The sequence below is a fragment of the Homo sapiens genome, chromosome 6 (assembly GCF_000001405.40).
Source record: "Homo sapiens chromosome 6, GRCh38.p14 Primary Assembly".
In the NCBI taxonomy this organism is placed as follows: Eukaryota; Metazoa; Chordata; class Mammalia; order Primates; family Hominidae; genus Homo; species Homo sapiens.
The window spans coordinates 41762906-42317774 of NC_000006.12; the positions used below are offsets into that span (position 1 = coordinate 41762906).

A 554869-nucleotide genomic window follows, 5' to 3' on the forward strand; every position below is an offset into this window, starting at 1 on the left:
TCTGTCCCCAGCACTCAGCACAGTGCCTGGCACATTAGCAGGCTCTCCATAAGTATGTGTTGGTTATGAATAGGAGACAGATTGAGATTTTAAAAAAAGAAAAAATTATGCCAGGTGCGGTGGCTCACGCTTGTAATCCCAGCACTTTGGGAGGCCAAGGTGGGCAGATCACCTGAGGTCAGGAGTTCAAGACCAGCCTGTCCAACATGATGAAACCCTGTCTCTACTAAAAATACAAAAATTAGCTGGGCGTGGTGGCGCGTGCCTGTAATCCCAGCTGAAGCAGGAGACTCACTTGAACCTGGGAGGTGGAGGTTGCAGTGAGCCGAGATCGCGCCACTGAGCTCCAGACTGGGCAACAGAGCGAGACTCTGTCTCAAAAACAAAAACAAAAAATTAAACAAAACAAAAATATGTGTTGGATGAGTGGTGAGTGAATGTCCACACCTAGTTTGAGCCACGCCTCCTCATGATCCACAGCCTGGCCCATGCAATCCACATGCAGGCGCACAGCCCACCATTCCATAGCCTGGAAAGTGCAGTCGCCTCCACTTTCCCTGACCACCCTTAACCCAGCCCTCCCACCTCATGGCCCATCTGCTTCTCTCCTCCCAACAGCCCAGTCCTTCCCCTCCCAACTGCCCTCCCACCAGGCTAATTGCTAAGCCCACACTCCCTTCTTGGTCCCCAAGTCCTCCTCATGCTCGTGGTCCACTTCCTTCAGGAAGCTTCTCCACATCACTCATTACTGTGACAACCATAACAAAGCTAAGCTTGGGCTCTGTGCCAAGTACCCACTGAAAGCTTTATGTGTGTTTTCCTACTGAACTCATAGCAACATTATGGGGTAAGTCATTAGTTCCCTTTAATAGATGAGGAAACAGGTTCAGAGAGGTTGAGTGATCTGCCTGAGGTCACACAGCTACCAAATGGCAGAGGCACGTGTCCCATAGTCCTGTCTGGTGTGATCCTCATTCCCCCAACTAGACTGCAAGCTTTGAGGAGTCAGGGCTTTGTCTGGACTCAGCCCACACAACCCAGATTCTGTATCCTGGGCCCATTGTGTCCAGTGTTTGGGAAATCAAAGTCACTAACCTGTGTGACTGTACATTGTGTCTCCCCTCCCCCACCCCCCATGAATAAAAAATTGATATGTTCCTCAGGCTATTTAATCCCAGGGACAGGAGCTCACTGGGGAAAATGGCCAGCACCAGCCCACTGGACCAGAGAGACAAGGAGCCTCAAAGGATCGCTGGTAACTCTTCCCCACCCCACACACCCCTCAGCCTGATGTCCTGCACCCTGCCTGCCATTGCTGCTCTCACCTCCTCCCCAGCAGCTGCCCAGCTCTCTCCAACCCAGGCAGCACACAGTCAAGATGAACAATTTAATTACAATTTACATTTATTTTCCCCCAGAGAGCCAGAGCCCCCAGTTCTCCATCTTGTCACCTCACACACTTTTTCTGGGACGTTATTACCCAGAGGGCAACCAGGCCAGGCTGAAGAGGGGCAGGTAGAGGGAGGCAACAAGGAGGGTCCCCCAAGGGATCATGCCTCTCCAGCTATGGGGGTAAAGTGCAGGGAGAAGGAGACAGCTGTAGATACCCTCCTTCATCAGCAGGGCTAATGGTTCCCTGCCCCCACCCATTAACTCAGTCATTATACTAATGATCCCTTAAAAATGAGCCTAATGGCCAGGGTGAGGTGGCTCATGCCTGTGATCCCAGAACTTTGGGAGGCCGAGGCGGGTGGATCACAAGGTCAGGAGTTCCAGACCAGCCTGGCCAATATGGTGAAACCCTGTCTCTATTAAAAATACAAAAATTAGCCAGGCGTGGTGGTGGGAGCCTGTAATCCCATCTACCCAGGAGGCTGAGGCAGGAGAATTGCTTGAGCCTGGGAGACGGAGCCGAGGTCACACCACTGCACTCCAGCCTGGGCGACAGAGCGAGACTCCATCTCAAAAAAAAAAAAAAAAAAAAAAAAAAAAGTGAGCCTAATGACAACCTGCACCTGGAGCACAGGTGATGCTCTCACTTGCCTGTGTCACTCATCCAACTCCTCTCCACAGGCAACTCTGCAAGGAATGACCATCCCTGGAGAAACGGGAGCCCAGAGAGACCCAGAGAGTGACTCACCTGGTGAAGCAAGACAAGTGGCGAGGCCGGGCATGGTGGCTCACACTTTTAATCCCAGCACTTTGGGAGGCCAAGGCAGGTGGATCACCTAAGGTCAGTTCAAGACCAGCCTGGTCAACATGGTGAAACCCTGTCTCTACTAAAAATACAAAAATTAGCTGGGCGTGGTGGTGGGTGCCTATAATCCCAGCTGAAGCAGGAGAATCACTTGAACCCAGGAGGCGGAGGTTGCAGTGAGCCGGTATCATGCCATTGCACTCCAGCCTGGGCGACACAGCGAGATCATCTCAAACAAACAAATACACAAACAAACAAAAAACAAGTGGCGAGAAGACCTTTTAGTCAGGGGGGCTCACAGAACCAAGTTCCCGGAAGCACTTGGCTGAGAGCTCCAGGTACTCCAGCCTCACCATCCACCCCCAGCAGAGACCCTCCTCCCAGACACTTCTCTCAGACACCCCCAGCCACCCCTCTCTACTCTTCACTTGTCTTAGAGACAATTTAGTACCTCTAAATTCCAGAACAGACTCCAATCACCTAGAAGAAATGTCACCTGAATGAACGGACAGTTAACAAGCCAAGGACTCCAATACAGAAGGGGTTGGGGGTGAGGAATACTGCAGTTGTTTAAGTGGAGACCTGGTGATTTCAGGTCAGGGTCAGCTTTAAGGGCCCAAGAGCCAACAGAGCCAGTAAAGTGCTAGCTCAGACATGATACTTATGCTAACTTGGGTACTCAGTTCTGGGTCAAACTAGAACACAAAGCAGTAGACACCTAGCCATGCTGGAAAGAACCATGTTCAAGGCTGGGTGTGGTGGCTCATGCCTGTAATCCCAGCACTTTGGGAGGCCAAGGACAGCAGATCACTTGAGGTCAGGAGTTTGAGACCAGCCTGGCCAACATGGTGAAACCTCATCTCTACTAAAAATAGAAAAATTAGCCAGGTGTGGTGGTGGGCACCTGTAATCCCAGCTACCCAGGAGGCTGAGGCAGGAAAATCGCTTGAACTTGGGAGGCGGAGGTTGCAGTGAGCTGAGATCATGCCACTGCCCTCCAGCCTGGGCTACAGAGTGAGACTCCATCTCAAAAAAAGAAAGAAAGAAAGAGAGAGAGAGAGAAGAAAAGAAAGAAAGAAAGAAAGAAAGAAAGAGAGAGAGAAAGAAGGAAGGAAGGAAGGAAAGAAAGAAAGGAAAGAAGAAAGAAAGAAAGAAAAAAGGAAAGAAAAAAGAAAGAAAGAAAGAGAAAGAAAGAAGGAAAGAAAGAAAGAGACCACGTTCAGGTAAAAATAACATCTGCCACTTACTGAGCACCTACTATGGGCCAGTCGCCATGCTTCATGCTGGGTAGACATTCTCTTGTTTGACCCTCACAACAACTGTTATTATCCCTGTGTGACAGATGAGGAAACTGGGGCATGAGTCAAGTTGTTAGTAAGTGGTGATGCCAACTTTCAAAGTTCAGCACCCTGGCAGAGAGACTAGACTTAGCCATGCTGTGATCCAGGAGCAGAATTAGGACCCAGTGGGAAGAATTATAGGGACTTCATAATACTTGAGTCAAGGGAGGGCTTGTTAGGTAGTGAGCTCCCTGTCCTGGAAATGTAAGTATCTTCAGGACTCCTGTTGCAGAAATCCCTGGATGGGTCCTAGCTTAGCTGCCCTACAAGCTCTGAGATTCTATCTTGGACCCTGTGAACTATACAGAGCCCTGAAGGGCTCACACAGGCCCTCCCCACCCTTGCCTCCGCCCTCCCTATACCTTTCTGAAAGCCCACGGGTGCCTCATTACAAGACCCCCCACCTGTGAGTAGGACACCCCTTGAAGATATTGGTCAGAGAGCGCCCCAGAGCTCAGGAAGCCTAAGCTCTGAGGGCCTCCCATGAGGCTGATTTGCTCTCTGGAGAGGCAGGCAGGGGCGAGTGAAGTCAAGCCTCTTCTTGCACACCTGCTCTGGCCTCTCCCGTCGACACAACCAGGAGCCATTTCTGAGGAAATGAGAGTAGAGGGGCAGAGTTGGTAGGTGGGCATAGGGCAGGCCCCAGGGGAGAGCAGGTTCACCCTATAGTTAACTGGGAAAGGCCTTGGCTTGGATTTCAGGATTCCTGAGTGGGAGCACTGGAATGTGATCCCCTGCTGGGACTCAATCCAGGGAGAAGCACCCAACACAGTCTCCCTGCAGCCCACCTGAGAGAATGAGGCTCCTTCAGGCCAGGCAGGGAGCAGGGGGTGGAGGAGACACACGACAGGCATCCAGCCCTAGCCCAAGCCACCAATTAACTTCATGGCCTGAGGCAAGTTACGTCACCTCTTGGCCTGTTTCCTCCTCTGTACAGTGATGATAACATCCCGCCAGTGAGGCCTGATAAATATTCGACAAGGCCCTGTGGAAAGCTGACTGTGTTTATACCCTTGTAAAGTGCTATTATTACCCGGGGGGACCTTGGGAAGGGCCCCTCCTGGTCTGACCTGAAATGTCACTCCCAGACAGGATGCTGGATCCTGTCCTTTCCTGAGGGCAGCCCAGGGGTGGGTAGGGCCTGTTTCTAAAGAAGAGAACCCAGCACTCGGCAAACATGCACTGATGCTGGTGATGATCTTTGGATGATGATGGTGATGGAAACTGATTCCATCTGTGCACCACAGCCTGACGGCAGGGCGGGCTCAAACACAGGGGCGGCAGTTACCCTCCTGGGCATCGCTCCCACCCACCCCTTCCCGCCAGGAAAGCTGTCCACTCACACCCTGTCCTTCCCTCGAGAGGAAAATTCCTGTAGTAGACCTCATGGGCCAGAGGCAGTGACCAGGGGAGGGGACAGGAAAGGTTGGGGGCCACACTGAGCTGGAAGTCGACTCCTTCGACACCCCCAAGCCCCACAAAATGATCATCGAAGCAATTATGACTTGCTCTAGGGAGACCCCAGGGGTCAGGCCAGGATCTGGCGACCCAGAGAATGAGAATAACTGCCCCTTCTTGATTTGTTCAGCAAAGCGACAGCCTAGGGGGACTTAAGAGTTGTGACTTCTAAGGGAACAGCTGAGTTGTTAACACAGCTTGCAGGAGCCTTGTCTACTTCCAAAGTGGGGCCATGTTCATCGTTTCATTGGCTACTTCTCATACCAGCTCCATGTCTTCCAGGTACAAAAGCCGAGCCCAATTGGGTAACCAAATGCTTAAGGTAGCAGAGATAATGACCCAGTCAGGACAGGTCTCTTAAGCCAGCCTCTGGCTACCCCATCATAGTATCTGTCCATCGATAAGGCGGAGCCTGCACTGACCCATGAGTCACAAACACGGCCAGGACCCCTAAGCCTGGTCCCGGCATAGCCATACCTGCCCCCACATATCCACCCTCCTGTTTGGAGACACCCACCACCCCAACTGTGGAGGTCATGAGTAGTAGCAGGGGTAGTGTATGTGGACATCCAAACAGAATTGAGCTGCTTGGTAAGGCTGCAGAGAGAAGACAGCATTTCCCTACTACAGTGTGGAAAACTGCAATGAATCCAGCCTGCAGCAGGTGACCCCTCTGGTCCAGAGATCAAAAGGATATAAGGGGGAGAAGGGTTTGGTGCCAGCTCTGGGGTTGTGGCAGCTGCCCTCTTGAGCTCTGCTGGGCCCCACTCGAAGGGCCTTTTCACATCCTGTTGTGGCCAGTCGTCACTGCCCATTTCACTGACAGAAAGTGACACCTGAGGTCGGGGGGTCTGAAAGCTTCCAGTCCAACCCCCACTCAGAGGAGGTAGGATCCAGGAAATGAGGCCCAGGCAGCAGTGTCCTGGACAGTAGGAGGGGGAGGGAACTGGGTGGGGTGTCTCGCCTGGGCTTGTTTCCTTGGTGACGAAGAGGACAGGTCTGCTTGCTCCACAGGACAGGGAGCTGGAGCACAAACAGTGACAAGGCTTTTCCCCAAGTTGGACAAACACAACTCTCATTCTTCACCTGGGCCCTGAGTGGCTTATCACAAAAGCAGCATTTCCTTTAGATGAACCGCACTGGGGTTTCAGACAGAAATGGAGTCTTGGAGGAAAGGAAGCCAGCAAGAGGAGGAGGAGGAGGAGAGAGGCAGCCTCATGACAGAGAAAGGAGCTCCTGGAACAGATCAGCACTAGGTTGTGTGTGCAGCACAGCCCCGCTGGACCCTGTGCTTCCAGGCAGGTGCTCCAATGTGGCGGCTCTGTTAGCGCCCAGCCTTGTGGCAGGGTAGAGGCATCCTAACAGTCCATTCCTGAAGGGACGTTCTCTAGGAAAGACACTTAGCAAGCCAGATTATCTAGTTACACATTACACTGTATTTTTTCATTTTGCTATAATCCTAGGATTTTAGTAAAGTCCTGTTTAAAGGTTTGGTCTTGACTCAGCCATGCTGGGGGCAGCTAAGGAGGATCCAGGATCCATCTCTGGGCCAAGGTGGTAAAGGACAGCAGTGCCCTTTGGGGCCTGCCTATTGGCAGGGGCGTCAGTGAGGGCTCCCCAAGAAGGCGAAGGTGTCTCTTCTGTAGCTGTGCCCGCTCCGCTGCACTCCTCACCTGTTACCAGCCTCAGAGGGCTGGGCTCTACCTCATTAGGGCAGTCCTCACAGGCTCCCCTTTTGGCTTCTAGGACTCCAGCCATCCCACCCCTTTCCTTCAACAGAGCATCCATCCCTGGCAACTGTAGGTTCATGACCAGGGCTTCTTGGAGGAGAAAAATAAATGACTGGCCGGGCGCGGTGGCTCACGCCTGTAATCCCAGCACTTTGGGAGGCTGAGGTGGGTGGATCACCTGAGGTCAGGAGTTTGAGACCAGGCTGGCCAACATGGAGAAGCCCCATCTCTACTAAAAATACAAAAATTAGCTGGGCACGGTGGCAGGCACCTGTAACTCTAGCTACTTGGGAGGCTGAGGCGGGAGAACTGCTTGAGCCCGGGAGGTGGAGATTGCAGTGAGCTGAAATCACGCCACTGCACTCCAGCCTGGGCCACAAGAGCGAAACTCTGTCTCAAAAAAAAAAAAAATCATGGACTTGTCACAAAAACCATAACTGACCCAAATTCCCCAGAGTGAAGCCCTTACCTCGATTAGGCCTGCCCTGTGTCCAACCCAGGACCACACCAGAAAAGATTCCCTAAGAAGATGATATCCACTGGGCCAGAATTTAAAAATAATTATATTAATAATAAATATGTTAAATTACATTTAAAACAATAAATAGAAAAATAAACTGATAAATAAAATCAACAGGTACAAAATGTTTCAAAATTCCAACCAAAAAAAACACACACGGACAGTCGGCAGACAAGACAAATGGACAGAACGGGAGGGCGCTAAACGCAATCACAGGAACCCTTCACAGTTGACGTCTCGGCTCCCTCCTCGCCTGGTCACCCTTCTCTCCCCAGCCTGGAGACAGACCAGGAGACTCGGTGGCTGATATCTCTGGGGACTCCAGCCAGCACAGGGAAGCATCTGGTCCCACCTCCATGCCTTCTGCAAAGCAACCCTGAACCCTGGGGAGGGTGGGTTCAGAGGACAGGAGTGTGAGGCAGAGGCTGGATCATGGTGGGGCAGAGGGTGGTGAGGACCGGGAAGTCCCTACAGAGGCAGGTCGGTGCTGTTGTGCCGGGTTTTCCTGGCGGTGCCATCGTCTCGGGGCAGAGCTCTCTGCAGGTTGGACATGGCCACGGTCTTTTTGAGGTCAATCACGGCGTAGGAGTCTGAGCTTCGGGCAGGGTGGGTGGTGGGCATGGGGGCTTGGGGGCTCGAGGGGTTCTGGGGCCCCTTAGGGCGGTCTCCACCCCAGCCCTTTAGCTCCACCTGGATGTAGTTAAGCTGCCTTGGGGGCTCGGGCCCCGGCCGGCGGAAATCAAAGTTGAAGACCCTTGGGGAGCCGCGGCGGCGGGTCAGTGGCACAGGAAAGCTGCCGTGGCTGCGGATGGCGGCCCGGGTGCTGGTGGGCTTCTGCAGTGGGGTCTCGTCCTCCTCACCATCAGGGAAGCCATTGGAAGAGGGTGTGAGCCCATCCCTCGAGTCCCCATCATCCCCAGCCTCCCCTCCCAGCTGCTGGGCTTGGCTTTCCCACACAGGGGGCAGTGGGGGCAGGTTCTCATAGTGCAGCAGGGCGGCCCGGCGGTGGGCAAGGCCATTCCAGCCCGGCTCCTCTGGGCTCAGTCTCCAGCCAGCCCCTCGCCACAGCCCCCCGGTGACGTTCTCGTAGGTGCACTTGGGCTGGGCTGGACACTCAGAAGGGGCCTCATTGTTATTATTGTGGTGTGGGGGGTCATGCAGGCTGGGACAGAGGCCCTGGCACTTCACCATGTGCCGCCGAGCAGGGGTCGGGCCCAACACAAACTTCACCTGGCCTGGCTGCAAGAACACCTGTGGGTCCCGTTGGTCAGGTCCCCGGGCCTGCGGGAGGAAGGGTGCCTGACCCTCAGGCAGGGGCTGCAGGCAGTGGCGGCCCCTGCGGTGGTCATCTTCACTGGCCGGTGTGTTGACATAGGTGTGGGACTGGGGAAAGAGTCCAAGTGAGGCAGGAGTGTCCCAGGGCAGGGAGAAAAGAGAACAGAAGGGACAGGATGAGAGAAAAGAAGCACACAGAAAAAGACCTGGAGTTTCTTCTTCCTTGTCCTCCAACCCTTCTGAGGAAGCTGCTCCCTTTTGGGGACAGGAAGGGACCGTTACAATGTTCTTCCCCTTCCCGTGATCCTTACTGGGAGGAGGTGGCCTTATTTCCTATCCCTCGTCCCCACCCAGACCAACAGGGCAGGGGCTGGCCGGCTGCGTGCTCACCTGCTCATCAGGAGCAATGAGGGCATGGGTGGACTCTTCCCCAAGCGAGGGGTGCCGCAGGCTGCTTGTCGAGAGCCGCCGGGGAGCTGAGAATCGTGGGCCCTCTCCAGGGCAGCCATTGGAAAAGCTGGAGACAGTGTAGCCTAGAGCTGAGCACACGGGAGACAAGCCCAGGAGAGGGGAACTTAAGCCACCTGACAACCACTTGCAGCTGTGTGTGTGGCATCCTGGGACTCCTCTAATGGAGGACAGATGTTCTCAGGGCGTCACAGTGGTTAAACCCCACTGAGCCACCAGCCCCCCATTATCCTTCATCTTTCCTCTGCTCTTCAAACCCTGCCCTTTCCCTCAAGCTCAGCTTGAAGCACCTCACCACTGTCTCCATTATAGCCTCACCCGAAACGCATAAAGCACATCTTGCTGTCACTGGACCGTCCCTTTGCTTCATTCTAGGTCTGCCAGTAAGGTCCAGGGAAGCTCCTCAAAAAAAGGGACTGCGCTTCTATTTCTCCTGTCCCCCATGGGCCAGTCCAAGGAGCGCTGAATACCAAACAGGTACCTGATCTGAATTCAATGACTGAATAAGCAGAAATTGTAGGACCCTCTCCAGAATACGGTCATGGCCAGAGATGCCTGCACCAGCAGCAAGGAAGGTATATGGGGATGACCCAATAGACAGAGGAAGAAAGCAAAAAAACTCCAGACTGCCAATTCTACGGAAACCCAAAGTCTTCCTGTCTGCTCCCCAACCATCAGTCAATACAAGGCCCAGAACTCAACAACCTCAGTTTGAGTCACCTAGCCCAGCCCAGGACTTACCGATCCTCAAGAATGGTTCTGATCATGGACAACTGTCCTGGAAGGTTGGCTCACCCAGCCTTCTCCCAACCAGCCAGCTTAACTAGTCCCTCAGATTTGTGCTTCCTGGGCGTGTGTGTGTGTGTGTGTGTGTGTGTGTGTGTGTACACTGGGGTCTCCTCACCATTGGGTGGCTGGGGGGCTCGAGGGAGGTCAAGCTCAGCGGGGTGGCTATTGCGGGTGATGATGACAGGCTCTTCCATCACATTGATGCTGTTGCACTGCATCAGATCCTGAAGGAGGTTGAAGATTTCCTCAGCCCGGGAACACTTAAATGCAAATATTCCTGGAGAAGGAGAGGAAGAAATGACCCTAGGCAATAGGGAAGGACCAGAGGAGCTCAACAGATGCACAATGTGCAGGAAATGTCCCTCAACTCCAGTCCCAGGCCTGTAGGGGCAGGAGAGCCTCTCCTCATCTTGAGCATTCTTTTTCTTTTCTTTTTTGAGATGGAGTTTTGCTCTTGTTGCCCAGGCTGGAGTGCAATGGTGCGATCTCAGCTCACTGCAACCTCTGCCTCCCAGGTTCAAGCAATTCTCCTGCCTCAGCCTCCCAAGTAGCTGGGATTACAGGCGCCCGCCATTACACCTGGCTAATTTTTTGTATTTTTAGTTGAGACGGGGTTTCACCATGTTGGTCAGGCTGGTCTCAAACTCCTGACCTCAGGTAATCGGCCTGCTGCGGCCTCCCAAAGTGCTGGGATTACAGGCGTGAGCCACCACGCCTGGCCCTGAGCATTCTTTCTAGGTCTGCTCTAGAATCCAAGAGCTACTAGAAAGGCTGGGTCCAAGGTACCCTGCCCCAGCACGCCCACACCACATTGAACACTCCAGCTATATTGCTCTGAAGCGAAATCATTTTCATAAGGATGTGTGTGTTCAGGGGTCACAAGAAGAGAATCAAAACCAAAGTGGAGGCCGGGCATGATGGCTCACGCCTGTAATCCCAGCACTTTGGGAGGCCGAGGAGGGTGGATCACCTGAAGTCAGGAGTTCAAGACCAGCCTGGCCAACATGGTGAAACCCTGTCTCTACTAAAAATACAAAAAATTAGCCAGGCGTGGTGGTGAGCACCTGTAATCCCAACTACTCAGGAGGCTGAGGCAGGAGAATTGCTTGAACCTCGGAGGTGGAGGGTGCAGTGAGCCGAGATTGTGCCACTGCACTTCAGCCTGGGTGACAGAGCGAGACTCTGTCTCAAAAAAAAAGAAAAAAGAAAAGAAAAAAAACAAAACCAAAAGCCAAGGTGGAAAGGATAGTATTAGATGAGTGAACATTCTTCTTTTATTTTTTCGGAGACGGAGTCTCACCCTGTTGCCCAGGCTGGAGTGCAGTGGTGCGATCTCAGCTCACTGCAAGCTCCGCCTCCCGGGTTCACGCCATTCTCCTGCCTCAGCCTCCCAAGTAGCTGGGACTACAGGTGCCCGCTACCATGCCCAGCTAGTTTTTTGTATTTTTAGTAGAGACAGGGTTTCACCGTGTTAGCCAGGATGGTCTCGATCTCCTGACCTCGTGATCCGCCCACCTCAGCCTCCCAAAGTTCTGGGATTACAGGTGTGAGCCACTGAGCCCAGCCAGGTGAGCGAACACTCTACCTCACATGCTTCCCCCATCTTCCTCTGCCTAACACCCCCTGCTTCCTAGGAAAAAAAACTCCATCCAGAGCACCAGCCCTCAGATCGCTGATGACAAGAGGGTCTACTCTGTTCCCTGCTTCTTCACTTATTAGCCCAGTGTGTGGCCAGAAAGCAAATGCCTACTGTATATAGGTCCCTAACCTCATAGATTAAACTCTGGCACGGGAAGGAAGAAATCATGGGCAGACTAGCTAAAGGCAAACATGGCAAGGCAATCACAAGGCTCCTCAATGCAGCCAGCCTCACAGCCCTTCAAATTGCAACACTGCAACTCAAGGTCCCAGGAACAGCAGGACTGGGCTGAGTGTCTGTCAATCAGGGGACTCAAAGATGCCCTTGGGGTACTGGGCCAGCATGGACTCCTCTGTAACAGGGGGACCTGGGACCTAGGGGAGGCTACGTGGGGTGTGCCTGTGCATATACCCACAACTAAGACACAATTAGCCTGGGGAATGGGACAACTATGGTTTGCACAAATAGGATGGGGAGGAAACAGGGAAGAAAAATAACTACTCTGGCAAAATATGACGAGAAGTAGAAAAGACTGGGAAAGACTGGAGTTGTAGAGAACCCCGTGTTGGGGCCAGGGGTAGCCCCTCTGGGAACCCAAGTGTAGATCAAACATCACTAGGAGCAAGGATGCCTCTGCCTGCTCTGCCTGCTCACCCAGCGCCCCTGCCTCTGCCTCATGAATTCCAAAGGTAAGATGCATGGAGGGAAGTCTCCTCCAGCAAACATGACCTCGGAGGCTCACTATTTTGTTGGCAGCCTCATCAGAGAAGCTTGTTCATTCCACCTCTGCACAGCCATAATCCCAAACTGCACTGAACACAATCCCATGCAGGATTCCTTTTGCACAGCTTAAGTCTGGATCCTAAGAGATAAACTCAGACCATGCCACTTCTTCAGAGAGCTGTGGCTGGCTCTAGCCTTGACCTTATGGAATAACCTACCACCCCTGACCTCTGACTGCAGGGAGAATACATCACACTCTACTGCCCACAGGTGATGGGGATAACACTAACCTCTTGAGGGCTAACCTATACATTAGGAACCCTGGAGTACTGCATAAGCCCCTATCCCAGGGTGGAGCAGGGCCTGGTACTCACCCTGGCCTGTCTGACATCGGCGGCCACTCTCAAAGGAGAAGAGGTTGGAGTCGTAGCCATAGCGCCGCAAGCAGAGATAAGGCCAGCGGACGGCCTCACGCCGATGCAGGTGCAGCACCAGCTCACTCTGCGTCAGCTCCATCACCCCAGAGCCCAGCTCCACCCCCTCATCATCCACATTTGTCACCTGGAGGGGAGAAGACAGAAGGGTCAATGAGTGAGTCCAACAAGTGTTTGCATGGGTCCCTGAGCCACTGGGAGACAATCTGATGCAGGACAAGAGGTGGGGAACCAAAGGTCACATCCGACTATCACAGACTCTACTGAATGCCACATAACTACATGAAGCAGTGCCATGGACCCACGGCAGTTCTCTGGGCAAATCCTACTTCTCTAGTGCTGAGTTTTGTCATATGGACAGTGAGGGAAGAGGTAGGTAGCTGACTTCCAAGGTCGGTTTGTTAGATAACAAATGTTAGACGACCCTAGACAGCCCATGCCTTAGTATCCAAGGGCCAGATGTTAATGGGGAAGGGGTTCAATTGTAAATTCAAAATCTTGAGACTGGGACACCCTGACCTAGGAAAGTCAAGCCCAAGGCAGAACCAATGCACATCTCCTCTACCACCTCCCCAACTGTGTGCCCTTACTGAGGGCTCCCTCTTCTGGTGGGCAGGAGAAACATGTGCTTCAACATGCCCCAGAATGAGGAAGGAGGAGGCTCCCTCTACAGAGAGGTGGGCAGGGGAGAGCACAGGTCGACTTGGGTCTGCCCTCAGCTTCCCACAGCAAACAGCAAACACTGATGTTGTGCTTACTGTGTGCTAAGCACTATTTAATTTATTTATTTATTTATTTTTTGAGATGGCATCTCGCTCTGTCACCCAGGCTGAAGTGCAGCGGTGCAATCTCAGCCCACTGCAACCTCCACCTCCCGGGTTCAAGTGATTCTCCTGCCTCAGCCTCCCAAGTAGCTGGGATTACAGGCGTGTGCCACCATACCTGGCTAATTTTTGTATTTTTAGTAGAGACGGGGTTTCGCCATGTTGGCCAGGCTGGTCTCGAGCTCCTGACCTCAGGTGATCCGCCTGCCTTGGCCTCCAAAAGTGCTGGTATTACAGGTGTGAGCCACCGTGCCTGGCCACTAAGCACTATTTTAAATACTTTACGTATATTAACTCACAAATACAGAATTTTGTTTTCTCTAAAAAAAAAAGGGGGGGGGATATATAAAGTTATAAAAATACACTGACAACAGTTCCAAAAGCACCATTATGGCATTTCTTCATTCTTGGTAGTATCAAGAGCCATGAAAACAGCAGTGGTCTGGGCCTCTTTTCCTCAGGCTACTTGAGAGGGTGTGAGCTCAAGAAGTCTCCATAAGCCCACAACCTCAGCCTGGCATTTGATTTGCTGTTAGAGAAGCTGAGGCAACTCCATTAAATTGTGTCTGAGCCCAAGAGGCCATGTTGGGAACACAGGAGAGGAGAGGGCTCTGGGTACCTTGAACTTGGTGGGGTGGTTGTCTGGAACGCTGTCTCTGTTCAGGCAGCTGCAGCAGCTCCCCATGGTGTCAGAGCAGCCAGCCTGCCCTAGGAAAAACATACAGGATATGCAGGTCACCAACTTCAGCTTCAAAAAACCCTGCTCTGGGGAACTTGGGCAGAAGCACGTCATTGTGATCACCTACTCTGTCCAAGAGACTGTGTGATACAGACCCCCCCTCAAAGACTTCACATTCTCAATCCAGGGCCAGACACACATTGGATAAACGTTAATTCAAGTTACAATGTGTTAAGGATGAATGCCGATGGGGGGCTGGAGAGAGCTTCTCAGAGGTAACATTTGATCTGGACCTTGAGAAGTATGTAGGATTCTGACCCATGTAATGACAAGGAAGGCAGGGACACAGGCAGGAAGAAAAGTAGGGGTCCAGGAGAAGTGATCTGCAGCAGATGGAGGTGGGTGCCAGCCCGAGCCCCTTATTTGGATTCAGCAAAGAAATTGTCACTTGGGGGTCTCAGACACTTTGGCCTGTGCCTGTCTCTTTTTTCCTCCCTTTTTACCTCATCCATTCCACTTCATCCAAGTTCTCTCTTCTCCCTTACTACCATCCCAACATCCAGTGCAAATTTATCTTTCTGATGTCCTCTTCAAATGAGTTGTTACATTGTGATCATAAAGATATATTCAGAAGACTGAACATTTAAAACAGTGCAGTTTTAATAACCTCAAGTGGATATTTCTTCATTTAAAAAAAATGCTGGGTTTCCTTCCCTTTTTCTGAAGGGGAGACCAGAGGCCTTACTATTTGGCTCTTCCCCTCCAGGATTCCAGTACTTGGATTATATGTCACAATAGTCAGGACTGTGCCTAGAATGAAGAGGACACCACCCAAGCTTGAATGACCTAAGGGAACAAGAAATGCATGGACCAATACCAAGCAGAAGTTTTAAGGGGTTGCAACTTGTCACAAGAAATAAGTCTGTAGGATTGGCTATCCTTCTAGAACTCCTGCTGAATGGTAAAGCTTTGAACAACCAGGTGACCTGTACCCTCTGTTCCTCCCAACTTGGGAAACGCCATAAAACTGACCCCTATACACAGCTCTTACCTCACCCAGGCCATCGGGGAGCTGACCGTGGGAGGGGCATGGGGAAGGGTTCCCACTTTATTCCCCCCGTCCTTGGTGGGCTGTCATGGCAAACAGTCTGCAGAGAAGTCACCCGGATCCCTCTGGGATACACCTGGGGCTCACCTAGCATAGGAAACAGAGACACTGATTAACAAAACCTTCTATCTTCACCCCCAACTGTTAATGAAAACTGACCTAACAGTCCATCCCACCTGGGTATCTGTTCCAGCCCTAATGGGACAAAAACACCAATGAAGAAAGTAAAATCAAGGGCAAAGGGAGCACAAATCCCAAGCCCCACGGGCCCTGAGAGGGACAGACACCAAGAACATCAATAAGTTTGAAGTCTAAGACGACCAAAGACCTTTTAAGTCACTTTAGATCTCCCTCTGAGTCCTGTTACAACAAACACCAAAACCATCACCTTACCTTTGCAGAGAACTTTAACTCTACAAAGAGCTTTCTCAAAAGGACACTGTGATATAGTAGAGACAGCACTGGTTTAAGACTCAGGAAACCAATATATCGGTCAGTTTTGTTGCTACTAAGTATCTGGGAGACTTAAGTCAACGCCCCCCCCAACTCCCACCTAAGGCCTTAGTTTTTGGGGGAACCATCTATAAACTGGGGAGCTTCTAGCTTAAATAACTTGCAGAGGTAAAAACGTAAGACAAACTTCACTAAAATTGACATGTTCATCTTCCAAGACAGGCTGCTTCAATTTCGCATTTGGAAGCTTGATAGATTTTCTGCTCCCCAAGCTCTGAAAGGCCTAATTTTAACATAAATGTTAACAGTAAGCCAAAATTTCAGGATATCTGAGCCCAAGGTAGACAAGTCAACAAGCCAGGACTCTGCAGACCCTGGACATCCCACATTCCTGCTCTGGAGAAACACTTCCCAGGGCCCCTTGCACCCTGCATCCTTGGACAACTTCCAGGTAAAAGGACCCCATCCCCTTGGTCTGGCTTATTTTCTGGAAGGAAGAAGCAGGCTCAGGGAGGTGTGCACAGACTAAAGATAGGTTGCTGGGAAAATACTGGGGCTTGAGCCACCGACGGGGGCACGGCGCGGGCACTGAAACGAAGAACTCTAGGGTGCAAGATGGGGGAGGGGCTGAATTTCCCTATCACCATCTCTTCTCCTTAAGATATCAGGATGTATCAGATAGCCCACTGAGGAGGGACTGCATTGAGTGGAAATGGGGAGAGGCCTCTGGTCTGGGATAGGTATGGATCAGGGGCAGGAGTGAGAGGGGGGTGTGGGGGCTGAAAACGTATGAGGACGTTTGGGGAAACATGAGCAAGAATTTTGGATGTGGGCATTTTGGATAGTGCAAGGAGAATGGGGATATGAGGGATCCTAGGAATTTCCGGGCAGTGGAAGCATTTGGGGGCATCCAAGAGAAATGGTGGGTCCGTGGGCATAGCAGGAGATTTGTTGAGTGAATGAGGGGGTTCTGAGGGCTCCAGGAGATGCGATGATGTGTCCAGGGCGGAGAGGGTAGAGGTGGGTTGGGGGAGCCAGAGGCTGCAGGACAGGCTACAGGACTGTCAAGGGGAATTTCTACATGCCCGTAAGGAATGAGGAGGTCTGGGTGCGCGCTGTCCCCGGATCCCCGCCCCCAGCCCCGGTGCTCCGCCGCCTGCCCGCCCGCCCGGGGCTTCCTAGGGAGGGAGTGGAGACTGCGGCGCGGCGCGGCGCGGCGCGGCGCGGCCTCGGTGAAGCCGCCTCGTCCCCGCCCCGCCGCGCCCCGACTCACATCGCCCCGCGGCCCGGGCGGCGCCGGGCCCCGCTCCCGGGTCCCGCTGCAGCAGCCGCCGCCCGCCCGGAGCTAAGGCCTCCCCGCCCCGCCCCGCCCCGCGGCCGCGGGGTCGGAGGTCACCGGCAGCACCAACGAGACGCTGCGGGCTGGCGGACCCGAGCGGGGGCGACCGGCACGCAGCCTAGAAGGTCCCTTTGGAGGACTTTGCAGTCGGGAGCAGTGAGCATGCGCAGACGCCAGAGGGCGCTCCTGGCCAGGGGCTGAGCAAGCCCGGAGGGGACAGGGCGGAGCCTGCGGCGGAGGCGGGGCGCGGAGGCGGGGCTGAGGACACCAAAGTTGGGGGTGGTCCGGGGAGCGGAAAGGGGACGGAGGGTTGGGCGAGAAACGAAGGGAAGGGGAGAGGGTCTGAAGGGACCTGAAAGGAGAAGGGCAAGACGATGGAACCTGGAAGAGGGTTGAGGGGAGGGGAAGGGGCCAGGGGGACCACTGGGGACAAGGGGGAGAGAACTGAAGGGAAACACGCGGAGGAGCGGGGCTGGGAGACCACAGGGAGAGTTTGGGGAGACCTGGGAACTGCGGAGAGACAGGGCTGCGGGCCCGGCGAGGCGTTTCCATTCAGCGAATGGTTGAAAACCCAGCGTAAACGCGGCTCCCGGCGTCTGCTGGATGCCTGCCGGGCGCAGTCCGAGCCAGAGAGCCCTTGCACCTGCATGGCAGAGGCCATGGAGCCCGCACATTTCCACCCTGAGATCCCATAAATGTGGTTTTGTTTTCCTTTTTTTTTTCCTCCCCCCAATCTGCAGCTCCAGGCCCCTCCCTGAGCCGCCCCTCTCCACCAGCCGGGGAGGGGCGGGCGGGGGCCGCTGGGGCGTGGGAGAGGAAGGGCCGCGCTATTAGGGCGGGCGGGGGCGGACGGGGGCGGGCGCTGAAGCCTTGGGGTGGGGACCGGGTGAGGGGCCTGACGGCAGAGTCGGTCCAGAACTGCCCGGACAGCGACGCACAGCGAGGGTGAGACCCCAGCGGAGTCCTGGTCCCCTCCCCTAAAATCCCAGCAGCCAGACCGGGAACCCCAGCGGACTCGGGAAACACCGCGTCCCAGCCCCGGAGGCGGGCCCGCCAAGTTCCAGAAAAACTCTGGGGATCTATCGAGAGGGCAGTTGGCGGGACTGGGCACTCCCCTTCCTTCTCCCTCCCACTGTCCCCAGAAATCTTCCCATCCCTCCACCTCCCCAAGCCCTAAGTCCTCTCGGGCTCTGCCCTTCAGGGCAGCGGGTGTTGGGGATGTCCAGCTCCTGAGCCCTCTTGCACGGAGGCTCTGCACGGAGGCAAGACAAGGGGTTCAGCTCTGTCCCTTATCTGAGGTGGGAGGGGGAAGGGAATTATGGAAGGAATCCAGCTGGCCTGTTAGTAAGGGTGTTCCAGTGCTAGGTGGAGGTGGAGTTTGGCTGCCTTTGGGGAGATTGGAAGGGTGAGGAATAGAGGCCTGATTTCTGAGTGTTGTTTCTGTGTTGGACAATTCTATGCAAACTAGAGCCAAAATGGAAGAGGGTGCAAGTCCCCTCCTGGGGCCCCAGACGCCCCCTCCTTTCTTGCTGCCTGGAGCAGGGGCAGTGCTGTTAGTGGCTACTCCTGGTGTGAACAGCCCATCCTGGCCACCTTCCACAGGAAACCTGACCTGAAGGACAGAAGAGGAAGGAAGCAGGTGGGTGTGAAGCCAGGAAGGAGGGAAGGGTGGCACAGGACATTTGAAGTGGGAGTGGAGGGGCGGTGCTGAGGAGGGTTCAGTGCTGGGAAGCAATATTAACTGTTACAGTCCAAACCCTCACCTCAACCCCAGTACGAATCCCTGGCCCAGTCTTAGAGGCCAGGGATTTGATGATGACCCTCCTGTGCCCAGCTACTTTCAGAATCTATCCCAGCTCTCAGAAGCCAGGTCCCCCTAAGGCTTCCCTTAGCCTCTGGTATGATCTTGGGCAAGTTAATTAACTTGTTTCAACTGTCAAGTGGAATGAAAGAGATTACCTCATAAGATTATTGTGAGGATGGACTATATTATGTAATATTCTAGAAGAGTCCTTGGCACAGAGTAAATATTATTAAAAAGTTTGCTCTGGTTATTTTTTTCTCCAGGGTTTTTGTATGTCTGTCCCGAGCTCTGATTGATCCCATTCTACCTGGTTTCATCTTTGTCTTACCCACTATGAGCTCCTTGAGGGCGGGGCTCATCTCTTCTCTACATTAATAGTCGCTTTTTTTTTTTTTTTTTTGAGACGGAGTCTCACTCTGTTGCCCAGGCTGGAGTGCAGTGGCATGATCTCAGCTCACTGCCACCTCTGCCTTCCAGGTAGGTTGGAGCGATTCTCCTGCCTCAGCCTCTGGAGTAGCTGGGATTACAGGCACACATTACCACGCCCAGCTTATTTTTGTATTTGTAGTAGAGATGGGGTTTCCCCATGTTGGCCAGGATGGTCTCGAACCACTGACCTCAGGTGATCTGCCTGCCTCAGCCTCCCAAAGTGCTGGGATTACAGGCATAAGCCACTGTGCCCAGCCAATGGTCACTTCTTCTTTTTTTTTTTTTTTTTTTTTGAGACGGAGTCTTGCTCTGTCGCCCAGGCTGGAGTGCAGTGGCGCGATCTTGGCTCACTGCAAGCTCCACCTCCCGGGTTCACACCATTCTCCTGCCTCAGCCTCCGGAGTAGCTGGGACTATAGGCGCCCGCCACCACGCCCGGCTAATTTTTTTAATATTTTTAGTAGAGAGGAGGTTTACACCGTGTTAGCCAGGATGGTCTCGATCTCCTGACCTCGTGATCCGCTTGTCTCGGCCTCCCGGAGTGCTGGGATTACAGGCGTGAGCCACCGTGCCCAGCCAATAGTCACTTCTTACCCCCAAGATATTATGGTCATATCAGGAGCTGCCGAGAGGAAAGCTGAAGAGATGAACTTAGATTATCCAATGCAATTGCTGCTATATATAAAAGTGCAAGGTGTTCCTCTGTCTTTGAGGAACTTATAGACTAGATTAGGAGCCGAGAGAGATGCAGGGAGCAAAGAGAAAAACATTAGGTGCTAAATCTTGGGGCACTGCTTGCTTCAGGAGCTCAGGGAAGGGAGAGCTGGTGTGGTCACAGAGGCTGAGAAGGGCTTCCTAGTAAGGGGATCCTTTAACCAGAGGCCCAAGCCTATATAGCTGGAAAACCTGGGCCCATGTAGGAAGTTGTGAACAAGGAGGCTCACTGGGGCTGTGGGTGCATGGTGAGAAACGGTGGAAGTTAAGGCTGATGAGGTAAGGAGAGAGTGTCCAAAGGCCCACCAGAAAGGCAAAGTGCCCTCTCCTTCTACCATGGGCCTCCTCTTACCTCCATCCTGATCTTGGGAGACCCCAGAATTTGAACTTCAGAAATTCTGGACCAAAAGACCTGACCTCAAGTCCTGGCTCTGCCACTTACTAGCTGTTTGACCTTGGGCATGCTACTCAAGGTCTGATCCTCAGTTGGGCCATCTGTAAGATGGGGATAATGCTACCTAAGTCGTTTGGGTGTTGGGAGGACTGAGGGAAATAATATCTATAAAGCACTTAACACTTCCTAGCACATTGTAACGGCCTAATACATGGAGGTGTTCTTATTGTTTTGGGGTAGGCTTTGCCACAAATGTCAGTGCAGAACTCTGGCTGGCCCCACCAAGAAGACAGCCCCAAGCCCCAGGATCCAGGTCCACCAGCCAACTCAGACAGTGACTCAGGCCACCTGCCGGGGGAGGACCCTGAGGATACCCATGCTCAGGTAGTAGAGTCGTGCCCTTCCTCTGAGACCAACATGTCCTCTATCCTGTGGAGTGGCCACCCTTTTCCACCAACCCGGAGGTAGTTTGACTTCGTGCCTAATCTCTTGTTGCCTTTTTCTCTTTTCAGGAATTCCTGTCTCTGCACCTGCTTAGAACATGGGGTTTTGACTTTAAACTCATTCACATGAGTATTCATTATCTCTCCTAGGGGGTCTGTATTGTCAAACCAGACTCTAGGGGCTTTGGCCCCAAGGCGTGAAGGGGGTTAAGAAGGGAAAGCATAAGAAGGGAAGCTGTTTTGGGGTGTGGGGCCTCCCCAGCCTCCCTCAAGGAAGACCACACATGCAGGCATCAGTCAGCTATCCTTGCACTCAGTGAGGATCTGCAAGGAGGACCCTCCCAAATGGAGGGCATGCTTAGAAGCTGCTCTAGATTGGAGAAGAGGTGGCAATGATGAGGGGGAAAGAAGGAGAAAGGAAAGAAAAACCTAGTTTCACTCCTCCCCTTCTTCCATGTCTCCTCAGGGTCCTGCAGTTCTGAGCTTGGGTTCCCTTTGCCTGGACACCAACCAAGCCCCCAACTGGACTGGACTTCAGACCCTCCTGCAGCAACTCCCTCCGCAGGACATTGATGTGGGTCTCCTCTCCCCATCTTCCCTCTCTTGCCTTTCCCTCCCTCATCTCTTTTCTTACTGTGGGAAGAACCTCAGTCCAGAAGTTAGGGGATGTGGATTTAATGCCCAGCTATGGCACTGGTTGGGGCGTCATTCTCCCCCTGCCTGAGTTTTCACATTGGCAATAACAATAGCAGGTGCAATAACATCTGCTCTGCCCACCACAATGCTTAGTTCAAGAGCAAATGAGAAAATGGACATGAACGACTTTTGAAACGGATAATGGAATGTACAAATGTAGAGAGTATGGTTGTTACGTATTTATTGAGGGTCTACATGTGTCCAGCCTAAAGGCTTACAATTCAATTGGGGAGGCAAGACAGGAGTATATGAAATAATTTGAGGAAATGCAAGAATGGGAAGTGATACTGAGCTCTTAGCTCATTGGGAACAAGGACCTAATGGTGACAGGGCTAAGTGCTGTGGGCCTGTCAGGACCTGATTGATGACATTCCTAGTGGGGCAGGGTGAGACTGAGGTGGCTTTCTTGAGCTCCTTTCCTTTTCCATTTCCTCTTCTATGCCATTATCTCTGGCATCTCCCTGAGGTTCTACAACCTTTCTCTGACCCAGCAGCCAAGCCCTTTTTCCTCCAACCAATGCTCAATGTTTTCTGCTGGAGCTCTCCCAGTAATTGTAGAGGACTGTTTCTGCAGGAGCGCTACTGCCTGGCCCTTGGGGAGGAGGAGCGGGCCGAGCTGCAGCTCTTCTGTGCCAGGCGGAAGCAGGAAGCCCTGGGACAGGGGGTAGCCCGCCTGGTACTTCCCAAGCTTGAAGGACACACCTGTGAGAAGGTATGTAGCACCCCTCCCCCCAAATTCCCCTTCCTCTATTCTTTGCCCTCTCATTTCTGCAGAAGGGGCTGGGCTAGCTTCTGGGATTCTGGTTGGGAAACAGGAAAAACAGAAACCAAGTTTGCAAGCTCTTGGTATAGGTTGCAGTGGATGTGGGCTTGCTAGGGTATGGCGAGAACAGGTTGGGATCGGATTGCAAGAGCAAGGAGGGAAGTTAGGATGGTAGTGCTTACTCCGACCACCTCAGCACCTCCCCTCTGACAGTGTAGGGAGCTGCTGAAGCCAGGGGAGTACGGAGTGTTTGCAGCCCGGGCAGGGGAACAGCGCTGCTGGCACCAGCCTTGCTTTGCCTGCCAGGCCTGTGGCCAGGCCCTGATAAACCTCATCTACTTCTACCATGATGGACAACTCTACTGCGGCCGTCATCATGCAGAGTTGCTGCGCCCGCGCTGCCCGGCTTGTGACCAGGTACAGCCTGGAGGGGAGGAACTGGGGGTCTGCCCAGAGTCCAGAGTGGCAGGATACAAAGGGACACTCTCCTGGGCCACAGTTTCTCCCAGTATCAGGGAGTGGGGAGAAGTAGGAACCAGCCTGGGACTACCAAGTTCCCTGTGTTCTGACTTGAGCTCTGGGCATGTAGGACCCAGTGCCCTTCTCTCTGGCCTCCCCCACTGCAGAGTCCCTCAAATGTTCCTGGACTCATCGAATTTCTCTAGAGCAGGGAGTCTTGGACACATGCTCATCTCAGTAGATGCCGAGTGCCCAGTGCTGTGCCTCATCATGCTAGAAATTCCCTTGATGTCAGCATAAAAGGAAGCCTGGAGCCCTGGGTTGGGAGTCCAGACCCCCAGGTCGCACTGGGGATTGTCCCACTTGCTAGCTGGGATCCTGGCTAAGCCAATCAGTCCTCCCTGCGTCCAAAAGTGGCTGAGTGAATTAAATGGGAATGTGTGCAGACGTGCTTTAGCGTTAACTGGGTAAAAGGCGTGGTTACTGGATGAATGAATGAGGGAATGAATGAATGAAACGTTCCCCTCTCCCTCTCCCTCTCCCAGCTGATCTTCTCCTGGCGCTGCACCGAGGCGGAGGGACAGCGCTGGCATGAGAACCACTTCTGTTGCCAGGACTGCGCCGGGCCTCTGGGCGGGGGACGTTATGCCCTGCCTGGGGGAAGCCCCTGCTGCCCCAGCTGCTTCGAGAACCGCTACTCGGATGCAGGCTCGAGCTGGGCCGGGGCACTGGAAGGGCAGGCATTCCTTGGTAAGGGAGAGGATGCAGAGCAAAGCGGGAGGGAGCTTGGGCTGGGCTGTGGGGGTTCTCCCGGGCTGGGACCCTCGCCCCGGTCCCACGCCGTCCCGTCCCTCCAGGAGCGCCCCCACCGCACCCCCCAGACCCAAGCCTCGGGGCCCGCAGCTCTCACCGCGCATCCCTGGCCGGAGCGTTCCAAGGGCCGCCCGAACCCACCCCGCGCCGCGGTCGGGGTTGCGGCGCCAGACTCCCTCCCAGGCGCGGGAGGCGGACGCCCTCTGGTGGAGGCGGGGGACCCTGGCGAGGACTCTCGGCGGCGGCGGCGGCGCGCACGGCCCAGGGGCTGGGCGGGGCGGGAGGCTGGGCCTCACCCCCACTAGCTGCGGTGTAGGTCCAGCTCCGCGGCTCTGAGACCAGCGTTTCCGACCCGGCCCGGAACAGGGGAGACTGGACTCGACCGAACTGAAGGAAGGGACCAAACCTCGGTGAACTCTGCAACCCTCTCCCGAACACTCCTCGCTGCTGCCGGCGGTTCCAGCCTGCAAACTCAGAGGGGGCTGCCTGGATCCAGTCCCCAGCAGGAGAACCGACCTGGGGACAAAGCGGAGGCACCCAAAGGGCAGGAGCAATGCCGCCTGGAGACTATTCGTGATCCCAAGGACACCCCTTTCTCCACCTGCTCCTCCTCCTCTGACTCGGAACCTGAAGGATTTTTCTTAGGCGAGCGCCTTCCCCAGTCCTGGAAGACCCCCGGAAGCCTCCAAGCAGAGGACAGCAACGCCTCTAAGACGCACTGCACCATGTGCTAGTGGCGCAGCTCAGAGAGGGGATGTGAGTGGGAGGAAAGGGGTCTGTAAAGCGGGAGAACAAGGCTAGCCTCCCCCTAACAATCCTAGACTGAGACGCAGTCAGGCGCACGCCCGCAAGAGGCGGCGAGGTGACAAGTTTGGAGTGCGCCCCCTTCAGTACTGCGCGTTCTAAGACTTTTGGCGGAGACTTTCTTGGCAAAACCCATTCCCCAAAGCTACGCTTCCCCTGCTGAGATAGCCCCTACCCCCACCTCCACAGGCTGGGACAGCCCCGTCCCCACCATCCTCCTCCCAAGCCAATTAAATGATCACAGCACGCGTGACAGTTACCGGCTGGAGAGCCGGAGGTGGGACCGGGAGCAGGGGACCGTAGAACCGGGCCGCGCTCCTCCCCTCCTAGAGTTCGTGGAGGCGCAGCAGAGGGCCGTCCCTCTTCCGGATGTCGGACTAAGCGAACAGCGCCCCCACTGCCGGCCGGTAGCAGCCGGAAGTGCCAGACCGGAGGTGCGTCATTCACCGGCGACGCCGATACGGTTCCTCCACCGAGGCCCATGCGAAGCTTTCCACTATGGCTTCCAGCACTGTCCCGGTGAGCGCTGCTGGCTCGGCTAATGAAACTCCCGAAATACCGGACAACGTGGGAGATTGGCTTCGGGGCGTCTACCGCTTTGCCACTGATAGGAATGACTTCCGGAGGTAACCGAGCCCGAGGAACTTGGTCCTTTTCTGGCCCTTAAATCCGTATTTCCCCTTTCTTGCGAGGCTGGCGCCTCAGGGTTTTTTGTTTTTGTTTTTTAACATTACCAGCATTGTGGCGTCTTCGTAGCTCTGGCTGTGCCTCACTGAGATCCCTGGCCAGGAGAGTTCCCGTGTGGCAAAAGCGATCTTTCTGTCATGTGGCTGTATCTGTAATGTCACCCTGATCAAGGGAAGAAGTGCTAGCACGTAAACAGGCTTTTTCGGCCCTGGACTAGTGCTTTAGCTGGGCTTTGCGTTTGATCTTACATTTCTTTTTTGTTTTTTTTTTTTTTTTGAGACGGAGTCTCACTCTGTTGCCCAGGCTGGAGTGCAGTGGCGCGATCTCGGCTCACTGCAAGCTCCGCCTCCCGGGTTCACGCCATTCTCCTGCCTCAGCCTCCCGAGTAGCTGGGACTACGGCCGCCCGCCACCACGCCCTGCTAATTTTTTGTATTTTTAGTAGAGACGGGGTTTCACCGTGTTATCCAGGATGGTCTCGATCTCCTGACCTCGTGATCCGCCCGCCTCGGCCTCCCAAAGTGCTGGGATTACAGGCGTGAGCCACCACGCCCGGCCTTTTTTTTTTTTTTTTTTTTTTTTTTTGAGACGGAGTCTCACTCTGTCGCCCAGGCTGGAGTGCAGAGGCGCAATCTCGGCTCACTGCCCCTTCTGCCTCCCGGGTTCAAGCGATTCTCCTGCCTCAGCCTCCCCAGTAGCTGGGATTACAAGCGCGCGCCACCACGCCCAGCTAATTTTTGTATTTTTAGTAGAGACGGGGTTTCACCATCTTGGGCAGGCTGGTCTCAAACTCCTGACTTCTCGATCCACCCGACTCTGCCTCCCAAAGTGCTGGGATTACAGGCGTGAGCCACCGCGCCCGGCCACATTTATTTCTTTTTGAGACAGCCTCGCTCTGTCGCCCAGGCTGGAGTGTAGTGGCGGACCTCAGCTCACTGCAGCCTCCGCCTCCCGGGTTCAAGCGATTTTCCTGCCTCAGCCTCCCCAGTAGCTGGGATTACAGGCGCGCACCACCACGCCCAGCTAATTTTTGTATTTTTAGTAGAGACGGGGTTTCACCATGTTGGCCAGGCTGGTCTCGAGCTCCTGACTTCGTGATCCGCCTGCCTTGGCCTTCCAAAGTGCTGGGATTACAGGCGTGAACCACCGCGCCCAGCCTGACCTTACACTTACTAGGCACAAAAATGAACTCCAAATTCCCACGTGGGTCTTGAGCAACCTGCCGTCACAACCACGTATCAACGCCTCGGGAAGGTGGTGATGGAAGCCTTTCCCCCCAGTACATTTCGTTAACTGTACAACTGACTCAGTGACCACAGGGTTAATAAAACACATTGTTTTTCCAGGAACTTGATACTAAATTTGGGACTCTTTGCTGCGGGAGTTTGGCTGGCCAGGAACTTGAGTGACATTGACCTCATGGCACCTCAGCCAGGGGTGTAGCCAAGTAGGTAAGCACTGAACTACACCCATGCGTGTCTTAGGAGACCTAGAGACTGGGTGAAGCAATGTTTTCTGTCAAGTATTCATGAAATGTACAAAAGAATGTGATGTAAAACCCTTAACTATTCCTAGTTAAATGTGTTTTCAGATGTTGAAAGGGATTTAAGTATCTCTTACCAGTTTCCCTCCCATACTTTTACAGTTCTAATGCCACCTGTCGTCTTATCATCTGATTGCAGACAAATGGAATCCTGTGCTGAACCCGAATCTTCCAAAAAACAGCCTACAATCTGTGACCACCACAAGATGTGCCCTGATGGCAGCTGAAGTTTGATTCAGATGGGCACTTTTCTTCCCCTTCCCTGCCTAGTTTCCTTTTGTTCCTTGAGTCCACGCAGAATTCCATTCTCTGGTCAGCAGACAGGCTTAAGCTAAAGTATTGCCTCTATTCTGTAAAGTTCTGTACATAGTTCCCAAGCTTCTGCAGGGGGTGATTTTTGCTCTTGTCCTGAGAAATAACAGTGCTGTTTTAAAAAACATTTGAAATAAATACCGCACACAAAGGCAGTCATTTTATTCTTTTAATAAGAAACTTTTGCTTACAAAAACAAGGTGTAAAAAGATTTACAAAAATCATAAAAACATGATTTATATTTCACACTTGAGAGACAAAAACAAGCCCCAAAACATGGATTTTAATGGAGGTGGTTTGCTTCATTTTAAAAGGGAAAAAAAAAAAAGGAAGCTGTAACCATACATTGATGTTAACCTAGCATGAAGTTTATTCTTGAAGAATTTACATTGTTGAGCAATATTAGGGGAAGAAGCCATTTGGTGTTGCATAGCATTTTAGTGCACCAGATGGGTTTTCCAGACACCAGGGAGGCATCATTGCTGGAATAGTGAGGTTTGGTGGCAGAAAGAGGGCAGTGATGTGTAGGGGGAGGCAAAGTGAAGTAAGCCTGGGCAGTGGTCACTAAAGTGACACTGCTGAGGCAGCTGCTTCCTTCAGAAGGAAATGTTTTGTGACCCTAAAATTCATGGTAGTGCTACTGTCCAGGGTTTGGGGGCTCTTTGGAAATGGAGTATGTACGGAACTGGCATGTATAGACTTATATAGCCATAGAAAGAGGTGGATAGAAACAGGTCCACCATGGCAATATTTTTTTCTGGCCAGTTTACTAGGCATTAAAAAAAATACTGCTTTTATGTGCCAAGTCTCTTATGGAACTAGTATGGGATTAAAGGACGTTAATTGGAAAGGAGGGTCAGTATATAAGGACCACAGTGGCCTGTTAAGGATGACAGATGTCTCTAGCAGTTTGTTCACTACTAAAGTTAAACAGGACAAAATAGTCTTTCCTGACCTTGCTGGCATAAATATTAAGAAAATTGTTTGAGAATTAGATTTTTTTAGTATGTATATAAAAACAGCACCATTCTTTGTATAAATCAGATAGATCTTATCTGATAGATGAAGCTAAGACCCTTTGAGTCTACACTGGGTTGACTCTGAGAGGTTTATATCTTATTGGGTATTAAGATAAAGAAGGGTCACATGAGAGCAAAGCTTAGCTTTGAAGCCATCACCTCCCAAATGGTGACCAAGGAGGAAACTTTTAAGCCATAGTATAGATGCTAACCCCCATTTAGACCTGCATCAGATCACTTGCTAAGACAAGAAATACCAGCACCTCCTGTTCTTTATAGGAATGAAACTTAGATCCTTAAAGGCTGCTACCTGATATACTCATGACTGGACAGTTTTGATAAAAACTTCCAAAATTGAAAATCAAAATCCAGCAAGAATTAAGACATGGCAGCTTCCAAAAGCATAATTCAAATTTCATTCAAAATTTACTGTTTTGGCTTCAAGTAAGTGTTTACTGTTGGTTGGGTTTTAAAGCCATAATTATGGTTGAGTAAGGATTCATTTATTTATTTATTAAATTTTTATACATTTTTGAAAAGATTTCAAATCTATGTTTCCCAGGCTGGTCTTGAGCTCCTGGCCTCAAGCAATCCTCCCACCTTGGCCTCCCAAAGTGTTGGGATTACAGGTGCTAGCCAACTGCATCCAGCCAATGTTTCATTTCAACTGGCTTAAATCTTCAAAGTGGTTAAGAATTTAGTAAATAAAACTACTTAATCTACAACTTTCAAAAATTGATGAGTAATCACTAATTCTGTAAATGAAGGAGTTGGACTTCACTATTGCCAAAGCAACATTTTCCCCAAGGAAAGTCAATTTGATATCCTGTCACACTTTTCAGCCCTGGCTAGTTAACACAGTACTATGAAAATCTTTAGCTAGATTTTAAACGAAATATGCCAGCAGAAGTATGGAATGAGTCCACAAAAATGAGTGCCTGCCACAATGCTATAGTAGCTATGGTGTATTTAGTGCAGAGTGTGGGATGAATAAGTACATAGTAATTAAAGTCATAGTCCTGGCCCAACAGAACAGTTACTAAATGTAAGATACAAACTAAACTCACAGTCATATTTAGAAGGCGCTTTTCAGCTTTAGCACTGACTTAAAAAGTCTGAACCACCAGGAAGATGCGTACTTAACTGGTTAAAAAATTAAGTGGCCCTGGAAAGTTTTACCCCAAAGATACAACTTCTTCACTTATTTAGTTCAGTAATGAGGCTGAGGGACCCAATTTTCAAGTGTGCATTTGAGTGGGAAACTTTTAAACACCATATGTTGAAGTTTCATGAGCTCAGTGGAAACCTTAAGGTCAGAGTAAAAGAAACTGGCTGTAAACAGCCCTGCAGTGAAGAGACTGGGTCTTAGCACCTTCCACATTCACTCAGCGCCATCTCAGTCAGCGCCTGCCAGGGAAAGGGCATGGAGAGCTGGGACGGGTGCCTTCTCTTTTGCACCACTCCCTTTGCATATTACACAGTGCACTGGCTTGCCTTACAATCTAAGGTTCACATACAGGGGGTTTTCTATACTGCTTCCGGACATTTTTTGCAAAAGAACATCAGAACCAATGAAGGTACCATTTCAGGAGGAATCATTTTTGTTTGACTTCTGCTATATGTTGCCCAGCATTAGTCATTGTTTTGATAAAGACTAAAAGGCCTTTTCTCAACATTTGTGCTCTCCCAACCACCTGGGAAAGCAACCCTTCCACTCACAAGAGGTAACCTCAGATAGGGATATAGTATTCATTTAAGAAGGGGTAGCCCCCCAGCCTGATTTAAAAAGGCCCAAGTCAATGTATGGAACATGACAAGGGAAGTGAAAAACAATGGAGTACACAGTCTGCCTTGAAAAGCAGCCATTTGATGAACAGTCACAAATACAAAGAATTTGGACATTGTAACATAATTTCAGAACTTGCTGGTAAGAATAATTTGCATTCACACACAAGAGACATGAAATGCTTTTTAAAAGTCTGTGATACCAGATGTCCTTTAAACACTACACAGACCCATTTGCCACTTGAAATGACAAGAAGAAATCCTTTCCCTTAATCTTTTCAATTCCATGCAAACCGTAATTGAGTACAAGGCACCAAATTTTATGAATTGTATAAAATTAGTTCACAAAGCTTTATCAGTAAGTAGAACAAACTCCATTTCTCCCTCCCGGCCAGCCCACCCTCCTCCCACCCACCACCCGCCATCCCCGACCAAGTTTTCATTCTGCACTACTGTCGACCTCTCTAGGGCTTATGCTGGGGCATGCCCCACTGTCAGCCAATCCACCTCATTGGTTCTTCCCTTGTACTTGGATGAAGCTGTAAGCACAGCCAGAGTAGCAAACTCATACAATCATTGACTCTAGAAGCCTTGCCATTAAAAACAAAAATAAACTCTGCTATTGAGTCCATAGGACACATTAACACTTCTACAGTTTCCAATTTTATTCATGACATTTTAAGAGACATCTGGAAATTCTTTTTTTTTTTTTGTTTTTGTTTTTGTTTTTTTTTTAAGACAGAGTCTCGCTCTGTCGCCAGGCTGGAGTGCAGTGGCACGATCTCGGCTCACTGCCCCTTCTGCCTCCTGGGTTCCAGCGATTCTCCTGCCTCAGCCTCCCAAGTAGCTGGGACTACAGGCACGTGCCACCATGCCCAGCTAATTTTTGTATTTTTAGTAGAGACGGAGTTTCACCATGTTGGCCAGGATGATCTCAATCTCTTGACCTTGTGATCCGCCCTCCTCGGCCTCCCAAAGTGCTGGGATTACAGGCATGAGCCACCGCGCCCAGCCTGGAAATTCTTTACAGTGTAGCACTGCCCCCCAACCCTGCCCCATAACTCCGAGACTGAGGGGCTGGATCAAAGCTGGCAAGAGCTCTGTCCACCATTTAATAAGAGCTTCAGTTCTGCCAAGGGCATTCCTAACTATTTTTATACTAGCATGGATGTTCGTCTCAGAGGCAACCACAGATATGAGGGTCAGGCTAGATTGAGGTAAAAAAAAATCCTTTTTGAGGGCCTAGGTGCACTCATCTTGGCTGGCTACAGCAGCAAGTAAACATGCCAGCCAACTAACTACAAAGGGTTCCTGGAATGAGACTCTTAACTACTTGCCCTGGGAGAGAAGCAGGCCCATTAAGGTTCGGTTAGGAGACCTTGGGTTTGATTTGGCAGCATCTAGTCAGTTTTTACCTGGTTCTTATTTTCTTCTCTTTAGAATGATTCAATTTCAGATGCAACTGAGACATTCATCTATACCCAGTACGTAAATAAATTAAAGGCAAAGGGACATTTCCCTCACAATAGCCATTGGCTTATGCAGCAGGGAACTCTTCTTTAATAAAAATCTCCTTAAATACTAACGTCCTAAGTGTCCAGTGCTGCCGCCTCTGGGTACCTGAGGTGTCTGTAACTGCAGTGGGCACCTTTCACAAATGTGTAGCTCAGTGGAGACTCTGATGTTAGTTTCTTTTATTACTTTGATATATGCGTGCTCAGCTAAGTTAAGCACTTATTTCACAAAGTCCTTAATCTGCTTAATAAATCCTTATAATATTTGGTATAAAACTATTTTTAAAAATTAAATTGGAAGATCTTTGAATTTTCCATTAAATGTTTATTAATAATTATCCCCACTGGACAGCCTGAGGGGTAAAGTAGATGCTCTATTAGTTCTTCTCTATCTTGTAAGTTCTTTTTTTCTAGAATAATAAATATAGGATTCAATGAAAGATGAGGCACGATTCATAGTTTCCTTTCCTTTTTACTCTCCTTGGTTTTTTTGAGTTAATGGGCTTTTCTATTGCCACAAAAAGTCATTACTAATCATGCCGACTTAAAAACGTGGATCTTGAGAGTACAGCTTCACATCAGAGCCTCTGGCAGCATGGACAGCGGTGACACTTTAAAACAGTGTCCAGGAGAGGGTGAGCCCAGGCAAAGCTTATACAAAGAAGCCTGCAGTAGACAATATAAACCAAACAGCATAAAAAATGCCATACGCTATCGCTTCCAAATAAAAGCTAAATATTACAGAAACCTCACAGTGTTGGAAAAAGCAAGTTTAATTTAAAATATAGTCACTCCTTCCCTATCAGGGTGAGCCATTTTTTGTCTGAATTTCCTCCATGTCTCAGTGCTGCCTGGCAGGGCCTATGGGAGAGTTCATCTCAAAAGAGGTCAACAGCAAATGCTACAGATCTGTGTGGGAAATGTGGCTCATCAACATTGCTAAAGCTATAACCCTCATTCTTTAGCCTGGCTTTCCCCACTTCCCACTCCTCCCCGAACGCCCTTCCACATCTACTCCCTTCAAGTGACAACTGTACTTCTACCTGAATTCAAACATTAATATGATATACTCAGTCAAAAGATGAGCATTCATAGTGACAGGTTGAGTGAGGCTCACTGCAGTGACCACAGCAACAAAAGTTAGGGTTTGCATTCACTTTCACCAGCAAATCTAAGTGAAGAACTAAGAATGAAGTGGTGCCTGATGGGGACAAGGGTTTTTATCTGGGCAATTTCATTCTGTTTAGAAACTGACCCAATTTAAAAAGGAAGATGTATTTTACTAGCACTGGGGGAAAGGACGGGGCACTCTTGTTTTTTTCTCTGATGGACTGAGTATGGGGGGTAAAGCAACAGTAGGGATTATCAGATTTGGGAGGAAACAGGTCAAGGCCATTGGTAATCAACTCTTCAGATATGTACGAGGTGGACTCCTAAGCAGTTAACATACCCTAGAGAACCAAAAGCTCCCAAACCCTGTGAACATGAATGTTCTAGCTCTCCAGGAGCAAGAAAGAAGCTGCAGGCTAAGAAGCTGCATGCCGCACTGAAGTGAGAACGGGTGACAGGCCTTCAATAAGCCCTGGAGCATCAGCTATCTCTGCCCACCCTCAATTGAGTTCTGAGAAAACCTAAGAATCAATTTAAACCAAACCATGTGCTTGCCCTAGACCTGAACCAGGGATCTGCTACAGAACTGAGATAGCCAGGAGTGTCCTTTGGCTCAGCATGGAACATGTGCTAGTCTATTGCTTCTTTATATGACCTGCCCCTTCTTTAGAATGAAGGGGTATTCATGCCAGTCTCAGAAGTATGGAATGATTATATGACAGCAGCAAGTAGGGAGGGTATGACATATGAAAACCATCCCACTTTGCATGGGGAAATTTGTTCCATGCATCTCACTCCACTCTTCAGCTGCTATCCCCAAAAAAGGAAGTTTGTTTTAAACCCTTGAAGGTTACTTCCTTTGTGGGAATAAACCCTTTAGACTTCATCTCCCATCTTGGAGCCAATCCCATCCAGCAAACTGCTAGCCCAGGGCCCCTCCTCACGTGCTCTGTCCAGGACTGCTCACATCCGGAGGGTTCTTCTGGTGCTGCAAGGAGGTCCTGATTAGCAGGGGAATCACATCATGGAGAGAAAACATGGCTGCTCTCCTGTGTGGATATGATTGATTTACCCCCCCGCCCCGCTTTCCTCCACCCAGATCCCTCTATATTCAGAAGCAACTGATGAAAGGATCTTCATAGAAGTTACTTCTTTTGTTTTTAGGAAAGGAGGGAACTCCCAAACTCATTCAAAAGAAAGAGACTATAAAATTTACGACAGGACACGAATCACCTGGCACCTTCTACTCTAGACCCAGCAAGGCAAACCTAGTAATCTGTTCCTGCAGTAGCCTTATTTCCTATAAGAGGAAAGATGTATGGACACCAATACACAAAAGCCAGTCTTTGATACATGCCTCCCATTCAGGAAAATGTCTGTGGTCTGCCTTCATCATTGTTGCTGGACTGCACCTGAGCTTGGAGATGGGTTTCTGAGATTCTTGCATTGCCCTGCACTGTTCTTTGAGTGTAAAAAAGGATGTAGGCCTGGGTTTTGCACACTTCCTCGACACTGCATACATTCAGCTTTGAGTCATTGCAGTGGACCCAAAAACCTAGGAAACCAAAGGAGAAAAAGAGAGAAAATGACTACCCAATTCATATTTTAGTCAGCAGGCAAAATCAGGAGATGAAGAAAGGGACAGAGAAGTTCTGAATAGAGCCAACCCTCGATTATTGGTGGGGAAGGGACAGGTAAATGAAACTGACAGACTTTTGTGTATCCACTGGCTTTAACCCCACCAAGCCCCACGGTACTGCTTATCGACTGACTGCAATTTTTTTTTTTTTTTTTTTTTTGAGACAGAGTCTCGCTCTGTCACCCAGGCTGGAGTGCAGTGGTGGGTTCTCGGCTCACTGCAAGCTCCACCTCCCAGGTTCACGCCATTCTCCTGCCATTCTCCTGCCTCAGCCTCTCGAGTAGCTGGGACTACAGGTGCCCACCACCACGCCCGGCTAATTCTTTGTATTTTTAGTAGAGACGGGGCTTCACCATGTTAGCCAGGATGGTCTCGACCTCCTGACCTCGTGATCCGCCCGCCTCGGCCTCCCAGAGTGCTGGGATTACAGGCGTGAGCCACCGCACCCAGCCGACTGACTGCAATTTTTATCTTTGTTTTCTTCAGGCTTTTTCATTGTCCACTAGGGCCTTCTAGAAAGAGCTGCGATACTGCAGGCTAAGCAATGGGGAGATGAGGAGGAAGAGGAGGAGGAGAGGAGAAATGGAAATAGAGGGGAGTGATGAAGGAAAATTTAGAAGGAACAAAAAAGTATTTATTCACAAGCTCTGGCTGCCCCAAGGGCTGTGCAGTTCAAGAAGAGTGAACAGCTGAAAACACATCTGCAGCCCATCAGTCAGTGCAGTAGCTGGAAGACTCCACTCTGGAGGATGAGGACCTAAAGCTCCTTTGGAGGGGCCCTTGCATCCCCACACTTCCCATGGCAGGGGAAGTAGTAAGAACATAGTAAGTGCTCAGTAAATGTTCTCGGCTTTATTATAAGCTGCGGCTAGTGAGATTCATACAATATCTCCTTGAGGTTACACAGGTTCTACTGTTTCTGCATAACCAAGAAGGAAACTGGGGTGTGCAGAAGTAGCATTACCACAAAACAGTAATATTATCAATAACCAATACTTTTGATAATACTACAATATCCTCTAACACTGACTGAATAAGTACTATGTGGTAGGCAACTGCTCTTCTTATTTATTTATTTGAGTCAGGATCTCACTCTGTTGCCCAGGCTAGAATGCAGTGGTGAAATCATAGCTCATTGCAACTTCAAACTCCTGGGCTTGAGCAATTCTCCCACCTCAGCCTCCCAAGTAGCTAGGATCACAGGTGCACACCATTACACCTGGATAATTTTTAAATTTTTTGTAGAGATGCAGTCTCGCTATGTTGCCCAGGCTAGTCTTGAACCCTCGGCCTCAAGCAATCCTCCCGCCTCTGCCTCCCAAAGTGTTGGAATTACAGGTGTGAGCCATTGCACAGGGCCTAGGTCCTGTTCTAAGCACTTTTACATGTCAGTTCCTTTTAATTCTTAGAACAACCATATGTTGTTACTTAGTAATATACCCAAAATTTGAATCCAACTTTCATAATTCTTTTTATTTTTTTTGAGATAAGAGTCTTGCTCTGTCACCCAGGCTGAAGTGCAGTGGCATAATCTTGGCTCACTGCAACCTCTGCCTCCCAGGTTCAAGCGATTCTCCTGCCTCAGCCTCTTGAGTACCTGGGATTACCAGTGCCCACCACCACGCCCGGCTAATTTTTGTACTATTTTAGTAGAGACGGGGTTTAACCATGTTGGCCAGGCTGGTCTCGAACTCCTGACCTCAGGTGATCCACCCACCGCGGCCTCCCAAAGCGCTAGGATTACAGGTGTGAGCCACGGCGCCCAACCCAATTTTCACAATTCTTTCCACTGGATTTTTGATGTATGTAATTTCCCTCTAGGTAATCCATGGGATGGAAATAAAAGGAAAACAATAAAATGTGGACAAATCAACCCCTTTCCGTGTCCCCCACCCCACAGAGTAAAGCGCACGCACCTCCCTCTGTGTTGTAGCAATAGGCTGTGTAGTGTCCTGAGCCAAACCCTTTCCCGTGATGCATGACCACTGCGGAGAGATCATAGGCAAAGGTCTCTTTGTCAAGAGAGGAGAGCATGTCCCTGCAGCAGTAAGGTTCCATGGTTAATACCTGGTCAAAGACGACATGGACCCCAATCTTCTCTCGATGATTACGGCCAGACCACCTAGAACATGGATATAAGCTTGTTACTAGTAAAAACTGGCATATATAATCGTAGGTAGAGGTAGGTATTAATAAAACAGGAAACTGAGAAAATTTAACCTTCTGGTTTTGGTTTTCCCATCAATAAAATGGTGGTAATCAATGTTCACACTTATTTATTTATTTATTTATTTATTTATTTATTTATTTTCAGACAGGGTCTCACTCTGTTGCCCAGGCTGCAGTGCAGTGGTGTGATTGATAAAGGCTCACTGCAGCTTCAACCTTCCCGAGCTCAGGTGATCCCCCCACCTCAGCCTCCCGAGTAGGTGGGACTATAGGTGCACACCACCATGCCTGGCTAATTTTTGCATTTTTTGTAGAGACAGGGTTTTAACCATGTTGCCGAGGCTGGTCTCAAACTCCTGAGCTCAAGCAATCTGCCTACCTTGGCCTCCCAAAGTTCTAGGGTTACAGTCATGAGCCACTGCGCCTGGCCCATTTATTTGCTGTTAATGTTCCATGAAGTACTCTAAACCTAGAGATCCCTAAACAAGCAATTCAAGCAACAGTCTTTTTGTAGTTTCCTGCCTGTGCTTCTTTTGCAGATTATTTTATACTTCATCCTGAAGATGAATCTACATAAGTCCAAGCCAGGCTAGAAAATCTTTAAGCACAGACACCCAGTGCAGGCTGGATAATTAATTACACAGGAGCATGAGAGCAAAAGCCCAGTCCTGCTGGGCTCCCACATCAATTTGCCTTAGTGGATGTGAACAGTTTAATCTCCATGGAAAACACGAGGTCTCAAGTGAACAGGCTTCCCCTCCCAACACCATAGAAGACATTTGCCCTCACCAAAGCCTTTGGAGCAGCTATTCCCACAGCTCTCACCCAGCTGGGACTCCCACAGCAAGCTCACCTGAATCTTTTAAGGTGCAGCCGGAGAACCTGAGGTAGTCTGTAGATCATTAACTGCTTTCTAGCTTCACTCAGAACAAGGGGTTTGGGATTGGATTTTCGTCGTTTGCCTATGTGGTTTGGGAAGGTATAAGACATAGGTTGTGAGGAGTTTTTTCTAGCTATGGCAGAGACAGTGACTTGCCATTCAATATGCATTCTCCATATTTCTCAGTATCTGAACCTCAATTTTTTGGGGGGCGCAATGTGACACTCTTTATGACTGCATTTCCCAGCTTCACACGCCTGCATGGTGTGGCCATGGAAGTTCTGGCTAAGATGAAAGGAATGACTGTGTGGGACTCTGCTTAGACAGGGCTGACTCAGTTGTAAGGCACATCCCTTTGGCCTTCCCACTATCTGAAACTGCTGGAATTCCTCCTGGACCAAAAGGTAACTTTGAAGACAGAAGTCTTGCAATGGGATAGTAAAACAGAAAACAGAAATAGCTTGGGTCACTGATGACCATGCAGCCACCATGCTGGCCCTGAATGTCCTTCAGACTTGTTTTATGTAACAGAACAATAAAATCTCTCATTTTAAGTCATTGTTATTTGGGTCGACTGTTACAAGCAACTCAAATCTTTCCAATTTTTGCCATCAGCAACTTTGCGTATAATGGAATATAATGGAACGTGCAGCAGCAAGCACATAGAGTAGAAGCATATGTTAAGGTTCCATGTCTTCACAATGGCTTATAACTTCAATTATGATACCCCACAATATGATTTTAAAAAGCTTTTTGTTTGCACTAGGTAAGCCTAATTCTACTTCCTGCTCACAACTAGTTGTGTGCTAATGGATAAGTTATTCAAAACTCTGAACCTCAGTTTCCTCACCAGTAAAATAGGAAATAATGCATATCTTTCAGGCTTAGGAAAAAAAGGATAAGATTACTAAATGATAGAGTATTTAAACACATTTTTTTCTTTAGCATGATTTGCTTATGGCATATTCAAACATTTAGAAAATAAACTGTTTTATATTTTTATGCTGTGCGTAGTTTTTGAAACATATTTCCTAGATAAAAGCACATTGCTGGACATGCAAGGACAAAGCTGACAGGTAGGCTAAATTCATCTACTCCAAAGCAGAACCAGTGATCAGTCTCTAATTTTGTTTCTAACTGTGGGGGAAATGCATTTCTCGAAGTCCTGGCTTCAAGCAGTCCTCCCACCTTGGCCTCCCAAAGTGTTGGGATTATGGGTGTGAGCCCACTGTGCCCAGCCTTGAGGAAATGCATTTCTAAATTTCAGCAAATAAATAATGGAAATAGAGTTCTCTTAGTTTCTATCAGAAGCCTTTCCTGTAACCATTTACTGATGACTGTTTTGTTATATTAAATTGGTAAATGGATGAGAGTAGAAAATTAGTGGTCTACTGCAGTCCCTGTTAATTGTCTTGAGCTGTTGATATCATGGGCTCAGTGTTTGAAGAGCAGCTGGGCATCTGATTCCAAGTCCTGTCTGTACTACTCATGAAAGGTAGCAAATCACAGCCAGATGATGTATCACAGAGCTTTCTGTGACAATAGGATGTGGAGGTGTAACTTCTCATAATAGACTGCATCAGAATGAGTGTGCCATAGGAGAAGCTTTTACCAGGGTGTAGTCGTCACAATACGTGGGGGCATGAACAGAAATGGAATTCACAGAGGGGCTTGGCCTTATTTTATATTCCTATTCACCATTTTTTTGAAAATTACTGCAGCTCTGGCTAGGAATCCTGGCAGTGACTGCCACCTTCAGCAGAGGGAGTATGTGAGCTAAGATGAAGACAATATAGAGTCAGGCTTTGTTTCCCTAAAATGAAATTCACAAAGAAAAAGAAATTACTGATTCAACTGAGATTGATCAGTTCTGTCTCCATTTCATTAAGCTGGCCAGGAAGACAGGTAGAAGACTGACAGTTTTGAAACTTCACAGGCAACAGATCAATGCATCTCATCCCCTCACCATAGGTTTCCTTCTCTGCCATTATTTGTACTTGCCTAGAGAAATCCTGATAAATTGGCATATCTGACAACCAAAGAACAATCCTTTCTTGTAAAGATAAACAAAAGTTATTTCTTGCCTAATCTATCATATCCAAAAATGATGGAGTTAAAGCTGTTAATATTCTTTTGTTCCTTACAAGTAAAAGGCTTCAGGAATCACTGTTTTTTTTTTTTTAAATATTACTCTAATGAAACAATTTGATTCACCTGACTCTGTATCTCAAAATGGAACAGGATAGGTGAGTCTATAGTTAACCAGGTATAAAATTTCAAATTTTGTTTTGAAATGGCAAAATGATATCGAGCATAACTTTGTGGTTTTTGTTTTTGTTTTTATTTTCCCTAAAAGAGGTCTTGCTATGCCACCAGGCTGGTCTCAAACTCCTGGCTTCAGGCAATCCTCCTGCCTTGGCCTCCCAAAGTGTTGGGATTACAGGTATGAGCCACTACACCTGGCCTCAAGCCTGACTTTTGATTTTTGTTCTGATTCTTCAAAGAGCGGAACAGGTTTCCCACAATTTATTTTATTTTATTTTATTTTATTTTTTATTTTATTTTATTTTATTTTATTTATTTATTTATTTATTTATTTATTTATTTATTTATTTTTTATTTATTTTTTTTTTTTGAGACAGCATCTCGCTCTGTCACCCAGGCTGGAGTGCAGTGGCGCCCACCTTGGGGTCTCCCAAAGTCCTGGGATTACAGGCGTGAGCCACTGCACCTGGCCTAAGATTTTTTTTTTCTTCAAAACTGGTAATCTAAACTATTATGTGACTGAAAATTGATTTCTAGGTCTCTGCACAGTCCATTAACTTTATACTTTTAGTTTCCAAATCTATATATGCCACAAACCCCAAACATAAGCATCCACATATTTGTTCTGCATTTCCTCTGTCCATACTGGATTAGCAGAAGCATTAAGTGTTAGTGTGGCAAGATGGAAGGACCCTGATAACATGCCTCTGTAACCATATGTAAGAGTTCCATTTTAAAATTACAGACAACACAGAAATACTTCCGTATGACCCTCTCTGAAATGTGAACTTTTCAGGCATGTGAACAATAAAAACAAAATGCAGAAAATATTTCATGAAGCTGCCACTGAGCAATGCACCTTAAGACTTGCTTTCTTGGTTCCACTGTACCAATCTTTAGCATCACTTTTGACAGACATTAAGTCTACCAGTTCAGTACAAAAGCTTGCTTTTCTGATATCGCACCCTTCAGAAAGGCTATACCATCTGGGTTTAGATTAAGTAAGAACTGTCAGACTCTACATTCATGAATTTAAGCAGCAGCCCCACAGCACTAAGAAGCTAAGTACTAACATTCTCAGAGTCCCCATTTCAGGAGCCACAACTTTAAAATCCCTTCCAAGATGACAACTAATGTCAATCAGGAGGTCAATCAACTCCTAGGTCTTTGTTTCATTTGTTGTTGTTGTTGTTGTTGTTTGAAACGGAGTCTTGCTCTGTTGCCCAGGCTGGAGTGCAATGGCGCAATCTTGGCTCACTGCACCCTCCGCTTCCTGGGTTCAACCGATTCTCCTGCCTCAGCCTCCCGAGTAGCTGGGATTACAGGCATCTGCCACTATGCCCAGCTAATTTTTGTATTTTTAGTAGAGACAGGGTTTCACCATGTTGGTCAGGCTGGTCTCAAACTCCTGACCTCAAGTGATCTGTCCGCCTTGGCCTCCCAAAATGCTGGGATTACAGGCGTGAGCCACAACGCCCAGCCTTGTTTTGTTTTTTAATACATAATTAAAACAAGTCCATGTTTTTTGTTTTTAGAAAAATGGGAGAAAAAGATCTTTAAAAGATGCTTTAGAACCATTCAATATCATTAGTGTTACTTTTGACTAAAGAGGACAAAGCAGCACCTTAAACTGATATTCCAATTATTCTTCCCCACTACGCCCCCTCCTCCACACAGCACTCACTGTTACACTGGTCACAAGCGTAGATTCTCCCTTCCAGGGCCTCTGTCTCTGTGAATTTGGCCAGCATCTCAGTGAGCAAGCACTCTGTTTGATTCAAAGGGACAAACCCCTTTTCTATGCAGTGATAGCGTTCAGGGAATTCCAGGGATAGGTCCCAAAAGGGCTCAATGGTATTGGATTTGTAATTGCATGATATACATGTGACCTAGAATGAAAAGATTGATTTACAGATTATATAACTTCCATGCTTCCTGTGTACAGTTTTACTTGCTTCATAAAAGACACACTTTATCAAAACTAAGTGTATAATTTTCAAAAAATAGTAATATTAAAATAATAAACATAACTTTAAAAGAATTAGAGTATATTATTTCTGATGTACATTTCTAACTATGGGATGCTAGCTGGAATTTAAAAACCATACTGCATAGAGACTATACTAACCCCCCTTTTCACCTCTCCCAAAATATGCTCTACCATTCAATAGTACAGTAGTACAGACTGCAAGTTATCATGCAGTCACTCAAGGGATCAGTCTGACACAGATTTGCAGGTCCCTGCCTGCTTCCCTCACCCTGGCATTCCTCCTCTTGACTTCAGACCTTCCATGGGGCCCAGCATGCCTCTCTTTTTGCCTTTGTTACTTGCAGAAGCCCTACACTGAACCCCTCTGTCTGCAGAGCCTCAAAGTGCTGTGATTAGACCTCCATTCCCACTATAACCTTCCCAGGTGCACCTTTCTTCCTAAGGGGAGGGGAGACAGAAGAAGTGCTGATAAATACTCCCCCTTTTACATGCTCAAAAACAAAAGCCTAATTAAACTTTCCCTTTCCATCCCATTCATCATTCTTTCAAAGCCCTAAAAACCAAGACACATAGTGTAGAGGTTTTACCTGAAACTCTTAAGTTGCTCACCAACCCACCCCCCACCACGTTTTTTTGTTTGTTTTTTGGTTTTTTTTGAGACAGTCTCCATCTGTCACCCAGGCTGTAGTGCCAATGGCACAATCTCGGCTCACCGCAACCTCCGCCTCCTGGGCTTAAGCAATTCTCCTGCCTCAGCCTCCCAAGTAGCTGGGATTACAGGCATGCGCCACCACGCCCGGCTAATTTTGTATTTTTAGTAGAGACAGGGTTTCACCATGTTGGCCAGGCTGGTCTCTAACTCCTGACCTCAGGTGATCCACCCACCTTGGCCTCCTGAAGTGCTGGGATTACAGGCATGAGCCACCGTGCCCGGCACACCTGCCTTTTTTTAACTATAGAAATACTCTTTCTGCATATTCTCGCAAGGCCCTGTCTAAGCATTTTTGCTTAGGTTACATGGCTAAAGATGCAGGAAATAAAAGGTAATGGGGAACAGGAAGGAGGCTTGCACTGGCCTTTAGCATGCTCCCAGCTACCTACCTTCCCTGTATGTAAAGAAGGGAGATTGCTCTTTCAAACTATTATGGAACCAGGGTTACAAGCAAACTCTGTTCCCTCAAATTGATCAAAGGATGGCACACCAACAATGGGTACTTAATTATAACAATGAGAATATTATATTACCCCTATCTTCAATAACAATTAAAGATATTCACTGAAAATTAAGCGATGTGGCAAGTTAAACTAAAAATCTGGCCGGAAAGACACTAGGCAAGTTTCCCCAAAAGGCCATCATAATGTACAGCAGAATGAAAGGTATAATGGCCACCCTCCAAATTGCATAATCACAGCAAATGTGGGCTACTCTTATTAGCCCAATAACCCGGGGAAGGCACTCACAGGAAGCCCAAGCTAACATACAAGCCTCTCATTGTCATGGTAGGCACACACATACCTGACTGAGCAGCTGCCCATGAAATATGGTATTCACCACCTTTAAGACCTGTTTGGTGAGCTTCCTCTGGGAGAAGGGGATGAGGATCCGGCGTGTGGTGCCCTCAGACTCGAGTTCCTGCTGCACCTTGTGCAGCAGCTCGCAGAGAAATTCCTGCGCGTCCTGTTGGTCGTAGCCGCGGAAGGCAGGGATCAGGCTCCACACTGAGTGGAGCATGGCGAAGGGCGACACTAGGGCCCACTTCCCGGACCACATGACTCGGAAGAGGGTGTGCAGTTCACGGCAGAGGGAAATGTGCTTTGAACTCGGCTCCTTGTTCTGGATGAGCTCCAGACTCCGACTAATGGAGGCCCTGCCGTTCCAGCAGAAGCCCTCCCGCTCGCATGCCTCGGCCCTGTCATTTCTCAAGGACAGCTCCGTGGCCGAGCTGTTGGTTGGCTTGCCAGAAAGCTGAGTCTTCCCGTTGGTGGCTTTGGGAAACAGATGTTCCGTTTTGGAAGGGTCAAGGTTGAGGAAACATTCTCGGAACTTCTGGAGGTGGCTGAGCACCTGGAGGATGGAGTTCATGTAGCAGGTGTTGCCCAGGTTGCGCAGGCCCGTGACGCCTGGGGCCATGGCCGGCTGGCGACGCAGCTTGAGTGTGGCGGCGGGCACTCTGCGTGAGGTAGGGAGGGCGGCGGGGCGCGAGGCAGCCGGGCCCGCGTCGCGGGGCGTGTGCAGGAGCAGCCGTGCACTCTTGCGCGGAGGGGTGCTGGCCAGCTCCTCCAGCAGCCGCCGTTTCACCTCGCGCCGCCGCCTCCGCGCCTCCTCCTTCTTGCGCTCCAGGGCCTCCTCCTGCCGCCGCTGCTCCAGCTTCGCCTGGCCCCGGGAGCTCTTCTCGAACCACAGCCGCAGCGTCCTGGCCAGCAGGCGCTGACGCCGGTACCACAGAGCCGTGAGCATCTGCGGCTGTCCCTGAGGAGCGCGCTGCGGCAGGACCACGTCCTCACCCGAAGCCATGGACCGCAGCGTCCGCCCACGTCTCACCGGCGTGTCCTGTTTCTGGCCCCGGACCGCCAGGAGGGAGCTTCTTAGCAGCTTCAGGTCCCCCTCTGGGTTATCATTGAGCACGTAGTCCTTGCACAGGTAACAGAACACGTAGAGATCCCGGACTTCCATGGCTAGCGGGTGTCCCGTCTCCTCAAAGTGTTTCAGGGCGTGGTCCTCAATATAGCGGCCGCAGGCCACGTGGGAGCACTTGAGGCAGGCCCACACGGACTCGGTGGTGGCACACTCTAAGCAGCACCACTTCTGAGGGTTCAGGATGGAGTGGTCCTGGGCGAGCCGTAACCGCCCTACATGTTTGCATCTATCCATGTCTTATAGAAGTCGCCACTTTCTCAACCTGGCACGACAGAGTCCCCAAAAAAGAAAAAGAAAAAGAAAACACTTTTAGAAAAATATTTTCCTTAAAAAAAAAAAAAAAAGTAAAAGGCTTGCAATTGATATTTCAACTCTAGATTCATTCATTTTCAACTCCAAATTGGTTCCTTTGAAAGTTAAAAAAAGGCACATTTGGTATAAAGGCAGAGAGTTACAGGACAGTTAAATTACTTAAAAAGGAAGACTCTTACGGAAGGGTTAGCACAAATTTGAAACTTTATGGTGTTTCACATACCAGTGGGAGAGATGAAGAAACTCAAATAAAAAGTCAATTTTAGGTCGATTGCAATGTTTTTCAAAGCAGAGATAACATGATATAAGATAGAAATAAGAGAAAGAAAGTCCTCACCAGTACAAAGTATCATTTTTATGAGACGTGACTAAGGAACATTGTATATGTGGTTTTGTTTTGAGACGGGGTCACTCTGTCGCCCAGGCTGGAGTGCAGTGGCGGGATATCAGCTCATTGCAACCTCCACCTCCCGGGCTCAAGCGATTCTCCCACTTCAGCCTCCCGAGTATCTGGGATTACTGACGCCACGCCACCACACCCGGCTAATTTTTGTATTTTTAGTAGAGACGGGGTTTCAACATGTTGGCCAGGTTGGTCTCGAACTCCTGACCTCAGGTGATCTGCCCACCTCGGCATTCCAAAGTGCTGGGAATACAGGCATGAGCCACCGTGCACAGCCGTATATGTGTTTTTTAATTTATTTTTTGTTTTTTATGTATTTTTTTTTTTGAGGTCGAGCCTCCCTCTGTCACCCAGGATGGAGTGTAGTGGTGCAGTCTCAGCTCACTGCAACTTCTGCCTCCCTGGTTCAAGCGATTCTCCTGCCTCAGCCTCCCAGGAAGCTGGGATTACAGGTGCGCGCACCACCACACCCGGCTAATTTTTTTGTATTTTTAGTAGAGACGAGATTTAACCATGTTGGCCAGGCTGGTCTCGAACTACTGACCTAAATGATCTGCCCGCCTCAGCCTCCTAAAGTGCTGGGAATACAGGCACGAGCCACTGCGCCCAGCCAACATCCGTCTTTTTGAAAAGAACATCTGCATCTTGCAGTAAGGGTGGGAAAACTTTTACCTTCTTTACTGAAAGGAAAGGTAAGTAAAGAACTGGACAAATCTGACTTAGGACAAGAGGTGAAGTGGCTACTGGTATAATATTTAACCAAACTACCGAAACAAAAGAAAAAAAAGCAACGAATCTTCCAGCTGATATATATGAAAATGCTTTTTAAAACAGTAGAACATCCTAAGCATGTTTTTTTTTCCCCCTCCCAATAATGCTTCTTCAATTCAATAATCAGAGAAGCCTTGTGGGCAATTTCTCCAAGGGAAAGAAGCTATACAACTTTTTTTTTTTTTTTTTTTTTGAGATGGAGTCTCGCTCTGTCACCAGGCTGGAGTACAGTGGCGTGGTCTCAGCTCACTGCAACCTCCACCTCCCGGGTTCAAGCGATTCTCCTGCCTCAGCCTCCCGAGTAGCTGGGACTAAAGGCGTGCGCCACCACGCCCAGCTAATTTTTTTGTATTTTTAGTAGAGACAGGGTTTCACCATGTTGACCAGGATGGTCCCGATCTCTTGACCTCGTGATCCGCCCACCTCAGCCTCCCAAAGTGCTGCGATTATAGGTGTGAGCCAACACGCCAGGCTGCTATACAACTATTTTAAAAGAAAACTTTTATATCTTTGGAACTTTGAAAGGCGTTTTCCCCTCAATACCAGAACTTAAAATTCCTTAGGCTGGGCACCGTGGCTTGCACACTTCGGGAGGCTGAGGTGGAAGGATTGAGGTCAGGAGTTCAAGACCAGCCTAGCCAACATAGACCTGTCCTATCTAATCTATCTATCTATTTACTTATATATTTATATATTTTGAGAGAGGGTCTCTCTGTCACCCAGCCTGGAGTGCGGTGGTGTGATCTTGGCTCACTGCAGCCACCACTTCCTGGGTTCAAGTGATCCTCCCACCTCAGCCTCTAGAGTAGATGAGATCATAGGTGCATGCCACTATGCCCAGCTAATTTTATTTTTTGTAGATATGGGGATCTCACTATGTTGCCCAGGCTGGTCTTAAACTTCTGGGCACAGTGATCCTCCTGCCTTGGCCTCCCAAAGTGTTAGGATTATAGGTGTGAGCCACCACACCTGGCCTAGTCTCTTTAAAATTAAAAAAAAAAAAAAGGCCAGGTGCGGTGGCTCATGCCTGTAATCCCAATACTTTGGGAGGCCGAGGCAGGTGGATCACCTAAGGTCAGGAGCTCGAGACCAGACTGACCAACATGGTGAAACCCCATCTCTACTAAAAAAATAAAAAAATTAGCCAGACGTGGTGGCAGGCGCCTGTAATCCCAGCTACTCAGGAGGCTGAGGCAGGCGAATCGCTAGAACCTAGGAGGTGGAGGTTGCAGTGAGCCAAGATCGCGCCATTGCATTCCAGCCTGGAGGACAGAGCAAGACTCCGTCTCAAAAAGAAAATAATAAAATAGGCCGGGTACGGTGGCTCACACCTGTAATCCTAGCACTTTGGGAGTCCGAGGCGGGAGGATCACAAGGTCAGGAGATCGAGACCATCCTGCCTAACGCGGTGAAACCCCAACTCTACTAAAAATACAAAAAATTAGCCAGGCGTGGTGGTGGGCGCCTGTGGTCCCAACCTACTCAGGAGGCTGAGGCAGGAGAATGGCGTGAACCCGGGAGGTGGAACTTGCAGTGAGCCGAGATTGCGCCACGGCACTCCAGCCTGGGTGACAGAGCGAGACTCCGTCTCAAAAAATAAATAGATAAATAAAAATTAAAAAATAAAGAAAATAGGCCGGGCGCGGTGGCTCACGCCTGTAATCCCAGCATTTTGGGAGGCCGAGGAGGGCAGATCACGAGGTCAGAGGATCGAGACCATCCTGGCTAACACGGTGAAACCCTGTCTCTACTAAAAAATACAAAAAATTAGCCGGGCGCGGTGGCGGGTGCCTTTAGTCCCAGCTGCTCCGGAGGCTGAGGCAGGGGAATGGCGCGAACCCGGGAGGCGGAGCTTGCAGTGAGCCGAGATCGCGCCACTGCACTTCAGCCTGGGCGACAGAGCAAGACTCCGTCTCAAAAAATAAATAAATAAAAATAAAAAAATAAAGAAAATAATAAAATAGGCCGGGTGCAGTGGCTCACGCCTGTAATCCCAACATTTTGGGAGACCGAGGCAGGCGGATCACCTGAGGTCAGGAGTTCGAGACCAGCCTAGCCAACATGGTGAAACCCCGTCTCTACTAAAAAAAAAAACACAAAAAAAATTAGCCAGGTGTGGTGGCAGGCGCCTGTAATCCCAGCTATTCGGGAAGCTGAGGCAGAAGAATTGCTTGAACCTGGAGGTGGAAGTTGCAGTGAGCCAAGATTGTGCCATCGCACTCCAGCCTGGGGGACAAGAGCGAGACTTCGTCTCCAAAAAATAAAAAATAAATAAAAAATAAATAAATAATTCAATTCCCTAAAGATAGTTCCTCTTTTTTTTTTTTTTGAGACAGAGCCTCACTCTGTTGCCCAGGCTGGAGTGCACTGGCATGATCTTGGCTCAGTGCAACCTCCATCTCCCAGGTTCAAGCAATCCTCCTGCCTCAGCCTCCCTAGTAGCTGGGATTACAGGCAAGGGCCACCACACCCAGCTAATTTTTGTATTTTTAGTAGATATGGGGTTTCACCATGTTGGCCAGGCTGGTCTTGAACTCCTGACCTCAGGTGATCCTGAGGTCAGGTGACCCGCCTCAGCCTCCCAAAGTGCTGGGATTATAGGTGTGAGCCACCGTGCCCGGCCGGTAGTTCCTCTTTCAAGGTGAATTTCTTTCACCTCCATTTATTCTCTACTTTTCATTTCTGTGAGCAAATGCAGTTTCATGATTATGAGGTCAACCCAGAGAAGTTCTAAATCCAATGTACTGTGAGTAGCCCCTTTAATTTTCCAGATGCCGTTTTTGGCCTAGTCCTATTTATGTGTGCCAAAACCCACAAATAAATAAATATACTGCAGGACCAAATTAGAGATTCTTCCCTTTTTTATTGCCTGTTCCAGATGGCAGAGGCATGTCTTTATATAAGAAACCCTCAAATCATACAAAGGGAAGCGACCTAGACTACTCTCAATCAAGCCAGATCATGATTTTCTCATTGCTAAGCACCCTTTACATCATTTTTCTGGATGTGTTTGCCCACTTTCTAACAAGATATACAGTAGCCTCCCTTTATACATGGTTTCACTTTCTGAGGTTTCGGTCACCTGTGGTGCAGTACAGTAAGATACTCCAAGAGACCACATTCACATAATTTTTATTACAGTATATTGTTGTAATTGTTCTATTGTATTATGTTATTATTACTGTGCCTCATTTAAAAACTAAACTTTATAGGTATGTATGTACAGGAAAAAAACATAGTATATATAGGGTTCGATACTATCTGTGGTTTCAGGCATCCACTGGGGGTCTTGAAACATATCCCCTAAGGATAAGGGGGGAATACTGTAATCTTCTTCAGAGAGGAGATTATGTATATTTCTGTTTTTACCCCCTTATAATGCCAAGACTTGTGGGTGCTCAACTCTTAGTGGTCAAAAGTATTCTGTCAGAATTACCCTCTCACACAGTCTGGAATAGTATTGAAATAACCATTTTTGTTGATTTTTCTTAGTGCACAGCCAAATCAAAACACACATACATTAAAAGATGGAATAGTAAATAAATGAATTTTCTTCTTGCTACTTAGTACCAACTAAGGGTACAAATTGGGTACACATTGATGCTTACAACTAATTCCTGGGACACAAAAGAAAGTAATGAAGGAATGAAGGGGAGGGAAAAATATCAAGATGCAGACAATTCCTGTTTCTCACTCTCACTAATTCAATATTCTTTGAAAATGTAGTCCCTGAACTACCTACCAACATCTGAATTCCCCAGGCTACTTGTTATATATACAGATTTCCTGGTTACTACTCCAGTCCTGATGAATCTGAACCTGGAGAGGCTTCTAAAATCTCAATGATTCTTTTTTTTTTTTCAGACGGAGTTTCGCTCTTGTTGCCCAGGCTAGAGTTCAGTGGCGCAATCTAGGCTCACCACAATCTCCGCCTCCCGAGTTCAAGCGATTCTCCTGTCTCAGCCTCACAAATAGCTGGGATTATAGGCATGCGCCACCACGCCCGGCTAATTTTGTATTTTTAGTAGAGACGGGGTTTCTCCATATTGGTCAGGCTGGTCTTGAACTCCCGACCTCAGGTGATCCGCCTACCTCGGCCTCCCAAAGTGCTGGGATTACAGGCATGAGCCACTGCGCCCGGCCAGATGATTTTTTTGCACATTAAAACTTTAGTACAGGCCGGGCGCAGTGCTCACGCCTGCAATCGCAGCACTTTGGGAGGCCGAGACGGGCGGATCACGAGGTCAGGAGATCGAGACCATCCTGGATAACACGGTGAAACCCCGTCTCTACTAAAAATACAAAAAAATAGCCGGGCGTGGTGGCGGGCGCCTGTAGTCCCAGCTACTTGGGAGGCTGAGGCAGGAGAATGGCATGAACCCGGGAGGCGGAGCTTGCAGTGAGCCGAGATCACACCACTGCACTCCAGTCTCTGGGCGACAGAGCGAGACTCCGTCTCAAAAAAAACTTTAGTACATTAATCCAGTAAATTGTATAGGGATAAAAGACTCTTCATAGAAATCAAAGAAAGAATTTTATTTCTCAAATTCTTCCACTTAGACTAACACTGTCCAACAGAACTTTCTGCAATGATATATTCTCTATATATCAATGAGAGGGATATCAATATTTTCTATCTGTATATATTCTCTATGTATCATCAATCATATATATCACTGATATATTGAGACTATAGAGAATATATACAGATAGAGAATTCATTATTATTACACATTATTATTGATAATATTCTCTATCTGAATATATTACAGTGCTGTCCAGTACTATAGTAACTAGTCACACGTGACTACTGAGCACTTGAAATGTGCTAGTGAGACTAAGGGACTGCACTTTTAATTTTAATTAATTTTAAGTCACATGTGGCTAGTGGTTATGGTATTATATTAAGACAGCATAGACTTAAACACACCAGGACACTATCTTTAGCTTGCTCTGCTTTGCTTTTTGTGTCCTTTCCTTCGAAAGATTCAGTACTAGCTAAATCACATCTGAATAGCCTCCTCTTACAACTCAAAACCTGATGCCTGGCAAATCCCCATTTTAGCCTTGATGTGTCTTCAGGAATTTAATTGCTACCAAGATCTTATCATATGAAATACAGCAGAGCTTCAAATCCTACAAAGAGAGAATTATTTCTGTAAATGAATATAGCAACACCACACCCAGAACACTGATGCCTCGCAAAATCAACTCCTCTGCTAAAAAAAAATATGCTGGAACAACCAAAAGCCAAAAGAGAAGAACACTAAAAAACCATTCCACATCCTCTCCATGGAGAGCTGTCAAATGAAAAGGGCACTTTGGAAATTCTTTCTTCTGATTTCATTTTCTGATCTATAAATCTGCTGATCACGCACATCCTCTCCTGCACAGCCCTTTTCCCATTACAAATTTGTCATGGCGACTCACTAACCTGCCATATGGGCAGAGTAAATCCATTCAGGAAAAACACAGGGCTACTTTGCACCTCACCATACTGATTTAAGCTAGGCAGACCAGCTTCTCTAGAGGAAAAACATGTATGATCATGAAATGGAAATCTCCTAAGAGTGACACAAAAGATAAAAGTCACCTTAACCAACAAACAAAATAGAGAATAAAGAGAATACCACCTCAGGTATACTCGGGTCAAGAAAGAAGATGTGTTTAAGTCACCTCTCACACATACTCTGACCACTTTATTTCAGAATAGGGCCTAGCACCCATTTGGCAAAAAGAGGAATTCTATTTTATATTTTTCTGATGTGTACAGGTTTCCCTTCGTATTCTCAAAGGCCATCATTCTAACATTTCCACTTAAAATGTACATCATCCAGTGTGACAGGCACCTAGTACCCAAAACTGATAAACTTACAGGTAATTGGGAAAGAACATGATGTGTCTGAATACTTCTACATCAGCAAGTTTTAAATAGATCAGCAGCTTTAAATAAATGTCCTGCACACCCTTGGTCGATCTGCATATGAGGAAAGTAAACCTGACAAAATATCAGCTTTTGCCTTTTTAATTGCCATAGTAGTTTTATTTTAAAAATCTGAATCAACTGGAGCTAAGAACCATAATCAATATTTAAAAGCATTCTATAAATATCACTAAGTATTAAATGAAAAGATAATTAAATCTTTTCAACATTTATCTTTTGTTCTGATGAAAAACTTCTAGATTTATCATATAATTTTTTAAAAAACTCTCCATATGAGAGATGACAACATTAGGATTCTAAATATTTCAAAAAATCTATAGCTTGAAAATATGATGCCTTTTAATTGGAGTATTTCAATTATTCTCAAATAGCAAATTTCTCAGCAGGTCTTAACTATATAACTACATCATCAGAAATAAAATTTCTGGGGGTTGAAGGGGAATCAAGAAAAACAAAATAGGGGGAAAAAAAGAGGGTAAATCTACTTTAGAGAGAATTCCATTTCTTCTCGCTCTCTCATCATATTGATTTCTCCTCAGTTGTTAACTAAGGACCGTAGAATAATCCTGCTTGGTCTTGGTGAGACCAAGTGGCATAAATTCCAGCTTCAGAGAGTAGACACTATGGTAACATGCTGACAGCCTTCATTTACATAAAAGAATACTAATTACGTGGTATCATCAACATCTGTGATTCTGCTCACTGCCATATGCGACAGTGCTGGGTATTTTAACCCTTTAACTTACTAAGTGTACCTAGAATTACATCTACCACAAAACCTGCATAGACTGCTTAAAGAGACACAGTGAATACACATTTACAAATAATAAATGTTAAAAATGAATTTCATTTTCTGCCAGCATTTCCAAGAAGTATGGGAAAACATAATCTAATATCAATATATAGTTAAGAAAAAGATTTAAAAATCAAGCTAGAAATCAAAACAAAAACAAAAAGGGGGCCGGGCGTGGTGGCTCACACCTGTAATCCCAGCACTTTGGGAGGCCGAGACGGGAGGATCATGAGGTCAGCAGATTGAGACCATCCTGGCTAACATGGTGAAACCCCATTTCTACTAAAAAATACAAAAAATTAGCTGGGCATAGTGGCGGGCACCTGTAGTCCCAGCTACTAGGGAGGCTGAGGCAGGAGAATGGCGTGAACCTGGGAGGCGGAGCTTCCAGTGAGCCAAGATTGCGCCACTGCACTCCAGCCTGGGCGACAGAGTGAGACTCCGTCTCAAAAAAAAAAAAAGAGTGGGGGGCAGAGACTGAGAAGGGTAGGGTTAGAGAAACTGTTCAGAAGTCCTTTGCTAAGGGACAGTGGGTGGGAGAAGAGATTGCTGAATGGGCAGTGTCCTCACAGGCTGCTGCATTTTCCCATTTTCCCTATCAGTGCCATTGTCTCTGAATAGGGGGTGGATGAGGGGTAACCTATAAGTCATAGTGCAGTTCAAAGACCCCCTGGAGAGGCTGAATTCTCTAAGAAGGGTTCGGAAGCTCTGACAAAATGTGTTCTTAGCTCTCTGACCCAAGAGCTGGAATGTCCACTTATGCAGCAGCTCTTGGCCACAGTCAACAAGACCTGACATGCTAGGTGTGCCAGAGCCCTTGTGAGGTGTGCTATCACTCATTTGTCACCAGTAATCAAGTGCTGATATTCAAGAATGAGTGTCTAATCATAGGTTACAGCAGATGTAAGGTTATGCCAGCATGATAATAGCTCACTTGCATTAGGATCTGCTTTCTTCAATGAAAAAGGAGTAGAGTTCATCTAGGGAACTGGGCCTGGCATACAACACTGGTTTGCCCATGGAAAGGGGCTATCCCTGTGGCCATGCAGGGAAATGACAAAGGCAGAACACCTGACGTGGCACAAATGCCTTGTTCCATACCCTCCGTACCTTCATCCTCTGCTCTCTTTTGTTTGCTTCCTTCCTCTTGCTACAAATATTCTCAAGTGTCTTCTGTCTAAAAAGAGAGAGAGACACACAGACAGACAGACAAGTTTGCCCTGCCTCTAGACTATCCTTGACACTATTTTTAGATTCTTTCTCCTTCTGGCAAGAGTAATGTGCAGGTTCATCCTCCTCACAATTCACTCCTTAACACCTCCTTTTTGTAGAAACTGTTTTCTCAAAGGTCACTAGCAGTTTCCTTATAGCTAAATTCATTAACCTTTTCTCAGTCCCCATCCACATTTTTTCTACACTTAACACTGCACAAACATTCTCTTGAATTTTAGACAACTGTTCTTGTCTGGTTTGCTTCCTGTGTCTGTAATTACATCTCTGTTTTCAGGTCTCCCTTCCTTGAAATTTAGGGTTTCCTTAAGGCTCCATCCTCAGCTCTCTTCTCAATTTTATCTATTTCCTAAAACTTTAAGCATCATTTAAATACAGGATTATATATTTTGATACTTTTTAAAAACTAAAAATTATTGGTAGTTTACATGCCATAAAATTCACTCATGTAAAGTAAAAACCTGATAATTTTTAGTGTACTCACACAGAGTTCCACACTCTATTATTATTATTATTATTTTATTTTTTAAATTGAGACAGGGTCTTACTCAGTCACCCAGGCTGGAGTGCAATGGCATGATCTCAGCTCACCACAGCCTTTGCCTCCTGGGCTCAAGTGATCCTCCCAAGTAGCTGGAAGCACAGGCGCGCACCACCATGCCCAGCTAATTTTTTGTATTTTTGGTGGAGATGGGGTTTTGCCATGTTGCCCAGGCTGATCTCAAATTCCTGAACTGAAGTGATCTGCCCACCTTGCCCTCCCAAAGTGTTGTGATTACAGGCATGAGCCACTGCACCTGGCTATTATTATTATTATTTTAGAGACAGAATCTCGCTATACTGCCTAGGCTGGACTCAAACTCCTGGGCTCAAGTGATCCTCCTGCCTCAGCTCCCCGAGTAGCTGGGATTATAGGCACATGCCACCACGCCTGGCTCCCACGCATGCTTTTTTTTTTTTTTTTTGAGACAGAGTCTTGCTCTGTCGCCAGGCTGGAGTGCAGTGGCGCGATCTCACTTACTGCAACCTCCGCCTCCCGGGTTCAAACGATTCTCCTGCCTCAGCCTCCCGAGTAGCTGGGACTACAGGCACACACCACCATGCCCAGCTAATTTTTGTATTTTGAGTAGTGACTGGGTTTCACCATGTTGGCCAGAATGGTCTCAATCTCTTGACCTCATGATCCACCCGACTCGGCCTCCCAAAGTGCTGGGATTACAGGCATGAGCCACCACGCTCGGCCTTTCTTTCTTTCTTTTTTTTTTTTTTTTTTTTGAGATGGAGTCTTGCTCTGTCGCCCAGGCTGCAATGAAGTGGCGCAATCTTGGCTAACTGCAACCTCCACCCACTGGGTTCAAGTGATTCTCCTGCCTCAGCCTCCCGAGTAGCTGGGATTACAGGCGCCCACCACCATTTTTCTTTTTTCTTTTTGAGATGGAATCTCGCTGTGTCATCTAGGCTGGAGTGCAGTGGCGCTATCTCAGCTCACTGCAACCTCTGCCCCGCAGGTTCAAGCAATTCTCCTGCCTCAGCCTCCCAAGTAGCTGGGACTACAGGTGTGCACCACAATGCCCAACTAATTTTTGTATTTTTCGTAGAGACAGGGTTTCACTGTGTTAGCCAGACTGGTCTCGAACTCCTGACCTAAAGTGATCCACCCACCTAGGTCTCCCAAAGTACTGGGATTACAGGCATGAGCCACTTCACCGGGCCACTCCCACACATACTTTTGAATCTCAGGTTGAATTTTCACATAATAATATCTGCTTTATGGTATACTACTATTAATGATATTTTCAGGATGAAACTACTGAACATGTTTTGTACTTTTTTGTTTGGTAGCAGTGATAATCCTATACTGAGCTATATATATAGTTTCATCCAGATCTCCTGGTGATCAAGATCTGTAAGATGACTGATGGGTGTTAAGGAGATGCCACCTGTGGTACAAAGCTAATAAGCAAGCTGGCCCTGAAGGGATCAGACTTTTTGATTAATTAACTTAATATTCTTGCTATAAGAGTTCTGTACCTAAAACCTAACCCCTTTTCCAGGAGGATAGCTGACTGGAGGCAAGATGGCAAAAGAAGACTGGTCATATTAAATTCAAGGATTCTGAATACACTGGGAGAGCACGTGTACACACACACACACATGCGCACACACACATGCACAGTCTTAGAAATGTTATCCTCGACTCTCTGCAGAGAAGTGGCAGCCAAAAGTGGATGAGAACCAGATTGGCTGGGTAAGGATTAAGCTTCAGAGCTTAGTAGTTTGTGCTGCCTCCAGATCAAAGGGGCCTACTTGCTACAACCTGGTGAGGCCATTCATAGGGCTGATGTTAAACAAGCATGACATGCATTTTGAGCCACCCCAGGATCCTGTCCCCAATTTGTCCCACTGCTTAGGCCCTGCTCAATAACAGTTCCCTCACTAACCTGGGGAATCAGCTCTGTCCGCACCTTGGTCAGCTAACCCAACTTCCCTATGAATCCCAACACATGAATGTTCCAACCAATGGAAGAAAGATGTCACTCACAGGCCAGAATTTTTCTTAAGCCAAGAAAGGATTATCCTGTGCAACAGAACCCCTGATCTCATTTGCTAACTCTTCCTGTTACTGAAGATAAGCATTATACTCTGTCTTTAGCCATACTGTATATGTGATCCAATGGCACATAGATCAGCTCCATTAAGTGCAGCACATGTACAATGAGACTTACACAATGCAAACTACTTCCTGTGTGTCATTCTGCTTGGGATTACCACATTAGTATTAAGAGTCTCCCTAAAGGAAAGTGGGGATAAAAGTCTGTACAGAAATGAAAAGATTTCTTTTTTTAAAATATTTGTTGAGATTTTGTGCTTTTGAAATGGAACAGGAAATCAGGTGGGGAGAAGAGCCAGATACAAGGTCGGGTTCGGATAAATAAACCCCCAAACAGCATGTGGATATCTGCAAGCAGGTATTTAGAATATCTATACAATAAAACCTGTAAGGGGAAACCCAAAAGCCACTCAAAGTCTTTTGTTTTATTTTGTTTTGTTTTAGCATGATCTCCCTGACAAGCTAGTGATAAAACAAGGTCCGAACTAATGGCTCCCTGTTCTCTACTGCCACATGGGAAAATTTTATCCCTACCACTGAGAGAATCAGGATTTACCCTTCTAAAAGCTGACCAAAGGAATCATGGTTCATCCCTGTAGTATGCCTCTCTAACGCCATGTTCTCTACAGCAGCTAGACAGGCAATCATTAAAAAAATACATACATATATACATATCAAAGTGTATATATGTATATATGTCAGACTTTCTTGAATTGTACCCTTGACATATGTGTGGTTTATGAAAATTATACCTCAGTACAGTTGTCAAGCATTATTCAAACACATACACAGATCTGAGTAATTTACTCCTAATAAAATAGGGGATGTAGGCAGTGGCTTCTTAAAAGTATTAGGTGAAAACTGACAGGAAATGTTATAATAGATGGATAAGGTTGACAATACCTAACTCTACTGATCAATTTTGCATGAAACTAGGGCAACTAGACCTCCCTGATTCAATGCCATGAAAGGTTCATAGCAGCATTACCTATTATAAAATACTCTTGCTAAAAGAACTGAGCCTGAGTCCAAGGAAGCCTTTGGATCTAACTACCAGGTTATAGGAAACATAGGAGCCAAGAACATACTATCATAGGCTGCAGTTAGCCAAATCACCAAATCGAAATGTGGCAAATGCTACAGGATCAGTCAGTCATATGGGTTCTTTAACAAATAAATGGCATGAAACAAAGGCAAGTGGGAGTGGATTTGCTCCAGATTATCAGAAACCTAGAGACACAGCAATCAAATGCAATCTGTGGTTCTTATTTAGATCCATACTTGAACAAACCAACCATAAAAAGATATTTTTGAGATAACTGGGGAAAAATGTTTTAAAATACTGTCTGTATCTAGCTACATCATTAGTTTTTTTTTTTTTTAAGTTTTATTGAGGTATAATTGACATACAGTGAGCTGCACATATTTAAAGTTTATAATTTGGTAAGTTTTAATATATGATATAGTTGTGAAACCACTGCAATTAAAACAATAAACACATCAGTCACCCCTAAAAGTTACCTTGTGCCCCTTTGTAACCCCTTCTTCCAGCTTCCCTCCCTACCACCACCCTTAGTCCACAACTAGAGAAACTGAACATGGACTAAGTATTAAATGACACCAAGTAATTATTAATTTGATGTGATAATGGTGCTGTGGTTCCATTTTTAATCTTTGTATGTAGAAATACCTCTGATATATTTATAGGTGAAATATTAATATTATGATTGATATATGGAATTTGCTTTGAAGTACTCCAGGAAAAAAAAAATAGTAGAAGGACAGAAAAAACAAGATTGTCAAAATGTCTATAATTGTTGAGGCTGGTTGACAGGTACATGGAATTCATTATACTATTCTCTTTATTTTGGGGTATGCTTGAAATATAACATAAAAATATTTTTAGGCCAGCATGGTAGCTCACACCTGTAATCACAGCACTTTGGGAAGCCAAGGCGGGCAGATCACTTCAGCCCAGGAGTTCAAGACCAGCCTGGACAATATGGTGAGACCCCATCTCTACAAAAACTACAAAAAATTATCTGGGTGTAGTGGCATGTGCCTGTAGTCCTAGCTACTCGGGAGACTGACATGGGAGGATTGATTGAGCCCGAGAGGTTGAGGCTGCAGTGAGCTGTGATTGTGCCACTGCACTCCAGGCCTGGGCAAGAGAGCAAGACCCTGTCTCAAAATAAATAAATAAGTAAATAAATAAATAAAATACTTTTAAAGACAAAAAAAGCAAGCAATATATCAGTAGTGAGAGAAAACCTTGAGATACAAGCTATTCACAAATTAGATAGGTTATGAGATACTCTTCATTTTTACCATCATTTCTAGTTTTACTTTGAAATGTACCCTTTGAAAAACACCTCCCACCTGATCCCCCACACCAAATCAAAGTGGTGCAGTTTTTCTCAGTAGTGTTAGTCACAGAGATTGCCTGCATCAGCCTTTCTGTCTGGGCCTCAAGTTGCCCCCAACCCCACCACCCTACCAAATCTCTTTCAGTAACCTCATCAGATTTTTATCCACAATTTGTCCACAAAATTTCCTGATTATCTCTGTCTTTGGAGGGCATGAAGCCACTTTAGTCAGTCTGTTGAAATGCCCTTGCTTAGCCAAATGTTGTTCTCTCTTTCTGAAACTTCCCCTTTACTGGGAAAGAAAAGTCCGAGGCCGGGCATGGTAGCTCACGCCTGTAATCCTAGTACTTTGGGAGGCTGAGGTGGGTAGATCATTTGAGGTCAGGAGTTCAGGATCAGCCTGGCTAACATGGTGAAACCCTATCTCTTTTAAAAAATACAAAACTTAGTTGGGTGTGGTGGTGGGCGCCTGTAATCCCAGCTACTCTGGAGGCTGAGGCAGGAGAATTGCTTGAGCCTGGGAGGTGGAGGTTGCAGTGAGCCGAGATCGCACCACTGCACTCCTGATTTTTTAACAATTCTGCTCCTTCCTCATGGACTCCAATTATCCAGACGGAAAGCAGCTCATCCTATACATTTATAAGTCTCACTGTAGTCTCAGCAAACAGCAGCACAAAAATTATATATTTAAAAATCCAATATTTTTGTTTTTCTGACCCCAGTCACATAAAGGTTACCCCCAGTCTACATGACGCTGGTTTTACGAAGCAAAATCTGGCCACACAGATCCAGCACAGTATTCACAAACACCAACCAACAGGTTGGTTTTCAGTCATAGAAACAATGTGAAAAATAGCACTTGGTCTAGTTTAAAAAGCCTATTGAATCCATAATGTATGTATAGTAGAGTAATAGAATACTAGTGCTACCACTATAACAGTTAACTACCAAAAGTATTTTCTCTGAGAAAATTATTTCACACTTGCAACTTGAGAAGCCAAGAATTGCTTTCCCAGCTGCAGCTCAAGCAGTGAAATTGGGAATCTCCCTCCTCCCATTTTCTCCACATGGCTGAAGAGGGCTTTCCACACATGGTCATTTGTATGGCAGACACATATACATTAGGAACTGTCTGCAGAGAAAAAAAGGAACAATTTCTGTGAATAGAAAATAAATCTGATTGGAATTTACAAATGGATCCTCAAGATTAGATGCTGGTGTCGGTTATTTTGGTGGTTGTTCTAAGAAATGGGAACCCGTCTTCCTGATGTCCTGCTGCTTAAACGACAGCAGTCCATTTAGTTCTGTGCCTCTCCTGCAACATACCAAAGCATATCTGTCAGGAAGGAGGCCCATCATATTTTGCATGAATGAAGACAACTTTTAGGCCAGGCACGGTGGCTCATGCCTGTAATCCTAGCACTTTGGGAGGCCGACGTGGGCGGATCACGAGGTCAAGAAATCAAGACCATCCTGTCCAACATGGTAAAACCCCATCTCTACTAAAAATACAAATTTAGCTGGGCGTAGTGGCGCGCGCCTGTCGTCTCAGCTACTCAGGAGGCTGAGGCAGAAGAATCGCTTGAGCCGAGATCACACCACTGCACTCAAGCCTGGCGACAGAGTGAGACTCCATCTCAAAAAAAAAAAAGACAACTTTTAAGTACTTGGTTTCAAGAGAAAAGATGACAAATATCCAAAGAAAAGGAGTCAAATACACAGGAGTATTTGTTAAATAAATACAGAAGGAGAACATTGGAAGCTACAAAGAGATCATTCATCATTCATGTACTTTAATAGGGGATAGGTTAAATGAATTATAAATCAGCCATACATGGAAACCACCAGTTATTTTTAAAAAACTAAAAAAGGGGCAGGGCTATATGTACAACAACTCAAAATATAGTATGTGAAAAAAGCAAAGAGGCAGAACAATGTGTATAATATATCATGAATATACATACAAGCATACATATACACACTCATGCAAATAAGAGGATAAACAAGCTGGTGACAGCACATGCTTTGTGGGATGGAGATGGAAAGGAGACTCAGTGGTCAACCTTTGTACCTTTTGGGGAAAAAAATCACATTACCTATTTTAAAAAAGGACATGGCACTGAGAAGATTCAGTGTTTCAGTAATCTTAAAAATTGAGGCATCAGCAAGATTACTGAAGATAAGCACAGAGCTAAAATGGTTTACTATGTTTTCCTTAGGAAGTAAGATTTAGAGATAGGCAATCTGGTATCTATGGTATATAGAGTACCTAAGGAATTCTAGTTAGTAGCACTAGCCATTACAAAAAGAGTCCCCTCCTCACATCTTTTCCATAAGCCGATGACTGCAAAATGCAGGCTATGAAGAGTCTGTACTCTGCAGAGTGGCAATACAGCAGAGCCTCAGTCAGTCAAATGTCAATCATTTGACATTTCTTATCAACCAAGGTACCAAGGTAATTTCTAGTCTTCTTCCCCAGGGGCCACCACCAAAAACTGTCCATAGAAGTGAATTTGTGGGCAGACTCTCTTTTCCCCAACTCTCAAGAGATCTTCCTTCCCCTCATGGAACAGCTCCTAACATTATTGCAGTGTACTGGTAATCTCTCTCAATATCCAACCAACCTCTCTGAAGTGGGCAGTGGAGGTGGTGGGGGGGTCGGGAGAGAGGGAGAGAGAGAGTGTGTGTGAGTGTGTGTGCGGGGTGGACAGTGAAGGGAATCGGCTGAATGGTGAAGCACTCCTCCTCCATACCATTCTAAATTTAAAAGGTGCACTATAAGCCTCAGTTTCTTACTGCCTAAAGTTGGAGAGCACTAATACCTACACTTCAGAGAGCTGTTCTGAGGGAGGCTCAAATGAGATAGCCACGTACTCTGAAAGTAGTTAAACCTAATCAAAATACTGGCTGACTTGGCCAGCCTTGTTACTCATCCCCAGGCCAGTTATTTTTGCCTCCACAGAGCCTAAAGTCAGGCTGGTTTTCAGCATCTTACAGTAACTGAGTCTCTAGTTTTGATTTTATTCCAGGAAATTTCATCTAATAAGGTGTTCATAATAAGCTATTCTTAAACAAGAAAATGGAGGACACTTTTATATTAAAAACAAGAAAAATCACTATCTTTTTAAAGCAAATTTGAGGGTTTTTCTAATATCCATTTTCTTAAATCTTGAAAAATTGTTTAATAGCAACACAGTGCAAGGATAATAAAAGTCCAATTTAGATGTTTAAAAAAAAAAAACATAGCATCGCCGGGCACAGTGGCTTATGCCTGTAATCTCAGCACTTTGGGAGGCCGAGGCGGGCAGATCACCTGAGGTCGGGAGTTCAAGACCAGCCTGACCAACATGGAGAAACCCCGTCTCTATTAAAAAATACAAAATTAGCGTGGTGGTACATGCCTGTAATCCCAGCTACTCGGGAGACTAAGGAAGGAGAATCGCTTGAACCTGGGAAGCAGAGGTTGTGGTGAGCCGAGATCGCGCCATTGCACTCCAGCCTGGGCAACAAGAGCGAAACTCTGTCTCCAAAACAAAAAACAAGAACAAGCCCAAACAAGAACAAGCCCATAGCATCACAAAATGCAGTCAAATTAAAGAAAGCAGAATCAGCCTTAGCTCACTCTCCCGTGGGGGTATGCCCATTGAATACTTACAGGTCCAAGAGAATGTGCTGCATGGCAAAAATATAAAGGGGGCCTTCTTTCAAATAAGGCATAGAAGGCATTTCAAAGACGTGGACTGTGCATGAACCCTCATCTCTTGTACAAGAATAAAGCAGACGTACTTCTGGGAACTCAACTATAGTGAGCAGGCACAAGAGGTGAGAGGACTGGGCCCTAACTTGTACAAGAATCAAACAGGCTGACCACAAAAAGAGCGCCAGTGCATATCCAGGCAATGAACTTACTACAGTTTAAGTCCCACAAATCTTAGCTACCTCTGCCCTGTTTTAAAATATCAACCTCCTGGTGTGCCAGTAAGTCTCACCATTTGAATTAAGACATCAAAGTCCCTATTAAAGGCAAATATTTTAAGGGAAACACCCTAAGCCAATCAACTACCAATAACTAAGTGCAGGTTAATTTACTGTAGCAGGAGATGGAAAGCAGAGCTCAGGCGTATGATACTGCCTAAGTAAATGTTGACAGAAAGAAACTGAAGAGGAAGGGAAAAGCATGAATCATTGCCTGAGATCCCACAGAAGGAAGTTCCGAGCCTTAAGGTTGTAATGGACACCAACAAGAGAGGTCACTTAAAAGAAAAAAAAAAAAAGATATGAGAACACGAAAAATAAGTCTCACTGACCTCATAATTTTTTCCAGCATCTCTCCTATGTTGCCTGTGGTAAATGTGCTGAACACTGTACATACCCATGAAATTATTATATCAGTGAGGTATATCCTTAGCAAATATTCAATAATAAAACAAAGTATATATGTAATTTATTAAGTTTTTAAGAGATACAAATAACTAGAAAAGTAATTATTCTAAACTAACCTTTAGAATAATAACCTTTAGTTTATGAACAAGGTGTTGTGTGAGCCTGATTTCTCAGTAAATTTTAAAATTATTTTTGTCTTTTTTCCCTCAAGACAGCCTACCATTGAATGTTTATTATTTTTAAGTTAGTGATCACAGACAGCCTATAGCCAAGGGTAAATAAAGAATAGCCTGTTTGAAGACAGGACAACAGTCTCATCAAACCACCTAATTTAGCTACAATTAACTTATCAAAATATGTATCATCACTATACCTACCATTCACACAGAAACTTAACAGAACTAATAAGAACTAAACTGGGCCAGGTGCAGTGGCTCATGCCTATAATCCCGGCACTTTGGGAGACCGAGGCAGGTGGATCACTTGAGTCCAGGAGTTCGAGACCAGCCTGGGCAAAATGGTGAAACCCCATCTCTACAAAAAATACAAAAAGTTATCTGGGCATGGTGGCATGCACCTGTAGTCCCAGCTACTCAGGAGGCTGAGGTGGGAAGATCAATTGAGCCCAGGAGGCATAGAGGCTGCAGTGAGCTGAGATCGCGCAACTGCACTCCAGCCTGGGTGACAGAGCAAGTGAGACCCCATCTCAAAAGAAAGAAAGAAAAAAAAGAACTAAACTGCTTTGAAGGAACTATGAATAAGAAACATCCTATCTAATACTGGCAGAAGCAAAATACAAAATAATACATATTACGCATTCCAAGAGACCAAACAATAGATCTCTAAGGGACCATTTAATGCATTACTAATTCTAAGAAGCCAACATATATAAGTCTGCTGACAAAGAAAATATGCCATAGAATTGTTCCAGACATGATTTGCTCCTTAATGGGAAGGTGGGAGCAGGACTGTTGAGGTGATGATGTCATTGAGCAGGTTCAAGAAATAAGGAATTGTCACATGACAATGATATAAAATGTCTCCAAAACAGCAATTAAGGTTTTATCTTCTGAGGTTGAAGTTAGAAAAAAAAAAATACAGTGGACACAATAATCCATCTGCTAAAAATACTAAAACCCTGAGGTTTGAGTGACTGCAGAGTTCTGGGGCCCCCCAAACCCAATCAAAGTGACAGATACAACCTCACAGAGCCAAAGAGAATATGACTGTGGAGGACTGCCAGCCTCCTGTGGAGGACTGTGGAGGACTGCCTGACCACAAATTGAAGGTCAGCAGTAAGAGGCGAGCATCCTCTGACCAATGGTTAGGCAGTGTTCTTCCTTCAGCTAAAGACAGCAAGTCCCCCAACTAAAAAATACAACTACTCAAGCCTGTTGATATCATATAAGGGCCTGATACCAACAGTCACTAAAACCATCCAGCAGACTCCCTCTGCACTGATTCCTTGCACAGAAAACCAAAATTGATTTTCCACATACCTCGGCTACAGGGAGAGAATGTAATAACAACCAAACTCAAATACTAGTTGGCTTAACAGTTCTATTTCTCACTGAAAATGAATCTTCACTCCAATGATGTTGATCATATAAGTCAGTTCCCAAGAAACTGGGCATCATACGTTATTCTCACAAACTTGAGGCTGAGAACCTTTAGAGATAAGGTCTAGACCCTAGTTATGACTTCACCAAGGTAATGCCACCTGGGAGGGCTCTGAGTAAGAAGCTAGCTAGCTGGCATTTTCAGAGGTAGGTTACTCCCCATTTATTTAAGATTTCTCCAAGTAGAATATAGTCAGGCCGGGCACAGTGGCTCACGCCTGTAATCCCAGGACTTTGGGAGGCCGAGGCGGATGGATCACTTGAGGTCAGGAGTTTGAGACCAGCCTGGACAACATGGTGAAACCCCGTCTCTACTAAAAATACAAAAATTAGCCAGCAGTGGTGGTGGGCGCCTGTAGTCCCAGCTACTCGGGAGGCTGAGGTAGGAGAATTGCTTGAACCCAGAAGGCAGAAGTTGCAGTGAGCCAAGATCGCACCACTACCCTCCAGCCTGGGCAATAGAGCAAGGGGCAATACAGCAAGACTCTGTCTCCAAAAAAAAAAAAAAAAAAAAAATTTGCCTGGGTCCGGATACTTTTTGGTATTTTGATAATTAAGTTGCATTACAAATAATTAAATCAGCTATCATTTATTGAACACTTACTACATCCAGGCACTGTTCTGAAACTTAATATATGTCATTTATTTTTCTCAACAATCTAATGAGGCAATAATTTCAACCCCATTTTAAACAAAATAAACAGGCTCAGAGAAGTAAAGAAACTTCTCCAAGGTTGCACTGCTGGTACATGGCTGAGCTGTGAGATGAATTACAAAGCTGGCTTACTCAAATTTGATTGACCACTCTCAGAATTTAAAATTTTTTAAATTTACATTTTCTAAATTACTAAAGTAAAATTGAACATTCTTTCATGTATCTATTGGCTATTTTTTCTCTACTGTCAGCTGACAAAACATATAATCACCACTAAAGCTACCACTCACATAAGAACTTACCAAAACTAATAAGAACTAAGCTGCGGCTGGGCGTGGTGGCTCACACCTGTAATCCCAGCACTTTGGGAGGCCGAGGCGGGCAGATCACAAGGTCAGGAGATCGAGACCAACCTGGCCAACATGGGGAAACCCCATCTCTACTAAAAATACAAAAAAAAAAATTAGCCAGCCATGGTGGTATGTGCCTGTAGTCCCAGCTACTTGGGAGGCTGAGGCAGGAGAATTGCTTGAACCCGGGAGGCGGAGGTTGCAGTAAGCCAAGATGGCACCACTGCACTCCAGCCTGGGAGACAGAGCAAGACTCTGTCTCAAAAAACTAAGCTGCTTTGAAGGTGCTATCAATAGAAACATCATATTTAATACTGGCAGAAACAAAATAATAGGCATTACATATTCCAAGAGATCAAGCTTTGCCTATTTTTTGATTAGGCTGTTTTATATTTTTCATATTAAATGATTGGAGTTCTTTATATATTCTGAATACAAGGCCTCTGGCAGTCAGATGTGTTGTAAATATCCTCTGTCTGCAATTTGTCTTTTGTTTAAGGCATCTTTTGTCATACATAAGATTTACAGTTAATACAATCATATGACGCATCTTATAATTTCATCTTTTGTTTATGAAATCCTTTCTTATGCCAAGGTAATAAAGGTACTTGCCAACAGTTTCTTCTAAAAGTTTGAAGTTTACACTTAGGTTGTCAATACATCTGGATTTTTTCCTCCTAGCCTCACCCTTAATCATTTGAAATTTTGATTGGCATTTATTGAATTTATAAACTTATTTAGGGAAAATTACCTCTTTATTATATGAAGTCCTCCCATCCATGAACATGCTATCTCTCTGTTTATCCAGGTCTTTTGATTATGTTTTCTCCCCAAGATATATATTTCTTGTTTAGATATTTCCTGGATACTTTATAGTTTTTTTGTGGCTACTATGAATAGAATCTTTAAAAAAGTATACATTTACTAAATGATTATTGCTGGTAGACAGGAATGTGATTGATTTCTGTATTAGGTTTAATCATATGAAACTGCAAATAAATATTTAACGACCATTTTGACCTACATAAATTATAATTTTGTATGGTTGAATCAAAAGGTTGCTGATCTGAAACTCAGCAACTTTGCAGAACTATTATTATTAGTTCTAATAATTTGTGGATTCTCTTGAATTTTTTTTTTTTTTTAAGATGGTGTTTCGCGCTTGTTGCCCAGGCTGGAGTGCAATGGCACGATCTTGGCTCACTGCAACCTCGCCTCCCGGGTTCAAGCGATTCTCCTGCTTCAGCCTCCCAAGTAGCTGGGATTACAGGCATGCAACACAATGCCCGGCTAATTTTGTATTTTTAGTAGAGATGGGGTTTCTCCATGTTGGTCAGGCTGGTCTTGAACTCCTGACCTCAGGTGATCTGCCCACCTCAGCCTTCCAAAGTGCTGAGATTACAGGCGTGAGCCACCGCGCCTGGCGGATTCTCTTGAATTTTCTATGGATGTCTACATAGTCTTCAAATATAGACAGCTTGGTCCTCTCTTTCTTGTCTTCTGGAATTAACCAGGAAGTTCAGTTGATTAGTAAATATTAAGGCTGATAGTGGGCACCATGTACTGTTCTTAACTTGAGAGGGAACAGGTCTGTAGTTTTACTGTTAAGTGTGATGTCTACCAAAGGAAGTTTTGGTTAACTTTAGGTTAAGAAAGTTTTTTATTTCTAGCTTTGTGAAAAAAATTTAATCAGACTAAATATTAAAGTTCATATAATGTTTTCTTCTGAACCTATTAAGAAAATAAGAAGAACTTCCCCTTTTAAAAATTAATATGTTGGATGATATCAGTGATGTATTTTCTGATATGAAACCATCCTTGCATATAATAATTTAAACAAACTATTTGGTCTTGATGTTTTGTTTTTTAATACAATAATACATTCAATTTGCTAGTACTGTTTAGATGTTTCAAATCCATTTTTAGAAGATTAGCCTTTCATTTTCTTATAATATACTGACCTTCCCTGTTTTGTACCAAGATTATACTAACCTCAAAACCTGAGATAGCAGCTTTCCCACTTTATCTCTTCTCTAAAACAGTTTAATTCTTCTATGGTTTATCTGTTCCATGAAGGTCTGATAAAACTTACCTGTAAACCTGTCTCATCTAGGCATTTTGTAGGATTGTTTCAATGTTTAATATAGCTAAGTTCAGATGAAGATCCAAAAATCCTCCCAGTGATCACAGGTCTCCAAGTCTTGGGAAATTATGCCTTGGTAACCTAGTGTCTACTTTAACCCCTACAGAAATTCCATATAAGTTTATACTTTTGAAAATAAATAAATAGTATGTTAATGACAGACAATGATGGAGCAAACAAAACAGATTTGCAACCAATTCAAATTTAGGAAAGCAGGCCAGGCGTGGTGGCTCACACCTGTAATCTCAGTACTTTGGAAGGCCAAGCCAGTGGATCACCTGAGGTTAACCAGTTCGAGACCAGCCTGGCCAACATGGTGAAACCCCATCTGTACTAAAAATACAAAAATTAGCTGGGCATGGTGGTGCATACCTGTAATCCCACTCAGGAGGCTGAAGCAAGAGAATCACTTGAACCTGGGAGGTGGCGGTTGCAGTGAGCCAAGATCGCACCACTGCACTCCAGCCTGGGCAACAGAGCAAGACTCCGTCTCAAGAGAAAAAAAAAAAATTTAGGAAAGCAGCACGAAGCACCAGTGCTGACTGGCCAAGAGATTGTTATACACTGGTGCTACCTGTACAGGCTGATTGATAGGAACCTCCACACAAGATAACCTGCATTGTCACTATAAAAGGTAGAGCTATCGACTGGGATTGGTGACTCATGCCTGTAATCCCAGCACTTTGGGAGGCAGAGGTGGGCAGATCACCTGAGGTCAGGAGTTCAAGACCAGCCTGGCTAACATGGTGAAACCCCGTTTCTACTAAAAATACAAAAAATTGCCAGGCGCAGTGGCTCACGCCTGTAATACCAGCACTTTGGGAGGCTGAGGCGGGCAGATCACGAAGTCAGGAGTTTAAGACCAGCCTAACCAACATGGTGAAACCCCGTCTCTACTAAAAATACAAAAATTAGCCGGGCGTGGTGGCATGCACCTGTAACCCCAGCTACTCAGGAGGCTGAGGCAGGAGAATCGCTTGAACCCAGGGGGTGGAGGTTGCAGTGAGCCGAGATTGTGCCGCTGCACTCCAGCCTGGGCAACAGAGCGAGACTCCATCTCAAAACAGAAATAAAAATAAAAATAAATAAAAATACAAAAAATTAGCTGGGCGTGGTGGTGCGCACCTGTAATCCCAGCTACTCGGGAGTCTGAAGCAGGAGAATTGCTTGAACCCAGGAGGCAGAGGTTGCAGTGAGCCGAGACCGTAACATTGCACTCCAGCTTGGGCAACAAGAGCAAAACTCCATCTCAAAAAAAAAAAAAAAAAAAGTAGAGCTACCATTTTTGAAATAAACTAATCATTTTTCTTCACCACTAACTCTCTTGAGCTTCTAAATCCATACTGCACATTAAACATTACTCCAAACTAAAATTAAAACCACCACCACAACAACCCATAACCTCCGCTTTTAATGGGCTGTCTGTATGATAAAGTCCAAGTTCCTCAGACAGACCTTCAAAAGTATCACATACAATCTGACCCCAAACAAGCTTCTCATATTATCTCCCACCCTTTCTTTGTGTCCAAACAACCAGATGGACTGGTCTACTCACTATTTCTTCAGACGTCCCAAGAACAGTCAATTCCTTGAGATGCTATCCTTCCTCTTCTGTACTAACCCTCAAAAGCCAGCTTAGGTCCTGTCCTTTTTTAAAGGCTTTTCCTGACCATTCTACTACCCAGTGAATCTCTCCCTCAAAGAACACCTCATTGTTCACAGTCCTCAATTGTTTTATCTGGTTTACTAACCATAGTCCAAACTCCTTAAGGCAAAGTCTGTACTGTTTTTTTTTTACCATTCACCCCCTGCACAAGGCTCTTGATATAAAGAACTAAGAACTTGACCCCAAATCTTTCCTGGGCATCTTTTACTCATGTTACCTGATAGTCTTGATTTGTAATTCTAGGTGGAGCTGCTTCCCTTTGATAAATTAACTGAACAGAGACAATTATCTTCTGAAATTCTGTGATGATAGCTCATTTAACCTATTCTCTCCCAGTTCTAGCTCCTTTACAGGGCACTATGTAAGACTATCATGCTTTCCTAGCTACATATGTATGTACTGGCAAATGCCTAAGTCCTAGTATAAACAAAATTGGGTATGTGCAGGCAAAAAAGTCAAATGTTTAAAAAGACTTGGCTTTCAATAAACAGCTCACACACATGGTGTGTTGCTTGCAAAGAGAAAAAACAAGCACGGTAAGGATGCCATTTTTAATGGCTCCCAAAAATATGACATACTTAAACGTGTTTTTTTCCAACTAGAAACCTGGTGTTATTATGAGGACTGGGTTGTTCAAGGATACCAGCGTCCATGAAAGGGTATTTTTGGCAAGCACTTTATCACTAGAAATTAGTCAAAAAAAAATTTTCTGAGCACTCGCCTACAATATACCAAACACTATGCTTTAGGTGTAGAAATCAGCCAAAACAAGATTAGGCAACATTACAAAAATATCAACTAACTAAAATGATTGACTAATTGGATGTCTTAAATCTTAAAACACTAGAATAATTTAATTGCATTGCCATGGTATCTGCACTCAGTAGTTTATTCCTGCTGGGTGTCCAAAGATCAGTGCCATAGAAATTCAGTATCTAGCATCACTGATTTTCTTGGCTTTGTGCTTGTTAAAACTTGGTATTTCTATTGACACAGTATTTCTTTTTTTCTTTCTTTCTTTTTTCTTTTTTTTTTTTTTGAGACAGAGTCTCGCATTGTTGCCCAGGCTGGAGTGCAGTGGCGCGTCCCCGGCTCACTGCAACCTCCACCTCCCAGGTTTACACCATTCTCCTGCCTCAGCCTCCCGAGTAGCTGGGACTACAGGTGCCCGCCACCATGCCCGGCGAATTTTTTGTATTTTTAGTAGAGATGGGGTTTCACCGTGTTAGCCAGGATGGTCTCGATCTCCTGACCTCATGATCCGCCCGCCTCGGCCTCCCAAAATGCTGGGATTACAGGTGTGAGCCACCACGCCCGGCCTTGACACAGTATTTCTGTAGTTCTATAGTTTCCTCATACTGTTCAGATTCATATAGTCTTCAATAGCAGCTAGAAAAAACTCACTAAGAATAAATATAATCAAATATTTCTTTTATTCTTTTGCTTCTCAGTAAATGTTTTCTCATTAATTCTCAGTAGAAATAATTTCAGAATTATAATAATAAAGTATTTAAGCACTGACAGGAAACGCTACTCCAATAACTTCTTCCATACTCGAACAATTTTTGAAAGATTTTAGAAAAGTGATTCTAATTTGAAATTCAAATAGTGCAAATAAATCCATGTAAAATAACTATACCAAACCTTCTCTCTCAGTAGTTCTTATTGGTATGGGTAAAAATATAGGTTAAAATAAGGCAAAGGTGGACAAGATTATCACAGCATGTGTGTAAGATTTCTGAAATGTAAGAAGTAGTAGCAAGATTTCTGGACCCTAGAAAGGGCCAAATGATGAGGTTTGGGGTGATAGTACATTTGGAAAACCCTATTTATTAACCTAGTCCACACTATTCAGCATGTGATTTCAAATCTGTCTTGGCAGTTTATCTACGAAGCTGTTGCTGAATTCTGCCCTTTTGGCAAAACACTTCCAATGTTGGTAAAGTGAGCACAAAACTAGAAAACATGTTGAGTATATTAAGTGGGTCCACTTTGTTTAAAACTTTAAACAAAGCTTTCACCTGTACACATATTTGAATAGCTAAGAACATTGAAACATGCACGCCCATCACTAGGAAGAAATCAAAGTAGGCAACTAAAGGAAATTTGTCCTATTTAAAGTTCTCATGAGTTCTTCTGCAGTATGGGGCATTCTTGGGTCTCTGATGTCCTTGAGATGTCTGACCTATGATTCTCTAGTTAATAACTACCAATTCCATTCCTATGATACCCATACTTTACCTCACTCTATCATAACATCGAGCACTGAGCACTATCTAAAAAGTCTCTCATGCTGTTGAGAAAATGGAAACAATGATTATACAATAATAACAGCAATAAAAATTAGTAAAGAACATCAAGTATCAGGTATTTTTCATATCTTCTCTAGTCCTAAAATGCCCAGACACTATTATCCCGATTTTATATATGAGGATCTTGAATATCAGAGAGGGTAAATGATATGGTTTGGATCTGTGTCCCCACCAAATCTCATGTTGAATTGTAATCCCCAGTGTTGGAGGTGGGGCCTGGTGGGAGGTGACTGGATCAAGGGGGCAATTTCTCATGAATGATTTGGCACCATCCTCTTGAAGCTGTTCTTGTGATAGTGTGTTCTCACGAGATCCAGTTGTTTAAAAGTGTGTAGCACCTCAACATTCTCTATTTTGCTCCTGCTCCAGCCATGTAAGATGTGCCTGCTTCCCCTTCACCTTCCGCCATGATTGTAGTTTCCTGAGGCCTCCCCAGAAGCAGATGCCACTATGCTTCCTGCAGAATCATGAGCTGATTAAACCTCTTTTCTTTGTAAATTACCCAGTCTCAGGTATTTCTTTATAGCAATGTGAGAATGGACTAATACAGTAAGTATTCTCAAGAACACTCACATAGAAAATAGCTGAGTCAAGGTTCCAGCTCAGTACTGCCTATCTTCAGTTTTTATAATATATGATTGTATTCAAGAAATAGGAAAGAAAAAAATAATGTTAAGAGTAGAAGTGGAGAGATGGTAATAAGGAAAGAAGACTGATGATTCTTAAGGAGATGAATCACTCTAAGCCCAAACCACCACTAGTCTTCAATCTGGGTCTCTACCCACCATCAAAGGGGCAATCATTAGGTTAGAGAACACAGCTTGCTTACCACTGGGTGCTGTGTCTTATATTTGCTTGGTATATCCCAGAGGGGAAAAGACTTAATAATGACTTTTGGATGGGTGGATGAGATGGAAGGATGACAAACGCACATTTAGCATGCAAAGGAGTCTTTAGCCAACTTAAACGAATGCTCATGCCATTAACATTTCCATTACAAGATTCTGAAATGCAGTCATGAAAGCCAATTTAATTGCAATTTAGATTTGCTAGGTTAGTCAAGTATGGAAAATGGAAGGAATTGGGAAGTAAACACAACTGTTATTTTAAGAACTGGAAAATCTGGCCGGGTGCAGTGGCTCACGCCTGTAATCCCAGCACTTTGGGAGGCCGAGGTGGGTGGATCACGAGGTCAAGAGATCAAGACCATCCTGGCCAACATGGTGAAACCCCGTCTCTACAAAAAAATACAAAAAATTAGCCAGGCATGTTGGCAGGCACCTGTAGTCCCAGCTACTTGGGAGGCTGATGCAGGAGAATCACTTGAACCCAAGAGGCGGAGGTTGCAGTGAGCCAAGATTGCGCCACTGCACTCCAGCCTGGTGACAGAGTGAGACTCTAAAAAAAAAAACAGAAAAAAAAACACCAGAAAATCCAAGCTAACAAAAGGTAGGTAAAGTAAAATTTATGAAATGATATAAATTGGCTGGGCACAGTAGCTCATGCCTGTAATCCTAGCACTTTGGGAGGTCAAGGTGGGAGGATTGCTTGAGTCCAGAAGTTCAAGATCAGCCTGAGGAAGATGGTGAGACCATCTCTACAAAAATAAAAAATAAAAAAATTAGCTGGGCATGGTAATGTGTGCCTGTAGTCCTAGCTACTCAGGAGGCTGAGGTGAGAGGAGCACTTGAGCCCAGGAGTTCCAGGCTGTTGTGAGTTATGATCATACCACTGCACTCCAGCCTGGGTGACAGAGTGACACTCTGTATACAAAATAAATAAATACAATACAAATTGAGTAAGAAAACAGTTAACAGACATAGGTAGAGTAAGCTGGAAGGGAGTTGAAAAAGAAGGGGGTTTTTTGGCTCATAGAGAACACTAGGTCTTTCTTCACAAAGCAGTACCCAAAGGCTCTGAAATAGGACACCCTGACCACATAAAGAAAACTAAAAATAAAAACCACATGATCATCTCCATAGATGCAGAAAAGACTTCTGATAAAATTCAACATTGCTTCATGTTGAAAATCCTCAACAAACTAGGCACTGAAAGAACGTATCTCAAAATAATAACAGCCATCTATGACAAACCCACAGCCAACATCATACGGTATGGGTAAAAGTTAGAAGCATTCTACCTGAGAACTGGAACAAGATAAGAATGCTCACTCTCACGGCTCCTACTCAGCGTAGTACTGGAATTCCTAACCAGAACAATCAGGCAAGAAAAAGAAGTAAAAGGCATCCAAATAGGAAGAGAAGAAGTCAAACTATATTTGCAGATGATATAATGTTATAACTAGATCTTGGACAAGGTAGCATAAGAAAAAGTAAATCGATAAATAAAAATACAAAATACAAAATAATTTTATACCTAGAAAACCCCATAGTATCTGGCCAAAAGATCCTAGATCTTATAAACAACTTCAGTAAAGTTTCAGGGTGCAAAATCAATGTACAAATATCAGTAGCATTTCTATACACCAACAGTATCCAAACTGAGTGCCAAATGAAGAGTATGATCTCATTCAGAACAGACACACACACGCACACACACACACACACACAAACAAAATACCTAGGAATACAGCTAATCAGGGAGGTGAAAGATCTCTACAGCGAGAATTACAACACTGCTCAAAGAAATCAGAGATGACACAAATGGAAAAATACTCTATGCTCATGGATAAGAAGAATCAATATTGTTTAAATGGTCATACTGCCCAAAGCAATCTACAGATTCAGTGCTATCCCTATCAAACTACCAATGACATTCTTCTCAGAATTAGAAAAAAACTATTCTAAAATTCATATGGAACCAAAAAAGAGCCTGAATAGCCAACGCAATCATAAGCAAAAGAACAAAGCTGGAGGCATCACTGTTACCCAACTTCAAACTATACTTTAAGGCTACAGTCACCAGAACAGCATGGTACTGATATAAAAACAGACACACAGTCCAATGGAACAGAATAGAGAGCTCAGAAATAAAAACGTACACCTACAACCATCTGATACTCAACAAAGTCGACAAAAGCAATGGGGAAAGGGCTCCCTATTCAATAAATGGCACCGGAATAACTGGCAAGCCATATGCAGAAGATTGAAGCTGGACTTCTTCCTTACACCATCTACAAGAATCAACTCAACATGGGTTAAAGACTTAAAAGTAAAACCTAAAACTATAAAACCTCTAGAAAACCTAGGAAATACCATTCTGGACACAGGCCCTGGCAAAGATTTCACGACGAAGACCCCAAAAGCAATTGCAGCAAAAGCAAAAATTGACAAATGGCACCTAATTAAAGAGCATAGCAAAGAACAACAACAACAACAAAACCTATCAGCAGAGTGAACAGACAACCCACAGAATGGGAGAAAATATTTGCAAGCTATGCATCTGTCAAAGGTCTAATATCCAGAAGCTATAAGGAACTTAAATTAACAAGCAAAAAACAAACAGCCCCATTAGAAAGTGGGCAAAGGACATGAACATACATTTTTCAAAAGAAGACATATGGTGGCCAACAAGCATATGAAAAGAATGCTCAGCATCACTAATCATTAGAGCAATGCAAATAACCACAATGAGATACCATCTCACAGCAGTTAGAATGCTATTATTTAAAAGTCAAAAACATCACAGATGATGGCAAAGATGTGGAGAAAAGGGACCACTTATACAATACTAGTGGGAATGTAAATTAGTTCAGCTACTGTGGAAAGCAGTTTGGTGATTTCTCAAAGAACTTAAAACAGAACTACTATTTAACCCAGCAATCCCATTATTGGTTATATACCCAAAGGAATATAAATCACTCTACCATAAAGACACATGCATGCATATGTTCACTGCAGCAATAATCACAATAGTAAAGACATAGAACCAATCTAAATGCCCATCAATGGCAGACTGGGTAATTCCACTGCCTGCAACATCCTGGCTAACCAGAGGTCCTGCGTCTATCCACATGACAGTTTCACTGCTAGCATAACCAGCATTTGAGAGAGCCAGCCCACCAAACATATCTGCAACCAAGGACTCTCACAGAGTGTACTTCACTCCCTTGTCACCTCCACCAGAGCAGGTGCTATTATCCATGGCTGGGAGACCTGAAGAGGAATCTATCACAGGACTCTTTGCAGATATTCCCCAGAACCAGCCCAGGGCCTGGTAGCTCCACTGGGTAGCTAGACCCAAAAGAGCAGTAATTATCACTGCAGTCCAGCTCTAAGGAAGCCCTATCCCTAGGGGAAGGGGGAGAGCACCACATCAAGGGATCACTCTGTGGTATAAATAAATCTGAACATCAGGCTTTGAGTTCCAGATTTTTCCACTGAAATAGTCTACCCAAATGAGAAGGAATCAGAAAAGTAATTTTGCTAATATGACAAAACTAGGTTCTATAACACCCTCAAAAGACCACACTAGCTCCCCAACAATGGATCCAAACCACTGCAGAATATACATTCTTTTATCAGCACATGGAACATTCTCCAAGATAGACCACATATAGGTCACAAAACAAGTCTCAATAAATTTAGGAAAATGAAAATTATATCAAGTATCCTCTCAGACCACAGTGGAATAAAACTGGAAATTAACTCCAAAAGGAACGCTCGAAACTATGGACATTAAATAATCTGGTCTTGAATAATCTTTGGGTCAACAATGAAATCAAGATGGAAATTTAAAAAATTCTTGGAACTAAACGATAATAGTGACACAATCTATTAAACCCCTGGGACATAGCAAAAGTGGTGCTAAGAGAAAAGTTCATAGCATTTAATGTCTACATCAAAAAGTCTGAAAGAGTCCTGGTGTGGTGGTTCATGCCTATAATCCTAGTACTTTGGAAGGCTGAGACAGGTGGATTGCTTGAGCTTAGGAGTGTGAGACCAGCCTGGGCAACATGGCAAACCCTGTCTCTACAAAAAATACAAAAATTAGCTGGGTGTGGTGGCATATGCCTGTAGTCCCAGCCACTTGGGAGGCTGAGGTGGGAAGATAGCTTGAGCCCAGGAGGCGGAGGTTGCAATGAGCAAGATTGTGCCACTGCGCTCCAGTCTGGACAATAGAGCCAGGCCTTGTCTCAAAAAAAAAAAAAAAAAAAAAAAAAAAAAAAAGTCTGCAAGAGCATAAATAGACAATCTAAGGCCACACCTCAAGGAACTAGAGAAATAACAAACCAAACCCAAACACAGCAGAAGAAAAGAGTAACGAAGATCAGAACAGACCTAAAATAAATTGAAACAAAAAAAAATACAAAAGATAAATGAAACAAAAATGCCTATCAACCAACGAGTGGATAAAGAAAATGTGGAATATATATACCATGGACTACTACTCAGTCATAAAAAGGAATGAAATAATGGCATTTGCAGCAACCTGGGTGGAGGTGGAGACGATTACTCTAAGTGAAGTAACTCAGGAATGGAAAACCAAATATTGTATGTTCTCATAAGTGGGAGCTAAGCTGTGAGGATGCAAAGACATAGGAATGATATAATGGATTTGGGGGGCTTGGGGGTTAGGGTGGGAGGGGGTAAGGGATAAAAGAATACACAGTAGGTACAGTGAATACTGCTTAGGTGATGGGTGCACCAAAATCTCAGAAATTGCCACTAAAGAACTTATCCATGTAACCAAAAATCATGTTCCCAAAAACTATTGAAATAAAATAAAAGAGAACTCTGCAATACCTTCTGTAGTTTGTCTCAGCAAATACCATAATGTAAATATCAGTATAATGAATTGATTATTAACATTTAAAAAAAAAATAGGCCGGGCACGGTGGCTCATGCCTGTAATCCCAGCACTTTGGGAGGCCGAGGTGGGCGGATCGTGAGGTCAGGAGAACAAGACTATCCTGGCTAACACGGTGAAACCCTGTCTCTACTAAAAATACAAAAAATTAGCCGTGCATGGTGGTGGGCGCCTGTAATCCCAGCTACTCGGGAGGCTGAGGCAGGAGAATGGCGTCAACCCGGGAGGCGGAGCTTGCAGTGAGCCGAGATTACACCACTGCACTCCAGCCTGGGCGACCGAGCAAAACTCCGTCTCAAAAAAAAAAAAAAAAGAAAATTAAAAAAATAAGAAGTGCTATAATAGAGATTTTGGAAGAACACAATAATGGTATTTATTGAGACCTTGGGTCAGTGAAGTTCTCTTAGAGAAGTTGGCACATAAAAGGAGTTTTGAAGAACCAACAGTAGTGGCTGACTCCACGGAAATGGGAAAGAGAGGAGGAAGTGAGCAACTGGATGAATCTCAAGGTTCTTTCTTTTATAATTTACAGGGTTAGGCTTGACTTAATCTGGTCTTTTTCTAAACTTGCTTTTTTAAAGACCTGTATAAACTATTGCTATTTTTGTTCTTTTCATTTTATAACACTGTGGATGGATTTATAATATAATTTGTCAAAGTCTTAGCCCAACCTCCTATTTTTCTTCAGTTAATTGAAATAGTGGGTTCTGAATTTGTAATGTCTAATTTTTAAAAAACATTTTTAATTAAATAAAATTCTGCTACTATGAAGTCTGGAAAAAAAATTAAATATTGGCCTGGCAGAGTGGTGCATACCTGTAGTCCTAGCTATGCAGGATGACTGTTTGAGCCAAGGAGGTCGAGGTTGGAGTGAGCTATGATTTTGCCACTGCGCTCCAGCCTGGGTGACAGAGCAAGATCCTTGTAGACCTTGTTTCAAAAAAAAAAACAAAAAACAAAAAAAAACCTTTTTACTATCTGGCCCCTGTCATCCTCTCCAACTATTTCTGAGTATTTCCCATAGGCCCCATAGGCTCCTTGCAATGTAGACAAACTAAATTACTCATTGTCTGTCTCCCAAACTAACCACACTCTTGCCTTCTCACCTTTGTTCATACTATCCCCGCAACCCAGAAGGGTCTCTTGTACTTCCCTTCTGCTTATCCATTTGTTCAGAAAATAATTTGGATATCTATTAGGCATTCTGTGGGCCCTAGAAATATTATAGTTAAAAAAAAAGACACAGTCCCTGCCTTCAAGGAGCTTACCATCCAGAGAAGCTTATTCTTTCTTCGATTCTAGGTTGAAGGCCCATCTACTTGTGAAGTCCTACTCTGAGCTTTCATTGCATTATAGGTTGCTCACACACCAGTGCTAATCATAATCCCTAAAAACACAATCTCAAATGCCATAATCCTGAAAGATCAAAATCTCTAAAGTCTAAAAATCCCTAATATCTAAATCCTGAAAATCACAATCCTGGAAGATTAAAATTCAGCATGTTGAAATCCTGAAAGCTGAATTCTGGGGAAGTTCATTTTTTATTGTAAGCAGGGTAGCTGTAGCATGTTACTTGTATCATCTTAGGTGGACCTATTCCCATCCTATTTTTATTTGCATTTGGCAGAAAATTCAGATGAGTAGATTAGTCACATGATACAACAACAACGCACAGTTCCGTTTAAAAATGCATCATTTGGCCGGGCGCAGTGGCTCACTCCTGTAATCCCAGCACTTCAGGAGGCCAAAGGGGGTGGATTACCTGAGGTCAGGAGTTCAAGACCAGCCTGGCCAACATGGCAAAACCCTGTCTCTACCACAAATACAAAAATTAGCCGGGTGTGGTGGCGCCCGCCTGTAATCCCAGCTACTCAGGAGGCTGAGGCAGGAAAATCACTTGAACCTGGGAGGCAGAGGTTGCCATGAGCTGAGATTGTGTCACTGCACTCCAGCCTGGGTGACAGAGCAAGACCGTGTCTCTAATAATAAAATAAAAATGCATCACTTGTTTGCACTGGCATTCCTTCCAGCTGATGAAATTCCAGGAGCTTTTAATGAATTAAAGCCACATTTGCCTTAAAAAACTAGCAAAATTACTGACTGGTTCAAAAATAATTATGTGCATGGTAGGATAAGAAGACACATACTTAGCTGGGTGTGGTGGCTCACACCTATAGTCCCAGCTACTTGGGAGGCTGAGGCAGGAGAATCACTTGAACCCAGGAGGTGGAGGTTGCAGTGAGCCGAGATCATGCCACTGCACTCCAGCCTGGGTGACAGAGTAAGACTCTGTCTCAAAAACAAAACAAAACAAAAAAACACATACACAATGGTGTTGCTGTTCAATCACCAGTATTATTTGTGCCAAACCTGTGGTCTGTATATGATTTCACGTGGAATGGATTTCTATGTACCCAAAACAACATAGAAGTATGGCACAAAAGATGGGCAAATTTAATAGGAAATGCTCATGTCTGTGTATATCATGTCAGTATATGTCAAATGTGAATGTATTCTACAAGGAGAGCCATGCCCTAAAAGAAAAAAAACCTATTTTTCATTTTAATCACAGCTATTAATTATGAGGTAAGACTTCAAAATACAGTTAAATTACTGCAAAAGTCAGCCAGGTCTTATGGACAACCTCTGTGCAACTAACTGCCCAGAATTTATTCCTGTAATACATTTTTCATAAGTTAAATTTGATTTTTAGTTTTTGTGTTTTTTCTTAAGTTTTTTATTCCACTATTTAGTCAGCTTATTCACATATATAAATACTATATATATGAAAACTATATATTATATATAAATACTATATATACATGAATATGTTATATATATATGATGGAGTCTTGCTGTGTTGCCCAAGCCACAGTGCAGTGGCTATTCACAGACACAAGCATAGTGTATTACAGCCTCAAACTCCTGGGTTCAACTGATCCTTCTGCCTCTGTCTCAACCAGCTAGAACTACAGGTATGTGCCACTGCACCCAGCCATCTTGGCTCACTGCAACCTCCACCTCTTGGGTTCAAGTGATTCTCCTGCCTCAGCCTCCTGAGTAGCTGGGGCTACAGGCGTAGGCCACCACGCCTGGCTAAGTATGTGTCTTCTTATCCTACCATGCACATTAATTACTTTCGAACCAGTCAGTAACTTTGCTAGCACTATTTTTTACAATTCACTGTGCTACATATTTCATCTTTGCATCATTTCCAGTACTAAAAGTATAAATTAAATTATATACTTTTACGGAGTTATAATTTGTTTTACGTATTTTGTAAATATGACTCCAAAAAAGTGCATCATCACGTTGGCTTTGTGTATAAGCATTGCGTATGTCGGAAAAAAAGGTCGAAACTTCCTCAATAAATGAAGAGATGTCTTTTTGTATATCTGCATTTGTGGAACATAGAATTTTTCAGCTGGGTGCAATGTCACGTGCCTGTAGTCTCAACCACTTGGGAGGCTGAGCTGGGAGGATCGTTTGAGCCCAGGAGTTCAGGCCCAACCGGGGTAACAAAGCAAAACAGTATCTTTAAAAGAAATAGGCTGAGTGCTGTGGCTCACACCTGTAATCCTAGCAGTATGGGAGGCTAAGGCGGGCGGAGTTCCTGAGCTCAGGAGTTCCAGACAAGCCTGGGCAACATGGCAAAACCCTGTCTCTAATAAAAATACAAAAAATCGGCCGGGTGTGGTGGCTCATGCCTGTAATCTCAGCACTTTGGGAAGCTGCGGCGGGCAGATCACCTGAGGTCAGGAGTTCAAGACCAGCCTGGCCAACATAGTGAAACCCGGTCTCTACTAAAAATACAAAAATTAGCCATGCCTGGTGGCGGGTGCGTGTAATCCCAGTTACTCAGGAGGCTGAGGCAGGGGAATTGCTTGAACCCAGGAGGTGGAGGTGGCAGTGAGCCAAGATTGCACCATTGCCCTCCAGCCTGGGCAACAAGAGCGAAAATCCATCTCAAAAAATAAATAAATAAATACAAAAAATCAGCCAGGCATGGTGGTGTGCCCATGTAGTCTCAGCTTCTTAGGAGACTGAAGCACAAGAACCGCTTAAACTCAGGAGGCGGAGGTTATGGGGAGCCGAGATTGTGCCACTGCACTCCAGCCTGGGCAACAGAGCGAGACTCTGTCTCAAAATAAATAAAAAATAAATAAGCAAACAATTTTCTAAATGATTGTTTAAAAATTTGTTTTTCTCTTTAGGCAACTGCGTATGTTGCAGTTTCTTTCTTTTTTTTTTTCTTTCTTTGAGACAGAGTCTCCTACTGTCGCCCGGGCTGGAGTGAGGGGCACCATCTCAGCTCACTGCAACCTCTGCCTCCCAGGTTCAAGCGATTCTCTTCAGTCTCCCCAGTAGCTGGGATTACAGGCGTCCGCCACCATGCTCGGCTAGTTTTTTGTATTTTTAGTAGAGATGGGGTTTCACTCTGTTGGCCAGGCTGGTCTCAAACTCCTGACCTCATGATCCGCCTGTCTTGGCCTCCCAAAGTGCTGGAATTACAGGCGTGAGCCACCGCACCCGGCCAATGATGGTTTTGATCAATTTCATCAAAAGACTTGCGTTATCCATCATGGTATTCCAGAAGACCACAGTTATAAAGCTGGGTACACACAATTACCAACTACAGTGATATCCATTTATACATTTCATTTTTTGACCTATTTCTTTATGAATTATGGTTCATCTGCTCATAACCGCTGTATCTGTATAACTACTGTTAATATACGTGAGTGGGTTTATGCTTGCAAAAATATTACCTATTTTATTGCGTAAAGTAGCTTATGAAGATTTCTGGGGTTTTTTGTTTGTTTTGGTTTTGTTTTGTGTTTTGAGATGGAGTCTCACTCTGTCGCCCAAGCTGGAGTGCAATGGCACAATCTCGGCTCACTGCAACCTCTGCCTCCCAGGTTCAAGCGATTCTCCTGCCTCAGCCTCCTGAGTAGCTGGGATTACAGGCACACGCCACTACGCCCGGCTAATTTTTGTATTTTTAGTAGAGACGCTGTTTCACCATGTTGGTCAGGCTGGTCTCGAACTCCTGACCTCAAATGATCCACCCGCCTCAGCCTCCCAAAGTGCTGGGATAAGAGGTGTGAGCCACCGCGCACAGGCTTTCTGTTACGTTTTTACATGTTTCTCAAATAAATTCCTTTAAAAAATGTAAATAGGCCAGGTGTGGTGGCTCACCCATGTACTCCCAGCACTTTGGGAGGCCGAGGCAGGCAGATCACCTCAGGTCGCAGTTTGAGACCAGCCTGACAAACCCTGTCTCTACTAAAAATATAAAATTAGCCGGGTATGGTGGCGCACACCTGTGGCTACTCGGGAGGCTGAGGCAGGAGAATCGCTTGAACCCAGGAGGCGGAGGTTGTGGTAAGCTGAGATGGCGCCATTGCACTCCAGCCTGGGCAACAAGAGCAAAACTCCATCTCAAAAAAAAAAAGGTAAATAAGCTGGGCATGGTGGTATGTGCCTGTAGTCCCAGCTACTTGGGAGGCAGAGTCAGGAGGCTCATTTGAGCCCAGGAGTTTGGGGCTGTAGTGCATTATGATCACACCTGAGAATAGCCACTGCATTCCAGCCTGGGCAACACAGTGAGACCCTGTCTCTAAAAATAAAATAAACAAAAAGTAAGTAAATGTCCTTTAAATAATTTTTTAAATATTTTTTTTTTCCAGAACTACATTTTCAGGATTTTTATCTTTCAAGATTGTGATTTTGGGGATTTTAGACTTTAGGGGATTTTGATCTTTTGAGATTTTAACATGCAGGATTGTTTCTTTGGGGATTATGGCATAAACCCCTCACTTATTATAGTCTACCAAATATTGATAGTTTTAATTTATAAATCTTGTCTTCGCAGCCAAAAGGTAAGTTATTTCAGGGCAGCTACCATTTCCTCATATCTCCAATGCTTAATAAAATGCTTTAAAAATAAAAATCATGGCCAGGCACGGTGGCTCACACCTGTAATCCCAGCACTTTGGGAGGCCAAGGCAGGTGGATCACTTGAGGTCAGGAGGTCGAGAGCAGCTGGACCAACATGGTGAAACCCCTCCTTTACTAAAAATACAAAAATCATCCAGGCATGGTAGCCTGCACCTGTTAATCCCAGCTACTTGGGAGGCTGAGGCAGGAGAAGCACTTGAACCCGGGAGGTGGAGGTTGCAGTGAGCCAAGATCGCGCCACTGCACTCCAGCCTGGGTGACAGAGTGAGACTCTGTCTGAAAAAAATAATAAAAATAAAATGAAAATCATTAGAGGAGTGATATCAACAAGATGGTAGACTAGAAAGCAACAGATCCTTCCCCAACAGAGACACAGAGAAGTCAGGTACTGTGCATTTTTCACTATATTTCCAGAGCCAACAATATGGCCAAATAGATATTCAGATTATTTACTGAACAAATGAATGAGTGAGAGGCAGTGTGGAGGCCCTTCCTAGAGAGGAACAATATGAGCAAAGTCAAGAGAGCAAGAGTGTGTTTAGTGTGTTAACAACAATATATGGACCAGAATACCTTTGTGAGAGCTCTGAAGAAGAGCTGAGAAGCTACAGCACCAGGCCACTGTAAAACCAAAAGGAGATTACAGCAAAAGGGTTAGGAAATTTCAGTGTTTGGCATGTCCTTTCATGTCCTTCTTCCTATGTAGCATAGCACAGAGCAAGTTGGAGGAAACCCCCCCCATACTGGGTCTACTCCTTGGACAGAAACAAAAGAGTTGACCGTGTGTCCAACATTCTGGCTTGTCTGGGGCTTCCTGAGAGACTGATTTCTATCTCATATGACTCAGAATACTGACTGGACAGGTTCCAGAGTACAGAAGACACTGAAAACAGAGGAGAGCAGGATGTTAGCACTGAAGTTCCATAGGCAGACATCAGGGGGAGCAAGAGGTCAGAAAAAGGTTGAGAGATCCTGGAAACAACAACCAGGATAATTGGTAAAGGTCTTCCTCTGCAAAGTCACTAGACAAAGACTTGGACAGATGGTTGTTTGTTTTAAGTGCTTAAAGCCCAGCAAGAGATTATAAGGCATACAAATAAACAGGGCAATATGGCTGAATTAAAGGAATAAAATATAACTCCAGAAACAGGCCCTAAAGAAATGCAGATCTGTGAGCTGCCTGACAAAGAATTTAAAATAACTGTTATAGATGCTCAATGAGCTAGAACACAGATACAAAACTAAATGAAATGAAGAAAACAATCCATGACCAAAAAGATAAACAATGAAAAAGATCCAAACAGAAATTCTGGACCTTGAAAAATTCAATAACTGAACTGAAAAATTTATTAGAGGGGTTCAATAGCAGGTTTAATCAGGCAAAAGAAAGTAGAGTCAGCCGGGTGCAGTGGCTCACACCTGTAATCTAGCACTTTAGGAGGCCGAGGCAGGTGGATCACGAGGTCAAGAGGTTGAGACCATCCTGGCCAAAATGGTGAAACCCCGTTTCTACTAAAAATACAAAAATTAGCTGGGCATGGTGGTGAGCACCTGTAGTCCCAGCTACTCAGGAGGCTGAGGCAGGAGGATCACTTGAACCCAGGAGGCGGAGGTTGCAGTGAGCCAAGATCGTGCCACTACACTCCAGCCTGGCAACAGAGCGAGACTCTGTCTCAAAAAAAAAAAAGTAGAGTCACAGGAGCAAAAAGGAAACAGATTGGCAAAGAGCACATAAAGAACTTATAGGGCACGATCAGGACAACACATTCTGAAATGCACATTATGAAAACTCAGAAGAGGGAGAGACAAAGTGGCAGAGAGCTTCTTTGAAGAAATAACAGCTGCAAGCTTCCCAAATCTAAGGAGATAAATGGATATGCACATTAAAGAACCTCAAAGGACTTCAACAAGGATAAATCTAGAGAGGATCATAAAGACACATTATAATTAAATTATCTAAAGTCAAAGGCAGAGAACATATTCAAAGCAGCAAAAGAAAATCGATTCATCACATACAAGGGAGTTTCCATTCCCAGATTTACCAGCAGAAACTCCAAAGAAGTAGTTTTCTGTATGTGAATGAAGTTTTTAACAATTTAAAACAGAATGCTGTAACTTTAAAGATGATTTATGCAATCACAACAATAAACACAAATAAAGTATCTATAGAATATATATAATAGGAAATGAGAAGAGAATCAACATACATCGCTACAAAAAAAATCAACAAAACACGAAAAAGGCAGTAAAAAAGAAGGGACAAAAAAGCTACAAAATATACCAAAAACAATTAACAAAATGGCAATAGTAAATCCTTCCCTCCCTATTGGTAGCCTATGTTTTGTTTTAGATAGGCTCGCACGCTGTTACCCAGGCTACAGTGCAGTGGCACTATCATGGTTCAGTGCAGCCTCGACCTCCTGGGCTCAAGCAATCCTCCTGCCTCAGCCTCCTGGGTAGCTGGGACTATGGGTGCATGCCACAACATCTGGCTAATTAAAAATATATATATATTTTTTGGAGAAATAGGGTCTTCCCTGGCCGGGTGCAGTGGCTCACACCTGTAATCCCCGCACTTTGGGAGGCCAAGGCACACGGATCATAAGGTCAGGAGATTGACACCATCCTGGCTAACATGAAACCCCATCTCTACTAAAAATACAAAAAATTAGCCAGGTGCAGTGGCAGGCACCTGTAGTCCCAGCTACTTGGGAGGCTGAGGCAGGAGAATGGTGTGAACCCGGGAGGCAGAGCTTGCATTGAGCCAAGATCGCGCCACTGCACTCCAGCCTGGACAACACCAGTGAGACACCGTCTAAAAAAAAAAAAAAAATGAGAGAGAGAGAAATGGGTTCTTCCCTATGTTGCCCAGGCTGGTTTCTAACTCCTGGCCTCAAGTGATCTTCTTGTCTTGGCCTGCCAAAGTGTTGGAATTACAGGCAGGAGCCACCATGCTGGGCCAGTAATTAACTTTAAATGTAAAGTCATATATTGACTGGAGTTAAAAAAGGATCCAACTATATGCTGTCTACAAGAGACTCACTTTAGCTCTAAGGACACATAGATTGAAAAGTCTGGAAAAAGATATTCCATGCAAATGGTAACCAGAAGAGAGCAGGAGTGGCTATATTAATGTCAGACAAAATAGATTTTAAATAAAAAACTCTCATAAAAGATAAAAAATGACATGATAAAAGGGTAAACCAGGAAGATATACAATAATAAATATTTATGCTCCAAACATCAGAGCTTCTAAATATATGAAATAAACTTAGACAGAATTGAAGGGTAAAAGAGCAACACAATTACAGTAGAGAACTTCAAAACTCCACTTTCAATAATGGACAGAACAACCAGACAGAAGATCAACATGGAAAGAGAGGACCTGAACAACATTATACACCAAATGGACCTAATAGACATATATAGAGAACTCTACCTAACAACAGCAGAATATACATTCTTCTCAAGTGCACATGGAACATCTCTAGGAAAGACCAATGTTAGGCCACAAAACAAATCTTAACAAATTCAAGAAGACTAAAATCACACAAAGTATCTTTTCTTTTCTTTCTTTTTTTTTTTTTTGGAGACTGAGTGTTGCTCTGTTGCCAGGCTGGAGTGCAGTGGCATGATCTCAGCTCACTGCAACCTCTGCCTCCCGGGTTCAAGTGATTCCCCTGCCTCAGCCTCCCAAGTAGCTGGGATTACAGGCACGCGCCGCCACGCCCAGCTAATTTTTTGTATTTTAGTAGAGACAAGGTTTTACCATGTTGGCCAATATGGTCTTGATCTCCTGACCTCATGATCCACCGCTTCGACCTCCCAAAGTGCTGGGATTACAGGCATGAGCCACTGTGCCCGGCACAAAGTATCTTTTCTAATGACAATGAAATGAAACTAGAAATCAATGGCACAAGGAAAACTGGAAAATCCACAAATATGTGGAAATTAAACAATCCACTCTTAAAATAGCCACAGGATCAAACAAGTCACAAGAGAAGTTAGAAAATACCTTGAGACAAATAAAAATGAAAATGTATCAAAACATATGGGATACAGGAAAAGCAGTGTTAAGAGGTCAATTTATGGTTGTAAAAGCATATATTAAAAAAGAAGAAAGGTCCAGGTGCGGTGGCTCATGCCCGTAATCTCAGCACTTTGGGAGGCCAAGGTGGGCGGATCACCTGAGGTCAGGAGTTCAAGACCAGCCTGGCCAACATGGTGAAACCCCATCTCTACTAAAAATACAAAAATTAGCCAGACAAGGTGGCACACGCCTCTAGTCCCAACTACTCGGGAGGCTGAGGCAGGAGAATCGCTTGAACCTGGGAGGCAGAGGTTGCAGTGAGCTGAGATCGTGCCACTACACTCCAGCCTGGGCAACAGAGTGAGACTCAGCCTCTAAGGAAAGAAAAAAAAAAAAAATAAATAAATAAATAATATAAAATAAAATCAGAAATGAAAGGGGAAATTGTAACTGATGTCACAGAAATAAAAAGGATTATAAGAGACTACTATAAACAATTGCACACCAACAAACTGGATAACCTAGAATAAATGGATAAATTCTTTTTTTTTTTTTTGAGACAGAGTCTCATTCTGTTGCCAGGCTGGAGTGCAGTGGCGCCATCTCGGTTCACTGCAACCTCCGCCTCCTGGGTTCCAGCAATTCTCATGTCTCAGCCTCCTGAGTAGCTGGGACTGCAGGTGCGCCACCACGCCCAGCTAATTTTTGTATTTTTAGTAGAGATGCGGTTTCACCATGTTGGCCAGGCTGGTCTCGATCTCTTGACCTCCTGATCCGCCCACCTCGACCTCCCAAAGTGCTAGGATTACAGGCGTAAGCCACCGCGCCTGGCCATGGATAAATTCTTAGAAACACACAACTTACCAAGACTGAATCATGAAGAAATAGAAAAGCTGAAAAAAACCAATGAGTAAGGAGATTAAATCAGTAACCAAAAAACTGCCAACAAAGAAAAGCCCAGGACCAGATGGCTTCACTAGAGAATTCTACCAAACATTAAAAAATAATGAATGCCAAGTTTTCTCAAACTCTTCCAAAAACTGAGGAGGAGGGAACACTTCCAAGCTCATTCTATGATGCCAGCATTACCCTGACACTAAACCAGACACAGACATCAAGAAAAGATAACTACAGATGAATATTCTTTGTGAGTATTGAGGTAAAAACCCTCAACAAAATACTGGAAAATTCAGTAGCATGTTAAAAGAATTACATATTATCAATAAGTAGGACTCATTTCTGGAATGCATGTATGATTCAACATATGAATATCAATCAATGTAACACATCACTTTAACAGAATAAGGACAAAAAGATGACCATCTCAATTGATGCAAAAAAGGCACTGGACAAGATTCAACAAAACACCCTTTTATGACAAAACATCAAACAAAGTATAAATAGAAGGAAACTGCCTCAAAATCATAAAGACCATGTATGAAACCCTCACAGATAATATCATACTCAGTGGTGAAAGAATAAAAGCCTTTTCTCTAAGACAAGGAACAAGCCAAGCATGCACACTCTCACTACTTCTATTCAACATAATGTTGAAAGTTCTAGTCAGTGCAATTAGGCAAATTGGAAAAGAAGTAAATTTACCTGGGCTGGGCAAGGTGGCTCACACCTGTAATCCCAGCACTTTGGGAGGCCAAGGCAGATGGATCACGAGATCAGGAGTTCAAGACCAGCCTGGCCAAGATGGTGAAACCCCATCTCTACTAAAAATACAAAAAAATTAGCCAGGCATTGCGGCGGGCACCTGTAATCCCAGCCACTCGGGAGGCTGAGGCAGACAACTGCTTGAACCTGGGAAGCAGAGGCTGCAGTGAGCTGAGATCGCGCCACTGCACTCCAGCCTGGGAGACAGAGCGAGACTCGTCTCAAAAAAAAAAAAAAAAAAAAAAAAGAAAGAAAAGAAGTAAATTTATCTGTTCTCAGATAACATGATCTAATATATAGAAAATCCTGGGCCGGGCACGGTGGCTCACACCTGTGCTGTAATCCCAGCACTTTGGGTGGACGAGGAGGGCGGATCACCTGAAGTCAGGAGTTCGAGACTAGCCTGACCAACATGGTAAAACCCCATCTCTACTAAAAATACAAAATTAGTTGGGTGTGGTGGTACATGCCTGTAATCCAAGCTACTTGGGAGGCTGAGGCAGGAGAATTACTTGAACCCAGGAGGCGGAGGTTGCAGTGAGCTGAGATTGTGCCCCTGCACTCCAGCCTGGGCAACGAGAGTGAAACTCCATCTCAGAAAAGAAAGAAAAAGAAAATCCTAACGAGTTTGCAAAAAAATTGTTAGAATAGACAAATTCAGCAAAGCTGCAGGATTCAAAATCAATATGCAAAAATCTGCTGTATTTATATACACTAACAATGAACAATTCAAAAGGAAATTTTTTAAAATCTCATTAATAACAGCATAAAATACACTTAGGAATAAAACTGAGCAAGTGAAAGACTTGGACGATGAAGACTATAAAACATTGTGGAAAGAAATTAAAGACACAAATAAATGGAAAGATATCCATGTTCCTGGATTGGAAGACTTGGTATTGTTAAAATGTTAATCCTACCAAAAGCAATATACAGATTCGATGCAAGCCCTATCAAAATCCCAGCAGCAATTTTCTGAAATACAAAAATTAATTCTAAAACTCATATGAAATTTCAAGAGACCTTGAGATATTTAACACCAATGTTCATAGCAGCACTATTCATAACAGCCAAGAAGTGGAGGCAACCAAAATGTCCATCAATGGATAAACGGATAAACAAAATGTGGTATACACATGAGATGGAATATTATTCAGCCTTAAAAATGAAAGAATTCTGGCCAGGCACAGTGGCTCACACCTGTAATCCCAGCACTTTGAGAGGCCTAGGCGGATGGATCACCTGAGGTCAGGAGTTCGAAACCAGCCTAACATGGAGAAACCCCATCTCTACTAAAAATACAAAAATTAGCTGGGCATGGTGGCCTGCGCCTGTAATCCCTGTTACTCAGGAGGCTAAGGCAGGAGAATCGCTTGAACCCAGCAGGTGGAGGTTGCAATGAGCCGAGATGGCGCCATTGCACTCCAGCCTGGGCAACAAGAGCGAAACTCCATCTCAAAAAAAAAGAGCTGGGGGGGAGAATTTTGACACATGCTACAACATAAATGAGCCTTGTGGACTTTAGGCAAAATGAAATATGCCCATCGGAAAAAGACAAATACTGTATGATTCCATTTATATGAGGTATCTAAAGAAGTCAAATTCATAGAGACAAAGTAGAATGGTGGTTGCCAGGGACTGGGGAAGAGGATGGAGAGTTTTTTAATGCGTATAGAGTTTCAGATTTGCAAAATGAAAACTGTTGCAAAATGAAAAACTTTAGAACTGTTTCACAGCAATGCAAATATACTAAATACTAGTGAACTGTACTCTTGAAAATGAAGGGTTTAAGATGTTAAATTTTATGTTTTTTTACCACACACACAAAAAGATAAGCACTAAAACATTTGTCCAATGTAAGATCTCTGACCTCAGAGTTTACAATCTCATATAGAAGATGAGAAATAAGTACAAAGAACCTGGATAGGTAAGGCCATCTCAAGGTACCAAGGCAAACACTAAGAGTCTTACTAAGAAGCAGGGTAGGCCAGGCACAGTGGCTCACGCCTGTAATCCCAGCACTCTGGGAGGCCAAGGCGGGCAGATCACCTGAGGTTGGGAGTTCAAGACCAGCCTGACCAACATGGAGAAAGCCCGTCTCTACTAAAAAAAATACAAAATTAGCCAGGCAAGGTGGTGCATGCCTGTAATCTCAGCTACTTGGGAGGCTGAGGCAGGAGAATTGCTTGAACCCGGGAGGCGGAGGTTGAGGTGAGCCAAGATTGCGCCATTGCACTCCAGCCTGGGCAACAACAGCGAGACTCTGTCTCGAAAAAAAAAAAAAAAAAAAAAAAGAAGCAGGGTAGGCCAGGAGGGGTGGCTCATGCCCGTAATCCCAGCACTTTGGGAGGCTGAGGCAGGTGGATCACCTGAGGTCAGGAGTTCGAGACCAGCCTGGCCAACATGGTGAAACCCCACCTCTACTAAAAATACAAAAAATACCTGGGTGTGGTGGTGTGCGCCTGTAGTCCCAGCTACCCAGGAGGCTGAGGCAGGAGAATCTCTTGAACCCAGGAGGCGGAGGTTGCAGTGAGCCAAGATCCCACCACTGTACTCCGGGCTGTGCGACAGAGCGAGACTCTGTCTCAAAAAAAAAAAAAAAAAAAAGCAGCAGCATAAACTACAGTTCAACTAAGATTTCCCTGAACATACTTCCAACTAATATGATAAATCACCTGCGATTTCATTCTATCCCAAGGTAATTTATTCTAACCCAAAATAGGATCTTAATCTACCAGTCGAGATGAATGAGTTCCCCAACTACTAATCTTCAGACTAATAATTTCACTCACCAGGGTAAGATTCCTATCTATTTTGTTCTTGGGAAACACTGGTTTCTTTATTAAGAGATTATATGTCTCCAATGTTCTTGGTGTTAAAATATTCTTTCTTGCATGTTGATGATAGCAGATGTTAGTTTAGGTTGGTGTATATGTGTGTGTGCATGTAAGTGTACACACACGTGTGCATTTTAAAGATCCATTAAATCAAAAAGTCTGAGAAACAATGTTTTAGATCAAATCCTTAGAACAACGCCTTGGAGAGCCTTTTATTTATATTCTGAGACAGGGTCTCACTTTTTCCCCAAGCTGGAGTGCAGTGGTGCAATCTCAGCTCACTGGAACCTCCGCCTACCAGGTTCAAGTAATTCTCGTCCCTCAGCCTCCTGAGTAGCTGGGACTACAGGTGCATACTAACATGCCTGGCTAATTTTTATATTTTTTGGTAGAGATGGGGTTTCGCTACGTTGGCCAGGCTGGTCTCGAACTTCTGACCTCAAGTGATCCGCCCACCTTGGCCTCCCAAAGTGCTGGGATTACGGGTGTGAGCCATTGTGCCTGGCAGGAGAGCCTTTTAATCTTATAATTCTATTATTTAAATGTCACAATTTTCTAGGGAAGAGCTTCTCAAGGAAATAACCAGTGCTGATGTTGAGCTCTTCTGCTATAGAGACTTTTTTTTTTTTGGCATAGTACTGTTTCTTCATTAAAAGTACTTTTATTGGCCAGGCACGGTGGCTCACGCCTGTAATCTCAGCACTTTGGGAGGCCAAGGCAGGCAGCTCAGCTGAGGTCAGGAGTTCAAGGCCTGCCTGACCAACATGGTGAAATCCCGTCTCTACTAAAAATACAAAAATTAGCCAGGAGCGGTGGTGCACACCTGTAATCCCAGCTACCTGAGAGGCTGAGGCACAAGAATCACTTGAACCCAGGAGGCAGAGGTTACAATGAGCCGAGATCACACCATTGCACTCCAGCCTGGGCAACAGAGTGAGCCTCTCTCTCAAAAAAACCAAACAGACAAACAAAAGAAAAGTACTTTTATTATTTTCTGACCCTTAGCACTCTGCAAAATGGTTAAGGAATAAATTTTTAATCTGTCACTTATAAAACCTAACTGCTTACTGCCACACAATCTGATCCCGCCATTTTAATGCTATAGGTTTATTATTTAAAGCTACCTTTTTTCAGTCCCTTTTTTCACTCACACCACTGGAAACTCGACACACTTAAGGCTTTAAAAACTTGTAATATTAGGCCAGGCACTGTGGCTTGTGCCTGTAATCCCAGCACTTTGGGAGGCTGAGGCAGGTGGATCACCTGAGGTCAGGAGTTTGAGACCAGAATGGCCAACATGGCGAAACCCCGTCTCTACTAAAAATACAAAAATTAGCTGAGCATGGTGGTGCATGCCTGTAATCCCAGCTACTAGGGGGGCTGAGGCAGGAGGATCGCTTGAACCCGGGAAGCAGAGGTTGCAGTGAGCTGAGATAGTGCCACTGCATTCCAGCCTAGGCGACAGAGTGAGACTCCATCTCAAAAAAAAAAAAGTAAATTAATAAATAAAAGCATGTAATATTAAGGCCGGGCGCTGTGGCTTATGCCTGTAATCCCAGCACTTTGGGAGGCCTAGGTGGGTGGATCACAAGGTCAGGAGATCGAGACCATCCTCGCTAACATGGTGAAACCCTGTCTCTACTAAAAATACAAAAAAAATTAGCCAGGCGTGGTGGCGGGCGCCTGTAGTCCCAGCTACTCGGAAGGCTGAGTCAGGAGAATGGCGTGAACTCGGGAGGCGGAGCTTGCAGTGAGCCGAGATGGCGCCACTGGACTCCAGCCTGGGCGACAGAGCGAGACCCCGTCTCAAAAAAAAAAAAAAACTTGTAATATTAATAAGCTCCAACATTTCAGCGCTCTCTCAAACCTCAAACATACTTTTTTCCCTTTGCTTTGCATTCCCAAATAGCTGCTGTGTTGTAAGTTGAACAAAGATATGCAGAATTTGCAGAAGAAACACTCCGAAGACAAGCTAACATGCAACTTCAAATGATACAGCACTACTGGGGACTCAGAGAAATCACAGAGGCAGATAAGCCTAGGGGGCATGGACAAGCACCTGATATATTTATTTCTGAAGAGAGGATGCCAGGTGCAAACTGTGCCAAACTCAATGCAGACTCCTCCCTTATCCACAGTTTTGCTTTCTGAGGTTTCAGTTACCTGTGGTCCGAAAATACATAAGTACAAGTACAGTAAGATATTTTGAGAGAGACAGAGAAAGACCACATTCACAAAGCTTTTATCACAGCATATTGTTATAGTTGTTCTATTTTATTATTGTTGTTGTTAATCTCTTACTGTGCCTAATTTATAAATTAAGCTTTATAGGTATGTATATACAGGAAAAACATGGTATATATAGGGTTCACTACTGTCCCGTGGTGCTGGATACCATGGTACTGAAACAGCCATCCACTGGGAGTTTTGGAAATGTATCCCCTGAGGATAAGGGGAGCCTATTGTTCATGGAGTTTCCAGCTACAAATCAAGGACCAGTGTGTGCAACTGGTAGGGATCTGCTGGCTATACAGCAACTGCTGGTCAGTGGCTGCCATCTTCAACTACAAAGGCTAAAGTGTAACTATCAACATCTGCCTTCTTCAACCAGTTATTTATCTTAGTGCTAAAGTGACAGTGGCCTTGAGGCATATTTACTCATCTACCTAAAAAATAAAACTGGAAGTAAAGGGAAAACACACAAAAAGCTTAATAAAATTTGTATTAAGCATGTTATCTCCTTTCAGCGTATTATCTCCTTTTAACCCTCTTTGTATCTTACTATAGAAAGATCTCATCTGGGCGCGGTGGCTCATGCCTATAATCCCAGCACTTTGGGAGGCCAAGGCAGGTGCATCGCTTAAGCTCAGGAGTTCAAGACCAGCCTGGACAACATGGCAAAATCCTATCTCTACAAAAAAATACAAAAATTAGCCAGGCATAGTGGTGCATGCTTGTAGTCCCAGCTCCTTGGGAGGCTGAGGCAGGAGGATCACTTAAGCCTGGGTGGCGGAGGTTGCAGCCACTGCACTTTAGCCTGGGCAACAGAGTGAGACCCAGTCTCAAAAAAATAAAGTTTGTCTAACCTCATCTAGAGTATGAGGAACTCTTCCTTGGTATTCTAATACCTTCTTCACACCCAAGATTATGGCATGCCTAACTGTAATTCCTGTTTTCCTTTATCCACCTGATTAGACTTTGAAGTCCTTAAGACCCGGAATAATGAGCCTGTTATTGTTATCTCTGTAACACAGGCATTACATGCATACTTACATAGTTCATCAGTAAGTGAGGATTCAATGGATGGATGAATCTCCTGAAACCATGTTAAGTACAGACACAGTCAAAGTGACTTCTCTCTCAGTAGAAGCAGCTGCTATACTATTCAACTATGATAATGTCAACCAGGGATTTAGCAGACATCTTAAAGACTGAGGATACAGACAAAATGCAAATGGGGTGTGTGTGTGTGTAGCATGTGGCATTGTGTATCAGGGAGCACTTTTCAGTATCCTAAGGGCTCCATCCATATTTAGCCTAGCATTGCTGCCCCATCATTCAGGTATCTTCCTGGCTGCTGAACAAAGTCTGTCCCTAATTAGAGACCTACCAAAACCAAAGGAAAACCCATTCTATGGTGAGAGACTTCCCCCTCATCATAATGGGTGTAATAAATATTACCTCTTCCCCAAGGTTGTCATAAAAGAGAGATTTACACAATAATAGGTATCTATGCTTGCCTGCTCCAGCTGCTTTATTCTTTTAAATTAAGTCACAGCGTTCATGTTATGAGAGCACTGTGTTCCCTATCTTAGTGATAGTTCCCTATCTCAAGATTCCTTCCTCCTTCACCACTTCCCATATCCCATCAATTCCCAAATCCTATTAATTCTTCCTTATGAGCTTTGACTATTTCTCTCCATCATATCTTTATAATGACCAATCAGGCCCTAGATGCTAAGACCCCTTTTTCTCTCTGATCTCATTATTCTTCCTCTCACTTACTCCCCATGAGCCACATTGGCCTCCTCACTGTTCTTCCAACACACCAGGCAATCTCTCATCTCAGAACTGTGCAATTCTGTTTTTTTTTTCTGCCTAGAATGCTCTTCCCTCAGATATCTACATGGCTTGCCATCCTCACTTCATTCAGATGTGTGCTTAGATGTTTCCTTCTCAGTGAAGCCTTCCCTGGTCACTCTATTATAAAATCATTCCCCACTTAACACTCTCTTATTCCTTTTCCCAATTTGTTTTCCTCCCTAGCAATTATCACTATCTAAACATAGTATGTATTTACTTATGTATAGTCATTCTCCCCACTAGACGATAAGCTCCATGAGGGCAGAGAGTTCTATTTGGGTCACAGCTATATCTCAAGCACTTGGAACAGCACCTACCAGAAAAAAGATACTAAGTACTTATTTTCTGAAAGAATGAATAAAACTACCTCCACATCCATTGCCTCGATTCTAATTTAAACTATCATCAGTTCTAGCCCACATTACTGCAACTGCCTTTTAATGGGTCTTCCTGCATTCAGCCTAAAACCCAAATATGTCATTCTCACTGCCTTGGGGAGAAAGTCCAAACTCCTTAACATGGCTTGTCTTTCATAGTCTGATCCTGCATACCTCTCTAGTTCATCCCTCTTTCTCTACCCCATGACTATGCTCCAGCTGTTCTAAAGCATTTTAAGTTCCCCAAAGGAACTATTCTCTCTTACTTCTGGGTCTTCCCATAAGCTGCTCCCTCCCCTAGAACATTTTCATCATTCCCCTGGCTATCCATTCCTTCCTTAGCCTGACTCTTACTTATCCATCACATCTTGGTATAGTCACTCCTTCCTCCAAGAAATCTTCCACTACCCTCCAAGGCTGGGTTAAGCATACCTTCTATGTGCTCTCCGAGCACGTGTGTACTTTCCCTTATTCAGCATCTACCATGCTGTACTGTAATTGTCTGTCTGCTTGACTGTGTCCCAACTATAACAAACCTGAAGAAGACATCGTGCCGAGAACAGAGCAGGAACCTAATAAATTTTGTTGAATTAAAGACCGAGTGAATAAACAAATAACGTTCTACTTCAGTGTCCTCTTTGGCAAATTATTAATTGCTATGTCTAAGATTCTTTTTACATACAGAGGTGAAAAAATATTCTGACAAAAACTGAGAAAGCTACAGTAATTTTTAAATTAGAGTTCAAAAAATAAGACAATCTTTCTGATCGAAAAGAGTACTTTAAACTACTATGAAAGGGTGCAGGAAGACCCATTAAAAGGCAGTTGCAGTAAAATAAACTAGAATACCAATGGAAATAGTTGCAGACAATATAAAAAGAAAGTGTGTAACCTGTGTCTAAATGTTGTATATCCTAGAATACTTAATATATTGGCAAGAGCCACTAGCTAATAGTCCCATTTACCGAAGACTGTCATGAATTAGCAGACCTAGGCAATGACCATCAATGGCTACTCAACAAAAAGAAAAAGGAGAGACATCCAGATATTAGGTATCTCCTGATGGAAATATACACACTTATTAAGTATTTCTTCCACCAGTGTATCCAATAACACTGGGATACAGTCACCAGTATTCAGACTGAGGGGAACTCTACAAGACTTAGACTTAGTTTCTTTAGAGTCACTACAAGACTAATGACTTAGTTTCTTTAACATATAGCTTGCAAGGAGAGAGGGAGGGAGGGAGAGAGAGAGAAAGAGAGAGAGAGAGGAGGTGAGGCAGTTGAGAGACAGAGAGAAAAATAATCAACTAATTGCAACATTTGAACTTTACTGGAATCCTAATTCAAATCAGCAAACAATTTTTTAAATGAGATAAATGAGGAAATTTGAACACTGACTACTATTCGATGATATTAAGAAATTACTATCAGTTTTTATATGCTTGAAAATTATTGTAGTTTTTATTATTTGTTTATTTATTTATTTATTTATTTTGAGATGGAGTCTTGCTCTGTTGCCAGGCTGGAGTGCAGTGGCATGATCTCGGCTCACTGCAACCTCCACTTCCCGGGTTCAAGTGATTCCCCTGCCTCAGCCTCCTGAGTAGCTGGGACTACAGGCGTGCACCATCACACCCAGCTAATTTTTTTTTTGTATTTTAGTAGAGACATAGTTTCACCATGTTGGCCAGGATGGTCTCAATCTCCTCACCTCGTGATCCACCTGCCTCAGCCTCCCAAAGTGCTAGGATTACAGGTGTGAGCCACCGCGCCCGGCAGATTATTATTATTATTTTTTAAAGAACTCATAGGCCAGGCACGGTGGCTGGTGGCCCATGCCTGTAATCCTAGCACTTTGGGAGGCCGAGACAGGCAGATTGTCTAGCTCAGGAGTTCGAGACCAGCCTGGACAAGATAGTGAAACCCCATCTTTACTAAAATATAAAAACTAGCTGGGCATGGTGGCACACGCCTGTAATCCCAGCTACTCGGGAGGCTGAGGCAGGAGAATTGCTTGAACCAGGAGGTGGAGGTTGCAGTGAGCTGAGATTGCACCACTGCACTCCAGGCTGGGCAACACTGAGTGATACTCTGCCTCAAAACATAACAATAAAAATAAAATAAAACCAGGGCCGGGCGCAGTGGCTCACGCCTGTAATCTCAGCACTTTGGGAGGCCGAGGCAGGCGGATCACGAGGTCAGGAGATCAAGACCATCCTGGTTAACATGGTGAAACCCTGTCTCTACTAAAAATACAAAAAATTAGCTGGATATGGTGGCAGGTGCCTGTAGTCCCAGCTACTTGGGAGGCTGAGGCAGGAAAATCGCTCGAACCCAGGAGGCAGAGCTTGCAGTGAGCCAAGATCGCGCCACTGCACTCCAGCCTGGGCGACAGAGTGAGACTCAGTCTCAAAACAAATAAATAAATAAATCCAATATAAGTATAGAACATTAAAATTCTATAAGTATTCTCCCGCTGCTTTCTGTCTCCAGTAGCTTCCCTAGAGGTAACTACTGTTAACTGAGCATCCTTCTGGGGCACATTTCCAAGAATATTTTATGCATTTAGAAACATAATGCTTAATGTAAATTGTATCCTGTATGTTATTCTAAATTTTTCCTCTTTTAACTTAATATATCTTATACATTTTCCCATATATCTGGCTTTACGTCACTCTTTTTTTTTTTTTGAGATGGAGTCTCACTCTGTTGCCTAGGCAGGAGTGCAGTGATCTCGGCTCACTGCAACCTCCACCTTCCTGGTTCAAGCAATTCCCCTACCTCAGCCTCCCAAGTAGCTGGGATTACAGGTGCACACCACCATGCCCGGCTAATTTTTTTGTATTTTTAGTAGAGACGGGGTTTCACCATATTGGCCAGACTGGTCTCGAACTCCTGTCCCTCAGGCAATCCGCCCACCTCGGCCTCCCAAAGTGCTGGGATTACAGGCATGAGCCACCGCACCCGGCCATGTCACTCTTTTTAAAGACTGTAGCATATGCTATGCTATGAACTGCATAATGCATTTAACTAGCCCCCATGAGAGGAGAATTATGCCATTTTTGGTGTTTCATTATTATAAACAATACACCACAGATATGGTTGGGTATCTATCATGGGACACTTACACAAGTGCATCTATGACATAATTTACAGAAAATGAATTGCTGTGTCAAGGGATATATGCATTTAAATTTTGGATAGAGATCATCAAACTGGCCTCCAAAAGGTTACACTAATTTACGCTATCCCCTAATTACCCACCAGTAGTATTTGAGAATGCATTTCCCTAATACTGGAGACTGATATATCTTTAAATATGTTTCAATAGGACATTTGAAAAATAATATATACATATATTTTGTTTGTACATCTTTAGTTATAGTGAATATTGATCTATTTTTTCTTTTTATGTGAACTGTCAATTCATGTCTTTTCTATTGGGCTCTCAGCCTTGTAAAATTGATTTCTAAAAATATTTTGTGTTCTAATGAAATCAGAGTACATGGTTTCAAAAGGAAAAGATGGTCCTCAAACTACAGATTTAAAAATACTAAAAGATCAGCTTAAAAATAAGAGTACATTAAGGAAACAATGTGATTTAATGAACTCAATTTTTTTAATAGTGTATGATATGTTTACAGCACATTCAGACAAATATCAAAAAACAGAGGAATACAGAAGACATGTTAGATGTTCATATCTTTAACAAACCATGAAATTCACACTTAATATTTATTTTGTTTGACTTTATTTTATTTTGAGACAGAGTCACTCTGTCGCCCAGACTGGAGTGCAATGGTGTGATCTCGGCTCACTGCAACCTCCACCTCCCAGGTTCCAGCAATTTTCATGCCTCAGCCTCCAGAGTAGCTAGGATTACAGGCGTGCACTACCACACCTGGCTAATTTTTTTTTGTATTTTATTAGAGATGGGGTTTCGCCAGGTTGGCTGGGCTGGTCTCGAACTCTTAGCCTCAAGCAATCCGCCCATCTCAGCCTCCCAAAATGTTGGGATTACAGATGTGAGCCACCGCACCTGGCCTCTCACACTTAATATTTAAATATACTAGCTGCTCCTTAATTCAGCACTTCTTCCTACCTTCCTCCAGTTCTAGATATGGCACTCCTATTTACCTGTCTTGAAAACCTGACTTTCTCTTTAACTCCTTATTCATGTCACAATCAAGTCAGTTACTAAAGCCTACTAATTTGTATTCAGAAATGGGAGTATTAGATCCTAGTCTAGGCTCTTCATTATGATAGCTCATTTAAGAGTATGAATTCAAATGCTCCCCTTGTTTCTTGACTTCTTGAACCTAGTCACCCTCCCCATTTCCACTGCTATACCCTTGCCCCAAATCTGTCCTTACGCTGCATGCCTGCATTATTACTGTTTTAATTGCTAGTGGATCTTGACGCCTCCGATCTTTCTGGATCTACTACAGTAAATCTTAAGTATTATCACGGGTATTAAACAAAAACAGCATTTTCATTCTGTACTGATTCCCCTGCTTAAAAACCACATCAGCTATCTAATATCCAACAGCTAGGCACTGTATAAGTTAAATTTATTATTTAACTTTCCTGAATTTGTCTTAATGTTCTCACAGAGTTGATGTGATTATATAAAATAATGTATGTGATAGTGCCTAGCACGTGATAGTGCCTAGCATATAGAAGGTGCTCAAAAAATTAGATGAACAACATTAATGCAAATGAATTTTCTAAACCTCAGTATTTATTTATTTTTGATTCACCCTCACCCACTTTGAAGTGCAGTGGCATGATCATAGCTCACTGCAGCCTTGACCTCCTCGGGCTCAGGTGATCACCCCACCTCAGCCCTTGGAACAGCTGGGATTATAGGCATGTGCCACCACACCTGGCTAATTTTTGTAATTTTTTTTTTTTTTTTTGGTAGAGACAGTTTCACTGTGTCTCCCAGGCTGATCTCAAATTCCTGGGCTCAACCAATCCTACCACCTCAGCCTCTCAAACTGCTGGGATTTCCTGAGCCACCACACCTGGCCATAAACCTCAACAGAATTTGATGGGATTTTTAAATTAGAGAAAAGACCAAATGTCTAACACAATTCTTAGTATTTTGCAGGCACTTGATAACATATGTTAAACCCTGGACTTCCAGTAAAACAAAGCAGAATGAATATATTTACCTCTTTTCCCTCTTAAAATCACAATAAAGGGGTTTTAAAAAGGGCATAAATTCATAAGGACAGAAAAAATAGGGCTGGGTGCAGTGGCTCATGCCTGTAATCCCAGCACTTTGGGAGGCTGAGGCGGGCGGATCACCTGAGGTCAGGAGTTCGAGACCGGCCTGGTCAACATGGTGAAACCCTGTCTCTACTAAAAAAACAAAAATTAGCTGGGTGTGGTGGCACATGCCTGTAATCCCAGCTACTCAGGAGGCTGAGGCATGAGAATCACTTGAACCTGGGAGGCGGAGGTTGCCGTGAGCTGAGATCGCGCCACTACACTCCAGCCTCGGCGACAGAGTGAGACTCCGTCTCAAAACAAAACAAAACAAAAATCTCCTTTCACACCTTCAATGAAGGGAAGGCCAAAATGCCACCCAATTAAAAAAAAATTCTATTAAAGTATATTTTAAAATTAAAATAATTTTTGGAAAAAAATTTGGGTCATTCACGTTTTAAATGTCAGTTTCTTTTTCCATTAATATTCTAATGGCATTCCAGTTGTCAGTATTTAGAAACGGCTGAAGTTAGTGAGTGATAAGACAGACATCTAGCCAGTGAGCAAAGAGTCTGACAGCCATATTAGTTAACCTTCAAGTCAGTATTAAGTGACTCAATCTAATGAGCCAAGTCATATCTTTTTGTATAAAACTCTATTAAATAAATTACAGGGTTTGGGGAACAACTCACCAGGCAAAGAAAATCTCACGCATTTAAGAATATTTTTCTTCAAATAATAAAAAACAATTAGAATAAATTTAACATCCTTTGGTATCTCATTTTTTTTATTTTTATTTATTTATTTATTTATTTTTGAGATGGAGTCTTGCTCTGTCGCCCAGGCTGGAGTGCAATGGTGCAATCTCGGCTTGTTGCAACCTTTGTCTCCTGGGTTCAGGCAATTCTCCTGCCTCAGTCTCCCGAGTAGCTAGGATTACAGGCACCCGCCATCATGCCCGGCTAATTTTTGTATTTTTTGTAGAGACGGGGTTTCACCATGTTGGCCAGGCTGGTCTTGAATTCCTGACCTCAGGTGATCCACCCAACTTGGCCTCCCAAAGTGCAGGGATTACAGGCATGAGCCACAGCACCCAGCCCTCATTTTCTTTATTTCTTGACAAAACTAGCACTAACTTTGAAAGCAAAACAAGGTAAAATCAACCAAAAGAACAGCGGGATAGGCCTATCTTTATTGTTACGCTGGGGTTCCACGTAAAATTTGAAAAATCCTAAACCATGTGGTGCCTTTGTTATGTTTTTATTCATTTTTATTTTTGGAGAGTGGGTCATAGTATATTGCCCAGGCTGGTCTCAAACTCCTGGACTCAAGCAATCCTCTGGCTTCTGCCTCCCTAAATACTGGGATTATAGGCATGAGCCACCATGCTCGGCTTGTTTTTTTGTTTTAAGAGACAGGGTCTTGCTCTGTTGCCCAGGCTTGAATGCAGTGATGTGATTATAGCTCACTGTAACCTCGAACTCCTGAGCTCAAGCCATCCTCCTGCCTCAGCTTCCTGAGTAGCTAGGACTATAGGTGCATGCCACCATGCCTGGCCTTTTTTTTTTTTTTTTTTCCCCCAGAGACTGGGTCTAACTATGTTGCCCAGGCTGGTCTAGAACTCCTGACCTCAAGCAATCCTCCCACCTCAGCCTTCCAAAGCATGGTGCCTTTTTTTTTTTTTTTTTTTTTTTTTAGACAGAGTCTCCCTCTGTCGCCAGGATGGAGTGCAGTGGCGCGATCTCGGCTCACTGCAACCTCCGCCTCCCAAGTTCAAGCGATTCTCCTCCCTCAGCCTCCCAAGTAGCTGGGACTACAGGCGCCCACCACCACGTCCCACCAATTTTTGTATTTTTAGTAGAGACAGGGTTTCACCGTGTTAGCCAGGATGGTCTCGACCTTCTGACCTCGTGATCCGCCCACCTCGGCCTCCCAAAGTGCTGGTATACAGGCGTTAGCCACTGCACCCGGCCCTGCATGGTGCCTTTTTTAATAATCGAAATTGGCAAAATGTCAAGCCACTCTATCCTCAGCACTCAGCCACTGAGACACACCAGTGCTATCAACTCTGAGATTCCCCTAAAGAGGCAGCTGTGTCTAAGGCAAAGCACTCAAAGGCTAAAATGGAAGCTGTTAATAGCACATAAGCTCCATGATGGTAGAGATTTTTTTTGTTTTTATAGAACAGGGCTAGAACACAGTGGGTGTTCAGTTAATAATGTAAAACAAAAGGCTGAAAGAACATGAAAGGGCCTGTCCAAAGTTGGGAGCAACTCATACAAACAACATTCTGAGTTTGGTACATATCAGTGGGAGAGACATCATGACTTTCAACCCACACTGGGATCATTACAATGTTCTGAGATAGAAAGAAACCACAGTGCTCATCACAGCAAATCTAATGAGAAGAGTGGCCTTATTTTACATTTTTGTTAATCTTCTAAAGTCTGGATTAAGGAAAACAGCTGTATTCTCCTATCTGCTTCTGCGTTCAGTCAACTGCACATTATGTAGCCTCTGGAAGACTTCATTGCACACTCGTAAGAGAACGAGGGTAGAAATTCTAGAATTGTTATGAAAATTGTTTTAACTTCATCAGCCCCTGAAAGGATCTTGAGGGGCCCCAGACCACCCTTTAAGACATTGTTTTGAAAGATATGTGCAATAAGGGCCATAACTTTGATCAATATTCAGAAGAGATTCTCAAACAAGGGAAAGGGGTAAAAAAAGATGGAGAGAAAAAGAGAAAAACATCACTGACTACCTGCAACCACACTTATAGGAGGGCCAAGACATTTTATTAGTGTACTTGTTGTTACTTTAACTGTCGCTTACGCTGTACTTTACCATATTTTAACAAGAAGTGAATTGCTATTTGAAGAAAAGAAAAGCCAGACCCCAAAACAAAAACCACATACTACAATTCCTCCTAGTTCCTATATAAATGTCAATTGTTAGTGCACATTTACTCTTTAGGCCATCACATTCTAATTACACGACCTGTAAGTCACCTTTCTCCTGGCTTTTCTTCTCCTCTACAACTTTCTGCTGACTGTCACTCAAATATTATTTAACAGGATGAAAGAGCAATTTCCAATTATCAATCAGTTCCAAACTGCTGCACAGTTCAATCTTTCTGTCTGCAAGTTTCTATGAATAGCAGCTAAATAGCAATCTACAAACCAACTCTAATCCTTTCTAAACATATGTTCTTCTGGCCGGGCGCGGTGGCTCAAGCCTGTAATCCCAGCACTCTGGGAGGCTGAGGCAGGTGGATCACGAGGTCAGGAGATTGAGACCATCCTGGCTAATATGGTGAAACCCCGTCTCTACTAAAAATACAAAAAAAAAAAAAAAAAAGCTAGGAGTGGTGGCGAGCGCCTGTAGTCCTAGCTACTCGGGAGGCAGAGGCAGGAGAATGGCGTGAACCCAGGAGGCGGAGCTTGCAGTGAGCCGAGATCACGCCACTGCACTCCAGCCTGGGCGACAGAGCAAGACTCCATCTCAAAAAACAAACAAACAAAAACCAAACAAACAAACAAACAAAATATGTCGTTCTTTAGCTAGTTAGGTGATTTCTATCTACTATAAATGATTCATAATGAAGCAAAACAGCAATATTCATTTAAGCATGGTCAAGAAAAATAATTATTTATGAATAATCATCTCATGTCATTTTTCCCATACTTAAGATACATGATTTCAAATTTTCCTTCACACAGGCAAACAAAATCAAATAGTTACAGTGACTTTTTCAGGAGATATTTGGTTTTTATGTCTTATATAAATTCTCACTACCCTAGTAAACCTTTTAAGAGTTATTAACTAGGCCAGCACTCCCCTGGTCAATAGCATAGGCCTAGGTTTAAATCCTGAAGCTGCCACTTGCAATGTGACTTTGGGCAAATTACTTAATCTGGCACCTCACTTTTCTCAGCTTTAAGGTGAAGACAGTAACAGTATCTACCTCATAAGTGACAGGATGAAATGAGATAATGAATAAATGAGTAAAGCACTTAAAACACTGCCTGACACACAATACATACTAGTAAATGTTAACTTCTGTATTTATTTATTTATTTATTTATTTAATTTATTTTTGAGACGGAGTCTCGCTCTGTTGCCAGGCTGGAGTGCAATAGTGCGATCTTGGCTCACTGCAACCTCCGCCTCCCGGGTTCAAGTGATTCTCCTGCTTCAGCCTCCTGAGTAGCTGGGATTACAGGCACACACCACCACACCCATCTAATTTTTGTATTTTTAGTAGAGATGGGGGTTTCACTGTGTTGGTCAGGTTGGTCTCGAACTCCTGACCTTGTGATCAGCCCACCTTGGCCTCCCAAAGTGCTGGGAGTACAGGCGTGAGCCACTGCGCCCAGCCAACTTCTGTTTTTTATATTTTAGCCTTCTAAAATAGCCTCACTATCTATGGTCACAGCAGATAGAATAGTCCATAATAATCTAATCTACTCCAGAGCAATTCAAGAGGGAAATACTAAAAAGAGATTACTGTTTCTGTTTTGTTGTTGTTGTTTTCAGACAGACTCTTGCTCTGTCGCCCAGGCTGGAGTACAGTGGCGTGATCTCAGCTCACTGCAACCTCTGCCTCCCGGTTTCAAGCAATTCTCCTGTTTCAGCCTCCCGAGTAGCTGGGATTACAGGCATGCGCCACCATGTCCGGCTAATTTTTGTATTTTTAGTAGAGATGGGGTTTCACCATATTGATCAGGCTGGTCTTGAACTCCTGACCTCAGGTGATCCACCTGCCTTAGCCTCCCAAAGTGCTGGGATTACAGGCGTAAGCCACCACATCTGGCCTGTTTCTGTTCTTAGTCTTTTTTTTTTTTTTTTTAATTTTAACACCGAGATAACAGGAAACAATAAAAATAGATTACTGTTTCTAAGTGCTCTTCCTTCTTAAAATAGTTAATTGTCTACACCACCTAAGAAAGTGCTGACAAGCCATACAAACAGTATCAGAGATAATCTTCAAAACTGCTATGACTCTAGCCCAGGTACAGTGGTACCTATAGTCCCAGCTACTCAGGAGGCTCAGACAGGTGGATCACTTGAGTCTAGGAGTTAAAGGCCAGCTGGGTAGCACGGCATGACTCTGTCTCTTTAAATAAAAAATAAAATAATTACTATGATCCTGTGTGCAAAAAGGAAAAAAAAATACTTCAAGCTGGGTGCAGTGGCTCATGCCTGTAATTCCAACACTTTGGGAGGCTGAGGTGGGTGGATCACTTGAGGCCAGGAGTTCAAGAGAGGCTGGACAACATAGCGAGATCCCATCTCTACTAAAAATACAAAAATTAGCTGAGCATGGTGGCACACGCCTGTAATCCCAGCTAGTCGGGAGGTTGAGGCATGAGAATTGCTTAAACCTGGGAGGTGGAAGTTGCAGTGAACCAAGACTGCACCACTGCACACCAATCTGGGCAACAGAGGAAGATTATCTCAAAAAAAAAAAAAATAGAAAAGAAAAAAAACTCAAGAAGGCATGTCCTTCAAAATAGATTGACAGAAACACAACACAGCATTTGACATAGCTATCTAGAAACAAAAGAATTGTGTAGCCTGCTTTACAAGATACTTTTACAGGCAAGATGAACCTATGTTAGGCTGAAGATAGTTGTTTATTCATATATAACTATAAACATCATATACACCCTAAGATATACAGTAAAAGGTAAAGATATAGAACTTTATCCTCACACATAGTCTAGCAGCATACTCAGAGATGAAGTCAAAAGAAAACTTCTCATGAAAAAAACTAAAAAGCTTTTGCCACCATGGTTAACCGTATCTGAGATGGTTTAACTCTTGGAATGTATCAGAGAAAAATTTATGTGTGGATGGCTGGCACATAAAAAGGCTAACTGGGATACATATGAGAATTATAGTTAACATTTACTAAACACTTACTTCATTCCAGACATTATTTCAAGTTTTTTATATGGATTAACTAATCAATTGCTAAGAGATAGCATTTTATTGTCCTCACCTTATATCCAAGGAATTGAGGCACAGAGATAACATGTCCAAATGTCAAGTTAATAGTGACTGGTTAAAAACGGTCTGGCTCCAAATCCATGTTTTTAACCACTAGGCAAAGAAGGTTGCACAAATACATGCCATATACTTATAGACTCTGGGAGGAGGGTAAGATTCAGGTAGAGGATTGTAGTTATCTGTTATTTTTAAATTATTGACATGAATGTATAAACTTGCATAATTAAAAAAACTTTTATATCTCATAAACTTAAAGTCAAACCTTTTACTGAGCTTTCTGTAGAATTCTATTTTTTAAGAAGGTCTTGCTCTGTTGCCCAGGCTGGAGTGCAGTGGAATGATTATAGCTCACTACAGCCTCAATCTCCTGGGCTCAAGCAATCCTGTCACCTTAGCCTCCCGAGTAGCTAGCCACCACACCTGGCTAATTTTTTTTTTTTTTTTTGGTAGAGATGAGGTCTTGCTATATTGCCCAGGCTGGCTAGAATTCCTGGTCTCAGCCAGGCACAGTGGCTCACGCCTGTAATCCCAGCACTTTGGGAGGCATATCCCAGCACAAGGTGGGCAGATCACTTGAGGTCAGGAGTTTGAGACCAGCCTGGCCAACATAATGAAACCCCGTTTCTACAAAAATACAAAAATTAGCCAGGTGTCGTGGCGGGTGCCTGTAGTTCCAGCTAGTTGGGAGGCTGAGGCAAGAGAATTGCTTGCACCCGGGAGGCAGAGGTTGCAGTGAGCCACGATCACACCACTGCACTCCAGCCTGGGCAACAGAGCAAGACTCCATCTCAAAACTAAATAAATAAATAAAAGAATTCCGGGCCTCAAGCCATCCTCCCACCTCAACCTCCCAAAGCAGAATTCTATTTGATTACCACCAGACACACATCTGCACTTGCTCAAATGAACGGGATCCTCGTGGTGGGACAAACATCATAGCAACTGACATATTTGGAGAAAAAGAAGGGGTAGATAATTACTCTTGACAGGTCATGACAGATACGATCTCTATCTTACCACCAAGTTTCAAGACCTACCCTAGACTTGTTTCAGTATGGTTGCTGGTCTTTAGGTCCCATTTTAACTTCAAATATGGCTGTGTCCCCTCTTAGCTTAAGTTAATTCGTGGTACTAAAAAATTCACAAGGTTAAGATGAAAGCAAGCGGTGAAAGTTCAGAATGGAGTTAGACAAAACAGTAACTGATCAATTACCCTCATAGTATGCCAACCTCAGCCACACATAATACTATTATTATAAATAGCTTTCATTAATAATGTTTTATTACAGTTTTTATTTCTTACCCATTAAACAAGTTTTTTCCATCTTCTTCCATATTATTCCACAGTCATTGGTTAGGTTTCCTCTTCTCTATTACCTACAAGTGGGAAACAATCTGTAAGATTGGGCTAATACATGGCAAGAAAAAAGCAATTTCATTAATTGTAATACAAATTCAAAAAAGGACCAGTAAATTACAATGCATTAAACTCCCTACAAGTCCTTAAAACTGATGTAAGAGTAAAAAAAAAACTGTGATCTTTCTTTTCAGCTAAGAGTAACCAAAGAGTCAGTCACTTATGGGTAGACTGATCTACAAATGGAAGTATTAAAGGTTTACTTCCTGAAAAAAAGCACTTCTGCATTTGTTTTAGGTCTTAAAAATTACACATTATATTTGCATACAATCTGAAACTCAGGAAAAAACACACAAATTCATGGTAACAAAAATACTCGAATATCAAAAGCTAAAATTATTTTTGCGTAAGCAAAATATATAACAAGATGGCATGAGGTGGTGACTCTTTTGTGCTAAGTGGGTTTATGACCTATATGTAAGCGGCATGCTTCTTTAAAAGCGGTATATATTCTGTACACAAGGACAATATATTAGCCAAAGACATCTAGAGTTTATGATTTTGACAAATTATATGTATAAGCATGTTTAAGGTTTCTGACACATTATCAGGAAGTAGGACTCAGTATTAAGCTTGAGATCGGCAAGCTGGGCCACCACTGTAAGAGGAAAGAAAATTCTCTATTGTGTCATCCTAACAGCTAACACAGAGTTCCTCTTCGAAGAAACTTTAAGAAAATATGTTCCCGGCCGGGCGTCCGCCGCCCCATCTGGGAAGTAAGGAGCCCCTCTGCCTGGCCGCCGCCCCGTCTGGGAAGTGAGGAGTGCCTCTGCGCGACTGCTGTGCAACCATCCAAGTATGAAGTGACAGCCTTGTGTGTTATCTTTCTGTCCTCCCCAAGTTTGCATTTTCGACATTAAAGTTTACTTTTTAATTAAAAGTTTTAAATTGGAGTACATATATATATATAAAAAGAAAGAAAGAAGAAAATATGTTCCCGGCCAGGCACGGTGGCTCACATCTGTAATCCCAGCACTTTGGGAGGCCGAGACGGGCGGATCATGAGGTCAGGAGATCGAGACAATCCAGGCTAACATGGTGAAACCCCATCTCTACTAAAAATACAAAAAAAAAAAAAAATAGCAGGGTGTGGTGGCAGGCGCCTGTAGTCCCAGCTACTCAGGAGGCTGAGGCAGGAGAATGGCGTGAACCCGGGAGACGGAGCTTGCAGTGAGCCAAGATCGCGCCACTGCACTTCAGCCTGGGCGACAGAGAGAGACTCCACCTCAAAAAAAAAAAAAAAGAAAATATGTTCCCATAATATGGGCTCCCATCACTCATGTCCAGTCCCCTTGGAGTAGGTGGTTTGCTGCAGAATGGCTGGCTGTCAAGATCCTAGAACGGTTGTCAAGAAAGGGAAATTGCTCTGCATTAGACAGGGAAGAATTTGGTTTTATATCGCTGAAAGGAATGGGGAGAAGAATGAGGAGGAGAGGGAAAGAAAAAGAAGAAAAGAGTTAGTATAATGGAGCAGAGCTGGGATTAGGTGGGGGTGAAGCTCTTGGGTCAAGGGAGGTCAGAAAACACTTTCAGAACAGGAATGTTTTAGTAGGGAAGTTGTTTGCATTAATGCAAAGGCTCACTCCACCTCTATTTTGCCCCTTTCTTCAGGTAGGTACACAAAATCTGCAAATGCCCTGTGTGAATAGGGCCTTTCTGAAAATCAGAGGGAGCCAAGTTTCACATGTGGGTGCACTATGGTGCAAATCAGTGGCACGAGGCCAGAAAGTAGGTCCCAGGAGGCAGAAGAGGTTACAAGATCATGAAACCTAGCAAAAACACAAATATTTTTAGGGAGAGCTTACAACTTCTAGTTCTAGGTTCGGGGATCTGAGGCAACCGTATCCATGAAAAGCTAAGCTGACACTTTATGGACAGGGGTTTCACATCCACAAAATGTCCCCCAAATGACCCTACTTTCAACATAAGAACACCAAAAAATTTAAAGTTAACTTAATTACATTTAAATCCAAGTTATTCTAATTAATTTGGGATGCTCCCCAAAAGCTGACTGTAATAATCAGTCCTACACTAAGCAGCACCTAGGACACGTATGTAACCATATGGAGTTTAGGCTTAAAGCCCTAGGAAAGTTATATTAATAAATGTGAAGGGTAACAACTTCAATAATTACGATGGTGATCTTGAAAACTGGGAAATTATAATAAATCAGCTCAATGCTGAAAACTATTAATAAGATTCTATACATTCAAATATTTTCTATCCAGGTCCCACTTATATCATTTACACTACTGCAATATACTTTTAAATGGGTGGGAAGTGAAATTACAGATATATAAAACAAATCACTACAGTAGGAACTAACTAAAAATGTGGAAGACGTCCCTTTAAATGGTCATTAGAAAGGCAGTTCCCAAAGTCAGGAGGCCATATTCCAAGCTTACCTGTTACTGAAACATGCTGAACTCTCAGGGGCTGTCTGGCTCATGCAAGAAGAGCACATGATGTGGAGTAACAGAGACCAGTCAACATCATGGTGTCCATTTATTACAAGACCTTCCTTAACTTCTCCGAGCCTGTTTTCTAATCTACTTCACAGCACTGGTGTAGGGATTAAATGAGAACGCAAGTAAAACACCAGTGCACTGCCTGGCACATAGCTGATGATCAACAAAGGTTTAATTTCCTTCCTTTATCTACCTTTAGTTTAGAGCAATTTTCAGGGCTTGAAAAGGAGAAAATCCATTCTTGAAACCTTACCCAATTTACTCTTATTCTGCCAAACAATAACAATGATGATGATGATGGTGATTGATTATGATGATAGCCAGCAACACTGATAACAGTGTTTAATGTGTGCCAGAAATGCAGTTAAATGCTGTTACATATATTAACAAATTCAATCCTCACAACAGCTGTGAGGTAGATATTTTTTATTCCAATTTGACAGATGAGGAAACTGTGGCACACCTAAGTTCCACAGCTAGTTAAGTGGCAAGGCAAGGATTCAAACCCAGGTTTCTGCTCTTCGGAAATATACCAGGCTGGGAGCAGTAGCTTACGTCTGTAATCCCAGCACTTTGGGAGGCCAAGACAGGAGGATTACTTGAGCCCAGGAGTTTGAGACCAGCCTAGGCAACACAGGGAGACCCTACCTCTACAAAAAATAATTTGCTGTGTGTTTTGGCACAAATCTGTAGTCCCAGCTACTTGGGAAGCTAAGACAGGAAGATCACTTGAGGCCATGAGGTCAAGGCTGCAGTGAGCTGTGCGTGATTGCACCACTGCACTCCAGCCTGAGTGACAGAGTGACACCTTGTCTAAAAAAAGAAAGAGAGAGAGAGAGAAAGAAAGAAAGAGAGAGAGAGAAAGAAAGACAAACACCAAAAACTAACTTCTGGGTGATGTCACAGCAGCAATGCCCATTCTTTGATAGCTCCCTAATATTAATGTAGTAAGGTAGGGAATGTTCAGATGACTTACAAAGTAGAATAGATCTGTTATCTTAAAAATACATATAAATATACTATCTATATATATTTTAAGATTTAGTTACATATTTTAAAATATATTTTATATCTCAAAATATTTTAATGTATATTTTATATGTTTTAAAGTTTAAAAAGTGGACCAAGAGAATATTAATACATTTAAGTCAGTAAATAACTTAACCAAGATTATATCTTTTTCAGCAAGCTCAATAAGGTGGCACATTCCAAACTATAAACATTTATTAACTTATGCTGTATCTCATCTGTAAGTGTCTTGCCCTGTAAGCTCCTGGAGGAGAGAAATAGCATCTTTGTCTTACTTATTGTGATAGTAAATAATATCTTTTATGTCTGAAAAAGTACCTTGTCCTTAGTAGGTGCTTCAATAAATACTGACCAAAGAATGGAGAGGCTGGATAGGCAACACAGACAAAACTTTCTAGTCTGCCTATTATTTCCCTTTACATTCTAAGGCACTAGCACACTATCCTTATTTTCCACTACCCATCCACTCCATTATTTTACTATCAGCAAGGCCTTGATGGACTTAAGTGTTTTCCTTGACCCAGTCACATTTTTGGCCTATCCAAATCCATTTCATTTTTTTTTAATTTTTGAGACAGAGTCTCAGACAGCCTGTCGCCCAGGCTGGAGTGCAGTGGTGCCATCTTGGCTCACTGCAACCTCCGCCTCCCGGGTTCAAGTGATTCTCCTGCCTCAGCCTCCTGAGTAGCTGGGATTACAGGCACGCACCACCACACCCGGCTAATTTTTGTATTTTTAGTAGAGATGGGGTTTCACCATGTTGGTCAGGCTGGTCTCGAACTCCTGACCTTGTGATCCACCTGCCTCGGCCTCCCAAAGTGCTGGGATTACAGGTGTGAGCCACCATGCTCAGCCCTAAATCTATTTCAATCTATAAGCTCACATAGCAAAATGTCTTACGACAAAAAGTCCCAAATATACAATTAGAAGATTCATGAATGAAAGCAAAACATATTGTTATGTCACTTTATGTTTTTTCAAAGTGTTTCCACGCACATCCCCTCAGTGCCTCAAGATAGCTGTGAAAGCAGGCAAGGCAGTCATAATAATCTAGGAAGCTGCATCTAATCCTGTTTTGGAGTGGAAACATATCTTCATTGTCACTGCCAATGAATCAATGGCTCAAAACCTGAGTTAGATACTTTCTCTGCATTTTGGTACAAAGTCTATAAGAATGACATATTTTTAAGTCAATGTCATAAATGACTTTTTAAATCATAAATGATCAGCCATCTAATTGAACTTTTTTTTTTTTAAATTAAGACAGAGCTTCGCTCTGTTGCCCAGGCTAGAGTGCAGTGGCACAATCTCGGCTCACTGCAACCTGCGCCTCCTGGGTTCAAGTGATTCTGCCTCAGCCTTCCAAGTAGCTGGGACTACAGGTGCGTGCCACCACACCTGATTAATTTTTGTATTTTTGGTAAAGAGGGGGTTTCACCATGTTGGCCAGGATGGTCTCAAACTCCTGACCTCGTGATCCGCCAGCCTCGGCCTCCCAAAGTGTTGAGATTACAGGCGTGAGCCACCGCAACCTGCCGTAATCGAAGTTAAAACAGCCCAAATGCCTTGGAAGATACAAGGCAGAGGAAATTCACACAACTAAATAAAGAAAAAATTTACATGCATTTACAGCTAAATAAAGAAAACTTTAAAGTTTTAAGGAGACCACAATCAGCAATTACAATTAAATCTCCCTTGGCTGCTAAATTAGGAAGCCCAGCATAGGATAGCGGGAAGAGAACTAAATAAACTAGGTATCAGGAAGCCTGGGTTTCAGTCCACACTCTGCCACTGATTAATTATGTTATCTCCAGTCCCACTCAAATTTAAAATTCTAAAATTTTGTACATATCGCCCAGAGTAAATAAGAAACATATAACATTTCACATTTCAGTGCACCACATAGAAAGCATGAACAAAAGGCTCAAGGTCTGCTGACTTTACTAACATTCAAAAGTATTAGTTTGCCATGGGTTTTGTCCATTTATGACTCTCAATAATGGTTTAAGTTTAAATTCAAGGCCTCTGCACAGAAAACTGCAAAACAGAGATGTTTGAATTATTGTGAAATACAAAGGGTAGCAGGATTGCATTTACACATTTTGACTACGATTCAGAATAATCTAGGTGGTAAAAATGCTGTTCATTTGCCACATTAATTGACTTCTTAGAAGTTATTTATTAAAATGCTTCCTCACCATTAAACAGAAATGCAGTCCACAAAGCTGTATTTACAGTATACATGGAATGGCAATCTAGACTGTGAGCTAGACTGGGAGAAAGGGTTATTTATCATCCATTATTGTGTCCTGTTGACACAGCATAGTACATGGTACAAAGGACATATTAATATATACTGCTGGTCTAATGAATCACTCATATGGGATCCCATTTTTTTTTTTTTTTTTGAGACAGTCTCGCTCTGTTGCCCAGGCTAGAGGGTAGTGGCATGATCTTAGCTCACTGCAACCTCTGCCTCCCAGGTAAGCAATTCTCATGCCTCAGCCTCCCAAGTAACTGGGATTACAGGTTTGCACCACCACATCCAGGTAATTTTTGTATTTTTAGTAGAAACAGGGTTTCACCATGTTGTCCAAGCTGGTCTTGAACTCCTGGCCTCAAGTGATCTGCCCACCTTGGCCTACAAAAGTGCTGGGATTATAGGCGTGGGCCACCACCACGCTGGGCTGAGGACCCCATTTTTTACATTTATCTTAAATTTTACTTCCTAGGCAATATGCTGCCTAACATTTATAAAATTCTTTTTTTAGAGACAGAGTCTCACTATGTTGCCCAGGCTGGCCTTGAACTCCAGGCTCCAGGGCTCAAGCGACCCTCCCACCTCAGCCTCCCAAGTAGCTGGGATGCTCATTTGTAAAGGATGTAACATCAGCTCTACTTTCTTCCAAAAGAGCTGCAAAGATCAAATAAGAAAATGTGTGTAAGTGCATTATAAACTGGCAAGAGCTGTATATATGTTAGGTATTCTTTCTTTGCTACCAAAGAAAGCAAAGACTTTATGTCATTATTCTAGCAAAAAGAAACACTGATATTCAAACATCCCAGGTGTTCTGGGGCAGGCTGGGATAAAAGAGCTTCATCATTCAGGTAGAATTCAAGAATCCTAAAATGTGTTGGGTATCTGGGTCTTTATAATTTTAACTGACAGCTTAATAAGAACTAAAGGACATACGATCTTAGCCAGATTGGGAATTCCTTCTCACCAAAAAATGTGACCTGAGAGCAAAGGAATGTGCTTGCATTCTCCTCAGTCATCCAAGATAAATGCAAATAAAAACAATACCAAATCCCATTTAGTTTGTAGAGCGGCAGCATCAGCCACAAAAATCACCTTCTATATAGCATATACCAGAGTTGCTACTTCATCACTCTGCTTAAATCTAATCCTGCTTCTTATATGTCCCACATATAATAAATATTAATTGGTAAAGTTCAGTCTGCCAGCATACATTAAAATCATTAATTCTGTCATTATCAAGCACTTCTTATAAATACTATATAGCAATTTTGTCAGCAAAGCAATAATTTTAATGAGAAAACATTTATGAATATTTATTATACTTCCTCCTAGATACCATATTGTGTGAGGTGTTTTCATGTACACTTGCTCAGTTAATTCTCACAATGAGGTGGGTATCAGCAGGATTTTACAGCATGAAGCACAGAGGGCCCAATTTCATTAGGAAATGACCCAGGATCACAAAGCAAGGAAGCAGCAACACACAGGCCCAAGATAATTGCTTTGAATTGCTGCAATTCTAGTAACCCTAAATCGGTGGCAAGGAACATAAAATTTATTTAAGTAGGTTTTTTGCCTGTGGTAAAACTTAGTTGGAAGTTAGCCTTGTTTGAGAAGTTACTCAACTATGAATCTGCACTCATTCTACAAAAATGCTTTCTAACTTTAAACATAGGTCAGAGAGGTATGGTGGCTCATGCCTATAATCCCAGCACTTTCAGAGGCCAGAGTGGGAGGACTGCTTGAGGCCAGCAGTTTGAGACCAGCCTGGCTAACATAACGAGACTCTGCCTCTATGTTTTGTTTGTTTTTGAAACAGGGTCTTCCTCTGTCGCCCAGGCTGGAGTGCAGTGGCGCAATCACGGCTCACTGCAGCCTCAAACTCCAGAGTGCAAGCTATCTTTTCACCTCAGCCTCCCAAGTAGCTGGGACCACAGGTGCATGCCACCACACCTGGTTAATTTTTTTTTTTCTAGTTTTATGTAGAGACGGAGGGTCTTTCTATATTAAGGGGAAGCCCAAATCAAACTGAATTGTGCTAAGACAAACCAGAAAAACTCAAAGTGCCTCTGAAAGTGGGGATAGCAGACAAAGCTAAAAAAAGGAGAATGGAGTAAAAGTTCTACCCCTAGATTGCTGCCCTGTCTCCAAGCAGCTGCTGGGCAGAGGATGGGAGGTTTGTTCTCTGGAAAGATTACTAGAGAGACTCTGGACTAGGCACAACTAGGGGCAGGCCCACCAGTCTAAAAAAGATGGTGATTAAGAGAAAGTTGATATCGTGAAAGGTGAAACATCCCTAGCCATTTTCCCCACTCAGCTTCCCAAATGATACAGCCAGGTTTGTAAGCCCTAAGCAGATAATAGGAACATTCTTTCTGGGGATGAACCTGGTCAAGAGAAAAGCACAAATACTGACTGCTAGAGGTGTCCTCTCCAAGAATAAACCACCAGTTAACTTTCAGAAGCTGACACTTGGGCAAATCCAGCTTTCAGTTTTTTCGTGGCTCACTCCTGAATATGAGTAAAACAGCCAAAGCTATACTTTTAAGGAAATTCCCTAAATGAAAGATCAAAATAAATGAAATGAACAAGTAATGTATTTTAAGGAAACACAGATTTTACAGAAAGCTGAGGAAAGAACATGTTCAGAGAAGAGCTAGTCCATCTGAAACAAAAATAGATGACTATTAAAAAGCAACATTCACAGAAAAAAAAAACTTAAAAATTAAAAATATGACAGCATAAATATAAAACTAATTAGAAAGGTCTTAAGATGAAGTTCAAGACACCCCCCAGAAAGTAGAATAAAGAGACAAAAAGATGGGAAATAGGAAAGGAAAATTAAAGGACTCATCAGTCTAGAAATTCCAACACAAGTATTGAGAGTTCGAGAGGAAGAACAGAGAAAACTGGGGGCAAGGAGGAAAAGGAAGAGATTGGTTAGAATTTAAAAATTCAAGAAAATTTCCCAGAACTGAAAAGTGTTACCAAATTGAAAAGGCCCTCCAAGCGTCCAGCATAACAGACAAAACAAGGCCTAGAATGAGGCTAATTATATTAAAATTTCAGAACATTTCCAGGGAGGAAAAAAATAACCAAGAATCAGAACATCATCAGACTTCTCGTCAGCAGCAACAGAAGCTAGAAGCCAATAGAGTGATGCCTGATAAAGTCAGAGAAAATATTCTCTTATCTAGAATTCTATACCCAGGTAAACTATAAATCAAGTATAAAAGAAAATAAAGATATTTTCATATATGCAGATTCCCAAACAAATTTACATCTCATGCACCTTTTTCTCAGGAGCTTCTGGGGGACATGCTCCACACAAATTAAAATATAAACAATAAAGGAGAAAGATATCAAGTCAAGGAAAACAGGGGGTTCTCCGTAAGAAGGCAAAGGAAATACCCAGGATACGAGGGGAAGTAGATCCCAGGATAAAAGCTGGGCAGGTCTAGAAAAGAACCTACACAGATTTTTATTTATTTTATTTATTTTTTATTCTTTTATTTTGAGATGGAGTCTCGCTCTGTTGCCCAGGCTGGAGTGCAGTGGTATGGTCTTGGCTCATTGCAACCTCTGTCTTCCGGATTCCACCAATTCTCCTGCCTCAGCCTCCCGAGTAGCTGGGATTACAGGCGCCTGCCACCACACCTGGATAATTTTTTGTATTTTTAGTAGAGATGGGGTTTCACCATGTTGGCCAGGCTGATTTCAAACTCCTGACCTCGTGATCCACCCACCTCGGCCTCCCAAAGTGCTGAGATTACAGGCGTGAGCCACCCTGCCCGGCCCCTACGCAGATTTTTGTAAGCATAAGCCTACTGTTCAGAAATATGGCATTAAATACCAAAAAAAAAAAAAAAAAAAAAAAAAAAAAAAGCCCAGCTAGAAGAATAGAAAACAGAGGTCCCTAGAGAGGCAAAATGTTGGGAAAGGGAAAGGCAGGTAATATTCTTTTTATGCTGTATATAGTCTTAACATAAATAAAAACTAAATTCAAAAAGATTCTTGGAAAGGTTAAAATAAATGTTTTAAAATCACATCTAAAAATATGATTTTTCCAATCAAGATTTCTAAGGGGAAAAAGAAACTAAAGGAAAAAAAAGTCTAAGTTTCAAGGCAAAACAAAATCAAAGTATTTGGAAAACTCAAATAGTAGGCGTGGCTTTGTTTGAAAAACATTAAGGGCAGGAAATAATGTTTTTGCTCATAGATATTCAAAAGTCATAGTCATAAAACCAGCAAAGAGAAAAAGAAGAATGTTTAACATATTATGATGTCATTGGAGAAGGTTCATTATACTTTATGCTTCTGCATAAAGTATAGTTTTCCTTCCTTTTCAAACTTTGAGAAAATACACTATTCTCTTACAAAACATAATACATACCCAATAGTTCCTCCAGTTAAATAATAATAAAATAAAATACTATGTTCATTCTTTCATACTCATGGATATGCTGACTTAACTTTGTAAAAAGATGCCAAAGCTTCGTAAATTAATCTAAATCAAATTATAATCTCAATCTTAATCAAAATTACAACAGGACATTTTGGGGAGGGAGGAAACTAGATAAACTAAATCTAAATATTTAAAAAAAAGATCCACAGATAGTTATATCAATTTTGAAAAAAAAAAGCAAAGACAGGGAATCCATCCTGCCATATCTTAAGAAATACTAGAAAGGAACAGTAATAAACATGATATGGTACAGGATCTCATCTAGGGTGTGTCTGGAAATGCATGGGCCATCATGGATGTCACAATGACAGGGCAACACTACTGACATTGAGTGGACAGGCCCAGCAGTGCTAAACATACCTACTCTACTAACTGTGCCCCCTTTAAGAAACTTCGAGATAAATACACCAATGAGATAGAATAGAAAGGTGAGAAACTTGATTTACAATAAGGGTGTTACTACAAATCAACTGGAAGGTTCAGCTAGTTTAGTGGATGGTATTGGGAAATAAAAAAATAATAAGGCTGGATCCAACCTATACCACATCCAAAGATTGCTCCATATACATTAAAAACTTAAGGGGAAATGTAAAGCCATAAAGCTAAAAGAAATTTAGGGAGACAATCTGGATGATCTAAGTCCAAGAAGCAGTAATAAGGCAAATACAGTAGGCTAAAAAATGATGGATGTGACTACATCAAAATCAAGAATTTCCATTCGGTAAAGAACAAGGCAGCCACGCGCAGTGGCTCACGCCTGTAATCCCAGCACTTTGGGAGGCCGAGGCGGGCACATCATGAGGTCAGGAGATCAAAGCCATCCTGGCTAACACGGTGAAACCTCGTCTCTACTAAAAATACAAAAAATTAGCCAGGCATGGTGGCACGCGTCTGTAGTCCCAGCTACTCGGGAAGCTGATGCAGGAGAATTGCTTGAACCCAGGAGGCAGAGGTTGCGGTAAGCTGAGATCGCACCACTGTACTCCAGCCTGGGCAACAGAGCAAGATTCTGTCTCAAAACAAAAAACAAAAAACAAAAAACACCTAGGCAAAGTTAACAGATGACATCCCAGAAGATGATATTTATATGGTCCAAAACCAACCAGGGATTTAAGAAATATTATATATATTAAGGAGTTCTATAAATCAACAAGAAAAATACAGGAAACAAAGGATATGAAGAGGCAAAGGAAAATGGCTAACTAGTATATGAAGAAATGATTAAACTCACTGGTAACTAGAAATAAAAATTAAACAGCCTAGCCAACATGGCAAAATCCTGCCTCTACTAAAAATACAAAAAAATTAGCTAGGTGTGGTGGCACACACCTGTAATCCCAGCTACTCAGGAGGCTGAGGCAGGAGAATTGCTTGAACCCAGGAGATGGAGGTTGAAGTGAGCCAAGATTGTGCCACTGCACTCCAGCCTGGGAGACAGAGTGAGACTCTGTCTCAAAAAAAAAAAAAAAAAAAAATGCCAAGCACAGTGGCTCACGCTTGTAATCCCAGCACTTTGGGAGGCCGAGGCAGGTGGATCATTTGAGGTCAGGAGTTCGAAACCAGCCTGGCCAACATGGTGAAACCCCATCTCTACTAAAATTAGCCAGGTGTGGTGGTACACGCCTGTAATCCCAGCTACACGGGAGGCTGAGGCAGGAGAATAGCTGGAACCAAGATCATGCCACTGCATTCCAGCCTGAGCGACAGAGCGAGACTCCATCTCAAAATAAATAAATAAATAAATAAATAAAATAAAAATTAAAATGAGACATTACTAAAAGGCCAAAATTAGAAATGTGGATAATACCAAGTGTTGGGAGGGGCGGTTATAGGAACACAATGCTTATGGGTATAAGCTTATACAACCATTCAACAGCCTCATAGTACTTATGCCGCAATGCCACTCCTGGGTCTGTGCCCCTGAGAATTCTCAAACATGTCCACTCCTGGGTCTGTGTCCCTGAGAATTCTCAAACATGTCCATAATGGACATGTGCAAGACTGTTACTGGTATCATTGTTTATGGTAGCCTAGGTGCCCATCACTATGAGAATGGATGCACACCACAGAATACTATGCTGCAGCTCGAAGCAGTTAGCTAAATCTACATCCACATGAACAGATCTTTTTTTGTTTTTTTTTTAGATGGAGTCTCACCCTGTCACTCAGACTGGAGTGCAGTGGCACAATCTTGGCTCATTGCAACCTCCACCTGCTGGGTTCAAGCAATTCTCCTGCCTCAGCCTCCCGAATAGCTGGGACCACAGGTGCGCACCACCACACCCAGCTAATTTTTTGTATTTTTAGTAGAGACAGGGTTTCACCATGCTGGCCAGGATGGTTTCGAACTCCTGACCTCGTGATCTGCCCACCTTGGCCTCCCAAAGTGCTGGGATTACAGGCGTGAGCCACCGCGCCAGGCCCATAACATAGATCTTAAAACATAGTGCTCACTGAAAAAAGTAAAAACCAGAGTAAGATCTACAGCATTTCTACAAGGAGAATTCTATAGCCAAATTCTACAACAGTGTGGTATAATGAGCAATTTTTTAATTAAAAATACATACACCAAAAGAATCAGTAAGTATTTTACAAAGATGCACATAGAATCAAGGACATATCAAACACATTAGAGAGTGTGCCTGTGAGGTGGGGAGGAAAATAGACATGGGAATGAGGGCTGAACAGAAGGCCTTTGTACACCAAAGCTATACTGTAACCCAAATTATGGGAGTAGGAAGTCCAAATTCAGAATAATATTTTTCATTCATGCATACATTAATTTATTCCATAAAAACTTATTGAACACCTCTTAAGTGCCAAGAACTCTGCTTAAATAGAAACTTTTCTTATTTCTGCTGAAGATATTTTTTCAAGTCAGATATGTTTTAATTGGAAGTGGAAGGGAAAAATAATTTACAGTAGCATATAATATATACTAAAAAATGAGAAACCATCCTTAAAATAAATGTTTTACATAACTTTTTTCATCAAATGGAAATGTACCTTGAAGTTCTTTAAATGACAAAGTTAAATGAAAAATCAAAATACAAAAAGAACTCTGTAAGTCCTACATAAATTAGACAGCCACATCTCAATCCACAGATAAAACGTCTTGAAGTCTCATGGCTTTCAGTGGTGAAACAACTACTTTTTGGAGGATAAATTTTTTCTACTTTATTTGTTCTATGTAACGCCCTCCCTCTGCACCCAACAATACTTCAACTGCTCAGGAACACTTCTCACCAGATTTCTGTTTTCTAAAAGATTTCACAAGCACACTGCTGGCTGCCAACGTAGGTGTTGTAGTTAATATACTCATTATGCCATGCTGCTAACAAAAACTGATTAACGCATTCAGTGCAGAGTGACATGTCTATTCCATATTCCCTGGGCACAGAGAATAACATTTTCAAACAAACAAAAAAAATTACCCGTTCACCCCTTTTTAGATGTCTCCTAATGAAAGGCCACAAATTCCAAATGTTAACTAGTATACATGATAATACTGGTAAAGGAAAATAATAGCAACCTGTAGTAGGACAACAGCTGCCTATAAGGCTCTAAAATTGCAGTACTTCAGTATCTCAGATTTAGATTACTGAGTGTCAGCGCACAATCATACCTCACTGTAACCTTGAACTCCTGGGCTCAAGCAATCCTCCCGCTCAAGTGGATCACTTGAGGTCAGGAGTTCGAGATCAGCCTGGCCAACATGTCGAAACCTTGTCTCTACTAAAAATAGAAAAATTAGCCAGACATGGTGGCAAGCACCTGTAGTCCCAGCTACTGAGGAGGCTGAGGCAGAATGGCTTGAAGCCGGGAGGTGGATGCTGCAGTGAGCCGAGATCATGCTACTGCACTCCAGCCTGGGGGACAGAGTGAGACTCTGTCTCAGGAAAAAAAAAGAGAGAGTCTCCCACCTTGGCCTCCCAATGTGCTGGGATAACAAGGTAAACTACACACTGGGCCCAATTTGGGATTTTCAGCATGGAGCAGACAATGAAGCCACTCACAGATGAGACTGACGTCTTCATTAAAGCACACTTACCTTTCACTTGAAATGCATTGTTATAAGCTCTTCAAGTTATGTCACACATTTCTAAAATATTTCTTTTAAGAGTATATTCAATTCCACGGTGATGTATTTGCTTTCTCATCTTTACTTATAAGACCCTTCTAATCAGTTGACCATATTTAACTTTTTTATATGCAATGTTTATTAACCTGACCTTTGACCTCTTTTAGATACAAGCATGCAATCAGTGTATAGCCATAAGCATCCAATTGATATAGGTGGTTGTATTAGAACATAAAAAAGGAGAGTTAAAGATGTAAATGTTAGCAATGACCATCTATAGGGATATTCTTGGCATTCTGGTTTATAAAAACATAACATTAATATAGTCCCACATACTCTATGAATGCTTACATAAATGAGATGACCTCTGTTCATAAATGCTGATTCGCTGTCAAGGGCTAGATGTCTATGATCATTAAGCTATTAGCAATGACGGCCGAATTGAGCAATTCATACATTTTCTTACTTGATTTTCTTTGTTGCTACCTCCAATTTTTGTCAAGGAGAATCTAATTAGCTCTAACAGGGACTTTGACCTTATTGTCCTGATAAGTTAATATCCATAACTGCAAAAATAAGTACCATAAATTACCTGGCATTCTAGAAAGGTCTGGGCTCAAAACTGATAAATCAAAGCCAGCCGTGGTGGCTCACGCCTGTAATCCCAACACTTTGGGAGGCCGAGGCGGGCAGATCACCTGAGGTCAGGAGTTTGAGACCAACCTGGCCAACATGGCGAAACCCCATCTCCACCTAACAATACAAAAAATTAGTCGGGCGTGGTGGTGCATGCCTGTAGTCCTAGCTACTCTAGGGGCTGAGACAGGAGAATCACTTGAACCTGGGAGACAGAGGTTGCAGTGAGTCAAGATCGCACCACTGCACTCCAGCCTGGGCAACAGAGTGAGACTCTATCTCAAAAAAAGTTGATAAATCAGTAAACCCCTATCTACTCTTCCTTTCATTTTCAACTACAATGTATATCTACAAAACAAATTGATCCTTAAAGACTTTATTTCAAAGTCAAAGTTCTTGCTATTTTAATGCACCCACATGGTCCATCCAAGTGAGCATATGACATATCCTACACATCTTCTTTCCCATGTCAGAGACTGAAAGAAAGAGCAGGAGGCAGGAAAGAGCAGGACACCAATGTGACAAAATGCTAAAGCCAAGCTATAAATTACCTTTTGGCCATTCTCTGCTGCATTTTGAAAAAGCTAACACAACAGTAGAGCCCATCCTTCCCTTGGATAGATACAAGCATCATACAAAAGTATCCTCCTAACTCACTAGCAACAGTGCTGCCCTCCCATCTTTCACACAATTTGCCCAGCAAAAGAAGCACTGCTGGGTTCTAAAGGCAATGACTGAAAGCTCTGTATTCTGATGATGGGAGGGAGCAGTGAAGACCAGCTTCCTGGGCTCTAAACTATGCCAGACTGCCGTGCTAATCCTCCCCAAATCCCACAACACAACGTTTCAGTGGGGGTGGGGAACAGGATAGAAAACAATCCAAAACTGAATCAAGAACAGTAGCTCTAGGTTACGGAGGTCATAACATTCCTATTTGAATGAGGGTAGGGAATAATGGAGTGGGGCAAAGACATAGACAAAAGCCTTTAAAACATATCTTTAAAACCACAAAAGAAAAATAAATTTTATCCCTGATCCTTCTGATGTGCTAACCAACATCTGCCCCCAATCATTTGCCAGCCCTGGCTGCATAGAAGGCACGGAGTAGCAGACATTTTCACACAGTAAAGCTGGAAGAGATGCTACTAGAGTGTAAATCACTAATTAGCTCAATAAAAGACAGAGAGAAAATACTTGTCACAGAATGCTGTTTACAATTTGACATATAATAAAAAACCCTGAAAATTTCAGGAGAATGCCTTACTTTCCAGACTTCTATTAACATGTGAATGGAAAAGGGACAGTATTATAGTCTTTAAAAATAGCCCATGTCTCCGAAACAATAACACATGACTAGAAAGAATGCTTTCCAAACAATTTGTAATTTTTTCATCCTTATGAAAGGGGAGTGTTTTTAATTATCACAATCAGCTTTTTTTTTTTTTTTTTTTTTTTTGAGATGCAGTGTCACTCTGTCATCCAGGCTGGAATGGAGTGGCACAATCTCAGCTCACTGCAACCTCCGCCTCCCAGGTTCAAGCAAATCTTGTTCCTCAACCACCCAAGTAGCTGGGATTACGGGCATGCACCATCATGCCCAGCTAATTTTTGTATTTTTAGCAGAGACAGGGTTTCACTATGTTGGCTAGCCTGGTCTCGAACTCCTGGCCTCAAGTGATCCACCTGCCTCGGCCTCCCAAAGTGCTGGGATTAACAGGTGTGAGCCACTGTGCCTGGCCTACAATCAGCTTTAACAAGGAGCTATATTTCACAGCTTTGATAATTGCTTAAAGAGTGGGGAAAAAAGGAAAAGAAGCCCACAAGTGCTGTTTTTTTGTTTGTTTGTTTTGTTTTGAGACAGAGTTTCACTCTTGTTGCCCAGGCTGGAGTACAACAGCACGATCTCAGCTCACTGCAACCTCTGCCTCCCGGATTCAAGAGATTCTCCAGCTTCAGCCTCCCGAGTAGCTGGGATTACAGGCATGCGCCACCACACCTGTCTAATTTTGTATTTTTAGTAGAGACGGGGTTTCTCCATGCTAGTCAGGCTGATCTCGAACTCCTGACCTCAAGTGATCCACCCGCCTCAGCCTCCCAAAGGGCTGGGATTACAGGTGTGAGCCACCGCACCCAGCCACAAGTGCCGTATTTTACATTTGTCAGAATACAGTTAATATTCCTTCCAGTTAAACTGAGAGGACCTCCTTCAGGTCACGAGTTTATCAAATGGACAGGCCATCATTTTAATGAAGATTAAATGATGGGAAGGGAGTCAGTTTAATTTCCTTATGTCACAACAACAGAAAAGACTCCCAAAATTTAGGTTTATTTGGGGGGAAGGTAATATAATATTAAGATATTTCCATTCGTCCCCCTCATAATATGGCAAACTTATTTGTATTAATCCCAATCAATTTTTTTTTTTTTTATTTTTGAGACAGAGTCTCGCTCTGTTGACGAGGCTGGAGTGCAGTGGCTTGATCTCGGCTCACTGCAACCTCTGTCTCCCAGGTTCAAGCAATTTTCCTGCCTCAGTCTCCAGAGTAGCTGGGATTACCGGCACGTGCCACCACGTGTGGCTAATTTTTGTATTTTTAGTAGAGGTGGGGTTTTACCATGTTGGCCAGGCTGGTCTCAAACTCCTGGCACCAAGGGATCCACCTGCCTCAGCCTCCCAATGTGCTAGGATTACAGGTATGAGCCACCGCACGCAGCCAACCAATATTCTTAAAGCAATACATTTTGTACTTTGATCTTTTCCAGCTCCTTGAAGCTACATAAGAGTCTTTAAAATATGTATTTCACCTAACTATTTCTTGGTTGTGGTTTTGAAAGGCCCCATGGCTCCTGTTTCTCACAATAATCACCCATACCTCCATAGCTAGCATGTCCTGAGGACACATCCATGCATGAGCACACCATGCCACATGCTAGGGAGGTTCTCAACACATGGGTACACTGTGACACAGTTTTTTCTAATGGGAGAGACCTACAAACCCATCATTCACAAGTGAAAGAATCTCAGAATGTACAGGAGACAAGACCATAAAAACACAAAATCCACTCTAAACCCAATCTTGAGATTCCTTTGCTTCAAGTATTTGACTAAAATTAAACACAAACTAAACTTTTTGAAATACTCAAAACATTCTCCCCTTTTCTTCTTTAAAATTAAGGTCTTCATATGCATTTTCTTCAATTTGACTTGTTTAAAAATACTCAAGTGAGAGAAAATGATAAAGCAAATGGGGCAAAATGAAAAAAATTGGTGAAACTGAGTAAGGGTATACAGAATTTCTTGTATCATTTTTGCAACTTTTCCATATGTTTAAAAAACTGCAATAAAATCAAGAGTCACCAAAAAATAGAGTATTAACAACAGAAGTTCTCTCATAGGGCTGTTTCAAATTTCAAACAATTCACATACTCAGTTAATGCTGGACACCTAGTAAACACTCAGTAATTGTTAATTATTTTTTTTAAATGAGTGGATCAGCTGGGCACGGTGGCTCACGCCTGTAATCCTAGCACTTTGGAGATCACTTGAGGTCAGGAGTTCGAGACCAGCCTGGCCAACAAGGTGAAATCCCGTCTCTACTAAAAATACAAAACCTTGGCTGGATGTGGTGGTGGGTGCCTGTAATCCCAGCTACTAGGGAGGCTGAGGCAGGAGAATCGCTTGAACCTGGGAGGCGGAGGTTGTAGTGAGCCAAGATCATGCCACTGCACTCCAGCCTAAGCTACAGAGCAGTACTCCAACTCAAAAAAAAAAAAACGAGTGGATCAATTTACTTAACCAATTAAAGTATTAGGAGGCCAGGCGCGGTGGCTCACATCTGTAATACCAGCACTTCGGGAGGTTAAGGTGGGCAGATTTTTTGAGCCCAGGAGTTCGAGACAAGCCTGGGCAACATGGTGAAACCTTGTCTCTACAAAAAATACAAAAATTAACCAGGTGTGATGGCACACATCTGTAGTCCCAGAGAGGTCCAGGCTGCAGTGAGCTGACGTGGCGCCACTGCATTCGCCTGGGCAAAAGAGCAAGATTCTGTCTCAATAATAATCATAATAATCATAATAATAATATATGGGGAAATTGGTATATCACTTAGGCACACATAAAGAGAAAATACTAAAAAATTAGTGAGGGTATAAACAGATTTTGCTTATGGATATTTGCACTGAAATCTGAAATCAGAAAAAATCCATTTTTCTTCAAACAGCAATAATCTTTCAACTATAAATGTGTCATAGTATATAACAAGTCCAGGGCAGTTTTCTAGCTAAAAAGGTGGATGGGGAATCTGCAATGCAATAAGGCATTTTTTACTGGTTTGGGTTTGTTTTGTAAATACAATTTTGGAATGAAAAAATAGAAGCATGCAACAACCTTGATGTAATCTTTACATTATACATAATCGTTACGGTGTTTACCCCAGGTTCCTCATCTAGAAAGGAACTGGATAAAAGGTTAGTAACAGGACTACAGGGATAATTTTTAAAGATTGGCAAACAAGACTTGTTAAGTGTTGAATCTGAAGAAGAACTTGGTGAGGGAGAACTTCACAACAGGCAAGCCAGAGGCAAAACCAGAGCACAGACTCTGCTGGCAAAATGCAAAGGCTGGAATCCCATCCCACCACTTGGTAGAATTCTAGCTTTTGAACTAAAATAAAGATTAAATGTATCACTGGGTTACAAAACATAGTATTATTTGTAATATAAGATAATTACCAAATAAATAGTTGTAGGAATGTCTGAGTATAACCTTGGGCAAATCATTTAATCTCAAGGACCCTCTATTTCATCACCTGTAAAATGAGAATAGTAATAGTACCTACCTCACAGGATTGCCATTGAGGAGTAAACAAGTTACAATTTGCAGTGCTTACAGAAGTATCTGGCACAAAAGCATTATATGTGTGTTGGCTACTATTATTAAGTTTATGAAGAACTAAGGTCTTATAAATACAAAAGTACACAGGTATTTTTTACTCAAAAATTGAGAATGGGGCAAGAGGAAACAAACACATATATAGCATTAAACATGTGCTGGTTGGAGAGAAGGCAGACTCTCCTGATAGAGAAATTATTAAATGCTTGCAAAGATTATCTACAGAGGTTACCACATTACTGCTGAAGATTTGTTTTAAAAAATAGGATAAATTTTTATCTACCTGGAATGATTTAAGTGGGATATTGACTGGAGTTGCAGGATAAACTAGAGGTCCTTTCAAGGTCTCTTCCCATCCAAAGAATCTACGGTTAACCAGGAAAACATTTAATTATGTACAGCCTAATAAATCTAAAAATATAAACTTAAAAGCTTTTGCTTAGCAAATAAGATTATAACCAAAATAAAGTTAAATTGGGTAGAACTGTACTTGATGAACAAATGAAAATAAAGCTTAAATTTATCATTGGAGTCCTTATTGATAAATAGTATTATCTCAATTTTTAAAAATCCATTTTCAGTTTTAGAAATAGCGACTGAGAAATAACCATTGACAATGAGACTCAGTGGTTTAGCACACTAAGGCCGTTGCATACAGAAACAAAAGGCAGGACTCACTCTTTCCCTTGGCTGATCTTACAGTTTATATTTCCTTCTTTACCAATATCAAATAAGTCTATAATCACTTATATAAAGATATTGAGCATTAAACAATTACAATTACATTATAAACATGGCAATACCATACAGAGTACGTCCTACTACTAACGCCAGCCCAAACACATCTATAAAAAGAATATGCACACACATCTCACTGAAACAAGTGCCTCATATCAAAGTTATTCTTCATCTTGAAAGTCAACATTATCAAACTAATCCTTTTAAAATGTAGTGGCAAAAATAGTAATTTTTACCAAGATCCTCTGTTAAATTGCTAAATACATCTAGTAACCTTGAACACTTGCTTAATACAATCCAGGAAACAAACCATAAACTAAATACTATGCCACTAACACAGTAGCTGAATGCAGAAAGAGTTTTCTAAATTATACATTAACCATTGTTGCTCAAATCCACAAATCAAAATCTAATCTTTGTTAACTACTACAAAAGTCATAAACCTAATCTTTGTTATTTATACAAACACCAGCAAAAGTGTCAATCCAAAATTTACCCAACTTTGAAAAAAAAAGTATCTTTGTGCATCTGAGTGTACACAATGAAATAACCCCAAAGAAGATTCTCAACAATTGTTTGAATTTTTCCCTAAGTAAATCATATGCTATCCTTTGGCACCATCAAATGCAAAACAAATATTCATTCATATTCTTAGCTAAATGTAAAAGCTTCTGAAAAAAATCATTAAAACAAAATTCTAAGTAAGAATAACCAAATTTTGCCCCAAATTTCTTATCTTCCTTTTCATTTCTAAAGGTGTCTTAAAAATCAAAAGCTTCTAGAAAATTAGTATTAATCTGGCCTTCTTTATTCATAACCATAAAACACGAAAGGCAGTGGAGCTGTCCAAAGACCAAGCTTGCTGCAGTATTATCTTACAGAGATGTTTTTCCATCAAAATTACTCATAAATTTATTTGCCCTAAAAAATAAGTCTGCTACTCTAAAATCCTCCACTACTCTACAATTCTCCCTTTCTTTATGCCATTTTGTTAAATGGGTGAGTTACCAACTACAGCATGAAACGTCCCGCACAAAGCTAAAGGCAGCTCAGGAACTCAAAGCCCTCAGCTCTGATTTAATCTCTCCCCCAGTAAACTTCCTTGGTTGGTTATCTGCCTTTCTCTGAAATGATTTCTTAACATTCTCCAGCAACTGAAAACAATAAGCAGAAATCTGGTTGATTAATCAAAAGAAACAGATTCTCATCTTTCTCTATCCCAACAACAGTGCGTTCTCCATTGAAAATGAAAATGCTGTCCATAAAACACAGCCCAGCACTTGTCAGGTGCAACACTCCTACAACACTAAAACTATCACATCACACGAGTACACCCTAAATAAGCACACCCTTTCCCCGAATTATCACAACACTAGTGAAATGCAGAGGTTTTCAACACCCAGAGTTTATACTTTATCATCCATACAAGAAAAAAATCAAATCAAAATGAGTCTCATTTCTTCAAAGTGGACAGGAAAGTCAAATCAAAAGCAATGAAGGGTGGAAGCAGATTCAAGATTTCTTGAGAGAAAGAGGTTTCTGGAATTTCCTACTTTTAGGGACAAAAGGATTCACAGTTTCAACACACAGTTCTCTCCTCAACAAAGAATTCCTTTCCTGCACCCCCCACCTCTGCCCTTACTTTTTAGTCTTTACCCCTGTCTCTAGGTCCCCTTTCACTCACCATGGTTCCTCGTCTTCTGCACCAAAGGCTCTCTTACACTTGATCTTTCACTACAGCATTTCTGCCCTGACCCTTGCAGACCTTCTGGAGCAACTCCCCATAACACGCACATTCGATTCCCACCCCCCTGCAGTCTACCCCAGTTCTACATCCATCAGGACTCCCCCAGCTTCTCTTAGCCCCCTCTCTTCCCTTACTCCCCATCTCATCCTTTAAATTCTGGGGCCCATCTCTTCCTGCTCCTCTCACCATTTGCTTTTAGCCCTGTCTCTTTACCTCACTGTTTTCACCTTGGATCTTGCTGAACCTCTTCAATTAACGTAATTACCCAGTTATCCTTGTCCCAGATGGCCATCACTTCTTACACCCTAACTCTAGTCTCCTTTCAGCTCTTCTGGTCCCAGAATCGTCCTACAGACACCCATCTCTTATCTGTTTCCTTTCGCCCTTCCACCACACTCTTATTCCTGACTCCACCTGGTTCCAGTCCAGGTCTCATTTGCCCTCCCTCACTTTACAGAATTTACATCCATCGCCCACCCACTAACCCATTCCTTTCTCAGAACCTCGCCAGCAGTTCCCACCACACCGTTGGTCCCAGTCCTTCAGCTCATCTCGCTCCGCACTAGTTCACACCCTCGTCACGTCTGGCTCTTAATCACTCTCTCTTTCCTACTCCCAACTATTACCCCAGCTCTGCCCCTCCTTGTCTTCCACTTCCAACACTTACCCCGGTACCCCTCACCCCAACACCACCCGCTACGAAGATTTCCCCTTCAAACCCCTGCTCTTACACCTAACCCCAGGATCCCTTTCCCCAGCCCTAACCTCATTCCCTGCCCGGCTTCCTTAACGCCCACCCTGGCTTTTGCCTCCTTCCTATCTCCTTGGCTGGCTTTTTCTCACTCCTCCTCTCCCTGGCTTCTAACCCTTTCTCCCCTTAATCCTCCTCATCTCATTCTCAACCCGGTTCCCCTCATCGCCTCCAAGCCTTCCTTTCCCTCTCCCTTCAACGCTTTTGCCCCAACCCAGCCGTCGCCCACCCCGCCAAAATAAGGCGCCCGCGCGCCCCGACTCCCGGCTCTCGCCTCCCGCCGCCCCCGCCCCGGGCGCCCCCAGCCCGCCGGCGCCGCGGTCCCGCCCCCTGCCGCCGCTCCTCCCGCCCGCGAGGCGCGCGCTGCCTTTGTCGCCCCTCACCCGGTGTGTGAGGATTTTGCTTCTTTAAAGGGGAGGGCTAGTGAGCCGGAGACTCCTATCCCCGCCTCCGAGTCTTAGAATGGGCTCCCTGGCCGTCGCGGCCTCCCCGGCCCCCGTTCCCCCTACCCCCTGGAGCTACCCACTTTGCTGCCTCCCCACCTCCTCCGTCCCCTCCCCCGGCCCCCTCTATTTACCGCCATCATCAGCACGCGCGAGCTGTCACCAGGGCGCGAGACAACCGAACACGGCCCCGCCCCCTGCCCGTCTATTGGCCCGCCCGCTGGAGCCCCGCCCCTCAGGCCCTGCATTGCGCCAACGGCGCAGCGCTGGGCCGCGACCCCGGCACCGGCACCCGTTCCGAGGGTTCGCGCCGCAGGCGCAAAGTTTAGGGTCAGCCACAAACGCGCGGCCGCTTTGAGCCTGGCGTAAGGGGCGGCGGCGTAGGGGGACGTTGTGAATAGCTGGTCGAAGTTTGGTTGAAGCACAGGAGGGTAAATAAGAAGGTTTCCAGACAAAGAGACTCTTAAAGGTACAGACTCTTATGTCTGTCCCTCCTCCTTAAAGGGCCAGAGACGCTCCCGAGCCCATCTCCGCCCCCTTCTTCCCGGGGAACTGTAAAGGTATTTTACATGAGTTTCCCATACTCTTTTCGGTTCACCTTTAACACCTCTCCCCACTGCGAAGGACAAAGGCTTTCTCACTATCCCGTCCGTATGTTTTGTTTTATTCTGTTAAAAGACGTTATTTCTGTGTTGTTCCTAAAGCAGCAGCCCTCAAACCGTGGGGTTTCCGGAGGCAGCGTTTGCAAAAGTTACTATTGGCTCCCAGGCGGGTGAGCACGTGTCTGGCTTTTGCCACAGATGACCCAAGAGAGATTCAGCTGTTTTATGGAAATCCCCCACAAGTTAGAGGATCGCTGCCGGAACTGAAGAAGTTCAGCAGATTGTAAGGCTTGGGAAATAAACCAGACTGACTTGGTAGTGGTCCATTGGGAAACAGAACAGCACCTAAGCTACAAAAGGCTTAGGTTAAGCAGTCTCCTAGGTGCACTGTCTTGAAACTACTTGCGGGGTGGTAGTGGGGGGAGGGGATGGGAGTCTCCCAAAATAAGATCAACAATTTCAACACCCAACACATAGCTAAGGCAGATAAAGACTTACATTTAAATATAAGGACAAGTAAAAGAAACAGACATTAGCTATAGTAGTGGCTCAAGTTACACACCTGTAAACAGGAGAACTAGGTAAGCACAAAAAAAAAAAAAAGAACACCACACACAATAGGAAGGGGGAAACTACAATGCCTGGACCAAGCGCTGTGTAGGCAATTTATTAACAACTTGCACTTTTAAAAGAGGTTTGATAGAAGGAGAGGAAGTGGAGTGTTTCAATTTGGTTTGGTCGGGATTTATCATGAGGTTCAAGGCCTCAGAGTTAGATTCAGAATTTAGCTCTCCCTTTGTCGTCCATCACAGTTAACATAATTCTTTTTAAGGAATTCTTAACATTATAACTCTAATTATATGTCTTATTCCCTTACTCAACAATCCCCAAGAAAATTCTTGGAGAAGAAAGATTGTTACTTATTCAATGTTAGTTCCATAACAAGGTGCTTTTGCTGAGTGAAGAATTTGGGAGCCACTTAAAACTTCCAATGGAAGGGATGCTCCCAGAATAGCAATACAGGAGGAAAAGTTTCTCAGTGATGTGAGCATGTATTAGATCAGTGTTCTCAAAAATGTGGCCTGGAGGCCGGGCACGGTGGCTCACGCCTGTAATCCCAGCACTTTGGGAGGCCAAGGCAGGTGGATCATGAGGTCAGGAGATCAAGACCAGCCTGGCCAACATGGTGAAACTCCGTCTCTACTAAAAATACAAAAATTATCCGGACGTGGTGGCGTGTGCCTGTAATCCCAGCTACTCAGGAGGCTGAGGCAGGAGAATTGCTTGAACCAGGGAGTTGGAGGTTGCAGTGAGCTGAGATCGTGCCACAGCACTCCAGCCTGGCAACGGAGTGAGACTCCATCTCAAAAAAAAAAAAAAAAAAAAAAAAGTGTCGCCTGGAAAGGCCTAGGGATCTCTGAGACCCTTTGGGCTGGGGGGATAGTGGGGTGCCTGAGATCAAAACGATTTTCCTAATAATACTGAGACATATCTGCATTGTCACTGTGATGATATTTGCACAATGATACAAAAGTAGCAATGGGTAAAACTGCTGCCTTAGCACAAATCAAGGCAACTGCACCAAGTTGTGCTAGAGGTCAAGGTATTCTTCACTGCTACAGTAAAAAAACACCTGTTTCAGGCCGGATGGGTGCAGTGGCTCACACCTGTAATCCCAACACTTTGGGAGGCCAAGGCAGGTGGATCACTTGAGGTCAGGAATTCGAGACCAGCCTGGCCAACATGGTGAAACCCCTCTCTCTACTAAAAATACAGAAATTAGCTGGGCGTGGTGGCACGCACCTGTAATCCCAGCTACTCGGGAAGCTGAGGCAGGAGAATCACTTGAACCTGGGAGGCAGAGGTTTCAGTGAGCCGAGATCGCACCACTGCACTCCAGCCTAGGCAACAGAGTGCGACACTGTCTCAAAAAAAAAAAAAAAAAAAACCACCTGTTTCATTTAAGAGGTCTTTGATGAAGACAATAAAAATTGTTTTATTTAAGTACACGTTTATGTGATTAAATGCATGTATGTATGCATCAAGCACTTTTAAGTACAACATTTGTCTTGAGGAAAAGCACTCTTGCAATTTGAGTTTGGAGCTGAATTAATAGCTTTCTTCATGGAACACCGTTTTTATTTGAAAGAACAGCTAACAGACTAGTTGTTCACTGGATATTTGGCAGACATGTTCTTAAAAATAAAGTAGAGCCTGATAGCATTGTCGGTTATGATAAAACTCAAGCCTTTATTTTTATTTTTGGAGACGGAGTCTCACTCTGTTACCCAGGCTGGAGTGGAGTGGCGTGATCTCAGCTCACTGCAACCTCTGCCTCCCAGGTTCAAGCAATTCTCCTGCCTCAGCCTCCTGAGTAGCTGGCACCACAGGCACACGCCACTAACGCCCAGCTAATTTTTTGTATTTTAGTAGAGACAGGGTTTCGCCATGTTGCCCAGGCTGGTCTTGAACTCCTGAGCTCAGGCAGTCTGCCCGCCTCAGCTTCCCAAAGTGCTAGGATTACAGGCGTGAGCCACCGCACCCGGCCTGATAAAACTCAAGCATTTAAGTCAAACAGAATTTCTAACAACTGACTTGTATCTCCCAATGTAAGTTTGATAGCTTCCCATGACTTTTTCTAATAAGACTGGTAGTGGGCCAGGCACGGTGGCTCATGCCTGTAATCCCAACACTTTGGGAGGTCAAGGTGGGCAAATCATTTCAGGCCAGGAGTTCGAGACCAGTCTGGCCAACATGGCGAAACCCCATCTCTACTAAAAATAAAAAAATTAGCTGGGCATGGTGGCGCATGCCTGTAATACCAGCTACTCAGGAGGCTGAGACACAAGAATTGCTTGAACCAGGGAGGCAGAGGTTGCAGTGAGCCGAGATCATGGCACTGCCCTCCAGCCTGGGCAACAGAGCAAGACTCTGTCTCACAAAACTAAAATAAGTCCGGGCACGGTGGCTCATGCCTGTAATCCTGGCACTTTGGGAGGCCGAGGTGAGCGGATTGCCTGAGCTCAGGAGTTCAAGACCAGCCTGCGCAACACAGTGAAACCCCATCTCTACTCAAAATACAAAAAAAATTAGCTGGGTATGGCGGCATGTGCCTTAGTCCCAGCTACCCGGGAGGCTGAGGCAGGAGAATTGCTTGAACCTGGGAGGCGGAGCTTGCAGTGAGCCGAGATGGTGCCACTGCACTCCAGCCTGGGCGACAGAACGAGACTCCATCTCAAAAAATAAAATAAAATAAAATAAAAATAAAAATAAATAAATATGATTTTTTGATACTGTATAATGTGTCAACATTTAGGAGATGTGCAGTGTTTTCCAAATGACCAATGCATGACACTACAAAATCACACATTAGTAAAAGATCCATTCAAAGTGCAAAATAAGGCCAGGTGCAGTGGCTCACGCCTGTAATCCTGGCACTTTGAAAGGCTGAGGCAGGTGGATCACTTGAGCCCAGGAGTTCGAGACTAGCCTGGGCAATATAGCGAGACCCCCATCCCTAAAAAGAAAAAAAAAAAGTGCAAAATAAACCAATAAATATTAATGGAATATAAAAAGTTCACTAATATACTTTGAGGTTCCACATTGCAACTAACCTTTAGCAGAGTTTTGATAGCATCAAAGAATATCCACAATTATCTGAAAAAGTTATGAATATATTTCTCCCTTTTTCCAAATACACATCTGTGGGAGGCTGAATTTTCTTCATATTCTTCAACCAAAATAACATTGAAACAGACTGAATGCAAAAGCAGATATGAGTATTTCACAGTCTTCTATTATGCCAGACATTCAAAAGATTTATGAAAATTAAAAACAATGCTACTCTTCTCAAGAAATTTTGTTTGGAAAAATAATTACTTTTCCTTAAAAATATTTTATCAGCCAGGCACAGTGGCTCATGCCTGTTATCCCAGCACTTTGGGAAGCCAAGGTGGGAAGATCGCTTGAGCTTAGGAAGTTTGAGACCAAGCCTGGACAACATAGCAACACCTCATCTCTACTAAAAATAAATTAGCCAGATATGGCAGTGGGCACAGGTAGTTCCAGCTACTCAGGAGGATGAGGTGGGAGGACTGCTTGAGCCTGGGAGATGGAGGCTGTAGTGAGCTATGATCATGCCACTGCATTCCAGCCTGGGCAACAGACCAAGACCCCATCTCAAAAAAAAAAAAATTAAATAAATATATATATATATATATATTTTGGCCAGGAGCAGTAGCTCACGCCTGTAATCCCTGCACTTTGGGAGGCCATGGTGGGTAGAACACCTGAGGTCATATGGTGGCGGGCACCTGTAATCCCAGCTACTCGGGAGGCTGAGGCACAAGAATTGCTTGAACCTGGGAGCCGGAGGTTGCAGTGAGCCAAGATTGTACCACTGTACTCCAGCCTAGGCCATAGAGTGAGACTCTGTCTCAAAAAAAAAAAAAATTATTTATGTTAACATGTGATGGGCTTACTGTTACCTTTAAGCAAATTAATAAATACTTAGGCCAGGCATGGTGGCTCACACCTATGATCCCAACACTGGGAGGCCGAGGATCACTTTAGCCCAGGAGTTTGAGACCAGCCTGGGAAACACAGCGTGACTCTGTCTTAAAAAATAAAAAATTATAGAAAATTAAAAGACATGAGAGCAGAGATAGCATCTTCTTGCCTACAAAACATTCTTCATATGTATTTTCCTTTGAGCCTCTCAACAACTCTATGAAATATGGAAAGCAGGCATCATTATTCCCACTGTACAGATGAGACTCAGAGACAACAGCTTGATTGAAGTTACGTGGCAAGTTAGGGCCAGTGCTATGGCTAGCACTCAGCCATCTGTCTCTTAAAGACGCATTCTCTTCCCTTGAGCAGGCCACCCCAGAATACCCGTCACCTTCACATTCACAGCCTTGCCTTTCCTACATGACAAAAGACTTCTACTCTTGAATTCTGACTTCAGGACAATCTAGGCTACATAAATGTGGTCCCTAAACTCTCTTTTTAAAAGTCTCCGAAGAAGATTCAGTTGAATTCATATTAATCTTAAAAATTAATCTGTGCTATCTGATGGTGGGGCAGGGGTCTATGTTGGGAAATTAAACAGAGAATGCAAGAGAATTAGGAAACTTTGCCCTAATCATTTCAATAATTTTTTAACTTGATAATTTCATCACAGAGGAAAGGAACTATTTCTCTGCCTCATCAATCACGTTTTTCTGAAAAATGAAGAAGTATATGCATTATGCCAAATTCCATTACAACAGAATACTTGCCAGACCCCATGGAGTGTCATAACAGAAGAGTAACTCTGAAGCCACAGAGGTAGCTATCAAGATTGCTTCATATATATTTACTCCTGCCTATTTTCAAAAGAAAAAGGGGAAACATAGGAAGATAGCAAAAACTCAGTCCATCTTCCCAGAAACTGTCTGAAAGGCCCAAAGGATTGGCTATAAAATGAAGAAGGAAAATCCTCTGGCTTGACACCCAGATGTAAGGTCCAGAAGGCAGGGAAAGATCCTGCTCACAAAAGCTGGCTGGACCAGTCTCAAACCTGCTTAACTTTGTCCTCATACTGTTTCCATTTCAGGATTTGCTCTCCCTTTAGAGACTCTTTTTTGGATCACAGATTCTTTTTCTTTTTTTTTTTGAGACAGAGTCTCACTCTGTCACCCAGGCTGGAGTACGGTGGCAAGATCTCGTCTCACTGCAACCTCCACCTCCCAGGTTCAAGTGATCCATTCTTCTGCCACAGCCTCCCAAGTAGCTGGGATTACAGGAATGCGCCACCACGCCCAGCTAATTTTGTATTTTTAGTAGAGATGGGGTTTCACCATGTTAGTCAAGCTGGTTTTGAACTCCTGACCTCAGGTGATCTGTCCACCTCAGCTTCCCAAAGTGCTGGTATTACAGGTGTGAGCGACCACGCCTGGCCGAGATGTAAGTATTGAATGATGGTCAAGCTAGGTGATTTAAAGAGTTGTTCTAACCAAAAAGACTGATTTGGGAATGCTCTACACAATCATAGTGACTCATCTTGGAGAGATCCCACCCCCAAGAAGTGAGTACTCACAAGCCAAAGACACCAAATTCTCAGGGGAGGCCCAAACTTGTAATGCAATTGGGTTCAGCCATTCCCCATGCAATAGTAACTGGGGTCTGTGGCCTAAGACACCCAGGCAGTAACAGAAATGGAGAGGGAGGGTGTGGCAAGAGAAAGGCAATGTTGGGAGTTAAAGGTATGGGGTTGGAGACCACAAGGCCATATATCAGTCCTGCCTGTCAATTTTTGACACCTGGAGCACATGCTTAGGTGGGGAACTTCTAACCACAACCCTTACCTTCCAGGATTTGGAGAGAAAAATTTCACTAACTGCCTTACCCTGAAGCCTCAGAACACACTGGGTTGGGTAGATCTGGTGGAGGGGAGGAGTGGTCAGTCCCTAGGTGTTTTCTTCAGTGAAGAAGCGACACCAATGCATGGTAGGGGAAATGTGACTACTTGGTCCTTGATATCTGAGGAAAGCCAGCAGGAGGCAGTGTGGGAGCAGGGTACAGAGAATCCAGCATCAAAGAGAGACAACAGGAAAGCACAGCCAGGGCAGGAACCATCAATGGATATAGGAAATAGACTAGACACAAAGTAGATTACAGTGGTTCCCAAGATCCAGTATTTGCCTTCCCCTTACACAGGTTTTGAGGTTTGCATGTATCCCCTGTACTGTAACTTAATAGATCATTTGAAAAGACTCTTCCAGGCTGGGCAACAGGATGAGACCTCCATCTCTACTGATAAATAAATAAATAAACAAACAAACTCTTAAAAACACCCCCATCCTAAGGAATAAAGTACTAGTTATATTTTTCTCTTAATATAAATTAGAATAAGACAGAAGTACTAGTATTAAAATGTTTCCACATTCCACCTAAAATCATTTGGCACCTCAGGGAGGTCCAGCTGCTGTACTTTGGCACATGCTGGTAGCCAGGAGTCTGGGCCTGAAATTTGGTCCTGACTCCACCCTCATCTCTCTGCATGACTTCTCTGGGAGATACAGCCTCTCCATTTTACACTGAGAGAACTAAATGAGCTCTAAAGCTGCCCTGACAGCTGACAGTCAAGGTTAGCATATTTCTGTGTGGCTCTGGCAAAAGTACCCCAAGATGACATTGGCAAGGCCCTAGAAGTTTCCCAGTTTCTGCTCTTTTGGGGTAGCTACAGATGGGAAAAGGGCTAAAGCATCTGGCAACAGAGGAAGGAGTGGTAGGAACATAGTCTAGAGGGGCAAGAAGAACATCAGATGTGAACCAAAAAAATATGGCATCTCCATTTACTGGCTGAGTGTAAGATTTATAAAATGGGAATAATCACGTCCTTTTCCCCTTAATTTATAAAAATAGCCCTCAACTTTCACTTTCATACACAAACATTTATATCCTAAAGTACTCCTGAAAGCCCCACTCAGAAATGCACACAAGAGCTGGATAACATATGGGTCCTTCCCACAAGTCATCAATTTATTTTTGGCAACTTTGCTAGTGGAGCCGTATTTCTTAAATTATTTAAGAAATGTAGGCTGGGCACGGTGGCTCATGCCTGTAGTCCTAGCACTTTGGGAGGCCGAGGCGGGCAGATCATGAGGTCAAGAGATCGAGACCATCCTGGCCAACATGGTGAGACCCCATTTCTACTAAAAATACAAAAATTAGGCCGGGCGCGGTGGCTCATGCCTGTAATCCCAGCACTTTGGGAGGCTGAGGCGGGCAGATCACAAGGTCAGGAGATCGAGAACATCCTGGCTAACACGCTGAAACCGTCTTTACTAAAAATACAAAAAATTAGCCGGGCGTGGTGGCAGGCGCCTGTAGTCCCAGCTACTCGGGAGGCTGAGGCAGGAGAATGGCTAAACCCGGGAGGCAGAGCTTGCAGTGAGCCGAGATCGTGCCACTGCACTCCAGCCTGGGCGACAGAGCGAGACTCCGTCTCAAAAAATAAAAAAATAAAAATACAAAAAATGCTAGGCGCGGTGGCTCACACCTATAATCCCAGCACTTTGGGAGGCCGAGGCGGGCGGATCATGAGGTCAGGAGATCGAGACCATCCTGGCTAACACAGTGAAACCCCGTCTCTACTAAAAATACAAGAAAAAATTAGCCAGGCATGATGGCACGCGCCTGTAGTCCCAGTTACTCAGGAGGCTGACGCAGGAGAATGGTGTGAACCCGGGAGGCCGAGCTTGCAGTAACACGAGATCGCGCCACTGCACTCCAGCCTGGGTGACAGAGCAAGACTCTGTCTCAAAAAAAAAAAGAAAATGGAAAAATACAAAAATTAGCTGGGTGTGGTGGCGTGCACCTGTAGTCCCGGCTACTCGGGAGGCCGAGGGAGAAGAATCACTTGAACCTGGGAGGAGAAGGCTGCAGTGAGCTGAGATTGAGCCACTGCACTACAGCCTGGTGACAGAGCAAGACTCTGTCTCAAAAAAAAAAAAAAAAAAAAAATGTATTACATTACCTGCTTCTTTTAGTGACACATTTCCTTTAATTGACACAAAGGAAAAAGTACCCAAGTGGCAGTTCTTAAATCTGGTGTTCTCTAGACTTAAAGCTGGTCGAATGTGTGCTTAAATGTGAAGGAAAAGAACAAAACTGAAAAACGCTGGAAATTTAGGCCAAGACTGTGCCTAAAAGGCAAAGTGGGCCAGGCACAGTGGCTCACGCTTGTAATCCCAGTACTTTGGGAGACTGAGGCAGGTGGATCACGTGAGGTCAGGAGTTTGAGACCAGCCTGGCCAACATGACGAAACCCCATCTCTACTAAAAATACAAAAAATTAGCCGGGTGTGGTGGTGGGCGCCTCTAATCCCAGCTATTCGGGAGGCTGAGGCATGAGAATTGCTTGAATCCGGGAAGCGGAGTTCGCAGTGAGCCGAGATTGCGCCGCTGCGCTCCAGCCTAGGTAACAAGAATGAAACTCCATTGCAAAAAAATAAAATAAAATAAGGGTCAGGCATGGTGGCTCACGCCTGTAATCCCAGCACTTTGGGAGGCTGAAGCAGGTGGATCACCTGAGGTCAGGAGTTCGAGACCAGCCTGACCAACATGGAGAAAGCCCATCTCTACTAAAAGTACAAAATTAACTGCACATGCCTGTAATCCCAGCTACTCGGGAGGCTGAGGCAGGAGAATCGCTTGAACCCAGGAAGCGGAGGTTGTGGTGAGCCAAGATTGTACCATTGCACTCTAGCCTGGGCAACAAGAGCAAAACTCCATCTCAAAAGTAATAATAATAATAAAAAAACAAAATAAAAGCCAAGTGTAGTTAGGGATTTTATACTGCTTTTTAGCTTTTAGGGAACAGAGTCCCTCCTTATGATGCATAAGTCTAGAGAGTCTATATTTACCACGATCAACTTCTGGAGATTTTCAGGAAATGCATTGTGTTCAAAATGCTGCCTATGCATTGTTTCATTCCATAAAAGCTGCAGCCTACAGAAAAATACAAATAAATAAACCTGGACGAGAGCAAATGTAAATCAGGAGGCCAAAAAGGTAAGATCTGTGCGTTTTATTTTTGTAAACTATATCTAAAACATACCTCAATATAAAAAACCAGAAACAAAATAACAAAAACGGGGTGAGAACAAAAAATACAGATGACAGGTTCTGTAGTTATGGTACTGAACTGAGCTTCCTGTCAGCCAAAACTAGAAGGGAAACATGACCACCACCTGACTTGTTGCAGAGGCTTTAGATCTGAGCACTTGGATCTGAAAACAGTTTCTCTTTAGATGCCTTCAAATAAGGGACAGTATCCTTGATGACAATACAGTACATACATTCACAATTCTCCAAGACCATCTCTGTGTATATCAAGGTTAACCTGGATGAATATTTCTGCAGCAGGCATGGGGTAGGCAGGCAATATGACCAAATATGTAGTTTGGAGGCTCAAATGAAACAGGAGAAAGAGCTCAGGAACCATGAAGCATGGTGCAGGTATCAGGGTCAAGTATTCTAACCCTAAGATCAGGGTGCATGAGAACTGGAGAGGCCTCAATACTGAGACTTAGACGAAAGGTGTGGAATTAACTTCCTAGTGTGACTAATCCAACTTAGCTCAAAGCGGCTCTGAGATCAGCCCTTCTCTCAAGTCAACTCATAAACAAATGCTTTAGTTACAGGAGGTATTAACTGCAAAATAACAGCCAAAAGCATTCCTGGGCACGTCCATTGAGCTCCATGTAACAGAAGCCATTAACTGCATCTCAGCAACCAAATTGTCTTTCATCTTGTAGTCACAGAATCCCTGAGTTTTAACTCAGCACATGACTGCCCAGATAAGAGGTTCTATGTCCCAGCATCTCTTTCAGCAAAGTGTGGCCACAGTGATCTGAGCAATGCTCAGTCATATCTTTTTTTTAAAATCTGCTCTTTTCTCTCTCTCTTTCCCCAGTGGAATGCAGATATGGAGCTGATGAGTCTGCTTTGATCTTATGGGTAAGAAAACATACTGGGAATGGCTGAATAAGACAGAAGGAAACAAAGTTCCTGATAACCTTGTAGAGTTAAATCTGCCCTAGACCATCTGATTACCTCTCTATTATTAGGTGAGAAAAAAACAAACTTCGATCTTATAGCAGTTTGGCCTGTGGCTTAACATATTTCACAACAGAAGGGAAAGATGTCAGAAGGAGATTTCAAAGGACTCAGGCAACACCCTAGGAAAGTCAATTCGCAAATCACTTCAGCAAACAGGTCAGAAAATAGTAACTATCAAACCAGTTGTGCCTTCTACTCCATCTCTAGGATAGAAGCCCAGCCACATCCTCTGAGGGAAGGAAGAGGCTCTTATTACAGCACAATCCAAACATAAAATGCAGCATGTTCACCATTGGCCTGGGACAAATCCTTAATAGTTGGGGATACGGACTATTTCCCCCACCAGTACCAGGCAGGGACATTCCTGTCCTACCTTTCCCCTAAAGGAGGCAAGGTCCAAACTTCTCCACTCTTCATAATTACCATTCTTGAGGACAGGCCAAATCCAGTAAGGCACGGAGTAAAACAGCTGATGGGGGGCTATGTGTGAGAGTCAGGGGGTTGGGGAGGGGACTCAGCCCCAGAACAAAAGCCACAGCTGAGAACCAGAGAAGGAGAGTAGAGTCCATGTCTACCCTGGGTTTCTGGGGTCCAGGGACCTGAAAGTCAGCACCTGCTCCTCCTGTGGAGTACCCCTGGTGACAGAGCTCAGCTGGCAGCTGCTCATCACTAACGAATCCCAGCCACCGGCACCTGCTGCTGCTTGCGGATCTTGTTGAAGAGTTCCATGTACTGGACCATGGTATCTGCTGGGCCGTAGACCGCATCATGTCTGTTCCCAAACACTGCGGGAGCCCCTGGTGTGTGGCTGCCTAGAAAACTCTGTAGGAACTCGAGCAGCAGACTCCAGCAGTCACTAGCTACCACACAGGGGCCATACTCCACCTGGGAACCAAAAGCACAGAGAATGAGGGTGAATGAAGGCTAAGACAAGGTCTGCTTCTCTTGTACCTCCTGCCTCCTGCTCCCATCTTCCCCAACCCCGAGCTAAAGACACACACCTCCTAGCACAGTATTGGTCCACAGGAAACATTCAACCTAAACACTGGGCTCAATACCCAGCATCTTTAGGCATCTTTGACCTTCTCATCCTGGAGCTGTGCCAACCCGCAGCCCTCCCAGAGGACCCAGAAGCAGATCTGGGCCCCTTTTGATGATCTCAGGACTGTGTTGTCCCTGCTATGCTGGGTAAAGATTCAAGGAGAGCTCAAGAAAATTCTAAGAGACACAACAAAGAGAAAGAGAAGGAAAATGTGTGTGGGGGTGGTAAGTAGAGAGTAGAGTGGACACATATGCTCATGAGTTTTTTTCAAGACCAAATTTTACTCCCTAAGTAGAACCAACCTGGGTTCTGACCCTAAGAAAGAATTTCCCAAATAGTGTGTCATGGGCCAAAAAATATACATCTTAGGTTTTCTCCTTCTGCTCTCTTAATTTTTTACTGGAGAGATGGCAGGGCAAAATTACTGGCAACCCTAAGGAGAAATAAGTAAAGAAACAGGTGGAGTGTGTTTCTACTACAAGATTAGAAATGTGGAGGATAAACAGCGGGTCCTCAGTGGGTCTCAGCAAATCCAAGGTCTATCACAAGCCGAAAGGGTTAGAAGTCTTGGTCCTAGAGGTTGCTGAGCAGAAACTACCACTAATGCCCTTTTCTCCAACTGGGATTCTTCCTAGACTTATCTATCCCCATGTCTCTACATTTTAAATCCCTACATAAATGTTGATCCTCAGGAAGCATCACAACCAAAGTCAGCAGTGTTCACACTGGCCTGAATTCCCAGAGCCAACTGCCTCTTTTATAGCATTTTCAGACTAACTTCAAAAAGAGTTTGTGTGTTTCAGCCTCACTCTTAATAAATAAATCACAAATTTTCAAAGGGTAGACCTGCAAGCTTACTTGTTTTCTTATCTCAGTGCTGGGCACATTATAGGTTGTGAACTTTCCCTGGTCCCAAAGAAGCCAGCCACTGCTACACTGCCACTCTCACTCCTTGTCACTATATATGTGTATGTATACACAGACACACACACACTCTCTGTGTCACAGATGAAGTGATCTCACACACAAACACTCTTTCTACCATGAAAGAAAGCAGACAGCATGTCAAAAGGAAAAGCACATTTTTGCTTCCCAACCTATCTTAAAGCATACTAAGGAAAGGTATATGGGCATATGTGATTTAGGGCCCACCGCCAGAAAATTGTTCTAAGAGTTGTCCTGGTCTGCTCCAGAACTTCTTGTCATGGGTGACTGTCCCTCCATATCATAACTCACCTGCCTTCCTTGACTATCTTTTCCCTTCTCCAGCAAGCCACCCTTCCTAATGAAGCTTTCTGCTTGCTTTGAACCCAGCTTCCCGCTTCCTACTTGCCAGCTGTGTTAGAGAGTCTCTGAATAATTAAAGAAAGGATAAAAGATTCACGAAGAGGAAGCATAGATGCCTTGGAGTCAGGGATCAGGTAGGCATAAATATCTGTTTAAATTGAGGACTGGAGGCCAGGTGTGTTGGCTCATACCTGTAACCCCAGCACTTTGGGGGGCTGAGATGGGAGGATCAATTGAGCCCAGGAGTCTGAGATCAGCCTGGGCAACATAGTAAGACCTCATTTCTACTAAAAAAAAAAAAAAATTTAATTCGGTGGGTGTAGTCCCAGGTACTTGGGAGACTGAGGCGGAAGGATCACTTGAGCCCTGGAGGTCGAGGCTACAGTGTGCCAAGATTGTGCCATTGCATTCCAGCCTGGGTGACAGAACAAGACTCTGTCTCAAAAAAAAAAAAAGAGAAGAACTGGAAAATCTTCAGAGCCCTTTGCTAAGCAGCCCCCTCAGAACATCCTGCTCCTATTTTCACCAAGGTCTTACCTCCACAGAGATGCCCCGGGCACTGGGCCCCATTGTGACCGTGCCCACCTTCACCAGGAAGTCACAGTACTGGTACCTGGTGCCCCGGGTCTCAATCTTGCTGGCCTTAGCACTCTGGAAAAAGCCCTTGAGCTTCACCATAAGCACATCAAAGTTGGTGTCAGCAATAAGGCAAGGGCCATTCTCAAAGAGGGCGAAACAGCTCAATGGGTACTCTGAGTTGTGCATCACATACATCAGCTTCCCGGTCTGACCTGCAAGGGACAGAGATCCTATTCATCATCAAGACTTTCACTGGCAAACCCCAGAGTAGAGTCAAATGACTCCCCCCGGAATGAGGCCAGACAGCAATCTGGCACTACCTCAGCAGTTCTTGGTTGGGGGTGAGGGGAATCCTCTCACTGACAGCCTTTTCTAGAAAGGTAGGGGGAAATAGCAGGAGAGGCAGCATGTGGTAAAACCCACCCTGCTCTACAGAAAACAGTGAGGGGCACACAGGGAACTTTAATAGTGTTGATCATGTTTTAATTCTTAAGTTGAGTGGTGGGCTCACAGATGGTCTACATGTAAAGTCTAACTCCCACAGACTTTACGTATAATCTTTTGTATATTATCATATATTACATAAGTAAAATGAAAGTAACAGCATTTGGGCATGCCAAAGGAAGTAGCTGCTCCCTTCTTCTGCACACTCTTCCTCAGCTTAGCCTCCTCCCTCTTTGAGATCTAGTAAATGGTCCTATGGAAGCAGCAAAGGGGAGTGTCTGAGCATAAGCAGGGAAAGGTAGATGGGATCCAAGCTGTGATAGGTCTTATCTACCATGCCTCAAGAAGTTTAGACTGTATCCTGAAACCAATGGCAAACCGTTGGAGAATTTTTAGAAGTCTAGCCAACTTGGGAAGCAAGCAGCACACTACAGCAGAGAGACCTCAGGATCTGGATCAGAAGATCAACTTTCAAGCCCCAGCTCACCCCTTCCAGTCTCTAAAATATGAGTTTTCTCATTTATTTCCATAGGCTATTTGCAATAAAAATGGAAAGCTATACACATTTAGTTAAGTAGAAAACAAAAGAAGGCAGGGCTGGGCACAGTGGCTCCCACCCGTAATCCCAACACTTTGGGAGGCTGAGGCGGGTGGATCACTTGAGGTCAGGAGTTCCAGACCGGCCTGATCAACATGGTGAAAACATGTCTCTACTAAAAATACAAAAATTATCTGGGTGTGGCGGTGCACGCCTGTAATCCCAGCTACTGGGGAGGCTGAGGCACGAGAATCACCTGAACCCAGGAGGCAGAGGTTGCAGTGAGTTGAGAGCGTGTCACTGCACTCCAGTCTGGGCAACAGAGCAATACTCTATCTCCAAAAAAAAAAAAGAAAAAAAAAGGTAAAAACTGGAAAGCAAGATTCCTCTTTCATACGCTACAAGAATTAATGGATAGACTGCCACAATCCCACATGCTTATTACATATATAAGCCATTCCCAACACTTTTCTTAGGGCTTCAGAGATGTACAAGCAGAGGACTTAGCCCCTGACTTCAAGAAGCTGACAATCAGGCTGGGCACAGTGGCTCACACCTGTAATCCCAGCACTTTGGGAGGCCAAGGTGGGTGGATCACTTGAGGTCAGGAGTTCGAGACCAGCCTGGCCAACATGGTAAAACCTCGTGTCTACTAAAAACACAGAAATTAGCCAGGCATGGTGGCATGCGCCTGTAATCCCAGCTACTCGGGAGGCTGAGGCAGGAGAAGCGCTTGAACCCAAGAGGCAGAGGTTGCAGTGAGCCGAGATCGTGCCACTGCACTCCAGCCTGGGTGACAGCGAGACTCCATCTCAAAAAAAAAAAAAAGCTGACAATCTCATGAGAGAGATAGGCTAAAAACTTTTTTTTTTTTTTGAGACAGAGTCTCACTCTGTCGCCCAGGCTGTAGTGCAATGGTGCAATCTTGGCTCACTGCAACCTCCACCTCTTAGGTTCAAGTGATTCTCTTGCCTCAGCCTCCTGAGTAGCTGGGATTATAGGTGTGAGCCACCACACCTGGCTAATTTTTGTATTTTTAGTAGAGACGGGGTTTCACCATGTTGGCCAGGCTGGTCTTGAACTCCTGACCTCAGGTGATCTGCCCGCCTCAGCCTCCGAAAGGGCTGGGATTCCAGGCATGAGCCGCCACGCCCAGCTGAGATAGGCTAAAAACTTTTTGAAAGACCACAAAATAAAACAAGTTATTACCGAGGAAAGACCACAAGTCTTTCGGAAAAAGGAAAGACTTCAGGATAGGAAAAGATTAAAATGAACAAGTCAGCAGGAAAAAAAAGTAGGATTTGAACTGCAATATGAAGAGAAGGTAGGATCCAGCCACACAAAGGAAAGAAGACATTCTAGACGGGGGTAAGAGTGTGCAACTGAAAAGGGTGCGAGGGCGGCGAGAGCAGAGGTCATATGGCTTCCCTATACAGGCTGCTGTGCGTGAACACAGCAGGCTCTGCACAGATCCTCCAGGCCACATCCCTCCTCCTGACTGCTTGCTGACAATTCACACCTGTCACCTCATTCTAAATCCAGTTCCAAACTTCTCGACTCTGAAGAAAAAAATCCATCCAAAGCCGACCTCGTCATTCTGTTCTGTCTACTCACTGTAATTGCATACTTTATTCATACTATATGAGTCTACAAGTGTTACTGCCTTGGAAATATCTTAAAAGTCAACTAAGGGGTGTGTGTGTGCGCTTAATGAAGAAGGCACTTCTAGTTGTTATGGACAATAACATTTTCCTTTTCTTCTTTTTTTTTTTTTGAGACACGGTGTTGCTCTGTCACCTAGGCTGGAGTGTAGTGGCATGAACACAGCTCACTGAAGCCTCAACCTCCTGAGCCCAAGCAATCCTTCTGCCTCAGTGTCCCATGTAGCTGGGACCACCATGCCCACCTTTTTTTTTTTTTTTTTTTTTTGTAAAGATGAGGTCTTACCATCTTGCCTAGGCTGGTCTCAAACTCCTAGGCTCAAGCAATCCTCTCACCTCTACCTCCCAAAGTGCTGGGATTCACAGGTATGAGCCACTGCACTCAGCTGACCATAGTACTTTTTTTTTTTTTTTTTTTTTGGAGATGGAGTCTAGCTCTGTTGTCCAGGCTGGAGTGCAATGGCATGATCTGGGCTCACTGCAGCCTCTGCCTCCCAAGTTCAAACGATTCTCCTGCCTCAGACTCCTGAGTAGCTGGGATTACAGGTGCCTGCCACCATGCCTGGCTAATATTTGTATTTTTAGTAGAGACAGGGTTTCCCCATGTTGACCAGGCTGGTCTCAAGCTCCTGACCTCAGGTGATCTGCCCGCCTCGGCCTCCCAAAATGCTGGGATTCCAGGCATGAGCCACCGCGCCCAGACGACAATCGTATTTTCTATCACAGCAAAATCCTTTCATGTCTGTACCACCTTGTGAAGCAAGCAGAACCAGGTTTACTATCCCCTTTCTAAAGATGAGGAAAATGAAGCCAATTGGATCCCAGAGCAGCAGCAGTAGCAGAACCACCTGGGAACTTATTAGAAATGCAAATTACAGCCAGGGCGCTCATGCCTGTAATCTCAACACTTCAGGAGGCCAAGGCGGGGAAGATCGCTTGAGCCCAGGAGTTTGAGACCAGCCTGGGCAACATAGGGAGACCTTGACTCTACAAAAAAAATCAAAAAGTTAGCCAGGTATAGTGGCACGCACCTGTGGCCCCAGCTATTTAGGATGCTGGGGCTGGAGGATCACTTGAGCCCGGCAGGTCGAGGCAATAGTGAGCTATGATCATGCCATTGCACTCCAGCCTGGGTGACAGAGAGACCCTGTCTCAAAAAAAAAAAAAAAAAGGTGGGGGGAAATGCAAATTATTGTCTACTCTCCTCCAAACTACTAAGTCAGAAACTTTGGCGTGGGGTCTAGCAATCTGTGTGGTAACAAGCCTTTCAGATGATGCTAATGCTGGTCAAGTGTGAGAATCACTGATCTAAAGGCACAGAGCCAGTAACCAGCAAAACTGAAGCTCCAATCCAGGCATGCTCACCCCAAGTTTATTGCTCTTTCCTGCCTGCCATGAAGGCGTGCTGTCTCCCCAACTAGACTGTGGCTTCTTGAAAGTGAGGGCCTGCTCAGCCCACACCAGGTAGTTTCACTAGAAGTCATATGCCATCTCATATCTATATCCAAATGTTTTATTACCCAAATGCTTTTGTAATTATCTCTTGATTCTTACTTCCTTCATATTGAAGGCAACACAAATGGTAACTTCAATTTTATCAACAATGATAAAAGAGCTCAGTACAACTCTTAGCTACTAAATATTACTTTAAATATTACATGACAGGCTGGGTGCAGTGGCTCATGCCTGTAATCCTAGCACTTTGGGAGGCCAAGGTGGGCGGATCACAAGGTCAGGAGTTCAAGACCAGCCTGGCCAACATGGTGAAACCCCATCTCTACTAAAAATACAAAAATGAGCCAGGCGTGGTGGAGCGCACCTGTAGTCCCAGCTACTCGGGAGGCTGAGGCAGGAGAATTGCTTGAACTTGGGAGGTGGAGGTTGCAGTGAGACGAGACTGTGCCATTGCACTCCAGCCTGGGCAACAAGAACAAAACTCCGTCTCAAAAAAAAAATTACATGACAATCTCAGTTCTAAATGCTTTGTATGTATTAACTTACTTAGCACAACATGAGGAGAGAAGTACTATGATTATCTTCATTTTATAGATGAGAGAACTGTACTGGGAAGAGTCCAAAAAGAGCCCATGTCAGATAGTTTTGGTACAAGAAATGTATACAGGGAACAAATACACGGGTTGGAAGAAAGGCAAAACCAAACAGGATGGTGGCACAACCCAAAGATTAGCAACACAGGAAACTACTACCATCCCTAGGGCTAGAGGAAAAAGAAAATATGTGCTGTTGTCGGAGGCAGGAATGAGGGCTGCCTAGCAGAAGCTAGAACCAAGGAGGTGAAGACACAGCCATGGCTAGAGACACTGCCCAGAGCAGAGGGAGAGGAACACTGTGGGCTTCCTTTCTCCCATCCTCTAATCTTCTCTGGTGCCTCTCAATAACCAAAGCTAACTAGTAGAGAGCCTGGAAAATACAGCTTACAGGGAAAGTGCAGGAAATGGATCTAAGGGAAACAGGTACATGAGTGGCATGGAAACAGTAACAGATAGGTTGTGGGAGTTACCTACAGGTACACAGTTAGAATGTGGCAAAGCCAGGACTCAGGACTCTGGTTCCCCAGTGATAAACACTGTGCCATGGAACTGTTCAAGGTTAAGTTACTGCAGAGCCAAGACTAAGACAAACAAGTTCCCTAACTCATATCCAAAGAGTCTCTCTCATTGCCTAAGCCCAGGAGTTAGAGCTTGCAGTGAGCTGTGATCATGCTACTGTACAGCCGGGCAACGAAGTGAGACTCTCACTCTAAAAAGAAAAAAAAAAAAAGTCCTCTCTCCCTCCCAGCCATCATCCCCCATCATCCACACCCCATCTCATCACTCAAAACGCTAAAAAGAACAATTGATTTATGCTAATGAGGAGGTCAAGGCCAATGGTTAGGTGTAAGAAAACGGGAACTCTAAACACAAACTTCTAGAAACCCTAAAGCTCTAAAAGAATCATAAACAAAGACTTCTGGGCCTAAAACAAGTCTTTCTCAAATTTCAGAGTGCATAAGGATTGTCTGGATTGTTAAATGTAGATTATGTGGCCTACAGCAGCAGTCAATCAGTAAACAGGGCCAGGAAATCTGGAACTCTAACAAGTATCCCAGGTGATTCTGACATGGTTAGTCAGTGATTAACCCTGAGAAACACTGCTTTTAGAAACTGCACAAAACAAAAAGCACTCAAAGAACACAAGGGCCAGGCATGGTGGCTCATGCCTGTCATCTCAGCACTTTGGGAGGCCTATGTTGGCAGATCCCTTGAGCTCAGGAGTTTGACACCAGCTACTTGAGAGGCTGAGGTGGGAGGATGGCTTGTGGCTAGGAGTTTGAGATCAATTTGGGCAGCATAGTAAGACACTCCCATGACCACACCCAAAAGTAAAAAAATCAGCCAGGCATGGTGGCACATGCCTGTAGTTTCAGCTACTCAGGAGGCTAAGGTGGGAGGATCAACTGACCCCAGGAATTTGAGGCTGCAGTGAGCTATGAGACACCAAAGCACTTCAGCCTGGTCAACAGAGCAAGACTCTATCTCTTAAAAACACACACGCTGGGCGCGGTGGCTCACGCCTATAATCCCAGCACTTCGGGAGGCCGAGGCGGGTGGATCACAAGGTCAGGAGATCAAGACCATCCTGGCTAACACGGTGAAACCCCGTCTCTACTAAAAATACAAAAAATTAGCCCAGCGTAGTGGCAGGTGCCTGTAGTCCCAGCTACTTGGGAGGCTGAGGCAGGAAAATGGCGTGAACCCTGGAGGCGGAGCTTGCAGTGAGCCGAGATTGCGCCACTGCACTCCAGCCTGGGCGACAGAGCCAGACTCCGTCTCAAAACACACACACACATAAATACTCACATACAAAGAAATTTTGGGTTGTAATGGATATGTTTAGTACCTTGGTTTTGGTGATAGTATCATAGGTGTATGCATATATCCAAACTCATTAAGATGTATGCATTAGATGTGTACAACTACTTGTGTATCAACTATACCTCAATAAAGCTTTAGCCAGGAGTGGTGGCTCATACCTATAATCCCAGTACTTTGGGAAGCTGAGGCCAGATAATCCCTTGAGGCCAGGAATTCAAAACCAGCCTGGTCAACATAGGGAGACCCTGTCTCTACAAAAAATTTAAAATATTAGCCAGGCGTGGTGGCTCATGCCTGTGGTCTCAGCTACTCAGGAGGCCAAGGTGGAAGGATCACTTGAGCCCAAGGGTCGAGGCTGCAGTCAGTGAGCTGTGATCATGCCACTGCACTCCAGCCTGGGAGACTGAGCAAAACCCTATCTCAAAAAAATAAATAAAATAAAATAAAATAAAATAAAATAAAATAAAGTGGCCGGGCACAGTGGCTCACGCCTGTAATCCCAGCACTTTGGGAGGCCGAGGTGGGCAGATCACCTGAGGTCGGGAGTTCGAGATCAGCCTGACCCACACAGAGAAACCCCATATCTACCAAAAATACAAAATTAGCCGGGCTTGGTGGTGCATACCTATAATCCCAGCTACCTGGGAAGGCTGAGGCAGGAGAATCACTTGAACCTGGGAGGTGGAGGTTGCAGTGAGCTGAGATCGCACCATTGCACTCCAGCCTGGGCAACAAGAGCAAAGCTCCATCTCAAAAAAATAAAATAAAATAAAATAAAGCTTTCAAAGGCCCTATTCTAAGAGATAAAGAACCAAGAATTAATGACGTCAAAAACACATCTCGCCACATGTTTAAGAATACCACCTTTAGCAGAAAAGCAGAAAGACTTCAATTAACTCAAATGTCTCTTAACTCCAAGCCTGGTTCCAGCCATCCTACAGACCCATCTCACTGACCTTGGCTGCCAAGGGTAGAGGCGGCCGTATGGTAAGTCTCACAGTCCACACAAAATGTTCCTTGCTTCTCTGCCCCAAGCATCTCCAATTTCCGGGTAAGGAGCTCTACGGTTTGCTGAACACTCTTGCCCTCGGCCACAGGCATCTGGGACACACTGGAAAGGAGAGCACCAAATCGTCAGTTATCCAGAGACACACGTGTGCTCACTGAGCCATTCACTCGCCCACAGCATCACAGCTCATCAGGGCCAAAAGTTATCTTGGAAATTACCTACTCTGACCGTCTCCCAATCCCTGCAACTTTATTATTATTTTTAATTAAAAAAAATTTTTTTGGCCAGGCGTGGTGGCTCATGCCTGTAATACCAGCACTTTGGGAGGTCAAGGCGGGTGGATCACGAAGTCAGGAGTTCAAGACAAGCCTGGCCAACATGGTGAAACCCCGTCTCTACTAAAAATACAAAAATTAGCTGGGCGTGGTAGCGGACGCCTGTAATCCCAACTACGTGGGAGGCTCAGGCAGGAGAATCATTTGAACCCGGGAGGCCGAGACTGCAGTAAGCCGAGACTGCGCCCTTGCACTCCAGCCTGGGCGACAGGGCGAGACGCCATCTTAAAAAAAAAAAAAAATTTAAGACCAGTCAAGTGCAGTAGTTAGAGTGGGGAAGAGTAGAACAAGGAGTCCAATCTGTAACTGAATGTGAACAATCAATTAAGATAACTCATTACACTTGGACCAGTCCCCCATTGTAAAGACAAGGAATAGAGGACCACAGTCCCTGAGAGCCCCTCTAAGAACTGGAGCACAGTTCTCAGGATTCTCGCACCAGGGCAATGAACTTCCTATCACAGGGCGTTCTCAAGTGTGGCATGCCAAAGATTCTAGATGACACACGGACTGAGAATTCAATAATGCTGAGTCATATAATGAAAAAGGGATTCCTTTTGCAACTCTTTCAGTTCTGACTACATCAAGGGAAAAGTCTCCGTTTGGGTTAACATGTTTTTACCAACTCTGTGAACTTGAGCTGTTCAGCACAGTAGCCCAGAGCCACAGGTGGCTGGGACTAGTGTATTGGACACTGTTGTTAGAGAACATTTCCATCATCACAGAAAGTGCTATTCAACAGCCCTAGGAACAAAAAAAGAAAAGCAGTCTTCAAGTTTATAATCTTTGGGAATGAGAGGCAACAGTATTCACGAAAATTGAATCAAAAGAATGGAACAAAACAAAAAAAAAACGTTATTTCTAAGGTTTCCTCCTATGGTGAGTGAACCTCTTATGGTGGCTTCCACTTTAGGAGTGGTAGGTAACCAACTGCCAACCAACAACGTGCCAGACTGCATCCTAAGGCCTTTAGATGAATTAACTCTCCAAATCCTCACGATAGTCCTATGAAGGTGTGTTATTTATCAACTTGTTACAAATGAGGAAACTGCCGGGCATGGTGGCTCACGCCTGTAATCCCAGCACTTTGGGAGGCCGAGGTGGGCGGATCACTTGAGGTCAGGAGTTCGAGACCAGCCTAGCCAACATGGTGAAACCCTGTCTCTACCAAAAATACAAAACTTAGCCAGGCATGGTGGTGTGCGCCTGTAATCCCAGCTACATGGGAGGCTGAGGCAGGAGAATCACTTGAAACCAGGAGGCGGAGGTTGCAGTGAGCCAAGATCGCACCACTGCCCTCCAGCCTGGACAACAAGAGCGAAACTCCATCTCAAAAAGAAAAAAAAAAAGACGAAACTTGGCCAGGCACGGTGGCTCACGCCTGTAATCCCAGCACTTTGGGAGGCCAAGGCGGGCAGATCACGAGGTCAGGAGATCAAGACCATCCTGGCTAACACGGTGAAACCCCGTCTCTACCAAAAATACAAAAAAATGGCCGGGCGCGGTGGCTCACGCCTGTAATCCCAGCACTTTGGGAGGCCGAGGCGGGTGGATCATGAGGTCAGGAGATCGAGACCATCCTGGCTAACAAGGTGAAACCCCGTCTCTACTAAAAATACAAAAAATTAGCCGGGCGCGGTGGCGGGCGCCTGTAGTCCCAGCTACTCGGGAGGCTGAGGCAGGAGAATGGCGTGAACCCGGGAAGCGGAGCTTGCAGTGAGCCGAGATTGCGCCACTGCAGTCCGCAGTCCGGCCTGGGCGACAGAGCGAGACTCCGTCTCAAAAAAAAAAAAAAAATACAAAAAAATTAGCCAGGCATGGTGGTGGGCGCCTGTAGTCCCAGCTACTCGGGAGGCTGAGGCAGGAGAATGGCATGAACCCGGGAGGCGGAGCTTGCAGTGAGCCGAGATCACGCCACTGCACTCCAGCCTGGGCAACAGAGTGAGACTCTGCCTCAAAAAAAAAAAAAAAAAAAAAAAAGAGGAAACTTAAGTACAGCACAAAGAGGTTAAATAACTTGCACTAGGTCACACAGTTAATGGGTGGTACACTCAAGACTCAAAGCCCAGCAACCTGGCTTGATGTCCATGCTCTTAACCACTAACTAGACTGCCTGTATAAGGATGTAGTGCCTGTTAAAACATTAAGGAAAATCGATTAAAAAATTAATAAACAATAGTACAAGCAGTACTTAGCTATATAGAAATCAAGAAAACAGTCATAGATGACATTGCTTTATGATCAACTAAATGAATCTATTAAGGTAGAGTCCTTCTGTTGCTAAAAATTGTCACTACTCTATCAGAAAAAAACACTGATAAACGATGTTGCTAATGTGCCTTATTTTGAAATACAAAAGAATCCCTAAACTGACGCTACAAGTGACAGAAGTCCTAGGATTCTGAAAACGTTGATAAGGGGGCCAACAGAGAGCCCTTTCCCTGGAGCTGCCTTCTCCATTTAAAGAGCAGGGGTGGCTGGGCACGGTGGCTCATGTCTATAATGCCAATACTTTGGGAGACCAAAGCAGGAGGCTCGCTTGAGTTCAGGAATTCAAGACCTGCATGTACAAAACAGCAAGACCCCATTTCTATTTCTTTAAAAAAAAGAAAGAGCAAGGGTTCCAGGGTTCTACGCTGCATCCTTTCCATTTCCATTCCTCACATATCTTGCTTCCATTAAGGAACACAGGAGGATCGTGTCAATCGTAGGAAGCAAGAGTGCAATCACTGAGAAACCTGCAAGAACCTGGGCTACCAGGAGGAAAAGTATTTCCCCTACACATGCTTTTGTATGAGAAGCCTATATCCACTGGCTTCAAATATCCTGGCCTCCGGATTTCTCCCACGGGAAAAATGCTCACATCTACTGAGATAAGAAAAAAATGTTCTGGGACCTGGCACCTTACAACTAACGCCTCCACGAGCACTGGACCCATACCTTTCCCTGCCACCTCATCTTCTTTCAACTGAGACTTAAAACATATGAAAGATAAAAACTCCATTGAAACTAGACCAACCATGGAATTAAACATAGTGGGAAACGGGTCCTAAAGAGATAAAGTGCCTGGAACCATGATCTCCTTATTATCAATACCCTTTTTTCCTCTAGACCCAAGATCTTAAAATGAGCAAATTAGAAACAGACACAAGCGGGTCTAACTGTATTTGATGGCTGAGGGAAGAGCAGGCGAAAATCTTAAAAAATACTATCTCCTGATTGCTTATGGCCCACTCCCTCCAACCCTGTCTGCAGGTGGGTCATAGTCCAAAGACCCTATTTCCAACCCTGAGGTCCCACTGCAGGCAGTACTATGGCCTCACGGGAAGGAAGATGTATCCAGAAGAGAATGAGGTATACAACCATTGATAGGTTCCTGGGATAAAAAGTTTGCTTTGTCGACACCAGCGTGGCCAATATGGTGAAACCCCATTTCTACTAAAAATACAAAAAGTAACCGGGCGTGGTGGCGGGCGCCTGTAGTCCCAGCTACTCGGGACTACAGGAGAATCGCTTGAACCCAAGAGGCGGAGTGTTGCAGTGAGCCAAGATCGCTCCACTGCACTCCAGTCTGGCGACAGAGCGAGACCCCGTCTTAAAAAAAACAAAACAAAACAAAAAAAAAACCTTTGCTTTCCCGCCTTCCAAGAGGAAGGGGCGCATCTCTGAGGAAACAAGCCCGGGGAACCCGCAGCCCGGACGGCATCCTCTCATCTACACAACCCGAGGACATCTCCCTCAGCTCCCAGAGGACGGCGGACCATGGTCAAGGTCCTCTTTCCGGCCTTTCACAACTCCAAGCCCCGCCCCACAAAACCCCCTGCAGTCCTACCAAGTCACTCCCATGGCGTCGGGCCAGGAAGGTGGCAGAATCACACAGTAGAAACGCAGGGTTCCCTGTCCGCCCACAGAAACTCCTTCAGTTCCCCAACACAACCTTCTGTCTCAGAAGGGACTCCGGAAATACGTAAAAACAGAGCGCCGGGTCCACGCCTTCCCCAAGGAATGGGGCGTGTCTCGGCACCCCTCGGTGACGCCTCCACTGACATCATCTGCGGATTCCCGCCCCGAGGTTTCTAAATCCAGACATTCCCGTTTGGCTGAGCACTCTAGGCCTACATCCATGAAGCTAGGAGAGCGACACTCAAAGACTGCACTATTGAGAGAAGCTAACGTTAAAGGCAGTGAATATATTCGGGAGTCCAGCTCCGGAACCCGGGAGCTCTTTTAGTGGGAGGGGCGGCGCTGATGGCGCTTCTGGCCTCCGAATGCTAGGGGGCGCTGTGATCGCCGGGCGGCCTCTTGGGCGCTGGGAGTCCACCGCGCAAGCGCATCCTGGCCTTTCTTCAGTCCCCACGTGCGATCCTTCCCGGCAACTTTTTCGAGAAAAATGCCCAAATTCAAGGCGGCCCGTGGGGTGGGGGGTCAGGAAAAACATGCGCCCCTGGCCGATCAGATCCTGGCTGGGAATGCGGTGCGGGCGGGGGTCCGGGAGAAGCGGCGGGGTCGCGGGACAGGAGAAGCGGAGGAAGAGTATGTGGGGCCCCGGCTGAGCCGACGGATTTTGCAGCAAGCACGGCAGCAACAGGAGGAACTCGAGGCCGAGCATGGGACTGGGGACAAGCCCGCGGCGCCGCGGGAACGCACCACGCGGCTGGGTGAGTGTCTGGGATGAGGTCCGAGGAAGACAGTGGCCAGTAGTGGGGCGGGGTGGGCAGCTAAAAAGTGTCTGGCAGGGGAATTGCTTCGAGTCAACAAAGGGGTCCGTATTACACTTGCAAAGGAGACTGAACCCTGTCTAGAGCCCTCCGCGTCCACTCCTAGTTTTAGGCACTCCCTTCTAGACACCCCCGAAGTTAGGCCAACAGTAATCGATCGCGCCACTAAGTGCTCCTAGCATGTATCCATTGGTTTTGTAAATATTTATGGGATACCCACTACGAGCTTTGCGCTATGCTCGGAATTCTATCGAATGTTTGGGTACAGAAGTAAACAACACAGGCACGTCTAACTTAAGGACCTTACAGTCAAGCCCAGCAGAGAGGCAATTAAGTAGACTCTTAGAATAATATATTTCCATGATAAAGTATCGTTTCCCTGGTAACAATAGCATTGGTCTTGAGAAGCTTCTCCGATTGCAGCAGGACCTTTAAGCTGAGAACTGAAAAACGAATGGGAAGTGTTATGAGCAGAAAACACATTGTTTAGCAGCCAAAGAGCGAGAGAGATGAATTGAAAGACGTCTGATGTTTTCTCACTAGGGAGGGAGTGTTGACCTCTGAGGTGCTTCATCCGTTTCTCAGATCTCATCTAAAGCAATATTTGACACAATTGAATAGTGGCCTTCTGGCCACAGTATCCTTACTTGGGTTCTAAGACATCAACACTCCTGTTTTACTGCCACCTCACTTCTCAGTATCCTTGGCTGACTCTTATTGCAACCTCTTCTCCTCAGTCCTCTGACCTCTTCAAATATTCTCTGGTGCTGGCAAGTTTCATGGTTTAAATACCATCCTTGAGTGACTACTCCTAACTTTATAGTCTAGCCCTGATCTCTTCCATGAAATCCAGATTCTTATATTCAACTGCCTATTTGGCATCTCCAATTTGAAATCTAACAGACAGCTCAAATTTAACATGTACAAAACAGAAATCCTGACCTTCCCTCCAAACCTGCTTCTCTCACCATTGCCTTCCCTGTCTCAGTTAGTAGCATATTCTTTCATTTGCTCGAGATAAACTTTAGACTCCTCTCTCTCCCTGCCCCCACCATCTCCTCTCTCTGTCTCTCCCTCCCCACATCTGATCTGTAAGGAAATTCTGATGACTTTGCCTTCAAAGTGTATCCAAAATGAGACCACTTTTCACCGCTTTGGAACACCATCCTGTCGTAGCCACCACAGTCTCTCACCTGGATTATCACAGTAGCCTCCTCGTTAGTATCTCATATTCTCCGTTTTTTCTTTTTTTCTTTTTTTTTTGAGACAGAGTCTCTCTCTCTCTCTGTCACCCAGGATAGAGTGCGGTGGCACAATCATAGCTAACTGCAGCCTCAATCTCCTGGGCTCCAGTCGTCTTTCCACCTCAGCCTCCCACGTAGCTGGGACCACAGGTGTGTGCCACCATGTCCAACTAATTCTTTTTTTTTTTTTTTGAGCCTGTCGCCCAGGCTGTAGTGCAGTGGCGCAATCTTGGCTCACTGCAACCTCTGCCACCTAGGTCCAAGCAATTCTTCTGCCTCAGCCTTCTGAGTAGCTGAGATTACAGGCGTGAGCCATCACATCCAGTTAATTTTTGTATTTTCAGTAGAGATGGGGTTTCACCATGTTGGCCAGACTGGTCTTGAACTCCTGACTTCAGGTCATCGTCCACCTCTGCCTCCCAAAATGCTGGGATTACAGGCGTGAGCCACCGCACCTGGCCGCTAATTATTTAATTATTTGTAGAGATGAGGTCTCACAGTGGTGCCCAGTTTGGTCTCAAACTCCTGGGCTCAAACGACCCTCCCTGCCTTGGCCTCCCAAAGTGCTGGGATTACAGGTGTGAGCTACTGCACCCTGCCGTGTCTCATACTCTCTACAAAGTACTCACAGGTGGGGGATTACAATGGTCTACAATGCACTATATGATCTGCCTCCTTTGCCAGTCTGACCTCTTCTACTGCTTTCCTCTTTGCCCATTCCACTCCACCTATTTAGGCTTCATTGTGCCTTAAACGTGGGAAATTAGGGGGTTTGGCCTGGTTGTTCCTTCTCTCTGGGATAGTTTGTTCTCATACACTTGTAGGGTTACTTTCTCAGAGAGGCCTATCCACTCCATTTAAGATTGCAGCACTCTACTCCATCTCCATACTCCCAGCATTTCTGCCCTATCTTTTTTTCATAGTACTTATCTTTTTTTTTTTTTTGAGACAGAGTCTCGCTCCGTCACCCAGGCTGAGTGCAATACCACGATCTCGGCTCACTGCAACCTCCACCTCCCGGGTTCAAGCGATTCTCCTGCCTCAGCCTCCCAAGTAGCTGGGATTACAGGCGCCCGCCACCACACCCAGCTAATTTTTTTTTTTTTTGTATTTTTAGTAGAGTTGGGGATTTCGCTATGTTGGCCAGCCTGGTCTCAAACTCCTGACCTCAGGTGATCCACCCGCCTCGGCCTCCCGAAGTGCTGGGATTACAGGCATGAGCCACTGCACCCAGCCCATAGTACTTATCTTTTAACCCAATATATTTATATGTTTATTTATGTCTGTCTCTTCCATTTAGACAGGATTGGGTGCGTTCAGGGTGGTATGGTCGTAGACTATCTCCTCCAATTAGAATGTAAGCTGTATAGAACAAAGTCTTTTGGTTTCGGTTGTTCGTGGATATATTGCCAGCACCCCGAACAGTGCCTCACATATAGTAGGTGCTTGGTGTTTGCTGAATGACTGGGTTAATCGGTAATGAATGATGGTCAGGTAGGTGGGAGCCAAGCCTACAAAAGATTTTAAAACCATCCTAACAGCAGTGGGAAGAATGGGAAGCTACTGGAGAATTTTAAGGACAGGGCTGATCAAATCAAATATGTGTTTCTGGAAGGTGACCGTCTGCAGAGTGGAAAATGAGTTGGAGGGAAGCAAGGTCAGAAACATAGAGACCAGTGGGCGACTGTTGAATAAATCCAGGCAAGAGATGATGCTGATCTAGGCTTAGATGGGGCTGTGAAGCATGTGAGAGACAGTCTATGAGGTAAAATTGAATATGATTTAGTAATTGATTGGGTGTTGAGGGTGAGGGCAGGGGATGAGGCAAGAGTACCTCCCAGGCTTAGCATTGGGTGGACGATGGTGCCGTTTACTGAGCTGTGGATGGTTAGCAGTGTAGACCTAGGAGGGAAAGAAAATTAGTTTAGTTGATAACGGGTGAGATTTGAGGTGCCTGTGAGTCATCCAAGAGCAGCTTACAGGAGACACCTGGAGTTAGGGTCTGGCACTAAGGAGAACCACCTACAAAGTACAAATTTGGGGGACCGTTGGAACGTGGAGACAAAATGTCTGTTCCCCCTTATTTAGTGTTTATCACACACTGCCTTTGTTGTTAATGACCTATTGATACGTAGCATTATAGCTCCCCACTTGGATTATTAGACCCCTTTCCAGATGCCCAGACATGTAGCCTTCCAAAAACAGAAGTTATTTAAATGGACTAACTTCATTTTTTTTTTTTTTTTTAAGACGGAGTCTCGCTCTGTCGCCCAGGCTGGAGTGCAGTGGCACGATCTTGGCTCACTGCAAGCTCCGCCTCCCGGGTTCACACCATTCTCCTGCCTCAGCCTCCCGAGTAGCTGGGACTACAGGCGCCCGCCACCACACCCGGCTAATTTTTTGTATTTTTAGTAGAGACGGGGTTTCACCGTGTTAGCCAGGATGGTCTCGGTCTCCTGACCTCGTGATCCGCCCGCCTTGGCCTCTCTAAGTGCTGGGATTACAGGCGTGAGCCACCGCGCCCGGCCTATTTATTTTTATTTATTTATTTATTTATTTTTTTGAGACAGAGTTTTGCTGTTGTTGCCCAGGCTGGAGTGCAGTGGCGCGATCTCGGCTCACCTCACCTCAACCTCCACCTCCCGGGTTCAAGCGATTCTCATGCCTCAGCCTTCCCAAGTAGCTGGGATTATAGGCATGCGCCACCAAGCCCGGCTAATTTTGTATTTTTAGTAGAGACGGGGCTTCTCCCTGTTAGTCAGGCTGGTCTCGAACTCCCAATCTCATGATCCACCCGCCTTGGTCTCCCAAAATGGTGGGATTACAGGCGTGAGCCACCACGCCCAGCCAACTTCATGTATTTAAATGGACTGGTGGATTGAAATCTGAACTCTACTGCCTGAATTTAAAGGCCCTCCAGTCTGGCTTCACCTTTCCCACGTACCTAGCATTATTTCTTGCTATTGCCTAGGAGACTCTTATATCCAAGCCTTATTTTCTCTGCGTCTGGAACACACTCCTTCTGCTCCCAAACTGCCCATCCAGCTCCTAACTGTCCTCACCACTCATCCTTTAAGTGCATATGTTGTCTCTACTACTCATTGTGGCATATAATCAAACCCGAATATGTGTAGAATAGTGGTGAAGAATGCAGTCTAGACCCAGACTACCTGTCTTGGGCAAATTACCCAACTTCTCAGTGCTTCAATGTCCTCATTTGAAACTGGGTATAGTAATAGTATCCACTTCTTGGGTTTATTCTTATTTATTTATTTATTTGCCATTGTTCCATAAGAAGGTTTATTTTATTTTTTTTAATTTTATATATATTTTTTGAGACGGAGTCTCGCTTTGTCACCAGGCTGGAGTGCAGTGGCGTGACCTTGGCTCACTGCAACCTCCACCTCCTGGGTTCAAGTGATTCTCCTGCCTCAGCCTTCCAAATAGCTGGGACTACAGGCGCCCACCACCACGCCCAGCTAATTTTTGTATTTTTAGTAGAGATGGGGTTTCACCATGTTGACCAGGGTGGTTTCGATCTCTTGACCTCGTGATCTGCCCGCCTCGGCCTCCCAAAGTGCTGGGATTACAGGCGTGAGCCACCGTGCCCGGCCACTTCTTGGGTTTATAAGGATTAAACAGTTAACATGGGTATAGTGTTTAGAAGTTCCTTCTACAGGCCGGGAACAGTGGCTCACGCCCTGTAATCCCAGCATTTTGGGAGGCCAAGGCGGGCGGATCACGAGGTCAAGAGATCGAGACCATTCTGGTCAACATGGTGAAACCCCAACTCTACTAAAAATACAAAAAATTAGCCGGGCTGGTGGCTTATGCCTGTAGTCCCAGCTGCTTGGGAGGCTGAGGCAGGAGAATGGCATGAACCCGGGAGGCGGAGCTTGCAGTGAGCTGAGATCCAGCCACTGCACTCCAGTGTGGGTGACAGAGCAAGACTCCATTTCAAAAAAAAAAAAAAAAGTTCCTTCTACATAACTGAGTATGGTATGTTAACTATTATTTATGGCCATTGCTTTTCTTATTGTTTCCTGTATATACATTTTGTTTCTCAAGCATGATTGCAAGCCCCTGGGGACAGGGAGCTAATGCATTTGTTTCACTGCACATACCTGCGTCTATCACAACCACATGTGAGGCCTGTACTACATAATGGCTAAAGTTAAACTGACGAAATCCCTCAGCTACCTTTTGCTGTGCTCATCCATTTAGTCTCCCCTCTTCTAGGTCCAAGAATGCCTCAGGATGGATCAGATGACGAGGACGAGGAGTGGCCCACCCTGGAGAAGGCTGCCACAATGACAGCAGCGGGCCATCATGCAGAGGTGGTTGTGGACCCTGAGGATGAGCGTGCCATAGAGATGTTCATGAACAAGAACCCTCCTGCCAGGTAGGCCTGGGGATTTGGGATAATGAGTCCTTGTAGAAAGTTCCCACAGGAAAACAAGTTCCCTGGCAGACTTATGATTCCCTACCTTTGGAAAGGGCCCTGGAGTTGCTAGCTGTAGGGGACCACCTTGACAAAACTGGCCCATCCTCAAAGGACCACTGTGAGTAGGAATGACCCAGCCTCAAAAAACATTGTGTCCTTATGTCCATTTGTTGTACAACTGCCCAGTTGCCAGGGAAACAGTTCCAGGCCCCTTTTACACCTCTGGGGAGAGCCATCCTATTGCATTTGGTTTTGGTATTCTTAGTTTTTTTAGCGGTAAGCTCAACTTCCTTGGACAAGTCTTCATATCCTAAGCTTCATTTAAGCCAAGGTTTTTCAACCTCAGCATTATTGACATTTTGGGCTGGGTAATTTTGTGTGTGTGTGGAGGCTGTCCTGTGCAGTGTAGGAGGTTTAGTAGATATCTCTGATCTCTACTTCTAGACTCCAGTAGCAACCTTCCCCCAGTTGTGAAAACCAAAAATGACATCAGACATTGCCAAATGTCCTCTGGGAGGCAAGACTGCCCCTAGTCAGGACCACTAATTTATTCCCATCTATAATAAATGCTAGCTCCAAAACATGCAGGCATTTAGACTGCCTGTGGTCAAACTCCTGAGCCCATAAATTTTGGCCCTTGGGAGTGGAGTCTAGGATAAGGGTCCTCAACCAGTTCATTCTGACCCTGTGATATTAACATAATGGTGTCCCTGATACTTTAGGCTGTTTTGGGCTAATGCATCTCATTGCTAATCATACTATAAAAGGACAGGGAGGCTGATAAATTCTGTGGCAGCTTATTTGAAAATGCAGAATGAAGAAATGAAAATGAGCCCCTCTCCCAGATTGATGCCTAACAGTTGAAATATATGTCATAAAGTATGTACTTGGGCTTGTCCCCCCAGAGAGCCTCTCAGGTTCTCACTCAGCACCTCATAACTCCTACTTCACTGATAATGCTGACCAATTTAGCAGAATGCTTTTCCAGCTTGTAGTAAATAGAGTAGACAAGCTCCTTGAAGTAATCAGAACTCCTGGCAGTCGTAAGAAATGATAGCTGGCATCTTCAGAAAGCAAGCCTAGATCCACATGAATTCAACAATCAGAGGCCATTTAGTTTGGGGGCACATTATAAGGTACTATAAAGCACCTTAACTCAAGACTTCCAAAAACCTGAGTTTGACTCTTACCCCCACCTGACAGCTGTGAGGCCTTGGGTGAGTTATTAACCTGAGGCCCAGTTCCCATGTCTGCATAAGTTTCCGTGTCCTATAAGTGTTGCGCTGACTCTAGGACTGAAAAGTCCCAAACTCAGTGCCTGGCATTGAGTAGGACCTCAGAAAAGAGGAGCAGTTTGTTTTTTGTTTTGTTTTGTGACAGGATCTCACTCTGTCACCCACGCTGGAGGGCAGTGGCATGATCTCAGCTCACTGCAACCTCAGCCTCTCGAGTAGCTGGGATTACAGGCACGTACCACCACGCCTGGCTAATTTTTGTTTTATTAGTAGAGACAGGGTTTCACCATGTTGGCCAGGCTGGTCTCAAACTCCTGACCTCACGTGATCCACCTCCCTCAGCCTCCCAAAGTACTGGGATTACAAGCGTGAGCCACTGCGCCCAACTGAGAAGCAGCTTTAAATACATTTCAGTCTGGGCATGGTGGCCCAGACCTGTAATCTTAGCACTTTGGGACGCCAAGGCAGGAGCCCAGGAGTGTGAGACCAGCCTGGGCAACATGGGGAGACCCCATCTCTACAGAAGAATAAAAAACTAGCTGGGCCTTGTACTATGTTCCTGTGGTCCCAGCTACTCGAGAGACTGAGGCGGGAAGATCGCTTGAGCCAGAGAGATAGAGGCTGCAGTGAGCCATGATGGTGCCACTGCATGCCAACCTGGGCAACAGAGGTAGACTCTCTCTCAAAAAAAATAAATAAATACACTTCAGCAGCCTCTGAAGATGCTAGTATTATATGACAGCTCAAGGCGATGGTAATTCTGAATCATTAAGATAAGATTATGTTTGATACACCCAACAATACTGTTTAAGGAGGCTGAAAAGAATATAATCAGTCTTAGAAATATTTCCATAGATAACGCTTACTGTGTACTGACCATTCCAAGTAATGAACAGACATTAACTTATTTAATCCTTCCATTAATCTTTTAAGGTGGGTACCGTTATTATCCCTATTTTACAAATGAGGAAACAGAGGCATAGAGAGGTAAAGTAACATGCCCAAGATCATACCAGGGAGTGGGTGAGCCAGGATTTGAACCTGGGCAGACTGACTTCAGAGTTGAGGTTCATAATAACCTCCGTACAACTGCTAGCTTTGTCCTAAATGGAATGACTTTCAGTTCCTTTGCACCCTGCAGTGATTCTGTCTGTGGTGGATGAATGGGCACAGAGAGAGAACTCTAAGCTGCATATCCCAGCAGGATCGCAGTATGGCGGTGCTCACAGGGGACTGTGGGGAGTCTGGAGCTTCCTGGACAGTGACCACAGTGCTCCTTGCCCCCTCTCTCCCCTCCTCTTGGCACTTCCCCTCTTAGGCGCACCCTGGCTGACATCATCATGGAGAAGCTGACTGAGAAGCAGACAGAGGTTGAGACAGTCATGTCAGAGGTGTCGGGCTTCCCTATGCCCCAGCTGGACCCCCGGGTCCTAGAAGTGTACAGGGGGGTCCGGGAGGTAAGAGCTGAGAGGGGAGCCATGGTGGAAGACCCCTTTGGGGGCTGTGGGCTCCTGCCACAGGCTTTTTTGCCTTTTGCCTGCATCACATACTAAAGAAGTCATGGGAGTAGAAAACAGACCTAAGAGGCAGAGTGTGTGGGTTCAGATTCCTGCTCTGCCTGTAAATGACTTGGCATCCTTGGGTCGGTTACTGGAACTCTCACTGGTCATCTGTAAAATGAGCATAATAATGGCACCTCCTTATAGGTTATTGTGGGGATGCAATGAGTTAATATATTAAAAGCACCCAGACAAGTTCCTAGCCCACAGCAAGCTTGCCATATGTGGATGACGATGATTGTTTTACCTCCCTCATCCCTAGGTATTATCTAAGTACCGCAGTGGAAAACTGCCCAAGGCATTTAAGATCATCCCTGCACTCTCCAACTGGGAGCAAATCCTCTACGTCACAGAGCCGGAGGCCTGGACTGCAGCTGCCATGTACCAGGCCACCAGGTAGAGTAGCTGGGGGTTCGGGGGCCTTGGGTTTATAGGTGCAGGCTGAGTTTGGGACGGACAGGCTTTCCTTGCCTCTGGCCCCAGGGCATTTGAGCTTTGCCCCAGGGCCCTCTCTGTGCTACTTTATAGCATCATTTTTCTAGCTTTTCCTGTGTCATTTTTTGGGGCCAAGACCCAGTTAGCCAGTTAGGAACCCTCCGTGATGAATTTCTAGGGGAGAGGCTTTTATAGCTACTGGGATACAACCCTCTGTGATGAATTTCTAGGGGAGAGGCTTTTATAGCCACTGGGATACAACCCTGTAGCAGGACCCTCAGAAGTCTGTGACTGCCCAGGCATGCTCAGGGCTACTCAACTGATGCTGAGTAGCCATCAGTTTGCACGAGCTCTGGCTCTCCCACAGACAAACGGTGCTCCTCATTTGGGTATATCTCATTGCCCCTCCTATTCTCTCTCTAAGCTGATGGGTGTTGCATGCACACAGCTCCCACACATCCCCCACTGAAAGAAAGGTCCCATATTTTACTTTAAAACCTCTTGTATGCACTATCCATGGTGATATTTAATGGGCCGGGTCCAGACTGTCGTGTGAGTTGGAAACTTCCCCCGCTTAACTCCCACTAGGATTTTTGCCTCTAACCTGAAGGAACGCATGGCCCAGCGCTTCTACAACCTTGTCCTGCTCCCTCGAGTACGAGATGACGTTGCTGAATACAAACGACTCAACTTCCATCTCTACATGGCTCTCAAGAAGGCCCTTTTCAAACCTGGAGCCTGGTTCAAAGGTGGGATCCCAGAGGCACGGAAGAAAGGGAAGGGCTGGAGCTTCTATGGGGAACACAGCAGGCCTGGTGTGGGAAATTGCTAGCTGTCCCTGGGCTGGGTGGGAATGCTTCCTGCTGTAACTCCTTTTTCTCATCCTGGGCTCACAGTGGCTGCCCTTTGACTCTCCCTAGGGATCCTGATTCCACTGTGCGAGTCTGGCACTTGTACCCTCCGGGAAGCCATCATTGTGGGTAGCATCATCACCAAGTGCTCCATCCCTGTGTTGCACTCCAGGTAGTATTGCTGGGGGTGGAAGGGGGCTGGTCAGTGGATATCCAGATAGTGGAATTGCCAGGACTTGGGAATGGGCAGAGTGGAGAAGGAGCTAAGGAAAGCCTTGGGTTTGTGCTTGTTTAAGCCAATGAGTAGGTGTATCATTATCCCCCTCAATGTAAGTTGTGCAACAACAGGGCCCGAGTGCCTGGCATAAAGTAAGTTCTCAGTAAATAGATAAACAAATGAGTAGGAAACACAGGAAGAAAGTAGTTAGGGTGGAGACGTTGAGATGTTTGGACCATACTCTAGTTGGTTACTGAAACAAGCAGTCTATGCTAGAGATAGAGATTTGGGTGGATCCCTGTAGAGATGGTGACTGAGGTCAAGGGAGTATAATATGATTGTGTAGGTGAGAAGGTCCCTGGGGAATACCATAGTGTAAGGGCCAGCAGAGGGGAAGAAAAAAAGGGGAAAGCATAGAGGGAGAAGTAGGATCCTTCTTCCAATGTTTTCCCTGCTTACTCTACCCCACCTCCCTTTCCCACTAGTGCGGCCATGCTGAAAATTGCTGAGATGGAATACAGCGGTGCCAACAGCATCTTCCTGCGACTGCTGCTGGATAAGAAGTATGCACTGCCTTACCGGGTGCTGGATGCCCTAGTCTTCCACTTCCTGGGGTTCCGGACAGAGAAGCGTGAACTGCCTGTGCTGTGGCACCAGTGCCTCCTGACTTTGGTCCAGCGCTACAAGGCCGACTTGGCCACAGACCAGAAAGAGGCCCTCTTAGAACTGCTCCGGCTGCAGCCCCATCCACAGCTATCGCCCGAAATCAGGCGTGAGCTTCAGAGTGCAGTCCCCCGCGATGTGGAAGATGTTCCCATCACCGTGGAGTGAGGAAAACAGTCAGCTGTCCTGGCCAAAGGGGTTTGGAAGGACACCAAGACCCCCGTTGGTGACTGAAGATGACACTGAGCTTTAATGGCTGAAGACCCAGATCAGGGCAGTGACAGATCACAGGGACATCTGTGGCTCCCAGTCCAGGACAGGAAGGACTGAGGGTCTGGCTGGTTCCCTCTTCCATTCTAGGCCCTTATCCCTGTTTAGTTCTGAGAGCCAACTTGAGATACCATATGCTAGCATTCCCAGTCCCCAGCTGGGGCTTGGTGTGAGTACTTTTTCTATGGCTATTGTGTCAGGTCACTGTGGATAAAGGCAAAGACAGATATTTATTGAACCTCTGTGTTTGGTGTAGTCAATGGAGGTAGGCATTACTCCTGTTAGTATTTGGAGGACGGAGGACATTCTTGTCCTGTTTATATAGGACCCACCTCCCTTGATCTCCAAGCTTGTTTCTCCAGGCTGCACTCACCTTGTTAGCCCCCAGGGGACACATCCTCTGCCTTCCCCCATCACAGGCTACAGCAGCCAGGAGCAGGTTGTCCAAAGATGGTCGTGTCTCAGCAGTGGATGAAAGGACTACAAGAGAAAACTCCTTGGGGAAAGCAGAGATAAGAGTCAAGAAAGGCCAGAGAGGCTGGGCTTGGTGGCTCACGCCTGTAATCCCAGCACTTTGGGAGGCTGAGGTAGGTGGATTACCTGAGTTCAGGAGTTCGAGACCAGCCTGGCCAACATGGTGAAACCCCTTCTCTACTAAAAATACAAAAATTAGCTGGGTGTGGTGGCGTGTGCTTGTAATCCCAGCTACTTGGGAGGCTGAGGCAGGAGAATCGCTTCAACCTGGGAGGTGGAGGTTGCGGTGATCCAGGATTGGGGCCACTACACTCCAGCCTGGGCCACGGAGCAAGACTGTCTCAAAAAAAAAAAAAAAAGGCCAGAGAATAAGGCTGGGCCCAAGAATGGTTAGATCAGAGCTAGCATCAAACAGGCTCCCTTTCTGGCTTTTCAGCCAATGAAAGCTTTAGACTAGTGACTAGTAAACTAGGGCCAGGTGCCCCTTTTTTTGTTGATTTGTTTTTTGAGACGGAGTCTCGCTCTGTCGCCCAGGCTGGAGTACAGTGGCATGATCTCGGCTCGCTGCAACCTCCGCCTCCATGGTTCAAGAGATTCTCCTGCCTCAGCCTCCTGAGTAGCTGGGACTACAGGTGCGTGCCACCACGCCTGGCTAATTTTTGTATTTTTAGTAGAGACGGGGTGGAGAAGGGGTTTCACCAGGTTGGCCAGGCTGGTCTCAAACTCCTGACCTCAGGTGATCCACCCGCCTCGGCCTCCCAAAGTGCTGGGATTACAGGCATGAGCCACTGCACCCAGCCCAAGTGCCCATTTTTGTGTGGCCCATGAGCTAAGAATGATTTTTCCATTTTTAAATGGGGAAAAAATTAAAACAGTATTTTGTGATAGGTAGGAATTACATGAAATTCCAGTTTCAGCATCCATAAATAGTTTTGTTGGAACAGCCATGCTCACCCATTTACATGTTTTCTGTGGCTGGTTTTGTGCTACAACAGCAGAGTTTAAGTATAATCCTGCTATAACCCTTGTTATTTGCTTTCGAAATTGCGCATTTGTTCCAACCCATTTAATATATTTGGGAACAGTTTGATCATAACGCAGACTTCATGTTTGCTTGTGTGTGATTTCATCCTCGAGAAATAGTAGGTGAATATGGGAAACTGTATCTAGCTGAACCAAGCCTAAGTAGTACACAAAACTCACACCTAAACATGTACCAGCTACCTCACTCATCTCCCCACCTGTGTTGAGCAACCCTTCCGACGTCCACTTCCAAAAGCAAAGTGCATGTCTTCAAGATAAAAGGCCATATTTATTGTGATATAATTTCTCAACCATTTGACATATGTAAAAACCAAGCTATCCTTTTTTTTTAAATGTGTCACTCATTTGAGTGTTGTGCTTCAAGCCCCATTTTTCCCATGAGACCTGTGGTCTTTATTGTGCAATTTTGCATGGCATAGTGATTTTTAGGAACGCATAGGTCACATTATAAAGCAGAACTGACTATATTTGGGTCAGAGACCATGTACCCCACAAAGCCTAAATATCCAGCCCTTTACAGAAAAGGCTCAATGATCCCTGCTTTAGACCATTGACTTCCACCTCCTTACCTCATACAGTGCAGAAATAGACTTACCCACACACCAATCCAAGAAGCCAAAGCCAGTTTTATTTCACAATCATCTTTATTACAGTAGGATGATGGTCCTGGGCCACCAGCCTAAACCTTGCAGCCTTAGGAAAGACCTGTGTCAACAGGGCTTGCCTCCCTCTCTAGACAGGGGCTCAGCCACCTCCAGGGCATCCCTGCTGCATTTTCCCTGCTGGAGGATGGGGCAGAGGGACAATGGGAGAGGAGGGCATGACCCCACCCCAGGCTATAGCAGCTCCTTGGCCACAAAGATCCTTTTGCCAGTAGCAGAAGGGAGGAAAACAGCAACCACCAGGGTTACCACCACTTGTGGGATGGCCAGGACCCCATTATGTCCTCTTAAAGTTGTGCTCAAAGCAATTAATAAATTAAAATGAGCCTTCAGCAGCAAAGCTGTCAATCACACAGGAGAAGCTGAGCAGAAAGCAAAGCAAAGAGGAATTTATAGCTTCTCTGGCTGAGGCCTAGGCCCCTCCCTCTAGGAGCAGCTGTCAGCACGGACTACATAGGGGCCTCCAAAGTACTGAGAGGAGCCATCTAGACTATTCCCCCTCATATGTGTCTATCATGCATTAAATTTTAGAGGGACCCCAATCCAAATGCAATAACCCTAGAAGGGACAACACCTTTAGAAGGCACTAGAGCATTTTGGCAGTTGAAAACATGAGAGCCCCCAGGGGTGGGGGGGGGCGTTCAAAAGGAATGCTGGTGTATGTATCCAATTCTGTCCCATCAGCCTGGCCCACCCCCAGCTAGAGTTGGGAAAGGCGCTGCTGGTCAGATGCAGGGAGGAGGAGCTTGACTAGCCACCGAAATGCAGACATGGCTGGCCGGGCCCCTTAGTGCACACTGCGGGGATGGGTAGGACCAGATCCCTTGGGCTTTGTGAAGGGGGAACAGACGCCCCTTCAGGCTTAGATGTGGTGTGGTTCCTGGAGGCAGGGAGGTGGGTGGCAGCGGCCCCTCCTCTGCTTAGTGGCCACTCCAGAGGGCCTCTCCAGGGCTACAGGTGTATGGCTGTGACATCTGTAGGAGTGCTGGTCTGGCTGGGCCCTTGGCTGCTGGAGCCCCGGGGGGCTTTGGGCGCTGGGCTGGAGCTGGTCTGAGAGGCTTCCCTGAGGCTCTCCCTGAGTGCAGCTTCGATCTGCTCCTGACAGGCCCGCAGGCAGTCCTGGGAACATGGGAGAAGAGTGAGGAGCAAACACTCCCCCCATAGCATCTGGCAGCAGGTGCAGGGGAAGGACAGCTCCCAACACATGGGGAAGTCTGGGGAGGTTAGGCCACAGCCCGGCCCCAGGAATCGCTCTTTAGTTCTCAGAAACTAGCAAGAGGATGTGGCAAGGGAGTGTGAGAGCAGCCCTGCATCTGACACCAAACCCCCCACCCCCACTCCAGCACACCACTTGGCAAGAAAAGAACCCCTAGGGCCAGTGCCCTTCACCCCACCCAAGATACTTGCTCTTCCCCAGACCAAGGCAGGAGATAAAAAGCCACAAAGCCCCAAGGTTGTGAAACCAGGACTTGGGACCAGGTTGGGGTTGGAGGTTTCCCTCTACTGGAGGCTCAGGGCATAGCACTACTTTATGAATGGAGAGGCTGCTGCCCAGCTACCCAGCACTCACCACTTCAGTGCCAGTGATCCCTGCCAGCAGCTCTGTGAGCTCATCCCCGGACATGGAGCAGGCACCCAGGCCTTGCACTGCAGCCCCAATGCTGCCCGTGGCGATCATGGATGGCGGGTACATGGCAAAGGTATAATCTTGGAGAGGAGGAAAGGGAACCATGAGAGAAGGAAACCTGAAGGATAACGGCCAGCATGGACTTCCGACTCCTTGGAAAGTGCCAGGCAGCATGAGTAGAGCAGAGGACATGCTGGAAAACTCCAGCAGTGGGTGGGGCAAGATATCAGCAAGGGAGGAAGACAGGAAAGAGTATCTTTCCTAGAGATCAGAACCAACTGCCAGTTTCCATAGGTCCCGGGAATAGACAAGACACTCCCTAGTATGGGAACACAACTAGGGCCAAGAGACTGGGGTTCTGTTCCCAACCTGTTCACTGTGAGACCTTGGGCAAGTCACTTCTCTCTATACCCTCAGTGTCCCCACTACAAACTGGAGGGGTCTGAGATCCCATATAGCTGATTATAACCTGCTTTTCTGCATTGAGACTGGGGGCTCAGAGGGGGTATAATTTTCACAAAGGAATTTTGACAGTATAAACCAGAATCTTCAGTTACCTCTCACCCTTATAAGTCTTCTGATTTTTCCAATTTGGCAAAAATGTGCATAGGGCTCTTACCTGTAGCACAGAGGGCCAAAAAGGTCTGGGCATGCTTTTTGACCAAGGCCTGTCGGTCACGGGGCAGAGAGAGCCGGTGCAGAATGAAGGCCAGGAAATCATGTGCAATCACAGCAGCCAGGTCCCACTTGAGCTTCCCTAGGACCAGCACCTCCCAGTCCTGAAAAAGCGGGGAAAGGGTGGGGTCAGTGGCTGGAGAAGTGAAGAGGAGGGAGCAAAGCAGAAGTCTCAAAGTCTCAGGCAGGGAAGCCCATCAAACTTTTAAAGCCCAAGACCCCAGTTCTGTTTCTGATTTTAAGGCCGGGCACCATGGAGTTCAAGGCAGGGAAGAGGAGGAGGCATGTGCTTTGAGCACTTACTGATCATTTACTAGGTGCCAGGACAACATGCTTTACATGGATTATCCCTTTTAATCCTGTCTGGTTATGTTTAAGGGGCCAATAATCCAGGCCTTCTCCTGACTTCATTCAGGGCTCTGAGGATTTCTCCAGCCAGGGCTGAAAGACGGAAGCAGCAGATACCACAGCATCACCATGAACTGGGCTCTCTTCTGGGATGAAGCAGAAAGACTCTCTCAACCCCAAGGATTTGTGAAAGGGGAGATCACCACTAGCTTCCCCTGCAACTCTGCATCCCAGCCAAGTCCACACTTCTTGAATCAACAGAAGGGAGTATGACTCCTCCAATGACAGCCACAGAGCCTTTTCTCAGGTTCCTCAAAGGGGAGATTGCCCAACCCAAGCCACATCCCCTTGGTAGGATATCAGGGATGGGTCCTGAGGTATAGCACCCCACCCCACCCCCTTTAGCTGGAACCCGTAGTGCCCCATGCCACTTGACTTTCAGGAGGATAGGTAGAGGCCAAGCCAGACAGGATGGCTCCAAATGATTCCAGAGGGATCAAGCCCTATCCTCACCTACCCAAGCCTACCTGCCAGTACTAGGTCTCGGGAGAAGGCTGGGAGCTCCACCCCAGTCCACTCGTCATGGGTTCCCAGACCTGGCCCCATTTCTGAGTTGCACACATGAGGATTTCTTCATTGTTTTATCTCAGGAAGGAACTTGTGGGTTTGACTCCTTATTGAGGCAGAAATGGCAACCCCACCCAACCTCTTCCAGGCCCCAGCCACAGCTGTCTCTCTCTTGGCCCCAGCTTAGGTGTCAGCCTCTCAAATCAACCCCTACCCTCACAGAGCCCCAGAGAAAATAGCCTGGCCTGGAGCCAGAAGTGAGACAGATAAATTACAACGCTACCCCTAGTGCATGTCCCAGGAGCCAACTCCTAACTCAGCAGTAAACAGAAGGGACTCAGCTTCTAAGGAAGCATCTGGAAGGCAACTGGGAGTGGGACTCTCCCTATGGGGAGGCAAGGGGTTGTGTTTGAGGGAAAGTGGCCACCTTTCCCCATATCCAGGCAACCAGAGAATCCCAGTGTTAACTGGTGGAGAACACACCCCTGGGAGTGCTTAGCTTCAGTAGGTGGCAGCGGCCATCACATTCCTGACTTTTAAGGCAACCTGGTCTAGCTAGAAGACCCAGGTTCTACACTCATCTGCTCAGTGCGATGCTGAGGCAGGACCTTGCCCTCCTTCCTTGGGCCTCAGCCTCCTCTGCTGCACACGGATTTGGACCAACTGGAGTTCTCAGAGGTCCCTTCCAACCTTGACCTTCTAGGAAGTCTTTTGGGCACTCCACCCCCAGCTCAGGCAGAGGGAAGAGTACTTTTTGCCTGTACTGAAAAACCCTCATACGTGGGCACACAAACCACCTCCATCTTTTCACAAAAAGGAAGTTCCCCTTCTACCTTCCAGCCCCAACCCCTCCAAAAACATCTTGCTCTCTGGCCCTGGAAACTAGCTCCACCTTCAGACTTGCCAAAAACTACCAGATTCATCACAAAGAGCTGTGGCGCCTCCTGGATTCCCAACTCTGGCCTCCTACTCCCATCTCTGAGCTACTTGGCAGGAAGAGGAATCCTGTTCCTCGACTCACAGCAGTCGGGGGCCCCAGTACCCTGGCTTCCCTGCCAGCCAATCACAGCAGCCTGCTTGCTGCCCTCCTCCCTGGGAGATGGGGCCCAGAGACTCCTCTCAGGGTCAGCAGAAGACTTGGCCCGCCACAGAGCAAGGTGGAGGAAGGTGCCAGCTCACCCACCCTCTCCCCCAGCCTCCCTAGGAGACAATCTGCATGTCCTAAATAACCTCTTCCAGATCCAGCAGCTCCCCCGCCTCCTCCCCAGGCTCCTTCTGAGGCGGGACAGAACCGGTGACTTTCCTGCCCGGCCTGAGCCCAGCCCAAGTTTCCAGCAAGAGGCCCAGGGAGCCACTTCCCAAACCACAGGAGTGACAGCAGCTCCCCACAGGGTTATGAAAGACCTTGGTCAGAGAGGGCGGGCCAGGGGAGGGGGCACCATTATCACATCGGAAGCAGATGCAGCTCACCTCCCTGTCTGTCCCTCAGCTTGGGCCTTGGGCTAAGGGGGGAAGAGGGAGCTGTTTCCACCAGGCCCAAAGCAGCTGCTCCAGTTCCTCAGAATGAGGACGAGGAAGGATTAGGAAGAAGCTGTTTCTTCCGGGATATAAGAGGAAGCAAAGAAGGTGGGATGAAATACATCAGCCCTTCCTTAAAGCAATCAGGGCCTGGCTTTAATTGGCTCTGGGAGGCTTTTCTATCACAAAGTCCACATGAGGATAAAGACTCAACCAAGGCAAAACCCCCTCCCCCACATGAAGCACATTCCACTCCCCTACTCCAGTGGGGGTGTGCAGGCATGCCCTTCTGCTGCCAATAAATAACTCATGGTGGCTGCGTAAACCCAGAGGCAAAGTACTAGTGAGTGTAGACATGCAATTTGACTTGTTGCTATCTGGGGGAAAGACCAGGAAGGAGTGGCATCCCCTGGAGGTCAGGAGGAGGGGGTTTAATGCCTGCCTGCAGCTCAAGCCTGGGCGGGAGTGATACTAACCATCACACCACAATGCCCCATCGTTTGTTCCACCCCAATTCCTTTCCCAAAGGTCCTGATCCCCTTGCTTCCTCTCCAGGGGGCAGAAAGCCTCTGATATCTCAAGCTTTCCTTTTCCTGGAAAGTGGGGAGACAATACGTGTCGGGGGTGGGGGGAGTTACACACGCACCCGCAACTGGCGGGGAGAGACAGCGTGGTCGGTGTAGATGCACAGTTTTTCGATGGTCAGGGGCGTGGTCTCGCGCAGCTTGGAGGCCAGCAGCATGCAGACCGCACCCAGGAGCTGCAACTGCGCCTTTCGGGTGGGGACGCAAGACAGGTAGCGATCCAGGTAGTTCATGGCCAGGGGGAAGACTTCCTCCTCACAGCGCTGCTCCTCACATACCTGGGGGAGGGCGCACAGTCACTGCTGGGTCTGGAGCGTGGGGAACACAGCAGCGGGGGGGTGGGAGCGCTGAAGTGAGGTGGGATAGGGAGCAAAAACGGCAGAGAGGGTAAGCTACTTAGAGAGACAAGGACCAATAAAGGAGGAGGATGCGCCCTCCCCAAGGTGACGCCCCCCACTTCCTCTGCGCGGCCTCCTCCCCTCTCCCCTTGACGGGGGAGTGGTAAAGCCAAGGAGCCCTTGCTCACGGAGGATTCCAAACGGAGACTCCCCTCCCCCACAGCGAGGGGAAGTGGGACGCAAGGGTCACCCATGGTAGCCAGAGAGCTGGGACCTCACCCCCATCACCGCCACCACTGCACACACCCGAGGGGAAGGGAGGAGGCTCCTGCCGCTGCCTCCTGCACTTTTCATTTCCCTGTCGGCCGGAACAGGGCGCGCGCCACCCCCATCGCCTTCCCCGCCAGAACCCCGCGAAAGACACAGGAACCGGCTCCCGGGCGGGGGCGGCCGAGCCCAGGGTTTTCCAGGCGCGCTCTCCGGAGAAGGCCGGGAGGCGGAGGGAAGCGGGAGACGCTGTGAGAAGCCGAAGGGGAGAGAGTGTCCTTGGTCCCGTTTGCTCGGCCCGAAGAGAGGCACAGTTAGGGTGCCAAGTGACTGGCAGTCACTGTCGGGAGGAGCCGATTAGGGCTCGGGAAAGCAAGGGAGGCAGCTGGCGTGGGTGCCCTAGTGAAAGGCCAGGCCCCGGGAGTCTTAGCCTCGGAGCATCCTGCAGATTGCTGTGGGGACCGGGATGTCCCGACAGGGCGGCCCCGGTGTGTCCAGACCCGGGAGCGGTGGGGGAGGGGGACGCGTCCGGGCGGTACCTCCAGCATCCAGTAAGCCAGCATCTTCCGCATGTGCGGCTTGATCTCCCGCTGCACGCACTGGAAGTAGGAGGCGCGGGGTACGTAGCGCTCCTCCAGGCGGAGCAGGCTCTGCAGGACACGCTGGTCCCCCAGCAGCCGCGGGTCCGGCCCGGCCCGGGGCGCGTGCCGGGTGCCTTCGCAACACAGCAGCTCCATACTCGGGCAGCGAACAGGCAGGGCGGGAGTGCGGGCTCGCGAGTCCCAAGGCAGGCGACGGGCCGGAGAGCGCGGGGCGCGGGTCTGGCGCTGGCGCTGGCACTGCGCGGCGGATCCCCAGCCCGCCCGCCGCCCGCGCGCGCGCGCCGCTTCCCTGACAGGCGCCCCGCCCCTCGCGACGATGTAGCAACCGTGGAATGCTCGGACGTCGCAACGCTCCGAGGGGCGGGGCTGCGGCGCCCCGGACGGAAAGGGTTGGCTGAGCGCTCTCCCCTCCCTCCCGCGGCCCCATTGGGCCGCTGAGCGCAAGCCGGCCGGCTTCCGGGCACTCCAGGCCCTCTGGACCACCGGGTGCAGAGAACTTTCTAGGAGGTGGGCCTCCTACCCACCCACGGGCCCTCCCATTTTGCTTCTCGGACTCTAGTCACCCAGGAAACAATTTTTCTCCAAAGGTCATTCATTCACTTATTCATTCGTCAAACCCTACTTCACCGGCTGCTTGCTCTAAGGAATGCGATAAATAATGTCAGAGCTAGTTCTTAGTGAACGCTGCTCGAAAGCCTCACGATGTAATGACTCACTACATCTTCACGAAAACTCGGAAACCGAGGCAACTGTCATTCAGTTGGTCCGTGGCAGAGCTAGGATTGGGAAGCTGGCCTTCTTGCTGCAGATTCTGTGTTCTACACCATTGCTAGTTAAACTGTGATCCCAGACCTGTCCCGTGCGTGGTCATCGCCTGGGAGCTGGTTAGAAATGCAGACTCTCAGGCCCACCCCTAACCTGAATCAGAATCTGCATTTTAACTAGATTTCTGTGCACTTTAAAGTATGAGAGCTTTAGTCTAAGTCAGCATATAACAGAACGGAAAGGCCATGGAGTCATGGCCTCACCTTGTTAAGTTGCTTGCCTAGGTTTGGACAAGCCCCTAAAGTCGGCCTTAGTTTCTGTTTGGAGAAACTGTGGACGGAGAAACTAGATTCTCATTGAATCAGTTTCTTGCACAGACTCTGTGAGATCTACCGGTTGCATTTCTTCCACCTCCCAAACTTTTGGTTACTTTGTAGTTTTACCGGAAGCTAGATTCCACTTGACGAAGAGGCCGAAAAAGACCTCCAATAATGCTCCAAATGGGAGGAGGCCATGAGGATCCCTGCCCTACTGGGGTCCTCCTGACTTAGGAGACACTAAGGAAGTGTCTAACCATTTTCTGTTAATTATTCTTTTTTTTTTTTTTTTTTTTTTTTGAGACGAAGTCTCACTCTGTTGCTCAAGCTGGAGTGCAGTGGTGCGATCTGGGCTCACTGCAACCTCCACCTCCCGGGTTCAAGCAATTCCCGAGTAGCTGGGACTACAGGCACGCACCACCATGCCTGACTAATTTTTGTATTTTTCGTAGAGATGGGGTTTCACTATGTTGGCCAGGCTAGTCTTGAACCCCTGACCTCGTGATCCGCCGGTCTCGGCCTCCAAAAGTGCTGGGATTACAGGCGTGAGCCACCGTTCCCGGCCGAATTATTCTTTCTTATATTATAAATTGTATTGTAGTTTTCATATCATAAAATATTCTTTTACATTGTAGAAAACTTCAAAAATACAAATAAGCCACAAAAAAAGGAAATAATCATTTGCAATTTGCCATGAAATAACCCTTTAATATATCAATGTTTATTTTTCTAATCTTTGTTCTATGAATAAACACACATTTTAAATGGAATCATCACAAACTGTTTTGTAAGCTTTTTTCATTAAAAAAATACTGTTAACACTTTTCCATGCTATTAAATATTCTAGGACATAATTTGTAATAGGGACATAATATACCATTAGGTGAATGTACAAAATGTATTTTGGCAAACCTGTATTGGTGGAAATTTAAATTATTTCTAGTTCTTCTCTATTAGACATAATACTGTAAAATATTTTTGTGGTAATATCTTTGTGCACACTCATGATTATTTCTAGAAGTGAATTAATTTCTAGAAGTGGAATTTCCCAATCTAAGGTTATGAAACATTCTAAGGCTTTTGATACACTTCTAATTGCCAAATTTTCCTGCTGAATAGTTAAACCAATCTTTTCCACCATCATTACATATCTATTTTTCAAAACAACTCTGCCAACTAGAGAGTGAAAGTGGCTTATTAGTAATAATAAATCTATTTTGGCATATTACTAGACATTTACATTTCTTATGTACATTACCCATTCATGTCCTTAGCTTATTCATTTATAGGGATGTTTGTTTTCTCTTATTGACTTATAAGTTCTCATCACCTCTCAAAGATATTAACCCTTTTCATATTTTTTGTTTGGTTTTTTAACTTTGGTTATAAAAATTCTTGACATAAATTAATTTTTAAAATCAGTATTTTTAAAACTTCTCATTTATAGTAACATGGCACTATGTATAAAAATGTCCCATCAGCCCAGCACTTTGGGAGGCTGAGGCAGGAGGATCACTGGAAGCTAGGAGTTGAAGACCAGCCTGGACAACAAAGCAAGACTCCTATCTCTACAAAAAATAAAAAAAAAAAATAAGCTGGGTGCGGTGGCACAAGCCTGTAGTCCCAGCTACTAGGGAGACCGAAGCAGGAGGATCGCTTGAGCCCAGGAGTTCAAGGCTGCAGTGAACCATAACGGCACATGACCTTCCTTAACATTTTGTTATCATACATTTTGCAAAAACAAAATTTTAGTTCATTGTTTTTACTAATTTTTGGTTCACGGTGGATTTTTTTTTTTTTAACAAATAGAAGGGTTTTTTGTGTTTTTCTTTGTTTTTTGGTTTTCTTTGTTTTTTTGACACAAAGTTTTGCTCTTGTCACCAGGCTGGAGTGCAGCTTACTGCAACCTCTGCCTCCTGGTTTCAAGTGATTCTCCTGCCTCAGCTTCCTGAGTAGCTGGGATTACGGGTGCATACCACCATGCCCGGCTAATTTTTGTATTTTCAGTAGATACGGGATTTCACCATGTTGGCCAGGCTGGTCTCGAACTCCTGACCTCAAGTGATCTGCCTGCCTCAGCTTCCTAAAGTGCTGGGATTACAGGCACAAACCACCGCACCTGGCAAATTAGTTGCTGATTTATTAATTGAGGGAGGGCCACATAGACTGACTAGTCCTGAAAGCTGGATGTGAACCTGTAGTATGGGGACGGGAGCTCCTGGTGAGCAGGACTTTAGGAGAGATACTTCTGCCTCACCCCTGGATGGAATAGCCATGCCTAGAGCTAGATCATCCCTGACTTTCAGGGCCAAGGACTGGCCACTGGGGAGGCAGGTGAGCTCAATGCAGGACCAGCACAAGTTCACCAGTTACCTCCACCTCAAAGAAATAGAGGCTCCTCTTGTTTTTCTTGTTTTTGTTTTTGTTTTTCTAAAAGGAAAACTAAAGACAAAGCAATGACCAGGGCCAATAGTATGAGGAGTTTCTACCCAGGTACATCCAGTTAGAAAAAGTCAATAAAATGGCAAATTGGAGGAGGGGTGGGAATGGAATGTCACAGGCCAAATAAGAAACCCCAAGGAGGAAAGATACATTTTCTTTCTCTTCCTCTTCATCATCAAAATACCCCCATCTGGGCCAGGCACGGTGGCTCACGCCTGTAATCCCAGCACTTTGGGATGCCAAGACGGGTGGATCACCTGAAGTCAGGAGTTCGAGACCAGCCTGGCCAACATGGTAAAACCTTGTCTCTACTAAAAATACAAAAAATTAGCCAGGTGTGGTGGTGGATGCCTGTAATCCCAGCTACTCCGGAGGCTGAGCAGGAGAATCACTTGAACCCTGGAGCCAGAGGCTGCAGTGAGCCGAGATCGTGCCATTGCACTCTAGCCAGGGCAACAAGAGCGAAACTCTGTCTCCAAAAAAAAAAGTCCGCATCTGAGAAGTGAGAGGCTGAACAAGGTGATGGGTGAGGCCCATCACCCCACAGTCCACATGCCATGGCTTAGTTACCTTCAGACCCATTGAGATGCTGGGGAGAGCCAAGCGAGCCATGGGGCTGAGAACAGGGGTGCTAAACAGGGTTCTGGAGTCAGAGACTGCTTTCAGTTCAAACCTGGCTCCACAGCTTATGACTTTGAGAGAATTACTGGAACCTCTCTGCTTCCTCTTTTATCCAGTGGGGATAATATAATAGCCCTATAATGATGTTCTGAAAATTAAACAAGCAGAAAATGTCTTACCTGTGCCTGGCACAAAGCAAGCATTCAGAGATAGTAGTTTCTGAAATGATTATTATTATTCCCTTTCTCAAGGAGTACCCTTTCTGTTATGAACATGCATCCATAACCCCTCTAAGAAAAGCAAAAGTTTGAGCAGCAAGAGCCCTACTCCTAGAATTGCATCTCTAGCAAATCCTGAAGACCTGGCTTCTAACGGTAAACGCATGGTCTAGCGTATGGAGAGGACCCTCCAGGGCCTGGAGCCACACCCCTCTGCCACTCCACTCCCTCACTGTGTGAATTTGGCTAAGTTAAACCACCTCTCTGTGCCTCAGTTTCCTTTTCTAAAAATGGTGATAACAGTAGTACCCCCCCACAGAGTGGTTGTGAGGAGGAAATGGGTTGATTTGTTTAAAATACATAGAAGAGTGGCTGGCACGTGGTGAACCCTTTTTTAAAAAGTTAGTTGTGATTGCGGGACTTAAAAGCACAAAGTTGGCCGGGCACGGTGGCTCACACCTGTAATCCTAGCACGTTGGGAGGCAGGGGCAGGCAGATCACTTGAGGCCAGGAGTTTGAGACCGCCTGGCCAACACAGTAAAACCCCATCTCTACCAAAAAAAAAATATAAAAATTAGCCGAACGCAGTGGCGCACGCCTGTAGTCCCAGCTACTCAGGAGGCTGAGGCAGGAGAATTGTTTGAGCCTGGGAGATGGAGATTGCAGTGAGCCCAGATCGCACTACTGCACTCCACCCTGGGCAACAGAGACCTGTCTCAAAAAAAAAAAAAAAAAAAAAAAAAAAAAGCAGTAAACCAAACTACATATAATTTAGCTTTTTTCTTTGAGAATCAAGGAGCTATCTCGGTGCTTACAGTATTCCAGGTCACTATTATGAGCATCTGTAATATTTGTACAATATTTCACATTAATCTTTAAAACTCTTTGCTTGTCCATTCCTATCAGTAAAAATTGAGCACTCTTCGGCTGGGCGCGGTGGCTCACACCTGTAATCCCAGCACTTTGGGAGGCCGAGGTGGGCGGATCACCTGAAGTCAGGAGTTCAAGACCAGCCTGGCCAACATGGCAAAACCCCATCTTTACTAAAAATACAAAAATTGGCTGGGTGCAGTGGCTCACACCTGTAATCCCAGCACTTTGGGAGGCCGAGGCGGGCAGATCACGAGGTCAGGAGATCGAGACCAGCCTAACCAACATGGTGAAACCCCATCTCTACTAAAAATACAAAAAAAATTAGCTGGGCATGGTGGCGCATGCCTGTAATCCCAGCTACTCAGGAGGCTGAGGAAGGAGAATCGCTTGAACCCACCAGGTAGAGGTTGCAGTGAGCTGAGATCGCGCCACTGCACTCCAGCCTGGGCAACAGAGCAAGACTCCGTCTCAAAAAAAAAAAAAGAAAAGAAAAGAAACAGCCTGGATGGGCATTTAAAATCCCAACACAGCACTTTAGGCAGCACTACCAAATCAGAGTTGGTGTGAACTGACCTGTTTTTAGTTTCCATTTTATACTGGAGGCTGCCTTCTTGGCAACACCACAAGGATGTCCGATAGGCCAGTTAAACTCAATTTCTCCAAAACTGATATCCTAATCTTTCCCCAAAAAACCCGCTCTTCCTACAGGCTTATCTCAGAAAATGGCAACTCCATCCTTCCAATGGCTCAGGCCAAACACTTGGTGTCATTCCTGACTCCTCTTTCTCAAATCCCACACAATCCCCACACTCTGATCAGCAGATCACAGAGGAGCTATTAATAATTTCAAAATATTTCCAAAATCTACTCTTTTTTTCCTCCTCTGTTACTTCCTCTGTCCAAACTCAGTTCTTCCTTGACCTTACTGGTCCCCCACATCCAACCTGCGACCCACTTCTGGTTGATTCTACGTCAAAAATACATCTCCAATCCCCTTCTTTTCTCGATTTCCACTTCTACCCCCCGGTCCGAGTTGCATCATCTCTTACCTGGATTACAGTGGTAGCCTCCTGCCGGGTCTCCCTGACCCACCCTTGGCCCTCCAGTCTAGTCTCAACCCATCACTCTCAGAGGCTCCCCATTTCATTTGGAGTGACTGCCAAAGACCCTGCAGCATCTATACTCCCACCCCATTTCCCACTACTCTCCCTCACTGTGCTCTGGCCACACGGTTCATGGAACACACCGGGCAGACATGTTCTCTTTGCACGTGCTGTTCCATCTGCCTGGAATGTTCTGCCTCCGGATATCCACATGGCCCACTCCCTCACTTCCTTCAGGAAGTCCAAAAGTTGCATTCCTCTTACAGCCTTTCCTGGCCATCCTACCTAAATTTTTAATGCCAGCTCCCCAGCCCTGACACTTCTTATGCTCTTTCCCTGCTTTATTTTTCTGCTTACCACTGATCACTAGTATAGCATATACTTTGCTTGCATATTCTGTTTACAGCTTGTCTACTCCCACACCACACCACCAAAACAGGATGGTATCCAGTTCATAGTAGATGTTCAGTAAGTTTTTTGTTTTTTTTTGTTTTTTTTTTTGAGACAGGGTCTCACTCTGTCACCCAGGCTGGAAGCAGTGGCATGATAACGACTCACTGCAGCCTCTATCTCCCAGGCTCAAGTGGTCTTCCCACCTCAGCTTCCCAAGTAGCTGGGACTATAGGCGTGCACTACCACGTCTGGCTCAATAAATCTTTTTTGAGTTAATGAATAAAACAAACTGGATATAAGAAAAACACCAGGCTGGGCGCGGTGGCTCACGCCTGTAATCCCAGCACTTTGGGAGGCCGAGGCAGGCAGATCACTAGGTCAGGAGTTCAAGACCAGCCTGGCCAACATGGTGAAACCCCGTCTCTAGTAAAAAATACAAAAAAATTAGCTGGGCATGGTGGCGCGTGCCTGTAATCCCAGCTACTCAGTAGGCTAAGGCAAGAGAATTGCTTGAACCGGGACCCGGGAAGCGGAGGTTGCAGTGAGCTGAGATCGTGCCACTGCACTCCAGCCTGGACTACAGAACGAGACTCCATCTCAAAAAAAAAAAAAAGAAAAAAAGAAAAAAGAAAAACACCAGCATACACCACATGATAAATGGCAACTCACATGGGGTTAAGGGAGCTGTTGGGGCCAGACACAGTAGATAGCACATGTCCCATCCAAAGCTCAAAAAGTACTGCTTAGCTTCAGACTTTTGCTACACCATAGTAATGAGTGTGGCCATAGATTCCCTGTTTCCCCAAGATAATATTTCTTAGATCGGGCATGATGGCTCACGCCTGCAATCCCTGCACTTTGAGAGGCTAAGTTGGGAGGATCACTGAGGCCAGGGGTTCAAGACCAGCCTAGGCAGCACAGCAAGACCCCATTACTACAAAAGAAAAGAAAAAGGCTGGGTGTGGTGGCTCATGCCTGTAATCGCAGCACTTTGGGAGGCTGAGGTGAGTGGATCACTTGAGGCCAGTCGTTCAAGACCAGCGAGGCCAGGCGTTCAAGACCAGCCTGGCCAACATAGTGGAACCCCATCTCTACTGAAAATACAAAAATTAGCTAGGCATGGTGACGCACGCCTGTAATCCCAGCTACTCAAGAGGCTGAGGTAGAAGAATCGCTTTAACCCAGGAGGCAGAGGTTGCAGTGAGCCGAGATCGTGCCACTGCACTCCAGCCCGGGGGACAGAATGAAACTGTGTCTCAAAAGAAAAGAAATTTCCGCCAGGCGCAGTGGCTCACACCTGTAATCCCAGCACTTTGGGAGGCGGCGACAGAGCGAGACTCCGTCTCAAAACAAAAAAAAAAGAAATTTCCTAAAATATCTATATTACTTGAGTTGAAAAACAGTAACAAAACCGTGCAAGCCACACATAATATGCCTATATACCAGGTCTGAGGGACAAAAAGCAGTTTGCAATTTCTAGCTTATAAGCTGCTTGGGAAAAGAAACCTCAGGTACTAGCCTGAAACTGTCAAGTCTCTCCTCATAAAATAAGAATACAACCTACAGGGCCGGGTGTGGTGGCTCAAGCCTGTAATCCCAGCACTTTGGGAGGCCGAGGCGGGCGGATCACAAGGTCAGGAGGTTGAGACCATCCTGGCTAACACGATGAAACCCTGTCTTTACTAAAAATATCAAAAAAAAAAAAAAATAGCCAGGTGTGGTGGCGGGTGCCTGTAGTCCCAGCTACTCGGGAGGCTGAGGTAGGAGAATGGCGTGAACCCGGGAAGCTTGCAGTGAGCCAAGATCACGCCACTGCACTCCAGCCTGGACAACAGAGCAAGATTAAAAAAAAAAAAAAAAGAATACAACCTATATATTTAAGCATTTGCTTTTTCTTCCTTTTTCTGGCTGTCTGGGTTCTGAATAAATGAGGCTTTCCTGTTCTGTCATTCTGCTTGAGATTCCTGTTCCACAGGTAAGACTGAGGTGCACACAGGGCCTCAGGTGTGGAAGGGTAACCTGCTACAGCAATATACCTGCAAAAAGAGAGCTGTCTTCGGTTCTTGGCTGGCAAGCATTCCTCATTCTAGGCAGGAGATAGCACTGGCATTAGTTTGGCTTAGTCATTAAGTAAGTGAGCTCTGGATTTAGGTTGATGCCCAGCTCTGCTATTTGCCAGCTGTGTGATTGTGTGATCCTGGGCAGTTTACTTAACTTTTCCGTCCCAGCCTTCTCATTTGCAAAAGGAGGATGGTAACAACTCCTATTTCATATGGTGAATGAGGGGATTAATAAGGGAAAAGTACTTTAGCTGTCCCAGGCTCATAGTAGGTGGTCAATAAAGATAGCTGTGGTCATTAACAATCAGGTGCCTTATCATGTGCCTTCCATACATCAGGCAGGCCTTCGGAAGCCCTGGGACATGCTGGACATGGGTCAGAGATGAGAAGACTCCCTTTTTTTTTTCTTTTTTTTTTTTTGAGATGGAGTCTCTCTCTGTCACCCAGGCTGGAGTGCAGTGGCGCGATCTCAGCTCACGGCAAGCTCCGCCTCCCAGGTTCACGCCATTCTCCTGCCACAGCCTCCCGAGTAGCTGGGACTACAGGCGCCCCCCACCACGCCCAGCTAATTTTTTGTATTTTTAGTAGAGTTGGGGTTTCACCGTGTTAGCCAGGATGGTCTTGATCTCCTGACCTCGTGATCCGCCCGCCTCGGCCTCCCAAAGTGCTGGGATTACAGGCGTGAGCCACTGCGCTGGGCCGAGAAGCCACCCTTTTAAGCTTCCAGTCTAAAGTGCATGATATGATGATCCTCCATGATGCAGGAATCCTAAGATGTCATGAAGACAGAAGACTTTTACCTCGGCATTTGCAACACCCATCAGAAGTAGGCAGGGTGGTTTGTGTGACAGGAAGGGTGGGCTGTCCTGGGACTGGTGGAGATTGGTGGTTCTGATCACCTGAATTCCATGAAACAGCCATGGTGAAAGAAATGGGATTGCAGGAGTTTAGAGATTAAGTGGGAGTAGGCCAGGCGCGGTGGCTCACGCCTGTAATCCCAGCACTTTGGGAGGCCAAGGTGGGTGGATCCGAAGTCAAGAGATCGAGACCAACCTGGCCAATATGGTGAAACCCCGTCTGTACTAAATATACAAAAAATTAGCCGGGCATGGTAGCAGGCGCCTGTAGTCCCAGCTACTCAGCTACTCGGGAGGCTGAGGCAGGAGAATGGCGTGAACCCGGGAGGCAGAGCTTGCAGTGAGCTGAGATCATGTCACTGCACTCCAGCCTGAGCGACACACACACACACACACACACACACACACACACAAAAAAAAAGATTAAGTGGGAGTAAGAAGAGAGAAGCAGGAAGAAGAGGGCATCCAAAGAAAGTTTAGGTGGGGGGTCAGGAGTAGTATGTCCCCAGTGTGGCACAACACCCCTGATAGCACACCAGAGCAATAATAGTAATAATACTATTAGGTAGTAATAATAATAGATCCCACTTATTTTTTATTTTTTTTATTTTCTGAGACAGAGTCTCGCTCTGTCGCCCAGGCTGGAGTGCAGTGGTGTGATCTCAGCTCACTGCAACCTCTGCCTCCCGGGTTCTAGCAATTCTCCTGCCTCAGCCTCCTAAGTAGCGGGGATTACAGGTGCTCGCCACCACACTCAGCTAGTTTTTTTTGTATTTTTAGTAGAGACGCGGTTTCACCATGTTGGCCAGGCTGGTCTTGAACTCCTGACCTCAGGTGATCCACCCGCCTCGGCCTCCCAACGTGCTGGGATTACAGGCATGAGCCACCACGCCCAGCCTAGATCCCACTTGTTAAGTGCTTTCTCCTAGCCAGGCACTGAGAGCTGTACCACACCTGTACTGTGAGGTAGAGGTGCTATTATTCTCCTTCCATTACAGATAGGAAAAAGAGAGATACAAAGGGATTAGGCAACACCCAGTGCCAGCCATACAGCTAGCAAAAGTCTGTCTCAATTTGGGCTTCCCAGAAGCAGACCTTGAGACAAGGATTCAAGTGAAATAATTTACCTGAGAGGCGATTCCATGAAGCAGCTAAAGCGGGTGGAGAAATGAGCAGGGAAGGGACAGAGGCCAGTGAAGACTGCGTTATTGTTAACCATGGTGGACAAATGGAGCTCAATCCTGCCTTGGAACTGGGAGACAATCAAAAGTGCGTGCTTGACAGCTATTGTACCTGAGGCGTGAGGGAGCAGGGAGACTTGTCTACCAATTCCCAACAGCCATTGTATGAGGGCTGCTTGGGGATGGAGGAGGAGTGGAATTAATTCCCCAGTACTTCCAGCCTTTTTGTGGGAGGGCGCGATGGACTCTGATAGTCAGAAGAAGCCCTCAAGCAAAGTGACAGTGTCAGCACTTGGAAGTGAGGCTGGTGCACTCTCGAATGGTAAGTGCCATGGACACCTGGGTGGAGACCAACTGCATGTGCTACAGTGGCAGAGCTGGGACTCCAACCAAGGCAATCAAATGCCAGAGCCCACGCTCTAAGCCCAAATAAATACACTGTGCTCATTTTAAAGTAGTGAGTGTGAGTGTGTGTGTGTGTGTGTGTGACATGAAACGTGGGATTTCATCAAGTTTCTTCTTAATGAATAATTGTTAATATAATATTACATAGACAATAGCAGAAGGGGCACAAGGATGTGGCAGTTGTCAGGGTGGCCAATGACAGGCATTGGGAATTGATGGAAGACAAATAAAACTGCAAAACAGGGGGTGCAGTGGCTTATGCCTGTAATCCCAGCACTTTGGGAGGCCGAGCCAGGCAGATCACCTGAGGTCGGGAGTTTAAGACCAGCCTGGCCGATATGGTGAAACCCTGTCTCTACTAAAAATACAAAAATTCGCCGGGCGTGATGGCTGTAATCCCAGCTACTTGGGAGGCTGAGGCAGGAGAATTGCTTGAACCCAGGAGGCGGAGGTTGCAGTGAGCCGAGATCGCGCCACTGCACTCCAGCCTGGGTGACAGAGTGAGACTCCCTCTCACAAAAAAAAAAAAAAAGGTGCAAAACATTGAGTCTGAAGACTTCGACTTGAGTCCCAGGACCTGGCTCTGTCCCAACTATATATACACAACTGGGCAAGTGCCTTGACTCTGGGAGCTTTTCTCAGCCTGTCAAAGGGGGATAACAAGACTACTTAGAGGGTGGCTCTAGGACTGGATGAGATAATGCATGAGTTAAAAAGCACTAAGTAAACTGCAGTAGTAGGTAAATCCAAGGGGTAATTATTTCAGTGCCCAAGGAATCTCATGGAGAACCAGTAAGAATGGGGATTCCCATTTTGCCCTTCCTTGTGTGACCCAACAGACCACTCCCACCTTCACCACTCCAGCCTCTCTGTTGTGAACAGAACCCAGGTTTTGTTGAGCTATCCGGTGGTCTTGTGTTTCAGGGGAGGTCAGGGACTCCCTGGTCTTGGAGGTTGAATCCAAGTTACTCCAAACCAAATCACGGTAATTCCACAAGTGGTTTAGGAATGGGCACTTGCTGTAATTCTGACCAATCAAATGTGGAGGTGGGTCTGCTAAGGGACTTCCATCAGTGGGGCACGGGAGGAAAACAGCTTCTTTCCTGCTTTGTGTGAGAATGGAGGAAGACATGGCACATTACTGAATACTTACTATGTGCCAGGCACTACTTTAAGAGTTTGAAAAAAAAATAAATCTCATTTAAAAAAAATTTTTGGTGGCCGGGGGCAGTGGCTCACGCCTTTAATCCCAGCACTTTGGGAGGCCAAGGCTGGTGGATCACTTGAGGCCAGGAGTTTGAGACCAGCCTGGCCAACATGGCAAAACCCCATCTCCACTAAAAATACAAAAATTAGCCCAGTGTGGTGGTGTGCACCTATAGTCCCAGCTACTCCAGAGGCTGAGGCAGGAGAATCACTTGAACCTGGGAGGCGGAGGTTGTGGTAAGCTGAGATTGCACCGCTGCACTCCAGCCTGGGGTACAGAGCAAGATTCTGCCTTAAAAAAAAAAAAAAAAAAAAAAAAAGGTGTGGTGGCTCATACCTGTAATCCCAGCACTTTGGGAGGCTGAGGCAGGCGAATCACGAGGTCAGGAGTTCAGACCAGCCTGGCCAACATGGTGAAACCCCATCTCTACTAAAAATACAAAAATTTAGCCGGGTGTTGTGGCGTGCGCCTGTAATCCCAGCCACTCGGGAGGCTGAGGCAGGAGAATTACTTGAACCCTGGAGGCGGAGGTTGCGGTGAGCGGAGAATAGCGCCATTGCACTCCAGCCTGGGTGACAGAGCAAGACTCTGTCTCAAAAAAAAAAAAAAAAAATTTTGTTTAGAGATGGAGGGGGCTTTACTGTGTTACCCAGGCTGGTCTTGAACTCCTGGCCTCCAGTGATCCTTCTGCTTCCACCTCCCAAAGTGCTAGGATTACAGACCTGAGCCATCGTGCCTAGCCTCATTCATTTAATCCACATAATATCAAACTTCTGAATTAAAGTATTATTATCCCATTTTACAGAGAGGTTAAGCAATTTACTCAATTGTCCTACAGTGATGGGCTTTGGAGCCAGGTTTGGCATGTAGAATCAACATGCTTAACCACTGTGCTGCGATGCCTGGAGCAGCTGCAGCCATCTTGCAATAATGAAAGAAGGAGCTGGCACCTGAGAATGACTGGAATGAATTTTCCTCCCTGATGATGTTATTAAGCTGCTGAATTAACCAATCCTGAACCACCTACCTCTGGACTTTTTGTGATGTGTGAAAGATATAAAATTTTCCTTATTGTTTAAGCTATGTTTACCCCTCAAGTTAAATATCTTTACTATCACTACTTTCTCTACTAACACCCACCTGATGGGGCAACCTTCAATAGCAAACAGGCAGCATTCTCCCAAACATTCAAGAAAGAAGTAATTTCAATCTTACACAAACGCTTTCAGAGAATATAAAGAGAGGTTCACTTCAAATCATTTTTAATATAATGATTCCAAAACCCAACAAGAACAATATGTGAAAAAAAATTACACTTATGAACATGGATGCAAAATCCTAAGCAAAATATTAGCAAACTGATTCCAGCCAATATGTAAAAAGGGTAATATGTTGTGATTAAGTTGACTGTATACCAAAGTGCATGGTTAGTTTATTATTTTGAAAAAAAACCAATATAATTGATCACACTAACAGATTAAAGAGGGAAAATCATATGACTACATCAACAGATACCAAAAAAGTGTTTGATAAAAGTCAACATCCATTCATAAGAAAAAACTCTTGGCAAAGCAGGGATAAGTGGGAACTTCCCTAGTCTTACATAGGATAGCTACTGAAACCCCACAGCAAACATCTTAGTGGTGACACATTAAAAGTAAACCAGGCAAGCCGGCATGGTGACCCTATCTCTACAAAAAAAAAAAAAAAAAATTAGCCAAACTGTAATCCCAGCACTTTGGGAGACTAAGGAGGCAGGAGGATTGCTCGAGGCCAGGAGTTTGAAACCAGCCTGGGCAACAAAGTAAGACCCTGTCTCTACAAAAAAAAATTAATTAATTAAAAATTAGCCAGGTATGGTGGTGCATGCCTGCAGTCTCAGCTACATGGGAGGCTGAGGCAGGAAAATTGCTTATGCCTAGGAGGTCAAGGCTGCAGTGAGGTGTGATTGCACCTGGGCAGCAGAGCGAAACCGTATCTCAGAAGAAAATAAAAAATTCAACTTGAGAAAGCTGATTGAATAAAAATTTTAAATATGTATATATTTAAATGTAGGGCCGGGCGTGGTGGCTCACGCCTATAATCCCAGCATTTTGGAAGGCGGAGGTGGGTGGATCACAAAGTCAGGAGTTCAAGACCAGCCTGGCCAACATGGTGAAACCCTGTCTCTACTAAAAATACAAAAATTAGCCGGGTGTGGTGGTGGGCCCCTGTAATCCTAGCTACTTGGGAAGTTGAGGCAGGAGAATCACTTGAACCCAGGAGGTGGAGGTTGCGGTGAGCCAAGATTGTGCCACTGCACCCCAGCCTGGGCGACAGAGCGAGACTCCTTCTCAAAAAAAATAAAATAAAATAAAATAAATAAATAAACATAAACCAGGAAAGTGCCAAACATGCCAGTTCAGTGGGCAGAACTAGGGCCTTTAGAAAGGGCTGGGAAAGACCATGAGGTGCTGGCTCCGCCTCCATTACCAACCTGGCCAGAACTTTCCTAGTACTAAGCAAGGCTGATCCTCAACGTTCTAAAGGTAGGCCATCATATTCCCACCCTGCTTGCAACTTACACATGTTTATGTATGGCACCATCTTTCTTTAGTCCTCAGATTTTAAACCCTTTACAGCAAAGAAGAATGGATTTCTCTGAGGAATCTGATAGCATGATCTAAATCTGATTGCCCTCTGCAAAACTGAAATTTATTTGAAGTCTAAATATTCTGCCTTAGAAACCTATATACATCTTGGATTCTGGCCCTTAAGATAGCCCTAATTGTTGTAATATAAAACAATGGTGGCCAGGCGCGGTGGCTCAAGCCTGTAATCCCAGCACTTTGGGAGGCTGAGGCGGGCGGATCACGAGGTGGGGAGATCGAGACCATCCTGGCTAACACAGTGAAACCCCGCCTCTACTAAAAATACAAAAAAAAATTAGCCGGGCGTGGTGGCAGGCGCCTGTATTCCCAGCTGCTGGGGAGGCTGAGGCAGGAGAATGGCATGAACCCGGGAGGCGGAACTTGCAGTGAGCCAAGATCGCACCACTGCACTCCAGCCTGGGCAACAGAATGAGACTCCGTCTCAAAACAAACAAACAAACAAACAAAAAACAATGGTTTAAGTTACTAAAGGAAAAGTTAACTCCACACAAACAACTGGCAGAAGGAGTTTTCCTAGGGGTTTTCAAATCCTCCGTTGAAAGGCTGGGCCTATATTACTGTTGCAAAAGCCTCCCAGAGAGCCTCATCTTCACATTGCTTCCAGATAGATCCAAATCAATGGCCCAAGGCCATCTGATTAATCTCTCACAGACACTCCTTTCGTCTTCAGTCCAAGGACCTGCTTATCAGGTTAAATTTAAAAGACAACCAGCCTGGTTTTCAAAATTGCCTTCAAGAAGAGGCCCCAGCAGCCCTAACCAATTTTATCTCAGCCCTAGCACTCCAGCCCACCTCTGGGCCTTATCACCCACCGCTGGCATCCTGCTTCTTTCTCCAAATCCAGCCTCTTCCCTTAAGGCCTAGCTCCTGGCCCATCTGTTCCATGAAGCTCGCAGGGTGTGGAATTGAAAGATCACAGAAATTTAGGGCCAGAAGGATCAATGTCGCTTAAGGGCACGCATCCACTTAATGGTTGTTGTAAAGTATTCTCCTTGTTTCCTGTGAATAAATCCTGTTTTCTCCCAAAAAAATGGAAATTCCTGAGGGTAGGCACCACATCTTTGTAGTTCCAAAGGTTAACCTGCTGGAAGAGGTACCCTGCATGAAGATGTGTGCTTTGATTCCTGCCTCTCTGCTCAGGCAATTCCCCTGTTTGGATAGTCTTTCCCAACCTGTTGTCAGCCATTCACAGTTCCAGATTCCTCTCATTGTAGGTTATTTGCTTTTTCATTTCTATTTATTTTTGTTTTTTAAAATTTTTTGCAGAGATGGGGTCTATGTTGTCCAAGCTGGTCTCGAACTCCTGGCCTCAAGCAATCCTCCTACCTCGGCTTCCCAAAGTGCTGGGATTACAGGTATGAGCCACCAAACTTTACCTTACTTTATCTTTATCTTTTTTTTTTTTTTTTGAGACAGAATCTCTCTGTCACCCAGACAGACAGACCAGTGATGCAATCTCAGCTCACTGCAACCTCCACCTCCTGGGTTCAAGTGATTCCCTGCCTCAGCCTCCTGAGTAGCTGGGACTACAGTTGCAAGCCACCATGCCCAGCTAATTTCTGTATTTTTAGTAGAGACGGGTTTTCACCATGTTGGCCAGGCTGGTCTTGAACTCCTGACTCCAAGTGATTCGCCCACCTTGGCCTCCCGAAGTGCTGGGATTACAGGTGTGAGCCACCATGCCTGGCCTACTTTTTCATTTTTAAATTGTCATTAGGGTTGTTACAGCATGGAGCAAAAAATATATATTTACATTTTTAGCAAAAAGCCATACTTCCCCCAAACTCGAAAACCCCTGCTAGGTGAGTCATTCTATTCTGTACAGTAGAATTTGTATTATTCATTCACTTGGTCCACAGAACTTTATTGAGATCCTATCAAACACAAGATATACCTGGGGCCACAAACAATACAAAGACAAATAAAACAGTTCTTTTCTCTTAAAGAGAATATAGTCTCCTGGGGGAATTTAGATGTGCTTTGCTTTCCTTCTTACTAATTTACCTTTACTTGATTATTTAATTGACTCAAGTATGTGGGTTTGGGGCTTTGACTCATCATGTGGCCAGAAAGTTCCCTGAAATCAGGAATTGAATCTTCTAATTTTTTTGGTATCTAGGTAGGGTAAGAATATGTTCCAGTTAATGTCAGTCTTATTGGCATATTTCTTAATGGTGCACCCTTTCACTCTCAGAAGCGTCTCAGTTCGGAAACAAGTGTTAGTCACAATGTGGAGAAACTAGAACATTCACACACTGCTGGTAAAAATGTAAAATGGTATCACTACTTCAGAAAACAGTTCTGCAGTTCCTCAAAATGTTCAATAGAGTTACCACCTAACCTAGCAATTCCACTTCTAGGTATACACCATGAAAAATAAAAACGTACATCCACACAAAAACTTGTATACAAATGTCAGAGGATCGGCCGGGCACGGTGGCTCACGCCTGTAATCCCAGCATTTTGGGAGGCCGAGGCTGGTGGATCACCTGAGGTCAGGAGTTCGAGACCAGCCTGACCAACATGGAGAAACCCCATCTCTACTAAAAATACGAAATTAGCTGGGAGTGATAGCGCATACCTGTAATCTCAGCTATTCGGGAGGCTGAGGCAGGAGAATGGCTCGAAACCAGGAGGCGGAGGTTGCGGTGAGCCGAGATTGCCTCATTGCACTCCAACCTGGGCAACAAGAGCAAAACTCCATCTCAAAATAAACAAAAAGCAAAACAAAACCAAACAAACAAATGTCAGAGGATCATTATTCATAATGGCCAAAAATGGAAATAACCCAGGCCAGGCGCAGTGGCTCACGCCTGTGAGCCAGGCCAGCACTTTGGGAGGCCAAGGTGGGCAGATCACAAGGTCAGGAGATTGAGACCATCCTGGCCAACATGGTGAAACCCCGTCTCTACTAAAAATACAAAAAATTAGCTGGGCGTGGTGGTGTGTGCCTGTAATCCCAGCTACTCGGGATGGGGGCTGAGGCAGGAGAATCACTTAAACCAGGGAGTCGGAGGTTGCAGTGAGCCGAGATTGCGCCACTGCACTCCAGCCTGGCGACACAGCAAGACTAAATCAGGCCAGGCGCGGTGGCTCACACCTGTAGTCCCAGCGCTTTGGGAGCCTGACCACGAGGTCAGGAGCTGGAGATCAGCCTGGTCAATATGGTGAAATCCTATCTCTACTAAAAATACAAAAATTAGCTGGGCATGGTGGCACGTGCCTGTAGTCCCAGCTGCTTGGGAGGCTGAGGCAGGAGAATCGCTTGAACCTAGGAGGCAGAGGTTGCAGTGAGCTGAGATCGCGACACTGCACTCCAACCTGGGCAACAGAGCGAGACTCCGTCTCAAAAAAAAAAAAAATGGAAACAACCCAACATTTGTGGACATATGAATAAATGAAATAATATGGCATATGCATACAGTGGAATATCATTTAGCCATAAAAAGGAGTGCAGTATTGATGCATGCTACAACACGGATGAGTCCTGAAACCATCACGGTAAAAGTGAAAGAAGCCACGTACAAAAGACCACATATTAATATGATTCCACTTATTTGGAACATCCAGAACAGGCAAATCTATAGAGACAGAAAGCAGATTCATGGTTGCCAGTGACTGGGTGGTGGTGATAATGGAGAGTGACTGCTAATGGGTCCCAAGTGTCTATTTTGGGGAGGATGAAAATGTTCTAAAATTAGATTATGGTAGTAGCTACATAGCTCTGTAAGCATGCTAAAAACTAAAAAGATTGTACTTTCGATAGGTGAATGCTATGGTATGTAACTTATAACTCAATAAAACTTTTTTATAAAGGATTCCAATTTGGATAATAAATTACATGGTCATCTTCTCTCCAGGGAGGCCTCTAACACGAGTGATTGAGAGCACGGGGGCTTTGAAGTTGACAAACCTGGGTGTGAATCCCACCTCTACCACTTGTGTGTGACCGGGGGAAATTATCTGATTCCTCATCTGCAAAATAGGGGAGTACTATCTACCTCAGAGGGCATGAAAAGTGCAAGGAGACCCCCAACCTCCATGTTGAAAGTGCTTAACTTTTAGTAGATATTTACATTGGCAAAAATCTGGTACATGGTGGATGGATGGACAGAGGGATGGATGGTGTAAGCTTGAAGCAACTCAAGATTCAGAGAGCAAATTATACCCATTCCTTCAAACAAGATGTTCTCCTTAAAAGGCTGGCCTCAACGTCCAAGCAAAGCAGGGGACCAAGATCACCACTGCCACCCATTCTGTTCAGTCATTCAATCCCCTTGCTAGTGTTCTGTGCCTCACAGGGCACAGCTCTAGGCTAAGCTTCCTGGAGAATAATGGGGGAGAACTCAGGATCTCCACTTTCAGGAGTTTCCCCTCAGCAGAGGGAAGCTGGTCATGTGCAGGGGAAGAGGACAGCACACACAAAGGCCAAGGAAAGAAGCACAGGCTGAGCAGAAGCAACCCTCGTTTCTGAGCAAACAATCCAGGGGAGGTCAACTCTGCTGTCTCCATGAGATGTGGGGACATCGGATGCTGAGCCCTGTCAAACAATCCCAGCAATGCCTTCATCAAAACAATCCTTGTGGCCGAGCGTGGTGGCTCACGCCTGTAATCCCAGCACTTTGGGAGGCTGAGGTAGGTGGATCATCTGAGGTCAGGAGTTCAAGACCAGCATGGCCAACAAAGCGTGGTGTCTCACACCTGTAATCCCAGCACTTTGGGAGGGTGAGGCAGGCAGATCACAAGGTCAGCAGTTTGAGACCAGCCTGGCCATCATGGTGAAACCTTATCTCTACTAAAAATACAAAAATTAGCTGGGCATGGTGGCAGGCGCCTGTAATCCCAGCTACTCGTGAGGCTGAGATGGGAGAATCGCTTGAAGCCAGGAGGCAGAGGTTGCAGTGAGCCGAGATAGCGCCACTGCACTCCAGCCTGGGTGACAGAGTGAGACTCTGTCTCAAAAAACAACAACAACAAAAACAACAACAACTAACAGTCCTCGCTTACGTTAGCCTTCCGAACTGCTCCTCCACAGCTCCTTCATTGCCTCCCTCTAGATAAGCCAAGTCCCTGTCTGCTCATACACCTCCTCTATTCCTTCAGCCTCAGCTTTGACATTGCTCCAGCTCTACCCTCCACCCCAAACTCCCAGCCCACATCCCCACCTGGATGTCACACCCGGTACCTCAAACTCAAGATGCTCAAATCCTGTCCCTGTCCCTTCTCTTGTGTATTGTGTGTCAGTTCACAGTGATCTGCTGAGTCACCCAAGCTGAAAATGCTGACATCATTCTTTCTCAGCTCCTCCTGCTCCTACAGTTTCCACATCAACCTGTAAGCAGGACCTGTCATCAATACTTCCAAAATGTCTCTGGAATCTGGTCCTTCCACTCAGTGCTCAGGTGCTCCCATCTAATACTTGGACTCCTGCAATAGCCTCTCTTCCACCAGTTACCATCTCTAACCTGTGCTCCCCACAACTGCCCAAGCAGTCTTTCTTTTTTTCTTTTGAGTTGGAGTTTCACTCTTGTCGCCCAGGCTGGAGTGTAGTGGCACGATATCGGCTCACTGCAACCTCCGCCTCCCAGGTTCAAGCGATTCTTCTGCCTCAGCCTCCCCAGTAGCTGGGATTACAGGTGCGTGCCACCACCCTGGCTAATTTTTATATTTTTAGTAGAGACAGGGTTTCACCATGTTGACCAGGCTGGTCTTGAACTCCTGACCTCAGGTGATCCACCTGCCTCGGCCTCGCAAAGTGTTGGGATTACAGGCATGAGCCACTGCGCCTGGCTGCCCAAGCAGTCTTTCAAAGACTTCAGGAATGCACATGTGCTTCTTTTGCTCCCCAAAACCTTAAAACCAGACTAGGCACAGTGGCTTACACCTGTAATCCCAGCACTTTGCAAGGCCAAGACAGGAGGATCGCTTGAGGCCAGGAGTTTGAGATCGGACTGCACAACCTAGCAAGACCCCGTCTCTACAAAAAAATTAAAAATTACCTAAATGTGGTGTGCACCTATAGTCCTATTTACTGAGGAGGCTTAGGTGGGAAGATTACTTGAGCCTGGGAGGCTGAGGTTGCAGTGAGCTGTGATCATGCTACTGCCCGCCAGCCTGCGTGACAAGAGTGAGATCCTGTCTCAAAAAAATAATTTTTTTTTGAGACGGAGTCTTACTCTGTTGCCCAGGCTGGAGCGCCATGGCGCAATCTTGGCTTACCACAACCTCCACCTCCCGGGTTCAAGCGATTCTCCTGTCTCAGCCTCCCAAGTAGCTGGGACTACAGGCGCGTGCCACCATATGCCCAGCTAATTTTTGTATTTTTAGTAGAGACGGGGTTTCACCATGTTGGCCAGGATGGTCTCAATCTCTTGCCCTCGTGATCTGCCCGCCTCGGCCTCCCAAAGTGCTGGGATTACAGGCATGAGCCACCACGCCTGGCCAAAAATAATTTTTTTAAAGGCTGCCATGACATGACCTAAATTCTCCGTCCAGCCTTATCTTTGCTTCCCCAACACACAGGCATCTACTCTCCAGGTCCCTGAGTGGCCCAGCATTGATGCTTTTGCTCAGCTCACACACTTCTTTCTGCCTAAAATCCTTCCCCAATCTCCACCTCTTGAAATGCTCCATGTCCTTCAAGGCCAACTCAAATATCACCTCTGCAAAGAGCCCCAGAGGTGGCTTGAAGGAAGCTCTTGAAGGAGCTTGAAGGAAGGTGTGATGTGAGACACACAGGTTGCCCACAGAGGCTACCCTAATTGCTGACTAGTAAAGGGGAATTTGCCTTGGCCAAGTCACACTATTTCAGGGTCTGGGTCTCAGCTTTACATAAGGAAAAGTGTGCTTTATTGAAGCTGCCTGAAGAGTACACACAATCTCACTGTCTCTAATACAGACCACAGAAATGAATACACAAAGCAGAAAAGCAGAGGCAACAAGTGAAGCTGGATACCAAGGCAGGCAATCAGCCATGCTGTCCTTGACACAGGAGGCCAAACTCCAATCAGAGGGGGAGGTGGTGAACGTGGAACCACTTGCTAAGGCAGCTACTGTGTCCCACAAAACATGGTAAAGAAGCATGGTTCAAGAGGTATGAGTCAAGAGTTACAGAACCTGGGTTTGAAACCTAGCTCTGCCACTTAGTCTGTGACTCTGGATAACTTACCTGGACTCCATCAAATGGAGGAAGAAACCATCAAATAGTCCCCTTTGAGCTGGCTGTTCCCTCTGCCTGGACCACTCTTTCCCTAGATCTCCACATAGCTCCTTTCCTCACTTCCCTCAGTCTCTGCTCCATTTTCACCTTTCCTGATCTTCTGAGATAAAACAGGGACTCTTCCCCCCACCTCTAGCACTGTCCATCATCTTTACCCTGCCATATCCCCAGTGCCTGGACCAGGGCCTAGCCAGAGGGAAGTAATCAATAAATATTAGTAGAATGGATGAATAAAGTATACCCACCCCACAGAGTTGTGAAGATGTTTTGAACTGAGCTTGACCCACAGTAAAGCTCCGTAAATGTTAAACCTTATTAGAAGAGCCTCCTGCTGAGAGCATGCCACATACCAGGCACCCAGAGATGCCCAAGAGGTATTGGGGGGTTAAGGGTTTCCCAGTCTTGTTGGAAAGACAGAAGCTTCAGGAGAGGAGCACTTCCTCCAGCGTGTGTATGTGTGTGTGTGTGAGTATGTGTGAATGTGTGTGAGTCTGTGTGTGTGAATGTGTGTGTGAATGTGTGTGAGTCTGTGTGTGTATGTGTGAATGTGTGTGAGTGTGTGTGTGCATGTGTGAATGTGTGTGTCTGTGTGTGAATGTGTTTGTGTGTATGTGTGAATGTGTGAGTCTGTGTGTGAGTGTGTGTGTGAGTGTGTGTGAATGTGTGTGTGTGAGTGTGTGTGTGTGTGAGTGTGTATGTGTGTGCATGCACATGCACACAGTCTTCTTCCAGGGAAGACAGCGATGCTGCTTACTGCTGCTTGAGCTGCATCCTGAGTGGGAACTAACTAGGTGAGGAGAGAGCATCTGGCCTATGTGGTTCAGCACTGCCAGCAGACCCAGCAGGTTGGGTGCATGACAGCAGGGTGGCAGGAGTCTGCAAGAGACCTGGACTTGTCCCCTAAAGGGAGCAGAGGGCTGTTACAGGGTTTCATCTGAACCACACCCTGAGTGCTAAGCATTAAGGTTTGGGAACCAGTAAGTAGAGAGCAGTTAAGAGGTTCTTGCAAGAACCTAGTGAGAAGTTCCAAGGGCAGCTTGTGAGAATAAAAGAAATGCAGGAGACAGAAATCACTGGAACTCAGTGACCCCTTTGTTGGTAGTGGAGGGATAGTCCAGGATGACTCTAGGATTTCTGGTTCTGGCAATTTCATGGAAGGTGTTTCTATTTCCTCTGATAGGAATCCAAGTGGAAGAACAGATTTGGGGAAAATGTTCTCTATTTCACGTTGCTTTTTTTTTTTTTTTTTTTTTTTTTTTTTGACAGAGTTTCGCTCTTTGTTGCCCAGGCTGGCGTGCAGTGGCACAATCTCAGCTCACTGCAACTTCCGCCTCCTGGGTTCAAGCAATTCTCCTGTCTCAGCATCCCGAGTAGCTGGGATTACAAACACCCACCATCACGCCTGGCTAATTTTTGTATTTTTAGTAGAGACGGGGTTTCACCATGTTGGTCAGGCTGGTCTCGAACTCCTGACCTCGTGATCCGCCTGCCCCGGCCTCCCAAAGTGCTGGGATTACAAGCGTGAGCCACCACACCCAGCAATAATAGGTAACTTCTAAGACCCATAGCCAGTAAGACGCCCAGCTAGGATGTGAACTCCAGTCCTGTCTGAGAACACCTCTCCCACTCCCCTGGATTGCCTTGATGCCTTGAGTCAGGACCTCAGGAGTGCACGCCTCTGGAAGTCCTTAGCACAGGCAGCTGTGCCCCGAAGTGGATGCAGTCATCCTGGGAATACGGGGAGAGTGGAATGCAAGGAACATCCACATTTAAGGGGTAGGTGGAGAAACGGAAGGAAACAGAACAGCCAGGAAGGTCAGGAGAAACCAGAAGCCACGGGAAAGAGTTAATACCAGATCACAATGCTGCCAGGGCCAGGAACCCTCCCTCAGCTCACAAAGTATCAGACTAACTGGCCCAAGCGCCCTCCCACCCCAAAGGACACATTCTTCCTTTTGATATGTTAATCGATGCCGTAGGGTTAAGGTCGAACTTTCACTAGCTCGGAGCCTTTGTGTCTCTTTAAATCCGCTTGCATATCTTTGTCTGACCCATTATGTACAGATTTTACAGTTTACATCTGAGTTAATTATCTTAATTTAAATTTCTGGGAAGATTCTTCCAGGCTGACCTCCTGCTGTATGGGATATGGCAAAATAACTTAGGCCTTTAGACTGAGAGCTTAATTAAAATATGGGCTGTGCTGTGTGACCTTGGCCAAATTACTTAAACCTCAGTGTTCCTGCCTGTAAAATGGGGATAATATAAATTGCATTTAGGGATGGTTATGAGAATAAGAGAAAATACCTAAGATGTCCAGTTTATAGTATGTGCTGTTATTATTATGTTTAGTGCTTGGCTTCAGGTCCTGATCACCTGGTAAGCTTGTTAATTCTGATGGCCACCTTCTGGGCAACACAGAGATATCCGAGCTCCACAAAAACTAAAATCAGCCAGATATGGTGGTGCATGCCTGTAGTCCCAGTTATAGGCTGAGGTGGGAGGATCCCTGGAGCCCAGGAGGTCGAGGCTGCAATGAGCCATAATTGCCACCACTACACTCTAGCCTGGGCGACAGTGAAACCCTGTCTCAAAAAAAAAAGAGAATTCTGATGGCCCTGTTATACTCCCAGAACTGAAAATCAGAATCTTAGGCATGGAGCCCAGGTTCTATATGTTTATCTCCAGGTGATTCCGAAACACATCCAGGGCTGAGAACCACAAGCACACCCTCCCCTCCCCACCGAACCAGGAATTATGTTCTCCTTCTGTTGTCTGTATATCTCCATACAGAATTTACCACAGTCTATCAGTAAACTGTCTCTTAGTTAGGCAGGTCTGTCTATCCCATAGCTAGAAATTCTGAGGGTCAGCTCCCTTCTAGACTGGATGTGGTTATTCCCAAATCAACCATCTACTGAGTCATGCCTCTTCATCCATTACAATAATCTCATTTTAGAGGGGAACCCAAGCTTTTTGATTTATTAATTTATTCACTCATTTGCAGTTGACCCCTTAAGCCCTCTACAGCATGAATAATTGAGAATTCACACAAATTCTGGGGTGAGACTAGAACAAATGGAAAGAGAAGTTTAACACAAGTTGACGCAAGTCTCTAGGTATTAATAACTGCTCCATAATTAATAATAATATAACAATAGTTATATAGCATGCTTTGTGTCAGGCCTTGTTTTAAGTGCCGGCTAACCATAGGTCGAAGGCTTCCTGGATTCCCTAGCAGAGGAATGAATGACATGAAAGGAAATTCCTCTAGGAAAAAAACAAAACAAAACATTTTTGAGGTTTTCTTTGTCTCACCTCTGGTTTCAGACCCATGGTTCCTTTGCTGAGTCATGGAGAACGGCATTTTGAAAGGGGGAAGGCGGAGGAGTGTCACCTTCCTATTCCCAGGGCAGCAGAGTCACCAAGGCTAGACAGCCACATTTTCATCCTACCCTAAGTCTCTTCAATGAATACATAATAATATTAATGAATGCTTGAATGAAAAATTAATAAGTAATTCAACAAGCACTTACTGATTCCCTCTGAAAGATTTGGAATCAAATATCCCTGGATTTGATTCCTACCTCTGTCACTTATGACACTGGGCAAGTGACTAAGCCTCGATTTCTTCATCTATAAAAGGAGCTGGGCCAGGACATATCAGCAAGTTCCTTCTCAACTCTCTAGTCCAGGCTTCTTAGACAATAACCTGCACATGAATCATTTGGAACTTTGGTAAATGCAGATGCTAATTCAACGCTTCCGGGTAGAGCCCGGGAATCTGCATTTCTATCCATCTCCCGCAGCAGCTGCTGGGACACACCTTGAGTAGTGAAGATCACACTTGGAGTCCACACTGAGGCAATTTTTAGCTGTTCTCACTCACAGACTTTCTTATCCATTGTATCAATTTTAGTGCGTCAAAGTGACTTGCAGAACCTGTTAACTATGCAGCTGCGTGATTCTTTCCCCAGTCCCCAGAATCAAAGTCTCAGACACACCCTGGTGGTTCTAACCCCCACTAATGTCCACATCCTTCAAGGTGGTTATTTATTTGCCTTCTCCAGCCTTCCCTTGAGTAGGCCAAATCATTCTAAATGCTTCAAATGTTTTTGCACCCAGGATTTTGTAATAAATTCCCTTTAAAAGGTCAGACATTTATGAGAAGGGAGTTTAATTATTAGTCTTTTCTGAATGTAAACCATCTTCATTCCAACTAAAGTGGTAGGAGAGGAGAAGCAGTATGGGGAAAGAGTAGAATTTCCTGCTGATTTGACACAAAATGCTGATATCAATGAAGATAACATTTAGCTAACAGCAAATGGGGTATAAAGTGTCATCAATTCAATGAATCACTGTGCACTGGAAAAAAATGCCCTAAAATCTCACAGCTCATATATGAAAGAAACTTTGATGTCCCAAATTTGACACTAATCCTAATATCTTTATGACATTACCAATAATGACTTCTGAAGCTGAAATAAGCTTTTCTGGACTATCAATAATAGAAAAAGTTTATAATCAATCATGCTAGAGGAATACTGGTTTTTTTAATTCTATGGAAAATATTACAAAATTATTATGATATGAAGATGCAGCTAAGAAGGATGCAGCCAAAAAACCTAGGAAAATCGGGCCTGTAATCCCAGTTACTTGGGAGGCTAAGGCAGGAGGATTGTTGAGCCCAGAAGTCCAAGCTATGATTACACCATGGTACTCCAGCCTGGGTGACAAAGCAAGACTCCATCTCTAAAAAACAAACAACAACAACAAAGACATAGGAAAAAAAGTATTATAGAGGAATGTCAAAGAGTTAACACAAATAGTATGTTACCTTTCTGGATTTTGAGATGTGTGTGATCTTGATGTTTCAGCTCTTTTTTCTAATACGTTGTGATTTCATTTCAAAATCTAAATATTCACTTTTGTATCTTTTATATCTGTGATTTTATAATGTTTCTGTATTGGTTTGTGTTTGTTTGTTTGTTTGTTTTGACACGGAGTCTCACTCTGTCACCCAGGCTGGAGTGCAGTGGTGCGATCTCTGCTCACTGCAACCTCCACCTCCTGGGTTCAAGCGATTCTCCTGCCTCAGCCTCCTGAGTAGCTGGGATTACAAGGGTGCCCAGCTAATTTTTGTATTTTTAGTAGAAACGGGGTTTTGCCCTGTTGGCCAGGCTGGTCTCAAACTCCTGACCTAAAGTGATCTGCCCGCCTCGGCCCCTCAAAGTGCTGGGATTACAGGTGTGAGCCACCATGCCCGGCCTCTGTATTGTTGTTTAAAGACGGCTCCCCAGATTACATAAGCTTTAGACCCCATAAAACTAGAATCTTCACGCCTGTAATCCCAGCACTTTGGGAGGCTGAGGTGAGTGGATCACGAGGTCAAGAGATCAAGACTGGGCCAGGCACAGTGGCTTATGCCTGCAATCCCAGCACTTTGGGAGGCCCAGGCGGGCGGATCACGAGGTCAAGAGATTGAGACCATCCTGGCCAACCAACATGGTGCAACCCCATCTCTACTAAAAATACAAAAATTAGCTGGGCATAGTGGCGCACGCCTGTAATCCCAGCTACTCGGGAGGCTGAGGTGGGAGAATGGCTTGAACCTGGGAGATAGAGGTTGAATTGAGCCAAGAATGTGCCACTGCACTCCAGCCCGGGTGACAGAGTGAGACTCGGACTCAAAAAAAAACAAGAGATCAAGACCATCCTGGCCAACACGGTGAAACCCCGTCTCCACTAAAAATACAAAAATTAGCTGGGCGTGGTGGCACGCACCTGTAGTCCCAGTTACTAGGGAGACTGAGGCAGGAGAATCGCTTGAACCCGGGAGGTGGAGGTTGCAGTGAGCCGAGATGGCACCACTGCACTCCTGCCTAGTGACCGAGTGAGACTCCATCTCAAAAAACAAACAAACAAACAAAAAAAGCAAAACAGAATTTACCCTGGGTATACTTGAAAGCATATGAACTTTGGTGTCACATCTGGGCTTAAATCACAGATCTACCACTTGCTTCTTGTGTGCTGTGTGGCCTGAGAAAAGTTACTTAATCTCCCTGAACCTCAGTTGTTTGCTCTAAAATGGAATGGTGAGCTGGGCATGGTGGTGAACGCCTGTAGTCCCAGCTACTTGGGCGGCTTAGCTGGAACTGCTTAAGCCCAGGAGTTCAAGTCCAGCCTAAGCAACATAGCAGGACCTCGTATCTAAGAAAAATAAAATAAAATAGGCCAGGCGCGGTGGCTCACTCCTGTAATCTCAGCATTTTGGGAGACCAAGGCGGGTGGATCACGAGGTCAAGAGATTGAGACCATCTTGGCCAACATGGTGAAACCCCATCTCTACAAAAAATACAAAATTTAGCTGGGCGTGGTGGCACGTGCCTGTAGTCCCAGCTGCTTGGGAGGCTGAGGCAGGAGAATCGCTTGAACCCAGGAGGCGGAGGTTGGAGTGAGCCAAGATCGCGCCACTGCACTCCAGCCTGGTGACAGAGCGAGACTCCGTCTCAAAAATAAAAATAAAATAAAATAAATAAAATAAAAATAAAAAACAAAATGGGATGGTAATATCTATCTTGCAGGCTTGTCTTGAGAATTAAATAAGATGCTGAATGCAAAGTGCCAATTTTGTGGCCATCTTAATAAGCCTGTGGTGAGAAGACAATTGAGACAGTGAGAGGTTCATTTGAGGTCACATAGCAGAGTGAATGTCCTTTAGAAAGAATCTGGATTTGAAGTTTATATTAACAACCTCACTTCCTCTCAATCTCCCATCCCTTTCAAAACAGGAAGTAAACAGCAAGCCTGTATTATGGAAGTAAATCTAACCCATCCTTCCCTCTTCACCAAAGACAAGTCATAGAGACGTCCCCACACACTACACCCATGCGCTTCCACGTGGGGAAAGTCGAATGGGTGCCCAACTGACAGTGCCTGTGAGAAATAATGAATCAGATGCAATTGAGAAATACTTGGCCTTTTGGTTTTCTTTTGAAATCATCTATTTGGTTACCAGTTTTGTGTTCTGTTTTTTTTCCACCAACTCAACCCCAAAATTCTCTTTTTTCCACAAACTTGCTCCAGTTTCTTTTTTTTTTCCCCCCCTTGAGACAGAGTCTTGCTCTGTCACCAAGGCGGGAGTGCAGTGGCGCGATCTTGACTTACTGCAACCACCACCTTACAGGTTCAAACGATTCTCCTGCCGCAGCCTCCCGAGTAGCTGGGATTACAGGTGCATGCCACCATGCCCAGCTAATTTTCGTATTTTTAGTAAAGACGGGGTTTCACCATGTTGGCCAGGCTGGTCTCGAACTCCTGACCTCAGGTGATCCACCAGCCTCGGCATCCCAAAGTGTTGGGATTACAGGCATGAGCCATCGCGCCCAGCCTCCAGTTTCTTTAGAAGCATTATTTCATTTCATTCTCACAGTGGCTCTAGATGATAAGTATTTAGTTTTTCAGTTTTGTTTTGCTTTTAGAGACAGGGTGTAACTACGTTGCCTAGACTGGACTTGAACTCCTGGGCTCAAGTGATCCTCCCATCCTCCCGCCTCAGCCTCTGAGTAGCTGGGACTACAGGTACCTGCCACTGAGCCTGGCTCCAAGATGATAATTATGTATTTATAATCCCCATTTTGTGGATAAGGAAACAGAGGCTGAGAGAGGTGGAGTACCTTACCTGGATATGAATCCAGGTCTGCCTGGTGTCAGAACCCAGGTTCTTTTTTTTTTGAGATAGAGTCTCGTTCTGTCGCCAGGCTGGAGTTCAGTGGCATGATCTTGGCTCACTGCAACCTCCACCTCCCAGGTTCAAGCAATTCTCCTGCCTCAGCCTCTCGAGTAGCTGCAACTATAGGCGCTCCACCACGCCCAGCTAATTTTTGTATTTCTAATAGAGACGGGGTTTCGCCGTGTTGGCCAAGATGGTCTCGATCTCTTGACGTCATGATCCGCCCGCCTCGGCCTCCCAAAGTGCTGGGATTACAGGTGTGAGCCACCGCACCCGGCCTTCCTTTTTCTTTATTTTTGGTGTGATCACACATTGCATTTACTTGTCGTATCTCCTTAGTCTCATTTGCCCCAATTTTAAAATAAGGTAGAAAAGAGATACTTCCGGCCGGGCGCAGTGGCTCACGCCTGTAATCCCAGCACTTTGGGAGGCCAAGACGGGCGGATCACGAGGTCAGGAGATCGAGACCATCCTGGCTAACATGGTGAAACCCCGTCTCTACTAAAAAAATACAAAAAAATTAGCTGGGCGTGGTGGCGGGCGCCTATAGTCCCAGCCATGCGGGAGGCTGAGGCAGGAGAATGGCGTGAACCTGGGAGGTGGAGCTTGCAGTGAGCCAAGATCGCGCCACTGCACTGCAGCCTGGGCAACAGAGCGAGACTCCATCTCAAAAAAAAAAAAAAAAAGAAAAGAAAAGAAAAGAGATACTTCCAGAATCCTTTGCAGTTCTAACATTCTGTAAGTGAGCCCATTCTGTATACACATAATTCAGCTAACTGAATGTGTTCTTGCTGATTTTTCTGAAGATTTTCCCCTAGAGCTACAACGTCCTCTGCTTATACTACATCATGAAGGCTGCAAAGAATATGTGGTGGTAAACATGATGTGGCCATGGAGTTTAGATAGCCTTGGCTCTGAATCCCAGCTCCATCAAGCCCCGGTTATGTGACCTTGGACACATAACCAGGCTTCACCTCTTAAAGCCTCCTTTTCCTCCTTTATAAAATGGTGGTTGCATAAAGGTTCCCATCACCTAAAGCTGTTGTGACAGAGATGGCGCCTGGAAAGTGCACAGTACTGTGCTGAGGACTCAGCATTACTACGTTTGATAGCCTCACGCCTCCTTGTCTGTTTTGGGTCTGAATGTAGAATTTGAGGGGGTAACATCAAAGGGAGACTGAGGTGCAGTGGCTCATGGCTGTAATCCTAGCCCTTTGGAAGGCTGAGATGGGAGGATCGCTTGATCTCAGAAGTTCAAGACCAGCCTGGGCAACAGAGTGAAACCCCATCTCTACAAAAAATTTACATATATATATATATATTTAAAAATTAAAAATATATATATATATGACTGAGTTGGAGAGGGGCAGAAGGGGCAAGGGACATGGGATGGCCAGATGGTGTGATTCCAGATGAATGCACATGGCTAAGCTGGGGAAGAGAACAGCTTTCCTCTCTGCCCAACCCCACCCATGTGTGTCTGGGTAATGTCAATGAGACGTTGGGCTGGAAAATGGTAGAGAACACTAAAATATCCAAAGGGGGAATTACAGTTATTTCTGAAATGCATCCCCAAATTTTCTGTCTCAGCAGGCAATGACAAATCCCTGGGGTAAAACACAGTCTGTTCTTCCCTTCTCTCTAACACCCGCACAATTCCTAATCAGAATTTCATTCTCCACTTAAGCAGTCAATCCAAAGCCTCCAATTCTTCCAGCTTCTGAAAGTTCAGCTCATCTGCCCTAAATCCTTTAAAATAAACAAACTGATAAGCCAAACAACATTCCTGCCATTTCTCTTTTTTAAAATCTTAGCATTTTATAATAGTTTAAAAATGGAAACAATCAAAATATCCAACCATAGAGGACTCATTAAATAATTATAACCTTATAATAGAATATTGCTCTATAATAGAAAATTGTACTATGTTATATAGACTACTGTACTATAATGTTCCATATTATGATTGAATATTAAAAGCAACCATGGATGTAGAATGGAGTAGTGGTTATCACTGTAAATCCTGGAGTTGGACTGACCTGGGTTTGATTCCCAGATCCACCACCTACCAGCTGCATGACCTTGACAAGTCTTGCTCTGCCTTAGTTGTGCATTGGAAAAATGACAATAATAATAAAAAGCCCTGATTTCACTGTCAGATTTTCTGCCTGGTTTAAATCCTGGTTCGGTCACTTTCTAATAGCTGTACAATCATGGACAGTTAATTAGGCTTTCTGTTGCTCAGTCTTCTCATGTATAAACAGGATATACCACACAGGGTTTTCTCCTGGGTGAGAATTAAAAGAGATAACACATGTAAAACCCTTAAAACAGTGCCTAGTGGGCGGGCGCAGTGGCTCACGCCTGTAATCCCAACACTTTGGGAGGCTGAGGTGGGTGGATCACCTGAGGTCAAGACTTCGAGACCATCCTGGCCAACATGGCAAAAACCCATCTCTACTAAAAATTCCAAAATTAGCCGGGTGTGGTGGTGTGCACCTGTAGTCCCAGCTACTCGGGAGGCTGAGGCAGGGGAATCGCTTGAACCCGGGAGGTGGAGGTTGCAGTGAGCTGAGACTGTGCCATTGCACTCTAGCCTGGGTAACAGAGCAAGACTCTGTCTCGAAGAAACAAAACAAAACAAAACAAGAACAGTGCCTAGCACAACTCATGTGATACTATCATTCGTGCACCCATACCCCACTTCCAACTCCACGAGTGATTTCTAAATATAAACACACATCCAAGTCACTTAGAGTGCACCATCTTGAAAAGGAACACCTGTGCTACACCAGATGTATAACATCAGCATGCATCCATCTCAGGTGGGCTTTCTGGCAGGGGGTATCATCATCATCATTAAGAACTGGGTAACCAGGTGCCAGCCCCCTCCCCTCTAATAGAAGTAGCTGGGGGTTGCTAGGGCTCACTCAGTGTACAGTGAGCCCGTGATGGTGCATTCTGCCTTTGAACTTGACTGGAAACCCACAGCTGTCTGCAGAGGGCTCCTGATGGAGGGTCCCAAGTGCCCATGCTATTACTCAACAACAGCCCAACTTAGCCGGGTCACAGAGAGGCAGCCACCTGTTGAACCCACAGCACCGTTCAGTTCCCATCTTAGTTCTTCCTCTGGGTAAACTCTGACACTATTATCAATTTAACCCCAAAAGGGGGATGGGGCGGGTGGCCAATCTGGTATTTCTCTTAAGCCTAACTGTCAATTCCCCACAGTTCTTTTTTTTTTTTTTTTTTGAGACGGAGTCTAGCCCTGTTGCCCAGGCTGGAGTACAATGGCGCCATCTTGGCTCACTGCAACCTCCGCCTCCCAGGTTCAAGCGATTCTCCTGCCTCAGCCTCCCGAGTAGGTGGGATTACAGGCGCCTGCCACCACGCCCAGCTAATTTTTGTATTTTTTAGTAGAGACAGGGTTTCACTGTGTTGGCCAGGCTCGTCTCAAACTCCTGACCTCATGATCCACCTGCCTCGGCCTCCCAAAATGCTGGGATTACAAGCGTGAGCCACCGTGCCTGGCCCCCACAGTTCTTGGCTTCCAACAGAATTAGGGTAATTCATATGGTACATTATACTTTTCAAAGAGTTTATACATACATGATTGTCATAATTTACATGTATATAATGCTTAACTATTTTAGAAAGCACTTTCTCTTCCACTAACTGATTCATCTTCACAAGAACACTGTGAGCTTCGAGTTGGAGAAACTCCAGCAAGGGAGAGGTGAAACCGTGGAGATGGGTGTTGCCTATGGAGGTTGGCTCTGTGGCTGCATGGGTGGTGCAACCCAAGCGAGGGTATCTCATTCCCAGGCCCACCTCCTCAGCCTCACAGGCTCCAAAATATAAGCTGGCAATACATCCAGAGTGGCCCTACTCCCAGGCTGGACTCATGGTAACCAGCACCCTAAGACAGTGGCACACCCCCACGGCCACATCTAAACAGATGGTGGTAAACAGAGGTGCTGGGGGCCTCGGCTGGCACATTATCTTACTGTAGGATCTTCCCCAGGGGTAGTCAGTGGGGAATCCCAAGGGGACTTACTTGGTGGGTGATGGAGAATTAAGGGAGGCAGCCAAAGGGTTCCAGGGACTCACTGGGAGTAGTGAAAATTTCCAGGCCACGCCAGGCTACCTCTCCACTCACTGACTTCTTGCTTGCTTGACTTTTTTTTTTTTTTTTTAAGTATCGAGGGCTAATGAACATTTCTTCCTAGATATGTGAATTTTGTGGGCTAGTGACAACCAAGCCTTGATTGGAAGCCATTCTGTTTTTGTCTGTTTTTTTTGAGACAGGGTTTTGCTTTATCACTGAGGCTGGAGTGTGGTGGCCTGATCATGGCTCACTGCAGCCTCGAACTCTCAGGCTCAAGCAGTCCTCCCAGATCCTCAGAGGGTTGAGTCAGGAGGATCACTTGAGCCCAAAAGTTCAAGACCAAGCCTGGGCAACATACCAAGACTCTGTCTCTATAAAAAAAAATTTTAAATTAGCTGGGTCTGGCCGGGCGCTGTGGCTCACACCTGTAATCCCAGCACTTTGGGAGGCTGAGGTGGGCGGATCACCTGAGGTCAGGAGTTAAAGACCAGCCTGGCCAACATGGTGAAACCATGTCTCCACTAAAAATACAAAAATTAGCTGGGCATGGTGGCACACACCTGTAGTCCCAGCTACTCAGGAGGCTGAGGCAGAAGAATCGCTTGAACCTGGGAGGTGGAGGTTGCAGCGAGCTGAGATCTCACCACTGCACTCCAGCCTGGGCGACAGAGCAAGACTCTGTCAAAAAAAGAAAAAAAAAATTAGCTGGGTGTGATAACACACACCTGTTATTCCAGATACTCTGGGGCTTGAGATAGGAGGATGGCTTGAGCCCAGGAGTGTGTTGCAAGCCTGTGCAACACAGCGAGACCACCATCTCCATGAAAACTTCAAAAATTAGCCAGGTGTGGTGGCACACACCTGTAGTCTCAGAAACTTGGGGACTTGAAGCGGGAGGATTGCTTGAGCTGAGGAGGTCAAGGCTACCGTGAGCCGTGATTGAGCCAGTCTGGGTGACAGAGGAAGACCCCCATCACTAAAAATAAAAACGGTCTCAGTCACTGTGGCTTTTAGATGCATTATTCTTACTCCCATTTTATATATGAAGAAATTGAGGCTTTGATAAGTTGTGATAACAAAACTGTCTTTGATATATGAAGGATATCAGACTATAAGCTCCTGGGGGCTAGATACCCCCAGACTCACCTCAATGACGCCTCCTGGCCCACAGCACACAGCACAGAGCTTTCCCATCAGCGTACACTTGCTAATTTGAATGGAAGGATGCTTGAGGCTGCTGTTTGTTCAGGGTCATAGGGCAGCAGTCCCTAAACCAGACTGACTCACTGCCAGGAGTGTATATGCAAAGAACCGTACAACAGTTGTAGCAGCAGAGCTGTGCTGATCCGCCTACATCTTTTACCCACTCTCCTATCCAAAAGCTCGCGTTTGTTGAATGACTCATTGGCATAAGGAATCCAGCCTGCAGCCCTGAGAGAATCTCAGGGTCAGAAAGGGGTCTCAGAGGCACCTAATTCAACCTAACCAAAATATTCATTTTCCCCACAACCATACTTCCCAGAAATTTACATTTCAAAGACCAATAAAATTTCCCCCAAAATTTTGAGACCAAAAAGTAAGGTTGTTGCCAAGTAAGGTTATGAGAGAAAAAACCCATAGTCTATATATACTGCATTTCATAAAATAAAGAATGCCTGAACACCAAACCGTTGAGGAAGGCTCAGAACAAATAACTGTACTTTATTTTTTTCTTTTTTGAGACAGAGTCTGGCTCTGTTGCCCAGACTAGAATGCAATGGTGCTATCTCGTCTCACTACAACCTCCACCTCCCAGGTTCAGGCGATTCTCCTGCCTCAGCCTCCAAAGTAGCTGGGATTACAGGCACCTGCCACGATGCCCAGCTAATTTTTGTATTTTTAGTAGAGACGGGGTTTCACCAGGTTGGCCAGGCTGGTCTCAAACTACTGACCTCAGGTGATCCACCCACCTAGGCCTCCCAAAGTGTTAGGATTACAGGCGCGAACCACCATGCCCAGCCAACTGTACTTTAAATGGAATGCATTTTCTTATATGAAAAATTCAGTGCATTATCTGGTGGACACTAATTTGGAACCACAGTCCTTTACCAGCCTCCCGAATCGACCATGAAGCCCTTGTTTGAACTTCTTCAATGATGGAGAGCTAAAGGTTTTTGAAACAGCCCAATTATTTTCAAAAACTCTAACCTCCCAGCCTGGCCAACATTGTGAAACCACATCTTTACTAAAAGTACAAAGATTAGCTGGGCATGGCAGCACCAGCCTGTAGTCCCAGCTACTTGGGAGGCTGAGGTGGGAGGATCACTTGAGCTCAGGAGGCAGAGGTTGCAGCAAGCCGAGATTATGCCACTGCACTCTAGCCTGGGTGACAAAGTGAGACCCTGTCTCAAAAAAAGAAAAAAACTCTAACCATTAAGATTTTTTTTGACAGGGCGTGGTGGCTCATGCCTGTAATCCCAGCACTTTGGGAGGCCGAGACGGGTGGATCACGAGGTCAGGAGATCGAGACCATCCTGGCTACCATGGTGAAACCCCATCTCTACCAAAAATATAAAAAATTAGCCGGGCACGGTGGCGGGCACCTGTAGTCCCAGCTACTCGGGAGGCTGAGGCAGGAGGATGGCATGAACCTGGGAGGCGGAGCTTGCAGTGAACTGAGATGGCCACTGCATTCCAGCCTGGGCAACAGAGCGAGACTCCATCTCAAAAAAAAAAAAAAATTAGCCAGGCGTGGTGGCGCATCCCCGTAATCCCAGCTACTTGGGAGGCTGAGGCAGGAGAATCGCTTCAACCCAGGAGGTGGAGGTTGCAATGAGCCGAGAGTGTGCCACTGCACTCCAGCCTGGATGACAAAAGCGAAACTTAGTCTCAACAATAACAACAACAACAAACCCCTCAAAACTACCTGAGTTGAAAAGAGGATTCCTACCACATTAAAATACAAAACATGGGTGGGGAGGTGTTGGGGGAAGTGTGGTGCTGATGTGTTCTATCTACTGATCTGGCGTCCTGTGCTTCTTTCATGAAAGCTATGACTTGTGCCCCTGTTTTACACCCAGAGAGAAATACTCTAAATATTACTATTGGTCATCTCTATATGGGTGGTTAGGGGTGATTTAAAATCCTTTCTTTAAAAATGTTATTTATTTTCTACAATGACATGTTGCATTTCTATACTTAGGAAAAAAGTGAAAAAAATTTAAATCTCACTCCTACTACATATGATCCTGGCTGGGTGGGGTGGCTCACGCCTTTAATCCCAGCACTTTGGGAGGTAGGCGGATTACCTGAGGTCAGGAGTTCAAGACCAATTTGACCAACATGGAGAAACCCTGTCTCTATTAAAAATACAAAATTAGCTGGGTGTGGTAGTGCATGCCTGTAATCCGAGCTACTTGGGAGGCTGAGGCAGGAGAATCGCTTGAACCCAGGAGTCGGAGGTTTCAGTGAGCCGAGATCACACCATTGCACTTCAGCCTGGGCAGTAAGAGCAAAACTCTGTCTCAAAAAAAAAAAAAAAAAAAAATCCTGACTTGTTCTTTTGGAAAGTAACTTATCAAGGCTTTTAAAAATATTCAAAATAACGGCCGGGCACAGTGGCTCACACCTGTAATCCCAGCACTTTGGGAGGCCAAGGCGGGTGGATCACGAGGTCAGGAGATCGAGACCATCCTGGCTAACACGGTGAAACCCCGTCTCTATTAAAAAATACAAAACATTAGTCTGGTGTGGTGGCAGGCACCTGTAGTCCCAGCTACTCGGGAGGCTGAGGCAGGAGAATGGCATGAACCTGGGAGGTGGAGCTTGCAGTGAGCTGAGATTGTGCCACTGCACTCCAGCCTGGGTGACAGAGTGAGACTCCACTTCAAAAAAAAAAAAAAAAGAAAAATATATATATATGTTCAATATATTCAAAATACCTTCCATTGTCAGACAAGGAAAAAATCTCTCTCTGTCTCTCTCTCTCTCTCTCTCTCTATATATATATATGTATATATATATATATGGATCTATTTATCTATCTCTCTTCAAACCAGGCATAGGAAATGTTTGAAAAAAATTCTTTAGCAAATCCTTAACAGTGATCACTCCTGTGGAGTCTGTCTGGGGAAGGTGGGTGTTGAGAAACTTTTATTTTTTTTGTTTTTTAATAGAGACTGGGTCTTGCCATGTTACCCAGCCTAGCCACCAACTCCTGGTCTCAAGTGATCCCCCTGCCTCGGCCCCCTAGAGTGCTGGCATTACAGGTGGGAGCCACTGTGCCCAGCCAAGTTTCACTTCTTTACTTGGTATATTTCTACATGGTTTGTTTATTTAACAATGAACATATGCTGCTTTCAAAATCACACACACACACACACACACACACAATCAAACCTTTGACCAGAATCCTCTAATCCTCTATCTATCTTAAAAGACAAATCTTAAAAACAGGAAGTATCAGGCTCAGATAGGTTTACTGGAATTTTTTTTTTTTTTTTTTTTTTGAGACAGAGTCTTGTTCTGTTGCTCAGACTGGAGTGCAGTGGCACAATCTTGGCTCGCTGCAACCTCTGCCTTCCAGGTTCAAGTGATCCTCCTGCCTCAGCCTCCTGAATAGCTGGGACTACAGGCACCTGCCACCACTCCTGGCTAATTTTTGTATTTTTAGTTGAGACGGGGTTTTACCATGTTGGCCAGGCTGGTCTCGAACTGCTGACCTCAGGTGATTGTCCAACCTCAGCCTCCCAAAGTGCTGGGATTACAGGAGTAAGCCACTGCACCTGGCCTTACTGGAAAATTCTAGCAAACATTTAAGGAAGAAATTATACAAATTCTCTACAAACTCTTTCAGAAGACAGAGGCAGAGGAAATCCTTAACTCATTCTATAAGGCCAGCATTATCCTAATATCAACAGCAGACACAAATGTTAGAAGAAAACTATAGACCAATATCTCCTATAAACACAGATACAAGAATCCTCAACAAAATATAAGCAAATTTAATCTTACTATGTATAAAAAGAATTATACATTATGAGCAAGTGGGATATAGCTCAGGTATGCAAAACTGGTTCAACATTTGAAAATCAATTAATGTAATCCGCCACATCAATAGGCTAAAAAAGAAAAATCACATGATCTCGTCAAGAGATGCAGAAAAAGCACTGATGAAATCGAACATCCATTCATGATAAAAACTCACCAAATTAGGAATAGAGGGGAACTTTCTCAACTTGATAAAGAACATCTGCAAAAAACCCTACAACTAACATCATACTCAATGGTGGGAAACTAGAAGCTTTCCCACAAAGACCAGGAACAAGCGAAGGAGGTTTTCTCTCACCACTTTCTTTCAGCATTGTACTGGAAGTCCTAGCTAATGCAATAAGAAAAGAAAATAAAAAGCATAAGATGGGGAGGGAAGAAATAAAATTATCTTTGTTTGAAGATAAAATTATTATTTATGTAGAAAATCCAAAAGAATTGACAAAAAAATCCTTCTGGGACTAATAAGCAATTATAGCAAGTTGCAGGATATAAAAATATTTATTTATTTATTTTTATTTACTTTTTTGAGATGGAGTCTCCCTCTGTCACCCAGGCTGGAGTGCATCGGTGCGATCTCTGCTCACTGCAACCTCCGCCTCCCCAGTTCAAGCAATTCTCTCCCTCAGCCTCCTGAGTAGCTGGGATTATAGGCACCCACCACCATCCCTGGCTAATTTTTGTACTTTTAGTAGAGACAGGGTTTCACTATGTTGGCCAGGCTGGTCTGGAGCTCCTGACCTCGTGATCCACCTGCTTCGGCCTCTGGAAGTGCTGGGATTATAGGCTTGAGCCACCACGCCCGGCCATGAGCCACCACGCCCAGCCTATTTATTTATTTATTTATTGAGACAGGGTCTGCTCTTTCACCCAGGCTGGAGTGCAGTGGCGTGTTCTCGGCTTACTGCAACCTCTGCCTCTGGAGTTCATGAGATTCTTGTGCCCCAGCCTCCTGAGTAGCTGAGATTACAGGCATGTGCCACCACACCTAGCCAATTTTTGTATTTTTAGTAGAGATGGGGTTTCACCATGTTGCCCAGGCTGGTCTCAAACTCCTGAGCTCAGGCAATCCACCCACCTCAGCCTCCCAAAGTGCTGGGATTACAGGCCTGAGCCACTGTGCCCAGCCAAGGATATAAAGTTAATATACAAAAGTCAAAGCCAGGCACAGTAGCACACACCTGTAGTCCCAGCTACCCAAAAGGCTGAGGCAGGAGGATTGCTTGAGCCCAGAAGGTTGAGGTCAGCCTGGACAGCATAGTGAGACCCTATCTCTTTAAAAAAGTCAATCATGGCCGGGCACGGTGGCTTATGCCTGCAATCCCAGCACTTTGGGAGGCTGAGGCGGGCAGATCACCTGAGGTCAGGAGTTCGAGACCAACATGACCAACACTGAGAAACCCTGTCTCTACTAAAAATACAAAAATTAGCTGGGTGTGGTGGTGGGTGCCTGTAGTCCCAGCTGCTTGGGATGCTGAGGCAGGAGAATCGCTTGAGCCCGGGAGGCTGAGGTTGCAGTGAGCAGAGATTGTGCCATTGTACTTACTCCAGCCTGGGCAACAGAGTGAGACTCCATCTCAAAAAAAAAAAAAAAAGTTCATCATTTCCTATATACTAGCAATGAACAAGTGGAATTTGAAATGAAAAACGCATTACCATGTACATTAGAACCCCTAAAATGAAATAAGTTTAAAACTAACAAAATATGTACAAGGTCTATATGTGGAAAACTAGAAAACTCTGATGAAAGATATCAAAGCAGAACTCAATCAATAGAGAAGACTCAATGGTGTCAAAATGTCCATTCTTCCCAACCCGATTTAGAGATTCAAAGCAATCTCACTTAAAACCTCAGCAATTGATTTTGCAGGTAGTGACAAACTGATTGTAAAGTTTATATTGAGAGGCAAAAGACCCAGAGTAGCCAACATAATATTAAAGGAAAAGAACAAAGACAGAGGGCTGACACTACCTGACTTCAAGACTTAATATAAAGCAACAGTAATCACGACAGTGTGGTATTGGCAAAAGACTCGACAAATAGATCAATGAAACAGAACTGAGCACCCAGGAATAGACCCATAGAAATACAGTCAACTGATCTTTGACAAAGGAGCAAAGGCAATACAATGAAGTGAAGATAGCCTTTTCAACAAATGGTGCTGGAACAACTGGACATCCACATGCAAAAAAAAAAAAAAAAAAAAAGAATCTAGATACAGATCTTATGCTCTTCACTAAGGTCAACTAAAAATGGATCATAGACCTAAATGTAAAATACAAAACCATAAAACTCCTAAAAGATAGCACAGATAAAAATCTAGATGACCTTGGGTAGAGTGATGACTTTTCATCACTCAGCTTTACTGAGGTATAATTGACAAATAAAAAGGTATATGTTGGCCGGGTGCAGTGGCTTACCCCAGTAATGCTAGCACTTTGGGAGGCCAAGGCAGGCTGATCACCTGAGGTCAGGAGTTCAAGACCAGCCTGGCCAACATGGCGAAACCCTGTCTGTACTAAAAATACAAAAATTAGCCGGGCATGGTGGCGGGCGCCTGTAATCCCAGCTACTCGGGAGGCTGAGGTAGGAAAATCGCTTGAGCCCAGGAGGTTGCACTGAGTCGAGATCGTGCCATTGCACTCCAACCTGGGCAACAGTGAGACTCTGTCTCAAAAAAAAAAAAAAAAGGTGTATGTTAGTGGTATATATATAATGAAATTATTACTACTATCATGCTAATTAACATATCCATAACATATAGTTATAATTTTTTGTGGTAAAACCATTTCTGAGTTATACTCTTAGCAATTTTCAAGTATACAAATATCATCATTATTAACTATAATCACCATGTGGCCAGGTGAGGTGGCTCAAACCTGTAATCCCAGAACTTTGGGAGGCCAAGGCAGACAGATTAGATTGCTTGAGCCTAGGAATTCAAGACCCGCCTGGGCAACATGGTGAAACCTCATTTCTACAAAAAATACAAAAATTAGCTGGGTATGGTGGTGCCTGCCTGTGGTCCCAGCTAGGAAGCTGCGGGAAGCTCAGGTAGGAGGATCGCTTGAGCCTGGGAGGTTAAGGCTATATGAGCTGAGATCACACCACTGTACTCCAGCCTGGGTAACAAAGTGAGACTCTGTCTCAAAAAATAAAAATTAAAAATAAGCAAACCACCATGCTGTACAATAGATCTCTGAATCTATTTATCCTATCAAACTGAAACTGTACCCTTTGACCAACATTCCCCATTCTCCCCTCCCACCAATCCCCTGGCAACCACCATTCCACTCTCTACTCCCAAGAGTTTGACTTTTTAAAATTTCACATATAAGTGAATTATGAAATATTGATTTTTCTGTGCCTGACATTTCATTTAGCATAATGTCCTCAATATTCATCCATATTATCACAAATGGCAGGATTTCTTTCTTTTTTAAGGCTGAATATTATTCCATTGCATATATAAATCACATTTTCTTTATTGATCATTCAATGGATATTTAGGTTGATTGTATATCTTGGCAATTGGGAATAACACTGCTATGAACATAGAGGTACAAATATCTCTTGGACATACGGATTTGATTTCCTTTGGATATACACCCAGAAGTTGGAGTGCTGGATCATATGGTAGTTCTGTTTTTTTGTTTGTTTGTTTGTTTGAGACGCAGTTTCGCTCTTGTTGCCCAGGCTGGAGTGCAATGGCACAATCTCTGCTCACTGCAACCTCCGCCCCCCAGGTTCAAGTGATTCTCCTCTCTCAGCCTCCTGAGTAGCTGGGATTACAGGCGCCTGCCACTACACCCGGCTAATTTTTTGTATTTTTAGTAGAGATGGGGTTTCACCATGTTGGCCAGGCTGGTCTCGAACTCCTGACCTCAGGTGATACACCTGCCTCGGCCTCCCAAAGTGTTGGGATTACAGGCATGAGCCACCACTCTCGGCGGGTAGTTGCTGTTTTTAAGTTTTCAAGGAATCACCATACTTTCCTTTATAGTAGCTATACTAATTTACATTCCCACCAACGGGACTGTGTGCAAGCATTCCCTTTTCTCCACACCCTTGTCAATGTTTATCTTTTGTCTGTTTGATAGTAGCCATTCTAACAGGTGTGAGGCGATACCTCATTGTGATGTTAATTTGCATTTCTCTGATGATTAATGATGTTAAGTACCTTTTCATGCACAGATCAGCCATGCACATACCTTCTTTTGAGAAAGGTCTATTAAAGTCTTTTACTCATATTGTTTTTCTCTTCCTCTCTCAACTGACCTTTGCTCATTTTTTAATCAGGTTATTTGTTTTCTTGCTATTGAGTTACATAAGTTCCTTATATATTTTGAATATTAATTTCCTATGAAATGTGTGGTTTGCAAATATTTTCTCACATTCTGTAGGTTGTCTCTTCACTCTGTTGATTGTTTTCTTTGCTATACAGAGTTTTAGTTTGATGCAATCCCATTTATCCATTTTTGCTTTTGTTGCCTGTCCTATGTCATTATGGGGCCATATCCAAAAAAATCTTTGCCCAGGCCAATGTCAAGAAGCTTTCTCCCTAAGTTTTCTTCCAGTAGTTTTACAGTTTCAGGTCTCAGTTCAAGTCTTTTTTTTTTTTTTTTTTTTTTTTTTGAGATGGAGTTTCGTTCTTGTTGCCCAGGCTGGAGTGCAATGGCTTGATCTCAGCTCACTGCAACCTCCGCCTCCCGGGTCCAAGAGATTCTCCTACCTCAGCCTTCCGAGCAGCTGGAATTACAGGTGTCCACCACCACACCTGGCTAATTTTGTGTATTTTTAATAGAGACGGGGTTTCACCATGTTGGCCAGGCTGGTCTCGGACTCCTGACCTTAGGTAATCCACCCGCCTCGGCCTCCCAGAGTGCTGGGATTACAGGCGTGAGCCACCATGCCTGGCCAGTTTAAGTCTTTTTTTTTTTTTTTTTTTTTTTGAGACGGAGTCTCGGTCTGTCGCCCAGGCTGGAGTGCAGTGGCGGGATCTCGGCTCACTGCAAGCTCCGCCTCCCGGGTTCACGCCATTCTCCTGCCTCAGCCTCCCAAGTAGCTGGGACTACAGGCGCCCGCCACTACGCCCGGCTAATTTTTTGTATTTTTAGTAGAGACGGGGTTTCACCGTTTTAGCCGGGATGGTCTCGATCTCCTGACCTCGTGATCCGCCCGCCTCGGCCTCCCAAAGTGCTGGGATTACAGGCGTGAGCCACCGCGCCCGGCCCAGTTTAAGTCTTTAATCTATTTTGAGGTGGTCTAAGATAAAGGTCCGATTTCATTCTTCTGCATGTGGATATGCAGTTTTCCCAAAACCATTTATTGAAGAGATTGTCCTATCCCCAGTGTGCATACATGCCAGCTCTGTTTAAGATCAATTGACCATAAATGTGTGGACTTATTTCTGGGTTCCCTATTCTGTTCCGTTGGTCTATATGTCTATTGTTATGCCAGTACCATGCTATTTTGATTGCTATAGCTTTACAGTATATTTGGAATTTAGGTAGTGAGATGCCTCCAGCTTTGTTCTTTTTGCTCAAGATTGTTTTGGCTATTCATGATCTTTTGTGGTTTCATATGAATTTCAGGATTGTTTTTTCTATTTCTGTAAAAAATGTCATCAGAATTTTGATGGAGATTGCATTGCTCTGTAGGTAACGTCAGGTAATAATTAATTTAAACATTAATTCTTCCAATTCATGAACACAGAATATCATTCCATTTATTTGTGTCTTCTTTAATTTATTTCATCAATATTTTATAGTTTTCTATGTACAAGTCCTTTACCTCCTTGATTAAATTTATTCCTAAGTATATTATTTTTGCTGATGCTATTATAAATGGGATTATTGTTTTGATTTCTTTGGGGGATAGTTTGTTGTTAGTGTATAGAAATGTTACTACTTTGGTATGATGATTTTGTATTCCATAATTTAACTAAATTTATTAGCTCTAACAGCTTTTTGGTGGAGTCTTTGGGGTTTCTTTTAATATACGATCATGTCATCTGCAGAGACAATGTTACTTCTTCTTTTCCAATTTGGATGCCATTTATTTGTCTTACCCAATTGCTCTAGCAAGGACCTCCAATACTATATTGAATAGAAGTGGTGAGAATGGGCATCCTTGTCTTGTTCCTTGTCACGGATCTATTTCTGAGGATTTTCACTTTGGAAATGTTCTCCATAAGAATCAGGCCCATACTTGCATGATTAATGCAATCCTGATAGCCACTGCATTGTAGAGATTCATCTTCATAGTATAATATGCTACCTTCACAATTAGTTGATAAAGTCGTCTGCCTAAATAACTACCCCATTTTTGAATAGTCATTACTATTCTGTGTAAATTCCTAATGTATGCCAGAACATGTCAATATCCTGTAAACCAGCTCTGGATATTAATTAACTCTGGATTAATGGGATGGACTTTCTATTTTTACAGTAGGAAGAAAATGGCAAAAACATATTGTCAATTACATTTCGCACTCATTCCTCTCTTTTGAGCTCCTCACTTTAACTTTAACTCACTGATTGGTTCTGGTGCCTGTAACATTGGCTCCAAAGGCTTGTGGCATTGTCCTAATACTTCAGTGATACCTTGGAAGGACCCCGATATTGCTTCCTATTGAGAGGTAGCAGCACTTCAGAAAAGACTGGGTGCTTATACAAGCTAGCCAATTGGTAAGGCTTATGGAGTACTTCTGCTTAACTTTAGATCTTTGGTATATTAAAAGCTTTGCCTTCTGTAACCACAACTCCCATGGACCAGGCTTTTCTCTCTCTCTCTCTCTCTCTCTCTCTCTCTCTCTCTCTCTGTGTGTGTGTGTGTGTGTGTGTGTGTGTGTGTGTGTGTTTTAGAGACAGAGTCTTGTTCTGTCGTTCAGGCTACCAGTGGCTCAAGTGATCCTCCAGCCTCAGTCTCCCAAGTAGCTGGGACTACAGGTGTGTACCACCATACTCAGCTAATTTTTTTTTTTTAATAGAGAGGGGGTCTTGCTATGTTGCCCAGACTGGTCTCGAACTCTTGGGCTCAAGTGATCTTCCTGCCTTGGCCTCCCAAAGTGCTGGGATTACAGGTGTGAGCCAGCATGACAGGCCACGGAATTTTTTTCTGAATGGTGAATTATATACACCTGGAATCTGCTTTGTGCTGAGGAGAAAATGCATCTTTTACACTTAGTGATCTCTTTTCTTTGCTTCCTTTTTGAGCTTAGCTTTGTTCTCTTCTCTCTTTTTTATCTCTGCAAACTCCTCTAGTGCCTCCCTAAATTGCATCACTGGTTCCCCAAACCATTCTCAGGTACTCCTTCAGATAAAAATAATTAAAACAGACCAGGCACGGTGGCTTATGCCTGTAATCCCAGCACTTTGAGAGGCCAAGGCAGGCGGATCACCTGAGGTCAGGAGTTCGAGACCAACCTGACCAACATGGAGAAACCCTGTCTCTACTAAAATAGCCAGGCATGGTGGCGCATGCCTGTAATCCCAGCTACTCGGGAGGCTGAGGCAGGATAATTGCTTGAACCCGGGAGGCAGAGGTTGTGATGAGCTGAGATCGTGCCATTGCACTCCAGCCTGGGTGGGCAACAAGAGTGAAACTCTGTCTCAAAACATAATAATAATAAAAATTAAAACAGTATTTCTCATTCTTACAGCCGCTCACCATCTTCTCTCAATCCTGATAGCCACTGCTGCCTAAATAACTACCCCATTTTTGAATAGTTATTACAATTCTTTTAAGTGCCTAATGTATGCCTGAACATGTCAATATCCTGTAAACCAGCTCTGAATTTTAACTGCTGGATCATTTTCCTTTTTTTCTAAATGTATTCACAATACTGTTCCTAAAGGAGTACGGATTTCCTACAACTGATGGCCAGCCTTGCAGCTGGGCTAACATGGCCATGGCCTCTTGGCCTCATGGGGGATGGCTTTTTAGATATAATGCCAAAGGCATGATTTATGAAAAAATAATTGATAAGCTGAACTTCTTTTCTTTTTTTTTTTTTTTTTGAGACGGAGTCTGGCTCTGTCGCCCAGGCTGGAGTGCAGTGGCGCGATGTCGGCTCACTGCAAGCTCCGCCTCCCGGGTTCACGCCATTCTCCTGCCTGAGGCTCCCGAATAGCTGGGACTACAGGCGCCTGCCACCGCGCCCAGCTAATTTTTTTGTATTTTTAGCAGAGACGGGGTTTCACTGTGTTAGCCAGGATGGTCTCGATCTCCTGACCTCATGATCCGCCCGCCTCGGCCTCCCAAAGTGCTGGGATTACAGGCGTGAGCCACCTCGCCCGGCCGATAAGCTGAACTTCATTAAAATTTAAAACCTCCGCTCCACAAAAGGCAATGTCAAAAGAATGAGAAGACAAGCCACAGACTAGGGGGAAATAATTGCAAAGAACACATTTGATAAAGGATTGTTATTCGCAATATGCAAAAAAAACTCTTAAAATCTCAACAATAAGAAAACAAACAACCTGGGCACTGTGGCTCATGCCTGTAATCCCAAGACTTTGGGAGGCTAAGGCGGGTGGATCACCTGAGGTAAGGAGTTCGAGATCGGCCTGGCCAACATGGTGAAACCCCATCTCTACTAAAAATACAAAAATTAGCTGGGTGTGGTCTTTGGTATATTAAAAGCTACTCGGGAGACTGAGGCAGGAGAATCGCTTGAACCTGGGAGATGGAGGTTGCAGTGAGCAAGATTGTGCCATTGTACTCTAGCCTGGGCGACAAGAGTGAAACACTGTCTCAAAAAAAAAAAACAAAAAAAAAAAACAGAAAAGAAAACAACAATCTGATTACAAAGTGGGCAGAAGAACCAAGCTGATATCTCACCAAACATCTACAGATAGCAAATAAGCATATGTAAAGGTGTTCTAAATCATATGTCATTAGAAAATTGCAAATTAAAACAATAATGATGTACCACTATGCACCTATTAGAATGACTGAGATACCAAACATTGGCATATCAAGTGCTGGTGAGAATGTGAAGCAACAAAAACTCTCATTCATTGCTGGTGGGAATGCAAAATGGTATATTCACTTTGGAAGACAATTTAACAGTTTCTTATATGACTAAAAGTACTATTCTATAACCCGGCAGTTATACTCCTTGGTATCTGCCCAAATGAACTGAAAACTTACGTGCACACAAAAACCTGCACACAGATGTTGATAGTGGCTTTATTCATAATTGTCAAAACTCTGAGGCCCAAGCTGTCCTTCAGTAGGTGAATGGATACCAAAGCCAGAGCAATTAGGCAAGAGAAAAAAAATAAAGGACTTATAAATTGGAAAAGAAGGAAGTCAAATTGTTCCAGTTTGCAGATGACATAATCCTATACATAGAAAAAGCTAAAGACTACCAAAAAACTGATAAACAAATTCAGTAAAGTTGCAGGATACAAAATCAACATACAAAAATCAGTAGTGTTTCTATACATGAACAATGAACTAATTGAAAAAGAAATCAAGAATGCAATTCCATTATAATAGCTCTAAAAAAAAAACCTACAAATAAATTTTACCAAGGAGGTGAAAGACTTCTACAAGGAAAACTACAAAACACTGATGAAAGAAATTGAAGTTGAAGATGATACAAATGGAAAGACGGCCCATGTTCATGGATTGGAAGAATTAATATTGTTAAAATGATCGTATTACCAAAAGCAATCTACAGATTCACTGTACTATCTATCAACATGTCAGTATATTCTTCATAGAAATAGAAAAAAAAATCCTAAAATTCATAAGAAACCACAAAAGACCCCAAATAGGCAAAGCAATCCTGAGCAAAAAGAACAAAGCTGAAGGCATTACACTACCAGTCTTCAAAATATACCACAAAGCTGTAGTAACTAAAATAGCATGGTAGTGACATAAAAATAGACACATAAACCAATAGGAAATAATAGAAAACCCAGAAATTAGTCCATGAATCTATAACCAACTGATTTTTTTTTTTTTTTTTTTTTTTTTTTTTTTGTGATGGAGTCTTGCTCTGTCACCCAGGCTGGAGTGCAGTGGCAAAGTGGCAAAATCTCAGCTCCCTGCACCTCTGCCTCCGGAGTTCAAGTGATTATCCTGCCTCAGCCTCCAGGGTAGCTGGGACTACAGGCGCCTGACACCATGTCCGGCTAATTTTTGTATTTTTAGTAGAGTCGGAGTTTCACCATGTTGGCCAGACTGGTTTTGAACCCCTGACCTAAGGTGATCCGCCCACCTCAGCCGCCCAAAGTGCTGGGATTACAGGTGTGCGCCACTGCCCCGGCTTAGCCAACTGATTTTTGACAAAGGTGCCAAGAACACTCACTGGGGAAAGGATAGTCTCTTCAAGAAATGGTGCTGGGAAAACTTTTTTTTTTTTTTAAGGCGGAATTTCCCTCTTGTTGCCCAGACTGGAGTGCAATGGCGTGATCTCAGCTCACTGCAACCTCTGCCTCCTGGGTTCAAGCGATTCTTCTGCCTCAGCCTCCCAAGTAGCTGGGGCTACAGGCATGTGGCACCACACCCGGCTAATTTTTGTATTTTTAGTAGAGACAAGGTTTCACCATGTTGGCCAGGCTGGTCTCAAACTCCTGACCTCAGGTGATCCACCCGCCTTGGTCTCCCAAAGTGCTGGGATTATAGGCGTAAGCCACCATGCCCAGCCCCGCTCAGGTACATAGCTCAGCTGATAGCTCATTTCTTTTTACCACAAAATAATACTCCATTGTCTGGATGCACCAGTTTGTTTCTTTTTAATTTAGTATAATTGTATTTTTTAATTGATACATAATAATTGTACATATTTATGGGGTACATAGTGATGTTTCAATACATATAGTGTACAGTGATCAGAGTAATTAGCATATCCATCATCTCAAACATTTGTCATTTTGTTTGTTTTGGGAGCATTCAGTATCCTCCACCTAGCTGTTTGAAACTATTATTATTATTCTTAACTGTAGTCATTCCAACAGTGGCATAGAACACTGGAACTTATTCCTCCTATGTAGCTGTAATTTTGTAACCTTTAACAAATCTCTCCCTATGCTTCCTTTCCCCTCCCCTTTCCATCCTCTAGTATTTTCTGTTCTACTTTTTCCTTCTATGACATCAGCTTTTTAAAGCTTCCACGTGTGAGTGAGAACATGCGGTGTTTAACTTTCTATTCCTGGTTTATCTGACTTCACATAATGTCCTCAGTTTCATCCACGGTGACATAAATGACAGGATTTCATTCTTTTTTATGGCTGAAAAGAATTCCATTGTGTACGTGCCACATTTTCTTCATCCATTCATCAGCTGTTGGACACCAAGGTTGATTCGATATCTTGATTGTTGTCAATAGCGCTGCAATAAATACGGAGGTGTGGATGTCTCGTCAATATACTGATTTCCTTTCCTTTGGATAAATGCCCAGTAGTGGGATTGCTGGATCATATGGTAGTTTGATTTGTAGTTTTTTTGTTTTATTTATTTTTTAATTTTTGAGAAGAAGTCTCACTCTGTCGCCCAGGCTGGAGTGCAGTGGCATGATCTCAGCTCATTGCAACCTCCACCTCCTGGGTTCAAGAGATTCTCATGCCTCAGCCTCCCAAGTAGCTGGGATTACAGGTGCCTGCCACCATGCCCGGCTAATTTTTGCATTTTTAGTAAAGACGTGGTTTTACCATGTTGGGCAGGCTGGTCTCAAACCCCTGACCTCAAGTAATCCTCCTGCCTCAGCCCCCAAAGTGCTGGGATTACAGGCATGAGCCACCACACCCAGCCGGTTTTTTTTTTTTTTTTTAGATGGAGTCTTGCTCTGTGCCAGGCTGGAGTGCAGTGGCTCACTGCAACCTCCACCTCCCGGGTTCAGACAATTCTCCTGCCTCAGCCTCCTAAGTAGCTGGGATAACAGGCATGCGCCACCACGCCCAGCTAATTTTTGTATTTTTAGTACAGACGGGGTTTCACCATGTTGGCCAGGCTGGTCTCGAACTCCTGACCTTGTGATACACTGGTCTCGGCCTCCCAAAGTGCTGGGATTACAGGTGTGAGCCACAACACCCAGCAATATTTTATCTATCTTGGGACAGGGTCTCGCTCTGTCACCTAGGCTAGAGTATGGTTCCACTATCATGGCTCACTGCAATCTCGTCCTCCCTCAAGCAATCCTCCTGTCTCAGCCTCCCAAAGTGCTGAGGTTACAAGCATGAGCCTCTGTGCCTGGCCTTGTTTTTATTTTTGTTTTTAAAGATGGAGTCTCACTCTTTCATCCAGGCTGGAGTGCAGTTGTACAATCATAGCTCTCTGTAGCCTTGAACTCCTGGGCTCAGGCAATCCTCACACCTAAGCCCCTAAGTAACAAGACTATAGGCACACTATATCATGCCTGGCTTAAAAATGTTTTGTAGAGACAGGGTCTTGATGTGTTGCTTAAAATGGTCTTGAACTCCTGGCTCCAAGTGATCTCCCCACCTTGGCCTCCCAAAGCTCTGGGATTACAGGTGGAAACCACCATACCTGGTCTGATTTACAGTTTTTTGAGGAAACTCCATAATGTTTGCTATAGTGGCTGCAATAGTTTATATTCCCACCAACCGTCTATGAGATCCCTTTTCTCCTCATCCTCACAGCATAGATGATACCTCATTGTGGTTTTACTTGGATTTCCCTGATGATTAGTGATGTTGAACATTTTCCCATATATCAATATATTTGTTAAGCTCATGTCTTCTTTTTTTTTTTTTTTTTTTGAGATGGAGTCTTGCTCTGTTGCCCAGGCTGGAGTGCAGTGGTACCATCTCAACTCACTGCAGCCTCTGCCTCCTGGGTTCAAGCAGTTCTCCTGCCTCAGCCTCTGGAGTAACTGGATTACAGGCATGCGCCACCATCCCCAGCTAATTTCTGTATTTTCAATACAGATGGGGTTTCACGATTTGGCCAGGCTGGTCTTGAACTTCTGACCTCAGATGATCCGCCCACCTCGGCCTCCAAAAAAAAAGCTGGCTGGGTGCAGTGGTTCACTATCACGAGGTCAGGAGTTTGAGACCAGCCTGGCCAACATACTGAAACCTGTCTCTACTAAAAATACAAAAAATTAGCTGGGCATGGTGGTGGGTACCCATAATCCCAGCTACTTGGGAGGCTGAGGCAGGAGAATAGCTTGAACCCGGGAGGTGGAGGTTGTAGTCAACCAAGATCACACCACTGCACTCCAGCCTGGGTGACAGAGCGACAGACTCTTGTCTTAAAAAAAAAAAAAAAAAAAAAAAAAAAAAAAAAAAAAGAGCTATCAAGCCATGAAAAGACATAGAGAAAACTTAAGTGGATATTACTTAGTGAAGAATGCCAATCTGAAAAAGCTTCATACTAGATGACTCCAAATACAGTCATATGCCACACAGTTTTCGGTCAACAATGGACTGCATATATGACGGTGGTCCCATGAGGTTATAATATCTTATTGTTACTCTACCTTTTCCACCTCTAGATAGACAAACTACTTGCCATTGTGTTACAGTTGCCTACAGAATTCAGTACAGTAACCTGCTATACAGGTTTGTAGCTTAGGAGCAATAGGCTATCCCATATAGTCTAGGGGTGTAGGAGGCTATTCCATCTAGGTTTGTGTAAGTACACTCGATGATGTTCACACAATGACAACATCACCTGACAACTCGTTTATCAGAACATACCCCCCTCATTAAGTGATGCATGATTGTAGATGACATTCTGGAAAAGGCCAAACTATGGAGGGAGCAAAAAGACCAGTGGTTCCCAGGAATTAGGGGAAAGCATGAGACAAACAAACAGAGCACAGAGGATTTTTAGGGTAGTGAAAGTATTCTGTATATTACTACAATGGTGGATACATGTCATATGTTTGTCAAAAACCAAAGAATGGACACCAAAAGTGAACCCTAAGGTAAATGCTGGTCTTTCAGTGATAATATATCAACGTAGGTTCATCACCTGTAACAAATACATCACTAGGGTGCAGGGTGTCAATAGTGAGGGAAGCTGTGCATGTATGGCGTAGGAATTATATGGGAACTCTGTACTTTTGCAGCTCAATTTTGCTGTGAACCAAATCTACTCTAAAAAAATAAAATATAGGCCGGGCGCGGTGGCTTATGCTTGTAATCTCAGCACTTTGGGAGTCCGAGGTGGGCAGATCACGAGGTCAGGAGTTCCAGACCAGGCTGGCCAACATGGTGAAACCCCGTCTCTACTACAAATACAAAAATTAGCCAGGCGTGGTGGCAGCCGCCTGTAATTCCAGCTACTCGGGAGGCTGAGGCAGGAGAATCACTTGAACCCAGGAGGCGGAGGTTGCAGTCAGCCGAGATCGTGCCATTGCATTCCAGCCTGGGCGACAGAGTGAGACTCCGTCTCAAAAATAGATAAACAAAAATAAATAAATAAATAAAGTATATTAGTTAAAATTTTTATTTATGCATAAGAACATACAAATGGTTATTTATTATAGCAAAAAATTTGTAAACAACCTTACAGTCCAATGGGAGGGAAATGGCTATATAAACTACATCCCACAACCACTCAGTTATATGTATGAGGTTTTTCTTTTTTGTGGGGGGTGGGGTGCAGTCTTGCTCTGTCGCCCAGGCTGGAGTGCAGTGGTGCGATCTCAGCGCGCTGCCACCTCCACCTCCAGGGTTCAAGCAATTCTCCTGCCTCAGCCTCCCAAGTAGCTTGGACTACAGGCACCCACCACCACACCCGGCTAATTTTAGTACTTTTAGTAGAGATGGAGTTTCACTATATTCGCCAGCCTGGTCTCGAACTCCTGATCTTGTGATCTGCCCGCCTTGGCCTCCCAAAGTGCTGGGATTACAGGCGTGAGCCACTGCACATGCCCAAAGTATTTCTAATAAACAGGACAAATGCTGAGAAATTGAAAAAAGCAGTATAAACAATTGTATAAATGGAATGATAAAATTGTGTATTGCAAAAAGACTAGGAGGACAATATGCTAAAATGTTAGCACTGAGTTGTCTTTGGGCATTAAATTTTGTTTTTATAAATATGTGCTCTTTTTATTCTAAAACACACGAGAGATAAAAATACATAAACGATCTGGGCACAGTGGCTCACGCCTGCAATCCTAACACTTTGGGAGGCCGAGGCAGGAGGACTGTTTGAGACCAAGAGTTCAAGACCAACCTGGCCAACACAGAGAGACCCTGTCTCTATTTCTTTTTAATAATACTAAAAATTTTAAGTTATAAATTTTAAAATGTTAATAAAATTTTTTTAAAATACATAAATGTACAGAGAACAGAAATCACCCCAAATCCTATCATCTGGAGATAACAGAAGTTGCCCTGAATAGGAAGACGGTAGAGGATTTTCTTTTCTTTCTGTATTCTATTATTTGTAGAGTTTCTAGTATTAGTAGAGAATCTGCTCTCATATATATATATATAATATATATATATATATTTTTTTTGTTTGTTTGTTTGTTTGTTTGACATGGACTTTCACTCTTGTCACCCAGGCTGGAGTGCACTGGCATGATCTCGGCTCACTGCAACCTCCGCCTCCCGGGTTCAAGTGATTCTCCAGCCTCAGCCTCCTGAGTAGCTGGGATTACAGGCACACGCCACCATGTCCGGCTAATTTTCATATTTTCAGTAGAGATGGGGTTTCACCATGTTGGCCAGGCTGGTCTTGAACTCCTGACCTCAAGTGATCCGCTCGCCTCGGCCTCCCAAAGTGCTGGGATTACAGGTGTAAGCCACCGCGCCCAGCCTGATATATTTATATTTTGTAAAAATCTTCCTCATATGTGGGTCTAAGGCCACCATCAGCCTTTCTACGAAGCCTTTCAAAACTTCCAGTTTGCATAGACTGCTCACTTTTATCTACAGTCTCACTTATGTCTCTTCTACCATTTATCATAGTTTATAGTGTATTTATTACCGGTGTAGTTAACATTTCCCTCAATCCTTGAAGGTAGGGAAAAATCTTACCTTTTTTTTTTTTTGAGACGGAGTCTTGCCCTGTTGCCAGGCTGGAGTGCAGTGGCACAATCTCGGCTCACTGCAACCTCCACCTCCCAGGTTCAAGCGATTCTCCTGCCTCAGCCTCCCAAGTAGCTGGGACTGCAGGTGTGCGCCACCATGTCCAGCTAATTTTTGTATTTTTAGTAGAGACAGGATTTCACCATGTTGGCCAGGCTGGTCTCTATTTCTTGACCTCATGATCCTCCCGCCTTGGCCTCCCAAAGTGCTGGGATTACAGGCGTGAGCCACAGCACCTGGCCATCTTACCCATTTTTATATCCTGCTGCCCACCCCCTCCAGCAACTAGGCCTGCACCTAGAAAGATATTATCAAATGTCCCTGCCACATCCCTGCCAGTATCCCTGTCTGTCCCCAGCCAGCCCACACAACGGATGCACAGAAAGGACCTGTCTTCTTTGACAAAGGAGGCTGATGATCTAATACTCTCTTCTGACTTCCTAGCTTGAATGCTGTTCCATCTCTTCCTCCCACAGACCAGGACTCAAAGGGCAGCGCATTTTCTCTGGAAAGACCCATGTCATAATGCACCTTTGTATGAAGCAGCAACCTTTGCACTGTCTCCAGTTAGTACTTTCAGAGGAATTAGCTTATCAGAGTAACTAGTTGGCACCTTAACAGGCATGCAGAATCTGACTCAGGAACAGAGACTCAAGAGAACTAAGGTGCAGTAGGAAGCAGGTGGCAGAGTGAAGATGTGAGTAGTGGGAAATAGTGTGAGTTATCTGGGGTAGAAAAGGTAGATTGGGAGCAAAACCGGCAAGGGGACAAGGGCTGGGTAATGGGTAAATTATAATGGCCTCTTCCTCATTTAAGAGGCCATTACAATAAATTTTACCTACTTTACCAAACAGCTTAAAGCCAAAGTGGGAGCTCAAAACCAGGAAGGAGCCAGGCACAGTGGCATATGCCTGTGGTCTCAGCTACTCAGGAGGCCAAGATAAGAGGATCACTTGAGCCCAGGAGTTTAAGACCAGCCCCGGCAACACAGTGAGACCTCAAAAACAACCCAGTTATGGCATGAGAATCTGGCTGGATGTGCTTCACCACCACCCAGAAGAGCCCCATGGGGATGTAGAGATTAAATCCAATCATCTCTAAGGTCCATTCCCAACTGGAATTTTAGAATTTCAGGTAACAGCCAGGCACAATGGCTCATGTCTGTAATCCCAGCACTTTGGGAGGCTGAGGCGGGTGGATCACCTGAGGTCAGGAGTTCAAGATCAGCTGGCCAACATGGCAAAACCCAGTATCTACTAAAAAAAAAAAAAAAAAAATTACAAAAATTAGCCGGGCGTGGTGGCGCTCCTGTAATCCCAGCATTTTGGGAGGCCAAGGCAAGCAGATCACTTGAGGTCAGGAGTTCAAGACCAGCCTGGCCAACATGGTGAAACCCCATCTCTACTAAAAATACAAAATAAACTGGATGTGGTGGCATATGGCTGTAATCCCAGGTATTCAGGAAGCTGAGGCATGAGAATCACTTGAACCTGGGAGGCGGAGGTTGCAGAAAGCTGAGATCGCACCACTGTACTCCAGCTTGGGCGGCAGAGCGAGACTCCACCTCAAAAAAAAAAAAAAAAGAATTTCAAGTGACCATTTTCTTTTCCTTAATGTGACAATATCCAATTTTTTTTTTTTTTTTGAGACGAAGTCTTGCTTTTGTCCCCCAGGCTGAAGTGTGATGGTGCAATCTCAGCTCACCGCAACCTCCACCTCCCGGGTTCAAGTGATTCTCTTGCCTCAGCCTCCTGAGTAGCTGGGATTACAGGTGCCAACCACCACGCCTGGCCAACGGGGTTTCACCATGTTGGCCAGGCTGGTCTCGAACTCCTGACCTCAGGTGATCCGCCTGCCTCGGTCTCCTAAAGTGCTGGGATTACAGGCGTGAGCCACCGTGCCCAGCTGATACCCAAAATTTTATAGCACTTACATCATGCCAGTCCCTGGTCTATGCATTATTATTTTTTTTTTTTGAGACAGAGTTTCGCTCTTGTTGTCCAGGCTGGGGTGCAATGGTGCGATCTTGCCTCACCGCAACCTCTGTCTCCGGGGTTCAAGTGATTCTCCTGCCTCAGCCTCCTGAGCAGCTGGGATTATAGGCATGTGCCACCACACCTGGTTAATTTTGTATTTTTAGTAGAGATGGAGTTTCTCCATGTTGGTCAGGCTGGTCTCAAACTCCCAACCTCAGGTGATCCGCCCGCCTCGGCCTCCCCAAGTGCCGGGATTACAGGTGTGAGCCACCCCGCCTGGCTGGTCTATGCTTTTTATTATATTAACTTCCTTAATCTAAAACCCAGAGAGGTATTACTATCCTTATATTACTGATGAGAAAACTGACATAAAAAGATTAAGTAACTTGCCCAAGGTCCCACAGCTAGAAGTGGCCAACGTAGGATGTAAACCCATCAGAATTTGTGCTGTGGCTGGGCATGGTGGCTGAGATAGCGCCATTGCGCTTCAGCCTAGGCAATAAGAGCAAAACTCTGTCTCGAAAAAAAAAAATTTATAGAACTATAGACTTAAGATCTGAGTATTTTGCCAGATGGAGTTTCACTCTTGCTGCCCGGGCTGGAGTGCAATGGCACAATCTCGGCTCACTGCAACCTCCGCCTCCTGGGTTCAAGTGATTCTCCTGCCTCAGCCTCCCAAGTAGCTGGGATAACAGGCACCCACCACCATGCCCGGCTAATTTTTGTATTTTCAGTAGAGATGGGTGATCCACCTGCCTCGGCCTCCCAAAGTGCTGGGATTACAGGCATGAGCCACCGTGCCTGGCCGATAATTATTCTAAATTTTGATACAATAATAATTTGTTTCCTATAATAATATAATAATTATAAATTTCCATCTCGCAAATAACAAAGGTACAAAATACATAAAGCTAAACTTGGTGGCTCATGGCTCACACCTATAATCCCAGCACTTAGGGAAGCCAAGGCTGGAGGATCACTTGAGCCCAGGAGTTTGAGATCAGCCTGTCAACATAGTGAGACGTCATCTCTACAAAAAATTTAAAAGGCCGGACATGGTGGTATGCACCTACAGTCCCAGCTTCTTTGGAGGCTGAGGCAGGAGGATTCTTCGAGCCTAGAAGTTTGAGTTTGCAGTGAGCTATGATCGTGCCACTGCACTCCAGCCTGGGAGACAGAATGAGACCCTGTCACTAAAATAAAATAAAATAAATCCACCATCGGAGTAGGATATTTTAATACATCTTTTGCAGTAATTGATAGAGAGGGCACACAAAATTCGGTAGGGATTTAGATGATTTCACCATAAGCTTGATCAAAGTGATGTAGATATATTTATATAGGCCTGTGTATGTGTGTGTGCATATGTGTATTGGAGAATACACATTCTTTTCAAGGTACAAATTTACTACATACTAGGTCATAAAGCAAGTCTCAAAAACATTTCAAAAAAAATCAGTATTATAGAGATTATATTAAAGGACCAAAATCCAAGAAAGTTAGAAATCATCAAGTCTCGTGGAAATTTGAAAACATACTTTTTTTTTTTTTTTTTTTTTTTTTTTGGGACAGAGTCTCTGTCGCCCAGGTTGGAGTTCAGTGGCGCGATCTCGGCTCACTGCAAGCTCCGCCTCTCGGGTTCACGCCATTCTCCTGCCTCAGCCTCTCCGAGTAGCTGGGACTACAGGCGCCCGACACCACACCCGGCTAATTTTTTGTATTTTTAGTAGAGACAGGGTTTCATCGTGGTCTCGATCTCCTGACCTCGTGATCCGCCTGCCTCGGCCTCCCAAAGTGCTGGGATTATAAGCGTGAGCCACCGCGCCCGGCCTGAAAACATACTTTCTAATAACTGGGTGAAACGAATCTTTTTTTTTTTTTTTTTTCTGAGACGGAGTTTCACTCTTGTTGCCCAGGCTGGAGCGCAATGGCGCAATCTCGGCTCACCACAACCTCTGCCTCCCAGGTTCAAGCGATTCCCCTGCCTCAGCCTCCCTAGTAGCTGGGATTACAGGCATGTGCCACCATGCCCAGCTAATTTTGTATTTTTAGTAGAGACGGGGTTTCTCCATGTTGGTCAGGCTGGTCTCGAACTCCCGACCTCAGGTGATCCGCCTGCCTCGGCCTCCCAAAGTGCTGGGATTACAGGCATGCCACCACGCCTGGCCATGAAACAAATCTTTAATGGAAACTTTTCAAGAACTAAAACTTAAATGATAATGAAAATATCACATATTAAAACTTATAGGACATCTATAGGTCAGGCACGGTGGCTCACGCCTGTATCCCAGTACTTTGGGAGGCCGAGGCGGGCAGATCACCTGGGGTCAGAAGTTCAAGACCAGCCTGGCCAACATGGTGAAACCCCATCTCTACTAAAAATACAAAAATTTAGCCAGGCATGGTGGTGCATCTGTAGTCCCAGCTACTGGGGAGGCTGAGGCACAAGAATTGCTTGAACCTAGGAGGTGGAGGTTGCAGTGAGCCCAGATCACGCCACTGCACTCCAGCCTGGGCAACAGAGCAAGACCCCATCTCAAAAAAAAAAAAAAAAAAGCTTATAGGTACCTCCCCAGAAGAAATGAAAACGTATGTCTACAAAAGACTTGCTCAAGGATATACATAGGTGCTAATAGTCAAAAGCTAGAAACATCCCAAATGTCTATCAACAAGAGAATGGATAAACAAATAGTGCATATACATCCATACAATGCAATACAAGTTAGCAATAAAAAGGAACAGGTTGCTAACACATACCACATATACTAAGTGAAAGAAGCCAGGCACAAAGAGAATTGATACTGCATGATTCTTTTTAGATGAGGTTCTATACATGTATAGTCTTAACAGGGGTAAACTCTGGTGATAAAAAAGAGACTGAACCAAAATGGGCCCCATGGGCAGGAAGCAGTGGTGCACATCTGTAATCGCAGCTACTGGGTGGCTGAGGTAGAAGGATCACTTGAGCTCAGGAGTTCAAGGATAGCCTGAGCAGCACAGCAAGACTCCATCTCAAAAAAAGCGGGGCGGGGGGCGGAGTGTGCCTGAAACTTTCTAGGATAATAGAACTGTCCCATATTTTGATTCAGATGATGGCAACATGGATGTGAATGTTTACATTTGTCAAAATTCATAGGGCCGGGCACGGTAGCTCATGCCTATAATCCCAGAACTTTGGGAGGCTGAGGTGGGTGGATCACCTGAGGTCAGGAGTTCAAGACCAGCCTGGCTAACATGGTGAAACCCCTTCCTTATGAAAAATACAAAAATTAACCAGTCGTGGTGGTGCATGCTTGTAATTCCAGCTAGTTGGGAGGCTGAGGCAGGGGAATCACTTGAACCTGGGAGACAGAGGTTGCAGTGAGCTGAGAAAGCGCCATTGTACTCCAGCCTGGGTGAGAAGAGCAAAACTTTCTTTAAAAAAAAAAAAAATTCATAGAACTGTAGACTTAAGATCTGTGTATTTTGGCCAGGCATGGTGGCTCACACCTGTAATCACAGCACTTTGGGAGGCCGAGGTGGGCGGATCACTTGAGGTCAGAAGTTCGAGACCAGCCTGGCCAACATAGTAAAATCCTATCTCTACTGAAAATACAAAAATTAGCTGGGTGTGGTGGTGCATGCCTGTAGTTCAAGCTGCTCAGGAGGCTGAGGCAGGAGAATTGCTTGAACTTGGGAGGCTACAGTGAGCCCAGATTGTGCCACTGCACTCCAGCCTGGGCAACAGAACAAGACTCCATCTCAAAAAAAAAAAAAACTATGTATTTATTTTATGATATGTACATTCAATAAAGAAAGCAAACTTATACAATGCAGCTAAAACAACACTTACAGGGAAATATATAGCCTTAAGTGCATGTATTAGAAAAGAGAGGGCTGGGCGTGGTGGCTCACGCCTGTAATCCCAGCACTTTGGGAGGCCGAGGCGGGTGGATCACAAGATCAGGAGATTGAGACCATCCTGGCTAACGTGGTGAAATACCATGTCTACTAAAAAAATACAAAAAATTAGCCTGGTGTGGTGGCGGGCACCTGTGGTCCCAGCTACTCGGGAGGCTGAGGCAGGACAATGGCGTGAACCCGGGAGGCAGAGCTTGCAGTGAGCCAAGGTCACGATACTGCACTCCAGCCTGGGCAACAGAGCTAGACTCCATCTCAAAAACACAAAAAAGAAAGAAAAGAGAGGCCGGGTGGGGTGGCTCATGCCTGTAAACCCAGCACTTTGGGAGGCCAAGCCAGGCAGATCACCTGAGGTTGGGAGTTTGAGACCGGCCTGACCAACATGGAGAAACCCTGTGTCTACTAAAAATACAATATTAGCTGGGTGTGGTGGCACATGCCTGTAATCCCAGCTACTTGGGAGGCTGAGGCAGGAGAATCACTTGAACCTGGGAGGCAGAGGTTGAGGTGAGCCAAGATCGTGCCACTGCACTCCAGCCTGGACAACAAGAGCGAAACAGCGTGTCAAAAAAAAAAAAAAGAGAAATATTCAAAATTGATAAACCAAGCACAGAACTTATGAAGTTAAAAAAAAAAAGAACAGCAGAGGCCAGGAGCAATGGCTCACACCTGTAATCCCAGCACTTTGGGAAGCCGAGACAGGTGGATTACCTGAGGTCAGGAGTTTGAGACAAGCCTGACCAACATGGAGAAACCTCATCTCTACTAAAAATACAAAATTAGCCGAGTGTGGTGGAGCATACCTGTAATCCTAGCTACTTGGGAGGCTGAGGCAGGAGAATCACTTGAACCCCAGAGGTGGAGGCTGCAGTGAGCTGATATCCAGCCATTGCACTCCAGCCTGGGCAACCAGAGTGAGACTCTGTCTCAAAAAAAAAAAAAAAAAAAAAAAAAAAAAAAAAAAAAGAACAGCAGAATAAGTCTTAAGGAGAATAAAACAATAAAAGCAGAGGAATAATGAGACAGAAAATAAACAGTAGAAAAGGTCAGTAAAGTTAAAAGTTTAACATTGTGGTTCAGGCCTGTAATCTCAGCACTTTGGGAAGCTGAGGCAGGCAGATCACTTGAGATCAGGAGTTTGAGACCAGTCTGAGCAACATGGTGAAACCCCATCTCTACAAAAAACACAAAAATTAGCTGGGCTTGGTGGTGGCATGTGACTGTAGTCCCAGTTACTAAGGAGGCTGAGGTGGGAGGATCACTTGAGCCTGGGAGGTTGAGGCTGTAGTAAACCATCATGCCACTGCATTCCAGCCTGGGCGACAGAGTGAGACCCTATCTCAAAAAAAAAAAAAAAAAAAAGTTTAACATCAAAAAGACTAACAAAACAAACAAAACTTAGGTAATATGATCAATAAAAAGAAGATTCAGATCAATGACATTAGAGATCTTAAAAGTTATATATATATGTATGTGTGTGTGTGTGTGTGTGTATGTATTTTTTTTTTTTTTTTCCTGAGACAGAGTCTCACTATGTAGCCCAGGCTGGAGTGCAATGGTGGGATCCTGGCTCGCTGCAACCTCCACCTCCCAGGTTCAAGCGCTTCTCATCCCTCACTCAGCCTCTCCAGTAGCTGGGATTACAGGTGTGAGCCACAGTTCCTGGTCCAAAGTGATATGTTTAAATCTATGGCAGAGGGTTAAAAGATGAGAAAACTATAAGCAACTTAGTGCCAATAAATTTGATACAGACAAATTAGATGATATTATAGAAAAACATAATTTACCAAAAACTACCTCAAGAAGAAAGAAAAAACCTAAATAGTCCTATATATACAGAATAACTCTATTTATGGCTGGGCATGGTGGCTCATGCCTGTAATCCCAGCACTTTGGGAGGCCCAGGCGGGTGGATTACGAGGTCAGGAGTTCAAGACCAGCCTGGCCAAGATGGTGAAATGCTGTCTTTACTAAAAATACAAAAAAATAGCCAGGTGTGGTGGTGGGCACCTGTAATCCCAGCTACTCGGAGGCTGAGGCAGAGAACTGCTTGAACCCGGGAGGCAGAAGTTGCAGTGACCTGAGACTGCACCACTGCACTCCTTCTTGGGCAACAGAGTGAGACTCCATTTCAGGAAAAAAAAGAAAAAGAAAGAATAACTATTTATTATTATCCAAACCAGTATATCTTTTAAAGTGAAAGGGAGTACCATTTATAAATATGCCAGGATAACAGCTATAACCTGGCACTAGCCCAAGCAAACAAGGACATATGGTCTATTTATCTATAGTCATAAACACAAATTAAATCAGTAATTTAAAATCTTCTTACAAAGAAAACAGACTCAGAATGTTTTACAGGAATATTCTATCAAACATTAAAGAAAGCATCAATTCCAATTTTATGTTGACTTTCATAGGTATTAAAAAAGAAATACTGCCAACTCAGTCAGCGAGGTTAGTAAAATCTTAATTCCAAACCAGCCAAACATAGTATGAGAAAGAAAAATTAAAGGTTAATGTCACTAATGAGCATATATGCTGACACCTTGCTCAAAATATAAGCAAACCAAACCCAGCAGTGTATTAACAAGATAATGTATCATGTCCTAATTGGATTTATCCCAGAAATGCAAAGAAAATTTAACATAAAAAATTACTGGGGCGAGGTGTGGTGGCTCAGGCCTGTAATCCCAGAATTTTGGGAAGCCAGGGCGGGTGGATAATTTGAGGTCTGGAGTTTGAAACCAGCCTGAGCAGCATGGTGAAACCCTGCCTCTACTAAAAATACAAAAATTAGTTGGGCGTGGTGGTGCACGCCTGTAGTCCTAGCCACTTGGAGGCCGAGGCATGAGAATCGCTTAAACCTGGGAGGCGGAGGTTGCTATGAGCTGAGATCGTGCCACTGCCCTCCAGCCTGGGAGACAGAGTGAGACCCTGTCTCAAAAAAAAAAAAAAAAAAAAAAAAAAGAATTAATGTAGGCCAATTGCATTGGCTCATTCCTGTAATCTCAGAACTTGAGGAGCCCAAGGTAGGAGAATCACTTGAGCTAGGAATTTTGATAACCCTCGGCAACATGGTGAGGCCCCATTTCTTATTTTTTTGAGATAAGAGTTTTGCTCGTTGCCCAGGCTGGAGTGCAAAGGCGCAATCTCAGCTCACTGCAATGTCCACCTCCCAGATTCAGGCGATTCTCATGCCTCAGCCTCGCAAGCAGCTGGGATTACAGGCACCCGCCACCATGCCTGGCTAATTTTTTGTATTTTTAGTAGAGACGGGGTTTCACCATGTTGGCCAGGCTAGTCGAACTCCTGACCTCAGGTGATCACCCGCCTCAGCCTCCCAAAGTGTTGGGATTACGGGTATGAGCAACCGCGCCCAGCCTGAGACCCCATTTCTACACAAAAAATTTTTTTTTAATTAGCAGGGTGTGGTGTTGTGTGCCTGTGGTCCCAGCTACTTGGGAGGCTGAGGGGGTAGGATTCCTTGTGCACCAGAGCTCAAGGCTACAGTGAGCTATGATTGCACCGTGGCACTACAGCCTGAGTGCAGACCAAGACCCTGTCTTAAAATAATAATAATAATTATTATTAATGTAACTTATAACACTCATAGATGAAAAACAAAAACTCACATCATCTCATCTCAATAGATGTAGAAAAAGCATGTGATAAGATTTAACAACATTAAGGTAGATTTAGAGGTTTAAAAAAAAAAGATTTAACAACAAACTAGAAATAAAGGAAACTTCCTTTATCTATTAAAGAGCATCTACCCTAAACCTACAGCAATCATTATTATGAGTGGGAAGCCATTAGAAGCATTATCCTTTAAGTTCAGGAGTAGGGCAAGGATGCCTGCTGTCCTTGCTTCTAGCTGACATTAAATTGGAGGCTCTAGCAAAACACAAAACAAAGGAAAATAAATGAAAGGTATAGAATTGAAAAAAAACAACTTCATTATTAATAGATGATATGACTATCTACGTGGAATCTCTTCAAGTCCACAAATTATTAAAATTAATTAGGCAGCCAGGCGCGGTGGCCCATGCCTGTAATCCCAGCACTTTGGGAGGCTGAGGCGGGTGGGTCACGAGGTCAGGAGATCAAGACCATCCTGGCTAACACGGTGAAACCCCATCTCTACTAAAAATACAAAAAATTAGCTGGGCGTGGTGGCGGGCGCCTGTAGTCCCAGCTACTCGGGAGGCTGAGGCAGGAGAATGGTGTGAACCCAGGGGGCAGAGCTTGCAGTGAGCCGAGATCGCTCCACTGCACTCCAGCCTGGGTGACAGAGCAAGACTCTGTCTCAAAAAAAAAAAAAGAAAAATTAAGTAGGCGAATGATAAAATGAACACAATTCATAGTATCTCAATGAGATTTGTTAGAGGGATGGCACAGAAAAGGGAACACAGGAAGCTCCTATATAACTGGTGACATATTTCTCAAGTTGCAGGGTATGTTTAGTTTTATTATACTACTTCATAATATACATACACACATGTATATATATACCTACATACATATATATGCACTTATATTCTTTTGTGTATATATGCTTCATAAGTCAATTTTAACATTTGAAACAACATGTTTTTACTTTCTATATTGTACACTTATTGGTTGTTTCATTGTTTTACAACAAAAATGTAAAAAGGTCTGTGTTTTTGAAAATGGTTAAAGAAAGAAAAAGAACAAAAGGAAATGAAGGGAGGCTGGAATTTCACCAACAGCTTGATAGATGGGCGGGTGGATGGCCATGAGGGTGGCTAGTAAGGCCAAGTCCAATTGAAGTCAGGACAAGGGCTTAGTCAAGGACTGAGCAGAGGCTGGTAGAATTGGAGGGAAGTCTGATAGCACTGACCTTTAAACGGGCAATTTTTAAAGACTGGCAGGAGGCGGAGCCCAAATGCAGGGGGTTAAATGGTGAATGAATAAATAGCAAAAAATTGGAAACTACCCAAGGGCCTAACAATCAGGGCCTGGCTAAGCAACCATAGTACCATTCATAGAAAAAATGATGCTGTGTCCATACATAGGCGGGCTTATAAAATTAGGTGACGTAAAAAATTTCAGGACACAAAATAGCATTTGTGCAGATTACAATTATGAAAGGACATGCATGTGCTGCGAGAGCCAGAAAGGGCTGGACAGGATCGAGAGCAGCTCACGGATGCTGCTTTAAAGTCTATGGGATTTTCTTTCTTTTTTGGAATGCTGGCGATCCACAAACAAAAGCACATAATGTTGCTTTAAAATAAAAAGAGTGGCTGTTGAAGAAGTGGAGACAGCAGGTGAAGGCCACTCAGTGAAGAAACCTGACGGTGACAGGAAGAAATGAGCCGGCAGAGCAGCTGGCGGGGTGTGAAGGCTGGGGACAGCAGCTGGCGGGGGAGCTGGGGGCTGGGGGAAGTGGGGAGAGGAAGAAAGGAGGCTGTTCTGTTTCCTTTATTGCCTATAGCTCTACCTTATTTTTTAATATAAAAAATAGTAGTATCTCTTGGCTAGGCGCGGTGGCTCACACCTGTAATCTCAGCACTTTGGGAGGTCGAGGTGGGCAGATCACCTCAGGTCAGGGGTTCGAGATCAGCCTGGCCAACATGGCGAAACCCCATCCCTACTAAAAATACAAAAATTAGCTGGGTGGGGCGGGCGCCTGTAATCCCAGCTACTCGGGAGGCTGAGGTAAGAGAATCACTTAAACCCAGGAGGCAGAGGTTGCAGTGAGCTGAGATCATGCCGCTGCATTCCAGCCTGGGCAACAAGAGCGAAACTCTGTCTCAAAAAAAAGAAAAAGAAAAGTACCTCTTGAGACAAATTCAAACAGTCCAGAGTGTGTATGTATAAAGTGACAGAACCCTCAGCCTAGTCCCCATTGTCAACAGCTTAGTGTGCAGCTTTCCAGAGCTGCACCATTTTCTTTTACTTGCAGTGCATTCATTTTTAATTACAAAGTAAGATAGGCTGGTTTTTAATTACAAAGTAAGATGGGCTTGTTAAAATGTAGGATTAGAGAAAATAAAGAGTGAAATATTCTATCCTGCTGAAATCTCCCAACAGAGCTGACTGCTGTTGATTGGTCTGGAAAGGGTCTATGTGCATGTAAATACTTATGTATATATTCGGTTATGGTTTTTTGGTTGGTTGTTTTTACAGAAGCAGGAACATTTCCTACCTATAGTTGAGCAGTTTCATGCTACATCATGGTGGATCCCTCCCAAGTCACCACTGCCTAACATTCCACAGAATATAGTTGAAAGGTAAACTTCAGGGAACACAGGGGCATCTCTTTCCCTATAATTGGCAGGAAAGGAGCTCTAGAAACAAAAGGTTCAAGATGGAAGGAGGTATTGCTTGGAGGGGGGCTGCCCGTGGGAATAGGGAACATGCAGACAGAGAGGGTCTTCTTTCCGCCTTCTTCTCTTAAGCCAGAGTCCCATCCAAATGTAGCTAAGGTATACAGAAGTGTAAGGGGGAAGGGTTGTGATTAGAGCCTGAGTGATAAGGGTCACTACTGGGGGCTCAACTTCCTTGAGTGGACTGCTCTTCCCTCAACTGTGCCTAGGTCAGGCCTACTTATCAGAAACCTTAAGGGGAGGCTGGGTGTGGTGGCTCATGCCTATAACCCCAGCACTTTGGGGGGCCGAGGCAGTTGGATTGCCTGAGCCCAGGAGTTCAAGACCAGCCTGGGCAACATGGTGAAACCCTGTCTTTACAAAAAATACAAAAATTGGGCCAGAAGCGGTGGCTCACACCTGTAATCCCAGGGCTTTGGGAGGCCGAGGCTGGTGGGTCACCTGAGGTCAGGAGTTCAAGACCAGCCTGGCCAACATGGTGAAACCCTGTCTCTACTAAAAATACAAAAATTAGCCAGGTGTGGTGGCGGATGCCTGTAATCCCAGCTACTCAGGAGGCTGAGGCAAGAGAATCACTTGAATCTGGGAGGCGGAGGTTGCAGTGAGCCAAGATTGCGCCATTCCACTCCAGTCTGGGCAACAAGACCGAAACTCCGTTTCAAAACAAAAAAACAAAACAAAACAAAACAAAAACACACAAAAAAATTAGCTGGGGGTGGTGGCACACGCCCATAGTCCCAGCTACTCGGGAGGCTAAGGTGGGCAGATCGCTTGAACCCAGGAGGTGGAGGTTGCAGTGGGCCAAGATTGTGCCACTGAACTCCAGCCTAGGTGATAGAGCGAGACCCTGTCTCAAAAAAAATAAACAAACAAAAACCTTAAGGGGAGCCCTAGAATAGTGATTCTCAAAGTGTGGTCCCTATACCAGTAGAAGCAGCATCAACAACTTAGAAATGCAGATTGTTGGGCCCCACTTAGTCCTACTGAATCAGAATCTCTCAGCAATCAGTGCCCTCCAAGCAATCAGCAAACAGGCCCTCCAAGGAATGCAGGCTAAGCTTGGAGAACCTTTGTTCTAGAATGTGGATTTGGGTGTGATTTCTTCATCCCTCAGGCACCCCCATGTTCATTCTCCTAGAGGACAAGCAGGAGTCAGCCCTGAAGGGGATGGGTTATCAACTTCATAAGTGGTTTCTTCTGTGAGCTTAGAGGTTGCAGGCAAAGTCAGTGACCTAGGTAGTACCTGGGAGAGCCCTCCCTCTCTTCTCATGACAACACTTCCATCTCTTCACACGCCCCCCAAATAAAACAGAAAGGGAGGGGGGCAGTGGAAACCTACTGCTTTCCACTTTCCCTTAACGGTGTCCCCTGCCCCGGGGCACTGCCCTCTGCAGCATGGAGGACAGAGTAGGGAGTGAAGCTTTTGAATGAGGGGGAGGAAATGGGATGTGGCTTCATGTGGCTGGGTTGGGGGAGGGAGTTGGAAGGAGAGGAGGGAGGGAGAGGAAGAATGTCCTCATTTCACCCAGCTGCCTGGGCCTGCACCTGTTCAGCTGAGGCCCAAGGAAAGACACCAAGCCCGACAGTAAATGAAGCACGGCCCCACCCCATCTAGCGGGGCCCCTTCCCACACTGCAGCAGGGCCGGGTTAACTGACAGGAAAACTGTGAATGATTTCAGGTGGCTGAATGAGGGGCTGGGGAAACAGCTGTGCTCCTCTGCGGGGTGGAGCAACTGTCTTCTGTCACCCCCAGGCTCTCAGAGCCTCGGCAAGGTCAGCAGGAGTCAGATAGGTTGGGACCTGCTCAGACACCTTCTCCTACAGAAAGTGACATCACTGCCATCAGCGCTGAGGAGGTTCCGGGTGGTTAAGCCCTACAACATTCCACAACATTCTTTAGTTCCTCTATAGGCAACTATCTTCTTCTTTTTTTCTAAATAGACTGTTTTTTAGCACAGTTTTAGTTTCACAGGAAAATTGAGAGGAAATATTAAGTTTCCTCTTGGTCTGTCCTCCATAGAAACACTTCAGGAGTTCATCCAAGCAGTCAATCGGTCATTTCACAAGGATCCAATGAAGGCTTTCAAAAGTGATTCTTGAATCTGTAAGAACAACTGGTAGTGAATGAATGAATGAATGAATGAATGAATGAATGAATGGATTTTTCACTGACTGATTGATTGACTGAGAATCTCACTCTGTCACCCAGGCTGGAGTATGTTGGTGCAATCACAGCTCACTGCAGCCTCAAACTCCTGGGCTCAAGCAATTCTCCTGCCTCAGCCTGCCAAGTAGCTAGGACCACAGCAAGTACCTAGGCCACCATGCCTGGCTAATTTTAAAAATTTATTTGTAGAGACGGGATCTAACTTTGTTGCCCAGGCTGGTCTCAAACTCCTGGCCTCCAGCAATCCTCCTGCCCCAGCATCCCAAAATGCTGAGATTATAGGCACGAGCCACCAAGCCTGACTAACTGGGAATTTATTAAAGAGGCAAGCCCTGGTCACTCCACTAGAGATTTTGATTCAGGAGGTCTGGAGTGGGGTCCGGGATTATGTATTTTTGACACAGTCTGCAGGAGATGATACATTTGACATAATGGGCCCTAACTGGAGAAACTCAGGCATGGTGTGAGATACAAAGGGTTAGTAAATTGCTCTGGTGGGAAGGAAGGAAGCAGTGAACATTAAGGACCAAAATCCTCCTACCTCTCCACCACCCCAGAATTGAAGATGCAGAGTACTGAGCCCTCCACCTGCAAATGCATACAGCCATGAACAGATGGGTGTAAACTGAGGCAGTGGAGGGAGAGGGGTACTCCCAAGCCCTGAAAATCTCAGAGTAAGAGGCCACCGACGACAGCGCTCACCGGTGCTGAGCTCCCTTCTACAGAAACCTGCAAAGACTCAGATCGAGGAGGAAATACACCAGGAAAATGTCACAGGATCATCTCGAGGTAAGGTCCTGAGCAAGGTAGCCTTTCCATGCCTGCATTTCCTCATCTGTCAAATTCGGAGCATGATGGGCTCTGTCAAACAGGGTTACAGGCATTGAGCCACTATGCCCAGCTGCATTAGCTCATTTTTTGACTTTGCTTAAGAGTTCCTTGCCCACTCTTCAAAAATGTTGATGTCATGGAAGACAAAAACTAAGGAATCATTTCAGGTTAAACAAAACTTGGGGAGACAGGACAACTGAATATAATCCATGATCTGGGACTTTGTTTTCATTTCTGTAAAGCATAACATTGGAGACCAGGCTGGCCAATATGGCAAAACCCCATCTCTACTAAAAATACAAATATTAGCTGGGCGTGGTGGCGGGCGCCTCTAATCCCAGCTACTTGGGAGGCTGAGGCAGGAGAATCACTTGAACCTGGGGTGGGATGGGGGCGGGGAGTGGAGGTTGCAGTGAGCCAAGATCACACCACTTCACTCCAGCCTGGGCGAAAGAAGCTCTATCTCAACAATAAAATAAAAATAAAAATAAAAACAAAAAAATTAGCCAGGTGTGATGGTATGTGCTGTAATCCCAGCTCTCGGGAGGCTGAGGCAGGAGAATCACTTGAACCTGGGAGGTGGAGGTTGTAGTGAGCAGAGATGGTGCCACTGTACTCCAGCCTGGGAGACAGAGTGAGACTCCTCTCATATAAATAAATAAATAAAATAAAATGATGAGTGAAGGAGTTCTGAGAACTTGTGATTTCTACATGCTGGAATTCTGCTTATGCCCTTGGTGGTTGTTGGCTATTAAAATGTGGGTAGTGTGGAATTATGTACATTACAAGATCTTTACAGAAAATCCTTTTTTCTTCTCATGCATAGTATGACCTGGAACTAAAAGGAGCTGCACATATAAATTGATCCAAGCTTCTACCAGATTCATTATATGCTATCCTGACACAGATGAATCCAGGCTCTTCTTATATACTTCTGGAGATGGGAAAGTCACCCCCTCTCACAGCCTGTTCCATTCCTGGTCAGTTCTGACCACTAGAACATTCCTTGACCTACTGAGCTGAAACCTTCCTTCCTGGAGCCTCTACCCACTGGTCCGGTCCTGTTTTCTGGGTAGTGGGGCCTCTACCCGCTGATCCTGGTCCTATTGCCTGTTTAGGGGCAATACGGGACCCCTAATGATCTTAGTCATCCTTTCCTAAATAAGTTCCAGTTCATCAGTGTCTCTCTAGAGTGTAAATGCAGTGCCCCAGGATCCAACTTGATAATCAGATAGCAGAGGGAACATGATCTCCCAAGTGCTGGACATTCCATTCATACAGCCTAAGGTAGAGTTGGGCTTTTTTCAAAATTGAATCACACAGTTGATTCATGAGTTTAGAGCCAACTTAAACCACGGTTTTCTCTTGTGAACCATGGTTAACTGCCATTGGTCTCAGCAGTTTTCACTATGAGACATCCCATTGTATGTTCGTTTGCTTATTGTCTGTCTCTAGATATTGCTAGAATGTAAGCTATAGGAGGGCAGGGTTGTTGGCTTGTTCTGAATCCCCAACACCTAGAACAAACAAGTCTTGGCACATAGTAGACATTCAATAAATACATGTTGAGCAAATAAATAACTGTTAAGCCACATCTCACCTATCCTGTATTTCTATAATTTATTTGTAATTCACACCCAGTCTTCTAACAAGAGAGGTTTGAGGTGATTGCTTTGCAGAATCCTTTTGTTAACTTCAGAATAAACTTTGTTCTTGTTGAATTTTATATTGTTAAATTTTCATCATTAGTTCAGCCTATTGAGATCTAATTTCTGGCTCTCTCAATCTACATTTCAGCAGTCCCTTCCAGCGCCAAGCCATTCATTCAAGAATGACTCAGGGCCGGGCGTGGTGGCTCACACCTGTAATCCCAGCACTTTGGGAGGCCGAGGCAGGCGGATCACGAGGTCAAGAGACTGAGATCATCCTGGCTAATATGGTAAAACTCCATTTCCACGAAAGATACAAAAATTAGCTGGGCGTGGTGGTGTGCGCCTGTAGTCCCAGCTACCAGGGAGGCTGAGGCAGGAGAATGGCGTGAACCCGGGAGGCGGAGGTTGCAGTGAGCCGAGATCGTGCCACTGCACTCCAGCCTGACAACAGAGGGAGACTCCATCTCAAAAAACAAACAAGGCCGGGCGCAGTGGCTCATGCCTGTAATCCCAGCACGTTGGGAGGCCAAGGCGGGTGGATCACGAGGTCAGGAGATCGAGACCATCCTGGCTAACACGGTGAAACCCCGTCTCTACCAAAAATACAAAAAAAATTAGCCGGGCGAAGTGGTGGGCGCCTGTAGTCCCAGCTACTGGGAGGGCTGAGGCAGGAGAATGGCGTGAACCCCGGGGGGCGGAGCCTGCAGTGAGCCGAGATGGCGCCACTGCACTCCAGCCTGGGCAACAGCGAGACTCTGTCTCAAACAAAACAAAACAAAACAAAACAAAACAAAACAAAACAAAGGCCTCCCTGTCTCCAGAATGGCAACAATATATTAACTCCCTTAGTGTATAGTCTTTCAATCAGTAAAACAAAACAAAATGCCATTAACAACTCTATTTCAAAGAATATATTAATGGCATTGGAAAATGCTCATCCTATATACATACCAGGTCAGTGGGGGATACAAAACTGTAACACAGCACATGATCCCAGTTACAGGAAAATAGTTGTCTACATAGAAATAAGATGGGAAGGAGCTGGGCATGGTGGCTTATGCCTGTAATCCCAGCACTGGGAGGCTGAGGTTGGGGGATGGCCTGAGCCCCGAAGTTTGAGGCTTCATTGAGCTATGATCAAGCCACTGCACTCCAGCTTGGGTGACAGACTAGAAGGAAATATACCAAAATGTTAACAGTGATTATTTCTGAGTAGTGGTTCATTTTCATTTTATTCATTATATTTTTCAAAATCTCTTATTATAATAAGCAAGTATTTCCAACATATATACTTGTTATCCTTGTTATTATACCATCATCTGGATCACTCAGCCATACATATCTTCACTAAGGCAGTGAGAACCCAGGTGACACCTTCCTGAAATTGATCCTGCCCTCAAAAAGTTTCTAGTCAATATCAATAGCAAATATACATGTACATGCACAAACACACACGTATTCATTTTAATCCTACAACAATCCTTCCATTTCTATCTTCATATTCTAGATGAAGAAACTGAGGCTCAAAGAGGTTAAAAGAACTTGCTCAAGGTCATACATCTAGCATGAATCTGGGCCAGGATTTTAAACCCAGGCAGTCCAGCTCCAGAATGGACACCCTTAACCACTCTGCCATGCATGTAAACTCAAAGTAGCGCCACCCAAGGATTGATGATTCTGAGTGAGTGGTGGGGGCTGTAACAGGAGGCAGGGGAGTCGACATTAGCTGAATGAGGACTATGTGACAAGTGCTTGATATACATTACCTCATTCAGGTCCTGCAACTACCCTTGCAAAAAAATATTTTATTTTAAAAAAAAGTTATGGCCAGGCACAGTGGCTCACGCCTGTAATCCCAGCACTTTGGGAAGCCAAGGTGGGCAGATCACGAGGTCAGGAGATGGAGGTCATCCTGGCTAACACGGTGAAATCTCGTCTCTACTAAAAATATAAAAAATTAGCCAGGCATGGTGGCATGCACCTGTAGTCCCAGCTATTCCGGAGGCTGAGGCAGGAGAATGGCATGAACCCGGGAGGCGGAGCTTGCAGTGAGCGGAGATCACGCCACTGCACTCCGGCCTGGGCAACAAAGCAAGACTCCATCTCAAAAAATAAAAAAAAAAGTTATGTCTTTTTAAATTGACAAATAAAAATTGTACATATTTATTGTGTACAATGTGATATTTTGAAATATATATATATTGTGGAATGGCTAAATCAAGCTAATTAACATATGCATTGCCTCACATTTTTTTGTGTGCGTGGTGAGAACATAAACACTGCTCTCTTAGCAGTTTTCACGTATACAATACGTTTTTATTTTATTTATTTTTTATTTATTTATTTATTTTTTGAGATGGAGTCTCACTCTGTTGCCCAGGCTGGAGTGCAGTGGCGTGATATCAGCTCACTGCAGCCTCTGCCTCCCAGGTTCAAGAAATTCTGCCTCAGCCTCCTGAGTAGCTGGGATTACAGCTGTGTGCCACCACCCCCAGCCAATTTTTGTATTTTAGTAGAGAAGAGGTTTCACCATGTTGACCTGGCTGGTCTTGAACTCCTGACCTCAGGTGATCCACCGGCCTCGGCCTCCCAAAGTGCCAGGATTACAGGCGTGAGCCACTGCGCCCAGCCACAGTATGTTTTTTACTAACCATAGTCACCATGTTGTACGATACGTCTCTTGAACTTATTCTTCCCATCTAGCTGAATTTTTGTATCTTTTGGCCAACATAAAAAGATATTATTTTCATCTTTGTGTTATAAATGAGGAAATTGAGATTCAGACAGGGGTTTGAATCTCTGCTGTGATAATTCAAGTTTACTAATATCTCTGTCCTTCAGTTTCCTCCTCTACAACATGGGATAATAATAGCTCCTACCTCACTGACAGTTGGGAAGTATTAGTGAGAAAGTAGACTCACAACACTCAACACGGTGCCTAGCATATGGTAAATGCTTGATAAATGTTAGCTGCTATTACTATCTATTACTTTTTTTTTTTTTTTTTGAGACGGAGTTATTGCCCAGGCTGGAGTGCACTGGCGCCATCTCGGCTCACTGCAACCTCCAGCTCCCAGGTTCAAGCAATCTCCCACCTCAGCCTCCCGAGTAGCTGGGATTACAGGCACCCGCCATCATGCCCGGCTAATTTTTGTATTTTTAGTAGAGACAGGGTTTTACCATGTTGGCTAGGCTGGTCTTGAACTCCTGACCTCAAGTTATCCAACCACCATGGCCTTCCAAAGTGCTGGGATTACAGGTGTGAGCCACCACAACCAGTCTATTACTATTCTTGATTCCAAAGTTCACACTCTCAACTACAACATAATGACCTGCTAAGTGGGCAAAGGAGAAAAATTAATTCTGAATGATGCCATGGGGAAACGTTAGATAAATGAGTGGAGTCACAGAGGAGTGACGTCTGAAGGGGCCTTGATACAGCAGCATCTCACCCGGCAGAGGAGGGCAGGGGCACGTCCTGGAAGTACAGAGGGACAAGGTCTGTTTCTGTCCCTTGCCCTGGCCCTCCCCCACACAGCATCCTGCAGGTCTCCACCTCTGTCCCTCACTGTGCCCTGCCAGTACTCCCGCCTGCAGTGCCCATGGTCCCCTGCCTCAGCTGTCTCCCTAATCAGGGGCCCACAGCCTCTCCAGCAGGGAGTGGGAGCCCCTGGCACTTGGGGCCTGGGAGGGCCCCTGATAAACAGCTGGAGCTCTTGTTCACAGAATCTGTCATCTCTAAAGGAAAAGCAGAAACAAACCACAGAACCAGGGGAGCTGGCTGATAATGAGTCACATTGCTGCTGGCAGTTCTCCACTCAGTCCTCTGGCCTCTGCATCTGGGACTTCTTGCTTGTCCTTCAAGATCCACTGCAAAAATGTCTTGTCTCCACAAAGGCTTCCTTGACTGCATCCCCAGCCACCCCACACCCTGCAAGCTTCCATTGCATCCAGCACAAGATCCACTACTGCCATGTATTGCACTAAGTGGAAACTGGTCAGGTTGTGGGGTCCCAATCAGCCTGTGAGCTTCAGAAGGCAGGCATTGTGTCTCATGGACCTAGCCCAAAACAGAAGTGTCTATGGAAATAGTGTGATGACCTGAGTAAAATATGGGTGGAATGTGACATAGGCATTTAAGAAATCTATATATTGACATACAAAAAACAGTTTATTAAAAGGTTGTGTAGGTAGAAGGCAAAGGCTGGAAATTTTAACTTTTTCCAAAATAATAATTAACATTTTATATTTTAGCAACAAAATGTGGCCGGGTGTGGTGGCTCACGCCTGTAATCCCGGCACTTTGGGAGGCCGAGGCAGGCGGATCACGAGGTCAGGAGATCAACACCATCCTGGCCACCCTGGTGAAACCCCATCTCTACTAAAAATACAAAAATTAGCCGGGCATGGTGGCACATGCCTGTAGTCCCAGCTACTCAGGAGGCTGAGGCAGGAGAATCCCTTGAACCTGGGAGGTGGAGGTTGCAGTGAGCCGAGATCGCACCACTGCACTCCAGCCTGGGTGATAGAATGAGACTCCGTCTCTAAATAAATAATAAATAAAAGTAAAACGTCCACCTGAGAAGCCTTTATTTGTTTGTTTGTTTGAGACAGAGTCTTGCTCTGTCACCCAGGCTGGAGTGCAGTGGCACAATCTCGGCTCACTGCAAGCTCCGCCTCCCGGGTTCACACCATTCTCCTGCCTCGGCCTCCCCAGTAGCTGGGACTACAGGCGCCTGCCACCATGCCCGGCTAATTTTTTTGTATTTTTAGTGGAGACGGGATTTCACCGTGTTAGCCAGGAAAAAATACGGAACGCTTCACGAATTTGCATGTCATCCCTGCGCAGGGGCCATGCTAATCTTCTCTGTATCGTTCCAATTTTAGTATATGTGCTGCGAAAGTGAGCACCTGAGAGGCCATTTTTATTTAACTTGAGAGATCTCAGAAAAATGCCTTTTCCTTTAGTTTTATATACCTGACACAAAATTGAAAAAGCTATCTCCAGTCGGGCCTGGTGGCTCACTCCTGTAATCCCAGCACTTTGGGAGGCTGAGGCAGGCAGATCACCTGAGGTCGGGAGTTCGAGACCAGCCTGACCAACATGGAGAAACCCCATCTCTACTAAAAATACAAAATTAACCAGGTATGGTGGCACATGCCTGTAATCCCAGCTACTCAGGAGGCTGAGGCAGGAGAATCACTTGAACCCAGGAGGCAGAGGTTGTGGTGAGCCGAGATCGTGCCATTGTACTCCAGCCTGGGCAGCAAGAGCGAAACTCCATGTTAAAAAAAAAAAAAAAAAAAGAAGAAAAAGAAAAAGATATCTCCCACTACTTTTTAAATACTGTAACTAAATATTAAATGTTAAGGTTTTCAACTCATTTTGATTAATCAATGGAACATTTCAGTCATGTTCTAAAATACACAAATTAGATATTCTTGTGTTTTGGGGCAAACTACTCCATATTTTCTATCAGTTGTTATAAAATTGCAATCTATAAATAAGTATATCATCAATGGTATGGATTCAGTTTGTATAATGTCAGATACTTAAGTAAATTCACATAGCATAAAAAATGTAAAACAAAAAGGAAATGTAGGCCTGGAGCGGTGGCTCCCACCTGTAATCCCAGCACTTTGGGAGGCCAAGGCAGGCAGATCACTTGAGGTGAGGAGTTCGAGACCAGCCTGACCAACAAGGTGAAACCCTGTCTCTACTAAAAATACAAAAAATTAGCCGGGTGTGGTGGTGTGCACCTGTAGTCCCAGCTACTTGGGAGGCTGAGGCAGGAGAATTGCTTGAACCCGGGAGATGGAGGTTGCAGTGAGCTGAGATCGCACCACTGCACTCCAGCCTGGGTGACAGAGCGAGACTCTGTCTCAAAAAAAAAAAAAAAAAAAAGGAAAGGAAATATAACACCAGGCATGCAAAATGGTCCTAACTTTGTAAAAGGAGAAATGATTGCATGTGAACAGTATTCTATGATCCTATTTTAAAAGAATGAAACTATCAGTGAGTTTGTAGGCACAGAAAAAAAGGTTCAGAAGGACATCTAGTAACCCTTAACACTGATTTTCCCTGAGGGATAGGACTTAATGATTGGGGCGGAATTTAAACTTTTATTTTCTTCCTATTTGTAATGTGTTTTTACAATAAGGAAGTTTGTTTTATATTTATAATTACAATTTTTACTATTTAGTTTAAAAGTTAAATCTAAAAATTAACAATTTTTAAATTAATAAAGATGTAAGACTAGAAGGAAATCACAAAATGTAAACCAGGGCTGTCTTTGGGTGATAAGAACTATGGGTGATTTTTCTAACTTTTTCCTATTTTCCATATTGTCCAAATTCCTAAAAATAATCATCTTATAATTTTTTTAAAAACCTTGCCGGGAGCGGTGGCTCACGCCTGTAATCCCAGCACTTTGGGAGGCCGAGGCGGGCGGATCACAAGGTCAGGAGATCGAGACCATCCTGGCTAACAAGGTGAAATCCCGTCTCTACTAAAAATGCAAAAAAATTAGCCGAGCATGGTGGCCGGCGCCCGTAGTCCCAGCTACTCAGGAGGCTGAGGCAGGAGAATGGCACGAACCCAGGAGGAGGTGGAGCTTGCAGTGAGCAGAGATCGTGCCACTGCACTCCAGCCTGGGCGGCAGAGCGAGACTCTGTCTCAAAAAAAAAGAAAAGAAAAAAGAAAAACCTTAAGAACAAAGTCTTAATAAATGAATGCACGTTTCCCTAGCCCTTCTTGGCGCCTGCAACTGACCCAACATGCAGAAGGTTCTTGGCTCTCTCTCTGTCCTCCCTTGCTCCACTGTGTTGATCAGGTCCCCGGAAGGACTCTGTATGGTTCCAGCCTTCATCCACATGCCCTCCCCAGATCTAGACACTTGGGATGATGGTGAGGGGCTGAAGCAAGAATCCCTGGCCTTGCCAGGATGGTCATGGCTCCCACCCTGCCCTTGCCTTGCATCCCAGCCCTCCAAACTCTACCAGTTAACCTCTAAAGACCACTCGGCTCTCCGGGAAGCCTTCCCCTCACCCGTAGCCTCCCCTACTCCCCTTCTCTCAGAATTCCCACAGCACAGAGAGCCTGCACTCCAAGACTTCATGAGCAGTCACCCCCTTTATCCAGTTTCACTTTATTTATTTATTTATTGAGACGGAGTTTCGCTCTTATTGCCCAGGCTGGAGCGCAATGGCATGATCTCAGCTCACCGCAACCTCTGCCTTCTGGGTTCAAGTAATTCTCCCGACTCAGCCTCCCGAGTAGCTGGGATTACAGGCACGTGCCACCATGCCCGGCTAATTTTTGTGTTTTTAGTAGAGACAGGGTTTCTCCATGTTGGCCAGGCTGGCCTCAAACTCTTGACCTCAGGTGATCCGCGTGCCTCGGCTTCCCAAAGTGCTGGGATTATAGGCGTGAGCCACCGTGCCCAGCCTCAGTTTCACTATCTTTGGTTTTAGTTACCCATCGTGCAGTACAAAAAGATATTTTGAGAGAGAGAGAGAAACAGACCACATTCACACAACTTTTATTACAATATATAACTGTTCTGTTTTATTATTAGTCATTGTGGTTAATCTCTTACTGTACGTAATTTATACATTAAACTTTATCATTGGTATGTATGTATAGGAAGAAACATAATATACAGAGAGTCTGGTACTATCCGCTGTTCCAGGCATCCACTAGGGATCTGTGAATAAGGGGGACTAGTATTTGCCACCTTCTGTTCTGTTTCCCCTCACTCATTTGTTGGACCAACTTTTCCTAAGAGAATATCCTACAGAGTGATGGGCACTGCTGGAGAAACACGGACGGGCCCAAAGGCACAGAGCAGTCATCCTTCACATGTGCTGAATGAATGAGAGAAGGGTGGAAACCAATGAGACACAGAGCCTGTCCTCAAAGAGCTCCTAGTCTAGTAAGGACAATAATAGGTGTTGTTATCCACACATAATACACACTAGGAAACACCACCCAGGAGGCAGGGTATGTGGGAGGAGGAACTGGGTGGATTTAAACTGGGCTTTGAAGACTGGTCAAGTTTGGATGGAGAGAGGAGGATAAAGGGCATTCCAGGAAGGGGGACAGTGTGCACAAAGCAATGGAAGCAGGAACACCCCAGGATCTATTAGATCTAGCTAGCAGGGAGAGGGTTATAAAGATTCACTGTGGGTAAAGGCCTGGAAAGGTGAGTTGAGCCCAGATCCTAGGAGAACAGAACACCAACAGAAGGTGAATTTGATTTTGCAGGCCTTGGGAAGCCTCTAACAGTCTCTGAGCTTTAGAAATGTACAGTAATCCAGGTGGGTGCCCATAAAGGGCTGAAGGAGGCTGGCAGCCACAGGGAAGAGAGACGGAGAAGAAATTCCAAGCTTTGTTACCACCTTGCTAGCTTAAAGGAAGCAAGCATCACATATTAAGTGCTGACCATGGGGAAATCACTGCTCTGTCTTTAATCCTTGAAACAGTCGTGTGAGATGAGACAGTATGATCTCAATTTTCAGATTGAGTTCCACAAGGCTGAAGTTTGCCCATGATTCTGCTGGGAGAGATCCACGATCATCTTGCCAGGAAACAGTTCCAAGGATCCGAATCCAAGTTGGCCTGAATCCACAGGCCAAAGCACCCTCACTTTCTCCTATAATGTCTTTCATATTTACCAGTATCTAGCACTATGATGGTTCAGTACACACTGGAATGAGTGAATGAAGAAATGAATGAACAAATGATTGGATCCCAGGTTGGTAAAGAAAACCTCTCAGCACACACAAAAAGGGTGGAGGATGGAGGCGGGGAGGAGATGTAAGAATAAATGGAAAATAAAACAAACAATCGTTGTATTACCACTTCCTCTGGGGCTGGGTCATGGTTTTTAACGGTGTGCAGCGGGCACATCCAGTGTGGTACAGGCACATCCACAAAGAGAAACAAAGAGCTATTTATTTACTTCCTTTGAGGGGTAAATAAAGATCAGGTCAAAACAGGCTCCCCCCAACCGCCAGGGGGTCTTCCCCAGGTGTTGATGCAGCACTTGGCCTGGAGCAGTCACAGGTGGCCTCTGCTTGTGTGTCATCCCGCCTTCCTTTACACATGCGTGGGTCTGGCTCGCAAGGGAGGCCCCATGTGCAGTGGGGAAGTAGCGTAAGGGGAAAGGTGGCAGGGCAGGGCTTCCTCACCCCTCCGCCAGTGCAGCCAGGGCAGCAACATTTATACCACCAGGAGAGAGATGGGAGAGTCAACAAGTGGGATGGCGCTGGCCTAAGAGCTGGCTCGGGGTGCTGGAGGCCCCATGCTGGGCCAGGCAGTAGATATGCAGATGGCTGCATCTTGTGGGGATAGGACTAAGAGGGGGACCATGTACGGGTACAGCCAATCCCCATTATTCATGGAGTCTGTATTTGTGAATTTGCCTCCTTGCTAAAATTTGTGACCCCGAAATCAATACTTGAGGTGCTTTGTCATCTTTCACAGACATGCGCAAAGCCATGAAAAATTTGAGTCACCCAACATGCATGTTCCTGGCTGAGGTGGGACAGGGCAGTGCTCTGCCTGTTTCAGCTCTCGTAATGTAAACAAGTGTCCTTGTCACAGTCTACTTAGTGCCACCTTTTCTGCATTGCTGGGTTTTTTGTTGATTTCGCTGTTTGAAATGGCCCCCGAGCCTAGGGCTGACGTGCTGGCGAATGTTTCTAAGTACAAGATGACTGTATGCGCCTTACAGAGAAAATACATTAGATCAGGTTTGTTTGGGCATGAAGTATCGTGCTGTGGGGCATGAGTTCAATGTTAATGAGTTAACTATATATTCAATAAGGTGTCTTCAAACAGAAACACACAGAAAACAAAGTTATGTATTGATTAGTTGATGAAAGTCTTGTGACCAGTGGCTCACAGAAACCTAACCCTGTATTTCCCCTAGGAGCAATGGGCCAGTGTTCACCAGTTTGGTGTTCGTGGTGACTGTACAGAATATAACTGGTGAGAATAGCGAGAACTGGTAGTATTTAAATATTATAATAACTAGGGTAGCCGTATCCTTTGGGTACCTGTGAATGCCAGTCTGTATCTACTCATCCATCCGCCATCTATCATCTATTAAACACTAAGTACAAAATCCAACACTAAAAGCAAAAAATACAGGATGCAAGCAGGGTCCTGACCCTGTCACTGACCATCTTAACTGTACAATGGGGGAATCTGTACGTTAAGACTGACTCTGAAGGTTTTATTATTTTATTTGGCTTAGATATCCCTAGGTTGATATACTAGCATTGGGGCCTAAAAGTTTTGCCAGTGTTTACATCAGGCAAACACCTGTGTCACAATAACAGCCTAATACATACACTTATTAGGGCCAGGCACTGTTCTGAGTGCTGTACGTGCATAAAGCCTCCTAACAACTCATGTAATCCTCCTAATAGCCCTGTAAGGTGGATACTATTATTATCTCCAACTTACAGATAAGGGCACTGAGGCACAGAGAGGTTAAGAATGCACCCCATGGCTGGGTGCGGTGGCTCACACCTGTAATCCCAGCACTTTGGGAGGCCGAGGCAGGTGGATCACGAGGTCAGGAGATGGAGACCATCCTGGCTAACATGGTGAAATCCCGTCCCTACTAAATATACAAAAAATTAGCCAGGCATGTTGGCGGGCACCTGTAGTCTCAGCTACTTGGGAGGCTAAGGCAGGAGAATGGCATGAACCCAGGAGGCGGAGCTTGTAGTGAGCGGAGATCACGCCACTGCATTGCAGCCTGGGTGACAGAGCAAGACTCAGTCTCAAAAAAAAAAAATAATAATAATTCACCCTGATAACACAGCTGGTGTGTGGAAGAGGCAGAGGGGTTTATGCGCCTCCAGTGACATGGAAGGAGAACCTGCATCTTGTGAGGATCTCAGTCCACCCTCAGTGATGAGGAGGGTCCCTCTCCTTAGCCATGCCACTGGCACTGTTCAGTAGCAGGAAAGCATGAAGTGACATTGCGAGGCTGGGGCCACTCAGAAGTCCAGGCAAGCAGGGCAGGCATGGTGGCTCACGCTTGTAATTCCACCATTTTGGGAGGCTGAGACAGGTGAATCACCTGAGGGTAGGAGTTTGACACCAGCCTGGCCAACATGGTGAAACCCTGTCTCTACTAAAAATACAAAATTAAGGGGCCGGGCGCAGTGGCTCATGCCTGTAATCCCAGCACTTTGGGAGGCTGAGGAGGGCAGATCACCTGAGGTCAGGAGTTCGAGACCAGCCTGACTAATAGAGAGAAACCCCGTCTCTCCTAAAAATACAAAATTAGCCCAGTGTGGTGGTGCACACCTGTAATCCTAGCTACGTGGGAGGCTGAGGCAGGAGAATCGCTCGAACCCAGGAGGTGGAGGTTGCAGTGAGACGAGATCATGCCACTGCACTCCAGCTTGGGTGACAAAGTGAGACTCCATCTCAAAAAATAAAGTCAAATAAAATAAAATAAAAAAGAAATCCAGGGAGGAAAGCAGGGCCTGCATGAGGCCATGCCTTGGGGAATAAAGTGAGAGTGACCCATGCACGCAGGCAGACAGAAGGTCTGGGATCTAACTGTGAGAGGAAACAGGGAGCCTGACAGCTCTCCGAGCAGGCCAGGGCAGGGGGACCTCTCTTCCAGCAAGGCCAAGAGGGGCCCAGGAAGCCAAGCCCCAGGGAGAAGTCTGAGAGACCAAGGCCTCACAGAGGAAGTGTCTCCACAGAGATTTCCAATTGCCACGCCACCTTCTTTCCTGGAGCAAAGAGGTGCAGTTGGTGAACTAGGGCCACGGGTAATGGGAAGAATGGGAAGGAGAGATCCCATCCAACCTGGAACACTGGAGGGACAGCTAGAGTTGGAGGAGGGGTGAGTGAAGACATCTCCCCTCAGCTCACAGAAGAAGTCACACACCTCACCAAACTGAGAAAAATCAGATTCCACGCCTGGTGTGAGAGGGAAGTGAAACCGCACCTCCAATGCTCCACTGCCCTCCCCTCCGGCACTCTGGCCCATCCTGCACCCCGGCCGCCCCACGATGGCGGGCTCAGAGGTGAGGGCCTATCAGATGCATTCATGGGCTCCCTTAGGGCCTTTTGGGCTCTGAGTCACAAGGGTGGCTCTCTCAGAGCTGTGATGGCCTGGTCTCTCCTCCCCAGGGAGGCAGAAAGGGAACCAGGGAAAACAAGGCTTATAAGCTACAGAGGTAAGGGACTGTGCCCATCTTGTTCTTTCCTTTTTCACACACACGGAACATGGTACCCGGTGTATCCATGGTAAGCACTTAATAAACAGACACTGAGCGGATGAGTGAATTAATGAGTGAGTGAATGAATGAGTCAGCACTGGACCCACAAGGCTGCCTGTCAGCCTCTAGCCACATGGAGATTCCCACCTCCAGAGAAGAGCTCTACTACGTATGTTCCCCAAACTCCCTGTCAGCTAAATGTGACCTGTGACCAACTGGTGATCAAAGGGATAAGCTATCTGTCAATTGTTAGGTCTCGTTTGAAAATAAACCTCTTTTTCCCCTATTTTTGACAAACCTTGACCTCCCTGCCTCGACCCTGCTCACATTACATTTGACCTTCTCAACGACCTCTCTAAGGGATGGAGACATGACCCTCCTCTACCTCATCAGAGAACAGCACAGACCCTCTCCCCCCGCCGCCCCCCTGCCAAGGGGAAAATATGGTGCTCCTCAATGAACCTCACCCTGATCCTACAGGGTGCTCCTGGAAGAAGGGCTCCATGATGACCTCCAAGGGGCCTCTGGTCAAGGCGAAGGAGAATCAGACCCTCCACCTTTGACCAGAGGGGAGGGAGTCCAGCGTGAGGGCATTAGCCAAGGGGGTTCTGGTCCCTCTGCTCTAGGCCCCTCACAAAAAGAAGTCCAGCTGGGAACATTTTTCTCCCAGCAGGTCCCCATAGGAAAGCCATCCTCACCCACATGACACAGGCTCCCCATACCCTTCTCATCTAGATCTCATGGCAAAGATTGCCAACTGTCCCCTAAAATCCACTTTCCCTTCTTGTACCTTTGGTACTAGAAGCTCCACTATGTATGTTCCCCAAACTCCCTGTCAGCTAAGTGTGGCATGTGATCAGCTGGTGACCAAAGGGATGTCATCTGGCAACTTTGAGGTCATGCTCTGAAAAGGAAGGGCAGTGCCTTTTCTTTCTCGTCACTTTCCTCCCTCCCCACTGGCTGGCTGACGGACCCAGCAGCCATGGTGGGATGCCATCTCCCACACGCAAGGGCACAGGAGGGGCTTGGGCCCTCAACACCACCAAGGGGTCAGATCACCCACCCGGATCTGTATGGGAGAAATTTCCATTTTGCTAAGCCACTCTTGTTGGAGTCTGTGTTACAGCAGCCTAACCTCCCCTAGTTCCTATCCCAGCCCATTCTTTGGTGCCAAGATGCTGATGGGTAAAGGCGTGAAAAAGGGGCCTTGTCCTCATCCATGTCTCCAGCCCTTCACCTCCATCAGGTCAGCTTCCCAAGTGTCTGAGTGCCTTCCAGGTGGTTAAGACACCACTAGGCCGGGCGCGGTGGCTCATGCCTGTAATCCCAGCACTTTGGGAGGCCGAGACGGGCAGATCACGAGGTCAGGGGATCGAGACCATCCTGGCTAACACGGTGAAACCCCATCTCTACTAAAAATACAAAAAAATTAGGCAGGCTTGGTGGCAGGCGCCTATAGTCCCAGCTACTCGGTAGGCTGAGGCAGGAGAATGGCGTGAACGCGGGAGGCAGAGCTTGCAGCGAGCCGAGATCGCGCCACTGCACTCCAGCCTGAGTGAGAGAGCGAGGCTCCATCTCAAAAAAAAAAAAAAAAAAGACACCCGACTCCACCCCCACCTAATGCCAAATGAGGTTGGAGGTGAATGTCTCTCTCACCATACCCAATTTATTCCTCCCTCGAACTGACCATTTCTCAATTGCGTATCTCCTTCCCTGCTCAGGAAACCACTGTACTCAGGCCAACCCAACCCATGGGGAAGGTGGTAAGGAGGGCAGAAAGTGTGTGGGCTTAACACCAGAGCCCAAATCTCCTCCTCACTGCTCACCAGCTGTGTAACCCTGGACAGATCTCTTAGCCTCTCTAAGCCTCAGTTTTTTTTGTTTGTTTGTTTGTTTGTTTTTGAGACAAGAGTTTTGCTCTTGTTGTCCAGGCTGGAGGGCAATGGCTCAATCTCAGCTCACGGCAACCTCCGCCTCCTGGGTTCAAGCAATTCTCCTGCCTCAGCCTCCCAAGTAGCTGGGATTACAGGCTCCTGCCACCACACCCGGCTAATTTTGTACTTTTAGTAGAGACGGGGTTTTTCCACGTTGGTCAGGCTGGTCTCAAACTCCCGACCTCAGGTGATCCGCCCACCTTGGCCTCCCAAAGTGCTGGGATTACAGGCGTGAGACACCACGCCCGGCCGCCCGTTATGAAATGGGGGTAAAAATTGCTTACAGGTTTGTGGAGAGAAGATTACAAACTTGTAAAGTCCCTAGCACTGTGCCTAGCATGTGGTAGGTGCTCACTAAATCGTGGCTGCTCTTACTATGATGCTAAGCATGGGAATACGGAGGACACAGCTGGAGAGGAGACCTGATGACCTCCCTGGTGGAGGGTGGCCAGGGAAGGAGTGGAAGAGAGAGCTGGGGAGAGGAAACTGTGGCCATAAAGAGGAAGAGAGAGGCAGAGCTGGAGGTGACATCAGGGGAGAGAGAGGAGTGGGTTCGGCGATGGCCATGCTGGGCGAGGTGTGGAGAGCACAGCTGTGCTATCTATCAGCTGCCTCCAGCTCAGACAATTCCTGTGCCCATCTCATTTTTGTCTGCCCATCGCCTCTGCCGGGTTGGACACCCTTACCACCACGGTCACCGTTGCCACACTGTCGGCTGCTATTTCTTGCCTCATCTTCCTTCCTGCTCATGATATGGCAGAAGGTGGCAAGGGAAGCAGCTGCCCTCCGCCAGCAGCCTCCCTGCCACTGAAGGCTGAAGCTGTCCACAGGCATGGGTAAAGAGCTCAGGCTCCAAAGACAGATGAGCTGGGTTCCGTTCCCAGCTCTAGCACTTAGGAGCGGGATGACCTCAGCAAGGGAGATGACTCAGCTAAAGCTTCAGTTTCCTTATCTGCACAGTAGGGATAACAGGGCTGTTGAGAAGAAGGAATGAGATTATGCGTGGTAAGCACCCAGCCCAGCACAATGTCTGGCACACAGCAAGTGTTCAATACACGTTCGTGTTCGCTATTTTCAAGGCCAAATAGGTTTGTGACCTGTGCAGCCACACAGGGTCCCATGCTCAGGACGGGTCCCAAACTTGGTTAATGCTCTGTCACCACCACCTTGAAACGGTTTTTTTTTTTTTTTCCTAAGAGACAGGGTCTCACTCTGTTGCCAAGACTGTAGGATTGCAGTGGCATGATCATAGCTCACTGCAGCCTCGAACTCCTGAGTTCAAGTGATTGTCTCACCTCAGCCTGCTGAGTAGCTAGGAATACAAGCAGGCACCACCAGCTATTTTATTTTTTAATTTTTTTTTTTTTTATTATTTTTTAGAGACAGGGTCTCACTATGTTGCCCAGGCTGGTCTCGAGTTCCTGGCCTGAAGAGATCCTCCCGCCTTTGCCTCCTAAAGTGTTGGGATTACAGGCATGAGCCACTGCACGCAGCCTTGAAATTCTTAATAGTTTTTGAACAAGGGCTCTGCAAACTATGTAGCTAGTCCTGGCTATTATTAACATATATTTATTGAGTCTGCTGGCTGGCAGTGGCTATAGAAGGGGACACCTGTCCAGTAGTTTGTTAAAGATGTGGGACATTAGACGGCCTTGGGAGCCTCAAAGGAGGGATTTAAATACAGTGATGTGGCACCATGCCAGGTTGCCAGCAATTAGAGACTAAGAGGGCAGTGAGACCCCCACACATACTCTCACTGGGGCCGGGCACAGTGGTTCATGCCTGTAATCCCAGCACTTTGGGAGGCCGAGATGAGCAGATCACCTGAGGTCAGGAGTTTGAGACCAGCCTGACCAACTTGGTGAAACCCCATCTGTACTGAAAATACAAAATTAGCCAGGCATGATGGTGCATGCCTGTAATCCCAGCTACTTGGGAGGCTGAGGCAAGAGAATCACTTGAACCTCGGAGGTGGAGGTTGCAGTGAGTCAAGATCACAACATTGCACTCCAGCCTGGGCGACAAGAGTGAAACTCTGTCTCAAAAAAAAAAAAAAAAAAATTCCTCTCACTGGGCACTGGGGATGGATGGGGGTGCCCTCCCTGCAGACAGCCAGGACAATGGGCAGCCTCTGGAATGCACCATGCCTCCCTATTTCAACCATTCTCCCACCAAGGGCAAAGATGTCCAATGTACCTGAGGCAAACACTCACCCATCTGCCCTGTGGGTCCAATCCTCTGTGCAACCAGGACAGAGGCCATGCACAGCTCAGGAATACAGGTGTGTCCACGGAGGCCTACATCTTCAGGATATGGAGGGACACGTGGTAAACCAGTGCTGCCCCAAAGCCCCTAGGTGCCCATGTCCATCTGGGTCTTGCCGCTCAGGTTGGAGCTGGTATGGGGGTAGCACAGAAGAAGGGGTGCTCATTATACTTGTGGTGGCCTGAGGGATTGGTCCAGCTCCAGGAGACAGAAATATCTGCTCCTTCTCTTAAATTTTAAATCCCAGGGTAGTATGTCTAGAAAGTAATATGGGGTGTTTGGGGCAGTGACTTGAACCCTCAGGAAATATGGAGCCTTCTGGTTGTTCTGTGGAGCTGGGGATACCCCTAGATACTATGATGAGGCTATGATGAGGCATGACCTCCCAGAGCTGTGCAGAGACCACCTCAGGAGGCACATCTGGTACCTGCTGTCTGTCTCCCCTACTGGACTGTGGGCTCCTGGAGGGCAAGGCCCACCCACAGTGAGGCTGACCAGATGTGCACAGACCCGGCCTCCAGGACCACTCCACTGTCTCCTCTCCATGCCCCAGGTCCTGCCTCGCCTTCCCCAGACTCACCACCACAGCCTGGCCCTCTTGTGTTCCCAGGCCTTCCTGGAGCGGCCCAGGGGAGAGTCTGAGGGTGGCCCAGCCCGGCAGGTGGAGTCCAGCCTGGAAGAGGCCCCTTTCCATCTGCCTCCGGCCACCTGTCCTGAGTACTCACTCCTTCCAGACAGCTGGAGAGCGGCCCCAGAGCCTCTGGCTCAGGGGACTGGGGGAAGGAAGGCAGCTCTAAGGGAGCTGAGCCAAGGCTGGAGGGGAGGCCCCTGGAGCGGGTGGGAACACTGAGTGTGCGTGGATGGGGGTGGGGTGCAGGAAGGCACTTGGGAGAAGTGGGAATTGGGGGTGGGGTCAAAGAGTGGAATGTGGAGCTCATTCTCCTGGGGGCACAGCTGTTTATTCTGATCTCCCTCTTCAGCTGCTGCATGTTCCTTATCTTGGGGCTCAATCCAGACTCCACCTCCTCCTCTGTTGCTGAGCTGGGGAGGCAGACTCTATGGGAGACTTCCTGCTCTGGCCACCTTAGTTCCCCGCTACATCCTGCTAAAAGGGACAAGGGGGAAAAGCAGGCCTCAAAAAGAAATGTGTGCTCCACTTCAGACCCACTCTGTGCCCATCCGTAGGTTATTGGGGCTTGAAGCTGAGTCATCTGCCCCTCACCTGACTTCACCCACCCCTAACTGCCATGACAACGGGAGCCGGTCACCCCAGAGTCACCTGGATACTTCACAACTTTACTGGTGGCCCAGGACTTGCAGGGCTGGAAGATAGTGCAGGCTTATTGGAAACGTGGGGCAGAGGCGGCTGTGACCTCACAGGGTACTTCTCTGGGCCTTCACACTGTACTCCTTCCTGCCAACTTTACTCTCGGCACCTACTGTCCCCTGTGAGATGCTATTAAAGTAAGAAGACTAATTTTCCAAATACTTATGGAAACACAACTCATGACATGTTTTTGATTTTTCATGAACATTTCAAAAAGTGAAAAAAGCACTAGAAAAACAAAACCCTTTTAGTTCTGCTCCCCCAAGAAATAACCACTGTTAACACTGTGGTATATTTCCTTCAAGTCTTTGTGTGTGTGTGTCTAAAATACAGAGTTGTAAATATATGTACAATTTTGCATCCTGATTTTTCTCTTAACGTTACCATATAATTTTCATGTTACCACATATATTTTGCAACTGACTCTTTTTTTTTTTTTTTTTTTGAGACAGAGTGCAACGGCGCGATCTCAGCTCACTGCAACCTCCGCCTCCTGGGTTCAAGCGATTCTCCTGCCCCAGCCTCCCAAGTAGCTAGGATTACAGGCACGCATCATCACACCGGTCTAATTTTTTGTATTTTTAATAGAGACGGGGTTTCACCATGTTGGTCAGGCTGGTCTCAAACTCCTGACCTCAGGTGATCCACCTGCCTTGGCCTCCCAAAGTGCTGGGATTACAGGCGTGAGTCGCTGCACCTGGCCGACTCTTTTTTAAGAGACGAGGTCTTGCCCTGTCACACAGGCTGCAATGCAGTGGTGCCATCACAGTTCACTGAAGCCTCAAACTCCTGGGCTCAAGCGATTCTTCTGCCTCAGCCTCCTGGGTAGCTAGGACTGCAGACACATGCCACCACACCTGACTACTCTTTTTTATTTCTTGTACAGATGGGGCCTTGCTATGTTGTCCAGGCTGGCCTTGAACTCCTGGCCTGAAGCGATTATCCTGCCTTGGCCTCCCAAACTTCTAGGGGTTACACACGTGAGCCACCACACCCAGCTGACAAGGTTTTTTCTGCACTTAGAATTATTTAATTAGGACAGAGGCTGGAAAGTGGAATTACCAAGGCAGAGGCCTGGGATCTTTTGCAGGCATTTGATTTCAATACCTATGGCCAATTGGTTTCTGAAGATGGAATTTAGCACATGAGAAGGCCACAAGCCGGGCACGGGCACGCCCGCCTAGACTGCCATGTTAAGTATACCACTCACAGTGAGGTATCTTTTTAATGTGCCCATGTCCTGTTACCTTTGGTAGACTTTATTCTTCTCTGGCTGTTGGGTGTCCAGCCCCCTCCCTGACAGCACAGCCACTTCCCTCTGGGAGTTCCGTTTCCCCTATTGTAAATCCAGGAGCCAGGCTGCCTGACCTGTACCACAGAAACCTACCCATTTCCACGATGTGCAGACTGGCAGAGGTAACAGCCAGCTGCCCTCATCTTCCTGTAGTTCTCTCTTTCGAGCCCCTGGCACTTTGTCCATTTCCAAGCCTGGTTCTGCAGCTTTCCTAGTGAGTCTATGAGTTTCTGACCTTCTTCTAATACATTCCCTTTGCCTTATATTAGTCAGTCCACTTCTGCTGATAATAGAACTTTGAGAGTGATGCCTCCCCAACTTAGTGCTTTTTAAATGGCAAGTCGTTTTACTGTTCATGAAGTCATGAAGCTAATCATGACCAGCACGTTTTAAAAATGAAACAGCAAAATAGAATTTTAAAACATCAAAAGTATATCAACTGTGGCCAGGGTAAGTATTGTTCAGTGAGTCTTGTTTTATAATATATTGGCCGGGCATGGTGGCTCACGCCTGTAATTCCAGCACTTTGGGAGGCCGAGGCAGGTGGATCACCTGAGGTCAGGAGTTCGAGACCAGCCTGGCCAACATGGTGAAACCTCCTCTCTACAAAAACACAAAGTTAGCCGAGTGTGATGGCGCACACCTGTAATCCCAGCTACTCGGAAGGCTAAGGCGGGAGAATCACTTGAACCCGGGAGGCAGAGGTTGCATTGAGCTGAGATCACACCATTGCACTCCAGCCTGTGTGACAAAGCGAGACTCCATCTAAAAAAAAAATATATATATATGTGTATATATATGCACACATACACACACACACACACGCACACATAGATGTGTGTTTGTATGCATGTGTATAAAATGAGTTAAAATTAAAACATTTCAGCTGGGTGCAGTGGCTAACACCTGTAATCCCAGCACTTTGGGAGGCTGAGGCGGGCAGATCACCTGAGATCAGAAGGACGAGACCAGCCTGACCAACATGGAAAAACCCCGTCTCTACTAAAAATACAAAATAATTAGCTGGGCATGGTGGTGCATACTGTAATCCCAGCTACTTGGGAGGCTGAGGCAGGAGAATCACTTGAAAATGGGAGGTGCAGGTTTGGAGGTGAGCTGAGATTGCGCCATTGCACTCCAGTCTGGGCAACAAGAGCGAAACTCCGTCTCAAAAAAAAAAAAAATTAAAACATTTTTAATTTAATTTTAATGCCTATAATCCCAGCACTTTGGGAGGCCAAGGCTAGAGGATCACTTGAGGTCAGGATTTTGAGACCAGCCTGGGCAACATAGAAGAAACGCTGTTGCTACCAAAAGAATTTTTAAGTTATCCAAGTATGGTGGCATGCACCGGTAGTCTTAGTTACTGGGGAGGCTAAGGTGGGAGGATCGTTTGAGCCCAAGGCTGTGGTGAGCTACGATTGCACCACTGCACCCCAGCCTGGACTACAGAGCAAGACCCTGTCTTTTTTTTTTTTTTTTTGAGATGGAGCCTCGCTCTTGTTGCCCAGGCTGGAGTGCAGTGGTGCGATCTCGGCTCACTGCAACCTCTGCTTCCTGGGTTCAAGCAATTCTCCTGTCTCAGCCTCCCTAGTAGCTGGGATTACAGGTGCCCGCCACCACACCCGGCTAATTTTTGTATTTTTAGTAGAGACAGGGTTTCGCCATGTTGGCCAGGCTGGTCTTGAACTCCTCACCTCAGGTGATCCACCCGCCCTGGCCTCCCAAAGTGCTGGGATTATGGGATTACAGGCGTGAGCCACCGTGCCTGGCCAACCCTGTCACTCTTTTTTTTTTTTTTTTTTTTTTTTTTTTGAGATGGAGTCTTGCTCTGTTGCCAGGCTGGAGTGCAGTGGTGCGATCTCGGCTCACTGCAACCTCCGCCTCCCAGGTTCAAGCAATTCCCCTGCCTCAGCCTCCCGAGTAGCTGGGACTACAGGCTCGTGCCACCATGCCCGGTTATCTGTGTGTGTATTTTAGTAGAGATGGGGTTTCACCGTCTTGGCCAGGATGGTCTCAATCTCCTGACCTAGTGATCCGGCCGCCTCGGCCTCCCAAAGTGCTGGAATTACCGGCTTGAGCCATTGCGCCTGGCCGACTCTGTCTCTTAAACAAATTTTTTTTCTAGTTTTGAAAAACATTGCCCTAACTGAACTTAAGTTACTTGAGAATAAAGAACAGAGCAATCCTTCCTAGATGTTTTTTATATTTCTCCTCAAATCTTTAGTACCTAGAAAAATACACTTCCTTGCCAAGAGTGCTATATTTCAAGGTCCACCCATTATTTCCCCCCATTCATAGCCTGACACCTTTCCCTATTCTTCAGTTAATGATGGTAAATGGTAATGGCCATCTTTTCCTCCTGGTTTAAAACTTGTTAATGCAACCAATATTCTGCCAGTCATCCAGGCTGAAAGTTCAAGGGTAGTCCCTGATTCTTCTCATTCATGCTCTTCCTGGAGCACAGGGCCTATTAGGAGAGAAGGAATGCCAGCAGCAAACTACAGCGCAGGGCAACCTACTCCCTTGCGGAAGCATGCATGGTGCCTCACGGGGGAAGGGCAGAGGACTCTTCAGATCTTCCTACCAAATAATTACTAATTTCCATTGCTTCTACTTTCAAAATAGTTTCCCAGCTCACCCCCTTGTTTCCATTTCTACTGGCGTCACCCTAGTTTCTTTTCTTTTTCTTTTTTCTTTTTTTGAGACGGAGTCTCACACTGTCGCCCAGGCTGGAGTGCAGTGGCTCGATCTCGGCTCACTGCAAGCTCTGCCTCCTGGGTTCACGCCATTCTCCTGCCTCAGCCTCCCGAGTAGCTGGGACTACAGGTGCCCACTACCACGCCTGGCTAATTTTTTGTATTTTCAGTAGAGACGGGGTTTCACTGTGTTAGCCAGGATGGTCTCGATCTCCTGACCTCGTGATCCGCCCACCTCAGCCTCCCAAAGTGCTAGGATTACAGGTGTTAGCCACCGTGCCCAGCTAGTTTCTTTTCTTTTCTTTTTTTTTTTTTGAGCCGGAGTCTCACTCTGTCTCCCAGGCCAGAGTACAGTAGCGCGATCTCGGCTCACTGCAACCTCCACCTCCAGGGTTCAAGCAATTCTCCTGCCTCAGCCTCCCAAGTAGCTGGGATTACAGACACCCGCCACAACGCCTGGCTAATTTTTGTATTTTTAGTAGAGACGGGGTTTCACCATTTTGGCCAGGCTGGTTTTGAACTCCTGACTTTGTGATCCCCCCACCTCGGCCTCCCAAAGTGCTGGGATTATAGGTGTGAGCCATCACTCCCGGCCTAAAAATTATTATTATTATTTTGGGTTTTTTTTGAGACAGAGTCTTGCTCTGTCACCCAGGCTGGAGTGCATTGGCCCAATGTTAGCTTGCTGCGCAACCTCTGCCTCTCGGGTTCAAGCGATTCTGCTGCCTCCACCTCCCAAGTAGTTGGGATTATAGGCATGTGCCATCATGCCCAGCTAATTCTTGTATTTTCAGTAGACATGTGGTTTCACCATGTTGGCCAGGCTAGTCCTGAACTCCTGACCTCAAGTGATCCATCTGCCTCGGCCTCCCAAAGTGCTGGGATTACAGGTGTGAGCCACCATGCCTGGCCTAAAAATTATTATTTATATATATATATATATAAAATATATATATGGAGCCTTGCTCTTGTTGCCCAGGCTGGAGTGCATATATACTATATATATATATATATATATATATATTTTTTTTTTTTTTTTTTTTTTTTGACACAGGGTCTCCCTCTGTCACCCAGGCTGGAGTGCAGTGGCACAATCACTACTCACTGCAGCCTCCACCTCCCAGGTTCAAGCAATCCTCCCACCTCAGCCTCCTCCTGGTCTACAGGCGCACACCACCAAGCCTGGCTAAGTTTTGGGTCTTTTGTAGAGACAAAATTTTGCCATGTTGTCTAGGCTGGTCTCCAACTCCTGGGCTCAAGTTATCTGCCCGCCTTGGCCTCCCAAAGTGCTGAGATTACAGGCATGAGCCACTGTGCCTGGCCAGTCCTCTCTTTTCTAATGAGATACCTGCCTGAGGCCAAATTTTCTTCATATACATCAATGAAAACATATTGCAACAGATTAAATCAGAAACTGATGAAAATCCAGCTGTCTTCTATGAAGTCAGGCATTAACGAGATTTGCAAAAATGTAAAACAAGGCTATACTTCTCATTATTTTTGTTTTGGAAAATAGTTTTCATTTAAAAAAATACAATGCTTATGGATTTTTTGTTTTGTTTTGTTTTGTTTTTTTGAGACAGACTCTTGCTCTGTCACCCAGGCTGGAATGCAGTGGCGTGATCTCAGCTCACTGCAAGCTCCGCCTCTCGGGTTCACGCCATTCTCCTGCCTCAGCCTCCCGAGTAGCTGGGACTAAAGGTGCCCGCCACCACACCTGGCTAATTTTTCTGTATTTTTCAGTAGAGACAGGGTTTCACTGTGTTAGCCAGGATGGTCTCGATCTCCTGACCTCGTGATCCACCCGCCTTGGCCTCCCAAAGTGTTGGGATTACAGGCGTGAGCCACTGTGCCCGGCCGTTTTGTTTTTTTTTTTAAGACGGAGTCTCGCTTTGCCACCAGGCTGGAGTGCAGTGGCACGATCTCGGCTCACTGCAACCTCTGACTCCCTGGTTCAAGCGATTCTCCTGCCTCAGCCTCCCAAGTAGCTGGGACTACAGGCATGCACGACCATGCCCAGCTAATTTTTGTATTTTTAGTAGAGACGGTTTTCAACATATTGGCCAGGATGGTCTCAATCTCTCGACCTTGTGATCCGCCCGCCTCGGCCTCCCAAAGTGCTGGGATTACAGGCGTGAGCCACCGCGCCTGGCCAAAAAAAAATTACAATGCTTATGTTAACATGCAATGAGTTTCTTATTGTTACTTTAAATAAATTAATATTTAAAATTTCTCATATCAAATTTTTTATCAGAAACAAAATAACAACAGGTATAGGGAGGGACAAGTCAAAAGCTTATATTATTTATTCCAGGGAATGCCATGTCGGGTGCACCGATTATTAGGTATAGCCTAAAAAACAAAAGTTCTGGCCAGGCATAGTGGCATGCGCCTGTAATCACAGCACTTTGGGAGGCCGAGGCGGACGGATCATGAGGTCAGGAGTTCAAGACTAGTCTGACCAAAATGGTGAAACCCTGTCTCTAATAAAAATACAAAAATTAGCTGGGTGTGGTCGCACATGCCTGTAATCCCAGCTACTCAGGAGGCTGAGGCACGAGAATCGCTTGAACCCGGGAGGCGGAGGTTGCAGTGAGCCGAGATTGCGCCATTGCACTCCACCCTGGGCGACAGAGTGAGACTCGGTCTCAAAAAAAAAAAAAAAAAAAAGTTCTTTGGGATCCTCAATAATTTTTCAGAATGTAAAGTGGTCCTGAGATCAGAAGGCTTAAAAATTGCTGCAGCAGACCTAATATGTCAGTCTCTAAAATGCCCAATTCCAAGCCTGGTTATCTAGTTCTTGGTATTCTTTACCCTTATTCACATTTTTACCTCTTGGCCCCATTGTGCTGCTGGATTTTTTTTAACTATATTAGGGCAGGGTGCAGTGGCTCACATCTGTAATACCAGCACTTTGGGTGGCCAAGGTGGGCAGATCGCTTGAGCCCAGGAGTTCAAGACCAGCCTGCGCAACATGGCAAAACCCTGTCTCCACCAAAAATACAAAAAATTAACTGGGCGTGGTGGCTTGTGCCTGTGGTCCCAGTTACTTGGGAGGTTGAGGCAGGAGAACTGCTTGAGCCCAGGAGGCAGGAGCTGCAGTGAGCTGAGACTGTGCCACTACACTCTAGCCTGGGTGACAGAGTGAGACCCCATCTCAACTAAAAAAAAAAAAAAGCAAGAAGAGGGCATATCAAAAATAATCATTGTTCTACAAATAATAGTGATTATAGAAATAACCACTAGTTCTTTTAGAAATAAGAAATAATCAGTAATACTATAGAAAAAGAATAAGAAATAAGCCTAATAATTGCCATAGAAATAACATAAAAATTATTTCTATAATATGGCCTTCAGTAAAAAACTCAGAACATTCAGAAGAGTAAAAAGACCCAAAAGCAACCACCATTTAAAACTGCTCCGGAATAATTTCTCATCTAATCCATTCTTCTTTTATCTCCTCAAATGGCACCTTTGAGAAGAAATTCCTGGTTAACCCATGCAAAAGCAACCACTCCTTCCTCCAGATTCCCACAGCATTGTAGTTGAAACCTTTCTTGAGGCCCAGCTAGACCATAAAAGTATGCATACTGAATTCCTAAATGTGCATATTTAACGGTCATAAATTCAGTTATATCTACTGGAAGAGACACCAACCAACCACAGAAACCTATGTACTATTTATATGATGTGATCCCTTCACCCAGGCTTAACATAATGCTTAACCAAAGACCAGAGCCTGTGTTCCAACAAAAACTGGCCATGCTGAGGAATCTTAGAAATGGAAGAGAATGTCCAAATCATGTATCCTGTGTTTTATGAGCAGTCTCTTTAAAATAGAGACTTTAATAGTAACTTTGATGTGTGTCTTGTTTTTACACTGACTTTGAACCCAACACTGTGTCAAATGTGGCTCCACTACATGAAGAATGGACAAGTGAATGGTTCCAAGGCCTCTGAGACTTACAGATGTTGGATGAATATACTAGGTGACTGAGCCCAGGAGTCCTCGACCCATGTAGTCCTGTCCTCTGGACAGGGTATGTGGCATCCCCTCTAGGCCAGGGCTGCCACCCATTGCTGGGTGAAGGTCTCAGGTGTCACTTGAAGGCCAAGGTGAGAGGTCCTGCACTAGGACCCAGCTGAACCACCCCCTCCAGACTTACGCTCTCAGCTGCTGGCCTAATCGCACACTCCTCCCAAAGCCTGAGTCTCATACAAGAGCGAGGAAAGGAAAATGAGCATTGAAGGGCAGCTGGAGGAAAAGCTTGTTTGCACCATTGCCGCAGTTGGGGTGGCTGTGGTTGGGCTGATTCAACCAGAGCTCCCCAGATAGGTTAGGGCCCAGCCCCACCTAGCAGAGCTCACATTCACCACCACCCACTCCTGCTTCCGGGGCTGTGTGTGACACCTGATCTTCCTGCTGTGGCAGGGCTGGGGCACCCTTGCTCCCTCCCTTCCACCTTCTTGGCTTAGTGGACAATCCTAAAGCACTGGCCAGAAGGCACTGGGGGATCCAGGATGCTCTGGGCTTGCCCGGGGGGATTCGTGTCAACACCATCACATCTCCGTGCATCCCTGCATGTCACGCACACAGGCAGTCAGGGGCCTACCAGCCTGCTCTACTAGTCCTGAGACTGTGTACGTGACAATGTCTCAACAGGGAACCCAGTGTAATCTCACACTTGCCCTGGTAGGTGGATACACATGTGCACACACACGTGTGTGGTGCACACAGTGTGCATGAAAAGTCTGAACCGGGCACAGTGGCTCACGCCTGTAATCCCAGCACTTTGGGAGGCTGAGGCGGGTGGATCACCTGAAGTCAGGAGTTCAAGACCAGCCTGGACAACATGACGAAACCCTGTCTCTACTAAAAATACAAAAATTAGCTGGGCATGGTGGTGGGAGCCTGTAATCCCAGCTACTTAGGAGGCTGAGGTAGGAGAATCACTTGAACCTAGGAGGTGGAGGTTGCAGTGAGCTGAGATCGTGCCATTGCACTCCAGCCTGGGCAACAGAGCGAGACTCTGTCTCAAAACAAAAACAAAAACAACAACAAAAAAGAAAAGTCTGACTGAGGTCAGAGTTATTTCAGCCACCAGGCTCTCAATACAACCAGCTATATGACTTTGGACTAGATACTTAACCTCTGTGCCTCAGGGGCTTTATCTGCAAAATAAAAAACCTCGGCCAGGCACAGTGTCTCATGCCTGTAATTCCAGCACTTTGGGAGGCTGAGGCGGGTGGATCACAAGGTCAGGAGTTCCAGACCAGACTGGCCAACATGGTGAAACCCAGTCTCTACTGAAAATACAAAATTTAGCTGGGTGTGGTGGTGGGTGCCTCTAATCCCAGCTACTAGGGAGGCTGAGGCAGAGAATTGCTTGAACCCAGGAGGCAGAGGTTGCAGTGAGCCGAGATCGTGCCACTGCACTCCAGCCTGGGTGACAGAGCAAGACTCCATCTCAAAAACAAACAAACAAACAAAAAAAAAACAAAAAAAAAAACCTCATAGAATATGTTTGTGAGGAATAGCTGAGAAATGGGTTAATAAATATCCATACTTATTATAAACTGACTTATGTACAAATGGCATACAGGATATGGCAGCACTTACAACAGCCCCTGGCACATGGAAGTGTTGTGTAAAGATGCACTATTATTATCACCAACATCTTGAGTGCCATGTGTCTGGGAACACATGAGGATTCAGAGAAAAGCCACACAACAGATTCCCACAAGAAGCACCAAAAAATGACTTCTAGAACCTGTGTCAGAGGAAAGGCAGAGAAGAAACAGGGGGGAGGAAAAACTTTCTGAGGACCACCCAGGAGGCACCCAGCTCAAGTCCAGTGACTGAAAAAAGTTTTAAGAACCCAAAAGGCTGGGCCCAGGCCGGAAAAGGCTGTACCCTCGGAGATCAAGGGATATGAGAGAAAAACTCAGTTGGGTCCTAGAGGTAGAATTCAAAGAAAAGATGGGAGTTCCCCCAGGACCAGCAGGTACCAGCTGACTGGAAAGAAGGAAGAGAAGGCCTGGAGAAAACTAGCATGTTCTATGCCCTGGCCTACGCTCAGTCACTCAGTACATCTGAGGGCTTGTAACCCCAGGATGAAAATAGATGCCACATTTGAAGAGTCTCCAAGTTTGTGGTTCTATAGCAGACACCGCTTACAGAAAAGACAATGGAGCTGGGAGGAAAGGAAAAGGCAGCCTTGCATCCTAGGGGCCGGCTGCTGGGAGGAAACAGCACTCCTCCCCTCTATAACCCAAAGACAGCTTTGTGATAGCCACTTGCCAGAGTAGAATAAACCTCCCCTGGGCCTTATTCCCAGTGGATTCCACAGCACCCAGCATGGCAAAGCTTAACAAACCAGAGCTTAAGACTTTGCGAATAATAAACAGACGTCTTCCCAGGGACAGGCAGACTGGGGGCCCTCTGCGCCTCATGCTCCTGCCCCGGGCTGGTCCTCCCTCCTCCATCTGGAGCCCAAATTGGAGCTCAAGGTCTGCATCTGTCTGAGGCCCCTGCTCCGGCTTCCTTTCCCAGAACTCAGGGACCTCAGGGGAGGTGGCAGGGAGGAACAGCAGAGAAGGAAGAGAACAGAGAACAAGAGGGAGGGTGAGTTGGAGCAGCAAAAGCTGGGGCCAGAACTGGGAGTTTCTGGGACAGCCCCAGCTTCAAATATTCTGTCCAACTGTCTGACCACAGGCCAGAGCTTGTGGACCGATTTTTATTTTAGAAAAGAGGATAACATGAAGCCATAGGTGGGATGGTGAGGAAAGAAACCAGGGCTGTCTCTTTGGATCTAGATGGCCCCATATCCACCCCGAGGACCTCTATCTGGGAGACGATGATGCCCATGATATGGTGATAATGACAGCAGCTATCACTCAAAGGACGTATGGCCTGCCCACCACTCAGCAGGGCTTTGTGTGTACTGCCTCATAATCTTAGGGAAGCGTAGGCTCGGAAGTGGGTTTTTTTTTTTTTGAGACGGAGTTCCGTTCTTCTTGCCCAGACTGGAGTGCAATGGCGCGATCTCGGCTCACCACAACCTCTGCCTCCTGGGTTCTAGCGATTCTTCTGCCTCAGCCTCCCGAGTAGCCGGGATTACAGGCATGCGCCACCACACCCAGCTAATTTTGTCTTTTTAGTAGAGACGGGGTTTCTCCATGTCGGTCAGGGTGGTCTCGAACTCCTGGCCTCAGGTGATCCACCCGCCTCAGCCTTCCAAAGTGCTGGGATTACATGAATGAGCAACTGCGCCTGGCTGGAAGTCTTAATCCTGCAGTCTCTCTGCCTCCCCTGTGCCTCAGTTTCCTTATGTATAAGAAGCAGAATAATAATGCCTCCCTCATGGTCTGCCGTGAGGATGCAAAAAAGACACCTGACATATAGTAGGCATTCAACTAATATTGGTTATTATTAATTCTCACCATTACCCAGAGAGGTGGGGTCTATAGTTATGCCCATTTTACAGACAAAGAAACTTTCACACAGCCAGAAAGGAGCTGAGCTAGGACTCGAAGTGGGGTCGTTTGTCTGTAGAGGCTCTCTCGACCACTCCATGAGAGATGGCACAGATTAGTGGTTACATGCACAAATGTTACAGCCAAATGGCTGAGTCAGACTTCCAGCTCAGCCACAGATGGGCTGTGTGTAAGGAAGCAAGCTGCTAGACCTCTCAGTACCTTGGTTTGCTCACCTGCAAAATGGGTGTCTCTGGCCAGGCACAGTGGCCCACGCCTGTAATTTCAGCACTTTGGGAGGCCGAGGCAGGAGGACTGCTTGGGTCCAGGAGCTCAAGACCAGCCTGGGCAACAGGGTGAAACTGCAAAACACTATCTCTACAAAAAACTAGCTGAGTATGCTGGGCGCGGTGGCTTACACCTGTAATCCCAGCACTTCGGGAGGCCGAGGCGGATGGATCCTGAGGTCAGGAATTCAAGACCATCCTGGCCAACATGGTGAAACCTCGTCAAAGATACAAAAAGTTGGCAGGGTGTGGTGGCGGGTGCCTGTAATCCTAGCTACTTGGGAGGCTGAAGCAGGAGAATCACTTGAATCTGGGAGGCGGAGGTTGCAGTGGGCCAAGATCGTGCCAATGCACTCCAGCCGGGGCGACAGAGTGAGACTCCATTTCAACAAAATAATAAAAAATTAGCTGAGCATGGTGGCGCCACGCGTGTTGTCCCAGCTACTCAGGAGGCTGAGATGGGGAGATCAACTCTGCCTGGGAAGTCGAGGCTGCAGTGAGCCGAGATCACGCCACTGCACTCCAGCCTGGGCGACAGAGTGAGACCCTGTCTCAAAAAAATCAGGGTGTCCTTGCTCATTCTGGGCTCTGCCTCTGTGTCCCTGGAGGCCCAGTGGCTCTGTGCCTCTCTAAAGGTCTGAGGGGGCAGCAAGCAGATCTGGGCCAACGACGGAGGTACCAGCAACCGTCTCCTTCCAGAGATAACCCCTCAGCCCTCACCTCAGGAACGACTGTCCTGGGGAATTTCACCCAGGGTGGGAGAACTGGTCAGGCCACTGAGTGCAAATAGTTTCAGAGAGGTGGGGCTCCTGAGGCCCCTTCCGGGAGATGACACAGGTGTCATGCCCTCTGAAGGGCATAAAAGGCCATGCCACATTAGCTACCCTGCTGGCTCGCAGGGCCGTCGGTCCTGCCCTCTGCTCTGGGCACACGGGTCCCTCTCTCTCAAAGGGAAAGGACAGTCAGGAAGGGGAAAGAGAAGATGTGGAAGAAATCCCTGACCTGGGGACGGGTGTATGCCGCAGAGGCGGAGGCCTGCACGTTCTGGCCGGAGCCTGGACAAGACAGAAGAGCACCTTTTACGGGGGCTTTGCTGGATCAAAAGCAGTTCTCTGGGCCCCGGTGTGTAAACAGCTGGTGATGGGCTGGGAGCAGAGGCTCCCTGAAACCAGTCAGCGCCTGAAGAACCCGGCAACACTCTTCATTCACCCAATCCAGTCACCCCAAGGTGACACACGGGGCAACAGCTCCACCTGGTGGACGATCAGGGACTACCACGGGCCAGGGAGTATGGGAGAGCAAAGAATGACATAGAAGAGGAAAGCAGGGGGAAAATCACATCAGGGGTTTACAGGCGAAGGGGCTTTGAGGTCGTCTTGCTGGCAGAGGCCCCTCTTATAGCATGAGCTCTAAGCCCCATTTGTTAGAAAGTTCTACGTTTTTTGAAAATCTGCCTCCACTAGTCCCACTAACCCCCTACTTCAAGGTTTGCCAGGGCAAACTTTTAAATATTTGCATACAGCTATAGTATTCCTCCTAAATCTTCCCCTTTGCTGCAATCTTCCAGAATTTGACCTGACCTCTCACCTCCTGCATCTTTTTTTAACTTGGCTATCTTTTCTTTCTTTTCTTTCTTTCCTTTTATTTATTTATTTATTTATTTGAGACGGAGTCTCACTCTGTTGCCCAGGCTGGAGTGCGATGGCGTGATCTTGGCTCACTGCAACCTCCGCCTCCCGGGTTCAAGTGATTCTCCCACCTCAGCCTCCTGAGTAGGTGGGATTACAGGCCCGTGCGACCACGCCCGGCTAACGTTTTTTTTTTTTTTTTTTTTGTATTTTTAGTAGAGATGAGGTTTCACCATGTTGGTCAGGCTGGTCTCGAACTGCTGACCTCGTGATCCGCCCACCTTGGCCTCCCAAAGTGCTGGGATTACAGGCGTGAGCCACTGTGCCCAGTGGCTATCCTTTCTTAAATACATTAACTTCCAAGGAATCCCTTCCAATTCTATCCCTCTCCCATACTAGCAGCAGCATTTAAAAAAATCCCTTTATATTTCAGCCTCCCTGTCTCAGTGTTTGATATATTAGGAAAGTCAATGCTCAGACTGAGAGTTAATTCACGAGTAAAGAGCCTAGACTTTGAAATCAGATAGATCCTCGTTCAATTCCAAGCTCTGCCACTTACTAGCTAAATTACTTTGAGCAAGTTTGCCTTTCTGAGCCTCAGTTTCCTATCTGTAAATTGGAGATAGAGGTGTTTACTACCTAGAGTTGTGGTGAATAAATATTAAATGAGACAGTACAAGTAAAAACTTAGGGACAGCTCCCGCAACACCATTCAGCTCCTAAGTGGCAATTACAGCCACATTCCTCTGAGTTTAAAGGTTGTAGGAAATGCTTTGGGGAAGAGAAAAGTGAAGGGGCCAAAGAAGAGACTTTCTGGAATTAGCCTTTCTCAACCTGCACGAATCCCAGGGGAATTCCAACAGATGGGTAACTTGTTCCAATGCCATTTCTAGCAGTGTCTGTTGCCACCCCTAGAAAGGGGCAGGCCTTGACAGCTCTTTGAAACTTGAGGATTTAAAATTTAAATGTCTTTGAGAGCAAGATAAACACATCTACTGCTCAGCAGGGAAAGGGAAACTTGGCAGGGGCCCCAGAACTTTCCCCACCCCCAGCCCTCCCTAAACTTCCTCTTGTGGTTTTTCAAGAGTACAACCTGTTCTCCACAGCCAAGCCAGTGCCTGGGGCAGGGGGCCAGGGCGTGCCAAGGGCTCCGCTGCACCCCACCCTACCAGCGAGTGAGGGAGGAAGGTGCGTGCGTGGGAGAAGAGCAGCTTGGAGGTTTATAGTTCTTAAGGTTCACGTCCTGCTTACCCGTTTTCTCAGTGCAGCCACCCTCCACCCAGTTCCCACCCTCGACTCCCAGCATCAATACCCATGCCCCCAACACACATCCCTTTCTCAAAGACAGATGCACGAAGTGCTTTGACTGCAGGCAGAGAGGGACCGCCTCAAGGCCTCCCCAAACCTGTGGGGAGGGCCCTTGTAAGAAATTTAAAAGCGTTTCAGAAAGGAGGTGGAAAAGGGGCTGGAATCCATGGAAACTGTCCCGTGCTCTCGCTTGCATCACCAGCATTATCCCAGCCTGTCTGGAGGGACTGGGTAGGATATACAGATGCAGCTTTGGAAGCAGGAGCTGTGGGAAAGAGAGGTGTGAGCATCTTAAGCCTGGACCCACTCCTTGGCCATCTTCCTTACTCATCTACCAAGCTGGAATGCACATCTAGAATGTGAGCATCTCTGCTATTCTTAATTCCCAACAAAAGAGGTGTCTTGGTTTCCCAAATCCCCAGATTCTGGCACATCACGTCCAAGTTGAGAAGTTCTTTCTTGAATATAATCTTAGTTCATTCCTCCCGGTTTATTCATATTCCTCCTTTCCCTTTGAGTGAGGCTTACACAGGGGGAAACATTCATACGTTTGTGTGCACGCACACACGCGCGCGCACACACACACACACAGCCATCAGGAAAGGATACCAGCTCTGTGCAGTTCCCACAACTCTATTCCAGGCCTGCTGGGCTCACTGTAAACAGTACCAGCCCTATGGCTCAGCTAACAGATGGCTGTATCATCCAAGATACAGGACCACAGACTCCCTTTAGGAAACTCCTAAGTTCCTGGCTCAAGTGCACATTTTTTGTGGTCAGCGAAGGAGGCAGGCTAGCCTAATGGTTAAGAATAAAGCCTCCCAAATCAAGTGACCTAGGTTTAAATCCCAGCTCTGCCATTTGTTTCTTGTGTCTGAAGGAAGATTACTTATCTCCAGTGCCTGCGTTTCCTCGTCTATAAAATGGAGAGAATCCTAATGCCTACCTCATAGGACTATATTAGGAGGTTTAAATGAGATATGATCTCTAAGCCACTTAGAAGAGTACCTGACAGTGTTATGTAACTGTTAGCTAGTATTCTAAGCCCTTGAGGGAAGGGGAAGCCGGAAGGAGAAGATGTTTGGGACCATGGAGGTCATGATCTCAATAACTGGCATAGACTAGAACTCTGCTACAATTATCAGAGGCTTTCAGTGTTAAGTTCCAGGGGAAGAAACTCTGATTTGATTACCATGACATCCCCAACAGCTGTGGGAATAGCCTGTGCAGATGGAGTATGGCCATAGCAAATAGGTGCTGAATGAATTCATAAATTGCTGTGTCAGTCATTTCCCGAAGGAGCCCCAGAATTGAACGGCCAGAAGAATCTGTGAGGAAGCAAAGGGAGATCCACTTCTCTATCCACGTCTGGTCCCAAAGAGAAATGAGGTGGTAGGCAGAGGGCAAGGACTCGTCAGAGGAAACAGTCTCAGAGTCCAGGGATGAGGAGGGGGTGCCCAGGATTGTGTGGACTGTCACATCACCCCCAGGTGGACCCTCCCAGCTGTACCCAGCTGGGAATTCCTGGGTTCTTGGGACCCAGCCCAGAAAACTGCCTTTTCTGGGATTCATCCTGTTCATTCCCTTGATGGTTAGACAGTGGATTAAAGGGAGCAGGAATTGTTTCTGGGTCGCCCCTATATTCCAGTGTCCAACACCACAGCTGGGGTTCAATCCAGTTCTGTGGAATAAGTGCCCCCAAAGACTTCTATGCTTTTCATCCTTCTGAACCCAACTCAAATGTCCTTTTCTCTCTGAAGCCTTCCCAGCCACCCCAGCCAGTGTACTTGGCATCTATGTCTATTGTTTTGTGATCCATATTAGCTGTGGATGAATAACATCATTGCACCCTCAGCATTCCATATAATGCCAGGCACATAGTAGGTGTTCAATCAATGCAAATGAATAACTTAATGCTCCCTTAGTAACAGCAACCAATTTATTCAGTTATTCCTCTTGTTGGCACTTCAAGAGACACAGAAGAAGCTAAGATCATCATCTATGTATCAATCAGACACCACTGAGGGGTCCCTCCCTCCAGTTTCATCCCGGTGCACTTGCCAGAGCACTCACAGACTCCCCATCCACACTGGTCTGCCCTCCTACTGGCCTTCCACCCCATCTTTGAGGCATGAGAAGACCAACAGCCCGGTAAAGCCACGGGGCTTCCAGATCAGCTGGAGGGGGTTGTGCCGATGTGTGTACATACAGAGGGCTCAGGGCCTTTGGGGGTTTCTCTGCCCTTCAATTCCGTGCAGAACACCTCACTCAGTGGGAAAGTGAGCCAAGCTTTCGGTGCCAACTAGGAAGTGATGAGGATGCGGCGACCCCATTGACCCACCCAGCACCGATCCCCAACGCATGGTCTCCAGCCTGAGCTGACATCCCATCTACCCCGGTTTCTCCAGCACCCAAGCCTACCTCCTCGTCAGGTGACCTCCCCGGAGCACCGACTGGGGTCGCAGGCGCTCTGTCCCGCCGCCTCCGGAGCCTGCCTTTGGGGAGTGGGGGTGGTCGCAACCACCAGCCGCGAGGAGAGGATTGCACCTCTCCCCCCCGGCCGGCATCCGAACAGAGCCAGTCTCCACCCCTGCAGTGGCGAAGTGTTTACAAAGTCCGCGCCGCGCCGCCGATCCAGAGCTGGGCAGGAAGTGGGGAAGAGGGGGCGGAGGAGACAAAGGGGCTGGTGCTCTGCTCAGCCAAGTTTCGGTCCCCGGCCTGACTCTCCCACCCCCTGTACACCCTCGGCGAGGCCAGGAGGCTCATCCGGCGCCGCGCACCCCCGCCCGCAGCCCCCGCCCCACGCGGCATAGGTGCGGGGGCGGGGCGCCACGGAGGCTCAGGTGTGGGCGGCGGGGCCGGGGCAGCACGGGTTCCCGGACCGCTGCCTCCCGGCGTTGGCAACTCCTCCACGTGCTATCCAGGAAGTAAACAACATCATGAGGAGCGACTTCTTTTTCTTTTTCTTTTTTTTGAGATGGAGTCTCCCTCTGTCGCCCAGGCTGGAGTGCAGTGGCGCGATCTCGGCTCACTGCAACCTCCGCCTCCCGGATTCAAGCTATTCTCCTGCCTCAGCCTCCCGAGTAGCTAGGACTACAGGCGCACGCCGCCACGCCCGGCTAATTTTGTGTATTTTTAGTAGACACGGGGTTTCACCATGTTGGTCAGGCTGGTCTCGAACTCCTGACCTGAGGTGATCCACCCGCCTCGGCCTCTCAAAGTGCTGGGATTACAGGCGAGAGCCACCGCGCCCGGCCGATTTCTTGACTCTTACTACACGTCAGGCACTGTGACAGACTCTTTCTGTGTATCATCTCATCTTTCCCCCAGCTTTACAGAAGAGGAAACTGAGACACACTGAGGATTAAGGTCAAGTGCCCGAAGTACCATAGCTGGCTAGTGTTAGGATCCAAGCCCAGAATCTGCGTCCTGCCAGGCACCTGCAAATGGGGACGAACACGGCGCAGCTAGAGGGGCTGACAGGCTAGGGAGAAAACCACTGGTAGCCGCGGGCACCCCACGCCCTGGGAGTGAGGCGGCAAGGGACAAGTCTCCCGCCCCCTAGACTTGCCTCGCAAATACTTGCGGGTCGAGGGCGCGAAGGCAGCAGGATGCAGCGATAGACTTGGACTAGGTGGTCCAGGCTCTACTTCCAAGTGGGCCATTGACAGGCGGGGCGGCCCTCAGCACAAAATCACCAGGCTGGATGCTCCAGGGTTTCCCAACATTACTCGCTCAGAAGAATCATCTGGGGAGCTCCTTAATGAGAAAGATTCCCAAGCCCCTCTTCCAGAGAGTGAAGTCACTGGGATTGGGCTGGGCCCAGCCAGGTGTTACTAATAATAAGACAAGTTTGGAAAACCCTGCGAGTGTAGATGATCTCCTGGTATGCTCTTTATAAGAACCGATTTTCATATTAAAATAGGTTTCTTTTAACTCAGTGAAACCGGGCGCGTTTTCCTGGCCCACAACCAAGCCACTGAAGGCCCCAGAACACTTCACTCTCAAAAGGTCACGTGAGGCTGGCGCGGTAGCTCACGCCTGTAATCCCAGCACCTTGTGAGGCCGAGGCCGCGGACTGCTTGAGCTTAGGTGTTCGAGACCAGCCTGGCCAACATGGCGAAACTCGGTCTCTACTAAAAATACAAAAACTAGCGGGGCGTGGTGGTGCCCGCCTGTAATCCCAGCTACTCCGGAGGCTGAGGCGGGAGGATCGCTTGAGCCTGGGAGGTGGAGGTTGCAGTGAACCGAGATCGCGCCATTGCACTCTAGCCTGTGAAACGGAGCAAGACTCTGTATCCAAAAAAAAAAAAAAAAAGTCACGTGAGCCGGGGTCACCGGAGGCGTCCCCCAACCGACTGGGCTTCGGAAAACCAAGGGGCGCACGCCGCCCCGCCCCGCCCCGCCCCGCGACTACAAGTCCCATCGCGCCCCGCGCTCGCGCACACTACGCCAGAACAAGATGGCCGACGCGGCGGCCACAGCTGGGGCCGGTGGCTCCGGAACGGTAAGGGCAGGAAGCGCGGGCTCGGAGCCGAGAGAGTTTGGGTATCCTGCAACTTTCCCCTCGACTGAGCAACAAGATAATGCCCAGAAATTCAGCCCCATCATGAGCTCCGACTGGCGGAGGGTGTTTTCAGGCCGTAGGCGCCCCCTCCTTGGGACTTGGCTGCGGCCTCCGGAGTTGGCGGACCTGTGTCTTGATTGGCTCGTTCGCTGTTGGGGGTTGGGAGCCCGGAACACCCCCGATTGGTCTGAAGATGCCGTTTTCGCCTTCTTATTGGCCGGCCAAAGTTGAAAGGCATTCCCGTTTCAAAATATTTAGCTTTCTTACTTTTTTGTGCTTTTATCTTTTGCCCTCCTCTCCTCGCGGTCACCTCTTGTTACTGTTTTCATTTTCCCTTTCAATGAAATGGTGTGAAGATGGGAGGCACAAGAGAGGGATCCTGTTTTTTCTGCGGGACACGTCTTAATCCCATCATGCGTGTTTCTTCAGCTATGTATTCTAATAATCTGCTAAAGTAGAAAGTAAAAGACCTGCTATTTTATCTCATTGGGACTGTACGTTTTAGGTAAGCGGAGAAGTGGTCTCTGTATTTAAAGCACCTTGGGTGCTCAATTTTTACTCAGTTGGCCAAGATCTGTAAATCTAAACATTAAGCACTGATTTTTAAAATAAAATTATTTAGTAAAATAACTTTGCTTGCCGTTGACCACGTATGAACTATGTGATTGCATCCTTCTCCTGTGGATGAAAATCTCTCTGCTGATTCACAGAGATCGGGAAGTAAACAGTCCACTAACCCTGCCGATAACTATCATCTGGCCCGGAGGAGAACCCTGCAGGTGGTTGTGAGCTCCTTGCTGACAGAGGCAGGGTTTGAGAGTGCCGAGAAAGCATCCGTGGAAACGCTGACAGAGATGCTGCAGAGCTGTGAGTACATGGAAACACTTGGCCTTGGAGTCAACCCCAACATCAGTTCTGTGCCCTGCTTTGTGATAGTGTTTGAGAGGATTTAAGAAACAAACTTTTTTCTTAAGAGGGGAGAAAAAAAATTTTTTTTAATGTAAAAAGTTGAGAAAAGAAAACAGCACAATGGGCCGAGCGTGGTGGCTCACGCCTGTAATCCCAGTACTTTAGGAGGCTGAGGCGGGTGGATCACCTGAAGTCAGGAGTTCAAGACCAGCCTGGCCAACGTGGCGAAACCCCGTCTCTACTAAAAAACACACAAAAAAATTAGCTGGGCGTGGTGGCAGGTGTCTATAATCCCAGCCACTCGGGAGACTGAGGCAGGAGAATCGCTTGAATCTGGGAGGCAGAGGTTACAGTGAACTGAGATCGCACCACTGCACTCCAGCCTGTGAGGCTCCATCTCCAACAACAACAACAAAAACAGAAAAGAGCATAATGAAGTGACTTACAGGCTTTAGAATCAGATAGACTTGGTGTACATCATCACTCTGTCACTTAATAGCTTGGGCAAGCCACTGAATCTCCTGAACCTCAATTTCCTCATTTCTGAAATGGGATAACAGTTTCTACCTCATGGATTTGTGAGTGTAAGTGAGATGTATATATAAAACATTCAGTGCTGGGGAGATTTTAAGCTCTTGGTGAGTTATGGGTGCCCTTAAGGACTTTTGTTGGGGAGTCAGGACTAATTCCCCATGCAATAGATATCATCACATTATGTAATGAAATGCTAGATTGTGTGATACAAAGAATGAAGGGGAAAAGCCCCCCCCCCCTTTTTTTTTTTGAGACAGAGTCTCACTGTGTTGCCCAGGCTGGGGTGCAGTGGCACAATCTCAGCTCACTGCAGCCTCCGCCTCCCAGGTTCAAGCAATTCTCCTGCCACAGCCTCCCAAGTAGCTGGGATCATAGGCGTGCACCACCACGCCTGGCTAATTTTTGTATTTTTAGTAGAGACAGGGTTTCACCATGTTGGCCAGGCTGGTCTTGAACTCCTGACCTCAGGTGATCCACCCACCTTGGCCTCTCAAAGTGCTGGGATTACAGGCATGAGCCACTACACCCAGCTGAAAAGCTACTTTTAAAAGGAAATGTGTTGAGATTTAGAAGCCCGGGTGTGGTCTTACAGAGGCTTTTCTGCATGTACAACATATTTCCCTGTTTTGAACTTTTGGGGCATGGGATGGGATGAGGGATGGAAGTATTTACGGTGTTTCTTAGGGATCAACAACTATGAAAGGAAGTAGGAGAAAGGTTTGGGCAGAGGGAGATGTGGGGTGCAATGCAGGCCCAATAAAGAAGTGGACAACTTAGCCAGGACCCCTGGAGCATTATTGCCCATCAAGCTGAAAAGGCCCTGCCTTTATACTCAGGTCTTGATCAAACAGTAGATGTGGGCTACCCCAGGAAGGGTGATCTTGGGCAAGGTGGCTCTCTGCAGCTGATATTTGGCACTTTTAAATACCAAATGTTTTCCTAAAGCAGTGATCTCAATCATTGTGGCTTCAGAACTCCTATATTTATTTATTCTTATTAATTAGAGATGGGGTCTTGCTGTGTTGCCCAGGCTGGCCTCAAACTTCTGGACCCAAGCCTCCCACATAGCTGGGACTACAGGCATGTGCCACCACACCCAGCTCTCAGAATCCCTTTATATTAATAAACATTGAGGACCCCAAGTAGCTTTTGTATATGTGTATTTGCCACGTTAGAAAAAACAAATTTTGGGTCTAGGTGTGGTGGCTCACGCCTGTAATCCCAGCACTTTGGGAGGCCGAGGCGGGTATATCGCCTGAGGTCAGGAGTTTCAAGACCAACCTTGCCAACATACTGAAACCCTGTCTCTACTAAAAATGCAAAAAATTAGCTGGATGTGGTGGCGGGCGCCTGTAATTACAGCTACTCGGGAGGCTGAGGCAGGAGAATCGCTTGAACCCAGGTGGCAGAGATTGCATTGAGCCAAGATCACACCATTGTACTCCAGCCTGGGCAACAAGAGCGAAACTCCGTCTCAAAAAAAAAAAAAGAAAAAAAAAGAAGAAGAAATTTTGAAAATAAGAATGTACAATCACATATTCTGTTATTCATCAGACCCATGTTGTCATCAAAAGTCACATAGACTCAGGAAAACTACCTGAGAGAATGAGAGTGAAAAAGTCAAATAACAACTTAATTTTATTATGAAAATAGTTTTGACCTGTGGACTTTAGAAAAGATTTTGGGGCCTACCACAGATTCCCAGGCTACTACTTTTTGAACTTTGTCCTAAAGGAATGAATTAATAGTTCCCAAGAGATAAGAATGCAGTTCTTGGAACAATCTTGGAATTTAGAGTTTAAAAGTCATGTCTAGAGGCTGGTATTAGTGACTTGCTCAGTATAGCAGGGGGGTTGGTGGTAGGTGGTAGGTCTCTTGTTAGACACCCTTCCCTGTCAAGTACCACTTGCTTTTATCTTCTGAGCCACTGGGCCCCTAAAGTAGGAGTTCTTTACCTTTTGAGACCCCTTTGTACATTTGATAAAATCTGTGGACCCATTCCCCAAAAAATGCTTTTTTTGTGTTTAAAATTCAGCACAGCTTCAGAGTATTCATGAAACCTCCTGTCCACCTTGGAAGCTCATTCACAGAGCCGAGCTTCAAAAACTCCATCTTAGAAACCTTTCCCCTTTCCCCAAAAGACTTTAACGTGACTCTTAAATAGAGGTTCAGCTTCAGGCAGAAGAAAGAAAAATTGCCCATCAGAGAATAAGACCTTTTTGTGTGTGTGGTAGTGAGATATTCATAAAAAAATTTATCATTTTAACCATTTTTAAGTGTACAATTCAGTGGTATTAAGTACATTCACAATGTTGTGCAGCCATTTACATTATTTCCAGAACTTTTTCATCATTCTAAACAGAAACTCTGTACCCATAAACAATAACTCCCCATTCTCCCTCCCCCTCCATCCCCTGGTAACTTCTAATCTACTTTCCATCTCTAGATACCTCATATAAGTAGAATCTTTATTTGTCTTTTTATGTCTACCTTATTTCACTTAGCATAATGTTTTCTTTTTTCTTTTCTTTTTTTCTGAGATGGAGTCTCGCTGTGTCTCCCAGGCTGGAGTGCAGTGGTGCCATCTCGGCTCACTGCAACCACCTCCACCTCCCAGGTTCAAGCGATTTTCAGCCTCCTGAGTAGCTGGGATTACAGGTGTGTGCCACCTCACCTGGCTAATTTTTTATATTTGTGGTAGAGTTGGGGTTTTGCCATGTTGGCCAGGCTAGTCTTGAACTCCTGACCTCAAGTGATCCACCTGCCTCAGCCTCCCAAGTGCTAGGATTACAGGCGTGAGCCACCACACCTGGCCTTAGCATAATGTTTTCTTTTTCTTTTCTTTTTTTTTTTTTTTGAGAAGGAGTTCTCACTCTGTCGCCCAGGCTGGAGTGCAATGGCACAATCTCTGCTCACTGCAACCTCCTCCTTCCAGGTTCAAGCTATTTCTCAGCCTCCCAAGTGGCTAGGATTACAGGCGCCTACCACCAGGCCTGGCTAATTTTTGTATTTTTAGTAGAGAAGGGGTTTCGCCATGTTGGTCAGGTTGGTCTCAAACTCCTGACCTCAGGTGATCCACTGGCCTTGGCCTCCCAAAGTGCTGGGATTACAGGCCTGCGCCACCACACCTGGTCTAGCATAATGTTTTCAAAGTTCATCTATGCTATAACATTACCAGAATTTCCTTCCTTTTAAAGGCTGAATAATATTCCATTGTATGTATACAGCACATTTTGTTTGTTCATTCACCTGTTGTTTCTACCTTTTGGCTGCTGTGAATCATGCTGCTGTGAACATTGGTGTACTAGTAGCTTTTCGAATCCCTGCTTTCAGTTCATTTATGTATATACCTAGGAGTGGAATTGTTGGCTCATCTGGTAATTCTATGTTTAACTTTCTGAGGAACTGAGAATAAGTTTTATGCCTTTAATCCCCTCTTAGACATTTCAGAAATTGGGAGAAGTGCCAAGTCTTACTGTGAGCACACAGCCAGGACCCAGCCCACACTGTCCGATATCGTGGTCACACTTGTTGAGATGGGTGAGTATACCTTCAGTTTCCAGTTCTTCGATGCAACTGGGAGAGGAGTCCCTAGGAATCAGGCATGTCTGCTAAGTGTTCTTGGTTTCCCTCATGGTTCTCTTGAATTGCTTTGAGCTTGAGAGAGTTATCAAGAGAGATTCCTCTGAACACATCTAAGAGGCCTCATAATTCCCTGTTAGGGAATTCTGCCAGAGCTTCTTTTGCGTGGCTGCAAGGTCATTGAGTTGAGAGTTTAAGCCATTTGTCCATACTACTACTATTCTTTCTGTATTCAATATCCAGTGGTCTGGGCAGTGATTTTTGTTTTCCTGTCTCTTAGGTTTCAATGTGGACACTCTCCCTGCTTATGCAAAACGGTCTCAGAGGATGGTCATCACTGCTCGTAAGTGACTTTGAACTGAGGTACTTAGCAATTTTTCAATTAATGCTTGTGGAATGAAGTAATTGAATATGGTAGGGATTGGATTAGTAGCTACTTCCTTGTTGTGGGCTCTCTTCCAATGTTTGGGGCTACCTACAATATAATCTTTATTTGGGCTAGTCTGATTAGCATGTGAAATTCAGTCACCAAAAGGTAAACCATCTTTGAGATATTGCTGTGTTTCTTGTGTTCTAGCCCCAGAAGGGCAAATGATGCTGCTTGGAAAAATGAAAGTTTTTGTTCTTCTTAGATTAAGGGTTGGTAAATTGTGGCCTATGGGCCAAATGCAGCCTGCCTCCTGTTTTTGTAAATAAAGTCTTATCGGAATGCAGCCATATTTACTTATTATCTGTGGTTGTTTTCATGCTATAATGGCATAGTTTAGTTGTGGTAGAGACTGTACCACATGCAAAACCTAAAGTATTTATTATATGGCCCTTTACACAAACTTTGATGACCTCTACTTTAAGTAAACCTGGGTGCCATAAGCTGAGTAGAGAGTAACCAGTTTGGGCTTGTAGGACCTGGAGAGAGTTAACTGGATTTTTTTCTTTTCTTTCTTTTTTTGAGATGGAGTCTCGCTCTGTTGCCCAGGCTGGAGTGCAGTGGCACAATCTCGGCTGACTACTGCAACCTCTGCCTCCGAGGTTCAAGCTATTCTCCTGCTTCAGCCTCCCAAGTAGCTGGGATTACAGGCGCTCGCCACCACACCCAGCTAACTTTTATATTTTTAGTAGAGACAGGGTTTTACCATGTTGGCCAAGCTGGTCTCGAACTCCTGACCTCGAGTGATCCGCCTGCCTCGGCCTCTCAGAGTGCTGGGATTACAGGCGTGAGCCACCGCACCCGGCCTGGATTTCTTCTTTAAAGTCACTTTTTTCTTGTTGGCATTTTTTTAAAAACTCCCTCTCAACATAGCAGTGGAAGGTGCCATTTTCAATCCCCTCTTGTTATGATTAAGCTCACACTTAATGTCCCCAGCTCATTGTTCCTTTTTGTTATCCAAGGTCTCTGAAAAGAGAACCAGCAGCCCATGTAACCTGCGTAGCTCCTCAGCATGCTGTTTTACGTAGTTACTGTGGCCACAGCCACCCACCTCTACCTAAGAGGCTTGTGGGCAGATTGTTGTCAAAGGGAACGTCAACCAAGATTAGCCAGCAGGGCTGGGCATTGTAAGCCATCAAAGACCTTTTATCGATTGAAATACAAAATGCAACTTGTTTAGAAAATTGAGGTCTGGCATTTTTTTGAGAAAAGGAGGCTTTGGGGAGAGACCATAATCTGTAGAAATCAGGGTCTTGGGTGGAGGGGTAATCAGTTGTGACTCTGTTGCAGCTCCGGTGACCAATCAGCCAGTGACCCCCAAGGCCCTCACTGCAGGGCAGAACCGACCCCACCCGCCGCACATCCCCAGCCATTTTCCTGAGTTCCCTGATCCCCACACCTACATCAAAACTCCGGTGAGTGATGAAGCACTGGGACTGCGCGTGGTGTAAAGCACGGAGTCAGTTCCTACTGACTGTCACGTGGCAGAGTCCAGTCCAAAAGCTTGTTGATGAAAGAGTGGTTCAAAACTCAGAATGTGGCCGGGCACATTGGCTCACACCTGTAATCCCAGCATTTTAGGAGGCCGAGGCAGGAGGATCACTTGAGCCTGGGAGTTCAAGACCAGCCTGGGCAGCAGAGCAAGACCCTGTCTCATTTGAAAAATAAATAAATAAAGAAAAAAAAAAGAATTCAGATTATCTTTCATAATTGAGAAACAATTTGGCAAATGAGAATTATGTTCTCAAGTTTGCCAGCTAAAGTATAATTAACAAAGAAATTGAAGCTGGCCCCAGTATTGCCTGTCCTACTAAAACACAAAAGTACATAGCCGCATAGGAACAAGACTGAAAAGGTATTCCACTAAATGTTCATAGTAATTTTGGGTTGAGATTATAGGTCATTTTGTTTTGTGTTTACTTTTCTGAGTTTTCCAAATTTTCCATAATAGGAAAATTATTTTTTCAATTGGGGGAAAAGTTACTTTAAAAATATTTAGTAATGGCCGGGAGCAGTGGCTCATACCTTTAATCCCAACACTTTGGAAGGCCGAGGCAGATGGATCACCTGAGGTCAGGAATTCAAGACCAGCCTGGCCAACACAGTGAAACCCCATCTCTACTAAAATTACAAAAATTAGCTGTGCGTGGTGGCACATACCTGTAGTTCCAGCTACTCAGGAGGCTGAGGCAGGAGAATCTAACCTGGGAGACAGAGGTTGCAGTGAGCTGAGATTGCGCCACTGCACTCCAGCCTAGGCGACAGAGCAAGACTCTGTCTCAAAAAGAAATAAATAAAAATTAGTAATGATAATGAAATGGAACTTATCACTCTGAGCTCTAGGTCTGAATGAGGAGAAGATGAATTATCCTCTGTGGTTTGAATGTGTTCTAATTTGCCTGAATGGCAGTTTTACCTTCCGTTGGGAAGGTGCCCTCCCACACTTCCTTTGCTTCTGCCTGCATACCATATAGTGATGGCAAGCCCTCACGTCCTCTGGGCATTTTTCCATACCTTAGGGTGGGGGAGAGGGAATAGTAGCTGCCCAGCTAATGCAACATAGCCCTTGCCCTTGCCCTTGGTCAGATCTCTCTATTAGTTTCCTGGGCTGCTGTAACAAAATGCCACAAACCAGGTGACTTAGAACAACAGAAATTTATTGTCTCACAGTTCTGGAGGCTAGAAGTCTAAAAGCAAGGTGTCATGCTCCCTCTGAAACCTGTAGGGGAGTCCCTCCTTGCCTCTTCCTAGCTTCTGGTGGTTGGCCAGCATTCTTTGGCATTTCTTGGCTCATAGATGCATCACTCCAGCTTTCTGTCTTCACATGGCATTCTTTTTTGTGTGTGGTTGGGGGGCAGAGGGGGAGACTGGAGTTTTATTATTACTCAAATCAGTCTTCCCCAGCATTCGGGGAGCAGAGTTTTTAAGGATAATGTGGTAGGTCGGGGGAAGCCAGTGAGCCAGGAGTGCTGATTGGTCAGAGATGAAACCATAGGGACTCAGGGCCGGGCAAGGTGGCTCACGCCTGTAATCCCAGCACTTTGGGAGGCCGAGGTGGGGGGATCATGAGGTCAGGAGATCGAGACCATCCTGGCCAACATGGTGAAACCCCGTCTTTACTAAAAATACAAAAAATCAGCCGGGCATGGTGGCGGGCACCTGTAGTCCTAGCTACTTGGGAGGCTGAGGCAGGAGAATAGTGTGAACCCGGGAGGCAGAGCTTGCAGTGAGCCGTGATTGCACCATTGCACTCCAGCCTGGGCGACAGAGCGAGACTTTGTCTCAAGAAAAAAAAAAAAAAAGAAATCATAGGGACTCAGAGCTGTCTTCTTGCACTGAGTCAGTTCCTGGGTGGGGGCCACAAGATCAGATGAGCCAGTTTATTGATCTGGGTGGTGCCAGCTGATCCATCAAGTGCAAGGTGTCTCAACACTGATCTTAGGAACAGTATAGGGAGGGTCAGAATCTTGTAGCCTCCAGCTGCATGACTTCTAAACCATAATTTCCAATCTTGTGGCTAATGTTAGTCCTACAAAGGCAATCTAGTCTCCAGGCAAGATGGAGGTCTTCTTTGGGAAAAGGAGTGTCACTGTCTTTGTTTAAACTCTAAACTAAGTTTCTCCCAAAGTTAGTTTAGCCTCCGCCCAGGAATGAACAAGGACAGCTTGGAGGTTAGAAGCAAGATGGAGTCAGTTAAGTTAGATCTCTTTCACCGTCTCAGTCATAATTTTGCAAACGTGGTTTCAGTCCTTCCCTTTGGGTTTTATAACACCTTAATCTTAAGGTGTAGGCTGTGAAGATGGGAAAAGGCTATCAATTGCTCTGGCTTCTTCCTGCTGACAGGGCACATTATGGGAATGGGAGTGAACCCGAAGGTGAGAAGAGTGGAACTGGTTTGCAACTGTCTGAGTGTACTCATGCAGGCCTGGCTAGGCGTTCATGGCTTGCATGGCACAAACATTAGTACTCTGTAGTTTTACTACAGTGTTTAAGTGAAACAGCCCACTATAAGGTAAATAACGAGTCCTAGGATGAGGAGTACAATTCCCAATTTTAAAAGCAAAGATTTGGAAGCACTAGTTTGGGGACTTCTAACCCACAAAGACTTTAGAATTTAGTCTAAACTGCAGAAAAAACCTCAAGAACAGCTAACAACAGTGTACTATAGTTTTTCTTTTGAAGCATAATTTTTCTCTCTCCAGTCCCCATTTTTATTAAAAACAAATCATGATACAACTGATTTGTTTACAAAATAAACTTTAGTCTTACTGTACTTGGCCCGATTATTTGCATAAAGTGCAGCAAGAATAATTATTTTTCACTTAGACTTTTTAAATTGGCTTTGATAGAACTCTGTTCCATGAAGAATCTCAGATAAGACTTTTTAAAAGCCGAGCCCAGCCATGGGTTTGTACCCTCAAATACCTATGAGTTGGGCAAATTTGTCTCCTCTTGAGGTCCCAAGATAGCTTGGGGTTCCTGAGCCTGTTTGAAAGTGACATTCTTTACTTACCACAGGTCAGGAACCTTGTACAGAGACTCTGTGTGGACGGGGTATAAGGCCAGATTCCCCAACGGGCTTTAATTGGCTATATAAGTCAACTTTGATTCTTTAAAAAAAAGCATGCCATTCCAGTCAAAGCCTTGGTAAAATAACCAATTTCTCCAACTGTGGCCTGTTACAAAAGAAAACAGATTCTTATTGCACTTATGCAATTAGCTATACTGCCATAAATTGAGAATATTCACAAATAGTTTCCAAATTCTGGAGAAATCAGGTAGAGAGGAACAATATGCTGTAAATTTTGTTCACAGGAGTTTATTTTACTCACATGATAAAAGTTGCAAATAGTTCTAAAGAAATAATTTCTCTTGACTCTGAAAACAAAAGGTTTAGCAATGTTTAACACATTAGCTCTCCGTGAGAGTCCTAGAAGTTTGTTTTTTTCCTCTATTCCAATAGCACAGTTCTTAAAGTTATCTGAGACCTGCACTTAGAGTCCTATATTTGATTATAAACTGCATTTTGAAAAGGACCAAAGCAAGATAAAATGTCTGTGGATGACAAAAGTCTATAGCCACTATTAAAGCTACAATTGACTAGGAATTTTGGTTACTTCTGTGGCATACAACAATTTTACATAGCAATTATAATTATTAATGTACACTAAACTATATCAACATTATAGAAGTTTCCCATAATTTTGGACACATACTAATAATATATTTATACAAATACAGTCTAAAGTAAACCAAACACCATTCACTCTTCTATTTGAAAGTTTTTCCTCTATTCTAATGTCACAATCTCCAGAGTTATTAATCAGAAACCTGCATTTATTAGCACCTGTTAAATTTTATAGCTGATTATAAAACCATCTTTTAAAGAGGACCAAAATGAGACAAGTGTATGACAAAAACATTTTAGGGCAGCCACAGTTAAAGGCACAATTGGCAAGGAAATTTGTTACCTCTGTGGCACACAATCTGTTAACATAATCATTATAATTATTACTGATAACATACACTAAGTCATATTAGAATTATAGAAGTTTTATGTAATTTTGGAACATATACCAATAACATTTATACAAATATAGACCAAAGAAAGCCAAACACCATTTCATATTTGACAATGCCTCCTGTATGATTTTGTATCAGATAAGCCAAATCATTTTTGGGCTTTAGAGGACCTAATATCTAAAAGGTTAGAAAGAGACATAATTTTTAATTGGATTTTGGAAAGTTTGTCAAATATCAAAGGTTTAAAACACTGGATATCACAAAATAGAATCCCAGGTCACCATAAGTCATTCGTTTAGCCAAAATGATAACTCCAAAAAATTTTTTTGTAAAGAAAAACTTTTACTCTGTTAGAGGAGACTTAGCTTTCCAAACAAGACTCGATGAAGATAGCATGAGGCCAACTGAATCTGTCTCTTCTCTCCCTCTCCTCTTTTTTTTCCCTGCCATTCACCCAAAGGAGAAAAGAAAACCCTTTCATTATCTTTTAACATTACATAAAAATCATCTTCAGAAGAGAAAAACAAATTTCATATTTGTACTAGCGCATCTTTAATGTTAAAGCTAGTTTTTTAAATAAAATTTTATATCTCTACCCAGTTTTAATTAGTTTGACCATACAGTAAGATTTTCATAAACTTTTTAGAACCCTTTACAATTTTCCACCAAACAGTAGGTCAATTTTCTAAGAAAACCCTGTTATTCAGACACGTGGGTCCAGATTCTGGCCCCACATCAGTATGATTTTAATGTTTTAGCCTACAGAAAAAAGCTAAATAATTTCTTTTAAATCTTAGCCAACTTGTTGATACCCACAGAATTTTTACACGATCAACCCTTTACAAACCTTTTTTACTTAGCTTAAATCTTCAGTTTCGATTCTGTTACTCTTTTAGGTTAAGACAATCTTTTTTTTTTTTTTTTTTTTTTTTGAGACAGAGTCTTGCTCTGTTGCCAGGCTGGAGTGCAGTGGTGCGATCTCAGCTCACTGCAACCTCCACCACCTCCCGGGTTCAAGTGATTCTCCTGCCTCAGCCTCCCAAGTGGCTGGGACTACAAGCGCCTGCCACCAAGCCTGGCTAATTTTTTTTTTTTTCTTAAGTAGAGATGGGGTTTCACCATATTGACCAGGCTGGTCTCGAACTCCTGACCTTGTGATCCACCTACCTTGGCCTCCCAAAGTTTTGGGATTACAGGCATGAGCCACCGTGCCTGGCCAAGACAATCTTTAAAACCCTCTGAACTAGACAAAATTACATTCCCTTTAACAAAAGCTATGGCTAAAGCTATGCCAAGTTCACATGGCATTCTCTATCTCTGTCTTCCTGTGGCCAGCTTCTTAGGAGGACACTAGTCATATTGCACTAGGGACCCACCTTACCTTAGTAAGACCTCATCTTCACTGTGCTTACATCTGCAGTGACCCTATTTCCAAATAAGGTCATATTGTGAGGTACTAGGACATATCAAAAATGTTTTTTTGTGGGGACACAGTTCAACCCATAACATTCTTTAACTCTTTTATATAGTATATCCCTATCTGTAACATTTTTTTTTGAAACAGGGTCTCACTTTGTTGCCCAGGCTGCTGGAGTGCAATGGGCGATCTCAGCTCACCACAGCCTCGACCTTCTAGGCTCAAGTGATCCTCCCACCTCAACCTCCCGAGTAGCTGGGACTACAGGGGTGCACCACCATGCCCAGCTAATTTTTGTATCTTCTGTAGAGACAAGATATCGCCATGTTGCCCAGGCTGGTCTCAAACTCCTGGGCGCAAGCAGTTCACCCAGGCATGGGTACATACTCCAGTATATGTTTGCTTATTTATGTGAATATTATAATGTAACATTGTACAAAATAATGTACATTAAAAGATAATCTTACCCTTTTAAAATGTTCAGGAAACCTATAACCTTTTCTAGCGGGAGCAATTGCCTCTGCTTTTTATTTTTTGAAATCATAGGGTTTTTGTTTGTTTTGTTGTTCTTGTTTGTTTTGTTGTTGTTGTTATTTTATAGAGATGGGGACAGGTTTTTTGTCTTTCTGTGGTGCTCAAGCTGGTCTTGAACTCCTAGCCTTAAGTAGTCTTTGCACCTTGGCCTCCCAGAGTGCTGGGATTACAGGCATGCACCACTGTGCTCAGTCTTTTTTTAGAGGTGGAGTTCTCGCTCTGTTGCCCAGGCTGGAGTGCAGTGGTGTAATCATGGCACTACAGCTTTGAACTCCCGGGCTCAAGCAGTCCTCCCACCTCAGCCTGCAGAGTAGCTAGGACCACAAGCACACGCTACCATGCCAGCCTAGAAATCTTGGTTTAATACTTGATGGAATAGTAAGTTGGAGGTCAGAATCTAAGATTAGTTTATTTTGATACTTTAATGGCTCTCATAGTTGAAAATGGTACATCACAAACATATGTAACATCATTGGCTGCTCTTAATAAATCATAAAACTAATTTTTTTCATCCTCATTTACTCATTATCCAAAGAATTTGGTTGAAAATTTTCTATTAAATTTCTAATTTATTGAGTGCCAAAAGTTGTCTTAGGAATCATTACAAGATTTTGCATTTTAATGTTTTTAACAAGTACAATATGTTCAAAATCCACTCATTTTATTATTGGGAAGTTTTGGGGTTTTTTTGTGGGGGGTGGACAGAGTCTCGCTCAGTCCCCCAGGCTGGAGTGCAGTGGTGTGATCTCGGCTCACTTCAACCTCTGTCTCCCAGGTTCAAGCGATTCTCATGTCTCAGCCTCCCCCAAGTAGTTGGGATTACAGGTGCCCACCACCACGCCTGGCTAATTTTTGTATTTTTAGTAGAGACCGGGTGTTACCATGTTGACCAGGCTAGTCTCAAACTCCTGACCTCAGGTAATCTATCCGCCTCGGCCTCCCAAAGTGCTGGGATTACAGGTGTGAGCCACCACACCCAGCCTTTTGGGAAGATTTTTAACACGTCAGAAAATTCTGTTTCTTTGTTTAAGTACAGATGTGAGAACTGTATAGGTGACACACTTGAACTGATGGTGACAACAAAGAAACATTTCCAGGTGCCTTCTTTAAAAATGCTATCTCAGCCTGTAATCCCAGCACTTTGGGAGGCTGAGGCGGGTGGATCACAAGGTCAGGAGATCGAGACCATCCTGGCAAACACAGTGAAACCCGTCTCTACTAAAAATACAAAAAAATTAGCCAGGAGTGGTGGCAGGCGTCTGTAGTCCCAGCTACTCGGGAGGCTGAGGCAGGAGAATGGCATGCACCCGGGGGGCGGAGCTTGCAGTGAGCAGAGATCCCGCCACTGCACTCCAGCCTGGGTGACAGAGCAAGACTCTGTCTCAAAAAAAAAAAAAAAAAAAAAATGGTATCTCAGTATCATGAAGAGTAGTTACTTTATTGGTCGTTGTTAAAATGTCACCGTTGCCATTACCAATTAAAATGTTTTCCGGCTGGGCGCGGTGACTCACACCTGTAATCCCAGCACTTTGGGAGGCCAAGGTGGGTGGATCATCTGAGGTCAGGAGTTCGAGACCAGCCTGGCCAACATGATGAAACCCCATCTCTACTAAAAATACAAAAATTAGCTGGGCATGGTGGCACGTGCCTGTAGTCCCAGCTACTCAGGAGTCTGAGGCAGGAGAATCGCTTGAACCCAGGAGGTGGAGGTTGCAGTGAGCTGAGATGGCGCCACTGCACTCCAGCCTGGGTGACAGAGCAAGACTCTGTCTCCAAAAAATAAAAATAATAAAATAAAAAGTTTTGGCTCATTTCTCATTCTGATCTCAATCATTTTCACTCCATAACTTGATTGCCAGCAAGCTCATAATTAGGAGGAAGAGTAGCAGCCTGCCGTTTTCTTGGTCACTTGCACGTATAATAAGATCTTCAGCCTCTCTTTCTTTGAGGGAATCTTTTTGGAACAATGTATCCATATTGTGAGGATTGATTTAATAAGATGGGATGGTATAATCCACAAGTCCACATAGGCAGCCACTCCCATACTGCAGGAGGTCACATTGCGCTGATGGAACCTGTGGTCCCCATCAGGGCTTCCCTGGGGGCACTCCCACTCTTTCTTCACGATGCGTCTCTTAGACCCGAGACCATCTGTCATGGGAGCTGAATGAAGGCTCCAAGACAATCTCTACAGTAAATATTTGTACATTTCTTAATTTTTAATTAGAAATGAATATTAATGTAGTTACATTGTTTTTCCACCTTTCTACTGTGCTTTGGTGATCTTGGCTCTAACTAATAGTATTGGGTCATTTAATTTAATTTTATTTATTTATTTATTTTTTGAGACAGAGTCTCGCTCCTGCTGCACAGGCTGGAGTGCAATGATGCAGTCTCGGCTCACTGCAACCTCCGCCTCCTGGGTTCAAGCGATTCTCCTGCCTCAGCCTCCCAAGTAGCTGGGATTACTGGTGCCCACCACCACACCCAGCTAATTTTTGTATTTTTGGTAGAGACGGGGTTTCGTTATGTTGGCCAGGCTGGTCTCAAACTCCTGATCTCAGGTGATCCACCAGCCTTGGCCTCCCAAAGTGCTGGGATTACAGGTGTGAGCCACTGTGCCTGGCCTGGTATTGGGTCATTTTAGAGAACAGGGCATAGCAACAGCAAGCCAGGGAGCTGATGAAAGCAGAATGATACTTCGGCATCACCCCAGTGTCTTTGCTGCTCTCTTCGTAGACGTACCGTGAGCCCGTGTCAGACTACCAGGTCCTGCGGGAGAAGGCTGCATCCCAGAGGCGCGATGTGGAGCGGGCACTTACCCGTTTCATGGCCAAGACAGGCGAGACTCAGAGTCTTTTCAAAGATGACGTCAGCACATTTCCATGTGAGAGTTGCCCCACTGTGTGGACCCTGTCTTATTTGAAACACTCACATTATCTTTTCTTTCTCTCAGCATGGTAGGAAGAAACAAATAAGCTTTTGTCCTTCCCTTGGGTACAGCTTGCCTCTCAGATTTCTGGCTCCCTTCCCCAGGTCTTAAGAGTCTGTCCTTAACTGACGACTCCAAAACAGTAATGGTCTCTGTTGGGACTGGCTGCTTGAGGTCCATAGAGTTACCTTGAGGGTAGCCTAGGCCTAGGCATCAGAGACACTTGGTGGCAGCCCAGGTAGTAGAAGAACATTGGCATCAGGGGCCAGTTGCCCATCGTGATGTTCCCTCGTAGGTCCCACCTCATTTAACTTGGCATCTCAGCACTATTTGGCCATGTTGACCAAGCTACTTCATTTCCAAAGACCTCAGTTTTTACAAATGTGAGTGAGGGAGGTTGGTTTGGGTGATTCATTCATTCAGCAAGCTCCTGTGGAACGCCCGCTGTGTGCCTGGCTCTGGAATAACAGCAGCTGCCGGTTGTTAAGTGCCAGATACTGTGCTCATCATTTCCCATACATTATCTCATTAAATCCTCTTGTGAGCCTCTGAGTTGGGAACTGATATATCACTACCTTCATAGGAACCCTTCAATGAGGCACAAGAGAAGAGAAATGAAGTCACTTCCTCAAGGAACATGGCTAGTAGACATCATTCAAACCTAGCTCTTACTGCAGGACCCCACATCTGACCCACAGCAAAAATAATTCTGGAGTTTTTGTGGGTTTTTTTGAGACAGAGTCTTGCTTTGTCATCCAGCCTGGAATACAGTGGCGCAATCTCTGCTCACTGCAACCTCCGCCTCCCGGGTTCCAGCGATTCTTCTGCTTCAGCAAGTAGCTGGGACTACAGGCAGGAGCCACCACACCCAGCTAATTTTTTGTATTTTTAGTAGAGACGGGGTTTCACCCAGTTGGCCAGGTTGGTCTTGAACTCCTGAGCTCAAGTGATCTGCCTGCCTCAGCCTCCCAAAGTGCTGGGATTATAGGCATGAGCCACCACACCCAGCCAATTCTAGAGTATTTTCTAACAGTCACATTCTACCATAGAAGTACACACAGAGACTTTTTCTTTTTCTGTTTTGAGACAGGATCTCACTTTGTCGCCCAGTCTTGAGTACAGTGGCACAAACAGCTCACTGCAGCCTGGACCTCCTGGACTCAAATGAGTCTCCCACCTCAGCCTCCCTAGTAGCTGGGACTACAGGCATGCACTATTATACCTGGCTAATTTTATTTTTCCTAGAGACGGGATTTCACCATGTTGCCCAGGCTGGTCTCAAACTCCTGGGCTCAACCAGTCCTCCTGCCTCAGCCTCCCACAGTGCTAGGATTATGGGCATGAGCCACCACACCCGGCCTTCTTTCTTTTAATGTTATTTTTTATTCAATTTCTTCCTCTCATCCTCATTGCTTTTTGGAAGAGCTAGAACTCTCATTGACCAGAGTGTCTTACAGCTCAGTGGACATGCATATATGCAGAGTGCTCAAATCCAGCCTTTGGACTTGAGTCCTTCAGGGTAAAAGAATCAATATTCCTGCTCTGGAAGTGAAGCTTAGAGGGGTTTAACTGACCTTGGGTGCAGGATCTCAAAACTTATGTGTTGCTAGGATTCTATCTATAGCCTCATTTCCATCTTATCTCAGTTGTACTTGGCAAAAAGTAGATTCTGAAGTCATGCTGCTTGAGTTAGAATCCCATTCTGCCATTTTTAGCATGCTTGGGAAAGTCATTTCACCTCTCTGTGCCTAATCGTACTTAATAGGATGGGAGCAAGGATGAAAGATAACATGAGTAAAGCCCGTAGAACATTGCCTGGCCTGTTGTGTAAGTACTTGGAGCGAGTTAGCTAGTATTATCTTCTGGTGCTGCTCACTGATTTGTTGTGAGGCTCTAGGACTCTAAGCCAGCTGCGAGGTCTCTGTGACAGTGGACTCATGCCTCTCTTCCAATTCGCCAGTGATTGCTGCCAGACCTTTCACCATCCCCTACCTGACAGCTCTTCTTCCGTCTGAACTGGAGATGCAACAAATGGAAGAGACAGATTCCTCGGAGCAGGATGAACAGACAGACACAGAGAACCTTGCTCTTCATATCAGCATGGTGGGTTCCACCTTCTGCCTACCTCAGAGTATCCCCCAAACTGTCGCACACTGCCCTCAGTCTGTCACCCTGGGACCTGGACATGATCGACCTCAGGTCTCTTTGGCTTTCTGTTAGGGGCCTGCATAAGGGCTTGCGTGATGATCCAGATGTGACCCAATCTCCTGCTTAGAGACACATCCGTGTCCTGGGGATTCACTCGTTCATTCAACAAATACAGTTCCAGGTGCTGGGATATTAGTAGGAAGCCAAATAAACAAAATTCCCTGTCCTCATGGGGCTAATGAAAAATAATAAATGAGGAGATAGGAAGTGGGGATGGGAATGGGAGGGATGCAGTATTAGGTAGAGTGACCGAGAAGGGGGCATTTGAGTAAAGACCGGAAGGGAACAAGGCATGGACATGTCTGGGGGTGGAGCCATTCTAGGCAGCAGGGGCAGCAGATGCAAAGGCCCTGAGGCAGGAGCTCCCCTGTTGTATTGAAGAACAGCAAGGACATCAGGGTGGCCAGAGTGGAGTGAACAAGGAGGAGAACAGTAGGGGATGAGGTCCGAGAGGGCCCACGGGGAGTCAGATCTTACAGGGTCTTAAAGGTTAGATTAGACACTTTGCCATTTACTCAGTAAGGTGGACCCACTGGAGATGTTGAGCAGAGGAGGGTCAGGATCCAAGGTAGGTTTGCTAACAGGGTCAGTCAGGTTGCTGTGCTGAGGATGGGCTATAGAGGGCAGGCAGAAGCAGGGAGACCAGTTAGGATGCTGTCACAGTAAACTGAGAGATGGTAGGAGGAGCAAAAATAAGGAGATGTGGTCACCTAGATCATTTGGTCAGATTCTAGATCACTTTCAGAGCAGAGCCAGTTGATAGAGTAGATATGAGAGTTAAAGAAAACGGTAAGGTTTTTTGCCTGAACAATAGGAAAGATGGAATTGCCTTCAGCCAAGATAGGAACAACCACCGGGTAGAACAGGTGTGTGGGGGAAGTCAGGAGTTGATGTTCGTGTCTTAAACATAGATGTGTTAAGTTTGAGATGCTTGTTAGACATCAGGCGGTGATGTCAGGTGAAGAATTGGATATATAATTGGAGTTTGAGGAGCAGTTAGGGCAGGAGATGCGTATTTGGGAGCCAGCAGCCTGTAGGTCGTGTCTAAAAACATGAGCGTGGATGAGCTCTTCCAGGGATGAGTGAGGATAAGAAGAGGAGGCACATTGAGTCCTGGAGCTGTTGCTGTGTGTAGAGCTTGAAGAGATGAGGAAGAACCAGCATGGAGGTGGGAGAACTGGAAGAGGGCTGTGTCCTGGAGGCCAAGGGAAGTAAGTGTTTCAGGGAGAAAAGAGCAATTAGCTGTGTCCAAAGCTGTGGGTGGCTCCAATGGTAGGAGGACTGAGAATTCAACCATTAGATCTGGCAGTGTGGATGTCATTTGTGACCTTGATGAGAGCCATTTCAGTAAGAATGAGAGCGAAGACCTGGAGTAAATTCAGAGAGAATGGGAGGAGAGAAGAGGAGTCAGTGAGTATAGACTTGTGCTGTCCCTTATAGCAGCCACTAGCCACGTGTAGGTATTTAAATTTAAATTAATGAAATAAAACTAAAGGCCGGGCGCGGTGGCTCACGTCTGTAATCCTAGCACTTTGGGAGGCTGAGGTGGGCAGATCACGAGGTCAGGAGATCGAGACCATCCTGGCTAACATGGTGAAACCCGATCTCTACTAAAAATACAAAAAAAAAATTAGCCAGGCGTGGTGGCAGGCGCCTGTAGTCCCAGCTATTTGGGAGCCCGGGGCAGGAGAATGGCGTGAACCTGGGAGATGGAGCTTGGCGTGAGCCAAGATCGCGCCACTGCACTCCAGCCTGGGCGACACAGCAAGACTCTGTCTCAAAAGAAAAGAACTGAAAATCAGTTCCTTAACCTCACTAGCCACATTCATTTCAAGTGTCTGATAGCCACATACGGCCAGTGGCTGCTCTACTAGGCAGTGCAAATATTGAACATTTCCATTGGCACAGAAAGTCGTGTGGTGTTCCTGCAGTACAGGGAGGGAGAGTGATGCAGTGGTAACTAAAAGGGGGAAAATGAAGGAATTAAGAGAGGTGTTTCGTGTTTTTATTTTTTAAGATAAAAGAAATAACGTGTTTGTATGCTGTTGGGAATGATCTAGTCAAAAGGGAAAATGGATACAGGAGAGAAAGAAAAGTCTGGGAATGATGTCATTTGGTAGACGAGAGGGGATGGGCCCGTGACCAAATGGAGGGACTAGCCTTCTTCTGGACATTTCATACCCAGGATAGGAGACAACATGTGGGTTCAGAGACAAAGGTGGGCAAGGAGGTGTTCTAGTCCTAGTTTGTTTTAGGGTATACTTTCTTTTCTGCTCACCGGTGTGTCATACTCAGCGAGTGAAAGGATAAGAGCCCCCTCTTGTTCCTGCACCCTTGGAGAAAGTGCCAAGTACAATCGCAGAACCGCCAGAAGCTGGAATGCCCTTAAGGCTAATAGGGTTATATAGTCAGGTTGCCATATTCAACCATCCTTTAAAATCAGCACTAGTTTGGATGCCTTAGTGGCTGTAGTTGGACTGAGCATCCCTTATGTTCTCTAAGATGTGATACCCCAAATGGCAGCCAGCCACCCTGGGTTGCTAGTGGAATATGCCTGTGTCATCTCTATTTGCTGAAGGTCTTATTTGCCTGGACATACTTTTTTTTTTTTTTTTTTTTTTTTTTTTTTTTTAGATAGAGTCTCGCTCCGTCACCCAGGCTGGAGTGCAGTGGCAAGATCTTGGCTCACTGCAACCTCCGCCTCCTGGGTTCAAGCGATTCTCCAGCCTCAGCCTCCTGAGTAGCTGGAATTACAGGTACGCACCACCACGCCCGGCTAATTTTTGTATTTTTAGTAGAGACGGGGTTTCACCGTGTTGGTCACGCTGGTCTTGAACTCCTGACCTCATGATCCACCCTCCTTGGCCTCCCAAAGTGCTGGGATTACAGGCGTGAGCCACCACACCCGGCCTGGATATACTTTTTTTTTTTTTAAATATTGAATTATTCCTTTCAGAATTAGGGCTGGGAGACCATGGCTTTAAATAAAGCAGAGGAAATTGTTATTGTACGCTTCTGTTAATTTGGGCTGAGATATGGTGATTGGGTCATGGACTAAGTTGAGGTTCACCTTATGAGAAAGAGGAATCATGTAAACAAACGTCATCATACCTTTGTAAGTACAATATAGTTAAAGGGCTTGGACATGCATTCACTGACGGTCCCGTAGTGATGTGAGGTCATGGTGGTAATTGAACCTAAAGAGTGTCAGCAACCGCCTGAGGACTCTTGAATACCATGAGGCCAAGCCAGGGTTGCAGACAGCAGGAGTGTAGGAAGGCCTGAGTCTTAGAGTCAGACTTGCCTAGCTTCAAATCCAGGCTGTGCTGCTTGCCACATGTGTGACCGTGATTGTGTTACTTTACGCCTTAGTCTATTTTCTTGTAAGTAGAAACAGAAACACCTACCTCAAGGGACAGGGGGAGCGTGAGACAGAGCTGGTATCTATCAGGTGCCTGGCATGTGGCAGCTCCTAGCACACACTGCTCCCTCCCCTGCTGTTTTAGGCTATCTAACCATATGCCCTTCTGTGAAAAATAAAATCAAATGACTCCAAGACAAAGATTCTAGTGACAATTTACTACAGTCAGTTGGACCTAATGTTATTTTGTTAGACTAGGAAATACAATCATATGTTTCAAAATGCAGAGTGTGCAAAAAGATGTATGGTGACAATCCCTCCCATCCTGTTCCCTGTTACCCACTTTCCCTCCCACAGAGCAACTGTCTCACCAGCCTCTTATGTAGCCTTCTAGAGACATTTTTTTAAATTGTTATTTTGAACTGAAACAGCAGATCACAAACTGTTCTCTTCTTGCTTTTTTCCTGGCTGTATCTTGGCGGTCATTCCACATCTGTAAGGGAGGAGGCGCATCGTTCCTCACAGCTACTTTATCTTCCATTGTATGGATGTAACCATTTAATTTATCTAGTCCCCCATGAACACTTAGGTTGTTTTCTGTCTTTACCATTTACAGACATTGTTATAGCAAAGTAAATAACTGGTTTTTTTGTTTGTTTTTTTTTTTGAGACCGAGTCTCGCTCTGTCACCCAGGCTGCAGTGCAGTGGCGTGATCTCGGCTCGCTGCAAGCTCCGCCTCCCGGGTTCATGCCATTCTCCTGCCTCAGCCTCCCCAGCAGCTAGGACTACAGGCGCCCGCCACCACGCCCGGCTAATTTTTTTGTATTTTTAGTAGAGGCGGGGTTTCACCGTGTTAGCCAGGATGGTCTCGATCTCCCGACCTCGTGATCCGCCCGCCTCAGCCTCCCAAAGTGCTGGGATTACAGGCGTGAGCCACCACGCCCAGCCAATAACAGGTATTTTAAATTATTATTTTATCTCTTGATGAGAGTGCACCTCTCAAGGTCTGTTGTTAGGCAGTACATTATTTAACCTGGTTCTAGTTTCTCCATGTACTTGAACATAAAGGAGCTATTCATTTTAAATTCATGTATAATTTAAATTCATGTATAATAGATTCTTTTCTCACACATTTGAACCAGCTGCTCTCTGCAGCCAACCCAGATATCTAAGCTTTTACTCTTTTATGAAAAATATACCAGTCACTCACTCAACCAGTGTTTATTTAGCACCTAGTATGTGCCAGATATTTTTTCTGGCTGCTTGGGATAAAGCAGTGAGAAAAACAAAGAAAACCTCTGCCTTTTAGGAGCAGAGTTTGGCTGTGGGAGAATGATACCAAACACAATATATGACTAAATCGTTGCATAGTATATCAGAAATGAAAGTGCTGTGTGGGGGAAAAACAGTAGGGGAAGATCCAGGGTGAGGAGGAGTCTTCAGTTTTTAAGTGGGGTGCTCGGAGTAGGCATTACTGAGAAGGGGATATCTGAGCAGGAGCTTGAAATGGGTGAGGGAGTGAGCCATGTGGATATCTGGGGAAGAGTGTTCTGGCAGAGGGAATGGGCAGTGCAAAGGCCCTGTGGAATAGTGAGTGGCTTGTGGGAGGGAGGGTCAGATTGGGTAGGGCCTTGTAGGCTATTTTAAGAGCTGGCTTTTAACTAAGAGAGATGGGAGTTGTGGGAGGGCGTGGAGCAGAGGAGGGATGTTTCTGAGCTTCTTAAAGCACCACTCTGATGGCTCGGTAAGAACGGACTAGAGAGATCAGTCAGGAAGCTGTCGCTATAGCCTAGGCGAGAGGCAGTGGTGGGCCCAAGTAGAGTGGTTGCCACAGAGGTGGTGGAAGTGGTCAGTGCCTGCCTGAATTTTGAAGGTAAGTCCAAGAGGCTGTGCTAACAGATTGGGTATGGGATGTCAGTGAAGGAAAAGGAGTGTGCCAGGTGTGGTGGTGCATGCCCATAGTTGCAGTCACTTGGGAAGCTGAGGCAGGAAGATTGAGCCCAGGAATTTGAGTCCAGTTTTGGGCAACATAGTGAGACCCTGTTTAAAAATAAAAGAAAGAAAACAAGCAAGAATGACCACAGAGTTTGTGACTCGAGCCATTAGAAGGATGGAGTTGCCATCACTTGTGATGGGAGGGACTGAGAAGCGCCGTTTACACCACAGGGGAAGGTCCCCAATTCAGACTTAGGTGCCTGAAGTCTGAACTGCCTACCTGATACCCCAGTGGAAATGCTGAGTGAGCAGCTGGCTGCATGAGCCTGGAAGTCGGGAGAGGTTAGGGCTGGCATTGTACTCCAGGGAGCTGTTGGCGTAGAGATGGCACTGAGAGCTGGGAGACTGGATGCAGTCACCACAGAGGGTGTAGGCCTTGCTAGAGCTCACAGGCAATTCAGGGAGCTCCTGACGGACCATTCTGCTCCCACTTTTTTTTACAAATCTCTGGGTCAGTTTGACACTTTACTTTTTTGTTTTTTTGAGACAGAGTCCCACTCTGTCGTCTAGGCTGGAGTGCAGTGGCACAATCTCGGCTCACTGCAACCTCCAACTCCCGGGTTCAAGCGACTGTCTTGCCTCAGCCTCCCAAGTAGCTGGGATTATAGGCGCCTACCACCATGCCCGGCTGATTTTTTTGTATTTTTAGTAGAGGCAGGGTTTCACCATGTTGGCCAGGCTGATCTCGAACTCTTCACCTCAGGTGATCCACCTGCCTTGGCCTCCCAAAGTGCTAGATTACAGGCGTGAGCCACCACGCCTGGCCTACTTTTTTTTTTTTTTTTTTAACTGGCTGACTTCCCCACCCCTAACCATCTCAGTGCTGCCTGTCCCTGAAGGGGACATTTCTATGAGGCCTGCTTGGGAGAAGGAAGCCTGCCGTCCTGCTCTTGTGAGCCACGGTGGGCCGAATGGAGGGAGCCTCTTGACCCTCCAGCAGTGTCTTGAGGCTGGCGTTTTCAGCACCTCTAACAGTGTTACCTCCATGTGTATCTCAGAAAACATTGAAGGCACGGTTGAAGTGAGCTTCCAGTAACTTTGAAGATAGGCTGTCTACTGTAGAGAAATGATAGGATGGACGGAGCGAGGAGATACTACTCATTTGTACCATTAGGAACTTCAGAAAGGTTGGATGCCAGATACCCAAGGGAGGTCTGGTTGTGGGCAGACCTTTTTTCCGGCACCTGGTCTGGCCTGAACTAGGTTGGTCCTGCAGCACTTGCTTTCAAGAGTCTCTGGAAGGCCCCAGTGGCTCTGGGTCACCTTGTGGTCCCACTGGATTGGGTGCTGGAGAGGGAAAACACACAGGCCCTGATACTGGGCCAATGGAACTGTGTCTTTGAAGAGAACAATTGATAGGACAGGGAGAGGGCACGCAGGGGAACCTAGATGTGATCTGGTTTCTTCTGGCTCATTAAACCTGAGACTGGTGTCCATGCCCTAGGCCAGCTGTCCTGTCAGGGGAACCTGCTATTTATTTCATGCCATCCGGTCATGGCATCCTCTGTCTGTTTTGACAGCAGCCTCTCCTGCTTGAGGTCAGTGAGGGCCTCTTTAGCCTCAAGTTGCAGAACAGGAATCTCAATGACTTCTTCCCCGTGGAAGAACTTCTTCCCCTTGGCCCATCACCAGGGGGCGCAGCCCGACCAAACGTGGAAAATAAAGGAGGCTGTGAATAAAGACAGGATAACTGACTGCTCATACTTCCAGAACAGTTTTTAAAATGTCAGCATATTACCTTTTTTTCTGTGTCTATACACAACTGTGACTTTTTAAGAATTTTGATCATACTGATTACATGTGAACTTACAAACTTTTCTGAAAAAACACATTTTTCTCAAAAAATGAACAGTAAAGCGGCCGGGCGCGGTGGCTCACGCCTGTAATCCCAGCACTTTGGGAAGCCAAGGCTGGCAGATCATGAGGTCAGGAGATCGAGACCATCCTGGCTAACATGGTGAAACCCCGTCTCTACTAAAAATAAAAAACTTAGCGGGATGTGGTGGCAGGCACCTGTACTCCCAGCTACTTGGGAGGCTGAGGCAGGAGAATCTCTTGAACCCAGAGGCGGAGCTTGCAGTGAGCTGAGATCACACCACTGCACTCCAGCCTGGGTAACAGAAGAAGACTCCATCTCAAAAAAAAAAAATGAACAGTAAAAAACCCTGCCTCGGAGTTCGAGACTAGCCTGGCCAACTGGTAAAACCCCGTCTCTACTAAAAATACAAAAATTAGCCGGGCGTCATGGCACATGCCTGAAATCCCAGCTACTTGGGAGGCTGAAGCAGGAGAATTGCTTGAACCCCGGAGACGGAGGCTGCAGTGAGCCGAGATCACGCCACTGCACTCCAGCCTGGGTGACACAGGGAGACTCCATCTCAAACAGGCAAACAAACAAACCCTGCCTCATAGGTTGCAGATAGGCATTACCAATGATGTGCATGTGCTGGTACCTGCTGGCTCTGCGTCCCTTAGTGGAACCCTCAAGGCTCAAGAAGTTTCTAGCCTGTGCTGGGATGTGATTGTTGGTACCATGTTGCAAGTACCAGAAATGTGAGGATTTGAGGGAGAAATCTGTTCTGACTTAGTCTATCTAGCTTGGCCAGGAGATGCGCTATGCAGATGATGTGTTCTGATCCTGTATCTCCCAGTCATGCAGGGCATCCAGGATCACTTTTCTTCTTCATCTCCCCACCTGGCCGGGCATCCTCCCTGAGGCATCTGAATTTGATTCCTGTCCCTCCCAGGTGTCTGTTCTTTCTAACCCCTGTCCCTGCCTTCTCCAGAGGTTCAAAACTCTGGACTCTGTTGTGTGCTCTCTTGGGTCAAGGCTGTTAGTCTTGCCTTCCCTTCATAGCCAGCCCCTGCCTGGTCCTCGCTTCATCGGGGCAGAGATAGGAATGTTGGAAAGAAGGTGCTTCCCAGGTTCTAATTTCTCAATTAGAGGATGCTAATGGTCATTCCAATTATAGGCATGATCTCTTTCCTTATGCTGTTGATGTTGTGCTTTATTTTGGCTTTTGCTCAAAGGAGGATTCTGGAGCCGAGAAGGAGAACACCTCTGTCCTGCAGCAGAACCCCTCCTTGTCGGGTAGCCGGAATGGGGAGGAGAACATCATCGATAACCCTTATCTGCGGCCGGTGAAGAAGCCCAAGATCCGCAGGAAGAAGTGAGTTGGAGGCTGGGGTCCAGAGAGCCTTCACTGTCCCACCGAGGTGGTCTTCTCTGCTTCTTGGAAGAGTCTCCTCAGTGGGGCGGAGCCTTGGGGAAAGCCACTCTGGTGAGAGGGAATAGTCTCCCTTTTCCTGTCCTTACTTGGCTCCCGTACATAGCTCTTGTTCCTTAGTGGTTGAGTGTCCTGCAGTCTAGGGACCAACCCTCACAGCACTGGAGCAGTTTTCCCCTAGAAGGAGAGCAGACAGGGCCCACACCAGGAGGCTCCATGGTTCCTCTTCTTTCTAGGTCCCTCTCCTGAGCTGAGAAGGAAACCTGGCTTGTACAGGGGCGCAGATTCCACCCTCCCGGGGAGTTAAAGCCACTCAAGGGAAGAAGAGGGTGACCTCCTCATGGCCAAGCCGAGGCTGCAGGGTGTGATCGGACATGATTTTCATGGCAAACCGTCTTATTAAGATGACCTATTTTCACTGGATGTTTGGGTTGAGGAAGATATGAACAGAATAATGAGAATTTTTTTTTTTATTTTGAGATGGAGTCTTACTCTATCACCCAGGCTGGAATGCAGTGGTGTGATCTCAGCTCACTGCAGTCTCAGCAACCCTGGGTCCAAGTGATTCTCCTGCCTTGGCCTCCCGAGTAGCTGGGACTAGAGGCAAGCGCCACCATGCTGGCTAATTTTTGTATTTTGAGTAGAGATAGGGTTTCGCCATGTTGGCCAGGCTGGTCTTGAACTCCTGACCTCAAGTGATCCACCCGCATTGGCCTCCCAAAGAGTTGCGATTACAGGTGTGAGCCACCACGCCCAGCTAATTTTTGTATTTTTAATAGAGATAAGGTTTCGCCATGTTGGCCAGGCTGGTCTTGAACTCCTGACCTCAAGTGATAACCCGCCTCGGCCTCCCAAAGTGCTGAGATTACAGGCGTGAGCCACCGCACCCCACCAGAGACTTTCTTAATCAATCAGGCTATGTGGTGGGGCATAGCAGCAGCCAGTGACTTCGTTCATTATCACAGGATTTGATTCCTTTGAAACTCAAGAGACCAGGGAAAGTGACAGGAAGGAAAGGGCTCTTTGCTGCTGTGCTTATTACAAGGAAGACTGTTTGTCCAGCGTGTATTTCAGGATATCTGGATCCCTTTTATTGACTCACAATTTGTGGCACCACTTTCTCATCCCAGAACTTCATTCTTATTTCTCTCCTCATCTGGCCTCCCAAGTGCTCCGTTGAGCTGATGAAAAGTTCTTTGTACTCCCTCAACGTGTCGGAAACAGGAGGCCACACAGCACAGCTTTGTTTGGGGTGGGCAGGAGTCAGGAGTCTTGAGCAGATGCATCACTGTGAAGAAGAACGACATGTCGGGGCTGCACCTGTCCTCCCGTCGGCATTTGACGAAAGCTCCCTGAAGCGGGGCAGCACTCTCCTCCTGAGAGATTTACCATTTATTGCCCCTGTGAGGAATGTGTGCTTGGGAACTGCCAAGTCTTACCCCTTCTGGAAGAAGAGGTTTTCTCTGACAAGAGCCTAGAGCGTCGGCTCTATTATGCTGGGACTTGACAGAGGAGCCATGGGGTTTAAACAGTAGGAAAGAGGGGCTACGCGCAGTGGCTCACGCCTGTAATCCCAGCACTTCGGGAGGCGAAGGCAGGTGGATCACTTGAGGTCAGGAGTTCGAGACCAGCCTGGCCAACATAGTGAAACCCCGTCTCTACTAAAAATACAAAAATTAGCCGGGTGTGGTTACTCATGCCTGTAATCCCAGCTACTCGGGAGGCTGAGGCAGGAGAATCACTTGAACCTGGGAGGCGGAGGTTGCAGTGAGCCGAGATCGTGCCACTGCACTCCAGCCTGGGTGACAGAGCGAGACTCCATTTCAAAAAAATAAAAAAAGGATAAAGTAAACAATAGGAAAGGATTTGGTGGGGTGAGGGTGGGGTGTTGAGGGCTGGGCCTCATCTTGTATTCTGAAAGCTGAGAAACGGCTGGTCAGCTGGAAGGCTGGTGGATGGGCAGGAGTGAGCCAAGCTGAGGCGTTCTGCAAGAAGCAGGTCTGAGTCTGTCCAACCAATTTGTATCCTGTGGGGAGAACAACTTCATTCTTAACATACCCTACAAACCAGAAAACAAGTTTTTAAGGAAGATGCTGGGCATGCTGATAGCTTTTCTGGTCTCCTAAGGAAGAGTTTTTAAAACTAAATCCAAGGAAGAAAAATGTAACAACACGTGGAAGTGAACACTGGATGAATAAGCTTGTTTCCCAAATTAGAATCCTAACGTCCATATTTAGCTTCATGTATTCCCCTTTGGCTTCCACAGTTCAACTCCTTTTATTTTGAGACAGGGTCTCGCTGTGTCGCCCCAGCTGGAGTATAGTGGCACTACCTCGGCTCACTGCAACCTCCACTCCCCGGGTTCAAGCAATTCTCAGAGTAGCTGGGATTACAGATGCCCGCCACCACATCTGGCTAATTTTTTTTTTTTTTTTTTAGTAGACACGGGATTTTGCTATGTTGCCCAGGCTGGTCTTGAACTCCTGGCCTCAAGTGATCCACCCGCCTTGGCCTTCCAAAGTGTTGAGATTACAGGCGTGAGCCACGGTGCCCAGCCCATCTCTTAGTCTTCCATTCCCTTGGTGAATTTGGAAACTTGAAAAACTTGGGGACTTGACAGCAGGCTCCATGTTCTTCTGGCCTCACTGTACTGTGTAAGGAAAGAGCTGCTTGTCAGGAACGGAAGAGGGGACGCTAGTAAAAAAAAAAAAATTGGATTCCCCAACTGGACTAAATAGGAGTTTTTCAGGTTTGTAGTAACGTGAAACTCTCCTAGATCGAAGCAGTTAGACTGGCCTATGTGGCCTTCTCAGGGTTTGTGATTCAGTTCTTAGCGATTCTTGGCCTGATAAGTTTATGAACACAGCCCCACATTCAAGCCGTGGCCAATCCCAGCTGTTCTCACTGCTCTTGGGAGGTGTTGTCCCAGTCAGTGTTTCTGCAGCTTCCATTTGTTGTTGTTATCCAGTGTAAGCACCTGTTGAATGCAGATGTGCTGAGTTAGAGGTGGGATTTGGAAAAGGGCTGCTATTTCTGCTGTTGAGATTTCAGAGGCTATACTCTTTTTTTTTCTTTTCTTTTTTTTTTTTTTTTGAGACGGCATCTCACTCTTATCGCCCAGGCTGGAGTGCAATGGCGTGATCTCGGCTCACTGCAACCTCCACCTCCTGGGTTCAAGGGATTCTCCTGCCTCAGCCTCCTGAGTAGCTGGGATTACAGGCACCTACCACAATTCTCGGCTAATTTTTTTTGTATTTTTGGTAGAGACGGGGTTTCACCAGGTTGGCCAGGGTGGTCTCGAACACCTGACCTCAGATGATCCACCCACCTCGGCCTCCCAGTGTGGGTGGGATTACAGGCATGAGCCACCGCGCCTGGCCTCAGAGGCTATACTCTTATAATTTTGTTCTGAGGGGAGACAGGGAAAGGGTTAGACAACTTGAAACATTGACCCTGTATAAAAATGCAAAATTCTCAATGTGTATTTATAAATTTCTATTTTTTATAACTTTATGGGACTTCTTAGAGGCCAAAAGTAGTAAACATGCAGATTAAAAATGTTTATGAAAATCTCAATAAAAATTCATAATAAAAACTTTGTAAATAAATAGAACTGTAAGCTTTGAACTTAATTTGTGTTCAAAAGTTAACAGCAATGTGGACAAATAAGTCAGGCTTAGCCCTTGTGTTGGCCTAAGCACACCTGGGAACTTAGTAAAACTTTTATTTTGGAAATTTTCAAATACAAAATTAGAGAGCAAAATATATGAACCCCTGTATATGCCTCATCAAGCTTCCACACTTGTCAGTAGCTTGTTGATTCTGTTTCATCTGTTTCTCCCACTTTTTGTCCTTTATTTTCTTTCCTCCTGGAGTGTGTGTGTGTGTGTGTGTGCGTGTGTGTGCGTGTGAGACAGAGTTTCGCGCTGGAGTGCAATGGTGCAATCTTGGCCCACTGCAACTTCTGCCTCCCGGGTTCAAATGATTCTACTGCCTCAGCTTCCTGAGTAGCTGGGATTATAGGTATCTACCACCACCACCACGCCTGGCTAATTTTTTCTTTTTTTTTTGGAGACGGAGTCTCGCTCTGTCGCCCAGGCTGGATTGCAGTGGATTGTCAAGATTGCAGTGGTGCAATCTCAGCTCACCGCAAGCTCCGCCACCCAGGTTCACGCCATTCTCCTGCCTCAGCCTCCCAAGTAGCTGGGACTACAGGTGCCTGCTACCACGCCCAGCTAATTTTTTGTATTTTTCAGTAGAGATGGAGTTTCACTGCATTAGCCAGGATGGTCTCGATCTCCTGACCTCATGATCCGCCCGCCTCGGCCTCCCAAAGTGCTGGGATTACAGGCATGAGCCACCGCACCTGGCCTAATTTTTTTGTAGGTTTAGTAGAGATGGGGTTTCACCATGTTGGCCAGACTGGTCTCCAACTCCTGACCTCAGGTGATCACCTGCCTCAGCCTCCTAAAGTGCTGAGGTTACAGGCGTGAGCCCCCGCGCCTGGCTCTTCTGGAGTATTTTTAAATGCAAACTCCAGACCTGTGTCATTTAATCTAAATGTGTCTATACGTATCTCTGATTGATCTTTCTTTAAATTTTAATTTTGGAATAATTATAGATTCACAAGATGTTGCAAAAAATGTTGAGAGAGATCCTATGTACCCATCACCCACTTTCTCCCAGTGGTAGCATCTTGCATAACTGTGGTGCAATATCAAAACCCTTGCATTCAGTTTCAGTGTACAATGTAGATGGTATATTAGTACAATGCATAGAGCTTATTTAGTTTTCACCATGTGCACGTGTGTGTTATGTGTGTGTTGTTCCGTGCAGTTTCATCGTGTAGATTTGTGTAACCACCAGCACACAAATGGTGAAGACACAGAACCATTGCATCAGTACAGTTCTCCCTCATGCTGTCTCTTTGCAATCACATCCACCTCTCTGCTCTTCCACTTCTCTCCTGGCAGCCACTACTCTGTTCTCTATCTCTAATGTTATTGAAAGAATGTTATAAATTGAATCATAAAGTATGTGACTTTTTTCTTTTTGAGACAGAGTCTTGCTCTATCGCCTAGGCTGGATGGAGTGCAGTGGAGCGATCCCAGCTCACTGCAACTCCTCCACCTCCCGGGTTCAAGAGATTCTCCTGCCTCAGCCTCCCAAGTAGCTGGGATTACAGGCATGTGCCACCACACCCAGCTAACTTTTGTATTTTTAGTAGAGATGGGGTTTCACCATGTTGGCCAGGTTGGTCTCCAACTCCTGACCTCAAGTGATCCGCCCACCTCAGCCTCCCAAAGTGCTAGGATTATAGGTATGACCCACCGCACCTGGCCGAGTATGGGACTTTTTGACGTTGGCTTTTTCAGTTCTGCATAATTCTCTTGAGGTCCATCTAGGTGGTTGTGTGTATCAGTAGTTCCTTTCTTTTTATTGCTGAGTAGCATGGAGGCACCATAGTTTAACACAGTTTCTTTAACCATTCACGCATTGAGACAAAAAAAGTTCTTAATTCTGCGAACATCAACTTCCTGTGCCCAGGTGCAAGTGCGGGGGCAGCTGGCCCAGGGTAGAGCTTTACCATGGACCCTGGCGCTCCTGGAAAAAAATTCAAGGTATTTTTCCTCCTCTTGGAGCGTGTGGCCTACCTCATCTCCATTTGATTACTAGCTTTTCTTTTTCTCCTTTGTTAAACAGTTATTTAATTTTGAAGAGATAATATATGTATACAGTATAAAATTTAAAAGACAGAAAAAGATATAAGTGATAACAAAATATCTTCCTCCTCCCCTGTTTCCCAGAGGCTCAGACCTCATCCCTGGCAGCTGCTATTATGTTACTGTCAATATGACCTTATGTATTCTTCCAGAAGTATTCTGTGCATCAAATGCAAATACTTATATTTTCTACTTCTCAGTGTATTTTTTGGTGATGTTCCATGTCAGTAATAAAGAGCTTCTCTGTTTCGTGGCTGCATGGTTGTTGTATAGTTCTACCATAACTTATTTCCCAGCCCCCAGCTGATGGGCATTTAGGTGGTTTCCAGCCCTCTGTTCTTTCAAGCATTGATGCAACAAGCAGCTTTCTGCCTGTGGCGTTTTGTTATGGGTGTCCATTGAATCTGGACAGATGTTGCCCAGCCCTCAGAATGTGTACCAGTTGGCTATCCTGCACGAGTGCCTGCCTCCTTGCCACCTCAGTGTAGAACTCCTTAAACTTTGCTACTCTGATAGATAGAACACTGTGTCTTATTGCGGTTTTATTTGAGTTGGAGTTGAATTTTTTTTCCCCCTGGATTCCTTCTATTTTAACAAACAAGTGTGTGTGTATCAGCTGGAACCAGGAACATAGTCACCGTTCTGTGTGATGATGCCCCACAGAGGGGCACCCGGGGACTCTGCCATCACAGAGGAGGGAACACAATCTCTTTCTGGGCTGGGACTTCAGGAAGAGTGTCCCAGGGCTGGTGACATTTAAGCTGGACTTTTACCAAGACAAGCAAAGGAAGGAAGGACATTCTAGGCAGAGTGAACAGAGGACATAGGATACAAGGGAGTGGCAAGGGCTGAGTGTGGCAGTGAAGGTTAAAGATGGACCTGCTGGGCACGGTGGCTCACGCCTGTAATCCCAGCACTTTGGGAGGCAGAGGCGGGCGGATCACGAGGTCAGGAGATTGAGACCATCCTGGCTAACACAGTGAAACCCCGTCTCTACTAAAAATACAAAAAATTAGCCGGGCATGGTGGCGGGTGCCTGTAGTCCCAGCTACTCGGGAGGCTGAGGCAGGAGAATGGCCTGAACCCGGGAGGCGGAGCTTGCACTGAGCCGAGATTGTGCCACTGCACTCCAGCCTGGGCGACAGAGCGAGACTCTGTCTCAAAAAAAAAAAAAAAAAAAAAGATGGACCCTAAGGGCCTCGTTAGCCTGGTAGACGAGTTTCCATTTTGATCCCATAGGGGTCAGAAGTGCAGAGGAGAAAACACGGTGTATTTGGAACAAATTCATTTGCTGAGCACCTCCTATATGCCAGGCACGGTGCTAAGCACTTCACATAAATTAACTGTTCATCCTCATGATATCCTAATGAGGTTGGGAAAATTATTATCCCCACTTACACATGTATCAACTTATTTATTTATTTATTTTTATTTTTTTGAGACGGAATCTCACCCTGTCCCCAGGCTGGAGTCTCGCTCAGTCACCAGGCTGGAGGGCAGTGGTGCGATCTCGGCTCACTGCAACCTCCGCCTCCTGGGTTCAAGCGATTCTCCTGCCTCAGCCTCCCGAGTAGCTGGGATTACAGGCACATGCCACCGCACCTGGCTGATTTTTGTATTTTTAATAGAGATGGGGTTTCACCATGTTGACCAGGCTGGTCTTGAACTCCTGACCTCAGGTGATCCACCTGCCTCAGCCTCCCAAAGTGCTGGGATTACAGGCATGAGCTACTGCACCTGGCCTCATTTATTAATAGTAGTATTATTTTTGCTGTTTAAAAGAAGAGGAAACAGAGACTTAGAGGCTAAGTACATTGTGGGAGGTCACCAAGCCACTACATGGCATGACCCTGCCCTGCTCTCTCCTAACCATGTGGCTACCCATCGCATCTGGAGAGCAGCAGAATGGACTCCTTTCTTGGATGAGTTGGGGCGTATTGCCTCTCTCCAGACTAAAGGAGATGGAGACTTCCATAAGAGCAAAAGCTGTTCTGAGATTCCACGTCCCCTTGAAATATGCAACCAGTGATACCAGTTTCTGAAGCATCCTCTAGAGGCAGTCTGTGCATATCCAGCAAATACGGACACATTTTTCCCTTTTTTTATACATGAATGGTAGCATACTGCATAAGCTCTTCTGCACTTGCTTCTTTCCCCACTTACTATCTCTTGGAGGTCACTCCTGATATGTAAAGAACTTCCTCATTTGTTTTCATGGCTGTAGAGTGTTCCATTGTATGTCTTATCCTAACTTATGACCGGTTTTCTATTTAGAGAAATTGAGACTATTTCCAGCAAACAATGCTGCGCTGACATGATGCTCGTTCGTTGGGGTATCTGCAGGCCAACTTCCTAGAAGCAGAATTCCCAGCCTGTGTTGGTAGCTGCTATGGTCTGAATGTTTGTGTCCCCTCAACATTTATGTTAAAATCCCCGAGGTGATAATGTTAGGAGGTGGGGCCTTTGAGGAGGTAATTAAGTCATGAGAGTAGAGCCTTTGTGAATGGGATTGGTGCCTCTAGGCCAGGCGCGGTGGCTTATGCCTGCAATCCCAGTGCTTTGGGAGGCTGAGGCAGGAGGATCACTTGAGCTTAGGAGTTTGAGATCAGCCTGAGCAACATGGCAAGACCCCTATCTCCATAAAAATTAAAAATCAATTAATTAGTTTAAAAGCCCCCAGGGAGGCCAGGCACGGTGGCTCACGCCTGTAATCCCAGCACTTTGGGAGGCTGAGGTGGGTGGATCACTTGAGGTCAGGAGTTCAAGACCAGCCTGGCCAACATGGTGAAACCCCTTCTCTACTAAAAATACAAAAATTAGCCGGGCATGGTGGCGGATGCCTGTAATCCCAGCTACTCGGGAGGCTGAGGCAGGAGAATTGCTCGAACCTGGGAGGCGGAGGTTGCAGTGAGCCAAGATCGCACCATGGCCCTCCAGCCTGGTAACAGAGCGAGACTCCATCACAAAAAGAAAAGAGAGAGCTGCCTCTCCCCTTCCACCATGTGAGGACACAGTGAGGAGACACTATCTGAGAGCCAGACGCCGAATCAGCCTTGATCTTGGGCTTCCCAGCGTCCAGCACTGTGAGAAATACATTTCTGTTGTTCATAAGCCACCCAGTTTCTAGTACTTTGTTGGAGCAGCCTGAGCAGACTAGGACAGCAGCTATTGCCAAATGCTCTCCATAGAGGCCATGCCAATGTCACCTTCCTCCGGAAAAACAGCCCATTTCCCTACACCCTAGCCAACGCCATGTGTTTTACACTTTTGCCAATCTGATAAGTGAAAAGTGCTTTTTTGGAATAGCCTTCGCTTGAATTTCTGTTATTATGATTGAGGTGAGCTTTTCCATATTGTGATTTTGAAATACGGTGTCCTCATCGGTAAGTGTGGCTGAGGAGAGAGCCAAGAAGTTCTGAACAGAATGTGGCTTTCTCTCCTGTGCCGGGAGCACCGTGGCCACCACGTGTTTTCAGTTCAGGGATTGTCCTCCAGGGGTGCACATGTGTGAGGTGAGCAACTCCTTCAGGAACTCTGAGTTCTCCTGGGGAGAAACAAACCTTTTAAATCATCACAAGCAGCTCCCCTGATCTGCGGCACCCCCTCTCCAATGCCAGAAGCTGCCCCCTCTTCCACCACCCTCTCCTGACAATCCAAATAGAATGAGCAAAGCGGTTTTTTTCACCCTACGTTCCTCAGGCCAGATACATTCTAGAGAATTGTGAGACTTTGCCCTAAGCTGCCAAGTGCTCCCCAAGGAGATCGGTCACCAGGAGAGCAGCCACAAAGGTCAAGAAAGACACACACGGAAGCAAACCCAGGCTCTGTGCTCCTTCCAGCCCTTGCTGGTGCAGATGCTACCCCACAAGCTTGTCAGATCGCCCAGGTGACGGGCCAGGCGCAGCCATCGGGAAGGTCATTCAGCCAACCCAGAGGATGTAGACCCTGTCCTCAAGAAGTGCAGGGCGAGTTCTGCCGTGCCCTCTGAAATACTCTCCCTCCTCTCAGAGCCCTCCCTCGAGAGCCTGAGTGCACCATGTCTTGTGGCCTCGCCTGAAGCCTTCCTCTGGCTTCACAGAATGCTCTGGAACTCTGGGGTCTGGTCAGGGAGTGTGTCCTCAGCTTGTCTGGAGGAGGCCTGCATCCCTCCTGAGCTCTTGGAGGTGCCCAGGAACCCTGCTTCTCCTCACAGGGCCTGGCCATATAGCCAGCTCCAACCCAAAGCCCTGCACAGTGCCTCACCCACTCCCTTCTCCTGGTCTCTCCTCAAAAGAATTTTACATGATTTTAAAATAATAATAGCTTTCATTTACATAGTGCTTACATTTATATAGCACTTACTATGTGCGATGTACTAATTTAAGTACTTTATATTAACTCATATAATAAATGGACACAACACAAAACTCAAAAGGTACAAAAGAATAAAACAGTTAAAAACTATGCCTTCTTCCTTCTCATTCCATTTCTTCAGTCACCCCATTCCCCACTCCAGAAACAGCTACTATCACTGGTCTTATGTGCGCCTTCAAAGCCATTCCAGGAATATATAAGCACACAGATATCTATTCTTTCGTTATTACACAAGGGGTGGCTTATGAAATGCATGTTCCGTATCCTTGTTTAAGTTTTCCTGGTTTTCTTTTTCACTCCCCTGAAATTCTTACCCCCTTTCCCACCCCTAAACTCTGAGCACGGTGACAGGGAGGAAAGATGCCTGGCAGGTCTGTGGCCAGTCCCTACCTGACAGCTCAGTTAGCTGCAAGTGACCAAATTGCTCTGAGTCTCACCTTCCTCATCGATAAAGCAGGCTCGTAATGCCTCAAAGGTGTCATGGAGAGATGTGGTATTAGAGATGACAAGTGTGGGCTGGGCGCAGTGGCTCAAGCCTGTAATCCCAGCACTTTGGGAGGCAGAGGCAGGTGGATCACAAGGTCAAGAGATAGAGATCACCCTGGCCAACATGGTGAAACCCCGTCTCTACTAAAAATACAAAAATTAGCTGGGCGTGGTGGCTTGTGCCTGTAGTCCCAGTTACTCAGGAGGCTGAGGCAGGAGAATCGCTTGAACTCAGGAGGCAGAAGTTGCAGTGAACCAAGATCGCGCCACTGCATTCCAATCTGGCGACAGAGCAAGACTCCATCTCAAAAAAAAAAAAAAAAGAAGAAGAAGAGATGACCAGCGTGATCCTTGTGGAAGAATTAATTGACATTCTTCCCAGGCAAGCTTCCTCCCTCCCCAGAGATGTCGTCACCTGATGGGTGGGCAGGGGCTGGGCTATGGACCAAGCACACCCTCCTGAGAGTGCAAGTGACATGCAGGAATGGGAAGTGTTGCACTGTGGTTCATAGGTGCCTCAGCGGGGAGGGAGAGAAGGTGACCTAGGAGGGCTGCATTCTTGGCCTGTGATTCAGATGTTGGCACTGATGAGTTGGTAGCTCTGCCCTCTTTTGGAAGATTGGATGGGCACCCTCCCCACCTCCAGGAAAGCCCTGCCCCAGAAATAGCCTGGGCCCTCCAGCCCCCTTCACTGCAGAGCTTTCTACGGCACAGAAGAGATCCAAGCCTGAGCAGGCCCCAGCTCTGGGTCCTCCCAGGAGCACCAACCCCCTGAGGCCTCCTTGCCTCAGCCCATGCCCTGCCAGGGCATCCACCAGCCACCCAATGCAATTGCCAGCTGTCCAGCCCCAGTCCCACTCTCACCACCATCTTCTTTCTTTTTCTTTTCTTTTTTTCTTTTTTTGAGACGGAGTTTTGCTCTTGCTGCCCAGGCTGGAGTGCAGTGGCACGATCTCGGCTCACTGCAACCTCTGCCTCCTTGGTTGAAGCGATTCTCCTGCCTCAGCTGCCCGAGTAGCTGGGATTATAGGCATGTGCCACCATGAACAGCTAATTTTGTATTTTTAGTAGAGACAGGGTTTCTCCATGTTTGTCAGGCTGGTCTCGAACTCCCGACCTCAGGTGATCTGCCCGCCTCGGCCTCCCAAAGTACTGGGATTACAGGCGTGAGCCACCGTGCCCGGACACCATCTTCTTTCTTCTTCCATCTGATTGTGTTCAGAAGTGTAAGGCCCATGGTTACATTCAGCCTGGTGGGAACTAAGCTTAAAAACCCAAACACAGCCAGGCACGGTGGCTCACGCCTGTAATCCCAGCATTTTGGAAGGCCGAGGTGCACGGATCACCTGAAGTCAGGAGTTCAAGACCAGCCTGGCCAACATGGTGAAACCCCATCTCTACTAAAAATACAAAAGTTAGCCAGAGGTGGTGGCGGGTGCCTGTAATCCCGTCTGCTCGGGAGGCTGAGGCAGGAGAACCACCTGAACCCAGGAGGCAGAAGTTGCAGTGAGCTGAGATGGCACCACTGCATTCCAGCCTGGGAGACAGAGTGAGACTCCGTCTCAACAAACAAACGAACAAAACCCCAAACCTTTTAGGAAACTCAGGCCAAACTACAATGGAGGGACCTGCCCAAGGTCACTGAGCTACTGTAATAGGTGCCAGAGCTGGGACTAGAACTCAAGACTCCGGCGAGGCCCTACCCAGATCCAGCCAATTCACTTGCCCAAAGGAAAGGATGTTTCCAGTCCCTCCTGGCCAACTCCCAACCGTGGGTGAAGGTCCCTGAGGCGTGGGTGGACAGGGAGCCCTGGGACTCCACATCAGTAGCATTTTACATGGAACACATTATTGGTGGGGTTATTTTTACTGGAAAATTTTGAGGAGAAGTTTTATAATTGAATACATGTAAATATATTAGGAAATATAGTGTAGAATGCCCATGAAAAGTAAAGTCTCAAGGACATTTTGCTTTTTTAGTGGCAGCTTCAGGCTTCTCTCCTAAAGCTCGAGGGGGTGGGAGGGCATGTCTATTTGCTCCTTTTTTTGTTTGTTTTGGCAATCTGGGAGGAAAAATATTAGAAGCACTGGTCTAATTAATGGTTCTGCCTTAAGCCGGGTGATAATGATCTGGTTCCTTTGTTACATATCTTTTTATTCCATAATGGATTAGAAACAGCTTATAACAAAAATAATAAATAACAACAATCTATGAAATTAAAAAGCAGGCCGGGCGCAGTGGCTTACGCCTGTAATCCCAGCACTTTGGGAGGCTGAGGCGGGCGGATCACGAAGTCAGGAGTTTGAGACCAGCCTGGCCAACATAGTGATACCCCGTCTCTACTAAAAATACAAAAAAATTAGCCAGGCATGGTGGCACGTGCCTGTAGTCCCAGCTACTCGGGAGGCTGAGGCAGTAGAATCGTGTGAACCCAGGAAGTGGAGGTTGCAGTGAGCCGAGATCGCGCCACTGCACTCCAGCTTGGGCAACAGAGTGAGACTTCATCTGGGGAAAAAAGAAAAAGAAAGAAATTAAAAAGCAGAACCAGTGGAAAATGGACTTTAGATAAGTCAATTTGGGCGTGAGGAGGAAGAGGGCCAGGAATAAACAAATAAATATACATAAGATGGCAATAAATGCTGAGGGAAAAAATTAAGCAGGGTAACGAGAATAGAGGGTGTGGAGGAGGAAGGGCATTGCCATTTATTTATTTATTTATTTAATTAGAGACAGGGTCTCGCTGTGTCACCCAGGCTGGAGTGCAGTGGCGTGATCTCAGCTCACTCAGTTGCCCTGGCTCAATCAGTCTTCCCACCTCAGCCCCCCAAGTAGCTGGGACTATAGGCGCACGCCACCATGCCCTGCTAATTTTTTTATTTTTAGTAGCGACGAGGTTTCACCATGTTGCCCAGGCTGGTCTCAAACTCCTGGTCTCAAGCTATTCACCCACCTCAGCCTCCCAAAGTGCTGGGATTACAGGCATGAGCCACCGTGCCCAGCCTGGGGTATGGCCCTTTAATGGAGTGATTACGGAAGTCCTCTCCTCTCCAAGAGGGTGACATTTGAATTGAGACCAATGGAAAAGAGCATTGGGTGACACAGGAATAGCCAGTGCAAAGGCCCTGAGGCAAGAGTGGGCTTAGCGTATTTAAGGAGTTCAGTGTGGCCAGCATGGAGTGGTAAGGGGCAGGAGTAAGAGAGCGTTGGAGCATGTGGGGTCTTGTGGGCATCCTAATGATAACAGTGTTTACCATGAAGGGGTGGGCCAAACAGAGGAGTGAGATCACCTGACTTAGGTTTAACAAGCTCATCCTGGACGCTGTGTTAAGAATTGACTTCCATCATAAATGTAGCAGCAGGAAGACCAGGCAGAAGGCAAAAAAATGATAGTGGCTTGGACTAACTGTGTGACAGTTGAGGAGGTAAGAGATAATCAGGGGCCAGGTGTGGTGGTTCACGCCTGTAATCCCAGCAGTTTGGGAGACCAAAGTGGGAGGATCGCTTGAGCCCAGGAGTTCAAGACCAGCCCGGGCAACATAGGGAGACCCCGTCTCTACAAAAAATTAACAATAAAAAAAATTAGCCAGGCATGGTGGTGTGTGCCTCTGGTACCAGCTACTTGGGAGGCTAAGGTAGGAGGATCACTTGTGCCCAGGAGGTCAAGGCTGCAGTGAGCTATGATTGCATCACGGAACTCCAGTGAGACCCTGTCTCAAAAAAACACAAAAAACAAAAAACAAAACAAAACAAAAAAAAGAAAAGAAAAAAAAGTCAGAAATGGTGGGTGTATCTTAAAGTTAAACTGACAAGATTTGCCAAGGGATTGGAAGTGGTGTGTGAAGAGTGGTCAGGGAAGAATGCGGCTCTGCGCCCTGAGGTGGAGAAGGCTCTGGGTGTGGGAGGCCAGGCGGGACTCAGGTGCTCGCTCAGCTGTGCACCTGTTAAGTGCGAGATGCCATTAGGCAGCCAAGTGGAAACACTGAGTTGGTAGCTGGCTCCATGAGTGGCATTCGGGGGAGGGCTGGAAGTCATCAGGGTGGGTGAGAGTTGAGGACGTCATGTCTGTTATCCCAGGCTTACCTCTCGATAGATCCAAGGAAAGAACCCATCTAGAATACTTGGAAGGATTGTTGGGCTGCAGTTCCCTGCCTTCCCGAACAGCTTGATCCCATCTGGTGGTTGTGTTCTCTTTGTTTTTGTCATATTGTTTTATTTTGTTTTGTTCTGCAGTGGGCCACTATTCCCTGCCCCCTCTTAGCTGCCCTAGACAAATGTACCATGTGGTAGGGAAGTAGTGAACTGACTGTTTAAGGTGGTATTCCTTGGTAAGGCCTGGGCATGCAGGGGCTCAGAACACTCACCTCTAGCCATGCTGTGTAGACATAGAATAAGATTTATTAGAGAAACTTGTGGGCAGAAAAACAGCAAAGTGACTGGGTTCTCTGAACCCTCCTTATCTCATAGAGGTGGAATTGGCCAGACTGAGCTGGAAGCACCAAGATAAGCGCTTAGGGAGGAGGATCCCCCACAACCCCCTGCCCATTCTAGGTTATTTAATTTTTTTTCTTTTTTTTTTAGAGACAGTATCTCGCTCTGTCACCCAGGCTGGAGTGCAGTGGTGTGATCTCGGCTGACTGCAACCTCCACCTCCCGAGTTCAAACGATTCTCCTGCCTCAGCCTCCCCAGTAGCTGGGATTACAGGCGTGCACAACCACAGCTGGCTAATTTTTGTATTTTTAGTAGAGACAGGGTTTTGCCATGTTGGTGAGGCCGGTCTCCAATTCCTGGCCTCAAGTGATTCGCCTGCCTCAGCCTCCCACAGTGCTGGGATTACAGGTGTGAGCTACACAGGATTACAGATGTGCCCGGCCATCAGTGTACACGTTTACAGGGGAGTTGGGAGGAGGGTAGGAAATGCCTGGTCCACTACATTACCCTAGGAGCTTCCTGGTCGAGGAAAAGGGGTGCCTTCAGAGCTCAGCCACTGCTATTAACCAGAAGCTCTGTGTGATCTTCCCTTGAACTAACTTGGGATAATATTTGTCCTTCAAGGATCATGAAATCCTTGGAGGTTTGCCCTCCAAACCTTCTCTCCACTCCCATGCTCAAGTATCTCTCACCACCTTCACCAAAGTCCACTCCCAAGCAGTCATCACACTGGGACTCCTTCAGGGTAAAACCAGCCAGGACACCAGGCTTCCAGCTAGAGCACAGGGTTTCTCAACCTCAGTACTACCGACATTTAGCTAGATTTGTTGTGGGAGGCTGCCCTGTACATTGTAGGACATTTAGTAGCACCCTTGGCCTCTACCTGCTGAATGCCCTTACTATCCCCCTAGGATGTCAATGAAAAAATATCTCCAGATCTTCCAGATATCACCAAATATCCTCTGGGAAGCAAAATTGGCCCTGGATAAGAACCATTAAAGTCAACTAAGACACCAGGGGGCTGCATATTCAGAAACTAAAGTGAGACTGGTAGAAAACTGGGGCAACAGAGATTTTTTTTTTTTTTTGAGACGGAGTCTTGTTCTGTCCCCTAGGCTGGAGTGCAGTGTCGCGATCTCGACTCACTGCAACCTCTGTGTCCTGGGTTCAAGCGATTCTCCTGCCTCAGCCTCCTGAGTAGCTGGGATTACAGGCACCCACCACCACACGCGGCTAATTTTTTCTTTTGTATTTTTAGTAGAAATGGGGCTAGTTTCTACTCCTGACTTCAAATGATCCACCCGCCTCAACTTCCCAAAGTGCTGGGATTATAGGCATGAGCCACCGTGCCCGGCTGAGATTTATTCCCCCCTCAAATCAGAATACATCTTCACTGTTTCTTCTGTCTAATTTCCTCAAGCTAGACTATAGGAATTAAGACAGTGTTGTAACATTTCAGAGCCCCGGAGCCCAACTCCCTGCATGACAACCCTGGCTCTCTGGCTTGCTAGCTCTGTGACCTTGGACAAGTTACATAGCCTTTGATAATAAAAGTGCCTGCCTCTTGGGGTTGTTGGGAGGATAGTATGAAATAATATGCGTAAAGTGCCTAGGATCGTGCCTGGTACCTAATAAGCTGTTGCAGGACAGGCTCCCCAGGAGACTGAGGTTTGTGTGCAGCAAGTTTGCTGGGAGTGCCCTCAAGAAGCACACTGGCATGGGAGAGGGAGAAGTGAGCACAGGGAAAAGCTGGGCTGCCTGCACTTGCAATGGAGGGGCGCCCTGGTCTGCAAGGACCTTCAGAGTTGTCCCGCATTGAGGGGAGGGACTTAGTGAATGTGAGCTGCCTCTAGGGTGTGGGCGTGACCTTGGGTGAGGTGGCTCTCCCGGGAAGGACAGTTCCTGGGGAGGGACTGCCAGCTGCTGGCTGGGGGTGTGAAAGCTTCAGTCCTGGAAAGGGAGAGGGTCAGGGAGACAGTGTAGCACCCATTGTGAGTGCTTGCTGACCAGTATCATGAGGCTTGATTGAAACAGAAGCAAGCCTGAGCAACACAGCGACACCCCATCTTTTTTTTTTTTTTTTTTTTTTTTGAGATGGAGTCTCACTCTGTCGCCAGGCTGGAGTGCAGTGGCGCAATCTCGGCTTACTGAAACCTCCGCCTCCTGGGTTCAAGTGATTCTCCTGCCTCAGCCTCCCGAATAGCTGAGACTACAGGTGCGCGTGACCACGCCCAGCTAATTTTTGTATTTTCAGTAGAGATGGGGTTTCACCATGTTGGCCAGGCTGGTCTCGATCTTTTGACCTCGTAATCTGCCCACCTCAACCTCTCAAAGTGCTGGGATTACAGGCGTGAGCCACCGTGCCCGGCCTACACCCCATCTTTAAAAAAAAAAATGTTTTTAATTAGTGAGGCATGGTGGTGTGCACCTGTAGTCCCAGCTACTCAGGAGGCTGAGTGGGAGGATCACTTGAGTCCAGGAGTTCAAGGATTCAGTGAGCCATGGTCATGCCACTGCACAGCAGCCTGGGCAACACAGTAAGACCCGGTCTCTAAGATAGGTAGATAGATAGATAGATAGATAGATAGATAGATAGATAGATAGAAGCAAAAGTATCTTATTTTTATTTTTAAATATTTTTTGAGATGAGGTCTCACTATGTTGCCTAGGCCAGTCTCAAACTCCTGGGCTCAAGCAAGCCTCTCAAGTAGCTGGGGCTACAGGCATGCACCACTGTGCCTTGCTGAAAGTGTCTTTAAAACATTATGGCCACCCAAGGAATGACTGTTAGCCTAACAGTGACTCTATGACCACCTCCCAGTACTGCTTACCCCAAGCCTGCCCTCTCTACTTACTGCCCTCTCTGGAACAAAAATTTGGAGAGATGCTGTCACACCCACCCCAGCCACATTGCCCTGGGGGCAAAAGGCAGTGCAGCAGGTGCAGTTTGGCTCCCTAGCACCCTCCAGCTGTGTGGCCTTGGCAAGGTCACTTGGCCTGTGGAGGCTGTAGTTTCTTCTTTGGTAAGCTGGGAGTGGCACTATCTGCCCTAAGGGAGATGAGGTGATGACACATGACACTGCACAGCAGGGGTTCTCAAAGTGCCATCCCTGTACCATCAGGACTTGCAGCCTCATCTGGAAACTTGTTAGAAATGTGAATTCCCAGCCAGGTGTGGTGGCTCACGCTGTAACCCCAGCACTTTGGGAGGCCGAGGTGGGTGGATCACCTGAGGTCAGGAGTTCGAGACCATCCTCACCAACATGATGAAACCCCATTTCTATTAAAAATACAAAAATTAGCCAGGCATGTTGGTGGGTGCCTGTAATCCCAGCTACTCGGGAGGCTGAGGCAGGAGAATTGCTTGAACCCAGGAGACAGAGGTTGCAGTGAACCGAGATCGCACCACTGCACTCCAGCCTGGGAGACAGAGTGAGACTCCATCTCAAAAAACAACAAAAAAAGAAAGACATGTGAATTCCCCAGCCCCATCCCAAACCCACTGAATCAGGAGCTTTGGAACAAGTCCCACACACCTGTGTTTTGACAAGTGCTTCTGATGCACTTCTGAGTTTTGAGAATGACTGGTGTGCCAGACAGCACCTAGCTTTGTGCCTGGATCCTAGGAGAAGCCATGTCAACCTCAGATGGATCTCAGTCTGAACCTGAACCCCACCAGTCACACAAACTTCAGGCACTTGTGAGCAAAGTGCCACCTGTTGGCTAATGCCCACTCCACATGCACACACGGGGATGCCAGGCTAAGACTGCGGTGCTGGACACCAGGGTAAATTACACAGGTGCCTTCTGGCACTCCCCTCTCCTCTCCCTGGAGAATCCAGTTAAAGTGAATGTCAAGGGCAGCTTTAAATGGCCAAGAGAGGTCACCGAAAGACCACAACTCACTCTGTAGGAAAAATAAGCACACAAAGGGCATCCCTCATTCCTCTGCCCAGCTCATGCACGTGCTCCCACAAGGGTCACAGGCCAGCAAGAGAGGACACCCACAAGGACAACCCAACAGTGCCCCATGTGGTCCCGTGCTCTCTTGGGCCACCGGGCTCTCCTGGGTGGAAGAGCTTTGCATTCTCCTGCTCCATAGTCCAGTTATTTGTGTGTACGTCTGTCTTCCACACTCAACTGTGAGCCTCTTGCGAGGTTCCTTGGCTTGTACTGAGTGGCGCCCCCTCGCAGTGTTGAATTGCATTGGTGGAATTCTGTGCTGCCCTTAGCTATTAGAACAAATGCTGGAAAGTTGTGAACCAAAAGGCAGGAAGATGACAGATGGGGTAGCCCAGAGAGAGACAGAGAAAGTAGGAGCCTACCAAACCCTCTTGAATGGCTCAGAAAATAAACTAAGGCAACAATGAAAAGCGGCAGGAGATGCTTCTCTGCAGTGAGGAAAGCTGAAAGGAGTCAGAAGGCTCAGTCTGTAGAAGACAAGACTGAAAATATTCCATTTTCAAGAATGAGAAGGGAGTATAAGTGCGGTGGCTCTTGCCCGTAATCCCAGCACTTTGGGAGGCTGAGGCAGAAGGATTGCTTGAGCCCAAGAGTTCAAGACCAGCCTGGGCAACCTAACGAGACCGTGTCTCTACAAAAAATAAAGACAAAAATTAGGAAGAGCACGGTGGCTCACGCCTGTAATCCCAGCACTTTGGGAGGCCGAGGCGGGTGGATCACAAGGTCAGGAGTTCAAGACCAGCCTGGCCAAGATGGTGAAATCCTGTTTCTACTAAAAATACAAAAATTAGCCAGGTGTGGTGGCGGGCGCCTGTAATCCTAGCTACTCAGGAGGCTGAGGCAGAGAATTGCTTGAACATGGGGGGTGGAGGTTGCAGTGAGCCGATCTCACACCACTGCACTCCAGCCTGGGCGACAAGGCAAGACTCCATCTCAAAAAAAAAAAAAAAATTAGCCAGGCCTGGTGGTGAATGCCTGTAGTCCCAGCTACCAGGAAGGCTGAGGTGGATCACTTGAGCTCTGGAGGCTGTGACCTATGATGGCACTATTGCACTCCAGCCTGGGCGACAGAGCAAGACCCTGCCTCAGGAAAAAAAAAAAAAAGAAAGAAAGAAAGAAAAGAAAATGAGAAGCCAGTGTCCCACTTCTGAGAGTAGCATTAGGGCTAATGATCCTATGCTGAGATGGAAGAGATTCAAAACAGCAAGTCTACTGGGTCCCCACTCTGTGCTTAGACCCCTGCTAGGCCCTCAAAACCTTGTGCAGGGAGCTCACTCCTTAATAAAAACCAAACCTAGAACTGTAAGGCTTTCCTCTTGAAGGTGGGCTCTGCAGGTGGGGAGGGCTGGTGAACAGGTCGGACCTGGCTGGCTTCTGCCACCCTGGCCCCCAGAGGTGCTTTCCTTCTCAATTCTCCCGCCCACATGTAATGGAAACTTTACCCTTGGTCCACAGCTGAGATAGGCTGTGGCACCAAGTAAGTTTGCTGAAGACCAAAGGAGCTCAAAAGGGAAAAAGCAACAGAGTGCAAGTCACTTGGATTGTTGGAGCTGGCCGCCCCTGTGGCTGGCTCACTGGTGGGGTGTAGAGGGCTGCCTGAGATCCTTTGAGGACCAGGACTCCCTCACCTGGTGCCATAACATCCTAGCTCATGTCTCTACTTAGAGGATGCAGTATCTCAGCCCACCAGGCAGGAGCCACTCCAAGGCATCTGGACACCTTTATGATGAGACCTTAGAGACTCATCCCTAAAACTAAACCTTCCCTCAGCCTGATAACCTCAGCATTAGATTAAGTTCCACACTGCAACTTCCACCTCCCAGATTCAAGCAATTCTCCTGCCTCAGCCTCCTGAGTAGCTGGGATTACAGGCGTGTACCACCACGCCTGGCTAATTTTTTTGTATTTTTAGTAGAGACAGGGTTTCACCATGTTGGTCAGGCTGGTCTTGAACTCCTGACCTCGTGATCCATCCCTCTCGACCTTCCCAAAGTGCTGGGATTACAGGTGTCAGCCACCGCGCCCAGCCAAGGAACTTACACAGTGCTTGATGATATTTGATTAAGTACTAACTTGTATTCATCAATAAACTCAATATAGTGAGCACCTGCTGGTGCCAGGAGCAGCACCAGATGCTGGGGATACTGTGATGAGTGAGGCGTCCTTACGTTGTGGAGCTTACAAGTTGCTGGGAGAGAGATGTAGACCAAGTAACACTAGGTGCGGGGAGGGAGAGCAGCAGGGACCGTGGGAAGCTTTGCAGGAGCTGCTGTGGCCTAGCAGGTGAGGGATGTCTGAGCTGAAGCCTGAGGATAAAGAAGAGCCTGCCACAGAAGTGGGAGAGGTAGGTATGGAGGAGGAAGAGGTCTCCGAGCAGAGCAGGGCTGGGGAAGGCTTCCTGTAGGAGCTCCGATCCAAGCTGGACCTTGAGTGTGAGCTGGCCTAGGGGAAGCCAAGGGGGCCCAAGCAGTGAGGCGGGGATGAGTATTTGGGGGTAGTTTGGAGCCATTGGTCCGGCTACTCTGGCCACACAATTGTGTGAGAAGGAAGTAGGGGAGAATCATTCCTTTTGGAGAGGCTGGATTTGAGTGGATGGCCAGGCAACCACATGGACATGTCCAGGAGGCACTTCCAAAGTTAGAAATATGGACCCCTGGTACAGGTGAGCATGAGGGGCGACACTGTCTTCTGAGGAAGAAACTACAGAAGGAGGACTGGAGAGCCGACGACAGGGTGGACAGGGAGACAGTTGGGGGGAGGAAAGGAGCCAGTGTGCAAGATAGAGGATCGGAGCACCTTGTTCTGCACAGGCTCAGAGAACGATTCTCAAGGGGAAGGAGGGAGGAGTGGCTCATCTGTGCCAAATGTGAATGAAGTTTCCAGAGGTGCGGGAATTGGGCAGAGGAGCACAGGATTATCCATACAACGGGGAGCATTCATAATAAATTGCCTGGGTCTCTTCCTCTCTCCCAGAAGAGCACCTTTTCTCACATTGCTGGCAAAAAGCATCCCAGAGGCCCCAACAGCAGGGCTCAGACTCTGGCCATCCCTGGGGCTTCGGAGGGAGGGGGCCCAGGCTCTCTGATGGGTGCCAGTGTCCACCCTTCCCATACAGCTGACTGATGATGGGGCATGAGCATGGCCTTTGAGCTGCTGAAAGGGAAGTGGCCACAGTCTGCCTGGGTAGGCAGGTGGGGGCAGGCCTGCCTGACAGCTCAGCAGCGAGGTGGCCTCTGCCTCACCCCTCCAGGTTCCGGAGTCACCTCTGTCCTACAGCTTTGCACAGAAGGGCTCACCGGGAGTGAGGGGAAGCCTCTCTCCTTGAACAAGCCTGGCCGTGACAAAAGCTGAGCTTGACCTTTTTCACGACAGGCCCCTTTATATATTGCTGGCGCCAGGCCCCAGGCTTCCAGCTCAGCTTTTCCCGGGACCTGTCCTAGCTGTTGCTTTCGGCCAGGCTGGGCTTCACAAGAGAGGTGGGGTGGAGTTCTGGCCCAGGGAACAGTGAAACGGCTTCAGAAACCAAGGTGTGGCTAATCTGATCCAGGAACATCTGCCCCGCCCATGCCCATTAACCTTTTTTGGCACCAGGGTAGCTTTAGCCTACTCAGCCTCTTCTCCACCACTCTAATAGAGGTAAAGTTTGGGGAGTACAACCGGGAGAGGATAAGTGGGTGGGGAGAGTGGTTACAGCTATAAGGGAGGCAGCTGTGATGATTCACGCAGAAAGAACAGGGTTTCCAGTCAGAGGGGCCATTCTGAGCAACTCACGTCTCTTCCCGGGGCCTTCATTTCCTCAACAACAAAATGCAATTAGGAGTATTACACGGCTGGCACATTTTAGAGGACTGTCACAGGTAAACGAGAGAGAGAAGGAACTTTGCAAACTGTCAAGGTTAAATAAGTGTTGGTGGGTACCTTGACCACTGTCACTTAAGGAGTTTTCAACATGAAGCCTGTGGAGCCTGAATCTGGGGGATCTGTGGGGTGCCTGAAATAGTGTGTAAAATGCACTTGCGGCCTCTTGAGAAGCATGCATCAGTTTCTCAAAGAGGTCAGGGACCCAACAAAGTTTAATATCCAGACACGGCCCAAGTCCGTCCTCCTCACTTCTCCGATGAGTCAGCTGATACCCAAGGTCACACAGCTTGTCAGAGGCAGAGCCAGGATGTGGGGCCCTTGTTCTCTGCCCTCCCTCCTGGGTTAACCATTGCCCCTTCCATGTCAGATGAGGGAGAAAATGTTAGAAGGGAGCAAGTGTGGGGAGAAAAGCCAGACGAAGGGCCCAAGCCACTATCCCTGCTCGGGGTTTCCAGAATGAGGACATCATGGTAGAGGTGGGGGGACAGTGAGAGACAGGAGAATGAGGAGGCTCCAAGGATGGGAGAGGCCCTTCCTGGAAGCCCAGATTTCAGAGTAAGTGAGTCATCCTCCCTTTCCCATAAAGCCCCCACAAAAGACTCAGAGGAGGAAACACAACGCTTTCTCTAACACTGTCTTGAGATGACTTTTCTGGTTACTTTTTTGGAAAAAAAAAATTGGGGGCCGGGTGCGGTGGCTCACGCCCACCCAGCACTTTGGGAGGCCGAAGTGGGTGGATCATGAGGTCAGGAGTTCAAGAACAGCCTGGGCAACACAGTAAAACCCCATCGCTACTAAAAAATACAAAAATTAGCTGGGTGTGGTGGCGCATGCCTGTAGTCCCAGCTACTCAGGAGGCTGAGGCAGGGAATCGCTTGAACCTGGGAGGCAGAGGTTGCAGTGAGCCAAGATCATGCCACTCCACTCCAGCCTGGTGAAAGAGCAAGGTTCCGTCTAAAATAATAATAATAATAAAATAAAATATTCTAAAAGTATGACGTCAAGATGGCCTTAAAAAAAAAAGCTTTATGGAAAACTGTGACAGGCCATATACAAATGTGAGGTATTCATCACCCAAAGATGCCATTTGCTGAGCAACTACTAAGCGCTAGGCACGTGCTGGACGCTTTGCCTAAATCAGTATGTCACCACCACAAGAGGCCTTCCCTGACTACCCTGTTAAAGTAAATCCACTCCTCTCCCCACTCGCTAGTTATTCTCTCACGTTCCCTGTTTTTTCCTTCTTACTACTCCTTGTAATTTATGATGTTTTTGTGTGCTTTTTCAATCCTCTTCCACCAGACAGACTATTAGCTTGCCATGAACAGGAGTCATGTGGGTGAGCTGATGGCAGTCTATCCATACTAAGCACAGTGGCTTGTATCCAGTAGTTACCCAAATCCTTGTTAGACAAACACAGCCACGGAGCTGGAGGCCAGTCCAAACTGGCCTGTTTATCTTCCAAGTCAAGTGAGACTCAGCCTTCCCTGCCCACCCCAGAGCAATATACAGCTGAGAGTCTACGCCCCACCCCTCGAGCCTTAACATAGCAGATAAATTAATGATCTCTTTTATAAAACATTGTACAGGGAAAATACATACATAGAGAGCTAGTGCTGGGGCTGGGGTGGGATTTGCTTCTTGAACACAGATAACCAGACCCTACCCCATCAGGGTGGCTGGCCTTGGTAATCTGGGCATCCACCCACCCCTGCACTTTCTTCCCTAAAGTGGCTCACCTGCTGTCCTGACAACCAGCCTCGGCTGGTTACCACAAATAATAAAGGTCCAACATCTTCCCCCCAAAGGGAACTACTTTCTGGCTGGCCCCCACCAGCCTGCTCCTCTGAAATGGGCACTCTCCAGTCCTTCCTTCTTACTGAGGCAGCCCACCTTGACCTGGTCCCAGGAATTTGGCCCACCAGTACCTGAAGATAGGGAAGCAAGACCAAGGAATATTGTTTCCTGATATGTTTGGTGATCACAGCATCTAAACCAGGACTTTTTTGAAAAGTGGAAGGGGGTCTAATTCACTGGAAAACAAGCATAAACCTGGACTGCCCAGGCAAAGGACACGTGGTCACCCTACTGATAGGTCTCCCCTGCTCCTTTTTTTTTTTTTTTTTTTTTTTTTGAGACGAGTCTCGCTCTGTCGCCAGGCTGGAGTGCAATTGTGCAATCTCGGCTCACTGCAACCTCCACCTCCTGGGTTCGAGCGATTCTCCTGCCTCAGCGCCCCGAGTAGCTGGGACTACAGGCGCCCACCACCATGCCCAGGTCATTTTTTTATTTTTAGTAGAGACAGGGTTTCGCCATGTAGGCCAGGATGGTCTTAATCTCTTGACCTCATGATCCACCCGCCTCAGCCTCCCAAAGTGCTAGAATTACAGGTGTGAGCCACCATGCCCAGCCAGGTCTCCCCTGCTCTTAACTGGCCCAATCCTAGCACTCTTTTTTTTTTTTTTTCCGTATTTTTAGTAGAGATGGGGTTTCACCATTTGGGCAGGCTGGTCTCGAACTTCTGACCTCAAGTGATCCACCGGCCTCGGCCTCCCAAAGTGCTGGGATTACAGGTGTGAGCCACCGCGCCCAGCCAACCAATCCTACCACTCTTGACTTTCCCAAACACATTCCCCAACAGCAGCAAGCTTCTTCAGACCTCCATTCCCATCTCTGCTGCCTCCACTCTCCAAGGCTTTCTAGCATCTTAAGGCATCAAGAGTATTGGTGACTTGTAGTATCAGTGTTAGGAAAAATGCCTTCTCCAAATCCCATATGAGACCTGGCCATGTAAGGCCCCTAGTGTCAAGCCTAAGACTCATGGCTCCTTGGGCCCAGTCCCCAAAATCAGGGCTGCACAGGTCTGAATAGCAAAGCCAGGCTTAACCTTGTTTCCCATCCTAAACTTGCCAAGTGTCCTCTCTCTAGGCCTCCCTGTAGCTAAGGGCTAGGGCCAAGGAAAAATGAACCATCAATCTCCCACCTCTGCCCTTGGCCAATGCAAAGGGCTTCCATTCCACATGTGGGAGCTTCACTCCCCACCCCACACATGGTCCTTCTCCACATGTTATACATACACATTCCTGGTCCCACCTCAATGCGGCTAGGAACCCCAGGTGTCCACTCTTGCTTGGGATGGCAGGTGATGGAGGCTAAAGATCTCCCTTCGGTGCCCTGCACACCCACCAGACAGAGCTGGGCCTCAGCCCTTTGCAAGGGCCTGACAGGCAATCACAGCTATCTCGATGGGTTCCAGTTCAGTCAGTGCCCCACCCCTTGCTTTCAGAACCTGCTCAGTAGGCCGTGCTTGTAAAACTGTTTTAAATAACTCTTGCTAAAGCAGATAGTACCAGAGAGCAGAAACTCAGCGCCCAGGTCCTTAATGGTTCCTTCTCTCTACCCTCCTTCCCCTCCCACCCCCCACGTGTAAACAGTCCACAGTCACACCAGCGCTTTGGGAAACAGAAGCCCACTCTCGGTCTTCCTGGGCCACTGCTTCTCATCGTTGGTCTTTGGGGATCAAAGACTCCTCTGTGTCTGAGTCAGGTCGCCCAACACCTGCTGTGTACCTCCCACCCCCCACAAGAAACAAGTGCCCAGATCCTTAAAGACACAGTTTGTTGGAGTAGAGCTAAGAGAACCCCTGGCTCAGGAGGTGGCTTTCCGATGGGCCCCTGAGCAGACATAGGAGATGGGATGGCGGGTCCCAGGCCTCACGGTGAACGTGTTGATGGGGCTTCCATAGCGGGTGGTGGTGTAGGGAGACCTGGGGGAGAGCAAGAGATGTGAGGTGAATATCTGCAGCTGGTTAGCCAACACGTCTCTCATCTCCCCGAGGGACCGAGAGGAAAAGATGCTGCTCATACTTCTGTATTTGCCCCGACAAGCCCTGGGCTTATCGACCCCAGGGAGGGACCGCAGACATCACAAACAGGGCTCCCATTCTGGTCTGGGCCCTGCTGGCCGGAGAACATGCCTAACAGCCTTTCACTCAGAACTCTTTCACTCCTGGCCTGTGTCGGGATCCAACTCTGTGTTGGGAAATCCCTCCACCCAAGGGCCACTCAGATCTCTCCCCGCCCCACACTTAGCCTGACCTCTGGGATCTAGCGGGCAGGAGAGAGACAGACGAGAGGAGCTGGTGGGGAAAGAGAAGGGAGGTCAGGAGGGAGGTCAGGAAGGCGCCAACAGCGCCCTCTCCCGGTAAGTGGGCCTCCCTCCCGCGTTCTACCTGCAAGGCCGAAGGGAGAAAACCAAATGTTTTCTCTTGACGGATGGCCGGGACTCCTTGGCCCTCGCCTGGCTTTCCACCCCTCCTGGCTTCCCGCACCAGCCGGGCCCGCAGCTCACCTGCCGGCAGCTGGGGCGAAGCCGTAGTCGGCGCTGCCGGGCGCTTTGTGCTTGGCCTCCGCGGCGCCCCGGGCGGCGCCCTCCAGGGACAGCCTCGGCGCGTGCAGGCCTCCGGGGGGCGCGCGACCCGCCGAGTTCACGCGCCGCATCTCGGGGCCTCCGGGCTGCGGCCCGAAGCAGTTGGGAGAGCTCAGGCTGCGGCCGGTGCCACCGTGGGGTAGCCCTGGGCCTCGGTGCGGCTCCCCGACGTACAGGCGCTTCTTTATGAGCGAGCGGCCCCCTCCCGAGAAGCGCTCCAGGCCCCCAGCCCCGGCGTAGCGCGCGCCCGCGGGAAAGCGCGAGAAGCCGAGAGCCGGGGGCGCCCCGGGGCCAGCGTTCGGGAGCTGCCTCAAGTCTGAGTAGTTGTTCCGGGGAGGGGAGCTCTGGCGGCCCAGATACTGGAGGGCCGGGGCCGGGGGCTCAGGGTCATTGCTGAACTCTGGCGGCGGTGGGATGACCTCGAAGTTGAACTCCTCCTCCTCCTCCTCCCTCTTGTTCGAAGGAGAAGGTGGGGAGGAGAAGGACTTGGGCAGCGGGTGGCCCTGGGGGAGGTTGGAGGGAGCTACTCTTTCCCAGGCCACAGGGGCCTGGGGCTCTGGCTTTGTCCAGTTGTGCCTGCGGCTCAGCTCTGTGCCCTCTGCGTCTCTTCCCAGCCGCGGCCCCCACTTATTGGGTATTTCGGTCGTCAGCGGGGAGTCCTTCTCAGCCTCCTTGGGTAACTTGGGCACCACAGTGAAGGAGTTGGGCGTGCCCTGGCTGTGGAAGATGCTGTCAGAGCTGGCCTCGGCTTGGTGGCTGTGGTCACGGAGACTTCCTGGCAGAGAGGACCGACCCAGGGCAGCCCCTACAGACCTTCCCTTCTGAGCCCTCTGCCTGGCCGCCAGGAGCAGGGCCATCGGCGAGCCCCGCTCCACCACCTCCCCAGTCACCGGGTGCCTGAGGAGTTCATCAGTGGGCTGGGCCGAGGCAGGAGGCTTGGCTGGCAGCCCTGGGGGCTCCTTCACCTCCACGGGCTCCCCTGGCCCTGCAGCCCCTCCTCTGGCCAGGGTGGGCATCACCACAGCAACCTCACGGCTGAGGCTGCTCTGGTGGCAGTGGGGCTTGTAGAGACATGGCACCTCTCCTCCACCAGGAGATGTCTTTGGTGGGAAGGCTGCAGATGAGCGGGCTCCCTGTGTGGGCAGCCTAGTGGCCTCTGAGGGGGACCCCTCTCCCCTTGCCTGGGAGGGAGTGGAAACTTCTTGAGATGCTGGCTTCTCTGGCTGGCCAGCTGGGCCTGAGTCCTTCTCTGCCATCAGTTGGGATGTGGTGGTGGGCAGAGTTGTGGCTGTAGATGCTATGGCAGGGCCAGATGTGGCCTTGAGTGGTGTGGTTGGCCCAGATGTGGCCTTGAGTGGTGTGGCTGGCCCAAGTGTGGCCTTGGGTGGTGTGGCTGGCCAAAGTGTAGCCTTGGGTGGTATGGCTGGCTCAGGTGTGGCCTTGGGTGGTATGGCTGGTCCCAACATAGCCTTGGGCTGGAGTGATGTAGTTGGCAGCAGGGTGGTGGATTGAGGTGGCAGATTCTTGGCCACAGGCTTGGAGAGTTTGTCATCATCAGCCCCGTTTTCACAAATTCTTCCCCCTTCTAGCCGAGGCTTAGGGGGCAGAGATCCTATGCTGGGCTTAGCCTCCTTCTCTGCTGCTGAGGAGAGCCGGGCCTCCAGCTCATTCCGGATCTGCCGCACACTGGGAGTTGGAGAGTCTTGGGGAATGTAGTCCACAGAGGGCAGGGTCAGGCTGGGGGCAGCCTCTGTCTCTGTCAGGCTGCTGCCGCCAAGACTCTTTTCAGGAACACCTGGGGGAGTGTCCTTTGCTGGCAGGCTCAGGAGAGTCTCCTTCTCAGGCAGGCGGGGGCCCTTCTTGCCCTCCTTGCTCTGAGGGGCCACTGTTGGGCCTGGCCTGTGACTGAGGAATCGGTCCTCTCTCCTGGAGCCACAGAGATAGGCTGCCAGCTCGTTCCGCAGCTTTTCCATCTGGCTGGGGTCCCTCCAGTCCACAGGTGCTGAAGACGCTGTGTTCTCTGGGCTGGGGGGGTTGGGTTTGGGTTTGAGAGCAGGAGAGCTGGATTTAGGGGTTTTTGTAAACCCAGCAGGTGGATGGGCTGCCTTCTGAGCACAGGGCAAAGGAGGTGCAGCTGGGGGAAGTGGGGGTGCTGGGGGAGGGAGGGGGGGTGCAGGAGGGGGCAGGGGAGGGGCTGGAGGCGGAGTCCCAGCTCGTTCATCTGCTTGGGACTGGGACTGGCCAAGCCTTGGGCTGGCTGGTGCTGTGGCCTTGAGCTCCCCAGGGCAGTCTGGCTCGGGGGCCCTGTCTGGGTAGACCTGGGAGGCGGGGCGGATGTGGAAGCTGGGAGGCAGTGGGAGTCGGCTGGGAGCCTTCTTGGTGGCCCCCTCTTCCTTTCGGGGAGCCTCTTGTGCTTCCTGAACTGGGATGGACGAAGTCCTGACTGGGGTTGGGGGAGGCACTTTGAAAGAACGGGGGAAGGTGAGATGGGGCTCTGGGTTAGGTCCCAGGGCGCTCCCCTTTGGCTCAGCAGGGCTTCTCGGGGGGCTGGCTCTGGTGGCCTCTGCCTGCCTGCCATTCAGTGCTACATCTGATTTCCACTTGGTGACACCCCCAGGGGGAAAGAGACGAGTCCCCACTGTGTGAGGAGATGCTGGAGCTGGGGGTGCTGGGGCTGGCACAGGAGGCGGTGGGGGGGCTAGAAAGGCCAAGGGTGGGGCAGGGGGAATGAAGTCAGGAGGGGTGGGTATGGATGGGGAGGAAAGAGTGTGTGGTGGGGATAGGGCCTCCAATACTGGGGGTGGAGGTGGGGCCATGCTGGGCGGGGGTGGGGGTTCCAGCAGCAGGGGAGGTGGTGGGGGTGCTGTGGAAGGTGGAGATGGCAGTGGCGACCCCCCTGGAGGTTCTGAAATGTCCTGAGGGGGCCCTGGGGCTGGGCCTGGGGGAGGTGGGGGGATGAGTAGATCCTGGCCATATTGTCCAGGCCTCAGGTCACCCACAGAGCTGTACAGTCGGAGGTTGCCATTGACTAGTGAGCTGGTACCTGAAAGAAGGAGAGGCAAAGATGGGGGGCAGGAACAAGGCAGACTAGCCCTGCCAATTTCTGTTTACCCAGGGCAGGGGCAGGGGTGGGCACCCAAGAGAATGACTGGATCATTTTCTCCTGAACACCAAGAGAGGGAGCAGCCCTGTGTCCAGTCTCCTGAGCTGTCCTGGGGGTGTCCCCCCTTCTTTCTAGGGAGCGTCTCCTGCCTGTCCCTGGCACAGCCTTTGAAGCCTGTATGGAATTACCTCCATTTGCCTCCCCAGAGTCACCCTCTAACCTGTGCCGGGACTCCCTTGCCCCCTGAGATGGGGGGTGGGGACAAGAGGGCCAGGGCACTGATTCCTCTGGCTGCCTCCTGGCTGCGTCACAGGTTGGCAGCAGCTGTCTTTCCTGCCCCGCAGACACAGGTCCTGTCGGGGTGTCCCTCTCCCACTATGTTCAGTCCCTGGGTGTCACTGTCCCCAGGAGACAAGAGTCGCCTAACCAAGCTCACACTCTGGTATACTGTCCCTTTACTCAACTCTCTTCAGTTATCCCCTTTGAGTGCGCCATCTGTTTCTTGCTGGGACCTTGACCTTGGCCAAGCCAGAAAGTCCAGGGTTCAAATCCCAGCTCTACCACTTATTAGATGAGTGACCTTGAACACACTAATTAACCTTGCTGAGCCTCAGTTTCCTCATCTGTCAAAGGGGCATGATGTCAGTGCTCGCTTCTTACAGCTGTTGTGAGGATTAAATGAGAGAATCCATGCAAATACACAGAAAGGGCTTGTCATGGTGCCAGGCCTCCAGTAGGCATTTAATAAAATGGAACCACTTTGATTCCTACCATCTGTGCTTAACTTTTCAGACTGTGTGAGACAGGGAAGGTGGGAAAGAGATAGGAAGTCATGGGGCAGGGGCGAGAGACCTCCTCAGTGAGGAAGGCTGGGTGAGAGACCCGCAGGAGGGAGCAATTTGCACAAACTACTCCTGCTTTCTAAAGACCCTGAAACTATTAAGAACCCAGCTGTCCACTTCATAGAGAATGGAGGCAGATTCTGGACTGCAGAATAGAACAGGGGTGTGCAGAAGGAAGGTGGCCTGGACAATCTGGGTGCTAAAGAGATGCTGAGAGCCCCTGGCCCCAGCAGCGCACATCCCTCTCTTGTCCTCGGACCAGGTCCCCAGCCCCTCTCCCAGAGTCTACTTCCTTCTTAGGGGCACCCATCCTTTGCTCCCCTCCTCTCAGTCCCTAACAGTGTGGCGAACCTGGGGAGTGTGCGGCTCTGAAGGGCTCCTCCCAGCTGCCTGACTTCAAACTGAAGAAACCAAGAGTGGGGAAGGGGAAAACTAACATTCACTGAGCACCCAACTGTCAGGCAGGACTTAGGAGCTGGGGTACAGCAGCAAAAAAACCAACAAAACAAAAAACAGACAAACACTGGTCCTCCTAGGGAGCTTACGCTTGAACGGGACAATGAACATAATGTGTGAGTACATTATTATCACATTAGAGGATGAGTGCGATGGGAAAAAACACCAGCAGGGGAGGGGTGCAGCAGGTGCAATTTAAATAGGGCAGTCCGGCCGGGTGCGGTGGCTCACACCTGTAATCCGAGCACTTTAGGAGGCTGAGGCAGGTGGATCACGAGGTCAAGAGATAGAGACCATCCTGGCCAACATGGTGAAACACTGTCTCTACTAAAAATACAAAAATTAGCTGGGCATGGTGGTGTGCACCTATGGTCCCAGCTACTCAGAGGCTGAGGTGGGAGAACTGCTTGAACCCGGGAGGCAGAGGTTGCAGTGAGCTGAGATCACACCACTGCCCTCCAGCCTGGCAACAGAGCGAGACTCCATCTCAAATAAATAAATAAATAAATAAATAAAGCAGTCTGAGAAGGCCTCGCAGAGAAGGTGACATTTGAGCAAAGAAGGGAGGAGTGAGGGAGACGGCCACACAGATGCCTCGCAGAAGAGCATTCTAACCTGAGAGGTCTGCAGTGCAAAGACCCCAAGGCGGAAATGTGCCTGGGGTATTTCAGGAGCAACAGGAGATGCTGTGGCCGGGGCAGTGTGGGAGGGGAAAGCAAGCAAGCAAAGTGGCCAGACTCCGGTCAGACTCCAGCAGTCCTTGCAAGAACCTTTTCTCTGAGTGACACGGGAAGCCATTAGTGAGTTTGAAGCACCTCTGAGAGGTGTGACAGACATGACATACATCCCATCCACCACTTCATTTACTCCTCCAAACTGAACTGTTGTTCCCATCGTTCGTTGGAAGATACAGAGGTAGGAGGGGTGAAGTGTCTTGCCCAAGGGAGCAAAGTGAATATGTGGGGAGCTGGGATTCAAAGCCAGGCCCTTCTTCCACTTTATGCTGCACTTGTTCCTGCTCTGGCTTTGTCCCCTTGCCATCCTTCCCCCGCCAGAAAGGGGCCTTCACTGACCGTGGCTCTCCTCAACTCCCAGCCCCACTGCCCTAGCCCACTGCGGCCAGTAATCAAGATGACTGAGGATGGCGAGAGTGGCTGTGCCTGAGGACTCTGGCTTTGTCACCAGCTGTGAAGATGAGCAGATGCTTAGCTTTTGAACTCAGGGCCCTAGGAGGAAAGAAAGATGGACAAGCCCCAAGCCCAGGGTTCACTTACCTGTCACTTCTTTGTCTGCAAAATCATCTGGAACCGAGGGGGTGGGCACAGCCAGCCCATGGTTTTCCTGGGCATTCTGAAAGAGACCAGAAAGAAATCAGGGGACAGGGAAAGATGGACAGATAATTCTCAAACTGCTGCTCTTTGAGGCCATTTTACTGCTTGAAAATCTGCAGTGACGGTCATGGTTGCATAACCTTGTGCATATACCAAAATATAAAAGGCTGATTTTAAAAAGTGAATCTTGTGGTACAGTCAACCAATCATCACTATTTGTCATAGTTATGTTCTATAAAGTTGCAATGAACATAGTATTAGTAAATACTGACCCGTTGCTCCTAGGGGAAATACAGGGTTAGGTTCCTATGAGCCTCTGGTCACAAGATTTTTGTCAACTGATCAATACATAACCATAACCTTGTTTTAGCTGTGTTTCTGCTTAAAGACATTTTAATATATTTTGTTGGTTGGTTAACATTGAACTCATGGCCGATAGCACTATAACACATGACACTAAACAGAAAAAGACACTTGTTTTTGTATGACAGCTAAAACAAGAAGGCATAGAATCCTCTTGTTCAGCTGGGAACATGTGCATTGAGCAACTCAAAATTTTCACTGCTCTGTGCATGTCTGCAAATGACCACAGAAGCAACACAAGCATTGATTCTGGGGTTACAAATACGTTTTAGCCACTAAGCAAATTTGCAAATACAGAATCCACAAATAGGGAGGATTGACTGTATATGAATTCCATCTCGATGAAAAAGACAAAACAAACAAATAGAATCTGCATTGACTCTCCATGGAGGTCCACAGGTGAAAAGCCAAACTCCTCAGCCTGGCCTCCTGTGTGTTCTTAGTTTTCATTAGGTGTTTACAGAAAAATAAAAAGTGATGAACTTGAATTTTTTTTTGTTTTAATTGAGACAGGGTTTTATTCTGTCACCTAAGCTGGAGTGCAGTGGTGCAATCATGGCTCACTGCAGCCTCCATCTCGTGGCTCAAGCAATCTTCCCATCTGTAGCTGGGACTACAGATGTGTGCCACCATTCCTGGCTAATTTTTTTTTTTTTTTTTTTTGAGATGGAGTCTTGCTCTGTCACCCAGGCTGGAGTGTAATGGCATGATCTCTGCTCACCACAACCTCTGCCTCCTGGGTTCAAGCAATTCTCCTGCCTCAGCCTCCCGAGTAGCTGGGATTACAGGGGCGTGCACCACCATGCCCAGCTAATTTTTTGTATTTTTAGTAGAGACGGGGTTTCACCATGTTGGCCAGGCTGGTCCTGAACTCCTGACCTCGTGATCTGCCCACCTCTGCCTCCCAAAGTGCTGGGATTACAGGTGTGAGCCACCGCGCCCAGCCCTGGCTAATTTTTTGTATATGTTTTAGAGAATGTGGTTTCGTCATGTCTCCCAGGCTGGTCTTGAACTCCTGGGCTCAAGTAATCCGCCCACCTTGGCCTCCCAAAGTGTGGGGATAACAGGTATGAGCCACTGTTCCCAGCCTGAACTTGAATATTTATAGCTCTACAGATGCCCTTCTGATCGCTAAGCTTAAGAGGCTATAATATTTTTACACAGCTGTCAGTTTGTACATACTATTTTGCATTCTATTTTTTTTTTCCAAACACACATTTCCATATGTCAACAAAGTCCACACACCTGCTGTTTTGAAGAGCTGTAGAGCATTTTAGGGTAGTTTTCAAGGTCCCCAATGACCTGGCCTCATGCTTCCCAGCCAACTGTTATTTCCCACTCACCTATTACACCCATCCCACATTGTAGCTTCACCGACTCCCTCCCTGCCACCTTTTCAACCACCCCATATAGTCCGTGTTCATCCATGATGCTGGGCATTGGTCAGCTGTACCTGTCATTCCCACTCTCCATTTATAACAATAATCATAGTCATAATACTCCTTGCACTGTGCTCTAACTAAACACATTATCTCAGTCACACCACTCTGTATAGAAGAGGATGTCATCATTTACCAGATGAAGAAACTGAGGCTCAAAGACCTTTGGTAAGTTGTCTAAAGTCACACAACCAGTACTACCAAACCCAGGTCTGTGGAGCTCCCACTCCTTAGTATTTTGCCTCCCTAAAATCCCTTATCCTTCAAGGATTAGCTGAGCCCCTCTAGGATGATGGAACAGGGGTAGGGGATAAGAGCATTGGCTCTGGCTTTCCAGCCTGTCTGGATTTGAATATCAGATCTGCTACCTATTAGGTGTATGACTATGCAAGTTACTTAATCTCCCTGTGTCTCAGTTTCCCCATCTGGGAAATGGTGATAACAATACAATTACCCATAGTAGGGAAGCTGTGAGGACTAAATGATGCAATGCACAAAAAGCACTTGGGAGCCATCCCCTGTCCGCACCACACTGACCCACTGCTACCCAGAGCAACCCACAGCCAAGCTCCCAAAAGAGGGGAGACACTTGTTTGCACTCCAGATTGTCCTCTAGTTCCTTCAGTGAGATCTGGGAGCTCCTTGGAGCCCAGGGACCATGTCTTATGGTATCCCCCAAAGCTGGATGCATAGTGAGCCCAGTTGTTAGTGATGGGCTGATGGTACTAACCCTCTGGACTTAATATACAAGAAGGGCACTCAAGGTCGATGTTACAGAAATATCTATGAGACCCTGGGTTACCAAGGGCCATCTCAGAATTACTCTGGTCACTTGGGATCAGCAAACCACTCATCTTGTTCTTGAAGAATTCTGAAGCTGGAATGGCCTTGAGCCATCAACTTGTCTTTTTTTTTTCCTGCCTTTACTTGATTTGCATGGCCAACAACATACCTGTTCTCAACTTTTCTCAAACCCAGTGATTGGGAACCAGGGGCAGGTATAGGGACCCAGCCCATCAGAAGTGTGTCTCCCATGACATCCTGAGATGTGCCACACACACATGCAAATCACTGACATTCTAATAACCTCCATCAAGTACACACACTCTGATTTTGATGAGATGGAGGCCAGGCCTTCAAAAGCCAGGGTTGAGATCTCTGATTAATTTCAACATAATTGAAAAGCGGAAAGGCTGGGGACTTAGCATCAAAAGTCTTGGGTTCCATTCATGCTCAGGCTTGCCAGCAGTGTAGCCTTGGATGAGCAGTGGAGATGTGGGATGGGGACAGTGATGTTGAGCCATTGTCCAGGCTCCTCCTGTGCAATAGCCCTATACTAAGAGTGTGACCGGTGTCACCTCAAATCCCTTCACAGAGCCAGGGTGCAAACCTAGGCTTTCCACCTTACCTTTTCTACAGATCACTGAGACCCATTTTCTTCACTTAGAAAACCAAGGCAGCTGGGCATGGTGGCTCACGCCTGTAATCCCAGCACTTTGGGAGGCCAAGGCAGGAGGATCACCTGAAGTCAGGAGTTCAAGACCAGCCTGGCCAACATGGCAAAACCCCATCTCTACTAAAAATACAAAAATTAGCCAGGCATGGTGGCAGGTGCCTGTAATCCCAGCTATTCAGGAGGCTAAGGCAGGGAGAATTGCTTGAACCAGGGAGGCAGAGGTTGCAGTGACCTGAGATCATGCCACTGCACTCCAGCCTGGGCGATAGAGCAAGACTGTCTCAAAAAAAGAAAAGAAAAAAAAGAAAGAAAAAAAAAGAAAATTGAGCCAATAGTTCCTACTTTGCAGGGCTATTATGAGAATCAAATGAGATAATATCCCTAACCCAGGAAACCAATGCTAGTTGAAGGATTATATCTTGTAATCCTCTATTCCAGAAAAGTGAAAAAATCGTGAACAATCAAAGCTAAGCTCCCTGTAAGTCTAGTAGCACCTTCTGGGTTACCCTGAATGCTTAATGGTGTGTGTGGGAGGAAGACGGATAGACTTTATAGGCCTAAGGTAATATTACTCACTATGCCCTTTGATCTTAAAGCACTTAGAAAACACATTAGACTCCCAAGACCACAGGGCAAAAATCCATCTCTGGAGCGGCTTGTAACAACAGCTCAGTCCAAGCCCTGGCTTCTTAGGTCCCTATTCTGACACAAGGGGATCCCACAGCACCCCCACCACCTCACCACCATGCTTGCGGTGCTGTGACACACCATGGTCTGCCCTTGGAGCAAGTCCCAAAGGCCAGCCTCATCCCTTCAGAAGCTTCCAGTATTGAACTGAACATAGTCTCTCTGGCTCTCCAAGCCCCTGTCTGGCCCTTTTCTTTCCCACTTGGGCCCACATGGGCCCACATGGGCTCCTGTGGCTTACTTAGCTGTCCCTTTCACTGATGTTTTTTCAGGGAAGGCAAATGCAAACTCATTTTAATCTTAGTCCCATAAAAACAGACTCAGAAGGTAAATTGCTTCCCACCCAGGCAGCTGGCATCAAGTGCACTGGCGTGGATGGTGACATATTTCAGTGTGCAAATGCACAGGTGTGGACAGCATCCATCTCCATGGGTGCTGAATTTCCTAACCTGCCTCTCTTCACCTCAGAGAACAAAGGAAAAGCCTCCTTAAGAAGAGGGCTTGAGGCAGGGCACAGTGGCTCACGCTTGTAATCCCAGCACTTTGGGAGGCTGAGACAGGCGGATCACTGGAGGTCAGGAGTTTGAGACCAGCCTGCCCAATGTGTTGAAACGTTGTCTCTACTGAAAATACAAAAATTAGCCAGGCGTGGTGGCAAGCGACTGTAATCCCAGCTACTCGGGAGGCTAAGACAGGGAGAATTGCTTGAACCCAGGAGACAGAGGTTGCAGTGAGCCAAGATTGTGCCACTGCACTCCAGCCTGGGCGACAGAGAGAGACTCTGTCTCAAAAAAAAAAAAAAGCCGGGCATGGTGGCTCACACCTGTAATCCCAGAACTTTGGGAGGCTGAGGTGGGCAGATCACGAGGTCAGGAGTTGGAGACCAACATGGTGAAATCCCATCTGTACTAAAAATACAAAAATTAGCCGGGCATGGTGGCAGGCACCTGTAATCCCAGCTACTCAGGAGGCTGAGGCAGGGGAATCACTTGAACCCGGGAGGCAGAGGTTGCAGTGAGCCAAGATCGCACCATTGCACTCCAGCCTGGGCGACAGAGTAAGACTCCATCTCAAAAAAAAAAAAAAAAAGAAAAGAAAAAGTTATGTACTTAATGCCACTGAATTGTACATTTTAAAATGGTTAAAAGGCCGGGCGCAGTGGCTCATGCCTGTAATCCCAGCACTTTGGGAGGCTGAGGCGGGCGGATCATGAGGTCAGGAGATTGAGACCATCCTGGCTAACACGGCGAAACCCCGCCTCTACTAAAAACACAAAATATTAGCCCGGCATGGTGGCAGGCGCCTGTAGTCCCAGCTACTCGGGAGGCTGAGGCAGGAGAATGGCGTGAACCCGGGAGGCGGAGCTTGCAGTGAGCCGAGATGGAGGCACTGCACTCCAGCCTGGGCGACAGAGCGAGACTCCGTCTCAAAAAAATAAAATAAATAAATAAATAAAACGGTTAAAACGGTAAATTTTATCTTATGTATATCTTATAATAAAAAAGTTAAACAAAACAGAAGACAAGAAATCAAAAGAAAAAGTGTTGGGGGCAACTTAGAATGTGTGTAACCTCTAGACATCACCTCTTTCTTCCATCCCCTAAACTCCCAATCTTAACAGTAGGAACAACAGCTGCTACTTGGCCAGCACTTATTCTGTATCAGGTACTCTTTCAGCACTTTCTTTTTTTTTTTTTCTTTTTTCTTTTTCTTTTTCTTTTTTTTTTTTTTTGAGATGGTCTCGCTGTGTCGCCCAGGCTGGAGTGCAGTGGCAAGATCTCGGCTCACTGCAACCTTTGACTCCCGGGTTCCAGCGATTCTCCTGACTCAGCCTCCCAAGTAGCTGGGAGTACAGGGACCTGCCACCACACCCGGCTAATTTTTGTATTTTTGGTGGAGACGGGGTTTCACTATGTTGGCCAGGCTGGTCTTGAACTCCTGAGCTTGTGATCCGCCCGCCGTGGCCTCCCAAAGTGCTGGGATTACAGGCATGAGCCACTGTGCCCAGCCTCTTTCAGCACTTTCTATCACTTAACTCATTTGCTTTTCACAACAGCCCAATGAGACAGGTGCTGTCATTGCTACCGCCATTTTCCAGATGAGGAAATGGAGGCTCAGAGAGATTCAGTGACATGCCCAAGGTCCCACAGCGAGTTATGGATCACTGTCTTTTCGGGCACCTTGCAAACCCAGCTGGTCATCCAGTTCTGCCCATCACTTCCTGAATCCTTCCTTCCTGCTGCCCCTCCACCTCAGCCCTTCCTCAGTCCTCACCATCCCTCACCCAGATGAACAGACTCCCTTTGATGCCAGATACTTTCCCAGTCTCCGCCTCACTCCATTCTCCAAAGCTGCCACGGGGATATTCTTTCCCAAAAGTATCTCAGAGCAGCTTACTTTCTGGCTCAGAATCCTTCCATTGGTCCAGAGGAAGAAATTCAAACACCTTCACATGGCCTGTGAGAACTTTCATAAGTTGGACCTCTGCAGCTCCTACCATCTTCTCCCCACCTACTCCACAAACCCTGGGCTCCCACTGGTGGTTCTTGTCTTTTTCCTATCCCACTGTAGCTGGGGGAACCTGACCGACTCATGAACAAGTGTGCTCCCTGCAGCAGGGGTCCTCAGTGGGGCACAAAAACCACCTGTTGGAGGAATTGTGCAGAGGTTTCAGAGGTCCCAGGGGCAGATGGGTAGCTTGAAAAGCCCTCTAGATGATCCAGCTACATCTGCCTCTCCCAACCCCCGAAAGTCACTGCTCCCACTTGCGATCCATTTCCACACCTCAAGCTTCCGCAGCCTTGTTCTTGTTCTTACTCTGCCTAGGATTCTCTTCTTTTCCTGGCAAACTCCTAGGTATCCTTTAAGCCCCAGATTAAATGCCCTTCCTCTGTGAAGTCCTTCTTGGCAACCCCAGCCAGAGTTAATTCTCCTCCCTGTGTGATCCTCAGGCTCTGTGTGCATTATTATTGCAGCTGACATTTATTAGGCATCTACTAGGTGCAAGGCACTGTTCTGAGTACTTCACATATAGCAACCCAGTCTTACTGTTAGTTTTCACAGTAACCCTAAGAGACAAGTTATTATTTTTATTTTATAGATGAGAAAACTGAAGCACAGAGGGCTAAGTACATTGCCCAAGGTCACACAGCTAGTAAGTGCCAGGGCCAATATTGGGACCTGACAGCCTGCTTCCTTTGCCAGTACAGTGTTTGCTCTCATACTTTCCCTCTAACACAACTCTATGTCTATAGACATAGAGTTGATGACTGTAGTCCCTGCTGCCCAGCCCAGTCTACTTGAGGGCTCGGTGATGGCTGCTTCTTTGTATGTGCCTGACACAGACCGGGCAGTTAAACAAATGTTTGTTGAATGAATATGTTCCTGGATGAGTGAGAGTGGCAGAAAGAATATGGGACAAGTGCCGGGCATGGTGGCTCACGCCTGTAATCCCAGCACTTTGGGAGCCCAAGGTAGGTGGATCATCTGAGGTCAAGAGTTCGAGACCAGCCTGACCAACATGGTGAAACCCCATCTCTACTAACAATACAAAAAAATTAGCCAGGTGTAGTGGTGGGCACCTGTAATCCCAGCTACTTGGGAGGCTGAGGCAGGAGAATCACTTGAACCCAGGAGGTGGAGATTGCAGTGAGCCAAGATTGTGCCACTGCACTCCAGCCTGAGTGACAGAGCAAAACCCTGTCACAAAAAAAAAAAAAAAAAAAAAAAAAAAGAATATGGGACAAAGAGGCAGAAAACCTGTGTTATGGCTCTAGCTCTGCTACCAATTAACTTGGAGCAAAGTAACTTCTCACTCTGGTCTCAGTTTTCTGCCCCTTCTGTAAATACTCTCCAAGGATCACTTTGACTACAGCGTTCTGTCAGTCCATAAAGTGTCCCTTCTGTGAGTCAGCTCACCTGCGTCGTGTGGGCAGTGACCTGGACACTCAGGGTCACCCCTCGATGACAGGGTGTTGGGACAGACAACTGTATTGCCTCGAGGTTGTCCTCTGACTCCAGAGATGCCAAAGGGGCAGCAGGGTAGAGGCAGGAGTAGGTGGGAGGGAGAGTTCTCAAAGTTCTTTTCCAGGAGCCCCAGACCAGGCAGGCAGGGCTGGGCTTGAGGTCACTGTTGGCCTCAGACACAGGGCTCTGACTGCTGCAGTCAGCTGGGGAGCCTGCTGTGTCCCAACCTTACACTGCTCCACCCTTGGCATCAGGAAAATGACAGACTTAGGAGCCCAGGGTGCTGCCAGCAGGGGTTGCCATGTGCCTCAAACATTCTCAGGGGAGTGGAGTGCATGGCCCTCCGAGTGTGGCAGCCCACATCGAAAGGGGCAGACCAACCTGTGTACAGTGAAGCAAAGAACATGCAAAAGAGCATCTGAGCGTGCTCCTGGTGGGCCTGGCTGCAGCACCTCCCTCTTTGGGCCAGCCTGGGCAGCCGGCCACAGCCACTCCCTGCACTGTGGCTGCCTGGGGCAGAGTCCAGCCCTGGCTCTACCAGCTTGGGAACTCCACGAAACTGGGCCTCAGCACTTCCTCGTCCTCACACCCAGACAACACCCAGAAGCTAAGACCATCGGTCACTTCACTTACTTCACAGAGGTGTACAAGCCAGCAACTCAGTTCAGTTGAAGCAGCCCTTTAATTTTTTTTTTTTTTTTTTTTTTTTAGAGATAGGATCTCACTGTCACCCAAGCTGCAATGCAGTGGCAAGATCATAGCTCACCGCAGCCTCAAATTCCTGAGCTCCTGTAATCCCAGCACTTTGGGAGGCCAAGGCAGGTGGATCTTAGGTCAGGAGTTTGAGACCAGCCTGGCCAACATGGTGAAACCCTGTCTCTACAAAAAAAAAAAAAAAAAAGAAAAAAAAAATAGGCAGGTGTGGGGCAGGCGCCTGTAATCCCAACTACTCGGGAGGCTGAGGCAGGAGAATCGCTATCACTTGAACCCAGGGGGCAGAAGTTGCAGTGAGCTGAGATTGCGCCACGTCACTCCAGCCTGGGCACAAGAGCAAGACTCTGTCTCAAAAAAAAAAAAAAAAAAAAAAAAAAAGGGAGAATTCCTGGCCTCCCAAAGTTTGGTACTACAGGTGCAAGCCACCATGCCCAGCTTTCCAGCTTTTTTTTTTTTTTTTTTTTTGAGACAGAGTCTCACTCTGTTGCCCCGGCTGGAGTTCAGTGGTGCAATTTCGGCTCACTGCAAACTCTGCCTCCCAGGTTCAAGCAATTCTTCTGCCTCAGCCTCCCAAGTAGCTGGGACCACAGGCGCGTACCACCACACCTGGCTCATTTTTTTGTATTTTAAATACAGATGGGTTTTTGCTATGTTGGCTAGGCTGCTCTCGAACTCCTGGCCTCCAGTGATCCACCCACCTCGGCCTCCCAAAGTGCTGAGATTACAGGCGTGAGCCACTGCACCCAGCCTGTCCAGCTTGTTTTTATATTTTTTGTGGGACAGGGTCTTGCTATGTTGGCCAGGCTGGTCTCGAACTCCAAGGCTCAAGTGATCCTCCTCTGCTTCCCAAAGTGCTGGGATTACAGATGTGAGCCACCTCACCTGGCCAAAGCAGCCCTTTAAAAACCATCACAGTGGCCAGGGGCGGGTGCTCATGCCTGTAATCCCAGCACTTTGGGAGGCCGAGGTGGGCTGATCACCTGAGGTTAGGAGTTCAAGACCAACCTGACCAACATGGAGAAACTTGTCTCTACTAAAAATACAAAATTAGCAGGGCATGGTGGCACATGCCTGTAATCCTAGCTACTCAGGAGGCTGAGGCAGGAGAATCGCTTGAACCCGGGAGGCAGAGGTTGCGGTAAGCCAAGATCATGCCATTGCACCCCAGCCTGGGCAACAAGAGCGAAACTCCACCTCGAAAACAAAAACAAAAACAAAAAAAACCCATCATCACAGCCTAGTATATTGGAAAGTTCCCAGCAATGATTAGGGAGGAAGCATGGGTGGAGGAAACTACCATTCCAAGAATATTTATATGTATTTCCTTCCTTGTCTTTATTGCGAGGTTCTTTTTTTTTTTTTTTCTTGAGACGGAGTCTTGCTCTGTTGCCCAGGCTGGAGTGCAGTGGCGCGATCTCGGCTCACTGCAAGCTCCGCCTCCCGGGTTCATGCCATTCTCCTGTCTCAGCCTCCCAAGTAGCTGGGACTACAGGCACCCACCACCACGTCCAGTTAATTTTTTGTATTTTTAGTAGAGACGGGGTTTCACCGTGTTAGCCAGGATGGTCTCGATCTCCTGACCTCATGATCCGCCCGCCTAGGCCTCCCAAAGTGCTGGGATTACAGGCTTGAGCCACCGTGCCCGGCCTGAGGTTCTTAACAATGAACTTTTGTTTCCTTTATAATTAAAAAAAAAATACCCAATACAATAATAGTGTGTTTTTTGGGGTTTTTTGTTTTTGTTTTTTGAGACGGAGTCTCGCTCTGTCACCCAGGCTGGAGTGCACGATCTTGGCTCACTGCAACCTCCACCTCCCAGGTTCAAGCGATTCTGCGGCCTCAGACACCTGAATACTTAGGACTACAGGTGCATGCCACCATGCCCGGCTAATTTTTTGTATGTTTAGTAGAGACGGGGTTTCATCATATTGGCCAGGCTGATCTCAAACTCCTGACCTTGTGATCCTCCCACCTCGGGCTCCCAAAGTGTTGGGATTACAGGCATGAGCCACCGCGCCTGGCCTAGTTTTCTTTTTAATTATTGTGATTGAGTGGAAAAAACATCAACTTAGGAGTCAGGCAGACCAGATTTGCAATCTTAACTGACTTATCTAAAAGGAGTCAGAGATAGTAGCTGACATATAGATGGTGCTCAAGAAGTGTGTCCCTTTCTTGCCTTCTGAGGCTCAGCTTTCTCATCTGTAAAATGGGAATAATCCCACCTCCCTTAGGTTTGCTGTGATACCAGAGGCCACTGCACACCTTAAGAGGTCCTGCAGAGTAGTGCTCAAGAAAGTTTATTTCCCCTGGATTCTAATCAAGGACTTGGGCCACTGCTCCGGGCACAGCCTTCAGGGTGTGTCTCTCTGGTTGCATCTGAGGAAATGGGTTCTTCCCCATGGTCAGGGACAGGTCACCAGGAATCCCCTATTGCCCTATTGACTGCTAACATTTCAGAGTTGAGAAGGAGGAAGAAAGGGAGGGAAGAAGGCAGGGAAGAAAACACTCGCTATTCAAGGATGAGGCTAGTTTCCCTTTGCAGTTTTGTGGGGGCTGGGGCCCACTGCTCACCTGTTGCACCCCTGAGAGTTCAGGAGGGCAGGGCTTACCCACTGATGGCCCCAGTCCACCCCACTGGCCTCCTCATGCCTGGGACACACACATCCTCATGCCTGGGATTCCTCAGAGCTCAGCCAAGTCTCAAGGGTGGGTCACCAGGGGCTGGGCCAGTGGGCAATGCATGGTTGACCCTGGGTAGCAGCCAGCTCGGAGTCTTAGCTACGCATCGTGGAATGCAAACTTCCTCACCAGACTCCTCCTGGAGCCTGGTCTGGGGCACTGGCCCTGTGGGGCGGGGTGTGGAGTTGCAGAGTGGGAGGGAGATGACCCTGAACCTGAGTTAGAGGCAGGCATGGTTGGGGGCACCACTGCAGGCTGTGAGAAAAGGAAGCTGGGAGCCCCCACCCCTGCCCTAGAGCAAGAGCTACACAGAAACCCCTCCAGGCACCCAACATACCCAACTAGATGAAGCCCAGCCAGTTGTTTTCCTGGCTTAGGGGTGCAGTATGGGGGTGCTGGCCTGGTGGACGTGGTAGAGGATCAAGGATGGAGAAAGGCTGTGTGTATCCTGCAGAGCAGCTATGAAGTTGGGAGCCAGTGAACAGTTTATAAAGGAGAAGGATGGTTTCCCCAACACAGCCCCACACTGTGCCACAGCTCAGACCCCTCCTGGGGGCCAGAAAAGAGTGTCCACCCATGAAGCATCTTCCTCTGGACCTATCTACCATCTGAGAACCACCCTTAGACCCAGGTTACCACAGCTTCTGCCCTCCACCAGGTATTATGGCGGGCCCAGGTCTGCTCTCTCTCTGGGGCAAGAAGTCAGTAGGATCAAGGGGACATGCCCTCAGAGGGCGCACCACGTCCCTGGAGACCCTGCCTAAATGGCCCTGAGCCCACTTCAAGGGCTTCTTCTCTGGCCAGTCTTCCTGAGGGGGCACACATCTGTGAGTCCATGGGGACAAAGAGGCGGCTGTTTATGGGCCAGGATGAAGGATGGAGGTTTATGGGCCTAGATGGAGCTTTGGAGGTTCAGGCTGAGGTCCTTACTGAGAGGGAAGGAACCAGGTGGGTAGAGAAGGGGGTGTGGAGCTCCATTTGCACTCTCGTGGCAGGCCTAACACCCCACACCCCTCAACCCTTTGGCCTAACATCATCCACACAAACCAGCTAAAAGCCAATCATGGCTGCCTTGCCTGGCTCACCCTACAGAGCTCAGATTCCAGCCCCAAAAGGTGCCTAGGCCTTGAGTTTAGAGAAAAGCTCCTGCAGCAGCGGGGTGGGTGGAAAGGAGAGATGGGGCTGACTCCAGCTGCCTCTTCAGCAGCAAGGACTAAGGGAGGGGTGCAGGGCAGGCGAGGCCTCCTGCCTGAGCCTAGGGATGCCTCCTCTGGCAGAGCCAGGCCTGTCTGACTCAGAGGGTGGGGTGACCCAGGCAGCTCTCACCGCCCAGGGCACCCCTGGGGACCTGTTGGGCCAGTTTTCCCATACTTGCCACACTGGCATTTAATTTTTAATTCCTCATATGCATCACCCTGGCGATGGCTTGATTCAGACTGGGGAGGGCAAGAGAGAACCCCAGAAAACACAACCTTGCTGCCACCCACTGTTCTATGGACCCAGCTCTCAGACGCAGAGGGACAGGCCGGGCGCGGTGGCTCACGCCCGTAATCCCAGAACTTTGGCAGGCCAAGGTGGGCAGATCATGAGGACAGGAGATCGAGAGACCCTCCTGGCTAACACAGTGAAAACCTGTCTCTACTAAAAATACAAAAAATTAGCCGGGCGTGGTGGCAGACGCCTGTAGTCTCAGCTACTCGGGAGGCTGAGGCAGGAGAATGGCTTGAACCCAGGAGGCGGAGCCTGCAGTGAGCCGAGATCGCACCACTGCACTCCAGCCTGGGTGACAGAGACAGACTCCATCTCAAAAAAAAAAACAAAACAACGAAGAAGAAGAAGAAAGAAGAAAGGAGAAGGAGAAGGAGAAGAAGGAGAAGAAGGAGAAGGAGAAGAAGGAGAAGGAGAAGAAGAAGAAGAAAAGAAGAAAGAAGAAGGAGGAGAGGGAGGTGGAGGAGGAGGAGGAGAAGGAGAGGAAGAGGAAGAGAAGAAGAAGAAGAAGAAAGAAGAAAGAAGAAGAAGAAAGAAGGAAGAAGAAGAAGAAACAGAGGGACAGGCTCTGGCTTGCTCTCTGGGCCCAGTCTTCCCTGAGAAGGAGGGAGAAAGGATCACCCCTCACTCAGCCAGGCCTCCGATGTTGTACCCGGGACCAGCCTGGGGAGAAGGCCTGGCTCCTATCCCTGCTTCTATCGAGCCCAGTGGCCTGGACAGGGCCCTCCCCTCCCCAGGCCGCAGTATTCTCATCTTGACAACTGCTGTAGTCCTACCCCCTCTGAAGTTTGGTGGCTCAAATCCAGCTCCTCACGGCTCCCCAAGCTGGAAGGTGGGGTTGCGCCAGTAGCTGGAAAACCTCCCTTTCCAGAGGCGGAAGCAGAGCTCAAGGAGGGGTCCATGTGTCATTAGGGCCTGGCTTCTCCGGTGGCCCTCCAGGGAGCTGACCACACCATCTACCCTTCCGTTAGGAAGTCATTTTAACACAGAAAGTCGTGGCTGGGGAGACCCTTGAGGACTATGCAGTGTGACCCCCACTGTTGGGTGAGGAGCCAGAGGCCCAGGGAGAGGAAGGGACTGGCCTGCAGCCACCCCGCATCCCAGCAGCAGAGCTGGGACTGGTGTCAGCTGCTGGAGTATTAGCCCCTGGTCCCATCCCAGCCACTGAGGGATCCCGAGGTCCTTTTCCTAGCTGGCCTTTGGCTGCTGGATGCCTGATAAACACTTCGTAATTCCCAGCACCCACAGCACACAGAACAAGGGAACTCTGGGGAAGGGGGCAGAAGCGCCTGTTGCTGCCTTGTCTCCTTCTCTCTAGCTCTGTCCCCTGGCAGGCTCCTGTAGGGCACTGACAGGGAGGGTAGGCTCAGAAGATGGCCCAGGCCTGGAGAGAGCTCACAGGCCCTCGAGGGGCCTGTCACCTGACTTCTTGGGCACTGCTACCTCGTACCTCCCCTACCCACTGGGCAGCCTGGCCTGGGAGGTGCCTCTGAATGTGGGAAGGGAGGACAGGGAGGGGTGGAGGCCTGGCCGGCTGGGACAGTGTCAGGCAGGGCTAGGCACCGGCCCAGCTCCCCACCCACCCTGACTTGGTGGGGCTGGGGGACGGGGTGTGTGCGTGTGCATGTGTGTGTGAGCCCACACCCACACAGAGCTTGTCCTCCCTCTTCTCCCCATCCTTCTGGCCTTCTGTCCCTGCTGAAAGAAAGCAAAGGACCTGGCTAGGGCCTACAGGAGAGGAGTCAGAAGCTCAGACAGGAGAGAATTAAGCCGCCAGCCGGATTCCCCTCCACCCGGGAGCAAGCGACGAACGACATGGAAGCTGCCCTATCTTGTGACCTGAGTGAGGAGCACAGAAGAGTCCCTGTGATGTGGGCCACTGGGCCAAGGGTTCCTAATCTAAAGGCATATCATGGGTGGGCTTCAGTCCCCTGCTGAAATTGTAAGCAAAACTAGATGTATGTGGCTCACAGCCTCATCATGGCGTCAAAAGCATCTATGAGCCAAAAGTGGCAAGAGGCCTGGTGCCCAGCAGGCCCAGGCTGCTGGACAGGGATTCAGAGAGGCAGGCAAGGGAGGTGGGAGTGGTTTTGCCGCCTGGTCCTGGAAGGAGAAGGAAAAAGCTTCTATGTAGCAGGTGGAGGGAGAGTAGAACGGTCTGAATAGAACTTGGACCCTGGAGCCTGGCTTCAGGGATTCCAGTCGCGCTCTGCCACTTAGCCGCAATACCTTAAGCAAGTTACGCCACCCTGTGCCTCAGTTTCCCTGCCTGTAACATGGGGATTAATGACAGCACCTTGCTCGGAGGGTGGCTTTGTTAACACACATGGTCCACGTGGAATGGTGCCTGGCACACAGTGAGTGCTCAGCATACGGTGGCCACGATCACAGGCCGTGCCACTGGATGGGGTTGGCAAGTGGCTCCATCTGCCTTTCCCCGGTTAGCCAGCACCGAGGGAACGAGTGAACTTCCCCTTCCTGGTTCAGTTCCTGCCTCTGTAAAATGAGGCCCCTTTCAGCCGTCGGTTCACCATGTGTCCATTCTTTCACCCTCACCAGTGAGGGGGTGTGAGTTTTTAGGGAGAAGCCCCCATTTCCTGGGACTGGTTCTGAGGCTTGCCCAAAAGAACTGCTCCCAGGAAGTATTTCCCCAGGACAGCCTGGAACTCAGGCCTGACCAGCCAGCCCAGCCCACTCCAGGGGCCCCAGAGCCTTTGGCCAGGTCTGCCTGGGGTCTATGCAGCCCCTGAGTCATGTTCTGCCCAGACCAGATCCAAACCAGAGCCAGAGAGGGCTGGAAGGTGAGGATTTGCTCTGGTCTTTGAGGGGCCCATAGCAGATAGCTGGGGGGAGATAAGGATGCCCACCAATCAGAACGAACTCAGCTGGGCCCACATTAACTCTTTAGTTGCTGCTTTTGGGGGTGGTCCAGATCTAGGCGAGGGGCAGGACAGCAGGAGCCACTCCAGGGGCAACATCCGTTTCTACTGTGTAGAGAAGTATTTCTGTTTTGTTTTTGTTTTTTGTTTTTTTTTGAGATGGAGTCTCGCTCTGTCGTCCAGGCTGGAGTGCAGTGGTGCAATCTTGGCTCACTGCAACCTCCGCCTCCAGGTTCAAGCGATTCTCCTGCCTCAGCCTCCTGAGTAGCTGGGATTACAGGTGTGTGCCACCACACTCGGCTAATTTTTGTATTTTTAGTAGAGACGGGGTTTCACCATGTTGGCCAGGCTGGTCTTGAACTCCTGACCTCATGATCCACCCACCTTGGCCCCCAAAGTGCTGGGATTACAGGCATGAGCCACCACACCTGGCTGTATTTCAGTATTTTATTTGTTTTTTTTTTTTTATTCCCATTTTACAGATGAATGTTTTAGTATTTTACCGACTGGTAGAGGTGTGTCAACTCTGGGCCCACACTGCTATGAATCTGGGTATGTGTGCTGAGGGTAAGTGATAGGAGAGAATCTAATTAACCTCCCAATATAGAGTATTTCAGGCTGGGCGCGGTAGCTCACGCCTGTAATCCCAGCACTTTGGGAGGCTGAGGTTTGTGGATCACCTGAGGTCAGGAGTTCGAGACCAGCCTGGCCAAAATGGTGAAACCCTGTCTCTACTAAAAATACAAAAAATTTGCCGGGCATGGTGGTGGGCACCTGTAATCCCAGCTACTTGGGAGGCTGAGGCAGGAGAATCGCTTGAACCCAGGAGGTGGAGGTTGCAGGGAGCCGAGATCACGCCATTGTACCACTCCAGCCTGGGCAACAAGAATGAAACTCAGTCTGCAAAAAAAAAAAAAAAGAATATTTCAAACAATTTTATCTGCATTTATGGGTGCAATCACTTCTATCAGAGTTTTATGCATTCTCTGGAAACCAAGTTAGGGGCTGACTCATTTGGTTTTTTTCTTTAAGACAGGGTCTCACTCTGTCACCCAGGCTGAAGTGCAGTAGTGCAATCATAGCTAACTGCAGCCTCAACCTCCTGAGCTCAAGCAATCCTCCTGCCTCAGCCTCCCAAGTAGCTGGGACTATAGGCACACACCACCACACCTCACTAATTTTTAAATTTTTTGTAGAGATGGGGTTGGGCTATATTGCCCAGGCTAGTCTTGAACTCCTGGCCTCAAGTGATCCTCCCACCTCGGCCTCCCAAAGTGCTAGGATTCCAAGCTGACTTATTTGATTTATACCTTGTTGGTGGTGGTGTTGCACTTTCTATATTTATCTATAATATCCACGAACTGCTTTTATAAGCAGAAAATTAATTATTTAAAGTTGTATTCCCAGAGAGCTGTGTGCTCAGCCCTCCACAGAGAGGACTTAGAGATGCACCAAGGAGAATGTAAGACTGCCTCTGTCCCATCTAGAATCTTAGGTCTGATTGTTGAAGTTGGACATAGCAGAAAAAAACCGGTGATGGGGAGAGGAAGGTGGTTGTGCCAGGCAGGCAGTGCTAGGCAGCAGGTATGGGGACCCAGGACCAATGTGTGGGGTGCCATGAAGTCTAACAGGCCCCTGAGAGCTCAGACCAGGGCAAGGGGCCTTTCAGTCCAGGCAATACTAAACCCTCATGGAGGCAAGAGGATGCCGTGACCCCAGTGACAGCATTGTGCCACCCATGACCCAGCTCCGACAGACAGGAGTGAGCCTTAAATCTAGGAGCCTGGCTGTTTAGGCCTGGGCTGTCTAGTACAGCAGCCACTGGCCACAAGCAGCCGTTGAGCACTTAAAATGTCTCAGTCTGTCAGAAGCGGGATGTGCTATATAAGTAGTACACCAGATTTTTAAGACTTAGCATGAAAAAAAAGAATGTAAAATAGCCCATTAGTATTTTTTATATTGATTAAATGTTGCAATGACACTCTTTTTTTTTTTTTTTGAGACGGAGTCTTGCTCTGTCACCCAGGCTGGAGGGCAGTGGCGCCATCTTGGTTCACTGCAAGCTCCGCCTCCTGGGTTCATGCCATTCTCCTGCCTCAGCCTCCCGAGTAGCTGGGACTACAGGTGCTTGCCACTACACCGGCTATTTTTTTTTTTTATATTTAGTAGAGACAGGGTTTCACCGTGTTAGCCAGGATGGTCTCGATCTCCTGACCTCATGATCTGCCCCCTTGGCCTCCCAAAATGCTGGGATTACAGGCGTGAGCCACCGCACTGGCCACAATGACACTCTTTTGAATATACCGGGTTAAGCAAAATATATTTGTCTCCTGCAGTGGGCAGGGAGCTCCTTGAGAACAGCAAGGCTGGCCCAGTCATCTCTGTATCCAGCACCTAATGCAGGGCCTGGCACAAAGCAGACAGTCATCTGTGACTGTGGAAAATGAACCCTGCTTGGCTGAGGGTACCCACTGCTGTATCACTCCTGCACACAAGTTCTCCATAACTTCTCCTTGGGCTTGGCCCTGAACGAGCTGGCATTCCTAATCCTAGACTTCCTACCATGAGCCTCGACCATGCCTCCTTCCAGTAGCCCCCCTTCCCGCCGGGTCAGCATCAGGAAGGAAGGGGTGGACAGAGGGTGCAGCTGATGTCCACTCGGGCTAGGGCAGCCTTGGTGTCCCCAGCCAGAGCAGACTCTCCAACCTCAGAGCAGAACCGTACTCACCAGCGGAAGGAAGGTCAGCAGGGGCCGGACTCTTGGCCGAGCTTTCAGCGTGGCTGTTCCTGACTCGCTCACTGTGTTAAACCGATTGTCTCCATAATAGATGCCATCTAGAGAACACAAGTGAGGGGACACCATAAGCTGGAGATCCAAGGCATCCGGCCACCCAAGTTTAATCTGCCCTTCAGCTCCCAGTGAGGAAAGCCAGGGCCTGCGTGTCTCCCAGTGTTGGATTCAGCTAAGCGCCTCTAACATAATCAGATCTTATGGATGAGATGTGCACTAATGGGGCCAGCTGAGGTGGCGCTGGGTGAGGGACTCGGTGTTCGTGGGGCTTTCAGCCCTCTGCAGCCATCTCTCTCCCAATCCATAACCACCACGCTGTACCGTCCTGAGCCTTCTCTCCCACAGCAATGGTCCCTCGTTTTTGGAGCCCAGGAAGCCCGGCTAAGGGCCCAGCTGAAGCTTATCTCAGAGAGGGAGGAAAACAAGCTGGCTTTTCCCTCGAGTGTTTGAATTTCTAATCTGAAACATGCAGAGCAGATGAGGCCACCTGCTGTCCGCAGTGGCCAATATCCCATCATCTGGACTCCCTAACTCAAGATTTCCCTGACCACCAAACCACAGATGGTTATGTACATGGCTTGCTTTAATGCACCCTTGAGGGCAGAGCAGAAAAAACGGGACAGTAGGGTCAGTGTGACCTGGTTAAAAAATCCCAGCTCTGCCACTGACTGCCCATGTGGCTTAACCTCTCTGGGCCTCAGTTTTTCCCATCCGTACAGTGGGAGTGATGATAGTGCCGTATAGCACTGTTGTGAGGAGTGAGTGTGGCCAGGGCATAGTAAGTGCTCAGCAAACATGGTTGCTTCCCCTGTAGGAAGATGATATGAAGGACCTTCCTCTTCCTCCAGTTACTGAGTCTGTGCTCCATGCTGCTCTATGGCAGTGGGAGGATGTGAGGGGCTACTCACATCACATCACATCCCTTTCTCAACTCCCTCATGACCCTTGATACACACTGACAAGAAATTCACACTCCCTTGGCAGGGATCGCTGTGGCCCTCCTGCTATGTGGCTCATGAGCAAAGAGGGCTTTCTTCCATTTAACGAAGTGTGGAGGACTTTCCTCGATAGCCAAAGAGGAGAGAAGAAAGGTTAGAATCCCAGTTAGCCAGAAGTCTGCTAACTGGGACATTGAGCTAATCATGATTACTTTTCTCCTTGTACATGACTTTAGGAGAAAATTGCAAGAAAGCCAAATGATTTATTCAAGAGACTGGGCTTGTCAGGAAGATCCTGGGATCAGACTACATCCATCCCAAATCCCCACACCGATAGCCGCAGCACCCCATGCGAGCATCTGGGCTTTGGATGTGACAGGGAGGCTCCTGGGAGCGCCCCAGCAGCTGGAGGTGGTGTCCTCCGTGTGCTGCCCTCCCAAGGCAGGAAGCTGGCTGGGACACTCAAGCTTCTCCACGTCTCAAAAGGGGCCCGAACGTCGGGTTCTCCGTGTGCTCCGCACGTCCCTGGAAACTCCAGTTCCCAGCACTGCCCTGCCCCATGCACTCTGGGCAAATATGATTTTCCAGTCCCAGTTGCCAGTCTCCATGCCTGAGGCTGCAGACCAAGATCAGACAGGGCATGCGGGAGGGGAGCTGTAAGATCTGACTCAATGGGAAACAACAAAAGTAGCTCACACCCAACAGCCACCACGAAAGCCCCCAATTCCCTCACTTCCGAGAGTCTGCGTGTTGACACTAGGATCTCCTGGGGCATTTTCTAGAGAGTGCTGTGTGGATGCCAAGGCCCTAGACCTGACGTGATGTGGCTACCTGGACCCTTAACAGGACTGGGGTGGGGCGGGGATTGCCACAGGGACTGCACGACAGCCACGCTCCTAGGCAAGGCCCTAATCATTTCATCTCTGCACCGATGTTGGGATCTAGGGAGCCTCCTTCCTACAGTTGTTATTGTCATATTAATGGCTACTCTTATTGGGTGCCTAGGAGCTTTAGAAGTGTTATACCTGAGCAACTTGGCAAGCATGATAACTGTAATAGTAATAATAATAAAAGGTAAAAACTTACTGAGCATCTTTTTTTTATCTTTATTTTTTTTGAGATGGAGTCTTTTTTTTTTGGTTATATAGATGAGAGGTTTCTATGTTGCCCAGGCTGTCCTCAAAAGCCTTGTCTCGCCTCTTTATGTGCCAAGACAACAGGCCTGAGCCATTGTGGATCCCTGTGCTCTGTCGCTCAGGCTGGAGTACAGTGGCATGATCTCGGCTCAGTGCAACCTGTGCTTCCCAGGTTCAAGCAATTCTCCTGCCTCAGCCTCCGAAGTAGTTGGGATTACAGGTGTGCACCACCACGCCCAGCTAATTTTTGTATTTTTAGTAGAGACGGGGTTTCACCATGTTGGCCAGGCCTGTCTCAAACTCCTGAACTCAGGTGATCTACCCACCTTGGCCTCCCAAAGTGCTGGGATTACAGGTGTGCGCCACCACACCCAGCTAATTTTTGTATTTTTAGTAGAGATGGTGTTTCACCATGTTGGCCAGGCTGATCTCAAACTGCTGAACTCAGGTGATCTACACACCTCAGCATCCCAAACTGCTGGGATTACAGGTGTGTACCACGCGCCCAGCCTACTGAGCACCTTTAATGGTCTGGGCACTGTTCTGAGCATCTTACACATTATTAATTCATTTAATTCTCAAAACAGCCCCATGCAAATTGGTAGTCATTATCCCTGTTTTACAGATGAGGAAACTGAGGCACAAGGAGGTCAAATAACTTGCCCAAAGACTCACAGTAAGTGTTGAAGCCAGGGTCTCCCTAAAGGGCCTGACTTCTAAACTACCATACATACACCCCTAAAGGGAAGAGCCATAATCCCACCATGTACGGGGGTGAGGAAGGCTCGGCTCGGCTCTGGCCAAGGAGCAGCTCTGGGAAGCAACGGGAGGTGAGGCAGCTTGTTCGAAGCCTGCTGGTCAGGATGGAGTCGGATCTGAACTGTGGCCGTCTGACCCCCAAGCAGGCGCTCTAACTGCCTCACAGATCCCATGACTCAGCCCTGACTCTGAGCCATTGTTGTTTTGCTTGCTTTGTGGTTGTTTTAAGCAGTGAAATCCTTTCTAAGAACATAATTGTTCTCTGTAAAACATATAGAAGGGTAGTGGCTGTAGTTGAGGCCGGGTTGGAAGGCCCAGGTGGCTCCTCTCGCTACCAGGCACCTCTGGAAAATCGGATTTGATTTCCCAGTCTGAAGAGGAGTGGGTAGGGGTCAGAGAGGGAAACGTGATACGGGAGCAGAGGTGGGGTGATGCGCTGTGAGAGGCGCTCAGCTGCCATGGCTGGCTTTGAAGATGGAAGGAGGCTACTGGCCAAGGACTGTGGGCTGCCTCTAGCAGCCAGAACAGGCAAGGAAACAGACTCTCCTGGAGCCTCCAGAGGAACAAAGTCTTGCCAACACCTTAATTGAGCCCACAGAGACCTGTGTCAGAGTTCTGACACGCAGAATTGTAAGATAGTAAATTTGTTATCAAAATAAAAAAAGGGGCTGGGTGCGGGGGCTCACACCTGTAATCCCAGCACTTTGGGAGGCCGAGGCGGGCGGATCACAAGGTCAGGAGATCGAGACCATCCTGGCTAACATGGTGAAACCCCGTCTCTACTAAAAATACAAAAAATTTGCTGGGTGTGGTGGCATGCACCTGTAGTCCCAGCTACTCAGGAGGCTGAGGCAGGAGAATCACTTGAACCAGGGAGGCGGAGGTTGCAGTGAGCCAAGATTGCGCCACTGCACTTCAGCCTGGGGGACAGAGTAAGACTTTGTCTCAAAAAATAATAAGAAGAAGAAGAAGAAGAAGAAAATAAGAAAAGGAGGTGTGGGGCTGGGCGCGGTGGCTCACACCTATAATCCCAGCACTTTGGGAGGCCGAGGTGGGTGGATCATGAAGTCAGGAGTTCAAGACCAGCCTGGCCAATATGGTGAAACCCTGTCTCTACTAAAAATACAAAAATTAGCCGGATGTGGTGGTGGGCACCTGTAATCCCAGCTACTCAGGATACTCAGGAGGCTGAGGCAGGAGAACCGCTTAAACCCGGGAAGCAGAGGTTGTAGTGAGCTGAGATTGTGCCAGTACACTCCAGCCTGGGTGACAGAGTGAGACTCTGTCTCAAAAAAAAAAAAGAAAAGAAAAGAAAAGAAAAGAAAAGGAGGTGTGGCTGCAATCAGGCCAACTCTCTGGGCCCCTCAGACCTGGCCTAGCTCCTGCTGGGTGGAGGCACAGCATGAGGTGAGGCGCGTGTGTCTATCTCCATCAGCTAGATCCTCAAAGCATTCAAGGTCAGAACTGGGGTCTTCCCAGCCTCAAGGTCAAGGCCCAAAACTAAACAAAGACAACAGAGCTCAACCTTGGGGAATTTCCTATTGGAAGTGATGAACTTTGCTCAGATCACAGGTCAGGGATGCTGAGGCCTTCCTGAGAAGCAGCTCCCTCCTCAGTCGAGGAGCTAAAGGAGGGCTAGGAACATCCTGGTTTCCCTTGAGGAAGGAGGGGCGAGGAGGAGGTGAAGGGGGTGCCTGGAGAGGAGGCTGGATGATTTGCTCTCGGAACAAGACTGCAGTGAGAAAGAGGGGCACAGCCCCGTGTCTCATCCACTCTGAAACTTGCAAACTCCCTTGGTGTCTGGCTTTTTCTGGAAAAGTCCTTCGGGATCTCAGAGGTTTTATGCTTGCCACATGCATGGACCACAGAGGCAGCATTGGAACATCCAGGTGGGATTCAGAAAGCTGGAAAAGGAAGGGAGATGCCCCTGGACCCAGGAGCTTCCAGAGAAAGAGAGTCCTGGGGCAATTCCAGCAGCCAGGAAGCCTTGTGAGACCCCAGCAGCAGGTTCTGAGCAAGGCCTGAGCCCCAGATGGACCACAGTCCTGTCAAGATACAAACTTCTGACAAACTCACATGCAAATAATGCAGTGATAAAATAGGGGTAAATCCAGGTCTGCCTCCATTGACCCAAACCTGATCTTTAAATGAACCAAATTTCCCCCCAAATGGAATCCTATTTATGACAAGATTATGCATAGGATTACTTTAGAGTTTCTCCCTAACAATTTCTCCCTCATAGAAGGAGACAGGGGCGGGGGCGGGGCGGGGCGGGGCGGGGGAGGTGGATTTACACTCCCTCAAGGATTTGAGTTGACATAAATATTAATACCATCTAACATCCAAAAACCTGTTCCAAAAACAATTCCTGGTGCCAAGCAGGAGACTTCACCCCAGATTTCAACCTGGGTACAGGCAGCTCCCCTCCTGCCCCTTCTCCCTCAGGAGAACCTGGCTCTGCCATGGGCCAGAGGGCAGCAGAGTTGTGGCTGAGGCTGCCTGGGCTGTGAGGAGACCATGGCTGAGGTTCTGCCCTGGCCGGAAACACCCAGTAGTCGAACAGCTCCTGGCTGGGACGGGAGGCAGGACCTTATGGGGTCAAGGCTATGGGTTTAGAGCCCAGCTGAACTTGGGTTCCAGTTCCGGCTCCAACACTTAACTGTGGGATCCTGGGAGCCTCACTGGTCTCTCTGAGGCTGTCTCTTTATCTTTGTACATGTGAACAGTGGTCCCTGCTGGGCAGGCTGATGTGAGGTTGAGTGAGAGAAAGTGTGCAAAAGTCATCAGCACAGTGCCTAGCAGATATTTATGCTCAATAATTGGGAGGGTTGGCTGGGAGTGGTGGCTCACGTCTGTAATCTCTGCATTTTGGGAGGCTGAGGCAGGAGGATTACTTGAGGTCAGGAGCTCAAGATCAGCCTGGCGGCCGGGCACAGTAGCTCACGCCTGTAATCCCAGCACTTTGGGAGGCCAAGGCGGGTGGATCACCTGAGGTCAAGAGTTCAAGACCAGCCTGGCCAACACGGTGAAACCCCGTCTCCACTAAAAATACAAAAATTAGCTGGGCGTGGTGGTGGGTGCCTATAACCCCAGCTACTCGAGAGGCTGAGGCAGGAGAATTGCTTGAACCGGGGAGGCAGAGGTTGCAGTGAGCCGAGATTGAGCCATTGCACTCCAGCCTGGGTGACAAGAGCGAAACTCCATCTCAAAAAAAAAAAAAAAAAGACCAGCCTGGCCAACATGGTGAAACCCCATCTCTACTAAAAATACAAAAATTAGCCAGGCGTGGTGGTGGGCGCCTGTAATCCCAGCTACTCAGGATACTCGGGAGGCTGAGGCAGGAGAATCACTTGAACCTGGGAGGCAGAGGTCGTAGTGAGCTGAGATTGCGCCACTGCACTCCAGCCTGGGCAACAGAGTGAGACTCTGTCTCAAAAAAATAATAATGATAATTGGGAGGGCTGGTTATTGTTGTGATCGTCATTTTCTCTCTGCTCCACCTTACTTCCTTCCACCAAGAGTTTGGGCTGTGAGCTTGAGCTGGGCTGTGTCACTTGCAAATCATGGTGACACCTGTCCCCACTGGGGAGAGCCACCGGGAGGCAGGCGGCCCTTTGGGCCCTTTGCTTTCTTGTTCGGGTTCACTCTGAGTCCTGATGCCTGGGGCTGAATAGCCCTCTTTGCAGCAACCCAGAGTGGGAGAGGCTGGATCAAGGTTGCCTAGCAGGGGTCAAACATGGCCCCTGACTTGCACTGCCTTACGCATGGCAGGGCACGTGGCTCCCTGCCTCTCCCCAACAGGCAGACCTGGCTCTCTCAGCCTGGGCTGGGGTACGTGTTAAATGTGGCGGGTGGGCCAGCTCCGGGCGAGCTGAGAGCTAGGTACATGCTGCCACAGGACGCCCAGCCCTTCTTTTCTCCCTTGCTCCCCGAGCGGAGGAGCCTCACTGAGTCTTCTGCATTTCTTTGCTCACAGAGTTCAGGGTTGGAAGGAATGTTCTTCCTCCCTCAGCCCCAAAGCTGCTCATGGATCTCCATGGAAGCTGAGGTCAGAAAGATTCTGGGACAGTTATTTAGTTCTTTCCCCACATTCTAGCTAGGTCCAAACTAGAGAGAAAATTAATTTGATTAATTAAATACTTAAATGTCTAACATCTATTAAGCCTGTGTTATGAGCAAGGCACTATTCTAAGCCCTCACCACCCCATGGGGGAAGTACCCTTATTATTCCCAATTTGCAGTTGAGGAAACTGAGGCTCAGAGAGGTTAAGTCCCTTGCCCAAGTTCCCACAGCTGGTGAGTCAAAGGGGCCGGGATTCCAGGCCAGGCAACATGACTCTAGACTCTGATTCCCTCATGTCATAGCCAGCATGGCAGGGAAGGAATGTAGGGATTCAGCGTCTCTCCCCTCCATCTCTTGTTTTTCCTGAATGAGACTTGAAAGTTGGTAAGGCCTAATGGGTGCAGCACACCAGCATGGCACATGTATACATATGTAACTAACCTGCACATTGTGCACATGTACCCTAAAACTTAAAGTATAATAATAATAAAAATAATAAAAAAAAAATAAAAACTTACCTGTAAGCCATCCAAAAAAAAAAAAAAGAAAGTTGGTAAGGCCTGGAGGGGAGGAAATGGGCCTAGGAATCATATCTGGATTCACATCCATATAATACCTGAGGACACTGAACACTTTGTCGGGCTGTTTCCCCACCTGTAAAATGAGGATGATACTTTTCCGGAAGCCTCCCAAAATCAGGAGAGGGAAGGAAGCTAGCCGGAGTGAGAGGAGGGCTGGGGCCCCAAATTGCCAGGAGCCCCTAAATGACTTCAGGAGCACCGGCTACAGATCTAATTGGATTCCTGGGGCTTAGGAGGATTCGGGCCTTAGCTTGGGGAGTTTTTGCCTTGACTAAGAGTAACCCAGAATCCCAAAACAGACCTCTTTCTACTTCTCCCTCACCGTAGATATAGAATGGGGGTGCTGGACAGTGAAGTATGAAGTGTGGCATCCAATCATCGGCCACTAGGGGACCCCCTGCCTTTCAGGGAAGCAGCGGGGGCGGCCCCATGTGAATGTAACTCACAGATGGCTTTAATGAGGCCTTTCCTTGCTAATTAGCAAGTCCACAGGACAGGAGCCTAAAAAGGCCAGTCTTTCCCAGCAAGTCCCAGCAGGCCTGACCTGAGGACCAGAGAGAGGCCTTTGTCCAAGGGCAGAGGGGATGCTGAAGATTCGACTGGAGTGGAGGGGAGGAGGGGCAGGGAGCCACAAAGTAGAGGAGGACGGAACAGAAACGGAACAGAATGGCGCCGCCCCCCCAGCCCTGCAGGTGGGACTAAGGGGGAGGAGCAGAGTGAACAGGGCCCTCGGCTTCCAAGCTAGGACTCGCCACTCAGTGTGCAGACCCCAGAACTTGTGAGAAATGCTGACTCTCCCTTCATCCCGAAACTACCGAAACAAATCTAATCTTAACAAGATTCCAGATGACTGGGTGCACTTTGATGTTTGAGCTACCCCGGACTGGAATGGCTGAGTCATTTCACCTATCTGAGCCTTGCTTCTGAGTCTGTTTCCTCAATTGAGAAGACATTCAAAGCTTTTAGTCCAGAGCCTGGTGACAATAATTACATTACTGTCATTACTCTATTGGCTAGGAGAGAAGGGGCACCTTGTAGCTGGTCTGTAGGGGTCAAGGGCAGGCCTGGCTTTCTGGAGTTGAACTAGAGTGACAAGAGAAGCTTATACAATGGGGCGGCGGAGGGTGTATATGTGTGCACTGGACTGCCGGCAAACCACAGCACACCTCCAGGGAACAGGAGTAAACAAAAGTTGGTAGGCTGGTGCCAGCCTGGCCCTGGTTGGAAATATATGCTCAGCTCCTGACTCCCGGGGTAGGAGGTGGGAGTTTCCCACTCTTTAGCCGGGCCTGAAACAAAGGGTCAGGAGACCCAGGGAACAGGAACACCAGAACCTGCAGCCACACCAGAGGGCACGAGGGTCCTCCTGATAAGGAGCTGGTGACATTCTTTCCATATTTATGTAGAACCTACCATGTGCCCTGCAGGGAGTCCTAAAGGGAAAGAGAATAGCCTTGCTCCATGTGGGGAAGGAAATACCAGGATTCTCATATCTTCCCGCACAAAACAATTCCCCTGGAGCTGGTTAAAAACCCAGAGCCCAAAGGCTGGGCGCGGTGGCTCACGCCTGTAAATCCCAGCACTTTGGGAGGCCGAGGCAGGGGCGGGGGCGGGGCGGGGCGGGGCGGGGCGGGGGAGGTGGATCACGAGGTCAGGAGATCGAGACCATCCTGGCCAACATGGTGAAACCCCGTCTCTACTAAAAATACAAAAATAGCCATGTGTGGTGGCGCAGGCCGGGGAGGCTGAGGCAGCAGAATCGCTTGAACCCGGGAGGTAGAAGGTTGCAGTGAGCCGAGATCGTGCCACTGCACTCCAGCCTGGCAACGGATCGAGACTCCGTCTCAAAAAACCCCCAGAGCCCAGACCCTAGCCCAGAGATTCTGACTTCCTGTGCCTGAGGTGGGACCCTAGGAATTTGAAATTAATTAAATTAATTTTTTTGGGTGGGGGAGGACAGGATCTTGCTCTGTCACCCAGGCTGGAGTGCAGTGGTGCCATCATAGCTGACTGCAGCCTCTATCTCCCAGGCTCAAGCAATCCTCCTGCCTTGGCTTCCCAAAGTGCTGGGGTTGTTTTTGTTTTTGTTTTTTGTTTTGAAACAGGGTCTCGCTCTGCCACCAAGGCTGGAGTGCAGTGGCGCAATCTTGGCTTTCTGCAACCTCTGCCTCCTGAACTCGAGCAGTCCTCCCGCCTCAGCCTCCTGAGTAGCTGCAGCTACAGGTGCATGCCACCAAGCCTGGCAAATTTTTGTATTTTTAGTAGAGACAACAGGATCTTGCCATGTTGCCCAGGCTGCCCTCAAACTCCCATGATCCACCTGCCTCAGTCTCCCAAAGCACTGGGATTACAGGCGTGAGCCACCGCCCAGCCCAGAATCTGCATTTCAAATAAATGTCTGAGGTAGCTGTGAGCTGTCCCATTTAGAGGAACGGGGTAGGAAAGAGAGTCCTCTAGCAAACAAGGGTGTCCCATTGCTGGTGGCGGGTGCAGCGGTGGTAGATAAAGAATCTTGGCTCAGTTAATCCAAGATGCAAGGGAGGAGTCCTGAGTGACTGGCAGCTTTGTCTCCAGTAACAGCCCAGTCCTTTATCTTGGGATTTGCGAAGATCCACATCTCTGCTTTCTCATGCATTTAAACACACACACACACACACACACACACACACACTCGTGTGGCCTTGCTTGGGCTGGGAGAGGGCAGAAGACTTTGTTAGGATTGCAAATGCATTCAGTGAAGCCCTCCTAATTGCTGGAATACATATTAGAGAAATTCTGTAAAGAAAATTTTTTTGCTCATCACCACTCTCACATGACTGTTTGCATTTACCCGCTGTACCCAGCCTACCCTTGTGCAAACAGATTTTTACATGGCTGCAACCACAGAGCAAACAGTTGATTACTCCTTAATTCCCTTACACATCCCTACATTGATTTTCCTCCCTTCCATTCCACCGCCTGTTCTCTAAGGGCTGGATATCGCCAGCATCTCACCCCAGGCTTGAGGGGAATGTCACAGACTCAGGGGCCCTATGGAACTCTAATCCCACTCTCTCTGAGACTTTGAAATAGTCTTTTCATGGCTCAGTTTCCTCTATTCTACAGCAGTGTTAGGAAGAGGAGCTGAAGCAGGCAAGGGCAGGAAGTGCTCCATGCTGGGAACGATCCAATAATAAATCATGCCTTAGAGGAGGGGCCAGTAAACTTTTTCTGTACAGGGCCAGATAGTAAATATGTTAGCCTTTGCAGGCCATAAGGTCTCTTTTGTAGCTACTCAACTCTAGCCATAGACCATATGTAAATGAGGGGCATAGTTGGTTATGTTCTAATAAAACTTTATTCCTCAAAGCAGGCCATGGGCCAGAATGGAGCCAGGACTGTAGTTTGCCAATCCTTGCTTTAGAGCAAGCTTGTCCAACCCATGGCCCAACACAAATTAGTGAACTTTCTTAAAATATTATGAGGGGTTTTTTTTTGCGTTTTTTTGTTTTGTTTTTTAGCTCATCAGCTATTGTTAGTGTCAGTGTATTTTATGTGTGGCCCAAGACAATTCTTCTTCCAATGTGACCCAGGGAAGCCAAAAGATTGGACACCCTGTTTAGAGCTTTTTGTTTTAATGCTCTTCAAAGCACTACCATAAATACCGCTTCAGGCAGTTACCCTGCAGGCAGCCTGGACACTATCCCCTTTAACAGAAGAAAAAATTGAGGCCCAGAGAGTGCTTAGCCCTATGTATTGACAGAGACAGGATGCCAAGGCAGGGCTGCACCTGCATCCCATCACAGAATCCCCAACACTGGTCCCTCCTCTCCCTAACTCCAAGCAGAGCAGGGAGGACTTCTGCCACGCCCAGTGGCACCCCAGGGAACACCCCGGAAACACTGAGGCGCTGTTCTGCTGGGTGCATGATGTTTTCCATGGCTCCTTGTGCAGGCAAGACCAAGCTGAGTCAGCTGGAGGCCCAGCCCTGCCTTGAGGAACGGGAGGAGCTGTCCTTTGGACTCCAGCTCTGCCCAGGCTGATGAGGGCAGCAGCTGGCTGGAGATGACAGGGCACCAGGCCCTCTTCCCTCACCAGAGGTGCTGATGCCCACTAGCAGCCTGCACAGCCTAGGCAAAATGCAGAAGTGGCTGAGAGGCGTGGCTGAGAGGCATGGCTGAGGTCTCCCCTTGAGGGAGGAAGGGTGTGTGTGTGTGTATGTGTGTGGTATTTTCCAGGCAGATGCCCCTCAAGTAAACTTGGATCGCCTTCCTCTGCAGAGTTAATTCAGCAAACCCGCTAAGAGTGTGATCTCTGGAGCCTGACTGCCTGGATTCAAATACTAGTTCTGCCTCACAAGGGAGATTTTGGAGGTCATCGAAATGTTCTAAAACCAGATGGTGGTGATAATGGCACAACTCTGTGTAAATGGTCTACTAAAAATCATTGAATTGTGGACTTAGAAAAATGCTGCCTCCAGCATTGAAAGCTGTATGATCTTGGGCATATTACTTAACCTCCCTGTGCCTCAGTCTCCTCATCTGTCAAACAGGAATGACAATAATAGTGCCTGACTCTAGATGAGATTTCAATGAATCAGTAACACAAAGATTTTAGAATGGCATCTTGCACCTAAGAAGGGATTAATAAATGGTCTTTCCATGGTGCCTCCGTTGAGAGGGAAAGAAGTGTCCTGGCTCACAGGCACTTGCCTGCACACCTGTGTCTGGGAGTGCCTACACCATGCCTCCACTTGCCCTGCTCCTCCTGGTCTTTGCTTCTACTGTTTGTTTTGCCAGGAATGCCCTCTCCTGTCAGCTCGAATGCTAGTTCCACTCAGAGGTCATCTCTCTTCTTTGCTTTTATGCTTAATAATCATTTACAGCAAAGGCTCAGAAAGGGCTAAATGGCATATGGTTAGTTCTGTTCACCCCCTGATCTGATATCTTTGTGCCAGGAAGAGGCGACACTTTGTCCGTCCTGCTCCTATCCATGGTGCCTTGTGTCCTGGCTGTGGCAACCTGCATGCTGAACTGAGTCCAACAGCAGGCACCAAGGCTATGACATCCACTGTGGGTCCCAGCACAGTGGCTATAAAGATCAGTGAAGATAATATGGTGAGAATGAAGGCAGGCAAGCTAAAGCAGTGATGGGTGACCTTCCTTGGGCCCAGAAGCCCCCTGCCCCCCCAACCTGGGCGTTCCAGAGCCACATGTCATACACAAGAAATGGATTTCTGTCTCCAGCCGCTGGCTTCCCCTAGTTATAGAGAATACAAATTGCAAAACGATGCAATGATAAGATGACCCACAGCCAGAGCCTGGGGATGAGCCAAGGCGGTGCTTTTAGAGGCCTGCAGAGACACACCAGTCTGATTCCAGGGTCAGCGGCAGCTGGCAGTCAGGGAGAGGGTTCCTTGGCCTCCACTGTCCCATTTCTGGCTCCTCGGTCTTAGCCCAGAGACAGCCCAGGTCCCAGGTTGAACTGGCAGGAGCCTGTGGCCCCAATAAGTGACTTGGTGTCACAAACAGGCTGGTAACCTGGTAGCAGCTGCGCCTGTTGTTTTTTCCTGGGCCTCACCTAGCCAGAGCCAAGTTTGTGAGCACCCAGATAGCAGGCCCCTCTCTGCCACGTGGGCTTGGGAAACAGGGAGTGCAAAGGGTGAGGGAGGAGTTCTTAGCCCCTTAGCCCCCAGTTCTTCAGGAACACTTTTGCTTCAGCCAGAATGGGGGTGTAGCGGTGGGGGTCGGGGGAGATATCGCAAACCTCCGGAAGCCTTTCCGCTAACAGTAACACAAGCATAGGATTCGCCAAGAGGGGGAATTAAACACCTCCGAATAAGGCCTGGGGTCAGAGGTGGGGGCGGCAAAGTTCTCCCACCTCCCCGTGGTGGTGGGGGGGGTCCCCTCGTTCCCCACACCTCTCTCACCGCACAGCCCTTCCCAGACACCCCTGTGCGGTGCCTCCTCCCCTGCCCGGCGGCTGCTCTCGGCCAGTCCGCAGGTTCCAACGTGTCCCTCCCCTCCGCGCCTCCAGGAGACAGCACCGCCGGCCCTGCCCCAGCGCCCTCCGTCCCCGCCCCAGCGCCCTCCGTCCCCGGAGTACTCACCGAAGCCCCCGGTCCCCTCCTCCGGGGCCTCCTGGGTGAAGATCCAGGGCGGATTGGTGGCGTAGAGGGAGGTGCTGGGGGTCGTGGTGTGCTTCTTCCCGAAGAGTTTGCTGAAGGTGCCCTGCACCGTCTGCTTCTTTTTCATGCTGCCGCAGCCCGCGCGGGCGCCAGGGAAGGACCTTCCCTCCCTCGCCCTGCCCTGCCCCGGACTGAACTCAGCACGGTCTCCCCAGGGGACTCTACCAGGCCATGTCCCCCGCCGTCCTCCCCGCCCGCGCACCGGGCAACAGGTGCTGCGGGCGCCGCCGCTTGCCGGGAAATGCGAGCTACCTGGCCAGGTAAAAGGCAGCCGCTTGGCCGGGCCCCGCCCCGCCGCCGCCCAGCTCCCCAGGCCGCATTCCTTCCCGCCTCCTTCTACAACAGGCCATTGTTGGCACGGCCCGGTGGGCTGGGGACCTCGCCCGGCCCACGCCCAGCCTGGGAGACGGGCCACCCCCTCCCCCAGGTTCCTCCCTGCACGCCTCCTTCACCCCACTTCCCCCTAGTCCGGGAAAGGAGGCGGGTGAGTTTCCAGCCTCTCAAGGCGATTCGTGACCAGGTCAGTATGGGTACATCGGGGACAGCTCTAGTGTCCAACACGAGGGACATGGATGGCCAAAGCGAGCACGCCACGGCATCCTATAGCCCCTCAAATATGTGGGGCGTGAGGCTTCGGGGAACATCAGGAAGTGCCTGTAAGAGAAAAGTAAGCTGGGAAAAGCAAGAAAATGACAAACTAGTATACCAATCTGATGACGAGGGTGGAAAAACATCCTCATTGACAGGGCTCCGAAGAGAATGTGGGATGACGAAATCTTGGCATTCTGTGTCTGTACATCACATTGTTTTTCTTTTTCTTTTCTTTTCTTTTCTTTTTTTTTTCCTTTGGACGGAGTCTCGCTCTGTTGCCCAGGCTGGAGTGCAGTGGCGCCATCTCGGCTCACCGAAACCTCCCGGTCTCGGATTCAAGCGATTCTCCTGCCTCAGCCTCCCGAGTAGCTGGGATTACAGGCACGCACCACCACGCCCGGCTAATTTTTGTATTTTTAGTAGAGACAGGTTTTCACCATGTTAGCCAGGCTGGTCTGGAACTCCTGACCTCGTGATCTGCCGGCTTCGGCCTCCCAAAGTGCTGGGATTACAGGCGTCGGCCACCGCGCCTGGCCCACATTCTTTTTTTTCTGTGAAGTTAAGTGAATATAATTTTTGAAAACCTAAAGTGGGTAGAGCCCACTTAGGGTTGGGTTCACTCTCCAGGGAGACAAACAGTGGTACTTTAAGGCACTTAGGGTAACATCCTAGCCAAGCCAGGGGTGGCTATCCACGGGGGAAATTTCCTCCGATGAGGAGGGGGAGAGCCTGCGTGAAGATGCTGAGAGCAGAGGTGCAGGCCAAGTGGGTGGAGTTTGATGTTTTCTGGGCAGCAGGGGGCATAGGCTGGTGCAAGTTGCCATTTCTGCTGAGCTTCCGGGGGACAGGGCCCACTGCCACATTTCCCCTCAGTTTCCCCCAGATCTTACACCAAAGGCGTTTTCCCTCAACTTTTCACTCTGAAACATTTCAAACCTTCAGAGAACTTACAAGAATTGTACAATGACCACCTGTGTACCCTTCTCCCTGGATTCACCAATTGTTAACTCATTGCTAAATTCATCCCTCTCTCTCTCTGTCTCTCTCTCTCCCGGATTCTTTTCCTTTTCATTTTGCTGAAGCTTGGAAGTTGTAGATACCGTGGCCCATTTCTTAGCCTCCCCCAGTACTTCAGCATCGATGTCTAAGAGTAGGAACATTCTCCTACATGGCCACAATACAACTGTCACACTCAGGAGATCTAACATTGCCAGGCACGGTGGCTCACGCCTGTAATCCTAGCACGTTGGGAGGCCAAGGCAGGTGGATCACTTGAGGTCAAGAGTTTGAGACCAGCCTGGCCAACATGGTGAAACTCCGTCTCTACCAAAAATATTTAAAAAATCAGCTGGGCGTGGAAGTGTGTGCCTGTAATCCCAGCTACTAGGGAGGCTGAGGCAGAAGAATCACTTGAACCCGGGAGGCAGAGGTTGCAGTGAACCAAGATCATGCCATTGCACTCCAGCCTGGGCAACAAGAGTGAAACTCCGTCTCAAAAAAATTAAAAAACAGGCCAGGTGCGGTGGCTCACGCCTGTAATCCCAGCACTTTGGGAGGCCGAGGCAGGTGGATCATGAGGTCAGGAGATCGAGACCATCCTGGCTAACACGGTGAAACCCCGTCTCTACTAAAAATACAAAAAAAAAATTAGCCAGGCGTGGTGGCGGGCACCTGCAGTCCCAGCTACTCAGGAGGCTGAGGCAGGAGAATGGTGTGAACCTGGGAGGCGGAGCTTGCAGTGAGCCGAGATCGTGCCACTACACTCCAGCCTGGGCGACAGAGCAAGACTCCGTCTCAAAAAAATAAAAAAAAAAAAAATAAATAATAATAAAAAAAACAAACAAACAAAAAAAGAATTTCACAATTATCCCCTCAAATGTCATTTTAGTTTTTTTGTTCCTTTTTTTTTTTTTTTCGAGACAGAGTCTTGCTCTGTCGCCGAGGCTGGAGTGCTGTGATGCAATCTTGGCTCACTGCCACCTCCGCCTCCCGGGCTCTAACGATTCTCCTGCCTCAGCCTCCCAAGTAGCTGGGACTACAGGTACCCGCCACAATGCCCAGCTAATTTTCATATTTTTAGTAGAGATGGGGTTTCACCATGTTGGCCAGGCTGGTCTCAAACTCCTGACCTCAAGTGATCCACCCACCTCAGCCTCCCAAAATGCTGGAATTATAGGCGTGAGCCACCTTGCCAGCCAAGTGGCTCCATTTGTTTGCAACTTCTACTATATAACTATTATTATTATTATATGTATATTTTTTAGATGGAGTCTTTCTCTGTCACCCAGGCTGGAGTGCAGTGGCGCAATCTCGGCTCACTGCAACCTCCACTTCCCAGATTCAAGTGATTCTTCTGTCTAAGCCTCCCGAGTAGCTGGGATTACAGGTGCCCACCACCATGCCCGGCTAATTTTTGTATTTTTAGTAGAGATGGGGTTTTACCATGTTGGTCATTCTGGTCTTGAACTCCGGACCTCAGGTGATCCACCGGCCTTGGCTTCCCAAAGTGCTGGGATTACAGGCATGAGCCACCGCACCCGGCCTGTAACTAATATTCTTGAGAGCCACTGTGTGCCACACGCTGGGCTGTGAAAGAGCCAGAAAAATTAAAGACATGGTTCTTGAGTCCAGGTTGTTATATAGTCTGTGGAGACAGGCAGTGACCTGTGGAGAGCTGGGCAGTGGGGAGGTAACTGAAAGGAAGGAAATGAAGGGGGGAAAGTGCAGAGCAATTTGGGGGCTGCAGGATCTGGGGAGGGTAGGCAGGAGACCTCTTCAGGGGCTGAGGATGGGGGAGCTCGGAATTATCCAGTGTGTGGGAGGTCACGGCAAGGTTGGCCAAGGTGTGGAAGGCTTAAAAAGGCCACCTGGGTGGCCGGGCGCGGTGGCTCACGCCTATAATGCCAGCACTTTGGGAGGCCGAGGTGGGCAGATCATGAGGTCAGGAGTTCGAGACCAGCCTGGCAAACATGGTGAAACCCTGTCTCTACTAAAAATACAAAAATTAGCCGGGTATGGTGGCAGGCGCCTGTAATCCCAGCTACTCGGGATGCTGAGGCAGGAGAATCGCTTGAACCCGGGAGGTAGAAGTTGCAGTGAGCCGAGATCACGCCATTGCACTCCAGCCTGGAGGACAAGAGTGAGACTTTGTCTCAAAAAAAAAAAAAAAAAAGAAAGAAAGAAAGAAAAAGCCAGCTGGGGCTGGGTGCGGTGGCTCACACCTGTAATCCCAGCACTTTGGGAGGTTGAGGCGGGTGGATAACGAGGCCAAGAGATCGAGACCATCCTGACCATCCTGGCCAACATGGTAAAACCCTGTCTCTACTAAAATTACAAAAAGCTGGGCATGGTAGCGTGTGCCTGTAGTCCTAGCTACTTGGGAGGCTGAGGCAGGAGGATTGCTTGAACCTGGGAAGTGGAGGTTTTGCAGTGAGCCGAGATCACACCACTGCACTCCAGCCTGGCGACAGAGCGAGACTCCGTCCAAAAAAAAAAAAAAAGAAAGAAAGAAAGAAAAAAAAAAAAAGGCTAGCTGGAAAAATGGGAATCAACTAAATGTCCACCAAGAGGTGAATTGTTAAATTTAAATAAACTATAGCCGGCTGGGTGCCACAGTGCATGCCTGTCATCCCAGTGCTTTGGGAGCTGAGGTGGGCTAATCACTTTAGGCCAGGAGTTCGAGACCAGCCTGGCCAACGTGGCAAAATCCCATCTCTACCAAAAATAAAAAAAAAATTAGTCGGGTGTGATAGTGCATGCCTGTGGTCCCAGCTACTTGGGAGGTTAAGGTGGGAGAATCGCTTGAGCCCAGGAGGCAGAGGTTGCAGTGAGCCTAGATCACGCCACTGCCCTCCAGCCTGGGTGAGAATGAAACCCTGTCTCAAAAATAAATAAATAAACAAACCATGGCACATCCTATCCACACAATGGAATAAAAAGGCAACCCTGGCCAGGCGTGGTGGCTCATGCCTGTAATCCTAGCACTTTGAGAGGCTGAGGCAGGTGGATTGCCTGAGCTCAGGAGTTCGAGACCAGCCTGGGCAATACGGTGAAACACCGTCTCTACTAAAATACAAAAAATTAGCCAGGCGTGGTGGCGTGTGCCTGTAGTCCCAGCTACTCAGGAGGCTGAGGCAGAAGAATTACTTAAACCTGGGAGGCGGAGGTTGCACACTGAGCTGAGATCACACCACTTCATTCCAGGCTGGGCGACACAGCGAGACTCCGTTTCAAAAAAAAAAATTATCATAATGCAACCCTAAATACAAGTGAGTCAGCTAGCTGCTAGCTGTGTCCAGTTATCTCTAAGATAACCTGATAAACTTAGCCAAATGGTAAGTGATCCGCCCGTCTCAACCTCCCAAAGTGCGAGATTGCAGGTGTGAGCCACTGCGCCAAACGGTATAGTGTGCTACCATTTGTCAAGGGCAGGAGGTAGGGCAGAGTAAACATGATCTTATTTGTTTCTTTTGGCACAGAGAAACCTCAGAAAGTTACATAAAAAAACTAATAAAAGTAGTGGCTGGGCGTGGTGGGTCATCCCTGTAATCCCAGCACTTTGGGATGCTGAGGAGGGTGGATCGCCTGGGGTTAGGAGTTCCAGACCAGCCTGGCCAACATAGTGAAACCCCGTCTCTACCAAAAATACAAAAAATTAGCTGGGTGTGGTGACGGGCGCCTGTAATCCCAGCTACTGGGGAGGCTGAGGCAGGAGAATCTCTTGAACCCAGGAGGGTAAGGTTGCAGTGAGCCGGGATCACACCACTGCACTCTAGCCTGGGTGAGAGTGAGACTCCATCTCAAAAAAAAAAAAAAAAAAAAGAAAGAAAGAAAAAAAAAAAAAAAGGCCGAGCACGGTGGCTCACGCCTGTAATCCCAGCACTTTGGAAGGCTGAGGCAGGCAGATCACCTGAGGTGAGGTCAGGAGTTTGAGACCAGCCTGACCAACATGGAGAAACCCCGTCTCTACTAAAAATACAAAATTAGCTGGGTGTGATGGTGGGTGCCTGTAATCCCAGCTACTTGAGAGGCTGAGGTGGGAGACTAGCTTGAACCCAGGAGGCAGAGGTTGCGGTGAGCTGAGATCGCACCATTGCACTCTAGCCTGGGCAACAAGAGGAAACTCTGTCTCAAAAAAAAAGAAAAAAGAAAAGAAAAGGCTTGGCATATACGGGGAGAGCTTCTGAGTCAGCTTCTTTATCTGCAGCATGAGAGCAATAACACTGTCCCCTCTTGGGCTTGTTCATAGGGGTGGGAGGAGGAGTCTTTAGAAGGTCTAGGTTCAGCAGTGAGCAGTCCCACCAAACCTGCCAGTTTCATCTCATCAGCCTGGCAGCTTTTGACGCTGAGCTCCCTGAGGCAGGGGCAGGGCCTCATCCTCTGTCCAGCTCAGCACTCTGTACTGTTGATACTCAGCCTCCACTCCGTCATCTAATAACCACACCTCACACCTGTCCCCCAGGAACAGAAGCAGCCAAATAACAGGCTCCCCTCAAAACAGACAAAAGTCCAATCCTATCATTACATTTCTGCTCAGCGATTACTCAGTAACCTCCTGAGAGCCAACTTTCCTGGGCAGTTCTGGAATGCAGGGTGGGATTGGGGGCCCACAGCTGCAGTCTCCCCAGAGACCCAATCAGGTCTTTGTCAAGTCTGTTGTCTTTTCTTTTTTTTTGAGACAGAGTTTCGCTCTTGTTGCCCAGGCTGGAGTGCAATGGCGCGATCTCGGCTCACCACAACTTCTGCCTCCTGGGTGCAAGTGATCCTCCTGCCCCAGCCTCCCTAGTAGCTAGGATTACAGGCATGTGCCACCATGCCCAGCTAATTTTGTATTTTTAGTAGAGATGGGGTTTCTCCATTTTGGTCAGGCTGGTCTCAAACTCCCAACCTCAGGTGATCTGCCCGCCTTGGCCTCCCAAAGTGTTGGGTTTACAGATATGAGCCACCCTACCTGGCCAAGTCTGTGGCCTTTCCTCCCACACCACCAAGGGGTCCAGGCTGGGGGAGTGTACTCTTGAGTAAGGGAAGGACAGGCCAAAACGTCCAGAGAGTCAACCTAGTCCCCACCCTGGGTCTCTGCAGCTAGCTCTTCAGAAACTCAATCAGAATTCTCAAATCCCAGATAATGAGGGGATGCAGATCATCCTGCCGGGCCTTTTGTTTCCGGGCAGAAGACATCTTATCGCAGATCAGCTCCTGAGGCTGTTTCTTTAGGCCTTCACAGTAGGGTGGGCTTCAATCCCGGCTACCTCTGTTTTCCTCTGGGCTGGCTGCATTCAAGGAGAGGGGCTCAGGCTGAGGGGCTCTGGACGGCTAGACTCCTACACATCCCGAGATGGGGCTTGGAGATTCTCGCGTAGCTGGCGCCTGAGGTGTAGGGATCTGAGGTCTGCCCTGTTTGTTCGGGGAGTGCTGGGAAGGCACTCATTTTCCTTTTCATCCATGGGCTGTTTGGTGGGATTATGATACTGTGGGGAAGATCCTTGACTGCAGACTAGGTCTGAATCCTGGCTCTGCTACTTCTCAAGGGAGTGAACTTGCAGAGTTACCACCTCTCTTGAGTCTCAGTTGGTTCATCTGTAAAAGACATGGTTGTTATGAGATTCAATGAAAGAGTGGGTTAAGGTGCTCAGCAGAGGGTCCAGCTCATGGTAGATACTCAGTACCTGTGTGCTCTGTCCCCCTACCTTGTAGGTAGCCAAAGCTCCCTACCCTGCTTTGGGCATGGAGATGCTAAACAGAGAACAGCAAAAACACAACAGAGACCATGAGAGGCTGCAGAAGAGCCATGTCAATTCAACAAAGAAACTCAAGAAGGAAAATTCCACTGAGATCCGGGAGACAGGGTGGGGCAGGTGTCTACAAGGTCACCTTGCAGGCCAGGTAAAAACATCCCGTGGTAAAACACATCCCACAATCTGAAACAATGTGTGTGTGCACAAGGGCATGTGTCTACATTTTAAAAAATGGATTGGCCGGGTGCAGTGGCTCATGTCTCCCAACACTTTCGGAGGCCGAGGTGGGCGGATCATGAGGTCAGGAGATCGAGACCATCCTGGCTAACATGGTGAAACCCTGTCTCTACTGAAAATACAAAAAATTAGCCAGGCGTGGTGGCGGGCGCCTGCAGTCCCAGCTACTCGGGAGGCTGAGGCAGGAGAATGGTGTGAACCCAGGAGGCGGAGCTTGCAGTGAGCCGAGATTGGGCCACTGCACTCCAGCCTGGTGACACAGCAACACTCTGTCTCAAAAAATAAAAAATAAAAAATAAAAAATGGATTAAGTACAAAAAGCAAAAATAAAATAAAATTAAAATTATTTGTAGATTATAACCATAAATATATATTTGTGAATGGCCAGGGATTGGAAGGGAACAAAACTGTGAAGATGGTCCAGCTAGAATGTCAGGATTACATATGGATTTTTGGGTTTTTTTCGTTTATTTGTTTTTTTGAGACAGAATCTCGCTCTGTCGCCCGTGCTGGAGTGCAGTGATGCAATCTCGGCTCACTGCAACCTCCGCCTCTTGTGTTCAAGCAATTCCCTTGCCTCAGTCTCCCAAGTAGCTGGGACTCCAGGTGCGTGCCACCACACCTAGCTAATTTTTGTATTTTTTAGCAGAGATGAGGTTTCGCCATGTTACCCAGGCTGGTCTTGAACTGGCCTCAAGTGATCCTCCCACCTCAGCCTCCCAAAATGCTGGGATTACAGGCTTGATCCACTGTGCCCGGCCACATATGAGTTTTTAAAAGCTTTTTAGTGATGTGCCCTGTTGCTCTATCATTTGTTTTAAGTTAAAAACTCAACAAATAAAAATAACATAATTTAATATGGAATGGATTTTTGTTTGTTTGTCTGTTTGTTTTTGAGACAGAGTCTCACTCTGTCACCCAGGCTGGAGTGCAGTGGCGCAATCTTGGCTCACTGCAACCTCCGCCTCCTGGGTTCAGGCAATTCTCGTGCTTCAGCCTCCCGAGTAGCTGGGATTACAGGCACCCACATCATGCCTGGCTAATTTTTATATTTTTAGTAGAGATGGGGTTTCACCATGTTGGCCAGGCTGGTCTCAAACTCCTGACCTCAGGTGATCCACCCGGCTCGGCCTCCCAAAGTGCTGGGATTACAGGCGTGAGCCACGGTGCCCGGCCCATTTTGTTTTTTTAAAAAGCCCTAGAGCAGGGGGCAGGAGGGCCTGGAGATGTGGATTCTAGTGCCACCTCTGCCACTAACCTCCTGTGAGACCATGAGCCTTCCTGTGCCTCAGTTTCTCCATCTGTAAAATGGGATGGTGGGATCTAATACTCAGGTGTGGTTTCACATCTGTTTAAAATGCTTGTTGGCTGACAGGGCAGAGGAAGAACAGCAAATGAGGCTGTCTTTTCCCTCCTGTGTGAGGAGGCTACTTCCAGCTCCGAGGAAAGAGGGGTCAGAAATGGGAGAAATGTTTCAAGGGAGGGTGGCGAGCCTGTCTTGGGCACAGCATCTCCTCTGTGTCAGGCTCTGTGCTCAGGCTGTGGGAGGTCCTACCATTCAGCTATGTAGAGCCTCAGGGAATCACACAGCCCCACACCTGTCTCACATGTTCTGGAGACCAAAGTTTGAACTGGGATTTAAGGCCTGGGTAAATTCAGAGCTCAAAGTTCCAATTCAAGATATGGGACACTGGCCGGGCGCAGTGGCTCAGGCCAGGTGCGGTGGCTCATGCTTGTAATCGCAGAACTTTGGTAGGCCAAGGCAGGCGGATCACAAGGTCAGGAGTTTGAGACCATCCTGGCCAACACAGTGAAACCATGTCTCTACTAACAATACAAATATTAGCTGGGCGTGGTGGTGCATGCCAGTAATCCCAGCTACTCAGGATGTTGAGGCAGGAGAATCGCTTGAATTCGGGAGATGGAGGTTGCGGTGAGCCAAGATTGCGCCACTGCACTCCAGCCTGGGCGACAGAGCAAGACCTCATCTCAAAAAAAAAAAAGAAAAAAAAAAAGATATGGAGGTCAGCTTGCCCGAGAAGCAGCTTGTCTCCCTCTCTCTCTGGTACCTGGAGGGACCAGCAGCTACACCTGTCATTGTGTCATTGGCTGGGCTTCTCCTCTGCGTCAGTCACAGAGCCCACTACAGCCATATGAGCCCTGTGAGGGAGAGGCCCATATGTTCATTTTATGGATGGAGAAAAGAAGACTTCAAATGATGCTTACTCAGACTCCATGACCAATCAATTCCGCTCTTAGGAATGTGCCCCAAAGAATCTTTCACCCAGGTCTGGAAAGGGACATGCATGTGACGTCATTGAAGTGTTGTTTGGGGATGGGGAGCCGGAGGCAGTTGGGGATCCACATCCAGGGGAGTAGAGAGGTAAAATGGGGTGGGTGCACTCCGAGGAGGACGACGCAGCAGCTGGAAGCGAGGAAGCAGATGCTTATGTGGCAACACAGAGGGTCTCATCAACAGCAGGGAGTCCCACAAGTAAATAACAGAATGAGACCCAAAACACACAATACCACTTATGCAAATGAAAACCACCTGCATAAAAACAACAATATATATTTTGCAATAACACATATGAACAAGTAGATACTCATTAAGCAGATTCAGATGGTTGCCTTTGGCTGGGGTGGGTGGGAAGTGTGGTCGGAAAATGGAGATAAGGAGAAAAATTAACACAAGAAGAGAGGAGGAACAGTGATGATAATGCATCGCTAAGCAAGGAATGTGAATAACTCAGCCCTGTGTACTTGAGGTCCAACAAAGGAAAAACAAGTAAAGATCAGAGAGGTTAAGTAATTTGTCCAAATTACACAGCAGGTAAGAAGGGGTAAAGAGAATGTCCAGATAACCAGGCCTACTTAGGGCAAGGCAATAGCAGGACACTTAAAAACCATTAACCTGCACCTTAAGAGCAGAGAAGGCAGGAAAGGAGGCTGTGTGTGTGCAAGGTGTGGGGGTGGTTAGAGGATCCTTCTGTGCTCCAAGTCAGCCCTGAGTCTCCATGTCTCTTCTCTTTCTTCCCAAACACCCACTGAGCACTGTGGGGTATTGACCGCAGCCCTTACCTTCCAGGGACTTTGATGATGCATAAAATGAGGTCATCCCTGGAGTTGGCAGGTAAGTCAGAGAAGGAGGTGCTCCAGGAGGCAGGATTAAATCAGGAGTTATCAGGGTTTAGAAATTATAACATAAATCACAGCATCTACCACGTAGTAGGCACTGCTCTAAGCTCACAAAGTCCCCATAAGCCTTCAAGATAAATTCTATTATCATCCTCATTTTGCAGATTAGGAATTGAGGCACAGAGAGGTTAGGTAATTTGTGCAAGTCACACAGCTGAGAAATGGCAGAGCTGGGATTTGAAACCCAGGCAGAGTGGGTCTGGATGTCATGATCTTAACCATTATGAAATTTACCAATGAAATAAGGCAGATATGGCTCATCTGGCCAGGACTTCCTAAAGGCGATCTCCCCAGCCACTGCCTCCTCTTGAGCTCCCCACAGTGAGGCTGACATGGCCTGGGCTGGGTACACTGCTGGCAGGGGCCTACCACCAGATGTCAATGCCTCCTGCCCCACACAAGTTCTCCCCACCTTGGACATCAAGTATCCAAGGTGGAGGGACACAATGTCCTCATGATACACATAAGACACTGAGCCTGGAGAGGGGACAGGACTTGTCTCAGGTCACCCAGTTCTCCTGGTTATCAGCCCAGCACCTCACCCCACTTTGGCTGAGACAAAGTACAATGTGTGCTAAGCCGTGGCTCCCCCAAACCCACACCCAGACACCTGGGCTCCCTCCTGATAGCTCCTTCAGGCCATTTTCCCCCAGATGCAGAGATGCTGGGCACTCTGTCCAGAATGCCATGTCCCCAGCCTCCCTTCCAAACAAGACTCCACCCTCCCCAGAGCGCTTGGAGATTGCCGGTCAGAGGCTGTGGCAGGGGAAGCCCAGTTAATGCTCCGCTGCTCCTTCTCTTTCTCTCCTGGTGCCTCCCAGCCTCCTTAGAAATTAGGGGTCATTACCATCAGGGTGTGAGATCTAGGGACAGCACACAAGTCATCAACACCCCAATTTCCAGTCTGCCTTCGGCCCCAAAGTGCATCTTGTCAGCGTTGACTCAGGGCCAGGAAGAAAACAAATAATTCCGGGCCCAGCCCAAGCTGGTGTGGCAGGAAGGCACCCAATAGCTCTATCTACCTCCCGCTGGAACTCTCTCCTTCCCCTCAACCAAGGGAGAAGCCCATGTCATTCCTACATGTGGGATTTCTGACATTACTCCTGGAAGCTGCCTACCAAGTGTGGTATTGGGGAGACAGGACCCTAGGGAGGTAGGGGAGCTGATTTTTGAAGATGGGGACAGGACAGCCCATTCAACCACCCACCCATCAATCCAATTACCCACCCACACATAGTCATAGCTGATGTTTACTCAATGCTTACTCTGTACCAGGCACTGTCCTAAGTGCTTTGCCCAACTCTATTAGGTAGGGACTTTACCCATTTTACAGATGAGAAAACAGAAGCATAGAGATGTCAATTAATTTTCCCAAAGTTACACACTAGTAAAGTAGTACAGCCAGAATTCAAGCTCAGGCATTCTAACTCCCAGACCTGCAATCCTCTATACCACAGCCATCACCATCTGTCCATTTACTGACCATCCATCCATCCACTCACACATGGTCACTCCTATTCAGCCATCTGTCTATCCACCTGTTCATCCATCCCTTTATCTCCCAACCCTCTGTTCAAAGCAATCCATGAGAAGGAATGGCATATGTAGAGGCTCAGAGGGGAGAGAGTGGGGCATGTCTAAGAAACTAGCTACTCCATAGAGAGCAAGGGAAAGATAGCAAGAGATGAGGCTAAGGAGATGAGCAGGGCTCAAATCACAAGGGTTGGCCCATCCACCATCTATCTGCCAACCCAGTCCATCCACCTGTCCATCCACCCTCCCACTCATGTCCACCCATCCATTCATCCACTCATCTCTGTAATTTGGAAGGCAGATAGATGATAGATAGATGATAAATAGATGATTGACAGGTGGTAGATGATAGATGATAGATAGATAGATAAATAGATAGATAAATAAATAGATAGATTAGATAGATAGATAGAATGAAGAGTTGCCAAGGTACATTTCCTTCCTGACAGTGATATTGGGACATGGGGGGATATTAGGACTTCTGGAGGCACCTTGATAATTAGGATGATCTCTCTCCATTCACCTCCTGCCCACAGTTTTAGGGTTCTATGGGTTTGTGGGAAGAGGGAATAGCATAGTGGGCCAGTGTCAAGGTTAAAAGACCCTTCCAGGTCCTGAAACGTCAGTCCCCAGCCCTGGCCTCATGTCTCCTTGGGAAGACAGAAGGAATTGTGTTGTAAAGAGGTGTCACAATGCCCCCTGCCCCATACAAGTTCTCCCCACCTTGGCACTCTCAGTATCCTGCCAAGAGTCCTCCCTGACCACCAGAAGTTCCACCTCACCATCAAGAAAGGCCCTGGTCCAGGATGTGCAAGGTGTGATGAAATCACAGGGCTGGGGAAGGTCAGCTCGGGGTCACAAGAAGCCTGATGGGCAGGAAAGAGCATGAAAGCCCCAGCCAGCCTCACATGTGCGGCTGGGAGGTAGGTCCTCTTACAAAAGGCTTAGTTGGGTGCTGGTGCTGGTGCTGCTGCCTGCCTTGTACTCCCCAGCTGTCGGACCTCTGCGATCTCTCTGGGGAGATGGAGAGAGGGAACAGGACACCCTCCATCTTGCTTCCTCTGCCCCTTCACTGCTGTAAAGTGTGTCCTGGACTGTTTGGTTCGTGTTACACCATCTCCAAGGCAAACTTGAGATAAATAATAATTGTAGCTAAAGTTTGAGTGCTTAAGAGGTCTAGGCACCTTACATGGACTAGCTCATTAAGTCCTCACATGAACCCTATGAGGTAGAGCTCTTGTTATTCCCACATTATACTTCGGAAAATTGAGGTACAGAGATTATAATTTGCCTAAGGATCAGGCAGCTAGTGAGTGAGAGGGCTGGAATTCTATTTATTTTTTTTTTGAGACTCGCTTTGTTGCCCAGGCTGGAGTGCAGTGGCACAATCTCAGCTAAGTGCAACCTCCGCCTCCTGTGTTCAAATGATTCCCCCACCTCAGCCTCCCAAGTGGCTGGGATTACAGGCACCTGCCACCACGCCCGGCTAATTTTTTTGTATTTTTAGTAGAGACGGGGTTTCACCATGTTGACCAGGCTGGTCCCGAACTCCTGACCTCAAGTGATTCTCCTGCCTCGGCCTCCCAAAGTGCTGGGATTACAGGCGTGAGCCACTGTGCTCAGCCATTTTTTTTTCTTTTTTTTTTTTTTTTACTTTTTTATAAAATAGAGATGAGGTCTCTCAATGTTGCCCAGGCTGGTCTTGAACTTTTGAGCTCAAGCAATCCTCCCACTTCAACCTCCCGCTGAATTACAGGTGTGAGCCACCGGGCCCTGCAGGGAACTGGAATTTGAACTGGGGTAGCTGGCTCCAGGCTCTCATGCTACCCAGTCACATGAGGAAGCTGAGGCCTACCCCCGGCTTCCCTAACCACTCCCTTCAAAGCCCCTGTGCTCCCCCAAAGGGAAACGTGCTCTCCTATAGGTTCAGACAGGTATGTGTGTGAAACCACGGTGTAACTGCCCGAGAGGCTGAGAGTAATGACTATTTGCACTGTGCCTTTACCGTTCCCAGCACTCATGGCACCCCACCACAAGCTGGTGAATTAGATAGCCTTATTATCCCCATTTTGCAGATGAGGCCCCTGAAGCTCAAAGAGGCTCAGCCACTTGCCCAAGGTCGCCTGACCTGTAAGAACAGGGTCAGGCCCAGAGCTCAGACCTTCAAACACCAAAGCCAAGGCACATTGGACAGCACCACGTGCCCCTGGGGGCCCTCACCAGCCTTCACACCCAAGTGCTATTTGCATTTCAATAAGGCACAAGGCCTTCCCCCAGAGTGAGGAGGCTACAGGTGGAATTTCTCACTGGGCAAGGCCATGTGCCTATGGCCCTGGAGGATTTGAGAGGACAGGGTGCCTTCCTAGAAAACCTGTAGTAATATCACAGATGAGATCTTCTTGCCCTACTCAGAAAGCCCCACTCTTGAGTCATGCACTTCCTCACTCTAAACCCCGGCATAAGGGACAAACGCATATTAGTATATATGTACATATTAATACATGTGTACTGTGCATCTGAAAGGCCTTTGTGGGGTCCGCCTGTGGGGATGGGGGTTATGAAGGGATATTTCTTTTTTCTGAGACAAGGTCTCACTCTGTCACTTAGGCTGGAGTGCATTGGCTGATCTCAGCTCCCCGTAACCTCCTCCTCCCTGTAACCTCCTCCTCCCTGATTCAAGTGATTCTCCTGCCTCAGCCTCCCAAGTAGCTGGGATTACAGGCGTGCACCATCACACCCAGCTAATGTTTTGTATTTTTAGTAGAGACGGGGTTTTGCCACGTTGCCAAGGCTGGTCTCAAACTCCTGGGCTCAAGTGATCTGCCCACCTCAGCCTCCCAATGTGCTGGGATTACAGGCGTGAGCCATGGTGCCGGCTCTTTTTTCTTTTTTTTTTTTTAATAGAGATGGGGTCTCACTATGTTGGCCAGGTTGATCTTGAACTCTTGGCCTCAAGCAATCCTCCTGCCTTGGCCTCCCAAAGTGCTAGGATTATAGGCATGAGCCACCACGCTGGCCCAGTGAGGGATAATTCTACCTAGATTCCTTCTTTTGGCTTTAGCTTAGAACCCAAGTGAAAATAGGATCATGGGATTCCCAAGGGAGGGGAGGGGCTGGTGAGAATCTCTACTTGTCCTGTAACTTCATCACTCCCTGTAGAATGGAAATGAGGGAAGCAGTAGGGGAGATGGGGCTTCTTCCTCAACCCTCTAAACCAGGGTTTCTCAACCTTGGCGCTTTTGACATTGGACGCTGATGATTCTTTGTTGCGGGGGCTGTCCATTGTAGGATACATAGCAGCATCCCTGTCTCCTACCCGCTGGAAGGCAGTAGCACCCACCCCACACTGTGTGACAACCCAAAATGTCTCCAAACATGCATGCCAAATGTCCTCTGGAGGAAGAATCACCCCTGGCTGAGAACCAATGATCTAAAGTCACATACACAGTGTGCGCACACCCAGCACACTTGACGAGGAGCATGTGAGCAAAGAATAGCCAGTTAAAAGAAACCAGATGTTAACCTGGAAAGTATGCAGTCAGGCCCCACCCTCAGCCAGAGCTGGCTCTGCTAGGCCCTGGGGGAGGTAATGGGGTGTCCTCAGCCCTCTGAGGTTAGTCACTTGGAGGCTGGCTTGGCCCCTAGAAAGGGCAGGGGAGGGCTAGTGCTGCCTGACTCCCTCTTCCTCCTCTTCCACCTCTTCCCCTAGACTGTCTGTGTCCCAGTTTTTGTGAGGGCTTCATCCCTGGATGTTCCGGGGACCCTGGCTGTCCCCTACCCCTGCTGCCCCCAGAGTCCTGTATGTTGCAGCAGCAGCATTCTAAACACAGCCGAGGTGTGGACCCAGGGCAGGTGGGCCCAAGCCAGGGCCTGGGCTAGGGCAGAAAGGGAGGAGAGAGTTTGAATCCTGGTTCCCACACTAACCAGTTGTGGGACTTCTGCAAGTTACTTACATGCTATTCTACAAACTGTGAACTCAGAAAAATGCTTTGATGCCTCCGAGCCTCAGTTTCCTTATCTGAAAAATGGAGGCAATGTCTCAAATGGCTCTTAGGAGCTTTTGCAGAGCTGAGTGGCTAATGCCTGACATTTGGCAGATCCTCAATCCTGTGAGTAAAGAGTGCCACCCTTCCATCTGTGGGCTGCTCTCTTCAGTTCCCCAGCCATTCTAAAAGCACCTGCCTCTGTCACCCCTGGCCCCAACCCCATGAGCCCAAGATGGCCAAGAGGCTGATGCAGCCTTGGGGCTGAAGGGTTAGTGGGGAGCAGGGATGGGGGGTGGGGTATCTGCAGCTCCCTCATCTTCATGGCCCTTCTGTGGCGTCAGGAGGACAAAACCCACATGCTTAGACACATCCTTAACACAAAGAAACCTAAGCCGCTTCTTGCAGCCCAGGAAAGGACGCATTCTCCAGGCCAGGATGTCAGCCTCTACCAAGGATAAAGAGATTGCCATGGGTCCTATAGCACTGATTGTCACTGCCCTCAGGGGACATTGGGCGATGACTGGAGACATTTTTGTTGTCACGACTGGGAGAAGGTGCTACTGGCATCTGGTGGGTAGAAGCCACCACTGTAATTCTGCAAGACACAAGACAACCCCTCTAACAAAGATTGTCCAGCCCAAAGAGGCAGAGGTACCAAGGCTGAGCCACTGTACTCCACAGGGACCCTCTTGTGCTCAGTCGTGGTGTCTTTGTCACCTTCACACCAAGAGCCTGGCATCCAAGAGGTGCCCAGGAATGGTTGTGAATGAACGAATGAAGCAACTCATGTCCTATCCTCAGCTCTGCTAAGAGATGGTGATTCATGGTGTAGACCTCACACTTCCCAGTGTGTTGTTCTGTCCATGCAGGGTCCAAGAACCCAGAGCCCAAATCCAGCAGTCAAAATCCCACAGTGTTCTTGCCAGACTGGGAAATCTGGCTGCCCCGCCCTCCAGTGAGCCGGAAGCTGTGCAGGGCAGCCTTGGCTAATCACCTGCCACCCAGCACACCTGGCAGGAGCTCAGTGGGTTGATGAAATGAGGACAGAAAGAAATAGAAGATCCACAGGCCCCTGGCAGGCCCTGCTCACATACCACAGTGGGCACAAGACACGTCATGGAGCACAGGGTGTGGAAAGACCTGGGTTCAAATCCCAGCCTTGCTCCTCACCAGTCATGTGACCCTGGACAGGGGACTGACCTCTTCAGTTTTTGTCAATTACAAGTGGGGCTAATAATAGTAACACCTTCCTCAAAGGGTTAATGTGAGGATTAGAAGAGGTAATCCACTGACAGGGTTTGGTGCGGTGCTACAGACTGAAGTGGAAAAGAATCTTTTGTTTTTTTTGAGATGGGGTCATGCTCTGTCACCCAGGCTGGAGTGCAGTGGTGTGATCACAGCTCACTGCAGCCTCGACCTCCTGGGTTCAAGCCATCCTCCTGCCTCAACCTCCTGAGTGGCTAGGACCATAGGTGCATGCCACCATGCCTGGCTAATTTTTAATTTTTTTTTTATAGAGACAAGGTCTCCCCATGTTGCCCAGGCTGGTCTTGAACTCTGGGCCTCAAGTGATCCTCCCACTTCAGCCTCTCAAAGTGTTGGGATTACAGGTGTGATCCACTGCACCTGGCTAGAAAACAATCTTTGATGACCACTATCACAGTTCATTTCCAGTGCTTGCCCCTCTGCCTATAAGCCCCTGTGCCCTGGGGCTGAGCCTGGAAGAGTCTGGGAAGGCTGTAGAACACTTGCTCATTTCTTGTGGCTGTGCATCAGCACTGGGGTAGGCTCTAGGGAAAAAGAGATGCATAGAACGCAGTCCTGACTGCTGGAGCCGTTTACAGCCTGTTGGGACTTTAGCAAAGGACTATACTGGGACTAAGATGAGACGAGACTGCAGCAAGCGGTCCCAGTGCACTTGTAGGACTCTGAATGACAACTTCTTCAAAATGTGTGTGCCTGACTCACCTTAGTCCCTCCAGCGAAGGAGCACATCCTGAGAGGGGTCCAGAAGGCACAGAAGAGGACAAGATGGGACAGGGGCTGCAGGAGTCTTCAGTGGTTCCTGGAGAAGGTTTCAAGTCTGCTGCTGAACTTGGAAGAATAGGAAGAATTTCAAAAACTGCAAATTTGCAAAACTGAGGGCACATTTATACCTGGGTAGGAACCAATAGGAACAAAGCCTGCTTTGGAGGAAAGCCCTGGACAAGTTTGGGCTGGGCAGATAGTTTGTAAATTAAACCCAGAGGAGGCCGGGTGAAGTGGCTCATGCCTGTAATCCCAGCACTTTGGGAGGCTGAGGCGGGCGGATCACCTGAGGTCGGGAGTTTGAGACCATCCTGACAAATGTGGAGAAAACCCATCTCTACTGAAAATACAAAATTAGCCTGGTGTGGTGGCGCATGCCTGTAATCCCACCTACTCGGGAGGGTGAGGCAGGAGAATTGCTTGAACCCAGGAGGTGGGGATTGCAGTGAGCTGAGATTGCATCCTTGCACTTCAGCCTGGGTAACAAGAGCGAAACTCCATCTCAAAAAACAAAAAACAAAACAAAACACAGAGGAAATACATCATGATTTGAGCAAAGGAGACTTCTTTTGTAAGAGGGCAGGAGCTCAACTTCCACTAACCCTGTACCTAGGGGTTCTCTCACAGTGCCTAGAGGCTGGAGGGCTGTGAGGCTGGGGGAGAGGAAATGGATTCCCCTGACCGCTGAAGCCTGGGGGAGCAGAATAGATCCAGCCTGACACACACGCAGGATGGATGATTGCCTACAGATGCTTCATCCTTTGGTGGTGCTGTCACGGTGAGGACAGTCCCTAGTAAAATGTACAGCTGGTACCTGAAACGTGGTGTGGGGATTTGAAGGTGAACAGGATAGCTTGGTCACAGGAAGGGTAGTGACAGAGGAATAAATAAATGTCAATGTGAGGCGCTAAATGTGTCAATGGGGGCCTCCTAGAGATTGAGTAGACCCCAATAAGTAATCAACCAAGAGTGGTGGTTAGGACGAGGTAGGTATGGGTGAGTAGGAGACACATTTGGTAACAATGAGATATGTTATAAAATAGAATGGGCTGGCTGGCTGGAAAGTGAGCGGGTACCCCTTACTAGAATTCAGTTCAATTGATCCAGCATTTATCAAGCTTTCTCTAAATGCATTCTTCTGGAGTAAAACAGTAAATAGGATTTTGGAGGCTGTTATGTCAAGGGTAAGAGTATGAGATAGTTGCCCTCAAGGAGCTGAAACTCTAATGGGAAAGACAGAATTTCCCTAGTGCACAGGAGGGAGAGCACGCAAGGCTGGGGAACACCTGAGCCAAGGTACAGGCTCTGGAAGTACCGGATGTGAGCAGGGAACAAGAGGTAGACTGTGTGGCTGAAATGCTGGGTAGGTGGAGGGATGGAGGGACTGGAGAGTGGAAGCCACATTCTTTTTTTTTTTTTTTTTTTTTTTTTTTTTTGAGACACAGTAGGCTGGACGCAGTGGCTCACGCCTGTTATCCCAGCACTTTGGGAGGCCGAGGCGGGTGAATCACCTGAGGTCAGGAGTTTGAGACCAGCCTGGCCAACATGGTGAAACCCCATCTGTACTAAAAATACAAAAATTAGCCGGGCGTGGTGGCGGGTGCCTGTAATCCCAGCTTACTCAGGAGGCTGAGGCAGAAGAATCGCTTGAACCCAGGAGGCGGAGGTTGCAGTGAGCCGAGATCGTGCCATTGTACTCCAGCCTGGGCAACAAGAGCGAAACTCTTTTTTTTTTTTTTTGAGATGGAGTCTCGCTCTGTGAGTGTGAAGCACAGCGTGACCAAGTAGGAGGGTGGGAGACAGGAAGCCCTGGTGGAGGGCAAGCTGGAGGGGCCCCACAGGATAGAGAGGTCGAAGGCCTGACGGAGCAGTGGCAGGGAAGAGGGAGGGGAGGGCCACACAGGAGCCAGGCCAAGGACACGGACAGACGATTGGATGCAGGGAAGGGGGGTGGGGAGGGACTGAAGATAATCCCCAGGTTCCTAGCCTCTGGGAGCTGGCAGTTGCCTCTGGTAGGTAGGCAGAGTTCTGCAGCAGCAGGGGGCCAGGTCAGGGGACCCTGATGGCTCTCCCCTGCTCTGGAGGTCCCTGGCTCCATGGTCAGCACAGCAGTGCTCCAGAGTGGCTCTGGGGGCTTCTGAGCAGTGGCTCTTTCTCCTCCCTTCTGCCCCTGGCATAGCAGTTGAAGTCCCAGTATCCAATGCCTCAGCTCTCCCCTTCTTTCCCCCCTCCCAGGACTCACAGAAACCCTCTGTACCCAGTCATGGGCCAAAGACACCGTCATGCAAGGGGGTGAAGGCTCCACACTCGTCCCGGCCCCGGGCGTGGAAGCAGGACCTCGAGCAGTCTCTGGCAGCAGCCTATGTGCCGGTCGTTGTGGACTCTAAGGGGCAGAATCCGGACAAGCTCAGGTTCAATTTCTACACCTCCCAGTACTCCAACTCCCTGAACCCCTTCTACACTTTGCAGAAGCCTACCTGTGGCTACCTGTACCGCCGGGACACTGACCACACCCGCAAGCGCTTTGATGTGCCTCCTGCCAACTTGGTCTTGTGGCGCTCCTAGGCCTGAGCCAAACGGAAGCCCCCGACCCTTCACCCTCACCCCTGTGACCTCAGGTCCCCAAGGGGAAGGGCTGCTCACTGCAGGAGGAGTGACCTATATTCGGGCTAAGACAGCTGTGCCATGCCCACCTATTGACAATGATAAAGGGAGGTCTCTCTTCTCAGCAGCAGTTAAAGTTTGTCCTTCCTTTCCCTGGCATCTGAATGGGTGGCTGTGGGTAGGTAAACAGGCCATGGGGATGTTATACAGTAAGGTTATGTCCAGAGGTTTCTGAAGACTTGGAAGGACTTGATTCTCAGTTCCCTAACCCCAAAAGTAACCTCAACCCTTCTCCAGAGCTGAGTCCCAAGCAAAGCCCATCCTAGCTCCAGCCTCCCGATGGTCCAGGCTCGGACCCCTCCAAGGAAGAGAGGGTGGGTGTGGTGGCTCACACCTGTAATCCCAGCACTTCAGGAGGCCAAGGTGGGCAGATCACCTGAGGTCAGGAGTTCAAGACCAGCCTGGCCAACATGGTGAAACCCCGTCTCTACAAAAATTAGCCAGGCATGATGGCAGGTGCCTATAATCCCAGCTACTCGGGAGACTAAGGAATGAGAATCCCTTGAAGCCAGGAGGCAGAGGTTGCAGTGAGCCGAAATCATGCCATTGCACTCCAGCCTGGGTGACAGAGTAAGACTCCGTCAAAAAAAAAAAATTAATTTAAAAAAAGGAAGAGATCCATCAACTGGCCATGACTCCTGCTCTCTTACAAGGTCATCTTACCCTGGTTGGAGCAGCTGCTGCAGAATGAGGAAGAATGCAGGGAATGAACACAGACTCTAGGTCCCCTCCCAGACCCAGTTTTACATAAAGCTGCTGCTTCTGACTTGTAGTTTGTTGGTGGGGGAAGGATTTCCCATCCTTGCCGTCTCCTCTGGTCTAGAAGAGCTGGCTCTGAGGCTAGTTGAGCTCATGGGTCATGGGGCATGGAAGAGGGGGATGGAGGCAGAGGGCACTGGATTCACAGCAGGGGCCTGAGTGAGTTCCCAGTCACTGCCATTCAGAGGGAACCCCAGTGGTGTGCTGGAGCCAGCTTGTACTGACTTGTAAGAGCTGGTTGTGCCCATGTCTTCCCTACTCCACAATCAGTGATTTCTTTTTTTTTTTTTTTTGAGACGGAGTCTCGCTCTGTCGCCCGGGCTGGAGTGCAGTGGCGTGATCTCAGCTCAGTGCAAGCTCCGCTTCCCGGGTTCACGCCATTCTCCTGCCTCAGCCTCCTGAGTAGCTGGGACTACAGGTGCCCGCCACCACACCCGGCTATTTTTTTTTTTTTTTTTTGTATATTTAGTAGAGATGGGGTTTCACCATGTTAGCCAGGATGGTCTTGATCTCCTGACCTTGTGATCTGCCCACCTCGGCCTCCCAAAGTGCTGGGATTACAGGTGTGAGCCACCGCACCCGGCCCACAATCAGTGACTTCCTGTTGGCAGTTTGGAATCAGCTGTGGTGGGAGCATTTACACCACAGAAGTGAGCAAATGCCTACAAATTGGAGTTTCTTTTTTCCAGAGAGCTCATCATTAAACATTTACCAGCACACCACAGGGTGAATTCAGCTGGTTTCATTCCTAGGAGTCTCGTCCCTCTGTAGGTATGGTGGTGTATTCTGTGGGGCATAATTCCTGTGCAGGAGAGGTTGGGGTTGGTGTGGGAAGGAGAGACAGGTGTCCAGAGACCCCGACAAGCAGCCCACAACAAGGCCAGGCTGTCCTGTGGGCCTTTCTTTGAGAAGATGGTAAGCAGTGTGGAGGGAAGTGGAGACCCCTCGAGGCGACCCTAACAGCATAGAATCCGCGTTTTCCTCTTGGCTTGCTGTAGGCTCTCTTTTGAGTTAGAGGTTTTCCTCAAATGCCTGATGAGCCTTGGCTGGCCTCAGACCATCTGGCATCTGTACCAGGTCTCTCCTTCTGCTTGGTCATCAGTGTTCAAGGAGCCAGCCACGGGAATGAGCTGGGGTGGGGGAAGGCGCATGGTGGTTTTCTCACTGTCCATATGTAGACTTTCTTTTAACGCTCCATTTATAGAATGGCACATGTCTCTTCCTGAGGCTGTGCCTAGAGACTAGCGGCTCTCTGGCCCAAATCTCCAGAAGAACCTTCAATCAGGGTCAGGAGGGGACTGATGCCGGGAGATGCCTGTTCTGCTGCCTTGCGGAGGGCATCGGAGAAGCTAAGTGTTCCTTATGCAAACTTTGGCCAGCCCTATTTTCTGCTCCACCTGTGCTGCATCCCAGCCTTCAGGGGCACCTGGTATCTCTGCCTCCCTATTCCTGCAGCAGGAATAGGTTTGTCCCGAGCTCCGCAGGCTCCTCCTCTTTGAAAGCATTTAGGTTTCGACTTTCTCCACTCTCATAAGAAAGACAGTTACCACTTGTCCATCTGTCTTGTTTTCCAAAATTTTATTAGAACCCCTGTATCTGCTGTCTTTTTTCCTCTTTTCTTTTCTTTCTTTCTTTTCTTTTTTCTTTTTTTGAGATAAGAGTTTCACTCTTGTTGCCCAGTCTGGAGTCCAATGGCGGGATCTCAGCTCACCACAACTTCCACCTCCCGGGTTCAAGCGATTCTCCTGCCTCAGCCTCCCGAGTAGCTGGGATTACAGGCATGGGCCGCCATGCCCTGCTAATTTTGTATTTTTAGTAGAGACGGGGTTTCTCCATGTTGGTCAGGCTGGTCTTGAACTCCTGACCTCAGGTGATCCACCTGCCTCGGCCTCCCAAAGTGCTGGGATTACAGGCGTGAGCCACTGTGCCCAGCCCCTTTTTCCTTTTTTGAGACGGAGTTTTGCTCTTGTTGCCCAGGCTGGAGTGCAATGGTGCAATCTTGGCTCACCATAACCTCCTCCTCCCAGGTTCAAGCGATTCTCCTGCCTCAGCCTCCCGGGTAGCTGGGATTACAGGAATGTACCACCATGCCCGGCTAATTTTTGTATTTTTAGTAGAGACGGGGTTTCTCCATGTTGGACAGGCTGGTCTTGAACTCCCGACCTCAGGTGATCCGCCCGCCTCGGCCTCACAAAGCGCTGGGATTACAGGCGTTAGCCACTGCGCCCGGCCTCCTTTTGTCTTTAAAACATGCATTTATTCATATTTTAGTGGGATTTTGAAAAGAAGCAGAGATAAGTGGAAGTTTTCAGTCTATGTATAACTAGAAGTCTTGCTCATTCAATCAGTCAGTCACCCAACAGACCCTGTGGGCTGTGTCCTTAAGATGCAAAGATATTAACAGGAACCGTCCCTTCCCTTCCAGATCCTATAGCCTGTGTAGGGTGAGGGGCAGGATCCCCATGAGGCGTCTTCACTCCCACAACAAACGCCTCCTCCCCTACCCTGGAGAATGGGCTCCCTCTTGAGGTTCACCTTGGTAATGCAGCCTCCATGGACGCCCTTAGAAACCCTTTAAAGAAACCGGCCAAGGTACCACCTTGTTTTGAGTGAGATAGGCCCAGGAGGCAACTGAACCTGTGCTCAGGGTCCTTCTGTGTTTCTGTGGAGTAGAGGGGCAAGCAGGCAGCCTTAGGGGGGGATTAGTCTGGCCTGGATCACTGCCCCTCCTGTCTCTTCCTGGTTTGTCTTCCTACCTCTCTGCAGCTGCCCCATCCTCCCTCCCCTCGGCCCCATTCCGCCAGGTGGAGCCTCTTCCTCTGATCTGGCTTCTGTCCCAGGAGGGATTCCTGCAGGCAGAGCAGCCAGGGAAGGCAGGAATCCTCCCTGTGTATGCTGTGTGACCTGTACTCTGGCCCTCTGTGCCCTAACGCATACCTTGTGCATACTGCTTCCTTGGGGCCTTGGTGTTGATCTCAGTCCTCCTTGCCTTGGCATCCCTGTCTCAGGGGATTCCATTCCCACCCTGGGCTGGAGACAAGGGGTGGGGGCCCTCCTCCCTCAAAGGGAGCAAGCTCTCTGTCAATGGAATTGTTGGGCAGAGGGCCACAAGGGGAGGACTGAGGGAGATGGCGCTGGAGTGAGGGGCTCGTGGGGTCCCCCTGGCTCTATCCAGCCCTTCTGCAGGGTGTGAAGGCTTAGGAGAAAAGCATGATGATGAGGTGGGAAAACTTTGGTACCACCACTAAAGTGCTCGTGAACCTGAGCAGGTGATTTAAATTTTCTGCCCCAAGCCCCTTTTGTCTCACATGGCAATAATAATACCCACCCCACAGGACTTGTGCACCTATTCAACAAGCATAGTTTCATCCAATTTTAGCTTTTTGAGAATTCTTTCTTTCTTTCTTTCTTTTTTTTTGAGACAGTCTCGCTCTGTCGCCCAGGCTGGAGTGCAGTGGTGCGATCTCGGCTCACTGCAAGCTCCGCCTCCTGGGTTCACGTCATCCTCCTGCCTCAGCCTCCTGAGTAGCTGGGACTACGCCGCCAAGCCTGGCTAACTTTTTTTTTTTTTTTTTTTTGTATTTTTAGTAGAGACGGGGTTTCACCATGTTAGCCAGGATGGTCTTGATCTCCTGACCTTGTGATCCACCCATCTCGTCCTCCCAAAGTGCTGGGATTACAGGCGTGAGCCACCATACCTGGCAAGAATTTTTTTTGATTTGGAGCTTCACTCTTGTCACCCAGGCTGGAGTGCAATGGCACGATCTCGTCTCACTGCAACCTCTGCTTCCCAGGTTCAAGTGATTCTCCTGCCTCAGCCTCCAGAGTAGCTGGGACCACAGGCGTGCACCACTATGCCCGGCTTATTTTTGTATTTTTAGTAGAGACAGGGTTTCACCATGTTGGCCAGGCTAGTCTCGAACTCCTGACCTCAGATGATCCACCCGCCTCCGCCTCCCAAAGTGCTGGGATTACAGGTGTGAGCCACCCTGCCCGGCCTAAGAATTCTTTTCTTTTCTCTTTTATTTTCTTTTCTTTGACGAAGTTTCGCTCTTGTTGCCCAGACTGGAGCACAATGGCGCGATCTCGGCTCACTGCAGCCTCCGACTCCCAGGTTCAAACGATTCTCCTGCCTCAGCCTCTGGAGTAGCTGGGATTACAGGCACCCGCCACCACACCCGGCTAATTTTTGTATATTTAGTAGAGACGGGGTTTCACCATGTTGACCAGGCTCGTCTTGAACCCCCGACCTCAGATGATCCACCCTCCTCAGCCTCCCAAAGTGCTGGGATTACAGGCGTGAGCCACCGCGCCCGGCCCCAAGAATTCTTTCTTTAATCATATGTGCATGCATGCATGCACTCAATATTTTACTGGGCTCAAGCCCGTCAGTCAAATATTACTCTCAAAACGGTAATTTAGGAGAGTTGATGTGGGGACTATTAACAGAGAGCTGGGCATAGTTAAGGGAATGGTGATGTACCCAGACAGTAGCGAGAGGGAAGCCCTTATCATGCCTGGCGGGGCAAAGGGAGGGAGCCATGATTACAGGAGCCCAGAGAGCTATGGCAGGAGCGGTGATTGAAGGTGGAAGGAAATAACCGCTGCCCCAACCCTGAGCTGGCAGGGAGGAGTGAGGACAACAAATGTCCCAGCTCTTCTCCCTCTCCACCCTCCAGTCTTCCTCCAGCTTCTCAGCAGATGAACCCAGCCTGAAACAAGAGGGCAGCAGAGTCTGGGTGATGCAGTCTGTAGGGTCAGTCTTTGGGGCTCAGAGCTGGAGGAGAAAGGGGGAGAATGAGTCGGGGCTGGGCAAACAGAACAACTAGCGCACGACAATGTGGAATGTGTGGTGCCAGGAGCTGGGGGCAGGCGAGACACAAATAACAGAATGGTCTCCACCCTCTGTGAGCTTGCTGGGTTCCTTAGAGCAGGCTGGCAAGAAGAGTTGCCTATATAATACTTCTGGAAAGAAATGAATGCTATGTCCGTGTTATTGTAGAAGAGTGAATGTCATAATAGACCCTAAGGTGACCCCAGTGATTTCTACCTCCTGTTGTTCCTACCTTTGTAAAATTCTCTCCCTTTGAGTGTGGGTGAGGCCCTTGACTTGATTCTAACCCATAGAATATGGCAAAGGTGATGGGACGTCTCTCTGTGGATTATGTTAGGTTATATAGACTTTAGCAGATTGCAGAGAGACTCTTCTCGCTGACTTGATGAAATAAGCAGCGTGGTGAGGAAGCTGGTGTAACAAGGAACAGAGGGCAGCCTCTATGACCTGAGTGTGTCCCCCAGGCAATGTCAAGTGAAAAGCCAGCTCCCTTGTCACATAGCCACAACAAAATGAGTTCTGCCAACAACCTGAATAAGTTGGAAGTGGATTCTTCCCCAGTTGAGCCTCCAGATGAAAATACAGCCCAGGTGACACCCTGAGAGCAGCCTTGTGAGACGCTAGGCAGAGGACCAGCTAAGCTGTGCCTGGACTCCTGGCCCATAGAAACTGTGAGATAATAAATGTGTGGCCAGGCACGGTGGCTCATGCCTGTAATCGCAGCACTTTGGGAGGCTGAGGCAGGTGGATCACCTGAGGTCGGGAGTTTGAGACCACCCTGACCAACATGGAGAAACCCTGTCTCTACTAAAAATACAAAATTAGTGGGGCATGGCGGCACATGCCTGTAATCCCAGCTACTCAGGAGGCTGAGGCAGGAGAATTGCTTGAACCTGGGAGGCAGGAGGTTGTGCTGAGCCGAGATCGCATCATTGTACTCTAGCCTGGGCAACAAGAGTGAAACTCCATCTCAAAATAATAATAATAATAATAATAATAATAATAATAATAATAATAATAAATGTGTGTAGTTTTAAAACTGCTGACTTTGTGGTTATTTGTTATGCAACATAGAAAACTAATATAACACACACATTAGCCAGAGTTCTTCAGAGAGACAGAGCTAATAGGATTATATATAGAGGTATGAGAGAAGATTTATTAGGGGGATTGGCTCACATGTTTATGGAGGCTGAGAAGTCCCACAATATGCCATCTGCAAGATGGAGAACCAGGGAAGCCAGTAGCATGGCTCAGTTCAAGCCCAAAGGGTTCAGAGCCAAGGAAACTGATGGTGTAACTCTGGGTCTGAAGCTGAAGGACTGAGAACGTGAGAGTGGGGAGGGGTTGCTACTGGTGCAAGTCCTGGAGTCCAAGGGCAGGAGAAGAAGAGTGTCCCAGCTCCAGGACAGAGAGAGAGAGAGAGAGGGAGAGAATTCACCTTTCCCCTGCCTTTTTCTTCTGTCCAGGCCTAAGCCAATTGGATGGTGCCCACCCACATAGGCTGAAGGCAGATTCTCCTTACTTAGTCCATGAATTCAAATGCCAGTCTCTTTGGCAAGCACCCTCACAGAAACACCCAGAAATAAAGCTTTACCAGCTTGTTGGGTAATCCCTTCATCCAGTCCTAAAATTAACTGTCACAACACATAAGCAAAATGTCAGTATGCTGTGGGAGGAAGATATTTGAGAGAGATTTGGGAAGGCTTCACAGAGGAGGTGGCATTTGTACTCACACATGAAGAGTGAGAGGGATTTAAATAGAAAGGGAAAGATGAGCGGCTGCCTTGTCCCCAACCTCTTCATTTCCCAATCTTGGGCCTGAGAGTCCTCGGCAAGGACACATTTTCCAGCTGGGCCCCAAGCAAGTTCACAGAAGGAGTCCTTCTCTCCCCGTCCCTTAACTTGTTGTGGAGAAGCTGACTGAAGCAGGGAGAACCCAGCTCCCCACCCCCATATACCTTCCGTCAATCAATTCATGTGGAGTAGAGGTAAAACAGTCCCAGTTTGTCTCTTTTTCAAAAATAACTATCCTCTTTGATTTTGTGAGCAACATATGTTCATTATGAACAATTTTTTTTTTTTTTTTTGAGATGGAGTCTCTCTCTGTCGCCCAGGCTGGAGTGCAATGGCGTAGTCTCGGCTCACTGCAAACTCCGCCTCCCAGGTTGAAGTGATTCTCCTGCCTCGGCCTCCCAAGTAGCTGGAATTACAGGCGCCCACCACCATGCCTGGCTAATTTTTGTATTTTTAGTACAGATGGGGTTTTACCATGTTGGCCAGGCTGGTCTCGAACTCCTGACCTTGTGATCCACCCGCCTCAGCCTCCCAAAGTGCCGGGATTACAGGCGTGAGCCTGGATCTGGTAAGGCTTTAACAAAGGCCTCCACCTTCCCTAGGGCCTGACTACAGCTGGTAGGTGGCCTGTGTGAGGCAGGTTGGATGTCTGTTCCTACACATAGCCCTTCTGGCCGTCCAGGGCCCAGAGTGAATGGGGCTAAAGGGACAAGAGCACGATTGGCTCTAACCCAGGGATGCTGCTGTGTCCAAGATGCAGTATAAGTGCACCTAGATTGTAGTGAACAGCACATCAGACATGCTGCTGTAATAGATACAAAATCATAACATCATAGCCAAGATTTATGGGGCACTTACTCTGGGGCAGACCTTGTTCTAAATGCTTTTCTTATATTAACTCACATACTCTTTTTTTTTTTTTTTTTTGAGATAGGGTCTCGCTTTGTCATTCAGGCTGGAGTGCAGTGGTGCGATCTTGGCTCACTGCAACCTCCGCCTCCTGGGTTCAAGCGATTCTCCTGCCTCAGCCTCCCGAGTAGCTGGGATTACAGGAGTGTGCACCATCACGCCTGGCTAATTTATGTATTTTTAATAGAGATGAGGTTTCACCATGTTGGCCAGGCTGGTCTCGTACTCCTGGCCTCAAGTGATCCACCCGCCTCGGCCTCCCAAAATGTTGGGATTACAGGTGTGAGCCACCGTGCCCAGCCCCACTTACTCCCCTTAACAGCCCTATCAGATGGGCGCCATTATTCCTATTTTAAGAATGAGGAAACTGGGGCCCAGAGAGGTTAAGTTACTTGCTCAAGGTCACCCAGCCAGTAATGTAAGCAAGAAACAAGCTTGTATTGTTTTCAGCCACTGAGATTTTAGAGTGGTTTGTTACTGTAGCATAACCTAGCCCATTCTGAAATATGTATGCACATGTATTTGATATATGTTATATGTTGTATAAATTGTATATTTATATAAATCTATTTACATGTAATTATATATTATTTATATAAATCATATAAATTGTGTATCAGTGCACAACTTGACCAAGTGTCCAAGGCCCTGGTGGGGAAAGCAGAAATATGGGCAGTGGTTCCCTCTAGATGAGTTAGGAGACCTGGGTGTGCCCCATATGTAAAGGAGGAAGGCAAACAAGAGAAAAAGACAGGGCAGGGCAAGCGCTGGCTTTAAGCTTTCCTGGCAGCATCCAGGTTAAGTGCACCTGCACCCAAATGCTGGTTCCATAAATGAGCCAGCTTTTAAGTGTGTGGCTAGGGAGTACGCATCCCACCAGGCATCAGAGAAAGCTGTTGCTGCATAGACAGGCCCCCAGGCTTGGCCTGGGAGCTTTCCAGGACCAGCAGGTAGCAGCTCACCCATGCACCTGTGTGCCTGCACTCTCACACTCACACATACCCCAGGGCACCAGGCGCACACTCCATGTCCCCTGCCCTGTGCCCCTAGTAGGTGATGGTGATGATGTGAGGCTCAGAATTAGATGGAAGGATGAATTCAGGGCTCTCAAGAAGGGAGAGATGCAACCTTCAGGAACATGAGAGTGTGGCCAGAACAGGATGAGTGTGTACGAGTGTGTGTATGTGTGTGCACGTCTCTGTGTACTGGTGCAGGCTAATGTAGGAGGGGGTTCTCTCTGGCTGTTCAAGGCTTATCTTGGAAGCCCACAGACTCTGCATCCACCCAGGTGCCCTCAAATGTTAGCACACTCATGGTATGATTGGACCCCCTCAGTTGTGATGGCCAAGTGCAGTGCACAGCCTGGATAACTGTACACAGCAGCCCTGTCAAGAGCCCACAGTTGGCCATCTCTGGACAAGAAGCCAGCTCTATCTCATATATACCTCAATTCCATGATTGAAGGCAGAATCCAAAACCACTGTGAATCCACTCAAACCAGGAGAAGAAGGTCACAAAGGTCATAGGATCAGAGCAGCTTCTAGCTGACACCCACTCCGTGGTGGTAAGAAGGGATTAGAAGATTGCAAACTGGGTTAAAAAATCCTCTCACCTACAGCTCAAGGCTGTAATCCTAAGGACTCTGCTTCTCTAAGCCTTGTTCTATTTTCAACTCTTTTCTCCAGGGTACAGTCTCCCCTGGGGCTGCAAGGATTTAGTGGAGACTCTTAACACCAGTTCTCTGGCATCTGTGAGTTTGAGTGTGGGCCATCATCTTCTTCCTTCTGCTCTCTCCCTCTCCACATTTCCCGGTACCATCTGATCCATCAGGCCCTTCTTTGCTCAGGCCTGAAGGACTCAGGCCTGTGAGAGAGGACGGCCCCGTTGTCGGCCAAGACACCTTTGGGCGAGGAGCAGCGAACAGGGCCTGTCCATCTCAGACGTCAGCCCCCTGAAGGCCTGAGCAATGGGCAACGTGATGGAGGGAAAGTCAGTGGAGGAGCTGAGCAGCACCGAGTGCCACCAGTGGTACAAGAAGTTCATGACTGAGTGCCCCTCTGGCCAACTCACCCTCTATGAGTTCCGCCAGTTCTTCGGCCTCAAGAACCTGAGCCCGTCGGCCAGCCAGTACGTGGAACAGATGTTTGAGACTTTTGACTTCAACAAGGTGAGCAGGGGCCCAGTGGCAGGGAGGGGAAGTGCTGGAGGGACCCCTCTGGAAGCCTGACCAGCTGGGGGTGAGGAAGAGCAGAGAGGAGCATAGAAGTGTCCGCTGGGGAGCAACTTCATTTATACAGTCATTTGTTTATTTGATAGGTGGGTTTTTGACACTAGGGTTTCAACGGATCTAATGTTTGTGCTTTAATGAGCACCAACTGTGAATCAGGCACTGGGGGGTTAGAAATGTATCAGACATTGTCCCTGCCCTCACTTTCTAGGGCAAGACAGAGAGGCCCACACATTAGTGTAATCCGAGGCTGAATCCAATGGCTTCCTCCACCTCTGCCACAGGCATATCTTGGTTTACTCCAAAACGAGTGTAAACACTTCCAAGATGGTCATTGAACACCTGCGATGTGCTGGTCCTATACGTGGTGCTTTTGCAAACACCCTTTGAAGCTCCCAAGGATGTGGGCAGAGGGGCAGAGAGCAGGGAGCAAGATGATGATTCTCTAGCCTCACTGTCTGGCATGGGCAGGCCACTTATAATATTCTGCGGACATGAGGACTGGAGACAGACAGGGTTGCCTGGTCCCTGGAGAACCCAGAATGCTCCCAACTTCAAAATACCCAGTGACCTCATATCACCTTTTCTCAAGTGAGCCTGAAGGTCCACACCGTGGTCAAATTGTGTCTCCTCAGTAGCCACCTGGACGCATTAGGTAAGGACTTCCTAATTGATAAGCTAGAGGGGTCACTGAAAGGTGAGTTTGGGACTGTGGGTTTGGGTCCCTAGCTTTCATCCGCTGGGTGACCTTGAGCCCATCATTTCCCCTCTCAGTCCCAGTATATTCATGATGCCGTGGATGTTGGGAGCATTAGTTAAGATGTTTGTTGGTTTTCATAGTAAATCTTCCATTCATTTGGAACTATTTGGTCAAGACATAGTTGTGGAAGAGCCCAAATCTGCAAACGTGGCTCCCCACCCTGTGGCCCCTCACTTGAAAAGTGAGGATGCAATGAGGCGCTGCCGCGTGTCCTCTGCAGACCCGGGAGAGGTTCCTTCCCTCGCTGCCCAGAAGGTCCAGGCACCATCATGGGTGGGGCTTCTTGGGAAAGCTGGGGCTCAGTGGCTATTTAAAACTCACTAATATTTAAGGATAAGGGACCAAAGTAGATTACGGGCTTTGAGTGTCAACCTCAGGTGTAGTATGAGGGAGCCCAAGGGCTTTCCCGAAGCGGGAGCAGGTGAGCAGAGTCCAGAGCCTGTGTACAGAGACTGGGAGGGATGGCATCATCACATTCAACACTCAAAATGCTCCCGAAGAAGGAATAACTCCTGAACAGGAGGGGAAGGACAAATGGATGGTTGAGCCTCACACCTTACCCCCAAACAGCGACATATCTCATCTTCTCACCTGCTAAGAAAACCCTTTGGGTTAAGACATGTCTGCAGAAGGACCCTTACAGTCACACATATGACGCCGGTGGGGGTGGGGGAGGGCAACCCTGGGGCACATCGACCCTGTATTTGCCTAATCATGTCTTTTTTTTTTTTTTTTTTTTTTTTTGAGATGGAGTCTCGCTCTGTCGCCCAGACTGGAGTGCAGTGGCGTGATCTCGGCTCACTGCAACCTCCACCTCCTGGGCTCAAGCGATTCTTCTGCCTCACTCAGCCTCTCAAGTAGCTGGGATTACAGGCACCCACAACCATGCCTGGCTAATTTTTGTATTTTTAGTAGAGATGGGGTTTCACTATGTTGGCCAGGCCGGTCTCAAACTCTTGACCTCAGGTGATCCGCCCACCTCGGCCTCCCATAGTGCTGGGATTACAGGCGTGAGCCACCACGCTGAGCCAACCATGTCTTAATGTGTGTCCCATGCGAGCACCACCTGTACTGTACCAAACCTGACCCTTGTCTTTCCACTGAAAGTAAATCAACCCCTTGTTTCTAGGCAGTCTGGCCTCCTCCCTTATTCCACACACACCCCCGCCTTAGGGGTTTTGTGCTGCCTGGGACCCTCTCTGCCCCCAGAATTCTGCTCGGCTTACACCTTCCTCTGCTGCAAGTCTCTGCTTAGAAGTCTCCTCACTAACCCCTGCCGTGATCTTCTGGTTTAAACTCTGTTTAAAACTGGGACTGGTTCCCACCTCTGCATTTCCTAGTCCCACCTTTCCCCGCAAGCACCTGTCGTCTTCCAATACCAGATTTAAATAACATTTCACCATTACGTTTATCGCCTGTCTCCCCCTGCTGGAATGTGAGCTCCATGTGGGCAGGGATTTTTGTCTTGTTCACTGTTGAATCCCTGGTTCCTAGAACAGTGCCTGGATTGTGGCAGGTGCTTAATAATATTCATTGTATGAGTGAATGAATATATGAGAAATCAGGAATTTAATGGCTAGTTATTTTATAATATACATCAATTTAACTCTGCAAATATTAAAATGAAGAGTGACTTTGTAACACCCAACCTGCCTCATCTACACCCATGGCACACAATCACACTTTGCATAATACTGTCTTGACCCATTGTCATCAGCATGGAGCAGTTTAGCAGATTGGCTAGGAGATGGAACACAGGATTGGGAAGTTTTTGTTGTTGTTGTTGTTTTGTTTTTTGTTGTTGTTGTTGTTTTTTGAGATGGAGTTTTGCTCTTGTCACCCAGGCTGGAGTGCAATGGCACGATCTCGGCTCACTGCAACCTCCACCTCCTGGGTTCAAGTGATTCTTCTGCCTCAGCCTCCTGAGTAGCTGGGATTACAGGTGCCCACCACCACGCCTGGCTAATTTTTGTATTTTTAGTAGAGACAGGTTTTCACCACATTGGCCAGGCTGGTCTCGAACTCCTGACCTCAGGTGATCCACCTGCCTCGGCCTCCCAAAGTGCTGGGATTACAGGTGTGAGCCACTGCACCTGTCCAGAAGTTTTGATACAGAGAGGAGTTAAACAGGGACAGGCAAATGACAGCACACAGGCCTGTTTTTGTAAATGAAGTTTTATTAGAACTCACCACATCTATTTATTTACGTAGAGAATTGTCTATGGCTGCTTTCACGTAAAATGACAGAGGGTGTTTGGCTGCAAAGCTGCATATTTACTCTTTGGCTCTTTACAGAAAAAGTTTGCCATTTTCTAATAAAAACTAAAAAGTTTTTAGTGCAAGTGCCAGCCCTTGCACTAAAAAATGGTTGTATCTTTGGGTATTGCACCAGATGTGCAGGGCTGGGGAGTACAGAGTGTGACTGGGGAGTGAAACCTGGGGGACAGGCCATTTGCTTTGCTTACTTCAAATGTTTGTCTGGGCTTGGGTTTGTCTGACAATCACACAGGTGCACACAAATCAATGCAAATCTCCATCTGCATTTGAGTACTGATATAGGATGATTTAGGAGAGGCTTTGTCATTCACTAGCTGTTTGGCCTAATCTCTCTCAACTTTGGCTTTGTCATTCAAACTAGAGACAAAAATATTCACCTCTTGGGGGTGGCTTGAGATTAAATGAGTAAAATGAATAAAGCACTCAGCCTAGGAAGTCCATGGAGAGCACTAAGAAAAGTTAGTATTGCTATATATTTTCATTGAATCTAATGCATACCACAATCTTGAAAAGTGCACACTGTCATTCCATTTTATACCTGGGAATACGGAGACTCAAGGTCATGTGACTTATCCAAGGTGATTTAGATCTTTCTGGCACAAAAATCCACACCTTTTCCATTGCCCCTTTTTAGACATTAAAAAAAAAACCTGCAAAAGCAATCCAGCTCATTGTAGAAATTTCCAGCAATACAGAAAGATAAAAAATGAAGAGCAAAAGTATCCTCACCTGGTGTCCCCTCCCCCAGAGGAAACCTCTTTAGCAGTTTTCTTGCTTATTCAAGCTGTGCTGTCTAGGGGCCTCTCTGGGCTCTGTGCTGATGACAGTCCTGGGAGGTGGGTTGGGACTGAATGAGCCCACTGTGGGGTTCAGAGTGTTTAAGGCCTTCCGGGGGCCTCAGCCCCTCAGGCAGCAGGGTGAGAAACTCCCAAAAGCTCACCCAAACCACGCTCCCATCCCTGGGGGTGCAGTTCTTCCTCCTCCCACCTACGCACATGTCTCCCATTTCCCCTAACTGGAAAGGCTCATGCTTGACAATCACAGGGAAGCAGGCAGCGCTCGCTAAAACCCAGATGCCTGTGAACAGACAGCGCCAGCCATTCACACCCCAGTGGATGCTGGCTTATTAGATTTGATTGGCAGCCTCTGGAGTAGGCAGGGTGGGCTATACAGGGCGTCTAGGAAGACAGATAGGTCACGGCGGAGACAGGGCTGGCCCCCTCGCTGCATCTCCGAGGGTCCGGGTCTCCCCTCAGCGTCTCTTGGGGCTTGCCGAGATGGGCGGAGCCTTGGGTTATGATGGGCGGGGCCTGAGGCTGGAGTGAGCGGGGCCCGGATGGGCTCACGGCGGCCGCGCCCCTCGCCCAGGACGGCTACATTGATTTCATGGAGTACGTGGCAGCGCTCAGCTTGGTCCTCAAGGGGAAGGTGGAACAGAAGCTCCGCTGGTACTTCAAGCTCTATGATGTAGATGGCAACGGCTGCATTGACCGCGATGAGCTGCTCACCATCATCCAGGTGCAGAGGGCCCGGCCAGGGCTGGGGGCAGCGGTCTGGGGTGGGACCCGGAACTGAGAGCCCAGGGTTAGAACAACAATCTCAGGATTGAGACAGGATGTGGGACTGAGGATCCTGGTGGCAGCTGTAGGCCTCACCAGCTGCGTGACCCAGGCCACGTTCCTTCCCTTCCTTGGCCTCAGTTTCCTCATCAATACCAAAAGACGATAGAAGTTTGACTCTTGAGTCCCAGCTCTGCCTAGGCCCCCGGGTACCCTGCACTCTACTCCTCACTGCTCTTGGGAGCCGGACAAGCTCTGACCGTCCCCAATCCTACCCCTGAGATAGGATAAGGATGGGCCCCTCTCACTTCTGCCCCTTCTTCCCTCCCAGGCCATTCGCGCCATTAACCCCTGCAGCGATACCACCATGACTGCAGAGGAGTTCACCGATACAGTGTTCTCCAAGATTGACGTCAACGGGGATGGTGAGGGGGCCGAGGAGGGGCTCCCCAGCGGAGGGGTCACCATGGATGTGGGGTCACCAGGGGTGGAAGGTCACTAAAGGAGAGGGTGAGGAAGGGAGGAGAGGCCCAAAGGCCCCCGTGCTGGTCACTTCCTCCACCTGCCTCTGCCCCAGCCACAAAGTTGGCTTTTAGGGGCCCCTGGACCAGAATCTGGGCTCTGGGTTCCTCTGCTTGCTGCACCCGCAGCAGGGGCTCTGACTTCTCCTCACGTGGGCTCTGTCCCTGCCCCTGGCAAGAACCCGGTTCTGTGCTCTGGACTGCAGAAATGAACACCCTCCTCCCCCTGATTCCCTTTCTCTCTACCCCAGGGGAACTCTCCCTGGAAGAGTTTATAGAGGGCGTCCAGAAGGACCAGATGCTCCTGGACACACTGACACGAAGCCTGGACCTTACCCGCATCGTGCGCAGGCTCCAGAATGGCGAGCAAGACGAGGAGGGGGCTGACGAGGCCGCTGAGGCAGCCGGCTGAGTGCACCGCCCGGCTGCTTCTGCACTAGCGGGTGGGGTGGTATGGTGGTGCCTGTTGGTGGTGTTCTTGTCTTAACCCTAGATAGAATCTAATGAACTCAGAGGCTTAGCTCGCCTCTTTAGGGTCCATGGTGGCAGCAGAGAGGCAGAAGTGGGAGTCCAGAGCCAGGAACAGTGAAGGATGGTTCCTGGCCCCTCTGAGTGACAGCTGGTGGCAGCACTCCTTGCTGGGGGGCACTGTTCAACATCCCTCTGCCGTCGGGTGACCCCCTAGCCCTTCTGACTCCTCTCCCAGCTTTTCCCAGCTTTCCCCACTGAGCTTCTCCAGTCCATGCTCTTCTGGACGTGGACTCTCTGAGGCAGAACTGAGCTTTTCCAGGCCTCTTATGGAATCCTGCAGATCCAGTGGCTGCAGCTTCAATCCCAGTGCTGCAATCACACATCCATTCTGCCCTGGGGGACCCTGGAGCCTACTTGTGCGCTTTGCATTTCATTGATTGACGCCTCCCTTCAACAAGCATTTACTGAGCGCCTACTATGTACTAATGCTAGATGTTAGATGTACAAAGAAGACAGTTTTCATCCTCTAGGAACTCATAGGCTAATGGTGAGACACACAGACAAACATCATTATAATAAAATATGCTAAGAGAAGTTATGAATAGATTTCTGTAGAAGACACCTACAGGCGTCTGACTCAGAGGCAGCATCACAGAGGTGACCTTTGACTTTGAACAGGAAAGAGTGCTTCGGGGCCGAATGTAGAGAAGAAGGTGATGCATGTGGGGTGGTTGGAGATGCATTCTCTGTGATGTATGTGTCACATGTGGGGGGCTGTGTGATGTGGACAGGAGCATTCTTAGGTGCAAATTTGGGGTATCCCTTGGGATTTAAATTTTACCAAATTTAAAACAGTAAGAATCACCATATCTGTTTTTAGGGAGTACCCCAGTAAGGGAAAACAAACAAACATAGCTTCTTCAAGAGATTTATAATCCTACTAGCAAGATAAGGATGGGATGTTTTGCCAGGTGTGGTGGTAAATGCCTGTGATCCCCAATACTCAGGAGGCTAAGGTGGGAGGATCCCTTGAGCCGAGGGGTTCAAGACAAGCCCAGGCAACATAGTGAGACCCCTCTTCAAAAAGATAAAAGGGAGCCGGGAGCAGTGGCTCATGCCTGTAATCCCAGCACTTTGGGAGGCTGAGGTGGGCAGATCACCTGAGGTCAGGAGTTCGAGACCAGCCTGGCCAACGTGGTGAAACCCCGTCTCTACTAAAAATACAAAAATTAGCTGGGTATGGTAGTGTGCTCCTGTAATCCCAGCTACCTGGGAGGCTGAGGCAGAAGAATTGCATGAACCAGGGAGGCAGAGGTTGCAGTGAGCCGAGATCACACCACTGCACTCCAGCCTGGACAACAGAGTAAGACTCTGTCTAAAAAAAATAAACAAATAAATAAAAAGAAAAAAAGGGTGGAATATTTAGATGACAGTGTAGATCTGAATCTGAATGCATGTGCATGCATTCACTCTGGGAAGCTTTAGTGTCGGCCAAAAAGTGAAAGAGGGTGGGTGGTTCTGCAAAAAATCCTCATTTCTCAAGAAGAAATCCATACTTTTTCAGAAGAGCCTGCGCAAGTCCCTTATACTTCCCCTCCTTGGTGACATGTGGTGTTCCATGGCTCCCCACAGATCTGCGACTCATCGCTCGTTGCAAATAATCTATCCCTGGTCTAACCTAAATCCCTCTTGCTGCAGTGACACCTGATACCAGTTGGGAAGTGGAACAGTCTGTTACAGGTGGGCCCCATCCGCATCTTTGCACATCTCAGCTTTAAGAATACCCAACTCAGGCCGGGCGCGGTGGCTCACGCCTGTAATCCCAGCACTTTGGGAGGCCGAGGTGGGCAGATCACAAGGTCAGGAGTTCAAGACCATCCTGGCAAGCACGGTGAAACCCCGTCTCTACTAAAAATACAAAAAAATTAGCCAGGTGTGGTGGCGAGCACCTGTGGTCCCAGCTGCTCGGGAGGCTGAGGCAGGAGAATGACGTGAACCCAGGAGGTGGAGCTTGCACTGAGCTGAGATCACGCCACTGCACTCCAGCCCAGGCGACAGAGCGACTCTGTCTCAAAAAAAAAAAAAAAAAAAAGGAATACCCAACTCAGAGATCTACCTGTCCAAGGCAGGTTTTCTTGGCTCTGTCCCTGAATTACAGCTACCTGGTTGCTACAGGAACCTGGGGAAACACACAGGCTGGAGCAGTTGTGACCATTTTTTCAAAGATGCTCTTTCTTCTGGGCTTTGAGTCTTCACTTCAGCTGGGTGTGGGGGAGGTGTGGGGAGTAAATGAAAATTCAGGAGTGGAAGCCAGGTGTGGTGGCTTACACCTATAATCCCAGCACTTTGGGATGGGTGCTGAGGTAGGCGGATCACCTGAGTTCAGAAATTCGTGACCAGCCTGCCCAACATGGTGAAACCCTGTCTCTACAAAAAATAGAAAAAGTAGCAGGGCATGGTGGTATGCACCTGTGGTCCCAGCTACTCAGGAGGCTGAGGTGGGAGGATCGCTTGAGCCTGGGAGGCGGAGGTTGCAGTGAGCCGAGATTGCACCACTGCACTCCAGCCTGGGTGACAGAGCCAGATCCTGTCTCCAATAAATAAATAAATACATACATACATTCAGAAGTGGGAGGGAGAAAATGAGGGGAAAAATAAGTAAAATACCAAGTCAGAGAGTGCCCCACTGGGCGGATGAGGGGGTGCATTTTGCTCATGTCCTGTCTATCACTTGGACCTCCCCAGACAAGGAAGTCAGCCAGGGACTGAGTGACAGACATGGAGGGAAGGTAGAGGTTGGTGCCGTGCGCAGCCAGGAAGAAAAAGGGAGTTGACATTTCTGCTCCTTTGGCTGGCTGCCTGTCGGGAAATCCTGAAGGTCAGAGTTGGGAAGGTGTCTGCATGTAATTAGGACATCCCTCGATGTCATTCACATACCTTCTTCATGATTTGGGGCACATCTGTGTCCCACCTGGATGTGTGTGTGTGTGTGTGTGTGTGTGTGTGTGTATATATGTATATATACATACATATGTATGTATGTATATATACGTATATATATGTAGTTTTTTTTTTTTGGAGATGGAGTTTCACTCTTGTTGCCCAAGCTGGAGTGCAATGGCACAATCTTGGCTCACTGCCACCTCTGCCTCCTGGGTTCAAGTGATTCTCCTGCCTCAGCCTCCCGAGTAGCTGGGATTATAGGCGCATGCCACCACACCTGGCTCATTTTGTAGCTTTAGTAGAGACGGGATTTCACCAAGTTGGTCAGGCTGGTCTCAAACTCCCGACCTCAGGTGATCCGCCTGCCTTGTCCTCCCAAAGTGCTGGGATTATAGGCGTGAGCCACCGCACCTGGCCTCCTGGCTTCCTTCCTTCCTTCCTTCCTTCCTTCCTCTCTCTCTTTCTTTCTTCTCTTTCTCTCCTTCTTTCTCTTTTTTTGATGGAATTTCATACTTGTTACCCAGGTTGGAGTGCAATGGCACGATTTCGGCTCACTGCAACCTCCAGCTCCCAGGTTCAAGTGATTTTCCTGCCTCTGCCTCCCAAGGAGCTGGGATTACAGGCGCCTGCCACCGCACCCAGCTAATTTTTTTTTTTTGTATTTTTAGTAGAGATGGGGTTTCACCATGTTGGTCAGGCTGGTCTTGAACCCCTGACCTCAGGTGATCCACCCGCCTCGGCCTCCCAAAGTCCTGGGATTGCAGGTGTGAGCTGCTGCACCTGGCCAATATTTTTCTAATCAATTATTTTTTACCTAAAATTGATGTCTAAAGGAAATTTTATATGACTATCATATGAAATAACACACCTGTAAAGTCTCAGGTTTAATAGGTTAGTTTTATTTCTTATATACCAACATAAAAACCTATCTATTCAAGGTAAAGCAAATGTTTTTCCAGGTCTCACTTTAAACTGTCTTATAGGAGTAACAGTGACCCAGGGCACTGGTTTTCAGTTTGCTTTTTTCAGAGGTGCCTCCAGTTCCAGAGGGTACTCAGCTCCCCTTTCAACCAGAGAGACTCCCTTTTAATCTAGTTTCTATATTGGGGTTACACATAAGAGTTTATATAACAAAAAATAATTCCACATCTAAAAACACAATAATCCAAAACTGTTCGCCTAGTCCGACCTGCTCACTGTGCTGCCAAGACATAACCAAGGTTAGGGAGGAGAAGTGGCTGTCTTGGGTCACACAGCAGTTAGAAGCCAAGCCCAGCCCACAATCCCAGTCAACAGTCCCCCAATTCTTGCCAGAGACAGACAGAAGTTTTCTCCATCCTTTAAAGAGAAACATTCAGCTTATGGCTGGGAGTTGTGGAAGGTCCATACTGGGGGATATGGATGGAAAGAGAGGATTGTTGGGGGAGTGGTGGGTTGGCAGCAGGGGGTCCCAGAGCAGCACCCAGGCAGAGCTGAAACAGTCCCTTTAAGTACAGCTGACCCTTTCAAAGGCAGAAAGACCACAGCCTGCAGCGTATTTGCTGCCATTTTTCCTGTTGACACCACTGGTGAGGATGCCTTGGGGAGGAGGAGGCCAGGGTCCTCCCCATGAACGCCCCTCAGCATCCCGGAAGTTATAGAATTATTGCTGCCCCCTGCCCCCCAAAACTCCTGCCTTTTCTTTTCTTTCTTTTTTTTTTTTTGAGACGGAGTCTCACTGTCGTCCAGGCTGGAGTGCAGTGGCGCAATCTCGGCTCACTGTAGGCTCGGCCCCCTGGGGTTCACGCCATTCTCTTGCCTCAGCCTCCTGAGTAGCTGGGACTACAGGCGCCCGCCACCTCACCCGGCTGATTTTTTGTATTTTTAGTAGAGACGGGGTTTCACCCCGTGTTAGCCAGGATGGTCTCGATCTCCTGACCTCGTGATCTGCCCGCCTCGGCCTCCCAAAGTGCTGGGATTACAGGCGTGAGCCACCGTGCCCGGCAACTCCTGCCTTTTCTTCAGTCTCAACACCCTCCCACCCCTGCCTCCTACCAGTCTTTGTGTTCTCATTTCTGATTTGGTCTGTGGGACCCTCACCCCTCAGTTGGCTCTTGCTTCCAACTGAGAACACCCAGAAACTGTGGGAGCCCCACAACCACCCAGCCAAGGCACAGTCCTCCCAGGAGCGGCTGAACAGGAAAAGTAACTGAATTCCCTTCACCATCCCAGGGACTCCTCCAAAATGGACTATGCCCTGTTGGCCACTTCAAACCCAGCAGCCCTTCCCCATCCCCACTCAGCCCTGCACAGGGGGTGCCAGGAAGTCAACACCAGGGGAAGAGTGGGCATGAGCAGGCTGAGCCAGGGACCCTCCTACTACCCTGGAAACCTGGGTGAGCCTGGAGTCGTGGAGGGGCCCCAGACTCCTCAGAACATGGCACTTTTCCGTCTCTGCTGAGCGAGCCAGCTGCTGGGATTCATGTCCATCTGCAGCATCTTCATCACCCACTTGTCCCGACGGGCACCTTCAACAAACTCGTTCAGAGACAGCTGGCCTGAGCAAGGGGGAGGAGAGGTGGTCATGTAGAAGAAGGGGAGACCTGGGTCTGGGGGCAGGAGGAGAGACCTCGCTCCCAGGATGCGCCTACACGTCTTATGCCAACTATCCTGCAGTCTCAGACCTCAAGCTTGCGGCTTGTCAGGTGTCTGAATCTCCAGGAGTCTCCTGCCACCTTTAAGGGGCTTTCTTTGCTGATGAATTGAAGTTTTACTTTTGCGCATGGTACCACGGAAATGCTGGGTGGAGCTGAGAGAGCTGGAGGGCTCAAGTGTGTATTCCAAGCCAGCTCTCTCCCCACATAGCCCTGAGGCTGGGCTTTGGGCTACAGGGAGGAAAGCCCAAGCAGCCTGAATGGAGGTCTACCCTATGCCTGCTCTTAAACACATTATCCTATTCATTCCTCTCAACCACTATTATTATCCCCATTTTCCAGATGAGGAAATTGAGACTAGGACGAGAAGCTCAATATATCACTCCCTGCCTGACTCCAAAGTTCCTATTCTTTCTATTCTGCGTGCCTGGCCTCCATCAGCAACTCCTGTAGGACTTTTAGTCACTCCTACAAACACGTGCTCATGAGTCCCTTTGTTAGTTCATGACATCTTCTCCACAGCCTTCTCACAGATGAGGACCCCAGGGTTGGAAGGTGGAGGGCCTTGCCCAAGGACGTGCGGCCAGAAAGTGGCGATGATGCAGAGTGGACAGCACTCTCCCCATCTCTGCCCCTCTTACCATCTCCATTCTCATCCACCAGGAGGAAGATCCTGTCCACGACCTCCTCGGGTGTGAGCAGCTGGCCTTGCTCAGTTTGTAGCTCTCGCCGGCAGGCTTTCTTCAGCTGGTAAATTCCCTGCCAAAGAAAACTCAGCTGCATTGACGGGAGACCCTGAAAGCTCCACCTTCACCCCAGTGACCCACATCCCCCAGCACCACTTCCCCAGTGCTGGCTTCCCAGGCTGTGCGTCTTAGGATCACATAATCTGGATCCAGATCAAAACTGACCTGTCCTAAGGCGGTGCTCTCAGAATCCCACTGGCCTAATTCCAGCTGAGTTCCCGGCCTCACACCCCACCTGACCCCAACACCATTTGCATTTCCACTGTGAGCTGCAAAGCCCAAATCCAAAACCTCTAATGAGGGAGGTTTAAGTCACCATGACAGTCTAAATTGCATTCTACACAGGAAGAAATAGAGATGCAGAGAAGAAAATTCAGTGTATCTATATAAGTGTGCCTGTATATGTGTAAAACAGAATGATGGGGATACACATGTTCCCTCCTCATGGACTGGAGGGAAAAACCCAGGTTTCTCCTTTGCCCTGTTTCCTCTCCCAATGAGACTATGTTTGTGAAAGCACCATGTAGTCTGGGCGCTGTGGCTCATGCCTGTAACCCCAGCACTTTGGGAGGCCGAGGCGGGTGGATCATTTGAAGTCAGGAGTTCAAGACCAGCCTGGCCAACATGATGAAATCCTGTCTCTACTAAAAATACAAAAATTAGCTGGGCAAGGTGGTGGGCGCCTGTAATCCCACCTACTCAGGAGGCTGAGGCAGGAGAATCGCTTGAACCTGGGAGATAGAGGTTGCAGTGGGCCGAGATTGCGCCACTGAATTCCAGCCTGGGCAACAAAGCGAGGCTCTGTCTCAGAAAAAAAAAAGAAAGAAAGAAAGCACCATGTAAATGCGGAAGAGATGGACACATATGATGGTTCTCCTTAGCTCCCAGGCTGGCGCTCCCTGAGGACAGAAGCTGCGTCTTATGCACCTCTATGGCCTCACTGCTCAGCCCAGTGCCCAGCATAAAATAGGCCTCATCGACGTGTCTTGGGAGACTGAGGGGTTAAATCCAGCCCCAGCACTTCCTAGGTAGACTAATTTGGGCCGATTACAGAATCTCTATGAAGCAGCTTCTTGCTCTGTGAAACAGGGCTAACGATGCCTGCCTCATAGCGCGGGTCTGGCTAACCCAGGGAACACGCCAGAGTCTGGGATGTACTAGGCACTTCTTTTCTTCCTTAATCATTCTTGCTAATAGAGAATGATTGTTAGTCTTTTAAAAGAAATAACTTCTGATCTTCTTGACTTTTTCTCATGCATTTGTGTTTTCTATTTTATTGATTTCTGCTGTTTATTTTCTTTCTTCTACTATCTTTCGATTTATTTTATTTTATTTTTTTGAGACGGAGTCTTGCTCTGTCACCAGGCTGGAGTGCAGTGGTGCAATCTCGGCTTGCTGCAAGCTCCGCCTCCCAGGTTCAAGCAATTCTCCTGCCTCAGCCTTCCGAGTAGCTGGGACTATAGGTGCCTGCCACCCCACCCGGCTAATTTTTTGTATTTTTAGTAGAGACAGGGTTTCACTGTATTAGCCAGAATGGTCTCGATCTCCTGACCTCGTGATCTTCCTGCCTCGGCCTCCCAAAGTGCTGGGATTACAGGCGTGGGCCACCGTGCCCGGCCAAGGGTTTATTTTACTTTTTTTTTTTTTTTTTTTAAAGACAAGGTTTCACTCTGTTGCTCAGGCTGGAGTGCAGTGGCACAATCACAGCTCATCGCAGCCTCGACCTTCCAGGCTCAGGCAATCCTCCCACCTCAGCCTTTGGAGTAGCTGGGACCACAGGTGCGTACCACCACGCCCAGCTAATTTTTTTGTAATTTTTGTAGAGATGGGGTCTTACTATGTTGCCCAGGCTGGTCTTGAACTCCTGGGCTCAAGTGATCCACTCACCTCAGCCTCCCAAAGTGCTGGGGTTACATGTGTCAGTCCCTGTGCCTGGCCTTAATTTACTCTTCCTTTTTTCTAATTTCCTGAGATGGTTTCTTAGATCATTGATTTTCTAATATATAAAGTCTTATTTTCTAATATAGTATGCAATTTCTAATTATTTCCTAAGATATATTTTCTTTTCTTTCTTTTTTTTGAGACAGGTTCTTACTTTGTTGCCCCAGCTGGAATGCAGTGGCATGATCATAGCTTACTGCAGCCTTCAACTCCTGGCTCAAACAATCCTCCCACCTCAGTCTCCCAAGTAGCTAGGACTACAGGCATGTACCTCCAAGCCTGGCTAATTTTTAATTTTTTTGTAGAGATGGGGTCTCGCTTTGTTTTCCAGGTTGTTCTTGAACACCTGGGCTCAAGCAATCCTCCCACCTCAGCCTCCCAAAGTGCTGGGATTACAGGAATGAGCCACTGCACCCAGCTTCTGTTTCCAAAATATATGCATTTTAAGTCTTATTTTCTAATATGTGTATTTTAAATCTATAAATTTTTCTGCAGGTTCAGCTTTAGCTGCATTCCACAAGTTGTAGTATGTCATGCTTGCATTATTTTTCAATTTAAGATACTTGTCGTGTGTGTGTGTGTGTGTGTGTGTGTGTGTGTGTGTGTGTTCCACAGAGTATGTGGAAGTCTACTGCCTAATTTCCAAACAGATGGGGATTTTCTAATAATCTTTTTTTGATTGATTTCTAGCTTAATTCCACTAGAAATTACACACTCAGAATGAGAACACAGGAAACACACTCAGAATGATTTCAAGGCCTCTTCTTCAGTCCCCGCTGGCCACTTGTGGCCAACCTTCAGAGCTCCAGCAGTGCTCTAGTGCCCAGGCTGCTGGCCCATGGGCAGAGACACTAACCTCCACAATGTTGAGTAGCTCCAGGCGGTCGATGCAGCCATTGCCATCCTTATCATAGATCTTGAATGTCCACTTCAGCTTGTGCTCCAGGGTGCCCCTCAGCACGAGATTCAGAGCTGCCACGTACTCCAGGAAGTCGATGGTGTTGTCCTGCATTAGATGTGGATGCTGCTGAGGGCACAGCCCACCTCCCCAGAGCATAGGCCATTCATCCCTGCAAACACAGGGCTTCTCCTCCTCCTTTTAATCCATGTGGCCTCTGTGTCTTTGCTCAAGTCTTTCTCCACCCTTGGGGTAGAGAACATTCTATCTATCTATCTATATCTATATCATCTCTCTCTCTCTCTCTCTATCTGACTATCTATCATCTGTCTATTTATTTTTAGAAACAGGGTCTCACTAAGTTACCCAGGCTGGTCTCAAATTCTTGGGCTCAAGTGATCCTCCCTTCTTGGCCTCCCAAAGTGTTTGGATTACAGGCATAAGCCACCACACCCAGCCTAGAGAACATTCTCTCTTCTCATTTTCTATGATCACCCAAGCCTACCCATCCTTCAAGGCTGAGCTCAAGGGTCCCCTCCTCCAGGAAGCCTTTATTCTCTGACCTCTTCAGCCATAGTGCTCTCTCCCTCCTCATTCTAACATCCACAGCCTCTACTGTCTATTCTACACAGCTTGGGACTTTCTCTGGCATTGTCACTTAACTGTTTCCTAGATTTGTCTTGTTCTCTAGCCATGTTATATGCTCCTGGGGAAAAGAGGGGTTGACATTGCTTGGGTTTCTCCTCCATGCCTAGCACAGTGCCACTTATGGCCAGAATTGTAAGCCAATAGATATTCATAAATCAATGAGTCAATGATGGACTTGATCTGAATTTGGGACTAAGACAGTTTTGAAGGAATTAGAAAGCAGAGCCCATGTTGAAATTTTCCTCTGCATTCTCATTCACCCCAAGTCAGAGAGAGGCAGACAGGCAGTGGCTCCAGCCCTACCCACTTCTAGGTCCCAGTGGACATTACACCGAACAACAGGCCTGTGCCTCCAGCCCATCCAGGAAGGTTGGGGAGCGCAGAGCTCAGGTGCTAATTGGGCAGAGGAAGGGGGAGAGGCACAGTCTACTTCTAAGGTGACTCTCACCAGGAAGCAACAGAACCTTCTTGTAACAGAAATGCGGCAGCAATAATGATTTCTAAAACAGTAAATAAGAAAGAGGATATATTCTTGCTTTCTTCTCCAGATGTGTTTGGGGTGACAGGCTGCTGTTGCCGCTGCTGTTGGTGGCTGCAGTGGGTTAGCTGTGCTAGTGTCTCACTTACAGGTGCTCACTTATTCCAAGGTTGGGAACTCCATTCTCCAAATCAAAAATCTGAGCTATCAGATCCCCCAGGAGTGCCTGTCATTCACATGACTTTGTTATCAGAAATGACACTGATGGCCCAGAGCACTTCTGTCCCACTGGGTCAGGCCACTCAGGAGCCCCAGCCCCAGATCAAGGGGTGCCTCAGTGAACAAGGTTTGAGCAACAGGAGAAAATGGCAGAAAATGAGGGAAACAGCAAGAAGCCTAAGGAAAAACTAAGAAGAAAACAAAACGAGCTTACCTTAGTACCTGAAGTGTTCTATTCATATCTTTTATATAATTCCTATAAATATATGGTCTCCGTACTCCCCATCATATACTTATCTAATTGAGGTCAGATTATATTTATAATTTTGTTTCCTTCATTCTCATGTAACATTTTCTCATGTCTTTAAAAATTAGTTAAAATGTCAACTTCCATTTTTTTTTTTTTTTTTGGTGGGGAGGGGGTACTGAACATTCCCTTTGTTGAATATATTTCTAATATTTTCCATTAAACAATGAACTTTTTTTTTGCACGTATACCTTTTCTTATATCTCTGGTATTTCTTTTTTTAGGGTAGACACTTAGCAATGGTTGTCAGTTCTTTAAAAGGCTATTTTCTCGAGTAGTTGTTACTTATTAAGCTTACCACAAATCAATCTTGTGTTTCTTATTTAATGAGAATTAGTTATTATCCCCATTTTATGGATGAGGAGCCTGAGACCCAGAGGTTCCCAGGCCACCCAGCCAGCAAGTGGCAGAGCTTTTCCAGGCATGCATCTCCTCCAGTGCATCACGTCGGAAGAACTTGCAGTCTCCACTTAAGATCTATTTCTGTCCAGCAAATAAGCCTAGTGCTTGGGGGTGCCAAGAGAAGAAAAACAAAAACAAAACCTGAAACCACTCACAAATCCCCACTCTCTAGATCTCCAGAGTCTTCCTCATTCTTTGTCCAGAAGCTTCTATTCCTACAACATCCTCTCTCAACATGATTCAGTTTCCATGACTCCTTGCCTTATATGAGACATATTCCAGAGTGATCTCTAGACAAGTGATCTCATCTGAGAGGTTACTGGAAACCCCAGGACCATTTCTGGGAAACGTCCAGCTGGGACTAATCTCATCTGCTATGCATGGGACCTTGTCAGCTCCAATTACCCACAGAGGCCTGAGAGTGATGGAAATGGCTCTGTCTACTCAGGAATAGGATGGGCGTGTCACCGGCTCTGTGGGATTATCTGCCCTGTTTCTCCTTGAATTGGCCATATTTGTGCACCAGCCCTGACTTCAATGCATGTTATATAAGAATCCTAAATGACATCTGATCTTCACCCTCCCCTTTCTTCCATTCCAGGCGGTCATAGGGCAACCACGAGAGTTGCAAGGGAGAGTGGCAGAGACGAGGTGTTCCTACCTTTTTGTCCCCACCAAACCGGTTTCCATCACCTCACATTTTCACGTGTGAACCACATCTATAAACACTTTTGATTGGATTTGCTTTAGAAATCTCAGACCGATTGTTCCGAAATGACACTCCTTGATATAAGGGGGAATGGAGTCAGGTGTAGGTTTGGAGACAAAGACTAAGTGGGAAAGAAGGCTCAGTCCCTGAGAGAGGAACTGAAAAACACTTTCTAGGGAGGCTCTTCCTTACAGTGGAATGCCAACTAATAAATAGAGAAGGGGTGATGGGGTTAGAAAATTATCAACAGATGCCAAAGCCAGTAGAAAATTTGACTGAACAATAGGATATTTACTTAGTCTCAAGATATATCCTTACATGTTGCTTATTAATTACAAAGAAAAAAATAGTAACTTTACAATGTTGAAACATGGCAGATACCACCTTAACCAAGTGATCAAAGTTAACTACGCCAGTGATGGGACAAACTGATGTCTTGTACCGGATGGTATGATGAACCGAGGACACAACATCACATCAGTGGCAATTCTACCAATTTAGACAAACGCCAGTTGTGGGCTGTCCTACAACATAACTCAGCTGCAGTCTTCAAAAATGTCACAGTCAAATAAAAAAGAAAAGCTGAGATTAAAGATTCCAGGTTAAAGAAGACTAAGGAGATACAACAAGTAAATGCAATGTATGATCATACAAAAAAAAAAAAAGAAAAAAAAAAAGAAAAAGGAAGGCCAGGCATGGTGGCTCATGCCTGTAATCCCAACACTTTGGGAGACCGAGGCGGGTGGATCATGAAGTCAAGAGATGGAGACAATCATGGCCAACATGGTGAAACCCCATCTCTACTAAAAATACAAAAATTAGCTGGGCATGGTGGTGCTCGCCTGTAGTCCCAGCTACTGGGGAGGCTGAGGCAGGAGAATCGCTTGAACCTGGGAGGTGGAGGTTGCAGTGAGCCAAGATCATACCACTGCACTACAGCCAGGGTGACAGAGCGAGACTCCAACTCAAAAAAAAAAAAAAAAAAAAAAAAAAAGAGAGAAAAGAAAAGAAAAGAAAAGAAAAAGGAAAAAAGAAAGAAACCTGGCCGGGTGCAGTGGCTCATGCCTGTAATTCCAGCACTCTGGGAGGCCGGGGTGGGCAAATCACTTCAGGTCAGGAGTTCGACACCAGTCTGGTCAACATGGTGAAACCCCGTTTCTACTAAAAATACAAAAATTAGCCAGGCATGGGAGTGTGCACCTGTAATCCTAGCTACTCAGGAGGATGAGTCATGAGAATTGCTTGAACTCAGGAGGTGGAGATTGCAGTGAGCTGAGATTGTGCCACTGCACTCTAGCCTGGGCAACATGGCGAGACCTCATCTCTACCAACATAAATAAATAAATAATACAAAAATTAGCAGGCATGGTGGTGCACACCTGTAATCCCAGCTACTTGAGAGGTTGAGGTGGGAGGATCCCTTGAGCCTGGGAAATCAGAGGCCGCAAAGAGCTGAAATCATGCCACTGGGTGACAGAGCGAGACTCTGTCTCAAAAACAAAAAAGAAAATACACACTGAAATACTTAGGGATAAACGGGCATGATATCTATAGCTTTCTCTTAAAAAAAGTATATGTATAAATTATGTATCATGTATATGTATATATACTTATAGGATACATTATATATATGTATGTATACAGAGAGAGGCAGAATGATAAAGTAAATGATATAAAATGTGAATAACTGGGGAAATTTGGATAAATTGCATATGGGAGTTACTTGTATCATTCTTATAACTCTTCTGTAAATTTAGAATCATAGTAAAATTAAAAAGTTATTCAAAAAGGAAAAAACATTGATGAACATCATATGCCGATTTATAAGAAGAGATGAGGTATAAGGAGTACAACTATATGCCTAGGGGCTTAATCAGCCCTTTGGATCTTGAATCATGATCGTATTGATTTTTAGATGAATCTGGGGAAGATTGATGGACTTAAATGAGTCTTATTATTTATGACCTGATATATTTGTTTACTTTTCTTACATTTTAAAAAAACATCAATTATTTTAAAAAGTCATCTTCTCTCTTTAAAAAACCTGCCTTCTAGGCAGGAGCACTTAAGACCTTGGGCAAATCGATTCATTCCCTTTTGCCCAGCTTTCTCATCATTTAATTTGGAATAACAAAAGTCTGCCCCTCCCACCCAGGGTTGCTGCTGATTCAGAGGAGACCTAAGAGAGGCGGAGCGCTGAGAAGTCCGAAACTGGCTCTGTGCCCTGTGGGGTGGTCGATGGGGTTCATCTCTAAGGAGGTTCTGTTGAATTGAAGGTGCTGACCTCACCCTCCTGTCCCGGGACAGGCACTGTGGGGACGTGCACTGACTGGTACCAGCGACAGGATGAGACCTGAAGTGGCATTCCCAGTGATTCAGCTTAGAAAGCTAAGTTCTCCACGCACTGAGGAATGGAGAACTGACACTTTCTTCAGATTAAATTGGTATTTGAGGCAAATACCAGGGCATTTGAGGTATTTGAGGTATTTGAGGATTGCCAGGGCACTGAACTGGATAACCTTAAATAATCAAGGGGTTTTTAACTGAATTGAAATTTAAAATTCAATCCCCTGGTGCATTTACAAGATGTGTTATCTTCTTAGCTGCTAGTGACATTGTGGGCTTAGAGAAACTCTAGTCTGAATGATTTAATGAAACCTTCCAGGACTTGAAGAGCTGAAAGGGGCTTTTGCAGTCATTCGCCCAGTCTCCCAATACATGCAGGAGCCTCTTCCAGCATTCTTGACAGGGAGGATCTGACCAGTCTCAGAAGAACCCCAACAAGAGGGAGCTCATAGCCCATGCTAAGATACCTTGTCTCATTTAGAACATCTCTTTTGCTCCTAGTGTTTAGAGTGACAGGGGCTCTGGCAGATGCGAAAACCCGGTCATTGGGCTGCAGAGTCTTGGTCAAAAATACACAAAGAGAGGACCTGGACTGTCTGCCAGTCGCCCTTCAGCTCTCAAGAAGAGGACACAGGGAGCATCAGCCGACAGCTAAGAGATGGAGGGAGGGAAGGAGAGACAGAGAAGATGGAAAGGGACAAAAGGAAGAGAAGAGACAGAAGGGTTTGGTGAGTGAGACAGAAAAGGTAAAGAGAGACGGAGTGGAAAGAAGAGCAGAGAAAGAGCCGAGGAGTGGGGAACTGGGAGCTCTCCCTGAGGACACTTGTGGAGGAAGGCGCCAGGTGGACTGGCCACTGGTCCTTCCCTTCAGGGTGCCTTACCCCATTCTTGTCGAAGGCTCGGAACATGCCCTCTACATACTGGGAGGCCTCCTCATCGTCTGTGACCTTGAAGAAGCGCTTAAACTCATGCATAAAGAGTGTGCCGCTGGGGCACTCCATCACAAACTTCTTGTACCACTCCTGGAGCTCCGCCACATCTATCTCGCCAGCTGCCTCCGCCTCCTCCCAGCTAAACTCCTGCCCCATGCTAGCCCTGAGGAGCATCAGGGAGCAAGGGTCTGTATCTCCTCCCTGGCTTCTGCTGATGGATCTCTCCAACTAGGGCCCTCTTCCTCCCTTTCCAGGAGGCCTGATCAGCCTCTCCATCATCTCCTGGGTGACTGAACATGATCAGTCGGTGCAGGGGGCAGGTGGCAAGGGAGGTGGGTCCAGGCCAGCTAAGCTGCCCTAAGACTATTAGAAGATTCCCCAGGTGGCCGGGTGCGGTGGCTCATGCCTGTAATCCCAGCACTTTGGGAGGCCGAGGTGGGTGGATCACAAGGTCAGGAGTTCGAGACCAGCCTGGCCAACATGGTGAAATCCTGTCTCTACTAAAAATACAAAAAATTAGCTGGGCATGGTGGTGGGTACCTGTAATCCCAGCTATTCAGGAGGCTGAGGCAGGAGAATCACTTGAACCTGGGAGATAGAGGTTGCAGTGAGCTGCGATCACACCACTGCACTCCAGCCTGGGGGACAGAGTGAGACTCTGTCTCAAAAAAAAAAAAAAAAAAAAAAAAAGAGATTCCCCAGGAAGTTCTGACCTCCAGCCTAAACTCCTCCAGCCTCACTCCTTCCCTTAGCCTTGTCAACAAAGCAACCAAGCTGGCCCTGGTAGACTCTGAAGAGGTAGAAGGGGAAGAAACTGAGAGGTAAGCAGAGAGATGCAGAGTGAAGAAAGAGTCGGGGTGCTAGGCTGGGATCCTCCCATCTCACTCACTCCCTATCTCTTTAGCTGGGCCTCACATTGCTTCAGGGAGGCCCATCTTGGAGACAGGAGACTCAAATCCAGAGAGGAAGTGAGATCAAGTCCTAGGCCATAAAACAGAATCTGCTGGTGATCTGGGACTCGCCCCTCAGACGGTCTAGTGAAAAGAGGCAGAATCTATGATGGGAAGGGCTCTAGGTGAGCAACTCTCTTCCCAGGCTAACTCGGTCCCTGAAGCTCCTTTCCAGATTACACCTTTCATCTTGGGAGCTTTTCACTTTCTGATTTAAACTACAAATGCCTCCCTCCAACCCTTCACACAAGACCTAGGGGTAGTGCCTTTTTCACATTTCCTCCAAAATACTAACATGTGAGAAGGATCTGGGAGCATGGCCTAAAATATCTTTGAAGGCTCTTACTTTTACATTATAGGTCATGTAAAATTTGCTTTTGAACAATTACATATTCATGCTTATTTTAATGTAACATAAAAATGACACCTCCAAGAAATCAAAAGACCAGGGACACACATTTTTCTTTTTCTTTGCTTTTTTTTTTTAAATTTCTATTTTTTGAGACAGGGTCTCGCTCTGTCGCCCAGGCTGGAGTGCAGTGGTGTGATCTCGGCTCACTGCAACTTCCGCCTCCGGGTTCAAGTGATTCTCATGCCTCAGCCTCCCGAGCAGCTGGGATTACAGGTGCACACCACAACACCCAGCTATTTTTTCTTCTTTTTTTTTTTTTTATTATACTTTAAGTTCTAGGGTACATGTGCACAACATACAGGTTTGTTACATAGGTATACATGTGCCATGTTGGTTTGATGCACCCAGCAGCCAGCTAATTTTTGTATTTTTAGTAGAGATGGGGTTTCATCATGTTGGCCAGGCTGGTTTCAAACTCCTGACCTCAAGTGATCCACCCGCCTTGGTCTCCCAAAGTGCTGGGATTATAGGCATGAGCCACCACGCCCAGTGACACTCATTTTTCTAGAAGACTTCAGAGGCAGCAGTTCCAGTGAATCTATCCTTAACCTACCCATCCCTCACTGGGTGTTCAGCCTGAATTGTTTTGCACATCTCCAGGCCTGACCTCCTCTCTCACTGTTCTCTGCCTCCAGACGTCACTGAGCTCTGAAAGCTCTTTTAACTTTCTTGCTATTCCTGAAGGAGAAATGTGATTTCTTCTGTCATCCTTTCAAGTGGTGGTGGGTTTTTCTCCCCCACACACACCTCAAGGTCTAGATAACAGGGCTAGTGTCCTCCTCGCTTCTAACTCTTGCCTCCAAATGGCCTTTTACTTTTTTCTCCCCAAAAAAGGCCAGTCCCTTTGAAGCCACATCTGACTCCTTGCCACTATTTACTTCTCCTCATTACTGTCATTCACTGGTGACTTCCCTGCTTGTCTCAAAGCATCATGTCAGTCATTTCAGTGACTGTGACCTCCAAGTGGATAAACAGCCCATCCCATACACTGGCCTCAAAGGTACTTGATCTCTCTCTCTTTTTTTTTTTTTTTTTTGAAACAGAGTTTTTGCTCTTTTCACCCAGGCTGGAATGCAGTGGTGCGATCTCGGCTCACTGTGAACTCCGCCACCCGGGTTCAAGCGATTCTCCTGCCTCAGCCTCCCTAGTAACTGGAATTACAGGTGCCTGCCACCATGCCCGGCCAATTTTTCTATTTTTAGTAGAGATGGGGTTTCACCATGTTGACCAGGCTGGTTTCGAACTCCTGACCTCAGATGATCTGCTCGCCTTGGCCTCCCAAAGTGCTGGGATTACAGGCATGAGCCACTGCGCCCGGCCCCAGTGAGATGTGTGGGGGTCACACTGCCCTCTTAGTCTCTAATTGCTGGCAACCTGGCATGGTCCCACATGCGTAAGCCACCGGGCCTGGCCTGGTCCTTGATCTCTTTAGTTCCAAAGAGCTTTTCTTCCACCTTACCTAGTACTTCCATTCACTTGTGGTCCCTGAGCCACAAGTGCAGCATCTGGGAGCTTGCTAGAAATGCAATGTCTCAGGCCCCACCTCAGACCTGCTGAATCAGGAACTGTGGGCTGGGGCCAGGAGTCTGTGTTTTAACAAGCCCTCCAGGTGCTTCCAATGCGTACTGAAGTTTGAGGATCACCACCCTAGGCCTTGCTGTCACCAATCTCTACTACCTCTGAAACATTCAAACGCTGCCGTCTGTTATCAGCACCCCACCCCTTCCATCTGTTACTGTAATACCTTCACTCCAATAATTCACTAATCTCATTGCGACTTCCAACCTGCTGATCTGTTTTTAACATCTGTCATCTTGCTCATCTCCTCACTCTCCTCCTTATCTTCATTCCATGGCCCAGCATTCTCTCCATTTTGACTTTTGTGCCCCTCTCTCCTCCTAACGCCTCACTTGGCCTGGCCCTGGTTAAGGCTGTTCACTAACTATGCAGTAACACTTTGCCTACAGTGGGGAGCCTGGACATCATTGGAGGACATCATAAATCATGCTGGCTGTACGCACTTCAGATCATGCCAGACAATCATACTACATACTCTTCCTGCCGAATTCCCTCTCCCCCTCTCTGAGATGACTATTCCACAGCGCTTCCTGCCCTCAAACCTTCCACTCACTCCCACACTGTTGCACACTTCACAGAGACAGATGAGGCAGTGACTCATCTTCCCACCAGTGTTTACCAACTTCTCTGTATCTGTGCCCATGTCCTCTGCCCCCTTCCGGTCTCAGTGGAAGCAGCGTGCCCTTCCCCTTGTCCCCGTCAACACCGCCACTTGTTTCCTAGATCACATCTCTCTTTACCTACTCGAAAGCTTCCTTCCCGCAGTTACTCCCTTTCTCTTCTGCAGCCTCCACTCATCCCTCTCTAATGGATCATTCCCGTCAGCATTCAGGTGTGCTGTAATATTGCCTTTATTAAAACAAGACAAAAATCCTTCCTTGACCCCACATTCAGGGCTACATTATGACATTCACGGGCCCCACACGTTTTTGCCTTCATGGGTCATAATACAAATACTGAAAAAATATTAAATAAGTAAATATTAATAATTATCACTGGTATAAAAAAGAACATAATCTAGACTCGGTGTTTCTTTTAAATTATGATTTTATTTTATTATTATTATTATTATTATTTTGAGACGAAGTCTCGCTCTGTCACCCAGGCTGGAGTGCAATGGCACGATCTCGGCTCACTGCAACCTCTGCCCCACCGGGTTCAAGTGATTCTCCTGCCTCAGCCTCCCAAGTAGCTGGGATTACAGGCGTACGCCACCATGCCTGGCTTATTTTCTATTTTTAGTAGAGACAGGGTTTCACCATGTTGGTCAGGCTGGTCTTGAACTCCTGACCTCAAGTGATCCACCCACTTTGGCCTCCTAAAGTACTGGGATTACAGGCATGAGCCACCGCTCCCGGCTCCGATTTTATTTTAATTAACTAATTTATTTATCCTGAGACAGGGTCTCTGTTGCCCAGGCTGGAGTGCACTGGTGCTATCAGGGCTCGCTACAGCCTCGACCTCCTGGGCTCAAGCAATCCTCCCGCCTCAGCCTCCTGAGTATCTAGGACTACAGTTGTGCGCCACCATGCTTGGTTAATTTTTTGATATTTAGTAGAGACAAGGTCTCACTATGTTTCCCAGTCTTGAACTCCTGGGTTCAAGTGATCCTCTTGCCTTGGCCTCCCAACTGCTGGGATTATAGGCATGAGCCACCACACTTGGCCTTTATTTTGGTTTTAAAAGAAATTTAAAATATTGGGCCCTAGGCACTGTGCCTACTGGGTAAACTGACCTGCCCACATCCCCTGCCCAGCTATTGTCCTAAATTTTGCTCCCCTTACAACAAAGCCCCTTGTGGCAGATGTATCTTCAGAAAATGGCAGGACGATCATTCTGGCTTCACGCATTCCTCCCATCAAAGGGAGGAGTCTATTATCTTTCTCTTCAACCCGGAGGAAACTTTCTGGCTGCCTTGTTGAAGATAACTGCAGAAATGACACAATGTGACTTCCAGGGCTAGGTCATCAAAAGTGATAGGTTTCCACCAGGCTCTCTTTCTCAGAACTTGCCCTTGGAACCCAGCCACCATGTTGTGAGGAAGCCCAGAGCACATGCAGGGGTTCTGGCTGAAAGCCAGTCTCAACCACCAGACATGGGTGAATGAGCCTTCAGATGACTCCAGCCCCAGCTTCTGAGCTACTCCAGCCCCAGCTTCTGAGCTACCCCAGCTAATACCACATGGAGCAGACACTATCCCTGCAGAGTCACTGTTTTAAGCTACTAAGTGTTAAGTGTTTTTTGAGGTAGCAATAGATAACTGGGAAATTCTCAAACCTATTTTGCATCCTCTTTTTAAATCTCTTATTCTTTCCTCAACTTACTCCAACTGGACGTTCATCCCCATCACTCCACAGAAATGGCTTTTATTGTGGTCACCAATGATCTACTTTTTTTTTTTTTTTTTTTTTTTTTTTTTTAACCTAACCTGCCACAGATTCATCACAGTTCACCAAACTAAGTTCTTTCTCCACTCTACATTTCAAGGACCCACACTCCTCTGATTTCACTCCAGCCTCACTCATTGCTCATTTTCTTTGCTAGCACCTCTTGCTTTTAACCAAATCTCTAAAAGCTGGGAGCTTTCCAGGCTTGTCTTTAGTACTCTTCCTTTGTTTACCCACACTTGCTCCCTAGATGATCTCATTCATTCCCATGCCATTACACACCATTTACAGGCTGGCAGGTTCCAAATTTGTATCTTCAGCCTGGACCTCTCCCAGGAACTCCAGATGCATGTATTCAACTGCCTACTGGACATCTATACTCAGATTGCAAACTTAGCAAGGCCAAAACCAAATTACTGATTTCCTTCCCGAGTCCCACCTTATCTCTTCTCCACCTCAGTAATGGCACTGCTATTTACGCTTAGGTGAAAACCCAGGAATTATCCTTGAATGCTCTTTCCTTTAGATTTCACTTCAATCTACTAGTAGGTCATTTCATCAGCTCTTCCTGCAAACTATACTCTAAATCAAACCACTTCTCCTCACCTCCATTCCTGACATTCTCGCCCAGACCAGCATCATCTCACCTGGTCCACCGCAGCAGATCCCTAACTGGTCTCCCTGCCCTCTCGTCACTCCTCTTTCACCCAGCAGCCACAGTAGCATACAGCAGATCCTGCCACTCTCCTGCTCAAACCCTCCTTTAGCTTTCCATTTGCTGAGAATAAAATCCACACTCCTCCCCATGCCTATGATGCATTACACGATCTAGTCCCTGCCTACTTCTGTCTTCATGGTCTTCTACACTGCAAACACACCAAACTCCTTCTAGAATCAGTGTGTCTTTGCATGTATTGTTCCTCCTACTTGGACTGTTTTTCCTCCAGATTTTTTTTTTTTTTAGATGGGAGTCTCGCTCTTGTTGCCCAGGCTGGAGTGCAATGGCACAACCTCGGCTCACTGCAACCTCCGCCTCCCAGGTTCAAGCGATTCTCCTGCCTCAGCCTCCCGAGTAGCTGGGACTATAGGCACCCGCCAGCAAGCCCGGCTAGGTTTTGTGTTTTTAGTAAAGATGGGGTTTCACCGTGTTGGCCAGGCTGGTCTCGAACTCCCGACATCAGGTGATCCACCCATCTCAGCCTCCCAAAGTGCTGGGATTACAGGCATGAGTGACCACACCCAGCTTCTTCCTCCAGATGTTAACACCACTGCCTCCTCCTCAGAGAGAACTTTCCCAACTCCCCCTCAGGTAGCCACTCAAGTAATTCTGATATTATCCCATTTTATTTTCTTCACAGTACTTAATTGCATCTGAAACTATCTTATTTTTTTCTCTACTTGTCTGTCTCTCTCACTAAAGTCTATGATCTTTGAGGAGAGGGACTTCACTATATACATTCCAGAATTCCCAGCGTTTAGAACAGTACTTGGCATGTACAGGAAACTCAAATACTTGTTGAGTAACTGAGCAAGGTCCTTGGCACATGGTCAATGCTGAATTAACGTCAGCTATCACTCCTTCATTTTACAAGACAATTCCTCTTTGACTCTGTTTAGTGTCTAGATTAGCAGGTATTTGTTGAGATAAAAATGATAATGGGATTTTAGAACTGGAAAAGGCCTTGAAGATTATCTAGCCCATTAATTTCCAATTACCCATCTCAACACACTTTAAGATAACACATGCCCATCAGCAGCCGTGGCTCTGTAACAGCAGCATCTCAACTGGCTTGGTGTGAAGGTAGTATTATTCCCATCCATCTCTCTTTTTTTAGACAGGGAGACAGGGTCTTCCTCTGTCACCCAGGCTGGAGTGCAGTGGAACACTCTCGGTTCACTGCAACCTCCATCTTCCGGGTTCAAGCAATTCTTATGTCTCAGCCTCCTAAGCACCTGGAATGCCCAGCTAATTTTTGTATTTTTAGTGGAGGTGGTGTTTTGCCATGTTGGCCAGGCTCCATCCATCTCTTAACACTTATTATTTAAGCAGCATTGAAGATTGATTAAAGTACAGTATCTCTGCCCAAGTTAAGAAATTTTATGAGTGAAATATAACTTGATTTAACCTCTGGCCGAGGAATTTAAAATTCAATTGGTTTTTCATGTGGGTCAGTTGCCCATGACCTGCCCTATAAATAAATGTCGCTGAGCTACTGAGTTATAAATATATCATTTTAAAGAGGATTAGAAATCCAGCCGGGCATGGTGGCTCAAGCCAGTAATCCCAGCGCTTTGGGAGGCTGAGGTGGGCGGATCACTTGAGGTCAGGAGTTTGAGACCAGCCTGGCCAACACACCGAAACCCCATCTCTACTAAAAATACAAAAGTTAGCTGGGCGTGGTGGCGGGTGCCTGTAATCCCAGCTACTCAGGAAGCTGAGGCACGAGAATCGCCTGAACCTGGGAGGCAGAGGTTGCAGTGAGCCGAGATTGTGCCACTGCACTCCAGCCTGGGCGACAGTCAGACCCTGTCTCAAAAAATAAACAAATAAATAAATAAAAATAAAATAAATAAATAAATAGATAAATAAAATAAAGAGGATTAAGAATCCATAGAGAGAAATGAGAGCTTGAAGTGAGTAACAATAGAAAGGATTTAAGGAGGGCAGGGTTAGGAATTGAGCAGGGGATTTGGAAAGAGAGTCCTGGGGATTGCAGGCAGTCAGCCATAAGCCTGGCTCCAGGGGCAAAGATATGCTTAAAATCGACAAACCCATGTCTTCTGAGCCCTAGTCAGGCTGGACCTGAAGCCCCACTGTGAATCATCTCCATCTGAGTGTTCTTGTGACCGAGTAGGACTCCCCTTGCTGATGCCTAAACTCTTGTGTTGCCCCCTCCCTCAGGACCAGTCTGAGCAGTGGGACCACCTAAATTGTGCCGTGTATCTTGCTTCTTGCTTTAATTCATTAATTTTTCCTCCCAGTCAATCACTTTACTTCTAAGCTTTAGACCAAGCTTATCCAATTGGAGGCCCACGGGCTGCATGCGGCCCAGGACGGCTTTGAATGCAGCCCAACACAAATTGGTAAACTTTCTTAAAACATTGTGAGATTTTCTTTCATGATTTTTTTTTTAATTAGCTATTATTAGCGTTAGTGTATTTTATGTGTGGCCCAAGACAATTCTTTCAATGTGGCCCAGGGAAGCCAAAAGATTAGACACCCCTGCTTTAGAGGAAACGAGTACATTTTGGTAACGTGAGAGGTGAACAAACCTGGAATTTAGCTTTGAATATTCTGCATTTAGTATGTGGATATTTGAGTACCTCATAGCCTGCTTACAAATTAGCTTCTAGGGCTGACCCTGTCACTAACAGCTTCATCTGTAAGCTGAAAGGGTGACTGAGTGGGCAAATAACAACTCTCTAAGCCTTGGTTTTCTGTCCTGTAAAATGGGGACAATGGTAAGTACTTCAGTGTGTTAATAAAAATCAAAGGATTTTTGGTTTGTGGCTGGGCGCTGTGGCTCATGCCTATAATCCCAGCACTTTGGGAGGCTGAGGCTGGCAGATTGCTTGAGCTTACAAGTTTGAGACCAGCCTGGGCAACATGGCAAAACCCTGTTTCTACAGAAAAAAAAAAGAAAGAAAAAAAAAGAAAAATTAGCCGAGTGTGGTGATGTGTGCCTATAGTCCCAGCTACTAAGGGGGCTGAGGTAGGAGGATCATTTAAGCCCAGGAGGCGGAGGTTACAGTGAGCCAAGATTGTCACTGCACTCCAGCCTGGGTGATAGAGCCAGAACTGTCTGAAAAACAACGCTAAGGGCTGGGTGCGGTGGCTTATGCCTGTAATCCCAGCACTTTGGGAGGCCGAGGCGGGCGGATCACGAGGTCAGGAGATCGAGACCATCCTGGCTAACACAATGAAACCCCGTCTCTACTTAAAAATACAAAAAATTAGCTGGGCGTGGTGGCGGGTGCCTGTAGTCCCAGCTACTCGGGAGGCTGAGGCAGGAGAATGGAGTGAACCTGGGAGGCGGACCTTGCAGTGAGATTGTGCCACCACACTCCAGCATGGGTGATAGAGCGAGACTCCATCTCAAAAAAACAAAAACAAAAACTCTAAGGTAAATGTTATCCCTACCCTGGAGGTAACCTGAGGTCTTTTCCAGCTGGTTCTTGAACAGTATAGCACACAAGCATCTAAAGTATCATCGGAATGGTACTGCCATTTACTGAATGTCTGTTACCTGCTCAATACTGTGCAAGGTTTTTTATCAGTTATCGAATACTCCAACCTTATTAAGCTGGAGCATTAAATATATGTCAAATGTAAGTATGTAGGTATTATTTCCTACAGACTTATTATTACCTTTACTAATGAGTACACTGAGGCCCTGACAGGGTTAAATCTCTTGCCCAAGTTTACGGCAGTCAGTGGGTTTGAACTCTTATCTGACTCATGTCTGTCTGACTCCAAAGTCCATGTTTGCTCTATTCTGTCATTCATTAGTCTTGTAATAGAACTAACTTAATAATGTAATGTAAGACAGGGATGGTTGCAGACAACTAGAAATGTTAAGAAACTAGACTAATAATTTAAAATGATTGCTTTATGTATTCACTGTGGCATGTTTAAATGGTCATAGGGCCAGGAACATATGCCATTCTTTCAAAGCACTGAAACTTGGCACTTGAACTAGTTTAGTCTGTCTTACCAGAGATCTGTAGTTATACTAAGACTCTTGGATGAGAACATGATTTTATTTAATATGAAGAAAATATAGGCTGGGCATGATGGCTGATGCCTGTAATCTCAGTATTTTGGGAGGCCAAGGCCGAAGAATCACTTGAGGTCAGGAATTTGAGACCAGCCTTGGCAACAAAGTGAGACCCCCATCTCTACAAAAAGATTAAAAAATTAGCCATGTATCATGGTACATGCCTGTGGTTCCAACTACCTGGGAGGCTGAGGCAGGAGGATCATCTGAGCCCAGGAGGTCAAGGCTGCAGTGAGCTGTGTTCATGCCACTGCACTCCAGCCTGGGCGACAGAGCAGGACCCTGACTCCAAAAAATAAAAAAATGAGCTGAGTGTGGTGGTGCACACATTTAGTCTCAGCTACTTGGGAGGCTGTGGTGGGAAGATCCCTTGAGCCCATAAGTTCGATTGTGTAGTGAGCTTTGATCGTACCACTGCACTCCAGCCTGGGCAACAGAACAAGACTCTGTCTCTACAAAAAAAAAAAAAAAAAAGAAAAAGAAAAAAGATCATCTCACTTCCTACCTGCCTTCTGGTTCATTCTATTTTTTTTCTTTTTTTTGAGATGGAGTTTCACTCTTGTTGCCCATGGCGTGATCTTGGCTCATCGCAACCTCTGAGTTCAAGGGATTCTCCTGCCTCAGCCTCCCAAGTAGCTGGGATTACAGGCATGCGCCACCACACCCTGCTAATTTTGTATTTTTAGAAGAGACAGGGTTTCTCATATTGGCCAGGCTGGTCTCCAACTCCCAACCTCACATGATCCGCCCGCCTCAGCCTCCCAAAGTGCTGGGATTACAGGCGTGAGTCACCACTCCTGGCCGGTTCATTCTATTTTTTTTTTGCCATTACTTTTAATGGCAAAAACTGCAATTACTTTTGCACCAACATATATTATCAAATCCACTCTTCTCTCACCATCTCCCATACCCACCATGGACAGAAAGTGTGACCCAGGCATTAATTCTAATTTTCAGGATATGCATTTTACTCAGAGGCCTAATTTAAAACCAACAAAAGAAAACCAAAAATCTTCTTAGCCTATCAAGATAGCTATATCCTGATAAGCTAAGAAGTTATTTTGTTTATATCATTTTTTCAGTACTGTACTTCATGCCAAACTTGTTTATATCAAGAAGCGGGCTTCAAATATGCCAAATACTTTCGTCGAAGAAATACTGCTAGTTTTGGGCCAGGCGCAGTGGCTCATGCCTGTAATCCCAGCACTTTGGGAGGCCGAGGCAGGTGGATCACGAGGTCAAGAGATCAAGACCATCCTGGCCAACATGGGGAAACCCCATCTCTACTAAAAATACAAAAATCAGCTGGGCGTGGTGGCACATGCCTGTAGTCCCAGCTACTTGGGAGGCTGAGGCAGGATAATCGCTTGAACCTGGGAGGCAGAGGTTGCAATGAGCCGAGATCGCGCCACTGCACTCCAGACCGGGTGACAGTGCAAGATTCCATCTCAAAAAAAAAAAAAAAAAAAGAAAGAAAAAGAAAAAAGAAATACTGCTAGTTTTTCTCACGTGCATGTGTGCACATGTAGTTCATTTGCTTATTTAAGCCGAGGTTTTAACACATAATTGGAAGTCCTAAACTAAGGACTTTGGTTTACATGGAGTGCTATGGTACAATCTCGGCTCACTGCAACATCCACCTCTTGGGTTCAAGCAATCCTCCTGCCTCAGCCTCCCAAGTAGCTGGGATTACAGGCGCCCACCACCATGACCAGCTAATTTTTGTGTTTTTAATAGAGATGGGGTTTTACCATGTTGGCCAGGCTGGTCTCGAACTCCTGACCTCAGGTGATCCACCTGCCTCAGCCTCTCAAAGTGCTGGGATTACAGGCTTGAGCCTCCACAACCGGCCGGGTCTATATTTATTTTTAAAGAATTACTTCAGATGAAAATGTGTCATAAATTGCTGCTTTGCTGCACATAGTTACCATTATGTTGCTCATGTTTTATTGACTAGTTCTTGATCTTCAAGTACTTATACCTGGTGTCAGTATGCTTTAGGCATTCATGAATGACAGTCAACAACTGAGCTGAAGGTCATGGGGCACAAAGCTGCAATTCTTTTAATGGTGATGACAGTAACGTAAGTCTGATACACAAGCAGTATGTATTCAACACACTGATACCTGATAGCATGTCAGGAAAAAAGAATAGGCAATGCAGTTTAAGGGGGGAAAAACTGAGAAGTCATAACTACTCCAAAGATGTGCAGGAAACCACAAAAGACATGGACCTGCTTCTACTATAAAAAGAAAATGAAGCACTTCTCTGGGGTTGCTATACCAACTGTTTCAGCCCATTGTAGTCTTGCCTCTTTCAGGGCTTTAGCCACTATTTCATTTCATGGAAAAGCAGACATCTCCTAACAAACAGAGTGACATTTACCAAAATAAAGAGGGCTTCTCAGTGAGAAGCTTAATAAAGAAAAATATTTACCTATGCTTTGCACAATTTTCTTTTTTTTTTTTTGAGACGGCGTCTCGCTCTGTCGCCAGGCTGGAGTGCAGTGGCGCGATCTCGTCTCACTGCAGCCTCCACCGGGCCCGGGTTCACGCAATTCTCCTGCCTCAGCCTCCTGAGTAGCTGGGATTACAGGCACGTGCCACCATGTCCAGCTAATTTTTGTATTTTTATTAGAGACGGGGTTTCACCGTGTTAGCCAGGATGGTCTGGATCTCTTGACCTCGTGATCCGCCTGCCTCGGCCTCCCAAAATGCTGGGATTACAGGCGTGAGCCACCGTGCCTGGCCTGCTTTGTGCGATTTTCAAAAGCCATTATTTCTATTCAATTTTGGGTACTTAACTACAGTGCTGGATGTAAAGTTTATGCAGTAAAAGCTTATTGAATGAATGAATCATAGGATAAATAATACAACTAGTAATTTCTTAAGATCATAAATTCCATTACAGTAACCCTGGTAGGCAACTCTATAAAGTTCTGGGCTCCAAGAAGAGGTCAGTGCATGCCATAAATGTGTTTGATCTGCTGTGAAGTATATTCAGTCTTCAAAATGTAATGCTTACATGAGATAAAATCGGTTGGTTACCACCCCCAAATTAGCATATGCCAGCCTGCACAAAGGTAAATAGCAAAAACTTTAACTGCTCAATCTGAATTAACCAAAGATTCCTTCTAGGAATCTTAAAAAAAAATAAGGGTACGAACACTCCAAGCACTTATTTTCAGATGCATCAACTGACATAAATTAAAAATGGTACAAACTAATAATTGAACACCAGTAGCGTAACAAAATAGAATTTTCACTCTTTCTGCTTTCAGTCAAAGTGGTTTGCTCATGTTTGCTGAAATCAGAACTGAAACAATGAATAAAAAGAATAGATAAAAGTGGTTCTTCCATTAAAGTTCCATTCCCTGCCCTCAGCTGATGAGGGCACGAGAACTCAATGGAGCAGTTAGGGCAGACTCAAATCATCTCAGCTGGAAGCACTCTCCACTTAAACATACTCATCTGGCCCACCCTCATTTCAAATTTAGGCAAAAATGGCCTCCCTGAGGCTTTATGACTTGCTTTCTTCTTTTTCTTCTGATAGTGTTTCCCAGATTGGCTCCTTGATGTGTTCTGGTAACTGTTCTAATTGTGTCTAAAAAAAGAAAGAAACAAAACTATAATGTGGATTTAACAGAACTCTTTGACTACAAATCGGACTTATTAATTTGGTCAAATCCTCTTTACTTCTTTTTCTTTTATCCCCCTAGTCTTTCTATAGGGTTTTGAAATGGAAAGAAGGAAACTTGATGGTCTATAAAACACTCTCACATACATAATCGATTTGATCCTCAATGATCTTCATGGATTGCCACTTAATGGGATCCCCAGGTCTAGACAACTCATATTGAGGAGGGAGAACTTCATAGGTGGTTCACGGAGGACTTGGGCTGAAATGGCAGGATTCTGTTGCAAGGGGTGGGTAGCCCCCAACCGCTGTGGCAACTGTGTCTCCCAGTTTGCCACAGTTTAGGGCAAACTCTACTCAGTGGGCCAGGACCAGGCTGCAATGTATCAAAACAACAATACAGATACCACTCCCCACCGCCCCACCGAAAGAGGCAGAAATTCAAGCTATACCTTTGTTACTTCCATGGCAACCCCTTCAGGTAAGTTTCGCTGAATATATTCCAAGTAGACATCTGCTGTGCTTCCAGTTAGATGTTCTAACTAAAACATCAAACATGAAAATGTTTCATGTAAGCTGTTTGTTAAAGCACGGTTTTTTGTTTTTTTTTTTGAGATGGAGTCTCACTCTGTTGCCTGGGCTGGAGTGTGTGCAATCTCAGCTCACTGCAACCTCTGCCTCCTGGGTTCAAGCCATCTCCTGCTTCAGTCCCCCGAGTGGCTGGGACTACAGGTGTGTGCCACCATGTCCAGCTAATTTTTTTTGTATTTTTAGTAGAGACGGGGTTTCATCATGTTGGCCAGGCTGGCCTCAAACTCCTGACCTCAAGTGATCCGCCTGCCTTGGCCTCCCAAAGTGCTAGGATTACAGGCATGAGCTACCGCACCTGGCCTCCCCTAAAGAATCTAACATAAAATCCCAGGCTCACAAAACAACTGAAGACAAAAGGACTAAATTATAAGATATAGTTAATATAAGATTTTCTGTGTGTACTATGAGAGACGTTTCCCTCAGACAAAGATGGATAAAATTTGGGTTTTTCTTTTTAAGAGTAGGGACTGCGCAGGCACAGTGGCTCACACCTGTAATCCCAGCACTTTGGGAGGCCGAGGTGGGTGGAGCACCTGAGGTCAGGAGTTCAAGACCAGCCTGACCAATATGGTAAAACCCCATCTCTACTAAAAATACAAAAATTAGCCAGGCGCGGTGGCGTACACCTGTAGTCCCAGCTACTAGCGAGGCTGAGACAGAATTGCTTGAACCCGGAAGGCAGAGGTTACAGTGAGCCTAGATTGTGCCACTGCACTCCAGCCTAGGTGGTGACAGAGTGAGACTCTATCTCAAAAAAAAAAAAAAAAAAAAAAAAAAAAAAGAGTAGGGACCATGACTTTATTATATTTGTGCCCTCAATGACTAGTACAGTACTTCCCATATAAAAGATACATAAGTGCTTGTTTTAATATTTACCAATCACTTACTATGTGATCAAAGTATTCTGAGTGCTTACATAAATTTTCCATTCTAATCCTCACACTAACCTTATGAGATGGGTACCACTATTATTCCCATTTTATAGATGAAGGAATAGAGGTACATGTCACACAGCTGTTAAGAGACAGGACCTGGATTCTGGCATTGGCAGTCTGACTCCAGAACCTATGCTCTCCTTAAGCACACGACTGTGCTGGCACTAATGGAAGCACAAATGAGTAACAGATGAATGAAAAACCTAATGCTGTGCATCACTGACATGGAAAATCCAGCTAGTATGTGAAACAGTTATTAGAACTGTGTAAAAACTTCACTAGAATTTTTGAAATATGAGCAAAATTATTCCAATGCTATCTTTGCATAATCTGCATTCCTGAGTTAAGGTATGCACTACTCTAAAGGATTGCTTTATTTGCATTTACTTTTCCTACCATGACACTTCCATAAACACTAAAAGATATTTACCTTCTGTACAACCAACAGACATGGGCTTGCTGAAAGAAGTCAATCTAGTCAATGTTAAAGTAAAGTTATATGCTAGTGTGAATTTTTGGTATTTCAAAAATGCCAGAATTTCTCAAATACACTCACCTCTAAACATCTGTAAAGTGTTCTCATTTCATACTGAACTCTGTGCTTCTTGTAAATATGCACTGATTGGAGAAGAGTAAATCGCTCTATTTTCCTTGGAGGTTCATGTCTGAAATTAATGGACAAAACAAAACCTGAGTCACTATGATAACAAAGCATAATTCCATAATTTTGTAGGTCAGACTCACACTCAATTATAGGCATTAACTACCATTTACAGACTTCCATTTGCCAAAACTGTCATCTGGAACAACAACTGCTATCATAAAACTCAAGCCAAAATAAACACTGCAGACAGCAATAGAAACTTTTTCCCACAGGCTCAAAAATAAGCCCTGGCATGTCAAGTGTGCAAGCATACACACACACCTGCTGCTTTTACACCCTTTAGTCTTTTATTGACCAAATATATTAATTGTGAAGAGCAGCACCAGTGTGGTAGACATAGTTGTAACACCTGCTGTATGTCTGTTGTTTTAGGAAAATCTACAGATAAATCAAAATAACAAAACTATAGTCTGTTTTGGGAAACCGTGGCCTTCTGTTTTTGTCAGAAGGCCAGACTGCCAAAGCCCCAGATGGGGCCTCGTTCAACAGCAGAAGGAGCAGATGACAAGACAAAGGAGACAGTTATGCTTGACCCTGCAGTGACTCCAAGGCTTACCTTGTTCAAGCAAGAAATTACTGGGTAAGTGGTGTTTCTTAGGGAAGATTTGAAATGATGGATGTATTAGCCAAAAATCATCACATCCAAAGGGTCTAAAACGATTGTTCATTCACCTACTCTACCTCCCTGCTCCATGGAGATCCCAGAAACATGGCAGGAAGGCATGATCCTGATTAGGATAACATATGACAAACTTAAGCTCTACCCACCAAGAGTTTCTATCCCACTTTAAGAGCTCAGACTGGGCCAGGTGCAGTGGCTCACGCCTGTAATCCCAGCACTTTGGGAAGCTGAGGCGGGCAATTTGCCTGAGCTCAGGAGTTCGAGACCAGCCTGGGCAACACAGTGAAACCCCATCTCTACTAAAATACAAAAAATTAGCCAGGCGTGGTGGCATGCGCCTGTAGTCCCAGCTATTCGGGAGGCTGAGAACTGCTTGAACCCAGGAGGCAGAGGTTGCAGTGAGCTGAGGTTGTGCCACTGTACTCCAGCCTGGGCAACAGAGCGAGACTCTGTCTCAAAAAAAAAAAAAAAAAAGAGTTCAGACCTTCCTGGGATGAGCACTATTTTCCTGGTTGATCATATTACAGCAGCGAACAGGTCGGGTCAGGAAAGGCCATACTCACACTTTAATAGAGATACCAAGTTCTTTAGCAGCAAGCACAGCAAAATATTCATAACTGTCCAATACAGCCTTATCGTGACCTTTCACCAAAACCGAGAGGCGCTTATATAATATGTCTGGTTCATCAGAGATTGTTACCTAAAATCCAAAAGAAAAGTTTCAGTTTTAGTTCCTCTTCTATTTCTAACTAGCAAATTTAAAACATTAGCCTCAATTGAACAACTTCAGAGTTTACTAATAAATGAGGAGAAAAACACTGAGTGACGGCAGTGTTAGCTGAAGTGTCTAGATACTTTCATGTTCAGATCTGGACTATGAGCCTCAGAATCTGTTAAAATACAGTGTAAATGAAAAGAATTTTCAAGGCAACCCACAAAATTACTAAAGGAACTTTCCAACTTAAAATAACGATTCAGCTTCAAATTCACAATGAAAAAGGACTCCAGGGTCTGCTAGTAAAGAGCCTGGGCAGAAGACTTGGATTGAGGATTAAGCTCTGCTAATGGTAGCTGAATGACAACGGACAAATCATATCGTCTCACTGCACATTAGTTTCCTCACATATGAAAGAGGGTAAACCTATGCTATTGCTCATAGTATTTCTCTAAGAAAAAAATAAGAAAACACAGATTAAAGTGCTTATTAATTATAAAACATTATTATACAAAGCCAAGTTAGTTCTATTCATATTTTTTATTAGGTTTTATTCGCGTATGTTTTGTCTGCCCTAATAAACAAATTACTCATTTCTAATTTAAATGATATGACACTGACTATACCTATAACTTCAACCTCTTCCACCCTAATACCTAAAGACCTTAGAAATAATGGGTTTGACATTTTTGACTTTCTTCCAAAAGGTGAATTACCTTCATTTCATTCATCCGTTAAACCAGTAAATTATACTACTAATCCAATGATTCAGAGTTAAATCACTTCACTCCTGAAAGATTTACTTACTAGCCAGAAAGCTAGATATCCACTCTCAATTACTCCAAAAAGGGTTGTTGGAAGAACAGAATATACTGATAGCCTGTGTCCTAAGTTGAGGGATGAGAAGGGGGAATATAGCCTCAAGATGTGTTCTGACTGATCCCTACAGGGTGTTAAAAGATACTTTGAATTTGTTAGGAATATTAAAAATCAGAAGATTTCACAAGAAAATCTGGATTTCAGTTTAGCTTGGAAGATTTAGACAGGCTGGCATCACTAGGTCTGATTTCCCACAGGGCAACAAGTGGCTAGAATAAGTAGCTGCTGTCTTGCTTATAAAGACAGTGGCACACCATGCCAATTCTGCCACCTTTTCTTATAGGCCTGGCTCCTGCAGGCATGTGAGTTGCAGACTGGGGCTTAAATGTACTATCATAGAAATACATCCAGTACTGGCCAGGTGTGGTGGCTCATGCCTGTAATCCCAGCACTTTGGGAGGCTGAGGCAGGCAGATCACTTGAGGCCAGGAATTTGAGACCAGCCTGGCCAACATGGGAAAACCCCATTTCTACTAAGAATACAAAAATTAGCCAGGCATGGTGGTGTGTGCCTGTAATCCCAGCTAGTCGGGAGGCTAAGGCATGAGAACTACTTGAACCCAGGAGGCTGAGGTGAGGTGAGCCGAGATCATGCCACTGCACTCCAGCCTGGGTGACAGAGCGAGACTCTGTCTCAAAATAAATAAATAAATAAATATCCAATATCTATTAAGAGAAAAGTTAGAAAAGAGCAGTAAACTAGACATGTGCACAGACAAAGTGAGTACCTACAGACAAATGTCTAGAACTGTAATCCCAAACTGTTAAAGGGGGTTATTTTTGAGGGGTGGAAATGAAAGGATTTTTAAAAATTACAAGTAACACAAAAAACTGGATTGATGAAATCATAGCTTCTACAGGGTTACCAAGTTCCTTCTAGATGTTTATTATTTGTGCTAACGCATTTTCTCACTGTGAACAATAAAGCACTGTCCAGGCCCAGGCTCAATACACAAAATGAAAACAAAGACTTGAAGGCTACAAGAAAAATACTTTTCCATAACATAAATCAAGTATTCTACATCACAAATTCTGACAACTCTTCCATTATGCCAAGCTAAAAGCAAGAGACTACTAATTAACACAGTTATTTGGGGGTAAATAATTTATTCCTTTAGAACTTACTTTGATACCCTGAAGACAATATAATCCAGGGAGTTAAGAGAATATATGCGTTGTGCATTTGCCAGTATTCTAGGACAAAATTTTTTTATTCATAGAGTGTTTGGGGAAAAAAAACCCAATGAAATAATAAGGAAAACCTATTGCCAAGGTAGCTCCTTATACCAAGAAACAGGGAGTACATACCACAGGTTTGGTCAAATCCTTTGGAACATCAACGTGTAGGTTTGAAAACTGTACCCACTTCATATTGGTACTGCTATGTGTGGGGAAAAAAAGAGAAACCTAAGTAAAATAGCACAAGAACCTATTTTGTTCAATTTAGCACATCCAATTGTATACTTACAGAAGCAAGCCACCATTTTTGGCTGTATTGCCCTTAGAAGTGTTTACAGAAAAATTCCCCAATCCCTAAAGAAAAAAAAAGTAGGACATGTGTTAGAATTAAAGTCAACTACCAAACCATTCATAATTTCCACTAAAAACTAAAAGGTTACCTCATTATTTCAGACGAAGATACTGGGGTAACTAAAATGGCCAAATTAGATTGAAAAAAAAAAGAGGACAATGGTAGAGCTGATGATAAAAAAAAAAGCAGTCTCAAAATACTAGAGAATCTCTATTTTAAAGATTAGGAATAAAAACTTTTTCAAAAAAAACAATTCTCACATTTAAAAAAAGCTATGAATTATGTGGACATCAAGAAAAAATGTGACTTCATTTTCCCATTATTTTTTACAAATTAATTGTACTTCAGTATAATACTTATTTTGCCTGAATATCTTTAAGCAATAAAATATATTGTTTTTATAATTTGTTAAGAGTTGGAATAAAAATTCTGAAGTATCCCTCTTTTGATGCTTTCATACATCTTTTAAAGCATACATATTTCTTAGCTTGGCTGGGATAACTAGCTTATAATGAACTGAAATATGTGCTGTGACTTATACCCATCATTAACTACTGTGCCACATGCTACAACGAACCCACATTTCCAAATCCTTTACCATCAGCTCCCCCTGGTGGAACAAGACTTTCCAGTTTTAGGAAACAAACGATACTACTACATATAACAGCTGTTTTTTCCTTTCAACTTTTCTGAGATTTTGAAGTGTAACCTGAGAAAGTGGAAACACAATAGAATCCTTAAAAACACAATGAAGATGAAAATAAGGCCAGGTGCCGTGGCTCACACCTGTAATCCCAGCACTTTGGGAGGCCAAGGTGGGTGGATCACTTGTAGTCAGGAGTTCCAGAGCAGCCTGGCCAACATGGTGAAACCCTGTCTCTACTAAAAATACAAAAATTAGCCAGGCATGGTGGCGGTGCGGTTGTGATCCTAGTTACTTGGGAGGCTGAGGCAGGAGAATCGCTTGAACCCGGGAGGCGGAGGTCCAGGCTGGGTGACAGAGCGAGACTCCCTCTCAAAAAAAAAAAAAGAAGTTTAGCATAAGTGAAGTTTCATTAATACAAATGATTGTCACCTAAGTACGTTTTTGTTTGTTTTTTCAGGGTTTTTTTGAGACAAGGTCTCACTCTGTTATCCAGGCTGGAGTGCAGTTGCATGATCATGGCCTGGACCTCCCAGGTTCAGGTGGTCCTCCCACCCCAGTCTCCCAGATAGCTGGGACTACAGGCACGGGCCACCAGGCCCAGCTAATATTTTGTACTTTTGTAGAGATGGGGTTTCACCATATTTCCCAGGCTGGTCTTGAACTCGTGGGCTCAAGCGATCCTCCAGCCTCAGTGTCCCAAAGTGCTGGGATTTCAGGAGTGAACCACCACCTAGCCACGTTTTAAAAGCCTATTCTTAGCTTATTGTCCTTCCTCTCCTTACCCAAGATAGAGACAAATCATAACTCTATAATCTTCTTTGCACCAAAGGGGAAAAGGAAAAAGGAAATCAGGTACAACACAAAGTGGTAAGAGGTATGTGCCATTCTTCAGACAAAATTGCATAGAAAATTCCCTCCCAACAATTACACCAGTGACCCCACAATCGAGTTGTGCAAGAGGAGCAAGAATATTACACTTCTCAGTCACATTCTCCCACTATAAACCTCTGCTTTTTCTTTTCTTTTTTTTTTCTTTTCTTTTTTTTTTTTTTTTTGAGAGAGTCTTGCTCTGTCGCCCAGGCTGGAGTACAGTGGAGCATTCTCAGCTCACTGAAACCTCCGCCTCCTGGGTTCAAGCAAGTCTCCTGCCTTAGCCTCCTGAGTAGGTGGGATTACAGGGGCCCACCGCCACACTCAGCTAATTTTTGTATTTTTAGTAGAGACGGAGTTTTGCCATGTTAGCCAGGATGGTCTTGATCTCCTGATCTCGTGATCCGCCCACCTCGGCCTCCCAAAGTGTAGGGATTACAGGCGTGAGCCACCGTGCCCGGCCAAGAAGTTTTTAAATTGCATTTTTTCTTTGTATTTCTTGAGAGAGAGAGAGAGAGAGAGAGAGAGTGTGTGTGTGTGTGTGTGTGTGTGTGTTGGGGGAGTGGTGGTTTGGAAGGGAGGGCTGTCTGGGTAAATTTGTCTTAATAAAGCAGTTCAAAAATTTCAATCTCTAATACCATCTGACTTTTCTCAAGAACAGTGGTTTTCAGGCCGGGTGCGGTGGCTCAAGGCTGTAATCCCAGCACTTTGGGAGGCCGAGGCTGCCGGATCACTTGAGGTCAGGAGTTCGAGACCAGCCTGACCGACATGGTGAAACCCCGTCTCTGCTAAACATACAAATACTAGCTGGGCATGGTGACGCATGACTGTAATTCCAGCTGCTCGGGAGGCTGAGGTAGGAGAATCACTTGAACCCGGGAGGTGGAGGCTGTAGTGAGCCGAGATCGTGCCATTGCGCTCCAGCTTGGGCGACAAGAGCGAAACTCCGTCTCCAAACAAAAACAAAAACAAAAACGGTGGTCTCAAAGTGTAGTCTGAGGACGTCTGTGGGGTCTGAGACACTTTCAGGGGATCCGGGAAATCAAAACTATTTTCATAAAACCAAAACGTCATTTACAACTTTTCCACTCATTCTCTTACCAGTGTACAGTGAAGTTTTCCCGTGACAGCCTGAGGTGTGATATAGGAAAAGATTAAATACAGAAGCAGATTTGAATCTAGCTTTTATTAAGCCAGAAATTAAAGAGAGCTGCAAAAATGTAAAACATTGCTGCTCCTTACTCAGTTTGTTCAGAAAATATATTTTTCATAAAGTATTAGTTGTAACATGTAATGAGTTAGTGTTACTTTTAAATCAATATATATTCTTAAGTTTTATTTTCCAAAAAGCTAAATATAGATAGCAAAAACCCACAAAAACAAAAGCTCTCTGGAGTCCTGAACTCCGAAAGTGTAAAGTGGTCCCAAGGCCAAAAAGCAGGAGAACCGCTGCTGAAAAGTTTTTGCTCCTCCTGCAAATAACTGCGCAGAGGATATCTAACCCACTTCTCTGGCTTGAGACCTTCATCTAAATTTGGATGCCAGGAAAGCATCTCAATTTAGTTCCATGGGAAGAGTCTGATATCTTGCACCAGCTCAGCCTCTAATTTTCGCGAGGCAAATTTCCTGTCTTCTCTGAGCCTCAGTTTATTTTGCAAGCGTGAAAGGAGGGGTTTTGGAACATACGAAGTACAAAATCTTTTCCAGCTCTGACATTCTACGATTATTCTTGTTCCTATCTTTGCCTGGACTCACTAACTTATATTTAATTCCATGAGAGAATTCTGATAAAACTAGCCCCTTTCTCGTCACTTTCCTGTAAACGGCGCGAGGTGAGGGATAAATATCAGGAAAAATCCTGATGGGCAGAGCGGCTGGTGGCAGGGAAACTTAAAAGCAACTATCCCGGTCAGCCCTCCTAGTCTCCCTAGCCAATCCAGTACCTGCCAGAGGCGCCGGCACACAGCACCGAACGCTGTCCGCGCCGCCATCTTGCCGGTCCCGACCTCTCAGGATTGCTTCCGGGGTTACAGCGGCGTCCTCAGACCATAGAGTTCCGCAAAAGAAGAGAGTACATCCTCATGTTCCGGCGCTGGAACAACCATAGAGACATGAACCTGTGCTTTTTGGGGGCGGGACAGTTGGCTGGCCAGGCTGGTTTGGCTCCGGCCAGTGTCTGGATAGTTACCAAGCCCTATTAATGTTTTCACCTTTAAATTGTTGTGTGTGTATACACACACACACACACACACATTTATTTATTTACTTATTTTTTCCTTTTAGAGACTGAGTCTCACTCGGCTGCCCAGGCTGGAGTGCAGTGGCACAGTCATAGCTCACTGCAGCCTCAAACTCCTGCCTCAAGTGATCCTCCTGCCTCAGCCTCCCAAGTAGCTGGACTACAAGTGCGTGCCACCACAGCCGACTAATTTTTTGTTTTTTTTTTTAATTTTCTTGTAGAGACAGGGTCTCATTATATTGCTCTCGTTATTTTGTGGGCTGGTCTTGAATTCCTGTCCTCAAGTGATCCTCTGGCCTTGGCCTCCCAAAGGACTGAGATTACAGGCATGAACCACAAAGCCCGGACTGAAACTAGTGTATTGACACCATTTACTTCAGTACTGGAATAATGGGTGATTTATTTTCCTATTTTTGCATTTTTCAATTTTTTTTGCATTTTTCAAAATTTTAACAAAATCTATATTTAACAAGAAAAAGAAAAGTCGGCCACTACCATTGGGTCCAGTTGCCACTCAGTTACCTTATTGCAGCGGCTTTCTAATTATGGTTCTTAATCCTTTCTTCCTTCCCCACACCAATTGGAATTCCTGTGCTCCAACCATTTTGTATACCGCTGTCCTACTGATCTTTCTAAATTATTCATTTCCTTATGTTACTCTAGTATTTAGGAATTTACAATGGCTAGCTTCACTTACAACAAGCCAAAGTGTTTTGTCTAATTATTAATGTCCACCATAATTTTTTCCAAGTAAAAAGATGTATAACTGGGATTTGCTATAATAAAAACTTCTTCAGGCTGGGTGCGGTGGCTCACGCCTGTAATCCCAGCACTTTGGGAGGCTGAGGTGGGCGGATCACCTGAGGTCAGGAGTTCGAGACCAGCCTGGCCAACATGGTGAAACCCCATCTCTACTAAAAATACAAAAAATTAGTGGGGTGTCATCGTTGTGTGCCTGTAGTCCCAGCTACTCAGGAGGCTGAGGCACGAGAATTGCTTGAACCCGGGAAGTGGAGGTTGCAGTGAGGCAAGATCGTGCCACTGCACTCCAGCCTGGGAGACACAATGAGACTCTGTCTAAAAAAAAAAAAAAAAAAAGAAAAGAAAAGAAAAGGCCAGGTGCAGTGGCTCGGCTCACACCTGTAATTCCAGCACTCAGCACTTTGGGAGGCCAAGGCGGGTGGATCACCTGACGTCAGAAGTTCAAGATCAGCCTGGCCAACATGGCAAAACCCTGTCTCTACTAAAAATACAAAGTCAGGCATGGTGGTGTGCACCTGTAATCCCAGCTATTTGGGAGGCTGAGGCAGGAGAATCTCTTGAACCCGGGAGGCAGAGAGTGCAGTGAGCCGAGATTGAGATTGTACCACTGCACTCCAGTCTAGGGAACAGAGCGAGACTCCGTCTCCAAAAAAAAAACTTATTCCATTTGTGCAAATCTTTAAAAATTTATTTTTATTTTTCCTTTTACTTTCTCCTCATCTTAAAGTCTGCTTCTATAATACTATATTGTCTTTTTTGTGTGTGTGTGTGAGACAGTGTCTCGCTCTGTTGCCCAGGCTGGAGAGCACTGGCTTGATCATAGCCCACTGCAGCCTCAAACTCCTGGGGTTAAGTGATCCTCACACCACAGCCTCTGGAGTATCTAAAACTACAGGTGTTTGCGACCATTTTTTATTTTATTTTTATTGTTTTGTAGAGACAGAGACTTGCTATGTTGCCCAGGCTGGTCTCAAACTCCTGGCTTCCAGCAATCCTCTCACCTTGGCCTCCCAAAGTGCTGGTTTTACAGGTATGAGCCACTGCACTTGGCCCATTTGTTCACATTTCTAAGCTTTATTTCCCCAAAGTGCTTTCACATATGCATTTTAGCCTAATGGAAAACTCTAGCCTTATAATCAGATCTGGTTTCTAATCCCAGGCTTACCAGTTAGTTGAGTGACTTTGAGCAAGTTACTTCCTTACCCTCAGCCTCAGTTTGCTCATATGTCAAAAAAAAAAAAAAAAAAAAGATAACAGTAGTTCCTGCTTCCAATAGTTGCTTGGGAATTCAATGCAATACCAATATATGGTGTTTAGTACAATACTGCCATGTAATGATACACTATAGATGTCATCCACTATTTGTGCCATTAAGTTTCTACCTCACCTGCCTCACAAGGTTGTTGAGAAGATTAAAAATAAAAAGATCAAGTTTATGAGAATATTTTATAGCATCCAAATAAAGAACTGTACAAATATAAAGTTGTTTTTTTTTTCTCCCCACAAATAGTTATTACTACCCTATTTTGCAGGCAAGAGAACCAAAGAAGAGGCAGAATGATTTGCCCAACATCACACCTATCTAGGAGATAGAAAAGGTCTAGGAGCAGAAACCAGTTTTCCTGCCCCTCAGGCTGGCCTCTGTTTACTAGAATTCAGTCCGTGTTGAGGTGTGGCAGAGATTCCAGTGTGGCCTTGCAACAGGGTATGGAAACAGCACACTTCACCTGTGTGCACTTCTTATTTATTTATTTTTGAGACGGAGTTTCACTCTTGTTGCCCAGCCTGGAGTGCAATGGCATGACCCTGGCTCACTGCAACCTCCACCTCCTGGGTTCAAGTGATTCTCCTACCTCAGCCTCCTGAGTAGCTGGGATTACAGGCATGCGCCACCACGCCCAGCTAATTTTTGTATTTTTAGTAGAGACGGAGTTTCTCCATGTTGACCAGGCTGGTCTCAATCTCTTGACCTCCTGATCCGCCCACCTTGGCCTCCCAAAGTGCTGGGATTACAGGCTTGAGCCACCACACCCGGCCTCACCTGTGTGCCCTTCTGCTGGACTCGGTGATGCCCCATGTTGGCAGGTTGCCCAGTGCCCTTCTCAGAATCAGTCTCTCTCTCTGAATTGTGACACTTAAGGGGATTTCTCTCAGCCAATGGGGTTTTCCAACAGCCTCCCCACTCCCAACTCTGTTCCTGCTTCCAAAGTTTGCATCGGTTTGTCCAAATGGCACTTCCGTGAGGCCCTTCACCCTGCCTCTGTCCCCTTTGAGTAGCCTCAGCTGGGTGAGTGTTCTGCAACTATAGTGCTTGCAAACGACTTTCACCTAAGTTACCTACTCTGATCCACACCAGAAGACATGGATTTTATCCTCATTTTATAGATGAGGAACCCAAGGTGAAATGACTCACTCAGGGTCATATGGTAAGTTAGTTACAGCTAAACCAATAACCATCTTAAAAGCAGTGCCTTTTCTACCTCTGCAGTGGGCTGGTGCTGATTCTATGATGAGGTTCGGTTCTATTTAAATCTCTTGGATAATAGGACTAGAAATACCCACCACCCTAGCACCACTCCAAAAGAAATAGGGGCTTATTTTTAAAGACCTGTGTGGTCTGGACAGCTCCTGGAACTGGAAAGGTATGCTTTAAACAGTCTTAGGGACTGGATACCCTCTTCACTCCTGAGGCCAAATGTGTTCTTTTTAATGATGGGCTTTCACTGCTTACCAATAGTTTCTGCTCCCTCAGGACTCTGCATGGCCACTGCTCTCTGCTTTTGGCTCATCAAGTTTCTCCATTCATACTCTCAAATGTGGAAATTTGATTTGGTTCTCTCATCTTCCTGGGCTGAGCCAAATGTGTCACCACACGGCCTAGGGGCCTAATGGTTTGGGATCAAGTGCCGACTTGCTAGGGCCTAGGTAGAACTCATTGTAAGGGGCAACATCAGGTTTTGCCCAGAGTAGGGCTGTGAACAGTGCTCTTTGGCATGAGGTGTGGGCAGGGACAGCGTTCTGAAGCTTGGCCTATCCGTTAAGGGTCTCTTTCCTACAGCCTAAACTTCCAGACACCCAACCTCATGTAGAGGAGCAGGAGTCCAATGATTCTAGATAGTTGATGCAAGTAAACCTTGCTTTATGTCCAGAAAAAATAAACATAGATACATCAAATATTTTACAGTTAATCATATTTTGATTGTGCCAGTTGTTCTGTTTTTAAAGACAGTCCTTTCCAAAAGATCCTCTCGTACATAAAGGAAGTAATCAGCTCTTTGGCTCCTTTTTTTATATTTATTTTTATTATTATTGTTTTTTTGAGACACAGTTTCACTCCTGTTGCCCAGGCTGGAGTGCAATGGCTTGATCTCGGTTCACTGCAACCTCTGCCTCTTGGGTCCAAGGGATTCTCCTGCCTCAGCCTCCCGAGTAGCTGGGATTACAGGCATGCGCCATTATGCCTGGCTAATTTTTGTATTTTTAGTAGAGACAGGGTTTCTCCATGTTGGTCAGGCTGGTCTCAAACTCCTGACCTCAGGTGATCTACCCGCCGCGGCCTCCCGAAGTGCTGGGATTACAGGAGTGAGCCATCACGACTGGCCCTTTGGCTCCTTTACACAGGGATATCTACAATTCAAAGATCACTTATGGTTCTCTTAGGAATATATTATTCAATTTCTTAAAATGTCTTCCTAATTATGCTTTGCTGTGTCAACATGAACTCTCATCCACATTCCTAGAGCACATCTCAGCTCGCTGGCGGTGGCTGAGGATGGTAGATAGGGAGTAAATGGAATTCAGGATTTACACACACATTCTCTCTCTGCCAAATGCACACATGGATGAGCGTACCTGGAGGACTGGCGAGTTAACTCATTGAACAAATAGTTGCTGAGCACCCGCTATAAATTGCTGTGTACATGTGGGTGATGGTGAGAGGATTCCGAATATTGATAGGTCTCTTCTCAATCCTGGAATTGAATCTGTTCCAAGGCCCCCATATGTCTTTCTAGGTATTAAATTCCTTGGCAGGAAGGAATCATGTACAGCCATCTTTATACACTCTCCTCCCCCTGTATAATACAGTATGGAATAATGGTGGCTCATGAGGATCGACTGACTGAATAAAAGTAGAAAAAAATCTTCCAATTAGGCCTCCAGAAGTAGACTTTAAATTTACAGCACTGGCTAAGGCACACAGTTTCTAGAGGAATAGCTATTTTATTTGGTATAGGTTGTCTAAAGTAAACAGCTAAAATTAAAGTCAAAAACCAAAAAAGGCCAGGCGCAGTGGCTCACACCTGTAATCTCAGCACTTTGGGAGGCCAAGGTGGGTGGATCATGAGGTCAGGAGATCCAGGCCATCCTGGCTAACACGGTGAAACCCATCTCTACTAAAAAAAAAAAAAAAAAAAAAAAAAAATTAACCAGGCGTGGTGGTCTGTAGTCCCAGCTACTCGGGAGGCTGAGGCAGGAGAATCCCTTGAACTCGGGAGGTGGAGGTTGCAGTGAGCCCAAATCGCGCCACTGCACTCCAGCCTGAGCGACAGTGAGACTCCGTCTCAAAAACAAAAAAAATCCAAAAGAGGCCAGGTGCAGTGGCTCATGTCTATAATCCTAGCACTTCAGGAGGCCAAGGCAGAAGGATTGCTTGAGGCCAGGAGATCAACATCAGCCTGGCCAACATAGTGAGACCCTGTCTCTATTAGTTTAAAAACAACAACAACCCCCCTTCCCCACCCCCCCCACCCTCCAAAAGAATCTAGATCAAGGTCTTGAATAGGCATTCCCCACTTAAAGCAAATTTATTTTTGTAAAATTCTGTAAACTTCTGTATGAAATCCAGAATTTGAAAGTTCTTCTATAGTTTTCTGTTGACCATGAAAAGTAAACATACATCACGCCTGTAATCCCAGCACTTTGGGAGGCCGAGGCGGGTGGATCATGAGGTCAGGAGATCGAGACCATCCTGGCTAACAAGGTGAAATCCCGTCCCTACTAAAAATACAAAAAATTAGCCAGGGTGTGGTGGCGGGCGCCTGTAGTCCCAGCTACTCGGGAGGCTGAGGCAGGAGAATGGCATCAACCCGGGAGGCAGAGCTTGCAGTGAGCTGAGATCACACCACTGCACTCCAGCCTGGGTGACAGAGGGAGACTCTGTCTCAAAAAAAAAAAAAAAAAAAAGTAAACATACAGCCAGGTGCAGTGGCTCACACCTGTAATCCCAGCACTTTGGAAGGCCGAGGCGGGCCTCAGACGGATCTCTTGAGGCCAGGGGTTCGAGACCAGCCTGGCTAACATGGCGAAACCTCGCCTCTAATAAAATACAAAAATTAGCCAGGTGTGGTGGTGCATGACCTGTATAGTCCCAGCTACTTGGGAGGCTGACCCGTGAGAATTGCTTGAACCCAGGAGTGGAGGCTTCAGTGAGCTGAGATCATGCCACTGCACTCCAGGCTGGGGAACAAAGCAAGGCTCTGTCTCAAAAAAAAAAAAGTAAACATACTTACTCAAATTTGAAAATGCAGGTTTAAAATGCAAATAAATCGGGGTGGACTTAGAGGAGCTGACCCGTGAGAATTGCTTGAACCCAGGAGTGGAGGCTTCAGTGAGCCAAGATCGTGCCACTGCACTCCAGGCTGGGGAACAAAGCAAGACTGTCAAAAAAAAAAAAGTAAACTTACTTACTCAAATTTGGAAATTCAGATTTAAAATGCAAATAAATCGGGGTGGACTTAAGACTTTGTGGAGGATTTAGTGTAAGACACCTGTATGTCACAGTGTGCTCCCTTGAATCACAGTTTGAGTCATAAGGTTTATGACTCAGTTTGAGTTTATGACACAGTTTGAGTCATAAGGTTTACGAACCCAAGTGGTTCATCCACTGCTTGAATAGCAGAAATGTATGTCCTGGTCTTCGGAGTCGGGGGACACTTTAATAATGATCATTAAATTTGATCAGCCGACTTAAACTTGTTGTCTACGGAAACCAATTAACAGGTAAACTAGCATTTATCCAGCATTGAGAAGTCATAGCAATGGCTAGAAAGAAGAAATATTTAAGCCAAACGAAACGCAAAAGATTAATATTTTATTTTCAGAGCAGCTGATGCAATATTGAATCAGGTTTTCACAAATAAATATGACAGTGTCTGTTTGGTTACATCTCCATTTGATGAATGCCCATCTATAGGAACTGTAATAACTTTCTGAGAGGCTAATGATTAGAATGTGTTAAATAAAATTTCCCTGGTTCCCTTTTTGAAGAAGCATTGTGATAATTAAGAAAAAAAAAAAGCTTATCACTTGGAGGGGAAACAACCTAGAATGCCCCAGTTTCCTTTTTTTTTCTTTTTTTTTTTTTTAAGGAATGCACCTTTTTAGGACAAGTCTATAAAACATCTTTATTTATTTGTTACATATGATGTTTAAATATAACTTTGCTTTCAAGCTTCAAACTTTTTTTAAACCCCTGGTAAAATAAGACTTTTGGTTCACCTTAACAAAAACTGACCTAGGAAGAAACATTTTTAGCAAAATGTTATTATAAAATTCACTAGAAAATACGGTCCTCTTGTTGCCAAAATGTTACATAAAATCCTTATTAAAAATACACACGTTACAAAAGAAAAATTATGAATATGCTATACATAGTGCTTTAATATGGACCAAGGGACTTGCATTCCGGGAAAATACAGTTAAGCACACTAGATATTATGATGTCAACTTATAATAGTGCAAACCTGAATAAATTACATCCTGATATGGAAGGCATGCAATTCATCTGCTGAGAATAGAACATAACGAAGCCAGAACAGGAAGCAATCACAACCACTATTTAAAAATGTTTTCCTTTTTATTACATTAATTTTTTTCAAAAATACTTTTCTTTACAATAGAACTCCTAGAAAATATTTACAACCTTCCTCTAATAAAATATAACAGCAGTTAAATATATTTGAAAATAAGATGGGTTTTTCCATAAAATATATCTGTTAACTTTTTATATACAAGCTTTCTCAAAGAGGTCTAAATTCACTAATGAAAAACCATCTGATAGTAAACAGTAACCGAGTTGAGACATTAACCATTAGGAAGAAAAGATCTTTGGGGTGGGGTAAGGGGAGAAGCTAAAACACAACACATACATGCAGGCAGAATTATTTCAGAAAAAAAAATAAGTGCAACATTGTACTAGGAAGTCCATTCTTTAAGTTGATAGTCAAGAAATACTAATTCAGGAATTTGAACTGTCTCGTTAAGGAGGAGTTCTTTGGTTGTTTCAAGTCAAAAATCCTTATGCTATACTGCATGGAAAATTATAAGTAAGCTGTGCATTCTATTTTTGCCATGGCAACTGAGTTTATTTTTTAATGTTTAAAACTGGAACAGCTGGGCAAATCTCTAAACAGAGGCAATACATTTGCTTTATAAACACTTTTCTGGATGTTTGCTCCTTTGATAGATAAGCTTCCATAGACCCAATAGCAGCACCCTTCTAGGCTTACCCTCAGACACTAAGTGGAGGGCAGTAGTCCCTGGGAGAGACGATCAGCCAAGGATATGACAGCTGTAATGGTTCGGCCACAAAGTTGATGCACACTGCCCAGGCAGTTCCTGACTCACAACTGCTTGGATAAAACAGGATAGCATAACCTTTCTGAAATGGCAGCAAATGAAACTTTTTTCCCCCTCTAAACAAAAGATGTAGGAAAACGCCAAGACCTCTTTGAAAATAGAATGATGGAAAAGAATTTTATTTTTTTTTCTGTCCATGGCTTTCCTGAAGTTCAGAGACCACTGTCTGTGTGGGGCTGCTGTGGCTCACAGCCAGTTCCCCCCCATGAGTGTGTGCTAAATGCTTTTGCAGAGTCAAAGACGTCAGGTCCTACTCTCATGCTTCTGCTGATATTCTCTCTCATGTCAAGCTATGAATGTTGTCAGCAAAGTGGCCCAGCGTGATAGGCACACCTACGTGGAGCTGGGAACCAGCATACCTGGGGTGGGCGATGCCTGAAAACACCGGCCCAGGAAATCACGCTGCATTAACTCCAAAAGGGGAGTTGCATGAAGCAGGATCCTCTCTGTACTGGCGCTGTGTCCCAGCCTGACTTTTGCCCTAACGGTGGGATGGGTCAGTCTGACTCAGCTCAGAAGCCTGGGGCTAAATGGCATTTTTGAAGGATTACAGGTTTATTACCTTCAAGTACAAACAGCAACCCTGCTGACAGGGACAGGAGGAAGCAGAGCAAAGTCATGGAGGTTGGAGAAGTCTAGAAGTGCTTTGGTAAGTGACTTGTGATGAATACATTCATTGTTTGAATGCAAACATTATAGCTAAGGTGTATCTGAAGCCATTTTTGTTGGCCTTCAATGCTATTTGTCTTGTATTTGCTATCGTATGTGTTAGAAAACTATTTCTTATAGCTAACATCAAGGTAAACTTCAGTCCAGCGGATGTGAATTACAGCAAAATCCCAGTGAATGCGGTTTCACAGTACTTCCAAGTGGCACAAAGTAATTTCAGAACTCCACTAATCATTAACAGCGTTGCAAAAAAGAATAGGCTTTTCTGATTTGTTTTTTGGGCAATAGAACACTTTCTGGCATTCTAGGTACTTCAATATGTGTCCTTCAATCACCCTGAAGTGAAAGCAGTCCTGGCAACTTAATATTTGCCTCCAGATGGGTCTCTAGTCAGTTCATGCTGAAACACAGCTCTGCCACCCACAACTTGGAGCTGACCAGCCCCCAGGGAACATGGAAGAGGACAGGACACACCTGTTCTAGAAAACCAGGTCCTCAGTAAACACTGCTGGGAATGAAAGCCTAAAATTATACAGTACTCCATTCCTGTGAACGGGCCAAAGGATGACGGGCAACACAGGGGAAACCTGTTTTCACATTTGGTCATCTCCTCACATGTCGTGTGAGCTGGAGGAGAGCCGTGTAACACGAGGGCTTGCTTTGCCCCTGGAAAGCTGCCCCTAGCATAGTATCTCCAGGCAAAGATGCCATGCTCACTGCAAACTATGGAATGAGGTCAGAACAGAATCAAAGTAACGCTTGATGGGAAAAGTTGGCCCCAAGACCCCAGTACTAAGAGGGTCGCCTGCGTCTCACACACACACACTCACAGCAAGCTTTGGGATAAAAGGCAACCGGGATGGTTGACATCTGAATGCAATGGAACATGAAGGTCAGCTTCAGTCCCTACTGGGAATGATTTCATGAGAAGGTAGCCCAGATGAAACACCTCTTAAAGATAGTTGTGCCAATTATTTATTCCCCCAACCCCCCACAAAAACAAATTTTTTTAAATAAAAGGAAAAGAAATAGGATTTTTTTTTCTAAACCTGAATAAAATGACCACTTTTAAAACAGGTAGTTTAAAAGGGTTACAAAACAAGCAGGCAGTCCAGGTTTCCTGATTAATGAAGATGGAGGCCGTGGGTTTTCACTGTCTCTAAGTGACACACAGGGCTTTATAGTTCTGCGTCACCCTGAAGCAAGACTGAATCTTGATCATCCAAGAGAAGATCGGTGTCCACAACTTCAGCCTCTTCCATGACACCTCCCAACTGCTGGACGACGTCGTCGTCGAGGATGTCCACATCCTTGATGGGTTTGATCAGACTCAGCTGGTCCAGGGGCAGCAGCCCCGGCGCCCCCACGGGCCCCGTAGTCCTCTCAATCGTGGCTGCCATCTCAGCTGCAAAAGCCGCCTTCTGAGCCTTTTGCCTCTGTTGTTCCTCCTGCTGCCTGTGAGTTTTCATGTGTGCATTTCGGCTTTTGATCTTGAAGAAGACTCTAAAAATAAAGAAAGAGAGGTGTGTAGAATTTAGAAGGAGATCTGAGTTCTTGGAAATCCAGGTGTCCTACGGGGAATGGGGGTGTGTGGTCTGACAAAGTCCCTGGCTGCTCGGCTTCTAGGACCTCCTTCCCCTGTGACCTGTCACCTCTCTTCCTTCCTCTCCAAGCATTACAAGGAAAGGGATGGGGACAGAACACACCTACTGTGCCTCAGGCTTCCTTCCTGTGACAATGGAGGAGGAATTCTCAAAGGCCTCCTGTCCACCTGGAGTCTGGAGCACAGGCTCTTTCTCCTCTTTCAGCCTCCCCCTTCTCCTCATCACTGACCATGCCCTCTCCACTGGAGAATCTTCTAAATCATGCTAACAAGCCCTGATGGTCCCCATCATGAAACAACCCACCATCTGCCTCTGGCCTCTGTCCCTGTTCCTCCACAGTTGAAAGTTGTTGGTTTTGTTGTTGTTGTTGTTGTTGTTTTAAATAGAGACAGGGTGTCTCTCTATTGCCCAGGCTGGAGTGCACTGGTGTGATCACAGCTCACCATAACCTTGAACTCCTGGGCTCAAGTGATCCTCCCACCTGAGCCTCTCGATTAGCTAGGACTACAGGTACATACCACCATGCCTGGCTAATTTTTAAATATTTTGTAGAGATGGAGTCTTGCTATGTTGCCCATGCTGGCCTCGAACTCCTGGCCTCAAGTGATCCTCCCACCTTGGCCTCCCAAAGTGTTGTGATTACACGTGTGAACCACTGCGCCCAACCCACGGTCAAAATTCTTGAAGGATCTGCCCACACGCACTTGGTGGATCTCTTTTTTCTCTGCTTCTTCCTCTCCAAGTGGACTGTTGTCCTCTCCCTGTCAACCCAATTGCTCTTCTCGAGGTCACTGGTAACTCTGTGTGGCCAAATTCAGTGGCCCCTGTCTTTATTGTACTTGACTTCTGAGCTACATCTACTACTCCCTTTCACTTAAGGCCCCTGCTTTGTGGCCATGATATTATCATAATGGCTACACATCCTCCAACACAGAGGACACTCCCTCTTCGCCAAGCAAGGAATTGGCAGACTTGAAATGCCAACAGTGCTGAGGTTGAGAAACCCGGGGATAAAATGATATATTGCTGGGGTTAATTCTTTAGATGAGAGGTCTGCAAACTATGGTCAGTGGGCCAAATCCTGACTGTTTTTGGGAATAAAGTTTTATTGGCACATAGCCATGTCTGTTTATGCAATGTTGATGGCCGTTTCTGTGCTGCAATGGCACAGCTGAGCAGTTATGATAAAGACAGTAAACGGCCCACAAAACCTCAAATATTAACTATCTGGACCTTTTTCAGAAGAAGCGTGCCCAGGTGTGAGACTGTTTATGGAGAGGGGGTGGCATAATACTCTTTAGTCACTTCTGAGCTCATGAAGGAAAAAACAAAACAAAACAAAAACACACACACAAAACACCTGGTTTCTAAGGCCTGAGTCCAACGGGGCTGATAAATCACAATTCTGCTTGGACACACTGAAAATGGTTAAATGTAACAAACATAATTTCAGCACCTCTAAGAGGTATTTTGTGAACATTTGCCTAATGTTATTTTGAGTTAGGAAAAGCCACAGAAACCATTTGTATTTTCCATGAAATCATAACTGGATTTCTGGTAGAAAAAGTTTCCAAGCAACGTAAGACTCCAAAAAAAAAAACATTTAATAGATGCTACTGAGACATGGCTGGGAAACATGAAATACTGATTTTTTTTAAGTTAAATCATCCTCTGTCTCCACCTGGTGGAATGTAGCGTTGTAGCCTGTTTGAGCCTAATGAGTGGGTGGTGCTAGCTCCTCTGGGGGAAAACTGGCAAGACCCTGATACCCTGATGCTGCCACTCCAGGACAAATAAGCGGGAGATCACTGAGAGTCAGCTGAGGGTGGTTCCATCATTATTTCAATTAAAAAAGCCTTAAGATCAATCCAGGGGCCCATTTCTTCCATGGTGCACCAGTGTGTGGTGGGTGGTGATGTTAAAATGACATCATGGCCAGCTTGGAAGGACAGCAGGGTGTGGAGGAGACCCACACCGAATCCCATCTCTCCCATCCCTGTGCTTCATGGGGGGAAGTGATCTGCTAGTTCCAGTTCACTTTGGTGGGTGCCATCAAGCTGGGCTTAATCAGACGCAGCATGGCATAGAGCCAGGAGCACAAGGCCAGGCCAGCCTGCATGGTGTGAATCCCCACTAGGCTGCTCGCTGTGAACTGCAACAGGGGCTTCACTTTTCTGTGCCTCAGTTTCTGCCTGTAAAAAAGAAGCTCCTAAAAGTACCTGCCTCATAGGGCTATTTTAAAGATTAATCAGTACATGTGCTATGGGTTGAATGTGTCCCCCAAACAGCACATGTTGAAAACTGAATCCCTAATGCAGCTATGTTGGAAGGTGTGGCCTAATGGGAGGTGTTTCAGTGACGAGGGCCTCACCCTCATGAATGGATTCATGCCGATTATAATAGGGTATGAGGCTGCAAGTTCAACCTCTTGCTCTCTCTCCCCTCTCTTTGCCCTTCCACAATGGGATGACTTAGCAAGAAGGCCCTTGCCAGATGCAGGCCCCTTGACCTTGAACTTCCCAGCCTCCAGAACTATAAGAAATAAATTTATTTTCTTTATAAATTATCCAGTCAGTGATATTCTGTTGTAGCAACACAAAACAGACTAAAACATGTAAAGAATCCTTTAAAACAGTGCCAGGCACATAGTTAGTACCTGATAAACAGCAGTTACTATTAAGTTGCCTGCTCTACTCTATGAGGATGTATAAGTAGAGGTCCCACCTAGCCTTGCTGATGTAACTAGGGATGTTTTCGTGGTAGAGTTTCAGAAACCACTTGGGCAGCATCTCTCCCAGGTAATACTCCTTTTCATGCTCGAGGCACTAGGAATTATGGGAAGAGGAACTCAGCAAGGCTCCTAAAGGATGTAATTCATAACAATGTAGTACCCTTCCAGTCAGGTGGACTCATTGAGAAGTACACTGGAATTCTCTACTGGAGGCTGTGGGAGGGAATCACCCATCTTACCATCAATGGCATTTTCTACCTAAAGCAAAAAACAAAGTAAACCAAAAGGAAAGAGCAGTGGTCAGAAGCCCAGGTCTGCATTCGGACAAAACTGGGTTCAAATCTCAGTTCTGCTCTTTACTGGCACTGTGATTTAGGTCAAGTCATTTTACCTAATTTTTAAACCCTTATTTGTAAAACAAAGATAAAAAAACAGTATCTGTATCACATGGAGTTTCTATGTAAGGATTAAGTGAGCTCACACACATAAAGCATGTAACAAAGTAAATGCTCAGTAAATGTTAGCTATTATAATTACTATCTCGTTACTTTTTTTCTTTAGCTGTTGTTGTTTTTTAAATTATACCTAAAAGGGGAGGATAACAAATAGGTTTTATTTCATGTGTCAACTCTGATTAATTGGTTGTGCAGCTTGAAGCATGACAACAAAAAGTAATTGAGGCTTTGTCTTAAAGTGATAGCAAAGTGTGGTGATTGATTAGTGATGTCTGCCTTAGTCACAGAAGTAAGCGAAGGTGGTAGGATTACCCTGTATGAGCCATCTGTGTTACAGAGAGTTCCTGATTAGATGTTGTAGAGCCATTCTCAAATCATTCAGCGGGGATCCAAACAGAGTAATGCTAGTGAACATAGCTTGGGTGTGAAGGGAAGGAGTGGGAACCAGAGTCCCACCTGCCATTCCTGGGAAAGAGTGAAGTTTTGTAACTTACAGGTTCACTCTCTGAAGATATCCATCCTTACAAGGCTCTAAGATAACAGAATGGCCATATTCTGAGTCTGCAACAGGACTACATACCCATCCCAAAGATGACACGAAGAAGAGTTTTGAGGTCTAAGTTCTTTTTTCTGATTGAAGAAACCTCAGGCCATCCTGGCCCAGCTCCCATAGAGCGACTACCCATCATGAACTCAGATTCAGTCCCCGGTCCCCTGCACCTACTTGCCACACTCCTTGCAGGGGAAGATGGTGGTGGGGTCTGTCTCGCCGCTGGTGGTGCTGTGAGAGGGTGAGCTCTTTACCGAACAGTACCCACTCTGGGTGCCACCAGGCTTCTGCTTCCCAGAGGGGATGGCACCTCGGGCCTTGGTCACCTGGTTGGTGCCCCCGTGGATGCGGGCATGGCCATTCAGTGCCTGTCGGGAGCTGAACACCTGGGGAAGAAAGGGAGTGACATGACATCTACAGTCCTGAAAAGGAAATTAGGGTTATTAGTTACTCAGTGGTAAACATGGAATACTTGAAACTGTCTAATGACAGGGCACAAGGGTTTTATATAAGCAAACTTTGGGCATATGCTACAAAAGGTAAAGATCAAATACCACAACCACAGATCCTGTGCCAATCAAAACCTCATCACTGCTACAATCAGAAGAGAAGAAGCGACGTGGCACAGGATAAAGAATAAAGCTACTGTCTAGAAGTCAAGACGTCAGGGGTTTGGACCCAGCTCTACTATAACTAAAGCTGTTGGGCCATTTCCCTTCTGTATACTTTATTTTTTTCCATCTGAGGAATGAGAGGGCTGGACCAGCTTTCAAACTTTTTTTTTTTTTTTTTTTTTTGAGACAGAGTCTCGCTCTGTCACCCAGGCTGGAGTGTGGTGGTGCGGTCTCAGCTCACTGCAAGCTCCGCCTCCCAGGTTCACACCATTCTCCTGCCTCAGCCTCCCGAGTAGCTGGGACTACAGGCGCCCGCCACCACGCCTGGCTAATTTTTTGTAGTTTTAGTAGAGACAGGGTTTCACCGTGTTAGCCAGGATGGTCTCGATCTCCTGACCTTGTGATCTGCCCGCCTTGGCCTCCCAAAGTGCTGGGATTACAGGCGTGAGCCACCACGCCTGGCCTCAAACTTTTTTAAAGATGATAACTACCTCCTTCTTTTCCTCCCATTTTTCTTCCTTCCTTCCTCTTTCCCTCCCTCCTTCCTTTTTAGGAAATCAGGTCTTACTAAAAAAACTCAGGCTCAAGTTAAAAGCAGAGGTGCTCTGGCTAGAATGGAGACAGTGCCCCAGAATTGCGCCTGTTTGCTCAGCTCTATCTACCCCGAGGAAGCCCTAGCACCCTAAGGAATCCAGTTTGAAAGACAGTGATTAGGTTTTCTGACGTATTCTACGTTGTAGATAGCCTTAATCAGTAGCCCATTGTTGAAGCAATGTTTAAGACCCCCAAATTTTAATACAGATGATAAAAAGAAGAAGGATCTTGGCAGAATTTTAAAATCCTGCCATAAAGCTGGGTTTTCTTAACATCAGCACTACTATCATTTTGGGCTGGATAATTCTTTGTTGTGATGGGTGGGGGGCTCTGTTGTATAGGATGTTTAGCAGCATCTCTGGCCCTACCAGATGCTAGCAGCACCTCCGCATTTATGATAAAAGTTATGATAAATTCCAGACACTGCCAAATGTTCTTGGGGAATAAATCATCCCCAGTTCAGAACCACCGCTATAAAGGGGTGTAAATCCATATCCCTGAATCCAATGAGTCCTGGCTTCCAGCTTGTTAAACTCATCAGCTAAGGGGAGTACCTACTGGGCTGTCTAGCTGTAGTAGTTGCTGTATTAAGTTTATGATCTCTGTTTTTTTTGTTTGTTTGTTTGCTTGTTTTTTTTTTTTCAGATGGAGTCTCACTCTGTCACCAGGCTGGAGTGCAGTGGCATGATCTCAGTTTACCGCAACCTCTGCCTCCTGGGTTTAAGCGATTCTCCTGCCTTAGCCTCCCAAGTAGCTGGGACTACAGGCGCGCACCACCACGCCCAGGTAAGTTTTGTATTTTTAGTATAGTAGAGACGGGGTTTCACCATGTTGGCCAGGATGGTCTTGATCTCTTGACCTTGTGATCCACCTGCCTCAGCCTCCCAAAGTGCTGGGATTACAGGCGTGAGCCACCGCGCCTGGCCAAGCTCTGGTTATTTTCTTACATAGGAAAAAACCTATCGCTGACTTAGCAACCAAAGCCTCCATCGTTAGGCAAGGAATAAAATAAAACCAGCACGCTTTTTCCACTGTGATTTTTAAAAGTCATTAAAAAATATCTTTTCCCTTATGTACAGAAAAATTGGAACAGAAAAATATCTAACTTGCTGAGCATTTGATGGGAAAAAGTAAAAGATAACTTCCATTTGGTACACAACTTATTGTACATAGAGCTATGATTTGAGGAGGCATCTAATTTCTGAACAAATTCACCAAGAAATACCATCACTTAAAGTCATTATCGCAATCATGCTGCAGTGAACACTCTATACAAAATGGCCAGGTCATTAAACATCAAAGATGGAAAACAAGCCAGCAATCTCTTCTGTTCTCTTCAAAGTGAATGCAAAATGTATGTATCTTTTTTGTTTTTTTTTTAATTTTCATTTTTTCTTAAATGCAAATCAAATGAATTTCTGCTTTAGGATCTAAATATTTTAAAGACTGTTGCTTTCTCCATCTAAGTGACAGGTAAGCAGCATTCAGTACACTCTGGAGAACAGCACTGTCCTATATCATGTATGAGCAAAGACAAGCACACTGACTTAAGGAAAATGGGCTTCCTCTGCAAGGGGCAACATTATTTTGAGGGGTAATCCCTCTAGAACTTGCCTATACAGGTGTGCCTGGCCTTAAGAAACCTGATTTGGGAAAAGCTCACCAATTCAGACTAGTGGCAGACCAGCGGGAGATTGAGAAATAACCTTTAAAAATATCCTTTAAAATACATATGGAGCCTTAGACAAGGCCAGCACAGATACCGTAAGGTCTTTCTTTAGTGCTAAGAATGACCACATGGTGAACTTGTTTTATTTTAGCTAAATTATGCTTCTAATATTCTTGAAAAGTAGTAGCCTCTGTATTTACACACACTCCCTTTCAGCCTGTTTATATGATTAATTTACTTTTAGTAAATCTTTTTTTTCTCCACCATAGAGTACAAAGATAAACTTTAGTTAAATCTTTGTAACAGTGTTCTCAATTTTAAATTAGTGACATTTCGATTAGTAACACTTTATGAAATGTGAAATGCAAAACCTTCTAAATAGGTAAAATTGCAGGAGGTAGGGCAAGTAATTATGTCATAAAAGGATGATCTTTGTCAGCAGGCTCTCCTAGTACATTTAAATGCATGTTGACAGGGCACAAGCTTGTGTGACACACAGCCCAGGGGAATGCAGAGGCTCCAGGAAATGTGGAATGTATGTTTTGGAGGCCACGCTCACTGCAGAGCTTGGAATCACACACTCCTGGGCATGGGGGCCTTCTCTGTGTTCTCCAACACGCAGCATCATGCTTGACACAGAACACACACTCTGTAAATACCTGTTGGCCAAATGAAGCAGAAAACAATGGCAACATGGAGCACCCTCTGCCAAACTGTGACTGTTGGAAGAGCACTCTCGAAAATACATCATCTCTTAAAGCCAGGCACAGCTATATGGCTCTCACTTGTCCCAGATCCCCAGACGACACAGACACACTTACAGCCCCACAGTTGGGCATTTCACAGATGAAGGAGCCTGAGGGCTGGCCCAGGGCCTGCAGGGGCGGCCCCTCCGTGGGAGCCAGGACGGGGACGGGTGGTGGCTCCGGGGACTTCGGCACCTCACTCTCTTCTTCTTTTGTGGATTTCCTATCTTCTTCCGGGTCCTCCTCCTCCTCCTCCTCTAACTCTTCTTCTTCTTCACTTGTCTAGTGTTAAGGTAATAAAAGCAAGAGGGGAAAATCCCCAAATGGCATTCTTAGTGATGAACAGAACTCACAGATCAACAGAGGAGAGAGGGGCAGGATGCTGGCGCTGTGTTCCTTTCTTTCTGCATAAGGAATGGTGGACAGAGCCTGTTAGGCGTGATCCTCAAAAGGTTGGTCTCCGGATGCTTAGGACTTCGAGGTCAAGGAAGTAAGTCCCCTGCCCCACTTCGGGACCCCTCATCACTTATATAAAGATATGGTGAGGCAGAGAGGAGCAATTTCTACATGCAAGGATTCCCCACCTTGTTCGAGACTATCAGATCTTAAAATGACTAAAACTCAGGCTGCGTCCTGCCTGTAAGTAGCTCTGTCTCCTCACAGAGGTGAAGAGGGGTTTCCAGCAATAACAATACCATGGAATCCCCCTTGGAGAGAGACTAAAGAAGGACCTGTGCTGATTTGTTTTAGAGGCTTTATAACACACCATGCAAGATACTGGATTTGACCTGCGGTGTGCAGAAAGCACGTGACTCAAGGGGAGCTCCACTCTGGTCTTGTCAGAAAATAGAGTGAAAGGAGAGAAAATGGAAGGGGAGATTCCCTTTTATTTGTCATGTGCTTTTCCTTTTGTCTCTGACCATGGGCTTAGAAAAAGCAGTGTATTCAATGTTTCTATTTATTCATTTTCTCCTACCAGAGGCATTTAATGAAAAAGAACAAGAAAAACTTTTCCTATGAATAATGATCTCCTCTGCTTCTATGGCCACTCTCCCCACTTCAGAACAGCAGCCATGTGGAGAATTAAGCAGAAGGTCCCTGCCCTCCTCAAGGTTAACAGAATAGTAAGTTACTGGAATAGCTTGGAGTGGGTGCCCTGGGTGTGCTGGGATGGAAGGGCAACGATCCAGGAGGCTCTCATTCTCCCCTTGCTTAACTACTTTATTCTGCTCTCTCCAACCTTCCCAGGGTAGGGGTGAGGGCTGCTGGCTCCTGCAGGCCCCAAAAGGGCTGAGGACCAATCAGCCTCATTTCAGCTTTTATTTTACAGTTTACAAAGTGCTTTCACATTTACTATGCCACCGAATAGGCTGTAAACAGACCTGTCGTTTTATAAACGAGGAAGGAAAAGGCATGTCCAGCTGCCCCTGACCTGGCAGGTCATTTGTCTCTGCTAGGCTCTCTGCATAACTCATCACTTAATGCACGTGGGTTCCAGTCTACTCTACCCCTGACAGTGATATAAGTCTGGGGAGCCTATGATTCTTAAAGCCCAGAAGCAAGACTTTCCAAGAAGGATAAAGATTTCTGAAAGTAGTGATACCCTAGGACCCAGAAAACATAAGCTTCCTCTCTACAGTTTGGATTTGGGGTGTGTGTGTGAGAGAGGGAGACAATGCCAGTATGTATGTGGCATTTAGTAGCCCCTCACTGTTTCAGTATTGTCCTTATTTAATATCACATACATGTATACTTGCGATGCAGTATGAACAGGGTGTATTTAAGAAATGGCTTCAGTTTCCATTGGTAAACAGGATTAATTAGTAATGATCACATTTGTTAGAAGACCTCAGTGAACACTGATGTAGGCCTAGTACATTTGACAAAGTGGTTTATGATCTAAGCAGCCAGCCTCTTACTAGTATAGAACATACAGGTTGATTTCACTTAGGTGGTCTTATTTCTGTAAGACTCCACCATCTTTCCACCCCAAAGAGTTTCAGGTAAAACCATGTTATGTCAAACTGGGACTTTGTGGTCTCAAACATTAAGTAGCCCATGGCCTACAGTTTGGCATTTAAAAATAATTACACACAACAGATGACAATGCCATTTGTTTCATGGTATTTGTTATAATGACAATTTTCTCACAATGCCATTGTTTGGCTTAAACATTCTTAGAAGAAATGTTCCATATAGCCACAAAATTATAAGTCACACTGTACCATGATTATGTATGTCTCAGGAATTTAGATAGGTGTTATTTCAACTGGCAATCTATAAATCACAAAATGATTTACCATCAAACCACATGGCTCACCAAAGTGACTAAGAGATACAAAAATACAAGAACAAAAATCTTAACATGTAGAACTTCGTAACAACAAGTTGGTCATTTTATGATATATTGTGAAACAAAACACTTACTATATTCCAAAATTAGAAGGTGGGCAAATATGGGGGTGGGGAGGAGGCCATACATTTAACATGGTGCTCAGACCCTCGAGTGTCCACAATAAGAGTTTCTTGAGGAGGATATTTTTATTTCCCAAGCATGCAAATGGAATTCATATTATGAGAAATTGGTAAGTCAGAATACAAATGCTCAACAACCCAAATCTGCTCAAAGACACAAATTTGTGTGTTAGTCACTAATAATAATGATGACGATGACAACATTGAATGCCTGCTGAGAATCATGCATTTCACACACACACACACACACACACACACACACACACAATTTCTAGTTCTCATAACACTGTAAAATTTTTTCATTTTTAAACAAATGAGGAAATTGACCCAATAAATAAGTTTCTCAAGGTCACACAGCTGGTAAAAAAGTTGAACTGAGATTCAAAACCTGGCCTATCTTATTCCAAAACCTCAACCTTCTTCACTCTTTGGTCTGGCTGCACATGTCCACAGGTGCATGTTTATCCATCTGTAAATGGCTTAGAGATCCTAAATCTCTCAATATTACTGGAACCAGCTGCTTTGAAATGCCAAAGGGAAGGAGGATGTTTCCCAAGGCCCCCATCAATGGACTGTGCTGTAGGTAACTGTGCTGACATCATGGTGAGTTCTACCTTTGCCCTTGGAGCCCTGATTGCTGTTTTCCACAGTCAGTTAACTGCCTCAGTTGGTTTCTTGAATTGTGCTAAATTTTGATCACAGCCAGCCCCATATATTTGTCCTGAGTCGGGGAGCATGAGCACAGGCAGGGGACAGGAAGGTGTGGCCAGCACCTTCTCCTCTCACCTCATTAACAGAACCCATCTTGGCTCCCTGCCTCTGCTTCCAGTCACACTGCCCCTGCTGAGTGAGCAGCTGTGCTCTGTTGACCTCCCGGCTACTTAGCTAAAGGGCAATCATTCCTTTCAAACCTCCTTCTTTTCCCCTCTCAAGTCCTCAATAATCCCTGAACCACCTGAGCATGTTCCTTCATGTTCCATCTGGAGGGAAATGGTCACCCGCCCTTACGTAAAACATTGAAGATACATGATCAGGAGAGCTATCCCAGGTGTCCCAGGCAGGCCCCGAGGACAAAGAGTAGGACCACATCTTAGGACTGTGCCTTGCACACCCTCCCCAGGCGCACCCTCCCCAGGATCCCCATGATCCCAATTTTTCATCTCCACTCGGCAAACTATGCTTAGAAGGCTGACTGTGCACACAGTGCCCACAAAGGAGCTGTGAGCTGCCATATTGGCCTTTAATCAAGATTTTCTTGTTTTTTTTTTGTGGGCCTGAGTCATCTCTGCACATAAGCCTTTTGCTCTCCCTAAGCTCACAAGTAATGAGGGTGTGGACACTCCTGGCCCAGCCTAACACTGGCTCCTGGTGAATAAACCCAAGAGGGTGTGGCCCCTTGGGCACCCTCTTACCCTCTCCTCCTTAATCTGAAGCTTCACGCCGGCCTGGGTCTCCCTACCCATCTTCGAAGCCCAGGCAGTCCGAGACGGTGCCTCTGCCTTGTGTGGAAACATCTTTGTTAGTGTCACTCCTCTGCTCAGCATCCCCTTGTTCATTCCATCTCCCTCCAGTGAATTCACAGAAGGAATGTTTATGAATCAGAGCAACTCCTATCTTCGAAAAATATTCACTCATTCATTTAACAAACATTTATTGAGTGACTGTATTATGCCAGGCACTGTGCACTGTCCTAGGCACTTGATAACACCCAAGCCTAAGATACACCAATTTACCTTAGAAGACCATATTCTCTGATTTTGCCCCTCTTCCAAAACACGGCACTGACAGAGCCCAGAACATTCCAGAATTGGAAGGGACTTTCTAAATCATTTAAATCATCTGGCCATTTTACAGACCAGCAAGCCTAGGAGCAAAGCCTAGGTCTTCAAGGCTAGGAATCTTTGTGCTTCCTTGTTTACTGTCTCTTCTACTCATTTGGAAAGCAATGCTCTGTGTGACCTGGGGCAAGCCCCTTCCTCTCTCTGGGTCTCAACTTTCTTCCTGTAAAATGGTGAAATTGGGTGAAAGAGTCCTTAACGCTGCATCTAAGACTTTCTGGATCTCATTGCATACTGCTTTTAAACACTCTTGGGGTTCATGGTGTATTTCCACTTACATGTGTTATATCTTCCCAACAAGGACATATGTTCTGTGTGGTCGGGGGAGAGGAGGGAAGGGCCATTTAACATCCCGGGTTACCCACAGCACTACATACACATTGCTGTTTACATTGTGGGAGTTCAACTGCTTTTAGTTGACTGAACTGGAGGAGAGCATACTGTTTTTTGTTTTTTGTTTTTTTTTCTGAGATGTAGTCTCACTCTGTTGCCCAGGCTGGAGTACGGTGGCGCAATCTCTGCTCACTGCAACCTCCACCTCCCGGGTTCAGGCAATTCTCCTGCCTCAGCCTCCTGAATAGTGGGGACTACAGGCGTGCACTACCACGTCCAGTTAATTTTTTAGTAGAGATGGGGTTTCACCATGTTGGCCAGGGTGGTCTCGATCTCCTGACCTCGTGATCCACCTACCTTGGCCTCCCAAAGTGCTGGGATTACAGGTGTGAGCCACAGTGCCTGGGTGATCACATGTTTTTTAAAACATTAGGCCACAAACGAGCAAAAGACTATTCTGATATCATACATCACTACTTAAATGAGTCAAACAAAAGCCCTGGTCACAAGAAATCCTGAATGTAGAATACTGCCATCTCTGATTGAAAAAAATAGCAATACCATTCTATTCTACAGATTTCTACTTTCTCTGTTATTTGGGCTCAAATATAAATGTATTTATGTATGTATATTTCATAGCTAGGATCAATTATTAGTTAGAAGCATAGGCTTTGAAGCATTAATGAGTCCAATTTTTTTTTTTCAGATGGAGTTTTGCTCTCGTTGCCCAAGCTGGAGTGCAATGGTGCAATCTCGGCTCACCGCAACTTCTGCCTCCTGGGTTCAAGCGATCCTCCTGCCTCAGCCTCCCGAGTAGCTGGGATTACAGGTGTGTGCTACCACGCCTGGCTAATTTTTTGTATTTTTATTAGAAATGGGTTTCACCATGTTAGCCAGGCTGGTCTCGAACTCCTGACCTTAGATGATCTGCCCACCTTGGCCTCCCAAACTGCTGGGATTACAGGTTTGAGCCACCGTGCCTGGCCAAGTCCAAATTTTTTATACTTCTTTAAGAAAATGTGTGGCCAGGTGCAGTGGCCTGAGATTACAGGGGTGAGCCTGTAATCCCAGCACTTTGGGAAGCCAAGGCAGGAGGACTGCTTAAGCTCAGGAGTCTGAGAACAGCCTGGGCAACAAAGTGAGACGTTGTCTCTACAAAAAATTAAAATATGAGTGGGGCGTTGTGGTGTGTGCCTGTAGTCCCAGCTACTCAGGTGGCTGAGGTGGGAGGATTGCTTGAGCCCAAGAAGTTGAGGCTGTAGTGAGCTATGATCATGCCGCTGCATTCTAGCCTGAGCGACAAAGTGAGACCCTGTCTCAAACAAACAAAAGAAAATTTGCATCTGACTGCTCTTAACTACACAAGGGAATCAGGCTTAACAACACGCTCAGCAGCTGTGTGACTATGGCCAATTTGCTTAAGCTCTGTGCTTCAGTTTCCTACTGCATAGAATTGGTATTAAATGAATTACATTGGATTAAATGAGTCAATATTTATAAAGTCCCTAACACAATGCCTGGCACATGAAAACTGCTGTTTCACTGTCTGTTAAAGAAAATAACACACATACATGTGCTAACCCTTACAACTGGGGCACAATTGGGAATGAAAATATAATTTCAAATATTTACATAATTCATGAATTCCCAATACTTTCACTGATGGTGACAAAAGCTAGAGTTTAGTAATGTCAGACATAATTTTTATATACACATATATGGTAGGTAATGTTTTCCACAGAGTGTGAAAAGGAGATTTCCCATGGCTATGGATGCAGGGTGGAGAGTTAATTGCAAGGATCACAAGTGATAGTAATCATCAAAGCCACACATACAGGGTTCAGAGACTAGTTAGGTCTTCTTGTGTCTTTGGTACGTACTTAATGTGCAGTTGACTGTGGACTGTCTGCTAATGAAGGAAATCAATACCAGGGATAATGGTGATGTAAGGATTAGAATCATCTACATGCAGCGAATTAGTTCCTTAATGATGGAGGGTTCCTGGCACTACCTAGAGGTCAAAGCTCCTCTTGCTCATGCTTTACAGACTGTGGCAAAATCCCAGGGACCCTTTCTGAGGCACATTATGGGCTCAGGTCAGTAGCATCTATGACATGGAAAGATCAAAAAAGAATATTCCAGGGGGTCAGGACACCACCCAATCATAAACCAACAAACCCAAGGCTGGGACCATCCTTGGTTTAATTCTTCTGGCTCCTAGCTGCCTTGAAGCGGGCACCAGCCCTCACCTCTGTTTCTGAACACTGAGCTACAGGCCAAACCTATGGACTTCTTTCCTTTAAACCTACTCAGGAGGGTAGGTCCTGAATCCTGCAGGAGAGCTGGGCTGTTGTCACCTCCTTCCTCTGGCTATCTTGGCAGCAAAGCCAAACCAAACACCAGCTACTTACTAACCTGGGCCTGGGGTGGGAGCTGTCCCAGCACAAGCAACAACTTAGCAGCTTCACTCACCACACAATCGTCGATGATTTCTGCCAGGCGTGTCCGGTGTTTCCGCCCCAGCCGCATGATCTTTTTCCACGTGTAGTAGTACTCCACGCACTGAGCCACCGTCTTGGACTTCACCTGCCGGGAAAGCGAACTCAAGGTTAGCTCCAGCAATGGGCAGAGAGCAAAGGTAGCAAGCATTTTTGAATATTTAATTTTGTAATAGGGTAATAAACAAGTTTGTACAGTTCAAGAAAAAAATGTACCTGGTGAAAGGCCTCCTTCACACGCCTGTCCTTACCCCTCACCCTGCAACACAGGTAGCCCCTTGCATTAATTTCTTTGGCTACCATTCCAGATTTTTTTTTTTTTTTTGAGACGGAGTCTTGCTCTGTCGCCCAGGCTGGAGTGCAGTGGCGCAATCTCGGATCACTGCAACCTCTGCCTCCCAGGTTCACACCATTCTCCTGCCTCAGCCTCCCGAGTAGCTGGGACTACAGGCATCCGCCACCATGCCCGGCTAATTTTTTGTATTTTTAGTAGAGACGGGGTTTCATTGTGTTAGCCAGGATGGTCTTGATCTCCTGACCTCGTGATCCGCCCACCTCGGCCTCCCAAAGCACTGGGATTACGGGCGTGAGTCACTGCGCCCAGCCTTTTTTTTTTTTTTTTTGAGATGGAGTCTTGCTCTGTTGCCGAGGCTGGAGTGCAGTGGCACCATCTTGGCTCACTGCAACCTCCACCTCCGAGATTCAAGCAATTCTCCTGCCTTAGCCTCCCAAGTAGCTGGGATTACAGGCACCCGCCACCGCACCTGGCTCATTTTTTTCTATTTTTAGTAGAGATGGGGTTTCACCATGTTGGCCAGGCTAGTCTCGAACTCCTGACCTCAAGTGATCCTCCTGCCTGGGCCTCCCAAATTGCTGGCATTACAGGCATTGAGTCACAACACCCATTCCAGAATTTTTTTCTTTTTTTGAGATGGAGTTTCACTCTCGTTGCCCAGGCTGGAGTGCAATGGCACGATCTCGGCTCACCACAACCTCCACCTCCTGGGTTCAAGCGATTCTCCTGCCTCAGCCTCCTGAGTAGCTGGGATTACAGGCATGCACCACCACGCCCAGTTAATTTTGTATTTTTAGTAGAGACGTGGTTTCTACATGTTGGTCAGGCTGGTCTCGAACTCCCGACCTCAGGTGATCCGCCTGCCTTGGCCTCCCAAAGTGCTGGGATTACAGGTGTGAGCCACTGTGCCTGGCCTCCAGAATTTTCTAATGCATGTACCAGCACACACAAAAATATATTCCCTCCCCCACCATCTTTCCTCACAAAAGGGAGCACACTATAAATACTGCTTTGCAACTTGATTTTTTTCTCAATATAGCTTGGAAATTTTTTCAGATCAGTCCTTACAGACTTACTCATTTTTTTAACCCATAAAGCAGCTGCTTTTTCATTTAATATGCTTGAATGTCTCTAACTTGACCTTCAAAATATGCTTATGAGAAATGTTCCTTAGTAATGGAATAGGAATATAAGGCAAAAGTTATGATGACAGAGCTTAGGTTTTGCAGGAAATGGGCCTTGCCCTATTCAACCCCAAACAGGCAAAGGTCTATGCATCTTAAGACAGAAACATTCCTTTGTTTAGTTCATATGCTGTATGATCAGGTGAGGTGTAATAACGTGGGTTTGCTGGAGGCAGATTAAAGGCTGGCCTTACCCTTGAGGGTGGGAACAAGGCCACCTACATGGTGAGATGAGAGGGGCACCCAGTCCTGTCTCCTCAAAGTTGCCCCCTTCTCATCCCCCTGACACCTGGAATTTCCACACTAGAATCACCTGAGGGAGTGAGGACAGTGCCCGTCCCAGAGAGCCCTGGGTTAAAACCCAGGTTGCCTGGTAAGCTCAATACACGAATCCATCATCAGTCGCAAGTGTGGGGCCTAAAGGATTGAGGTCTATGCCAGGCCAGTCCTGGAGGGGAGGGTGACTCTAGAAAGATGAAGCATGAGAGCTGCTGGGCACACAGGGCAGCAAAGGCATGGCAGCCGCCAAGGGCAAGGCAGGAGCAAATGCAGAGATGGAGGCGGAGGCGAGGCGGAGGCAAGTCAGAGACAAAGTCCTCCTGCTTTTCACACTTGCCCAGGCAAGGCCCTAGACTGACAACAGGAGACATGCCACCCTAGGACACCTCCGAGGACCATCTGTCTCAGCCAGGGGCCAGTGGGTGCTATCAACTGCGCCCTGTTCTTTGTGTACCTGAACAGCCTTAAATGGCTTTAACACAATATGGCTCCATCATTCATCAGTTTGTTGAAACACTCTTTGAATGATTTTAATTTTTTACACTAAACCATCTCTCAGCCAATAAAGTCAATAAGTTTATCTGTTGTATAAAGTGCTATTTCATCTATGTGAAAGTTTTATTTTGCTTTCGAATGCTGTATACGCAAGGTATTTTTATTATTACTGTCATTAAAAATAGGAGTTCAACACCAGAAACTGTGCTACTGGGTAGAGGGAGGCCACATATTCTCCTCTCCCCAGAAAGTTCTGTCAGAAATGTGGTAGATCTGTTAAATATACGTAAATTATGTACGGCCAGGCATGCCGGCTCACGCCGGTAATCCCAGTGCTTTGGGAGGCTGAGGGAGGTGGATCACTTGAGGTTACGAGTTCAAGACCAGCCTGGCCAACATGGTAAAGCCCCGCCTCTACTAAAAATACAAAAATTAGCCGGGCGTGGTGGTGCATGCCTGTAATCCCAGTTACTCTAGAGACTGAGGCAAGAGAATCGCTTGAACCCGGGAGGTGGAGGCTGCAGTGAGTCAAGATCACACCACTGCACTCCAGCCTGGGTGAGAGAGTGAAACTGTCTTGGAAAAAATAAAAAATAAAAATAAAATAAATTATGTAAATTGTGGACCAGGAACCCGAGTTCTAGTTATTCTGACAGAATTATGAATTACACATTTTTATTAAGATAGAAAATAACCCCGTGCCACTGCAGTGTCCAGATAATCTACGCCTTCTTTCCCCTGTCCTCTCCCTGCCACAGTCCTAACACTGGGGCCATACCACCCCTATCTCCACTACCATCCTCACCAGCGAGTGTGGAAGACATCCTTTTTGTAAGTATCTTAAACCAGTATCCAAATATTTCTAAATATTTTTGTGTACAATTTCCCAAATTTAATTTCAAGGGGGCAATGGGAAAAATCATGCTTACCATCTTCTGTACAAAAATAAAGTCTTTGCTGTAAGTGGCTAGTGCTTTGTTAAACAGTTTTCTTTCTAGGGAGGTCCACTTGTCCGAACCTACAACAAAACACAAACATCATAAGAACAGCTCACAGTTCCCCCTGCTTTTAGTTGCTGGTTCATTTAGTTAAGTTACAAAATACAACTACAGAGCAAGTGATATAATACATATCAAACTCCCATTTGAACAAAAAGATAGTGTGATATAATGGTTAGGAGCTCTGACACCTGGGTTCAAGTCCCAGCTATGGCCTTGACCTTGGCAAGTTACTTATCCTAAGCCTGTTTTGTTACCTACAAATGGGAATAACTATAATTGCCTCCACTGATTAGGATTTTTGTGAAGGTTAAAGAAGATAATGCACAAAAAGTGTCCAGCATCATCGCTGGGAAACAGTGAGCATTCAACAAATTTTAGGTACAGTTTTAACGTAATTATCATATTCACAAGTGCAAGCATTCATGTAGCAAGTACCCTTCAGGGTGTGGCTGGATTCACCCTCCACCCTCAAGATGCTCACAGTCTACTGGGGAGACAAACAAGTAGGCCATGACGTTCAAGGTGGTAATTGTAATTATTCAGGTAGAGGCGAGGTGCCAATGGGGCACAAAGGAGAAACACCACACTCAGGTTAGGGCCAGGGCAGCCAGGAGGGCTTCCAGCTAGAGAAAACATGAGTTGAGTTTTAAAGGTCACATAGAAGCAAGTCAGATCATAAGGAGATGGAAGAGTATTCTGGTGAGAGGAAGCAGGATGTGCAAAGTCAGAGGCAAGAGTGAAGTCATGCACTTCAGTTGTTCATTCAACAGATATTTATTAGGTGTATATTACAAGCAAGATGCTGTACTAGGAAAAATAGCTTAACATTTCTAAGTGCTTACTAAGTGGCAGGTTCTAAGTACTTCAGTTATTCATCATTAGGTTCTACTAACAATCCTGTAAGATTGTTAGGATGATGAGCCCATTTGACAAATGAGGAAATGGAGGTTTTCAAAGAACGACTAGTAATCTAATCTGGTTCAAGTATAAGGTTCCAGCAGAAGCAGATGAGGCTGGAGAGGTGAGTGGAGCCAGTTCTTGACAGATTTGCCGACCGAAGAGGGAGAGGCTTCACTGCTGGGCTGGTGCATCTTCCTTACTGGCTAAACCTGATATTTATGTCTTTTTCCTCCATGAAAGAAAGCACGATATGCAGATAATAATATAAAGTTATACTGGCTTGTTTGGGGCAAGAAATAAGGCCTACTTCTAAGGGGACTCCTATTTCTGGAGGCTCTAGGGAAGCTTCCACCACTGTGGCTGGTTCAGAGAAAACTCAGTCTTATTCTTCTGGCCTGCTGAATTCTCCACATCTCTGATTCTTTGGATGGTATTTGGCCAAGGCTTTGACCTCACTACACTTCTCTAGACTTCATTAGTGGGGTACACTAGTACCCTACCTCACTATACTTCATTAGTGGGGTACACTAGTACCCCAAATCATAATATCTTTCCTCCCATTCCGGGCGAGTCCAAGGTTTCCATTTTGCTATGGTCAACTGATGGGACTGCAGTACAGGAAACCCTAATCGCCTCTTTCTTTGTAGGGTTTGGCCAAAATAAGTGAATCAGGCAAAAATGCTCTGGGCAGGCAGGGGCCTCCTTAGACCACAGGTGGGGAGCCTAGGGTCCTTAGAAGAATATATGGCTCAGTGACATAAACTCACATTTCTGAAATAAACAACTTCCTTGTGCAGCTCTTTGATGGGTCCTCAAGCCAGGAGCTTTGGCTCCAGACTCAGAATATGCTCTCCACAGCTGGGCGGGGTCAGACATCTACAAAAGCAGGGCCACCACCCAATTTATTTGGTTTGCAAACTTATCTTTTTCTTTTTTTTTTTTGGAGATGGAGTCTTGCTCTGTCACCCAGGCTGGAGTGCAGTGGCGAGATCTCGGCTCACTGCAACCTCTGCCTCTTGGGTTCAAGTGATTGTCTTGCCTCAGCCTCCTGAGTAGATGAGATTACAGGTGCGTGCCACCACACCTGGCTAATTTTTGTATTTTTAGCAGAGATGGGGATTCACCAAGTTGGCCAGGCTGGCCTTAGCTCCTGACCTGAAGTGATCCGCTTGCCTCAGCTTCCCAAAGTGCTGGGATTACAGACGTGTGCCACTGTGCCCAGCTGCAAACTTATCTCTTTACTTCTAGAAGGAAAGCAGCTTTCCCATGAATACTCAGCAGAAGGGAGTCATCTTCCATGGGTTCCAGAGGGCTGGACAGCTCTGACCGTGCAGACCACAGTAACACGGAGCCTCAGGGGGGCTGGGGGTTTGGAGAATACTTGCCGGAGTGCATGTGAGCACAGGGGGTTGGTGGGATTTGAGGCTCTATATCACTTCCATCACCATTCTTCAAATTCTGTCCAACATTCAAAGCCTTGGGGTCCCCTTACCCAGGAACAGAGGTAGAAAGAAGGACACAGAAAGGAATCACCAACAATTCAGTTCAACAACCAAACAACCGTCATGGTTCCTTTTAGGTATCCACCAAAACAGCAAACGGGTAAGAGGAGTCAGAAAGATAATGATGGAAGGAAGACCACAATGGCGGTCTGTCATACCAGCTGACTCACACAAGCTTACACAGAGGTTGCTCTGCTGCCCTGCTGCAGGTCCAGAATCCGTGTGGCCCTCAGCTGCATCTCCGATGGGGAATCAGGGGACATTTTGCTGATGAAACCCTCAACTAGATCAATGATAATTCTTTCCAACCTCAACCAGACCATCAGTTTCCTAAGTTAGAGTGCAGCTCTGAGACATGACAAGACACTAACAGGGCCATCCAGCCTTCTCAGCCAGTCTCTGCAGTGGATATACTTTTTTCTACCCACCAGGCTCATTACCTGATTTCTGGCCCCAAAAGCAGTGTTCAGTTCCCAGGCCTGTCGATTTCTGAGAAGCATGTCCCTTCATGTTTCCAAATTGCTTGCCAGATGCAACTCCACTGGTGATGTAACTTCCTGGCCCATCTGTTAGGAGAGATCCCCAAACCTCGTGGGGGAAGGAGACCTTCTCCCTGCTGATTCCTGGTGGTTTTTAAGACTGCTGCTCTGTCATAGGATTTGGTGGCTTCCTGATTCCGGAGTGTGCATTCTGTACAACTCATCCTGAGATGGAGTGGGCTGCATGTTCTCCCTGCCCCTCTATGTCACTCTCCCATTCCAAGGGATACAGGGCTGGGTCAGGGAGCACAGTCTTAAGACAGTAAGAGGTGGCTCTTCTGCACAGTCCTAGGCTTTGTGCTTTGGTGCAAATGATAGTGCTCTGTGTGTGCATGTGTTAGTGTCTGCTCAACAGGGTGTCCACAAATTGAGGGACAGAGCCTTGGCCGGGCAACAAATCCATTCTCACACTAGAGGTGGCTTCCTGATCACAAGATTACCCACCGAGGCTGAGAGTCCATCCCTGGGCTCTTGGATTGAATTCCCAGGCTAAAGCCTTGGACAGATAAATAACATATGAATGTGTTTTCTCCAAATAATATCACTGAACTGTGATAAAAAGGGTGATTTTAGTCACCTTAGGTTGTAAACCTGGTTCTGCCACTTACTCCTTCTGTGAACCCCGGGCAAGCCTACTTAACTTCTCTGAGTCTCAGTTTCCCCACATGACATGGGGATGGTGGCAGTTACCCTGTGACTGACAGGTTTGGTCCTAAGTGTTCGATACATGTTTTGAACCTTCACTGGCCACTTGGAGAGCAGATTCCAAATCAGCCCAGGGCTATGAGACGTATGCCACCCCTGCTGATATGTGGACAGTGGCATCCAAGACCACCTGTTTCTTGTTCTGTGTATTTCTTATCCACAGTCTCACTGCTGGCTGCTTATTATATCCATAGTCTTCTCCTTCCTGCCTCCAAAATCCCTCTGTAATCCGAAGTTAACGAAAGGCTCAGATGTCTCTCTTTCCTGGAGTCTGATAGGGACACGTTCCTCGTTCTTAGACAAGGTTCTCTAAGCCGGCCCTTCTTGGATCCTGCATCTTGGACAAAGTCCAGGATAAAATACAAAACCGAGGCAGGGTGTTGCCTCAAATCCTCCCCTATCCTTCAACTACCCCCCACACCCTCCCTTCTCTCTAGGATCCCTGCTGCCCACTCAGCATGCACACAGGGTTCGTGGGTTGAGAGTCCCCCCACACTCATTTGTTCTACCTGGGAATTCCTGGCTATTGGGCTATTACCAGCAGGGGCCCCTAACAAGATGATTAAGGCTAATTACAAAGAACCTAATTAACTGGATGAAACCGGTGCTGGAACAGTATCCAGAGGAAAACTGTTTTGACCTTCGGTTGCTGGGAAACAGGCTCTGGACTGTGGCTAATTTGGGGGCAATCGACAGTGAACACAGGCAATTAAAAAGAGACATGGAGGGTTGAGAGAAAGTTTGGACACAGTATCTTTTAGAGGGCCTTTCTGTCTTTCTTAAAACTTCTATTATAATTTTTTTCTTTTCTTTTGCTTCTTTTTTTTTTTTTTTTTTTTTTGAGACAGGGTCTCACTCTGTCGCCCAGGTTGGAGTGCAGTGGCGTGATCTCAGCTCACTATAGCCTACGCCTCTTGGGTTCAGGCAACTCTCTTGCTCATCCACCCAAGTAGCTGGGATTACAGGCATGCACCACTATGCCTGGCTAATTTTTGTATTTTTAGTACAGATGGGGTTTCACCATGTTTTCCAGGCTGGTGTCGAACTCCTGAGCTTAAGCGATCTGCCCGCCTTGGCCTCCCAAAGTGCTGGGATTACAGGCATGAGCCACCGTTCCTGGACCCATTGATGATGTTTTGAAGTTACACAAGACAGACATGTTCATTGCAGAAAAAGGAGGACTGTTTTATACCAAATTTTCATTTCCACACAGGGTTTTCAATAGTGGGTGAAGGTTGAGTAATTTTTTGGGGGGTGCAAGTTGAAGCAGGCTATTACACCAGAGTTTTCTCTGTGGATAAAAGGGGGGAAGCCTCAATCTGAATCCAGAATTTGAGCTTGTCCACTAGGCAATTTTTTTTTTTTTAATTTAAACCAGTGCCATGTTAGGCAAGGTAAAAGAGTATTAACTCAGTACTGCCCTTGAGGGGACCACTGTCTAGAGACATAGGCTAAGGATGCCTGGAAAATGAAATCACAGCTGTGCTTCTTGCAAATTACTCTCTTGAGTACGTAATTCTGTCTCCTCATCTAACTGGGGCAGCTTCCAAGGCAGAAGAGACAAGGCCTCTCCAATGGAATGAGTATTTCCTCCAGGTCTCCTCCATCTCCACAACTCAGGTCAGGGTTTCAGGACTAAGCAGGTGTTTGGGCTGTGCTCAGGGCCAATAAGTAGTCTCAGCTGAACACTTGCCAAGAAGCCAGGTCAGTTCTAACACCCCTCTGCAGGAATGACCAGTTCAATGAAAAAAATCAAGCATGCTGCAATCCATCTAATCACAACCAGGCTTCGTCTCCACCCTGACTCCCCCATGCTTGGCCCTTCCCAACCCAAGTGCTAATTGGGAACCACTGCACACAACTGCTAACCACACATGGGTGGGAAGGTGCTGAGAGCAACAGAGGGCTGGACTGTGCATCGTGGTGGGGGTTGAGCGCCAGAAGCCACTGCAACAGCACTTTCCTCTGTGGATCCTGTACAGGGTTCATGTGGCCTTGGCAAGCAGCCATTAGATCTGGGCAAGTTGCCCACCACGTCGGCCCTTCCCCCATAGCACATCTCTCCTGGGTCCCAGCACTGGTCACTTTTTCCTTTTCTTAATGAACGGCTTGGAGTGGGTGGGAAAGGGAAGATAATGAGTAAAGTAAGGAAGTGATTTTCGTAGGCCTGTGTCTTTGTCTTTCTCCCCAAACTTACAGCCTCCCGCCCTGACATGGACAGGCTCAGGCAGGCCTGGGAGACCTGAACTCCCTCTCCAGATAACTGGGAGCCTGGAGAGCAAATTCGGGGCTGGGACTCAGGATGGTGACACTGGCCACAGCCACAGAGTCAGGAGCCAAAGGAGATCCAGAAGATAGGGTCCCAGCAAGGTGGCAATTAAGCCAACAGGCAGTCACTACTGGGGAGCAACCCAACAGGGCTCAGCACAAAGGCCAAAGCAGAATGGGGCCATGGAGATGGGATTCACTGACACCTGGGAAGCAAATGAGGGGGTTCAGCAGTGGGAGAAGGAGGTGGTGGCTGGGACATGTGATGGGGAAGATTCTGCTGCCTCCCCTGCGGCTTAGAAGGAAACTGTTAAGGAGATGGTTTTGGGTCAGACTTCAGAGACCAGTGACCTCTGCCCTTTTTGCTCAAACTTCTAGAAGATTCTCTGAGTCCCAGTCTATCATCACTTCCTGGAGAAGGCAAGTGACTGGCAAACATAGGTGAGTATGTTTCTCTTGGAGATATCAACCCTTCACAGCTTAGCTCTATCTCTTTTGCCTCCAAGGATTGAAATGATTCCAGAAAACAGCAGAGTCCTTCCTGGTCTGCCTGCTGGGGAAGGGGACAGGGGACAGGCAAGGGATTAGCTAGAAACCCCTAACCTCAAGAGATCAATTAATTGTTGCAGAGTTTAGGGCCCTCTTGTTTCAAAGTTTTTGGTAATATTTTAGTGTTTTTATTTTGTTTTGACTGGGGTGTGTGGCGCTCCTAGTACATAGCTTTCTGACCTTTTTAATGTCATGATACACATAAAATGATACTTGTTTGGTACACTTGGAAGAACCAGAGGAGAGCTGTATCCCAGATGACGCTGCTCACAGCTAGAGCTAACCAGCCCAGAGGCTCTGGCGACCCTAGCCACTCTGAGGGCTGAGGGCAGCAGTTTCTCACAGCACATGGTTAGGAACCTCCTTTTAGCCAACCCACTGTCCCACCATCATGCAAAGAAGCTTGAGACAGCCTCCAGGAGGCTGGACAGCCTCTCAGGGTTCAATGAGCAGCAGATGATGCTGGAAATTAAGAGAGAGGACTGAGCTGTTTCCATGGCAGATTAGGGAGAACTCCTACATCTTTTTACCCACACTTGGGACAGACACCAAGCAGGAAATGATGGAGAAAATATTAAGAAGCTGGCTCCTTTAGGCCACCGGAGAAGTGATGAATTTCTTATTCCATGTGTCCACTCTGTATTGGCCTAGTTCCAGGAGTGACCTACAGGCAGACATCTTGGGCTTACTGTGCTTGGAAGAGGGGCTTTGAGGTCTGCCTTGTGATGACAGGCAGGAAGGCTCGTTCATGAAAGAGGAGGAGCACAGTAGGTGAGGCAAATGTTGGTGGAGAAAGCAAGCCAATATTTGTAAAGAAGCCCTCACTGGGCTGCCCGGACTAAAGATTGGAAAACGTATAGCTAGGTCCCCAAGCCCACATATTTGGCACCTGCCTAGGCAGGGTCTGCCCAGAGCACCAAAGAAACCCTCAAGTGATTAAAAATCAAGAGGCACTGAAAATTCAGCCCCCTCCAAAATAAAGAACCAACTTAGGTTTGTGGAGACCCTCAGAAGGAACAGTTAGTGCATGGAAATGAAAATGTTGACCTCAGTGTCACTGGTCACTTCTTAGGCTCTCCGACCTATTTCCTTCACTTTTCACAATTCTCAGTCCATTTAAATCTCATAGGTGTCTTCTACTTCCCTCTTATTGTGGTATTGTCATTAATTCACATACAAAACCCTGCGTGTATGAAGACTTTCCTGTCAGTGTGATCCATTATTTAATAACTGCCTCCTCCTCAGAGCCTCTGAGCTGCACGACGTAGGACTCTGCCCATGTCTGTCATAGTCACTGATGCATCTCAGTGTTTAGCAAGTCCCTAATACACAGTAAGTGTTCAAAAAATAATTGTTGGATACATGAGTAATAAATGCTACTAGGATGTGCCAGGCATTGGGCTACATATACCATCTCTAATCTCACAAAAACACTACGAGGGATGGAATACAAGTCTCATTTTACAGGTGAGAAAACCCAGGCTGCAGAAGACCATGGGACTTGGCCAAGGGGTGCGGTAGAATCTAAACCCATGGCTACTGATTCCAAAAGCAGGGGGCTGCTGATTGTACCTTCTGTGGCTCTCTCTGGTCTCATGCACTCGTCTCCTTGCCACACGTGCAGGCACTGTCCACTGTCACCCAGGTCTTGGCACACCCACAAGGGGCAGGAGCTTATGCCAACAGACAAATGCCAACAGAGCCAAAGCAACAGACATAGCTCTGCCCTAGGAGGCCTTGAGATCACAAGTGGTGATTAGGACAGAACCGGTGTTATCCATTGCTAGAAAGTGACACAACCGAACATGCAAGCAGCCCGTCGTCAGGAGGCAACAGGACACAGGGCTCCTGGCAACCTACCGGCATAGTGGTAATTTGCTAAAGGATGACATTTTAACCTGACAGGCTTCCGCAGTAGCAGCATTTCCAGAGCAACCTGCAGACCCAAAGGAGAGAAAAGGCAAGAGTCAGCAACTGGTCTGTGTGTCCTATGGAGATCATCTACCCAAAGGGGAAAAGCGGTTAGCACTGTGGAGGTCAGGGGCGGGGGCACTGGAAGGAAACCCAGAGGGAGACTCCCCTAACTAGGGTTTCATGTCTGTTCAGCAAATAAGACTCTCCTTCTAACACCCTCTCCATCCATGCCTGAAGCCAGTTGTTCATGTCACAGGAAAACAGAACGACCTGACTCTTCCTTGGTAAAATCCCACCCGCCCCAGAGATGAGTGGTGCCTCCTCTGACTGGAGGCTGAGTCTCTGGGCAAAGATTCCTAGGAAATGAGTGGGTGATCTGTAACTGTTTTATAGAAAAATCGTGTTTCATTACAGCTGAATAGAAACAGCTGCATCAGTAATAACTGTACTACACACACCATCCTTCCAGAGAGCCTAGCTAAATAAACTGTTTCAAATCAGCCTCGGTAGCTTTTTAAAAGATGCCGCAGGCAGAGTTGAACAGAAGATAGTTTCAGGGCAGAGCAGGGCCTAGAATCTTGCTACTCTAAGTGTGGTCCATAGAACAGGAGTACGTCCCTCACCTGGGAGCCGGTCAAAAAGGCAGAACCTGGGCCCTACTCCCAAGCCTCTGAATCAGAATCTGCATTTTTAACAAGATTTCCCAGGTGATGTGCACGCACATTGAAAGTCTGAGAAGTGCTACACTGCCACACTGATCTCAAAGGGTTAAGGACAGTTCTCCAGCATTCTAGGAAATACTTGAAGGGTATCATAGTATTGGGACATTTATTTTCACATTTTCATAAAATCAAAATGCAGGAAGCTAGATATACTACCATGTATTTATATAAAGGGGAAACAGAGGTTAGTGATTGAGTGATCTGGTCAGAAGTCCAGGATGAGGCTGGGTGCGGTGGTCCATGCCTGTAATCCCAGCACTTTGGGAGGCCGAGGTGGGAGGATCACCTGAGGTCAGGAGTTCGAGACCAGCCTGGCCAACATGATGAAACCCCATCTCTACTGAAAATACAAAAACTAGCCAGGCATGGTGGCATGCACCAGTAATTCCAGCTACTAGGAAGGCTGAGGAGGGAGAATCGCTTGAACCCAGGAGGCAGAGGTTGCGGTGAGCCGAGATCATGCCATTGCACTCCAGCCTGGGCGATAGAGTGAGACTCCATCTTAAAAAAAAAAAAAAAAAAAAAGGAAGTCCAGGTTGAGCAGGTCAACTGTTAGCTCTGATTTTGGGAAGACAGCACCAAGGCATGGGTTTGGGAACATCTGCAGAACTGTGTTAAAAGTGGAAGAATGGAACCAGTTGGTGAACAGTAAACACTTTATTTTGGTTAGAGGAGAAAAGAGTTCTATAAACATCAAACTTTGGCTGATTTCCATAGTAGGGAAGAAGAATCAGCAGAGTATGATAGGCTATTTTAGACCAACTTCTGCTTCAGTAAAGCCTTCTACCTCCATCACTGGAGACTCAGTTTTCTGATGTGAAGTGCAAGATGTGGAAAAGAAATTCTAATGTCCTAGGACAGATGTACCCACAGTTCTAACTTTAGGAACAGATGTGGAAACAGAAATCCAATTGGAGATTTTTTTCTACAGACTTTAACATCCTGACCTACCCACCGAGAGAAGGAATAGGGAGGCGTGCTGATTGGTCATCATGCGCCGATTGGTCATTACAAATTGGTTGTATGGTACATGAGACAATATTGAAACTTGGGAAAATACTCTTCAGGAATTTGTAAAGCCTCTTTTTCATGGTTCCTTACCATCACATCACCTTTGGCCTCAAACAGAGAGTGCAAAGCAAATTCAGAATTGGTCCCTCCACCTGGCAATGCACTGGAACAGCACAAATTCAGAAGATTCTCCACTGTTGGGAATAAGGAGAAGCCAATGCATCAGAGAGAGCTGAGTGTAATGGAAAACACACCAATCCCAGAGCCAGTGATCTCAGTGAGAGAATCAAACCTCTCCCACCCAGCTCTTCCCATATGCCAATACCTCTTTGCTGGAGGTCATGGTTTTCTAGTTCTGGCCAGGGCTTCCATACCAGTGTGGCCTTGTGTGTGTCCTGGGCCAGGGCAGAGATATCTTGGAGTTCAGGGATTTCTGCTTGGAATCTCAAGCCAATGTTGATGCGTCTTTAAATGACAAGAAGAAAAACAACAATGTGGTCTTCAATTTGATGGCTCAGGCCAAGGGCAACTGTCAGGAACTTGAAAAAGAAGGAAACTAGTTCTTTCTGCAAGAATGCAGGGGCATTTCCTCACAGTGTGACCCTAAGATTCCACACGTGGCCTTTTCACTGGGATAAGGAACAGCTTTAAGATTAGGGAGAAATATTTTAGGAGCAAGGGGGCAGTCGGCCTGGGGCTTTTACAGCTCCCTGTAACTGGGAGAGGGAGGGTGATTATTTCCAACATAACAGTTTCCCAGAGCATGGCCAATGGTGCCATTTAACAACACAAAAAAGGGGACAAATACAAAGCATTCATTTTTTTATCTCTTTCAGATCACTTTCACAGATATTATCCCATCCGAACCTCACAGAGATCTGTGATGTAAGCAAGGCTGGAATAATTACTCCCATTTGACGAGTCAACTAAACCCTACAAAGGTTAACTGGATCAAGATCAAATTACAAAATGGTGTTGGAACTTAGGTTTTTTGATTCCTGACTCAATCTACTCACCACTCTACCACCTGGCCTCTTTTCTGTGCCTATCCATGAAAATAACCACCTTTGCCTCTCCTAATACCACCCACTGCCTATGCAAAATTAAAGTACTTAACAAGCCCATTTGGAGGACTGGCCAAGAATTGGGGAGGAGGGAAGTGAAGACATTCAGAAGGAGCCTCTTAAAGAATGAGCCACCCGGAGGGAGATGCCTGTGTCACTGGGGATGAGAAAGCACTGCCTGTGGAGCCAGACGCAGGGACGCTAGGCTCTCTGAATACAGGGCTTCATGCTTTGACCATGTATTTAGTCTTTGGCAAAGGCCTTGAAATACTGGCAACCATTGTGCAGGGAAACAACAGTACTCAAGAAATAACCACGATCCTACAATTTCTACAACTGCTCTCTCAGTGTAATCCTCTGACTACAAAAGTATTAACTATACTTCTCAAGAAGCTGAGGCTTCTGTTCTAAAGAGTAATTGACTTTTCCTTACGGTTCAACATCTACAGTCTGCTCTCCAGGCCCTGGGGTGACCGTCACGTTGCTGCCATCGATGCTGTCTAAAACACAAAAATCAGAGGTCACTAGTCAACAGGGAAGGAATGTTGAAAAAGACTAAAGCAAATGAGCAGTTACCTAACCAGCCATAATAGAGCTTCTCTCCTACCCAGCTCCTGCCAGAGTTATCCTTGACAGTTTCCAGGGAGCTGGGTGGAGTATGGTGCAAAATAACTTAGGGTTACCCATTTCTCACACAGGGTGAGGAGAAGCCAGCTGTCCCACAATGGTCTGCTAAGCGGTATGATTTCTATGCAATTATTCTTGCTCCAGAAAGAGATCCTAGCCTCTCTATGCTTGATTTTTATAAAGCATGCTAAAATGTCAAGGCTTGATCTTGCATGTAATACCTAATCTTATTTGTACATCTACTGAGTACATTTTCTTTTTTTTGAGACGGAGTCTCGCTCCTTCGCCCAGGCGGGAGTGCTGTGGCGCGATGTCGGCTCACTGCAGCCTCCGCTTCCCGGGTTCAAGAGATTCTCCTGCCTCAGTCTCCTGAGTAGCTGGAACTACAGGTGCCTGCTACCACATCCCGTTATTTTTTTTTTTGAGACGGAGTTTCACTCTCATCCCCCAGGCTAGAGTGCAGTGGCATGATCTTGGCTCACTGCAACCTCTGCCTCCCAGGTTTAAGCGATTCTCCTGCCTCAGCTTCCCAAGTAGCTGGGATTACAGGTGCGTGCCACCATGCCCGGCTAATTTTTGTATTTTTAGTAGAGACGGGGTTTCACCATGTTGGCCAGGCTGGTGTCCAACTCCCGGCCTCAAGTGATCCACCCGCCTCGACCTCCGAAAACGCTGGGATTACAGGTGTGAGCCACCGCGCCCGGTCTCATTTTTTCTCTCTTGCACGATCATTGCTGGCAGCCTTAAAAAGTGGGTGAACATTTCAACTGTTTCCTTATCCCAGAGACTGTAGTGATCACTTTATGCATCTGTCTCCCAATTAGACTGCGATTCCCTTGAGGATAAGGGCTATGTATTCCAAGTCTTTCTTAACACCCAGCAGCGCGTGCTACATACAGCCAATACTCCGCAAAAGTCTGTGGGATAAATGAGAAAGCTAAAGAAAACGAGATGTCCCAGGACTTTACCCAGCACCCAGAGCCCAGGAGGACGCTAAAGGGGTGACTCACTGGAGCGACACAGCAGCACCCGTGGTGTGGGCGTCAGGGGCGTCAGGGGCAGCTGCGGGTGGGCGCCAGGGCCGTGGCCGGAGATGAGGACATTGCTGAAGAGCCCCGAGCCCTGGCGCACCGGGCTCAGCATGGGTGGGGGCGTGTAAGGGGGCAGCTCGTGGGTGGGGTCCAGGAGCAGGTGGTCCCCGAGGACGCGCGGGGAGCGCAGCTGGCTCTGGTACAGGGTGGCGCCCGAGTAGGAGGCAGCGGGGTTCGGGTTGTAGGAGGGCGGCGGCGGGATGAAGAGAGGTTCCGGCCGGTGCCGGAACTTTTTCTTCTCCTGCACGGTCTTGAGGGGCTCCTCGGCTTTGGGCACACTCGGCTGATGCTTCCTGGGGATTTCCTAAAACCGGAACAACGATCTGATTCGAATACTTCAGCTTCCCCCGCAGGCCATTTCCACAGGTTCAGGGAAGGGGGCCTTCTACTGTCTAAGCAGAGAGCCCTTCTGCTTGACCCCCCCACCCCCAACGCCCCCACATTCTGACCACATCCATTTTAGGCAAAGCGAGTTCTGGTTGCTAGACTAGGGAGAAAACTAAGGTTTTGGAAGAAATCCCTAATTTCTGAAAGAGCTGGGGGTGGTAGGAATAGTGGGTGGGCAAGAAGTAATAAATTCAAATTCTTTATTGCTTATCACTACATTCCCATCTGTTTGAGTGGAATCCAGCTGAGTGGGCTCTTTAATTCCCCCATTGCTCCCCAGGGACGGACATCAGGAACAGATACCACATGTTCTGAGAAGGGGACAGAATAATCTCTTCAGGGAAGCTGGGACCGAGACCTGTGAGGCAGGAAGTGGGGGTTCAAGCCTAGCCAAGGTTCCTAAGGCCAGCGACCCACACCGGGCTCTCCTGGGTCACTTTCAGCAGGGGGGGAGAGCCTTCGATGACCTCTAAGGGCCCTTCCATGTGCTCACCTAAAAACGGATCTGGTTAACCTCCCCCGTCACCACCCCTCACTATTGCTCCCAGAACTCGTAGCTTATTTGTAGCAAACTCTTCTCTGAGGTTGGCTTCCTGTCAGGAGAGTTAGTTTATTTTAATGGCAGCGGAACCAAGCATAGTCTGGAAGGAGGATCTGCCACATGGATACATATATACTAATAAGTAAACATAGGCACGTAAACAGATGAGCAGGGCATGCCAAAGCCAAACAGAAACAGACTCGGGTTGTGTGGTAGCATCAGCCCAGAAAAGTCGAGAGCTGGGTGTGGCTGCAGAGGCAGTGTGGTTGGGAGGGGCCACGGGGATACCTGAGGGAAGGTTCTGGGCAGTCTGGGGTGCCCTCTCAGGCCCTGCAGGCCAGGGGCCAGTCACAGCTGCAGGTCCTGGAGACTCCTGAGCCCAGGGTGGCGCCTGGGTAGGAAGCAGCAGGGGGTGATGGGAAGGGCTGGCTACGGTCATGTGACCATCTGCCTCCAGGCCATGTGACCTGCCCCATGGGCTCCTCTGCTCTGGGCTCCTCTCCCTCCAGAGCTTCAGGCTCTGCCCCCTTCTGTTTCTCCCTCAGCTTCTCTGCCTTCCATGGTGCCATCCTGGCCTCTAGGAGAGGAGTCTAGGGAGGCAGAGAGTGGGGAAAGGAGGAGGGGGCAGAGGGTCCCAGGCTCCCGGCTCCAGAGTGAGGTTCCTAACTACCCCCGCCCCCACCCCTCCCCTATCCCCGCGCCTCACCCCCAGGGGACCCTCCTTAGGCCAGCGCGCTCAACCGCCTCTTTTCTCCACCAGAGGGCTCCTCAGCGCCTGAGGCTGAGGCGAGAGAGGGGCTGAGGAGAATGGGGGAAGGAGGCCTGTGCCCCCCCCAAGGGGAGCAGCCCTGAAGATACACTCTGTTCCCGGGTAACAGATAAGATCATCCAAGAACATGCAGACCTTATATGATCTCAACGCAGCACTGCAATCCAGACCTCTGATCACAGGGCCAGAGGTCCCTTTTGGGCTCCCTCTCCTCCAGCTTCTTGTCCTGTTACTCCAGCTCTAAACCTGGATTTTCCGATCCTCCAGGCAAGGCTCTGAGCCACTGGGCAAGAGAAGCCACCCAGGATGTCATATATGGTTGTCACTTGAGAGGAAACACTTACAGTGTTCCACCCCACCAAGCTATTTGGACACTTTGGGGGTGAGGCCAAGCACTGAAAACTTTAAAAAGCTGCCCACAGAGAAGGATGAGAACCACTGATGAGTCCAACCCTATCAAGGTCAGGGGAGGAAACTGAGGCTGTGAGTGGGGGGCAGGTCTCAGCTGTCTTCATCCCAGCTGGCTAGGAGCCAAACTGAGATGGGCACTCGGGGCTCCTTCCTGGATGTTTTAATTTCTTTACATTAAGTGCCAGGGCCTTGTTCCCATGTATTCAGTCCCACCTACATGCTTCCACTTCAGCCTACCGCCCCCACCAACGAGGTCTCTCTCACCCTTCCATTAAGCCAAGTTCATCCCTTCCTTCAAAATCCTGCTCAGAACTCTAATGGTGATCTCCTGAGCAAACTCCCTTGCCCCTCCCCAGTCCATAATGACTTTGGCTACCCAGGTGTATTCTCATCCAGTCACACTTAAAGCATCAATTTCTTGTCTGCCCCTGTCTTTCTCTTACCATCTTGAAGGGGTGGGGGGGGTGTGCCTGGGACTCTGACCCCCATGTGACTATGAACTCTTAATTGAGAGTTCCCCAAGGGAACTATTTCCCCAAGGAAACACTGTTTCTCCTGCCAAAGCACGAACTTCCCTGGGCAAAGAGGGAGCTTGGATGTGTCATTTCATCTCTCTGCCTGTTGCTGACCCCCAAGTCCTGACGGCTTATGAGAATCTTCCCCCCAGTTCTCCATCAGTTTCTCTTCTTTTGAGGACTTGATATTACACCATAAAGGTTTTTTTCTGTACTTTTCTAGTTGTATTCATTATCTTCTCTCCCTCTACCCTGGCCCAGCCTACCCTTATGCCTCCTGGATTCCCAGCAGCTACCTATTCCTAAGGACAAATATGACCCAACATGCCACTTTGTGGGGAGGGGGTAGGTTTGATATTGCCAACCACACAGGTCACAAATTCCCTAGGGGCAGAGAGAGAGAGAGAGAGAGAGAGAGAGAGAGGAGAGAGAGAGAGAGAGAGAGAGAGAGAGAGAGAGAGAGAGAGAGAGAGAGAGAGAGAGAGAGAGAGAGAGAGAGAGAGAGAGAGAGAGAGAGAGAGAGAGAGAGAGAGAGAGAGAGAGAGAGAGAGAGAGAGACAGACAGACGGAAACCCTTCCCAGAGGCAAATTAAGCTGTTTGAGTGAAGCACTTAAAATTGGAGAAAGGAGAACAGTGAGTGAGAAAAACAAATCTCTTTGCTTTCCTGAGATTAGGGGTGGGTGGCTCTCAGTGGAACTACTTTGGGAACTTTAACGAATTAGGTTCTCCAGGGTATTTAAGCAGACAAAAATATTAAGCAACTGGTAAGGCTGCTTGTCAGAATGGATGCCAGGGCTATTGCCTGGAAGCCTGCTGCGCCAGTGGTTACCTCTTTGGTTGTGGATTTGGGAGGTCTGGAGATCCTGGGGAAGGGGCCAGGGCCTGGGGCAACAGCTGCTTACTTTCTGGGATACAGGACTTCCATATTTCAATAATGGCTATGATTGTCTCAGTGACTCCCAGCTGAATGATCGTCTCTGTTTAAACCTGGGAACACTTTCGGGTCTCTCAGAATCTAACCTAGGCCATTAGTTTGGCATTTAATGGGGAGCAGGCAGTGTGAACAAGGGTAGGGTTCCCAATGTGGCCACGGGTTCAGCCCTGAGAGACCAAGCCGTATCCAAGCTCAGGTCAGTGACTCTGGAAGGGCCGCCCCATCTCCAAGAAAGCAAAGGGATGTCCCCACCCAGGCAGGTGGGGCAGAGCAGCAACTCACAGCAGGCGTGCGGGGGGCAGCCCCTTGGGGTGAGTGTGGGGGAGAGAGGGTCATCCTCACGAGCACAGGCATCTCGTCGTCCGACATCGAGCTGGCTGGCTTGTCTCTGGCGGAGGGGGCGGCAACGGTGCTGTTGGTGAACCCCTGAGAGCTGGGCTTGGGCGGGAGAAGCTTGACAGGGACAGACACGGGCATGACCATAGGCGTGAGGCTTTCTGCCTCGGGAGGGAGCTGTGGTGGCGGCGGAGGCGGAGGCGGAGGCGGCAGTGGTGGCTGGGGCTGAGGCGGCAGGACCTTCTCTCCTTCCTCCTACACAGACAATAAAGGCTTTGATCCTGGGCTGAGAGCAGCTCTCACAAGGGGGATGCACTTTGCTTTTCCCGAAAGGTTCCAGGACATCAGGTATGGGTGATAGAGAACCGCTGCAGGGCGATTTCCTTCCTGCAATCCTGAGTCCCTTGGCTGGAGTGATGCCAGCTGATGGTGGAAGAGGCTGGACTCCATTTTTTACAGTTAAAAATTCTTGACCATGCATTACTTGTGTATTAAACTATTTTAAAAAAATTGTGTGGTTGTCATGCTTTTAAAGAAAGGGACACGGACTTGTAATCAGTCCAAAAGAAGGTACGATCTTGTGTAGGAGTTTTTAATTCTATGGGCCTTAGTTCACTCATTTGTCAAATGGAAATAGGCATTCCATCCTAAATTTTATTCAGGTCAGGAAACCACACTGGAGATACAAAACATGTACTTTTAACAAGTAAAGACAAAAGCTTTTTTAAAAAACATAATCTGGCATGGCCAGGAGATGGAGTGATCTGGGTAATCAAAAATTCTGTTCAACAGAGATTTAATCCCATAGATTTAAATTAAGAGTAACAATATTAAAATAATTCTGAGAAAATTTTTTGATTTTAATCTAACTCTAAAATTTGTGGATAGTTTACTATCTGGATATCCTACCTGGATAATCCAGAGGGTATTTAAGGATCTTTGGATGTTGAGCTGAACACCACTGCATCAGTAAATAGAAAATTCTGGCTGAGAGCCTGATGATTATATTAGCTTTCTCTGGCAATTGACCACTAATCTGGAAGGCCCCAGTGGGCCTGGTCTTGGGTGTGTCAAGCAGCAGAAGTTTAAAAATAATATTGCATTTACATGTTTTCCTTTGCTGTCTTCTCCAGGAGGCAGAGAGAGAAGCTGGGATGCCCTAAAAGGCTTTCTAGCGCCTCTGATTTTGACCCTTGCTCATCATAAAGCTGGGGAAGTGGGGCTGCTTGACCTGGCTGGCTCCCAGCGCCAAAGCCTAAGCATTCCTGTCAAGGGAGGACTGTGCCTCGCCAGGTCCCGCATGGGGCTCACATCACTCTCTGTCTGACGGCAGCAAAGCAAAGCAAGCAGCACACGACCTAGAAAGGACCGGGAACTGGCTCCTGCTAACCTGTTTGAGGTTGGGGGAGGCCCTCATTCCCCCGTGGGACCGCATGTGGCCATTCAGGGCAGGCAGGTTCTTGAACTCCTTCAGGCAGATGGAGCATGTCAGCTTGTTCTTGGCATCAAACTGCTCCCCAAACGCTCCTTTGGGTTGGCCACTGCTCAAGGGAAGAGTCAAATGGAGAGGACACATACGTTGAGGAAGGGGAAACAGTGACTTGCCACAAGACCTCATACCCACCACAAACCCATTTCATTCATCCAATGATCCCATTGTCCATGGCACCACTTGTATCACCCCAGTGCCCTTTAGAGAACAAAGTTCAATTTATAGATGAAAAACTGAGGCTCCAGAGTGGGAAAAGGCCTTCTCAAAGTCATGCAAGAATTGAACAAAATGTCCTTCTTCATACCAAGGCTTCAGGCAATGGATTTTGACTTGGGAACGATAGCTTATTACCCTTCCAGGGTCAGCCTGAGCCCAGCTCCTCCAAAAGCCTCCCCACTTAGAGACATTTGTGCAAGTTCCTGGGGCAGCCGCCGTACTGCACGCTTCAGCAGTTTATCAGGTTTGGCTAAATCTTTATTGACCATGCCCATGGGATGAGGAAGCAAGTCTGTACTGTTCACTGCTGCATTCTCAAAACCTAGCTCTATGCTTGGCACACAGTAGGCACTCAATAAATACTGAATGAATGCACAGTGGACAGAACATGGGCTTTGCAGTCAATCCCAGCATTGTTACTTGATATGTAACCTTAAGCTCTTTGAGCCTCAGTTTTCTCATCTGTAAAGTAACAATCATAATAGCTAACAATTATTGAGTGCTTACTGAGTATAGGCACATCGTAATCACACCCACCCTCATAGGTTACTTTACTATACATAATGCCTAGTGCTTAGCCCATAGTATGCACTCAAACACAACAGCTGCTATTATTATTTCTACACACTTCTTTGAGGAATGACTTGGAATTTAAAAATGAATCATGAGAGACACCCCAGAAAATCCTCCCCGTCTCCCAAAATACCAACAAGGTTCCACTCATCCTACCTTGACTCAGGGGACCCTGGCTGGGCTCTCCCATCAGGTAGGTGCATCTAATTTTGAGCCAAACAGGACACCGAAAAAAAGAAGAGAAAAAAACGTGTTCTGAAGGGAGAAGTCCTCGAGCAGTGGGAACACCAGGTACTCTTCCAGGACTCTTTCTGCTGTCTGCTTCGTGCTGACCCCATTCATGTCCACTCACTCCCTCACTCTTCTGCAATTGACTTCTGTCCCTGAATTGCTCCTTGACTTGGGACCACCGCCCCACTCCTGGAGCTGCTGCCAGCCACAACAAGCCCACCAGGATGCAACTCCCCCACCGTGTTTTTTCCTGTTCTCCCAGGGCACCCACTCTGTGCACAGACAGACTCCATTCCCATAAGGGACACAGAAGAAAGAGGTGGGAGACGCAGCATTATGCCAGGAGACCCCCTGATGGAATTCTTTTTTTTTTTTTTTTTTGAGACAGGGTCTTGCTCTGTCACCCAGGCTGTAGTGCAGTAGCATGATCATGGCTCACTGCAGCCTCCACCACCTGGACTTAAGCAATCCTCCTGCCTCAGCCTCCCAAGTAGCTGGGACTACAGGTGTGCGCCACAACACCCAGCTAAATTTTTGATTTTTTGTAGAGGCAAGGTCTCGCTATGTTGCTTAGGCTGGTCTCGAACTCCTGGGCTCAAGTGATCCTCCTGTCTTGGCCTTCCAAAGTGCTTGGATTATAGGTGTGAACCACCATATCTGGCCCTGGAATTCTTCTTAAAAAGCCTTAGCCAAATCATCTCATTCTTATATTTACAAAGGCTCTCAGTTACCACTGGTTCTGAACCCCAGACAAAACAAACTCAAGGGGAAGTTCATCTCTGGCCTTCAACCTCCATCAGAACTTTCTTTCTATCCAACCAGTTCCCATTTGGGGTCACCTCCTCCTCAGACACTGCTGTCATGTGACTGTATGCCTTGGAATAAGCCAAGGCATGAAAAGTGCCCAGCACATAGTAGGCTGTTTTCTGGTCAAATATTTTTGGGAACAAATCAAGGGTTAATCATGGTGCACAAGATGAACCGGCCTGCAGACATGTTTGTTTGGCTAGACTGTTTTTTAAAAACCCTTAATGAGAATGCTATGGGATGGGGCATCTGCTCTCTAGTTCACAGTCACCACCACTGCCTAATGTCTCATACCAGACAGTTTTGCTTATTTACTTTCCCAGCCTGGATCATGTGGGCAGCTAAGGTTTTCATCTCCACAATCACACATGGTATCTGCGAGACTCACAATGCATACTACCATATTAAAGGTCACAAAAAGTCCTGCAGTACAGCACCCTGTTTCACTTTGGGAGGCTAAAGCAGGAGGATCGCCTGAGGCCAGGAGTTCAAGAGCAGCCTGGGCAACATAGGGAGACCTGTCTCTACAAAACAAAACCAAACCAAAGAAAGTGCTCAGGCCCAGGTGGCATGCACCTGTAGTTCTAGCTATGTGGGAGGGTGAAGTGGGAGGATCGTTTGAGCCCAGGAGTTCAAGGATGCAGTGAGCTATGACTGCATCACTGCATTCCAGCCTGGGTGACAGAGCAAGACCCTGTCTAAAAAAAGAAAAAAGGGGCCAGGCACAGTGGCTCACACCTGTAATCCCAGCACTTTGGGAAGGTAAGGCAGGCGCATCATGAGGTCGGAGTTTGAGACCAGCCTGACCAACATGGTGAAACCTTGTCTCTACTAAAAATACAAAAACTTAGCTGGGTGTGGTGGTGTGTGCCTGTAATTCCAGCTACTTAGGAGGCTGAGGCAGGAGAATCACTTGAACCCAGGAGGTGGGGGAGGTTGCAGTGAGCCGAGATGGCGCCATTGCACTCCAGCCTGGGCTACAGGGTGAGACTCCATCTCAAAAAAAACAAAAACAAAAATAAAAACAAAAACCCTGGTGTATTTATCCTGAGAACCCACTGTTTCCCCAGCAATATCCATTAAACACTGTGGAATGGCTGTTCTGAGCAATATACTTTGAGAAATGCTGTCATAACGTGGTCTCCCTCCCAAAGGGGGACCAATGTCACAGAGCATATCCAGAGCACACAGATCCAAGGGAACTGAGACACCAACACTGTGTGGTCCCCTGGCATGTGACTCAAGGTCTTGACCATTACGTGAATCATTTAGGGCATGATGTGGTACTCTGGCCATCTCCTTAGTAGATTATAAGCTCCATGGCCAAAGGACTTAATAGAGATTGATTTTGTATTCCAAGTGCTTGGCACAGACAGTGCGTGACACATGTAGGTTAATGTTTGTGGAATTAGTAAAGAACAAAAGGGTTGAGGGGGCTTGGAGAGAGGATTGAGCACTGCAGACTCAGCCCTGACCCTGTAGCACACTGGGTATTGAGAGAAACTTCCAATGGGAGAATACCTGGGGCCACATGGCACTGGGAGACAGCTGCTGATGCTGAGGCCCCATGTTGTTGAGGTGGATCCCACTGGGGGATAGGAGGGGGCGATGGGGGAGGGTGCTGCTGACCCGGGTCAGATCTGAGCTCGCTGGGTCTCCCATTCCTGTGTCAGGAGGCCCCAGGTCCCCATGGGAGCTCAGCATGGCCTGGGCCTGTCTGTCACTAGAGTAGGTCTTCAGCTGACTGTCCTCACGCTGCTGGTGCTGGGACAGGTGGCTCTGCTGGTAGAGGGGGTGGCTGTAGGGCTGCTGGGGCTCCTGGTAGTAGTACTGGGACATGGAGCCCAGGGGAATCAGCTGGACAGTGTGTGCCTGCTCTGGGGTATACTGGTGAGGGTCCCTGTGATAAGAAGGAGGCTGCAGGTGCATCTGTTGCTGCTGCTGCTCTTGCAAGTGCTGCATCATGGGTTGGGGCTGATAATACTGAGGTATCTGCATTGAACCCTGCCGCTGCTGCAGCTGTAGCTGCTGCGGCTGCTGCTGCTGTGGCGGCGGCTGTGGCTGTGATGGGCGAATTTGTTGCGGCTGCGTCTGTATTTCTTGCATGGAGATACGCTGTTGCCCGGCTTGCTGCTGTTGCTGCGGTGGGTAATACTGGTGCTGCTGCATCTGTTGCATGTGCTGTGACAGCATCTGTGGGGCCTGCAGTGGCTGTCCTCCCTGCACTGGCACCTGAGCCAGAGGCTGCTGGTAGTCATAATACAGGTGCCCTTGGGTAGGGTGCTGCCCGACCTGAAGAGCTGGTTTGGACAGCCCACCAGTGAAACCAGGGTGAGGCTGCTGGGGCACCTGCTGGTAGCGGGAAGGGATAGCCGGTGCTGGGGGCTCCATGGGCTTCTGAGACAGCAGCTGGCGGAGAGCACTGTCAGGGGCTCCATCCATCACTGCTGACTGAGTGTGCAGCACCTGGGCCATATTGTTGACCTGAATTCGCAGGTTTTGGTTGGCAAACACCTGGGTGAAAGAGTCCAGCTTGTGTAAGACACCGCTGGTAAGCTTCTGGGTCCGGATCTCGCTGGCCTGGGAGTAGGTGTATTGGTAGCCATCAGTGGGCTCAGCCTGGGCTGGTGCCCCCCACATCATGTTTGAGTTGGCCAGGTTTCCACGTAGCTGGACATGGTTTCCAGGCCCTGCATGACTTCCCCACCCTCCCTGCCTCGAGGTATCCATTTGGCCAAGGTTTTTGGAGCCAACAGGCAAGCCCAGACCATCCCGTGTATCTTGAGGGAAGTGGGGGGAGATTGGCGAGGCCTGAGGGGCATCCATTCCGCCCCCTGTAACTGCATTCCCATAGTTGTGGTTCAGCCCGCTGTGGACGCCAAGTGGTGGCTGTTGGTAGAAAAGGTTCTCACTACCATGGGCCACATGGTTGGTCTTGTACAGTTGCTGGTCACCCATGCTGTCTGCCTTGGTTGTGAACGTCCAGCCACAAAACCATAAAAAAGGTAAATAAAACAAACCCAAAAGGACTGAAACCCTGAGAAGCTGAGAGAAAAGTGTCAGCACTACTCCACGGCTGACATGTCTGTGAACGTGGCTGGAGCCAGGTGTTCCTGTTGGCCTGTACCACTCATGTGCAGGGCGGGGGGTTTCACATCCTCTCCCTGGCTGAGGTATAGACCACACAGCACTGTGGTGAGGAGACGTCGCTCACACCTGCAAGGCAAGATGCAAAAGACAGGAAAGGATTTATTTGGATGTTTTGTGATGAGCAATTGATATCCACCATGACCAGTGATAAAAATAAACATATAATCCCAGCTACCTGGGAGGCTGAGACATGAAGTTCATTTGAGACCAGCCTGGGCAACATAGGGAGATCCCGTCTCAAAAATGTTTTTAAATTAGCTGGGTGTGGTGGCATGCGCCTGTAGTCCCAGCTGCTCAGGAGGCTGAGGAAGGAGGATCACTTGGGACCAGAAGTTTAAGGCTGCACTGAGTTATGACTGCACCACTGCACTGCAGCCTAGGTGACAGCATAAAACCGCACCTCTCTCTCTCTCTGTGTGTGTGTATATATATATATGAAACAGGAGACTCGATTAGAAATAGCCAGTGTCATGCACTCCACACCCTTTTCACTGAGTCTGCAGATCTTAACTCTCACATGAGATGCAAACTCTCTTACTTTCAAGCCATTGTTCAATGGCTCAGTAGTTCATTGATTTGTTAATTCATTGTTTTGTTCATTGATTAATTCATCCATTCTTCTGAGACCCTGCTATTGAAAGCCCAACACTATTCTAGGACCTGTGGGAAATATAAAGAAGTTTAAGATATGCATTAATCAATTTATCTGTTCAACACATATTTATTAGACACCTATTAACTGTAAGGCACAATGCGGAGAAATGACTAAGACATAGGCCTGCTCTCAAGCATGTAGTTAGAAAAGGTGATGAGTCGCATAAATAATTACAAAGGGGAAAACGATGCATGTAATCAAAAGGTAAAAATAAGAGAAGCAGGGTGTGATGGCACGCACCTGTACCCCCACCTATCAGGAGACTGAGGCGAGGATTACTTGAGCTAAGGAGTTCAAGACTAGCCTGGGCAACACAGCAAGACCTCATCTCTTTTTTTTTTTTTTTTTTTTTTGAGATGGAGTCTCGCTCTGTTGCCCAGGCTGGAGAGCAATGATGCGATCTTGGCTCACTGCAACCTCCACCTCCTAGGTTCAAGCGATTCTCCTACCTCAGCCTCCTGAGTAGCTGGGACTACAGGTGCCCGCCGCCAAGCCCAAATTTTGTATTTTTAGTAGAGACAGGGTTTCACCGTGTTAGCCAGGATGGTCTCGATCTCCTGACCTCATGATCCGCCTGTCTCTATCAAAAATACAAAAATTAGCTGGGCGTGGTGGCAGGCGCTTGTAATCCCAGCTACTTGGGAGGCTGAGGCAGGAGATTCACTTGAACCCGGGAGGCAGAGGTTGCAGTGAGCCGAGATTGTGCCACTGCACTCCAGGCTCTGTGACAAGAGCAAAACTCCATCTAAAAAAAAAAAAAAAAAAAGAGGTTCAATTTCTACATCCTCAACTTGAAATTCTTTCTAGAACTCATGGATGGCAGAGGTGCAAGCTGTCCTTTTAGGACTTCTCTTTCCTAATCACCCTCCTTTACGAAAAGAAGGGCAAACTTCTCATGTACTACACCAGGGAGAACGAAAAATGGAAACACAATAAATGCTGATCCTTGTCTCATGCTAGTAATAAATAATATTCTTCCATGGATAATGAAATTGAAAATATAGCTCAGCACCAACAATATTTTATTTCTAGACCTGGATGGTAACTGCATGGTCATTCTCACTCTGCTGTAATTCAAGCTATGCACTATGACCTGGTCATATACATAAAGGTGTATATGTCGTATGTCAATTAAAAAAAGTTTATTTTAAAAAGTCACCCCCCCCAAAAAAAGTTACCCAGTACCACCATTTCATTTAGAGATGCATTTTCAATATAATTTAACTATTTATGTTTATAATTTATCCAAATTAGTAATACATTAAATGTTTTGATCAACTGTGTACTATTAATAATTGTGATAACTCAAACCAGAAGAACATTTTAATACTTAGATCTTTTGATTTTAGGAAATTAAAAAAGTTTCAACTTTATATAAAATTGTTACAGAAAAATATGGTAGGGAAACAAGTGAAAAAGTTCCAAGCATAAAAATATATTACACATATCACATTAGGATAAAATTCCATAGGGCAAGTGAAATGAAAATACAATTTCCAGAAGAAAAAGGAACACTGACTATTAAAGAGGGTGTTCATGCGTTTTTAAAATGGATGACGGGAGGTATTAAATTGCTATGGTGTTTAGATTCCACTGGATAAATTTAAAACAGTGATGTAATAGTTTTGCTTAAAAATATCAATGTTTACAACCTACTGGAAATGGTATCTTCAGCAAATGTATCATAAAAAAATGTGTGTGTAAACTTAAAACTGTATGAAGGGGCAAAGAGTTTTAAAAGATTCTTTTAGGGAGGATTTTAAACAGAAAAGTTTGAAGACCACTGCAGTCGTACCCTTCTACCTGGGAGTGAGCTGAGTTGGTCTGTCCCTTTCTGAACTATGAGAGAAAGAGATGGAAAACTTCAGATGAGGGGTTGCATTTGGTGGAGTGAAGGGTGGAGGAAGGCGAGCCGTGGGTGGAAGGGGAGGGTGGCCAAGGATGGCTGCAGCAGTGAAAGGATGCTGGGCGTGAGAGTGCTGAGCTTCAGAAGCAAGGAGACTAATGAACCTCGCTGCTCAAAGGGTGGTCCAGGTCCCCTGGGAGCTGGTTAGAAATGCAGAATCTCAGGCTCCAGTTGAGATCTATTGAATCAGAATCTGTATTTTATTGAGATGATGCCCACCCCCAAGTGAGTCATGTCCAGATGAAAATTTGAGAAGCACTGAATTAGCAGACTCTTGCTGCATCCAGGTGAGGCATAATTAAGACCAGAACTCAGAAGACAGTGAGCAGGGAGAGAGGGAGAAATAAGAGAAACATTCCCTGTCTTGCCAGTGGGAAGCAACTCTCCTTCCTTGAAATGCTCTGGCCCACTGGGGCTTATGACCCAGTCTCAGACACCCACTCCTTTCCTCACACATATTCTCTCCTTTGATAGCCTCATCCACCACCCATCCTTTCTGACCCCCAAAGATTGCCCCCAGCTCAGATGGTCTGAGATCCTGATCAGCTGCCTACTCTACGTCACCACGTCCATATTCAAAGGCAATTCAACATCATCTCTCCCAAACTGGATGCTGTTTTCAGAGAGCTCTTTCCTTGAACCTGCCATGCTCCCTTCCACTGCAGGGCCTTTGTACATGATGCCCCCTCACCATTTGGAGAGCTCTTCCCCTCCTCCCCGCCACTGGGTATCCTTCAGATCTCAGCTCAAACTACACATTCTCAGAAAGTTCACTCTGACCCCAATCCCCAAGTCTACATCAGATTCCTTTCTTATATGTTCTCATAAAACCATATTCCTTTCCTTTAGACTACTCTCTTCCGCTTGTAATTGCACTTCCACCAGTGCAATTATTTGATTAATGGATCTTTCTCTATTAGAGCAGGAATCAGGTCTATTTTTACCTAGGAGTCTCTTCCTCAAACCAACCATAATGCCCAGCACACTGTAGGACTCCAATAAGGATTTGTTGAAGGAAGGGCAGTATTTATTGAATGAATAAATCAACAAATGAGAAAAAATTAGAAAACAATGATCAAATATCCCAGTGAGTTTAGACAGGCAGAAAAAGACACTCAGTATAGATCAAGAAGTTCTTACGTTCTCATGAAGCATAGTCAGATTGCACCTCGGTCCTGATAGACAAATAGGGCTTACAGAGGTGGAGAGGACCAGGAAGGGTATTCCAGACAGGGAACAGCATAAACAAAGGCATAAAGTCAGGTGCAGGAGTTCATGCTGGGACATCATGTCCTTGTCCAGAACTCACCAATGATCAGGCTACATTTGTAAGAAAAGGATAAGTTGTAGTGGGCCTTAAAGTGACATCCAACAGTATTATCCTTTGGGCATTAGGCCTGGCTATTTCAGAATGCTCTACCAGGCTTAAACCTCTTCACTTAGCCTTCCTTAAAAGGCTTATACAAAGTCACCACACTCAGGAAGAATTACTTGTTGAAACTCACCCGACTTTGAGCACTATTGATTTCATGTCTCTCTCCTATGGCCCTGTGGGTAGAATGGAAGCTAGATAATTGAACTTCTGTTGACATGTTTGCTTTGTTAAGTCTTCCCAAACTGCTAGGGAAAGGGATTACTTTGCATTCTGAGTTGCAGGAGGCTATTCTTTATTTGTTGACATTTCCAGAACTGGAATATAGTTTATTTACAAGCACAGAACCCTAGATGGAACCCTAGGTGGGTTCCCAAAGTGTGGTTCTTGGGCTAGCAGCCCCAGGATCACCTGGGAAATAACAAATACTAATTCTTAGGCCCCATCCAGACCCACTAAATCAGAAACTCAGGCTGTGGCTCAGCAGTCTGTGTTTTAATGAGCCCTCTTGGTGAGTCCGATGCACGCTTAAGTTGAAGATCTCTGCCCCAGAGATGATCCAGTCTCTCCACATTACAGATGAGGAAACAGAGAAACAGAGGCCCAGAGAGGTAATTTCTGGGCCTAGAACAGTGCCTCGCTAATGGTAGAAAATCAAGCCTCATTTGTTCAATGAAAGAAGAGGAAAATGGCTCAAGCCTGTAATCCTAGCACTTTGGGAGGCCAAGGCAGGGGGATTACTTGAGGCCAGGAGTTCAAGACCAGTCTGGCCAACATGGCAAAACCCTGTCTCTACTAAAAAAAAATACAAAAATTAGCCAGGCGTGGTGGTGCACCCCTGTAGTCCCAGCTACTTGGGAGGCTAAGGCACAAGAATCCCTTGAACTTGGGAGGTCAAGGTTGCAGTGAGCCGAGATCAAGCCATTTCACTCCAGCCTGGGCAAGAGAGTGAGACCCTGTCTCAAAAAATAAAAATAAAAATAAATTTTAAAAAAAGAGAGAGAGAAAGAGAAAATGATTTTTCCTAAAACACCATAGGGAGATAATGGCAAAACATGTGCTATTTATTTTACATTAAATGTAATATTTTTTGAATAGGTACTATATTCACATGGTTCAAAATTCAAAAGGTTAAAATGGACATGCAAAACAGCAAAAATTATCCTAAATAAATGCCTGTAAATAAAGTGAAAAGCATGCAAATTGTAAAAATACGGGCGTGAAAAGTCTCCCTCCACCTTCCACCCCCATCCCCAGCCACCCAGTACCCCTTCTGGGACAGTCAATCAGGTTCTTATATATCCTCCTAGAGACACTTTATGCTCATACAAGAACACTAATGCACAGCCCGTCTTATACAGATGGTAGCGTGCTACGCCGTGGTTTAGCATCTTGCCAAAAGGCTATTTTAAACATATCATTTAAAACCTGAAAACTGTTCTTCTTAGTGGATTAGTCAATCTCACAGAATTCTTATAATACCAACTCAGGATTCAAGTCTTTATTATTTTTCTAACAAGGTAACTGTTTTGCTCATTATGTGTAACAATTTCTACTGGGTAATTTGTACCAGGAGCTTTTTCATTCATGAACTAATTAACAGAACTGCTACCTTCCCATTTCTTCGGTCAATTTCTTCCTTAGAGCAGGACTCCAGGATTCCAGGGTGGGCTCAACAAATAAATGCCCACTCAGAACCTAAGGTGCCACTCCACGCTCCCACAGAGCCTGTGACCGCTTTTCCTCTGCACTGACCATGTCACAGTCAGGCGACCCACTTCCGTGCCTGTCTGCACACTGGCTGCCCAGTCACTGTGATGTAGGGACAGCAGCCTGCCCATGTGGTGTCCTCAGGGACTGGGACATAGCAGATGCTCAACAAACGCTCACTGAACTGCAACACTGCGCTAGGCAAAGGAGACCTAGAGTGGCTTGTTCCCCTCTGCAGGTCCCATGCCTCTGACATGGACTAAGGGACAGAATTTACTAGTTTCTGTTGAGGGCATAGTGCCCTAAAGCACCAAATTTATGGAGTGCTGTAGATAATAACAAGGCTCTACAGAGACCTCCCAGCACACTTTTTCTATACAGGGCCAGCTAGTAAATATTTTCAGCTTTGGGGCCCATACATATGGTTTCTGTCACAACGCTGCCACGGTAGCGTGAAAGCGGCCACAGACCATATATAAATGAATGGGCGTGGCTGTGTTCCAATACAACTTTATTTATGGACGCTGAAACTTGAATTTTACATAATTTTCACATGCCAAATTCTGTTCTTCTTTTGATTTTTCTTCAACCAATTAAAAATGTAAAAATCCTTCTTCACTCACAGGCAGTACAAGAATAGGTGTGGGCTGGATCTGGCCTGACCCATGGTTTGCTTGACCCCTGTTCTAGAGCATCAAAGTCTCTCCACACCCCACCCCCTGGCCTGGGGCACCAGGAGACAAGGCCGCAGTCTGCAAGAAGGATATCTGTCCTAAGGGCCACCCTTTGAACCAGAGACACAGACAGAGAGATACACCAGGAGAGGAAGTTGACTTTGGCGGAGGTCTCCGCAGGACTTGTTTGCTTACAATTCAGAAGGGGTAACACCCTGCTCCGGCCAGACCACCATTGCTTGTTTGAGGAAGAAAAACCAAAAAGATTTTCCTTTTTCTGACCCCGGGCAGTCAGTTAGAGACTGTATACACAATTCTCCAAATGCCTTGGCTTGTGTTTTAGTCCAGCCTTCCTCTCGGCTCTGTCAAGGAAGCTTCACTCGACTCCCCTGGGGCTCCTCTTAGTCCAGCTCACTCCCAGCTCCCCTAAGCAGGCAGGAGCCAAGGGCGGCTCTCCAGGATGTGGGCCGCAGTTCGCCGTCTTCTTTTTAGCACCGTTGTTGTTCTAAATGCTTTCTGATTAGTCTTCTAAATAATTCCAGTGGGTATTTTATAATCCAGTAACCCGATTATTGTGGACATGTGCTGCCAATGACAGTGGTTAGCATCTAAATCTTCCTCCCTGCAGTGAGTGGTTTGCTCTTACTCCTTCACAGCCCTGGCTTTCCTGCTGACTCTGGGCTGTGGGAGGATTTTCAAGGCTCCCTTTGGGCAGCAAGAAACATTCATTTCTCTACCCTCAGGTCTCACCCTGTAGCATCAGTTGCTCCCTCCAAGCCCTGGGGATCAGTAGGAAGCCCGACGCATAGCTCAGGAACCTGCAAAATGGAGGGTTTGGATTTTGCTTCCTGCAGGTGGCTCCTCATTAGGAAATAGAGATTGGACCGATTTCACTTTTTGGTTGTCACTGTCACTGCCATCTTTCCTCTGGGCTGGCTGTAGTTCTTTACCAGGGACTTTAACATCGTCTCCCCCCTGTGACTACCATATGCCACTTCTCTCTCTTCCTAGCTGTCATGGAGCAGTATGGAAACTAAGGACATGGGGAGAGAAGTGGGAGCTGCAGGAGTCTAGGGTAAATTCCTGGAGGAGGCAGCCATGGTCTGAGTGGGCCTTGCTGATATATTCCTGGACACATTTGTTTCATACTACCTTCCCTAAGTATCCAACAGCAGGGTTCTGCCTGCTCCACCTCCAGGGCCCTGGCTGGGATGACCTCTCCTTCCTGTGTGGCTTGAGTCTCATATTGTGGCTCCCACCCTGTGAGGCCTGGGGTTGCCAGTTGCCCTTTTCTGCTTCTCCTTGTGACATTCTTTGGGGTCTTTTTGAAGCCTCATCCTCCCTCAGATTGTGAGCTTAAAGATACAGGTTTGTCCCGCAGCAGTCCTGACATGGCTAGGATTGTAGGGAGATTAGGAACATGGGCTTTGGCTCTGTGAATATGGGGTAGTTAGAAGAGCATTGGAAAAAGCTGAGAGTGGTGGCTCATGCCTCTAATCCCAGCACTTTGGGAGGCCAAGGCCCACAGATCACTTGAACCCAAGAATTTAAGATAACTCTAGGCAACATAGTGAGACCCCATTTCTACAAACAATTAGCTGGGTGTAGTGGCGTGCGCCTGTAGTCCCAGCTACTTGGGAGGCTGAGATGGGAGAATCACCTGAGCCTAGGAAGTTGAGGCTGCAGTGAGTGGTGATTATACCACTGCATGCTAGCCCTATCTCAAAATAAATAAATAAATAAATAAGAAGAAGAAAGAAGGAAGAAGGAAGAAGAAGGAAGAAGGAAGAAGGAAGAAGGAAGAAGGAAGAAGAAGAAGAAGAAGAAGAAGAAGAAGAAGAAGAAGAAGAAGAAGAAGAAGAAGAAGAAGAAGAAGACTGCAATAGAAGACAGGAGCCCTGGGCTTTGGTTCTACTGACTCCATGTGACCCTGGGCAAGTCATTTGCCCTCTCTGGACTTCAGTCATGGCTTTCTCTACATCCAGATAATTGAAGCGAAGTTTTTCTAGAGAGAGAGGCTGAATAAAATCCATACAATCTCTGCCTCATCTTAACCTGACTTGTAGAGACAAAATTCAGGGTTCTGGATCCAGTTGGTATTGACTGCATAGATCTGACGACTGTTTAGGGGGCAAATGCACGCAGTGTAGAGACCAATGTGGTCTCCACCTCTCCTTTTATGACACACAGAAGCTAGGGAGGGGAGGCGATGTTAAATTGATGTAACTGATGTGGCTGAGCACTTCCTGTATGACAAACTGCTCTGGGAGACTAGAATGGAACAAACTCCAACATAGTTACCTGGGATTAACAAACTTCACATCGGTACTGATAAAGTCAGCTACAGCCTATGGTTCCAAGGAGAAAGTAGCAGATGCAAATACAGAGATCCTGTGGGAAACTTACAACCACACTTACCGCACCTTTCAGCCTAAAGGGAAAGGTGCAACAGGCTCTGAGTGGGGCATGCCAGGGATGAGGACCACTCCAGCTTGCCTGGCTCCCCAGGAAGCTTCCTCCCAACCCACAGTTGATACCATCCCCCATCACCTGGTGGCGGTGAGGTTGACAGATGATCCAGCTGAAAGGTCTGCAGAAAGAAGATGGGACACAGGAGCATCAAAACAATCCACACGTGATTCCCTGAGTGACCCAAATGCTTTCATGATCACATGTGTCCCCTAAGGAGGAGCTGCTAAGAGAATTTCAGAATCAATCATCAATCAGATTGAAGACCTGCTTTGTGCCAGGAGAGATGAGAGGTCATGAGGGCCCCTGGCCTCATGAGGTTTACAGTCACATTAACTGAGGCCTCATAGCTCAGACCAGCATCTGTGTCCTGTCATCCTTTACAGTCTTTTATACCAACTCGCACTGAGGACCTTCTATGCCAGGGCTGCTAGGGGACAAAACTGTGTCTTTAAGATTGCAATCTGGGGAGGAGGAGGCTTCCAAAGGACCCCAAGGAATGTCACAAGGGGAAGGCAGAGAAGAACAACTGGTGACCCCAGGCCTCACAGGGTGGGAGCCACAATATAGGGCTTGGGCCTCACAGAAGGATGAGGTCACTCCAGCCAGGGCCCAGGAGGTGCAGTAGGCAGACCCTTGCTGTGGGGGACTCCGGGAAGGTCTCTGCAGGGCACCTGGCTGGAGGGGGTCTGGGCCCAGGGCCCACAGGAAGGATCCTCCACTCCTGCCCCCAAGAACTTGGGGCGTGGGGCCTTCTGAATCAGCACCTGGGACTTCAGCCAAACAAAGGATCCCTGGCCCTGCAGCTGTCCTGGGCAGGGCAGGGCAGGGCTGGGAGAATGGGAGGAGATTTCCCTCCGGCTGCTCTGATGAGGCCCCAGCGAAAGTGGGAATAAAGATAGAGGGGAAGTGGGCTGGCAGGGAGATCTGACCCCCTTGGCCCCACCTACAGCCTCAGAGTGAATTATTAATAGAAGAAAGCACAAGTCAAGCACCTGCAGGCTCTGTTGCTATCACTCAAGCTCCACACCTAGCGTCATGGGGCCAAGCGGCCAGAACAGCCTCCGGCAGGTGGGCAGCACAGACCAACTTCCTCTGCAAGGGACGACAGGGAGGGTGGTGGCTGGCGCTGTCACCACATCCTGGCCATGCACATTGAGATGGCACCAGACCCACAGACTCTCCAGGCCTGTGTGTGTGTGAGCTATACTCCCGAGCAGATCAGCTGTGTGACTTTGGTGTGTGGCCTTCCAAGACATCAAGCTGTATAAAAAACCAAAGGGTCACCCAGGGCCCCAGAGAAGAAGCGATCATCTTAAGGGACAACCACTCCCCTTTTTTTCTGGAAAACAGCTCACACAGTAACAAAGTCAGTGATGTACAAAGTCAGTATGTAAAATAACCGTGCAATAGTGTTCTTGTGTTTGGGTTGTCGTGGGTCCCCTCTGGGTCTCCTGCCTGCGTTTCAGACAAAAAGCCTGTGTAGAAGCCCAGGGTATCCCAGGTTATGACGTCGGTGCCACGGGGAGCATTCTGTAAATACCGGCGGCGACACCGAGCTACATACTGGGCAATGCCACGGTCCCAAGCTTTTCGCTTTTAAGATAAGGGGGCTCGGACAAGCCACAGTCCCTTTTGCTCAGACTTCTAAGGTCTTTTGGGGAATTCTGGGAGTCAACAAACAAACCCGAGGGGACCTCTGGCAACTAGGGCTGGAGGCCTTCCAGCAGGACTTCCTGAGTCGCTCCCTCCTCCAGGCCTCCGAGGATCCGGTTCTGGCCTCCTTCTAGAAGCCCTGGGGGATGGTGAGCCTCACTCAGGTACCCATCTCCCAGCAAGTTCGTGCTCTGAGGGAGGGCAGGGGGAGCCCTGGCTCGCTTGCTCACTTGCTCGTCTCCGGGACTCAGCTCATGCCTCCCCTGACAGTGTGAGTGAGTGCTCAGGAGGCACTGACCCAGGGCAGCCAGGAAGAAGCCTCTATGCCCTGCAGCCCTCGGGGTTCAGCCCAGCCACTTGGCCGTGCCTGACGACATCTCCCCTGTTCTTCATGGTGCTATGGGAGGCCAGCCTTCCCAGGCAGATGAGTGAGGCTCCTCATTCAAGGGTCCAGGGGGAGCCTCACCCTCATGGCACCCTGTGTAGGCTCTCGGGGCCCTTAGGAGGCTGCTGAGGGCGGGGAAAGGAAGGAGTGAGGGAGGAGGCCTGGAAGCCAATTAGGAAGATGTCCTTGAGAGGCAAGTCCATGGGAGCTGCAGAGAAAGTCTGTCAGGAGGACCTGGTTCCAAACTTGTTCCAAATCACAGCATGCCACGATGAAGAAAAACAGTATGTTTTAATTCATAAATGCTTCTAAGAATTCAGTGTTATGGAATAAAGTTGGAAGTGAAATTCCCCCTCACCTGAGATTCCCACTGTCTGGTGCTTTGTATGTGGACGGTGGGAGGGATGATGAAGGTTGGCTTCTGGTTACTGAGAGGCCTCAGGGGATAAAGAGGGGTCCTGCCCTTTCTGGGTTTGCTCCTCCTCTGGCAATCTTCATGCTCCCCTGGGAAGCCCCCAAACCTGTCTGGACTTGCTCAAGGCAGATATCCTGTTGGTCACTGGCCCCCATTATCTCACAGTCCCAATTTCTTGCCAAAACAACTTCCCTTTGCTGCTAGGGGACCCCTGCAGCTGAACCAAGAAGACAGAAATGCGGCCCCGGAGCCTGGGCTGCAGGGAGAGTGTGAGGACCAAATCCTAGCTAAAGGTTTTACAGGCCCAGACACGCATACTTCTGTTTGTTGGAAACATTACCCCACCAAGCTCAGTCACCTCAGGTATTTCATTTTTCAAACAATACTAGATATCCAGTTCCATAGAAACAGAATTGTGTTTAATAGCTCTGTTTTTTAAAATCTCTCCCTCTCTCTCCACTGTGCCACGAGCAGTGTTTGGCCAAAGCAGATTCACTCAATGTTTATGGAACACAGCAAACAAGTTTGTCAAATATCAACCCTGTGTGCATGGTAAACTATTAGAAAGTGAAGGAGCCAATCCCCTTCTCCAGACCAGCTGAGGTGGTCCAGAATTACATCCAGGATGCCTGCTTAAGAGTGCCCAGACTCTGCCAGGATCCTCCAGCCCTGTGTGGAGGCGGGTCACAGAGGGGTGGCTGTAGGAGGGACACCCAGCGTGGCATCGATGAGCTGGATTAAGATGCTGCTACGCAAACAGGAAGGAAGAACAGCAACGATGGCTAACGTGCATTGGGCGCTAACCCCAGGCTAGGCACAGTGCCAAGTCCCTCAGAAGCCCCTCCCAATAACCCCACATGGTGGTAAGTGCATCCATCACCTTTAACTACCTTACCAACCTCCCAATGACACCTTGCAATGAACATTCTCAGATGCATCCCCTTAGGAACATCTGTGAGAATTTCTTTAGGATACATACCCAGGAGTAGAGGAAGGTGTGATGCTTTTTATGTGTCAGTTTGGCCAGGCTGAACTACTGCCCTCAGAATTCCCTTTCTAGGGAGTTGGTTAAAGCAGAGACTCATAGAAAATGACATGTAGACAAGTGTGTATGCTGCAGTATTGCTAGAAAAGCCAAAGACTGAAAACAACCCAAATGCCTAACCATAAGGGATTGATTGAAGGAAATCATGGAATAACCGCAGGATGGGATACTATGCAGTTGTTAAAACTAACAAGGAGACTGGGCACAGTGGCTCATGCCTGTAATCCCAGCACTTTGGGAGGATGAGGCAGGAGGATTGTTTCAGCCAAGGAGTTAGAGACCAGTCTGGGCAACATGGGGAAACCCTGTCTCTACAAAAAATACAAAAATCAGCCAGGTGTGGTGGTGCACACTTGTAGTCCCAGCTACTTGGGAAGCTGAGGTGGGAGCATCAATTGAGCCCAGAAGGTTAAGGCTGCAGTGAGCCATGATGGCGCCATTGCATTCCAGCCTGGGTGACAGAGTGAGACCCTGTCCCAAACAAACAAACAAACAAACCGAACCAAAACAAAACAAAAAATCCAAAAGAACAACAATGAAACTCTCTATGAAATGAAATGGAAAGACGTCCAAGGTTAAGTGAAAAAGAAAGATGCAGAACAGTATGTTCAGTATGCTCTCTTTTGTGTAAAAAATGGTTAAAATAGAATATATACATATGTAGGTATATAGATAGTTGATTTTTGTTAGTTGTGGTAGTTACATCCTATAAAGTCTCTATGATCACTGAATTAGTGAATACTGAGCCACTGCTCCTAAGAGAAATACAGGGTTAGGTTCCTGCAAGCCCCTGGTTGCAACATTTTTGTCAACTGATCAGTATATAACCTTGTTTTATATGTGTCTGCTTAAAGGATATCTTATTTAACATCTATTTTTTTCATTCATTAACATTGACCTCACAGCCAACAGTACTACAACTAATGCCTGAAAGGAGCTTATCTAATTCACCCATTTTCTCTGTAAGGCACATACATCACAGCCTTCTCGTGCTGAGAACAGTAGGCAACACTTTAGCATTACACTTGGAGGCCATTTCAAACAGTGAAATCAACAACAAAAACAACAAAAATATGAAAAATGCCATACTAAATACACCAAAAAAGCACACTTGTGTCCAGCAGGAGAGCTGAAATAAGAAGGTGGAGTTGCCTTGTTTAACCTCAGCTTGGGAACATGCATCGGGCGACTCAAAATTTTCACTGCTCTGTGCCTGTCCTCAAATGACCAAGAAAGCACTGAGCATCGGTTTTGTGGTTACAAATAAGTTTAGAGAGTAGGGAATTTGCAAATATGGAATCTGTGAATAATAAGGGTCAACTATGTATTTATAATTGATATATATTCATAAAGAAAATCTGGAAGGATCCAAGAAACTAATAATAGTTGTCTGCAGGGAGGTGGTAGAAACTGGGCTAATTGGGGAAAAGAGCAGGAGGGAGATTTTTCATTTTATAACTTTTTATATTTTTCTGTGTTTTTGAACCATGTGAATACATTACTTACAAAAAAAACCCAGATAGAATAACATATGAAAAAAACTTTTTTTTTTTTTTTTTTTTTTGAGATGGAGTTTTGCTCTTGTTGCCTAGGCTGGAGTGCCATGGCACGATCTCGGCTCACCACAACCTCCACCTCCCGGGTTCAAGTGAGTCTCCTGCCTCAGCCTCCCGAGTAGCTGGGATTACAGGCATGCGCCACCGTGCCTGGCTAATTTTGTATTTTTAGTAGAGACGGGGTTTCTCCATGTTGGTCAGGCTGGTCTCGAACTCCCAACCTCAGGCAATCTGCCCGCCTCGACCTCCCAAAGTGCTGGGATTACAGGTGTGAGCCACTGCACCCTGGCCAAAAAAAACCTTTATGTGCACTTAATTGCAGTACATTAATGCCTTATGAATTTATTTTAACTTAAAACACAAATATCTTACTGGTCTTTTGAGGCAGGGTCCAGAACTTTTCTTTGCTCATAGATCTGTGGAATAGAGCTCTGTATTTATCATTTGTGCATAAACCACTGATGATGCATAATCTATACTTTTTCAGTTTGGTTTCTTTAAAAAGGAGCCAGAAGTAGAGAATCCTGGTAAAGGAATTGTAGTGCAGCATCCTCTGACACGCTTTTATTTTCTTCTCCCTCTAGTGTCAATCTTTATAATTTTTAATTTTTTTTTTTTTTTTTGTAGAGACAGGGTGTCGCTGTTTCCCAGGCTGGTCTTGAACTCCTGGCCTCAAGCAATCCTCATGCCTTGGCCTCCCAAAGTGTTGGGATCACAGGCGTGAGCCACGGCACCACAGTGCCAGTCTTTAATAGTTGTCTTGCTCACACCTAATTTGGCAGCAATTCTCTTTTGGTGGCTTGCTTTTATCACTTCTTTCCAAAGCATTCAACAGTGAAAAATGTGTCGCCTGTCACACATTCTCAGCTGAGGTAGAACAAGGTGACTCTTACTTTTCACTGAAATAGCACTTCTCTTTCTTTTTTGCATTCATAGTTCATTGGCTTAGATCACATTTAACTAATTTACATAATTACAATAACAAGGACAACTGGCATAAGCAGGTTTGAGGACCAACACAGCCCGTGACTACATTTGTGGGAGTGGGTGCTCTGTTTAGGGCAAGTTGTGGAGAAGGCCAGCTGCCACTCAGTTATGTAGAGGCTGGTTAAAGACAGTTCCACCTGCGTGTGAGTGTGACTTGCTAACTTTAACATGAGGAGCATGCTAGATGTCTCTGAACTATGCCGTCTGACATTGTGTTTCATGCATTCAAATGTCAGGTAAGTGTGTACAGGTCAGGCACATGCTCCTCAGGCAGAGCGCTGGGGTCCCTGTGGTGCTCAGAGCCAAGCTGTCATGGGGCAGGCACTCTGAAAACATTTTCTGAAGTAAGCAGACCTTTTTTTTTTCAAAGGTCCTCAAGGTAAGATTTCTGACAAAGCTGACATTTAGACTTCACGGTTTAAGAAAGGGATGGGGTTGAATCTGTAAATTACCTTGAGCAGTATGGCCATTTTCACGATATTGAGTTCTTCCTACCCATGAGCATGAAATGTTCTTCCATTTGTTTGTATCCTCTTTTATTTCCTTGAGCAGTGGTTTGTAGTTCTCCTTGAAGAGGTCCTTCACATCCCTTGTAAGTTGGATTCCTAGGTATTTTATTCTCTTTGAAGCAATTCTGAATGGGAGTTCACTCATGATTTGGCTCTCTGTTTGTCTGTTGTTGGTGTATAAGAATGCTTGTGATTTTTGTACATTGATTTTGTATCCTGAGACTTTGCTGAAGTTGCTTATCAGCTTAAGGAGTTTTTGGGCTGAGACAATGGGGTTTTCTAGATATACAATCATGTCGTCTGCAAACAGGGACAATTTGACTTCCTCTTTTCCTAATTGAATACTCTTTATTTCCTTCTCCTGCCTAATTGCCCTGGTCAGAACTTCCAACACTATGTTGAATAGGAGTGGTGAGAGAGGGCATCCCTGTCTTGTGCCAGTTTTCAAAGGGAATGCTTCCAGTTTTTGCCCATTCAGTATGATATTGGCTGTGGGTTTGTCATAGATAGCTCTTATTATTTTGAAATACGTCCCATCAATACCTAATTTATTGAGAGTTTTTAGCATGAAGGGTTGTTGAATTTTGTCAAAGGCTTTTTCTGCATCTATTGAGATAAATCATCCCCATCAAGCTACCAATGACTTTCTTCACAGAATTGGAAAAAACTACTTTAAAGTTCATATGGAACCAAAAAAGAGCCCGCATCGCCAAGTCAATCCTAAGCCAAAAGAACAAAGCTGGAGGCATCACATTACCTGACTTCAAACTATACTACAAGGCTACAGTAACCAAAACAGCATGGTACTGGTACCAAAACAGAGATATAGATCAATGGAACAGAACAGAGCCCTCAGAAATAACGCCGCATATCTACAACTATCTGATCTTTGACAAACCTGAGAAAAACAAGCAATTAAAAGGATTCCCTATTTAATAAATGGTGCTGGGAAAACTGGCTAGCCATATGTAGAAAGCTGAAACTGGATCCCTTCCTTACACCTTATACAAAAATCAATTCAAGATGGATTAAAGACTTAAACGTTAGACCTAAAACCATAAAAACCCTAGAAGAAAACCTAGGCATTACCATTGAGGACATAGGCATGGGCAAGGACTTCATGTCTAAAACACCAAAAGCAATGACAACCAAAGCCAAAATTGACAAATGGGATCTAATTAAACTAAAGAGCTTCTGCACAGCAAAAGAAACTACCATCAGAGTGAACAGGCAACACACAAAATGGGAGAAAATTCTTGCAACCTACTCATCTGACAAAGGGCTAATATCCAGAATCTACAATGAACTCAAACAAATTTACAAGAAAAAAACAAACAACCCCATCAAAAAGTGGGCGAAGGACATGAACAGACACTTCTCAAAAGAAGACATTTATGCAGCCAAAAAACACATGAAAAAACGCTCATCATCACTGGCCATCAGAGAAATGCAAATCAAAACCACAATGAGATACCATCTCACACCAGTTAGAATGGCAATCATTAAAAAGTCAGGAAACAACAGGTGCTGGAGAGGATGTGGAGAAATAGGAACACTTTTACACTGTTGGTGGGACTGTAAACTAGTTCAACCATTGTGGAAGTCAGTGTGGCGATTCCTCAGGGATCTAGAACTGGAAATACCATTTGACCCAGCAATCCCATTACTGGGTATATACCCAAAGGACTATAAATCATGCTGCTATAAAGACACATGCACACGTATGTTTATTGCGGCATTATTCACAATAGCAAAGACTTGGAACCAACCCAAATGTCCAACAATGATAGACTGGATTAAGAAAATGTGGCACATATACACCATGGAATACTATGCAGCCATAAAAAATGATGAGTTCATGTCCTTTGTAGGGACATGGATGAAATTGGAAATCATCATTCTCAGTAAACTATCGCAAGAACAAAAAAACAAACGCCGCATATTCTCACTCATAGGTGGGAATTGAACAATGAGATCACATGGACACAGGAAGGGGAATATCACACTCTGGGGACTGTTGTGGGGTGGGGGGAGGGGGGAGGGATAGCATCGGGAGATATACCTAATGCTAGATGACGAGTTAGTGGGTGCAGCGCACCAGCATGGCACATGTACACATATGTAACTAACCTGCACAATGTGCACATGTACCCTAAAACTTAAAGTATAATAAAAAAAAAAAAAAGAAAAGGATGGGGAAGGGCAGGTCTGTAAGATCTCCTAAAGTGTCTGGGATTAAATCCTCAGTTGGCTCCCAGTGCCCCAGGCTGAGGCGAATCCCTCGACTGTTTAGAGACGATGTGGAAACCCTCTGCTCCTAAAGGAGGAAGAGGCCCAAGTCCATGATCTGAAGCCGAAAGGCCTCTGTCTCAGCAGACGACCCTGACCCCTGCTTCACAGAGAATGGGGGCTACCGGCCTTTGCTCTCTCCACCTCCTCCCGCCAAACAAACTTTCACACGTCCCCCCTGCCCTAACTCCTTTCTCTTCACTTAACTGAAACAACTGGAGACCCTTTACCCAGGATCCTGAATCAGAAACTGGGACCCCAGGGGCCCACCACCTCCCCATTCCCACTCACTTCCAAGAGATGATCAATTCCTGCCCACTTCTCCTGCACAGCCTTTCCCTGGCCATCTTCTCTCATTGCCTAATCCATGCTCCTCTGGTCGGGTCTCACCCCCTCCAGCCCTGACACACCACCCTCTCCTTAAAACCTCCAATGCTCCCTCTGCCAACAGGTAAGTGTCCAAACAGCTCAGCTGGGCACAGAAAGCCCTCACAATCTGGTCTCATTCACCCTTCCAGTGATTTCCCCACCCACTCAGATACACCCTGAGCACCTGTCCTATGAAGCCACACAAAGTTTCCATAATGCTGGTCCTTCTGCTTGACAGCTCTTTTTCCCATTCTCCACCTTCTCAGCCTACAAGTTCCTGTTCAAACCTAATGTCTTTCACGAAGTCTTCCCTTCCCTGATCCTCAGCCACTCATCATAACAAAACATTTATTGCATGCTCACTCTATACCAGGTACAGTAGATGTAATGGAGGTGGGAACAGAGACAGTGTCAGTTATATAGGGCTTGCAGTCTGGGTGTGTGCATGTCAGCCAGAGACAAGTATAATTTTACACCTGTCATGAGGAGCTATAAGATAGGGCCGAGGGCCGGGCACCGTGGCTTACTCCTGTAATCCCAGCACTTTGGGAGGCCGAGGTGGGCAGGTCACCTGAGGTCAGGAGTTTGAGACCAGCCTGGCCAACATGGTGAAACCCCATCTCTACTAAAAATACATCATTAGCCGGGCGTGCTGGCACTTGCCTGTAATCTCAGCTACTCGGGAGGCTGAGGCAGGAGAATCGCTTGAATCCAGGAGGTGGAGGTTGCCGTGAGCCAAGATGGCTCCATTGCACTCCAGCCTGGGCAACAAGAGCGAAACTCCATCTCAAAACCAAAAAAAAAAAAAAAAAAAAAAGAGAGAGAGACGGGGTTGTGACCTTGGCAGAAAAGTCAGGGAAGGATCCTCTGAGAAAGTCACAGTGATGCTGTGATCTAAAGATGAGAAGGACATAGGGAGGGGAAATAGGGTGCAGAAAACTGTATTCCAGATAGCGTCAAGGACAGATGGGCAAAGGCTCTGTGGCAGGTGGGAACAAGGTGGATGTAAAGAACTAAAAGAAGGCCAGTGTGGCTGAAATGGAGGAAAAAGGAACACAGTGATGAAACTGGACAGGGGGCAAGGGCAAGACCATCCAAGCCTCTTGAGGCTAAGGATCCTCATCTTAATGGCTCCCCTGAAGAGCAGGGGAAACCATTAAAGTATCTTGAACTCTGTGTGTGTGTGTGTGTGTGTGTGTGTGTGTGTGTGTGTGTCAAAGCACATGTAACTGATCATATTTCTATTTTGAAAGTTTGCTCTGGGCCGGGTGTGGTGGCTCATGCCTGTAATCCCAGCACTTTGGGAGGCCAAGGCAGGTGGATCATTTGAGGTCGAGAGTTCAAGATCAACCTGGCCAACATGGTGAAACCCCATCTCTACTAAAAATACAAAAAAATGAGCTGGGTGTGGTGGCACATACCTGTAATTCCAGCTACTCAGGAGGCTGAGGCACAAGAATTGCTTGAACCCAGGAGGCGGAGACTGCAGTGAGCCGTTATCATGCCACTGCGCTCCAGCCCAGCCTGGGTGACAGAGTGAGACTCTGTCTCAAAAAAAACAAACAAACAAAAAAAAAACAAAAAAAAACACAACCCAGCAACAACAAAAAAACCTTGCTCTGGCCACAGTGTAGATCAAGGGTGAGCTAAGTTCTTCTGTTCAAGGCCAGATGATACATATTCCGGGCTTTGCTGCCAAGAGGCAAATACAGGCTATTATGTAGGACTTACATAATAAGAAAGAAAATTCTACACATTTTTGAGAACACTGAAAATATAATGATAATTGAGTGAGTGTAAATTTTTGTAATACTGATCATCTAATGAGAAGAATAGGATTGTTTTTTGGAGAGAGAACACTTCCCCTTCAAAGAGAAGGAAAGTCAGTGTTCCCATATCATCAAATGCTCATCTGTAAAAGCAGCTCAAGGACTGTGTGAAATCGACAGGCAGTGGCTAGATTTGGCCCCTGGACTGTAGTTTGCTGACCCCCAGTGCAGACAATGGACTGGAGGAAGGTGAATGAGGACATGGGGCAACTTAGGTTTGCCATGGTCCAGGCCAGATAGCTTGGATGAGGGTGACGGAGGGGTGTTTTGGGGTGAACCTGACAGGATTAATGATAGAAGGGACTTATGGGGGTACAGGAGGAGGAGTCAGATGTGACCTAGATGTCAGGTTCACATCTATGAAGCGTGGAGCACTGGGAGAGCTGTTTCACATGGAGACCTCAACAGGAGCTGTCACCGTGGCAGCTGGACCGAGGTTCCAAGGCCCAGAGAGGTTTGTGAGGCCCCTGAGAACAGGCAGTCACTGAAGGCAAGAACATGAAGAAGGGCGGCCAGCACGCCGGTGAACATGGGCCCAGCGCTCAGGGGTCATGTCTTCCTCACACCAGTCAGCACACCGCTTCAAACTGTTTCTTTTGTCTCCTCCATCAAACTAGGACTGCTTCTAAGGAGTGCCTCATGGTCAGCAGAATACCTGGCACCCACTGGGTGCTAAGAACATGACAGAGGAAGGCAGGGAGGGAGGGAGGACGTCGCGACTTTTGCTTCCACAGTAAACTCAGAGCCAATCACCTCAATTCACAACAGAAGCCGATTTCTTCCTCTTGCCCTAGTCAGCTGCCCCTCGCCTGTGGCCAGCCCTCCCCAGCAACTGCTTTTGAGAAGTTGCTCTAAATCACTCTAAATCATCCAAGTGTGTGAGCACACACATGCATTTGCACACAAATCTCCTTCTGATCAACCCTGGGAACATGATTTGTGGTGATGGTGTATTGACAACACACTCATCAACTGTCAGCTCAACATGTCTAAATATTATGTCCCATCACCCAGAACATCATTTTTTTTAATTAAAAAAAAGTTAAGTGGCAATCTCACAGCAAGGAGAGAAGAAGGAAAAAAAAAGCCACAGGTTAGAGAAAATTAATTTATCCTTTTTTCCATTTCTTTCCTTTTTTTTTTTTTTTTTTTTTTTGAACAGAAGAGTAAAAAGCTCATAATTGCATCTCTTTAACAGCCCTGGGATGGGGAAATCAGTGCTGGGATGTGGGGTGGCCTGCTCCAGTGACCACATGGTGTGTTTGCTTGACATCAGTGGAGCTCCCGGCTTGGAGACCAGTCTCCCTGGGCCACAGTCACGAACCCTCTGGCCCGGTGTAAAGTCGCTGAGAAGGACACCAAAGAATTCGTGAAAGGGTGTGCATGTCCTCATGGCCAATAATAACATTCTAGAAAATATTTCATAATAACATTCTTGAAAATATTGCAAAAAGAATGGACATATACTATTTTGTTCTGTGAGGTCACAACAAACCTATGAGGTCAGAACTGTCTTCTCTGTTTGAAAGGAGGAAATTAACATGCAGGGGATGAACTTCCCAAGGTTGCATGATTGGTGATGAAGGGCTAAGCCCCCAACCCTCTGATACTCTGCGGTGCCTCTTGTCCTCCCATTGCAGATCTGTTCAGCATGAAGCTACTTCCTCCTTGCAGGATCCTTCCAGCTTTTATCACTGGTTTTTGAAGGGCCAAGGAGAGAAAGTCTATGCCGTAGTACAGGCACGTCCCATGAATCTGGCTGTCAGCTCCTAGCAAACTTCAACGCTCTAGTGTTTAGCCATGAACTTGGAAGTGTGAAAAAGAAGCTGATGCACTTTACACTAAAAAAAAAAAAAAAAGGTTCTAGGCTTAAAAGCTCCAGTTATCTGGACAAGTTTTTTGTTTTGTTTTGTTTCGTTTTTGTTGTTTGTTTGTTTGTTTTTGAGATGGAGTTTCGCTCTGTCACCCAGGCTGGAGTGCAGTGGCACAATCTCGGCTCACTGCAAGCTCTGCCTCCTGGGTTCACGCCATTCTCCTGCCTCAGCCTCCCAAGTAGCTGGGACTACAGGCGCCTGCCACCACGCCCGGCTGTTTTTTTTTTTTGTGTGTGTATTTTTTAGTAGAGACGGGGTTTCACCATGTTAGCCAGGATGGTCTCGATCTCCTGACCTCATGATCCACCCGCCTCGGCCTCCCAAAGTGCTGGGATTACAGGCATAAGACACTGCGCCCGGCCCTGTCTGGACAAGTTTTTACTCATCAGGAATATCTCATTGGAGAGAAACAAATGGATTAGATGACAAATATTTTCCTCATGGAAACACCAAGAGCACTGCTTCTGGAGTCAAAGATTGGGGTTCAAATCTCAACGTTCCACTGGCATAGTGAGTCCCTCCAGCAGGCCTATCTAACTTCGCTTTTGAGCCTCAATTTTGACATCTGTAAAACAGTAATAATAATACCTACTGTTCTGGGTTTCTGAGAAGATTAAACAAGAGAAGGTACAGGACACATGTGCTCCCAGGGAGGACTCGAGCAGTCTCATTGCCTGGGGTGGGGTTTCTGTTGTTTTGTTTTGACGTGGGTTACAGTTTAGACCAGGCTCAATGACTCAGGCATGATTGAGTTGGTTTGGTTATTTGTTTCCTGGACAACCTTCAGCCCTCCTTTTGTTTCAATCAGCAGAATGTTGCTCAGGGGCAGAAATTGCCAGGAGTGGACGCAGGAGGGAAGAGAGAAGGGCAGCCTGGGCCCTTTGGGATAGGGACCAATGACCTTGCTTACTCTAACATCCCCTGAAAGCACCTGTGTCCAGGGCACATTCATTTTATCCACAATGATGATCCAGAGACATCAAGGAAAGGCCATAGTTCGTTCAGTAGAATTGTTCACTGACAGCAGGAAACAGAATGCAAACATGCACATGACTGGCTCATCCTTGCAGGAAGTCCGAGAGAGAGAGGCCTACAAGTCTACACTGGTCAGTGCAATTCAAGGGGTGCAAAAGAGGGAATTGGTGTGGCCACGGGTCAGGCTGAGTTCTCTAATTTGGTGTTACTGGTAACGAAGGTGGTTTTCTACTTTCTGGGATATGGCTCTCAAGCAGTTCAAGACCCCCGAAGAGGAAATGAGACGCAATTATTTAGTGGCAATCTAAAGCTTAATTGTATCCAGTAGAATATCACTTTACCTGGTATCACCACCTAAAAAAGTTAGAAGGGGTGGGCCCTGTTAGCTGGAGTCATTTCAGTTCCTCTATGATACCAGATAAAGTGATATTCTACTTCGTTTTCTGTTTCAAGAGGGTACCCAGCTCTCCAATTCCAGAAAATTGGTAGTAACTCTGTCCGTATATACCATTTCCTTACTTTTAGTTACAGCCTTTCCTGCTTAAATGACATCCCCCTTTAAGGAACTGGGGACACACTGCCTGGAAGGGCTGTCCCAGGAAATCGGGTCTGGAGTGGCCTCTGTGGCCACATGTGCCACCTGATCTGATGGGCACATGGGCCTTCCCTGGTGGAAGCTCCTGACTCCCTCAGAGCTCATGCCAGCCTCACAGACGTGGAAAAAGAAAAAACGAGGCCAATCTAACCCTGACAGTTTGTGGGGGACACTCTCATACCCATTATTTCTCTGTGAGGCAGGCCCAGCAGGAGGTTTTATTTCCACCTTGAGATAAGCTATGGAAGCTCCGAGGGAGGAAGAGAGAGTTCCAAAGGATCACACATCCTGGTAGAAGCCAACTCAAGGGAGATGAGAACCAAAGGCGCCCGGTCCCAGGCCAAAGAGCCTCCAAAGACCACAAACCACTGCTACTAGAACGAGGCCAGAGCCTCCACATGGCTTGAGTGTTGTCCAAAAATACAAACAAGAAGACATCACTGAAGTGCAAAGAAACAAACTCCTATTTGTTTCTATTTCATCCATAAAAATGTCACAGCTTTCTCTGAATAGCTCTCATGTTGTCCTCCTTTTTCTCTCCACTCTTGGCCTCCTGGACCTGAACCAAGTCTCTCCCTCTCCTCTTAGTTCCGTGAACACAGATTATCTCCCTCTTCACGGGACAGTCACAGGAAATCTAAACATTTTCAGATGGGGTTCTTTTAAGCCCACTTCCCCTGTCCTCCACCCACCCCCCACCCTGTTGCTGTGTATTCAGGAAATGCAAACCCAATATAAAGATAACCCGGACCAAACAGAAAGAGAGATGTGCCCTGTGACCTGGTTGGGCAAATGACTTCCCCTCCTTGCACCTCAGACTCACCTTCTGCAGAATAAAGTTGGACCTGAGGAGCTCCAAGCCTCTGTTGGACGAATCCCCTGAGACCCTGCCTGGCCTGTCCCAGGACACTGAACAATCTTGGGCCAGGATATCAGGATATTGAGATACTAGGGTTTCCCACCAATGACACCTGATCCCTAAGGATCTGAGCCCTTTGGGGAAACAATGCTAGAAGTCAGGATGTCTGGATTGCAGTCTCAGTTCTGCCATCTTTTGGAAAAGAGAAGAGAGTGAGTAGGGGTAGGAATTAGGGGTAAGAAGTAGGGGTAGCTCTAGCTATAATGTAATTTTTTTTTTTTTTTTTTTGAGACGGAGTCTCGCTCTGTCTCCTGGGCTGGAGTGCAGTGGTGCAATCTCAGCTCACTGCAACCTCCGCTTCCTGGGTTCAAGCAATTCTGCCTCAGCTTCCTGAGTAGCTGGGATTACAGGCGTGCGCCACCACGCCCGGCTAATTTTTTTTTGTATTTTAGTAGAGACAGGGTTTCACCATATTGGCCAGGCTGGTCTCGAACTCCCGGTCTCATGATCCGCTCGCCTCAGCCTCCCAAAGTGCTAGGATTACAGGCATGAGCCACCGCGCCCGGCCTTAATGTTGCAATTAAAAAAAATAGAATAATGGCTATGACTGGTATAATAATATAATGAAATGTTTTTAGAAAGGTTCCACCAATGGTGAGAAGGAGCCAACGGCCAATCTCCAGGGCAGCACGTGAAGATTTGATGTAGAGCATATTTCCACCACTTTTATGTGGCTCTTTAAGCACAGGAGCTCTTGGCCTGGGGCACCTCCTGTCTCTATACCCGCAATAACCCTGGCACCCCAAACTCCTCAGATAATGTGTCCCCTGACTTCCTGGTCCTGAAAAGGGTCTCCGTCTGCATCTAGGACAATCCATTGTTGCAATGTACAGAGCTAGCTGACAAACAGAACCCAACCTGAGGTGTCATCTGATGAAGAATGTTTAATCTACCAGGTAAGCTCTCCATGGGCAAGGTCAGTTGGATGGCATTAGTAATCAACCTTGGCTCACGGCTCTGAGTAACCAGAATACAGAAGGGGCAGGAAGGATGAATCATGATCAGGACAGAGGCTGTTAATAGACTTTGAGGTTTGCTGGTGGGAACAAGGGGTGGGGTGGGGCTGGGCATTTAACTCCATGCAAACAGGCTTGGCCACTCGGCTGGGCTGGAAATGTCCAATCATCTTGGGAGACTGGGATAACAAAGAAGCCCCCTCCCTAACTCTAACAATGTCCCTGCTTAGTCCCCCTAGAAACCTTCACCCTTCTAAATATTTGAGCAATGCCTGGAAAAAGATAAGAGGTGAACTTCAAATAATTTTTTGGTGCTCCCAAGAGGCTGAACTTTTAAAGTTGCCAATCCCTGTTTTACAGAAGTGAGGTGGTAGCCCAGATGAGCTGAAGCATTAGTCAGAGAGACAGAAGCCATGTGGAAACCCATTCAAGACCTCCATGTTCATCAGCTATGAGTGGTCAAACACACTTGGGAAATCTGGTGTCAAATGTTAGCCGCAGGACTTCTGAGGGCTTTTGATAATGGGAGATGGTGCTCCAAGAGGGACCACAAAGGCCATCTGTGGGGCTTTCTAAACCCCAGTTCCTACCACTTCTACACCCAGGATGCATGAGGCTCCTTCTCCAGCAGCCTCACCTTGGCTGCCCCATAAGACCAGCTCAAATCATCATCCAGCCTCATCCAGGAAGCCCTCCCTGACCATTGAAGGGCATCGTGTTTTTCCCTCTTGGATATCCACTCTGAGTACCTAACAATCTTATGAAGATGTTTTAGACTTTATGCATTTTTTTTGGTTACAAAGTCCTCTTGTGATGAATAGACTTTAATTTTAGAGTAGTTTTAGATTCACAGCAACTTTATGCATTCTTTTATAGTACTTGCCCACTATACAAAGCCCAGAGTCACTATAAATAGCAGGCTTTGAAAAAAAGACTTGTTGCCTGATAGATATCAAATCAGGAAACGACACATGTCTAGGTGTAATATAAAGCCATTTATTACAAGAGGGCGTGAAAAGTGAAGTCTCATGCCAGCTATAAGAATAGAGCTAAAGGACATTCACGACCCTTCTCCCCCAGCCCCATCACTGCTGAAAATGTGTCCTCAGAGCAGTAATGCCATCCCTTGATCTGGGGGCCCTGCAAGGGAAACCTCCACAGTGAGTCCACGCAGCCCCAGCCCCACCACGGCACCAGGACACAGGGCACAGCTCAGCGGGAGGGCCAAGATATGGAGTGTGGAGGTCTAGGCCCCATTTTCAGAACCCCTGGTTTACATCTTCCACAAACACTGGCCAGACCAGTGCGTTCTATCTTCCCTCAGATTATTTTTAAAAACACCCCAGTTCAAAGAACATCATAAAGAGGCTGGGATTCCCACATTTACATTAGATTTCTGCCTCCATTTTAATCTCATTTTATAAACTGGCTTTGTCAATTTAAAAGCATCACCAACAAGAACACTGGCCTTGAAGTGGTCTGTTCTCAGTCATAGTTATATGAACCACCACTGACCAAGCACTGATGATATCCAAGCTCTGTGTTACAAGCTCTACAGGCATCATTTCATTAAGTCCTTGAATAGCTCTATCCACTGTCCCCATGTGACCAATGAAGAAACGGAAGCTCAGAGAGATTCAGCTGTTAAGTGGCAGAGGTAGGTTCAAACTCAGCTCTTTCTCCCTGCCCCTCAAAGCCCAAAAGCCAAACCACTGTGCTCTGTAGACTCCCCTCCAATGAAAGGCACGCCACCATGAAAAAGAAAAACCAATCGCAGGAAGGATGGGGAGAGGGGAAAAGGAAAAAGAGGCAGAGGGAAGGGAAGAAGGTGAGAAGGAGAGAGTAGCATAAGGAGGAAAGGAAGCCAAGGTCTGGATGAGAAGCCCACGGGATCTGGCTTCAGGTTCAGGAGACTTTTTGCAGAATGGGAATGAAGCAGGAGGGCTGCTGGTGACTGCCAGACAAACAAGCCACAAAATATGGAGAAGCCATTTCCTCCCTCAAGGAAGATAAACAATAGATTCATAAACAAATTGTACAAAGCTGTTCAGCTAGTTAAAACATTTTGGTAGCAACTCATATTCTTTGTGGGACTAAAGTTTGTCCTTGCCAATGGTCAACAGTTATCGTGGGGAGAGAGGAGAGGAGAGGGACATATTCTCTCCCAGCCTTTCACCTGCTAGGCCTATGGCTACACCCTCTCTGAGCTTCAGGTCACTCTTCTGTGAAGAAATAGAAATTCCTGCCCTCCTGACTATTGTGGAGAAGAAAAAGATATACTTTTGGCAATATGGCAGACCGGATACCTTACTTGCCCCTCCTAATGGAAAGAACTAATATGCTGGATACAATTTTAGATATAAAGACTGAATACACATTGCTGAGATAGTACAAATGAAAAGACCAAAACAAACCCAAAGCAGGAACCTTGGAAGGTGAGCTGGCATCAAAGCTGGCTTTTGCCCTGAGGGTTTCTGCTGAAACCTGGAGATTCTAAGTTTCCCAATGACAGCAGCACAGGGTTAAGAGCCTAGGGAGACCCCTCCACAAAGTTGGGACTTCAAATGGCTCCACTCCACAAAATTCATTCGACTTGGTGAATGAGAAGTAAATGCACAACACAGAGACTGCAAGAAAACTGGACCTTGCAAGGGCTGAGCAGAATGGGGGGAAAATCTCTCTGCTGAAAATGTGTAACCATAGCTGGACTTCACACAGGTTTGTAGCCTGAATTATATTACTTGGGTAGCCAGAAAAGCCTTAACTAGAAAATTAATTTAAAGTGATTTTTGTTGGTAATGCCCACCAGACAACCAGCAGAAGTTAACCAAATCCTCTCTGGAAAAGACAACTCAACCCACACCTCAGATAATTCCCTAAGATAAAGTGCCAAGAAAAAATGAGCAATTCACAGGAAACAAGGCATTATGAATACCAGCCAGCAGAAACAACAAGTGGCAGAACCAGACCTGCAAGAACTTCAGATTTGGGAATTACAAGACACAAAATTATAAAATTTCTAAATAGCAAATTTAATATTTTAAAGAAATAAACATCTTCAAATATGAGCAAGAAATGAGAGACCAGAAAAATCACCAAGCAGAACTTCTAGAAATGACAAATAAATAAAGCAAAAAGAAAAAATCCAATGAATGGGTTAAAGAGCATTTTAGACACATAATAAATTAGTTAAATAGAAGATAGTTGTTGTTTTTTTTTGTTTTTGTTTTTGTTTTTGTTTTTTTTGAGACAAAGTCTGGCTCTGTCACCCAGGCTGGAGTGCAGTGGTATGGTCTCAACTCACAGCAACCTCCACCTCCAGGGTTCAAGTGATTCTTGTGCCTCAGCCTCCAGAGTAGCTGGGATTATAGGTGCGCGCCACCACACCTGGCCAATTTTTTTATTTTTAGTAGAGATGGGGTTTCACCATGTTGGCCAGGCTGGTCTTGAACTTCTGACTTCAGGTGATCCACCCACCAAGGCCTCCCAAAGTGCTGGGATTACAGGTATGAGCTATTCCCCCGGCCAGAAGATAGATTTGAATAAATTATTCAGAGTTCAGCACAGAGAGACAAAGAGATGAAAACGTAAAATAGGTTGAGGGTGGTGGCTCACGCCTGTAATGCCAGCACTTTGGGAGGCTGAAGTGGGTGGATCACTGGAGGTCAGGAGTTCGAGACCAGCCTGGCCAACAGGGTAAAACCCTGTTTCTACTTAAAATACAAAAATTGGTGGGGCACGGTGGCTCATGCCTGTAATCCCAGCACTTTGGGAGGCCGAGACGGGTGGATCACCTGAGGTCAGGAATTTGAGACCAGCCTGGCCAACATGGTGAAATCCCATCTCTACTAAAAATACAAAAATTAGCCAGGCGTGGTAGCAGACGCCTGTAGTCCCAGCTACTCAGGAGACTCAGGCAGGAGAACTGCTTGAGCCCAGGAGGTGCAGGTTGCAGGGAGCCAAGATTGTGTCACTGTACTTCAGACTGGGAAACAGAGAGAGATTCCGTCTCAAAAACAAAACGAAACAAAACAAAAAACAAACAAACAAAAAAAGCTAAGGTAGCTCCTCGGGAGGAGGAGGTGAGAGTATCATTTGAGCCCAGGAGTTTGAAGCTAGCCTGGGCAAGAGAGCAAGACCCTGTCTCTAAAAATATCTATCTATCTATCTGTCTGTCTGTCTGTCTGTCTCTATCTATCTATCTATCTACATATATATATATATCTAGCTAGCTGGATAACCCCTGAAAAAACACACATAGAGTCTGTTTTTTTCTATCTATCTATCTATCTATCTATCTATCTATCTATCTATCATCTATCCAGGTAGCTAGCTGGGTAACCCCAGAAATAACAGACATAGAGTATGCAAGTTACAAATAAGAAGATGGAAAATGAAATGAGGGGGGAAAATACCTCAACCTAAAAGAAAGAGCAGAAAAAATTAAATGCATGTAAAGATGGTAGAAATAAATCCCAATTCATCAATAAAATACACCAGTTCTAAACATCTATGCACCAAACAGTATTGCCTCAAAACATATAAAGCAACAATTTCAGCATTGCAAGGAGCAACTGACAAATCCAGTGGGAGGCTTTAACACACCTCTCTCAATAATTGATAGATAATCAGACAAAATCAGAAAAGAACATATTATAGATGATTTGAGCTGCACAATAAGCTAACTTATCTTTCAATGATGATATATAGAAAACTATATCCAATATTTAAAGATGTTTTTTGAAGCACTTATGGGACATTTAAGAAAAAAAGTTGCAGAGATAAAAATGTAAAAAAGGAGCCCACGGAAGTAGTTCAATGCATATTTCAAACTCTAAGGATCTAAACCTATTTTGTCTTAAAAGACAGAGACCCTGTCTTTCTTCTTCATTGATATATCTCCAGAGTCTAGCACAGTGCCTGTCACAAAGGAGGCTGTAAATAGCCACTGAAGAACGAATGGTGAATGAATGATTCTCTACTGAAGATGGTGCAGGTTGCATGAGCAACCAGCAAGGCAGACGCTGGAGGTAACTAAAGCCCTTTCCAACACAGAGGGGACGAGAGGACAAGGTGACTGGCACCAGTCTCTAGGGAGAATTTATACCAAAAAAAGAAAGACGGAGTCATGACAGCCAAATCTTCAAATCTTCAAACCCAGTGAGAGAGGCATGTGGAAGAGTCTTTGAAAGCCAAGTCTTTGTGGTTCCTAATGGCAGAGCAGAGACCAGCAGACAGAACTAACAACTAACTGTCCAACACTGGCTGGAAACTGGCCTGACTGATCATCTAAGGCCCCTTATGACTCTGTGTGGGACAGAAGTCTGTCTAGCAGGTACTGGGACTCTCAGGTCGTGGACTGAGTAATCTTTCCCATTCTATCCTGTCTCAGAGATTTTTTCATTCAAAATTCCCTGGATACCCCATCCTGTAAGACCTGTCCAAGGTCCCAGATTCAGGAGGTGGTGGAAGAATAATAAGAGCTCCATTCTAGACACTCAACTCAGTCCTTTCTGCTCCATATCAGCCTCTCCTTTAACCAAAATGAGCACACTTTAATCTGTAAAGTGACATGCACTTTCTAAGTCTACCCTCATCCCAGGAAACCTCATTCTTCTAGCACATAGCAAGGGATTACAAATGCATACAGAAAGTGTTAAAATGAAAATGAAAATTCCTCAGCCTTCCAGAAGAAGGAAAGCAAGCTCACCTTGACCTCCGCAGATGGCTGAGTTGGGGGCCTGGTTCTGGGGGCTTCTCCTGCGGTCGGCCAATCATGCTGCTTTCATGCTGCTGGACAGGTGGGAAGAGGAGGCCTGGTCCTGTGGGGAAAAGAAAAAGGAAAGGTCATTTCCTCATCATTTGCTCCTAGCTCTTCATCACCATCCTGCAGAAGACACTACCAGAAATCCCAGGGAAATTCCCGAGGCTGTCCTCACCTACTCTTAGGTAATGAGGAAGCAGACAGGCATGCATTCAACAAACATTTCCAAAGGCCTGCAATGTGCCAGGCAGGGCACTGAGGAATGAGGCCATGGAGATGAACTGGATGCAGTCTCTACACTTAGGAAACAGAGAGAGAGAGAGAGACAGACAGACAGACAGACAGACACAGAGAGATATAGAGAGACAGAGAGAGATCTGAGTTTCATTATAATATCATTTGCTAAGTGCTGTGATTCCCCAAATCCATTCAACAGCTGACTTTCCTCATGGGGGAGCTACAGCAGCTTACAGGTGCCTTGGCATACAGCTTCTCAAGTTATTTGTCATGAAGAACCAGTTGTTTTGTTTTGTTTTGTTTTGTTTTGTTTTTTTCTGAGACAGAGTCTCACTCTGTTGCCCAGGCTGGAGTGCAATGGTGTGATCTTGGCTCACTGCAACTTCTGCCTCCCAGGTTCAAGCAATTCTCCTGCCTCAGCCTCCCAAGTAGCTGGGATTATAGGTGCCCACCACCACACCTGGCTAATTTTTGTATTTTTAGTAGAGACGGGGTTTCACCATGTTGGCCAGGCTGGTCTTGCACTCCTGACCTCATGATCTGCCCGCCTCGGCCTCCCAAAGTGCTGGGACTACAGGCGTGGGCCACCGTGCCCAGCCGAAGGACCAGTTTTTAAAAAATTTTCCACACCATTAGAGATGACTACTTTAATAAAATATAGTAAAAATGAACTGCTAGAAAAAGGAAATGAAAAGATACTGATACAAAGTGCAAGCTCACTTTTAAGTTCTTTGATTCAACAGATTATTCTGTCAAATCGGCATGAAAGTTACTAAGCACCGACTCAATTTCTGAACTTATCTCATGGACCGCTAAAGAGTTTGCAGAGAGCACCACTCCTGAGCCACAGCTGAGTAGCAGCATTGCTATAGTAGAGACTTCCACATTGCACACCTTTCCTAAGATGTCTAGCTGATATGTTCAGAGAGGGAGGCTAGAAAGAAAAATGATTTCAAATTCACTCTCTGGACTATAAAAAGTTAGTTCAGAGAGTCTCTCTTTGGGAAGGAGAACCACAGCAGGAGCTTTGGGAAAGTGTGGCTCCATGCTGTTTGGAGATAGGTGGTGGCACCCACCTGCTGTGTTCAGGTAACAAAGTGTGAGGCTCATGGAAAGCTGTTCCTGGAGCCCTGTCTGCCTCCACCCTGAACTTCCCAACCCTAACTATGGCAACCCCGCCTGAAGCTCCCTCCCTGAATGAGAAGAACAAAGAGTCATCTATTAAAATGCACTGGGACATTTCAGAAAATAAATCATTTTCAAGATGCCAAAAGGGCTGCTGGTATGCATTCCTACTATTTAATGCTATAAAATGATTTTTTTTTAAATGAGAAATCCTTTGTCTGTGACAGCTAGCTCCAAAAAAAACCTTTAACTGCCTATTTCCTTAATACTTGAGGGAGGCATTACAAGTCATTTTCACCCATTTGAATGTTTAAGAGAAAGTGCTCATTCTTCTAAATTCGCTGCTTTTAAGTAGTTCTTATTTTAAGCTTTAGAAGAAGATAACTCTGCAGAAGAAAACTTCCTTTTTCAAAGCCTTGTTTGTTTTGTTTTTTTAAATGCAAACACACATACACTCTCAACTCCCTGCTTCAAATGTTAAATCATCTGCAATTTTGGAGTTTGTTGCTCATGAAATTCTAGCGATAAGCACATCACAAACATTCCTATAGCAACAGAGTGTTTTTGAAGCAACATCTGTAATGTTACAAAGATTGTGTATCATTATCTCTGAATGTTGGCAAAGGGAAGGTTATGGGGAATAACTGTTTATGTACAAATAAGTCAGTACAGTAACTGGCAACCTGAATAGCAGACCTTACCAAGGAGCTAAGCATGGCACGGGTGGGAAGCAGGAATGCACTTCATTCCGTTTCTGTGAATAAATTCACCATCCTAACCCTCTATGTATGAAAACAACTTTCTAGGGTCCTCTCTGCAGAGGCGTGAGCTCTTGGAACTGCTTGTCTTATGGGCAAGAGTTTGTCTTAGACAACATATGGCCAACTTTTATTAGCCATCTATTGTAAGTCAGGCATGGAGCTAGACTCAGGGCTTCTAAAGACAGGTTCTTCTTCAAAGAGGCTCAAGAGAACCATATAAACAGATAATTACAATTCCCTAAGAAGAGATTATTGGCTGGAGTTAAGGGAAAGGAAATGAAATTAACTAGTTCAATCCATTCATCTAACCATCCATTCACCCATCCAATGTTGGCTGGTGCCTAGTATGTACTAGGCAAATGCAAGGCACTTGGCATACAACAGCTGAGTGAGACCAGTGTGTTCCCTACCTTCATGGAGCTTACAATCAAGTGCAAGAAGGAAACCAACATTAACAAATTAGAGATAACTATAATAGTGGTCCCCTAAAGAAACATAGCTAATGCATAATAGCATATGCCAGAAGATGGACTAGCATGGACATGGGGCAGAAATGCTTTCCTAAGGAATTAGTCTTTAATATGAGCCCTAAGAATAAATTACTGAAGCAAAGTAGGGAGGGCAGCAGGGGAAAGATAGAGAGCAAGGGTGCTGCTGGTACACCGAGTAGCCTGTGCAAAGGTCCTGTGACAGGATGGAGCATGGCATACTCTAATTAGGAGAGAAGGCTCTTAATCAGGACTGCACTGTTTCTTAACCTCACACTGTGCTCCAATCACTGTGGTATTCAAGACAGGCATTAAAGATGTACAGGTTTGGCTGCGCACAGTGGGTCCCACCTGTAATCCCAGCATTTTGGGAGGCAGAGGTGGGTGGATCGCTTGAGCCCAGGAGTTTGAGACAAAACCTGGGCAACATGGTGAAACCCCATCTCTACAAAAAAATACAAAAATTAGCCAGGTGTGGTGGTTTGTGTTTGTAGTCCCAGCTACTTGAGAGGATCACTTGAATCTGGGAGGTGAAGGCTGCAGTGAGCAGAGATCGCACCACTGCACTCCAGCCTGGGTGACAGAGGGAGACACTGTCTCATAAAAAAAAAAAAAAAAAAAAAAAAAGAAGATGTACAGGTTTTTCCAAAAGCACCCAAGAAGTTTTCTAGGGCAAATTAGGAACATATTGTGCCTAACTGCTAAATTCTCCCTCTTCCCAAACTGGCATGAGACATCCAAAATAGGGGCACCCTTGCCCTCCCTCCCAATGTATGATAAGTTTTAAGATTCTTACCTACTTGTTTTCTGCAACAGTGGTAAATTCAGTTTGGCCAGTGGCAAAATTAGGTGGCCAGTGCTGACACAGGGATGTGGATAAGCATTCTATTAAAATGATTGCTGGAGAAGCCTCACGGGGGTGTTACTTTCTAAGAAAGGTCATGCAATTTCATGCATAGCATGTGAGCTCTGGAGCTAAGGAGACCTAGGCTCTGCCCCTCACTAGCCGTATGGCCTTGTCCCACTTCTGTGAAATGAGGTTACTTAGCAGTGTCTTCCTTGCTGAACAGGCAGATCAGTGAGAGCGTAGGTCCCTCACTGAGCACGCTGCCCCTGCTCCTAATAGGCCCTGGATAAGTGGCAGCTGTTGCTAGCACTATACCCAGTGAGTGGGGATAATCATGCCCCTCCCTCTATGTGAATATCCACAAGAATCCACAAGGATTTCCCAGCCGGTGCTGACGCTGCAGGGCAGCTTTGCAAGGCTCAGAGTCAGCTATTGCTGACCAGGGGTTCTGATGACTTGCTATTTCTTGGTCTGTGCCTTCAAAGGTCCCCAACCACTGTGCTGAGAGATCCCAGAACAATCCAGATACCTGGCCCCTACCCCTTAGAAGTCAGTAGACCCTCCCAAGCCGAGACAATGAAAAAACTCTCCAGACATTGCCAACTGTCTCTTGCAAAATCACTCCCAGTTGAGAACTACCATTCTACCGTGTACAGAAAGGCCTACCCACAGCAAGAATTATCCAGCTCACAAAACCAGGGTGCTTACAGATAGCTCCTCCCAGGAGCTGAGGGCCTGAAGCCAGTAGACCTGGATTCTAGTTCTAATTCCAGCTCCACCATAATGATTAGGGTCCTCTTGGACAAACAGCCGAATCCCAGATGGCAGGGGAGGTGAACAGCTACTATATCCCAAAGGCCAAAGAACAGCTACTATATCCCATTCAGACCAGGCACGTTGCTAGGACTTCCCAGACAGTGCCTCTAGTACTTACAACCATCCTGCTGAGGTGCTGTAGGGATCACCATTCTACAAGTGAGGAAGCCGAGGTCTGATGCCTTGCCCAAGGCCACAGAACTGAGTGGTTGAGCCAGAGCTTTAAGGGCCAAATCCCATCCTCTTTATCCCATCACCCTGCCTCCTTACAGGGGTAGAAATCTTATCTCCTTCCCATATGACCAGTAAAGAGGCAGCCCTGGAGGGTTGTGTGACTTTCCAAGGACCTGTCACATCCACCATGCCACCAAGCAAGGCCAGAATCTTCCCACAGCCCCACGCTGCTATCAGAACCTCAGTTTCCCTTCTATACAATGGGGGTGACAAATGCCGCCTCACAGGCCACACTGCTGTCTGAGTTAAGGGAGAGTGAAGATTAGGAGTCTTAGGGAAGGAAGAAATTAATACACAGGAACAAGCACTTTAAATGAGTATCTAAAAGCCCAAATCAAAGAGGGGTTCTCTGCAGCCACAAGGCCGTTGAAAGGAAAAGAACAGCTCACATCTACCAGACCGAGGACGGGGGGTTCAGCCAGGGGAAGGGAGGGACACAGGATATAAACTATGAAGCAGGACCAAATGAAGTGTGAAGAATTCCCTCCATGCCACCCACAATTCATTAGAAATTGGCACAGATTTTAAAAAGAAGAAAAAGGAACAGGGGGAGGGGGATGCAGGAAAATGGAGAGGAGGGAGGAATTAAATGTGAGACAGGCTCTACAGAGCATCTGAGAAACAGTGCAGAGAGGAATCACTGCAATGAGATCCCAGGCTCCAGTCACCTAGGGACCCACAGTTCTGTCAAATGAGTTCTATGTGGAGATGCCAGAAGGAGATGTAATTTTCAAGTGAGGCCCAGAAACTTTTCAGACGTGAGGAAAACTCCCATTCTCTCTCCAAATATCTCTCCTTTTTTTTTTTTTTTTTTTTTTTTGAGACAGAGTCTTACTCTGTCTCCCAGGCTGGAGTGCAGTGGCGCGATCTCGGCTCACTGCAACCTCTGTCTCCCAGGTTCAAGCAATTCTCCTGCCCTAGCCTCTCGAGTAGCTGGGATTACAGGCATGCGCCACCATGCCCAGCTAATTTTTGTATTTTTAATAGAATGGAGGTTTTGCCATATTGGCCAGTCTGGTCTGGAACTCCTGACCTCAAGTGATCCACTTGCCTCAGCCTCCCAAAGTGCTGGGATTACAGGTGTGAGCCACCACGCCCGGCCAATCTCCCCCTTCTTTTGATGCCCTTCCTCTCTCTCCATGGAGGCTGAGTAAAGAATAATTTTCATGCACTGGAGGAAGGGGATCCTGCCCAGACCATGATGGGATATAGGCAGATCACTTAATCAGGCCCTCGTGTATCTGCTCATTCCAGAGCACAGAAGCTTGGGCCTTTCACACCAATATCAGAGCAGCTCAAACACTGACAGCATGTCAGGTGGACTCACCACAGGCTAACATGGGTGACAGGCTACCATCTGCTCCCCAGCCTCAGGCTGCCCACCCCTCCTTGCTCACAGCTCCAACCAGCTTGTCTTTCAAGTCCTCAGACACACCAAGCTCTTTTCTACCCCAGGGCCTTTGCACATGCCAGTCCCTCTGCCTGGGATGCCCTTTTCCCAGCTCTCCTCTCATTAGCATCTACTCATCTGTCAGGCTATAGCTTTGGGAAGATGTCTCCATCCCTCTGAAATTTAACTGGGCAACAGCATTTATCACAGTTGTAATTAATCAATTATGTGATTAACGAGTTGGTCTCCCCAGTCAGACTGTAAGCTCTATCAGGGCATGGGCTATGTCCGTTTTTTTCACCGCTGTGTCTAATGGCCTGGCACAGCAGTCAATCCTGATTACACATCAGAATCACCTGGAGCTTTAGAAACCAGGGATGCCTGGGTTTCACCTGGGCTCTTGTTGAACACCCTGTTAAACAAGAGCGTGTAAAGCTCGCCAGGTGGTTGTGATATGTGGCCAAGGCTGAGACCGCCGACTTGAAGAAGAGGACCTTGGCTTATGTCCTAGAACAATTCTGAAGCAGTGCAGGCAGTTATATTAATAGTAGGACCTTGCTCCCTTTGCTTGCATATACAATGTATCACCTAAATGTTGTGTTCCACCCTAGAGATTAATTTTGAGGAAATTCCAGAAGAAGAAAACAAAACCCTCATTGTTAAAGAGGAATACTATTCCTTTCATTAAGTGCTCCCCACACGGCCTCCTCCCCTCACACTCCTCTGTCCCTTTATTCAGGTTTATCACGTTCATCCTAAGGGCCACAGGATTAACTTGATGTGTTTCTGAAATACACTTAAATATTTGGAGTAAAATCCTTTAATTTTTAATTAAAACAGGCCCAGCTCTATATTACACAGTAGAATACAAAATTCCACATTAAATTTTATTAAAACAGGAGAGTTCAAGGCTATTTCATATTGGAACGGGCCCTCCAGGCCAGCCTCAGATGGACAAGTAGAGGAGCTTTGCAGAAACTCACCCAGGGGACACCAGGGGGTGGGTCATCTGTGCTGATCTGGCTTTCCCAGGACAAGTCAATGGCAAACTGTTCCTTTCTACTCAGTTGTGCTTACTAAAGGGGAGAGGTAAATGTATGAAAAAAAAAAAAAAAAGATCCGATCGCTATTACAACAGCACACGAAGTAACAATTCCAATTCCCTGATGGGCTTCCCCAGCCCAACAAAGGCACTGCTGCAGGGAGTCCCAGAACCTGGGAACAGTAGACTCTGACTGAACTCACTGAAAGAGGAGCTCTCATCAAAGTGGTGGTTCTCCAACTTTCAGGTCTACACGAACCATCCTGGGAACTTGTGAAGAATGAAGCTTCCCTTCACACCCACCAGGTTGGCCACAACCAAAAACACAAAATCACAAGTGTTGACCTGGAAGTGGAGACACTGGCACCCTATGCATTCCCAGTAGGGATGGAAAATGGTGTAGCCACTGTGGAGGGCAGTTCAGCTGGTTTCTCAACACATTTAAACATTGCATTACCATGTGACCCAGGAATTCTGCTTCTAGGTATATACCCCACATCACCGAAAATGGGTACTCCAACAGAAACTTGCACACAAATGTTCCTAGAAACATTATTCACAGAGCTGAAAAGGTGGAAAGAACCCAAATGTCCATCAACTGATGAGTGGATAAACAAATGTGTTATATTCATACAATGGAATATTATTCACCAATAAAAAGGAAATAAACACTAATACATGCAACAACATGGATGAACCTCGAAAACAGGGTGTTAAGTGAAAGACGTCAAACACAAAAGGTCACATAGTGTACGGTTCCTTTTATCTGGAACATCCAGAATAGGCCAAGGCATGGAAGCAGAAAGCAGGTTAGTGGTTGCAAGGGGCTGGGGAGGGCAGAATGGTGAGTGGGTACAGGGTTTCCTTCTGGGATGACAAAAATGCCTTGGAACTAGACCTAGGTGAGGTTGCACAACATTGTAAATGCAGGAAACGCCAATGACTTGTATACTTTAAAATGGCCGTGCAGCCATAAAGAAGAACGAGATCGTGTCTTTTGCAGGAACATGGGTGGAGCTGGAGGCCACTGTCCTCAGCAAGCTAACGCAGGAACAGAAAACCAAATATCCCATGTTCTTACTTATAAGTGGGAGCTAAATGATGAGAACTTATGAACACAAAGAAGGAAACAACAGACACTGAGGTCTACTTGAGGGGGGAGGGCAGGAGGAGGGAGAGGAGCAGAAAAGATTACAACTGGGTACTGGGCTTAATTCCTGGGTGATGAAATAATCTGTATAACAAACTCCCATGACATAAGTTTACCTCTGTAACAAACCTTCACATGCATCCCCGAATGTAAAATAAAAGTTAAACATTTTTTACGTGAAAAAAAAAATGACCGATGGTTAATTTTATGTTGGTGAATTTTACCTAATATATATTTTTTCTTTTTTTAAAAGAAGCTTCCTGGGCCCTACCATTAGAGACTTTAACTCATTAGGTCTGCGCTGGGCCCAGGGACCTATTTTTTAAAAGAACAACCTGGGTGACTCTGAGAGGGGTGGTCCCCAAACACAGCCTAAAAGGCAGGGTCGATTTGTGTAAACAATGCCTTTACTTTGGATGAATCCATAATGACTGATACTATTTACCTACTGAGTGCCAAGTATCTGCCAGGCACTGGGTTTGGTGTTTTTAAATGCACTATCTCAGAATCACACTGCAAGGTAGAAATGATCTCTTTTATTTTATAGATAAGGAGATGGAGGCTCAGAGAGGCGAAGTAAAGGGCACAGAGCTAACAATGGATTCAAATCAGTATCTGTCTGACTCCACAGACCATATTTTTTCTCTCTCCCTACTCTATGCCACTGGTTCTTCAACAAGCTCTTTCAGGCAGCAGGAATCTCATCTCTGTGTTATATGTGCAAAATGCTCTTTATGTCCCAGGCTTAGATCATCTTACTCCAAGGTGTGGTCTTTAGACCTGAAGCCTTAGCATCCCTGGGAATTTACAGACTCTCAGTCCTCACCTCAAGTTTGCTGAATTGGACTTTGCTATCCCCAGATAATTCATATGCACATTGAAGTGTGAGCAGCACTGGCCTTTGTAGAGCTGTGCTGTCCAATATGGCAGCTACTAGCCGTAAGTGGATATTTAAATGAATATTAATTTAAAATAAAATAAACTTAAAAATTTACTTTATTTTATTATTTTGTTTTATTTATTGAGACAGGGTCTCACTCTGTCACCCAGGCTGGAGTGCAGTGGCATGATCAGGGCTCACTGCAGCCTCAACCTCCTGGGCTCAAGTGATCCTCCCGCCTCAACCTGGGACTACAAACATGCGCCACCAGGGGTCTCCTTTAGCAGAGACAGGTTTCTGCCATGTTGCCCAGGCTAGTCTCCAACTCCTAGGCTGAAGCAATCTGCCTGTCTTGCCTCCCAAAGTGCTGGGATTACAAGCATAAGCCCCCGCACCCAGCCTAAAATTAAACTTAACTCAGCTTTTCAGTTGCACTAACTACTTTTCTTTTCTTTTTTAAGAAACGGGGCCTCACTCTGTCACCCAGGCTGGAGTGCAGTGGCTTGCTCACAGCTCACTGCAGCCTCTAACTTCTGGGCTCAGGCAATCCTCCTGCCTCGGCCTCCCAAAGTGCTAGGAGTATAGGCATGAGCCACCACGCCCCGGCCTACACATTTTAAGATGCTCAATAGCCACATGTGGCTAGTAGCTACCATATTAGACAGCACCAAATAGAACATTTCCCTCAATGCAGAGTCCTATTGGACAGGGCTCTCAGAGCAGCGTAGCTCAACCTTGGCATTTGTGACACTGTGGGTTGGATAATTCTTTGTTGTTGGTGGGGCTTTCTGTACATGGTGGAGCAGTAGTTCTCAACAGGGAGTGATTTTACTCCTCGAGGGATACTTGGCAATGTCCAGAGACATTGTTGGTTGTCACAGTTGGGGGAGTTCTTCTAGTATCTAATGGGTAGAGGCCACGGATGCTGCTAAACACCCTGGAAGGCATGGGACAGCCCCCAGCAAAGGACGATCTGGTCTAAAACGTTAGTAGGAGAAACCCTGCTCTAGTGTAATCAAGAGAACACTGCCAGTCTCAGCAGAACTGGTAGCAGGAGGCTAAGGAGGCCAAAGAGTACCCACCCCCAACCATTTGTCAAGCCCCAAGAAGCCTTCAGAACTCTGAGAAGCTACTCTCCAAGAAAGCAGGTGTCTATTTTTGCCAAAAATGCAGAACAAGAAGTTCTGGTTTCCAGAATAATCTATAAACTCATTACTAAAATGAAGTGCCTGCATTTCCAATCCCAAGGGCAAGGCAAGGAAGAAATTCCTTTTTGGCGTTGATGTTTGGAATGTGTGATAAATTCTGCATGTAAACCACAATCTGCTGTTGGTTAGGTGTAGAGATATATCACTCATTCAGTTGTGCATTCATCTATTTATTTATAAATATTTATTGAGCACCTACTATATGTTGGGTACTCTTCTAGTGTTGGAAACACAGCAGGAAACAAATAAAAGGTCCCTGCCTTTGTGGAGCAGATAGTCTAGTGGAGGAGAATAACAATATACAAGTAAGCAGGCATGTGTGCAATGTCATGGCAGGTATGATGAATGTTATGAAGGGAAATAAAGCAGGGTAAGGGTCAGAGGAGTGATGAACATGGGTGGCGCCTATTCATGGTCACCTGAAAAGGTGACATCTGGGCATAGGCCTAAATGAACTGGCTGAACCAGGTGACTCAGGGAAGGAAGAGAGTCCCAGGCAGAGGACACAGCAGCTGTGTCCTTCCACTCTTTGGTGGAATGAACTTGGTGGAGGGAGCCGGCAGGTGCGGTCAGCAAGGCAGGAGGCCAGGCTGTAGGCATGAGATCATGGAGGGGCCGGGCGCGGTGGCTCACTCCTGTAATCCCAGCACTTTGGGAGGCCGAGGTGGGTGGATCACAAGGTCAGGAGATCGAGACCATCCTGGCTAACATGATGAAACCCCGTCTCTACTAAAAATACAAAAAAAATTAGCCGGGCGTTGTGGCGGGCGTCTGTAGTCCTAGCTACTCGGGAGGCTGAGACAGGAGAATGGCGTGAACCTGGGAGGCAGAGGTTGCAGTGAGCCAAGATCGTGCCACTGCACTCCAGCCTGGGCAACTGAGCAAGACTCCGTCTCAAAAAAAAAAAAAAAAAAAAAAAAAGAGATCATGGAGGGTTGTGAGCAGAGGAGAGATGGGGTCTGATTCACTTTTCACGTGGAGAACAAACTACAAGAGGACAAGAGTGGAGAAAGCTGTTGTCGTCTTCCAAGTAAGAGAGGGTGCTGGCTTATTAATAATTCATTAATTAAACCATCAACATTAATACAAATTATCTATTGGGCCAATGCTATTACTCTTTTATTTCAGACATATCATGGGGAGACCAGGCATCGCATTCCAGCTACTTCTACAGAAAAATGCATTCTGAGTTCCATGATCAACTTGAAACCTTTTCCATCCACCTTGGTTTTAAGCTGGGTACTGTGTGGTTGGATAGAAGACAGCAGGAAAGGGAGTCAGGGATGAGGGCAGATTAACAGGAGGAAAAAAGGGCATCTCCCCTCATCATGCCCTTTTCCCCAGAGCCACCAGAGAAGAGCAGTCTGAATGGAACCTTCCTATCATACTCCTTCCAAGGTTTGTTGGGCAGCAGATAGATGAGCCCCAGCTGTTCTGCTCCAGGCTGGCTCTCCCAGAAGGATGGCACTGCAGCTGTGTCCAAAAGAGAGCTACGGAGTCTTTCTCAGAAGCGGGGAGCCCCTACTTTAGAGTTTCCGAAGATTCAAGGCAGCACTGGATCACGGAGTCAGTAGAAGTGGGGCAGAAGAATCCCCCTGTGCCGCTTACAAAACGCACAACAGGCATGTCAGCCAATCTCTCTGATCCTCGGCATTCCCCTCTGTAAAATGGAAACAACCTCCTTGGCCTCTCAGAGTGGTTATGATGGGTCAAAGCAGACAATGCTGGCGCTGGGTGTGCCGAGGTCTGGGCATCTGCACCTTCGGGAGCAGATACAGATGCTCCATCCTCCACGGGCATATGGATTTGTGCTGTACTCACATCCAGGTAATTTGGCTTTACCCATGGAAAGGGGCTTCCCTTTCATTAATTCATCGACTCCACACACATGCACTGGGTCTTAGTGCCGGGTGTGGTGTTTGGAAGAACAGTCAGAGGCAGCCCCCACTCTCCAGGAACACAAGGGCAGAGTGGGAGACAGACACGAAATAGGTTCTACCAATGTTCCTTCTCCTTCAGTGCCTGGTTGCCCAAATAGTTTTCTTGCCTTCAGACTAGAGCCACCAGCCTTTTGGGGCCTACAGATTCCCCTCATCTACCCATAGCTTGCAGCCTCGACCCTGGGGCAGTGCCCTCTGCTCATTTCCAGACTGGGAAGCAGGCCTGATTGTTTCTGCTGAAGCAGGAAAAGATGGTGAGAGAAAGGCAGGGCTGGCTGTGTAGAGAGGGGAACCAGCAGAAGTTTTGCCTTCAATAAGGCTTTCCTTCCAGCCCACACTTCCAGGACACCCACTTGTGACCCTGAGATCGCCTGGGGTTCGGCATCTCTCTGGTGCTTCCCAAGGAACGTCTTCAAGAGAAGGCTCCGGCTCTGAGTCATCTGAAGCAGAGAGGAGACCTTGTAAAAATAACTCTAAGTATGAAGCTCCTGTATTCATATTATTCACGATACAAAGAACAAAAAAGCAGGGCAGGAAGCAGAGGAGGAAAGTGTCGTTCACATCAGTTTTCTTCATATGACAAGCAGCCAGGAACTCAATTGCTAAGCCTCATCTCTCTCTCTCTGTTTCTCTCTCTTTCCTTGGAGCGATTACATAAGCTGGAAAAGGGGTCTTCTCTGCAACATCCTAACTCTCCCAAGAGTCCCTCTCCATCTGTCACCTGTAAATCTGAGCCTTCCCAGTAACGCTTACCGGGATGCAAACGTGCTCAAGTTGTGCACTCTCCTGGGATGTGGGCCCCAGAACAAGGAATTCCCTTGAAGACCCAAGGGCCTTCACTGAGCCCCAGGAGTGGGATTTCTGGCAATGTGACCATATGAGGGAGAACCTATTGGGGAGGCTGGCAGGGTTGGCCAGGTCTCTGAAGGCATATGTGGTGGGGCTTCCTTGAAAGACCTTGGATTTCAACATGTTAGGATATGTGGGCCTCAGGAACTCTCCTGGTCATATTCAGGACTTCCTGGGCTCCAAGCGGGGAGGTGCTGCAGACTCACTTCTACGTTGCCTTCTGAGAGCCATGGTCTTTATGGATCATGGAGGTAAGGACAGGGATTTTGAGACAAGGATGAGAGCCTATTAAGAGAAAAAGCAAAGGAATGAGACCGGAAGCCGGGAGAGATGAGAAATAAACAAGATCCTGGGAAACAGGGAACAGCTGGAGGTGCGGCCCTAAAGGGTTTTTTTTTTGTGCTTATCAGGCACGCCCCTTTCTGGAGAGGTGCCATAGTGGTGGTCCTGACCTCTTGTGGCTCATAACTGAAGACAAACTAATTACTTTTAGACAAATGCATGTACATATTAGGAAATGAAAACCTCCACCATGGCATGGTAAGTATAAGCTTCAGCTAAATTCAGAACCCTAGCTGATGCCAGTAAAAAGAACTATTAGCAAATTCACTGCTTTGTGCTTTGTAAACATCTCTATTCACAAGAAAACATGCTTTAGAGTATGAGTCTACCCTGATCGAACTCTTCATCAACATAAATCCCTGGTTTTACAACAAGAAGCCAAGCTCACCCGATGCTTTCAAATGTGCACAGTTAAACTAGGGCAGAGGTCCCAGCAAGCCTTGCAAAATTAAGCTCATGCATCTAAAAAAATACTGGCCGAGTGCCTCAATGCTAGGCATTGTTCTCCGTGACTGGCACGCAACAGTGAACAAAGAAGACAAAACTCCCTGCCCTCATGGAGATTTCATTTTAATAGGGAGAAACAGAAAATAAAAATTATTATAATTAAAGTGTATAGTGTATTAGATGGCTGTAGATGCTATGGGAAAAAACAAAGTAGGAAATAGTCAGGGAAGCCCTCTCTGAGAAGGTGACATCTGAGCAAATGCCTGAAGGAATAAGAACAATGAGATCTGGGGAAAGAGCATTCTAGGAGGAGGAACAGCAAGAGCCCTGTGGTGGGTACATGCCGGATGTGACTGAGGAATTAGAAGGGTGTGGCTGGGACAGTGAAAACCAGGAGGAAAGCAGTAGGAACAAGGTCAGAGATTCTAAACGTGATTTTAAAACAAAACAGAAGTATAAACTTGATGGAGCGAATAGGTTGGTCGCATAGGGTGCTTAGGAAAGGCCAAGGTAAGGAGGTGTCAGTTGAGCTGAGACCTAAATGAGCAAAGCATGAAGATGTGAGGAGAGAACGTTCACAGCAGTGGTGACAGCGAGTGCAGTGGCTCTGGCAGGGATGAGCGTGCATGTGGCAGGTGTGCAGTGGGTGGGATGAGGCAGCGTGGTAGGACGGGGTCTCCATTATGTAGGGTAGTGGTCTCCACCTGGAGTGATTTTGCCTTCCAGAGGACATTTGGCAGTGTCTAGAAACATTTCTGTGTCACGACTAGGGAAGTGCTATTGGCACCTGGTGGGCAGAGATGCTGCTAAACATCTTACAATGTGCAGGACAGTCCCTTTCAAGACAGAATTCACTAGCTCCAAATGTCAATAGCACTAAGGTTGACAAACCCTGGTGCAGGGCCTCACAAGTCACAGTAAGAAGTCTGGGTGCTCACAGAAGCACATGCCAAGGACTTTCTAATGCCTCGTGCCTGCTGGAGTGTGATCCTTACACGTGGCACATCCAGGTCTAGAGTATGGCACATTGGGATGAAAGAGAAGGGCGCTAGGATCGGCGCTTAGAGCACAGAAGCAGGGGTAGAGGCAAAGAGGCTGTGACGAGGTCACCCTAACCTAACTTGGAGCTAAGAGGGAGCTCCTGGAGTAGAGACAAAGGAGGTCAAATGAAGGGGGGCCATCGGGCTGTCTTCTAGCAGCTGATATCCTTCAAGAGACCAGGTGGGGCCCCTGGGTCAGGGTTGGGGAGAGGAACACCACCCCCCCCCCCACCCACTGCCACCCCCTAACGTCATAGTGAAGTGTCTGAGGGCTGGAGAACGCTGCAAGTCTGAGCAGTGTGGAAGGCACAGGTTGGGACCAGTGTGCAGACAGCTCAAGGCTCAAGAAGGACATCACCAGCAGAAACACAGGCAGAGGCTGAAGAGGAGGGACTTGGGTGGGGGTGCTCTCCTTTCAGGGGAGAGGACCCCCACACCTACCCTCACGGTACCTGGAAGATGCACATGAGGACCCAAGGGAGGCCTAAAAAATAAGAGGCTGTTTTGGGATGATCTCAGATTTGGTTCTTCCTGCAGAATGAGTTGTTCTCTGCTCCACTGGGGGTGGGGGCACCTGGACGTCAGGCTGCCTGGCTAATGGGTCTACACAAATGACATTTCGAGTCACAAGTTATTTAATTTCTCCGCCAAAGTCAAGAAAGTCCATGGGTCTGGGGAAGTGGCTGTGATGACCAATGACTCTGGCACGCAGTTAACCCCAAGCATGCACCTCCTCCTCCCCGCATTGCTAATCTTGATGATTCATCCAGAGAGGCTGGTCTGCCTCAGTGGAAAGAAAATCTAGGTGAGGGTCTCATTACTAAGAAATGAGAAAAATGCCTCAATGTAGAGGCAGGTCAGAACCCTTCCTGGTCACTATCCAAAGAAGCTTTTCTAACTTGGGGAGGACAGATGAAGGGGACTGCCTCATAGTGACTTTGTTCTAACAAAATTTTGGATGGCATTTTCAGGTGCCTGCTTATGTGTGCACAAGCAGGCAGACACCTTCATTAATACTCTTGAAACCACCTTTGCAAAGATTATGACAGTGACAGGAGTCTAGCATGGCTGACTCCATCTTGCCTCTAGCCTCACAAGCCAGCTGTCCTCCCTCATTCCTGGGTGTAGACCAAGCTAACCATGGGAGGAATTTAGTTTATTGTTTTAACTTTGAAGCAAGGATGATAACAGTCCCTCCCTGAAACGAACCCCCTCCTTGCTCAGGGACCAAAATCGCCTTTGTCTTGGTAATGAAAGGCCACAAGATTAGGATTATGGGAGGGGCCTGAATTCTGCTAACATGTAGGTGTAGCTAAAGGATAACCAGCCATTCCCCTCCACCGCCCCCAGCTTGCCTTTTTATAATCCCTTGCTACTCATGAGTCATGTGGCCAGAGGTCACAAGATTTGTGACTTCCCCAATTGCTCCTATAGATAACATCACTATTGTAGAACTTAAGATGGGTCTTTTGAGATGCTTTTCAGACTTTTGCATTCTGGCAACCATCTGACTCTACCTGGACCTGGGACTCATGACAACCTGTCCTGTGGCCCCCTAATGTAGAGGCTGACTCAGCACACAAGGACCATTTTCCACACCCCTACGATTTCAACCTTCACCAATCAGCAGCTCCCATTCCCCTGTCCACAAAATTATCCGTAGAACACCCTAGCCTCTGAGTTCTCTGGGAGACCAATTTGAGTAATAACTCCAGTCTTTCTGCTTGGCTGGCTCTGCCTTAAACTGTTTGTCTACTACAATACTGTGGTCTCAGTGAATTGGTTTTGTCTGTGCAGGAGGAAGGAAGAACCTGTTGGGTAATTATACCCTCACTCAGCACTAATTTCCTCCTCAGTAGTTTTTGTTTGTTTGTTTGTTTGTTTTGAGACAGAGTCTTGCTCTGTTGCCCAGGCTGGAGTGCAGTGGCATGATCATGGCTTGCTGCAGCCTCAACCTCCCAGGCTCAAGCAATCCTCCCACCTCAACCTCTCAAGAAGCTGGGACTACAGGTGCGCACCATTATCCCCGGCTAATTAAAAAATTTTTTATAGAGACAGGGTCTCATTTTGTTGCCCAGGCTGCTCTTGAACTCCTGGGCTCAAGCAAGCCTCCCGCCTTGGCCTCCTAAAGTGCTGGGATTACAAGCGTGAGCTCCCAGACCTCAATAATTTTTAAAATAACAGTCTTCTCCACATCTAAAACATGTTCACTGTAAAAATTTTAGAAAACAGATACAAAATAAAAAGAAGAAAAACTCCATCACTTGTTGAGAATTATTTTTTTTTT

General features: G+C 46.7%; 15 protein-coding genes, 3 long non-coding RNA genes, 1 other non-coding gene and 1 pseudogene across 122 annotated transcripts in view, besides 82 other annotated features; 11 read left to right on the forward strand and 9 right to left on the reverse strand.

Annotated features, from left to right (window-relative positions):
• Positions 4518-5370: an enhancer, noted in NCBI's record as "H3K4me1 hESC enhancer chr6:41735161-41736013 (GRCh37/hg19 assembly coordinates)". NCBI's record gives its function as "activates a minimal SCP1, AML or CMV promoter by ChIP-STARR-seq in primed H9 embryonic stem cells {active_cell/tissue: H9 hESC(primed)}" and the evidence as "EXISTENCE:reporter gene assay evidence [ECO:0000049][PMID:30033119]".
• Positions 7271-16995, reverse strand: FRS3 (fibroblast growth factor receptor substrate 3). 3 transcript variants are annotated; one of them, XM_047418097.1, is made up of 8 exons: positions 16911-16995; positions 15830-15920; positions 15128-15271; positions 14017-14105; positions 12514-12700; positions 9893-10054; positions 8911-9059; positions 7271-8628 (listed from the first exon to the last, which is right to left on the reverse strand). In XM_047418097.1, the coding sequence occupies exons 4-8, from the start codon at positions 14080-14082 to the stop codon at positions 7714-7716; spliced, it is 1479 nt and encodes a 492-aa protein (XP_047274053.1). In that variant the 5' UTR covers positions 14083-14105; positions 15128-15271; positions 15830-15920; positions 16911-16995; the 3' UTR covers positions 7271-7713. The 3 variants fall into 3 exon arrangements, with proteins under 3 accessions (XP_047274053.1, NP_006644.1, XP_011512556.1); NM_006653.5 differs by lacking the exon at positions 15830-15920; XM_011514254.2 differs by lacking the exon at positions 16911-16995 and having other exon boundaries at positions 15825-16767.
• Positions 16721-16870: a silencer, noted in NCBI's record as "silent region_17191". NCBI's record gives its function as "represses an Ori minimal core promoter by ATAC-STARR-seq in GM12878 lymphoblastoid cells {active_cell/tissue: GM12878}" and the evidence as "EXISTENCE:reporter gene assay evidence [ECO:0000049][PMID:35858748]".
• Positions 16901-17310: a silencer, noted in NCBI's record as "silent region_17192". NCBI's record gives its function as "represses an Ori minimal core promoter by ATAC-STARR-seq in GM12878 lymphoblastoid cells {active_cell/tissue: GM12878}" and the evidence as "EXISTENCE:reporter gene assay evidence [ECO:0000049][PMID:35858748]".
• Positions 17591-17660: a silencer, noted in NCBI's record as "silent region_17193". NCBI's record gives its function as "represses an Ori minimal core promoter by ATAC-STARR-seq in GM12878 lymphoblastoid cells {active_cell/tissue: GM12878}" and the evidence as "EXISTENCE:reporter gene assay evidence [ECO:0000049][PMID:35858748]".
• On the forward strand, positions 17877-24547 carry PRICKLE4 (prickle planar cell polarity protein 4). The gene is made up of 8 exons (NM_013397.6): positions 17877-17921; positions 18445-18615; positions 20557-20700; positions 21226-21333; positions 22030-22167; positions 22432-22635; positions 23223-23427; positions 23857-24547. The coding sequence occupies exons 3-8, from the start codon at positions 20569-20571 to the stop codon at positions 24222-24224; spliced, it is 1155 nt and encodes a 384-aa protein (NP_037529.3). The 5' UTR covers positions 17877-17921; positions 18445-18615; positions 20557-20568; the 3' UTR covers positions 24225-24547.
• Positions 23337-23856: a silencer, noted in NCBI's record as "silent region_17194". NCBI's record gives its function as "represses an Ori minimal core promoter by ATAC-STARR-seq in GM12878 lymphoblastoid cells {active_cell/tissue: GM12878}" and the evidence as "EXISTENCE:reporter gene assay evidence [ECO:0000049][PMID:35858748]".
• Positions 24477-25476: an enhancer, noted in NCBI's record as "H3K27ac-H3K4me1 hESC enhancer chr6:41755120-41756119 (GRCh37/hg19 assembly coordinates)". NCBI's record gives its function as "activates a minimal SCP1, AML or CMV promoter by ChIP-STARR-seq in naive H9 embryonic stem cells {active_cell/tissue: H9 hESC(naive)}" and the evidence as "EXISTENCE:reporter gene assay evidence [ECO:0000049][PMID:30033119]".
• Positions 24547-25236: an enhancer, noted in NCBI's record as "active region_24528". NCBI's record gives its function as "activates an Ori minimal core promoter by ATAC-STARR-seq in GM12878 lymphoblastoid cells {active_cell/tissue: GM12878}" and the evidence as "EXISTENCE:reporter gene assay evidence [ECO:0000049][PMID:35858748]".
• On the forward strand, positions 24789-26990 carry TOMM6 (translocase of outer mitochondrial membrane 6). Of its 2 annotated transcripts, none has more exons than NM_001134493.2 (3): positions 24789-24920; positions 26327-26431; positions 26626-26990. In NM_001134493.2, the coding sequence occupies exons 1-2, from the start codon at positions 24793-24795 to the stop codon at positions 26421-26423; spliced, it is 225 nt and encodes a 74-aa protein (NP_001127965.1). In that variant the 5' UTR covers positions 24789-24792; the 3' UTR covers positions 26424-26431; positions 26626-26990. The 2 variants fall into 2 exon arrangements, with proteins under 2 accessions (NP_001127965.1, NP_001369223.1); NM_001382294.1 differs by having other exon boundaries at positions 26663-26990.
• USP49 (ubiquitin specific peptidase 49) lies at positions 26991-132470 on the reverse strand. 3 transcript variants are annotated; one of them, NM_001286554.2, is made up of 8 exons: positions 132419-132470; positions 128889-128970; positions 108659-108732; positions 42723-44106; positions 40901-41105; positions 36925-37033; positions 35819-36024; positions 26991-33818 (listed from the first exon to the last, which is right to left on the reverse strand). In NM_001286554.2, exons 4-8 carry the CDS (start codon positions 44076-44078, stop codon positions 33628-33630), a joined length of 2067 nt encoding a protein of 688 aa, NP_001273483.1. In that variant the 5' UTR covers positions 44079-44106; positions 108659-108732; positions 128889-128970; positions 132419-132470; the 3' UTR covers positions 26991-33627. The 3 variants fall into 3 exon arrangements, with proteins under 3 accessions (NP_001273483.1, NP_001371471.1, NP_061031.2); NM_001384542.1 differs by lacking the exon at positions 132419-132470 and adding an exon at positions 132225-132233; NM_018561.5 differs by lacking the exon at positions 26991-33818 and having other exon boundaries at positions 34740-36024.
• Positions 38566-38860: a silencer, noted in NCBI's record as "tiled region #15280; HepG2 Repressive non-DNase unmatched - State 12:CtcfO". NCBI's record gives its function as "represses a minimal TATA promoter and a strong SV40 promoter by Sharpr-MPRA in HepG2 cells {active_cell/tissue: HepG2}" and the evidence as "EXISTENCE:reporter gene assay evidence [ECO:0000049][PMID:27701403]".
• LOC124900222 (small nucleolar RNA SNORA8) lies at positions 69949-70088 on the forward strand. Its single transcript, XR_007059948.1, has one exon. It is a non-coding gene; the product is annotated as a small nucleolar RNA SNORA8 (small nucleolar RNA).
• Positions 96213-96413: a silencer, noted in NCBI's record as "peak5805 fragment used in MPRA reporter construct". NCBI's record gives its function as "represses an SCP1 promoter by STARR-seq MPRAs in K562 erythroleukemia cells {active_cell/tissue: K562}" and the evidence as "EXISTENCE:reporter gene assay evidence [ECO:0000049][PMID:32103011]".
• Positions 131229-131743: an enhancer, noted in NCBI's record as "H3K27ac-H3K4me1 hESC enhancer chr6:41861872-41862386 (GRCh37/hg19 assembly coordinates)". NCBI's record gives its function as "activates a minimal SCP1, AML or CMV promoter by ChIP-STARR-seq in naive H9 embryonic stem cells {active_cell/tissue: H9 hESC(naive)}" and the evidence as "EXISTENCE:reporter gene assay evidence [ECO:0000049][PMID:30033119]".
• Positions 132308-132547: a silencer, noted in NCBI's record as "silent region_17195". NCBI's record gives its function as "represses an Ori minimal core promoter by ATAC-STARR-seq in GM12878 lymphoblastoid cells {active_cell/tissue: GM12878}" and the evidence as "EXISTENCE:reporter gene assay evidence [ECO:0000049][PMID:35858748]".
• Positions 132308-132628: a biological region, named in NCBI's record as "ReSE screen-validated silencer GRCh37_chr6:41862979-41863271".
• Positions 132336-132628: a silencer, noted in NCBI's record as "fragment chr6:41862979-41863271 (GRCh37/hg19 assembly coordinates)". NCBI's record gives its function as "represses an EF-1alpha promoter that drives an FKBP-Casp9 reporter gene in an ReSE screen in K562 erythroleukemia cells {active_cell/tissue: K562}" and the evidence as "EXISTENCE:reporter gene assay evidence [ECO:0000049][PMID:32094911]".
• Positions 132678-132867: an enhancer, noted in NCBI's record as "active region_24529". NCBI's record gives its function as "activates an Ori minimal core promoter by ATAC-STARR-seq in GM12878 lymphoblastoid cells {active_cell/tissue: GM12878}" and the evidence as "EXISTENCE:reporter gene assay evidence [ECO:0000049][PMID:35858748]".
• On the reverse strand, positions 142449-158234 carry MED20 (mediator complex subunit 20). 5 transcript variants are annotated; one of them, NM_001305456.2, is made up of 5 exons: positions 157895-158038; positions 153880-154034; positions 150080-150195; positions 146364-146617; positions 142449-144382 (listed from the first exon to the last, which is right to left on the reverse strand). In NM_001305456.2, exons 4-5 carry the CDS (start codon positions 146598-146600, stop codon positions 144167-144169), a joined length of 453 nt encoding a protein of 150 aa, NP_001292385.1. In that variant the 5' UTR covers positions 146601-146617; positions 150080-150195; positions 153880-154034; positions 157895-158038; the 3' UTR covers positions 142449-144166. The 5 variants fall into 5 exon arrangements, 4 of the variants coding, with proteins under 4 accessions (NP_001292385.1, NP_001292386.1, NP_004266.2 ...); NM_001305457.2 differs by lacking the exons at positions 150080-150195; positions 157895-158038 and adding an exon at positions 158100-158234 and having other exon boundaries at positions 146440-146617; NM_004275.5 differs by lacking the exons at positions 150080-150195; positions 157895-158038 and adding an exon at positions 158100-158234.
• Positions 145854-170141, forward strand: BYSL (bystin like). Of its 2 annotated transcripts, none has more exons than XM_047419281.1 (7): positions 145854-145960; positions 164469-164631; positions 167227-167365; positions 167730-167863; positions 168491-168651; positions 168823-168925; positions 169456-170141. In XM_047419281.1, exons 1-7 carry the CDS (start codon positions 145939-145941, stop codon positions 169799-169801), a joined length of 1068 nt encoding a protein of 355 aa, XP_047275237.1. In that variant the 5' UTR covers positions 145854-145938; the 3' UTR covers positions 169802-170141. The 2 variants fall into 2 exon arrangements, with proteins under 2 accessions (XP_047275237.1, NP_004044.3); NM_004053.4 differs by lacking the exon at positions 145854-145960 and adding an exon at positions 158594-158925.
• Positions 153872-155071: an enhancer, noted in NCBI's record as "MED14-independent group 3 enhancer chr6:41884515-41885714 (GRCh37/hg19 assembly coordinates)". NCBI's record gives its function as "activates an origin of replication core promoter dependent on BRD2, BRD4, P300/CBP and CDK7 cofactors, and independent of MED14, by STARR-seq in HCT116 cells {active_cell/tissue: HCT116}" and the evidence as "EXISTENCE:reporter gene assay evidence [ECO:0000049][PMID:35650434]".
• Positions 158199-158298: an enhancer, noted in NCBI's record as "active region_24530". NCBI's record gives its function as "activates an Ori minimal core promoter by ATAC-STARR-seq in GM12878 lymphoblastoid cells {active_cell/tissue: GM12878}" and the evidence as "EXISTENCE:reporter gene assay evidence [ECO:0000049][PMID:35858748]".
• Positions 162355-162855: an enhancer, noted in NCBI's record as "H3K4me1 hESC enhancer chr6:41892998-41893498 (GRCh37/hg19 assembly coordinates)". NCBI's record gives its function as "activates a minimal SCP1, AML or CMV promoter by ChIP-STARR-seq in naive and primed H9 embryonic stem cells {active_cell/tissue: H9 hESC(naive and primed)}" and the evidence as "EXISTENCE:reporter gene assay evidence [ECO:0000049][PMID:30033119]".
• On the reverse strand, positions 172028-287130 carry CCND3 (cyclin D3). Of its 18 annotated transcripts, none has more exons than NM_001424055.1 (6): positions 285596-285783; positions 267104-267285; positions 177465-177680; positions 174330-174489; positions 173654-173790; positions 172047-173202 (listed from the first exon to the last, which is right to left on the reverse strand). In NM_001424055.1, the coding sequence occupies exons 3-6, from the start codon at positions 177633-177635 to the stop codon at positions 173035-173037; spliced, it is 636 nt and encodes a 211-aa protein (NP_001410984.1). In that variant the 5' UTR covers positions 177636-177680; positions 267104-267285; positions 285596-285783; the 3' UTR covers positions 172047-173034. The 18 variants fall into 18 exon arrangements, 17 of the variants coding, with proteins under 17 accessions (NP_001129489.1, XP_011513273.1, XP_047275447.1 ...); NM_001424052.1 differs by lacking the exons at positions 267104-267285; positions 285596-285783 and adding exons at positions 178047-178256; positions 178547-178903; NM_001136017.3 differs by lacking the exon at positions 267104-267285 and having other exon boundaries at positions 172028-173202; positions 285596-285989.
• Positions 175374-176189: an enhancer, noted in NCBI's record as "H3K27ac-H3K4me1 hESC enhancer chr6:41906017-41906832 (GRCh37/hg19 assembly coordinates)". NCBI's record gives its function as "activates a minimal SCP1, AML or CMV promoter by ChIP-STARR-seq in naive and primed H9 embryonic stem cells {active_cell/tissue: H9 hESC(naive and primed)}" and the evidence as "EXISTENCE:reporter gene assay evidence [ECO:0000049][PMID:30033119]".
• Positions 176190-177005: an enhancer, noted in NCBI's record as "H3K27ac-H3K4me1 hESC enhancer chr6:41906833-41907648 (GRCh37/hg19 assembly coordinates)". NCBI's record gives its function as "activates a minimal SCP1, AML or CMV promoter by ChIP-STARR-seq in primed H9 embryonic stem cells {active_cell/tissue: H9 hESC(primed)}" and the evidence as "EXISTENCE:reporter gene assay evidence [ECO:0000049][PMID:30033119]".
• Positions 176586-176880: an enhancer, noted in NCBI's record as "tiled region #4595; K562 Activating DNase matched - State 5:Enh". NCBI's record gives its function as "activates a minimal TATA promoter and a strong SV40 promoter by Sharpr-MPRA in K562 cells {active_cell/tissue: K562}" and the evidence as "EXISTENCE:reporter gene assay evidence [ECO:0000049][PMID:27701403]".
• Positions 177962-178091: an enhancer, noted in NCBI's record as "active region_24531". NCBI's record gives its function as "activates an Ori minimal core promoter by ATAC-STARR-seq in GM12878 lymphoblastoid cells {active_cell/tissue: GM12878}" and the evidence as "EXISTENCE:reporter gene assay evidence [ECO:0000049][PMID:35858748]".
• Positions 178134-179085: an enhancer, noted in NCBI's record as "H3K27ac-H3K4me1 hESC enhancer chr6:41908777-41909728 (GRCh37/hg19 assembly coordinates)". NCBI's record gives its function as "activates a minimal SCP1, AML or CMV promoter by ChIP-STARR-seq in naive H9 embryonic stem cells {active_cell/tissue: H9 hESC(naive)}" and the evidence as "EXISTENCE:reporter gene assay evidence [ECO:0000049][PMID:30033119]".
• Positions 178602-179051: a silencer, noted in NCBI's record as "silent region_17196". NCBI's record gives its function as "represses an Ori minimal core promoter by ATAC-STARR-seq in GM12878 lymphoblastoid cells {active_cell/tissue: GM12878}" and the evidence as "EXISTENCE:reporter gene assay evidence [ECO:0000049][PMID:35858748]".
• Positions 197995-198192: a silencer, noted in NCBI's record as "fragment chr6:41928638-41928835 (GRCh37/hg19 assembly coordinates)". NCBI's record gives its function as "represses an EF-1alpha promoter that drives an FKBP-Casp9 reporter gene in an ReSE screen in HepG2 liver carcinoma cells {active_cell/tissue: HepG2}" and the evidence as "EXISTENCE:reporter gene assay evidence [ECO:0000049][PMID:32094911]".
• Positions 202068-202578: an enhancer, noted in NCBI's record as "H3K27ac hESC enhancer chr6:41932711-41933221 (GRCh37/hg19 assembly coordinates)". NCBI's record gives its function as "activates a minimal SCP1, AML or CMV promoter by ChIP-STARR-seq in primed H9 embryonic stem cells {active_cell/tissue: H9 hESC(primed)}" and the evidence as "EXISTENCE:reporter gene assay evidence [ECO:0000049][PMID:30033119]".
• Positions 233240-259335, forward strand: LOC105375059 (uncharacterized). 5 transcript variants are annotated; one of them, XR_001744119.2, is made up of 5 exons: positions 233240-234512; positions 245848-245951; positions 248773-249004; positions 250844-250985; positions 259219-259335. It is a non-coding gene; the product is annotated as an uncharacterized LOC105375059 (long non-coding RNA). The 5 variants fall into 5 exon arrangements; XR_007059574.1 differs by lacking the exon at positions 259219-259335 and adding an exon at positions 254425-254894; XR_007059576.1 differs by lacking the exons at positions 233240-234512; positions 259219-259335 and adding exons at positions 234741-234949; positions 254425-254894.
• Positions 244887-244976: an enhancer, noted in NCBI's record as "active region_24532". NCBI's record gives its function as "activates an Ori minimal core promoter by ATAC-STARR-seq in GM12878 lymphoblastoid cells {active_cell/tissue: GM12878}" and the evidence as "EXISTENCE:reporter gene assay evidence [ECO:0000049][PMID:35858748]".
• Positions 246232-247188: an enhancer, noted in NCBI's record as "H3K27ac-H3K4me1 hESC enhancer chr6:41976875-41977831 (GRCh37/hg19 assembly coordinates)". NCBI's record gives its function as "activates a minimal SCP1, AML or CMV promoter by ChIP-STARR-seq in naive H9 embryonic stem cells {active_cell/tissue: H9 hESC(naive)}" and the evidence as "EXISTENCE:reporter gene assay evidence [ECO:0000049][PMID:30033119]".
• Positions 247189-248144: an enhancer, noted in NCBI's record as "H3K27ac-H3K4me1 hESC enhancer chr6:41977832-41978787 (GRCh37/hg19 assembly coordinates)". NCBI's record gives its function as "activates a minimal SCP1, AML or CMV promoter by ChIP-STARR-seq in naive H9 embryonic stem cells {active_cell/tissue: H9 hESC(naive)}" and the evidence as "EXISTENCE:reporter gene assay evidence [ECO:0000049][PMID:30033119]".
• Positions 253746-254247: an enhancer, noted in NCBI's record as "H3K4me1 hESC enhancer chr6:41984389-41984890 (GRCh37/hg19 assembly coordinates)". NCBI's record gives its function as "activates a minimal SCP1, AML or CMV promoter by ChIP-STARR-seq in naive H9 embryonic stem cells {active_cell/tissue: H9 hESC(naive)}" and the evidence as "EXISTENCE:reporter gene assay evidence [ECO:0000049][PMID:30033119]".
• Positions 254159-254208: an enhancer, noted in NCBI's record as "active region_24533". NCBI's record gives its function as "activates an Ori minimal core promoter by ATAC-STARR-seq in GM12878 lymphoblastoid cells {active_cell/tissue: GM12878}" and the evidence as "EXISTENCE:reporter gene assay evidence [ECO:0000049][PMID:35858748]".
• On the reverse strand, positions 255504-255609 carry RNU6-761P (RNA, U6 small nuclear 761, pseudogene; annotated as a pseudogene).
• Positions 265300-265359: an enhancer, noted in NCBI's record as "active region_24534". NCBI's record gives its function as "activates an Ori minimal core promoter by ATAC-STARR-seq in GM12878 lymphoblastoid cells {active_cell/tissue: GM12878}" and the evidence as "EXISTENCE:reporter gene assay evidence [ECO:0000049][PMID:35858748]".
• Positions 265600-265659: an enhancer, noted in NCBI's record as "active region_24535". NCBI's record gives its function as "activates an Ori minimal core promoter by ATAC-STARR-seq in GM12878 lymphoblastoid cells {active_cell/tissue: GM12878}" and the evidence as "EXISTENCE:reporter gene assay evidence [ECO:0000049][PMID:35858748]".
• Positions 265646-265940: an enhancer, noted in NCBI's record as "tiled region #14060; HepG2 Activating non-DNase unmatched - State 10:DNaseD, and K562 Activating DNase unmatched - State 5:Enh". NCBI's record gives its function as "activates a minimal TATA promoter and a strong SV40 promoter by Sharpr-MPRA in HepG2 and K562 cells {active_cell/tissue: HepG2 | K562}" and the evidence as "EXISTENCE:reporter gene assay evidence [ECO:0000049][PMID:27701403]".
• Positions 265646-265980: a biological region, named in NCBI's record as "Sharpr-MPRA regulatory regions 12575 and 14060".
• Positions 265686-265980: an enhancer, noted in NCBI's record as "tiled region #12575; HepG2 Activating non-DNase unmatched - State 10:DNaseD, and K562 Activating DNase matched - State 5:Enh". NCBI's record gives its function as "activates a minimal TATA promoter and a strong SV40 promoter by Sharpr-MPRA in HepG2 and K562 cells {active_cell/tissue: HepG2 | K562}" and the evidence as "EXISTENCE:reporter gene assay evidence [ECO:0000049][PMID:27701403]".
• Positions 265720-265769: an enhancer, noted in NCBI's record as "active region_24536". NCBI's record gives its function as "activates an Ori minimal core promoter by ATAC-STARR-seq in GM12878 lymphoblastoid cells {active_cell/tissue: GM12878}" and the evidence as "EXISTENCE:reporter gene assay evidence [ECO:0000049][PMID:35858748]".
• Positions 267242-268003: an enhancer, noted in NCBI's record as "H3K27ac-H3K4me1 hESC enhancer chr6:41997885-41998646 (GRCh37/hg19 assembly coordinates)". NCBI's record gives its function as "activates a minimal SCP1, AML or CMV promoter by ChIP-STARR-seq in primed H9 embryonic stem cells {active_cell/tissue: H9 hESC(primed)}" and the evidence as "EXISTENCE:reporter gene assay evidence [ECO:0000049][PMID:30033119]".
• Positions 267242-268246: a biological region, named in NCBI's record as "skeletal muscle cis-regulatory module in CCND3 intron".
• Positions 267752-268246: an enhancer, noted in NCBI's record as "ENSG00000112576_6:42106373-42106867 (NCBI36/hg18 genome assembly) insert fragment". NCBI's record gives its function as "drives selective reporter gene expression in differentiated C2C12 myotubes {active_cell/tissue: C2C12}" and the evidence as "EXISTENCE:reporter gene assay evidence [ECO:0000049][PMID:22144875]".
• Positions 276716-276937: a silencer, noted in NCBI's record as "fragment chr6:42007359-42007580 (GRCh37/hg19 assembly coordinates)". NCBI's record gives its function as "represses an EF-1alpha promoter that drives an FKBP-Casp9 reporter gene in an ReSE screen in phorbol 12-myristate 13-acetate-treated (for megakaryocytic differentiation) K562 erythroleukemia cells {active_cell/tissue: K562(+PMA)}" and the evidence as "EXISTENCE:reporter gene assay evidence [ECO:0000049][PMID:32094911]".
• Positions 280553-281053: an enhancer, noted in NCBI's record as "H3K4me1 hESC enhancer chr6:42011196-42011696 (GRCh37/hg19 assembly coordinates)". NCBI's record gives its function as "activates a minimal SCP1, AML or CMV promoter by ChIP-STARR-seq in primed H9 embryonic stem cells {active_cell/tissue: H9 hESC(primed)}" and the evidence as "EXISTENCE:reporter gene assay evidence [ECO:0000049][PMID:30033119]".
• Positions 281765-281814: an enhancer, noted in NCBI's record as "active region_24537". NCBI's record gives its function as "activates an Ori minimal core promoter by ATAC-STARR-seq in GM12878 lymphoblastoid cells {active_cell/tissue: GM12878}" and the evidence as "EXISTENCE:reporter gene assay evidence [ECO:0000049][PMID:35858748]".
• Positions 282407-282997: an enhancer, noted in NCBI's record as "OCT4-NANOG-H3K4me1 hESC enhancer chr6:42013050-42013640 (GRCh37/hg19 assembly coordinates)". NCBI's record gives its function as "activates a minimal SCP1, AML or CMV promoter by ChIP-STARR-seq in primed H9 embryonic stem cells {active_cell/tissue: H9 hESC(primed)}" and the evidence as "EXISTENCE:reporter gene assay evidence [ECO:0000049][PMID:30033119]".
• Positions 282822-282971: an enhancer, noted in NCBI's record as "active region_24538". NCBI's record gives its function as "activates an Ori minimal core promoter by ATAC-STARR-seq in GM12878 lymphoblastoid cells {active_cell/tissue: GM12878}" and the evidence as "EXISTENCE:reporter gene assay evidence [ECO:0000049][PMID:35858748]".
• Positions 282998-283587: an enhancer, noted in NCBI's record as "OCT4-NANOG-H3K4me1 hESC enhancer chr6:42013641-42014230 (GRCh37/hg19 assembly coordinates)". NCBI's record gives its function as "activates a minimal SCP1, AML or CMV promoter by ChIP-STARR-seq in primed H9 embryonic stem cells {active_cell/tissue: H9 hESC(primed)}" and the evidence as "EXISTENCE:reporter gene assay evidence [ECO:0000049][PMID:30033119]".
• Positions 283272-283321: an enhancer, noted in NCBI's record as "active region_24539". NCBI's record gives its function as "activates an Ori minimal core promoter by ATAC-STARR-seq in GM12878 lymphoblastoid cells {active_cell/tissue: GM12878}" and the evidence as "EXISTENCE:reporter gene assay evidence [ECO:0000049][PMID:35858748]".
• Positions 285436-285485: an enhancer, noted in NCBI's record as "active region_24540". NCBI's record gives its function as "activates an Ori minimal core promoter by ATAC-STARR-seq in GM12878 lymphoblastoid cells {active_cell/tissue: GM12878}" and the evidence as "EXISTENCE:reporter gene assay evidence [ECO:0000049][PMID:35858748]".
• Positions 285856-286105: a silencer, noted in NCBI's record as "silent region_17197". NCBI's record gives its function as "represses an Ori minimal core promoter by ATAC-STARR-seq in GM12878 lymphoblastoid cells {active_cell/tissue: GM12878}" and the evidence as "EXISTENCE:reporter gene assay evidence [ECO:0000049][PMID:35858748]".
• Positions 287242-287793: an enhancer, noted in NCBI's record as "H3K27ac hESC enhancer chr6:42017885-42018436 (GRCh37/hg19 assembly coordinates)". NCBI's record gives its function as "activates a minimal SCP1, AML or CMV promoter by ChIP-STARR-seq in primed H9 embryonic stem cells {active_cell/tissue: H9 hESC(primed)}" and the evidence as "EXISTENCE:reporter gene assay evidence [ECO:0000049][PMID:30033119]".
• Positions 287242-288345: a biological region, named in NCBI's record as "H3K27ac hESC enhancers GRCh37_chr6:42017885-42018436 and GRCh37_chr6:42018437-42018988".
• Positions 287575-288124: an enhancer, noted in NCBI's record as "active region_24541". NCBI's record gives its function as "activates an Ori minimal core promoter by ATAC-STARR-seq in GM12878 lymphoblastoid cells {active_cell/tissue: GM12878}" and the evidence as "EXISTENCE:reporter gene assay evidence [ECO:0000049][PMID:35858748]".
• On the forward strand, positions 287619-324557 carry TAF8 (TATA-box binding protein associated factor 8). Of its 10 annotated transcripts, none has more exons than XM_047418177.1 (10): positions 287619-288246; positions 288452-288608; positions 292626-292724; positions 293047-293109; positions 294484-294608; positions 303407-303554; positions 305560-305702; positions 308442-308563; positions 314195-314334; positions 323814-324557. In XM_047418177.1, exons 2-9 carry the CDS (start codon positions 288596-288598, stop codon positions 314307-314309), a joined length of 828 nt encoding a protein of 275 aa, XP_047274133.1. In that variant the 5' UTR covers positions 287619-288246; positions 288452-288595; the 3' UTR covers positions 314310-314334; positions 323814-324557. The 10 variants fall into 10 exon arrangements, with proteins under 10 accessions (XP_047274133.1, NP_001425509.1, XP_047274131.1 ...); NM_001438580.1 differs by having other exon boundaries at positions 287619-287681; XM_047418175.1 differs by lacking the exon at positions 323814-324557 and adding an exon at positions 316831-316851 and having other exon boundaries at positions 287619-287681.
• Positions 287794-288345: an enhancer, noted in NCBI's record as "H3K27ac hESC enhancer chr6:42018437-42018988 (GRCh37/hg19 assembly coordinates)". NCBI's record gives its function as "activates a minimal SCP1, AML or CMV promoter by ChIP-STARR-seq in primed H9 embryonic stem cells {active_cell/tissue: H9 hESC(primed)}" and the evidence as "EXISTENCE:reporter gene assay evidence [ECO:0000049][PMID:30033119]".
• Positions 323186-323480: a silencer, noted in NCBI's record as "tiled region #7068; K562 Repressive non-DNase unmatched - State 25:Art". NCBI's record gives its function as "represses a minimal TATA promoter and a strong SV40 promoter by Sharpr-MPRA in K562 cells {active_cell/tissue: K562}" and the evidence as "EXISTENCE:reporter gene assay evidence [ECO:0000049][PMID:27701403]".
• Positions 337310-337531: a silencer, noted in NCBI's record as "fragment chr6:42067953-42068174 (GRCh37/hg19 assembly coordinates)". NCBI's record gives its function as "represses an EF-1alpha promoter that drives an FKBP-Casp9 reporter gene in an ReSE screen in K562 erythroleukemia cells {active_cell/tissue: K562}" and the evidence as "EXISTENCE:reporter gene assay evidence [ECO:0000049][PMID:32094911]".
• C6orf132 (chromosome 6 open reading frame 132) lies at positions 338214-379715 on the reverse strand. 2 transcript variants are annotated; one of them, NM_001164446.3, is made up of 5 exons: positions 379395-379715; positions 365767-365873; positions 347311-347386; positions 341558-344678; positions 338214-340973 (listed from the first exon to the last, which is right to left on the reverse strand). In NM_001164446.3, the coding sequence occupies exons 1-5, from the start codon at positions 379537-379539 to the stop codon at positions 340856-340858; spliced, it is 3567 nt and encodes a 1188-aa protein (NP_001157918.1). In that variant the 5' UTR covers positions 379540-379715; the 3' UTR covers positions 338214-340855. The 2 variants fall into 2 exon arrangements, with proteins under 2 accessions (NP_001157918.1, XP_047275214.1); XM_047419258.1 differs by lacking the exons at positions 365767-365873; positions 379395-379715 and adding an exon at positions 363027-363927.
• Positions 341439-341488: a silencer, noted in NCBI's record as "silent region_17198". NCBI's record gives its function as "represses an Ori minimal core promoter by ATAC-STARR-seq in GM12878 lymphoblastoid cells {active_cell/tissue: GM12878}" and the evidence as "EXISTENCE:reporter gene assay evidence [ECO:0000049][PMID:35858748]".
• Positions 341649-341748: a silencer, noted in NCBI's record as "silent region_17199". NCBI's record gives its function as "represses an Ori minimal core promoter by ATAC-STARR-seq in GM12878 lymphoblastoid cells {active_cell/tissue: GM12878}" and the evidence as "EXISTENCE:reporter gene assay evidence [ECO:0000049][PMID:35858748]".
• Positions 341769-341918: a silencer, noted in NCBI's record as "silent region_17200". NCBI's record gives its function as "represses an Ori minimal core promoter by ATAC-STARR-seq in GM12878 lymphoblastoid cells {active_cell/tissue: GM12878}" and the evidence as "EXISTENCE:reporter gene assay evidence [ECO:0000049][PMID:35858748]".
• Positions 373357-374054: an enhancer, noted in NCBI's record as "OCT4-NANOG-H3K27ac-H3K4me1 hESC enhancer chr6:42104000-42104697 (GRCh37/hg19 assembly coordinates)". NCBI's record gives its function as "activates a minimal SCP1, AML or CMV promoter by ChIP-STARR-seq in primed H9 embryonic stem cells {active_cell/tissue: H9 hESC(primed)}" and the evidence as "EXISTENCE:reporter gene assay evidence [ECO:0000049][PMID:30033119]".
• Positions 373750-373989: an enhancer, noted in NCBI's record as "active region_24542". NCBI's record gives its function as "activates an Ori minimal core promoter by ATAC-STARR-seq in GM12878 lymphoblastoid cells {active_cell/tissue: GM12878}" and the evidence as "EXISTENCE:reporter gene assay evidence [ECO:0000049][PMID:35858748]".
• Positions 378290-378969: an enhancer, noted in NCBI's record as "H3K27ac-H3K4me1 hESC enhancer chr6:42108933-42109612 (GRCh37/hg19 assembly coordinates)". NCBI's record gives its function as "activates a minimal SCP1, AML or CMV promoter by ChIP-STARR-seq in primed H9 embryonic stem cells {active_cell/tissue: H9 hESC(primed)}" and the evidence as "EXISTENCE:reporter gene assay evidence [ECO:0000049][PMID:30033119]".
• Positions 392501-400513, forward strand: CIMIP3 (ciliary microtubule inner protein 3). 2 transcript variants are annotated; one of them, NM_001370581.1, is made up of 2 exons: positions 392501-392688; positions 400015-400513. In NM_001370581.1, the coding sequence occupies exons 1-2, from the start codon at positions 392635-392637 to the stop codon at positions 400342-400344; spliced, it is 384 nt and encodes a 127-aa protein (NP_001357510.1). In that variant the 5' UTR covers positions 392501-392634; the 3' UTR covers positions 400345-400513. The 2 variants fall into 2 exon arrangements, with proteins under 2 accessions (NP_001357510.1, NP_001371923.1); NM_001384994.1 differs by having other exon boundaries at positions 392501-392580.
• GUCA1ANB-GUCA1A (GUCA1ANB-GUCA1A readthrough) lies at positions 392501-417151 on the forward strand. 3 transcript variants are annotated; one of them, NM_001319061.2, is made up of 6 exons: positions 392501-392688; positions 400015-400561; positions 410428-410909; positions 415375-415524; positions 415897-415990; positions 416338-417151. In NM_001319061.2, the coding sequence occupies exons 3-6, from the start codon at positions 410709-410711 to the stop codon at positions 416496-416498; spliced, it is 606 nt and encodes a 201-aa protein (NP_001305990.1). In that variant the 5' UTR covers positions 392501-392688; positions 400015-400561; positions 410428-410708; the 3' UTR covers positions 416499-417151. The 3 variants fall into 3 exon arrangements, with proteins under 3 accessions (NP_001305990.1, NP_000400.2, NP_001305991.1); NM_000409.5 differs by having other exon boundaries at positions 400015-400190; NM_001319062.2 differs by lacking the exon at positions 400015-400561.
• Positions 402834-403801: an enhancer, noted in NCBI's record as "H3K27ac-H3K4me1 hESC enhancer chr6:42133477-42134444 (GRCh37/hg19 assembly coordinates)". NCBI's record gives its function as "activates a minimal SCP1, AML or CMV promoter by ChIP-STARR-seq in naive H9 embryonic stem cells {active_cell/tissue: H9 hESC(naive)}" and the evidence as "EXISTENCE:reporter gene assay evidence [ECO:0000049][PMID:30033119]".
• On the forward strand, positions 410459-417151 carry GUCA1A (guanylate cyclase activator 1A). The gene is made up of 4 exons (NM_001384910.1): positions 410459-410909; positions 415375-415524; positions 415897-415990; positions 416338-417151. Exons 1-4 carry the CDS (start codon positions 410709-410711, stop codon positions 416496-416498), a joined length of 606 nt encoding a protein of 201 aa, NP_001371839.1. The 5' UTR covers positions 410459-410708; the 3' UTR covers positions 416499-417151.
• Positions 416125-416829: an enhancer, noted in NCBI's record as "H3K4me1 hESC enhancer chr6:42146768-42147472 (GRCh37/hg19 assembly coordinates)". NCBI's record gives its function as "activates a minimal SCP1, AML or CMV promoter by ChIP-STARR-seq in naive H9 embryonic stem cells {active_cell/tissue: H9 hESC(naive)}" and the evidence as "EXISTENCE:reporter gene assay evidence [ECO:0000049][PMID:30033119]".
• Positions 420379-432051, reverse strand: GUCA1B (guanylate cyclase activator 1B). Its single transcript, NM_002098.6, has 4 exons — positions 431709-432051; positions 425677-425826; positions 422775-422892; positions 420379-422037 (listed from the first exon to the last, which is right to left on the reverse strand). The coding sequence occupies exons 1-4, from the start codon at positions 431913-431915 to the stop codon at positions 421910-421912; spliced, it is 603 nt and encodes a 200-aa protein (NP_002089.4). The 5' UTR covers positions 431916-432051; the 3' UTR covers positions 420379-421909.
• Positions 434542-435494: a transcriptional cis regulatory region, noted in NCBI's record as "candidate enhancer chr6.2919 targeted for multiplex CRISPR interference". NCBI's record gives its function as "positively regulates MRPS10 gene expression in K562 cells {active_cell/tissue: K562}" and the evidence as "EXISTENCE:mutant phenotype evidence [ECO:0000015][PMID:30612741]".
• Positions 436365-437051: a transcriptional cis regulatory region, noted in NCBI's record as "candidate enhancer chr6.2920 targeted for multiplex CRISPR interference". NCBI's record gives its function as "positively regulates MRPS10 gene expression in K562 cells {active_cell/tissue: K562}" and the evidence as "EXISTENCE:mutant phenotype evidence [ECO:0000015][PMID:30612741]".
• On the reverse strand, positions 443902-454956 carry MRPS10 (mitochondrial ribosomal protein S10). Of its 9 annotated transcripts, none has more exons than XM_011514725.4 (8): positions 454897-454956; positions 454055-454084; positions 451375-451439; positions 451215-451284; positions 448876-449012; positions 447583-447691; positions 445953-446042; positions 443902-445467 (listed from the first exon to the last, which is right to left on the reverse strand). In XM_011514725.4, the coding sequence occupies exons 1-8, from the start codon at positions 454942-454944 to the stop codon at positions 445384-445386; spliced, it is 633 nt and encodes a 210-aa protein (XP_011513027.1). In that variant the 5' UTR covers positions 454945-454956; the 3' UTR covers positions 443902-445383. The 9 variants fall into 9 exon arrangements, 8 of the variants coding, with proteins under 8 accessions (XP_011513027.1, NP_001423567.1, NP_001425135.1 ...); NM_001436638.1 differs by having other exon boundaries at positions 451215-451287; NR_199179.1 differs by lacking the exon at positions 454055-454084 and having other exon boundaries at positions 451215-451313.
• Positions 453068-453670: an enhancer, noted in NCBI's record as "H3K4me1 hESC enhancer chr6:42183711-42184313 (GRCh37/hg19 assembly coordinates)". NCBI's record gives its function as "activates a minimal SCP1, AML or CMV promoter by ChIP-STARR-seq in primed H9 embryonic stem cells {active_cell/tissue: H9 hESC(primed)}" and the evidence as "EXISTENCE:reporter gene assay evidence [ECO:0000049][PMID:30033119]".
• Positions 453671-454272: an enhancer, noted in NCBI's record as "H3K4me1 hESC enhancer chr6:42184314-42184915 (GRCh37/hg19 assembly coordinates)". NCBI's record gives its function as "activates a minimal SCP1, AML or CMV promoter by ChIP-STARR-seq in primed H9 embryonic stem cells {active_cell/tissue: H9 hESC(primed)}" and the evidence as "EXISTENCE:reporter gene assay evidence [ECO:0000049][PMID:30033119]".
• Positions 454844-455123: an enhancer, noted in NCBI's record as "active region_24543". NCBI's record gives its function as "activates an Ori minimal core promoter by ATAC-STARR-seq in GM12878 lymphoblastoid cells {active_cell/tissue: GM12878}" and the evidence as "EXISTENCE:reporter gene assay evidence [ECO:0000049][PMID:35858748]".
• Positions 461602-461681: an enhancer, noted in NCBI's record as "active region_24544". NCBI's record gives its function as "activates an Ori minimal core promoter by ATAC-STARR-seq in GM12878 lymphoblastoid cells {active_cell/tissue: GM12878}" and the evidence as "EXISTENCE:reporter gene assay evidence [ECO:0000049][PMID:35858748]".
• Positions 461834-473599, forward strand: LOC105375061 (uncharacterized). The gene is made up of 4 exons (XR_001744122.2): positions 461834-461954; positions 471455-471595; positions 471889-472163; positions 473511-473599. It is a non-coding gene; the product is annotated as an uncharacterized LOC105375061 (long non-coding RNA).
• TRERF1 (transcriptional regulating factor 1) overlaps positions 462026-554869 on the reverse strand; it is a 227294-nt gene continuing 134450 nt past the window's right edge. For 11 of the 52 annotated variants that reach the window (XM_047419048.1, XM_047419053.1, XM_047419055.1 and 8 more), the window contains 15 exons: positions 537733-537844; positions 505249-506943; positions 502846-502892; positions 501799-501949; positions 500415-500663; positions 496434-496818; positions 495230-495296; positions 494058-494197; positions 493823-493926; positions 491946-492021; positions 483551-483639; positions 480343-480456; positions 473300-473506; positions 469776-469987; positions 462026-465764 (listed from right to left, as the gene is read on the reverse strand). In XM_047419048.1, the coding sequence (XP_047275004.1) occupies positions 465440-465764; positions 469776-469987; positions 473300-473506; positions 480343-480456; positions 483551-483639; positions 491946-492021; positions 493823-493926; positions 494058-494197; positions 495230-495296; positions 496434-496818; positions 500415-500663; positions 501799-501949; positions 502846-502892; positions 505249-506685 (3603 nt within the window). In that variant the 5' untranslated portion in view covers positions 506686-506943; positions 537733-537844 and the 3' untranslated portion in view covers positions 462026-465439. Of the gene's footprint in view, positions 465765-469775; positions 470024-473299; positions 473507-480342; positions 480457-483550; positions 483640-491945; positions 492022-493822; positions 493927-494057; positions 494198-495229; positions 495297-496433; positions 496819-500354; positions 500664-501798; positions 501950-502845; positions 502893-505248; positions 506944-537732; positions 537845-554869 lie in introns of all 52 variants that reach the window. The other 41 variants (XM_047419044.1, XM_047419041.1, XM_047419046.1 and 38 more) reach the window with 5 other exon arrangements.
• Positions 473593-473752: an enhancer, noted in NCBI's record as "active region_24545". NCBI's record gives its function as "activates an Ori minimal core promoter by ATAC-STARR-seq in GM12878 lymphoblastoid cells {active_cell/tissue: GM12878}" and the evidence as "EXISTENCE:reporter gene assay evidence [ECO:0000049][PMID:35858748]".
• Positions 478965-479547: an enhancer, noted in NCBI's record as "OCT4-NANOG-H3K27ac hESC enhancer chr6:42209608-42210190 (GRCh37/hg19 assembly coordinates)". NCBI's record gives its function as "activates a minimal SCP1, AML or CMV promoter by ChIP-STARR-seq in naive H9 embryonic stem cells {active_cell/tissue: H9 hESC(naive)}" and the evidence as "EXISTENCE:reporter gene assay evidence [ECO:0000049][PMID:30033119]".
• On the forward strand, positions 487866-494856 carry LOC124901316 (uncharacterized). The gene is made up of 2 exons (XR_007059577.1): positions 487866-489977; positions 494569-494856. It is a non-coding gene; the product is annotated as an uncharacterized LOC124901316 (long non-coding RNA).
• Positions 494474-495201: an enhancer, noted in NCBI's record as "OCT4-NANOG-H3K4me1 hESC enhancer chr6:42225117-42225844 (GRCh37/hg19 assembly coordinates)". NCBI's record gives its function as "activates a minimal SCP1, AML or CMV promoter by ChIP-STARR-seq in naive H9 embryonic stem cells {active_cell/tissue: H9 hESC(naive)}" and the evidence as "EXISTENCE:reporter gene assay evidence [ECO:0000049][PMID:30033119]".
• Positions 497279-497799: an enhancer, noted in NCBI's record as "H3K4me1 hESC enhancer chr6:42227922-42228442 (GRCh37/hg19 assembly coordinates)". NCBI's record gives its function as "activates a minimal SCP1, AML or CMV promoter by ChIP-STARR-seq in naive H9 embryonic stem cells {active_cell/tissue: H9 hESC(naive)}" and the evidence as "EXISTENCE:reporter gene assay evidence [ECO:0000049][PMID:30033119]".
• Positions 497800-498320: an enhancer, noted in NCBI's record as "H3K4me1 hESC enhancer chr6:42228443-42228963 (GRCh37/hg19 assembly coordinates)". NCBI's record gives its function as "activates a minimal SCP1, AML or CMV promoter by ChIP-STARR-seq in naive H9 embryonic stem cells {active_cell/tissue: H9 hESC(naive)}" and the evidence as "EXISTENCE:reporter gene assay evidence [ECO:0000049][PMID:30033119]".
• Positions 498258-498307: an enhancer, noted in NCBI's record as "active region_24546". NCBI's record gives its function as "activates an Ori minimal core promoter by ATAC-STARR-seq in GM12878 lymphoblastoid cells {active_cell/tissue: GM12878}" and the evidence as "EXISTENCE:reporter gene assay evidence [ECO:0000049][PMID:35858748]".
• Positions 506082-506911: an enhancer, noted in NCBI's record as "H3K4me1 hESC enhancer chr6:42236725-42237554 (GRCh37/hg19 assembly coordinates)". NCBI's record gives its function as "activates a minimal SCP1, AML or CMV promoter by ChIP-STARR-seq in naive H9 embryonic stem cells {active_cell/tissue: H9 hESC(naive)}" and the evidence as "EXISTENCE:reporter gene assay evidence [ECO:0000049][PMID:30033119]".
• Positions 506503-506572: a silencer, noted in NCBI's record as "silent region_17201". NCBI's record gives its function as "represses an Ori minimal core promoter by ATAC-STARR-seq in GM12878 lymphoblastoid cells {active_cell/tissue: GM12878}" and the evidence as "EXISTENCE:reporter gene assay evidence [ECO:0000049][PMID:35858748]".
• Positions 506693-506742: an enhancer, noted in NCBI's record as "active region_24547". NCBI's record gives its function as "activates an Ori minimal core promoter by ATAC-STARR-seq in GM12878 lymphoblastoid cells {active_cell/tissue: GM12878}" and the evidence as "EXISTENCE:reporter gene assay evidence [ECO:0000049][PMID:35858748]".
• Positions 507179-507744: an enhancer, noted in NCBI's record as "NANOG hESC enhancer chr6:42237822-42238387 (GRCh37/hg19 assembly coordinates)". NCBI's record gives its function as "activates a minimal SCP1, AML or CMV promoter by ChIP-STARR-seq in primed H9 embryonic stem cells {active_cell/tissue: H9 hESC(primed)}" and the evidence as "EXISTENCE:reporter gene assay evidence [ECO:0000049][PMID:30033119]".
• Positions 516522-517034: an enhancer, noted in NCBI's record as "H3K27ac-H3K4me1 hESC enhancer chr6:42247165-42247677 (GRCh37/hg19 assembly coordinates)". NCBI's record gives its function as "activates a minimal SCP1, AML or CMV promoter by ChIP-STARR-seq in naive H9 embryonic stem cells {active_cell/tissue: H9 hESC(naive)}" and the evidence as "EXISTENCE:reporter gene assay evidence [ECO:0000049][PMID:30033119]".
• Positions 552359-553026: an enhancer, noted in NCBI's record as "H3K27ac-H3K4me1 hESC enhancer chr6:42283002-42283669 (GRCh37/hg19 assembly coordinates)". NCBI's record gives its function as "activates a minimal SCP1, AML or CMV promoter by ChIP-STARR-seq in primed H9 embryonic stem cells {active_cell/tissue: H9 hESC(primed)}" and the evidence as "EXISTENCE:reporter gene assay evidence [ECO:0000049][PMID:30033119]".
• Positions 553095-553154: an enhancer, noted in NCBI's record as "active region_24548". NCBI's record gives its function as "activates an Ori minimal core promoter by ATAC-STARR-seq in GM12878 lymphoblastoid cells {active_cell/tissue: GM12878}" and the evidence as "EXISTENCE:reporter gene assay evidence [ECO:0000049][PMID:35858748]".
• Positions 553745-553834: an enhancer, noted in NCBI's record as "active region_24549". NCBI's record gives its function as "activates an Ori minimal core promoter by ATAC-STARR-seq in GM12878 lymphoblastoid cells {active_cell/tissue: GM12878}" and the evidence as "EXISTENCE:reporter gene assay evidence [ECO:0000049][PMID:35858748]".

Bases quoted from the DNA above. Each gene is read 5' to 3' on its own strand.
- FRS3 (NM_006653.5), bottom strand. From the start codon at position 14,082: ATGGGGAGCTGCTGCAGCTGCCTGAACAGAGACAGCGTTCCAGACAAC. The intron at 12,701-14,016 runs GTACCCAGAGCC...TCTCCCCTCCAG, and splicing joins ACCACCCCACCAAGTTCAAG to GTGACAAATGTGGATGATGA. The intron at 9,060-9,892 runs GTGAGGAGACCC...CCGTGTGCTCAG, and splicing joins AGCCCCCCAGCCACCCAATG to CTCTAGGCTACACTGTCTCC.
- PRICKLE4 (NM_013397.6), top strand. From the start codon at position 20,569: ATGTCAGTGCAGAACTCTGGCTGGCCCCACCAAGAAGACAGCCCCAAG. The intron at 21,334-22,029 runs GTGGGTCTCCTC...CTGTTTCTGCAG, and splicing joins TCCCTCCGCAGGACATTGAT to GAGCGCTACTGCCTGGCCCT. The intron at 22,168-22,431 runs GTATGTAGCACC...CCCCTCTGACAG, and splicing joins AAGGACACACCTGTGAGAAG to TGTAGGGAGCTGCTGAAGCC.
- TOMM6 (NM_001134493.2), top strand. From the start codon at position 24,793: ATGGCTTCCAGCACTGTCCCGGTGAGCGCTGCTGGCTCGGCTAATGAA. The intron at 24,921-26,326 runs GTAACCGAGCCC...TTGTTTTTCCAG, and splicing joins GATAGGAATGACTTCCGGAG to GAACTTGATACTAAATTTGG.
- USP49 (NM_001286554.2), bottom strand. From the start codon at position 44,078: ATGGATAGATGCAAACATGTAGGGCGGTTACGGCTCGCCCAGGACCAC. The intron at 37,034-40,900 runs GTGAGTGCTGTG...CAAACCACATAG, and splicing joins CGCTTGTGACCAGTGTAACA to GCAAACGACGAAAATCCAAT. The intron at 33,819-35,818 runs GTGCGTGCGCTT...TTGGTTTCCTAG, and splicing joins TTGCTACAACACAGAGGGAG to GTTTTTGGGTCCACTGCAAT.
- MED20 (NM_004275.5), bottom strand. The intron at 146,618-153,879 runs GTCAGTGAGATG...TGTCCCTTGCAG, and splicing joins CTCTACCCTTGGCAGCCAAG to GTCAGACCGGGAAGCTGATG. The intron at 144,383-146,363 runs GTAAGACCTTGG...TTTGGTTCCCAG, and splicing joins CCCGGGGCATCTCTGTGGAG to GTGGAGTATGGCCCCTGTGT.
- BYSL (NM_004053.4), top strand. From the start codon at position 158,658: ATGCCCAAATTCAAGGCGGCCCGTGGGGTGGGGGGTCAGGAAAAACAT. The intron at 167,864-168,490 runs GTAGAGTAGCTG...AACTCCCACTAG, and splicing joins GCCATGTACCAGGCCACCAG to GATTTTTGCCTCTAACCTGA. The intron at 168,926-169,455 runs GTAGTATTGCTG...CTTTCCCACTAG, and splicing joins ATCCCTGTGTTGCACTCCAG to TGCGGCCATGCTGAAAATTG.
- CCND3 (NM_001424052.1), bottom strand. From the start codon at position 178,744: ATGGAGCTGCTGTGTTGCGAAGGCACCCGGCACGCGCCCCGGGCCGGG. The intron at 174,490-177,464 runs GTGCGTGTGTAA...CCGCTTTTTCAG, and splicing joins TCTCTCCCCGCCAGTTGCGG to GACTGGGAGGTGCTGGTCCT. The intron at 173,791-174,329 runs GTAAGAGCCCTA...CTCCTCTCCAAG, and splicing joins TTTGGCCCTCTGTGCTACAG to ATTATACCTTTGCCATGTAC.
- TAF8 (NM_001438580.1), top strand. From the start codon at position 287,637: ATGGCCGACGCGGCGGCCACAGCTGGGGCCGGTGGCTCCGGAACG. The intron at 287,682-288,451 runs GTAAGGGCAGGA...GCTGATTCACAG, and splicing joins GGGCCGGTGGCTCCGGAACG to AGATCGGGAAGTAAACAGTC. The intron at 305,703-308,441 runs GTGGGTTCCACC...TTTTTTTTTTAG, and splicing joins TTGCTCTTCATATCAGCATG to ATAGAGTCTCGCTCCGTCAC.
- C6orf132 (NM_001164446.3), bottom strand. From the start codon at position 379,539: ATGAAAAAGAAGCAGACGGTGCAGGGCACCTTCAGCAAACTCTTCGGG. The intron at 347,387-365,766 runs GTGAGTACGGTT...GGTCTCTTTCAG, and splicing joins TGCTGACCTTCCTTCCGCTG to AATGCCCAGGAAAACCATGG. The intron at 340,974-341,557 runs GTGAGCTGCGGG...GCTCTCCCCCAG, and splicing joins TTCGCCCCAGCTGCCGGCAG to GTCTCCCTACACCACCACCC.
- CIMIP3 (NM_001370581.1), top strand. From the start codon at position 392,635: ATGGGCAGGAAAGAGCATGAAAGCCCCAGCCAGCCTCACATGTGCGGC. The intron at 392,689-400,014 runs GTAGGTCCTCTT...CCCCCCTCCCAG, and splicing joins CTCACATGTGCGGCTGGGAG to GACTCACAGAAACCCTCTGT.
- GUCA1A (NM_001384910.1), top strand. From the start codon at position 410,709: ATGGGCAACGTGATGGAGGGAAAGTCAGTGGAGGAGCTGAGCAGCACC. The intron at 415,525-415,896 runs GTGCAGAGGGCC...CTTCCCTCCCAG, and splicing joins AGCTGCTCACCATCATCCAG to GCCATTCGCGCCATTAACCC. The intron at 415,991-416,337 runs GTGAGGGGGCCG...TCTCTACCCCAG, and splicing joins GATTGACGTCAACGGGGATG to GGGAACTCTCCCTGGAAGAG.
- GUCA1ANB-GUCA1A (NM_001319061.2), top strand. From the start codon at position 410,709: ATGGGCAACGTGATGGAGGGAAAGTCAGTGGAGGAGCTGAGCAGCACC. The intron at 410,910-415,374 runs GTGAGCAGGGGC...CCCCTCGCCCAG, and splicing joins AGACTTTTGACTTCAACAAG to GACGGCTACATTGATTTCAT. The intron at 415,991-416,337 runs GTGAGGGGGCCG...TCTCTACCCCAG, and splicing joins GATTGACGTCAACGGGGATG to GGGAACTCTCCCTGGAAGAG.
- GUCA1B (NM_002098.6), bottom strand. From the start codon at position 431,915: ATGGGGCAGGAGTTTAGCTGGGAGGAGGCGGAGGCAGCTGGCGAGATA. The intron at 422,893-425,676 runs GTTAGTGTCTCT...TTTCTTTGGCAG, and splicing joins AGCTACTCAACATTGTGGAG to GGAATTTACCAGCTGAAGAA. The intron at 422,038-422,774 runs GTAAGAGGGGCA...CCCCTTGCTCAG, and splicing joins GGTGGATGAGAATGGAGATG to GCCAGCTGTCTCTGAACGAG.
- MRPS10 (NM_001436638.1), bottom strand. From the start codon at position 454,944: ATGGCGGCGCGGACAGCGTTCGGTGCTGTGTGCCGGCGCCTCTGGCAG. The intron at 451,288-451,374 runs GTAAGTATACAA...CCCCACACATAG, and splicing joins AAAAATGGTGGCTTGCTTCT to CAGTACCAATATGAAGTGGG. The intron at 447,692-448,875 runs GTGAGTATGGCC...CATTAATTTCAG, and splicing joins CTTGGTATCTCTATTAAAGT to ACATGAACCTCCAAGGAAAA.